The sequence below is a fragment of the Rhinolophus sinicus genome, chromosome 14 (assembly GCF_057876585.1).
Source record: "Rhinolophus sinicus isolate RSI-liver-muscle chromosome 14, RSI-T2T, whole genome shotgun sequence".
NCBI classification, from domain to species: domain Eukaryota; kingdom Metazoa; phylum Chordata; class Mammalia; order Chiroptera; family Rhinolophidae; genus Rhinolophus; species Rhinolophus sinicus.
In genome coordinates this window covers 181757005-182267956 of record NC_142514.1, presented here as the reverse complement: position 1 = coordinate 182267956, position 510952 = coordinate 181757005, and the positions used below count along the sequence as shown (strand labels likewise).

The 510952-nt window shown below is 53.8% G+C and overlaps 28 protein-coding genes and 3 long non-coding RNA genes across 159 annotated transcripts; 13 read left to right on the top strand and 18 right to left on the bottom strand.

Annotated features, from left to right (window-relative positions):
• The first annotated feature begins 1035 nt into the window (after nucleotides 1-1035).
• CDC42BPG (CDC42 binding protein kinase gamma) lies at nucleotides 1036-20022 on the top strand. Of its 5 annotated transcripts, XM_088789682.1 has the most exons (39): nucleotides 1202-1341; nucleotides 1973-2083; nucleotides 3922-4013; nucleotides 4095-4178; nucleotides 4552-4647; nucleotides 4935-5083; nucleotides 5585-5678; nucleotides 5943-6143; nucleotides 6269-6517; nucleotides 6935-7014; nucleotides 7969-8066; nucleotides 8160-8240; nucleotides 8528-8637; nucleotides 8742-8921; nucleotides 9216-9308; nucleotides 9441-9562; nucleotides 9642-9714; nucleotides 9940-10046; nucleotides 10138-10252; nucleotides 10483-10631; nucleotides 10720-10808; nucleotides 11103-11155; nucleotides 11236-11334; nucleotides 11415-11474; nucleotides 11785-11890; nucleotides 12177-12310; nucleotides 12389-12528; nucleotides 12626-12707; nucleotides 13485-13701; nucleotides 14327-14350; nucleotides 14646-14708; nucleotides 14832-15431; nucleotides 16527-16624; nucleotides 16706-16790; nucleotides 16913-17033; nucleotides 17173-17290; nucleotides 17409-17547; nucleotides 17643-17728; nucleotides 18834-19030. In XM_088789682.1, exons 4-39 carry the CDS (start codon nucleotides 4137-4139, stop codon nucleotides 18888-18890), a joined length of 4410 nt encoding a protein of 1469 aa, XP_088645808.1. In that variant the 5' UTR covers nucleotides 1202-1341; nucleotides 1973-2083; nucleotides 3922-4013; nucleotides 4095-4136; the 3' UTR covers nucleotides 18891-19030. The 5 variants fall into 5 exon arrangements, with proteins under 5 accessions (XP_074192743.2, XP_074192741.2, XP_019593164.3 ...); XM_074336640.2 differs by lacking the exon at nucleotides 1973-2083 and having other exon boundaries at nucleotides 1054-1341; nucleotides 17409-17523; nucleotides 18834-20022; XM_019737605.3 differs by lacking the exon at nucleotides 1973-2083 and having other exon boundaries at nucleotides 1054-1341.
• Nucleotides 20023-26129: 6107 nt separating this feature from the next.
• Nucleotides 26130-32636, top strand: MEN1 (menin 1). Of its 3 annotated transcripts, none has more exons than XM_019737697.3 (10): nucleotides 26130-26286; nucleotides 26683-27143; nucleotides 28099-28307; nucleotides 28508-28636; nucleotides 28926-28966; nucleotides 29045-29132; nucleotides 29770-29906; nucleotides 30329-30464; nucleotides 30939-31103; nucleotides 31321-32636. In XM_019737697.3, coding segments are annotated over exons 1-10 (1851 nt in total). In that variant the 5' UTR covers nucleotides 26130-26284; the 3' UTR covers nucleotides 31804-32636. The 3 variants fall into 3 exon arrangements, with proteins under 3 accessions (XP_019593256.2, XP_019593258.2, XP_074192740.1); XM_019737699.3 differs by having other exon boundaries at nucleotides 26161-26298; XM_074336639.2 differs by lacking the exon at nucleotides 26130-26286 and adding an exon at nucleotides 26334-26389.
• A 284-nt stretch (nucleotides 32637-32920) lies between these two features.
• On the top strand, nucleotides 32921-45508 carry MAP4K2 (mitogen-activated protein kinase kinase kinase kinase 2). 8 transcript variants are annotated; one of them, XM_074336623.2, is made up of 32 exons: nucleotides 32925-33106; nucleotides 33232-33289; nucleotides 33526-33616; nucleotides 33706-33770; nucleotides 34070-34125; nucleotides 34418-34465; nucleotides 34551-34593; nucleotides 34978-35050; nucleotides 35130-35261; nucleotides 35338-35400; nucleotides 35779-35860; nucleotides 35951-36058; nucleotides 36471-36549; nucleotides 37061-37119; nucleotides 37745-37788; nucleotides 37874-37912; nucleotides 38003-38066; nucleotides 38163-38268; nucleotides 38375-38439; nucleotides 38521-38562; nucleotides 38659-38743; nucleotides 38838-38917; nucleotides 39005-39065; nucleotides 39157-39274; nucleotides 42896-42954; nucleotides 43035-43138; nucleotides 43234-43411; nucleotides 44166-44234; nucleotides 44355-44441; nucleotides 44680-44750; nucleotides 44850-44905; nucleotides 45015-45508. In XM_074336623.2, the coding sequence occupies exons 1-32, from the start codon at nucleotides 33011-33013 to the stop codon at nucleotides 45100-45102; spliced, it is 2469 nt and encodes an 822-aa protein (XP_074192724.2). In that variant the 5' UTR covers nucleotides 32925-33010; the 3' UTR covers nucleotides 45103-45508. The 8 variants fall into 8 exon arrangements, with proteins under 8 accessions (XP_088645803.1, XP_074192721.2, XP_074192726.2 ...); XM_074336624.2 differs by having other exon boundaries at nucleotides 32926-33106; nucleotides 38003-38036; XM_088789677.1 differs by having other exon boundaries at nucleotides 32921-33106; nucleotides 38003-38060; nucleotides 38521-38743; nucleotides 45015-45245.
• A 6713-nt stretch (nucleotides 45509-52221) lies between these two features.
• SF1 (splicing factor 1) lies at nucleotides 52222-66307 on the top strand. 15 transcript variants are annotated; one of them, XM_074336629.2, is made up of 14 exons: nucleotides 52222-52630; nucleotides 52762-52968; nucleotides 54226-54354; nucleotides 57056-57131; nucleotides 60150-60302; nucleotides 60486-60575; nucleotides 60934-61117; nucleotides 61208-61323; nucleotides 61426-61533; nucleotides 62645-62825; nucleotides 63086-63363; nucleotides 63686-63745; nucleotides 63849-64028; nucleotides 64769-66307. In XM_074336629.2, the coding sequence occupies exons 1-14, from the start codon at nucleotides 52600-52602 to the stop codon at nucleotides 65016-65018; spliced, it is 2043 nt and encodes a 680-aa protein (XP_074192730.1). In that variant the 5' UTR covers nucleotides 52222-52599; the 3' UTR covers nucleotides 65019-66307. The 15 variants fall into 15 exon arrangements, with proteins under 15 accessions (XP_074192730.1, XP_074192737.1, XP_074192739.1 ...); XM_074336638.1 differs by lacking the exon at nucleotides 52762-52968 and having other exon boundaries at nucleotides 52430-52630; nucleotides 63086-63359; nucleotides 64769-64973; nucleotides 65407-65651; XM_074336628.2 differs by having other exon boundaries at nucleotides 52460-52630; nucleotides 63086-63359.
• Nucleotides 66308-70386: 4079 nt separating this feature from the next.
• On the top strand, nucleotides 70387-81824 carry PYGM (glycogen phosphorylase, muscle associated). Its single transcript, XM_019737889.3, has 20 exons — nucleotides 70387-70719; nucleotides 71804-71905; nucleotides 72000-72078; nucleotides 72169-72272; nucleotides 72628-72759; nucleotides 74471-74582; nucleotides 74672-74754; nucleotides 75149-75292; nucleotides 75639-75731; nucleotides 75962-76108; nucleotides 76242-76405; nucleotides 76688-76802; nucleotides 77315-77416; nucleotides 77747-77894; nucleotides 78203-78261; nucleotides 78390-78531; nucleotides 78970-79177; nucleotides 80892-81026; nucleotides 81233-81299; nucleotides 81416-81824. The coding sequence occupies exons 1-20, from the start codon at nucleotides 70477-70479 to the stop codon at nucleotides 81563-81565; spliced, it is 2529 nt and encodes an 842-aa protein (XP_019593448.1). The 5' UTR covers nucleotides 70387-70476; the 3' UTR covers nucleotides 81566-81824.
• Nucleotides 81825-82567: 743 nt separating this feature from the next.
• On the top strand, nucleotides 82568-97024 carry RASGRP2 (RAS guanyl releasing protein 2). Of its 5 annotated transcripts, none has more exons than XM_074336616.2 (17): nucleotides 82568-82742; nucleotides 85256-85403; nucleotides 86031-86133; nucleotides 86606-86668; nucleotides 86993-87124; nucleotides 87802-87952; nucleotides 88132-88305; nucleotides 88449-88565; nucleotides 89606-89887; nucleotides 90687-90764; nucleotides 90976-91098; nucleotides 91409-91524; nucleotides 94614-94755; nucleotides 94997-95033; nucleotides 95590-95766; nucleotides 96609-96672; nucleotides 96831-97024. In XM_074336616.2, the coding sequence occupies exons 2-16, from the start codon at nucleotides 85331-85333 to the stop codon at nucleotides 96665-96667; spliced, it is 1827 nt and encodes a 608-aa protein (XP_074192717.1). In that variant the 5' UTR covers nucleotides 82568-82742; nucleotides 85256-85330; the 3' UTR covers nucleotides 96668-96672; nucleotides 96831-97024. The 5 variants fall into 5 exon arrangements, 4 of the variants coding, with proteins under 4 accessions (XP_074192717.1, XP_074192716.1, XP_074192718.1 ...); XM_074336615.2 differs by lacking the exon at nucleotides 82568-82742 and adding an exon at nucleotides 83329-83461; XM_074336617.2 differs by lacking the exon at nucleotides 82568-82742 and having other exon boundaries at nucleotides 85264-85403; nucleotides 86027-86133.
• Nucleotides 97025-100670: 3646 nt separating this feature from the next.
• On the top strand, nucleotides 100671-205605 carry NRXN2 (neurexin 2). 38 transcript variants are annotated; one of them, XR_012497627.2, is made up of 24 exons: nucleotides 100671-100891; nucleotides 110330-111299; nucleotides 122642-122659; nucleotides 127464-127493; nucleotides 129718-129789; nucleotides 133965-134266; nucleotides 141788-141832; nucleotides 149345-149506; nucleotides 150222-150660; nucleotides 151685-152071; nucleotides 152251-152454; nucleotides 158427-158455; nucleotides 159936-160062; nucleotides 160454-160835; nucleotides 161428-161618; nucleotides 163283-163456; nucleotides 163819-163938; nucleotides 176743-176924; nucleotides 181407-181578; nucleotides 185896-185985; nucleotides 189274-189599; nucleotides 191823-191901; nucleotides 201630-203235; nucleotides 203707-203844. XR_012497627.2 is itself a non-coding variant. In XM_074336602.2 (23 exons), exons 2-23 carry the CDS (start codon nucleotides 110573-110575, stop codon nucleotides 204591-204593), a joined length of 4530 nt encoding a protein of 1509 aa, XP_074192703.1. In that variant the 5' UTR covers nucleotides 100672-100891; nucleotides 110330-110572; the 3' UTR covers nucleotides 204594-205605. The 38 variants fall into 38 exon arrangements, 37 of the variants coding, with proteins under 37 accessions (XP_074192706.1, XP_074192705.1, XP_074192713.1 ...); XM_074336602.2 differs by lacking the exons at nucleotides 201630-203235; nucleotides 203707-203844 and adding an exon at nucleotides 204289-205605 and having other exon boundaries at nucleotides 100672-100891; nucleotides 129721-129789; nucleotides 141788-141811; nucleotides 158427-158453; nucleotides 159943-160062; XM_074336581.2 differs by lacking the exon at nucleotides 201630-203235 and having other exon boundaries at nucleotides 100672-100891; nucleotides 129721-129789; nucleotides 203707-205605.
• On the bottom strand, nucleotides 150990-158084 carry LOC141572284 (uncharacterized). Its single transcript, XR_012497628.2, has 3 exons — nucleotides 157280-158084; nucleotides 156459-156632; nucleotides 150990-151431 (listed from the first exon to the last, which is right to left on the bottom strand). It is a non-coding gene; the product is annotated as an uncharacterized LOC141572284 (long non-coding RNA).
• A 3613-nt stretch (nucleotides 205606-209218) lies between the features above and the next one.
• SLC22A12 (solute carrier family 22 member 12) lies at nucleotides 209219-217002 on the bottom strand. Of its 2 annotated transcripts, XM_019737713.3 has the most exons (10): nucleotides 216272-217001; nucleotides 215454-215557; nucleotides 214863-215017; nucleotides 214617-214785; nucleotides 212781-212904; nucleotides 212474-212589; nucleotides 211557-211771; nucleotides 210990-211098; nucleotides 210563-210766; nucleotides 209219-210015 (listed from the first exon to the last, which is right to left on the bottom strand). In XM_019737713.3, exons 1-10 carry the CDS (start codon nucleotides 216671-216673, stop codon nucleotides 209952-209954), a joined length of 1662 nt encoding a protein of 553 aa, XP_019593272.3. In that variant the 5' UTR covers nucleotides 216674-217001; the 3' UTR covers nucleotides 209219-209951. The 2 variants fall into 2 exon arrangements, with proteins under 2 accessions (XP_019593272.3, XP_074192715.2); XM_074336614.2 differs by lacking the exons at nucleotides 212474-212589; nucleotides 212781-212904 and having other exon boundaries at nucleotides 216272-217002.
• A 14318-nt stretch (nucleotides 217003-231320) lies between these two features.
• On the bottom strand, nucleotides 231321-345189 carry SLC22A11 (solute carrier family 22 member 11). 10 transcript variants are annotated; one of them, XM_088789667.1, is made up of 15 exons: nucleotides 344600-345189; nucleotides 322245-322391; nucleotides 292707-292831; nucleotides 272417-272505; nucleotides 271587-271641; nucleotides 246321-254101; nucleotides 244749-244852; nucleotides 242671-242825; nucleotides 242391-242559; nucleotides 240757-240880; nucleotides 239587-239702; nucleotides 237357-237571; nucleotides 236196-236304; nucleotides 235014-235220; nucleotides 231321-233684 (listed from the first exon to the last, which is right to left on the bottom strand). In XM_088789667.1, exons 6-15 carry the CDS (start codon nucleotides 246711-246713, stop codon nucleotides 233621-233623), a joined length of 1656 nt encoding a protein of 551 aa, XP_088645793.1. In that variant the 5' UTR covers nucleotides 246714-254101; nucleotides 271587-271641; nucleotides 272417-272505; nucleotides 292707-292831; nucleotides 322245-322391; nucleotides 344600-345189; the 3' UTR covers nucleotides 231321-233620. The 10 variants fall into 10 exon arrangements, with proteins under 10 accessions (XP_088645793.1, XP_088645791.1, XP_019593408.3 ...); XM_088789665.1 differs by lacking the exon at nucleotides 271587-271641 and adding an exon at nucleotides 256493-256528; XM_019737849.3 differs by lacking the exon at nucleotides 271587-271641 and adding an exon at nucleotides 256493-256528 and having other exon boundaries at nucleotides 242671-242747.
• A 3677-nt stretch (nucleotides 345190-348866) lies between these two features.
• On the bottom strand, nucleotides 348867-359254 carry RPS6KA4 (ribosomal protein S6 kinase A4). Of its 2 annotated transcripts, none has more exons than XM_019737826.3 (17): nucleotides 359094-359254; nucleotides 358919-358990; nucleotides 358039-358257; nucleotides 357833-357948; nucleotides 357149-357256; nucleotides 356846-356926; nucleotides 356661-356764; nucleotides 356421-356571; nucleotides 353988-354152; nucleotides 352103-352231; nucleotides 351789-351922; nucleotides 351601-351694; nucleotides 351019-351192; nucleotides 350753-350938; nucleotides 350309-350468; nucleotides 349954-350117; nucleotides 348867-349761 (listed from the first exon to the last, which is right to left on the bottom strand). In XM_019737826.3, exons 1-17 carry the CDS (start codon nucleotides 359146-359148, stop codon nucleotides 349567-349569), a joined length of 2307 nt encoding a protein of 768 aa, XP_019593385.1. In that variant the 5' UTR covers nucleotides 359149-359254; the 3' UTR covers nucleotides 348867-349566. The 2 variants fall into 2 exon arrangements, with proteins under 2 accessions (XP_019593385.1, XP_019593386.1); XM_019737827.3 differs by having other exon boundaries at nucleotides 358965-358990; nucleotides 359094-359249.
• Nucleotides 359255-361189: 1935 nt separating this feature from the next.
• CCDC88B (coiled-coil and HOOK domain protein 88B) lies at nucleotides 361190-375720 on the bottom strand. The gene is made up of 27 exons (XM_074336575.2): nucleotides 375582-375720; nucleotides 375138-375280; nucleotides 374908-375019; nucleotides 374743-374812; nucleotides 374607-374665; nucleotides 374433-374516; nucleotides 374205-374348; nucleotides 373841-373986; nucleotides 373611-373692; nucleotides 373303-373461; nucleotides 372614-372760; nucleotides 372346-372454; nucleotides 372014-372150; nucleotides 370788-371930; nucleotides 367715-367842; nucleotides 367519-367636; nucleotides 366302-366397; nucleotides 366074-366214; nucleotides 365275-365531; nucleotides 364891-365034; nucleotides 364518-364704; nucleotides 364260-364405; nucleotides 363872-363970; nucleotides 363522-363688; nucleotides 362782-362982; nucleotides 362552-362620; nucleotides 361190-361682 (listed from the first exon to the last, which is right to left on the bottom strand). The coding sequence occupies exons 1-27, from the start codon at nucleotides 375639-375641 to the stop codon at nucleotides 361627-361629; spliced, it is 4404 nt and encodes a 1467-aa protein (XP_074192676.2). The 5' UTR covers nucleotides 375642-375720; the 3' UTR covers nucleotides 361190-361626.
• A 38-nt stretch (nucleotides 375721-375758) lies between these two features.
• LOC141572283 (uncharacterized) lies at nucleotides 375759-380591 on the top strand. Its single transcript, XR_012497625.2, has 2 exons — nucleotides 375759-376038; nucleotides 379467-380591. It is a non-coding gene; the product is annotated as an uncharacterized LOC141572283 (long non-coding RNA).
• Nucleotides 380592-387853: 7262 nt separating this feature from the next.
• PRDX5 (peroxiredoxin 5) lies at nucleotides 387854-390826 on the bottom strand. Its single transcript, XM_019737824.3, has 6 exons — nucleotides 390524-390826; nucleotides 389112-389246; nucleotides 388521-388652; nucleotides 388410-388448; nucleotides 388204-388265; nucleotides 387854-388100 (listed from the first exon to the last, which is right to left on the bottom strand). The coding sequence occupies exons 1-6, from the start codon at nucleotides 390686-390688 to the stop codon at nucleotides 387995-387997; spliced, it is 639 nt and encodes a 212-aa protein (XP_019593383.2). The 5' UTR covers nucleotides 390689-390826; the 3' UTR covers nucleotides 387854-387994.
• Nucleotides 390827-391003: 177 nt separating this feature from the next.
• On the top strand, nucleotides 391004-392265 carry TRMT112 (tRNA methyltransferase activator subunit 11-2). Its single transcript, XM_019737825.3, has 4 exons — nucleotides 391004-391487; nucleotides 391582-391683; nucleotides 391812-391901; nucleotides 391995-392265. Exons 1-4 carry the CDS (start codon nucleotides 391410-391412, stop codon nucleotides 392100-392102), a joined length of 378 nt encoding a protein of 125 aa, XP_019593384.1. The 5' UTR covers nucleotides 391004-391409; the 3' UTR covers nucleotides 392103-392265.
• ESRRA (estrogen related receptor alpha) lies at nucleotides 392216-400313 on the bottom strand. Of its 3 annotated transcripts, none has more exons than XM_074336567.2 (7): nucleotides 400086-400313; nucleotides 398276-398612; nucleotides 394951-395164; nucleotides 394638-394766; nucleotides 394046-394213; nucleotides 393676-393945; nucleotides 392216-393250 (listed from the first exon to the last, which is right to left on the bottom strand). In XM_074336567.2, the coding sequence occupies exons 2-7, from the start codon at nucleotides 398348-398350 to the stop codon at nucleotides 392991-392993; spliced, it is 1116 nt and encodes a 371-aa protein (XP_074192668.1). In that variant the 5' UTR covers nucleotides 398351-398612; nucleotides 400086-400313; the 3' UTR covers nucleotides 392216-392990. The 3 variants fall into 3 exon arrangements, with proteins under 3 accessions (XP_074192668.1, XP_074192666.1, XP_074192667.1); XM_074336565.2 differs by having other exon boundaries at nucleotides 394046-394252; nucleotides 394951-395067; nucleotides 400086-400311; XM_074336566.2 differs by having other exon boundaries at nucleotides 394951-395067; nucleotides 400086-400309.
• Nucleotides 400314-401004: 691 nt separating this feature from the next.
• On the bottom strand, nucleotides 401005-403944 carry CATSPERZ (catsper channel auxiliary subunit zeta). 12 transcript variants are annotated; one of them, XM_019737793.3, is made up of 5 exons: nucleotides 403739-403944; nucleotides 403167-403506; nucleotides 402221-402423; nucleotides 401962-402028; nucleotides 401005-401463 (listed from the first exon to the last, which is right to left on the bottom strand). In XM_019737793.3, exons 1-5 carry the CDS (start codon nucleotides 403757-403759, stop codon nucleotides 401414-401416), a joined length of 681 nt encoding a protein of 226 aa, XP_019593352.3. In that variant the 5' UTR covers nucleotides 403760-403944; the 3' UTR covers nucleotides 401005-401413. The 12 variants fall into 12 exon arrangements, with proteins under 12 accessions (XP_019593352.3, XP_074192674.2, XP_019593351.3 ...); XM_074336573.2 differs by having other exon boundaries at nucleotides 401005-401421; XM_019737792.3 differs by having other exon boundaries at nucleotides 401005-401242.
• LOC141572281 (uncharacterized) lies at nucleotides 402420-404207 on the top strand. The gene is made up of 3 exons (XR_012497622.2): nucleotides 402420-402647; nucleotides 403307-403539; nucleotides 403944-404207. It is a non-coding gene; the product is annotated as an uncharacterized LOC141572281 (long non-coding RNA).
• KCNK4 (potassium two pore domain channel subfamily K member 4) lies at nucleotides 404168-417528 on the bottom strand. 4 transcript variants are annotated; one of them, XM_019737783.3, is made up of 7 exons: nucleotides 417413-417528; nucleotides 409863-410128; nucleotides 406802-406925; nucleotides 406514-406674; nucleotides 406131-406317; nucleotides 405507-405646; nucleotides 404168-404830 (listed from the first exon to the last, which is right to left on the bottom strand). In XM_019737783.3, the coding sequence occupies exons 2-7, from the start codon at nucleotides 410049-410051 to the stop codon at nucleotides 404444-404446; spliced, it is 1188 nt and encodes a 395-aa protein (XP_019593342.2). In that variant the 5' UTR covers nucleotides 410052-410128; nucleotides 417413-417528; the 3' UTR covers nucleotides 404168-404443. The 4 variants fall into 4 exon arrangements, with proteins under 4 accessions (XP_019593342.2, XP_019593341.2, XP_074192671.2 ...); XM_019737782.3 differs by lacking the exon at nucleotides 417413-417528 and adding an exon at nucleotides 411574-413004; XM_074336570.2 differs by lacking the exon at nucleotides 417413-417528 and adding an exon at nucleotides 411349-411502.
• Nucleotides 413130-417550, bottom strand: GPR137 (G protein-coupled receptor 137). Of its 3 annotated transcripts, none has more exons than XM_074336568.2 (8): nucleotides 417413-417550; nucleotides 415902-416300; nucleotides 415769-415818; nucleotides 414835-415060; nucleotides 414567-414716; nucleotides 414185-414313; nucleotides 413948-414066; nucleotides 413130-413535 (listed from the first exon to the last, which is right to left on the bottom strand). In XM_074336568.2, exons 2-8 carry the CDS (start codon nucleotides 416256-416258, stop codon nucleotides 413145-413147), a joined length of 1422 nt encoding a protein of 473 aa, XP_074192669.1. In that variant the 5' UTR covers nucleotides 416259-416300; nucleotides 417413-417550; the 3' UTR covers nucleotides 413130-413144. The 3 variants fall into 3 exon arrangements, with proteins under 3 accessions (XP_074192669.1, XP_074192670.1, XP_019593336.2); XM_074336569.2 differs by having other exon boundaries at nucleotides 415902-416280; XM_019737777.3 differs by lacking the exon at nucleotides 417413-417550 and having other exon boundaries at nucleotides 413171-413641; nucleotides 415902-417357.
• A 487-nt stretch (nucleotides 417551-418037) lies between these two features.
• On the top strand, nucleotides 418038-426532 carry BAD (BCL2 associated agonist of cell death). Of its 2 annotated transcripts, none has more exons than XM_019737796.3 (4): nucleotides 418038-418153; nucleotides 418421-418615; nucleotides 425281-425474; nucleotides 426050-426532. In XM_019737796.3, exons 2-4 carry the CDS (start codon nucleotides 418429-418431, stop codon nucleotides 426158-426160), a joined length of 492 nt encoding a protein of 163 aa, XP_019593355.1. In that variant the 5' UTR covers nucleotides 418038-418153; nucleotides 418421-418428; the 3' UTR covers nucleotides 426161-426532. The 2 variants fall into 2 exon arrangements, with proteins under 2 accessions (XP_019593355.1, XP_019593356.1); XM_019737797.3 differs by having other exon boundaries at nucleotides 418147-418280.
• Nucleotides 426533-427018: 486 nt separating this feature from the next.
• On the bottom strand, nucleotides 427019-444182 carry PLCB3 (phospholipase C beta 3). Of its 2 annotated transcripts, XM_074336564.2 has the most exons (32): nucleotides 443929-444182; nucleotides 441208-441285; nucleotides 440881-440949; nucleotides 440653-440793; nucleotides 440336-440415; nucleotides 440201-440254; nucleotides 440036-440111; nucleotides 439827-439927; nucleotides 439131-439297; nucleotides 438898-439044; nucleotides 437700-437940; nucleotides 437431-437515; nucleotides 437167-437353; nucleotides 436152-436354; nucleotides 435151-435247; nucleotides 434985-435069; nucleotides 434598-434722; nucleotides 434146-434300; nucleotides 433904-434065; nucleotides 433122-433221; nucleotides 432930-433034; nucleotides 432653-432744; nucleotides 431249-431402; nucleotides 431122-431157; nucleotides 430787-430979; nucleotides 430221-430362; nucleotides 430037-430113; nucleotides 429835-429924; nucleotides 429686-429743; nucleotides 429319-429405; nucleotides 429018-429237; nucleotides 427019-427986 (listed from the first exon to the last, which is right to left on the bottom strand). In XM_074336564.2, exons 1-31 carry the CDS (start codon nucleotides 444025-444027, stop codon nucleotides 429034-429036), a joined length of 3690 nt encoding a protein of 1229 aa, XP_074192665.2. In that variant the 5' UTR covers nucleotides 444028-444182; the 3' UTR covers nucleotides 427019-427986; nucleotides 429018-429033. The 2 variants fall into 2 exon arrangements, with proteins under 2 accessions (XP_074192665.2, XP_074192664.2); XM_074336563.2 differs by lacking the exon at nucleotides 427019-427986 and having other exon boundaries at nucleotides 428615-429237.
• Nucleotides 444183-448984: 4802 nt separating this feature from the next.
• On the top strand, nucleotides 448985-451353 carry PPP1R14B (protein phosphatase 1 regulatory inhibitor subunit 14B). Its single transcript, XM_019717841.3, has 4 exons — nucleotides 448985-449478; nucleotides 450570-450653; nucleotides 450957-450989; nucleotides 451082-451353. Exons 1-4 carry the CDS (start codon nucleotides 449221-449223, stop codon nucleotides 451148-451150), a joined length of 444 nt encoding a protein of 147 aa, XP_019573400.3. The 5' UTR covers nucleotides 448985-449220; the 3' UTR covers nucleotides 451151-451353.
• Nucleotides 451354-451791: 438 nt separating this feature from the next.
• FKBP2 (FKBP prolyl isomerase 2) lies at nucleotides 451792-454608 on the bottom strand. Of its 4 annotated transcripts, XM_019717904.2 has the most exons (7): nucleotides 454404-454524; nucleotides 453340-453358; nucleotides 453004-453172; nucleotides 452560-452672; nucleotides 452393-452439; nucleotides 452022-452057; nucleotides 451792-451932 (listed from the first exon to the last, which is right to left on the bottom strand). In XM_019717904.2, exons 3-7 carry the CDS (start codon nucleotides 453166-453168, stop codon nucleotides 451871-451873), a joined length of 423 nt encoding a protein of 140 aa, XP_019573463.1. In that variant the 5' UTR covers nucleotides 453169-453172; nucleotides 453340-453358; nucleotides 454404-454524; the 3' UTR covers nucleotides 451792-451870. The 4 variants fall into 4 exon arrangements, with proteins under 4 accessions (XP_019573463.1, XP_019573466.1, XP_019573464.1 ...); XM_019717907.3 differs by lacking the exon at nucleotides 453340-453358 and having other exon boundaries at nucleotides 454404-454608; XM_019717905.3 differs by lacking the exons at nucleotides 453340-453358; nucleotides 454404-454524 and adding an exon at nucleotides 453889-453999.
• Nucleotides 453472-454298, bottom strand: LOC148755984 (uncharacterized). The gene has a single exon (XM_088789663.1). It carries the CDS (start codon nucleotides 454268-454270, stop codon nucleotides 453473-453475), a length of 798 nt encoding a protein of 265 aa, XP_088645789.1. The 5' UTR covers nucleotides 454271-454298; the 3' UTR covers nucleotide 453472.
• A 1772-nt stretch (nucleotides 454609-456380) lies between the features above and the next one.
• Nucleotides 456381-459976, bottom strand: VEGFB (vascular endothelial growth factor B). 4 transcript variants are annotated; one of them, XM_019717901.3, is made up of 7 exons: nucleotides 459608-459976; nucleotides 459007-459049; nucleotides 458420-458616; nucleotides 458156-458229; nucleotides 457925-457960; nucleotides 457447-457581; nucleotides 456381-456825 (listed from the first exon to the last, which is right to left on the bottom strand). In XM_019717901.3, the coding sequence occupies exons 1-7, from the start codon at nucleotides 459665-459667 to the stop codon at nucleotides 456804-456806; spliced, it is 567 nt and encodes a 188-aa protein (XP_019573460.1). In that variant the 5' UTR covers nucleotides 459668-459976; the 3' UTR covers nucleotides 456381-456803. The 4 variants fall into 4 exon arrangements, with proteins under 4 accessions (XP_019573460.1, XP_019573458.1, XP_019573459.2 ...); XM_019717899.3 differs by having other exon boundaries at nucleotides 457447-457682; nucleotides 459608-459971; XM_019717900.3 differs by lacking the exon at nucleotides 459608-459976 and adding an exon at nucleotides 459204-459542.
• A 258-nt stretch (nucleotides 459977-460234) lies between these two features.
• On the bottom strand, nucleotides 460235-463516 carry DNAJC4 (DnaJ heat shock protein family (Hsp40) member C4). 15 transcript variants are annotated; one of them, XM_019717882.3, is made up of 8 exons: nucleotides 463315-463516; nucleotides 462913-463005; nucleotides 462767-462788; nucleotides 462161-462254; nucleotides 461553-461696; nucleotides 461307-461471; nucleotides 460516-460602; nucleotides 460235-460423 (listed from the first exon to the last, which is right to left on the bottom strand). In XM_019717882.3, exons 1-8 carry the CDS (start codon nucleotides 463333-463335, stop codon nucleotides 460315-460317), a joined length of 735 nt encoding a protein of 244 aa, XP_019573441.2. In that variant the 5' UTR covers nucleotides 463336-463516; the 3' UTR covers nucleotides 460235-460314. The 15 variants fall into 15 exon arrangements, with proteins under 15 accessions (XP_019573441.2, XP_019573445.1, XP_074192645.1 ...); XM_019717886.3 differs by having other exon boundaries at nucleotides 463319-463513; XM_074336544.2 differs by having other exon boundaries at nucleotides 461553-461737; nucleotides 462702-462788; nucleotides 463315-463508.
• Nucleotides 463517-463812: 296 nt separating this feature from the next.
• NUDT22 (nudix hydrolase 22) lies at nucleotides 463813-466370 on the bottom strand. The gene is made up of 6 exons (XM_019717877.2): nucleotides 466330-466370; nucleotides 465528-466025; nucleotides 465094-465192; nucleotides 464500-464597; nucleotides 464269-464362; nucleotides 463813-463979 (listed from the first exon to the last, which is right to left on the bottom strand). The coding sequence occupies exons 2-6, from the start codon at nucleotides 466005-466007 to the stop codon at nucleotides 463878-463880; spliced, it is 873 nt and encodes a 290-aa protein (XP_019573436.2). The 5' UTR covers nucleotides 466008-466025; nucleotides 466330-466370; the 3' UTR covers nucleotides 463813-463877.
• On the top strand, nucleotides 466368-468895 carry TRPT1 (tRNA phosphotransferase 1). Of its 9 annotated transcripts, none has more exons than XM_074336552.2 (8): nucleotides 466368-466455; nucleotides 466819-466901; nucleotides 467130-467211; nucleotides 467744-467931; nucleotides 468017-468188; nucleotides 468394-468450; nucleotides 468526-468636; nucleotides 468773-468895. In XM_074336552.2, the coding sequence occupies exons 2-8, from the start codon at nucleotides 466827-466829 to the stop codon at nucleotides 468859-468861; spliced, it is 774 nt and encodes a 257-aa protein (XP_074192653.1). In that variant the 5' UTR covers nucleotides 466368-466455; nucleotides 466819-466826; the 3' UTR covers nucleotides 468862-468895. The 9 variants fall into 9 exon arrangements, with proteins under 9 accessions (XP_074192653.1, XP_074192658.1, XP_074192652.1 ...); XM_074336551.2 differs by lacking the exon at nucleotides 466368-466455 and adding an exon at nucleotides 466462-466625; XM_074336550.2 differs by lacking the exon at nucleotides 466368-466455 and adding an exon at nucleotides 466462-466637 and having other exon boundaries at nucleotides 467762-467931.
• Nucleotides 468846-486796, bottom strand: FERMT3 (FERM domain containing kindlin 3). The gene is made up of 15 exons (XM_019717867.3): nucleotides 485843-486796; nucleotides 485095-485267; nucleotides 481929-482162; nucleotides 481608-481727; nucleotides 481342-481510; nucleotides 481015-481117; nucleotides 471981-472088; nucleotides 471688-471822; nucleotides 471559-471608; nucleotides 471345-471469; nucleotides 471036-471142; nucleotides 470683-470916; nucleotides 470211-470335; nucleotides 469537-469678; nucleotides 468846-469405 (listed from the first exon to the last, which is right to left on the bottom strand). Exons 2-15 carry the CDS (start codon nucleotides 485252-485254, stop codon nucleotides 469226-469228), a joined length of 1992 nt encoding a protein of 663 aa, XP_019573426.1. The 5' UTR covers nucleotides 485255-485267; nucleotides 485843-486796; the 3' UTR covers nucleotides 468846-469225.
• Nucleotides 486797-487541: 745 nt separating this feature from the next.
• STIP1 (stress induced phosphoprotein 1) lies at nucleotides 487542-500019 on the bottom strand. Of its 2 annotated transcripts, none has more exons than XM_019717897.3 (14): nucleotides 499868-500019; nucleotides 496678-496887; nucleotides 495504-495645; nucleotides 495178-495319; nucleotides 494360-494525; nucleotides 493201-493327; nucleotides 493005-493107; nucleotides 492608-492728; nucleotides 491913-492009; nucleotides 491642-491766; nucleotides 489092-489128; nucleotides 488780-488883; nucleotides 488401-488573; nucleotides 487542-488025 (listed from the first exon to the last, which is right to left on the bottom strand). In XM_019717897.3, exons 1-14 carry the CDS (start codon nucleotides 499874-499876, stop codon nucleotides 487953-487955), a joined length of 1629 nt encoding a protein of 542 aa, XP_019573456.1. In that variant the 5' UTR covers nucleotides 499877-500019; the 3' UTR covers nucleotides 487542-487952. The 2 variants fall into 2 exon arrangements, with proteins under 2 accessions (XP_019573456.1, XP_019573455.2); XM_019717896.3 differs by lacking the exon at nucleotides 499868-500019 and adding an exon at nucleotides 499513-499533.
• Nucleotides 500020-510952: the final 10933 nt, after the last annotated feature.

Genomic DNA, 510952 nt, shown 5'->3' with positions numbered 1-510952 from the left:
GCTCAGTTCAGCTTCACGGACATCCACAGGGCGCCTCCTCCTTCAAGGTGACCCTGTCGGGACTCAAGGAGGTCCCCGCGGAGGGAGGAAGGCAATCCCCAAAGAGATCTTTTTTAATGGAAGAACTTGTTGTCTAAGGCCACTAAAACCCCCACCTTTTGATCCTTCCTCTTGGATAGAACCACAGTCCCATGGCATCTGGTCCAGTCCAGCTGGAGACAGCTGGGCAGAAATCAGAAATACTATTGGACAGAGCCAGCCCCTTCCCTCCCCCCGACCTCCTCCAATCCAGCTGGGACCTCTCCTGGTCTTTTAAGATCCTGGCCGGCCTCAGGCCCTGCTCCCGCCCAGGCTTTAAAAGCCTGTAGTGCAGTTACCAATGCAGCCCCATTGCAGGGTCTAGCTGCAGGACCTCCTCACCCTCAGCCCCCCACAATTTGTCTTTGTTTTTCCCCAAGTCTCAGTGTATCCATCTGCCAAATGGGTGTAACCATCCCTGTCTCAGCTACTTGTCTCCCAGGTCGGCTGTACGATACAAATAAAATGAAATCAGAAACTAGCGAGTTTTTTGGAGAAGGGTGCCAAGCGCAGTCGATATCCCGGGGAGAGAGTGGACTACAATTCCCATCCGGCTCCGGGGCCGCGGGCGTACCCAGCCCCTCTCCCTGAACTGGGGGAGAGGGCGGCCACGGGGCAAGGAAAGTTGCAGTACCCCAGGCATTCCCCCCCCCCCAGGTTAGGAGCTGGCGAGAACCCAGATAGGGCTGTGTTTGGGACCGCGCGGGGGTCTAGGTGGCCTTTCCGGTCTCCCTGGGACCACCCCGCCTTCCCCCTCCCCGCCCAGGAGATAGTGTTGTTCGGGACCCGCCCCCCCACTTCCTGGCCAAGGGTTGGCCCCGCCCCAGCGCGTCTCCGCCCTCCCACCTTCACCTACAGTCGTATTTCCCATTGGCCGGCGCGCACCTGCCCGTCTGTCGGGGGCGGGGCGGAGGGCGGGGCGGGGCGCCCAGGTGAGGGCGCGCAGGCGGCGGCGGAGGAAGGTGACAGCGGGGAGGGCGGGGGTGGGGGGAGGACGCACAGAGGACCGGCATATTGACAGACGGACGGACCGACGGACGGACCGACGGACGGGAATGCGGGCGGCCAGGCTCTAGCCTGGGCGTGGGGCTCCGGCTGCAGCCATGGAGCGGCGACTGCGTGCGCTGGACCGGCTGGCGCGGGGCGAGGCCGGCGGCGGCCCGGGGCTCGACGGCCTCCTGGATCTGCTGCTGGGGCTGCACCACGAGCTCAGCAGCGCCCCCCTGCGGCGGGAGCGCAACGTGGCGCAGTTCCTGAGCTGGGGTGAGTGGCACAGGCGGGACTGAGGTGGGGCGGACCCAAGGGCACTGTGCTGGGACCCTCTCCCTCTGCGCTCCACGCCCACAGACCCTCCCGCTGGGAGCCACACCCCCACACATTTTCACACACACACAAAGATGCCTGGAACTGGCCCTGACATGTGCCCCCGGACCCCGCGGGTCTCTCAGTCACCTGCACACCTTACCCTCACTCACGTTCGCACACACACTCTCCTTCCCACTCACAGAACCTGGCACGTGTACACACATATCACACAGACTCACATAAACTTGGTCCCAGGTATAGATCCTACTTGATGCAGGTACACAATACATGCTTGACACAGTCACGTCCAGGATTCCTCTCTCACACATCACACACCTCATGACCCATGAGAACACACACTCACACACAGACTCCAAGGCATGGCACCCACTGACACACATGGTCTCTCGGTCTCCCACATACCACATGGATGCACGGAGGCACTCATATACAGCTAATGGGGAGACCCAGGAAGCTCCACGCTTTGCCCTGCAGACCACACTGGCTGTTACACATTCATGTTTCCACTCACAGATCTGTAGTTATTGCACACTTCCCCACAAACACACACTTCTATCTCTGTGCATAGAAGACCACCCCAGGCTGGATATAGGAACCAACCTCAGCCCCTTTGTGCAAGCTGCTGGCCAGGCTTCCTGAGGGCTTTTCCCCAGGGCCAGGGAGGAGAACCTGGCTGGAGGTGGGTCTGCACCCCTTCCTGGTTGACTCATCTGAGTCACTGGGAGTGGCTGACCCGGGGTGACCCTGAATTCACTGTGGGCACTGGCGCCAACCCCAGGGCTCCTTGGTCACACCCGGCCATGGGGGGAGGGCACAGGGTCTGGCCTGGAGAGTGGGTGAGGCGGGTGTTTGCCCAGTGGGCGACTATCGTTCCTGGCACTCCTGAGTTCTGGGCAGGCATATGGCCCAGTCTGGCACAGTTGGGGGCCTGAGACATGCCACTGAGTTGGCCCCCAGCCTTAGCCCTGTCCTCCAGGGTGAGGGTAGTCAGAAGGCCCCTGCTTCTGCTGCCTGCCCTCCTCCTAGACTCGTGCAACTTATTTGTGTGTCTGACTGTGTTGTCATCACTCCCTGTGACACCCACACCCACGTGTGTGTGTTTGCACACACATGTGCTCCTCCCTGCCTGCCTCTAGCACCTCTGCCTGGGACCCCAGCGTGGGGGCCTGTCTGTTGACATCTCCTAAGGTAACTTGCAGGGCGGTGACTCACTCCCTGCCCCAACTTGTCCCTGCTCCTTCCCAGAGCCCCCATCCCCTGGGGCAGGGCGAGGGGACTGGGCAGCCTGTCCTCGGGGCCTGGATCCTCCTGGCTACAGGCCCCAGGTTTGGCCCCTGTCTGGCGGATGGGTATCCACCCAGGCCTGGTTACCCCTTGGAGGCCTGTGGCTGCTCCTCTCAGCTGCACACACAGACCTGGGAAAGAGACAATTAATTTCTGTAATAAGGTTTCCACCCCTGCTGCGGGGGTGCTGCCTGATAAACCTGTGGAGCAGCTCTCTGTCCCACACACAGACCCGCCCAGCTGGCAGGGTTTATCTCCTGGTGGGGGAAACTGAGGCAGGGAGCCAGACTGCAGCTGTCCCCAACCCCTACTGCTCACTCTTGTCTCTTTAAGTTTCCAGGCCCCAGTTCCCTCCTCCAGGCCTGGGAAGGGCTTGGGAGTGGCTGGAGGTGCCCCTCGTGGGAGTGTCAGGGATTGAGGAAGGAGGTTCTCAGCCCAGTGAAGGCCAAGTCCAGAGAGGGAGGCAGGGCTCAGAGTGGTTGGGCTGGTCAGGCCTGGAGGAGATCCTAAGTGCTCACACCCTCCAGTGCCAGCGTCAGGCTCCAGGGAGAGGGTTTTTGGCCCTGTCTTTGAGTCTTGTGAGAACCTGGGCAGACCTAGCTATGCATGCCAACCAAGAGGCCCCACTCGGGTAGATGGAGCCTATCCTGCAGAGCCCTGCAGAACCCCTGTCCTCTGGGGCTGCCCCGGGCCTCATCCTCAGCCAGGTACCTCTGTGCCTAGAGGGTCCCAAGACGTGCCCACAGCTCCTCAATGGCAGAGAATCCTCTCTGGGGACAAGGAATGTTGCCCGTCCAGTTTCCCAAGACAGGCCCTGGCCTGGTCTTGCTAGGTGGCCAAGAACTGTGCGCTGGGGGTGGGAATGGTATCCCCATCAGCCCCAGGGTGACCTGGCCAGCCAGGGTCAGCCCCCAGGCTGGGGAGACTACAAGTTTCATCAGCCCCTGGGATCCAGGCTGCCTGGAATCTGGGGACAGGGGTCCAGGGAGTGATGGATTCAGGGAGGTCTGGGAGCCAGGTAGTCAGCAGGGTCAGGACCCCACCTTGATGCCCTGATCATGGCTGAATGGGCCGCAGTGCCTGTCAACCCCTCGGCCGTCAACCCTCCCCGTCCTTGGGGAGGTCATCCTTGCCCTGGCCTCATGGGAGTTGCAGCTCCTGGCTTTCTCCCGGTGAGAGAGGGAGCTGGGCCCTCCCCACAGGTTCGTTGAGCCCTACTCTATGTCCCCTTAGCCAGCCCCTTCGTAACAAAGGTGAAAGAGCTGCGGCTCCAGAGAGATGACTTTGAGATCTTGAAGGTGATCGGCCGAGGCGCCTTTGGGGAGGTGAGCAAAGGGCCTGGAGGAGGTGGGAGGATGGTGTTTGCACCCAGGCTGGGCTGACCCCAGTGCTCTCTGTGGCCTCAGGTCGCCGTGGTGAGGCAGAGGGACAGTGGGCAGATTTTTGCCATGAAAATGCTGCATAAATGGGAGATGCTTAAGAGGGCCGAGGTCAGTTTGGGGTCTGGTGGGACTTTGGCACCCTACAAATGGGCAGGGGCGGGTGTGGCCAGTGAGGCTACAGGGCATGCAGGGGAAGGGGTGGTCATGGCTGCCGAACAGACAGAGGATTCATCCCTAATAGCTGCCCACTCCCCCATTCCTTCCTCACAATTAGCCCGTCTTAGAAGCAAGCAGAGTTGTTACCATTTCCCTTATGATAACACTGAGGCCCAGAGCCATAGAGCATGGGCTTGGGCTCACACAGGTGACCTTGATCTGAGCTTCTAGACTTACTGAGTCTCACTCCATCCCCTGAGCTGGAATGGGGGGCTTTCCTGGGCTCTGATCCCACCCCACCTCCTGCTCCCCAAACCTGCTATAGACAGCCTGTTTCCGGGAAGAGCGGGACGTTCTGGTGAAGGGGGATAGCCGTTGGGTGACTGCTCTGCATTATGCCTTCCAAGACGAGGAGTACCTGGTGAGAATACCGGGCAAGGTTGGAGGGGTTTGCCTGGGGGCAAAGAACGAGGCCCTTGGGGGCCAGAGGCACTGGGTCCCTCCTCCTGGGACCAACCAGCTCACCCTCCCTACTAGCTCGAGCGCCTGGAGCCTCCTGTCTGAGCTCTGGCTGGGAGCTGGCTGCTCCAGAGCTGCTGGAGACACAGCCCTGCCTCTCAGAGCACTGAGGGACCACTGGGATGTAGGGCCATGGGGCAGGTACCCCCCATTTCCGTCTGATTCTTGCCCCCACCCACCACCATCTAGTACCTGGTGATGGACTACTACGCCGGCGGGGACCTCCTCACGCTGCTGAGCCGCTTTGAGGACCGCCTCCCACCTGAGCTGGCCCAGTTCTACCTGGCTGAGATGGTGCTAGCCGTCCACTCACTGCACCAGCTGGGTTACGTGCACAGGTGGGGCCCACAAAGCCCCCACTGCCCTATCTAGCCCCTCCTGACAACTCTGGGGACAGCTGACATTTGCTGAGTCCTCACCACATGCCAGGCCCTGTGCTGGCTGCTTCATATGCGTGATGCTTTTGAATCCTCGCCCCAAAAACCTTATGTGAGGGGGGCTGCTATTGTCCCATTTTACAGATGAGGAAGTCAGGGCTTAGCACAGGTAAACACATGCCTGGCTCAAGGTTACTCAACTAGTGGGTGGCCGAGCCATGGTTTACATGGGGACATCTGACCCCTGTGTCCCCCACAGCACACCCTGCTGCCTCCAGAGGTTGTCCGTATGGATCCCTTCCCCCAATCTAACCACCTTCTTGCTTCCTGGGAGCCAGGAGGCCTGGCCACCAGCCTTCCCATGCCCCAGCCCTCCGACACACATGCGTGCACACACAGGCATGTGCCTAAACCCACATCCACATGCACGGGTCAGGCCCTCACTCTCCCTGCCTCCCCCAGGGATGTCAAGCCGGACAATATCCTGTTGGACATGAATGGCCACATCCGCCTGGCTGACTTTGGTTCCTGCCTACGTCTCAACAACAGTGGCATGGTAAAGACCCCACCCCATAGTGGGGGCAGGAGACACCCGGTCAAGAGAGTTCCCAGGGGCCTGGAAAGCACCAGGCCTAGTGCAGGGAGCATCAGGCTCCCAGGGCATGGAAGGGTTAGGCCCAGGCCCCAGATGGGAGCCCCAAGCCAGCCAAGCCCTAAGGAGTGGGGGTTCCAGGCCGAGACCCAGGCCATGGGGAGGGGCTCGCAGGCCCAGCCAAGCCCGAGACTGTCCTTAAGGCATTGTCAACACCACCACCCACAGGTGGATTCGTCGGTGGCAGTGGGGACGCCTGACTACATCTCCCCTGAGATCCTGCAGGCCATGGAGGAGGGCAAGGGCCACTATGGGCCACAGTGCGACTGGTGGTCGCTGGGGGTCTGCGCCTATGAGCTGCTCTTCGGAGAAACCCCGTTCTACGCTGAATCCCTGGTGGAAACCTATGGCAAGATCATGAACCATGAGGTCTGGCTGCCAGGCTCCAGGGTTCTGGGAGGGGAGCGGGACTCCTGTGTCTGAGAGGTTGGTGGTGCCCCCAGGCGGGGGTGGGATCCCACATACCCACCCACACCCCTTCCCTGGGCTTGCAGGACCACCTCCAGTTCCCCCCAGATGTGCCTGATGTGCCAGCCAGTGCCCAAGACCTGATCCGCCAGCTGCTGTGCCGCCAGGAGGAGCGTCTGGGCCGCGGAGGGCTGGATGACTTCCGGAACCACCCCTTCTTCGAAGGCGTGGACTGGGAGCGGCTGGCAACCAGCACTGCCCCCTACATCCCTGAGCTTCGCGGGCCCATGGACACCTCCAACTTCGACGTGGATGATGACAACGTCAACCATCCAGTGAGTGGCGGGTTCCGCTACAGTAGAAAAGCTTCCTTGACCCTCCCTGGAACCCCCTAGAAGTTCCCCAAAGCAGTTGCTAGGCTGGGGATGAAGCCTTTGGACCCCAGAGGCTCATGGGAGTTATGGTTCACCTGCCCTGAGGTGGGTTGTGCCAAGTGAAGGTCCTTTGACCTCACGTCATCCTATTAACTAGAAGTCGTATAAGGAAGAAGATTCCCAGTAGTATCTGGAAGGTCATAACCTCAAGTACTCATAGGAATTGTGGTCCGTTTAGGTAGGGACCATGTTACTCCCACTAGGTTCCCACCTGAGAAGGAGGAGTTTGACACTCCTAGTCCCAGAGTGTCTCCTGGGTCTCAAGTCTCAGCTTGGAGCTACGCTTGTTGACTGACTCTCCTTCCCTTCCTTCTGCAGGGAACCCTGCCACCACCCTCCCACGGGACCTTCTCAGGCCACCACCTGCCATTTGTGGGCTTCACCTATACCTCGGGCTGGTGAGTCTAGTCCCCACATACCTGTGAGAAGCTGGCGGCTGCCTGGCCTGAAGGCCACTGGGAGCGTAATCTGTCAGGACCCTGGGAAAGGGGCTGAGTGTCCCACCTGGTGCCTGCATGTGACAGGCGCTCAGGAAGCACATTGTGAGCCCTCAGGAGAGTAGCTCTCCATGTCCTCAGGGTCCTGGTGATGCCCTGCCCATATCCCCTCTGGGTTCCACCCCAGCAATTGGCCCTCATAGTACCCTCCATGGCGAGCTGGGAGTGTACTGGACTCGAAGCCAAAGGCCTAGCATTGGAAGGGCCCCTACTGCTCCCCGAGCCTTACTTTGTGCTTCTGTAAAATGGGCGAGGTGATCCAGTTCCATCTGTAGGGCTGGCCTGAAACTGCAGCAAGGTTTTGAGAGAGGAGGTGCTCCGAGGTGTAAGCAAATATGTCTGATCTGCACTCAGGATCTCCCACTGTGTGCTGCACTCATGGATCTCCCACTGTGTGCTGCACTCATGGATCTCCCACTGTGTGCTGCACTCATGGAGTGCCCATGGTGTGCCAGGCATGGGTCCCGCAGGGCCCATACCACTGAGTCCTCTTGACAGTCCTCGGAAGAAGTCCTATTATCATCACCATTTTCCTGTAAGGAAACCGAGGCTCAGATATATTAGGTGACTGTTCATGGTCACACAGCTTGTAAGGGCCAGCGCTGGGACTGGAACCTGGGCCTGGGGGACGCTGGAGCCACTGCCCTGGGCTGCTGCCCATGGTACTAGCCTGGAGCCTCCCAAGTGTAGGGTCTGGTCTGATTTGTTTCTCTTCTCGACATAGAGCCCAAGGTTGGGTACAGAGCTGGCACATAGTGGGTGTTTCTTGGGTAGACGAATGATTGGCTGCAGCAGAATGGAGGCAGCTTTGGGGGGGTGGGGTCTCTGCCAACCTCTGTTGCCCTGCTCCCCTAGTCCGGGCCCTGAGAGCAGCTCTGAGCAGTTGGCTGCCCTGGAGCGGAAGCTCCGTTGTCTAGAGCAGGAGAAGATGGAGCTGAGCCAGAAGCTCCAAGGTATGGGGAGCCAACTGGGCCAGGGCTGGGTGGGTCTGACCCGGAGGCTACTGCTGCAGGACTAACTACTCACAGTGCATCCCCCCACTTCAGAGGACCTGCAGATCCCCTCAAACCATCGGGAGCTGGAGCAGCTACGGAATGAAGTGCAGACTCTACAGGACAGGCTGTTAGGTATCCCTACCCTCCACCCTCGCCCCATCTCTTCCTCTTACCCTCACCTCGGAGGCTGACCTGCTTTCCCAGTACAGCTAAGTGCAACCTGGGACATGCCCCTGCTCTGTACTTGCTGTATGAGCTTAGGGAACTATCTGAAACTCTCTGAGCCTCCATGTAGAAAATGGACCAAGGAGACCCACCTCCCAGGCTGTGATGAGGGTTCTATGAGACACTGCACGTGGCGTGCCTGGCTGAGGCTGGGACAGTCAGTATGTGTGGGTCTCAGTGACAATTCCTGGCAGAGATGCTGAGGGACAACAAGACCCCCTTGTCCCAGACGGATGGGCCCCCTGCTGGTAGCCCAGGCCAGGACAGTGACCTATGGCTGGAGAGAGACCACCAGCTCGTCCAGGTGAGGGCCTGGTGAGGTGGGTGAGTGGCCCCGGGCTTGATGCTAGAGAGGTCCTTGCCCTGACTCCAGGCCTTATCCTCCCCACCCCCACCCGAATGCCCCAGGAGCTGGCTGAGGCTCGGGCAGGGCTGCAGGCGCAGGAGACGGAGCTCTGCAGGGCACAGGGGCGGCAGGAGGAGCTGCTCCAAAGGCTGCAGGAGGCGCAGGAGAGAGAGGCAGCCACGGCCATCCAGAACCAGGCCCTGACCTCCCAGCTGGAGGAAGCCCAGGCTGCCCGGAGGGAGGTGAGTCACGGGGGTGGGTGGGGACAGCAGTAGGTCCCTGCCCCCGGGACCCCTGGCATGGCTGGAGGAAGCCCAGGGAGTTGGTTCCAGGTTCTGGGAACACCACGTGCCTTTGCACCCCGCACTGTGGCTGGCAGAGGCCTGAGCAATGGGATGACGGCCGGGTGGAGCGGGCTGGGGGTTCACTGCCTCCCTTCCTCCTCGGGCTGCCAGAGCCTGAGAGAGTGTAGCAAGGCCAGGTAGAGGGTTGGGGTGGACAAGGTCAGCACTGGCTGCCTCTGTACCCCATCGCAGCTGCAGGCCCAGGTGGCCACCCTGAGCCAGGAGGTAACACAGCTTCAGAGACAGCGGGAGCGAAGCCTTGAGAAGGAGTCTTCCCGGGTCCAGGTAGTGATGTCCTACCCTTTGCCAAGTGTCACTTCCCTTGACCTGACCCCACTCAGGTCCAGGCCTGTGTCCAGGGGTAGGGTGGGCGGTGGCTCTCGGGCCCCTGGCCTGACCCGCCTCCATGTCTTCAAGACCGTCCACACAGCCTCTGAGACCAATGGTATGGGATTGCCTGAGGCTGGGCCCCAGGAAGCACAGCTAAAGAAGGAGGTGGCTGCCCTGCGTGTCCAGCTGGAGCAGGCCCGCGGCACCGGGTGAGCTGGGCAGCCGGGGTGGGGGTGGACGGCGTGAGGGCCCGAACTGGGAGTCATGGAGTCATTCTCTAATCCCCAGCTCCAGTGGGAAGGAGGAGGCCTTGTGCCGGCTACAGGAGGAGAACCGGCGGCTGAGCCGGGAGCAGGAGCGGGTGAGCAGGGCAGACAGAAGGCAGGACAGACAGCCAGGCAGCAGGTCTGAGGGGATTGCATGGGGGGGTGGGGGGGCAGAACTGCCAGGGCCCGGGGCTGTTTCCCTCGTCCTGCAGTGCCCACAGCAGGCAGACAGGCTGTAGTGAGTGAGCATGGGTGGGCACAGGCAGGGCTCAGAGGGACTGGGGCCCCTGGAGACTGAGCCCCCCCCACCCGGCCCCCAGCTGACTGAAGAGCTGGAGCGGGAGCAGCAGAACAGGCAGCGGCTGGAAGGTGAGCGGCGGGAGACGGAGGGCAACTGGGAGGCCCAGATCACGGACATCCTCAGCTGGTGGGTGCCATAGGCTCGGGGCTGGCGCTGGGGGCGGGGCCAGGGGGAGCTGAGGGCCCAGCGCATGACCCCGAGTCCCCTTCCCAATCAGGGTGAATGATGAGAAGGTCTCGAGAGGCTACCTGCAGGCCCTGGCCACCAAGATGGCCGAGGAGCTGGAGTCCTTGAGGAACATGGGCACCCAGCTGCTCCCTGCCCGGCCTCTGGTGAGCCCCAGAGATGCCCTGAGGGGGAGGGTTGCCAGTAAACTCACTCCTCAGATGAGGACACAACTCACGGAAGATCAGTGACTTGCCTAAGCTCACAGTGGGTCAGTGGCAGAGCCGGGGTTTTGAGCCTGGCCCAGTGGCATGAGCTGTGGTGTGCTCTGGTGGGAGGGGGTCTCTGAGGCAGCCAAGCCCAGGGGCATCTTACATGGGTGCCCCCTGGCCACCAGGACCACCAGTGGAAGGCAAGGCGCCTACAGAAGATGGAGGCCTCTGCCAGGCTGGAGCTGCAGTCAGCACTGGAAGCTGAGATCCGGGCCAAGCAGGGCCTGCAGGAGCAGCTGACACAGGCGCAGGAGGCCCAGCTGCAGGCCGAGCGGTGAGAGGAGAGGCAGGTGCTACAGAGGGGGCCTGGGACCCATGCCGTGCCGAGGCCTGCGGCAAGCCCTCACCCTGCTCTCCCCCAGCCATCTGCAGGAGGCTGAGAAGCAGAACCGGAGCCTGCAGGAGGAGCTGGTTGCACTTCGGGAGGAGCTGCAGGCCCGCAGGCCGGGAGGTGAGTGGTTGCTTGCATGCCTGGCCTGGAGAAGTCCCCAGCTCCAGCCTCACGTTACCAAGGGGGTCCCACACGGCCTTGCAGGGCTGTGGACACAAGAGTTTGTTTCAGACTCTGCTGCTTCCCCCACCATCGGTTAGCCAGCACCTGCTGTATGCCAGGCCACCACATCCTTCAGTCATTGCCCCATTTTACTGAGGTGGAAACTGAGACCCCCCTCTGGTCTCTGGTTCCAAAGGAATAGTGTTTGGGCCAGGGACCCCAACCCCAGTGACCCATGCCCTCTGTTTACAGATGCCAAGCCCTCAAACTCCCTGATTCCTTTTCTGTCTTTCCGGAGCTTAGAGGTAAGAACTGGGTGCAGGGGCTGGTTGGGGAGGGGGAGAGGCACAGGGGTGCTGACTTTGTCCCTCATCCCAATCCCCAGAAGGATTCTGCCAAGGACCCTGGCATCTCAGGAGAAGCCTCAAGGCCTGTGCTGGAGCCAGAGCTGAGGCCGGAGGGCCGCAGCAGCCTGCGCCTAGGGGTAAGGACTGGCCGGAGACCCGCAGTTGGGGGGCCCTCCCCCTGTGCGCTTCTCACCTATTTGCTCGCTCTCCACTGCAGGCTGTGTTCCCCAGAGCACCTGCTGCTACCACGACCCCTTCAGAAGGTCCTCCTGCAAAGGTCAGTGCCTAGAAAGGGGGGGTGAGTAGAACCAAGAACCAAGGGTAGAACCGAGCCATTCTGCCAGGTTTCCAGTGGACCCTCTTGCTTCCTCCACGTGCATCATGGCTGGCATGCCATGTTGGGGGTAGCGGTGGAGGCAGTGAGTTTGAGCGCTACCAGACTTGCTGGGGCTCAGAGTTCACATTGCTACCTGGCTCATTCCCTGGCCCCGCCTGACACTTAAGGGTGGCCTTGGGCGGGGGGGAGGGCGCAGGGCCCTGGGAGGCTGTGGTCAGACGTGAGTCATGGCCACATTCCCTCTCCCCAGCCTGGCTCACACTTGCTGCGCCCCCGGAGCTTCCCATCCCCCACCAAGTGTCTGCGCTGCACCTCGCTGATGCTAGGCTTGAGCCGCCAGGGCCTGGGCTGTGATGGTGAGACCCCCACCCCACCCATGCACCCGCCTTCAGACACCAGCTACAGCCCCTAGGTGGAGGGAATGAAAGTGGCCCTGATCCTAACACACCCAGGCTGTTTTTCTCAGCCCAGGCTCCGTCTTCCACTGCTCAGTTTTGGTTTTTCTTTTCTCACTTGGGGAATTGAAGACAGTTCAGGTGCCACCATGGCCTCAGGGAAGCTGGGGCTTGGAACACCCAGAATCCTGGTTCCAGGCTGTCCCCACCCAGCCTCAACCATCTGTGTCTCCTGCTTTCCCCACAGCCTGCGGCTACTTCTGTCATTCGACTTGTGCCCCACAAGCCCCACCCTGCCCCGTGCCCCCTGACCTCCTCTTCACGGCCCTGGGAGTGCACCCCGAAACAGGCACAGGCACTGCCTATGAGGGCTTCCTGTCGGTAAGCTGGGGCCAGAGAGGGAGAGGACGGGTGCGGTGGCTGTGGCCTGGCGGGCCCTGCCATGCCTGCCTTCCCCAGGTGCCGCGGCCCTCCGGCGTCCGGCGGGGCTGGCAGCGGGTATATGCTGCCCTCAGTGACTCACGCCTGCTGCTATTTGACGCCCCAGACCCTCGTCTCAGCCCGGCCAGCGGGGCCCTCCTGCAGGCACTGGATCTGAGGTGGGTGCCAAGCAGTGGCGTGGGACAATGGACAAGTGGATGGGTGGGGTGCAGTCAGGGGCAATGCGACCTCTGACCTGTTCCATGGACCTCCCAGGGACCCCCAGTTCTCAGCCACCCCTGTCCTGGCTCCTGACGTTATCCATGCCCAATCCAAGGACCTGCCACGCATCTTTAGGGTAAGCGGTTGGGGTGGGATGAGCCTGACCACCCTCCGCCTCCACTCTGACCCGCTTCTGGCTACTTTTCTCTGTCTTCATGGCTGCCCCCTTCATCCTGCCCCTCCCTTCCACATGGACAGCTACCCTGGCCTCCATTCTGATCCGTGCACCCCTGCTCCATCCTGCAGCACGCTGACTTTTCCGTACATGAAGCTGGCTGTGTCCTGCCTTGTTTAGGACTCTCCTCTGTGTCCCTATCACCCTCAGTGTACTCCTGACCGTGGCCTTGAGGCCCCACATTTCTGATCCTGCAAGCCTGCCTGGCTTCTTTCCAGAGCCTCTCTCTGCTCTGACCACACCTGCTTTCTCCAGTTCCGAAAGTGCCCTGCGCCCGTGGACCCCTTCACATCTGTTCCCTCTGGCCGGCCCCCTGCCAGCGCCTCCCCCACCTGGACCATTCCTGGTTACTGCACTCATCCCCCAGGCTCCAGCAGAAATGTCTCTTCCCCTGGGACATCATCCTTCCCTGCTTAGCCTAGGTTGGGGGCCCTGCTCTGTGTTCCCACAGTGCCCCGTCCTCCCCTACAGTCGCCCCCGTCAGGGCTCTGCAGTTGTCCGTGTGATTATCTGACCCCCCTGTCTGGCTCCTCACCTCCTGTAAGACGGCAGCTAGCTCTGCGCCCGGCAGGCTTACATCAGGGCTAGTATGCACCAACCCCCAGAGAGAGAGAAGGGAGGAAGGACAGCTGACCCTCTTTCGGCCTGTGGCCCTCCAGCCTGGGTCCCTGCCCACAGGTGACGGCCTCCCAGCTGACGGTGCCCCCTGCCATGTGCAACGTGCTGCTGCTGGCAGAGACTGAGGGTGAGAGGGAGCGCTGGCTGCAGGTGCTGGGCGAGCTGCAGCGGCTGCTGGTAGACGCGCTACCGAGACCCCGGCCTGTGTACACACTCAAGGAGGCCTACGACAATGGGCTGCCATTGCTGCCTCACACGCTCTGTGCTGCCATCATCGGTGAGCCTAGGGGCTGCCACCTGCCCAGGCAGGCTGGGGGGAGGAGTCAGGGCCTGTAGAGACGGTGCTGGCCCCGCCACAGTCACGAGGGCCGCTGTCACTGCCCAGTCCCTGCAGCCATGAGCTGTGGGCTCTGTCTTGGCCCACGTGTGTCCTCCTCGACTGTCCCCTAGGAATGGTTGTGTGAGGAGCGAGGCTAGGGAGTGAGGGGCCTGGCTTCTGTTGCTCCACTTCTCTGTGCCTCCATTTCCGCTTTATCTAAAAGAATTTCAGTCTAAAAGATAAGCTTTCTTACTAGCAGCTGGGCAATCATGGGGGCGCCTGGGCATACCTGAGCTTCACACCACCTCCCGTGGGGCTGCTGTGTTCAGCCAGGAGCCTGCGGCCTCCATGACAGACAGCTGGGGGCAAAACAAGGAAGCGGTGCTCCCTGGCTTCCCCGGCAGCCGGGGCCCTGAGCCAGCCTCTCCCCTGGCAAGCTGGGACTCGGGGCAGGAGCCAGAGGAGAGACTGTGTGGGTCCTCCAGGTCCCCTGTGTCAGTCATGAGTCGGGAGCACAAGGGCATTTGTCGAGCAGGTATTGCCGTGAGCTTAACACTCATCCTGCATTGCTTCATCTCCACAGCCTCACAGCAGCTCTGTGAGAAAGGTACCATGAATGTCCCCGCTTTACATTAGGGGAAACTGAGGCTCCGAGAGGTGACATGACTTACCCAAAGTCCCACATCTTGGGGTGGGGGGGCCTCTCACCCAACCCCTGTCCACATAGCCCTTACCCATTAGAGCCAGTCCAGACTCTGGGACAGAAGGGTTCAGTGACACAGGGATGGGATTGCCGTCTCCATGTCCTTAGGAGAAACAGGGGCTCAGAGAGCAGGCAGATTGCCCAGTCTCTGCCTCTGGACAGGCCTTCTGACCCCTGACCCTCTCCTTCCCTCCACCAGACCAGGATCGACTCGCTCTGGGCACCGAGGAGGGGCTGTTTGTGATCCACCTGCACAGTAATGGTACATGCCTGTCTGGGCCAGGGCCTGTGTGGGTGGGGCTCAGTCCCGGGGGACAGAAGAGGATGGGCAGGGGGTTGCTCCGCACACACCTGATGGTGACACTCTCCCTCGCCAACCCCACAGACATCTTCCAGGTGGGTGAGTGCCGGCGGGTGCAGCAGCTGGCCGTGAGCCCTACTGCAGGCCTTCTGGTTGTGCTGTGTGGCCGCGGCCCCAGCGTGCGCCTCTTCGCCCTGGCTGAGCTGGAGAGCACAGAGGTGGCAGGTGCCAAGATCCCTGAGTCTCGAGGCTGCCAGGTGCTGGCAGCCGGGCGCATCCTGCAGGCCCGCACCCCTGTATTGTGTATAGCCGTCAAGCGCCAAGTGCTCTGCTACCAGCTGGGTCCAGGCCCGGGGCCCTGGCAGCGCCGCATCCGTGAGCTGCAGGCACCAGCACCTGTGCAGAGCCTGGAGCTGCTGGGCGACCGGCTGTGTATAGGGGCAGCTGGTGCCTTTGCGCTCTACCCGCTGCTCAACGAGGCTGCGCCCTTAGCACTGGGGGCTGGTCTGGTGCCTGAGGAGCTGCCACCATCCCGTGGGGGCCTAGGCGAGGCACTGGGTGCCGTGGAGCTCAGCCTTAGTGAGTTCCTGCTGCTCTTCACCACTGCCGGGGTCTACGTGGACAGCACCGGCCGCAAGTCTCGCTTCCATGAGTTGCTATGGCCAGCAGTGCCCACGGGCTGGGGTAAGGCTTGTGGAGGGCCGGGTGGGTGGGGCCAGGCCCCTGTGGTGTATCCCACACGTCAGAGGAAGACAGGGTCCTGCCCAAACTCCTGAGCTTGGCATTGGAAACCGGTGTGTACCCTCCTATCCTGTTCCCCTGGGTGGCTTGCAGGAGGTCTTACTCTTCCATTCCTTCACTCACGTCTTCCTCCTGCCTGACTGACTGAACTGCTCTCCTCTTTATACTCAGCAAACTCTTAAGCAAGTCCAGCCCCAATATCTGCTCAGGGCCTGGAGCTGGTAGGCCCTCCATAAATGACCAGCATGACTGCTGTCATTGTCATTATTGCTTTCAGGCCCCCTGCCTTGTGCTTCCCCATCACTGGTCCTTTTGCTCTCCCACCTCTTTGTTCAGACCTCTGCCCTGGCTCTTAGCATCTCCTTGTAATGACTGGTTTGGTGCACTGGGGGCCTGCACATGGGCTGGGTCTGGTTTCATCATCACATCGAGCACCCACCCCAGGCAAGCACACCCCAGGGGCTATTACTTTTTGGAGGAAGGCATGAATGAGTGGGGGAGTCTGGCACATTCACAGGTAACTGGTAGGATGGAGTATAGGCTTAAAAGGAGGGATAGAGCTCCCTTCATGAACAATGGCACTTCTGGGTGGGGCCTGTGGGTTGGGTGTAGCACAGACAGTCACCATGTAGGAGTTGGACCCAGACAGCCCGGGGCCAGTTCCCAGCTCTCATTCACCACTGGGTGACCTTGCCCATTACTTAGCTCTGGGGTTTCTGGTGTCTCATCTGGAAGTTAGGGGTGATAACTACCTGCCCAGAGCTGTTTGAGGATTAAAGGAGAGAAAATGTGCGAAGTGTTTAGAACTATGCCTGGCGTGGAACAGAGTGGCGCTCCATGATTGTTATCTCTGATTTGTTATGGAGGTTGGGTGGGGCGACTGGGAGAGTCTTCAGAAGAAGGGCCTTTGGTAGGACAGGAAGTTATTGTGCTGTGACAGGGCACAGGGTGTTCCCCATGGTACTGAGCAGCAAACAAGCCCAGAGAAGTGCTCCACTTGCCCAGGGCTGCACAGCACAGGCAGCTTCCACCCTATAGGTTATGCAGCCCCCTACCTGACGCTGTTCAGTGAGAACTCCATCGATGTGTTTGACGTGAGGAAAGCAGAATGGGTCCAGACGGTGCCACTCAAGAAGGTGAGGGCTTGCCAAGACCCCTGGGGCCGGACTGGGGTAGGGTGGGGTAGCATGGCTTGACCTCAGTGTCTGCTGCCTCAGGTGCGACTTCTGAACCCAGAGGGCTCCCTGTTCCTCTATGGCACCGAGAAGATCCGCCTGACCTACCTCAGGAACCGGCTGGCAGGTGAGGGAGTGTGTGTGCATATGTGTACGTGTATTGGCATGTGTGCGCTCACCTGTGCACATGTGTGGGTTTGGGACCCTGGGGACTTGTGAGTACCGCCAAGCTCTCTGCTTCTCCCACAGAGAAGGACGAGTTCGACATCCCGGACCTTACCGACAACAGCCGGCGCCAGCTGTTCCGCACCAAGAGCAAGCGCCGCTTCTTTTTCCGAGTGTCTGAGGAGCAGAAACAGCAGCAACGCAGGTGCGCGTGCGCGATGCAATTGATGGGCGGGGCCTCTCGCTCTTGGGGGCGGGGCGAAGCACAGACTCGCCCCAGCGGCGCGGGGAGGATGAAGAGACTTCGCCTTCGCTGCCCGGTTCCTTACGCCCTCTGCCCGCAGGGAGATGCTGAAAGACCCCTTTGTGCGCTCCAAGCTTATATCACCGCCCACAAACTTCAACCACCTGGTGCACGTGGGCCCTACGGACGGGAAGTCCAGTGCCAAGGACCTGACCCGGGTGAGTACTCCGGAGCCAATTACAAGCGTCCCAGGTGAGGCTGAGCCAATCACAGGCCCCTCCAGTGCGCTTGAGCCAGTCGCAGGCCTCTGCTTACCTGGGACTGGTCCCCCAACAGGCTCCTGAAGGGAAGGGCCGAGGTTCCCGCGGCTCCGGCCCACAGCGGCCCCACAGCTTCTCAGAGGCCTCGCGGCGTCCAGCTTCCATGGGCAGCGACGGGAAGGCAGACCCCAGTAAGGACAGCTTCACAACCTCCGGTACCTCCACGTTCCTCCCCCTTTTTTCCACCCGCTTTGGACCCCTTATATCTGACCTTGGATTTTTTTGTCCCCTCATCCTGCTCCTGGAACAGTGAAGAGGAAGCCTTGGACATCTCTGTCCAGCGAGTCCGTGTCCTGTCCCCAGGGATCTCTGAGCCCCGCAGCCTCCCTGACACAGGTGACCAAGTGGCTTTTCCCTCCCCCACTCAAAGGACAGGCAGTTCTGTTCTGTATTAGGGTCTTTACTGGGACCTGAGGCCAGAGAACAAACAGCCCATCCCTTACCTGGATCCTAAGAGATGCAGACATTTTTACCTGCCTCACCCCACAGCCGGGCAGGCGGGGGCGGGGGGCAGCAGAGGGCTGGAAGGGGGAATCTTGGCCCTGACTGTCCCCCACTTAGGTTGGTGTGGCCCCAGCCTAGGTGCCCAGCTTCCCTGAGTTTGTCTCACCTGTAAAATGAGGTTATTATTGTGAGACCTGTATGAGGTGATGACACCTCAGCATAGTGCCTGGCACATGAGGACAGTGCCACTGAGGGGGAGCTATTGGGATTCCTAACAGAGGCCCAGCCCGTGAGAGGGAACAGTCCACTCTGGCTGCGGACAGTGGAAGACCTAAGAGGAGATGGGGAGGCTCCCACTCACCTCCCAGCCTCGTCTCCAACTGGCACCCCCACTCCAACCACACTAGGCCACTCAGAGCCCTGGGACTTGCCATATTCTTTCACACCTTCAGGCTCTTGGCCCTGCTGTCCCTCCTGCTTTGAATGCCCTTCCTTATCCTCAACCTGATTAATACCCTGGCCACCCGCAATGCTCGGCACCAATATCACCGCCAAAGACCACCTGGCTGCCTGGTCAAGTGGTCACTGCCTTCCTGGGGCTCGTGCCACCTTCGGTGCCCACCTCCCTCCCCCCATTCCGTGTCAATTCTGCGGTGCTATGGTTTTTGTCTGGGTGCCAGTCCTCTTCCCTCAACTGTGGGCTCTTTGATGGTGGGGGTCAAGTTTGTCTTCTGCCCAAAGTAAAGCATGTTTGTTGGTTGAATGAAGAATGGAGTGAATGAATAAAGAGACGTTGATTCGGGCTCCGGCATTAAGTAGGAGTTCACCAGTTTCTTCTCATATACCCCTACCCCCAGCTCACAGCTGGCGTCCTCCAAGGGCCCTGCGGCATGCAGCAGGTGATGGGTCCTAGGAAGGCTTCTCGAGACACTGGCCTGGTGGGGAAAGAGTCCTGCCTTCCTCTTTCCGCACTGACATCCTTCTCTTTCCCCTACAGGTCTCAGAGAGGCCCCGGAGTCTCCTCCTAGCCCCTGAAGCAGAGAGCTCCCCTTGACACCCTCTGGCAGGGCACACCCGAACCCCAGGACCAAGAGACGTGAGGGAGCAGAGAGCTTAAGGGATGCCATACTCCGGCTGGTCCGGGACGTGTGGAAATTCGGACTCAGGGAGAGCCCGGGCTGGGCAGCGACTGGGAGACTGGTCTGGGTTTCCAGGACCTGGGGAGCCTGACTCCCAGCCTTCATCCCACCCTTCCCCTCTACTCCCAGCCCAACCTGTACTAGCCACTGGGAATAGAATGGCCCCCCTTCTTCCCTAGGGGCCCCTCTATCCTGGGGTCCAGGGGTGATTGTGCCAAAGCTCTCGTTTCCAGTGCCAAGCCCTAGGAGGCTTGTAAGCAAGAGTCGGGATGAGGGACAGAGACGGGCCAGTTCCCTTGGGCAGTCTGGGGTCTTGGCCGCGGACTGTGTAGGCTCCAGTGAGGCAAGGGTCAAGTCAGGAAGGACAGGCTCTAATCCAGAGGGAAGGAAGATAGAGAAGCAGGGGAAAGGATGTAGGTGAAGGAGGTGAGAGGGAAGTTGGGAGAAAGCAAGTGGAGGAGGAGGTCATAGTGATTGGAAGGAGGGGAAAGCCATCCAGAGGAGAAGGAGAGAGGGATAAAGGAGGACACTGAAGGGTAGAGAGAGACAAGAAGAGAGGAGCGGGGGAGAGGGGACTGGGGGAATACATATCCAGGGTCCTTTCCCTCTGGGGAAGAGCTTGTGGGGTTTGGGAACAGGGAGAGGCTCCATGAGCCAACTGACATTGTCACCTAATCCGTCTATAGGAGAAGATAATTCCTAGACAGGGATGGGATGGGGAGGGTATTTATAAGGGCTACTTGGTGGGAGATGGGCACCCAACGGGGCCATTGGACGGTCTCCAGGCATACTCTGGCCCTTCCCAGAAACGGGGAGGGGTCCTTTTTCTCAAAGCTTCAACCAACTATGTATTAGGGGATGATAGGGAACATTTATTATTGAGCACAGTCATTATTATTATTATATTACTATTTTTATTAAACCTCCCCCTACTAATGAGTAGGGGGCAAAATAAGTATTTATCTCCTCAAATGCCCTATTCCTGGGAGGGGTGACTCTGACACTCTGTGAGGCAGTAAGGAACCAATAAACACAACTTTGTAAGTGTCTGGCCTCCCTGCCTGGATCTCTCTTCTGAAAGTTCAGAAAAATGGAGGGATCGGAGGTGGAGGAAGGAGTGGGGGTATCAGGGAAAGTTAAAGACCAGGTTATCGTCCCTGTAATTTCAAGAATCATGTGAAACATTCAAGTGGGGGTAAATGAGAGTTTAATAGCGAAGAGATGGTTTTCAGAAGTGGGCAGCATTAAGGGTACTCACCAAAAAGTGGCAGTGCCCCCGAGCCCTAGCAGCAGTGGGGAGCTCTTGCCACCCCCAGGCCAGCAGGGCAGGAAGAGGCAGTGGTGTTCCTGATGGGAGCTGTGGCTCTCAGTAAAAGAACCTGGCCATGGCCAAGCAGGAAGGCAGCCCAGGAAGTAAAGTCTTCCACCTCATTGCTCCCTCCCATCTCCTGCCTTGTTTTGTCCAAACCCAAGCAGCAGCCAGAGGACCCTAGCACTCAGTTTACTGCAGGTCCTAGAAGGCAGCCATGGGGCCACTGAGCTGTGTGGGGAAGGGTGGAAGTGGATCTGGATGGCCTATCCTGCTGCCCCATCCGGGTGAGGCTGCTGAGGAGAGAAGAGGAGGGGAGGGCTAAGAGGGGTCTCACTTGTTCTTAGCTGGGGTGTTACTGGGCAGGACCCAGCTTGAGGCAGAGCTGGATGAGGAGGGAGGGTAAGGGCCTGTGCCCTAGGATCAAGGCAGGTCTGGGAGACTGATGCCTGTGCCCTGTGGCTCATGGCAGGGTCTACAGCTAGAAGTACCAAGGATCCAGGTGTCATGTTTGATTGGGGGTTGGGGGTTGGAGGGTGCCCATGGAATTCCAGGGCCTGGTTAGGAGCCCAGCCTTGAGAATCAGACAGACTGGATTCTAGTCTAGCTGTGCATTCGTGGACAAGGTACCTGACCTCTCTAAGCCTGTTTCCCATTCGGTAAGTGTGGATCATGAAACGCATCTCATGGGTAGTTCTAGTGAGATTTGGTGAGATAATGAATATTAAAGGCCTTGTGCCCACTCAAGAAATGTTTGCTCTACATCTTGAGATGCAGAAGCCCAAAGCAAGGGCCCAGGGATGCTGAGGCCTCTTGCAAACTAAAGCCTCGCCAAACTGCAGAATGGCTGCTTCCCCAGCACCCAGCAATCATGTAACCAAAAGATTTTCACATTTTTACATTTTTTTAACAATTTTCTCCCAACATTTTATGTTGACAAATCTCACACCTACAGAAATATCAAAAGTCTATGAATTGTGTTCTCTTTACCTAGATTGACCTGTTGTTAACATTGAGCTGCTTTTACTTTACCTCCGTGTCTATCCATACATACCTACAGAGCATGCGTTCTGCTACCATTTGCAAGGAAGTTGCAGACATCTTGAACTTCACACCTAAGTACTTTACAGGCATCTCAAGAATAAGGAGCAACCAGAAGCCACTGCTGTTTCGAGAGATTTAACATCAATACAACAATATCGTCTAACACACAATCTGTTATGGGTTGAATTGGGCTCCCCCCCAAATTCATATCTTGAAATCCTAACCCCAAATTTCTCAATATATGGCCTTATTTGGAAATAGAGTCCTTGCAGATGTAATTAGTTGAAATTAGGTCATTTGGGTGGGCCCTCATCCAATACAATGGGTGTCCTTTAAAAAGGGGGAAATTTAGACACACACACACACACACACACACACACAGGGAGAAGGCCATGTAAACATAAAGGCAGAGATCGGGGTGATGCTTCTAGAAGCCAAGGAATGCCATAGACTGCCAGCAAACAACCAGCAGCTAGGGGAGCCGCCTGGAGCAGACACCTCGCAGCCTCAGGAGGCACCAACCTTGCTGACACCTGATCTCAGACTTGTAACCTCCAGAACTGTGAGACAATACATTTCCATTGTTTAAGTCACCCAGCGTATGGTGCAATTGTGTCAAGAATGTTCTTTACAGCATTTTAAAAACTTGAGTATCCAATTCTGGATCACATGTTGCATTTGGTGTCATGTCTTTTTAGTCTTCTTTAATCTGGAACAATTTCTCTCTCTCTCTCTCTCTCTCTCTCTCTCTCTCTCTCTCTCTCTCTCTCACACACACACTTTCTGTTGTCTTTCATAAATTAACATTTTTGAAGGGTCCAATCCAGTTATTTTGTAGAATGACCTGTAATTTGCATTTGTCTGATTGTGTCCTCGTTAGATTCACATTTAACTTTTTTGTTAGGAATATTACATAGCTTCCAATGTATGGTGATGGAAAGAGAACTGACTCTGGGTGGTGAACACACAATGTGATATATAGATGACGTATTACAGAATTGTACACCTGAAATCTGACTAACAATTGTCACCCCAATAAACTTTAAAAAAAAAAATACTACATAGCTGATGCTATTTTAAATTAATTCCAATAATACATTTTTTTTGGTAAACAATTAGGGGCTGAATTCCCCTGAGTCCCTCCGCTTCCCTATACGGTCAGTTTATGTTAATGTGCTCCATACATGCCCGCACATACATGTCGGTGGAGAGCCCTCCCCTGGCCTCCTTGCTTCCATTAGCAGGAATCAAGTGAGTGTCAGGACGCTTCGTAGCTTGGCAGGAACCCCTGCCCTCAGTGTCCTCACACTCGCAGCTGGCCCCCAGCCCAGCCCAGCCTCGAGATCATGAGAACCGGTCCTGCCTTTTATCCCTGTTGATGAGTTTCACCACAAGGGACTCAGGCCTCCAGGTTCTCCATGGTTCCTGCCATCCCCTTTCCTGAACCATCTCTACCTTCAGCCCCTGTGACCTTGAGAGTCGATGGCCCATTTTTTGCAAAATCCCGTATGTCCTCCTCCCCTTCTGCAAACTGTCCGTAACCCTCCTGCACTAGCAAAAACCTTGCCCTCCCCAAGGTTACTACTGCTCCCTCCTGAATCCACAGACTTTCCACACCTCTCCTGCCACCGGGCCTGGAGGTGGGGTAGGTGTCCTCCTGAATCCTCATCTCAACTTACATGCATCCTCCCTCCTTTCAGACATTCATGTTTGAGCTCAAGTTATCAGCTCATACCACCCACTTTCTTTCTGACACACTTCTAGATAATCTTAGCTCCTGGCTTGCTGTTAGTCTCTCTGTCCTACTCCTGCTTTAATTCTTAGGGACTTCGATATGCCCGTGGGTGATCCAATTGCCAGGCCTCTCAGTTCCTTGGACTTCTCCCATCTCGTCCTCTGCCCCACCCCAGCCACTCACCCGCACAGCCATGTTGGAGAGCAGCACCGTCCTATTGGCAGCCACTTGAAATATGGATCGTCGGAACTGAGACGTGCTCTGAGTTTCAAATACATACCAGATTTCAAAGACTTGGTGAGGAAAAAATACACGAGTTATTAATAATTTTTATATTGATTGCAAATTGTAAAACATTTTGGATATAATTAAAGTGAACCTCACTTATGTCTCTTTACTTTTTTTAATGGAGGTACTAGAAATGTTCAAATTGCCTATGAACCTTGTGTTAGGTTTCTACTGGAAGCACAGCTCTCGGTCTTTTCATTGCCGATAACGACAACCCTCTCCCCATAACCTCAACCTCAAGCATCCCACTCTCCAACCAATACCCCTATCTTTCCAGCACTCCAACTCCAAAACCTTTTGACCCTGTTGGAACTTCCAATCCATTAATTTTGCCACACTTTTGCTTTCCCTCATTCTTCTTGTGTCCTTATGTTCCTCCTCACACAACCTCAATTCTAGGTCAATCGTTAGTCACCTTTTTTGCATGAATGTATTTATTTACTCAGCAAATATTTGTTGAACACCAATTACATGTCAGACACTATTCTAGGCACATGGGACACATCGGTGAACAAAACACGTTCCTTGTGGAGCTTATATTTCGGTGGTAGGAGGCAAACAATAAACAAGTAAATGGTATGCCAGAATAGTGGTTCCAAACTAGGCGCAATTTTGTCCCCCAGGGGACATTTGGCAATGTCTGAAGACATTTCTAGTTATCACAAGGGCGGAGGGGTGCTCCTGGCATCTAGTTGGTAGGAGCCAGGGATGCTGCTAAACATCCTGCCTTGCATAGGGGCCCCCAAAGATGAAGGATTATCTGGCCCCAAATGTCAACAGTGCCTGCCTAGGTTGCACTAGGTTGAGAAAATCCGCTCCAGACATTGTTAATGCTTTAGAAAAATTTTAAAAAGTAGAGCAGGGTGGAGAAATTAAAAGAGAAACTTGGGTTGGAGTGCGTGATTTTTTGGTCCGTCTGGTCAGGGCTGGGTCAGCCTTACTGAGAAGGTAACATTTGAGCAAGGGTGTCTAGGAGGGAGGAAGAGAGCCCCACTAGGCTTCCTAGTTCATTCAGAAAATTGAAGTACCCACCACACAAGCCTGAGTACTCTGCCTTTTCCAATTATTATAGATAAATTGTTTGTGCTCCTAGCAAAGACCACACTTGTCACTTGGGAACTCCCATTCTCTCCATGCATTCAAGGCCATCAGTCCTGCAGTTCTCTCCTATTAAACAATAGCAACAACAGCTTTCTTTGACCCTCTTGCCCCGCACCAACTACCATCTTATTTTTCTCCTTCTCTGCTGCAAAGCTCCCTGAAAGAGTTGTGTATTGTCACTGTATCCAATTTTTTCTTTCCTCCCATTTTTCTTGTGTCCAAGAACTTTGGGCTTTTTCTCCCAAACTGCTCTTTTCCCCCTCCTTTTTCTGCCTCCCCCCCCACTCCCGTTCAAGCCGTTGTTTCTCAGTCTAGTTGTGTTGGACACAGCTCCCTGGCCCATGCTGTATTATGAGCCTTGCGCTCCCCCTGGCTGAGGCAGCCGGTTGTCAGTCGTCCACTCACAGCAGCTCACAGTGGCTGTCCTGGCTGCCGGCCACTCACTTGGGCAGTACATGGTAGCCCGTGGCAGCACTTCCTTGGTGATCTCATCCCAATATACACTTCACCCAGCTTCCCTTAATGTTAATATCTTACACAACCAGGTATAGTTGTCAAAACTCGATCGATGAAAACTGAATAGAGCAACAGACTTTATTTGAATTTCACAAATAGGGCTCTGAGGAACCTAAGACTTGATTGGTTTGGTTTTCAAATGCAAGGTCCCATACCCCTAAGTTCCCCCAGTCCTTAGCAAAGTGGGACAGTCGGCCACCCTATTCACCAGATTTTCCACTAGTGTCCTTTCTTTTGTTCCAGGATTCAATCCAGAACACCACAATGCATTTAGTTGTCCTGTCGTCTCCTTAGTCTCTACTAAGTCTCTCCTTAGTCTCAACAGCTTCTCAGTCTTTCCTTGTCTTTCATGACCTTGACACTTTTGAGGAGTCCTGTCATCTATTTTGTTAAATGTCCCTCAGTTTGGATTTGCTGGATGTTTTCTTGTGAGTAGACAAGGCTTATATGGATTTTGAGGAAGAAAACCCACAAGAGGTGAAGTAGGGCAGAAATCTGCTACATATTGCTACATATCCAGTGCCTAAAATTGAGTGCCTGGCCTATTGTAGACACCAAAAATCTGTTGAATGAGTAAGGAAATGAATGAATGACTGTAGAACTTATTTAGTATTATTTTGAAGTTTTAAAATATTGATATAAATACTATCCTATCGTACATAATTGTTCTGCAGCTTTTTTCCTTCAACAGTGTCCTGAAGATCCATTTTAGGATGCAGAGAGCTACTTCATTCTTCTTTTACTCTACTACAAATAACTATAATGTTTCTTTAGATGTTCTTCTTTCCACATGTTAGATTTTCTCATGGGCAGAACTGGGGGGAAATTGCTAGACATAGAGTGAGCACATTTACATGTTCATGGATATTGATAAATATCCAACTAAAGTGGCTGAACACATTTACATTCCAGCAGCGTTTGAAAATACCCGTTTTCCTCACATCTTGCTGGCACGTGATAACCTACAGAAGCGCAGAGACCTCCGGAGGGTGCGTGGTCACTCCCCGGACTGCATATCCCAGAATGCAGTGCGGTTTCTCCGCTACCTGATCTGCGTGAAATGGAACGACCAATCCCTGAGGACCTCAGGAAGGTGGAGCTGTCTCCACTCCTCACCTACTTCTGGGGCTCCGAGAGCAGCGGACTACCACTCCCATAAGCAACCGCGGACTGGCCCGGCTGGCCACCATTTCAAGGCTCGGCAGGGGCAGGAGAGGGCTCTGGCCTCCACTTCCCGGGAGGCAGTGCGGCCCGAGGGGCGGAACTCCATTTCCCAGCAGGCTCTAGGCGGCGGGCGCCGCGGTGCCTTGTGTGGGATGTAAGCGAGGAGGTGGGCGCGGGGGACTGAGGCCAGGACTCGTATTGGGGTTTGGGGGACTTGGTCTGGGGGCGCCTTCCCAACGAACTCTAGGACTCCGGGGGTACAGTCGCAGGGAGGGGGCGGGGCGGCCATTAGGGATCCTCAGCGGGGTTCTAGGGGCGCACCCTCATTAGGGCCAGGGCTCTTGGGGCTGTGGGGGAACGAGGAGGCCCTACAGCATCGGCTGAGGGGGTCTCTTCGACGCAAGAGGAGGAGCAGAAGATCGGAGGGTGAAGGGGGCGGGGAAGCAAGGGATCGTGTGGGTGCGGGGGCGGGTGGAACCTTAGCCGAACCAAGGAGGGGACTCCCCCCGGCCGTGCCCACCCGACCCTCCCTCCCCCGGCTCGCCCGCAGGCCGAGGCCCGCCGCCATGGGGCTGAAGGCCGCCCAGAAGACGCTGTTCCCTCTGCGCTCCATCGACGACGTGGTGCGCCTGTTCGCAGCCGAGCTGGGCCGAGAGGAGCCGGACTTGGTGCTCCTATCCTTGGTACTGGGCTTCGTGGAGCATTTCCTAGCTGTCAACCGCGTCATCCCCACCAACGTGCCGGAGCTCACCTTCCAGCCCAGCCCCGCGCCTGACCCTCCTGGCGGCCTCACCTACTTCCCCGTTGCCGACCTATCCATCATCGCTGCGCTCTATGCCCGCTTCACCGCCCAGATCCGAGGTGCCGTGGACCTGTCTCTCTACCCTCGAGAGGGGGGCGTCTCCAGCCGCGAGCTGGTGAAGAAGGTCTCTGATGTCATCTGGAATAGCCTTAGCCGCTCCTACTTCAAGGATCGGGCCCACATCCAATCCCTCTTCAGTTTCATCACAGGTAGGAGCTTCACAGGTGGCAAGGGGGGAGAATCCTGTCCCACCTGAGAACCCTGGCCTACATATTTACAACACTGGATGGTTTACACGCCTTGTGAGGTTGGGCAGGTGTTAATCCCTCCTTTGCAGTTAGGGAAACTGAAGCCCAGAGAGGGGAAGGGATATGCCAAAGTCACACAGAATGGCAGGGCTAGGACTAGACCCCAGTCACTTGGTTCCAAATATGTTAACCTACCTTCTGCAACGCCCCATCCCTGCCATTGAGCAGCTATGGGGAGTTCTACAGCCCAGCATGAGGCACAGAGGGTGGCAGCAGATTGGAGGTGGGAGCTGAGGAGCCAAAATCAGGCTACATTTGAGACAAATGAAATACCTATGAAAATGTTTTGAAAGTGAACAGACCAAGGGCTTCACCTCTGGTGAAGGCTTAAGGTTCAGACTTGCAAAGATCTCTCTTTGCTCCAAGCCCAGTTGACTGGCAATCACATCCTGGAGTGCTGTATTGAGAAGGAATCTGAGGCTGCTTCTGAGCTTAGCGGTAAAAGAGTGCAGAGATAAATCGGGAGTATTTGCCATTGGGTGTGTGAAAAAAGAGTGTTCGCCAGAGGTCCTATTTGTGCTAGCTTTGTTATATGATAGACACAATAAAATGACAAAATCCTTAAATTAACAGAAACATATAACATGGTTGCAAAGCAAGAGAAGGAACGGTCAAAGGCTGGGTGGAGCTAATGGAAGATCTAAGAAGGTCTGTTAAGGATGGGGAATGGAAAGGGAGAGGGAGAGTCTTTGAACACATAGGAGGGAGGGGCTAGAAGGGTAATGGAAGAGTATCTGAGGTTTGGGTGTAGGCTTGGAGTTGAGGGTGGCAGGGAACATGGCCCTTCACTACCTAACCCCCTCCCCCCGGGGCCAGAGCCCAGAGGACCCTGTTTCATTACCTCCCCCTTCCACAGGCACCAAACTGGACAGCTCTGGTGTGGCCTTTGCTGTGGTGGGGGCCTGCCAGGCTCTGGGTCTCCGGGATGTCCATCTTGCTCTGTCTGAGGACCATGCCTGGGTAGTGTTTGGGCCCAATGGAGAACAGACAGCTGAGGTCACCTGGCATGGCAAGGGAAATGAGGACCGCAGGGGCCAGACGGTCAACGCGGGTGTGGCTGAACGGGTATTGCCTCCTCTCCTCCCCCTTCACACTCCTATCCTAAGCCACCCAATGGGCCATGCTTTCCTGGGCCACACTCCCCTCTTCCCATCACCACCTATATATGTCAGGAAGGGGATGAAAAAGGGCCCCTTTCCTGGCTGTCATTCCCTGGAGCAGGTACAAGTGGGCCATCATGACATCTGGTCTTGTCCTCTCCCAAGAGCTGGCTGTACTTGAAAGGATCATACATGCGCTGTGACCGAAAGATGGAGGTGGCATTTATGGTGTGTGCCATCAACCCTTCCATTGACCTGCACACCGACTCCCTGGAGCTACTGCAGCTGCAGCAGGTGAGGTGTACCCGTGGAACCTTGGGCAGGGGGATACATTCCCTCCCTGCGCTCCACCATCCCCTTCTGTGACATGGTTAACAATTCCGGGCCTGGCCTTTTCCGGGCCTCTTGGGAGAGTGGAATTGAGATGTGAAAGGGCTTTGACTCCAATAAGGGGCTGGTTCCTGGGTTCTGGCCCCTCCTACCTGGTGGGAGGTCCCTGCTGATAATGGGCCCCACCTCTGCCTCATAGACTGAGAATTCCCTTCCCCTCCCCACAGCTCATACCCTCTCTTTTGGCCCCTAGAAGCTGCTCTGGCTGCTCTATGACCTGGGACATCTGGAAAGGTCAGTAGGGGGAAGTGGCCAGGCTGGGCCTCGGGGCTGGAGCCCGGGTTGCAGCCTGGACTCATGACCCTTTCCCAGGTACCCCATGGCACTGGGGAACTTGGCCGATTTGGAGGAACTGGAGCCCACCCCTGGCCGGCCAGACCCACTCACTCTCTACCACAAGGTGCGGCTGTGTCTGGAGGGTACAGAAGGGAGACCCAGCAGTGGCTGGGGTGCCCTTCTACCTGGGGACTGGAGGGGCTGGTGAGAGAAGAACTCGGTATACTGTGGTCTGTCACCCACTTTGTATTTACCATGTACATATTCAGTGCAGTCATGGCTGGGAGGTGCTCTGGGAGTGATTTGTCACCTTAGCCCTTTTTCTGTTGCCTCTCATTGTCCTTCCCGGAGTATAACAGAGCTCAAATGTGGGAGTATTGAGGACAGGGTGTTAACTTGGGGTGAGGAGATAGAAGGGATATTGGGTTGTGCTTGGAAGGTTTTGGTGTTTCCGTAGGAGTATGTGGCAAAGCCTGGGAAGGGACATGCCCTGAGCTTGGAGGACGGACCCCTTCCCTTCCCTAAGCCTTGTTCTGTGAGGGTCCCCACCACCTGCATTCTGGCCCAGGTCTCATCAAGCAGTCTTGCAGAACCAGGGAGGGGCACCTGATAGAGAGGATGGCAGGAAGTAGAGGTGGGATTGGAGATGGCACTCTCTGGGATCTTGCCTATTGTCCCTTTTGGGTATGATCCAACGGGACACTCATGTCATTGGTGCAGCTGGGGGCTGCCTTCCTGAGGCCCCTCTGCTCTTCCCCCAGGGCATTGCCTCCGCCAAGACCTACTACCGGGATGAGCATATCTACCCGTACATGTACCTGGCTGGCTACCACTGTCGCAACCGCAATGTGCGCGAAGCCCTCCAGGCCTGGGCCGACACAGCTACTGTCATCCAGGAGTGAGGACCCCCACTAGGGCCTCAGCCCACCTTTTCTTCCCCTTTTACCAAATTTCCAACCCCCCTCATCCAGGAGTGAGGCCTGGGTCCCAAGCCCCATCCCTTCTAGTCCCTAGGCAGTCAGGCCACCACCACCCAGGAGGTAGGGACTCCTAATGAGGGCCTTTCCCTCCCTGCCTCTCATCTCCTCCTCATTTCCAACCACCATCATCCATCAGTGGAGCCCACACCCCCAGCCCCATGTCCCCCCTCCTCACTCTTGCTCGGAACTGACACATACACCATCATTTCGGAGTGAGGATCCCAACCACTCACCTGGTCCCTGGATGACCCAGGAAAGGAAACCTGGGCTCCATCCCCCATCACGTCCCTGGGGGGACCCACCACGGCCGAGGCCTCACTGTGCCCTGCTGCTCTCACAGCTACAACTACTGCCGGGAGGATGAGGAGATCTACAAGGAGTTCTTTGAGGTAGCCAATGATGTCATCCCCAACCTGCTGAAGGAGGCAGCCAGCCTGCTGGAGGCCGGCGAGGAGCGGCCAGGGGAGCAGACCCAGGTGAAGGGCTGGAGCTCACCTGGGTTCACCTTTCTACCTGATCAGGGCTCCCAGTCACAGGACATGGGGACTGGTGGAAGGTGGACTGAGGAAGGTGGCCCAGCGCAGAGAGCTCTGTTGTCTTCAGCAGTAGCCGAGGTCCTGGGCCTGGGTTTGAGGGAGCTGAGGGTGTGTTGGGAGTTTCTACCCTGTGCCTTCAAGTAAATGGGGTGTGGAAGTCCATCTCTTTCAAGGCCAGGGCTCCTCATTCAGTTGAGGGGGTGGGCTGGAGGTCAGGGATAGTTCCCCCTTTTCTCCCAAGTCCTGGCTAAGGACCGATTCTGTAAAAGGAAGGAGGTGCTAAGAATTTTCTCCCCCTGTGCTCACCTCTTCCGGAGCCGGGGCTCTTTGCCTAAATGAGGGACCTGGTCTGTGCCCTCTAATAAGGGGCAAATAAGGGTCTCTGACCTGTGCCCTCCTTTCCCCCTTGTCCAGGGCCCCCAGAGCCAGGGGTCTGCCCTCCAGGACCCAGAGTGCTTCGCCCATCTGCTGCGGTTCTATGATGGCATCTGCAAGTGGGAAGAGGGCAGCCCCACGCCTGTGCTGCATGTGGGCTGGGCCACCTTCCTTGTGCAGTCCCTAGGCCGTTTCGAAGGACAGGTGAGGGGCAGCTGCATAAGGGGACTGGGGAGGACAGGTGGTGACAGCAGCTACAGAGGAGCCAGAGCCTTTGTGGCCCTGAAGAGGATCTGCTCACCATCCCCTCTGGGTGCATATGAGATGGAGGCCTCACCACAGGACAGCTGAGGCTGGGGCCTGGGGATCCAGCCACTGGCTTGCAACCTTTGCCTCATCTTGGTCTCCCCATCCGGCCTAGGTGCGGCAAAAGGTGCGCATAGTGAGCCGGGAGTCGGAGGCGGCCGAGGCGGAGGAGCCCTGGGGAGAGGAAGCCCGGGAAGGCCGGCGGCGGGGCCCACGGCGGGAGTCCAAGCCCGAGGAGCCTCCACCACCCAAGAAGCCAGCATTGGACAAGGGCCCAGGCACGGGCCAGGGTGCGGTACCAGGACCCCCCCGGAAACCCTCAGGGACGGTCCCGAGCACTGCCCGCGGCCCTGAAGGTGGCAGTGCCGCTCCAGCGCCACCACCTGCTGCATCACCACCACCAGAGGGTCCGGTGCTCACTTTCCAGAGCGAGAAGATGAAGGGCATGAAGGAGCTACTGGTGGCCACCAAGATCAACTCAAGTGCCATCAAGCTGCAGCTCACCGCGCAATCGCAAGTGCAGATGAAGAAGCAGAAGGTGTCTACACCCAGTGACTACACTCTTTCCTTCCTCAAGCGTCAGCGCAAGGGCCTCTGAACTACGCTGGGACTCCCTGCCAGCCCAAGGGAGCCGGCCTTCGATCCTGATCAAGGCTCCACTCCAGCCCCTGGCCAAGGGGGCCTAGGCCTGGCCTCCAGACCCCACTCCTACCCAGAACTGAGGCTCTGGTCAGCAGAGTCAGTCTCTACCCCAGCTCCTGTCATTGGACATAGGTCCGAAACCCAGAGTCCCAGCTGGCCAATTGAAACCCCACCCTGGGCCCCAGCACCAATCCTTAAAGGTCCAACCTCGGAAACTCAGACCCCACCTCAGAACTGAGGCTCTAACCATAGGCCTGAACTGTGTTTTGGGTCACTCCCAGCCTGTGGGGCTGAGGTTTCACCCTAAACCCTAGACACACAAGTGTTCCCTGTCTCCAGTCTGGGAACCTAGAATCCTGCTTGGCCCCTAGGAGAACATTTCCGCACTTAAAATTTCTATCCCTTGGGGGAGAAAAAAAAATTTCTGTCCCTTGGGAATCCAAGCCCCCTACCCTAAAGTACTTAAGAGGCACTTGCAGAATTTGGAAATTCTAGCTTCCTCCCCTCCCTAGCCCACAAGTCTGGGACACTGAAACTCCAAACTCCGGCCCAGGCCTGTGTGAATCCTGAGCTCCGCCTCCTTCCTGACCAAACTGGCCCTAGATCAGAGCAGACCTCTTCTGACCCTCTGGGAACCTCCCCTAGGTCCAGTATGTCTCGGGGGACCCCAGAGGAAATCTGCAGGTGTTTGTGAGTGGGTGAGGGGAGCCTGATCTCTTCCTGTTTTGTACATAGATTTATTTTTCAGTTCCAAGGAAGATGAATACATTTTGTAAAAAAAAGAAAAAAGTACATGTCCGTGTTTCATCTGGCAATTGGGGGTGGGGGGGCAAACGAAGAGATGGAGTACCCTCTTTCCTATGCCTTCCAACCCTCTGGGCTTTGGGCGCCCCACCTGTAGAATGAGGGAACCGGTGGTTGGCGGAAGTGCCTCGGCGCTGCCAGCTCTGCAGCGCCTCGGGGCTTCCCCTCGCAGCCGAGGGCCCGTCCCGCGGGCGCCTCCTCCCGGCCGGGCGGCGGGACGTCCCCAGCCTGGCCCCGCCCCGGGCCCGGGCCCGGGCCCCGCCCACGCGGCCGGCACCCTCCCCGGCGGTCCCGCCCCGCGCCGCCCAGCGCCGGCTCCGCAGCTCCTGCCTGCCAGCCGGCCCGCCCGGCGCCGGGCCATGGCGCTGCTGAGGGACGTGTCGCTGCAGGATCCGCGGGACCGCTTCGAGCTGCTGCAGCGCGTGGGGGCCGGGACCTATGGCGACGTCTACAAGGTGCGCCGGGCGGCTGGACTGACGGGAGAGCAGTGAGGAGGGTGCCAGCTCCGCGCCCTGACGCGGGATCCAGCCCCCAGCCCCGCCCCCCTCCTCATTCCGCTTGTCCCCCTCCGCCCCTGCAGGCCCGCGACACGGTCACGTCAGAATTGGCTGCGGTCAAGATAGTGAAGCTAGACCCAGGTGAGGGCCCGGGGCCAGGGCCTCAGCCCTGGAGGGAGGGCAGAGAGCCTCGCTTCGCTGTGTGAGGGCCAGAGTTGACATTTCAGAGACCTCCTGAGAGGCAGGCCCCTGGAGGAGCTGTCTCCAGGCACCTAACGCTCCGAGGGGAGAAGCACTCCGTGCCCCTTGGCAGATGAGGGCACTGAGTTAGGGCGATCTCTCTACATCCCCCACCCATGATGCCCTGTGCTCCCCAGGGGACGACATCAGCTCCCTTCAGCAGGAAATCACCATCCTGCGTGAGTGCCACCACCCCAATGTGGTGGCCTACATTGGCAGCTATCTCAGGTGAGGCCACTTTATTCCCCTGCCCACCCCCAGGCAGCCCCCATGTGGCCCTGCCATGTGCCCACCCCAGCTCTGTGTCCCTGCCCCAGGAATGACCGCTTGTGGATTTGCATGGAGTTCTGTGGAGGAGGGTCTCTGCAGGAGATTTACCACGGTGAGGGCCAGGACTCCAGGCCCCAGAGGGCCACAGCCTTCTTCCCACCCCCACCCAACAAAGGGCAGGAGGGGAGAGGTGGGACGCTGGACTTGGTTCCCTCTCTACTCTTCATTGGCTTTGTGACCTTGAGAGAAATACTATCCTTCTCTGGGCTCTGTATCCCAGACTGTGCAGGGAGGGGATGTGGCCAACACCTTTTTCACCTAGCAGTGCCTGCTGCTTCCCCAATCGGGGTGGCCTGGGAGGGTCAGCATATCCCCCAGATTGCCATACCAGCGTTCGCCCCTTCATTTCAGCTACTGGGCCCCTGGAGGAACGGCAGATTGCCTATGTCTGCCGAGAGGCACTAAAGGTAGCACCCCCAGTCCCCAGGAGCTGTGGGCAGGGAGCCCAGCTGGCCAATGTGGGGGTGGGGGGTTAGAGCGCCTCAGGCAGGGCTGGCCTGAGGGGCTGTGGGTCCTGGGGGAAGGGGCCCCAGCCCTGTTGCCGGAAGCAGCCCATTTCCCTCTTGGTTCAGTCACTTCCTGTTTGGGGAGAGGGGAGGAGGAAGCGGCTTGGGTGGGGGGCCCCAGTCCTCAGAGGGGGTTCATGAGAGGTGGGATGGTGCTGGGTAGCTGCCCTCAGGGGCTCCTCTCTGTCCCCAGGGGCTGCACCACTTACATTCTCAGGGGAAGATCCACAGAGACATCAAGGTAGGGTCTGGCCTCTGGCATCGGGGGAGGGTGGAGGAGGCTCTTGGGAGCACCAGATAGGATTCTCTCTCCTCCATTCCCACAGGGAGCCAACCTTCTCCTCACTCTCCAGGGAGATGTCAAGCTGGGTCAGTACCCCTGGGACACAATCAGGGTGAGGGTTCTGTGGGAGCTCCTGATGTCTTAGAGTCTGCATTCAAGTGCTGGGTATCCTTGGGCAAGTCATTTTACCACTTGAGCCTCAGTTTCCCTATTGAAAAAATGGAACAATTCTCCCTGCTAGAAGTTTGTTATGATTGGGTCTGTATAGAGTCCAACAGGTGACTGAACACTTGGTCAGAGATCGAAGGCGGTTGACCCCTCTCAGGAGGGGGACCTGGCCTTGGCAGTTGTAGTTGAACTTGGTCTGCCTGCTGTCTGAGTTCTGCCAGGTGCATCCTGAGCCGGGGCCCTGGAGGTGGGTGGGGAGTGGCAGCCAGAAGGAAGGTGAGAGTCACTCTTTCTCCCTGCAGCTGACTTTGGGGTGTCAGGCGAGCTGACGGCATCTGTGGCTAAGAGGAGGTCTTTCATTGGGACTCCATACTGGTGAGGCTGCATCATGGGCTGAGGGGGCAGGGGCCACAGGTGGGGCACCCAGCCATCCTATCTGTGACCCCGCCTCTAGGATGGCCCCGGAGGTGGCTGCCGTGGAGCGCAAAGGTGGCTACAACGAGCTGTGTGATGTCTGGGCCCTGGGCATCACCGCCATTGAGCTGGGAGAGTTGCAGCCCCCTCTATTCCACCTTCACCCCATGAGGTCAGCTGAACACCTGCCCCTTGCCTGACCCCAGGGCCCTGCTGACCCTTGACTCCTGACCTTGTGCTCTCTACAGGGCCTTGATGCTCATGTCCAAGAGCAGCTTCCAGCCACCTAAGCTGAGAGACAAGACGCGCTGGTGAGGACCCACGGCCTCTGCTGGGGCCCCCTTTTCAGCCAGTCTGCATGGGGGTGGAGGAACTTTCTGCCAATTGCTAGGGTACAGCCTCAAGAGCCCTGTCGTCTCTGAGCCTCCAGAGACCATCTGTGGGAGGGGCCTGGGCCCCACCTCTGGGCCCTGGATGGTGTGGACAGGGAAGAAGGGCAGATGGTTGATGATGGAGGAGCCTCCATGTTGCAACCGCGGTATTGCTCAGGCCATTTGCGCTCGGCCTCGGGCTGGCTCCTTCCTGGGCAGGCCCAGCAGACTCCTGGAGTGGTGGCAGGAAGCAGGTGGCAGGTTGTCCTGCATGAGGGCTGAAACTGGGTTTGGGGCGGGGGGCTCTTATGCCACTAGGACCCAGAATTTCCACCACTTCCTCAAGCTTGCCTTGACCAAGAACCCCAAGAAGAGGCCAACAGCAGAGAAGCTCCTTCAGGTGGGAGGAGGGGAATGGGGCGGGGGTTCAATGCTTGAAAGCAGGGTCCTCAGGGCCAGGGACCAACCCGAGTCCCCCTCAATCCTACAGCACCCATTCACAACCCAGCAGCTCCCTCGGGCTCTCCTCACACAGCTGTTGGACAAGGCCAATGACCCCCACTTGGGCACCCCCTCCCCAGAAGACTGTGAACTGGAGGTAAGTGAGGGGAGCTGGGGAAACGTGTCTTGGCCTAGGCTGATTGTAGGGAGAGCAAAAGTAATATAGGTCAAGGTCCCTTTAAGTTGAATATTTCCCGCGTGGGGAGCTTCCCTCCAGGTGAGCCACCCATTAAGAATCTTCCTTCAGCCTGTCTTGCCTCCCTGTAGGTTCCTGCCCTTGGTCCAGGCTGACCCTGAACCTCGCTCAACCATCTTGTTTTCTGTGTGATCTTACTTGCCTCTCTGTGCTGGTTTTCTCATTTGTGAAATGAGGGTGCCATTTAATCTCATAATAATCTTAGAGGGTTGTGAAAACAAAACATGTTGATGTGTGCAAAGTACGTCCAATGATACGTACTCAGCGTGAGGCGAGTGCCGGGTGTGTGTCCACTGTTTGTGTTCTTTCTTAGACTTACGACATGTTTCCAGACACCATTCATTCCCGGGGTCAGCACAGCCAGGCTGAGAGGACCCCTTCAGAGATCCAGTGTGAGTTGGCAGGGGGTGGGGTGGCTGTGTGTGTGGATTTGGGGGAGCTGAGTGTAGTTTTGGTGGGGGGCTGAGTTGTGATTTTGGTGGGAGGCTGAATGTGTGGTTTTTGTGGAGGTGTGTGTGTGTGTGGACTTGGTGGGGGGGCTGAGGGTGGTTTAGGGGGGCTGTGTGTGGTTTTGGTGGGGGGGGCTGTGTGGATTTGGTGGGGTGTGTGTGTATGTGTGTGTATGTGGATTTGGTGGGGGGGCTGAGGGTAGTTTGGGGGGGCTATGTGTGTGGATTTGGGGGAGCTGAGTGTGGTTTTGGTGGGGGGCTAAGTGTGTGGTTTTGGTGGGGGGGGGTGTGGACTTGGTGTTGGGGCTGAGGGTGGTTTTGGGGGGTCTGCATGTGGATTTGGGGGAGGAGCTAAGTTTGTGGTTTTGGTGGGGGACTGTATGTGGATTTGGTGTGAATGTGGGGGTACGTCCTGAGATTCCAACCCCCAAATCTTGTATGCTGGGTCTCTCAGTTCACCAGGTGAAATTTGGTGCCCCACGCAGGAAGGAAACGGATCCGCTAAATGAGCCGGTGAGGGGGCTGGCTGTGTGGGAAGGGTGGTTTGCAGGGGTGGGGGGGCTAGGGTGCTATACTGGAAGTCAAGCATCTCAAGTCAAGGATGTCTGAAGCAGTGGCAGCCTGGCGCTTAAGCCTAGGAACGCTGTCTAAACAGGCCTGTCGCACCCAGGGACATGGAAGACTGGGGGCTTCTTCCTGGGCCAGATTCCTCTGGACAGTCATCTAGAAGGTGGCAAGGTGACCACACCTTTCTAAACAGTGGGCCTGTCACACGCCTGAGCCCCCACCTCCCCCTGTTCAGTGCATTTCTCTCTGCCTCAATATCTGCGTCTGTCACTGGTTGTCTGACTCACCATTTCTCTGCTCTCACTGTCTCTTTTTATCATCATCTCTTCACTCCCACGGTCTCAGTCTCTCTACACCTTGTTCTCTCGCTGTCTCTGTCTCATTCTCTTGCTGGGAGTCTGTCTCTCTCACAACCTCTTTGCCTCTCATTCTCTCTCACAAGTCTCTTGCCTGTTACCATCTCATTTTCCATCTGTCTGTCTCCTCTCTCACAATCTCTCGATCACCGTCTCATATTTCCTTTCTTTCTCTCTGCCTCTCTCTCCGTCTTTCTGACTTGGTTTCCCCACAGTGGGAAGAGGAGTGGACGCTGCTGGGAAAGGAGGACCTGAGTGGGTGAGTGTGAGAGAGAGAAGCTGCAGGGGAGGTATTGGGGACAGCAGGAAAGGCTGACCTCTGACCCCATCCCCTCCCTGCTCAGGAGCCTGCTGCAATCAGTCCAGGAGGCCCTGGAGGAAAGGTGAGGGGCTGGGCCCGGAGGAGGAATAGGGCAGCCAGGCCTGGGCTCAGTCACATCTCACCTCATTTCCCTCTTATTCATCCACCACAGGAGCCTAACCATCCGACCAGCTGTGGAACTCCAGGTTCGGAGTGGCAGGAAGCTGGAGGTGGGGGTGGGGGAAAGTGCTACAGAGGGTGCAATTAGGGTGGGACCAGGTTACAGGGTGATCTGCTAATAGCTGGGCTGGGCCCACCTACCCTCCTGCCAGGAACTGGACTCTCCAGACGATGCCATGGGAACCATCAAGCGGGCCCCATGCTTGGGGCCATCCCCGCCTGAGCCTCCAGCTGAGGACCATCTATCCAGCCCCCCAGGTGAGTCTTAGGCTTGGGGGACTAGGAGGCAGGCTCAATGTGAGGGCTGGGGCTAGAATTCATGTTGAGTCTGTGCCTGCCGGAACCCCGCCCCTGCCTCTCCTAGGCCCTGACAGCACCCCGGTTCTCCCCACCACCTGGGCCACCATGAAGCAGCCGGAGGATTCTGAGGTGAGGGGGTGCTACCGAGGGACTGGGGGTATGACAGGCCAGGAGTGTCCCACCAGCCCTGACTCCTCCCTTCCCTCCCAGAGATCGTCTTGCCACGGGCTTCCCCCGACCCCCAAGGTGCACGTAAGTGTTTGCCCTGCCCCCCACCGTACTGCCGCCATGCAGCCCTGCCGCCCACTGCCCCTGCTCTTCTTTACCAGCCTCTCGCATCCTCCCCAGATGGGCGCCTGCTTCTCCAAGGTCTTCAATGGCTGTCCCCTGCGGATCCACGCTGCTGTCACTTGGATTCACCCTGTCACCCGGGGTAGGCCAAGGGCAGGGAGGAAGCAGGAGCCTGGGAATCCCCGGCTTGGGCCAGGGGGTGTGGCTGACCTCTGACCCTGCACCCAAACCTGCAGATCAGTTCCTGGTGGTAGGGGCTGAGGAAGGCATCTACACCCTCAACCTGCATGAGCTGCACGAGGATACACTAGAGAAGGTGAGGCCCAGCTGGCTGTGGAGGGCAGAGGGCCTTGGGGGGCCTGGGGTCCTGACCCCTATCCATCTGTCACTCTGTGGCCTCCAGCTGATTTCACACCGCTGCGCCTGGCTCTACTGTGTGAATAACGTGCTGCTGTCGCTCTCAGGTACAAATGGGGGCAGGCACGGGGTGGGACAGGCAGGGGTGCACCCTGCCCAGCAACACTCTCTGAGCCCCCCTTTCTCCCTCCCTGGCAGGGAAATCCACGCACATCTGGGCCCATGACCTCCCAGGCCTGTTTGAGCAGCGGCGACTACAGCAGCAGGTTCCCCTCTCCATCCCCACCAATCGCCTCACCCAGCGCATCATCCCCAGGTTGGGGGCCCGTGAGGAGCCGGGGTGTGCAGGGGAGAGGATAGTAGGGGGAGGCAAAGGGGCAGAGCCAGAGCTGGAATGTGGCCTTGGCCCTTATTGGGGCCTTAAGATATTAGACATGTCAGTTTGCCTCTCTGAGCCGGTTTCCTCATCTGTCAGTGCAATCGATAGCCTCCCCCACACACACACCTGAGGCCTGTTGGGAGGCAAGAAGGAGATAGTGGATGTGAAAGTGCTTCACAAACTGTGGGAGCTGTGGTTGTTTGAATATGGGCTAAATGCTTGCTGAGCACTTAGCATGCGCCATGTCTTATGCTGGGCTTGGAGACAAGGAGTGAAATGAGTCCTTGAGCATCAGCACCTGGTACTGAGGTGAACTAGAAGGAGAGCTGCGAGGGGCGGGAGGCCTCCGAGAGGTCAGCTTTGCTCATGGAGTTCGGAAGTGCACAGAGGTCCTCTAGGCAGATGAGGCAGAGGGAAGAGCAAGTGTGAATGCATGTTGGTCACCTGAGGAGTTATAAGGTGTTTGCAGAGCAAGCTGCACAGGTGGCAGAGTGCCTTCTTTGATGCCAGGCCCAGGATTCGGGCTTTGTCCAACTGGCCTTAGCACCCTGAGCATTTTAGAAGGACCCCACTGTGTGTCAATCAGGAGCCTTCCTGTTGCAGGGGATTCAACTCACTGGCTTAAGCACCTGTAACTGAAAATCTAGGACTGTTCGCTTCAGGCCCAGCTGGACCCAGGTGTAAATGGTACCATCAGGAACCTTTCTGCATCTCTTGGCTCTATTTTCCTCTTGTCGTCTTCATTCTCACATGGGCTTTCCAGTTAACTGATGGGTGCCCGCCGTGCCAGACCAGTGCTGCACTGGCTAAAACCCTGTGGGACCAGAACTTCTATTTACAAGTAATTCCCGCAAAAGTCCGGGGGCCAATTCTCATTGGTCTAGCTTAGGTCCGTGCCCACCCCTGAGCCAGTGTCTATGGCCAGACGAAGAGTTCGAAGGGAGGGGAGCGCCAGGCCTGGGTCCCGTGCCCTTTTGTGGAGCTGGGCGTAGGGAGAGAAGTTTGACTGGACAGATGAAAAGAGGCATCTGCTGGCTGGCCATGGTGACAGTGGAAAGGATAGATTGCAGGGGGAGGCTGAGGACACCTGGAAAGGAGGCCAGCGTAGTGACCTGAGAAGGTGGGGTTTAGGCTATGGTATGGGGAGAACTGGACAGAACCAAGCAATACTGAGGAAGTGGGGTTGAGAGGATTTGGGGACTGGTCAGAGTGAGCGTGAGGGAGAGGGAGGACTTGGGAGACCGCCAGAGGAGCAGATTGTGTTGTGTGTGAATGAGGTGTCCGGGGAGGTGTCCAAGTTAGTCCCTCGTTCATTCAGTATCTACTCAGCACCTAGTATGTGCCAGGCACTGTTCTGGGGGCATACTACACGTCTGTGAACTGAGAAGGCTTTATATTCTCCAGATTTTGTTGAGACAGGCAAACAATCACCATAAAAAAGTATATTCTGTGATGATGCACTGAGGGGAAAGTGCTGTGTAGACGAGGGCCAGGAGGTGTGGAGCATGGACTGTGGTTTTAAACAGGGTGGTCTGGAAGGACCTCGCAGAGATGGTGCTTGTTTGAACAAAGACTTGGAGGAGGTGATGGAACAAACCCCGTGAACACCTCGGGGAAAGGCATCCCAGGGAGGGGGAACGTCAGTGCAAAGGCCCTGAGGCAGGAGCAGGCCTGGCCTGGTTGAGGACCAGTAAGGAGGGTGGTGTGGCCAGAGAGATGACATGAGAGGAAGATAATCTGAGAGGGCTCTGTGGCCACAGTGAGGCCTTTGGCTTTGACTCAGAGCAGCCTGAGGGTCACTGCAGAAGAGAGATGTAGATCGAGGGATCACTCTAGCTGCTGTGTTGAGAATAGACTTAGACGGGATAAGGGTGGAAGCAGGAGACCTGTCAGGAGGCTGTAGCAATAACCAGAGGGGAGGTGATGGTGGCTTGGGTTAGTGGCTTGGGTAGCAGTGAGGAAAGTGAGAGTGTTCGGATTCTGGTTTTATTTTGCAAGTTGAACCAACAGGATTTCCTGACAATTGGTAGATGGAAGAGAAAGAGGAGTTAAGGATGAGTCAAAGCTTTTTGGCCTAGGCAACAGGAAGGATGGAGCTGTCATCAACTATGGGTGGAGCAGAATTCAGTGTTGTCACATTGAGTTTGAGATGCGCACATGGGACCTCCATCATCCGTTAGCTGGGTGAGGCCGAGTTCCAAGGTGGGTGGCCGGACTATGGGCTTATGGACTCGGACATTATGACAAGGTGGATGGTGGAAGCCGTGGGCCAGGCCAGTGGCCACACCACCTGAGGAGATGGGGGCCCCGGCCCTTCTGCAGTGTGCTCACCTGAGGACCTCATCTGGACGCCCAGCATCAGGGCTTCCTAAGCTCAGTCCCCAAACCAGTCTTTGCTTTGGCCCAGGACCTATAGGAAACAGGCCCATTGGAGCCCTAACAAGTCACAGGCAGCTTTGGGCGTGTGCTTGGGAAATCACGGAATCCCAGTGTCCACTTCAAATGTAAACAACGGAGAACCAGAATTGTTTGGAGAAAAAAAATCTAACACAAAAATCTCTCTCATCCGAAAGGCCAGTTGGGGAAGAGAGTGGGAGGAACGAGGGGAGGGAGAATAGGGAGGACAGAGGGGCAGAAACAGACAGGCCGGCAGGCGTTGGCTTCCTCGGTGGGGCCCACATCCTGGCAGAGTGCAGATAGGGCCGGGCTCGCTGGGAGGAGGTGGCAAGCCTGCTGACATGTAGCCCTATTCATCAGAAGAAGAAACAGGCTTAGGAGGTCCCTTGGGGGTTTGGGGGACAGTTAGTAACCAAGACAAGAACCCCACGTCTCCCCAGGCACCCAGGTGAGCCAGCCACTGGCTGCACATGGCCATGGTCTCAGCTGAAGCAGCTGGGGACGGGTCATCGCGGTTTCCTTCAAGACTTAAATCTCCGGCCTGTTTGCCCACCCATGACATGGGTCACGTGGGGCGGGGCGAGGCTGGGAGCACCCAGGCCTGCCTTAGCTCCTGGCCCTCCATGCTCTCGTCTCATCATTCATTTCTCATTTATATCCTGCTTTTGCCAAAAAAACGATTTTCAGTGACTGGAAATAGGTGTGAAATTAACAACAGGCTGATAAAAGCTCGCCTGTGTGAGTACACTCAATGTGCCAGGCTCTGCTGTACGCCCTTCCCTGTATTAACTCATCGAATCCTCTTTGCGACTCTATGAGGGGGGATGCCACTGTTATCCCACTCTACAGATGAGGAAACTGAGGTGTGGAAAGGTAAAGTGACTTGCCCAAAGTTACACAGAGGTAATTCTGTGATCCAGACCCCTGGACTGGACTGGACTTCCCCATCCAGGCTGTAAACGTGGGTGCTGGAGCTGAGAGACTGACTTCAGAGCCTGTGTCCTTCACAGCTGTGTTTCATTGCAGGTTGCTTTGCCTCTCTGAGCCTCAGTCTTTAGCCTGTAAGGCAGAGAAGATGATAGTATCCACCGCTTAGGGCTCTGTGGGGGCCTCGCCCATGGATGGCATCCATGACACATGCCCTGGTTGTCACCCCTACAGGCGCTTTGCCCTGTCCACCAAGATTCCTGACACCAAAGGCTGCCTGCAGTGTCGTGTGGGTAAGAGCTGGGCTGGACAGGAGTAGGGAAGGGATGGGGCGCCAGCCCAGGCCGGTACCCACTGCTTGCCTCTCTTGCAGTGCGAAACCCCTACACAGGCAGCACGTTCCTGCTGGCCGCCTTGCCTGCCAGCCTGCTCCTGCTACAGTGGTATGAGCCGCTACAGAAGTTCCTGCTGCTGAAGGTGTGGGGCTGGTGGGTGCGGCCAAGGGGGCCCTCAGGCGGGTGGCAGGGGCCTGGGTGGGGAAATGGAGACCTGAGCACCCCTGCTGCCCCCAGAACTTCTCCAGCCCCTTGCCCAGCCCAGCAGGGATGCTGGAGCCACTGGTGTTGGATGGGAAGGAGCTGCCACAGGTGTGCGTGGGGGCTGAGGGCCCCGAGGGGCCTGGCTGTCGCGTGCTGTTCCATGTCCTGCCCCTGGAGGCTGGCTTGACACCTGATGTCCTCATACCACCTGGTAAGCAGAAAGGCTGGGCTGTCGTGTGTGTGTGTGTGTGTGTGTGTGTGTGTGTGTGTGCGTGTGTGTGCGTGCATGCTTGCTTACAGCTCTACAGAGACCTTGGGGGCCCCCAGCTCCCAGCCTCCCTTCAGCTGGGCTCCTATAAAAGATTTCATTAGACCAAAGGGCTCAGCAGCTAAGAAAAAACTGACCAACACTGCAGGGGCCGCAGGAACAGAGCCAGACGGGGCCAGGCAGGCTCCGTTCTGAGCGAGGAAGCAGGACCCTGGGTGTTGGGACAGCTCAGGAGCAGAGTGAGGGGCAGTGGGGAAAGGGGGAGAACGAAGGCCTTGCTGTGTCCCAGGCCCCGAACCAGGGGTCTCACACAGGATTTCAATCTTATTCCTCACAATGGCCCTGCAAGGTCGTCCTCCTCATGCCTGTGTTATGGATGAGGAAACCGAGGCTCGGAGATTTGAGGTCACACAGCAACTGAGTCACAAAGCCTTGTTCTCCTGAATCCGGAACCACTGCTCTCCCCCAGCTCCCTGGGACTCACCCCGCTCTGTGGAAGGGTCCCTTCACTTCTCTGAGCCTCAGTTCCCCAGCTGTGAAATGAGATTAGGCATCCTGACCCCACATCGGGCTGATGTGAGAACGAAATACCCTTATGGCCAAGGGCTGCCTGTAGCATGTCCGTCCGCCATTTCCTCTGGGGGCCACAGTAGGGCTGGTGGCTCAGCCGGGCCATGTCTCCCTTCTCTGCCTGCAGAGGGCCTCCCAGGCTCGGCCCAGCAAGTGATCCAGGTGGACAGGGACACAGTCCTAGTCTGCTTTGACCGTGAGTGCCCCTGGGGCCAGGGCTGTGGGCCACGGAGGGCGGGGGGTGAGGAAAGCATATAGGTCACCTCCCCAGAAGGGAGCCACCCCACCCCTGCCCAGCAGCCCACTCCCTATGCAGGCTGCGTGAGGATTGTCAACCTGCTGGGCGAGCCCACGGCCACACTGGCACCTGTGCTGACCTTTGACTTCCCCATTGAGACTGTGGGTGAGTAAGCCAGACACAGGTGGAGGGCAGGAATATCCCCAGCCTGGAACATATGATATGGGCCTGGGGCTGGCAGTGGGACAAGGAATCAGGTCCCCCAATCCCTCTTAAGAGCCATCCTGGTCACCTGCGGCCCGTGAGGACCGCTGGGGCCCAGACCTGGGCCCAGGGCATGACTGGGGAAGCCAGTGTCCCCAGGGCAGGCACAGGCCTCTCCTAGTGTGTCCGCCCCTCCTAGTGTGTCTGCAGGACAGCGTGCTGGCCTTCTGGAGCCATGGAATGCAAGGCCGTAGCCTGGATACCAACGAGGTGAATGGGACTCAGGAACCTGGCTGCCCTCCACCTAGTTGTCCCCACCTATTAGGAGAGGACCTGCTGGGGTGTCCTCAGGATCCCTTTTCTTCCCAGGTGACCCAGGAGATCACAGATGAGACCAGGGTCTTCCGAGTGCTTGGGGCCCACAGGTAGGAAGCACGTGGTGCCTCAGCCTCCCCTTCAGATGCCCCTGAGGCCAGACGGACGTGCCCAGGTGTCTTCCTGCCTTGCTCACCTCTGGTTCTCTCTCCCCTCCAGAGACATCATCCTTGAGAGCATTCCCACCGACAACCCCGGGGCTCACAGCAACCTCTACATTCTCACGGGCCATCAGAGCAGTTACTGAGCGGGCCAGGCCTGGCCAGTGGCATGCCCCCACCCCACCTCCATGCCTTAGCTGCAGTCCACTTTAGGCAGAGGGGCCCCTCCCAGATCAGAGAAGCCCAGGGCCCCGGTCTGCTGGGCTGAAGGGCAGAAATAATCCTGAGAAGTTCTGGGGCTGTGGAGGGGAGGGGAGTCCACCCACAGCCCTGCAATAACTGGACCAGAGGAAGCTGCTGTCACCTGCCCCTCCCCTTCGGGCAGCCCAGGCCCTAGTGCCCCATGGCAGGGTGGGGGCAGGCCCTGGGTGATCCATTCCATCTTGTTCCATTTCCTCTCCACTCTTCCTGCCGAGAGCCTGCCCCTGTACCCTGTCCTGGGAACATATTTAAAAGAGAGAACTATATTGGTATTAAAGCTGGTTTGATTTATTCCACTGGTTCCTCTGGGGCAGGTGCAGGGGGCACTGCCCACTGCCTCACTTCCCTCCTCTTCCCTCCTTTCCTCCCTCCCTCCAACACATCTTTCTGTGGCACCAGGTACTACAGATGCACATGGAAGGGCAGGCCACCAGTGTTGTGGTGGCTCCCACATGGGGGTGTCAGGCAGCAGTGCTGGGGAGGACAGTGGCCCCATACGGCATCTCAGGGTGCTGTGTCTTCCTGGGCTCCCCTCTCAGGATGAGCCCTCAGCTTTGCAGTATGGCCAAGGAGTCACGTAGATGGGAGGCCCCTGCACAAAGGGCCTCTCATCCAGGCCAGCCCTGCCCCATATAGGATCTCATCAGGCAACCAGGGCCCAGGAGGGGACAGCCAAGAGCTGTTCCACCCAGCCCCAGGGAGGCCTGTGGAAACAGCCGGCCATGCCCTGTACCACCCAGGCCTGGGGCTGCCGCCCTGCCTCCCACCTGCTGCCTACGTATCAGTGTGCTCAATCAGGCCAGGCCTACTCAATGTGGGCACCATCACCAGGCTAGATAGACTCTGGCAAGATTAGTCTGTGTCCATTTAACAAGTATACCCAGAGGGCCTCCTCAGTGGCAGGCCCTGGGCTCACAGAGGGGTCACTACCAAGGTGTGCACCAGCCCCCCAGGGAGGGGCGCTGTCCTTGCTTTAGCCTGAATCTCGAGGGCACATCCATCCACCCATGGCTGACCTTGTGCTTTGCATTGTCATTCTCCCACGTTTCCCTCTTAGAGGGCTCCCTACCCCAGGGAGCCTCGTCATGCCCCAGGCACTGTCCAGGCTGCTCTTGACCAGAGCCTTTGGGCAGGTGAGGCCAAGGGGGCAGGATGGCAGCTGGCCTTGAAGGAGGGGTGGGGTGCACAGCAGGACCAGGGCTGCAGAGGGCTGGAAGGCCCTGGATCTAGGGAAAGAGTGAGCAAAGGCCCAGGGGCCAGCTCTCGAGTTTGGCCCAATCTCCCTTCTGATATTCAAGGCAAGTGTTTGAGTAAGAACTTCTCTACACCTGGTTGGCCATTGGGAAATATTTGACACATTTAAATATAAAACACATTTAAGTGAATGAAAAGATAAGTGGGTGAGTGGTGGGTAGATGGTGACTTACGTGAAGCAGCAGCAGCATCCCTGTCCCAAGGGCCCCAGGCAATTCCATGGTTGTCATATTGTCCCCTTGTCCACACTCCAGCAGAGCCCCAGCTGCTCTGACTACCAGTGCCCGGGTTTCTCAGCTGAAATGGGGGTGAGGCCAGGGGAGGAGACAGCCCCTGTGCACTGGCTCAGAGTGGGAGGGACCTTCCAAGTTCTGAAGGTTTGTCTGCTCCACCTGCAGGGCATTCGATAGGCCAAATGGTGGGGTGACAGGGATATGATTTCCGAATTCCAATTTTTCAGATTTCTTGATAGAAGTGGGAGGTGATCCCAGGTACCCAGGGAGGACTGATCTGCCCCCAGAGCACCCAGCGACAGACAGCGCCACCTTGTGGCAGGCTGCCCCAGCTCTGAGCAGCCACCCTTGTCTGAAAAGGTGGTGGTGGTGTTGTCAGAGAATCATTTGCCTAAGCCTGGGATCTGAGAAAACCAAGAGCCTCTGATAAAATATTGGCTGCCAGGAAAGCCTGGCCAGAAGCCAAAGAAAGATCAAGAAGCCAGGGAATACGACCTGAGAGACTAAAATTATTTTATTTATGTATTTTTAATAGATAGCCCCTGCGTATGGTAAGCAATTTTTAAAAAATGCAAAGTAGTTACTATGAAACGTCTCCCACTCAGGTCCCAGTTACTTATGAAGCCTTCTGAAGTGTTTATGCATATGTAGTGGTCCTGTATGTTTCATTCTTCCCTCTTTATACCATGGTCTAACATAATCACACACACTTTGCATCTTGGTCTTTAAAATCTGTCCTGGAGAGCTTTCCATGATCAGTACCTCCCCCTTTGTTGTTTTATAGTCAGTGGTATTCCATTGCATGTATTTCCCATAACGTTAATTTACTGTCATTAGATCCCGATTAATGAAATTTTATGTTGTTTCTACTACTTTGATATTACAAATGACACTGCAATAAATATTCTTATGCCAATGCCCCTCTACATATTCAGGTGTCCTCTAGGGCCAATTCCTGGAGTGGCATTGCTGTGTCAGAGGGGGCCGTGTTTCTCCTTGTGATAGCTACTGTCAAATTGCCCTCCCTAGGCGGAAGCTTCCAGGATGGGTCAGATCAGCTTCTCTCAGCCATCCTGTGGGTGAGTGGAAGAGGCGTGGGCACCTCAGGGTGTTTGGGGAGCTGGCCCATACATCAGTCAAGTGAGGGTCAAAAGGAGAACCATCACCAGCATGTGGCCATTTTCACTGGCACGTCCAGCAGTGGGACACTGCTTGGTGCACAGCAGGCCGTTGGGCTTGCTTTCCGAGGGAAGGAACGAGCATGGTGTGGTGAAGAGGAGGCCCTGGAGTCAGGCCCTTGGACTGGGCGAGCTTGCTGAGCTGTACTTTCCCAGGTACACCATATCCTAAGTCTGCCTGCAGGGCTGTTGCGAGGATTGAAAATAACCGTAATACACAAAATGCAACAACACAGATGCATCTTGGGTAATGCCAAATTGAAACAAGTTACATAAAATTACACACAGTATGATAGCAAGTCTAAACCACTTATAGTCGGTGATAGATGCACATGTGATAAAACTCCATTAGGAGATCAGAAGAAGCACAAAATTCAAAATGATGGTCCCTGTGGGGGGAGTGGAAGTGGGGTAAGGCAGGACCCCAGGAATTTGCAGAGGTATTGGCAATATCTTGGTTGTCAGGCTGGGTGGTAGGTTCACAGGTGTTCAATTGATAATTCAATTCCTAACTCACATAAGGTACACACATCCTTTTGTTTGTATCAAATACTATGTAATAAAACATTTAAGTTTAAATATTTTAATCACTCAAAAATGAAAGCCCTATAATGACTTTAAAAAAAAAAGCAAAAAAACATATTGCCAAGATAATCCTTTCCTAGATAATGAAATCAGCATTCTGTGTAGAACTGTGGGCAGATCCCTTTCCCAGTAGTTGCTTTCTTCTATAGTTTCTTTTTAAAAACAGCTTTATCAAGGTATAATCAGCATACAATAAACTGCATATATTAAAAATGTACTATTAAAAATGTACTGACACATACACCTGTGAAACCATTACCACAATCAAGATAACAAACATCTCTGACATCCCCAAAAGCTTCTTCTGCCTCTTTGTAATCGCACCCTCCCGCTTCTCTTCACCTCCCCATCCAAATAACCACTGATCTGCTTTGTGTCACCATAGATGCATTTGCATTTTCCAGAATTTACATAAATAAAATCATACAGTATGTATTCTGTTCTTGTCTGGCTTCTTTCACTGAGCACCATTATTGAGATTCACCCATGTTGTTGCATGTAACAGTCATTCCTTTTTTATTGCCAAGTAGTATTCTCCTGTGTGTATGTACCACGGTGTTTAGCTAGTCACCTATTGAACATGTGGGCTGTTTCCAGTTTTGGACTATTTAAGCTATGAACATTTGTGTAACTGTCTTTGTGTGGCTATACACTTTCACTTCTCTCAGTAAATACTATGGACAAAAAAGGGGCTTGGTAACAAACCTGATGGAAAGTAACCTCACAGGGTGATCCGATCATAAATTCCTAACTGGGAAGGTAGGTCACAGTGGGTAGTCATATAACGTCTTTACTAAAAGGTTTTTCTCTGCCTTAAGCCAGCCCTGTCCATCATTCTTGTGCATCTAAGTTAACACATCTTTGAAATGCCTCTTTTCCAGGCCCCTCAGAGGTGTAATCACCCTCAAGAGAGCACATAATCTTAACAACACCTGCCTTGCTTTCTCCCACCTTCATGTACTCTTCCTTACCTTTCTTCCTTAATTCCAAATGAATAAAAGAAACTGCAAAACTGTCATTCTCCAGAGCATTTTCTCAGTCTGTTGAGATCTTGCTTCCTGGTGTCGATGTAAGAATGTCCAAACCTGGGGCAGCCGAATGGCTTGGTTGGTTAGAGCGCGAGCTCTGAACAACAGGGTTACCAGCTCGATTCCTACATGGGCCAGTGATCAGTGCCCTCCACAGTTAGATTGAAGACAATGAGCTGCCTCTGAGCTGCCGGAGGCGGGACCAGATGGCTCGGTTGTGCGTGAGCTCTTAACAAGGTTGCCGGTTCAATTCCCCCAATGGGATGGTGGGCTGTGCCCCGTGCAACTAAGATTGAAAACAGTGACTGGACTTGGAGCTGAGCGGCGCCCTCCACAACTAGATTGAAGGACAATGACTTGGAGCAGATGGGCCCTGGAGAAACACACTGTTCCCCAATATTCCCCAATGAAAAAAAACAAAAACAATGTCCAAACCTGTAGAGAATTTTTGAGTTTATTTGAGCCAATTGACAACATGCCAGGAAGCAAGATCTCAAATGCTCCATATATGTTACATACATATATATATATATATATATATATATATATATATATATATATATATGTTACACTGCACCCTTGTATAAAATCAGGAGGCATCTGATTTTAAGCACTGAGTGATTTTCTGGAAGGCAGAAACTGAGTTTCTCCCCTCCTCCGTAGAATTTGTTGTATTTACTAAATAAATTAATTTTTCCTTCAAAGTATGATTTAAACATGTTATATTTTTGCTTTCCTGTCCACAATATTAGCCTTGTATTTTATTATATAAATAATACTTGTTCAGTATAGTAATTAGAGTAATATACAGAAATAACAGGAAAAAAGGAAAATTTACCTGATATCCCACCACCACTGGAAATTTGGTGATTGTCCTGTTAATGCATTTCCTTATATAATTATGTTATGTAAATAGAATGTCATACATTTTTAAAAAGTATGAAGCACATTTTAAAAATACACTAGGTTCTTAAAATGTTTCAGATTAACTTCCAGGTACCCTTTTCCCTCTCCATTGTCTTCACTGATAACGCGTGCTGTACATCCTACCATAGCTTTTTCTGTACTCATATAATCATTGCAAACATGCACACGCACATATGGGGTTTATTTTACCAAAACAAGAGCGTATAATGTGTATTTCCTTTTTTTTTCTCTCATTTAAAAACAATAAATACAGCACATTAGTCCCTGTAGGTCAGTTGGTATAAACTAACTGCTTTACAAGGCTGCCTAATTCCAGGTTATAGATATTCCAGTTTGTTCAACCATTCACATATGGATGGAAACTGATTCCAGGTTTTTGCCATGAGAATATATTACATTATATAATCACATGCTTTGCTTTGGGGCAGATTCCCAGGAGAGGGATTGCTACATTGAAAGGGTTTATTATTTTTCCTGAAAGGGGTACAATTTTAATAGACAACAGAATGCTTTCCAAAAAAGAACTTCACAGTAGTAGGTGTGTCAGCACATTTGTCTTTAGCTCTTTTAATGGTTATATAAACAGTTTGCTCAATATCACCTTAATTTGCATTTCCCTGCTAAGGGGGTTGGTATCCTTTCATGTTTTTGGCTATTTGTTCTTGCTTTTCTGAGACTTCCCTATTCAGTCTTTGCTCGTTACCTATTTTGTCTTTTTAAAATTAGTTTTGAAGACTTTGCATATTAAAGATATTAACTCTTTATCACGTGTGTGGCAATTATATTTTTCTGATTTATTATTGTGTTGAATTTTATCACTTTGAATTTCTTTGGTAATCAAGTGTATCTTTTCTTTATAGTTCGAGTCGCCTGTCTTCATAAACTCTACCCCTAGATTATGCCTCATAAATTGTATTGTCTGTTTTATGGTTTAGATTCAAGACTCCATACCATTAGCTAAAACTTACGGAACTGAAACCACCTTTGGGGTATTCTTACCAGTATATTGGTCATCTATACCCAGACTTTATTCTGTTCCATTTATCTGTCTTTCCTACATCATTTTGTTTCATTATTGTCTTTCATACTGTGTTACCTGGAAAAGCCAGCTCCTCCTCAATCTTGTTTACAAGTTTGCCCACTATTTTCAGTTATTTTATATGATTTTAAGATGACTTAATTAACCACCACCCCGCTGAGACTCTAATGGAATTGCATGTGTAAACTAATTTTAGAATTGACTTTATGTTCTTTTCCACGTAAAATTGTGTTGGTCCATCGGCTCAGGTGTTTTTAATCCCTCAATTAGACTATAGCTTTTTTTTTTTTCCACTTTTTTTTTTTTTCAAAGAAAACAGGAAGTCCTTTTTACCTGCGGCGTCAACGGATCCGGTTTACGGGTACGCGCAGGCCCCACCCCTAGCCCGCGGTTCCGTGTTACCATGGGAATCGAGGGTTGACGTCACTTTGGGCTTTCCGCTCCGGACCCAGTGAACAACCGTGAAGGTAGGGGCGGAGGCGGCTTTGACCCATCTACGCATGAGCGCTCCTACTCCACTCCTCCCCGCCGTAAATTTCGTTCCGCCGTGGCTTTTCCGCAGCGACCTTTCGCTTACTCCCATCGAAACTGCTCCCCAGGGACGGGGAGTGGAAAAAGACTCGAACAAGAGACAGCCAATCCTATGACACTACGATGCAACCGAGTTTGACTGATTCCCTCAACTGCAGCCAATGAGAGCGCTCTTGGCGCCTACGTCAGCTTGCCCCACCCTAACCCCGCCCTTCTGGACTCCGAGCTCAGTTCGCGCAGTAACAAATGAAGTGCGCGCTGCGACACCTCCCAGCTCGCCAGGCTCGGCCGCCATTTCCTCGCCTGGCCTAACGGTCCGGCCAATCCCAGCGCGCATCGAGAAGGACTGAAGCTCCGCCAATTGGAGGCTGCCAATTCCGACCCTTTGCCTCGGCCCGGCCCAATCCAGGCTTCTGCCCCTTCGCCCCCGGCCCGCCCCCGCGGCGGCCTCTCTCCTCCCTCTTTGTGCGTCTCGCGCCGCCGCCGCCCGCCGCGTGAGAGGACGGATTCCGCGCGCTAGCGCAGCGACTCCCTCCCCCCTCCCCGAAAGATTCGCTAAGGAAAAGCCGCCGCCGAGGAGCCGCCGGTGCCGGTCCCCCGGGGCGCCATGGCGACCGGAGCAAACGCCACGCCGCTGGGTAAGCCGGGCCCCCCCCCCGCCTTCCCACCCTTCCCGGGCCCAAAGGGGGTTTCAAGCCGGGGTCACCGCCTGCCCCCAGACCCGGGGCGGAGCTGCTGGTACCCAGGCCGCTACCTCCCCCGCCCGTAGGCTCGGTGGGGGCCCTGACCGCGGCCTTCCCGTTCGCGGCGCTGCCTCCGCCGCCGCCCCCCCCACCGCCGCCACCGCCCTCCCCGTGCTCCTCGTACCCGCCGCCGCAGCCGCCCTCTCCGCCGCCGCTCTACCAGCGCGTGTCGCCGCTGCCACCCCAGCCGCCGCGTCAGGACCAGCAGCCGGGCCCGGCCGGCGGCGGAGGAGGTGAGTCGGGCCGAGAAAGCGCGAGAGGCGTCGTGCGGACGGGCCCGGCCGGCTGAGGGGCGCGCGGCAGCGGTGACGGCGGCGGCTGCACGCGGCAGGGGCGCGCGCGCGCACGGGGAGGCCCTGGCGGAGGCGCTATGGGGCGCGCGGCCTGGTTTTCGGGCCTAGAGTGTTGCGCACGCGCTCTGGGAGAAGGGGGGGGGGAATCAGGGCGGGAGGTTTGCTGTGCGCAGGCGCAGTGTGCGGCCCGACCAAACCTGGGGGGCCCGCTGTTGCTCTCTAGCCCCAGGTGTAGGGGAGAGACGTGGAAGGGCTCGAGTAGGTGGACAGGGTGTTGGGTGTGAAAGGGTCAAGTGATGACGTGGAACATCCTCTTCCTGGTTGTAGAGCAGTCTGAACGAGAAAAGTACCCAAAATAGCTCGTCTGTTTCGGCTGCAAAGCAGGGTTTTTTCACTACAGAGAACAAAAGAGGTTGAAAGTTTTCAGGGCCTGATGGGGTCCAATCTGTTGTGTCTGTTGGAGGACATTCTGGTTTTTGCCTGACTTTCCTTCGTGTACCTTAGAGAATTCTGGTCTACCTTCCCCTCGTTGGGGCTTCCACCTGGGAAGTTGAACAACTTTTGTGTACTAAGTGTAGGGAGTTTCTGCCTTTGTATTGAAGGAGGATTTGACTGTTGTGTAGTTTGTTCTTTGTTGAACATTTGATAGTCAAGACACTAAGTTCCCAAATAGCCAGGAAAATCGAATGCTGATCTTGACTAAACTTCTGAAGACAAAAGTGATTTTGTTGCAGAATCCAGCCATAGGTTTAGTTGTGCTAACGGTGACTGGTGGGGGTGTGGAGCTGGGAGGGGCCAGCAGTCCTCCAATATAACTTTACAAATTTGTTTGATTATTCATTCCATTCTTACCTTCCCTGGGGCTTTTAAAGCATTCGTGGGTGATGTAGTGTTTATTTTGTCAATACTTTTATTTCTTTGTCTGAAGTTTTATGCATTAAGATTTATTGTCTTGTTTACATACTTCACAGAGTTTCTCTGAAATGTTACCTTTTCGGAACCAGGTCCAGGTCCCCTTGTAGTGGCCATATGTGTCTGGTTTTTTAGGTTTGTCTTCTGTTCTTCGCCGTTTACATTGTAGGTCAAGCTCTGTTTCACAGTCTGCTGAGACTGTAATGTCATAAATATGCCAAACTGCCTGTTGATAGCTACTCTGCTGGGTTTTATTTGCATCTGATGGACTTTATCTGCCTTTAGACTTCCCGAGTAAGAAGCGGAAGAGGAGCCGGTGGAACCAAGACACAATGGAACAGAAGACCGTGATTCCAGGAATGCCTACAGTTATTCCTCCTGGACTTACTCGGGAACAAGAAAGAGCTTATATAGGTAAATATACGTTCTGCACCCAAGTGCATTTTCAGATCGTTACTATTATGAGCAACATTTTATCTGTTGAAAGTTGGAGGCTTTAAAGTTTTCTTTTTTGAGATGAGGTATGGTCAGGTATGCTTTCACGATTTTGACCTAATTTTTCAGTTTTTGCTCTGAGTCCTGCATTTGCAGCTCCTTGTTTTGGTCTATATATAACAGCAGTGTTCTCCATGAGTTCCAGGAAAGTAGAGGGGCCCACTTAGGAGTGAGAATAGTCCCCAGTTCAGCACCCCACCCCACTCTTTTCAGCTGCTGTTCATTGCCAGTTGATGAGGTGAGTGTCTCCTGCCTCTCTGAACATGGCCCCAATGGAGAACACTGCAGGTGTTGCGTAACCAAGTACCTTCTTCAGAGTGTGGCCTTGCACCATAATTTCGTATTCCTCCCTTCCCCTAAAATGTGGTCTTTTACTTTTTATAGGTGCTTTCTGAAAGGAAAAAAACTCACTTTAATCAAAAAGTGGTTCTGGAAGTGTTTACAGTGCACCCCCTCTTTACCATTTCGTTGAGTTTTAACCTTTCCTTCAGCATCTTGTCTGGTTTGGTCTTTGGAGAGCTGTCTTAAAATGAGGGCTCTTACATTTACTACGAAATAATTCTGCTGGGAAAGGGATATTGCTTGGATATGGAATGAGTTACTAGGATAAAAGATCTCAACTGTTGGGAAGTTTTAAGAATTAAGAATGACTGTCCACAGTGGAAATGAAATTAACCTTAAAATTTCCTTTTTTAAAATACAAGGTTATTAATACAAGTTTTACTTTTATTTATGTACTTGTGCGGCTGTCTCAAAAAAGTTCACTTGATAATACATTTTCTTACTAACCAAATACACATCCCCTTTGGAATAAATTAGGGCAAAGGTCTCCTAGACCTAGGAGTCTGTGGCCTTCACAAAAAGCTTTAAGGCTGGCATGTTATTCTTGAGGATCATAATCTCTTACATGTTTTAGACTGCTGAGAATTGGATTTGAGATACTGGAATTGTCTAATGTTCACAGTACTAATATTTCTTCTTTCCCTATTGTTCCTATCGACTACCACCCACCCCCTTACGTCTCATATTAGATTGGTCTGGGTCTTCACAACCTTGTGAAAATGTCCCTAGTGGAGCGACTTACAAAATGGGAAAACAGACTCATTCTTTATATCTCCACTTCTCTTCTTGTGGAAGGAGTTAATGCCCTGAGTTTTAAGGTCTATTTATATCTGTAATAAAAGTAGCAAGAGTCAAAGTGGAGGCTGGTATGGATCTCTGCTCTAAGGAAGAGAGCAACCTTTTGATTTAAGTGCCAGTTATTTCCTCAGATCAGACCCCAAGCCCCTATAATCCAGTTAAGAGGACTGCCTACCCACCGTGAAGGTGACTTTCACCTTGAGTTGTTGAGCTTAGTACTTGACCTCCATGTCAGAACTTCTCTGGCATAAAAGAGCGTAGGGAGCCGTGAGTCTTACTCCTCTTCTGTCTCTCACAGTACACACTGCCTTGTACAGAGTGCCCACAATATCTTCTGATAGCGATGTGGATTTTCATATTTTCCGTTTGAATGGGTGTGGTGCAGCCCTGTGGGATGTAGTTAGAATTAGAAGGGTATCTTGGGTTAGACATGCATTAATCCTGTCTTGAACCAGTTCAACTTTAACCCAACCCAATAAGACTTGCCCTTATTAGAGATGCCTGCTCAGAACTCTAGGTGCTACAGGTAAGAAACGTGGTTATTCAGCACGCTGAAGAAAGTGATCTGGCTCAGCAGGTCCCATTATCGTGAGAAATCAGCCAGGTAACATTTCCCTGCAGTCACTGAACTTCTGTGCAACCCTCATCTCTTTCATGTGCAGCCTCATTTGTCAAGGTCTGAGGGCCACATACTTTCTCCTTGACCCACACTTTCCATCCTCTACACTCCTGCTTCTACTTCCACATAAGGAGCAAGTCTAAAAACAGACTTCTTGCATCTCAGTGTTACTGGTGTATTAAGGTATCTGGATTGTCATCTAAAATTTGAATGAAAACAGGTATTGGGAGATCCCTACTAGTATGGACCTGGTTGTACAGAAAGAATATGTACAAATTTCTATGAGGTATTGAATTGGTTATTAAATGTCTTAACTTGCTTAAGGAATTTTAAGCCTGGTATCAATGAAAATGATCTTTGCTCAACTGGTATTTTTCCTTGTCCCATGTTAATTGGGTTTCATTTTGGGCTATGCTTAATATTTAATGAAGAAAAATTAACTCTCAAGAGTCTTGCCCTCGAGAGAGTAATTATGTGGGAACGGTTTTGGTGATAATATACGTGGTTTGGTTCTGGGTGCCAATTATTAATAGCAAGCGTTTGTGGGGAGGGAGAGGTGAGATACCTCCTAATAATTGCTTTGATGTTAGCCTTAGTGAACAGTCTATACTGCTAACCCCTCTTCCAGCAAACTGTTTGCTTCCTTAAGTGATAACCATTTTGAAGTGAAAAATACCTATAGATGTAAATGGACTCCTGCCGATAGGTGGTTGGGAGTTTTTGCCTCAGTGTGTTCACTGATCAGTCGTCCCTTTCAAAGTCTCCGAGTTCTTCATGCTTGTTGTTGAGATTTGAGATGTTTTTTGGTAACATTGTCTTTTTTCCATCCTTTTTTTTCTTTCCTAACCTGGTTTCTTCCAGTGCAACTGCAGATAGAAGACCTGACTCGTAAACTGCGCACAGGAGACCTGGGCATCCCCCCTAACCCTGAGGACAGGTTGGGAAACAGTTTTAACCAGCTGACAGTAACGCTTTTACCTTTTTCTCAATACGTTTTACTGGTGGCAACATATTGTGTCAGTTCAATAAAATCCTAGTAAGACGACTGGTGCTCTGACCATTCTGGGGACTAGGGTTTAATTAGCAATATATATGGTCATGGTCAGTCATCAGTTAGAAAATTGGAATGAAACTTAATTATTAGCAGAATAAAAAGTTACAGGAAAATGGACAACTGGTTTCCAATTGTGGTAAGCATGTAGATTTTAACCTGATTTACCCACCTGTAGGGACAGGGAGATGGGCCGTTAACCAGCCTTTTCAGTACCTGCTTTGGCTGAAAGCCCAGGGTGTAGAATTTTTCTCACAGGTACACGATGCAGGGATTAATATTTTTGAGCATCACTGAATATGATCAGGCCAGAAACTCTTGTCGGCTCATTGCTACAATCTTCCTGCTCATGGTTTTGAGATGGTTTTAAAATAGATGAAATTTCTAACCAACTTCCTTCACTGCCAGTTAATTTTCAGCCTTGGCCATTGCCTGGGGGTTTTGGGAGGGGCCAGAATATTCTCACCTGTTTTGGGAAGGCAAGCAACCAACCCTAAATTACCTTTTTTTTTTTCCTTTTTAAGGGGAGTGTGGTCCTCAAACAGCTGTGGTCATATCATTTCAGTTTACAATTTCATCTTTGAAAAGAAAAAAGTCTATCTGAAGGAAATGAACTTTCTAAACAGGAATTTTATTGGCTGATTGTGGTCTTTGAACAGCTAAAATCTGGTCCATTTAATTTGAAGGACAATATGCCTCCCTCTCAATGAAATTGCTCTTAGTGCATGCTTCATAGTTGAAAACACTCTGCTTTAAAAAGTAGTGTTTTTGGCTTTTGTTACCCAATTAATAGCTCGTTAAATCAGGAAGATGCTGTAATGGTTTTAGAAGCTGCTCTCAGGCATCTTTCTGCTGCCCTTTGCCAAGAAACAAATTAATTTACGTCCCCATATTGACTTTATTTAATTTGTTATTTTTTAACGTGTGGATTTTGGTTGGAGGGTTGTGTTATGTTTTACATTTCTTGACCTCTTCTCCCCACCCCCAAAGATTTGCATTGTAGTTTGTAGACCACAACTGTTTAGTGCCTTTTTGGCCTTTTCCCTTTAATAATATGTCTACAGGTTACCAGGCAACTCCTCAAAAGGTTGAATTTTTAACAAACCTTTGCTTCCTGGAGAAGTGGGATTAGAATTTAGTTGATCTACATGCTGCCTACTCGAAGTGAAGAAGTTGGGCCATTCTAACCTTAGAATATCAGCTTTTGCCTTTCACATTCACAATTTGGGAAGAAGTTAACACTGTGGTGAGGCCTTTACATAACCAATTTATTTGGTACTGGTAAAGCTTGTTTTGGTGATTAGCCAGAAATGCTGAATTCTAGACAGCTATGGGTGGGAATTAGCAATGTCAAACATGTTAGAAATAAAACCAGAGCAGTTTTTCTCCCTTGGATTCAGTTTGAAAGAGTCCCTAATGCCTGATTGGTTTTGCTTTTGAGCCCAGGTTGGAGGGAAATGCATGAGTTTCTTACCTTAATAAGATTATTTCTTAAGAAGGTGTATTTTCAATATTAAGCCACTTTATGCCATTTTGATGTTGCTTAAGTTGCACAGTTAAAAATGTTTTAAAAGTGCTTGTAGACTTAAATGTGTAAGATGATAGTCAAATAAGCTGGGGTACGTTTGCTTTTGTTCACTATTACTGGATTGTGTTAACAGTTTATACAAATGCTAGAAACGGAGGTGTCATTTAGCCGTCATTAGCCATAAACAAACCTGACCTTTTATTCCATCGTGTGTGTAATGTGGTATGACATGGTTCCCTTTAGGCTGAAGACAGTGGGAGCAGCCGAGTTCAGTCCTTGCTCTCCAACTAGGCAAGGTTCTCTCAAGTAAACCAAGGGTATAGGAGTCTTGACTACTTTCAGGATGTTTTTTAATAACCTGATCCACATGGTCTCTTCCCTTCTTGCAGCTGCTACTAAATTTTCATTGAGAATATCAAGCTATGGTCCTTTTTGTAATCTTAACTCAGAATTCTAGGAGTGTAACTTCTCTTTTTTTTTTTTTATTACCGCAAAATCCAGCTGTGGTAAACTGACCATTTTATCATTACTATTTTTTACTTATAGCAACAGCATTTTACTCCTTAAAAAAAGAGAGAGAGAAAATCTGCTTTCTGGACTTGTAAACTATGGTGGAGAATCATAGGTTTTCCCCTTGATGTTTGCAGGTTCAGACCCTAGACAAGTACTTGACCAAATCTGCATTTGCAGCCTCTCTCAGAAGCTGCTTTAGCACTTAACGTTTTTCTCTACCCAGACTCCCTAACTTCGAACAGCCAGAAAACAGGTTGACTCCTGGGCCTTGGACACAGCCAGCCAGGCCATTGAAGGAAAAGCAGAGACGAAGCCTTGAACCATCTCTCTCCATTGTGGGGGCCAAGTAGCTGCAGTGGCCTCAAGTCCTAGTTGCATTGGGTTAAGGAGCTCATACTTACTATGTGGTAGGGGTACAGACACTCTTCCTGATAGGGCATGAGCTCTGCAGGAGTTAACATTTTACCTAAACTTGGGGTTTCCGTGGTTCATGAAGTTATAATACAAAGTTTTTGCAAATTGTAGAAAATCCATGTTTGGCAAGAAGACTCCAGAGGACCCTGTCCTTGCCATTTACAGTCCAAAGATTTTCCCCTAGAAGAACAGATTTTTTTCCCCTCTCATCACTTTTAGAAGCCAAACCACTTTTTTCCTCTCACACACACCCCAGTCCCCCGAAAGCTAAGCCAGCTTCCAGCTCCCTATCCCACACAGTCTTGAATGGCACACGTTATGGTCGGTTCCTCCGAAGAGTGTTGTGTTAGGGTCTGAGAGGCAGAGGGGCTGGGGAAGACTTATTATAGCCCGTGTGGGAATGAGAGAAAAGTGAAGGCAGAGCAGTAATGGTGGTCTGTTCTCCACAGGTCCCCTTCCCCTGAGCCCATCTACAATAGCGAGGGGAAGCGGCTTAACACCCGAGAGTTCCGCACCCGCAAAAAACTTGAAGAGGAACGGCATAACCTCATCACGGAAATGGTTGCCCTCAACCCTGATTTCAAGCCACCTGCAGATTACAAGTAAGAGGGGCTAGGTCATCTGGGACAAGGACCACATGCAGGTTATGTGTGACCTGCTAGAACAATTTTGGTACTATTCACTTTGACCCCAAATCACCTGTAATTAACACCAAGGATTCTAGAAGAGCTGTTGATTATCTCTGTCACCTCTCAGAAATGTGCAGTGAGTTTTTTCTTCCTTAGACCACCAGCAACACGTGTGAGCGATAAAGTAATGATTCCACAAGATGAGTATCCAGAAATCAACTTCGTGGGGCTGCTCATCGGGCCCAGGTGAGTGACTTCCAGCCTATAGGATGAATTCCTAAGAACCTGTGAGATGTGGCTGCACTGTGCCTCATTGGGTGCCATTAGCGGCTTACCTTCCTGTTTTAAGTAGGACCTTAACTTTGGCTGAGTTCATGGCTTTGTGAGAAAGTGTCTCTTAACTTCCCCGTTTTACTGCAGAGAAGTCAAATCTTGAGGATTGCTGCGGCCGGCCTTAACTTAGGTCATGGATCTTGTGGTGGGGAAATCCAGTTCTCTGCACTCAGTTTTCTGCCAGTGCCCGATTATCCTGCCTTCGGCCCCCTTTGGCGTGTGAATTTGCATGTCATGTATCTAACAACTTGTTCCTTTCTGCCTGTGATAGAGGGAACACGTTGAAGAACATAGAGAAGGAGTGTAACGCGAAGATTATGATCCGGGGGAAAGGGTCTGTGAAAGAAGGGAAAGTTGGGCGCAAAGATGGCCAGATGTTGCCAGGAGAAGATGAGCCACTTCATGCCCTGGTTACTGCCAATACCATGGAGAATGTGAAGAAAGCAGTGGAACAGGTGAGGGAGCTGGAAGGGAAGTTTCTTCCCAGACATGTAGGTGGTACTTGCAGTACTTACCTAACCGTGCCCACTGTGTGTCTCTGTTAGATAAGAAACATCCTGAAGCAGGGTATCGAGACCCCTGAGGACCAGAATGATCTACGGAAGATGCAGCTTCGGGAGTTGGCTCGCTTGAATGGGACCCTTCGGGAAGACGATAACAGGTATGTGATCAGTTTAGAAGGGAGTGCACGGAGACCTAAAGAGCCTAGGGCAGTAAAGGGAAATTGGCCATAGCCCTTGAGTTGACTTTTCTCTCTCAACAGGATCTTAAGGCCCTGGCAGAGCTCAGAGACCCGCAGCATTACCAATACCACAGTGTGTACCAAGTGTGGAGGGGCTGGCCACATTGCCTCCGATTGCAAATTCCAACGGTGAGGGGCTGCATTCATGGTTTCCTGGTGGCCTGTGGTGTACAGGACAGCTCTTGAGCACATTGGTTGGTTGGTTGCAATTAACCTATGGACCCAAGAGAAAATTCCTTTCTGTGAAAGTGATCTGTAATGGTGTGATTTAAAGCCCAGGGTAATTAAAAACAGCCTGTGCAGAACACCCCTACTTTACTGCTCATCTTGAGCCCAGGAAAACTGGGAACTTCCCATACTGGGTGTAAGTGTTTTCACTGTGGCTCAATATTAAATTAAGTAACGTATTTGCTGCTTAAGATTGATTTGAGAAAAACAAAGCAATGTATGGATTTTGAGCAGTTCCAAACGAGCACTTGAGGGAAACATTTTTCTACTTTGAGTGGCTTTGGTAAGGGAGTTACGGCAGTTGTGTTCCCATCTTGCATAGATTCTTCCCTTAAACTGGAAGTGCAGCTTTTTTTAAAAAAACTTATATTGGGGAACAGGGCCCATCAGTTCCAAGTCGTCTTTCAATCTAGTTGTGGAGGGCGCAGCTCAGCTCCAAGTCCAGTTGCTGTTTTCAATCTTTAGTTGCAGGGGGCGCAGCCCACCATCCCATGTGGGAGTTGAACGGGCAACCTTGTTGAGGGCTCGCGCTCTAACCATCTGAGCCTTCCGAATGGCTCCCCTTCCGGAAGCTCAGCAGCAGCTCATTGTCTTCAATCTAGTTGTGAGGGGCGCGGTTCACTGGCCCATGTGGGAATTGTACCGGCAACCCCGCCATTCAGAGCTCGTGCTCCAACCAACTGAGCCATCTGGCTGCCCCTGGAAGGGCAGCATTTGATGAAACTTGCTCTTCGGAAGAGCCTGCGCTTTCCTGGCCAGCACGGCTGGCTGTGATCTAGTGCTCACTGTCTCTGGGCTTGCCCCAAGGGTCCCTGTTGTGGCAGAGGTACAAGTAGCAATCCCAGGAGCAGAGCTGGGCACAGAACTGGAGAGTTGATGAGACTTTTGAGGAAGGTTTTGGAAAGCATGACTCAGTTCCTCAAAACGTTCTTTGTCAGTTCCTCAAGGTAAAAGTTTCCTTCTTGCTAATTTTCATGCCCTTCTCTCTTTGTGCCCTCCACCCCACTTTCAGGCCTGGTGACCCCCAGTCAGCTCAGGATAAAGCACGGATGGATAAAGAATATTTATCCCTCATGGCTGAACTGGGTGAAGCGCCCGTGCCAGCATCAGTGGGCTCCACCTCTGGGCCTGCCAGCACCCCTCTGGCCAGTGCACCGCGGCCTGCTGCTCCCGCCAACAACCCACCTCCACCGGTGAGCTTCAGAAGCTGGTTCTCGTGGTCTGGCCCCCCATTCTCTTTCTCAGAGACTAGGGGCTGTGACCAGGTGCTTTGGCCAGAGCAGGTTATTGGATGTGCGTGGCAACATTGTTCTTCCGGGATGTCAGGATGTTTGGGGACCTCTCATTTTGGGCATATTCTGCTCTTGTGTGTGTGGTCCTCTGATATCCGAAAGAACAGTGTTGCCACCAGGGGGAGCAGGCAGGAACGTTGGCGGGAAATGCTCTCACATAGTCTCTTATGTCCACCACCCAGAGCCGCCCACCCTGGATGAATTCTGGCCCTTCAGAGAGTCGGCCCTATCACGGCATGCATGGAGGTGGTCCTGGTGGGCCTGGAGGTGGTCCCCACAGTTTTCCACACCCATTACCCAGCCTGACAGGTGGGCATGGTGGACATCCCATGCAGCACAACCCTAATGGACCCCCACCCCCGTGGATGCAGCCGCCACCACCACCGATGAACCAGGGCCCCCACCCACCTGGGCACCATGGCCCTCCTCCAATGGGTAAGTAAGTGTCAGACCAGAAACCTTGGGCTTTGGGATAAGCAAGGGTTACATCAGGTGGCTGTAAACTGGAAGCAGCTCTCAAAGGGGCTGAGGATTGCGATGGGTCTCTTGTCAAGGCTTGGGTTCCAGAAGGAGCAAGACTCCTTCAGGAAGGGGTTTCTGTGTGGGGTAGGCGTAGGCCTGTGTCTCACAGGCAAGCTTGCAGAACTGCTCTGGTAAGAGTAGCGACTGCAAGCTGTGGGACCGAGTAAGCTGTTGGTGGGGGCGTCTTCTCGGGCCAGTTCCAATGTCCTGCTAAGTCCCTGCTCTTTCCTTCCATCAAGATCAGTACCTGGGAAGTACGCCTGTGGGCTCTGGGGTCTATCGCCTGCATCAAGGAAAAGGTAATGGAACCTGATGGCTGCTCACTGGGGGGCGGCTGGGCCTGGGAAGGAGTGCGGGTCTGTCCCAAATCGGGCCCCTCACCCTTGGCTCTGCCTCCTGCAGGTATGATGCCGCCGCCGCCTATGGGCATGATGCCACCGCCGCCGCCGCCGCCCAGTGGGCAGCCCCCGCCCCCACCCTCTGGTCCTCTTCCCCCATGGCAGCAGCAGCAGCAGCAGCCTCCGCCACCCCCTCCGCCCAGCAGCAGTATGGCTTCCAGTACCCCCTTGCCATGGCAGCAAAGTGAGTGGCATATTTTGGGCTCGTGGGGGTGGGTGGGATGGGGGTGGGGCTGAGAGGAATGAGAACGTCACAGCTCACATAGGCAGGTGACACCTTGGGATGAGGCTAGTCTCTGCTGCGGGTGTCAGTACTAAGGGCCTCATGGCCCTCAGGGGTCTTGGGGAGGAAAGCTGATGTTTGGTGTGGTTGTGTCTGGGGAGAGGTCTGTGGGGCCATGAGGGGGGCCTGCACTGCAGCTGGGGTGCCGGAAGTCCAGGCCCTAAGGCTGAGTGAGCTGCTGGCCGGCAGGAGCCGGTGCATATGGCCAGGGGTGGGTGGTGCATGCACGCTCTGGAGTGGGATGTGAGTGGGCCTGAGAGACTGCAGGGTGGGACCTGGCCGTGGGGAGAGGAGCTGTGGCCTTGAGGTTGAATGTGCCGTTCGGTGGTGGCGGCGGATGGGCGGAGGGATGTCAGAGCCGGTTCTTGTGTCTGGTACCTTCCCCATAGCCCTTCTGGGGGCATTGGTGACAAAGGGCTTACTCCGTTAAGCCCAGAGACCTCGAGGCTGACCCCAGGGTAGTCCTGCCCACCCCTCCAGCCCCCATCACAGGACAGCCCCGCCCGCCCGCCCCCCACCACCGTACCGCATGCCAAGCAAGGAGCAGGCGCCCCTCGCCCCCCCATCCCAAGGCAGCAGCCGCAGAGAGCCGCGGTGTGCCCCCCCCGCGCGTGTGACCTTGGGCTTCTTTACCACCCCAGATACGACGACTACCACCACGAGCGCTGGCACAGGGTCCATCCCGCCATGGCAACAGCAGCAGGCGGCTGCCGCAGCTTCTCCAGGAGCCCCTCAGATGCAAGGCAACCCCACTATGGTGCCCCTGCCCCCCGGGGTCCAGCCGCCTCTGCCGCCCGGGGCCCCTCCCCCTCCGCCGCCTCCGCCTCCTGGTTCCGCCGGCATGATGTATGCCCCACCCCCTCCTCCTCCGCCTCCCATGGACCCTTCTAACTTTGTCACCATGATGGGCATGGGGGTGGCGGGCATGCCGCCCTTCGGGATGCCTCCAGCTCCCCCACCGCCTCCACCACAGAACTAGACTCGGTTTTTTAAGAAAATATATATTATATATAGAGAGAATTGGTCTCGTTTAAACACACGCCGAACCTCACCATATGGAGCCAGACATTGGGACGCACGCATGTGATTGTGTGCACGCATGTGTGTGTGTGCACGCACCGGGCTGGGCCAAGCGACTGAGGACTCGCTTGGGTACGGGCAGGTGATAGTAGGGGCGCCAGCTTGGGCTCTCCTGGCGCCCTGTAGCATCGAGTGTCTTCTTTGTCTTCTTTCTCTCCTCACCCAAATCCCTTTGCCTCTCCCCAAACCGGGCCGCCAGGATCCCTCCCCGCGGCGGCGATGGCCCGAGCCATGAGAGTGAGGACTTTCCGCGCCCCTTGGTGACCCTTCCAGGCAGACAGCCTCAACAGCGCCCCTGGTGGACAGGATGGTTCGGCAAAGCAGCCTGAGTTATTTTTGTGGACGGAATCGGAACACGCTGGCTCCATATTGTGAAATTTTTATTAATTTTTTTCTTTTTCCTTTGTTATTTCCTTATCTCTTTCTTCAGACTCCATCCAAGGAGGCGCTCTCCCCGGTCTTCTGCTGCAATCAGATTCCTTTCCCTTTTCTCCATTCCTCACTCTTTCCAAGGAGAGGAGCAAATGAAATGGTTTTAGGCAAAAACCTTGGCCACTGATGTCAGGCTAGTTGAGAGGGGTGTTCCTTTGGTTCTAAGATTTCCAAGGTGCCATAGCCACCCCCAGAGATTTTTTTTATTTAAGTGTGGGGTTTTGTTTCTGTTGCCCTCATAGAGTAGTGCTGTAATCTCCAGGGTCCACATCTACCCTGCCACCCCTGCCAGCAGTAGGTATGGCCACCCAGGCACCTTGGGCTTGTCTGCCAGCCCAGAGAGTTTCCAGGCTCCCTGAGCGCCTAAGCTGCCTCAGATTCCATTTGTTCCTCTCCTTCCTGGAAGGCTTCCTTTTAAATTTTCTTTTAATCCCAAATGTCTGTTTTGCAGTGTCTAGGGGTTAGAGCCCCCTGTTTTTCGTTCTGCTTCCTTTTTCCCCTGCTTCTCTCTTCATGGAGTGATTATGTTGACAATAATGTATAATGCGCGTTCTCTTCACTGGTTTAACTGCAGAAATTTCTCTGGGCTTTTTTTTTTTTTTCGGTGTATGATTCAACACTGCGTTAAAGGGGAATGTTCCATTGAATAAAAGAGCAGTGTGGTTTTCTGGGTCTGTTTCTTTTTTCTCTTAGCCCCCTCAACCTCCACCAGCAGCAGCACCAGAGTTACTATACCTACGTTCAGCACTGACCCCAGTCGTCCCTTTTCCCTGGGGAACCTGTGGAGCATTTGCTAAGGAAACTTCTTTCCTGCCTCGCTGTGTAGTTTTGCTGGTGGATACTGAGCGTGGGGGGGGCCCCACCACTTCCCTCTTGTTTACTAGTTAATAGCTGAGAACCAGGTTCCTCCCTCCATGGTCACCCCTCAACCCCCTGGTCCCTGTCCATTTGAAGGCCTTTCCCTGGGGCTCAGAACCCCCACATTTGATGAGCTCCAGTTGTGATTTGTGCCTGGAAGCTGCCACCTGACTAAGGCCCCGGGCTTAGGGAAGCATCAGCACTAAAGGTCAAGCCAACTAATCCTACCAGTCGGGCACAGAGCAGCTAAAATTAAAACCGCCAAGTGGCTTTTCTTTCTCTGCTTGTAACTTGCGGCCTGTCAGCGCTGCAGACTTTGGGGAGTGGTGGGGGTGAGTGCCCCACCTCGTGCTTTGTAAGCACTTTGCCAGAGTCAGGCTGTTTGGTTCTTTTGTGTCTGGGGCGGTGGACAGTGCCTATTGTGGCACCAGAACAATACCTGTCCCTTGCCACGAGGCAGTGAGGTCCTCGCTGCTGCTACTCTGCCCTTGGGGAGAGCTGTGCTACAGCTGGCGCTTCCTCAGCTGCCTTGCCTGCCTTCAGGAAGGCTAAGGGAAAGCAAGCTTCTGCTTTCCCCCCTGCACCTCGCCAGTGGGGACATGGGCCTGGGCTGCATTCCAGCTCTGAGCTGGAGCTAACGTCTTCTGCAGAACTCATGTCTGGGCCTTGTCCAGGGTGCCTGTTCTGTGCTGTAGGCCTGCAGGGGCTAAGGAAGCCTCGGAAAGTTCAGTGGGTTCCCTAACTCAGCCGCAAGCCTCTGTTGACTGGAAGGAGAGGGGAAAGGGCTTTCTCTTTGTCCTTAACTGAGGGACTAGAGGCAGGGCCCAGGCCTGGCTACCCTCTTTGACCTTGGCTTTACCTCACTGCATCCCCCACAAGCTCTGTTTCCCTGGTGGGCTCATTGGGCGGTTAATTAGCTCTTTGAAGCTCTGGAAGAGGCAAAGTGGCACTATGTGGGTTTTAGAAATAAAATCAATAAATGACTTAACCACAGCCCTGCTATCTCCTCCGTCTCTCTCCCCTGGGGCCAGCTCCATTCCTGTGCTCACTCCTTTTCTGCTCCCTGCCGTCAGCTTTTGTTAAGGTTTTGGAGAGTAACAAAGTGGCTGACGAAAGCATCAGTCTCGGGCCTTTCTCCAAGCAGCTCGAGGCCCTGAAATGGAGGAGAGACAGCAGGCAGTCGTGGCCCTCGGAAGGGTAGCAAGCACCAGCTTTTGTGGCAGAATGGGAAGAGATGGGGAAATCCTCCCCACCTGCTTGGAGACACCTGGGGTGGAGAGGCCTCTGCATGACCCTGTTATGGAGGACTGCGCCCCTTGTTCCTGTCTGCTGCTGCTGCTGCTGCTGCAGTGTCCCCACCCCTGCAAAGCTCAGTGAAAGGAATGCCAGTGGGAAAGGTCGGTGTTAGGGCTCTGTTACTGAGACCCAGCCAAGTGCTGTGGAGAAACCTAAGGTTGGTCCAGGGAAGGAGGCAGGATTTCTGGTGAGAAACCCAGTCAGACAAACAACCTTGAGTTAGTTCAGGTTGGAAACGGGTGTTTTCAGGGTTCTGTAAAATGCACATGCAACACGAGGTGGTGAGGGAGGCCAGAGGGCTTGGGGAAACGAGAAGTAGGGCAGTTGGAGCCTTCCAGGTTTCAGCCTGCTAGGCTGGGGCATGCAGAAGACAAAAGCCTGGAAACTGAGTTGGGGAACACTGACACGACAAAGGCAGTTCAACAAGTTCAAAGTACATCTGTTTCCCAGTAGAAACAGGACATGTCCCAGTTCAGCAAGTGCCTTTAGTATAGAGGAAGAGTGAGCACTAAATGGATAGGAAGACGGCCCTTAGGGCCAACCACTGGAAAAGGATTGCGGGGGGGGGGGGGGGGTGCAGGATAAAAACATGGGAGCAGGTCCTTCCTTAGTGGCAGGGAAAAAGTCTTAGGGCCCTGTCAGTGCAAAGAAGGTGTAGCTCAAGTGTTGCCACAGTTGGGGTGTGACGTGACAACATCCCTAAATGGTGAACCTTGTCAAGGGATAACTAACGGCCAAGGAGCCTCCTGAGCTCTGCTCCGAGCAGCCAGCCTTCCACAGAAACTCAGGCCAGGCGGCCGGGACCAGGGTGGGGAGTGGGGTGAAGCTGTGCAGAGGCACAGCTTGGGGGCGCTGAGGATGGAAGCTGTGAAGAGACAAGTGCCGCCAAACGTTTTTGGAAATCTAGAAGACTTAAATTGGAAATCGAGAAAAATGAAAAGATCTTCCGCATTCCCACTACATCTGTGTAGGCACAGTTTGGTTTTTTCTTCCTGTCCTTTGCCTCCACTTGGAAGCCTGGGACCTGCTCAGTGATGCTGCCTGGGACGGGCAGAGCAGGGCCTGGGAATCGGAAGGCCTGGGTAGGACTTGCAGCTTGGCCCCCACACTGAGCTGTAATCCCCAGGCGGGGTCTGCTGTGGCTTGGAAAGTCCTCGGGAACAGCTTGGCCTTCTCAACCAGGCTCTCAATAGCATCCTGCAGTTGTTCAGGCCTCTGACTGGCTTCCTTGGCCCTCAGACCAGTACAGCCAGTTCTTCCCCTCCGCCGGCCCAGTGCCCTGGGAGGCCCAGGCAGCCTTTGAAATAACACAAGGCCCTGGGCTCATTTGCTCAGAGAAGAAAGTAGGGGTTGGCCTCCACAAGATTAGGAGGCAGCAGCTGGGGGAGAAGGATTTATATTATTGAGAGTATACATTTGATGGAGCCCAAAGCTCAGAAAAGTATAGCAACCAGCCTAAGGTCACACAGTAAATTGGTGCTGGGGCCAGTCCATGAGCAGTGAGTTGGGGGCCACGAAAGCCTCCAAAGGAAGGGCCTAGAGCTGCCAGGCTATAAAGATGAATGGTGTAAAGTTCCTGGGGTGCAGGGGCTCCCATTTTACAGGTGATGTCATAGCGGTGAACCTGACCCACCAAGTCCCTGTCCAGTGGGTGGCCCCAGGTGGAGGAGTGAGTGGGAGAAGGTCTCCAGTCACCTGGCAGCTGCATCACAGGAAGACCTAGTACCATTGGCCAATATTATGGGTGGGGATGCTTCAGTTTCTGCGGCCCCTGTGGGCCCACAGGACTACAGTTCCCAGGGGCACCTGCTCCAGGCTGTCGGCCCCTAGCCAAAGTTGGCTTGCAATCTGACCATCCCTCTCGAAAGGTCACTTCAGAGCTCCTTGAGGGACAGCAACAGGGGGAGCTCAGAGCAACTCGGCTTTGGTAGGGGGTGGGGTGGGGGCACTTGCCCTGCCTCAGGTGACATATCCCATACCACCCTCTGGGACTCAGGGTCCTGGTCCCCCTTCTCTCAGATGCCCAGTGTCCTCTGCTACTTGTACCTCTTCTGTTTGGGGCACACTGACTCTCAACTCCCAGCCCTTCAGCCTACGGGGGGGTCCTGTCCCGTCTTGCCACAACATGTGGCCTCCCCACCAGAGTCCAGCTAATGACAGCGCCCCAGTGTAGGGCCACTATGGAAGCTTGACCAGAGGTCACCCATCTTGTGATTCGCAGTCTCTGGGCAAATGTCTAAAGCAACCAAGCTGCTCTGATGAAGGCTGGGCCTCCTGACATCTGCCCCATTTACACCTCCTAAAGCCAACTCTCCTCCTGCTGCATCTGTCTCTGATCCTGCAGAAGGCAGGGACGGGACAGAAAACAGAAGACCCCACTGTGTGAGTCCTGGAGGAAATGGGTCAGCACAGGGCTGTGAATGAGCCAGGCTGGGCTTGGCCAGGCCCTGTATGGAGCTCGGCCTGTTCTCCCCAGCCCTCTCCCCTCTCCTCCTCTCACCCCTAAAATAGCTCTCAGCTGTTAGGCCAAGACCCTCCCACTTAGGGGGGAGGTGGAGCATGCTGCCCGGAGCCCGGCTTTAAATCACCAGGCGCCTGGGGATCTTCACTCCCTAGCTGGAGGCACTGCTCAGGCCGTCTGTCCACCCAGCCACCAGTGAGTCCGGCCCGCCCTCCTGCAGCCATGTCTCGGCCCCTGTCAGACCAGGAGAAGAGGAAGCAAATCAGCGTGCGTGGCCTGGCCGGCGTGGAGAATGTGACCGACCTGAAGAAGAACTTCAACCGGCACCTACATTTTACACTCGTAAAGGACCGCAATGTGGCCACCCCGCGAGACTACTACTTTGCACTGGCCCACACTGTTCGTGACCACCTCGTTGGCCGCTGGATCCGCACGCAACAGTACTACTATGAGAAGGACCCCAAGGTGCTGCTTGGGACGCCTGGGCGAGGGGCCCTGGCAGGGAGCTGGGAGTTCTTGACCAAGTGGTGGCCCCTTCCCAGGGTCAGGGTTTTCTGCAGCAAAATAAAGGGTCACTCCAGGTTTCTGAGGTTGGGGAATCCAGGGGTGCTAGGTGCAATGGGTGCAGGGGCAACCCAGGGGGAAGAAACCGGGAAGAGAAGCAGATGGGGGGTGCTCAGGTCAGAAGGGCTGGTTGCAGAGGCCCAGCGCCCACTCAGAGTGGAGGGGCTGCTGGTGGGCAGGAAGACTTGTGGCCTGGGTTAGACTAGAAGTGGAAGAACGCGTCACTGAACATGTGTGTGGTGTGTCTGGGCAGCGGGTAGTGCTCCACTGGGGCTGTGGGATCAAGTGTCTTTTGGGGTCATCAGTAAAGGTCAGCAATCTGACACTCCGGGGCAGGGATGGGGGAGGGGCAGATGGGTGGGGCAGGGAGGGGACCCAGAAAACCAGGAGACCAGGTCCCATCCATATCCTGGATCCTGGCGCCTCTCCGTCCCCTTCTTGGGGCTGAGGCTTGAGGGCCAAGGGGAACCAGGCACTACAAAGATGGGAGGTGGCTGACTCTCACTGTGAGTCATTGCATGACCTTGAGCAAATGACTTTTTCTCTGAGTTTGGCCTTCCCCTTTCAGGGAGTCCTTGGAGGTACTTATCTATGTCCTGACTCCCTGCTGGGCTGTTGGGAGGCTTGTATGCGATGGGAAGGGTTCCCACTTTGCCCAAGCACCTCAATGCCTGATGTAGATATGGCTAGCCCCGTTTTCCAGATAAGGAAACAGGCTCAGAGAGGAAAAGTGATTTGTCCAAAGTCAGAGGAAATGCTGGGACCAGAACCTTACCTGTTGGTCCCAAAGCCTGGGATGGAGAGAAAGAAAATGGAGACAGAGCTGGGATGCTGGTGACAGAGCTGGGATGCTAGTGACAGAGCTGGGATGCTGGATAACTTGGAGTAGGGCAGAAGGTGTGAGAGGTGTAGGCCCAGCTGGGCCCAGCTGAGTGCCGGTTGGCAGCACTCATGCCCTCCCTCTGGCCATCTGTCTCTCTGGCAGAGGATCTACTACCTGTCTCTGGAGTTCTACATGGGCCGTACGCTGCAGAACACCATGGTGAACCTGGCCTTGGAGAATGCCTGTGATGAGGCTGTCTACCAGGTGTGAGGAAGGTGGCGGTGGGGCAAACCTTAGGGATTGGGGATTCGCCGGCTGGCCCTTGACCCTGACTGCTGCCATCCTCTGGCCCCTCTAGCTGGGCCTGGACATGGAGGAGCTGGAGGAAATCGAGGAAGACGCGGGCCTGGGCAATGGGGGACTGGGCCGGCTGGCAGGTAAGTAGGCAGGGTGGCAGGGAACAGGGTGGGCAGAATCGGGTTCTTTTGTGCTGGGTCCCTGACACCCACCTCCATGCCCACCCCTAGCCTGCTTTCTGGACTCCATGGCAACACTGGGCCTGGCTGCCTATGGCTACGGGATCCGCTATGAGTTTGGAATTTTTAACCAGAAGATCTGCGGGGGCTGGCAGGTGAGCAGCCTTGGGCCCTGATTTTGTGGGGACCCTCATTTGCTCTTCCATCTCTGGATAGACCCAGAACCAGCTCCAGCCTTGATGAAAAGCATCCTTGCCCCTTCCCGCTGGCCCCCAAACCAGCTGGTCACTCCTGGAACAGGTGGTTCATACCTGTGGAACCTCTTGAACTCCCATACACATATGTTCCACTGGATATCCCACCAGACCAGGGGCTCACCCCAGAGCCTTTAATTTACACCCTGTATAGGACACACCAGGGGCACTGCTCCTGTCCTCCCTGCCACCCATGCTGGTGTGAATCTGGGTCTAATGCTTCCTTCCTTTCTTCCCTGACCTGCCTTGGGATCAGATGGAGGAGGCTGATGACTGGCTTCGCTATGGCAACGCCTGGGAGAAGGCCCGACCCGAGTTCACGTTGCCTGTGCACTTCTACGGCCGAGTGGAGCACACCAGCGAGGGGCCTAAGTGGGTGGATACACAGGTGAAGACAAAGCCAGGGAATGCCAGGAGGACCCAGCCAGGGGGGAGGGGAGGAGGAGGCATCTAGATGAAACAGGGAGATAAGGGAAAGACCCTGGAGGCTACTGGACCCAATGCTATTTTACAATTGAGGACACTAAGGCTCAGAGAGGTTAAGTGACTTACTTGAGGTCACACAGCGGGAGCCAGGAGACAGGATCAGAAGGGAGCCAGGCCAAGTGCAGAGACTGGGAGGAAGAGAGAGACTGCTCTGCTCCACCAGTTTTCCCTCCCCTGACCTGGCTCCTCTTCACCCCACAACTCATCAAAGAATAATCATAGTGACTTGACTTCCCCACACATCTGAGCTGGAGGCTTGACAGGAAGCAAAGCAACAGGCCAGAAAGGGGAGAGGGGAGCAAATCAAAGCCTTGAGGGGAGGATTGACTTGTTCAAGGTCACATAGCAAGTTTGACTGAGCCCTAAAGCCAGTCTAGGTGTCCGAATCCCAGCTCAGTCAGTCTTCTTGCTGTGGCTGCAGGCCGTCAGCCTCCAGATGGCTGCACAGAAACCTCTAGGCTTTCAGAACTGGGCATTTGTTCTGCTGTCATCCACACTAAGGTCCAACAGAGACTCTGGCTGCCCGCCTAGCTGTCGGCTCTTGGGCCAGACCCTCCCCTCTCTGAGCTGCAGCTTCCACTTGGCTCCAACTGGGGCTACTTAGTGTTGGGGAGGGAGGAGTGGCTATGTCCCCGGCCCAGTGGTAGCAAGAAGTTATTGGCAGCAATCATTGATGTTTGCTAATTGTGGGAGGTGGGGCCAGCAGTAGTCACTGCTAATTAGCCCTGTGGTCAACCAGGCATAAGCCCCTTGGATGGACTTGACCTCTGTGACCCCTCTACCCAGGCCCTGGGATCCCCCAGCCCTTTTATGAGTTCAGAGTGTTCTCAAGGTTGTGCTCAGGCCAGGCAGGCCACTCACCCCATCACTGCAGAGTAGCCACCAACAGGGGCGCTGGGCTTGTCATTGACTCCTCCTGTAATCCTCACGACAGCCCAGTAAGTGGGGGGCGGGCTGGAGGTATGGGAGACACTGGAGGTGTCCTCTTTTTTTTTTTTTTTTTTTTAGTTATAGTCAACATTCAGTATTATTTTATATTAGTTTGAGGTGTACAGCATAGTGGTTAGACATTTATATAATTTATGCAGTGATCCCCCCATTAGTCTAGTACCCACTTGGCACTATACATATTTGTTGCAACATTATTGACTATATTCCCTATGCTGTACATTATATCCAAGTGACTATTTTGTAATTACCAATTTGTATTTCTCAATCCCTTCACCTTTTCACTGAGCCCCCCAACCCTCTCCTATCTAGTAACCATTAGTTTGTTCTCTGTATCTATGATTTTGTTTCTATTTTGTTTGTTCTTTAGATTCCACATACAAGTGAGATCATACGGTATCTGTCTTTCTCTGCCTGACTTATTTCACTTAGCATAATACCCTCTAAGTCCATCCATGTTGTCACAATGGGGGTGTCTTCTCTGCATGGATGAGGTCCAAGAGAGGCTGAGGGGTTTGCTTGTGGTCGCTCAGAACTGGGACTAGACCCTGGGGTTGGGAGTTGGTGGAGTGCAGGGACAAAGCCTGGAGTTCCAGCTCTCGGGGCCCCACAACTCAGGCACCGCAGATGTCCAGCTCCTTACACCATACCCGCTGCCCCTGCAGGTGGTTCTGGCCCTGCCTTACGACACTCCCGTGCCTGGTTACCGCAACAACTTCGTCAACACCATGCGCCTGTGGTCTGCCAAGGCCCCCAACGACTTCAACCTCAAGGACTGTGAGTTCAGCCGCCAGTAGTTAGCAGCCCCACCCACTCCAAGCCATGCTCAGGCCAAGCCTGACCCTGTCCCCACTTTTGTCCCTCAGTCAATGTTGGTGGCTACATCCAGGCTGTGCTAGATCGCAACCTGGCGGAGAACATCTCTCGTGTCCTGTACCCCAACGACAACGTATGTCATCCCCGGGGCTTGGGGTAGGAAGCCTGTGTGCATGGGAGAAGGCAGGAGAGGGGAGGGACATTCTCTGGTGCCCTAGTCACACCCAGGGCATATTGCTGTCCCCTGTGTGTCCTGTTAGTCCCCCTTGTTAAGTAGGAGGATGCCTGAGTCCTGGGGCAGCAGGTTAGGATGGGGACTTTGGAGAAGCTGTTCCCTGGTGATGCCCACGATACTCCTGGTCTGTGTGCCCGTCTCCTGACACTATCCCAATCACTACTTCTTGGGAGATGGGGGCAGCTGAGGACCTGAGGGGCTTGGGGTGGTTGGAGTCTCTCCTGGCCACACCCACAGTCGTGTTAGACCACGCCCACCACCTTGACTCCGCCCTACCTTACATTGTCCCCAGTTCTTTGAGGGGAAGGAGCTTCGGCTGAAGCAAGAGTACTTTGTAGTGGCTGCTACCCTCCAGGACATCATCCGCCGCTTCAAGTCCTCCAAGTTTGGCTGCCGGGACCCTGTGCGCACCAGCTTCGATGCTTTCCCAGATAAGGTACCAGGCCTCAGGGAGGCCGCCCTCTCTGCCTGCTGTGATATGGGCCACACTTTCCTTTCCAGCCTCAGCCTGCCCGCACATTTTATAGACGGGGAAGTGGAGGCTGACCGCGGGGTGTGTGTGTGAGGGTGACCTGCTCCGGATCCTCAATCAACAGCAACAAAACCTGGGCTTCCCTCTTCCGATTGCCCCACAGCTGGCCCATAAGAGCCTCCATCACCAGCTCAGCCCTACAACCATGCCAGGCCCTTGGAGGGGACTCTGAAGGAGCAAAGGACAGTAACCACAGCCTTGGTTTGGAGCCCAGACTGATTCTCTGCCTGCCCCCTCCCCCCCACAACAGGTGGCCATCCAGCTCAATGACACGCACCCCTCCTTGGCCATCCCCGAGCTGATGAGGATTCTGGTTGACCTGGAGCGGCTGGATTGGGACAAGGTGGGCTCCAGGACCCCTCTACCCCGCCTGACTCGCTCCGCCTCAGGGTTCCCTTCCCAGTTTGGGGAGTGGAAAGATGTGAGTGGACGCCCCACTTAGCAGACAGAGGCCAGAGGGCGCGTCTCCTAGGACTTGGCACCGCAAAGGCAGGGCCTGGCTCCTGGCTGCTCAGTGTGTGTGGAGAGCTATAGGGCTTAGGCCTGGGGTCCTGACCCCTTTCCCTCTGCCAGGCATGGGACGTGACGGTGAAGACCTGTGCCTACACCAACCACACGGTGCTGCCGGAGGCCCTGGAGCGCTGGCCTGTGCACCTCTTGGAGACGCTGCTGCCGCGGCACCTCCAGATCATCTATGAGATCAACCAGCGCTTCCTTAACGTGAGCGGAGGCGGCATGGGCAGCGTGGGGCCTGAGACGCTAGTGCGGACGGCTCTGGGCAGAGCTCTGTGGGTATGGGGCTGGGGACCCGGTTCCTGCGTCCTTGTCCTAGCTCTGGGCTCTTCCGGCACAGCGGGTGGCAGCCGCGTTCCCAGGGGACATAGACCGGCTGCGGCGCATGTCCCTTGTGGAGGAGGGCGCTGTGAAGCGCATCAACATGGCCCACCTATGCATCGCCGGGTCGCACGCTGTCAATGGCGTCGCTCGCATCCACTCTGAGATCCTCAAGAAGACCATGTGAGACCCCCGCCCCTCCCGCTGGGCCCCGCCCACTCCAAACCTCTGTCACATGTAGGCCCGTCCCCTCACTGCTCCGCACCACTGACCACTTCCTCGGTGGCATCACTTTAACAAGCACCGGAGCCTTGATGTCCAGTCCAGTCCCCAGATGACACCCGTTACACCAGCATCACCCCTCACCCCCAGGCCCCTTTCATCAAGAAACCAAGATAGGGACCCCCAGAAAGAGGCCTTCATCCTACAGGGGTGAGTGGTGACCCCCAAAACTCTATCCTGCAGCTTCAAGGACTTCTACGAGCTGGAGCCTCATAAGTTCCAGAATAAGACCAACGGCATTACACCTCGGCGCTGGCTGGTTATGTGTAACCCTGGGCTGGCAGAGGTCATTGCTGAGGTAAGAGGTCACTGTCTGGCCAGTAGGGGTCAACATGGGTCACTGCAGGGATCCGCTGGGTATGGTTGTGTAGCTGGTTCACTGTAGGGTGCCCAGTGAGGGCTGAAATCCTTGCTATACTTTGTTCTCCAAGCCTTGCATGCAGGAGGAAGGGAACCATTTTTCTATTTGCATGAGGATGTCCTATGAGCTAATGGAGGCTCTGCCTCGGAAGGTCAACCTGGTGGAGTTCACAGTCTAATGGAGGATGTCATCAATAGGTCACATCTAAAGTGAGACTGGCAGGGGACAGAGATTGGGAGCAGGGCTCGAGGTCATTGCCTGTATGAGGAAAAGGCCAGGAAGAAGGTCTCCCGGGGTCAGTTCAAGGTCGGGAGGGGAGGAAGATGGACATTTACAGAGCTGGAGAAGGAGGAGCTGTCTGCAGTGAACAGGGTTTGACTGACTTGGAAAGGGACTCCTCTGTGAAGGAGGACAGAGAGGGACATGGGCCTGAGAGCTTCTTCCCACAGCGCATCGGGGAAGACTACATCTCAGACCTGGACCAGCTGCGCAAATTGCTCTCCTATGTAGATGACGAAACCTTTATTCGAGATGTGGCCAAAGTGAAGCAGGTGAGGCGCACCCTAACCTGGGACCCCTGTGCCAGGCCTGGAGCAGAGAGGCCTGGAAGGCCTGAAGTCCAGGTCAGCAATGGCCGATAGAGCTCATCTCTCCTGCAACTTCAGTCCACTGGTAGAAGTTGTGTGGAGTCCATGGTGGGAAAGCATCAGACCTCACTGGAAGGGTGCTGACATTGATTAGCAATGTCTGCCCTGATGCTGGAGTGGATGAATACGGCATGTGAGCCCTCTATACTCTACCTTCCTGGGAAAGAAAGAAGACTGTAGGATTTCCTGAGGCTGAGGCCTATTGGTGAGCTCTCCCCTCTCCCCTGCCTTTAGGAAAACAAATTGAAGTTCTCTGCGTATCTAGAGAAGGAATACAAAGTGCGTATCAATCCCAACTCACTATTCGACGTCCAGGTGAAGCGGATTCATGAGTACAAACGCCAGCTCCTCAACTGCCTCCATATCATCACCCTGTACAACCGTGAGTGGCAGGGACTCCCCTCTGTCTCCTGGTTCTTCCCACTGTGTACCTCGCAGCATACTGCATGCCTCCTGGTCAACACCTCCTTTGTCCTCAGGACAACTCTTGGGACATGGAATTATCCCCGTTTCACAGATAGGCAAACTGAGGCTCAGAGATGGGGAATGGACAGATCTGAGGTCACATAGCAAGTGATTACCCAAGTCAGACCTATTGTCTCCCCTCCTGGACCCTGGCTGGATGGTACGGTCAGGAGCTACTGCCCGGAGAGAAAACCCAGCTCACTTCATCCTTCTCTTTCTCCACAGGCATCAAGAAGGAACCCAATAAGTTTGTCGTGCCTCGGACTGTGATGATTGGGGGGAAGGTGAGAAGCTGGGCTACAGACCATTGCTCTGGTCCTTTGATATCTAGGTTGAGGTCAGCCGTGGCTGGGTTGCAGGATGAGAGTAGGGGGCTGGACCATGGAGCTGACTGCAGACTATGCCCCCATAGGCTGCCCCTGGGTACCACATGGCCAAGATGATCATCAAACTCATCACGTCCATTGGGGATGTGGTCAACCATGACCCGGTGGTGGGAGACCGACTCCGCGTGATCTTCCTGGAGAACTACCGAGTCTCGCTGGCTGAGAAAGGTGCGGTGCTGCCAGTGGGGACAGTAGAGAGGCTCTGATTAGTTCAGTGCCCGAAAGAGGTATTAGTCACCTCTTCCTGGGGTACTTGCACTTTAAAGAAGAATCTTGAGAGGGCGATGCTTAAGCCACCAGGATGCCCTTGGAATGGTGGAGTTTCTGGCTGGATGGGTGAAATTACAGAAGAGATGGGCCTTGTTGGTGTCCGTCAAATCACACAATGGAGCAGAGTCGGGGGAGTCTACGTTAGACCCCAGCTGTTCAAGAATCAGCAAGAGGTGGGGGTGGGGTGAGGGAGAGACTCATTTGGTGAAGACTGGAGGGTTGGGGTGGAGGGGACTCTGAATCTAGCTATGCCTTGGGCCAGCCTAACTCCAGCGTCCCCTGCTTGGGTGGGACTCTTCCCAGCGCTAAACTTGTCCCCCTGCTGCCACCCCATAGTGATCCCGGCCGCTGACCTCTCTGAGCAGATCTCCACTGCGGGCACTGAGGCCTCAGGCACTGGCAACATGAAGTTTATGCTCAATGGAGCTTTGACTATTGGCACCATGGACGGGGCCAACGTGGAGATGGCAGAAGAGGCAGGAGAGGAGAACTTCTTTATCTTTGGCATGCGGGTGGACGACGTGGACAGGCTTGACCAGAGAGGGTATGGGGGTGAAGGGCTCCAAAGTTCAGTCCGTGGGCAGGACACACCAAAGTGTGGTCGCTGGAGGGTAGGCCTTAGAGCAAGAGGCGTGCCTAGGAAGGCTGGTCCAGGCGATACAAGGCCATAGTTATGCCATTGGGATTCTGGAAAACTCTTGAGGAATAAGGTTAATAAAATGGGAAAAGAAAGAAGTAACACAGAACTGAGGGAAGAGGAAGAGAATATTATATCAATCCTAAGAGATAATATTATTTCTGGAATTGGAAGTAAAATTAAATTCTTAGCTCCCTGGCAGCCATGGCAAAAATTCTGGCACTATGAGGAGACATTTTTCTGGCACTCTATTCTTAAACATTTATTTTAAATCATGATTTCTCTTATCATAAAAGCAATAATGCTCATTAATTGGAAAATACAAAACCACAGAGAATAAAATAACTGTCATCCATAATTTCATTATCGAGACTAAAAGGGACAATTCTCTTTTTCTACATATGTTTACATATATATGTACATGTGGATAGTTTTTAGAAGTTGGGAGTAATATGTGTACAATTTTGAATCCTGATCTCTTATTTAACATTGGAGAGGCATTTTTCATGTCATTAGTCTTCAAAAATATTTCAAATGTTTGTATAGTGTTCTACCCTATGGACATCCTATAACTTATTTAACCAGCTCCATATGGTTAGACATTGAGGTTGATTTCTCCTATTAGCATAAATATTACTGTAATGATCAACTTTTACATCTCTGTCCACATCTCTTGTTATTTCCTTAAGATAATTATTAGAAGGGACTATTTCTGAGACAAAAAGTATGAGTTCTTAAGGCTCTTGATCCATATTGCCAAATTGCTTTCCTGGAAGTTGGTACTAGTTTACACCCCCCACCAACAGTTTATGAGAATTGGCAGTAATTATTGAAAGACTTTGTCCTGTGCAGCTTGACTAAAAGTTCAGACTTGGTCTTTTGGACAGGAGGGAAATGGCAAATGTTTTGCGCAAGATCTAACATGTTCAGCACTAAGCTCCAGAAGAACAATTTTGGCTGCAGGATGGAGACTGGACTAGAGGGGACAAAGTGCAGGTGGGAGACCAGTGTGGGGGGTGACACCATAATGCTGCAGCAGGCCAGTGCCGGGGATAGGGAATAAGGACATTGTTGAGGAAGTAGCTTTGGTTTCTGGTTGGAAGAGGGGAGGGAAGGAAAGAGATGAGACTGGCCTTGGGGGCAGTTTTGAACCCTGGTGGCTGAGGGATGGATTGTGCTGCCTTAGAAAGTGGAACACTGGAGGAAAGCTTGTGCCAAACATAGCCACAAGCCCAGTCTGAGTTTAAGGACATTCCTGAGTATACACCTGTTGGCTCCTCCTGGAGCCCGAAGGCGAGGCCAGGATTGAACTTCGGATAGTGGAAGAGAAAGCCACTCACGGAGGAAACACACTAGTTAGGAGACAGTGGCGTGTGGGAGGGCGAGCACTTGGTTTGGGCCTTGGCTTTGACACTTCTTATCTGCCCTCTCCAGGCCTCAATTTCCTCATCCATATAATGGGGATAAAAGGCCGAGCAGAGAAGGGAGAGAGCCTCCAGGGAAGGAACTCCTATGGCAGCTGTGGGGAGGGCTGACCATACGGCTTGGGACTTCCAGGACTTTTTCTGGAGGAGGAGCCAGGACTCCCTTTCCGGACGCTGACCACAGCTCTTCCCTGCAGGTACAACGCGCAGGAGTACTATGACCGAATTCCCGAGCTTCGGCAGATCATCGAGCAGCTGAGCAGTGGCTTCTTTTCCCCTAAACAGCCCGACCTGTTCAAGGACATTGTGCACATGCTCATGCACCATGACCGGTGAGCTGGCTGACCAGGGATGGTGCAGGTGGGGCTGCTGGGCTGAACAGGGCTTGGCACAGTGGGGCGGCTGGAAAGGGGTCGTGGGCAGTTGGGACTGGCTCCCTTGAAGCAGCATCACTCTCCAGGCCCCCAGAAGTCCACTGGGAAAGGATGGGCTCGGCCCTTCCCCTGATGGAGCTTCCTGCCTTTCCATTCCCCTCCAGGTTTAAAGTCTTTGCAGATTATGAAGACTATATTAAATGCCAGGAGAAAGTCAGTGCCCTGTACAAGGTAAAGGGTCCTGGGCCGGCGGGGGCTGGCAGGGCTTTGGTGGCCCTGGCTGGGATGAGGCAGAAGGTGGGGATCCCACTGGCAGAGTGAACCCAGAGCTCCCTTTTGGTCTGTAGAACCCGAGAGAGTGGACGCGGATGGTGATCAGGAACATAGCCACCTCCGGCAAGTTCTCCAGTGACCGCACCATTGCCCAGTATGCCCGGGAGATCTGGGGCGTAGAGCCCTCCCGCCAACGTCTGCCAGCCCCTGATGAGATGATGTGAGCCTCCAGACCAGACAGCAAAACAGTCCGAGTCTGTTTGCAATCCCTTAGCCCTGGTTCCTCATCCAGAGAGTGGGGTACTGGAGTTAGATCTTTAAGCCTCTTCCTGAAACCCTCATTTCCCCCCCAGCCTTGAGGTCCCAGTGTCCAGAGTGACTGAGGACACTGCTCCCATCCTGTCCTCGGGCTCCCTGTCCCCTCCTACTTATGGGTCTGATCAACTGCACCCCTCGCCAATAAATTGATTCTCCTTGGTAGCACCCTTAACGCCTCTTTCTGTTGGGAAATATTTTTAGCTCTGGGCCAGCACAACAGCAGCTGCCTTAGCCCCACCCACAGCAGGTGCGTCCCCTCGGTAGTAGGGAGCGGCCCGTGGGGGCGGGGCCCTGGACTCTCAGCCCCCTTCCCAGCGTCACCCTCCACGCCTCTCTTCCCAGTGCTGTGTCCATACTAGGTCAGCGGCCTGCCAGGCTGGCCGGGGGCGGGGCATCCGCCTGGGTGGGTCCCACAGGAGCTGGGAGCCGGGACTTGGACAGAGGCCTCCGGGACTACCGAAGATCCACTGTCGGGGGCGGGATCAGGAGGGGGCGGGCCCTGTGGATGGTTGGCGCCTTCTTGACTCCGCCCCTAGCCCCTCCCCACTGCGGCGTTTAGGGGTCTCTAAGCAGGTGGCTCTGCCTCTTCCGAAGTCTGGGGAGTGTTAGGGCCGAGGACATTCATAGGTGGTCTAGGCTAGGCCAATGTTGCCCTGGCCTCATTTTGGGAAACGGGGGACCAGAAAGGGCCTGTTTCTAGGCCTCCCATTACCAAGATTGAAGTGTGGGAGAGGTCCTGCCTCCCCAGCCCCGAGGCAGGGAGGGGCAAGCCTCGGAAGGCAGGTTTGGGGTGGGTGGTTTCACAGTGACTGTGTTTGAACCCAAAGGCCGGAAACGGTTACCGGCTCCCCTAGGCCCAGCTTGTGGGGACCCCCACCGCCTCCGGCTGCTCCTCCCAAGTTCCTCCCTAGCAGGGGCCCAGGCATCCAGGCCTCCAGTTTCCAAGCTGCAGAGAACCCACCCGCAGTTTGCAGCTGCCCCTTTCCATCTGGTCCCTTGGGGAGCCAGGCTTCCGGGGCCCCAGTCCCGCCTGTGTGAGCTGGAGCTCTCCCCACATCCCAGACATCGAGGTCTCGTCTCCAGGTAGCGGCGTTTTCACTCCTCCCTTCCCACAGGCCCCTCTCCCCAAAATGCTCCCATCTTGCTCTAGCCCCTCCCCCACACTTATCACAAGGACCCTCTGCCTCCATGGCCCTGATCTCCACCAAGCCTTTGCCCCCCGCTGCCCGCAGGAAGACGCCGCGGCCCTGCGCCGGGGTAGCCCCGTGGGAACGGTTTTTCTCGAAAACAGGAACCCGGGCCGGGGGCTGGGCGGGGCGCCCCTTCCCCACCGCAGTCCGCTTCCTGCCCCTCCCGGCTTCCTCTGCCCAACACCAGGCAGGGCGGGGGGCACAGGGCCGTCTGGGGTGGCAGGAAAGGGCCCTTGGTTTAGTTCCCCCCTCCACGTCCCGCGGGGCCAGACCTCCGCTCGCCCATTCCCGGCGCAGCCAGTGGCGCAGCCCCCCGCCCGCGGCCCTGGCCTTCCGGCGGCGCGGCAGGGGAGGGGTTAAGCTGCCGCAGGGACCGCCGCGTGCGGGGCGAGAGGGAGCCCGGGTGGGGGTTGGCGCATCCCGCGGTGCGGAGCCCCGCGCAGGGGCGGGGAGGGGAGGGGGCGGCCGCGGCGCGGGGGCGGGGCGGCGGAGAGCGGGGCCGCAGCGCGGAGAGCGGGCGGGAGCCGCAGCCGCAGCGAGGCCTGCGGGCAAGAGCGCACGGAGGTGGCGCCGGCCGGGCCGGGTGCGGGCTCCTTGCCGCGGGTCCCAAGAGTAAGTGGAGCGAGCGCGTGCGGGGCGCTGCGCAGAGGAGGGCCTGGCTCCTAGGAGCCCTCCAGGGCGGCGAGTGGGTTGGTGGGTGGGGAGTCTGCAGCCCGGGTCGGGGGTAGGAGAGAACTGCAGAGAGCTGAGGCGCGGTGGAGGCGGCGACATCTCGGTGCACTTGGCCCTTGCCAGCTGGGTCTCAGGGGACCTTCCCCCACGGATCTCCCATTTGACAGATGAGAAAATTGAGGCTCCTAGAGGCCAAGTGACTCTCAAGGTCACACAACAAGGAAGCGGCAGAGTCAGCAGGGGATGGGTCTGGTTGGTTCCTAGGAAAAGTCCGCCAGAGAACTCCGTGGAGAAGCCCTCGCCCCCACTCCCTAGCCGGGAGGAGTATGTGTATGGGCGGGGTACCTCTCCGTGGTGCAAAGACTCTGCCAGCGGCGGGGGTAAGGGGTGTTAGGACTCTGCGCCGCCGGGCTGGCCCTAGACCGCGGATGAAGGGGTGGTGGTGGGATGGGCATGTGTGCGCACCCACGAGGGTGTGTGCATGTGTGGGAGTGTACATGCGTGTAGGTGCACTGTCTGGCGTGTGTGCACACGTGTGCAGATGTCAGCGCTGCGGTGGCCAAGGAATTCCAGGCTGGCTTGGCGGGAGTGAGCAGAGGGTCCGGGAGCTGGCCCCATCAATGGGTTTGCATTATGGGGAAGAGAGCTAGGTGTGTGTGCCCGAGGGTTCCTTTGCGCAGGTGTGCGCAGGGTGTGGGTGCCATTGTGTGTGACACGGAGGATGAGAGGCGAATGCTTGAGTACTGGGTCTGTGTGAGCCCGGGCATCTTGCACCCAATTATGGGCCCCTGGCCTTGAGTATGGAATGAGCGTCTGTCCCTGCATTGGTGCGTAGGATCCCGCGCTGGAGTTGCTGGTGGAGTCATACAGGCACTCTCCAGCCCCTACGGCAATGGCGCCCCCTTCTGGGCACCCCACTCTGTGTGCCCAAGTGTGGTCAGCCTGTGTGTGCGTTCACAGTTCGACTGTGCAGAACCGGAGCCTGGGTCAGGACCGGCTGGGGAGGAAGATGGCCTGCGGAAGGGCTGAGCCGGGACGGGACCCCTGGGGCCTTCACGGAGGAGGTGGCTAGGGAGCGCGCGGTTCCCAGGCTCAGGCTTCCCGCTGACGCCTCCCGGCTGCCGCGGGCTCCCCCCACCCCACCCCCACCCCCGCCCCAGGAATGTTCCTCTCCACTCCAGCCCTCCTCCCCAGGGGCAGGCCTCTGGGGGCAGCCACAGCCCCGCCTCCCCTTCCCGGGAGGGGGTAAAGCGGGCAGGACGCCTGGGTTCCTGCCCCCTCCCATCCCAGAGAGAAATTCCTCCGAGGTCCCCTCAGGCTCTGGGTTCCCAAAATAACCCTGCGGGGGAAGGGAGGCTGTGGAGGGAGGAAAGCGGGAGGGGCGCCGCGCCGAGCTGCTGGGTGCTGCAGGTGCCTCTGGGAAGCGGGCTCGAGGAGAAGAGGGTCTACGGGTGGTTGGGGCACCAACTAGCCCCCGCAGTCCTGGCTCGTCCCCATCCCTGGGGAGTCCCTCAGCCCTCCCGCGACTCCGAGGGTGGGCCGGAAGCCTCTCGGCGGGTCGGTTTCCCAACTGGTGGGTTGCACCATCCGGGGCCAGACCGTTTAACCCCGGGAGTGGCCGCGGTCGACGACTCCGCCCCTGCCCAGTAGGGGGCGTGCCCGTCCCGCCCCGTTCCAGCCCGTCAGCCGCTCCCCTGGCCAGCGCCTCCGCAGACTCCTACTCTGCCTCTCCAGGGACAGGGGTCCGGTCAGAGCCTCGTGGGTATCTCCCCGAGTGCAGTTTGGCCCAGCCTACCCGCGCCGACAGCTATGGCGGGCACCCTAGACCTGGACAAGGGCTGTACAGTGGAGGAGCTGCTCCGCGGCTGCATCGAAGCCTTCGGTGAGTGGCACGGGAGTACATACCCAGCCTGAGCCCAGCCTGGAGCCTGAACCCGGGTCCCCGCCTCCCAGGGCTGGCCTCAGGTCTGGACCCACCCAGCTCCGCATCCTGTATCCTCTTTAGCGAAAGCCTCCTCTTCATCGTAGAGAGATCCCTATGCTTCAGATAAAATGTTTCTCTTCCCTGGTATGCCGGCGTTGAAGGCAGGGACAGGGTCCCCAGACTCTGACACAGGAGGAGCATTATCTGTTCCCCCGGGGAATCCGGAGGAACTCTCTATCTCCGGCCTGGGAGCTGTTTCCGGCTGATGCGGGGCAGCTTATCTGGTGAAGGGGTGCTCCTTCCCCCAGGCACTCAGGAAATGACCTCTGGATTCTTGACCCTGGGGAACCCAGGCTCCTTCCGCCCCAGCTGGTTCCCCTCCTGACCATGGGCCCGACTCAGACGGTCCCCTCCTCCAGATCCTCCCATCCTGCCTTATTTCTCTCCCATCCTACCTCATCTTTCTAATCCGCCTCCTGGTTCGGGAGTCCTGGGAAAGCAGGAGGTGGGCAGCGGGGTAGGGTTTCGGGACCACGGCTGCGCGATGAAGGGTCAACGGACTTATCTTTGACCCCTCGGAGTTAGATGACTCGGGAAAGGTGCGGGACCCGCAGCTGGTGCGCATGTTCCTTATGATGCACCCCTGGTACATCCCTTCCTCTCAGCTGGCGGCAAAGCTGCTCCACATATATCCTTTGCGGGCTTTGCCAGGGGCCCTTCAGTCCTAGTTCCAGAGCGAGCCCGGCTGCCCAGCCCAGGCTGAGAATGGGCTTCACTCCTAGAGCGTGGGCCCCTCCTGCCCTAGGCTCCACCCTTTTCCTCCACGGGAAACTCATCCTCCACCGGCTCTCTCCCTAACCTAGGCCTTGACCTCTCCCTCCCTATTGTCTAGGGTCGGTCCCTACTCCCAGCTCAGTCTGCTTCTTGCCTCCCTCCCAGAACCAAGGCCCGGCTCTTCTCAGCAGCCCCAGAACCTAGCCCCCTTCCCACGCACACGCCCTCCCAAAGCTCACCCCTCACCCTTTCCTTTACCCCCTTCCAGAGCTTCAGCTCCGCCTTTGCCCTAGACCGACCCCAGCATTTCTCCTAGAACCAGGCCCCATCCCTGCCTCACTTTATAGAATTAGGCTGCATTTTGGTTTTCCTTAACTCTCCTTCACCTACCAACAATCTCGGAAGGACAACTCCAGTTCGCTGCAGGTGAAAACATGCCACCTGGTCAGGTGAGTCTTCCTCCTGTGCGCTGTCTCCTCCCTCCTCTTTCCCCTTCTCTCAGGCCTCACACTGGCCTGAAGGAGTGGAAAGACCTGGTTCTGGGAGTTGGTCAGGTGGTCAGGTGGGTTTGCCCCAGGCTCTGCCCATGGTGGGTGTGCTGCCACAGGCCAGCCCCTCCTTGGGTTTTCTGATCTGCCTAATGGGGGTGGGGGAGGACAGAGCTAGGAGACAGGGAACCATGGTTTGAGGCTCTTTCCCCCTTTTATGGGGAACTACAACGCCAAGAGATGGTGGGGGAAGGGCTGCCTTGGGTGACTCCCAGCCTCCTCCAGGTACTGGATCTCAGCATTCCCAGCGGAGTTTGACTTGAACCATGAGCTGGCTGAGCAGATCAAGGAGCTGAAGGCTCTGCTGGACCAAGAAGGGAACCGCAGGCACAGCAGCCTCATCGACATCGAGAGCGTGTGTGTGGGGGGCGCTCGGAGGGGGCGGGCGGGGAGGGCACTCAGCATCCTACACTGTCTGTGCTTAATGTTTGTTGAATGAGTGAGAGTCATGTCACCCTCTTGCTTAAAAGCCTTCTATGGTTCTCTGTCACCTTCAAAATGTCTCAGCTGGGAATTAAGGCCTCTCACAGTCTTGGGCCAGCTTGGTCTCATCTTCCACAGCCCAGCCCGTCCTAGGCACCTCATCCTGCAGCTACACGGGTCCACTTATCTGCTTTTGTTGTTCCCCTTGCCTCTCTGTGTTATCACACTCAGCTCAGGTGTGGAGTGTCTGTGGGCTCTGAGGTCCCCGGCCCTTCCAGGACAGAATTTGTTCCTTCCTCTGTTCCCCCGTGGCACTTTGTGCAAAGACCTGTACACACGCCACACGGTTTGGTGATTGTTCGTTTCTGTGTCTGTCTCCCTCAGTAGCGTGTGAGCTGGTCGGGGGCAGGAACCCTGTCTTGTTCATCTCTGTACCCCTAGCGCCTGGCACAGAGTACGTCTTCCCTGATCATGTGTGGAGTACATGATGAGGGGAGATGGCAGGAGTTCTGGGACTGGGACCTCGTGGAGGTCCTCAGGCAGCTTGAGTGGTGTGTCTGCGTGAGTGTGGGGCATCTCCAGCAAAGGGCTTACTGCCCCTGCTCCCCCAGCCCTACATATAAGTGGAAACGGCAGGTGACCCAGCGGAACCCCATGGCACAGAAAAAGCGCAAGATGTCCCTGTTGTTCGACCACCTGGAGCCAATGGAGCTGGCGGAACATCTCACCTACCTGGAGTATCGCTCATTCTGCAAAATCCTGGTGCGGCCGGAGGCCTTTGGTCGGGGAGAGTGTGGGTTGGGGAGGAGGTCCTAGGAGGGGCCGGGTCCCTGGGGTGGGTGGGTGGTTTCAGTGTAACCACCAAAGGGCAGCTGGAGGGTGAGGAGTGGACCTGGGGAGGAGAGGGGCCCATAGGGCGCTGATTCCACTCTCACCCCCAGTTCCAGGACTATCACAGTTTCGTGACTCATGGCTGCACCGTGGACAATCCTGTCCTGGAGCGGTTCATCTCCCTCTTCAACAGTGTGTCGCAGTGGGTGCAGCTCATGATTCTCAGCAAACCCACAGCCCCACAGCGGGCCCTAGTCATAACACACTTCGTCCACGTGGCGGAGGTACCTGCCCCTCCCCTGCCCCCAATTGTCCGTCTGGCCGAGTCCCCCCTTTCCACGGACCAACTGCCTCCTCTCCAGAAAAGCTGGGCCAAATTCTGGGCCCACTCAGTGACCCCGCCTCCCTCTCTCCCTTTGTCTCCCAGAAGCTGCTGCAGCTGCAGAACTTCAACACGCTGATGGCGGTGGTCGGGGGCCTGAGCCACAGCTCTATCTCCCGCCTCAAGGAGACCCACAGCCACGTCAGCCCCGAGACTATCAAGGTGCCTGGGACTGGGGTTCTGGAGAGCAGCCTTAGCAAGCCTGGGGGCCAGCCTTGCCAGGTCTGGCCTCACAGGAAACTCCCAGCAGTGAGTGCTGGGCACTCCTGCTCTTATTTGACAGATGAGGAAACTGAGGCTCGGAGGGATTCAATGCTTTTCCCAGCTTCCACACGAAAGTGGCAGAGTGGGGGGCTCACAGGTCTGCCTGACTCCAAAGCTTGTGCTTTCTCCTCCTTTTATTTTGTTTAACATGTGGGAGACATACATATAGAAAAGTATATAAAATATATATATGGTTTAAAGAAAAATTATAAAGAAAACGCCTGTGTAACCACCACCCAGGTCAAGAAATAGAACATTGCCAGCCCCTGAAGCTCCCAGAACCTTAGAGCATAACTCCCTTCCCATCAGAGGTAACCAATGTCATGACTTTTGTAACAATGATGACCTTGCTTTTCTTTATAGCTTTACCACGTATGCACGCATCCCAAAGCAATGGCTTTCTTGTTGCCTATGTTTGAACTTTCTAGAAACGGAATCATGTTGTATCTGTTACTTCATAGCTTCTTTCCTTCTTGCATTCTGTTATGTGGACAATCGTTAATTTCCATTACCATATAATATTTTATCATAAGCCCTCTCCAATTTATGTATCTACTGTACTTTTGAACATTTGGGGTTTTCCACTGTGGGCTGTTAGGAACGACATATCTAAGAACATTCTTCTAGATCATTTTCCTGTGCTGCTTTGCCTCCCTGAGCCTCAGTTTCTTCTCCTGTTAAATGATGATAATCTGGGCCAGGCCTGGTGTAGAGGTGTGGTATTTGGCAGTGGGTGTTCCCTCAAACTCATGACCTATGAACTCTGACCCCCAGGGGCTAAGGGAGTCAGTGTTGGGGGACAGTGAGGAAGGATTTTGACCTTTCACCCATCCCTGATTCTGAGCCTCATCCTCTCCTACATTTCCAGGGCTGAGGGGGGAGGATGGTTGAGCCAGTGTTGTGTGTGTGTGTGTGACCTTCTGCCGTTTGCCCCCCAGCTCTGGGAAGGCCTGACAGAATTAGTGACGGCCACTGGCAACTATGGCAACTACCGACGCCGGTTGGCAGCCTGTGTGGGCTTCCGCTTCCCTATCTTGGGTGTTCACCTCAAGGACCTGGTGGCCCTGCAGCTGGCATTACCTGACTGGCTGGACCCTGCCCGGACCCGACTTAATGGGGCCAAGATGAAGCAGCTCTTTAGCATCCTGGAGGAGCTAGCCATGGTGACCAGCCTTCGGCCACCTGTGCAGGCCAACCCTGACCTGCTGAGCCTGCTCACGGTGAGGGGCCAGGTACCACAGTGGACAGCCACACCTGGTCCTGGGTTTACACAAGGCTGCCGGCTTGGCCTCAGCTTCTCGGTTGTGGTCAAGAGACTGAGATCCATCCTGGCTCCAGAGTTTGGAACAAACTCTGAGATGGGTTCTAGGCTCCAGGTGGGACTGTGGTGGGCTTGAGGCTGGGTCTGGGCCCTGGGTTGAGTTCCTAGCTGTGGGTTGTGTTCAAGGTTTGGAGCCAAGCTCTGGATTCTGAGTGTAGGGGTAGTTTTCCACCCTCAGGTCCTGAGCTCTGAGGTTCTGGGCTTGGCTTGGGACTCGGTTTTGAGGTCTAGGGTCAGAGTTGCGTTGTAGTCTGGATCTGGACTAGGTTCTAGACATGGGGCCGAGGCTTAGGTTTTGGGTTTGCAGTGAATTCTTAGCTGTCTCTAAGCTCTGGACTGGGATCAGGATTGCAGTCTGAGCTGATTCTGGTTGCTGGATTGGGGTCTAGGTTGGGGTGAATTTCAGAGCTCTCGGCTGTGTTCTCACATAGATTCTTGGCTAAGATCTTGGCAGTGCATTGTGCTCAAGGTTTAAGGCCAAGCTGGGGTTCTGGTCTGTGCTAGGCTGGCGTGTGGTTGCTGGGGTGTGTTCAAAGCTGGCCTTTGTCCCGAGTCTAGCTTCTGGACTAGACTTGGGGCTGCACTGTGGCCTCTAGGTGGACATTGTGACCTTGGGCTCTGGGCAGTGGGCTCCTGAGAGCAGCGGGCTCCTGAGAGCAGTGGGGGCCAGTGGGTGTGATCAGACCTGTGTGTTGCAGGTGTCGCTGGATCAATATCAGACGGAGGATGAGCTCTACCAGCTGTCCCTTCAGAGAGAACCGCGCTCCAAGTCCTCGGTGAGGAGGGGAACCCGCTTCCTCACGCTGCCCGTCCGCTTCCTCCCCCACCTCTGCCCCACCTGAGAAGCCTGGGATGTGACGGCAGGAGGAGCTCTTAGCGGCTACTTGTTGTGCAGGTTCCCTTATCTCCAGGGCTTCCCCTCTCTGCTCCCCTGGGCCCTGGGCTCCCTCGCCTCCGGCCCTCACTCAGGCCCAACCATTCCCACAGCCAACCAGCCCCACAAGCTGCACCCCACCTCCCCGGGCCCCAGTGCTGGAGGAGTGGACCTCAGCTGCCAAACCAAAGCTGGATCAGGCGCTCCTGGTGGAACACATCGAGAAAATGGTGGAGGTGAGATGCTATGGTGGCCCGCTCTGGAGCCTGAGGGGCAGGGGACAGGTCTTGAGTGGTCAATCCAGGCTGGTTTTGCCAGGGCACCACCTTGGGAGCCATGACCAGTGCCATGTTCAAGGGCCAGCACCCAGTCTCCAGAAGGCATGGGTGGGTTTGGGGTGGGAATATGGAAAAGGGAGGTGGTGGGGGAGATGGACGGCCGCCCACATCTGAGACACCCCTCATAACATGGACTGGGGGTATCGACAGGATGGGCCTGATGGGCCCCTTATTCTCCTGCCCGTGTGTGTACCTCTGTGTCCCCCAGTCTGTGTTCCGGAACTTTGACGTCGATGGGGATGGCCACATCTCACAGGAAGAGTTCCAGATCATCCGTGGGAACTTCCCTTACCTCAGCGCCTTTGGGGACCTCGACCAGAACCAGTGAGGAGGCCTGGGGGCTGGGGGAGAGGGAAAGCAGGCTCACTTCCCCTTGGGTTTCAGCTTCCTGCTGTGCAAGGTCAGGCCATTGGACCAAATGATCTCAGCAGAGGAAGATGCCAGTGTGGGGAGGGGTTCTTATTTGGTGGGGGGAGGCTGCCGGCTGGCCCAGGGTTACCTCACTCGTTCAGACAGATGGGAGCTCCACCTGCATCTTACAAAGACTGTGGCCTGGGGACTGTTGCTACACAAATGCCATTTTATTTGTGGAGTTCACAGCTGGCAAAAAGTGTGGGCAAGTTGAACTCCTGGGTAGCCTGTTTTAATGAGTAGATAAGAAAGGCCTGCAATTAGCAGCACCACTTGCTTATCAACAATTCACAAGCTGACAATTTGGACAAACAGCTGGTTCTCTGAAGTAGGTTAAATGTGCAACCACGTTCATACCCGTTTTGCTGAACAGACAAAATTCCAATCAAAATTGACAGTCCATCTCAGGGTGACTGATTTTTTAATGTTAATCCATATTTTCAAAACCTGGGCTTTTTTCCATATTACAAAATTCTATGGTTAAAAAAACGTCCAGGTAGTAAACTAGATTTGTAGTGAACAAAGTGTATAAAGCAAGAAGTGGAAATTTCCCTTCCTCCTTTCTGCTCGGTAGAGGTTATCATCAGTGACTCCACTAGCAATATTCCTGGTTTGGCAGTACATGTATCCTTCCAGTCTTTTTTTTTTTCGTGTATATGCAAATTTAATATAGATTTTGTTTGCCTGTGTCTGTGTCATAAACAAACAGGATTATATAGTATACATGTAGCTCTGCCCATGGTGTTTATTGTAGTTGCTTTGTTTTCCCACCCAGAGTTGACACAGAGTTCCAAGTTATCTCCTTGGGTTGGTGGGGGAATTTTTTTTCCAGGCTGCACTTTCCATGAAGATGAAGCTCTTGGAGACTTTTGAGGCCCCAGCTTCATGCAGGAGTCCCAACCTTAATTCCCCACCACCTGCAGGCCCCAGGCCTTGTGCCTGGCCACTCGTTGGGTATCAGAACCCAGCCCCTGGCTCACCAGGAGGGAGACCAGCAACCCCTCCCAGGGCAGCTGCAGTGTCCAGCCCCAACTAACTGCCTCAGCTTGCAGCTCCCTCTTGTTCCTGGAACTTGGGAGTTTTCATTTCTTTCTTGCTAACTCCCCCATGAATGTAATGCAATTATTGATAGAGTTTAACCAGCACCCAGGTATTTATAGCAGCAGGGCTCTCAGTTGTTGTTGTTGTTGTTGTTTTTGTCCCCGTCTTGGTGGAACTGCACACCTTGCTCTTTTTGCTTTTGTTTTTCACTGAAACCTTTATCATAGACAACCGTGCATGCCGACTTCTGCAGAACTACCTCGTTCTTTAGACCAGCTGCAGAATATTCCACGGTGTGGCTGGGCCATTTACCTCAGCGTTCTCCTGCTGGTGGACACGTAGACTGTTCCCAGTTTTTTGCTATTAATACATACCAGGCTGCTGTGAACGTCTTTGTAGCGATGCGCTCAGGCCACTGTTTCTGTAGGAGAAATTCCTAGAAGTGGGATAATTGGATCAAACGATGGGCACATTCTAAATTAGGAGAGAGACTGCCAAAGTGACCTCAGGCAAGGTTGTGCCAGCTTGCACCCCCATCAGCAGCAAACGAGTGCCCATTTCCCAACTTCCTTGCCAACAATGGATGCTATAATAAGCTTTACAATTTTGGCAAATGGTGTCTTGGTTAAATTCGCATTTCTTTAATCCTTGTGGGGTAGGATATCTTTTCATATGTTTATTGGCCATTTATATTTCTTCTGTTAATTGCCTGTTCATAGTCTTTGTCCATTATTCCACTGGGTTTGTTGGTCTTTTTCTCATTGATTTTTAGAATCTCTGTTAATGGATATTAACCCTTTGCTGTTGAATATGTTTGCAAATATTTTCTCCCAGTCTGTCATTTATGTTGTCTTTTCCCATATAAAATTTTTAAAAAAATTTGTGTGCTCAATATGTCAGTCTTTTCCTTTATGGCTTCTTGGATTTGTGTTACATGTAAAAAGGCCCTTACCCCTTATTCTCTTATACCTTTTCAAATACTTCGATAATAAGTTTTGTTTTCCACACTGGTGTTTTCAATTCAGTGGGAATTTCGTTTTCATGCACAGTATGACGTAGGAGTCCAGACTGTATTGTTTTCAAACTGGCCAGTTGTCCCAATGCCCCGTTGATTTGATCACATCATGGAGACTCAGATAAAATGGGTGGGAATTTGCAGCAAGGACCAGCCCTGACAGAAATAGCTTTCGGTAGCCCAGGACCTGTTAACTACACAGACACTGTTGCAAATGCGCCACGTGTACTATCTCATTTAATCCTCACAAGCCCTCCTGAGGTGTAGGGATTACCGTTATCCCCACTTACAGAAGCGGGAGCTGAGGCACAGGGACATTAGGCAGCCTGAGGTCACACAGCCAGGCAGTAGTGGCACCGGCATTTGAATTGAGGTTTATCTCCAGAGCTCCTGCTCACTATTTGCCTGTAATATGGGAATAGGTGAAAAAAGGATTCTGTGGGCAGCCCTAGATAATGTGGGAAACACTGATTACAGGTGTCTTTCTGGCAGCATTATGCAAGAGTGAGGCGAGTGCAGCTTTCCCCAATCTTACCTGGCACCACAAGTCAGCAGAGATCTCTTAATTCTCAGGACTCCTAACTGGTGTTCTGCAGAGCTCACTTTGGGAAACAGAACTCATAATCCCGGGGGAACGATAATCACAGCCCTTTTAGTTTACACACCAACTCTGAAGTGGGCAGGGCAGGAATTACAACTCCCATTTTCCCCCGGAGGAAACCCAGGGGAAGACACTTGCCCAAGACACACAGCTAGTTAGTAGCAGCCACTATATCTGCCTGGCTCCAAGTCTAGTGTTCTTTCTCCTCCCTGCACCAGGGGTCCAAAATCAGGAGTGTGGTGAGGACCCTTTATTTGTCAGCGGGTTTTTACAGTGGGATGTGTTAGGCTGGTTGTGGGAGGGGAGGGGAGGGCCCAAACTTAGGTGCTCCCCCTACCCCGACAGGGATGGCTGCATCAGCAGGGAGGAGATGGTCTCCTACTTCCTGCGCTCCAGCTCCATGCTGGGCGGCCGCATGGGCTTCGTACACAACTTCCACGAGAGCAACTCCTTGCGCCCGGTTGCCTGCCGCCACTGCAAGGCCCTGGTGAGCCCCCGCCCAAGCCACACCCCTCCAGCCCCACCCCCACCCCGCCCTGCCCTCCCTTTTGGTCCCGCCCCTGCCAGAGCCTTCTAAGCCATTAATTCCACCTGCCTCTCTTGCTGTTCTGCACATAACCCTGGGGGGGCCCAGAGAGGGTCAGTCCCAGTCCTTGCCCTTGAAAGGAAGAAGTAGACTCATCACCTCTAAATCCCTCCCCGCCAGCACAGCCCCTCCTCTATTTCAGATCCTGGGCATCTACAAGCAGGGCCTCAAATGCCGAGGTGAGATGGAAAGGCAGGGCTACTGGACTGAGTTTGTTATTTGTTTTATTTTATTTTATATTTTACTTTAATTAAAGTTTATTGGGGTGACAATTGTTAGTAAAGTTACATAGATTTCAGGTGTACAATTCTGTAATACGTCATCTATATCTCACATTATGTGTTCACTGCCCAGAGTCAGTTCTTCTATCACCATATATTTGTGGTCTGAGTTTTTTTGGAAGAGTTACTATCTGGGTGGGAACTCTTATTTTGGTAGGGTGATTGCAAAGGAGTGATGTACCTTGGAGCCAGAGAGGCAAGATGATTATATGTGAAGGGGGTAGCCTTGCAGAGGGCTTTAATTTTGGCAAGGCAGCTGCCCAGGAATGAAGAACTTTGGAAAGGGCATAGACTGGCAAATAGGACGAAGAGAGCACTTTGGAAGGAGACTCTTGTTTTGGTGGGGCAGCTGCTCAGGAGCAAAGGAAGCTGGAGAGAGGGGCAGGCCGGGAGAATGGGATGGAGGTTGTTCTGACCAATGGCCCTGGCTGGGCTCCCCATCTGCCTCCTCCAGCCTGTGGTGTGAACTGCCACAAGCAGTGCAAGGATCGTCTGTCAGTTGAGTGCCGGCGCAGGGCCCAGAGTGTGAGTCTGGAGGGGTCTACACCCTCACCCTCACCCACACACACCCACCATCGCGCCTTCAGCTTCTCTCTGCCCCGCCCAGGCAGGCGAGGCTCTCGGCCTCCAGGTAAGAGGGGGTCTCATTCTGTATTGGCCTGTGGAGGGAGGGGGCAAGGGAAGCAGGGTCATTGTGGCAAAGTCTTAACTTATCCAGATGGAAATCATTTCAGAGCTTGTAATTCTCTTATTTTGGTGGGGCGATGAAGAGGGGTTGGACAGGTAAGGGTGCCAGAAGGTGGCCAGGGACCCCTTGCCTCTGAGGCTGAGGAGAAGAGAACCTCTAATATATAAAGAAAAGTAAAAATGAAAGAGACTTCAAGATTCCAGTCAGACTCTTATTTTGTTAGGGGGATTGACAATGGATTGGAGAGGGAGTTATGTGAGTCATTTGCTTTCCTTTTTGGCTCTTCTGGAGGCTGTTCTGAGAAAAGTTCCTTGCTCCCCAAATCTCCTGGCAGCTTTCTTGGGGTTTCTGGTGGTTTTAGGTCAGTTTGCTGAATGACAATTCCTCAAATGATTATTTTGCTGAGAGCAGTCTAAACAACTATGTTAAACTGGGGTCTAAGGCAGTTGACCACAACCGTTTGGACTGGCATAAGTTCTCAAAAATAGAAAAGATAAAACCATTTGCATCGAGCCTTCCAGAAGTGCTGGGGTCTAAAATATGAAACACACACAAAATTGACATTTAAGCAAACTGCACTGACAAATCTGTGGCTGCGAAAAAGCTATAGCAAAATGAAAACTTAGAAAAAGCCTCAAAAATCGGGCCGTTTGGTAATCCAGTGAATTGATTTTTGGTGGATGGGTCTGCTTCTGGGCTGGGGCAGGGTGCCTCCTGTGAGAGGGAGGAAGGGTTGCTGAGGGCATGGGAACCCAGGAGTTGGTTCTGCCACCCGCCCCGTGCAGAGATCCGAGAGGAGGAGGTACAGACGGTTGAGGATGGCGTGTTTGACATCCACCTGTAATGATGGTGAGTCCTCCCCCAGCCTGTTCCAGCACCTCCCCGCTGAGGGGTGGGAGAGTTGGCGGATCAGGAAAAGGGGTGCTCTGTCCAAATGGCCCAGGCCAGGTGGACTCCTACTTTTTTGGTGCGGGTCTTCCTCACTACCTCTGTTTTTCTTTTCCCAGCTGTGACTGGATCAAGCACTCATGCCTGACTTGGAGAAAAGACCTGGACCAGAGCAGGGAGCCTGGGGCTGGGGGGCGGGGTGTGAGGGTGGCATGCATCTGAGGGCAGGGCCAGGGCTGGTGTCCCTAAGGTTGTACAGACTCTTGTGAATATTTGTATTTCCCAGATGGAATAAAAAGGCCCGTGTCATGAATCTGGACCATCAGAGCCTAGAATCCTCGAGGGGGCAGGGGCATGTAATTACAGGGACTGGAGTCTAGAACTTTGCAGTCAGAGAGTCTTGGGAGACCTGGAATCTGTCCCTGGAATCTTGGTGGGGACTAGAATCCTGGGGGATGGAACCTTAGAACCAGAAAACCTTGGAACATAAGCACCTTGGAGAGGGTCTGAAATCTCAAGTCCAGAATCATGGGGGGTCTAAAACTGGAAACTACCACGTCTTTACACCCCGAATTGCTGGGCCCAGTGGTCATGTGTAACCATAGCCTTCAGCCCACAGCCAAAATTCCCTTGCTTCACAGGTGGCCTTTCAGCTCCTGCTTGAATACTTCCAGCTATGGGGAGCTCACTGCAGAGAATCATGGGAGAGAGCCGGCAGCCCAGAGTGCTGGCTGTGGGGGAAGAGGGGTAGGGGCCTGGGCAGCTTTCCTACCTCAGGGTGGGGCTGCACTCTTTGGGCTTCCAGCCTCCTGGCCTAGTGCTGCTGCCAGCCGGAAGGACAGTGACTTCCAGAGGAAATGCATATTGATCCTGCTTTCAGCCTCCCGTGGCCTCTCCCAACCCAGATCCTCCCTCCTGAGTTTGCAGCATGAGGTTTTGGGGGGGGGTGGTGACCAGTACCCAAGGAAGGCTGAAGCCACTTCTAAGGCTTGCCTGGGTGAGGAGGGTGAATGGAGGTCTTTGAAAGGTTCTAAAGCTGGCAGGCTGCCCCTGGGATCAGGAGACTCGACACAGCAGCCCCAGGAGTGGGAGCCACCTCCCTGGTGCCCCCAAGCTGGGGCCTGTCCTACATCAGCTGTGGGTTGTCCTGGGGGTGGAGGCCTGAGCACCCTGACTCCTACCTGCAAAGCACAATATCTGTGGACCTGGCAATGGCCTCAACCCCCTCCCTCAGGGTTCCCTGACTTCATGCCCCTGGCTTACTTCTCATTTAGGGTCTCCTCCCACCCTGTCACTTTTCAGCCCCATGTTGGTTCCCCCCAGCCCTGTCCTCCATTGGGACCCCCCCACCTCTGCCCCTCCTTCCTGTCCTCAGGCCCCTCCAGCCCTTCCTCCTCTTGAGGCTGTAATATCCGTTTCACGATTTGGGGGCTGAGTTGCTATAACAACAGACTGCGATTGTGTTGTGAAGAGCAGCTCGCTCCCTGAGCTGCCCGCCTCCCGTGCTGCCTCCATCCCTGCAGCCTGGCCGGCTTCCCTCCCCACTGCCCCCAGCCTCAGTCGGCTTCTTTCCAGTGTGTGTGTATGTATCAATGTGCCCAGGGCTGCCCTGCCAGGGAGTGTGACGTGGGACTGTCTTTTCGTGGTTGCATGTGTGAATCGGGTGTGTGATTCACATTGTGTGCACGAATGTGCACGTGTGTGTACAGACACACATGCGGTAGTTGCTGCATTTCCCCTCCACCGTGTGTCCCCAATGAACTTGGCACCAGAGAAGGGCCACACTGGGTGGGGGTCTGTTGGGGAGGGTGTCTTGAGGTGGTGGGTCCCAACTGCATCCGGTTGTCTGAACCTTGGACCTTGGGGGGAGACATCCTTGTAGCTGGGGGAGGGGCAGGGAGGTACAGCAGCTGCCAGGTGACCTTTCCTGCCCTTGATGGGTAAAGGTAGACCAGGGAGCTAGGGGTGGGGACAGGAGACAAATGCTCACTCTTACATTCTTTCCTGCCCCTGCCCTCTCCCCACCCCTCCCTACCTCCGTCTATAAGGGTCTGAGAGATAGTCTGTAAGTCACTGCACCTGTCTGTCTGTCCATCTGTGCTTTGGTGCCTGGCTGGACAAGTGTGTGTGTGTGTGTGTGTGTGTGTGTGTGTGTATGCACGCGTGTGTAGTCTGCAGGGAAAGGAGCCATGGGGGATGGGTGGGGCAGTAGGCTGTGGGGTCAGAGAGGCGATTTCATATCGTGAGCCCTGACTCAGCAGTTCCCATTCTCTGGCTCCTTTGGTGGCCTTGGTAGGGCCAGCCTGAGGGTCTCTCCAAGGTCAGAGTCGGCCCCTGGTCTGGGATCTAGCTCAGGGATCTCTCTTTTTGGTCCCTAGGAAACACTCCCTGCAGTCTGGGTTCCCCCTCACCCTCTCACAGGTTAGGGAGGGGATCTCTGTGGATGGGTGTCCCCACTCTTCTTAGTAATTGACCACTCTGTGCAAAGTGCTTCAGTGGAACAGGATGACCCCGTGGGCAGGTCCTCTGTGTGCATCTGTTCCCCTGGGCATGCATTTGCCCCCGAGTGTGTAGGCACGTGAATGCATGAGTTTGTGTATGTTCTTCAACAAGCGGGCTTCCGGTGGGTGTCTGACCATGGTGGGCATTTCTGCAGCTTCTCTGTGTCCCTGTGGGAGTGCCTGTGTGCACATAGATAGGTGTGCATGGCTGTGAGTGTGCCCTTCACGCCCATGCATGCATTAGTGGTCGGATGTGAGTGTTCTTGCAAGTTCCTCTGGCTAAGGAAGTACCAACTACCATTGGCTATGGCTGTGCAGATCAGACCCCGCAACAGAAATCAGGGTCCTGGAGGGAGCTGGCACAATGATCTGACACCTCTCTCTCTCTCTCTCTCTCTCACACACACACACACACACACAGACACTGCTTCATTCAGAAGCCCGTGTCCAACTTAATGTTACACACACTAGGTGCCAGGTCCACCTTTCATTGGCTGAGTGAGTGAAGGGGTGTCCCCGTCCTCCCACACTCGTACACACACACACAGTGATGCAGATGCCCTCACAGGGAGGAACTTCACCCCAGCACCACACTCACTCTGAAACTCATGACTGTGAGGAGAACAGAGAACAGAGCAGGCGGCTGCTGTCAGCTTCCCTTCAGAGGTCTGGGCAATGTGCAGTCTTGTCTCTGCCGCCAAACCTACTCCTACTCCAGTTCAGGGTTCCAGGCAGAACTGGGAATCAGGCATTAAGCTCTGGGATTCCCATGAGGAAGGCTAGGAAACCCCAAGTCCCTAGGTCTACCCTGCCCGCCTCTCTGCCTACCCGTCCTCCACCGCCTCCGTCCTTACGCAGCAAAGACACTCCCTCCTCAGTTCTAGGGGCAGCAGGGGGCGCTCCGGTGGCGGAAGGCGGAGGCCAGCCTAGGGGCTGGAAAAAGCCCCCAGCAGCCGCGGGCGGGGTCCCCTTCCCTAGGCTCCTTGGAAGCCGGGGCCCTCCCCTGGGCGTAGCCAGGAGAGGGCGCTGCGGCCCGGGGCTCTGTACCGCTCCTGTTTCCTTGGTGCCCCAAGTCGGGGCCCACAGCCTCCCCTTCAGCTCCTTCCAGTCCTGGGCGCTGCCACACGGGCCCGCCAGCCCGGGAATGCGGGACCCGAGGGTCCAACCCAATGGGCGAGAGGCTAGGGCGCCTGGGTTCCCGGAAAAGGCATTGGGGCTAGGTTGGGAATTTGCCTGGTTGGGGGCCCGGGCACCAGGGCTAAAGACCGCGAGAGGAGGGGAAGAACTAGGAAGCCCTGGGGCCCGGACGCCTGGGTCCTTCGCGGGGGAGGCAGGTGGGCCTGTGGAGCCGCGGGACTGGCGGCTTCTGTGCCTTTGCATTGGCTGTGCCGCTCGTCCGTTAGCGCAACATGGTCCAATGCGCGCGTCTGGGGGGCGGGCACTGGTGCTGATGCTGCCGTCAGTCGGTGTTGCAGGGATGCGGCGGCGGGAGCAGCCGCCCTGACTCGCGGAGCATCCTCCTCCGAGCGGCACCGCGGCGGGGCGGGCCGGGACGCGGCGGGAGCGAGAGAGGCGCGAGGCAGCCGACACCACTGGCACCGGCTCTGCCACCCGCCAGAGACGCGGCGGCCCCGGGGCTCTGATCCCCACCCTCCAGCTCCTGGACCCCCCAGAACCAGGTGGGGGGGGCTGCGGCGGAGATGGGCGGGGGGCGGGAGCAGATCGGGGGAGGGGAGCGATCGGAGGGGCGGGGGAGGCAGGAAGGATGGATTGGGGGACGGGGGAGCTACGGCGTTGAGAGGACTGGCTGGGTGACAGAGGAGGCTAAATGGCTGAGGGGTTGGGGGTCGGAGCCTCCCTGTGGATGGGGCATTGGCCCTGAGCTGGGGTGAATGGAGGGGGGAAGGGATGGGGCGAGAAGGAGGGCTATGAGGGAGGCTCTGAAGAGGGGCTTCCCAATCAGTTCTAGCCCCAAGGGCTGGAAGCATTGCTCTGGCCAGAGGGGTTTGGGGAGCTGTTGTGCTCTGAAGGGTCTGCAGGGGAGAAACCAGCGAGGAACTGGGCTTCATGGAAGGAGGAGAGGGGGCTGGAGAGGGGAAAGAGTGTAGTGGAGAGGCAGGGAACAGGGCTTCACACTGGGGGCACCACTGAGGACCAGGCTTTACTGGGGGATGGTAGCCAAGGAGAGGAGGTTATTGGGAGGGAGCAGAGGGGAAGGTGCCAGGGTGCTTGAGGCAGTGATGGGTCTGTGTTGGGAGAGAGCTGGGAAAGATGGGGGGCCTGAGGGAGAGGAGTGGAAGCTTGCGGGGGAAGGTTGGGGGCGATGAGAGAGGGAGACTGGGAAATCAGGAGGGGGCTATGCTGGGGTGGGAATGCGCTGGGCGGGCGGCGACAGGGTTATGGTCAGAGAGTGCTGCAGGGCGAAGAAGCTGCCGGGCCCTGGGCTTGCTCCCCACCCCCGAAGAGGAGGGGACCTTTTCTCAAGTCCCAGACTCCTCCCCCAGATGCAAGAGACATCTGCCCTGGGTTCTTTGGACTAGGGTATGAGCCCTTAAATCCTTGATGGGCCCTTGGAGGCAAAATTGGCTTTCCCTGCCGGTGGGGCGGGTGGTGGCGGGGGCGGGGCTGCTGCTTTCTTTACTCTCAACCCCCACCTGAGTCCTGGGTGAGGATATTTGGTGCTTCATTGAACCAGCAAGGGCTGGGAGGGATCTGTTTTTTGGTGCCTGGAGGTTAAGGGGGAAGCTGTCCAGACCTGGAGTGATGATGAAATCAGTCTTAGGGGGTGGGTCTTGACAGCCTTGGGGGCTTCTGTACACCTCTGGTTGTGTATGTGTGGGGGGTGGATGAGTGGGTGAGGACCTCCCATGTATTCTTGCCCCTCCCTCTTGCCCACCTTCCCAGTGTCTGGGTATTCCTTTTGGGGGAGGGTGGACTTTAGGGCTTTGCATTCTCTATCTTCTGCCAGAGAAGTAGTAAGAGAAAGGAGACAGAAAAAAGAAAGAGAGGAGGGAGGTCTGCTGGTCTGCCTGCTGAGAGGCCTTCTGTTTCATGGGTGCTTCAGCCACTCAGGTCTCTAATTCCGGCCTCCAAGGATGCTGGCATCCAAGGCTGGGCTGGATCATTCTGGGGGCTGGGGGTTCCTTCATTCCTGCTAGAGGAGGTGTTCTCAGACCCACTCTGTCCTTAGATCCACAAGGGTGGGTGGGACTGACCGACTGGCAAGAGGCCTGCAGTCACTGTCATGGGGTGGCTGGGGAGCTCTCTCCAGGAGCCCAGGCCTTTCCTGGCTTCTTGCCCTGGGCTAAATTCACACTTTGTGTTCCTTAGAGGAGGGGGATGGGTTTTAGAGGGGTTATTTGGGACCTCTATTCCCTGCAGACTCTCTGTCTCTACCCAGGTCCACCCATCCGCCTTTACCAGTGATACAGACACTCTGACACTGATACATACGCTCGGTAGCACCCACCCAGACAGACACCTACACAGGCACACACACCTGCGTACACAATACACCTCCCGGCAGCACACCGCCTACACTCCCCGCCCAGAGAGACTGCCACCTCCTGCCTAGAGACCTCCCCCAAGCGCCTGCTGTCATGTGCATGCTACACACATGGCCCCTACCTACCCCTAGAGGCCCAGCATGGCACTGTTAGCCCTCACCATCAGAGGCACACAGCCCCCCATCCAACCATTCACCTCTCCAGGTTCCCACAGCCATCTCAGGTACACCTGTACTCTTCTGGACACACCTTCACTCCCTGAGACACAGCCTTCCCTCCCAGACACACCACCTCCCACACCGCATGTCCCCAGTGCACATTAGTAAGTACCATGTTCTCATCTCGGTCTTAAGCACTCTGCCCCAGGCTTCTGTGTGGGTAAACATGTGTACACACCAGCACACACACACACATGCTAGCAGCTCTTTTATGCCTTGGCTAACCCCCTCAGCTTCTCTCTCACTTTCACACTCTCTCTCACTTGCTCTCATGTCTCTGGATCCTCAGAAAGTGCCCCCGCCCCAGGCCTGCCTACTCGTCCTGACCATGACCACAATCCCCTCTGGTCTAGCCCAGCACTCAGGTACACCTGGCCTACCTCAGAACCTTCCCGTTTCTAGGGGCCTCTACCCCAGGACTCACCCTCATGAGCAGGTCCCCACCCTTGCCTGTTGCTAACATCATGCTGTCCATTCATTCCCAGCTCCTGAGCCCAGCCCCCACGGGGACGCCCTGACCATGTGTCTCACATGCCACCAACACTGCTGCTCCATCTGTCGGGGCACTCCCTGCCTGTCCCTGTCCACACAGGCAGGCCCATGGGCTCTGAGACTCATTCAAATAATCCCATGTGCGCATGGCACCTTGTCACTTACAAAGCAGTCTCTGCCACTGCCACTGCCACTGCTTAACGTGGTGGGATGGGGTGAGAGTGAGGCTTCATGGGCTCAGCTCTGCCCCTCAGTGGGCCTCAGTTTCCTCATCTGTGAAATGGGGGTCCTCATACCTCCTTCATGGGTTCTTTTGAGGACTAGATGAGATGGTTTGACAGTAATAATGGTAACAACAACTGCATTTATTGTAGACCTGCTGTGAGCCCGGCTCTGTGCTCAGCCCTCTGTGAACTTTACTTTGTCCGATATATTTATCAGGCACTTAGAAAGCCCCAAGTAAATGGCAGCTCTGTCCATCATTATTATCATTACCTTCCACACATACATGCGCACACCTGCCATGAATAGCACATTCCCAGGCACCTCACGATTACTCACAAGGCCGCCCCTGGAAGCCATCTGTCCCCTCTGCATAGCTGGGGTGTACCCCCCCCCCCAGGTCGGCGTCCCCCAGCTGTGCACAGCACAGGCAGCACAGGCGTGGGCATGGGGTGAGCTCACCACTCCCACTGCCTCCCTCCAAGCCCCTAGACACCTGTGCTCCAGCCCCCTCTCCGCCGTGTCATTCACTTGCACCGTGGTCCCCAACCCACCCATATCCTCAGCCCCACACACTTGGCAACAGCCTCATCATGCACACTTTGAGCTGCCATCTCTTGTGCCCAGCCTCCTTCGTGCTTCTCTCCATGGACACAAAGTCGTGCTTGGGGCGGGGGGGAGCCGTGAGCCCAGCCCACGAGCCTTCAGACCCTTTCGTCCCTTCTCCCATCTTCTTAGGCAAGGGGAGGAGTCCAGCAGATTGGAGAAGGGGCCAGGGGGAGAAATCCGAGTCCCAGGTTTGCTACTTACAAGTTGTGTGACCTTGGGGCAGGGAGTCCTTTCTCCTCTCTGAGTGTCAGTTTCCCCATCTGCAAAAAGGGGCAGTGATAAAACCTACTGGCTTACTTCCCTCCCCGGGCCCTGGTGAGAATCAAAGGATACATGAGATCCATGGAGTTTTGCAGACTGTAAAATGCTAAGATGAGGAATTTAAAAAGTAATCACGAATACAACACATACTTTTCTACTTCAGTCTATGCTAGACACTGCTCTATGTGCTTTATATAGATTAACTCTTAATTCGGACAACACCACTATTACCTCTATTTTACACACAAGGAAACTGTGGCCCATAGAAGCTAAGTAACTTGCCCAAGGTCACACAGCTATTAAGTTGGTGCAAAAGTAATTGCGGTTTTTGCAATTATTAGCCTTTTAAACCGCAATCACTTCTGCACCAACCTAATAGAAAGGGGTGGAGATGTTACTTGAAGCCAGTCTCCAGGTCAGTGCCTCTAATGACTGCACTATCTTGTTTTTGCCCACTGCTGAGGTGGGACTGGACATAGACATGCCGAGGGCGTCCCTGTCTTTTCTAGGTCATCAGGGCTGGCAGGCGGGAGCAGGAGGGGGAGGTGAGAATGGTTTGCAGCCCACCAACCCTGCCTAAGGTATTTTAGAGAGGACAGGGGACCCTTCCAAGAACACATTCTGTGACTGGGAGGGACCGCAGGACTCAAGTGTTTGTTGTCCCCTTCCATATGATTCCAGAGCCCCCTCCCTATCACCTCTGAGCAGTAGTTGTCTTGCCTCAGCTCACACACCTCCACAGACAGGGAGCTCACGACCCCCCAGAGGCAGCCTACTCCACTGGTGGATGCTTTGGAATGCCAGCAAGTTTCTCTTTATCTTGAGCCAAAAGCTCCCTCCTCATAACACGCACTTCTCCCACCTGTCCACGGGCTGCCTTCTGGGGCCACCAGAATGTGTGTAAACCCAGCTCTTCCTCCCTGGCGCCTGGGGGAGGCCCTGCTGTCACACTCCCAGCTGGCATGAGAGGGAGCTGACGTGAGGAGTCAGAGGGAGGCTGGCATTCCCATGGCTCTGTGTGTGTGTGTGTGTGTGTGTGTGTGTGTGTGTGTGTGTGTGTGTAGATGTGGCCACAGAAGGGGCTGAGTGGATGCTGGGAGAAGGCCCTGGCCAGGGGCTCTGCCAGGTGAGTATGGACTATCTCACCCTGCATCCATTTGCTCAGTTTGCACTGGTAATACGGGGGCCGAGGCCTTTGGTTAGATTGGAAGGTCCAGGTCTGGAATAGTAGGTACAGTGGAAAGCATCTAGAATGGACAGCAGTGACCTTAGTTTTAGTCTTGCTCTGCTGTGTGGCCCGGGGTCAGTCCCTGCTCCTCTCTGGGACTCAGTTTCCACCTCAGAAAAAATGCGAGGAATGAACTTTATGAGCTCGGAGTCTGCGTCTTTCAGTCCTAGGGGCGAACTCAGCGTCTGAGGGGTCTACATAGGGCAATGGTCCCTGTAAAGGCCAGATCAGAGAAGGGTGTGCTCTGAGCCCCGCACTGCCCTGTGGCCCGTGGCCAGCCCCGGGCAGGAGAAGGGCCACAGACATAGGAGCCAGGAACCCCTTACCTTCACTTGCACTTGGGCAAATGAATTCATCGTTCTAAGTGCAGATTCCTGCTGACAAGTCTGGGCTGACACAAATACCTCCTGGAACTAGAGGATTAAATAAGACAATGCACAGGGTGGTCCAGCCTGGCGCTTGACACACAGTGTGGAGTCTAGAAGTTGCAGCCCAGGTGCCATGGTAGCACTGGCCTGGCTGTGGGAAGACGAGAAGGAGGTTGTCAGCCTAGGAGGACCCAGAAATAGTCTGTGGGAGAGGATTCGGTGGGGAAGAGAGTAGGATGAGGTCCTGAGAGCGGCTGAGTCACCCCACCCTAACCTGCCCGGCTCCCATCACCACTGGTTCCAGGCTGCCGAGTCCATCTGTGGGTGTAGTGGGTGCTGGGAGTGGACTGGGTGCAGACTCCCAGATTACACTAGAGGTCAGTTCCCTAGAGGAGCCGTGGCTCCAGGCCAGCAGGGGTTGGCGGTGTGCACGGCAGTGACGTCAGTCAGCAGGCAGGATATCCCGAGGCTGCTCTGGCCAAGTGTCCATGCACTGGCAGTGGGCACTGGAACTCTGCGCGCGGGGGGTTTCCACTGCACTGCACGAGCCTGGGGCAGTGGCCATTTCCTTGCACAACTCCAGGGGACACCGTCTGCTAGATGTAGTATAAGGCCATGGCCCTGGCCCGTGGGGAGGAAATCTGAGGCCGGAGAGCTGTGTGCGTACCAGGCAGGAGTGGGAATGATGGAACATCCTAGTTAGAAGGAACCCCTTTGGTCCTGGGTGGTTTGGAGGCTGGGTAGGCAGAAGCTTGGTCCTAGGATGGGGGAGGCGGAGGGGAGGGGAAAGGAGCCGTGAAGAGAAGCAGGTTTCCTGGGAACTGTAGGGTGGGGTGGGGTGGAAAGGACCCAGGTGTCTGCTTAGCTCACACGCCTCTTGGGGCTATCTCTGCCTGGCAAGCCCAACGGTCTCTGGGTCGCTGGAGAGAGGACCCAGGGAGGGCAAGGGCTTCCTCCTGGCCAGCCCAGCAGCCCCTGTGCCCATGGCACTGAGCCAAGCTGGCCTGTGCTGCAGAGCTGCGGGCTGTGGGGAGAATAAGTAATGAGCATGGAGGGGCTGCAGGCCCAGATCCTGGGCTCGCCCCTGCCAAGAGACACCCATAAGTTCAGCCTCTGCCCCCATAGCCAGCTCACTGACATGTGCCTGCTCACGGCACCCCCTTCCTTCCTACACTCTCCCTCCACATCTTGGCCTGACTCCCTCCTAGACTCTCACCCAGTTTGCAGCCACACACTCCCCGCCCTGCCCAGTGAGGGAACATTTCTGGCTCCCAGGACCCAGGCCTCTGCTTCCCAGCCTCTGGAGGCCTCCCCACAGTCCTTCACTCTGTCCTCTGCCAACTTCCTGAACGAGGGAGACCCTGCCTGTAGGCTTTCAGGAAGAACCCCTCTGCCATCTCCCTGGAGGATGGGGGATGTATGACAGAGGAACTGGGTTGGGGGATGGGGCAAGGGAACTCATCCCCTCCCTCTCTGGAGCTGAGGAGTGAGTGGATAGCAGCATGAAATCCTATTCCCTCTGCCAGCGGAAATCAATAGCTAATTAATTCCCTCCCCAAAATAGTGTCCGGAGGTTGGGGTGGGGGCCAGGAGAGAGGCTGAGAGGCTAGGCCAGACAGACTGAGACCCCAGTGGGGGGGAGGGGGGAAGGGAGGCAGGCCACTGGCCATCTGGACTGTGCACCTGCTGGGGTTGCTGACTGCCCCTTCTGGAGAAGGGGGAGAGTTTGGCCTTTCCCTCCCCCACGCCTGAGGGTCCCCCTCCCGTGCCCTGGGCTGGAGTGGGGGTGCACATGTGTGGGGGTAAAGGCGTCAATCAGGCTGGGAGCAGGTGCTGCATTTAATTTGATTGGCTAATTAGCCCGCGCATGTTAATTATCTCCATTACCCAATGAGGAGAGGCAGTGGCAAAGCTATATATAACCCTGATGGTATTTGGAGGGAGAGGGGGCTGCCTGTCTGGATTGCTTCTGCCCCTGCCTGGATTGTCTCTGCCCCTGCCTGAGAAGGGGCAGCCCGTGGAGGAGCACTTGAGTCCCTGCTGGAGCCTACAGGATTGGCAGGGCAGCAGTTGGAAGGAGCCAGATGGAAGGATCTGAGAGCTGGACTTTGAGGGTCTCTTAGAGATGGCTACCTACACACTAGCACCAGCTTCCTGAGGACTCTGCCCCATCTTCCTTCTGCACACCTGTCACTCCAACGATCCCTGTCCTTCTGTGAGTGTCTGCTCGCCCTCTCGCTATGCTTTTTTTAGGGGTCTCCTAAAAAAAAAAGAGCTATGTGGGAGGAAGCTGGAGGTTACTAGATTTTATTGGGGAAGGGGAACAGGATTTTATTGGGGAACAGTGTGTGCTTCCAGGACTTTTTCCAAGTCAAGTTGTTGCCCTTTCAGTCTTGGTTGTGGAGGGTGCAGCTCTGCTCCAGGTCCAGTTGCCGTTGTTAGTTGCAGGGGGCACAGCCCACCATCCCTTGCGGGAGTAGAGGACTCAAACCAGCAACCTTGTGGTTGAGAGGACACGCTCCAACCAACTGAGCCAAGGTGCCGTGTTCAATCTTAGTTGCAGGGGGCAGAGTCCACCATCCCTTGCGGGAGTTGAGGAGTCGAACCGGTAACCTTGTGGTTGAGAGCCCACTGGCCCATGTGGGAATTGAACCGGCAGCCTTCGGCATTAGGAACTCGGAGCTCCAACCGCCTGAGCCACGGGGCCGCCCCCCACATAGCTCTTTGACTCCTTACCACACCTGTCCAACCTCCTCCGTCTCCAAGTCACCCTTCTCCTTTTCTTCTGGTTCTCACCTCTCTGAGCTGTGCCTATGGCTGCCCTGCCTTTTGTCTCCTTCGCGGAGATGCTGGAGGGATGTGGATCTATGTCCCAGTTCTCTGCTAACTGGTGGTGTGACCTTGGGCGAGTCCCTAGACCTCTGTGTGGACTTCCCCAGTGGTTAATAGGAATAATGGGACTTCTCAGAGTGATGAAGTAAAACGACATCTGTAAAAATGCCCAGCATCCAGGGCCTTGACAAATGCTGTTTGAATGTGGAATTCAATTTTCTCTACCTTCTTTTTCCTTTTCCCCCCATCAAGCCACCTTTCTCCTCCATTACTCTGCTGGCTCTGTCACTTTTCATGCAATTCCTCTCCTCCCACTCCCCCCCTTCAATTTTTCCCTGTCTCTCCCTAAACTCTGGCCCCTCCCTGCTTCTCTCCCAGACTTCTCCCCACCTCCTTCCCTTCCTCCCTCCCCAAAATAAAATCAATGCAATATTCAAGAGGGTTGTTGGATATAAATAATTACAACTTTGAGTTTAACGAGATGCAAATTCCCCTCCCTGGCATGGGGTATAAATTGCTCTCTGACAGCCCGTTACAAGGGTAATCATTTCAGAAAGGCAATTTTATGCAAATAAGCTTGCTTGCCTCCTGGTGCCTCCCCCCAGCCCTGGGGGTGGTGGTGGTGATGGTGAAACTGAGGGATGAAGAGAACGCAGGTATCAGGCCAGATCTGAGGCTGAATACTGGGAGCTCAGGTTGAGGGCGATAGACATTCAGGTTTAGGAAGCATCTGGGCTGGTGATCAGTGGGGTTAGGGCCCAGGAAGGGGTGAGAGTGGTTTAGGGGGAATTGGGTACACGGAATCAGATGCCCGTGTCCTTGCGTGGATGGAGAGGGCTTCCAGCCTGGATGTCCGGGTCCTGGCTGGCTTCTCTCCCTGTTGCCTTTCCAGCCTGGTTACCCTGTGATACTATGGACGAATTGGCATTTAATTAATCCCAATGAATTATTTAGCAACTTCATTATCAGGAGCTGATGAGAGTTTCGTGGTTGGTGGTGGGAGCTGTGCACAGAGGTTGGGTGGCTCAGAGAAGGGGCTGGGTTCACCAGCTGGAGGAGCTGGCCCTGGTGCTGACAGGAGGTGACAGTGAGGGCATCTGGGTTGGGCTACTACTGGACTCTAAGGTGATGCCCGTCCACCTGCCCACATCTCAAACTAATAATGCCCCTGGCGAGTGCCACCTCCCCCCAAGTGTTGGGCCCCCAGTATTCCCATCCATGGTGGTGCCTTTTGCTCCGGGACCCTCTCCAGGTCAGGGCGGCTCCTCAAGTCCTACAGGGAAACATCTGGGTGCTTACTGGTGTGAAGGGGTAGCTAGACACCAACGGCCTACCCTCCTCCGAGCCTCTCATTAACTCTTTCCTCTCTCTTTTCCCGCAGGCATCCCTCCCCCATCTTCCGTCGGAGCCCGCAGCAGGGGAGGGGCGCCTCTGCCGCGGCGGGGGGAAGCCAGTACCCGAGCCTCTGCGCGTCTCGCCCCGTGGCCGGGCCCATGGCATTGTGAGCCGGCGAGGGAGCCCCGCTTGGCGCGGGGGGCGCCCGGCCCCCTCCCCGCCCCATGCGCCCGCGGCTCTGAAGCCTGAGCGGGGCCGGGGGGCGGGCGGGGCCGGGGCCGCCGGAGGCATGGCGCCAGGGAGCCCGTGGCGGCCGCCGTCGCCGTCGCTGTTGCTGCTGCTGCTGACGCTGGCGGCGGGCGCGGGCGGCCTGGAGTTCGGCGGCGGCCCCGGGCAGTGGGCTCGCTACGCTCGCTGGGCGGGCGCGGCAAGCAGCGGCGAGCTCAGCTTCAGCCTGCGCACCAACGCAACGCGTGCGCTGCTGCTCTACCTGGACGACGGCGGCGACTGCGACTTCCTGGAGCTGCTGCTGGTGGACGGGCGCCTGCGGCTGCGCTTCACGCTCTCGTGCGCCGAGCCCGCCACGCTGCAGCTGGACACGCCGGTGGCCGACGACCGCTGGCACATGGTGCTGCTGACCCGCGACGCGCGCCGCACTGCGTTGGCGGTGGACGGCGAGGCCCGCGCCGCCGAGGTGCGCTCGAAACGCCGCGAGATGCAGGTGGCCAGCGACCTGTTTGTGGGCGGCATCCCGCCCGACGTGCGCCTCTCCGCGCTCACGCTCAGCACCGTCAAGTACGAGCCGCCCTTCCGCGGCCTCCTGGCCAACCTGAAGTTGGGCGAGCGGCCCCCAGCGCTGCTAGGCAGCCAAGGCCTGCGGGGCGCTGCCGCGGACCCACTGTGTGCGCCTGCGCGCAACCCCTGCGCCAACGGCGGCCTTTGCACGGTGCTGGCCCCCGGCGAGGTGGGCTGCGACTGCAGCCAAACGGGCTTCGGCGGCAAGTTCTGCAGCGAAGGTGAGCCGGGGAGCCGCCGCGGGGCGCCTGGGCGCGGGAGGGAGAAGTTGGGGGTGCCCGGGGTGTCAGAGGCCTGTGAGTGTGTACCAGCACGCGAGGGTTGTGAGGTTTTCCCGTGTGAGGCCGCCAGCTCGGAGGAGAGCGCGTGTGAACGGCTAGCGATCCGCGGAGCCGCCAGCTGCGGCAACTTGGTGTGGGTGTGGCCCGTGTGGGCGTGGACCGTGAGGGCCCAGTACCCCTCCCGGAGGGTTCTGTAGCGGCCTGTAGACAGGCCTGTGCAGTCCTATCCTGTGAGGGTCTGGCAAGAAGGTGAGGGTCCCCGATCGCGGGCCTATGGGATGGGGCGGGGCCTGTGATAGGCAGTGGGTGGGCCTTGCGGGCGGGGACTTTGGGGCGTAGGGTCGGGGGTCTGGGAGGGAGGCCTGTGTGGCTAGGCGGTGGATAGGGCGGAGGGCGAATGGTCAGCTGGGGGCCGGGGGCGGGGCCTGTGAGAGTCTATGAAGGACTGGGTTGGACAAGCGTGGGCGGGGCCTGTGAGGGCCGGGGGCCGTGGTCGGCCTAGAAAGATGGGACCGGTGCTGCGGGACACAGTCTGGGAGGGTCCGCGGGTGAAGGGATGGAAGTATGACTTCTGGGGCCCGGACGCGACAGGAGGATGGAAGGCCTGGTCGTGAGGGTGGTGGGAGTGGGGAGGAGGGTACCAAGGTGCGTGAGTACGCCAGGGGGGCGGGAACCGAGTGTTTCTTTTTCATCACAGAATCTGCAGAGCCTGTCTTCAAGAGTGAAATAAAAATGAGAAGGTGGCTGAGGCTACTCAGGCTCATGACTAAGAGTTGACAGATGTGGTGAGGGGCAAAAAAAATGGCTGTTAGTTTCTTCTGGGTGACAGACAGGGAGTGGAGGCTTCTGTTTTAAACATCCAGCCCTTACCAGTCTGGGATTTGGGGGAGACTAGTGGTCTGGAGAGGTGTTGGTAGGACTATGGAATATGGAATCCAGTGTGGAATAGGGGCTTGAAAGAGAGGTTTAAGGGAAGGGGCGATTCTGCCAGCTCCCCAGCTGCAACAGGCAGAGATGGGTGATAATGAGGGGACTAGGTCACCGGTTGCACCAGGCCTGGGGCGGGCTGTGGTTTTAGAGGGGGAGGAAGGGGGATTCTGAGGCACCTGTTGTACTTTGGTCTGGCTGGGGAGTGGGGAGAGGTTCCTCATTTCCTCATCCCTGATCAGTGGCTGCTGTGTTACGGAGATATGGGCAGACAGGCGAGCTTTCCTCTCCCTCAGTACCCCTCAAAGCTGTGGGCTACTCAGCAGTTGTGTGTGTGTCTTCCCTGAGAGAGTCTTTTGGGGAATGTGTACATATGCATGCGTGTGCCCACAATCTAGTGTGGCCCTGGGACTGCACTGGGGATGGGTGTCCTCATGGCTGCCAGCATGTGGACAGCTCTGGGAACAGTGGAGTCGGCAGGTTGGCCCATGGTTTGGGAAAGTCTGTACTCTGCACTGTATTTTGATTTTGCATCTATAGTTGGGGTCGAGGAATGCATAAGGAAGGTTTTTGGATTACTTTTGTGGGGTTATTTGTACAAGTTTGTGGGATATGTCATTAGGAACTGTGTGTATTAGATTAATCTGACGCCTTCTCGACTTTTCTCCAAGGAGCTCAGGTGCTCCCTAAACTGTGAAATTGTGTGTCTGTGTGTGTTTGCCTGCATGCAGAGGCCTGTGAGTCTGGCAGTCTGTATATGTGTGAATGGGACTGTTTGAGTAGTGTAGTGTTTACAGACTGAAGTCCGGTGCCTAGTGCAGTGCGCAGTCCCCAAGTGTAAGAGTGTGTGCACATGTGTAGGGCACCCATGTGCATGTGTTTTAACGGAGAGCTCAGTAAGGTGCCTGGACTCTACGAGGAATCTTTCTTTCCAAGACCTTTAACTTGATTCTCTGGTCCCTATGACCCGTCTCCTCCAAGCCTTCCTAAGAAAATAGGACGAACCCCTCTTCTAACTTGATGGAACGGAAATTCGAACTGCAGAGAGGTCATAGTAACTGGTCTATGGTCTCCCTGTGCAGCATTGGGCCTGGGTATATGAAAAATGCAGCCAGAGACACTCTGGTCAACCAGAGCTCTTGTATCTATTCCCTGAAAAGATACATCGGCCAGAGGCTCCCAGCAAGCTGAGCAAAGCATGTGCTTCCAAATGAGGGTTGTGTGTCTGAGATGTGTTCAAGTACCTGTGTTGAGAGGGACTGTTTTGTGTATCAGATGTCTATGTGCTGGATATGTACCAGATAAATATTTGCGTCAACTGTGTTGGAGCTGTGAGAGGTGGCTATGTGTCTGACCCATTTTGTGTATGTATGTATGTATATGTGTATGTGAGATTCATGAAGAAAAGGGAAACGGAGATATGAGGTGGGTGTCAGACAGCTGGTAGGGGCAGGCGTGACTCTGTGTGTGTGTGCACGTGTGTGTGTAATATCTATTGAGGGAGTGGTGCTTTGTCTGTGATAAAAGGGCAGGGATATTCATCTCTGTATTCCCTGCACCTAATATAGAAACAGACACTTAGTGGGTGTTTGATAAAGATTTGTGGAAAGAAGAAATATTAATACGTATTTGAGAGAATAAAGGCTTGGAGTAAAGCTGCGTATGCACATGAAAGTATGCATATGTATATTTTCAGATACATGTGTGGGTGGGCATGAGGGTTGTAAACATTGATTGCATTTGGAGATGACAGGCAAGTGACAGCTCAGATTCCCCTCCCCACCCCATGACCCCATTCCCTCTCCTTACATTTCTGTGCCTTATTTTCTGGGAATCTTTTGTAATATCCTGTGCTCATTATACTTTTTCTAGTACATTTTCCTCCAGCCAAGGAGGAAAGGAATGGGCTCCTGCCCTTGGGGACTGGGGCTGGGGAAGGAAGACTTTCAAGGGAGCAGGCCAGGCTCTGGATCTCTGAGACAGATCTCGGGGGCCAGAGGCCCCAAACGTCCTTGGAAGTTACAGGCACTTCGTTATTACTATTTGCGTCGAGTGGTTCTCAACTTTTTCTGAGATTGAGGACATTTTTAAAAGTCAGGAACTCACAGTACCCCTTCCAAAGAGTAGCTATTTTTATATCTGTTTATTGTGAAAATAGATGACTCAAGGCTACTATGAATTCAGGAAAGCTTTTAGATGACTTTGATGTTATATCTGCCATTGTGGTTGCTCAAATTACATTAGAAAAAAATAATTTTAGCTTTATATGTGAGACATACCGATCCGCCTTCAGATCTTTGGTGTGCGTATGGATTTGTGGATCCCTTGGCGGCCCCCCTGCCTCCCCAAGTCTGGGCCTACCCATTGGCTGAGAATCTCCATGTTAGGAAATTTGCTTTTTTTCCTCTGGGACGTCTGGCCATAGGTAATTGAGACAGAGCTAAGTATGAGTAACTGAGCGTGTGTATCCACTGCTGGTTATCTGCCAAAGCTGGGATAGAGTAGATTGGGATTTCGTAGCGGTTTGCATGTGAACTCCCCCTCATGTCACTCATGTGTATAGAGAAAGGGCTGACAAGTGATCAAGCAAGAAGGGTGGCAGGTGTGTGGGAGACGTCCAGTGGAGTGGGGACTCCGAGGTATAGGAGAGAGGGTCAGGTATGGACCTTGCTTAGGAGAGAAATACGAAACTAGTGGTAAAGTATATGTCGGCCGGGAGGTGGACACATGTGTCTCGTGTGTGTTTTTAAGTTTGTTGGTGATTTCATTCAACAGGTAGTTAGCCTCCTGTGGGACAGGTGTCATGTTAGGGTCTGAAGGGGAGCGTCAGAGATGAACAGGGCGCTGCTCTGGGAGTTGATTGTTTAGTTGGGGAAGCAAATTAAAAACAATCCAGTGTGGAGTTAAGAGCATAGATTCTCAGCAGTGACCTTGGACTTCAGCTCTCTCTGCCCTGGTTTCCTTTTCTGTAAAATGGGGGAAATAATAGTACCTATGTTATAGATTTGTTGTGAGAATGATATTAGCTAATTCTTGTAAAGTGCTTAGAATAGTGCCCAGCACGTAGAAAATGCTCAGTATATAATAGCAAAAGAACACCACAAAATCGCATGGTATCGGCCCAAAGCGATGCAGTGAGGCTGCGTGGCTTAGTGATTACACCGCAGACTCCGGAGGCTCAGATCCAGGTTTCAACCTGGCTTCTCACGACTAGGCCTGTGACATCAGATGAGCACCTAATGTCCAGACCAATTTTTCCTAAATGGAGCTAAGCATGCTTATCTCACAGGTTGGTTGTGGGAATTAAGTGAGTGTCTAGTGAGTAAATGGTAGTTACTATTACAAGCAGAGTGCTCTTGGGGTTTTGAAGAAGGGGAGCGTTTATAAGTTGGGGGGATGGGTAACACGAGGCCTGCTATTTAAGATTGGCCTTGAGCATTGATTAGCAAGCTTGGTTTGGGGGAGGTGACTCCAAGCCAAAGAGCCAGTAAGAACAAAGGCATGGAATGCGGGAAATGTCCTGTCCTCACAGGGGCACCAGATCCTGCAGGGAAAATAGTGGAATGTAAAGCAGGAGAAGCACATTGAGGCCAGGTCACGGAATTTTGACTTACATCATTCAGCCAACATTTATTGGCTGCTGACTGTGTATAGAGTGTTGGCAGGTGGAGCCACAAAAGAATTTGGAGCAGGTATGTGAATAAGAAGAGCTGTTTCGGAAGCTGGGAGTGAGGTGTAGAGTGGATCAGAGGGAGCAGAATTATGCGGAGGAGAAATCAGTTGGGAGATAGTTCAGGAAAGAGTTATTGAGGTCTTAAACTTCGGTTGTCTGGGGGAGCGGCAAGGGAAGGGTGGTGGCAGCAATGGCTGCAGTGGCTGAGAGCCATCGCTGAGCCTGAAGCTGTAGGACTCTGCCTCTTGCATGTGGGGGTGGGCGAGGAGGGGTCAGAGATGATGAGGTGTCAGGTTTGCACGGATGGAAGGATGGTGGATGGGTGAAAGGAAAGGGGGTACTCGGGGGGTGGGGGGGAGCTGGGTTGGGCCACAGATCGTGCACATGTTGTATCGTGGTGTCCCCAAGACAGAGGTGTCCAGGCAGGTGGCAATGTGAGTCCAGAGCTTTGCGTTGAAGGTGGGGCTGCCGATGGAGACTCGGGAGCCACATGCTGGAGAGAGAGTATTTGAAGCTCTGGGCTGGGATGCGGTGGCCAAGGAGAAGGTGAAAGACTTCAGAGCAACATCCAGCGGGGAGCAGGAGGGAGAGGAGCGGCTGCAGACATGGCGAAGAAGCAGTTGGAAGAAAGAGAGAATCAGATCACGCAGCCGAGGGAGCAAAGCATGGGGCCCGGCAGCTAGTGAGCATTTGCTTGGTGCTTGAACTTTTTTTTTTAATTTATTGGGGTGACAGTTGTTAGTAAAATTACATAGATTTCAGGTGTACAATTCTGTATTACATCATCTATAAATCCCATTGTGTGTTCACCACCCAGAGTCAGTTCTCCTTCTATCACCATATGTTTGGGTGCTTGAGCGTTTTATCTCGTGTCGTCCTCCTGACCACCACGTGAGATGTAAGAGCTGGGACCTGAACCCTGAGCTGACCCCAGTGCCTGTTGCCCCCCAGCTTTCTCCGTGCTGCCTCCAAACAGGAGAGCTGTGTCCTGTGGATTCCCTGCATTTGGTTTATTGGGGGGTTTGGGGACAGGGTTTCATCAGAAACCAGTAACTACCCCAAATTCCTCGGGCCACAGCTTGTCCCTTATGCCACTGTGTGAGAAGGGTGTTCCTGAATCCTTTACCATGTGCCAGGTACTATTCTAAATATTCTAAGTAACCCATAAGTGCTACTGTATGTGTTGGTCCAGCCCCGAGAGAGGCCACGGAAATCCATCAGTGAAGTCTCAGTCTTCTGAGCGCTCAGGGAGGAACTCACTCTGGAAAGCAGGCTGTTCCCTATTAAAACACACAGCTCCCCACCATTGAAAACATTCGGATGGAAATCTTCCTACATGTTGCGCACCTCTGCGCCTCCCTATGCGTAATATTTGGAATGTGATTTCACCTTTTCCGGATGACTCAGGATGTGGTGATTCCCCTCAGGTACTTCACTGGACTTGCACCCAGGGCGTGGTTCCTTCGTTGAGGTTTGTCGCTGCTTGAAATGCTGCTTGGCTGCTGGATTTTTGAGTTCTTCTGTTAGCTTTTTCTAGTTCTCCCACCTCCACCCTTAGGCGGAGTCGTCAGGTAGCAACCCATATCCATCGCTCTCTCTCTCTGTTTGTGAACTTGGAAACGGGCATTCCCACGCACCTTAGAATTGTGTTTTCACTAACAGTGAGTGGAGTGTGGGTAGGGTCTGAGAGGTTCTCCTGTGAGAAAATAACAGTTTTTATTGCGTAACTGTTATGGCGCCAGTTTTGGCTGCTCAGAACTTTTTCTTTTCTTTCATTCTCGGTCTTCATCACTGTCCTCAAGAACGAATCTGCAGGAACCCCGTATTTATGTGAAGCAAGACAGTACCATCTATGCCCTCTAGTTGGGCAGGCAAAACCTATGTGTGTGAAAGTTGAGTAAATGGGGTCATGTATGTGAATCTAACATCTAATCCCTGTGGTCCTGACAGTTTCTGCGGTTGGAAATGGTTCCCAGCAGAATGGGACCAACTGCTCAAGAGAGCGGTGTAGGGAACGACTGCTGTTAAGACCCCAGAGACGAGGTAGATGCCCCATGTGGCAGAATGGCTCCGGCATGGGCTGCCCGCGTTTCAATCACAGCTTTGCTACTTGCTAGCTGTGTGAACTTGGGCGATTAATCACACTTCTTCAATGTCCTACGCTGTAAAATGGAGGTTATAATGTTGTTTATGTACTAAATGAGTTAACAAATGGAAATCCTTTACCATGTGCCAGGTACTAGTCTAAATGATCCATAATTACTACCGTGATTATTTATCAGAGTGGTCAGGGAGAGCTTCAAGGAGGAGGTGGGAGTTGGCTGGATCTTAGAGGATGACTGAGAGAGATTTGTGGAGGTGGACAGGAAAGACAGGGCTTTTCCGCCAGGAAAACAGCCTAAATTAGGAGCCTAGTGTATTAAGGGATGTGAGTCAAGTGTATCGGGCGGGTGAGGAGACCAAGATAGCTGTGCTTCACGGGCAATAAAATTAGAACTGTGGATTAAAGGCAGCTTCTAGAAGTCTTCACGTCCAGGCCAAGAATGTAGCCCGTTGGAAGTTTTAAAGCCAGACAAATTTGGGTTCAGATTTTGACTCTATCCCTCACCAGCAGTATGAACTTGGACAAGTTTCTTCCACTTCCTGAGCCTTGGTTGCCCCTCTCTACAAGAGATTAACAGCAGTACCCATCGATGAGGGGGTAGTGGTGAAGAAATGAAACTGTATGGAACGAGCCAGTGCGTGGAAAGAGGCCAGGCATACTTCAAGTACTCATTACGTGAGAAGTGTTTTTTATCATTCATTCAACAAATATAGTCATGCCTTTTTCTGAGCCAGGAATTGTCCAAGCAGCTGGATAGAGAGAGATGAATGAGACATTGTCCTTACTCTTGGATGTCTCACAGTCCAGTCAGGAAGGAGAGATGGAAACACAATCGCAAGGCAGATCCGATAACTGAAATAATAACACAATGCACGTATCGAGAGCGGGAACAAAAGAGGGACGGCTTGCTCTTCCTGGGAGGTCACTTCAGAACACAGATGAAGCTACACTGACCAGGTCTTAAGGCAAGAGTTGACTTTCTCAGGCCGCTGAGGGTGAGAGGAATGAGGATGGGGAAGGGCATTTCAAGCCGAGGGAATAGTACGTACAGAAACGTGGCATATTAGGGAAATGAGAAGAAACTGGGTGTGACTGGAGCCTGGGTTGTTGCGGGAAAGGAGGTTGGAGGGAAGAAGCATGGTCAGGCTTCAAATGGACTTTCCTGAGAAGATTGTACTTTACCCTGTAGGCACTGGGAAGCCTTGGAGCGTGTTAAGCAGGGTGGTGACTTGGTTCAACCACTTTGGCAGTGGTTGGACTATGAGTTGCAGGGTGGACGGACTGGCTGTGGGGGGAGATCATTTGAGAGGCTTATTAATGCGCCAAGGAGAGGATCTGATGAGGGTCTGGCCTTGGGGCTGTGCTGATGGTAATGGAGGGATGGGAAGGGTTTCTACCGCGTTTCCCTGAAAATAACACCTACCCAAAAATCAGCCCCAGGTGAGATCGTCAGTCGGATTATGTATTTAGTACATTATGACGATGTTCCAGAAGAAGATGACAGGACTCTATCTGAATAAATGTAGATTATTGTACATGAAAAAATAAGACATCCCCTGAAAATATGCCCTAATGCCTCTTTTGGAGCAAAAATTAATACGTATAAGACCCGGTCTTATTTCCGGGGAGACACAGTAGGAGTTTAGTTTAGTTTTCAGGATTTCAGAAAGTGGAACTGATGGACCGGTGATTGGTATGAAAACAGAGCAAGGCTGGTTTCTGGGCGCCTAACCCCATCAGGGGACGCAGGCAGGGGGAGGGGGCTTGTCGTGGAGGGGTTAGGAGGCCCATCTTGGGCCTGTGGAGGGTGAGGAGTCCGTGAGGCACTCAGGTAGAGCTTTTCTGGAGGTGCATGGATATAAAGGTCGAGAGCACAGAAGAGAGGTTTGTTCCAGAGCCACTGAAAAGCTCTGAGAGTGTGTGCATGTGTGTGTGTGCACGTGTGGATCAGAGCAGTATTCGGTCGGGTGTGTCTGGTACCTGTGTCAGGTGAGCCTGGCTGGGGATGGGCAGGGAGAGCAACCAGCAGGAGTCTAATGCGCCAGTGAAAGGTGAGGGTGGGGGCTGTGATGACCTAGGAGTGCAGTGGACAAAGGCCAAGGTGGTTCTGTGCTCCTGGGCCAGTGTCCTTTGCTGTCTAGAGGAGATAGATAAATCCACGGAGCTCGTGCGACGCATGTCGAGGGTCTGGACGGTACCCCTGCTCTCTAAGGGAATCTCTGGGGCCTGGCGAGTGTGGGTCGCATTGTGGGTGCTCAGGGAGTGTTGGTTGAAAGCAGTGCTGTTGCCAAACGCAGGAAAGGCACTTCGTCGCGGGGGTGGAGATGTCCGGAGCGTGGCGGTAGTGGTGGAGTTTGGGTGGCGGAGAGCTGTGCCGGTAATTGCTGCGGCCAGGTGAGCACGCAGGACCGGCACCCAGGAAAGAGGCTGGGGTACACACACACACAAGTGTGGGGGTCCCTAAGCCACGAAAGTGAGCTCTCACCGAGGAGGGGAGGACAAGAGAGAGGAAGGGGGAGGGCACGGGACTGAGCCTGTAGGGGCCGTGATGGCAGGTGAGGGGCACAGGTGAGTCAGCGGGAAGCCAAGAACAGCGGGGAGTAAGTCCCTAAGTGCCACCTCTCCGAAGCCAGGAGAGGGAAACTTGTGCAGGCAGCAAAGCAAACTTGATAGTTTCACCTTCCTGAGCGTAGCAGAACCCAGGTTGGTGGCAGGGGGAACGCCTTTTGAAATACCCGCCATATTCGATTGTCTAGAGGTCACCGTGCTTCCTAGTTGTACAGGTGCTGGAGAGATGGTTGTGCTGACCCGGACCTTCGCACACTGGGGCCAAAGAAATCTGACATAGGCTCCTCATGAGAGCCCCAAGGTTTTCCCGAGGGCCTCTTCCACTAGCCAGGACCCCCAAATGGAATGTGATTCAGTGTCAGAAAATCATTGTATACACAGCTTTTGGGGGGCTGCAGCTCTCAGGTCAAAGAAACTCTGTGTTGTATAGATGTGTGTGTAATACATGTAGCTACGTAGAGGCTTGTGTGTGTAGGTTTAGAAAATGGGAGAGAGACAGACAGATAGGAAAGAAGGGAGTTGTGTTCGTCTCAGGGTGTGTGTCTTCCGCCACCGGAGGACGTGTGCGGTGGTGGTGGCGGTGGTGCGTGCATCTTACGCTCTGTATTAGATCACTGCAGGTATTGGTCCTGCATTTAGCCTGAGTGTGTGTGTATCATGGGGAGGCATAAAGTATGATAAATCACAGTGTGTGTTTCTGGACTAATGCTAACCCCGAAGAGTGATTGCACAAATAACAAAATGCGGTTGGAGGTAGGAGGACAGGGTGTGTGCTTGCAGGCCTGCGTGAGTATGAGCAGCTGTTGGTGTGTAGGCATGCGTATCGTGGGGCCCACATGCGTGTGTGTGTGTGTGTGTGTGTGTGTGTGTGTGTGTTTCCCCACTGGGTCTGTATGTTCGCAGGATGTGCTGTTTCTCTTCCCGCCTGTTGTTTCTCTAAAAGCTCCCAGTAGGTGGGCGTGTCGGAAACGTTTGGAAAGGGGTGACTTAGTGCCCTCACAAAGCAGGCCAGAGCCCAGCCTGCTCCCGGAGTCATAGCTTACTTGGAGAAACTGCCTCCATCCTGTCTTCCTTCCGTTGCTCTCTTGACCCCGTTGGCGAGCCCCAGGCCGAGGCCCAGGCTGGCCCCACTAGGTGAGGGCTAACTGCCCAAAGGCTGTAGCTTGGGCCCAGTCTGGCCCACTGAATTTTGACCCTCTCCCACCACTGAAGTGGCCCATCCAGCCTGGGGGCCCCTGGCCTCACTCAACTGTTAAGAAGGCATTTATCATAGAATCACAGAACCATAGCCAGAGGGGCCTTGGAAATGATCTAGTCCACCCCTCCCACTTTTGCTGAAGATGGACTGAGGGCTCAGAGAGGTTAAGTGACTGGGATGGGAGTCACACAGCACCTTGAGGCAGAACTGTGTTTTCTGATTTGTACACACATGACTTTTCTGCCCTGAGTGGGTGGGGTGTGGGGTGTGGTTGGGTCCTGTGTACAAAGGCTTCGGGTGTGAGTTGTGTGAGATTAAAAGTGTCTCTGGATCGATAAGTGCTTATGTGTGTCAGTGTGTCACTGAGCATGAGTGTGTCTCGGGTAAGCCCCGGGTGAGCGTGTCCCCATCTGTCTCAGAGACGCACTGGAATGCAGGGGAGGAGCGTGCCTGGGAGAGTCAGGATGCCTGACTGCTGCTCCTGGCTCTGCCTCTGATTCTCCATGTGACCTTGAGTGCTCACTTCCCTCCCCTGGGCCTCAGTTTCCTGAAATGTAACATGAGGCTTGGGTCCTCTCGGACTGTGTGACCCGGTATGTGAGGCACTGACTCAGGAAACGCCTCGCTCTCTGCCTTGTCCCCAGCAGAGCTGTCCAGACTGTGTGACTCGTGTCAGGGCCTGGGTGGGCTCCACTCGGGGACCCTGCACCCATCACGCCCCTTGGAGCCCTGACCTTGGTATCTTCGCTAATTGCCTTCCTTTTTTCTCCTTCTCTCTGCCTCACCTCTTCCTGAACCTCGCTGGCCTGTAGAGGAGCACCCCATGGAAGGTGAGTGATGCCTTTTGGTCACTGGGGTGGTGGATCAGTCACTGTGGGGTCTTATGTGAGGGGGTGTCGTTGGCCACTTGCGGGCTCCCTCCCCTGCCCATGCCCAGGGAAGGATGTCTGGGTGTCCTCTTGGTGGCCTTGGCCCCACCTCTGGCCTATTCCTTCTTCTGGTTTGCTGGGGAGAACTGCCAGGCAGAGGGCAGTCCCTTCCACTTGCCCGTCTACAGTGCCAGCCTGCCCACTGGCCTTTCTTCTTCCATAGGGAGGAGATGGGGAGTGGGATTGGTTAGTTCTGAAATGCCCAGAAGTGAGTGAGGAGACACAGTTTGGCTCAGCTGAGGAAGCCTAGAAAAGCCATGCTGCCGGGCTGGGGCGGGGCTTGGGGCGGTGCTTGGGTGGAATCCCCTCTGGGGTCTGGAGAGCAGGCAGAGGGTGGGGGCCAGTGTCCTGCTCAGGGGCTGTGGGTAAGTGGCAGCTTCTCCGCTCTGACTGACACTTGCAGCAGGCGCCTGGCCTCTGGCCCACGGGCCGGTAGGTAGGGGTGGTCCATTTCTTCCTTCAGCTCAGGACAAGGGCAAGGGGGGGGCATGCCTCTCTCTGGGGTCTCTCTGTCCATTCTTTCCCTGCCTTCTCTTTCTTTTGCCTTTTCTCCTGTGCTGGTTTTTCTGCAGGGCTTTGTCCCCAGACCTCTTTTTCTGTCTTGTTTCTGTCCTTCCCCAGGCTCTGTCTGGGCTCCTGCCATTCTCTGAACCTCCCCCTAGGTTTGGTTTACCCTGTTTCTTTTCCTCCTCTGGGATAGACTAGATCAGGGAGAGGGAAGACAGTCGGATGGTCCAGACTTGGAGGCGGGGTTGCAGGTGAGCTCACAGGGGCACCTTGGAGAAGGCAGGCAGCAGGATGGGCGGGAGATGGGACCCAGTCAAACCTGCCCGCGTTATCTTCCTGCAGCAGCAAGTGGGAGAGGAAGGGACAGAGGTAGCCCTGGGCTGGCAGCTGCCGGGGCCTGGGCTCTGCCCCGGGAGGAGCGGGGGAGAGCACTCAGGAGGCAGGAGGCCTGGCAATCAAATAAGAGAGGGGCTCTTGACCTGAGTGTGGGGCTGGAATCCATTTTTCCTTGTGGTGTCCACGGTTTGGTTGGTCTCTTCTCTGTAGATGTCCTCAGGTCCCCTGGTCCTGGCATGCAGGCACCCAGGTGTGTGGTGTGTGTGTGTGTGCGCGTGCACATACGGATCTGCTGCTCTCTGCTGTGTGCCTCTGTGCACATCTGTACACACAGGCCGTGTCCATGCATCTGACTGTGTGAAGGCGTGTGCGCCTCTGTCGCCATGCCCTCTGTGCGTGGCCCACATCGCTGTGCCCCCTTAGGAGTGTCTGCATCTGTGTCTGCATCTCCGTGTGTCAGTGTTTACCTCTGTGCATGTGAGAGAAAGAGTCTGCATGTCTGGGTGGACGCAGCCTTCTGACGGCTGGAGATAAGATTTAGTGCTGATGTGACTTTTACTTGCTCTTGATGTCATGTCTCCTCCGGAACAAAGGGAGAGATGAAGGGAGGAAGAGAGGGGAAAAAGTGTGGAGGAGAGAGGCTTGGGGGAGGGAGGAGGGGACAGATAGACCGGAGGAAGGGGAGGGGTAAGTAGAGGTGGGGAGAAGAAGGACAAGTGTGCAGGGAGGGGAGGGAGGAGAGAAATGGGGAGGGAAACAGCCAGGCCAAGAGAAATGAGCAGGACGGCTGCTGGGGGGAGAAGTGGGGGCCTGGGAGGGGGAGAAAAGGGAACAGTTCTTTTCCCAGCAAGTAGGATAGGCAGGGACGTGAAGGGAAGCTGGGCTTGGGGGACAAGGGAGGAATGAGACCCCTGACGCCGCCACCTCACCATTTCTTGTGGGTGGTGTGTCTGGATGTGGGCCTGTGTGCGCCGGCACGTCAGGGGCTGTGAAGGGGAGTGTGTCTGAGGCTGAGTGTGAGTGTGTGTGCACACCTAGGGAAGTGATGCCTCTGTGTGTCTGTGACATGTGTGCTCTGTGTCTCTCCATCTTGTCCCCTGTCACCGGCTTCCTTCTTTCGATGCTGGTCGTCTTGGGATTTGGGCAGGAGCTGAAGGGAGTGAGACTGAGTGGGGGTTGGGTTTGGCATGTGGTAGTTTCAGGGGTGTGGGCTGGGCCCTCCTTGGTGTTACTATGCTCTGGACTCCGCAGTTTCCCCTTCGGGCCTGAGTGCCCTGTGCCTACACCCTCTTTTCTCGTCCCTCCACGCTGTGTCTCGGGCTTAGCTGTCTCCCAGGAGCCCAGCCGTCCTGCTCCCCAGCTGCCAGCTGAGCATCTCCTTTTGGGGATCCCAGCTGCCCCGCCTCCATCCCCCCTCCCAGCCTCTTGTATCAGGGAGAGAAGACCCCGAAGCAGCCCGATAAAGAGCCCTTGGAAAGGACCCTGGGTAATGCCATCCATCACTGCCAGCCTCTTCTCTAGTGGTAGGAGGGGGGGCTAGTGCCACAGGTGGATGTGGGGAAGGGAACACATACCGAGGGGGAGCTGGGCATGAGGAGGGAGCAGAGATTTCAGGGCCACGTGGAGAGGCAGGCGTTAGGGAGAGAACCCTCAGGCCAGGCTGGGCTGAGCCGCAGGAGGAGACGGGGCAGGGAACTGGCCTCCCCTTCACCAAGATGGCTGGTGCTGTCACGCCTGAGGGAGCTGAGCAGCTGGTTGCTGTGGTGACAGAGGGAGAGTGCCGCATGCTAATGAGGCTGGCTGGGAGCTGGGCAGTGGAAGGGTCTGTGAGGGGAGCGGTGCCACTCCCCCCAGTAGTACTGGCCTGAGGAGGACATAGGACGGGTCCATGGGGCACTGGCTCCCAGGCCTGGACTTCTAAGGGTGGGAGCCTGCAGGCAAGGCTATTTTGTGCCAAGAAGACATGGATGAGGGGTCAGGGTCTGCATCTGGGTCCTGGATTTAGGGCGTTTGCAAGAAGATGCTGGGAGTTCTTGGGGGAAGAGTGGTGGGAGGCGTTCAGAGCAAGGAATAAGACAGTCCAAATGTTTGGGTCCTCCCTTTTGGTGGCTAAAACCTGTGTCTTCCCAAGAGCTGTCTGTCCTGACGAAGCGCTTGGCAGCTGTGGCCCCTCCCGCAATGGCCTCAGACCCAGCAGTGGGCAGAGACCAATGTCTCTGAGAGAGGAGAAGGGAGCCACGCGGACCATCTGTCCGCACACACATCTCCCACGGGATGCAGGCCATGCCTCCCTGGCCCCCTCGCTGCCTCCCTCCTGAACCCAGGCATCCCGGACCTCAGCTTCGTCCCAGGGACACCTGGAGCTCTTTCCCTCAGATTTCCGTCCTGGTCCTGCTTCTACCCCAGGGCCCACCTCTCATTGCCACAGCAGCTGGGACGGTTTCCAAGGGCGAGGAGGGATCCTTCCCCATCCTCTTGGCCAGACTCCACTGGTGCAGGGTGGGGGGGCGTGGGAGGGCTGACTGCAGTGTGCTCACTGGTCACCTCAGGCCCTGGGGCCGCAGCCCAGCGCTGGGCTGGTGCTGCCAGCTTCTCTGGAGAGAGGTTTCCTTGGCTGGTGCCCTCTGGGGAGTGGGTTCCTGGTCCAGTGGGTCAGAGTCTCTCCCCCTGAGTCTGAGTGGTACCCTGGGTCAGGGCTGACCATACCGTCTTAAGGGGCCAAGGGAATGCTGGAAAAATCCCAGCTGCTCCTGCTCTCAGTTTTGGATATGGGGCTTCTGTAGTCCATTTTCAAAGTTCAGCGTTTGGGTCATCTCAGAGAGCCTGGCCTGAGAAACGGGGTCCGCAGGACATTTGTGAACAAGGTATTTGACCTCTCAGAGCTCAGGCCTTCTGCCCAATGGTCCTGGCTATGCTCTTTACTCCTTGCTGTCTGAGCGTGCTGGCCTCCCCCCTCCATCCTCCCTATGGAGAAATCCAAGCCCCCATCCTTGCTCCGGTGTCCCCCTAGATTCTGCCTTCTCCTGCCTGCTTTCCTACTCACCGTGTCCTCTTGAACCCCAGTTTCCTTGTAGGACCCAGGTGTGCAGGGCGCCTGCTCTCCACACAGAGGCTGTGTGAGGGGCAGCTGGGAGGATTGGAACTGGACAGACACCTTCCCAAAGCTGCTTTGGTGGGGATTCCTGCTAGGCCCAGGCTCCTCCTACTCCCTTCTTCTCTGCCAGGGTCATAGGGTAACAGGGATGGGGCGTGGGGGGTTGGAGGTCCCCCTTACCCTCTCAATCCCACGCTAACAGGACACTCTCTCTCTCTCCAGGTGGCTTTGATTTTTGTGTCGTGTTTTATTTTCTCCTCCATCCGAATCGTTTTTCTCGTTGACCGTTTTTTTTTTCTCTCCGTCTCCCGGAAGAAAAAAAAAAAGAAAAAAAGAAAAAGGAAAAAGCAGCCCTCCCAGCCTCATGCTTCTCCTCCTTTTCCTTTTTTTTTTCCGGCAAGAAGAAAAAAAAAGAAACCAAAATCTCCTCTCCCCCTGCAGAGACTCCCTGCCCCATCCTTCCTCTGGTTCTGCCTGTACCCCCTCACCCTCTCTCGTGCCCCTCTTCTCTCTCTCTCTCTCTCTTCCCCTCTCCTGCCCTCCACCCTCTGTTTCGGCATCGGGCCCCTTTCCTCAGCTTCTGGGCTGGGGGCCTTCCCGATGTCTGTCACAAGTTAAAAAGGGTTTTTAAATTGTGGCAGCAAAAACTTTTTTCTCCCCTCTCTCCGGCTGCTTTTGATGACTCGTGTTTTCTTTGTTTCTTTCCCCTTTTCTTTCTTTTTCTTCTTTTTTCCCCCTTTCTTTCTTTCTCTCCTTCCCCTTTCCAAGGTCCGGCTCACCTGACGTTAAACAGCGAAGGTATGGTTTGAAGTTCTGGTTTGCTTTGGATTGGACTGGATTGCCCCCAACCCGCACCTGGATTTTCTGTTCCTCTCCTGGTTCCCCTTTCCCCTCCCCCACCGGTCCCCTCCTTCCTTCCCTTCCTGTCCCTTCCTCTGCCATGTTCTTGTTGGGGGTGCTGGGGTGGGAGTGGGGGATTTGTCCCTGTCTGTGCGTTCCCCTCTCCCCATCTCCCCAACACGCTCCATCCACCCTCATCTCACCTTGGTTTCTGACATCAAGAGATGTTTGAACTCCTGCCGTTGTCCCCAGTCACCTTTTTGCGTTTTCCTGGTAGTGTATCTTGCTTTGTTTCTTTCTCATGCTGGTATTTTATTTCCTTCCACTCATTCTGATCATTCTTTCTTCTCTATGAACCCAAATAAAAAGAGAAAGGCAAGGTCTGGAGAAGGAATTTCAGGCAGCCCCACTCCCCTCACCCTGCTGCTATGGGATGCCCCCTATATCTACATGGGAGTAAGTGGGGAAAAACGGGGGAATGCCGCTGTGGGAGACCCCCTTGCCATAGCGGTCCCACTGCTCGCCCTCACCCTTGATCTTCTGAACGTCTCTTGACTGTTTAACAGATGAGGACATTTAGGCCCCGAGAGATGAGGTGACTTGCTAGTGATTACGCAGCCTTTAATTAGTGGGACTGTTGGGACTGCTCGTCTATTCTAAGCTTCCCTTCGACCAAATCCCGACCATCTTTAAAAGCCCTGGTGTTAAGCAGCTCGAGACAGAGCCCAGGAGTCCTGCCTGTGATACCCCCAGGCTGCCTGTCGCTGAGTCTTTTGAGCTCAGGTATTTGGCCTTCTAGACCCATGGGCACTGCTCCCCTGCCCAGGGCCGTCCCCGGGGGGCTACTCTTCCTTTGGGATGGGGTCGAGTCCTTAGCCTGTAGGCAGGAGAGGCCCACGGGATGAAGACTGGGCTGTGGGCGAGGCTCAGATCTAGAATTTGGGATGGATTTCGGTCTGGAGAGAGAGGGCGTATGATTCTTGTTGGGATGTCCAATTATGGCAAGATGCGTGGGGAAAGATGAAGTCCCAAGTGGAGAGTCAGGACCTGGCTGGTTCACTCACATTCTTTTTGCCTATCAGTGCTTGGTTCTGGGGGTGCTGGCTGTGGCTCCCCTTTGTCATAGATGAAAGCCCAAAGGATCCCCCCATGCCTCCCTGGAAAGGTCCATAGCTCAGGTGTTATTCGAGCTTCAGTTCTGGGGATTTGGGATTGGGGTGGGAGTAAGGGCTCGCATAGGAACTTTTAAAATCCATTCTTCAGTTTCCCTCATCCTGAAGCCATCCCATCGGGTCTGGCAAAAGGTGTGGGTGCCTGGGAGCCAGGCACTGAGCGCACAGGTCACTGCAGGGCGGGTGGAGAGCTTGAGCTGAGCTGGGATCCAGACGTGGTCCCAGGTGCCTGCGGGGGCCTTTGGATTGGAGGCCTGGGGGTGGTGTGGAGTGGGCAGTCATCCCTGAGAAAGGGCTTCCCCATGAATACAAGGAGCTCCAGCCAGGCAGCCCCTCCCTTGCTGTGCGCAGCCCTCTGAAGGCGCAGTGGAGGGCCAGAGAACAAACAGAAACCAGCTGGCAAAGACGAGGACAGAGGTGACATTAAGAGCACTCACTGTGGTAAATGAGCCAGGGGGAGATGGAGAACCAGGTTTTGCCCTGAGGATAGGCAAAGATCCGAGGAGGGGTGTGGTGTGTGACTCCTGGCGTCTTGGAGGAAGTGTGCCTGTGTCAGCCTTTTGAAGAGCAGGAACTCTGACCCAGCAGAAGGGCTGTGAGCAAAGATACAGAGTGGGGAGGAGAGTGAGCCAGGAAGTGGCAGTGAGGGCTCAGGGGCTTCCTGAGGGCTGGCCTGTGTGCGTGCACTTGGGCCTCAGGGGCTCCTGAACCAGCAGACGCCCCTGCTGCTCTGGCCCAGTCTCCCCATCCCTGGGCGAAGTGCAGAAGTCGGCGGCCATGAGTCTGATGGGGTCTCGGGCCAGTGGTCCTTGGTTTGTCAACTGGCTCTTTCCTTAGAGGCCCCGAAGCAAGCGAGTCCCCAGAACAGCTCCCCTCTGCCCCAAGCCTGTACCCCCAAGCAAGAGGATCTCTGCCCTGGAGAGGGCCCTCCATTACCTCAAGGCTGGGGTGGGACTGGCTGGGTAGCCCCCCCCCGCCCCGTGCCTGACTCCCCAATTCTGCTTCTCCAGTAGGGTCCTTACTGTTCTCCGAGGGGGGGGCCGGGAGAGGAGGAGCCAGCGATGTGCACCAGCCAACAAAAGGTCAGTGACCCCACGGTCCCCAGAGAGCCCAGCCCCACCCCCAGGGGAAGCTGAGTCAATAAAGGTGTACCCTCTCTGAACCCCCGGGGACTGGTGGGCCTGCACCCCCCAGGATCTGCCCTGGTCTGAAGTGCCACAAGCCTCCATGTGTTTCCCAAAGCTCAGTTGTCCTGGTGACCTCTGTCTAGAACACTGATGTCTTTTGTGGCAGTTCAGACCCATCACTAGAAAGTGTGTTTCTCTGGTAGCGCGGCCAGGCAGCAGGGTAAGTTCCCTGCACCCCCTCCCCCCCATCTAACCATCAAACGCTAGTTGGCAGATGTGGCATTTATAATACGCATGTATTAGACGCATCACCTAAATGAGCCTCGGGGACCCTTTGTGGAAGGGCTCATTGCCCTGGGTTTACAGATGAGGAAACTGATACTTGCCAGAGCCCCCTGAGGCCAGCATGAAGCCCTTGAGTCTGTCTCAGGGCTGTAGGTTTTAAGCACTGAGGCTGCCTCTCTTAAAAGCTTGTTTTTCCTAAGAAGTTTACAGGGTACTTTCGTAACCCCTCAAGGAACACCAGTGGGTGCCAAGCATCGGGGCTCGAGTCCTGTCTGCATTCTTCTAGTACGTGCTGTTCTGTCGGCCTGGATTGCCGCCACCCTGCCCTCCTCCCCAGCTATTTGGTGTCTATTTCAGCTGACTCTTGAAAAAGCAGCCAGGCCATCCACACTGGAAGTCGCCCCTACTCCCCAGGCAAATCCAGACACTCGGTGTTCCCCTTGTCTACACATCCATTACATGGCTTGTCACATGGCATCAGAACTGTCACTTTACCTGTTTGCCTCCCTCACTAGACCGAGCTCCCTCAGGACAGTGCTTGGGTGTTTTCATTTGTGCTTTACCCATCAGTAGGCGTGTGCTCAGCAAGTTTGTTTTAAATGGGTGACTGGTTTTTGTTTTCAAGGGGCTCATGGACATTCTAACAAATAAGTACAATAAAGCGTGGTACATTCAAAGTATATGAAAAGTGCAGACTTTGTCCAGAGGAGTTCATTTATTCAGCGATCTAGAGAGAGAGGCAGCACACACCAGAAACTGACATAGCAGCGCGGGAGGCATTTATTTGTGGAATGGTTCACAGTTTAGGAAGTTGCACCTGTCTAGATGTCTACAGCAAACTGGGAGGTAGAAAGCTGGGGCTTAGAGATGTTGCCGCTTGGCCAAGGTCACAAAGCTGGTGGAAGAGGCAGCATGAGTGCCCAGGTCTTTCTCACATCACACTTCCTCTCCAGGGAGCAGTACAAGATGTTACTAGGCAGTAAGTGCCAAATGAGCAGAACAGACAGCTGTAGTGCTGGAGAGTCGGGAGGGGCGGAGGGGGACTGGAGACCTTCCCAGAGGAGGGCTCCGAGCTGGGCCTGGAAAGGAGGCAGCTGCTCTGTCCCTCCCGGGGGCTCAGAAATCCAGGACCACAGCAACTGGTCTCTAGCCACATTCGGCTTGACTGGGGACACTTGTGGGGCTCCGCCCTCCCGACCTGGGAGATAAACAAGTATCAGCGGCTACCCACCTTCCTGTGGCGGGGGCTGTTAGGAGCGCTGATGGTTGTTCAGGGGCGGCTGGGAGTTGTAGTTCCCTGATCGTCTGGGCTGCGAGACGGGGAGAGCGCCCCCTGGGGCTTCAGGTCTTCTCCCAGAACTGGTTTGCACTCTGGCAGCCCCCCCACATCTTTACCTGGAAAGAGCCCCCCCAAAATCCCTTCAGATCCTGCTGCCCTCCTCCCCACTCAGGGTCTGTCTCTGTCCTCACCATCCTCGGGTTTCTTTTCCACATTTACTCATCTTTTTTGTCCCTCTCCTCAAATTCTTTCAGGCTCCCTCTGGCTGCTCCAAGCCTCTTTCCATCTCTGGGCCTTCTGGGGTCTCTGGCTGCACTGGGAATTGGAGAACATGTAGACCCAGGCTCCGGAGTGGCTGGCTTTGCCTCCTCGCCTAGGAGACCTGAGGCAGAGCCCAGAGGAATGGAGGAATATCTCCTTTCTCCATCTCGCCTTGGCAGCTGGGGTCCAGTCCCAGGCCTGCCTCTCTCCTTTTTACTGGCTTCTTTTGTTCTGTCCCAATCACTTTTTCACGTGGTTGCCTTATTCTTTTCTTTCTTTCTGTTTGACTCTCCCTTTAATGGTATTTTCTTTGACTGCAGTGAAGGTGAGGGAGTGGGAGGGAAGGCCTGGCTTCTGGGAGGGACTAGTACGTGTGGCAAGCCCAAGGTCAAACACGTTCCTTTTCTGGTCCTTGAGCCCTCAGCTTCGCCACTGCCTGGGCAGCAGGCCTGGTTGCTATGGAAACAGTAAGATACTGAGAAAGCTTTGGCTTCCATTCCCTAGAGGTCGCTGTCCCCCTTCCCTTTCTGGCCCCCTTCCCATCACCCTTACCTGTGCCCTGCCAGCTTGCGCCTTGTCTTTATCTAGACTGCTTCACTCCATCACCTCTTGCCCCTTCACTGCTCTGACGCGTCAGCATTTCCTTTTTGTCCCTGATGGTCCTTTGTTCCCCCTCCCTCCGTGGCCTCCCTCCACACCGGCTCCTTGACGCCTCCCTTTTGTTCCCTGGCACTCCCCACTGGAGCCCTGAGGTAGGTAGAGCAGGGCTTCAGACTGTCCCCACGTTGCCTGTGTCCCCATCAGCCTTCCTGCCCTGTGGCCTCAGGAAACTGGGCCTTGCCAGCTGCAGCAAGTGTGGTGCCAGGCTCTGGGGCAGCAGCTGGTGCCTTGGCATCCGGAGGCAGTGAGGACAGAGTCTCCGGGCAGCCTGCCCGGATGGAGAGAAGAAGCGGGGCTGTTGTGTGCAGGGGAGGGGCATCTGCAGAAAATGCACCCGGAGAGCCCCTGCTTCCACACGCCCGCTGTTGTGGCCGGGCCCACAGGAGGGCAGGTGCCTTCTGAGGGCTGTGCATGCGCGTGGCACTGTGCCTTGCTCCTTCCCGGACCTTAGGCCTCTACTAAGAGTCCCTCTCCCCCCTCCCCCATAAAGGCTTTGCCCCGGCTGTCTCGTTCTATGAGGGGGGCTGGACAAGCCATGTGCTGGGGAGGAGAAGCGAGTCACTGTCAGAGGCCAGGTTCTCTGCTCTCCCTTGCCTCCATGTCCTGTTTTCCTCTGCGTGGGCTCTGGCTTGTGAAGCTGGGGGGCTGGCACCCCAACTTCCCTCAACCGAGGCGTTGGCCTCTCACTTGTCATCGACTTACAGAATATTAAAGGGCCCTAAGGCTCTCCCAGTTATTTTTGCTTCTGCTTAAAAACTGCCAGTGGGTGCTTACACACACGTGCGCGTGTGCACGCACACGTGCATGCAGGAGAGCCAGGCCTGCCCTTGCAGTCTCAACCCTAGCCACCTGCCTGGCACGCGGGGTCTCACAGCCACCCTCTGGGGCCCCTCAGAGGCTCTGCGCCCAAGGCCCACCTGTGCTGTCCTCAGGTTGGAGCTGGGGGTGGGGGTGGTAGGGTGCCTGATGGCCACCTGTGTAAGCCCTGCTGAGTGGCCCGCTGCTACCTGGTGCACACCCATCCCTGTCACCTGCATTGCCTTCCCATGTGTCTTACCCCTGCCTCCCCCACCCCACTACTTCCCCATTCTTCTCATCTGCTCGCAGCTACACAGCAGGCCAGCAAGTCCCATCCCCAATGGTGAGGCCTGAAACTGTCCCTGGGCTGAGACTGGTTGTCACCGAGAGGAGGCAGGAGTGGGAGGTGGGCTGCACTCAGGAGAGCTTGGTGCCCCAGCCGCAGGGGAGGCTCTCCCAGGGATGAGTCAGGTGGGGCCTCTTGTGTCTCTTCCACATCCCTTTGTTAAGGGGTGTGGCTAATGGGGGGCTGGTGGGGGAGGAGGCAGTGAGAACGTCTGCTTTGCCTGGCCCTGTGGCAGCTTAATTGTCAGCTGTCAGTGTGAGAACCACTTAGCAGCCTCCTGCTTTGGAAATGGACACAGGGAAGTTGACTTCTGACAGCAGAGATGGCAGGGTCCAGAGAGGAGGGTGGACAGGCCGGGGGAGGGGAGAGGGCCTGAAGCTTGCAGTGGGGGCCACGGGGCTCCTGCCCAGACTGCGCCTGGGCTGCTGGAGGGGCAGAGGGGGGTCTGACGTACCGTGTCCCACTCAGCCCTCTCCCCTCTCCCCACACCACGGCGTCCAGGCAAGGAGGAGTTCGTGGCGACCTTCAAAGGCAACGAGTTCTTCTGCTACGACCTGTCACACAACCCCATCCAGAGCAGCACGGACGAGATCACACTGGCGTTCCGCACGCTGCAGCGCAACGGGCTGATGCTGCACACAGGGAAGTCCGCCGACTACGTCAACCTGTCCCTCAAGTCTGGGGCCGTCTGGCTGGTCATCAACCTGGGCTCGGGAGCCTTCGAGGCCCTCGTGGAACCCGTCAACGGCAAGTTCAACGACAACGCCTGGCACGACGTCCGGGTCACCCGAAACCTGCGCCAGGTAGGGGGAGCAAGAAGAAGGCCAGGGGCCAGCTGCGTCGGGGGGCAGAATGGGGGTGTGGGTGCGAGGCGTCAGGGCTGGGCGTGGAGGCACGGTTCTGGAGAACATCGAGGGGGGACTGGGGGTTCCAGGGGGGCAGCAGTAGCTGGCAGGTTTCAGGGACCGGGGAGCCGAGCTAGGGAGGAGGCTGAAGAGCTGCCCAGGGCTGGAGCCTGAGGGACGGGGAAGGGCAGGCTCAGATGGTGGCAGTCACTGGGGTTTCAGGGGCTGGGGCTAAGAAATCAGGTGATGTGGCAGAAGGGCGGCTCGGGAGATGCCAGGCGTGAGCTAGAGCCTGGACTGGGTGGGTGGGCCCTGGGGTGCTGCGGGGTGGGGAGACTCTGGCCTGGAGGAGCAGCTATGGGTGTCCCGACTCCAGGGCAGAAAAGCACAAACTCGAGCCTGAGGTACATGTGGGGCCAGCATGTGGCCTGGCCCCAGGCGGGGCCATCCTAGGACTGAGGCAGAGATGGGGTCAGAGCAAGGTGGAGGGGCAGCAGGTGTGTGAGGGAGAGCAGGACTGGAGAGGGGGTTGGTCCCGTCTCTCCTCTAGGCAGCACCCCCAAAGGAGCCCAGGCTCTCGCAGCAGTCCGTGGCTGCCTTTCCACGGCTCCCAGGCCAGCCCATGCAGGAGCTCACAGGAGACTCTTGGGTTGGCCCCTGCAGGCAGGACAGGGCTCTTCTCTGCAGTGTCCCCTCAGCTCCTGCTCCCAGATTCCTGGGCATCAGCTCTGTCCTCTTAGTAGTGGCCTTTTTGTCTCTCACAATGTCCAGGCTGGCTATGGCAGGGGAGGCCATCTCTCTGGCCAGGCTTCTGCTTGACAGCAGCCCCCACAGCTTGTTTCCAGCCCTGAGATGTTCCCGCCTCTAGCAGGGTCCCAGCCAGACCCTTCTTCCAAAGCAGGAGAGGCCACTGCCTCCGTGGTGGCTCATGTCCCCCCCTCCCCGACTCCTTGCCCTGTTCACTCAGAGCCCGCACCCAGGTGCCCAGGCCTTTGCTGGTCCTTCCCTCGCGGGTCCACCGCTTTCTCTGAAGGCAGGGAAGCTCTTCCGGCTCCATTTCCAGCAATCTAAGTGCCACCAGGAGCACAGAGCACCCCTGCCCTGGGAGGCGCTGTCTGCTGCTCTGCAGCCCCTCTTGCTGGTGATCGTCTCGGTGCTTCCTGGTTCTGGCTGTGTGGTGGCAGCTTCCGTTGTCCCCTCTTTAGCACCGTCCTCCTCCCCCTTTTCTCCCACTGAAAGGCTCTTCCGCAGGCCGTCGGGATTCTGGCTGACCTCGCACTCTTCTTGCCTGTTCCTCTTCGACACCGTTGAGCTATGATCTAATCAGGAGCCTCCTCCTGTTGGCCCCCCTCCCTCCCTGTCGCTGTGGGGTCCCCGTGAGGAATCCTGCTGTTCCTGTTGCTACCTCTTGTAGTTGCGCCCCTTCCCGGGTGCCTATTCTTAGTGCCCCTGGTGCTCTGAAGAGTGGCGTGCTTGGTGGGGGCACTCCTCCTCGGGGCAGTGCCCTCTTCGTGTCACATCATTGCCTGACTGGGCTGGAGGGCCGTCCTGTGTTGTCACTCCTGTCTGAGGCAACCTGAGTGCGTCAGGTGCATTGCTCATAGCGTGGTGTGTCACACACATTTTACTGTGGGGGGTTGTGTGGGAGGACTTGCCTTTGGGGCTTCTGGCTTGCTTTGCCTCCCCAGGACCAGTGCTGTCACCTGGCACTGCCTTTGGCAAGATGCTGCAAACCCTGTCTGTGCGTCATTTGGCCAACACATGTATCGTGCATCCCAGTTGGGTACGGAGGGGTTAAAGGCCTGGTCCCTGCCCTCCCAACCCTTCAGCTTTTAAGGAGACAGGATAAGTCTGTTAAAAGTGAGCAGAGCAAAGCCATGCAAGTGCCACCTGAGTGGCAGACACTTTAAATGTTCTAGGAGCTCGAGAGACACCGAGAGGAGGGGGCGGTCTGTGGCTAAGGGAGTTGGAAAGCCACAGTGGGGATGCGACCTGGCCTTAGTGGCACTGAGTGTAGACAGTGACCTGTGGTAGTCTCTTCTCAGGCCTCCCAGAGTCATGGGCCCACGCTGGAAACTGATGGAAACCACTTCCTGTTCCCGGCCTGTTGTACCCAGTGGGGCAACACAGAGTCAGGTCAGGTTGGCCTGAACACAGGCTTTCAGGGCCAGAGGCGGTGTCTGCTTACAGACTTTGATCGAGAGCCCTTTTTAAAAATGGTTTTTTGGACTCACCACAAAGTGAGGTACAGCCCTTTTTTTGTCACTGTGGCCATTGGGGAAAGGTCAGCCTCTGGGCTGTGCTCTGGACTCACTGCTGTCACCCCAGGCCTAGCCTGTGGCGAGTCCATCCTCACCAGGCCCTTTGAATGCCTATCTTTCAGGGCTCCCGTGAATAAGTCATTGGGTCCTGTTGTCCCTGAGTAGTGGTTCTCGCTCAACCAAGGGTGGTGTGCCCCTCCTCCCTGCCCAGGAGACGTTTGACAATGTCTAGAGACATTTTGGGTTGTCACAGCTCGGGGGAGGGTGCCACTGGCACCTAGTGGGTAGAGGCCAGGAAGCTGCCAACCATCCCATAGCAAAAGTGGTCTGGCCCCAAAGGACGGTAGAGCCGAGGTGGAGAAATGCCGTTCGGACAAGTTCATATGGTGTCCAGATGACATCCTCGGATCGGAAAGATCCTTTTGTGATCTGAGGGGTGATGTTGGGGTGGGGTGGGTGGTTCGAACCAGTGTCCTGTTTCCCCAGGAGCCAGAACCAGAGCTAATATAAGAAACGCCATCTGCCTCCCTTACAGGGTAGAGGCAGGGTCTGAGAACACGCCGGGCCCACATCGTTTTCCCCAAGTGATTAGAACGGCTGGAGTCGGGAGGACGTGCTCCAGAACGAGCACAGAGGGGTTCTCCCTTCCCCTTGGTTCTGCAGCTGCGGGAATGAGTCAAGAGGCCAGCTCCAAAGACTGGAAGGAGGCAGAATGCTGCCCCCGTCCCCCTCCCTGGAACTAGATAATTATCCCTGAAACAACAGTTCGGACTGGAGGAGGCCTGACTGAAATGGCACCTTGCTGTCACCTTCCTCTCCCTTCGAATTCAGCCTGAGGCCACTGTGACTGGAGGTGTCTCTTGGGGAATCTTTGCGGGAATGATTACCTTTGAGGATTCCCTGAGGCGTATGTTAATCCTCAGCCCACTCTTCTCCCATATGCAGTAACTTCCCACTGCCGTGCAAGCCAAGTGCAACCCCATTTCATCATTAGCCAGAACCAAATTTGGAAGAAGAGCTGGCTACCAAAGTATCACGGGGGGCCGCCTCCTGCCCAGCTCCCGTGACACTGCTTCTCAGGGTGGAAATTTTCAGGAGAGCCCCTGGGCCCCAAGGAGGGAGTCCCCCAAATTGGGGTCCACCAGGCATGTGGGAATCCCTCCCCCACCCTCTGGACCAGGCCACTCTTCCTCCCTGGCAGCTCATGTGTCCTGCCGTGGGGCCTAACTGTGCTCCTCTGCCTACTAGGCCTGTGCCAGCTTCCCGGGCTCCTGCCTTATTCCCACAGTTCTCCCACCGACACCTTTCTGCCCCGTGGAAATCCTAGAGCTGGGGCTTGAATCGGACAGACTGGGTTCAGATCCCAGCTCTGCCACTAGTTCGAGTGACTTGAGGCAACTTACGTAACCTCTCTGCGCTTAGCTCCTCACCCGCAACGCGAGAACGAGCCTTCGCTCACGGACTGACCTGATCCCATAACCCACGTGAGCGCTGAAGGGCTCGCTGCCGGTATCGTCAGCGGTGCGATTTTTTCAATCCATTATTAGCCAAGTGCCACCTTCGTCATAAAGCCTTCTTTGGTCCTCACCCGTCAGTCTCTCTTCTTTGCTATGTTCTAGCCTTATCGTCACATCCCGTCTCTGTGGTCAATATTTGTGTTCATTTCTTCTCTCTACTTCTAGGTGGTAAACTCCTTGAGGGCCTACTACCAGCAACTAGTTGTTTTTCCAGTGTTTTTTTTCTGGTTCATTTGGGCTCTGTCTTGAAGCGCATTGGTGAGTTTTGGACATACGAGCCTAGAACCATCTTTTGTCCTCAGGAAAAGACCCCTATTCTCTTTACAGGAGAAAGCCTCTCCCACCCCCTCCTCTGAATTTCCACAGGCCTGTTGTCCCTCTTTCACCACATGTCTCAGATGGTACTGTCACATCTCTCCTCCACCAGCCCGAGCTCAAGGGTCTCATTTCTTTTTGGTATCTCACTAATTTTTGTAGCAATCCTGTGAAGTGGGAGGCAGTCTCACTTCACCAACGAGGAAATTTCACCAACGAGGAAATAGAGACTCAGAAGGTTAAAGAACTTGCCCGAGGTTATCTGGTTAGGAAGAGGTAGAACTGGAGGTCTGTCTGACTTCGAAGCCACTCCATTTCTCTGCCTCCCAGGGTTGTCGTCGGTGCAGCGTGCAAAGGCGGCTATAGTTCGTTTTGTGGTTCTGCCATTCTTGGATCTTCCCAAATCCTGAAACCATCTGAATGCTCTGCTTGTCTTGGAAAACAGGCTCCTCTTACCCCTGAGTGGAGTGGCTGCCTCCTTTTTTTGTCTTGAGCTTCTCTTGCTCGAGCTCCACAGGGATGGCTTGCATTCGTTCTTTTTGTGATTTTTGTGTGTAACCCTCTCTTGGCTTTCTTGAGGGGCTGGAGCTACTCCCAGAGTTCAAGGTGGAAATGGGGTTGTTCAAAGGCCAGGGGAAGTTACCACTTGATATAATGACTGACTTCTCCCCTCCTTGACTCGATGCCGTCCTCGCCCATCGGGCATGTCATTCTGGTGTTCCTGGGCTGTTTCTGTGAGTGCGGAAAAGCCTTCACTGCTCATTCGTGAGTCTGAAGACTCAGCCCTCCACATCCCATCATTTGGGAAGGCACAGGCTGCCGTGTCACTGGCCACCAGGAATGGGTTCCAGTGGAAGCTCCACTCTAGTATTTGGCCACAGTTGCCCCCTCGGGCGCAATCCCCGTGGACTGGGTTCTGGACCCACACTCCCTGGGTCTGGAGGGGCCCTGTCTCACCCACTCCAACCTTGCTGATTTTCAGAGGAAGCCTGGATCTCTGGACGCCTTCGGGGAAGGCCCAGGCTTTAAATTCACATCTCTCTTCCCTCTCAATCTTGTTTCTGAGTTTGCTCTTCTACTTGTTAAACAAGAAGTCATCCATGAACACTAAAACTGATTTTTTTCGTACTTTAGTTCCCACAACCAGTTCTAATTAAAAAAGAGTAGTAGCTGGATTTCCCTCCAACGTCTTTTTGTTTTTTCTGCCTTGTTCGACTAGCACAGTGACATCAGGCAGCTGTTACCTTTTTTATGTAGCTGCCTGGGAGCTAAGTGTTCCTCGTCCTGACTAGTTGGCCTCTTCATTTCGCGACAGACCTACTGTCCGGTAGTACTAGCCCTCCAATCACCCGTTATCCCCTTGCTCCAGCCATTGGCCCCGTAGTTAGACTCTCGGCCTCCTGCTATGCAAAGTGCTTTTGCATCACTAATAATTAATATTGGTTATTCAGCACTTCTAGCTGCTAAATATTGGCTTCTGCTATTTTTAATTATACGAGGCCCTTATTAATTGTGTTACTGAATTAGCCCTGTGCCCACTGGTTATAATAACTGTCTAACTAATGGATCTGTCCTTAGAATACCTTTCCTTCTCACAATCACTCTCTCGGGTGTGCAGTTTAGTATTTAATGGACATCAAGCAGTTGTGTCCGTCCGTCTCTGATACTTTTAAGTGAAGCTGCCTCAGTCCCTTTGATATCTCCTCCCCAAACACCAGGGTAGTTTTGAAGGTGGTTGTTGCTGTGTCTTTGGCCATGAGAAGAGAAAATGAACAGAGCCATATGGGGCTGGGAATTCTAGAGACTGGGGTAGAAGAAGCTGACTTATAGCGTAGGGAGGAGTTTAGAGGTAGGTGAGCCTCTGTGTTCCTTTTTATGCTATGGTATGTTGGGGGGTGAATTTCTGGTGCTGGCTGTGGGGAGTGGAGGCTCCGGGGTCTATAGCTGTGCCTGGAAAGAGGCTGTGCAGCCAGGAAAGCCTTGCCATTTCCAGAGACTGGCAGGGGTGGTGGTAGTGGGTACTCAATTCTTGGAGGTGTGGTTGCCCAGAGGAGCATAAGAGAATGGACGTGGGGCGATTGAAGAACCTGGGGAACTTTCTGGGAAATGTGGGCTCTGAAAAGTGAATCTAGGCAGGCAGGAGGAGTCAGCTATGGGTGGGAGAGAGGAAGGAGAGGGAGGAGGGTTTTGGGTGATTAGATGTGATATACAATGAGCCCTCTGCCAGCCCATGGAGGGCAATGTTTCCTTTTCCTCGTTCTGGTGGCAACTCGCTCTTTCTGCCTTTCTCAAGGAAGAGAAATGGGGCGGGGGGGGGGGAGAAAGAAAAAGAGGAGCTGCCCCTCCCCTCATGACTCCCTGGATCTTTTTGCCTATCCTCCATCCTCAGGAAAAGCAGACACCCATGTATATCCCTTCTACGCTCCTTGGGAACCCCCTCCCTTTACCTCCAAATGAAATTGCCTCTCATTCTAGCCACTCCTGGGATTCTCTAGGGGTGTTGGTGACTTCTCCCAGCCTGACAGCCAGCTGGCCCATCACCAGCCAGTTAACCCATTAACTCAGCATGGTCATTGGTCAACCAGTTGGCCAGCACCAACTTGCTCTTTAGCCAGTTCTCTGGCAAGCCATCTGATTGACCAGTTAGCCAACAAACCCACCTCTCCATCACCCGAGCCAATAGCCCATCCCTTTCTTACACCCCTTGCTCCCCTCCCTTCCTTCCCCTCAACTCCCTAACATTTCAGCCAATAGGACTTACTAATACTGCATAATTGGGTCTGCTTCTTAACCCCCTACCTTCCCTCTCTCACCCTCTGTTGGAAAACCCCGTTGCCAACTCTGTTTGTGTTACTAACACGCTTATAACCCAGGGGACCAAACAATGGGCAGGGACAGGTGGGGCAAGGTATGAGTGAAAGACCGAACTAACCTTTCTGTCTCATCTGCGGAATGTCGGCCATCTTTAAGTCTTTGCTTTCTTGGTCCAGTTCTTTTGTTGTTTTCTTCTCTACTAACCAAGGTCTTTAACTGTTTCCCCTTCTCTGCAGCTGGCTCTTCCTCCGGGAGGGGATGGGGGAAGAGGAATCCAGTGGAGGGGTCGGGGAGGGATTGGGAGAAGAAGGGATTTAATTTTTGTGTGTGTCTTATTTCTCCCTCCCATCATAATTTAATTTTCTTTAAACAAAATACTTTAGTTGAACCTGAAGTGGGAGGGTCTGAACAGACAGCCAAATACATATGGGTATATATTTTTCCTCCTTCCTTGAGTTTCACAGTTGGTCATTTTATTTTTCTTTTCTTTCGTTCTGTTCTTTTGTTGTCTTTGTTGTTGTTTTTTTTTTTTTTTTTGACCCCTCCACCCCTCCCCCATATCTCCGGTGAAGCACGCAGGGATTGGACACGCTATGGTAAACAAACTGCATTATCTGGTAGATATCACTCTAATTGTCTTACCGTTTGGTTTGCCGTGGGTTTTTTTAACTGTTCGATTCTCCCTCTTTTGTTTCCTTTCCCTGTTTGGTTTTGGTTGTTTTGCTCTTCCAGTTGTTTTTTGCGTCCTGGACAATCTTTAGATTTTGCTTCTCTCTCTTTTAGTTTTCCTCTTTCCCTTTTCTTTCTTTTTTGGTCCAAACTCAAATCCAAACGACAAATGGAAATGGAGGAATTTGGCCTGTCCCTGCCCTAACCCCTGACTCCTGAATTCGGATTTCTGGCCAGAGGGACCTGGGGGCAGGGCCCATGTTCATTGGCTCTGGTTAGACCAGCCCCGATGCCAGGCTGCTTATTTCTGTTGCTTTATTTTATTCCTTTCCCCCCTTCTCCCTCGTTTTTTCTTTTTGATTTAGTTTCTTTCTTGGTCTCCTGAAAATCCATGGAAAACACCATCCCATGACATGCTACGCTCTGCTCACTGTCGGCTTCCGGACAGGCCCCTCGGGTTGGGGGAGGGGGCTGGGGGTGAGACCTCCAGTGGCTGCCAGCTCAGGCACGTTCCCCAGAGGTGGTTGGAAATGGCCTTGGGGGATACACAGAGCCCCTCCAAATCACCAGTTCATACCAGTTTTGGGGCTGTTTCATGCTGGCTGCCAGGGAAGAGGTGACATTCCCCTCCCTCACTTCTCAACCTTGAGGGTTCCTGGTTCCGTCTCCCCCCACATTTTGCATGGCACGAATGGTCTTTTTCCCCACCAGGGACAGCGTCCAGTTTCCCCCACAGCTCTGCTGCTCTGACTAACACTGTGTTTCACACTGTCTTCCTTCCCCTCCATTTCCCCTCCCCTCCTGCCCCCTGCCTGTCCAGCATGGCCTCTGACCCGGGTTGGTTTCCTTCCCCATTGAGGGGGTGAGAGGAGGAGGCCTGGCAGGGACCGAAGTTGGGGTAGTTGGGGCCAAGCTCCTCTGTTTGGGTTGGGCTCAGTCCCGTGAGTGTCGGTGTGGGAGTCTGTGTAAACGCAGCTGGTGTGTGTTGGTGTGTGGGTGCGACTGTGTGTAAATGTTGGTGTGACATTTAGGGGGTGTTAGTGGGAGACTGCACAGTGTTTGTGAGACTGCTGGTGAGTGTGCGTGTATAAACGCTAGTGTGAGCTAGGGGCTGTGTTGTCGAGTCTGGTGAGGGCTCTGTGTGGAGGCGGTGGTTGGGGCAGGAGCAGGCAAGGGGCTGAGGCTGGCCCCTTGCGCCTGCCTCGCCTCACCCGGGAGTGTGTGCGTGCAGGCCCTGCGTGCGCCATCCCCTGGGATTCCCTCATGCCTGCGCGGTCCTGGCTCTGCCGCAGCAGGCGGTTAGTCATCGCCTATTAATAATGCAGCGTGATTGAGCACCAGGCTGGGGACCCTGTCTGCTCCCATGAGGCCCGAGCTGCTTGGGGCAGCTGTCTGGCCTTCCCAGCCTCCCAGGTCTGCGTGGCTGCCTGGCTGGTGACGAGGAGGGAAGCACGACAGCTAGGCTTCCAATCGGAGTGGCTCCCCCAACTCCCCAGGAGGCGTTACCTCTGAGGCCCTGTGTGGCTTGTCCTGAAGCTTTTGCAGCTCTGTGTTCCTGCACCCACAGACCCATGCTAACCCTGCCCTCTGCCCCGAGCTAGTGCCCGTGGGCATAGCCATCCTAGCCCAGCCCCATCCAAGGCCTCACCTGGCCACTCCCAGTCATCCCCTTGTTCAAATGGGGCCTTTGGGGGTCCCAGCACCAGCCTCCACAGACTCGCTTCTCCAGCTGTGGCTTCTAGGAGTCAGCTGCTGCCCGTGTCTCAGGCCAGGCCATTGAGTACCCGTGAGGAGCTGGGCATTGGGAACTCTTTCCAGAGCTTCACTCTGGGGACAGAAGGGAACAAGCTAAGTCCATGTAGTACACTCCAAGCACTCAGGGAATACCATCTGAGAATTAGGACCACACAGACCTTCCTTCCAGTCTCAACGTAGTTAAAAGTTGACCATGTTAACCTTGGGTGAAAGCTGTTACCAAACAGGCTGATAATACACCTGCAATGCCTATTGCGTGGGGCCAGTGTGAAGGTCAAAAGGGTAATGGAAGTGAAAGCATCTGTACTCTGTAAAGGGAATTATAATTTTATTAAGCTTTATAAAATGTTAACTGATTAGCTCAGTGTTTCCAGGGCAGGGATGTTTTGTAAAGATGCGATTCCCTTCCCAGAGCAAACCCTGGAGAATACAGCATCTCTGGCCCCACTAGAGACCCTATTACTGTCCCTTCTTAGGAATCAGTCCTAAAATAACTGCACGAAACCCCAGAATGCCTCAGGAATTGGGCCTGGGGAGGAGGAGGAGAGATGGAGTGACCTGGGGAAGCTAGTTAAGAACAAACCAGCCCGTCTGGTTTCAGCCCTGGCAAGGAAAAGTGCTGTTAAATTCTGCATCTCGGAAGTCCGTGCTCTCTGGCGTGAGCATCAGTGCTTATTGTCAGAGCTGGTTGCCTTGGGGTGGCCTGAGTGGCCTCAAAACCCTTAGGAACCTGTCCCAGGGGTCAGCGCTCTTAGGCCACGACTAGAGTCAAAGAACGGGGCACAGAAAGAGACTGAACTCAACCTGTTCTAATTCCGGGCATTCCTCAGCCGGGTTCCGGCTGGTTTTGTATTTATTTGTACTAACTCATGTATACGGACTCTTTTCTTGTTGTTGGAGCATTTCTCCCCGGGGGAGAGGGTGGACACAGACCACAAAGGCCAACCCGGTTGACAGGTTCGAGTTCGGTGTAGTCAAGCCGGTGGAAGTTGCTTGTAAAAATAATAATAGTTCTTTGTACATACATACACTGGGGGCTTTGGTTCCCCTAAATAGCTCCCGTCTTTTGGATTTCATTTAAACTCTAACGCCTAGATTGCAAACAACAGGCAGAAGTTATTCTCAGTTAACAGATGGGGAACCTGTTGCCCAGAGAAAGCCTGGGGTCACAGAGCCACTTCCATGGTTTCACTTTGTTTGTCTCCTTTGATCCTCATAATAAGCCTGGGGGCAGTGAGAAGGGCGGAAGTGGTTAAACGCCAAGTACAGGTGAGGGTCAGAGAGGGAGAATGAGATTGTGCTGGAAAATGGTAAAAGCGAAAAGTTAAGTTAATTAATTATTAAAAGAAGAAAAGAAAATGGTAAAGGCTAAAATTTTAATTAATTAATTATGTTTTAAAAAAGAAAATGGTAAAGGATAAAGACCTTAGGATTTCTGACCTGAAGTTCCCATCCCCAAACTTTATCAAATCTAGATGTCAGGATTCCCCGTGGGCTATAATTGCTGCCTAGGTCATCTTCCCCGTGTGTCTTTCCAACCAGTTTCTCTCGTTAGTTTCTCCCCCACCCCAAATAGATGGCGAAACGTAAACGCGTAGCATGGCTGCCCGCTCCCTCGGCCGTCCTTCGCCCGTCTTCCTCCTCTCCTCCCACCCCACTCAGTCCGAAGAGGGGGCCTGGACCTTCTTCCTGACCAAGTTGTCCTTAACCACCTTTGGCTGGCGGATCCCTTTGAGAGTTTGATGACACAGCAGTGGCATCTCATTGGAAAGCAAAACACCCATGGCTGCAGTTTTGCACACAGTGTCAAGGGGCTTCAAAGCCCATCCAGCCCACCCGCAAGTTAAAAACACCTGCCCTCAATCTTATTCTCCCCCAAACAAGCCCCCCTCCCAAGGAGGCTGGTGACTCTGTGATCGTCGCAGGGAACCGGCAAAGGCTCTGGACGATCTCCTCTTCCTCAGCCTTTCTTCCTGGGGCATGGTGGGCAAGGAGTACCCCTGTGGGGATATTTGTGGCCAGGCCCTGGTCACATGTCCTACCTGCCTGCCTAAGGGGAGCCAAGCAGAGCAGGAGAGAGGTGGGCCACTGGGAAGGTTGAGAGCCCTCGCAGGTGGTATGCTGCCCCTTGCAGCACCGCTGGCCACCCTCCCCGCTCCTGGGGAGTGGAGCCGAGGCTGGGTGCTAGGTGCTGGGCTTCTGCATCTTACGCACTCCCTGCCCTTCTCCCTGGCTGGGCCTGGTTCTTCCGGGGTAGAGCCGTGGCTCCTTCCTCCTGGCTATTGGGTCCCCACTCAGGCCCACCTGTCTGTGTGGAGTGGACTGGTGTGTGTTCCGTGCAGTCTCTGCAGTATCTCGGGGCCCTAGCCGTGGTCCTGAAGAGGAAAAGGATGCTGGTTGGAAATGAGCCTGTCAAGATTTCTCCCACTGCCTTCAATGGGATGTGGTGTGTGAGCATGTGTGGCTGGGGTCCGTGATCAGTGGCGAATGGGTGGTGGGGATGAGCGCCTGGGCCATTTCCTCTGGTGAGGAAAGTCTGAGTCTAATGTCCCCTCCTTTTCTTTTGCAACCCATAGATGTCTCTGTCCTAGTGGGGGCTCCTCTCCCCTCCTCCACTGGAAGGAAGCTTCTCCTTCTTGCACCCACACAGCTCTTTTGCCTCCATCTCTACTCTTCCCTATCTCCCCCGGCCTGGTCCGCATGCCTTCTCACCTGTGGCTGCTTTCTCTTGCCTTTTCTGCTGGGGCTGCTGCCCCCACCCCCCCCAGCCCTCTAACCTGCTTGTGTCCTCGCTGCAGTGGCTGTTCTGTGTTGCATGGCACCCTACCCTCCTCTCCTGCCGGCCCTCCCCCTTCCAGAAGCTGCGCGGGGGGGGGCTGGGGGGCCGGGGCATCATGAATCCCCAGGGTGGAGGGGGACAGGGGAATTATTCTCCCGTTTCCTGCTTTTACTAACGAACCCGCCATTTTTGTGTCTGGACTTTGATTTGTCTGAGGGAACAGTCGGGTTTACTAATCTGTCATCTCCTTCCTTGCCTTCCCCAGAGACCTTCCTCCACTCCCCTGCCCCTGGCTTCCTTTCCACCCAGTGCCCATCCCCCCACTTTCTCTACTTCTTCCCCCCCAGGCTGACCCCCCTTCCTCTGTGCACCTCCTGATGTTCCCTGCCTCCTGCTACCCTCTCCCCCACCCCCTGGACTACGGCTGCTCTAAAAGAGTACTTGTGCATTTGGGGGACAGATAGGGTAAATAAGGCAGCCCTTTTTAGGGTGTTCCATGTGGCAGTGATTTGCATAAAGCCATGGGGGCAAGGTCATTTTTGTACCCAGTCTGGAGGGTAGTTGAGGAGGGCACCCTCCCCCTCCCCCAGGTCAGGTCCTTCTAACTCTGAGAGGGCAAAGGCAGGGGAGTTGGCTGAAAGGACTGGGTCGAAGAGAGCCCATAGGTCGAGGAAGATACCAGTAGCTGGTGCCCTGGCCTCTGGGGCTGGGAAGAGGGACAGCCGAATGGCTCCGGTGGGCTGGAAGGCCGATGTACGGATGGGGGCCAGAAGAGCCTCTTCCTGGGGAGCTTTGGGGCTGCACAGAAGCAGGGGTGCCTGGTTAGGGCAGTCTCGAAGGACCGAGGCGTAGGGTTTGTAGATGGGACACAGGCAGCGAGAGCCAAGTGTGGCCTTGAGCCTGGAGGTGACTTAATGCTCCCCTTTAATGACTATGTGTCCCTGGACCGGGCTGGCATTAGTGGGGTCACAGGGGCACGTCAGGCCAGGTGCCTACCCTTCCAGGAGCTGACTGTATCTGGAGTGACCAGATATAGGCTTAGGAACTAATTAATGGCCCAATTCCTGATCTCAGTGTAGCATAGGAGTGGAGGTGGTGGGGGATGGAGTGGAATTTGTCACAGGGAGACCCCCTTCTCCCCGCCACCCCTCCCTGTCTTGTCCACACCCCTTCAGCCCAGCCCCCTTCTTCCCTTTCTCCAACCCCCTTCTGCCCGGTCTAATCTTGTCTGCATGTTTTTGTGACTAATACTTTGACCCTTCCCTTTTCCACCCAGATCCCCACTTCCCAGCCTCGGGTAGGGTGGAGGGAAGAAGAAATAAACAATCATGACTAGCCGTCCCCTCAGAACAAGATTCAGAAGCTTTCAAACTGCCCCTTCCCATGAAGACACCCCCATCACCATCTGTCCTTGAACCTAGTCGCCCCAGCACAAGGTTTGATGGTTCCCAGGAGGGGCTCGTCTGCCCTTGCTCAGTGCCCGCCCCCCATCCCTGGGAGATGGCAGTGCCAGCCCAGCACAAGGGGGACTCAAGGATCCTGTGGTGGAGGCTCCCCCGTTCCTGTTTTGCTCATGTCCCTTAGGAGTTCATAGCACCCACAGCTGCCCCATGGCCATGGAACCCTGGGGACCAGTTGCTTGAAGATGGCTGGTGGCAGATGCAAATGGGCTGCTATGGGTCGGGGCATCACGGGTTGTGACTGGAAGTCCTGTCTCCAGACTTTGCCTGAAAAGGGGGTGCTGAAGCACGTTCGGGGAGTGGGAAGTGGGAGTGAGCTGTGACCTGAGGAAGCACCGTGTTGGGCTCCCTGTGAGCCAGCTTCCTGGAGGCCCCTGCAGGAACCTGCCTGCTTTCCCAGACAGCCTTCCCAGAGTGGGGGCTCACGGTCCCCTAGCCCGTGAGTCTTCTCTCACAACCTTGCTGGGGGTCCCGATCCCTTGTGGGCTACACCTATGGACTTTTCAAGGGCCAGGTGGGCATTTGCCTGGGGAGGGGGTAGTCCGAGAGTTTCCTGCCCTTGTCACTTCCCACAAGGTTACTTCTGCCTTCCCCAGGCCGCTACTGAGCCCCTCTCACCTCCTTGGAACACTGGGTAGTCTCCCACCCTTACTCATCTTGCTTCCTTACCTGGCTTTTCAACCCCGAGTCAAGGTATCCTGAGGTTAGTCCTGTCCCCCTCTGTCCCCTAACCAGGCCCTGACTCCCTAGAGTATGACGGTGGCATCAGTAGGGAAGACAGAGAAAAACAGGCTGATGAATAGGTAAAGTGCTGCCCTCTTGGGACACAAGAGAGCGACCTGAATAGAGGGACCTGGGAGTAAAGAGACAGACTCAGGAAAGGGGCGTATGGTGGGGATCGGCCCTGAAGGGCCTTCTGCGTCCCCCAGGAAGTTGCAAGACTCCCCAGGAATATCTGAGTTCTTGTTGCTCATGCCCTGGCTCTCTGCTGTCTCCCTACTGGGCTAAGACTGACAGGACTCAGCGCCCTGAGGGGAGAGCTGCAGGTGAGTCGCAGCCACCACGATCCAAGGAGAACTGGTGGTCAGATGCTCTGAAATCACATGTGGGTCCAGCGAGCACCTTCAAGAGGAGGGGAGCGGCGGTGCCATCGGCACCCCCCATTCTGGGGCCCTGAGCCACTTCCGGGAACTGATTCTTGGTGAGCGCTTCTAAGTACCCTGCCTGCTGCGCTGGGGGCCGCGGGGCAGGCCTTAGCCTATCCTGAAACCATCAAATCTTGTGCTGCCTCCTTTGTCCCCTTCCCTTTCTGTCCCCACTGTTCCTCCTCCGAGACAAGCAGACATAAAAATGGGGGAGCCCCCTCTCCCATTGCCCCCTGGCCCCTCCCTTGCCCAGCCCGAGGCTCTTCCCAGGGAGTTGATGCCGGTTGTCTCCTTGTCTCCCCCCCTCCCTGGGCTGGGCAGGTGACCATCTCGGTGGACGGGATCCTGACCACCACAGGCTACACGCAGGAGGACTACACCATGCTGGGCTCGGACGACTTCTTCTACATCGGGGGCAGCCCCAACACGGCCGACCTGCCGGGCTCGCCCGTCAGCAACAACTTCATGGGCTGCCTCAAGGACGTGAGTGGGGCTGGCGGGGGCTGGGCTCCGCCCAGGAGCCCTTTGCCCGTGTGCAGGGGGATTTAGTCTGACCTGGCCAGGCGCCTGGGGCCTCTGTGCCTCCCAAGTTCATGGTGGCGGACCGTTCCTATTTAAAACTCAAGGCCATGGACTCCATCAAGAGGCTGCCCTTCTCTCACTTCTTGAGCCTCCAAAGTCCCCCATCCTCTCAGAGGACCCTGTGGCTGGCAGCTGCCGGCCATGACGACTGAACACCTGTGTTTCAGTCTCGGCTCTTCCACTCACTAGCTCTGTGACCCTGGCCCAGTCCCCTGATCTGTCTAAGTCTTAGTTTCCTCATCTATAAAATGAGTGGTCAGTATCTACTTCTTAACATGGTTATGACAAGCGGATGAGAGTGTAAACGAAAATACTTTGTCAGTTGGGAAGTGTCAACGGCATGTTTGTTGGTGGTGGTTGTCTTGTCATTATCATCATGGGACACCATGCCAGTGCTGGACAGGGGGACAGCACAGAGAAAAAAGGGGGGCACGGGGGTGCTCGTTCACAGCCTTGGTGCGTGAAGTTCTAGAACAGAGGCCAAGCCAGGGGTCGGTAGTGCTGAGCAGGCCCTTCCCAGGGCTGGGTGGCAGGGTCCCATGGTGCTGGCGGCCGCTGGGCAGGGAAGGCCAGGCGCTAAGCTGCTTCTGCTGCTTCTTCCTGCCCTTCCCTGCAGGTGGTCTATAAGAATAATGACTTCAAATTGGAGTTGTCCCGCCTGGCAAAGGAAGGGGACCCCAAGATGAAGCTGCAGGGGGACCTGTCATTCCGCTGTGAAGATGTGGCTGCCCTGGACCCTGTGACCTTTGAGAGCCCCGAGGCCTTTGTGGCCCTGCCCCGCTGGAGCGCCAAGCGCACCGGGTCCATCTCCCTGGACTTCCGCACCACTGAGCCCAACGGGCTGCTGCTCTTCAGCCAGGGCCGGCGGGCCGGGCCCGGGGCCGGCAGCCCCAGCTCTGCCCAGCGGGCCGACTACTTCGCCATGGAGCTGTTGGACGGCTACCTCTACCTCTTGCTGGACATGGGCTCTGGGGGCATCAAGCTGCGGGCATCCAGCCGCAAGGTCAATGACGGCGAGTGGTGCCACGTGGACTTCCAGAGGGACGGGCGCAAAGGTCAGGAGGCCTCTGGTCTCTTCTCCTCTCATCCCGGTCGCCCCTGTCCCCCGCCCCGACCTCCTCTCCACGTCTCTTCTGTCCTATAGTTTCCTGTACCCTTCGTGCCATCTCCTCCATTCTTCTCTGGCCCCCCCCGGCCCCTCCGGTGTCACTACTGTCACGGTGCCTGGGCGGGAGGAGCCTCGTGTTTGCAGTCAGTCAGACCTGGGTTCACCCCTCAGCCTCCCCACTTACTGTGCGTGTAACTTTGGGCCCGCCTCAGCTTTCTTATCTATAAAAGGAGTCATTACATCCCGGTCATCAAGAGGAGAAAACAAGAGAACACTGTAAAAGCGTTAGCACAGTGCTTCCCACAGAGTAGACATCCCAGCCTCCTAAAGAAAAAAATCTTCCAAGCACGCCTCCCTTCTGTCTCGATCCATTCAATTTTCTTTGATTAAACTCACTTGAGAGGTATGTGCTGAGTCCCCACTATGCCAGGTGCTGTCCAAGGTGCTGGGGTAGGAACAGCAGTGAACTCAATAGTCTTTGCCGTCACAGAGCTCCTGTTCTGGAGTGTGTGTGGGGGAGGACACTGAGGGTGGCCGCCCCGTGAGGAGTCCAGCACAATAAAGCAGCAGAGCAGAGTGCCAAGGTCAGGCAGGCGCTCTTTCTTGAACCTTCTGTTGCTTCTAGCCACCCTCTCCTCCATGCTTCCTTTTCCAGCTCCGTTTTCCATCCTCTTGTTGTTTCCTGCCCTGTTCATCTTGTGAAACACAGGAGAATTATCTGAGACGGAGAGAACGGATATAAATGAGAACTGACACATTATCCAATTTAAGCACTTATCACTGTCAGCTAAATTTTTGTGCTCCCCCAATTGTCACCGCACTGGGCCTTCAAGTCTGGGTGGAATGATCGTTCCCCAACACACAGTGGGGAAGGGGGCTGCCACGGCTCCTGGGAGTGTCAGCGTCTCATGGGCTTTCTGTTTTTTTCTCTCCTTTCCTCAAAGAAAGGCTCACTCTTTCTTGATCCCCAGGCTCCATCTCGGTGAACAGCCGCAGCACCCCATTCTTGGCCACCGGGGAGAGTGAGATTCTGGACCTGGAGAGCGAGCTGTACCTGGGCGGTCTGCCTGAGGGGGGGCGGGTGGACCTGCCCCTGCCCCCCGAGGTGTGGACGGCGGCGCTTCGGGCTGGCTACGTGGGCTGTGTGAGGGACCTGTTCATAGACGGGCGTAGCCGAGACCTTCGGGGCCTGGCCGAGGCACAGGGGGCTGCGGGCGTCGCCCCCTTCTGCTCCCGGGAGACGCTGAAGCAGTGTGCGTCTGCCCCGTGTCGCAATGGGGGCATCTGTCGAGAGGGCTGGAACCGCTTCGTCTGTGACTGCATCGGGACCGGCTTTCTGGGGCAGGTCTGTGAGAGAGGTGAGGCTAGTCACCATCCCAGGCGTCCTCACTGCCGCCCCATGTCCCCTCCTGCTCAGCGTGCCCCTCATAGACCAGCCCTGGGCCTGGCCTCCTCGTAATGATTCTCTCGGTCTTCTCTCTCCCTGCACGGGCTGTTGCCTGTCCCCCGGCCCCCTCTCCCCCCACTCCTGGGGCAGAGGCCACGGTCCTGAGCTACGATGGGTCCATGTACATGAAGATCATGCTGCCGAATGCCGTGCACACGGAGGCGGAGGACGTGTCTCTGCGCTTCATGTCCCAGCGGGCCTATGGGCTCATGATGGCCACCACCTCCAGGGAGTCAGCCGACACCCTTCGCCTCGAGCTGGATGGGGGCCAGATGAAGCTCACTGTCAACCTCGGTAACCACCCCACCCTGCACTCCTGGCCCCTTCCCTGACCTTGCCTCTGACTCACACCCCCTCTGTCTGGAGAAGCCGGTGGGGGCGCCAGCGAGAGTTTGCGGGTGGGGAGGGTGGGAGCCCCCAGAGCTCATTCCCAGCGAGGATACATTGTGTAGGGCGGTGCTGTGTGCTCAGCCACCCTGAGTGGGGGGGACCCCGAGTGCAGCCAGGCCATCTTTCCGAGTGTGTTTGGGGTATGACAGCTGCCCTCCCAGGGTACTCACGTGGGTTTTGGCGTGTCTGTCCTGCGTGCACAATGACATAGCTCACTCTTGGTTGTCAGCTTATCCACGTGCTCATTCATGGGTTCATTCACTTGGGGAGCACGGGAGACGCCCACTGCTGCTGAGCCTGCGCTCAGTGCAGCAGCGGATCCAGAGCCAAGGAGGACCCGCCCGCACTCAGCGCCCTCATCTGCTCTGTGCTGGAAGGGCCATGTCTGCGTCTGTGTGTCTGTGTGCGTAGCTGCACGTGTGACACTGGAGGCATTGGGACATGTCGTCTCCCCTTTGTCTGCTTTCACATCTGAGTGGAAGACACCCGATCGCCAGCTAGGTGTTGCTCCCTGTTTTATAGATTGTTAAATTCATATACTGACTTATCCAGCATCACAAAGCTGGTGACGGGGGTGGGGGAGGGAGTGGGGGGAAGAGCCCAGGCTCAGACACGGGTCATTTACCTAAAGTGCAGGGCTCCTCTCATTGTCTCTAACACAGCTGGGGGTGCAGGGCTGTCAGGGGCCCTTGCTGTCAGAGGGCTTGTGTCTCTGCCCCTGCCCAGAGCAGGCCACGGCTCCGCTTCAGGGGGCAGCCCTCGGGGTGTCCTGCGGGCAGGACCATAAGGCCTGTTGGGGCAAAAAAACCTCAAGTTCACTCATTCAGCTAATATTTATGGGACACCTCGTAAGTGCCAGGTGTGTTGCAAACCTGGGACTACAGTTGTGAATAAGATGAGGTCCCTGCCGTCATGGAGCTTTCAGCCAGGGTGACACTAGAAGTTAGAGGTCCTAAGCTGTCCAGGCTGGGCTCAGGTCTGTCCATTTCAGACCAGCCTCTCTGAGCATATACGCGTGTAGTACCCAAGGCCACGGGGCTCCTTGTTTCCTGGGCCTGGAGGAGAAGTGGGGCTCCTCCAAGGGGATTAGAGTCCTCCCCTGGCGACGACACCGAGCTTTGAGCTTTTACAGATTTCTGTGGAGTCTCATGCTAACACTGGTCTCCAGGCATCTGTGGGACAGACTGGCCTTTTGGGGACCCATTACCTTGTTAATCAATGTATATGTATGTTTTCCTTTCCCCTTTTGGCCCCCTGGCCTTATATTCCTAGGACAAGGATCGCTGAGCGAGGCAGGGGCTGGGGGGAGGTGCGCAGGCGGCCAGGGCCTCAGAGTGGCTTTAGGGTTCCCTGAAGCTCTGCTTCTGACTGTGATAGCAGCCCACAGAGTGGGTGGCAGGTGGCAGTGCTGCCGGGGAAAGCAGGATGGGAAGCAGCCTTTGGCCAGCGCTCCACGGGTCTGTATAGCACCCCTGGCACCCCGGAAACAGTCACAAGAGGAAGGCACCAGCCCACGACCCCACGATTGGCCCTGTGCTTCTCAGACCTCCCAGGTCTGCGTACCCAGCATGCAGTGCCCCCTCCCCCTGGCATGTGTGTGTTCTCTGTGCGGCTGTGCACGTGGCTCTGTGTGCATGGTGGGGACACAGCAGGGAAACTGGGGGCTTCTATTTGCAGGGAGGGCAGGTGCTGCTTCCTCACTTGCACTGCCTTAGGTTCCCCTGTGAAGAAGCTTGGGTTCCTTTCGATTAGACAGGAGCTGGTGTCCTTGGCCAGAAAAAGGTACTCTGGTGGGCCCGCAGGACTTTCACCCTTAGGGTCTACTTCCTCCTTCCCATGGACACGTTTTTCTGTCTGTGCCACATAAGTATTTAGAAGTTAGAGAAAAGGTGGCTCTCAGGATGACAGCCAGCAGGACAGTCCTCTCCCCTGCCTCTCACCCCTGGCTGTGCCCGGCCCCGTGCAGACATGTCATCTCTAACACAGCTCACGACACGCTGTGACCAAATGCTGGGCGCAGACGCATGTGTCCACAAGTACTGAGAGATGCTTGTACAGGGAGGCGTGTGGCCGCTGTGTGATCACACAGACACACAGGCTGTCCACACCCCCCACCCAGCCTCAGGCTGCGAAGGGAAGAGCACTGGGCTTGGGGCCAGAAGATCTGGGTTCTAGCCCTGGTGTCCTTGACTGCTGGGTAAGTCATTTCCCCTCTCTGAGCCTCTGTTTTCTTCTCTGTAAAATGGGGATAAGAATCCTTGTTCTGCCTACTTTCTGTGATGGTTTTGAGGCTCAAATGGAATAATGGGAGTGAAGACATTATACGGATGCAAGACACATGCGTAGAGATTCTCCAGCCTTCTTGAGAGAAAGCTGTCCTGGGATAGGGACGTAAGCTTAGTCAGGCCTGGGGGCTCGCTTCCTTCCACTTCGCATGACCCAGTCTGGCCTCCAGCTCAGGAAGTCTGTTGTGTTCCCCATCCCGCTTGCCACACAGGGCCTGGGGGACCTCACAGACAAGCAGAACCACCGACGCCCCTGGGCTGGACTCGCTGCTGGGCTGCGGAGAGAAGCCTGGCAGGGCTTGGACCCTGGTCTTGCTGTCTCATCCTATAGGAGGGAAAGTCAGACTTACACAGGCAGCTCGTCAGGTGCTCAGTGGAATGACGCAGACTCGGTGCTGGGTCCTGAAGAGGACCCAGCTGTCTGCCAGGGACCTCTTGGTGGGGAGGAGGCGCTGAGTGAGTGCCTGCCTCAGGAGACGGGTGTCTGCTAGGCCAGAGCGGGCCAAAGAGGCCCTGCTGCCTCCTTCCAGGCCGAGGATGCCCGAGAAACCGGACTGTGCCTCCTGCCCTGCCCCTGGCCTTCAGCACATCTGCAGACACTTTAAGTTCTCAGAGCTCTGCAGTCGGCAGCCCCTGAACAGAGCAGCTGCTCTGTCCCTATAGGACTGTAGAGTGTCCTGGATTCCGCACCCCGTTCCAGTGAGACTCTTCCTGGGTGCCTGCTGCCTTGGCTGTGGCCCCTGCGGCCAGTGCCCAGTCTGGCCGCCTACCCCTCCTCACCTTCCCTGGAGTTGCCCTCCCCCAGATGTGCCAGTGAGACCACGTGGAGGGCGCGTTGTATGAAAGAATCTTAGAGCTGGAGGGGCCTTTAGAAGTCACCCCTTCAGCCCGCCCCCACTCACACGTGGGCCTTCCCTTCCCTTGTGCTCAGACGCCTGCCATGTCAGGAGCTCCCCACCTCTGAGACGGCCATTCGAATCACTGGGTCATTGTTCCTAGGCGGAAACCCCCCCTTCTGAACTTCCCAATCATGGACCTAGTTACATCCTCTTCAGCCTGACAGAGCAAGCCCAGCTCTCATTCACATTGTAAGCCAGGCTCAATACGCATCACATCCCAAAGCCCTGCAATCCCTGGGGCCGTGGGAGGGCACGTGTTCCCACCTGGGGCTCCTGTTGGCTGGGCTCCTGGGGAGACAGTTCGGACTGAGAGCTGCACCCAGAGTGCACACTGCCACTGCGATGTCACTTCCAAGATGACACTGGCCAGTGTGCTCCCGAGGCTCCTGGCGAAGAAGCCTTGCTGCCGCTCCCTCCAATCTGTGGGGCCAGGTTGGGGACGGCAGGGGTGGACTAGATGGGGCACAGGAAGCCCGAGTTCATGCCCTGAGTTCCTAGCCATGCAGAGGACTTCTTTCCACCTGTCTCGTCACACTTTGGTACTCTCACCCTGGTCTCTAGGTACACCCAGGGCCTTGAGTCTGCACAGACCAGTCAATTCTGTCCATTCCCCGAACTGGAGGCGCAGGTTACTAGCTGATAGGTTACCAGCTAATGCTCCCTGAGCTGTGCTCTGGGCGGGTGTGTACACTGGAGGGCTGCTGCGCCCACTCACTCGCAGTACCTCGTTTCCTCTGGGATGGTGCTGGCTCCCTCCTGGGGTGCCCATCTTCCATGAGTGCTTGCTTTCCTCCAACCCCACGGGAGTGGGGGCTCCTGAGGGTGTGGTCATTGCAGAGGGTGGGCCTGGAGCTGACACCTCTTCTCTGGACAGATGGCGCCCATTCATGGTTCTCCCCTGTTGGGGCGGGGAAAGAATTGAGCGCTTTCCTGGGCCTTTTCCCCACCCAGGGAAATTGGCCTGCCCTTTCAGTCCCCTTTTTTCTTTTTTGGACCCTTCATTGGTGAAGACTCTGCTGGCCTGGAGAGAGCCCCCGTGACCTGAAGCCAGGCCTGGCACCCTCCCACCCTCACCCTGACATTCCTCTCCTCCCCCTCTGTCCAGCCTCTCCCCTCTGTTCCCCCTTCCTCTTTTCTCTGGCTCCCTCCCTGTCTCCTTCCTCTTACTGGGACTTCTTACTTCCCACTGTGTCTGCCCCTTGACCTTCCTCGGCCTCTGCCCTCCCTTGATGCCAGGCTGTGGCTCAGGGTCCTGGCTGCTCCCCCCCACTCTTCTGCTGTGGTTGACAACGCGTGTGGAGCTCAGCTGTACTGCCCGAGGGGCCCATGCCCCCCAGGGCCACAGGGGAATCTGTTTACCTCCACTGCAGGAACCTTCAGGGGCCCAGGGGATTCCAGGGTGCCCCCACCCCCTTAACTTCCTGGGCCCTGGGGTTCTCTGCTGAGCCTATTCTGGGAGGAGCCACAGGAAGCCAGGATATTGCTGTTAACCAAGTGCTGGGAACTGCTCCCCCTCTGAAAGTCAAGGGCCAGCCTGGTGAATACCTGTTTCTTGCTCCCAGCTCAGAATCCTCTTGTTCAAGTCCCTCTGCTCACAGGGAGGGAAGCTGAAGCTCAGAGAGAAGAGATTCACCCGGTCACATAATGAGATTAGGACCCAGCCTTTCTGCCTCCTGGTGCAGCACTTTCTGCAGCCCCCCTGCCGTCCGGTCTGAAGGAGCGATGCAGACGTCCAGGGCCCTAAGACCCAACTTCACAGGACTCTGGTGCTCTGTGCCCTCTGCAAGGCTGGCCGACTGGCATGTGTGGGTAACGTGTCCCCACCAGGGGGTTGGCCAGAGGCCCTAGGGCCCCTGGCTGTAGCTCTGTGTACAGTGTGCTTTCTGACCACGTGGGACCTGGAGCTGGAGGCTAGCATCGCAGGGGCAGGAGACTGGTTATGGTGCCTGCTGGTCCCTGAACTGCTGTGTCCTCAGAAGTCATACTTTGGGGGTCTCAGTGTCCCCATCTGTGAGGCTTTGGCCCCCTTCCTAGGAAAACAGATTAATACTAGTTCCTCTTTAGGGTTTGGGACCACCGGGTCCCCAGTGATAGCCTGGCATCCTCCAGCTTAGGAAGGGTAGAAGGAAGGTTCCTGTAGGGGTGGTGCCAGCCCCCTGGGACTTTGGGGGGACATATGGGTACGGGAAGGGGGTGCTGGGGCAGACCCCTCCGTTTAGCTCAGAGCCCAGGGGTCATGGAGAGTGACATGTCACAACCTGGGCTCTGAGCAGGGAGTTGTCCCAGAGCAGGGGATGCAGGGACTCTGGCCTTCCCCACCCATCTCACTCCCAGAGATGAGGAGATGTTGGGTTGGCCAAGCCCTTAGCCCCCCAAAAACTCCCCTGTACGCTGAGATTCCCAAGGTGCCCCTCTCCCTCAGACAGGAGAGGCCTGGGCCCTTCTGAGAAGGGAGAAGCAAGCCCTCTTCCTATCACCTGACTGCCCTGCCTCCTAGCCCTGGGGAGGGTTGGAGCCCTCTTGGGGGCAGGAGGGAGGGGAGAGGGCACCTGGGCACGCGTGGTCCCCGGAAAGTGGCCCTTGGGGGAACCCCCACCCGCAGACACCCCTCCCTGTGAAGGATGTAAAAAAAAAAAAACTTGTTCTGCCTTTTTGTCTCCCCTCCCCTCTGCCCGCCCCATGGCCCCCCCAGACTGCCTGCGCGTCGGCTGCGCACCCAGTAAGTGGCTTCCCTTCTTCTGCAGAGCCCCAAGGGGCTTGGGACGCTGGACACTGGGATCTGGGGAGGGATGGTGGAGGGAGGAGAAGCCTTTATTACTGGCTTGCGTGGGGGTTGGTCATGGGTGTGGGGAGGGGAGCCGGAGTGGAGCTGATGGGGAGTGTGGTTGTGGAGGGCAGAATAGGCCAAAAGAAGCCAAACTGGGGAGAGTTGGTGGATGGTCCGAGGTCAGCATGCTCACCGGGTCTGGGAAAAGGGAGGCCAGGAAACCTCGTCACCTCAAATCCTCAAGAGGATGGAGCAAAGACTTGGTGGCAGCAGGACGGCCCACCTCCCTTTGTGGTGGCAGGAAAGGAGCTGGCGAGGGGCAGGGATATTCCACTGCATCTCCAGGGTTGGCCACAAGGGGGCGGGCGAGGCCCACTGGAAAGGAGATGAGGGCTTGAGGCCAGTGGAGGCGAACGTCACAGGGCCTCAAAATTCAGCCCTCCACAACTCCTTTGTTGGGTGGGGGCTGAGTTTCCGCCACATAGGGGTGCTTTTCGAGGTGACAGTGGCTCTCAGCAGGGGTGAGATGGAGAATGAGTGTGGACATTTCTGAACACCCCCGTGTGCTGCCTCAATGCTGTCTCTGCGTGTTTCCGCATGGTGTGCCCGGAGGTCACGCAGAAGAGCACAGGAACATGGCAGGCACAGGCAGAGGGGCTGTGTTCAGCACATCTCTGTGTGTGTGTGGTATTTGTGTGCGTACGCCTGGTGAATCCTGTCCCCTGCTGGTGTGAGTCCTGGGGGGCCCAGGGGTGACCTGGGAGTGCTGCAAAGTTCAGCACATCCTAAAGGTAAATAGGGTTGTAGACTTGGGAGCAGATAATCCTGGTCTTGAATAAATGGTCGTAATCCCTAAGAAACATTCCCATCTCTGGCCATGCTGGACGAGCTGTGTGTGGTTGTGTGTCGGGTGTGTGGAGTTAACTGGTGTGTGCAGAAAGGTCTCACTGGGTCCCTGTGTAGATGGGGGAGCTGTGGGTGTGTGTGGAGGTTCCACTACCAGCAGCGAAGCTGTGGGTGCATAGTGGGGCTTTTTGAAAGTTTAAGATCTGCATATATGCTGGGAATTTAGCTGCTGGCTACACACGTCACTGAAGGTCCTTTTAGGAGGCTGGGGGACAAGTACGTTGGTTGTTAGGACAGGAGTATCTGTGTGTAGGGTCTTAGGGCACAACTCAAGAGGCACGGTTCCCACTGATTCTGTTCAAATGGCACCTTCGGGTATCGTACAAAGTGGTGGTTCCAAGTGTGTCTGGGTTTATGACGGGATATAAAGAGCTGTTCGTGTGAGTGTGTGCACCTCCTGTGTGCACGGCATGGCCAAGTGTGTGAACCTGCGTGCACACACGAGTGGGTGGTGAGGCGCCGTGCCTGGGCTGGTACATGAAGCCACTCGCGGGCGTGTGCAGGTGCCATGCTCACTCCCCCCTTGGTGCCGCAGGTAAAGGCCCCGAGACGCTCTTTGCGGGGCACAAACTCAATGACAACGAGTGGCACACGGTGCGGGTGGTGCGGCGCGGCAAGAGCCTGCAGCTGTCTGTGGACAACGTGACCGTGGAGGGTAGGTGGTCGGGGCCAGGGGTGGGCACGTCTCTACTGACCTCTGCTTGGCCCCATTCTGGGTGACCACTGCAAAGGTAACATTCCTTCAAGCCGCCACTGTCACTTCTCCCTCAGGGTGGTCTGTGGTGGGGTCCTGGGCCCCAGGGGCCATTTCAATACCTTGCAGGCAGCATGTCCCCAGAAGCCTGTCATCCCAGGACTGACGTCCTACTCCTGGACCCAGGAGCCATCTTGCTGCCAGCACCGACCTGAGGGTGTTTGCTGATGTCTCTCCCATGTGGCCTTTGTGTGGAGGGGAGGCTTCTGGGGACCCACGGCCCCACTCTAGGAACGATCCTACGGTCCGTGCCCCAAAGCCGCCCCTCATCTCTGTCTCCCGTCCCGAGCAGGACAGATGGCAGGAGCCCACACGCGGCTGGAGTTCCACAACATTGAGACGGGTATCATGACGGAGCGGCGTTTCATCTCCGTGGTGCCCTCCAACTTCATCGGGCACCTGAGCGGGCTGGTGTTCAACGGCCAGCCCTACATGGACCAGTGCAAGGACGGCGACATCACCTACTGCGAGCTCAATGCGCGCTTTGGTCTGCGTGCCATCGTGGCGGATCCGGTCACCTTCAAGAGCCGGAGCAGCTACCTGGCGCTCGCCACACTCCAAGCTTACGCCTCCATGCACCTCTTCTTCCAGTTTAAGACCACAGCCCCCGATGGGCTTCTCCTGTTCAACTCAGGCAACGGCAATGACTTCATCGTCATCGAGCTGGTCAAGGGGTGAGGTGCTAGGACTGCACCGCTGTCAGGAAGTGGTCCCCTCTCCCTGCTGGCCAAGACATGGCCTCCCCGCCACTGGCTGAGAGGTCTCATCCACCCCAAACCACAGGTCAAGGTTCAGGTCCCCAGCCACCAGCTAAGAGGGCGAAGCAGGACCCCCCTTCTGCCCTGGCGACTCCCCAGTTACTTCCTTGCCAGGGGTGTTCCAGTTCTATCTGTTCTCCGTTCACTGACCTGCCCAGGCCCTCGAGCGCTCTCTCCAGGCAGAAGACAAGGTCGTGTCCTTGTGGCCTCTTGCCTGAGCAGCTCTGTCCCTGATCCCACGGCCCCTGCTGCTCGCACAAACCCCTCCTGCTACCAGCTCCTCTTCTGAGCCTGTCACAGGGGCCGTCTCCTCCATGACCCTCCCTCCCCACATTCGCCCCATGACCAGTTTTTGTGCCACGGGTCTGGGTCCCTCCATTGTGGGGGCTTCCTACCTACCCCTTCCTCCTGTGGCACTGAGGACCCCTGACAGCTGTAGCTCCTCTTTCCCCCGTCTTCCCAGTATTGCCCCTCGCCTTGACCCAGTGTCTCCTCCCTACTGGGGCAGGTACATCCACTACGTGTTTGACCTGGGGAATGGCCCGTCCTTGATGAAGGGGAACTCAGACAAACCAGTCAATGACAACCAGTGGCACAACGTGGTGGTGTCCAGGGACCCAGGCAACGTGCACACGCTCAAGATTGACTCCCGCACTGTCACGCAGCACTCCAATGGCGCCCGAAACCTCGATCTCAAAGGTGGGGCCTGGGGCCTCTGGAGCAGGCCTGGCCCTAGCGCTGACACCCCTCCGCCCCAGCAAAATCACCCCTGCCCTGGCGCTTCCACTCACGACTCTCCCTCCTCCCTCCCCGTTCTTTCTGCCTCTTTCCCATTCCCCACTGAGTCCAGCCTGACATTTTCTTGTCAAAGATCTGCTCAGCTCTTCTGTGAGGCTGCCCTCTCAGCACTGAAAGCCTGGTCACAGGTTGTGTGTCATGGGGAGCTTGGTGGCCTTACTCTAGAGCCAGGAGTAGGTAGCCCAAGCCTTCTGTTTGGTCCTGTCGGTCCTCTGAGGTTGAGAAGCCTGCCTTGGCTGAGGGATGGGGAGAGAATGGGGAGCTTAGCATCCTGGCAGATGCCTCTTCTGGGTGGGGTGGGGGTGGGGCAGTTGCCGGGTCCCCGAATGCTGCCCTGGTCATCTACCTCGGGCATCAGTTCGGCCAGCTCTCGGGACTTTTTTGGACCCAGGCTTCCGTGGTGGGCTCAGCTTCACACCAGGGTCCCACCTTCCCTAGGGTGTCTTTAGTAGCTAGTGAGCAGTCATCGCCTGCCCCCAGAAGGGCTGGTTTAGAGAGCGGGAAAGGGGAGGATAAGCCTACACACTGGGGTGTTGCAACAGGCGTGAGGGCGAGGCCTGTGGCTTCTGCAGAGCCCACTGGGGCAACGTGGGCGACTGCCTGCACCACCCAAAGCAGCTCTCAGCTCCACAGGGACCTCTGGGTGTCAGTGACTCAGACTGTTCCAGCTTGGGGAGGATTCTCAGAGGCCATTGAATTCATCCCCCTCTTGGAGAGGTGGAAGCAAGCTTCCGGAAGCTAGGTGGTTTGCCTGAGGTCACAAAGTGAGCAGGAAGCCCGGCTGGCACTGGAAGTCTTGTCAAATCCTGGGCCAGATTGTGTGGCACAGCGCTGCCAATTCTCCCTGCTCCCAGAAGGGGGCGATATGTCACAGACAACCCACCGTGGCAGCAAACCCAGGGGTGGGCTGGGCCAGTCTTGTGTTGCATTGAGCCCCTGGCCGGGGCATCCGGGTGGATCCGTCGTGCTGAAACTCTGCTACGGGCTGGCCAAGGCTTCAAGAAGTTAGGTTCCATGTGGCCAGGCAGGGATGTGGGGATCAGGTGTCCCTGAGAACTTCCCGATGTCACCAAGGGTTCCCAGGCCAAGCCTTCGTTATTGTTGGAGGAAGGGAGCTGGGCTTAGAACCCGCCCCAGGAGAGAACTCAGAGGAGGGAGAGGCCTGAAGGAGTTCTGGGAATGGGAGACTTCAGAAGGGGGGGCGGGGGTGGAGGGATTTGGGGCTGCACATCTATGAAAGGCCCTGATTACAAGCCGGAACTGGAATCAGATGTGTGGGGGAGAGCATGTAGCAGTTTCCTCCAGCTGCTCCCCGCCAAATCCCCCAACCTTCCCCTGGCCCCTGCATCTGGGCTTCTCTGGGAGAGGAGCAGACAGATGGCAAAGTGGAGAAGGAAGAAGGAAGAGATGGGGGGCGGGAATTTGCAGGACGCTGGATCTCTGTAAGGCAACTGGAGTCTGGGATGGGACACTGCACGGCCAGGAGGATCTGACAGCTAGATACAAAGTCCTGGGAGGGGAGTGGGGACGGGGAAGCCGAGGTTTTGACCCCACTCCCTTTGCAGGGGAGTTGTACATTGGTGGTCTGAGCAAGAGTATGTTCAGCAACCTGCCCAAGCTGGTGGCCTCCCGGGATGGCTTTCAGGGCTGCCTGGCCTCAGTGGACCTCAACGGGCGCCTCCCGGACCTCATCGCAGATGCCCTGCACCGCATCGGGCAGGTGGAGAGGGGCTGTGATGGTGAGTGGAAGGTGGAGGAGTTAGATGTGACCCCGCAGGCTGCAGGAGGGCCAGCTGCAGATGCGGACCAGGGCAGCAAAGTGGCGTTCTCAGATCTTGTACGAGCCTGTTCCCCCCACCAGCCCTGGGGCAGGGGTACAGGGGTGTGATGGGTCACTTACTCTCCCTATTGCCTCCCATCCAGGCCCCTTATCACAGTTCAAGGCCAAGCCTAGAAGTCCTTGAGCCCCCCCCCCAGCCCCTCTCCCCCCTCTCAGCCTGGCAGAGCTGACATCAGGGTCTCAGCCTGGCCCTGAAGCTTCCGTACCTCCTGGGGAGGGAGGGGCTTGGCTGAGCCTGGGGTGTTTCTCCTGCCTCTTCAGGCCCCAGCACCACCTGCACCGAAGAGTCTTGTGCCAACCAGGGCGTCTGCTTGCAGCAGTGGGATGGCTTCACCTGTGACTGCACCATGACTTCCTATGGCGGCCCTGTCTGCAATGACCGTGAGTGTCCGGGAGGGTTAGGGGTCCTAGGGGGAGACCCTGGCCCGTTCCCTGGACTGCTGGGGAGGAGGGAGGGTCTCGGAGAGCCGTGATGTTTGCTTCCTTCTCATCCCTTCTTGTGAGGACCCAAGGGGAACTGCTGGCTACTGTCCCCTCCCAGAGTCTTCTCAGGCCTGTGCAGGACGGCTGCTGCCTGAATCTCTGGGGCAACACGTTGGTAGATGGCCTCTCCTCTTCTTCTGAGCTGGTGGGACACTGCTCCCTTCACCCATAACCAAAGGTGTCAGCCTCTGTTGCTCTCCCTGTGCGATTTTGGCCATGGTCTTACACGTTGTACTTGTAGCTCACACATACACACTATTACTGCACAGGGCGGGGGGTGGGTGCTGGTGTGGGCCTGCACCCGCTTTCCTCTGTCATCCTCAGAATTGTGCACTGGAAGCCTGTTACCTCCTGCCCGGAGACGTCCACGCCCCAGAGGGCAGGCTCAGGAGGCCTCCCAGGAGGCCAGGCTGTTGGACAGCTGGCTTCCCTGGACACTGGCCAGGCACGTCCTGCCTTCCCCCCAAGAAGCCCAGCTGTGGGTTGTCCCACGGAGCTACAAGGACACTCCCTGGGTCCTTGCCTGCTTCTCCTCCCTGGCTGGGCATCTGCCTGCCAGCCTGCATATTGTTCGAGCCGCCCCTCGGCCCAGAGAGCCACTTCAGCAGCAGTCTCCAGTTCCTAGTGGTTGGTGGCCAGCAGCTGGTTAGAGCATGGCAGAGGGTAGGCAGCTGGGGCAGGCAGTGGGGAGAGGCAACCTCCTGCTCGAGGGGGTGTTTAGAGTTTCTCTCAAAGGATCAGGCTGGCGGCAGTGGATGGGGAGAGTGCAGCCCCCTCAGGTATCGCTTAAATTGTTGTCCCTGGGGTAGCCCTGCTGAGACACCAGGGATGAGACACTCAGCTGCGTGGGAACAACGCATGCATGCACGCAGGTACGCACGCACATGCACGCACACACACGCACAGGAGGACAGGGCTTCTCTGTTTTACAAACATGGAAACTGAGGCCTGGAGGGGTCACTGGATTCCTGGAGAAAGTAGTAGATCTGGGCTAAGAACCGGGGTCACTGCCTTTGCCTCCACATGCCTTAGTCATCTGGGCAGAGGGCTGAGTGTCTTTCGGGATAAACCTGCCGGTTCCGGAAAGGGCTCTTGGGTGGTCATGGTTTTTCTTCCTCCCTTGGAAAATGGCCCAGTCCATCTCCCTCAGCGCTATCCCCGTGCTCTCAGGCAGGGCCCACCCTTGGGTACCCCCACATCCTACCCTGTCCTCCAGGATTTTCCTTGTCTAACCTGTGGCTCTCTACCTTCCAAAGCCCCCAGACAATGGTCACCTCAGGGGCACTCCAGCCCTGGCTCTGGGAGGAAAGGTGGGGCTGGGCTGGGCTCTTCCCTCTCCAGGTCAGTCCTCACAGGCGATCTGAAGATGGTGGTAACTGCGGCCTACTAGTAACAATCCCCACAGATTGTTCCTAGAGAAGGCAGCAGGAGGGATAGGAACCAACCACCCTGTTTCCCTGATGAGGAAACTGAGGCCTCAGTGAGGCAGCTCCTTGCTCTAAGTCAGAGCACGGTGGTGCAGCGCAGCCAGAACCTAAGCGATCCTGACTGTCACTCTCTGCAGCTCACTTAGTCCCAGGTTGGTGGTGGTGCGAAGGTGGGCCTTGCGTGCTGGGGGTGCAGGGGATCAGGGTGAAGAAGCGCTGCTGTCCATCGTCACTACTATACTCCCACATGGTAGAACCTTCTGGAAGGGAGCATAGAGATGGATGGGAGTTTAGGGAGTCATGCGTCTTTCAGCAGAGGTGGAAAGAGAGGCTGGGACTTTCCTGGTTCTGGGCAAGTGGGAGGCAGGGAGAGTTGGGGCTGGGAAGCAGGGCACGTCTTGGGAAATGTCACCATACAAGAGCATTGGTCTACGGTCTGGCGGCAGAGCTATAGAGGTAAAGAAAAGGTGGGTGCAACCTGGGAGCCTCCAAACGCAGGCCACCTGTTCTCTGGGGGTTACTCCTCTTCCCAGGTCTCTATGCTTGGCACTGTTTCGTGTTCACACTTTCTCTCTCTGTACCTGGTCCACTTGGGGCCCTGCAGATGCACAAGGTCAAGCAGGAAGCTGGCTGAGGCCCATTCAGTTCATCCCGCCCCTGAGTTTGAAGGTTCTCAGGGGCGGTCCTGGGCACCAAAGGGCCCTTCACCCGAAGAAAGGGAGGTGGGTGGGAATGGCCAGGGAGGAGGGAGCTGGACTGTCCTCAGAGGGTTGGGGTTGGGCTGTGCTGCTGTCTGGGGTGGGGAGAGACTGGGATGAAACGAGGTCTGACATTGCAGAACAGCCTTTTCCACTTGTGGCCTTAGTTTCTCTGTCTGTTACGTGGGGACTACCCCTGGGGTGGGGGTGGGGGTGAAGGGATCTCTGTGTCTCTTTAAAGCTCAAGCATCTGCTCTGGGAATGTAGGAGGAGATCAAGGGGAGAGAACCCATCTCTTCGATGAGAGAGAGGAAAGAGAATGAAAAAGAATAAGAAATGAGAGAGGAAGGAAGCTAAAAGGAGGGACACTTCCTGATATGCAGCTGAAACCCCAGGGCTGAGGTTCAGGACCAAGGCGCTCCCCTTGGGCCTGCTTGCTTCTCTGTCTTTCAAAGCCTGTCTTGGGCCTCCCCCAGGCAATCCATTCTTTGTCATCTCTGTGCCCCGTTTCTCATCTCTCCACTTGCTTTGTTCATCTGCAGCCTCTATTGATCCCTTGCACACCTCTGTCTCTCCCTTCTTTTTTACCCTGTCTCCCCCCTCGCTCTCCAGAGTCACCCCCTCCAACTCTCTCCACTTCCCACTCACTGATATTGATTGGCCTCTAGGCGGTTTCCCTTCCTCTCCTCTCGCTACCGGCTCCTCCCTCCCTCCCTCTGGGACCATAAATTTTCTGCCTGCTCAGAGCTGTGTCAGTCTATATTTCAGAGCCAGGGGCACAAGCATGGGATGGAGAAGGCAGGACAGGCTTTGGGGGCCCAGCCCTGTTCCCCAGCCCTCATGCAGTCTCTCCTCCCTCTTGGGGTCATGTACCATCTCAAAGCCTCCTCTCGGGTGCCTCTGGGGACCCCTTTTTTCACTTCCGAGGTGCTGGGGTCAAAAGGGGCCCGGGCATCTAGCAAAGGTGGGGAGGCGACCGCAGCCATGGAGGAGCTGTCCTGAGTGCTGACTGCATCCAGGAGCTGGGCACAGCAAGTGTGGGGCTCCAGGTGATAGTTTTTGCTCCAAAATGGAATTGAGGATTAATAAGCAGGAGTCAGCCCTCTCCCCCCACCAATCTCCCTCCCCTTTCTCACACCCCTTCCTTTTGCCCCTTCTTCACCACCTCTCCTCACTCCACTACACTATTTCTTTCACTCCTTTCAGATTGTCTCCACCTCCCTCTTCCTCCTCCTCTACCCTCTGCCCCCCCCCCCCTTCCTAGCAGAGCTTCCTCTGGGCAGAACCAAGGTTGATGTGGGTGTGGAGGTGGCATCCAGATAAGGGGAAGGGAGCTTCCCTGCACTTATTTCTTGGGTTATGACAAGTGCCTTGACGAGATCCCCAAAAGTCTGGGGGCCAGATCCCAGTGGAGGGACACCTAGAAGGAGAAACGGCTGCCTCGGCTGGACATAAGTGGCTCAGGAAGGATTTGGGGACATTCAGTGGAGAGCTGTCCTGGAAACCCTGTGGAGGGAGAGGTTGAAGCTGGGGGAGGGGAGTGAAAAGGAAGGATTGGAGGAGTCCGGGAGGGGTGAGCTGGGGTAGGGGTCACCCTTGTGGGAGGTGGTGAGGAGACGGTGTGCCTGTGACGTGTATTACCAGTACCTTTGAGCTCCAGGTGCATTGTTTGTATGCTATGGGTGACCCTGTTTTGGGAGGGTGAGCTAGGGTAGGTGTCTGTGGGTAGTTGGCCATGCCTTGCCTGTGACCAAACATATATGTGTGCGCATGTATGCCTCTGGGCATGTGTACATGCTGGACTGAGTGAGTTCATGTGCCAGTCTCTATTAGTACATGTATGCATGTATGTGTCTGAGCCTGTGTGCATGCGCTTGCACTGGTGCCTGTATGGACACGTGGGTGTCTCCATCCCTAAGCCCGTTCACATCCTAGCGTACACGTGTGTTCCAAGGGATGCGTGCAGAGGTGCCAGTGGCCACATCTCTGCGCGCTGGACCAGCGAGCCCTATTGGGGTTCGTCCAGGTGCGGGGCGGGGGGGGGGGAGGAGGAGGAAGAGATCGGCCTCTTTTGCTAGCCTCAGTCCTGTTCAATTATTCAGCAGGGCCCCTTCTCCGGAGGGGGCGGGAGAGGAGCGCGCGCCCGGGCGCAGGGGAGGGGCGGGGCGCGCGCCGAGGAGAGGCGAGCGCCGAGCGGGCTAGCCAGGTGCCGCGCGCCAGAGCTGCCCAGCGCCGCCCGCAGACCGGGAGCCGCTCCGGTCCCTCCGCCCTGCCCCCTCCTCTTCCCGCGCTCCCTCTCCCCTCCCCTCTCCACTCCCCTTCTTTCCTCCCCCTTGCCTCCCTCCTCCCTCTCCCTTCCAGCCTCTCTGCCTCTGCAGCAACACTCCGCTGCCTCCATCTCTCCGCCGGAATCTCTCAGGCTCGCGCCTTTCCTCTGCTCAGCCCCGCTCCCCTCCTCTCCTCTCCCCTCCTCTCCCCTCCCTCCATTCCCCCTCACCCGGATTTGCTTCCCTTCCCCCTTCTCCCGCCCCCCTCCCCCCGGCCGCTCCCTCCTTTCCCCGGGCCTCCGTCGGGCGGCAGCGGCGGCAGCCGCGCGGCCGGCCATAGTCTCCGTCGGGCTCCTGCTTCTCCCCTCCGGTCCTCCTCCCCGGCTCGGTTTTTCCGCAGGATTTCCCAGCTCTCCCCTCCCTGCCTGGCCCCCGCGCTTCCCCTACCCCTCCACCCGGCACTATGCCCCCTCCCTCGGGCGCTCCCCCGGGTTTCTGACGGCCCTGTGCGCCGCTCCGACCCTTAGCTCCGCGATGGACCCAGGCGTCCTGCACCTTGGCGTGGCCGCTCCGCGGACCCCGGATTCCCCGGCGGGGTCCAGTTGATTTCGTTGGCTTCGGACCGAGGCTTGGGCTCTCGTTTTCCTTCTCTTCACCCCTATCCCCCCTCCCGGGGCTCGGAGCCGGAGGGGGGCTTCGCGGGGCTGCGCAGCCCCGCGTCCCCGCCCCCGGCCATGGGGCTGTGAGGCGGCCGCCCCCGGGCCGAGATGCCCCCCGGGGGGAGCGGGCCGGGGGGGTGCCCGCGCCGCCCCCCCGCCCTGGCCGGGCCTTTGCCGCCGCCGCCACCTCTGCTGCCGCTCCTGCTGCTGTTGCTGCTGCTGGGGGCGGCCGAGGGGGCCCGGGTCTCCTCCAGCCTCAGCACCACCCACCACGTCCACCACTTCCACAGCAAGCACGGCACCGTGCCCATCGCCATCAACCGCATGCCCTTCCTCACCCGCGGCGGGCACGGTAAGTGGCGCTGCCGAGGCCGATCGGCCGGCTGCCCCCCCTCCCCCGGCGTCCGCCTCCGGTGTCCGCGGCCCTGGCCCCCGCGGGCCGCACCCCAGCCTGCGTGCGCCGAGGCCCAGCCCCTCTGCCTTTCGGCCCGCACCCCCTCACCTCCCATCTCTGGCTCCCATCTTCTCAGCCCCACCCTCGCTTCTCCATCACCACCCCCATCCTTTTATCACCTCATCTCTGTCTTCACCACTTTCTTCCTTGCCTCACCTTCACCTCCTTATCCTGATCTCTGGTTTGTTATCACCTTCGTGTTTCGGTTCCCCTGTCACCTCCCTATCTCTGTCCTTTCATCCTCTGTCCAGCTCTCCCTTCCCCAGTCTCTTCCTCTTCACCTCCATTTCTGCCCCTTATTTCTCCATCTGGCTTACCTCCACCTCTTCCTAATCCTCACCTTTGCATTGCTGGTCTTGCATCTCTGCACCCCGTTATCTTCTTGTCTTTGGCCCCCCATAACCACCATCCCATCTCTGTGCCATCTGTCATCTCTGCCTCTGAAATGTCCCATCTCTTCTCTTTCACCTCTTGATATCAGGCTCTATTTCACCGCTGTCCCTCCAGCAGCCTTCCCGTCTTTTCCTCATTGCTGTCCTTCCACCACCACCTCCCAAACATCTCCACTTTCTCCTTTCCACACCTCCTCATGCTGCCCTGCCTCCACCTCTGATCCCCAGCACTTCTCACCTCTGTAGCCCTGTTACTTGGACTTGGCTTCCCCCATTCCAGTCTCCATCACCTCCTGGCAGTCCTCTATCACTCTCCACTGCTAGCACCTCATCTCAGCCCCTCTTAACCTTCCATTTCAAAACCTACTTCACTTTCCCCTCAGACCCTGTCACCTTCCATTTCTGACCTCTGTCGCTTCTTGCTTGTGCCCTTCATCACCTCCCATCTCAGGCCCCTCATCACTCCATATCTTAGACCCTTAAGAGTCTCTGCCTGCCATCTCTTCCCATCTCTGTACCTGCCACCTTCTATCTCTGTCCCCCATATTCTCCATGCTCCCATCACTTCCAGTCACTGCACCCCCATAATTTCCTGTGTACTCCCCATTACCTCCCATATCTGTCCCTCTTCATATTTTATTTCATATCCATGTCAGACTTCATAACTTCCCATTTCAGTCCCTCCTTCACATTCCATCTCAGAGCTCCTGTCACCTCCCATCCCAGAGACCCTATCAGCTTCCATTTTAGTCCACTCATCACTTCCCCTCTCTATACCCCCGTTACCTCCATCTCTGTACCTCTCTCAGCTCCCATATGGTACCACTTAAAACCTCCCATATCAACCCTCTATCGCCTCCCATTTTTATACTTTGTCACCTTTCGTCTTTGGCCCCCATCTCAGCCCTCCATCACCTCCCGTTTCTGTACCTCCATCACTTCTCATCCCTGTACTTTCATCACCTCCTCTACCTGTCCTCTCATCACTTCCCACTTCTGTACCCCCATCACCTCCCATCTTGGTCCTCTGACATTTCCATGCTCGCCTCACTTTTTATCTCAACTCCCATCACCTCCCATCACTGTGTCTTCACCAGTTTTCACTCTGTACCCTTGTTGCCTCCTATTTCTGCACTCCCATCACTTCCCATTTCTGTTCATCACCTATCATTTTTTCACTTCATTTTTGTTTCTCCCTCACCTTCCTTGCCTGTATCGTCATCAGTTGACTTCTAGGCCCCTCATGGCCTCCCGTTTCTGCACTCATCTCTGCCTCCCCATTATTGTTCTCCATCTGTTTATCCTTGCTTCCCAGTCTGTGTTCCCCTCCATCACTTCCCATCTTTCCGCCCCTTTCCTATTCTTTGCTTTTCTCCTACTTCGTCTTTAATTTTTGCTGCCTCTGCTCTCTCCTCATCCATTTCCCAGGAGTGGCCCTTTCCAACCCTTCCCTTCATTGCTCGCTTCTCTCTTCTCAGCATAGCCTGGTCTTGTCGGAGCTCTGTCCCAGCTGGAGTCTTCTCCATGCAGCGCTCTCCCATGTCTTTCTCTTCTTCCACTTGCCCACCCAACACCTTGCTGCTGATCTTAACTCTGTTTCTCCCCACAGCTCTCAGGCCCTCTGTGCCTTCCTCCCTCCTCTTCATTGTCCCCTCTGGCTGCCTTGAGGCCCAGTGTTGCTCCCAAAGGGGTCCAGATAAGACATGGTCTTTCTGGGCAATGAGGAGACACATGAAAGGATGAGACAGGAAAGGGCAGCCAGGGGTATTGGGGGAGAGCATTGTGGGGTGAAGAGGAGAGTTGGTGAAAGGGAAAGGAGAGAGATGCTGGCCCAGGGAGATGAGCAGATTGGAAGGAGGGGCCTGGGCACTGAGGCCAGAGGAAGGCTCAGTGGAGGACCTGGAGTTGGGATGTGAAGAGCTGGGCGAGAGGGAGAGAAAATGGAGGAAAGAGCATGGGCAGGGGGAGTGGCTATGGAAAGTTTGTGTTGGGATTGCCTCAGAGACGGCCCCCTCCATGCTGGGCAGAGAAGAGAAACAGCCCCAAGAGGGCCAATGGCTGCCCAGTGCCACATGGAAGCCGAGGACGAGCTGGAGGGCGTCCAGAGAAGTGATGGAAAGTGGTGGGAGCCTGCGTGGAGGAGCCCGTAAGGGTCAGGGAGGTGAAAGGAAGGAAAAGGGTCAGAGGGCAGACAAGAGCAGGGAGGAGACCATGTGTCATGGCTGAACCGTGCCTCCGCTCAGCTTAGCCCTGGGGGGAGGTGAAAGGACAGGCTTGTCTTGGGGTTTCACGCTTGGCTAAAGGAAGAGGTCAACTGGGGAGACCTTTCTGGTCCAGGGGAGACCTTTCCTTTCTGCCCAGCGTCTCCCCAGCCTCCCTCAGGGTAAGGGAGCCTCTCTTTCTGCACCTGCCTTTCTGTCTCCCTTCTCTTGGGATCTCACTGCATTTCTCCTTGCCTTCCTTCCCTCCTTCTCTTCACTCTTTCCTCTATTTACCCTTCCGTCCCCCAGCCCCTCCTGTTACATAATATGCCTACAGACTCACCAGATACCCATGATGCTCCTGCAGCTGCTGTTGATCTAGGCATGAGGGGACCAGCACACCTGGCTCCTAGAAATGGCCCGAGAGGGTGGCACGCTCCTGGTCCTTAACCCTGATGTTGGTTTCGGAGTCAGTGAGGAGCTTCTCAGCCCCTGACTTGCATTTGTGGTACCCTCTGAAGCCAGTTCTGGGTCAGTAGCTTCCAGGGCTCTGGATTCATTGCTCCAGCTTACAAAGGGCGCTGGCATGTGGGTGTGTTAACTTAGACTTCTAACTGGATGGTTTATGGCCAAGAATTGAGGGGATGAATCAAGGGGACTCATGAATTGAGGGGACATTGTTCTAGAATTCTAGATCAGGAGAGCAGAGCCCAGGCGGTGGATCTGTGGAGATCCTCCTGGGTTGTGAGGAACCACATACAAGAACTGTGCTGGGCTGTGGGCACCTAGGAGCGTGGCCTTTCTAGATTGTGTAGGACATTTTCTCTTCCGTGATTCTGGATCTACCAGATTTTTGTCATGGCTTCTGATGCTGCAGGGAGATGGGCAGATGGAGGGTCTGTCTGCACGTGTAGTTTTAACCACAGGGGCACCCCCACATGGGGTGTTTAGTTGGGATGCTTATGTTGTTGGGGTCTGGGTTAGCTAACCATTATTAATGGTTGGTTGGTTTTTTTCTAGAATGCAGGTGTGTAGGAACCATATGGAGGATTCTTGATCATCGAGTGTTTTACTGGATCAGTGAATTTTTGGGTCTGGGAGGCAGTGAGGAGACTCTTTGGAGGTGGCCAGAAGGTGCTAGCTCTGGACCTTTGGGTGGTGGGCCAGAGCGCTCTTGTCTCGGGCTTCAGGGATGCGCGACCCCCCCCCCCAATTGTTCTGCAGTGTAGCTCACTAGCGGTTTTCCTGGGGAGATCAAAAACAGTGGGTGTGGACGACCTTAGGGCAACACGGTGGTCCTTGGCTTAGGCCCGTTTCCGCTCCGGAGCCCTTTCTGGAACCTTTCAGAGGCCCTAGATGTGGTGCGGAGCCCTGGTTCCGTGTCTCTGTGCCTTCCCCCGGGAGTCGGGTGGCCAGGGCAGAGGAGAGCCTGAGGGGTGAGAGGCGCGTGGCGACTGCCGGATAGGTACCAACCCCGGAGGGACTTGGTGGAGCCCCGCCCCCTGCCCGCCGTCCTCCCTACCCAGCCCTCTGCGCCCTCTGGCGGGATTGCGGGGCTGGGGAGAGAAATGTCTCCCCAGGGTAATTACTCCCGGCCCAGTCCAATAAACGTTTCATCCTTTATCCCTTTGGCCCAAGAAGTGTCCCTCCGCCCGATCCGCACACAGTCTAATAAACGCCCTTAGGCTTTTCCAGGCCCGCCCTGCGTAATAAACTGGCCGCAGTGTGAGAACAGCTGGGTAATAAATCCCGGGGGAGGCCTGGCCGAGCAGGGCCTGGGGCTGGGACGCGAGACGGGGCAGGGGGCAGGCTGCCCGTGCGTCCTCGGCTGGGGGCGGGGACGAATGCGCCGTGCTCGCCCCTGCCCTCGCTGCCTGCCATGGCCCGCCTTTGTGCACTTAGCGCCATGTTGCCCAGCCTCCGCGTCTCCTCTTGGGGGTCTGCCTCTCCACCCCGGGTCTTTGTGTGCAGCTGGGTGCGTCGTCTCCTCTGTGTTGGTGTGGGGCCTGCGGGTACGTCACTGGGGACATGTGTGCAGTTGGGGTTTGGGGTGTGGGATGCAATGCAGCCTCTCAGCGCTTGGGCCTCACTGCCCAATGGGGCATCGTCCTGCCGGTGGGCACCTCAGGCCCTCTCCAGGCTCAGGCAGGATTCTGTCCAGGGTGACATGCATCTGGGTTCCTGGGTGGGAAAGTAAGGAGAAAGGGCCTCATTTTTCCTAGACATGGGAGATTTGGGAGCAGGCCTCAGGTGGATGGTGTTTCCTTCACTGGTCTGAGGGACCAAGAAACCCAATAAGCCCCTCCTCTGTCTAACTGGGAGGCCCTGGAAGCCTAGGGGGTGAAGACACAGCAGCCCCTGGTCAGGGAGGGGTGGGATGGTGTGTGTGGAGGAAGGTCAGCATCTTAGCTCCCCTGACCCTTCCCACCCCCAAATTTGGCCCTGTTGTTTGTAAGTGGAGAGGGAAGGGAGGACCCTGGATATTAAGGTTGCCATGGAGACAGCCGATTTTTCCAGAGTGCTGCAGTGTTGGAAGTGGAGAGACTGTTACTGGCGGCTAAGGCCTACCCTGCTCCAGGCTTTCAGGCCCTGGCCTTCCACCCCGACGCCTGTTTAGGGGTGTGGCTCAGTGTACCCTGCCCCCATCCAACTTTCCACTCTACTCTTGGTTCAGCCCCCCCAGTTCTGGGCCTTCAGGACCCCTAGGTAGAAAGGACACTTGGGTCTGGAGGGGGCAGAGCCAAGCTCCCCATGTGCTGGAGGCGCTTTCCCCAGTGACAGCCTATGGCGAGATGTCAGTTATTAGACATCAAGGCTGTTCTTTCACCCTGTCGTGCCCCGGGGTGGGGAGGTATCTCTCCTCTCCGGCCCTTCCTGGGGAGAGGGAGGGCATCGAACACAAGTGCCCTGGGGAATAGCGCCTGTTCCCCTAAGCCCAGACCCCGCTGGCGTCACTGCCTCTCAGGCCTCCAGGCACCTCCTTCTCTCCTCAGCTCCTCCTCAGCTCCTCCCTGGGCCTGCAGATGGTGCCGCCCTCCAAGGCTCTCAGGAGTCCCCTCTCTTTTGGGGGCTTGGGAACTTCCTGGGGTAGAGCCCCCTATCCCTGAACTGTACTGCTGGAAGTACAACCGGGCTCTTGAGTCCCTGAGGGGAGAGACCCCGAGGTTTTTGGAGGGGCCCAGCCTTAGTGTTAGCAGCTGGGCTACCATCTTGGCAGAGCAGGTCTGCTCCTCGGAAGTGCCTCAGGCCCCCCAGCAGCCAGGCCCACCCCGCCCCGCAGGCTCCCAGCTCCCTGACCCTAGGTTTTCCATCCTTCCCAGAGCTGTCCCACCCCAAGGCGCCACTTTCCTCCCAGCCTACGCCAGGCTTTTGCCCTCAGACCCCATCTGCCTCTCTTCCTTTCTGGGTAAGTCCTCCCCTGAACCCCTCCCCCCCAAGAAGTGCTTTGAGAGGAGTCGTTAGTGGCTAATTATTTAATTAAGTATTTTATGAATCTCATCTGCTCCATTTATGTTCTAAAGAATGCAAGATTGTTCTCTTCCCTTCTCCGAAGGCCCCAGAGTACTAGGCCTCTAGGCCTCCCAGAAAAGGCTCCCTTCAGGAAACTGGGTGACCGGCCCCCCACTCCTACCCCCAGCCAAGCCATCAGTCTGCCCCCACCCCCAGGGAGCCCAGTCAGCCGCAGGAGGGAACATGGAGACTAATGGGGTTTATTTTGGGGCTGAGATCGTTAGGGACCTCACACCCGCCCCCGGAAGCCGGATGGAGAAGATGGAGACCAAGGGGGAGAGAGGGTGGGGTGGGGGAGGGCAGGGAGAGGGAGCCTTCATCTCTGGCTCCCACTCGCCTACTTTCTCTCTGCTACACCCCTCTCTGTCCCTCTCTGTCCATCTGTCTCTCTGCCTCTTTCCTCCCCTGGCTGTCAGTCTCGACCCGCCCCCCCCCATCCCCTATGTGTTTCTCTTCTGGCAGGGATCCAGGACCCCCTGTGTTGGGTCTCAGGCAGCCCCCTAGCTGGGAATGGAAGCAGAGAGTCTTGGGCAAACCGGGACCAGGAGGGGGTGGGGGGCAGGTGTTGGAGGGATGCCAGCCTGTGGGCTATGAGTCAGAGCTGAACACAGCCCGGCTCTTCCTCCTGCCATCGCCTGGGGCTCCTTTTGCCTTGGTGCCTGCTTAGCGCTGGCCCCACGGAAGCACACACCTTGGATCTGTCACCTCTGCCAGCCCTGGGAGAAGTCCATCTGGCCAGGCCTAGGCCCCTTGGGTCCTGCCTGCCCCCAGCACTCCTCTTGGTCCCCTTGCAGCCTCTCTCTGGGCTCTCTCTCTGTGTCACTGTCTCTGTTACCTCTCTGTTTTGCTGTAATTAAAACCAGAATTCTTGATGAGGCAGCTACATCTGTCTGTGCGCATGCACAGGCTCTCACCCGGGCACCCTCCTGCCAACTGTTCCCCAGGACTGCAGGGCCTGGTGGCTGCTGTGGGCATCCCAGCTGAAGCCCTGTACCCGAAACCTGGTGTCCCAGTGATCAGGTCACAGTCCCGTGGACCTGCTGATCTTGCCCTCCTGATGTCATACCTCCCTCTCCCTTTCCTTCTCTCTGCAGCCGGAACCACATACATCTTTGGGAAGGGGGGAGCGCTCATCACCTACACGTGGCCCCCCAATGACCGGCCCAGCACGAGGATGGACCGCCTGGCCGTGGGCTTCAGCACGCACCAGCGGAGCGCTGTGCTGGTGAGGGTGGACAGCGCCTCCGGCCTCGGCGACTACCTGCAGCTACACATCGTAAGGCCCCCCCAACCTTCTCACCCCAAATCCAGTCAGTCCCTTCATTGCCGCGGGGTCAGTACCTCCAATCTCCCCTTGTGGAGCCCTCAGAACCTCTGTTCCCTGATTCCTGGAGTCCCCTCCTGATTATGCATGAGACTCCCAGCGTCACCCCGCTGACGTGAAGCTCCCCCGTTCCCCATTCCTTGAGACCATCTGTGTCTTCTGACCTTTCCAAATGCAGTTAAGGGCTTCCGGGAGTCTTCCAGGCCATTCTGCAGCTTTCAGAAATGTCCCCACATTAGTGACTGCCCTGGGCTGCTGCCTGCTCCCTCCTAGACTGCCTAGGGCAGCCCGCTGTGCCCTGCCCCTGTTCCTGCCCTGCTCCTTCAAACCCCCCTGCCCCAGAGCAGCCCACCTTTGCTTCTTCACCTTGCCTTCAAATCCTGCCCCTGACTGCCCTGCCCTTGACCTCTGTTTCTATGACCTTTGCGCTCCCAGCCACCCTCTGACCATGGCCTCTCTGGCTGTGCTCACTATTCTGTGACCGCTAGGCCCAGCCCCATGCCCGCCCCCCACCCCAACCTCCGGTCACCCCCAGCTCTGCCTTTCTCTGCCCAGCTCTTCCCTGGGCCCCAGTCTTCCTTCCTCAAGCTCTGCTCCCTCCCAGCGCCTCCCTCTGAGCCTCCTGCCCTACCTGCAGCTCCTCTCCCCGCAGTTTTCATCCCAAATCGGGTCTGCAGGCAGCCCCTTTTCTTCCTCGAGCCTTTCTCCATCTCCGGTCCTGTCCACACCCTTTCTTTATGGCCTCTGGCCCTGCTACATTTCATTTCTGCTCTTAGCCTCTCCCCTGGCCCCTCCCCATGGTTTTAACCCCTGGACCTCACCTATACAGCCGCCTCCATCCCCTCCCTGTACCCCACATGCTGAGTCTGGCCAGAACCCCTGAACTGGGAGAGTTGAGCAGGCTGGCCAGGCTCTGTGTGCTGGAAAGGTCTGGGTGGGGGGTCCCTGGGCTTTCAGGGGAGCAAGGAAGCCAGGGGAGAAGGCTTGTTTGGGCACTGGCCCCTCCCCATCTGATTGGGACCGTGGCTACTGGCCCCTCCTTACACTACAGCTTTTTAGAGTCCCTTGGCTGTGCACCCTTCCCGCAACGCCAGGGGGTGAAGGGAGGAGGTGTGAGGAGAGGTGCCCTGTGGGCAGAGCTGAGATGGAGTGGAAGTGGGGTGCTGGGCAGGAGAGAATGGACAGGGAGCGTGGAGGAAAGGGGTACAGAGCGCAGAGTGGCCTGGGGAAAAGGCCTGGGAGTTCCGTGTCCATGAGAGCAAGACAGATAGCGTCTCGGCCTGGGTGAGACAGGGTGGCTGTGGACAGCACATGTGACTGTGTAACACTGGGGGACTGTGGGGGTGATGAGAGCGGCTGTGTCTTGTGGCCTCTGGTCAGGTGTGGCGCTCTGGATTTGTGTTTCTTGGCTGAGTGATGGTTGCTGTTGTTGCAGTCGCCTGACCATGTGTGGCTGGTGGGACTGTGTTTCCGGGTCCCTCCCTGTGACCGAGGGATCCTGTTCTCGTCCCCCAGTCATGAGAGGCAATGTGTGGCTTGGGAGCAGGGGGCCTGGGTTTGAGTCCCAACTCTGCCACTTCCTTGCTCTTGGTGCGGTCACCCCACCTCTCTAGCGTCAGTGTCCTCATCTGTGTAGTGGCACAATAGGAGGCCAGAGGTGTGGATGAGATCATGTATGTAAAGCACTTAGGACATCGCCCAGCCCTCAGAAAGCACCCTGGCAGCGAATACCCGTGTTAGCTAGTGTCGTCAGTGCTCGTCCACCTGGACGAGTCGGTCTGCACGTGTTCTGTGTGTCTCTTTGACAGCATCTGTGTGTCTGTGCTGTAGGTTTAGGGGACAGGGCTCCCTAGTGCTAAGGAGAAAGGATGGGGGTATCAGGGTGCAGGGAGAAGGGATCTGTCTCTTTTCCTTCCCAGCAGTTGCCCACAGACCTTGCCAGGTGAAGGCTTATGGAGGAACAAGGCTTGGTGCCTGGTGCTGCACGGATCAGGGGAGAGGGGTACCTGGCGAAGGTGGGGGGCCCTGGAGGAAGCGTGGGAGCCATGAGGGAGGCCAGTTCTCAGGGGAGAGTTGGGCACCAGATGGGCTGCAGCCCCTTGAGGGCAGCCCGCAAGCCCCCTCCTGCCTTGGTGTCACAGCAGCTCCCACCACAGCGTCATTAGCAGCTCTCAGAGAGCGGGGAGGCGGCAGCAAAATAAGAGAAAAGCAATTTGACGTTTCTAATAAAGCGTCGCTCCACTTTGCCAAATTAATTTTGACTCCCATAATTATTTGCTGTAGGAGCGGCCGCGTTCTCCCCACCGCTGCCTAATGAGGTAATTGGGGAATTAGGAATTAATGACTTTAACAGAAGTGACAACTGACTTCACGTCGGGAGCAGCTCTGGGGAACTGCCTCTCCCCCGGAGTGCATGGCTCTGAGCTCCGCTGCCTCCTGGGAAACCCAGGTGTCCTGCCTTCCAGCTGCCCGGGCTGGCCCTCTGCCTGGCCGGCCCCAGGCTGCGACTGCCCCTTGACCAGCTTCACCGCCCAGCTGAGCCCCGTAGGGAGGAACCCTCGGAGGCGTCAAGGACTGGTGCTATTCTGGGCGATGCTATTGCTAACAATAGTACTGGGGAGCATGGCTGTTCCCCTCACGTGTGTGGGAGCAGGTGAGCTCCCTGGGATGTTGTCAGTTGTGGGTGGTAGGTGGGTGGGGCTCGCTAGTACTCTTTGTTGGCAAGGCCAGCCTCAGTTTCCTTGCTTTACTGCATCTGACAAGGAAAGGTGCTGCATACGTGTATGACTGTGTGTGTGTGTGTGGGGGGGGCTTCCCAGGTTCTAGGAGGAGGGGAACTGGAACCACAGTGGGAAAGGGATAGGGCGTGGGTTTCCAAGTGAGCCACAGCTGCACACGTGCCCCCCAACTCTCAGAACCCCAACCCCTGCCCCATCTGTGAGCCACCCTATCCCCACCTCCAGTGACACCAAGCCGCTTGGCTCCACTGGCTGTAGGAGGTGACAGCAGAGTAGTTCCTTGTGCCCGGGCTGAGTGGTTCCTTGTGCCCGGGCTGAGTGGTTCCTTGTGCCTGGGCTGACGAGAGCAGACTTTCAGGAAGACCCCAGGAGTGTAGTGTGTGCAGTGATGACCCGGGTCCCCATGACTGTGTGTGATCCAGGGGGCCTGAGTGAACCCGTGCGAGTGTCTGTCCTGTGTGGGACCGCAGGAGGCCGAGCTCAGGAGTGCCGCTGGGAAGTGCAGGAGAATGGGATAGGGGCCTGGGTTGAGGGCCTAGGGTCCTTTCCTAGCCTCTCAGATCACCCCCCGCCCCCAGCAATTTGAGGCAGTGTCTCCTCAGACTAGTGGGCAAGGGGGAGAGAGCATTGGCTTTGGAGTCAGACCAAATGGGCTTCAAATCTGGGGTTCCAGAGGGTTGCTATGGGGATGAAGAGAACGTGGGTACTGTACCCAGAGGGCTGGCACAATTTCGGGGTTCAGTGAAGCTCACCCTCTCACTCTGGCACCATTGATATAACTCTTCTTGCTCTGTATCCTGGGTGGCCTCTGCAGGGTTCCCCATGGAGGTCATTTCTGGAGCTGGGGACCTGGGTCCCCGAGGTGGCTCAGAGGGATTCCTTACTCCCCTTCTCTAGGCCTCGTCCCTGTCTGTCCTCTGCCTATCCCTCCCCAGCTCCCAGCCCCATCCTCTAACCTACACCCCCATGCTCACCTTTCCTTGGTAAGTCCCACATGGTTTGTCTCCCTGATCTCTTTCCATACCTGTCACCTTCCAAAGCGTGCAGTTCACACCCCCACCTCTGCCGGCACACTCAGGCCTGGCCTACATGGGGCTGGATGGGCTGCCAGGAGAGGCACGCGGGTGCCCTGGTGCGGGAGCCCTGGGGGGCCTGCTCAGTGCTGAGCACACGGGATGGGAGGCTTGAGGCTGGGGGGTGGGGGTGGGGCGGTCAGACCTTCCCCAGACAGGGGCGGCTCCTGTGGACTTCTCTGTTGGTTGTGTTTTAGGGCAGCCTCCGCCCTCTGTGCTCCCGCTGGTCCCCAGCAGGGCCCTGGTTATCTTGTCTGAGGCCTGGGCTCAGGGGCCCTTGAACAGAGTAGGTGCCCTGGAAACATCTGTGAATGTTCTGAATGAACCGAAAGGCAAGAGGCAGGAGTGGTCAGTGGAAGTGCTGCAGGCCCAGGCTCTGCAGCCCATGGTGGCTTCCCCGACCTCTCTGAGCCACAGTTTACTCCCTTGCCAGTATATGGGGAAGGGACGAGCCTGTGCCCCTCTTTGGGCAGGTGAGAGGGTCCAATAAAGGCATGACTGGGAGAAGTACGTGGTAAAGCTATGAAGTGCTGTGGAGCTGGGCCGGTGGTGGTCACAGGTAGAGTTCTAGGAGTGAATGGTTGCTCCTTCCTGGTTGCTGACCTCTACCTTCCTGTCCTCAGGACCAGGGCACCGTGGGCGTGATCTTTAACGTGGGCACAGACGACATTACCATCGACGAGCCCAATGCCATCGTGAGTGACGGCAAATACCATGTGGTGCGCTTCACTCGAAGCGGTGGCAACGCCACCCTGCAGGTGGACAGCTGGCCGGTCAACGAGCGGTACCCGGCAGGTAGGCCGCCTGGGCGCTCAGAGGTGTGGAGGGAGTGGCCGGGCAGGGCAGGGAGGCCTCTGATAGGAGCACTGCCTGCACCTGGGGCGGGGCTAAGCCGAGAGGCGTCTGGATGTGGGCGTGGCAAACGATGAGAAGGCTGACAGGGAGGCGGGACCAGGATGGGTGTGGCTAAAGAGAACCCTGGGGGAGATTTGTGGGACGGACAATGACTGCGCTCCTGGGAGTTTGGCAGCTAGGAGGGGGAGAGCAAAGCTAAGCAGGGAAGGCTGCAAGGCCAGGTCCAGTTTGGGGATGAGGGAAAAGAGAAGAGGAGGGAAGGTAGAGAGCCTGATGCAATTGAGGAAAGGATGAGTTCAGAATTGAGGGCCAGGTGGAAAGGGGGTGGGGGCAGACGCAGAAAAAGGTAGAGAAGATCCGGAAATAACGCAGAACATATCTTGGTGAGGAGACAGGGCGGTTCCCAAGGACAGAACTAAGGAAGGAACCAAGGTCTTTACAAAGAGCAAGTAAAGATCCATATTAGGAGATCTTAGGTAAAGGAAGAGACGTAACCATGGAGACTCGGAGAAAAGGAACCCCAGTTTCTCAGGGAGTAAGAGACATGGTGAAAGGGAGAGAGAGAGAGAAATGACAAGAGTGAAAAATAGGGTCAAGTGCATTCAACAAACCTTTATTGACAACCTACTAGGTACCAGGCAGGTCCTGTGCTAGGCCCTGGGGATGCAGAGGTGAGTGGGCCACAGCCCCCTGGTCGCAGGGGGCTCGCAGTCTTGGTGGGAGGGGAGGCAAGCGTAGGAATGCAGAGACCCAGTTCAACAGTGTGACAGCTATGGTGGCCGAGGACGAGCCCAGGTGTGAGTACAGGGAGAGCTAGGGATGAGGACATGAAAGGAATGAGGCGGCAGAGACTGCGAGATGCCGAGGGAGGCAGACAGCGCCTCAGAGCAAGAGGAAACCAGAGGAGCGATGGACAGATATGGAAATCGTCCCTGAGACATAAGCAAAGACGGAGGCGGCTCCTGGAGTGATGCAGAGATATATGGAGCCACTGTCGCGCAGACCCAGCCAGGGAGAGGAGAGGTGGACAGAGCCTCGGGAGGAGAGGAAGAGAGCCTCAGTGTGGGAGATAAGGGGGGTGGGAGGGAATCGAGCCACTGCAGGGGAGAACCGCAGAGACACAGAAACGCAGAGCTATGGGCTGAGTGACACTGCAGTCACGTACACGAGGTGACCGGGAAGCAGGGCATGTGTGGCCTCGGCTCCTCTCTCAAGCAGAAGTGACAACCAAGGCAGAGGCAAAGAAGCTGCCCCATGTTGACCAAGAGTGGCCTGGGCAGAAAGACAGTGAAAAGTGCAGGTGTGCAAATCTCATGGACCCGCTTATGCTGGAAGATGCCAGTGTAGGGTCCCAACTCATGTTCGTGAGGGCTTGTACCCAGACATTCTCGGGCGGCCCCTGGACACAGAGAACCACATGTTGCTAATAAACATAGAGGCTGATGGATACACAGGCCAACCCCAGACACACGGATGACCGCAAATATTCATCTGGCCAGACAGACACATCGCTGCAGAGGGCTGGCAGCCTCCACCGAGGCTCTGGGCACATGGGTCACCGAGACACACAAGGGCCCCTGTGCTAAGTTCCACACATTGGCCAGGCTGCGTGCGTATGATTGCCCTGTGGGCATCAGACTTCTCTGTCTCTCAGCCACACACACATCAGAGCAATCTGTGTAGTAGTGAAGACATCAGTCTGTGCTGGTCAGGGCTGGATGGGGGGGTGGGGCATGAAAGCCTGACCACAACAAGCCACGGCTCGAGTCCAGAGCTGCTCCCCTTGGAGCCCAGCAGGCTAGAGACTAGGTCAGAGGAGTCCTGCCTGCTCGGGGACTCCTGGCTGGGGGTGGGGCAGACGGCCGGCTGGGTGCTCCTCACCTACATAGTGGAGTTACCTGAGGGCCTGGGGGCTGCCTGCCTATGTGCATGGTGAGAGCAGATCGTCTACACAAGCTGGGTGTCGTCCTCAGCTGTACCGGCAGGTCAGGTTAGCAGTGTGCGCAGGCGGAGAGCCTGGGCCCCCGCCGCTTAGGGAGCAGAGAGACACAGCTCAGGGACCTTGAGTCAGCAGGGCCTGGCATTTAATCCTGGATCTCCTACTGACAAGCCCCGTGGCCTTGGACAAGTCATCTAGCCTCTCTTGAGTCTCAGTTTCCACTTCTGAAAAGTGGGAATAACCCCTACCTCACAGCCATACTGTGAGAATTCCTGAGACAACGTAAGGAACACTAGAATGACATGGCATAGAAGACGGGCCCAGCACACAGAGCTTTTCTTAGAATTGTCTTGTGTTCCAATAAGGCAGATGCACTTCCTGCCTTTCCTCTCAGGACACACACACACACAAGTACCCTAGCACGGGCAGGCTCTGGTCTGCCTCTGCATGTGCACTCCCCTGCCCTCCCTTGCCCCACCTGACCCCTTTCCGGCCACGCCACCTCTCCTCCTACATTGTCTTCTTTGGCCCCTCCCACCCCATTCCCAGGATGGGGTGCCCTGTGCTACCTCTGCCAGAACACAGAATACTGTTGGTCACTTGCCAGGCTTCCTTGCTTGGCTGGGGCTCCCGGTGGGCAAGGGCCAGGCCTTCATCTTCCCATCTCCAGTACCCAGCGCCAGAAACAGAGCAGGTACTCAAGAAATGTTTGCTGAGTGACTAAATGAATAAATGATCCATTTTCGACTTAAACACGAGTGATGTGAATCTGTAGGGAAGGCAGGTCTCATTGCCTCTTAAGCACCTAGGAGGGCACCACCATGCACACGTGTACATGGGGGGTGCTCGTTCATGGGAGGTGTAGGCAGACCCAGGCCCAGGCCCATGTTTCGCTGGGCAGGTGAGCACAGCTGTGCAGGGGGAGATGAGAGGGAAAGTGCCTCCCCGCCCCCAAAAACAGCATGCTTGTTATTGGACAGTATGCAAGTGGTTTCAGTGGGAAGAGTGGCCAGGCTCCCAAAGGAGACCGTTTCCATTCCATGGCTGCTGCCTGGCATCACCCACAGCCAGGGACTGAGAAGAGCACACAGAGCTGCCAGGCACATGGACAAAGCCCTGTCCACAGACAGACACGCACACACACGTCCTCCTTCCCTGTCTCCAGGGCCTGCAGAATGGTGAGTGGAGAAAGGAACAGGTGCATCCAGATGGCCAGCCGAGGATTGAGAAGAAGGTGGGCGTTAGGAATTGTGGGGGAAGAGCCTGGAGGAGAAAAGCTTGTGAGTGAGAGGGGTCAGGAGCCGGGCTGGGTTACCAGGGCAGAGAGGAGATGGGACCTGAGCAGAGAGGAGTCTGAGGGTCTTGGAACGGAGCTGAGACGGGGAGGAGAGGTGTCACCAGACAGAAGAGGGCTGGGGGTGGCTGTAGGGAGGGAACCCTGGGTGCAAAAGGGGGGTGGCAGAGGAGGTGAGATGGTGAGATGGCACCTGAGAGACTGGAGGGAAGGGAAGGGCGTTGGGTGGGGCTGTGGGGGATGATCCAGCTGCTACACTAGGCACACTGGTGAGGTCACCGGCAGCGGTGCCCAGAAAGCGGGCAGTGAGTGACCAGGGTGGGAGACCGGAAGCACCTGCCATGAGAGCAGTGGTGGACTTGGGGGCCTGCAGGGGTGGGGGGTTAAGGTGGAAGCTGGCAGTGGGGTGGAGTGGGAGATGAAGGGAAAGCTGGGGGTGGAGCATGGAAGGTGACGGGAGCCGAGACAGCTTGGAGAAGTGGTTAAGTCTCACTGTTCAATGCGTGTGCCGGGCCACCCCCCTAAATGCTGCATAAACCCCTCGCTTAACCCATCCCTCCTACTTCTAAACCGCCCTCTAAACGCAGTAACCAGCTGGGCCACTGAGGCCTCCCACCCCCTAACTTAAACCTGCTAAATGCCCCTCCCGCCCGCCCGCTGCCCCACTCTGGGATGGGGAAGGAAGCTGGGCGACAGCTTGAGCACCGATAAACCTGTTGAACCTCTGACATTTGACCTTCCAGCTGCCTTTTCTTTCATTCCCCTTTCCTTTTCTTCTTTGTCCCTCTCTTTTTCTTTGGGTTGCTCCTGCCCCCAGGGTGGGACTGGCTCTGGATGGGAGCCTAGGGAGGGGATGGGAGGACAGGGGACCCAGCGTTTCTTCTCCTGCCTTGGGTGGACCTTCCCCCCTTGCCGTTGGATGTTGCTGCTTACTCTGAGTCTCCTGAGAAATGCATAATTACTTTTCTAACTCCTTTGGACTTCGCCGCCTGAGAAACCTACTGTCTTTCTAAACTTTTCCAAGGAAACTTTGATAACGAGCGCCTGGCGATTGCTAGACAGAGAATCCCCTACCGGCTTGGTCGAGTAGTAGATGAGTGGCTGCTCGACAAAGGTAATTAACCAGAATTAATTAATTAATGAATTAATTAACTTTAAAAACACTATCTTAAAGGTGCAGAGCTCTCTCCCCATCCGTGCCTTCCCTATTGCCCGCCCCCCAGTGAAGGGACGATTGTCCCGCCAGGTTGCCCCCTTTCTCTCTGTAGTCGAGCGTCTGTGTTTTTTAGGGTGATGCTTCTGGCCAGGGTTTTTCCTAGAAGAGGTCTCCTCTCTCTCGAAACCTCTGATGGGACTAGGATAACCCATGAGATTCCTGATCCACTCGGGTAAAGCCGCCGGAAAGCAGGCTGGGAGGGAGGTGGTCAGCTCAGAGGTTGTGTACAGGGCCAATTGAGGGTTACAGTGCGTGAGAAGCAGGAAAGCTCTGAGAAACAGTAAATGCTGATCCCAGGACCCAAAGGAGGGTAGGAAGGCTGCACCAGGATCATCTGAGGAGAAAAGGAGAGTGGGGGCCTCAGGTCCTACTGGACAGACCCCCCCCCAAGAGAGTGGCGGTGGGGCCACCGTCTCTGGAATGAGCCCAGCCTGGTCAGAAGGCCCGTTAGAAGTAGTGGAGTTGGGGGGAGACTGGGAGGAAGGGGAAGAGGTGGCCATCCCTCGAGCGTTTCTGTGCTTCCTGAGCTGATGAAGAAGACAAACAGGCTTGTGGTGAGGGAGAAGGCCACTTGTCACCAAGGGAAGTTGGGGCCAAGGGCAAAACCATCCCATTCCCTTTGGAGAGGGGGCGAGCTCTGTACCTCTAAGGCTAAACTCTAGGGGGGCAGTAGAACTGTTAAACCTCCACCTAACCAGCTGATAACTGTGCTTTTAAATGTCCACTGGGGCCTTCCCCAACTAAAATCCCCAAATGTCACTTCCAGCCCCCACAGCCCGCGGGGACTAAACATGCTGATAACCAGATGTGATAAATCCATAACAGGACAAAAAGTTAAAGGGACTGTAACAGACATCGCCAAAACCTACAGCCCCCAGCCACACTGGGTGGCTCTCTCCAGCGGGGCGAACTTTAACCCTTTGAGGAGTTCATGGGGGGTGGGGCCCCAGGGGCCAAGTTTGCTAACCTATGTAGTGTCCTGTCCATTACCCACCTCCCTCTCCCGGAATCAGAGAGGCCAAGGGAGCAGCTTGGGCTGAGGCTGGGACAACTTGTGACCCCACGGGTAGGGAGAAAAGGACAGGCCCTGGAGGGGGGGCAGGACTTGTGGTCCCCCCAGCTGCCCTTCACTGGCTTTGTCATCACACCTCTTGAGGCCTCTATTTCCTGTTCCAGAAAGTGAAGGATTGGGTTAAGTATTCTAGTGTTTTCCCCACTATGGAAGGAGGAACTCACCTGTTGGGTGGCCTTGGTCAAGACTTCCGTTTCCCAAGCCTCAGTTCCCTTCTGGGGAAAACGGACAATGATCCCTGCTCACAAGGGGTGCTGTGAGGATGACATGAAATAAGGAGCAGGAAAATATTGGAGAACCAGATCTGGGCACCCTTGGAGAGATTATTTTACGCTCGGCACCTGGTATATGGTAGCTGCTCAATAAATAGTCACCGCAAGAATCAGTTTTCCGGTTCTAAAACACGTCCTGTGAAGCGTGAGTCCCACGAGATGCTTCACAATAGAGACACTTGTCCAATGAGCTTGGGAAATGCTGAGTCCCGTTTCTTCTTCCTCTTGGAGATGCACAGGGACATTGGTTTAATAAAGGCTCTGAGAAGACCCGTGAGAAAGAAACCTGTTGTTTAATTGTAAAATGTTTGCTTCCCAAACTTGCTTGACGGCTGTGAACCTTCTCCCCTTCGTTCTTCTCATAGTTCTCATGCCTGGTGGTCCTCAAGGGCCTCTCTGGGTCTGGTGTTCCAGCTGCTACTCACAGGTTCTCAGCTTCTGTGGGCTCCAGGTCCCCCACTTGGAAGATGGAGATACTGCTCCAGAGCTGAGTGAGGGCTGGGCAGGGGGAGGGTGCAGGAGGAGGAGACTGAGCAGAGGGGCGGAGCAGACACACCCGTGGCCAGTCATTGGCCAGAGGCCGACAGAAGGGTGGGTGTCCCAGGGAACCCGCGTTTCCAAAGAGTGTGGGTTTCACAAGTTGGACTGTCCTCAGCCTAGGTTTTGGGGGGCAGGGCTCACAGGCACCTAACTGTAAACCACATCTTTAACGAGGCACTAACCAGAGGCTAACAAGGGCTAAGCCAGATCTTAAACCCCACCCCAGCACCAGCAGCTGCAGGCCCCAGGAGTAAGGGGCAATGTAGCAATTCCTCTGCCCCCCTCCTTCCCCAAAATAAGCAACACCAAAACCAAAGTTAAATCTAAACTTAAACATAATAAATATCTTTTCTAAAAACCAAACCAAAGCAACAAACTCAGAGGGTTAAACCGACCCCCAGAAGCATTAAAACCAAACAGAACAGCCAAACCCCACCCAGGTGGGAATTCGAAGGTATCACTGCTGAGTGAGGAGCGAGATTGGAGCTGGAGTGGGTTTTTTCTTTGGCTGTCAGCAAGCGAAGAAAGGTCCCTTTAACATTTTCCATCTCTGTGCTTGCACATCCTGTCGGGGAAGAAGGCCTCTGCTCTCCAGGGCCAGACCCCAGGGCAGTGGCTGGGCCTGGAGGGGAGGAGGAGAGAGGGGAGCCTGGCCAAAGGTCAGAGGGCCTGGTGGTGGCTGGGGGGCGGAGTGAGGTCCCAGCGGCTGCTCCCAGCCTCACACATGCCTCCTCCCCCCATGCACTGTCCTGGCCACCCCTTGCTCTCGCCTCCTCTCTGCCCTGACACACACGGACCACTCGGCCTGGCAGTCGCCTTCTTTATTTCTGCCTCTTCGTCTCCTCTATCTGCTGCTTCCGAGGGCTCCATGGCTTGGGGCTGGACACGGGGTGTGGGATGCTTGGGGAAGCAGAAGGAGAAGATGGGGGATCAACCTGAGGGAAGGGAAAGAAAGGGGGTATGATGTCCCTGGAGCAGGAGACGAGAGGGGGATGGGAAGGTCAGAGGCATGAGCATGGTGGGGAGAGTGGGGAGCTGGCTCCCTTCCCAGCCCCTGTGTGCCCTGGGTCCCCTTCCCCCGGGGTCACCTACCTGGCTGGGCTGGAATTGTGGCTGACAAGGACTTTCCCTCTGGTGTCTGCCCTTCCTCTTTCTCCCTCTCCCCTCTACCCCCTGCTGGTTTCCACCTTGACTTCTCTTTCCTCCCCTGGCACCCCTCTGTTCCCCCCCATCCCTTTCTGGTCTTCCCCCACTGCCTGTCCCTCCTCTGTCTGTCACCCTCGCCCATTGCCCTCCCCCCAGGCCGCCAGCTGACCATCTTCAACAGCCAGGCTGCCATCAAGATCGGGGGCCGGGATCAGGGCCGCCCCTTCCAGGGCCAGGTGTCCGGCCTCTACTACAATGGGCTCAAGGTGCTGGCGCTGGCCGCCGAGAGCGACCCCAATGTGCGGACCGAGGGCCACCTGCGCCTGGTAGGGGAGGGGCCGTCCGTGCTACTCAGTGCGGAGACCACGGCTACCACCCTGCTGGCCGACATGGCCACCACCATCATGGAGACCACCACTACCATGGCCACCACCACCACACGCCGGGGCCGCTCCCCCACGCTGAGGGACAGCACCACCCAGGTGAGGGCCCCTCCGGCTGGCGGACAAGTGGTGGAGCTTCGGGTGGATGTCGCATAGCAGCTGTGGCATCCAGGGGTCTGGTGGGATCCTGGAAGTTGCTGTCCTTGTCCTGATGGTTTGGGCGACATAGGCAAGTCTCCTTTTACCAAGTGCCCTTCGCCCTGGTAACCAGAGATGTCATAGAAGTGGAGGTGGCCGCCAGGGGACCATTCCCAGAGATGAGGGGCAGTTTGGTACCTCAGCTAGACCAGAGAAGACTACCCCACCTAAAAGGGAGGAAGTCAGGATGGCGTGAGGGTGAAATGACCCCCTCTGCCCACCCCATAAGGAAAGCCATGCCCAGTGCTGTGTGGGCAGTGAGTGGGAGACAAATGGAAGCAGGATGGCACCGCTCTGGGCCGGCACAGAGGTGGCAGCCCTAGAGGGGCTAGAGGCTTACCTGGCAGTGGCAGCTGCCATCTGGAGGCTGGGGGAGGCCCAGAGCAGCCTCTCCCTGATTGCTGGAGCCCCTGCAGTGGCACTGCAAGTCCAATCTGTTGCCTTCACGAGTCCTCTCCGTGTGCCCTCGAGCAGGTGCCACCACGTAGCTGGCCTCTGTGTCCTCAGGCTGGGCCTGCGGGGGTGTTGGTACACACCCCTGGAGCTTTACCCTCCCCAGTGCCAGGCCTACCTGCTCAGGTACTCTCCCTGGGTCAGGTCAAGCCCAGGTGGTTGGGGTTTATCTTCTCTTGTACCTAGGCCAGCCCTGGAGGGAGCCTCACCTGGGCAATGAGCCTCCCTTGGGGCAGGACAGGCCTGGATTTCCTGCTGGCCAAAGCCATCAGCATGTGTGACTTACTGAGGCAGTCTGGGGGCCCAGCCGAGTTTTCTAGTGGTTGCCTCAAAAGATTGTTGGTCCAGGAGGGCTCATACCTGGCGTATCGGACCTTGCCTAGTCACCCTGCCCCCTCTACTCAAGCTTCTTCTGTCCCCCATCTCCATGGCTGTTGAGCTTCTGGGCCCGGAGGGACCGCTGTCCTCCCAGGGTGAGGGAGGAGCCTGGGGCTGCCATGGGGATGTGTCCTGCCTCCCCCATCAGCCAGCCTTCAGCCTCTGTACACGAGGGCTGGGCCCGATGAGCTCCAGGTCCTCTCATCTCTACCAGTCCGTGCTTGCGACTGGCTGACAGGCTCGCAAGGCAAGAGAGACAAGCCTGAGCCCACTTCCCCTCTTGTCTTCACTGCCAAGAAAACGGGGGATTCGAATGCCAGGCCTTGCTCCAAGGGGTGGGGAGCCCTGGGACAGAGGCCTGGCTCTACCCAAGATAGGGTGCCCACCACACCCAGTGCCCTCCAAACAGGCCAGAAGGGCCATCCAGGTTCAGTGGGAGGGTGACGGGCAAACCATCCAGGTAGAAGAGAAGGGTGGGAACCCTAGGGATCATGGCTGTGCAGGAGAATCCCCCACAGGGGGCAAGGATACAGCCCTTGGGTGAAGGCAACAATGTCTGAACTATAAGGAGGCAGGGTAGAGGCAGGATGACCTTTCACCCCTTCCCCTCCCCAGCTTCTATCCTTGACATTTAGCCTGACCCTCTCCTTACACCCTGTGGTCTCTCAGGCTCCCTGCCCGCCTGCACTCTGGGTTTCCCTCCTTGGGTCTCTTCCCTAACACCCCTTGAGCACCCTCACCCCTTATACTCACTCATCTTGGGGATTCTCTTTCTTTGCAATCAGGAGGAGAGAAAATGCTGACAAACTCGACTCCCATTGTCATGACAACCACAGCCCTAATTGTGTGCAGCCTGGTTTCTGGGCTCGGGGAAGCGGGTTGGAAGAGAGATGAGAGTGATGGGGTAGTGAGGCTGGAGCCAGGAAACCCGCAGGTCCTGCTCCCCCTCGGCCCATGCTGGCCTCCAGATGCCCCTGTGCCTTGTCTGCCTGATGTCTTGGGTCCCCTTGCTCTAGCCCTGAGGCTCCAGGTCTGGTGTCCAGTCTCCTCAACTGTCTGGACATGCGCTGTCTCACTGATCCCCAGGAGCCGTGGGGAGCCCCTGCAGGGCAGGGGAAATGGAGGCCCACGGTGACCCACCAAATGATGAGGGAGCTGGGGCACGGACCAGGGTGTGTGTCTCAGCCCGGGGCCCCATCCTGTGTGCCATCCTGTACCTCAAGAGGTGGCTGCAGGGATCTGCTGACCCACCCTGGAACCCTCTTCTTTCCCCACCCCTCCTTTCACCCCCAGAACACAGATGACCTCCTAGTGGCCTCGGCTGAGTGTCCGAGCGATGACGAGGACCTGGAGGAGTGTGAGCCCAGTACTGGTGAGTACCTTTCCCCCCTCCCCTGCCCCGGGGCCCACTGCGACGCTGATGGGAGGGGGCGACTGTCCTTGCCACCTGGCCCAAGCCCAAAGGGCCTACTGCCAGGCCTTAGCTTTTCCTGATAGCTCCTCTCCCTTCCTACCATTTCCCCACCCCCAAGGTCCCTCACGTACCCTCTGGCGAGGCAGTTTTTGGCCTTTTAGTGCCCTGGCCCTTAGAAGTAGTGAAGTCCATAGGTTGGGGTCCTGGGGTTGAGGGCCAAGGGAGGCTGGGAGGGAAAAATGGAGACTTTTCCCTAGAAAGATAAGTAACTACAGCTCCCATGAGTCCTGGGGGACGGGGATACAGGTTTACGAACTACAACTCCCATCAGCTCTTGGGTCCAGAACTGCAACTCCCATCAGCCCCTGAGCCTGGTATTTTCTTGGTCACTAGTAGAGGTCTCTGCTGGATCCTGAACCTTCCTTATCCCCAGTCTCAGGGAGGTGGCTGCACATTCTGCCGGGGTTACCAGGCCAAGCTGGGGCAGTTACTTCACAGCAGTGAACTGGGCCGGAGGTGCCCCTTGGCCAGACATGTGGTCGGTCCCCTGGGGAGATTGGGACCTGAGGTCCTGCCCAGATTTCTGCTGGGAGAGCTGTTATAGGAAGAGAGCAGGGCTGGGAGGGCAGGCTTCCCGAGAGGTAGCATTCCAGGCTTGCTCCGTCCAGCTGGAGGCCATGGTGCAGCCCTAGAGAGAGATCAGATTGGCAAAGCAGGGGTGGGCCTGGAGTGCTGACTGAGAAGTGTGGGTGTGGAGCGGCAAGTGGTGCGAGGCTTGCTCCGCTGAGCTGGTGGGAGGGTGGCTGAGAGGAGCAGGAGTCCTGGTGTTTGAGGCTGGCGGTGGGGAAGGAGGAAGGACTGGCGGTGGCCAGCTTCCCCAGCAGGGCAGTCCGGGCCTTGGTGGCAGTTTGGATGAGCCCGTGGGAGCATACATCCCTTGCTTGGGTTCCCAGAGACGTCTCCTTGTTACTTTGCCGTGGGTGGCACCTGGGCTGCTGTTACCAGAAGGCTGGAGGTTGGGGCAGGTACCTGCAGGGTTGGGAAAGTGATGTCATCAGCTGAGATGGGCAGTGTGACCTGGGTACATCCTGTGAAGCTGACCTGGGGGTGGGCTTGGGGGATCTGCCAGCCCCAGAGGAGACGCTCAAGCTGAGGGTGTGCTGTAACCATGGACGGAGTGTGGGAGGAACAGGACTGGAGCCTTGGGGCCGACGCTCAGGTTCCAGAGACCAAGGGCAGGGGCATTTCTAGGGCACAGGCCTCCAGATCCAGAGGCTGAAAGCTGGCTGCCCTCTGTGTTCTCCCCGTAGATCAAAGCTGAGGGGGGTCTTCCCAGCAGTCCTGGACCCTGAGGCACTTAGGGGAGCCTCAGGCTGCTGGGCCGGAAAAGCCTCCCTGTCCACAGCAAAGGCCTGTGCTTTCTGGAGCAGACGCCCTCCACTGTGGGGAAGCCCCTCTGTTGGGGGCTGTTCCTTCCATCTCACGGGGCGACCTTGGCTCAGGGATGCACCTTCACACTCCACCATCGCTTTGGGAGGTTCTGGGCATCTGACAGCTTCCACACGGAACTCCCCCTCGACTCTGCTTTATCCTCTCTGACTAGTCACTTCCTGGGGTTTCCTGCAGGTGCACACAGCCTCTCTAGCCCAGGCTTTCCAGAACGGCTGTGATAGCTGGCCTATGAGAGCCCTGGGACAGGGCTCTGGGGACAAAGGGCTGTGTGGGCCATAAGGAAAGGGTGTTGCTTGGTCCCACCACACGTTTGCACACATGTGCCGGAGTGTTTGCACACTCTGGGGTGGGAACTGCCAGGGAGAGAGGAGTCTCTGCTCTCCCTGGGCCCTAGGCAGAGAGGCGCGTTGGGCCAGATGGCCACCATGCAGAGACACGCATCGCACACTGGGCCACACCAGCTCCACACACTGTCTGCCCAGGTCCTGGCTTCCCCAGGCCTGAGTCTTGTTAGGGGCCGGGGTGTGACTGAATGTGTGCACAGGTGGGCCGAGCTCGTTTAGGCTGTTTTAGGAGAAGAGAGCTGTACTGATTGCTGGGCCCATCTTCCTGGGAAAAGGGCCAAGTACGGAATGGGAGGATTGAGGATGGAAGAGGAATACAAGGTGGGGGTAGGGAGAGGTTGGGGGGCCAGTCTGGCACTCGACTTTACAAATAAGGGGGGAGGGAAGGCAGAGTGCACGCTTGAGCTCCCGGAGGAAACTGATGGCAGCCACAGCTGTCCCCCAGACGAGCATCGCACGTTTGCACTTTCACACTCGTGCCCCTTGAAATGCTTAAAGTTGGATTCTTGTCATCCTGATGGGAGGCCAGGCCAGGACCAAGACGACTCCAGGGTTCCCCAGGCTGATCTAGACCATGTCTCCCCCACCGGGGACCCTCTTTTCCCCCTAGTGCAGAGAGGCTTTTTCTCTAGCAAAGGGCCAGGCCTCCTTGGTCTCCAAGGTCAGCATTAGAAGTGGAGGCAGCCTGGCTAGAGACAGCAGCTGCCCAGGGCCTGAGCCCAGGGTGTTTGCATCCCTCCCATCTTCCAGATCCTCCTCCCTGGGTCCAGGTGTGAAGCCTGGGATCATCCCTGTTCACCTTTCCACCCTTCCCCACGATCTGGGCTGCTCCACACACCCCCGGTCCCATACCCTTTCCCCGCAGCTTGGTGAGACCATCGTCTAACATGGTTATTTTACCTGAGGTTGGCAACCCAGCCAAAAAGGGTATAGTTTGATGGACACAGCGTTTCAATTCTTTGGAGTGGGAGTGCCATTAAGGGGGCCGTACACTGTATGGTGGGTAGTGTGACCCACCACCCCTCGTTTTCTCAGCCGGCCTGACCCAGGTAGGGATCTGAGTTTGCACCTGCTGAGACGTAGGAAGTGCACACAGGCTCAGACCCACAGAGGCACACACCTGTGCACACACGCATCTATATGTACATGTGTCTGACCAGAGGCACACACACCTACATCCATGCACACGTTTACGGGCCTACCAGCAAGCTCACGTGTGCCCACCACCACAGGCACATACATATGCATGTTCAAACCTAGAAGCGCACATGCCATTTGTGCCCAGACCAACAGGCTCACACATGCTTAGACCTTAAGAAGCACACATGTCCTCAGAGCCCCAGACGTCCATACACCCAAAATAGCTGTTGAGACACAAGCAGCACAACCCCGTACACACGTGCACAGTCTCACACACGTGTACTCAGTCTTACACGTGTACTCAGAGCCAGTCTTGCACATGTGTGCCTAAAGCTCCCAATAGACCCACACAGATGTGGACTCACAGGTGCCCACCTGCTTGGACCCACGAGTTTCATTACACATGTGCTCGGCCACCTAAAAGTACACGCACAGCATTGTCTTAAATGCACCAGGGCACTTGCGTGTGCTCAAAGCTGCACATTTATGCACATGCAAACCTGCTGAGGCACGTTTGCACACACATCTATTGAGGCACACACCAGATGTTCAGAATCACACACACTCAGACCTGTAGAAGCACTCGTGTATTTCAAACACTCGTGATACACATGTGTGTTCAGGCCTGAGCACATACACATGTGCCAGAGCCATCGAAGCACATGTACATACATGTCCTCAGACTCAGAATTCCACATCCACGCTCGGCTCACAGGCACACACGTGTGCATAGATCCACCTGCATAAGACACTCACGTGGTGAAACCGTAGGGTCCTACGCATATGCTCAGACTTCCGGCCGCTCACGGATGTTTTAGGATCACAGATGCACGTGCACATGTTCAGAGCAGCCACGTTCACCATGTGCCCAGGCTCACCAAGGCGCAGGTGCACATGCGCACACACGTGCGTGAATTCCGGGGAGTACACATTTGTGCCCAGGCTCACCGGAGTGCGTGTGTCACGACTCCATCCAAGTATCCACTCGTACTCAGACCCACGTTCGCCCGCACATATGTTCACATTCACCAGACGCACACACATCCTCAAAGGGATGTCCTCAGGTACCAGCGTATGTTCCCATTCCCACAGAGGCACGTGTGCTGAGACCCACAGGGCACTTGTGTGCACGCTTTCAGAGGTAGGCCATGTGTGCCCAGACTCAGGTCCGCGCACATGCACACGTTCGTTCGGACTCACAGACCTGCTCCCCTCCCACACTGGCCCATGAGCAGACAGGCCCATCTTCGCTCAGACCTACAGCGGCTCATTCTTCCATGTCTACCCATGTGCACAGAGACACACATGCTCAGACCCCTCAAGGCACGCACACACATACTCAGCCCCACACTCGTGTGCACACACACTCGTGTGCACGGGCCCACAATGGCGCTCACAGCTACAGATGCTCTTACACAGGCTCAGAGGTACCCATGCAGCTGCCTACGGAAGAGCACACATCCTCAGACACGCAAGCCATACACATGCGTTCAGACCCAGTAAAATCCATGCTCGGTGTCCACACACAGCTGCTAAGACACACAAGGGCACGCACGCACACGGATTCGCATAAGCCCGCGTGGATTCAGACCCACAGAAGCAGCCTCATACACTTTCCCATATGTGTACATCCTTCCTGAGCCATCGCCCCCACGCACACGTACATGAGACCCTCAGAGGCACACACAGGCTTAATTCCACAGACACGGACACATTTCTCAGATGCATACATTTAGCTCAGATTCACAGAGGTACAAATGTGTTCAGATTCCAGAATGTCTTAAGGTAACGCTAGTTGCTATAACAGATGAACGCCACAACACACAGGAATTTATTTCTCCTTCACGTAAAGTTAGAACCAGGTGCTCCAGATCGGTGGGCCGCTCTTCCCCAAGCGCTGGTTCCGGGCTCTGCCTCCTTCCACTTTGAAGCTGCACCACCTCTACAGGGTGACTGTCTGAGTTGTGGGAGGGAATGAGCAGGGAGGGTCACGGAGGGGAGGGTTTGATGGGTCAGGCCTGGGGGAAGAGGTGCACCTTGCTCCTGTTGATTCTGCCCCTGGAGTTCAGTCACGTGACTACCAGCTAGCTCCCAGGGAGGCCTGGAGGTCTGGCCTTGCCATGCCCCCAGGAGGAAGCAGAGACAGATTTGGTGACCAGCTACCGATCTATTTGCTGCAGCCTGGTCTTTAGGTCACCAATGATCCATTCCACTCTCTCCCACCCACAGAGCACACCCGCCCCTCCCCAAGGGAGACACCCCAAAGTCCCACCCAGTTAGGGCAGTGATCTCAAAGGTGAGCATGTCTGGGAGATGGCGGCCCACTCCATCGGGTACAGACGTGGTTCTTGGGTACCCATGAACTATTAATAAAAGGATAATTGACGTCACTGCCCACACACCCCACTACACACCCAGAATACAATGGTAGGGCAGAAACAATCACCACAATAATCCTCCCATTCAAAAAAGGGAAGGATGGAAGGCACACAGCGGCTCCCAGTTCCCAGCGGGGAAGAAATCAGCCAGCATGTACAGTGCGTGAGGCTCTGCCCTATAGCGGGAAGTTCCCTCCTTAAACCCCGCCTCTGCCATCTGGGAGAAACTCCCTCTCCTTTGTCTGGCGTCCTGGCGCTGCCCTCTGGAAGGTTTTTTCTGGTCCTTAGCTTCCATGGCTATCTCTGAGTCAGTATTGGGAAAATGTCCTCATTGGGGTCCCTATAGCCTGGACAGCTCACTTCCTGCTCATGCATATTTGGGAGCCCAAAGGTGGTTTTAAGGCTCAAACAAAATAACCATATTCAGAGATCTTTCGTAGACATAATTCTCAAGCCAGCTATTTCCTTGTTTTCCTGCCCCCATGCCTGTCTGTTAATTTGGTGGTGACTCTCTTGAGGGCATTGGAAACAGTTGGTGGGGAGCCACACCCTTAACCTGACCCTTGTGGCAAGGCTGAGCCCCCTATTCAGGTGGACGTTTCACTGGGCCGTTGTCCTTCAAAGCCGTTTTCGATCTACAATTTGGGGTTTGGAAGCAGTGGCTCTTTGGATACTTGCAGCCCCCACATTTCTGGGCTCTCTATTCCCTTCATCTGTTTGCAGACCCACCAATTCTCGCCTGTCTTGGTCTCTTTCTTGTACTGTGTTACTGAAAGCAGAAAGTAAGAGCCAGCACTGGCATCCTGACTTTCCTGGCACTTTCCCTTAGTGCCTCAGCCTCATCATGAGCTGCCCGCTGGGTCATCACAAGCAGTGGGTGGTACCAGAAGTCCTGCCACCGATACGGTTCTTCATCTGTCCAGCTGCCAAGTCCGTTTCCTTGGATTGTCACCTGAGTGCCACAGGTGTTTGTGACACCCACTTCTGGGGTAGTATCTGTATGAGGTAGGGTAGCGTTTGCTTCTGTAAGAGATAAGCCCTGCATCTCAGTGGGAGTTTCTCACCCAGGTGAAGCCTCACCTCCTGATCAGCAGCAGATCGCTCTGCCCCAAGGGGTGCTGCGCGAATCCAGACTCCTTCATGTTGTGGCTCCTCCATTTTCAACATGTCGTTTACCAGGTCGCTGGAGGAGGAGAAAGAGCATAGAGTATTGTACACAGGAGGCTTTCATGGACCAGTGCTGCCCACTGCTCAGTCATATCGCCACACCTAATTGCAAGGGATTCTGGGAAATGCAGTCTCACTGCCCAGGGGAAGGAGAAAATGAGGTTGGGGAAGGAGGTGTTTCCAGGAGCACCCCACGTGTGCTCAGACCCATGGTGGCATGCTCACTGTTCTCGGCATACTAATGCATGCACACCTGCACACAAGCTCAGACGCAGGCCCAAAGCCAGAGGTTCACTTACACGTACACTTGTCTGTTCAGATTAGCTGACATGCACACTCACATGCTCAGATGCACCGAGGTTCGTGTACACACACACGTGCTTAGAGACATGGCCAGGAGCACAGAAGCAGAGCCTCAGGGGTGTGCTCCTGCGTGTGCACACGCGAGTACCTCCGCCTCTGACCTTGACGCCACCTTTGCTGTGCGGGTGTTTCGGGGGGAGGGGCACCATCCTTCAGGCCACTGCATACAGTGGCACAGGTTGTTCTCTGCTGGAACAGGTGAGTAAGGGCTGAAATCTAGCCAGTGCCCTGCCTGTCCTGGGCCCTGGAGTGGGGCTGTGTCCACCAGGAAGACAGAATACCTTTTCCAGTTGTGCACAGAGATGCTGTTTGCGAAGCTGTGCTTCTGCTGAGCTGTGGCCATGTCAGGGTGCTGCCTTTTTTCTAATCTACATGAAATGCCCTGTGAGCTAGTAGCCTTCTTGCCCTCAACAGCCTGGGCAGGGCACCCAGGGCTGGCAGTTGAAGCCTCAGCCAGCTGATTACTTTGTCTCTGACACTTAACCTCAGTTCTAGACACCCCTTTGGGTGGGAATGGGGTTCTTGGGTAGATTTCCAATTAGTAGTCTTCTGTTCCCTAAAGGCAGAAAGGGCTCAGCTTGCAGGGCCAGCAGCCCCTGGGGGAAGGGACCTACCTGGGGGAGGAGGGATACTCAGGAATGGCTGGTGGTGCCCTTGGCCAGAATGGAATTGTCTCTAGTAAGTGGGGTTGACATACACTGCAATTCAGTTTCAGAGCAGAGGGTGGGTGGCATCTGTGATAAGTGCACCTGTGAGTAGTTCCCAAATGCTTCAGCTGCCGAAAGTGGGGGAGGGGAGAGGCTGCCTTTATCAGATTCACAGGGACGACCCATCCCAACGTGCACCCTTGGTATGGAGCTGGACCCAGGGTCCTAAGTACCAGCATCTTCGTGACTGCATCCCCAGATGCCCAGTGGGAGGGGTGGCCTGGGGAGCCCCTGGTTACACTGTCACAGTGAGGAGTCTCTGAGGGGTCCCACCCCCACTCCAGGCCATGCTAGATCCGCACCAGGGCAAGCTTGCCTGACCCTGGACCAGTGTATGACCCCAGGAAACCCAGTGCCCCCTGTTGCGTGTGACTTGACTGCCACGGAGCCCAGGCCAGTTTGAGTGTGTCAGGGAAGGAAGGCAGTGTGGGGTCTTGACAGTACGTCATCTTGTGGAGTCATCTTGATAAAGGGTGTGGGACACAGGGAAGAAGTGTGGGAGTTGGAGGCTGACATGCAGGGCCACAAGAAGGGGGCACCAAGGAGCAGTTGTGGCAGTGTGGGGGTTTGTGGGGGTGGGCAAGACACCCCCAGGAGCTTCTGGCAAACATTGGGCAGATAAAGGCCCAGGGAAAGGCCCCAGAAGAGCAGGGATAGGGCTGAGATCCAGATATGGAGGCCAGGAAGCCGCTGGGTTGAAGGGCAGGGGCAAGAGGTCAATATGACCAGGGAGAGACTGCACAGGGGGAACCTGTGAGTCCCAAGGACCTACAACCAGCAAGTTCAGGCACGTGGTTGTGGGGAGCTCAGGCCAGGCAGCATGTGTCTGTGGTCCAAGGCCTAAAGCCCCCACACACCCTAGTCTAGCGGGGGTGAGAAAGGGTGGTGAGCCAAGGTCTGTGCCCTGATGTGTTCCCAGCAAGGACCTCCTGGTCCTGTGCCCTGGGCCTGGCATTCCACTGGGGCCCTAGCCATGGCCAGCTGGTCAAGGGCCACAAGCCTTCCTACAACAAGCCCTGATCCTGAAGTTTCCAAGAGTAACTGGTGGCCCAGTCTAAGACTGAAGGTAGAGGTGGCTATGGGTGAGATGGGCCCACAAAGCCAGGTCCTGCCAGGCTGAACTCAGCAGTGCCTGCTGCCTGGTGCGGGGTGGGGAGGAAGGGTGTTCAGAGCCCAGCAGCTCTGGTCCGTGAGAGGGGCTGTCACCCCCTTCCCCAGATATCTAGCCTGGTCTGGCTCAGAGGAAATGGTGAATATGTTTTCCCTTCCAGTCAAAACACAATGAGCCTCTGCTCTGTGACAGGCCCAATGCTGGGAGCTAGGAGACAGACAGTTGGGCCTTGGGCCTTTCCTGGCATTGTGAGTCCAAACCTGAAGTCTTCCTGGAAGAGGAGGTGTTTGGCTGGATTAGAAGGATAAGTGAGATAACAGCAGAGGAAGGTGTTCTGAACAGAAGGCAAAGGTTGGGAAGGAGCAGGTGGTGTGGCCAGCAATGAGGACCGCAGATGTGTTTAGGGTCCATGCAGGGAGGAGAGCCCTGCCATGATAGGGCTCAAAATGCCATCACTTGAAAGGCTGCCAGCCTTCTCCTGATTGCTGAGAGCTGAGTTTGCCCCTTACCCAGGGACCAGCGTGCTGGGCCATCCTTGGTGGGTCTGGGCCTAGATGGGGATGGAAGGACAAATTATATTCATCCGTTGGCTGGAGGTCCATGGGAGCCAGGCCTTGGCCTCACCCTGGGCCTGGAGCCCAATACCCTAATTTTATAGATGAGGAAATTGAGGCCCAGAAAGTGAAAGAAACTTGCCAATAGTCACACAGGAATTAACGGCAGAACAGGTCTTTGGCCTCCCACGTTAAGGCACAAGTTAAGCCACCGGGTAGGTTACTGCTGCAGGCATGGGGAGGGTGAGTCAGGCCTTCCCAGGCTCCTAGTGGGACTGGTCCTTCCCCAGCTTCCAAGAACCACAGGAGGGACTGGACAGTCCACTCATTCACCTAGCCTGACACTGACACCTGGTGACCTTTGGGAAGCCCTGCTCCCTCCCTCCCCTTAGCATCCTCCTCCATAAAAAGCCGGGTTGGAAGGCCCCACTTCCACAAAATATGCTTCTCTGCTCTTGGCTGTTTTTCAGTGTGGCTGAGCCCCTGGAGGGCCAGGTGCCCTGGGCTTCACGATCTGGGGCGCAGGTGAGCCCCTGCCCATGGGGAGATTGGAGCTTGAGGAAGAGCGGCCTGAGGAGCCCGGCAAGGCTGCAAGTTCAATGGCAAGATCTTGGCTGAGGTTGGCTAGTGTGGCCAAGGACGGATCTGCCAGATTGCTGGAGCTTGTGATCTGAAGGATCAGTAGAGGTGTTTGAAACAGCAGCACAGCAGCTGACCTCGCTGCCGTGGACAGGGGGGCGCTGGAAGTGAAGCCCTGGCATGCTGCTTGTGGAGGGAGTGGAGGGCTTGTGGTGTGATCTGTGAAGACCACACCCTTCAGGGACCAGGAAGAAGCACTCAGATGGGGGCAGGGCTTGGACTGTGCTGGAGGGAGAGCCACCGAGTAAACCTGCTCCCACCAGCCCAGAGGCACCCCTCCAAGAGGAGGAAGCCCTCCCACCAGCCTCCTAGAAGTAGGCTCCCGCTTCCTTCTACCCTAGACCAGTGGGTTGCAGTACTTTACCTTGAGAGTGGGCTCTGATGGGAGTTGTAGTTGTCGACTCAGGGGCTGATGGGAATTGTGGTCCATAACCCTCCAAGGGCTAATGGGAGTTGTAGTCCTCACCCATTGGGGCAGAGGGGAATTGCAGTTTCTGCCCAGGGGAGCCCAGTTATCAGGCCTAGGGAGGGAAGAGACCTAATCCCCCAAAACCCTCCCAACTAGTTCCCCTGGGCCCTATATTAGCAAGTGTTTCATTCCTAGGTGGCTGTGTTTGTATTTTTTTTCTTTTTTTGCTTTCTTCTTCTTTCCGTTGTTTTATTATTGTTTTAACAATAATAAGAGGGCCAGAGGCACTCAAGACCTGGCCAGGTCCTGGCGGCCCGTGGGGGTTCTGGGGAGGAGGGAGGGGGGAAGCCAGTGGGGGTCAGAGGTGGAGGGTGAAGAGAAAGTTGGGGAGTTAGGGATAGCTCAGAAATCGTGTGTCCCTGCTCACTTCCCTCACTCACCCCCTGCCCCTCCCCACCTCCCTGCCTCTACATGGCTTCTCACCACCCTTCCCAAAATCCTATAGGACAAGACCCTCCTCCAGTGTGTCTGTTTCCTCTTTGCCCACTCTTCCTCATGGACTTGGTCACCTCCCACCTTTAATTTCTCCCCACGTGGCCAACCTGCAATTAGTCTTCAAAACTCCTTCCCATGACCATCCCCTCCCAAGTCCCCTCACCCATGTAGCAGTTCCTACATAGCTGCCTGTCATGTACCTCTTCCTCAAGCTCTCCTTCCCACTGACCCCTCCCTCCCCCACACGCTGACACCAATTGGTGGTAATAGTTCCTCAATGCCAGCCTGGACTGTGCAGATTTCAGTTTTGTTAATTTAATGCGGGGAGAGGGCACAAGCAAGGGAGGAGACAGAGTATTCAGGAGGAAGCAGGATGTCCAGGGAGAGAAGAGTGAGGGAGGGAGATACCAAACAGATAGAAAACGTTGTACGGAAAAGTTGTTTTTTCTTATTTTTTTCCGGGAGAACCCGCTTACACAGCTCTGTTTGTAATTTTTTTCTTCATGCTAAAATCACACGGCCTATTTGTTGATGTAAGTTGCCTGAATTCCGTGGTATGCTATCTTCTTTTTTAAAAACAAAAGAAAAAAAAAAAAACCAAAAGCAAAAAAAGAGAAATATCTAGAAAAAACCCTAAGATACTGTTGTTAGGTTTGTTTAAATGCTGCTCTTGTTTGTTTTTTAAAGCCTTAAACCAGTAGTTTTTTTCCGTTTCTTTTCTATTTCTTTCCTTTCTGTTCCTTTTGGTTTCTTAAGACAAACAAAAGACAAAACCCAGAGAGCCACAGAGCCCGTGCGTGGGGTGCCCAGGGCATCTAGCCGCTGCCCGCTTAAAGCGCAGTGCTCCGGCCGGCTGGCGGGTGGGCACAGCCCGCTCTAGTCTCCGCCAAAGCCAATTGGAACCGATTTGGGTGTGTGAGGCTGTTGTTTCTCTCTCTGTGGCGGCCTCCTGCGCCCCGGCCCTCGCTGACGCCCTCTCTTTTCTCTTCTCTCTCTTGTTCTAGGAGGAGAGTTAATATTGCCCATTATCACAGAGGACTCCTTAGACCCCCCTCCCGTGGCCACTCGATCCCCCTTCGTGCCCCCACCCCCCACCTTCTACCCCTTCCTCACTGGTGTGGGTGCCACCCAAGACACCCTGCCCCCTCCCGCCGCCCGCCGCCCGTCTGCTGGGGGCCCCTGCCAGGCGGAGCAGGATGACAGCGACTGCGAGGAGCCCATCGAGGCCTCGGGCTTTGCGTCCGGGGAGGTCTTTGACTCCAGCCTACCCCCCACGGACGACGAGGACTTTTACACGACCTTTCCCCTGGTCACGGACCGCACCACCCTCCTCTCACCCCGCAAACCCGCCCCACGGCCCAACCTCAGGACAGATGGGGCTACGGGAGCCCCTGGGGTGCTGCTAGCCCCCTCTGCCCCAGCCCCCAACCTGCCGGCGGGCAAAATGAACCACCGAGACCCGCTGCAGCCCCTGCTGGAGAACCCACCCCTAGGGCCTGGGGCCCCCACGTCCTTTGAGCCGCGGAGGCCCCCTCCGCTGCGCCCCGGTGTGACCTTCGCCCCTGGCTTCCCCCATCTGCCCACAGCCAACCCTACGGGGCCTGGGGAGCGGGGCCCGCCGGGCGCGGTGGAGGTGATCCGGGAGTCCAGCAGCACCACGGGCATGGTGGTGGGCATCGTGGCCGCCGCGGCGCTCTGCATCCTCATCCTCCTCTACGCCATGTACAAGTACCGCAACCGCGATGAGGGCTCCTACCAGGTGGACCAGAGCCGGAACTACATCAGTAACTCGGCCCAGAGCAATGGGGCGGTGGTGAAAGAGAAGGCCCCGGCGGCCCCCAAGACGCCCAGCAAGGCCAAGAAGAACAAAGACAAGGAGTATTACGTCTGAGCCTCCGGCACCGCGCCCCACTGCCAGCTGCCCCTCCCGGGAGGAGAGTGCGGCCCTCTTCCCGCCTGGGCCCTGGGGACCCACTCCCTGGCTGCCTCAGACTTCTCTCACGAAGAGGAAACGCAAAAAAAAAAAAAAAAGAAAAAAAGAAAAAAAAAAAGGGAAGAAAAGGAAAACCCCGTGCTCGTCCCCTTCCTCCTGCCGCCCCGGGGCGGCGGCACCCGTCAGTTCTGGGGCTTGCTGGCCCTCACAGCTCTGCTCCCCCGGGCAGGGCACGTGCTCACAGCCCTGGGTTGATTTATTTTTTTAAGGGGGGTAGTTTTATTTTGGTGGGGTTGGGTGGGAAGGAAGGCTGGGGGTTTTGTAAAGTGTCCACTACTCGTCTTGTTAATTTTCCTCAAGTTTTCTTTCTCCTCCCTCTGTCCCTCCTGCCTTCCTTCTCTTCCAAGCCCTCCGGTCCCCACTCCAGGCTTGCTGTGTCTCTCTGTACCCACCCTCCTTCCCACTTCTTTTTGTGTGTGTCTGGTTTCCCCCATCCTTTTCTCCCTTTGGGTTTCCACAGTCAGTGGGAGAAGGGTGGGAGGGTGGGCGAGCGGCCTAGCGCGGGGGCGGGGCGGTGGGTGGCCCCGCCCTCCCGCCCTCTGGAGTGCCGCGGCTCCGCCCACCATGGGGAGGTGCCTGCCTGGCTAGGCCAGTTGGGTTGTGTGCCGCCGGGCGACGTGCATTGCTGGGGAAGCTGCTGGAGGAGCAGGGGTGGGGGGCGGGTGGGAGGGGAAAGGCAAATGCAGATATATATTAAAGACAAATAATCTAGATACCGCAAGCAGCAGCCTGGGGCACCCGTTGGGCGCGGGCAGCAGGGAGGGCGGCAGACTGCTGAGGTCACTTCTCTGCCCAAGGGTTCCCTGCTCCCCCAGTTTTTTTTTCTCTCTTTGTTAACAAATGTGTCTGAGTCTTGGAAAACACCCCAACCCCGGAAATGTGTGGGAAAAGAAAACAAAAACTTTCCAAACCCAAAGGTCCTGTGCAGTTTGTTCAGGGTGGGGTCTGCTGGGACGTTGGTCCTGGCTCTGGGTTGGGGTCTGGGCCCAAATTAGGGCCCATGAGAGCTGGTAGGTAGCCCCCAGACTTTTGGGCGGAGCATGGCTTTTGGGCTTTGGGTTCCTGGGGCAACTTGTCTGTGCCACCCAGCCGAGGAGGAGGACAGGAAGCAGCCCCCAGGCTTATGGGTGAAGGCTGGTCTCTGGTCCTGGTTGGGTCACCCAATACTGGGAGGGACCTTAGCTACTCTGAGTGTGGACAAATCCCCAGAATTTGTCCACATTCCAGTTTGCCCCCTAGTGGTTGCCACAGCTCTTGGTGTTGGCAGTGTTATTTCTGGGTGGCAAGAGCTTCAGTGGCTGGTCCAAGGTCCCAAGGGGAGTCGGGCTGAGTCCGAATTTACCCCCAGTTCTAATTCCAGAGTCTCTGCTCCTGCATCTTTAGGGGTTTGGACCCTGCCCCTGCCACCACCTCCATGGTTACTCTTGCTGACCATGGCAGTTTCTGGGGCTACAGGTAGAAGTAGAGCCAGCATACCTTATCCCTAGGAAAACACCCAGTCCCACAGACAGTCACGTGACAAATTCATCCTTCATGGAGACACTAACCAGGTGCATGGGTCCAGGCACACTGAGAGACAGCTCCATGTTTTTTAAGTCTCAGTCGCCAGGAGCAGAATTTGCAAGGTGGGGTTTGTAGGTGAGGAGCTAAGTGTGTGGGCATCCTCGAGAGAGCAGAGTGGGGGTGGCTCTGCATTTCCCAGGTAGCAGTGGTATACGGCAACATCACTGGACATAGGAGCTGTGACTCAGCCATGCTTCTGTCACTCAGATACCCGCCTTCTGCTTGGAGCTTGCCTCCGCCCAGTCTCTGCTTCTTCATTGCCCTTCACTGCCCAATTCAGCTTCCTGAGCTTCTGTCCACGGGGGCTCTGCTGCTGGCCAGGTCATTCTCATGGCATTTTCCAGTTCATAAGCCTGGCCCATGTTTATGCCTGGACACCTCCTGGGCCCTTAGGCTCGATGCCTGCAGGAGCCCCACCCATCTCCCCCTCCTTCCCTCCATCCTGGGATGAAGCTTTTGTCTTGGAACCCTCCCCACTATGGGGTGTGCCTCCAGAGGCCCGTGAGAGTTCTTCAGTGTCCTATCAAGGGTAGGAGAGCGGGTCCTCCCCCAGCTTCCTGGGATGTGAATTGCCATGAACTTGTCCTCTCCTTGCCCTCCTGAACCAGCCACCTTGGGTTGGGAGAAGCTCTGGTCCCCATTTCCCCACTGCTTACAGTCTTGGAGACTGAGGTTGGCATCCCTGAGCTCAGCTCTAACGCCCTGTAAAAGCCTGGCGAAGGCCCTGACTTGGGGCAGGCTTGCCAAGACAGCCTGTCCCTGTGCAGGCAATGGCCTTGCCCCTGGGTCCTCTGCTGCTGCTCTCTCTGTCCAAGGGATGGAGACTAATCTCAGGTTTCCCTGCACCATCCCCACTAGCCAAAGAAAATAAAGACAGGCAGGCAGGGGTTCTTTGGTGTCAAGAAGGGAAAAAAACATCCTTACTCCAGAAATTTCTAGAATGGCCCTGAACCGTCTCAGAGTAGGAGGCTAGTGCATGAGTTGGAAGGACAGGCCCCATTCCTGCTCACTGCCATGGCTCTGTGGGACTGGGTGTTTTTCTCTGCATAAGGAGGCTAAGAGCTCCTGTCACTCAAAGGCTTGGTTGTAAGAGGAAGGATTCCTGGACTCTGCTATTGACTCAGTTTACCTATCTGTAAGAGATGGTCACCTTGGTCTCGCTCCTTTGTCCTGTGCATCTAATGTTGATCTTCGCACCTGGACTCTTGGGGTCTGGCTGGCCTGGCAGTGACCACCGCCCCTCCCCAGGAGAGTTCAAGCAGTACCTGGGGGTGGCTGAAATTCCAGGCACGCCTTGATAGTTGGTACTTGTAGGGGGTGTGTCGGGAGATTCCCCCTGGGGTGACCAAGGACAGGGTTTGGAGAAGATTGCAGTGAAATCCGGCTGATGCCTTTGACCTTGAAGGCTTACCCTGGCCATGCAAGCCCCCAGGGGAGGGAATACCAGTGCTGGGGCTCTTCTGGGGGGCTATCCCCCTCCTGGAGGTGGATACGGAGCCTGTGGTGCCCAGTATTGCCCCTCCCCACTTACACCCCTGGGCTGGAGGCGGGAGATTTGGCAGAGTAGGTCCCGAGCCACTTTCCTGCCCTCACTGCCCAAGGCCATGGGCGGATGGGCTTACGGGGGTGGTTGATGGGTTCTTCTTTCCCATGCTCAATCCCCTTGGCTCCCTCCTTGCAGTTTCCAGCAGCTTCTCAGGTCAGGCGGCATCACCCAGGTGGAATGCAGGCCTGTGGCTGCCGCAGAGGGAGGCTCCTTCTCCCTTCATAGGGCGCCCACTGTGATGACACTCACTCCCTGGCAGCCCTAGAGGGGAAGGGCTCTGGGCCCTTCCAGCTTCCAGGCCCTGTTGAGTTAAACGAGGGGTGACTTGTTGGAAGCCACTAGGCCCTGGGTCCTGGAAGACTGTGACTACCTGGAAAATCCAGGAGCAAGACCCTTCTGAATATGGGTGGGGGACAGCCCTGACCACTCGGTGAGCTGGAGGACACCCCAGGGGAGAGGAGGAGCCATCTTTCAGCCATTGGGTTCTGGTTTCTGGAAGCTTCCGGACACCCTCGGGTCCCGAGAATGCTGAGCAAGGGTAGGAAAGGCAGCTAAGGCTCAGCTGGGCAGCAGGCAGAGAAGTCCAGGGTGGGCTGGGACAACTTGGGTCTTGGGGGAGGCCATAGGCAGACAACTAAAGGATACACCCCCAGAGGTCCAGGGTCTACAGCTGATCAGACCAGGCAGTATTCCCATCTCCCGGGGACAAAGCTACTTTTTGTTTTCCCATTAACCTTCTTGTGTGCGTGCACCTGTGTGTACACATTACTAGTGTGTGTGTGTGTGTGTGTGTGTGTGTGTAGGGGTGCAGCCCTCTGCTGAGGTGCCTGGAAACAGTGACACAGGCCCAGGTGGCCCAGGGACAACCTGAGCACAGCTGGTGGGGACCCCACTGGGCAGCAGATGGCTTCTGCCTGCACCCACTTTTATTAGCCAGGGTAGGGGAGCTCTGGGACCTTCACCTTTCTGCCTGAGTCTCTATACCCATAAGTGATGCCGGTGGATCCTGCAGGGTTCTGTCTGTTTCTAAGAGGAAGACCTCTGCCCTTGAGAAGCTTCCCTGGACGCCCAGATTGTGAGGTGAGGCCTGAGGGTAGGCTGGAGATATTGTGGCCAGAGCTGGGCTCTGGAGACCTAAGGCCAGGATTTGACTCCTGTTTCTGCCCCTTCCTTGCTGTGTATCATGGGAAGTTAGTTTTCCTATCTGTAAAATGGGGCAACATCTACCTAAAAGGATTCAAGAAAAGCTGAAATGAGATGATGCCCTGAGGTGCCCAGCGTGGTGCCTGCCCCACAACAGGCTGGAAAGGGCAGCTACGCAGGCGGGCACTGAGGGTAGGAAAGCTTGCCTGGGAAAGGGCCACCCCGGCAAGGAGCCGTCACCGGGTAGACACTGGGCTCATCACTGAGTCGGTGAGGGGCAGTCATTTGTTCCTTTATTCACTCTCTTATCTCCCTCCCACTGATGCCCTTCCACTTGGCTGTGTGGGAGCTGCGGACATCCCAACCCTCTGGGAACTCACAGGCTGGTGGGGGTGGGAGACAGTGTATGGCTGAGGCCATGGGTTAGGGTTTCAGTAGAACCTTGGGCTGGGCCCTGGGTCCTTGGAATGAGGATATTGGCCTGGGTCTGGGAGGCTGAATGGGAATTTGTCAGGTAGAGAAGATGGTTGGGGGGTTCCAGGCAGAAGGCATGGCTGGCGGGCCGGCCGTGTGGCTAGAGTGTGGAGAGGAGGAGGGAGGGCCCACAGCCACCTTTCTGGTGAAGCTGAGGAGCAGACTCCATCACTCGTGCAGAGCCCTTGGGCTGGAGAGGTTTTGACCATGGGTGATGGTCAGCCTGAGCCTGGGGGCCGTGAGCTGAGGAGGGGGGCATGGGGTCGACAGGCTGGCCCCTCCCCTGGGCCTGGTCCCTGATCCTCTTTGCAGCCATGAGGGAGGGTCAGATGATGGTACAGCAGGCAGCATCCTGCCAGTCACACCATCCTTTGCCCCTTCTGTCCTGAAGGTGGCTCCTCAGACAGTGAGAGGCAGGGCTCGGCTGGAGGGGCAGCCCCCGGGCCCTCTGGAAATCGAGGTCTGCTGGCCTGTCTTCTGCAGAGGACAAGAGGCTCCTGCCACAGTCCCACTGCAGGCTCCCAGGAGGCCTAAAACTGTGTGGATTTCAGGACAGAGCGCTCCCGGGTACCATGTGTTGCCTTCTTTACTGCCCTGTTCAGGAAAGACACGGAGGGGTTGCGTCTCCCAGGTGCAGAGTGACCCTGACCTCTGACCTGTGTCCATCCTAGGACTCAGAAGATACTGCTGCTCTCACGGACCCAGGACTGAGCTCCCTACGCACATGACGGAGGGTGGGTGGGCAGTGACAGCCTCAACAGATATCTAGGGGCTTTACGAGTAGAGTCTGGGGCCAGTGAGGACCCCCCAACAATGGCCATCACACTGTCAGCTCTCTCCCTTACAAACGGCTACACTCCCTTCCCCTTGACCTCTCTCAAGGTGGAGTTGGGATAGCTGGGTTATTTGGTGGAAAGTAGTGGAAAGAAGAGCAGGGGACAAAATCTACACTGTTAGCGGGGAGACCCAGCCCTTGGTCTCCACTCTCCCAAAGATGTGCTGTGTGACTCTCAGCCAATCCTATCCTTCTCTGGGACTCTGCTCCTCCTTCTGTCCAGTGATGAGAGTGGGGGGCCAGAACTGCCCCATTCCAGGGTTCTCGGGAGAGAGGAGATGTTGGTCCCAGGGCTGGTCCACTCACTGGTTCTGGACATCTTGGATGGTGTCTGGCAGCGGCAGGTTCTGGGTCTCGGGCAGCAGCAGTGCAGCCAGGCCACTCAGCACTGGCACTGCCCCATACATCAGCAGGGGCAGGGAGGGGCTATGTACACCCAGCAGCCGGACCAGAGGTCCCAGGATGCCTCCCGCTCGGGCTGACATCTGGCCCAGCCCCACTGCGGTCATCCTGCCGGCACAGAGGCACCTATGAGAGGCCACTCTGCCCACTCCGGCCTAGTCCTGCTCTGCGCAGGGAGGCACAGGGGGTCAGGCTGGGCCAAGAGGCACCTGCGCAGCACTGAGACCACATGGAAAAGAGACACACGAACATCCAGGTCTGGGGAAGGCCACGCCCAGCCCGCCCTCCCCGCCCCGGGCACCTGCGTCCTTGGGCCCAGGCACAGCCTCACCTGAGCACGGTGGGGAAGAGCTCGCCGGTGTAGATGGTGATGCAGATAAAGGCAGCTCCCACCCCACAGAGCCCCAGTAAGGCCAGGGCTGCACGCAGGGCCCCCATCTCTGTGGGCAGAGACTGGCTGAGAGGGGTGGTGGCAGGGGCCCCAGGGTCAGGTGGGGGCTCTCTCTCCAAATGTCTGGGAGTCAGCTCCACTCGGGTATCCCCACACCCTCCACATGCACCATGTCCTAAGTGACCTCATGGCCACATTCTCTGTCCCCTAATCTGCTCTGCACTCAGACATCTAGAACCAGACCCTGGGGGTCCTCCTTGACACCCCCCGCCCGTTTCCCTGCCCCCATAATCCATCACTTCGTTATTATCTCCACAGTTATTCACGATGCTGCCCCTCCACTCCAGCCCTCTCCCACAGGGCCACCACCATCTCTCTCAGATACCCCTGCAGCCTCCTTCCTAGTGGCCCCTGCTCCAGCCCAGTACCCTCTGAGGACGGGGCCAGGGGTCTCTGCTCCAGGCTCAGCCCGTCCTCCCCCAGCCATGTGCCCAGGCCCGGGCTCACCGAGGGGCACCAGCGTGTTGGCCAGGATGCAGAGCCCGGCCAGCACCAGCGATGAGGCCTGCATGGGCCTACGGCCCAGACGACTCAGCAGCAGCAGCGTGCTGATCTTGGCTGGAATGTCAAAGGCCCCCAAGAGGACCAGGAGCAGGAAGATGTTGCTGCCCAGGGCCTGCAGGTCCAGGGCCAGGCCGAAGAAGGTGAAGCCAAAGGCAAACCTGGGGGTGGGACAAGTTGAGTCAGGCTGGGGCGTGGGTTGCTTCTGGGCTTGTTTGTTCTCAGACTCATTTCCGACCCCCTTCCGCTGGCTCTGTATGGCAGAGGGTGGTCTCCGCAGACTACATTTCCCAGGTTCCCTCGCCAATGCTGCTCCTCATTGGGTTTGGTCCATGGGAGGCTCTGGTGAGAGGCTGGAGGCGGGGCCAGAGGAGAAGCTGGGGTATTCTCCCCTCCTCTCCCTGAGTGCCATGTCTGGCAGTGGCTATGTCCCCTCCAAAGCTCCAAGTCCCACGGAGCAGGCCCTCCCTCTGAGGCCCCGGCGGTTCTGGTCTTTGCTGGGTGGCCCTAGCTCTTGTGCTCTGATAATTTATCTTTCTCCTCCCTGGTCCCTCCAAACGAGGGTGGATGTGCCTTTCGGTCGTTGAACTCTCTGACTGCCTCGTTCTGCTGGGCTCTTCAGCTCTCCCAGCGCCTTTGTCATGTATCTTCCTTATTAATCTCTTCTGTGGACTCAGCTGCCTGAGCCCATCTGGCCTGGGCCGTTTCCTCGGAGAGATCAGTGTTGCAGGTCTTATCCCGGAGGCACTCGCAGCCCAGTGGGACCGACGAGAGTCAGCAGAGGCCCCTGGCTGGATGCCAGCTAGTGCCCTGATGCTAGGTTCCCTGGGGCCCAGGTGGGATGGGGGTTGAGGGGCATCTACCAGCACGGAATGGAGACACAGGTCCGGAGGCCCAGTCCAGGTGTGTAAAACAGGGTGCCCAGGCTGGCGGGAGCCTGCTTCACACTCAGCTCCTCCTGCATGGCTGAGAGCAAGACCTTTGGGGCGGGGGGGGGGGGGGGGGGGCGGTATTGGACACTGTCAGCACTGGGGGCTCCAGGCAGGCCCTCCTCCCCAAGACTCTTATCCTAGGGGTTCAGGACCCTTGGTCGGCCTCCCAAGGGCCCCATGCAGGGTCAGAGAGAGGGCCTGAGGGTCCAGCCCCGGGGGAAAGCCAGCCCTGCCTCACCTCGGTGGTCAGTGTGTCCCCCACTGCCCTCTTCCCATTGATGGCAGCCACTCTCTGCAGCTCCTGCAGGCCCCGCTCCAGCCTGCCCGTGACGAGAAGCCATCGTGCTGACTCTGCCAGCCACCTAGGGCAGGGGGCGGAGGGAGGAGAGTGGGAGGGGGGGGTCACACTGCCTTGGACCTCAGGGCCTGGCTCCAGTGGGTGGCCTAGGGCCTGGCTTGAATTAGCCTCACTGTACCTCTTTCCCAAGGGGGTGGCCTCACTGGTACCCACAGACCCTGGGCTCAGGGTGGTGATATCGGTGGGTGGGCAGCGAAGGGTGCGGTGATGAGTGGCAGCCATAGCATCTCAGCCACCCTCCTTCCCCAGCAGGCCACCCTTCCTCCCTCCTCCTGTCGCCCTCCCTTAGGTTGGGGTTGGGGTCCCTGTTCTCCCCTTCCTGCACACCTCCCGACCCCATGGCCCTTCCCCTGCCTCACCTGGAAGCTAGGTCTGGGTGGGCCTGGTGCAGTAAGCGCACCTCCCCCCCCCCACCGCCAGTGGCTACCAGAGCATAGTCTTGCAAGCCCACCACAGGCTACAAGCCTGCCATCAGGGTCCTTCCTCCACTGTCTGGTACTGGCCAGAGGTCACACGGCCCCTACTGTTTACCTCCATGGCTGTCCCTTCCTGCCTGAGCAGGCTCCTCTCCTGGTGCCCCTTCCTACAAACAGCTTTACACCTGCCTGGAGGGCTCAGGCCTGGATCAGGGTCCTGACATCACAGCCCCTCCCCACCTGCACCAACTTAGTCAACAGTTGGCATCTCTGCCAGACTGGCCCACAGCCCTTGCCTCAACTTTGGCCCTGTTGTCCAAGCCAGGATGACAGCAGCTCCCTCTTGAGTGCCAGTTGGCCACCCCCCCCAGAACCCCCGCCCCATGGCAGGACCCAGACCCTAACGGCCCTCAGCATCAAGTCCAGATCTCCTGCACTGTCTGCCCAGCCGACTGACCCCCTGTAGTGCCCACCTCTCCACCCCAGGCCTTTGCTTGTGCAAGTTCCCCAGCCAGGTGTGCTTTCCATTTCCGAGAGCAGCCACAGTGTGGGGTGCCTGCTCCACACCCACCGGGGCCCTGAGCTTCTGGGGATGGAGGGAGGAATCAAGGTGCCTGATAGAAGTAGAGTGGACAAGAGCCAGAGTGACCTGCTGGACTTGGGGGAAGGGACGGTGAGGGAGAGGGTGTCGTGGCAACTCTGACTCCAGTACCTGGTGGGTGGGGGCTGCTGTCTACGCTGGGGGGAGCTGTGTAAAAAGACGTTACATTTTGGTGCTGCGACACCAATCATGGAGATGTCACACAGGCATGTGGAAAGAGCAGACTGGTGGCCAGAGAGAGGCAGGACTAGAGAGGGAATTCAGGGTCTGCAGCATTTGGAGGAAGAGCTGTGGGCACAGGTGAGGCTGCCTGGGGAGGGCACGACGGGTACCGGCCACGTGCTACCGGCGCCGAGCACGGTGGGAGGAGAGAGATGGCCACAGGATCATGGCGGGTGACAGACGGACGGGGAGGAACGGGGAGGGAGAAGGGTGAGGAAGGGAGACGGAGCACCTGAGAGGAGCAGGGGAAGGAGACAAAGGAGACAAATCCTGGACAATTGAGCCCTGGGTTGGAGTAGGTGAACATCGAGGGCTTGTGGCCGCCAACTCTGCCATCCTATGACTCCCCTGCTGCCCTGTGCTCCTGGCTGCCTGCGACCCCAGCCCTCTGCCCCCAGGGGGAGGAGAGTCTCCTATTCCCCTGGGTGGAGGGTTAGCAGGGTCTCCTCCTCTGAGGGGGATGGGGGCAGCACCCACCAGGAGTACACAAAGCAGAGGAAGAAGGGGGCAGAGACTGCCAGCTGCAGCAGCGTCCAGTCGCGCACACCATAGGCCACTGCGGCCAACAGGATCTGGCCGAAGCTGAAGCCCAGGGCGTTGAAAGTCATCGCCAAGGCTCGGGCTTGTGCTGACGTCCACTCCACCACTGCAAGGAGACCACACAGGTCATTTCAGGAGCCTTTGAGAGCCTCCCCTGTATGGCCCCGGGGCAGGGGCACCTACGGAGAGTACTGGTGTTCATCATGATGCCCGCGATGGCAAAGGCCGCCAGAAAACGGAAGAGGCAGTACACGGGGAAGGTGGGGGCAAAGGCAGTCGCTGTGCCCCACACGGCCAACTGCAGGTAGCTCCAGGTCAGCACCAGCTTGCGCCCAAACCTGCGACACACAGCGGGAGGGTGGCCAGGTCCACTGTGGGCCGCGGGGTTCTGGACCACCGGAGTCCACCCTCTGTCCGCTGTGCAGAGGTGGATGCTAAAGTGACACGTGGGGCCAGACCCACATCCTTCATCCACGGAGAGCCCGTGAGCACAGGTTCACAAAGACACTCTGGGCAGGAGATGAGTTCCCCGTCAGCAGGAGCATCCAAGCAGCAGCTGCAGGCAGGTATGTGGCTGAGCAGGTTTCAGCAGTGAGTGTTTGATAAGAGCATGCTCCTCCACAACCCCAGAGGAGAGATGGTGAAACCAAGGCCCAGAGAGGGCACGAGCTTTGCTCAGCAGCACAGCCAGAGGGTTTCAGGAGGGGCACCCACACACAAGCATCTAAGGGTGCAGTGAGGGCCATGGGACCTGCCTGCACTAGGGGTACGCACCTGTCAGAGGTTTGGCCGCACACGGCGGCTCCCACCAGGATCCCAGCCAGAAAGATGGACTGGGCCATGGGCTTCAGGGCCCGAGAGTCACACACCAGGTCCCACTGGTAGGAGAGATGGGAGGAGCTGAGCTCAGGAGGTTGGAGGGGGAAGGGGAGAAAGCCCAGGTGGGAGGGGGCAGAGGACCTAGAGAGGAAGGCCCCAGGCAGCTGAGTGTGGGTGCTGACCTGGTGACCTCGACCTCTAGGGTCATAGGGCAGAGCCCTGTGGGACAGCGAGGGCTGTCACCCCCTGCCTAATCCCCTTTATTGCTCCCTGTTGCCTCGGGTCAAGGGTCAAGCCCTCGGTGGCCTCATCTGCCCTCCCCAAGCTGGCACCTCCTCCCACCTCCCTCCGGTTCTTTACAAAGAGGCCCTTCCCGCTTGCTGGGATGGGCGCCCTTCCTACTTTCCCACATTTGTCTGATGCCTCCAGGAATCCAATGAATCTTCTGAGTGGAACTGAGCCCCCACGTGGAGACGGCTGCCTGAGCCACCGCTGTCAGGCGGCAGCAGCGCCAGCCTGGGTGTCCAGGGCGCCCACTCAGTGCCGCCTGCTCCTCTACCAGCACAGGGCTTCTGTAGGCTGTTTCCTGCCCCACCCCCTCTGTAGGGCGATGTGGCTAAGGAGGGGCCGGCTGGAAGCTCCCCTGAGAGTGGGGAGGCCTGCACCGGCGGTCCCTCCTGGGAGTGGGCCATTCGGAGTCCAGCCAACTACGAGCAGTGACTTTGGCCTCTAAGGTGGCAGGACTCGGGGAGGTTGTCAGGAGAGGTCCTTACCTTGGCCACGATGGTGGAAGTGAAGGTGCTGTAGTCGTAGACCCAGCCATCCACACACGGCTCCGTGGCAGCCTCACTCCAGTTGGTGGCCGTGGTGTTGGGGTCCAGGAGCTGCCACTGTGGATGGCGGAAGCGGCGACACTGGTGGGGCTCGTGGTCGGGACCCAGTGGGATGGACACGGCCAGGAGGGCCTCAGGGCCGAGGGCACCAGGGGCACTGGCCTGGGCAGTGCTGTTGTCCAGCAGGGGCACCCAGCAGCGGTGGCTGGGCACGGCGGCCGAGAAGTTCTCCAGCATGTTGTGAGTGGTAAGCCACATGATGGGGACCACCAAGGCCACCGTCTGCAGGACCTGGAACCGTCCCAGGCTGCCCACTTGGTCCAGGATTTCAGAAAAGGCCATGGGGCCCCCCAAGGGCCCCCTGGAGGTGCCCACGACACAGAGGCTGGCTCAGGGCCAAGGGGCCAAAGCCAGGAGCCTACCTCCTCTGTGGCAGCACAGGCTCCACCAGCCAGGCAGCTTGGAGCATGGCAGCGGCCCCAGCTTCGCTGACTCGGAGGCCAGCAGCTGTCACTCAGGATGGCTCTGACGGGGATCCAAGGCTGTGTGGTGGGACCCTGTAGCCACTGGCATCTCCCCAGAGATGCAGCTTCCCCTGGACCTCTGGGAGAAGCTGAATTTGAGAAGGGGGAAAAGTGGAGACTGAAGTCATGCAGACTGGAATTAAACTGTGACCAGGAGGCGTTTATAGAATAGGGGTTAGTAATCATTTCCTCAGTCAAAGTTTAACCCAGCTCTGAGGGAGGCACCAATGCAAAAGAAGAGCAGCCCCTGCCCTGCGTGGGCTGGAGGCCTGGCCAGGAGCAGCCTGGTCTCTGATGGCTGTGGGGGAGGCTGTGGCTCTCGCCTGGAACACGTGCAGCTGCTGCTACCCCCTGGCACCCCTGCCTGCTTCACTGGGGAGCCTTCTAATCTTGGGGCTGGTGTGAGCCTGGAGCGACATCCCGTGCACTGTGAAGACCTGTGTGTGTGTGTGTGTGTGTGTGTGTGTGTGTGTGTGTGCACGCGCGCATGCGCCATGAGTCACCGGCAGCCATCTGAACCCCATGCCTTCCAGCAGGTGTGGCCTCGCTCCCCGCCCTCACTTCTACTCATTTGCAGTCATTGATGCCTGTCCCCCCTTTGCTGTCACCCTCTCCTGAGCCCTCCATGGGACTTTCCAATGTCACGAGACACCTTCAGGCAGTGCCTCCAGCCTGGATTACTGTCTCTAGCCTCACCCTTGGATCACGTCCTGCATGTACTACAAAAGCCTCCTCCTCCAGGGGGCTCTCCTTGCTTATTCGTGCCTCCCCTCTCGCCTGGAAGTCAGCAGTGAGCCCATCTGCACACTGCTGGCACCCTTCTATTATTGTCCAGCTGGTCTCATTCCAGTTCCTGGGAGGGCAGGGGACCTTCTGTGGAACACCCGTGGAACCCAGCACCAACTCAGACCACAAACAGCTTCTGTGAAGACTTGTTTCAGCTGGTTTTAAAAACAGCTTGTATTTTTTCCCCCTGATTATAAAATTAATGTATACACCTTCCAAAAAACTCAAAATATTGAAAGGAAAACAAAGATCACTCCTAAACTTCTAAACCAGCCAGCGATCACCACGCTTAACACCTTGGTGCAAATATTTCCAGACTTTCCTTTCGTCCCTGGTATGTTCACATCACCAGCCTGGGCTGCAAACTAAGCTGAATTCTCCTTTTGTAAAATCCAAATGAAAAGCTGCTGACTTCCCCAGTGATTCTAACCCATTCACATGATTGTGGTTACTGGCATGTTGGGACTTACATTTTCTTCTTTACCATCTTTTCTCTTTACATCTTTGTTTCCTTGTTCCCATTTTCTATGGAATTTCCGATTTTCTTGCTCTGTCTTCCATCCTGGTTTGGCAATGGGACTTTTTATTTATGTTAGCTTTATATTTGAACCCACAAACTAGGAGCTACCATGTATTTTATACCATTTCCTGTCTGCAACCCTCCCCCACGCCCCTTGTCTTTCATTCTCTCTCATTAGAAGATGTCCCTTCTCCTAATTTCCCCAAGAAAACAGAAGGCGTCAGAAGCTAACCGTCTGATTCTCTTGCCAGCCCGCCTGCCTCGGTGCCCCCACATTCTGCCTTCCCTCCTGCCACCGTCAGTGCCCTGTGTGCTCCCCCTCGTCCTGGCCAGCCCCTTACTGTGTGCCCTGCAGCCCACCCCCTCCACCGGCTCAAGTCTCCCCTCTCTCCCTGGCATCTGTCTTTCCCTCCCTACTGGACAATTCCCAGCAATGACAAATATGCTGTTTTCCCTCCAATCCTCAAAAACATCTTCCTCCTTTCCAACCCATCTTCTCTCGTCAGTGGCCACCCCTTCCTTGATTTCATTTATAGCACAATTCCGTGAAAGCATCACCAACACTCATCTCCAGTTTCTCTCTTCCCCTTCTGTTTTGATTCATTCCTATAAAGTTTTGCCCCGTCACTCCACAGTTACCAAAGATGTCCCTGCTGCTGCATTCAGTGGCATTTTCAATCCATATCTGAGTTGAGCCCTCACCGTCCCTGCCCTTCTCCCTCCAGAAGACTCATTGGCTCTCCTTCCCTCCCCACCTGCTTCTCAGTCACTTTGCTGCTTCCCTCTCTTCTCCCCAGACTATGGCTGTGGGAGCCAAAGTGCTCAGCCTTGGTTCTCTTCTCTCTATCTTTTCTATCGTTGGGACAATTCGGACCTCTTCTTGAAGTGCTAAACTTTAATCCAAGTGCCGATACTCAGGGGCCTGTTGAGATAAACTTCCAGGCCCCAGGGAGAGCTGCTCCTACCTAGGGTGCCACGTCAGCAAACCCTTAGGTGACTTCTATGTCCCTTTAAATGCTGCACTTGACCAGAAGGCTGTCTGTCCAGGCAGCCGTCATCAATGTCAAGCCCCCTCTGGGCTCTCCGCTTCCTTCCGGGCTCCTTCTCACCCCAAACAAGGGTCTCCTCTTCTTGTTCTTTATCCTACAGAACCGTCCTGCCTTTAGCTCCATTTTGCAATTGTTCCCGTGGAGACTGTCCACTTCGTGAAGTATGTCATAAAGTTTGTACCATCTCCGCTGTCTTCTTCAATTGTTTAGTAAGAGTTTTGGGAACGAGGGTGGGATCCTAAGCTGACTGCGAACGGCCTGTGGGACGAGACGCTCTTTGTGCTGACGGTTCTCCCAAATCACTGCCAAAGGCCGTGGGGAAGTCACTGTCGGATTTGAGCTCCACTCCCTGGCGTGTAGCTCTCTGACCCAAATAAACCTCAGTTGTCTTCTTTAATCATTTTATAACAGGCCTAATAAACGTCTCACACTTACTGCGGCCAGAGCTGAACTCCCCGCTCAACATGCCTCTCTCATGGCTTTCCCCATCTCAGCTTTTGGCTTGCTCGGGACAGGGCCCTGACGTCATCTCTGACCATTCTCTTCCTTTCACACCCCGTGTGCCATTGGCCAGAAAGTCCTGTTGGTTCTACCTTCAAAACGTGCCCGGGACATGTCCACCTCTTACCGACTCCACTGCTGCCACCTTGGCCCAGGTCGCTGTCCTGCTTCCCTGGGGTTGTTGCAGTGACCTCTTCATTAGCCTCCCTGCGTCCACCTGTGACCTTTACAGTTCATTGTCCACACACAGATGGAGGGATTCGTTTTACTTCCATCAGACCATGTCACTGCTGTGCTCAGCACCTGGCAGTGTCTTATCTCACACCAAGTGAAAGCCAAAGCCCTACAGGGAGCGGCCCTCTCCCGCCGCTCTAGGCTCATCTCCTCCTTGCCTCGTTTTCTCCACACCAGCCCCACTGGCCTCCTTACTGTCTCTTGAATGTGCCAGGCATGTCTCTACCTCAGGGCCATTGTACTTGCTGTGCCTTGTGGCAGGAACCCTGTTCTCCCAGAGAGCCCCTTCCCTCAAGTCTTTGTTAAGAAGTCTCGTTCTTGGTCAGCCCAGTGGCTCAGGCGGTTGGAGCTCCGTGCTCCTAATGCCGAAGGCTGCCTGTTCGATTCCCACATGGGCCAGGGGGCTCTCAACCACAAGGTTGTCAGTTCAATTCCTTGAGTCCCACAAGGGATGGTGGGCTCCACCCCCTGCAACTAAGATTGAACACGGCACCTTGAGCTGAGCTGCCGCTGAGCTCCCGGATGGCTCAGTTGGTTGGAGCGCATCCCCTCAACCACAAGGTTGCTGGTTGGACTCCTGCTTCGGGTTGGATGTGAGTATTGAGAGAGGAGAAAAAGGATGACCTTCTGGTCAGGTGGGTAAAGCGGGGAATAGTTACTGAGATCTAGAACACGGGCCGGGGGGCTGGGAAGCAACTTTGAGGGGGAAGTAAATCGTCTGGCTTTCGATGTGAAAAGATTGACATGGCTATTAGCCACCCAGGCGGCAGTGTTGGTGAACGAGTTGGTATTTGGGTAGAGGTTGTAGACTTGAGTCACGAGGGCTGAAAGGCATTTCAAGTCCAGGACTGGGTGAGCTCACTTAGGGAGCAACCGTTCACAGCAGAGATGAGTTTTGAGACAGAGCCCTTTGTCTCCAATTTTTAGAGTTCAGGAAGAAGAGGACCCAAAGAAAGAAAAGTGCAGGCAAAGACAGCGAGGTGGGAAACCCAGGGCAGCACTGGTGTCCTGACAGCCAGAGGAGAGTATCAGTCAGTCAATCGATGACATCAAGTGCTGCTGAGAGGTGGCCTGAGGTGAGGACGAGAGGTGACTGCTAGGCTGCAATGACCGTGGCTGGAAGGCTTGTTGTGGAGCATGGATGGATCCAGGTGGGAGTGGGGTCATCAGAGAATTGGAGGTAAGGAAACGGAGATAGTGGACACAGACAATTCGTTCAAGGAGTTTGAGTTCATTAGTGTGATGCCAGCTGCTGTAACACGCAAGCCCCAAAGGGTATAATGGCTCAAACACAATAGACGTTTGTTGCTCAATCATGTAAACTCTCAAATGGGTGGTGCTGATCGGTGGGCAGCTCTCCTCCAAGTGGTGTCTGGGAACACAGGCTTTCCCATCTCGTGGCTCTACCGTGTCCAGCATTGTCATCCACGGTCACTCTGCTCGTGTGGATAAAGCCATGGAAGGGGAAAAGAGAGGGTGGAGAATCTACCTGCATTTTGACAGCTTAGCCTGGAAGTGACACACATGGCTTCCACTCACACTCCATAGATGAGAGCTAGGTGGTGGGGCTGGGTAGGAATGCAGCGGCTGGCTCTGTCCTGTGGAAAGGGAAGTGAGGGCACAGGACCATGGCCATCTTGGCTACATGGGTTCACATCACTGTGCTTGATGCCTGTTCTCAAGGTGGGAGATACTACACCTTGTCTGGGCGCTGATGGAAATCCCCTGTGCTGAGGGAAAACCTGATGATATTGGCAGGAGAGGGGATATTTGTGGGAGCAGCATCCCTGAGACCATGGGAGGGGACAGGATCCAGAGCTCAGAGGAGGGCTTGGCCCTAGGACCTCCTTCTTTGGCTGCAGGACGTGAGAACATGTACATAGACGTGATGGTGGGGGGACAAAAAGACCAGTGAAATGAAAAGTGAGGTTGCCGTTGAGAGTGGGGAGGAGCCAGAGTAGGCTATGGAGGTACCGCGTTTCCCCGAAAATAAGACCAGGTCTTACATTAAGGTTTGCTCCAAAAGACGCACTGGGGCTTATGTTCAGGGGATGTCATCCTGAAAAATCATGGTAGGGCTTATTTTCCGGTTAGGTCTTGTTTTCAGGGAAACATAGCAGGTAGGATTGCAGGTGGTGCCCTTTCTCTTTGTGTCACATTAGGTGAGTGAGAACAGTTGGCCCAGTCGTGTTCCTCCAGCCACATTCTGTTGCTAGGGGACAGACATGGATGCAGTGGACAAGACACTGGGCTTGGTAGGGAGGAGGCCTGGCCAGGCGACAGTGATGGAGAGAGATGGGGCAGCTGAGCTGTGCAGCCGCAGGGGAATGGCTGGAATGATGCTTAAGAGGGGAGTGAGGACGTGTAGGTGAGGACCGCGCAGAAAGGGAGGCCACTTCGTTTGAGAGCTGGGTGGTCTCAGAATTGTCCTAGGCCAGGTATTGAGAGGGTGGCGGTGAGTGGGTGGGGGGAAGGTCAAGGAAAAGAGGGGCGAGGCAATTGGGTCAAAAGAGATGAGGGGAGAAGGTGTTGTGGAAAGGCTTAGCGCCCCCTGCCCAGAGCCAACCTTGGTGAATATTAGGTATTATTAACAGTGAGATGGCATCATTTCGAGAATGGGCACAAGCAAGCTGTCAGTCAACATGGTTGGGGGGTTTTTGGGCCTGGATGTGGATATCTCTTTGGCCGGATCACGATTTCTCCCAACCCCCAATGTCCTGTGGTGACAGCAGCTGCCTCTGGTCCCAGGCCAGGCAGGAGAAAGGCCGGCAGGAGCGCCTACTGTCAGTGACTCAGCCAAGTCCCTGGGCGGCCAGCAGGGTGGGCTGAATCCAGGCGGATGCCTGGAAGAGGCTGCAGCCACAGCCGGCTCCGTTTGCTCATGCCTTTGGGGTCCCCAGGTCCTGGGACAGAATTACTGTAGCATCCAAGCCTCCACTCTCCTCCTGTCCCTCATCTCCAGGGTGGATTCTTTGAGGTGGGTCTGTGCTCCTGGGAGGACACTCTGAAGGAGCCCGACAGCCCCCTGCTCAAAGCCTCCAATGACTCCCTACTGCTTCAGAGACAAGGCCAAGGCACCCAGCCCTCCTCTTCCAGCCCATTTTCAAAGTCTTCGCTTTGCTGCCTCCTTCACGTGGCCTGGGTCCCAGTCCCAGAGACCATTGGCTCTTTCCTGAACTGCCCTGTGCCCCCATCTTATTTGCTCTTTCTTCTGCTCGAGGGCTATTGCCACCATCCAAGCCTACCCCTCCCTGCACGCGTGTCCCTCTCCTGTCCCTGCACACCTCCAAACAGCCCCCCGTACTGGAGGAGCCTGGAGCTCTTCCTTCTGTCAAGTACCGGGCTGCAGCCTTCCTTCCTAAGCGCCGGGTCTGAGTCATCGTGTCCCCGACTGTGCCCAGAGCAGGATCTGGCATGCAGACCAGGGCCCAGGCAGGGCAAGGGAAAGGCCGTGCTGGCTTCATGGTCTCTGTTCGAATCCGGGCTCCTGGGTCCTTGTTTTCCTCATGTGTAAAATGTGCATCGTAGCTCCCCCTTAGCGATGTAATTTTCAGGACAAGAAATCAGGGTTCTGTAAGGGTCCTCACCTTTTCTGGCCACCTGAATGTCAAAGTAAGGATAATTAGAGCCCCCAACACCAACTCCTTCTTCAAGACCTTTGAAGATCTGTTCTCCTGGGTGTTACTTGTTCCAAACTGCTGTTTTGGGCAGTTCTGCCCAAAGGCTGGCAGATAGCCAAGGAGGATGCTGGGAAGCCACTGAAAGCTGCAAGGCAGACATCCCTGCCTAGGCACCTGGTCTCTCCTCACTCTCACTAGGGTCCTGCTCCTTCAGATCAGCAGCCCCTTTCCTCACGTCCTGTCTTCCTTGACCCCCAGGGCCTCTTTCCCCTAGCTCAGTACCTCCTTAAAGGGCACCCAAAATCAATGTCGGTCACAGCCCCTTGGTGTCCAGGGCAAGGACCCCTTTACGTCCCAGGGCTGCCAAGTTGGCCTCCTCTTTCTCTGGACCAGATGCTAACTTTACTTTTGTGTAGCCAAAAGACCCAGTTAAAGGTTTTCCTCCACAGAAAAGCAGCCTTCCCCCCACACACCCCAAAGCTAACTTCTAGAGTAGCGTGTTTCCACCTCTGCTGTGCGCACTGTATGTGGAACCTGCCTGGTACCCAGTGGACACTTTATCAACAGAATCCCTGCTTCCTGTTCCTGGCATCACTCCAGAGAAGTCACAGGCTTTAGCTGAGTTGAAATGTGGTCTCAAAGCTGTTGACCCCTGGGAGCAGGTGAGGCCCGGCCACTTGCATATACCTGCTGCCCACGTGGAGTCCATATAGTGGTGAGGGGGCGGCTGTGGCCTGCTGGCTCGGCACCATTTCAGGCAGGTGACCAAGGCTTGGGGGTGAGTATATCATGGCTTTAATTGGCCCCCTGTGTGAGTTGCTGCATCCCTGCCCACAGCTGCTGTGCATTTCGGCTTCCCAGGAGCCCCTGGCCCCAGCTGCCTCTGGCCCATTGAACAAATCTGCTCAAAGTAGGTCAAGGAGAGCACTGGGCGGCTGGGCTCTGGCTCCTTCCTTTTCATGTGCCTGGCGGCTCCTGCAAGTCTGGCCTTCCCTCACCAAAGGGACTTTGCTCTCCTTGCTATGTCAAAAAGATATTTCATGTTAAAATTCAACACAGAGGTGTTAACCAGCCATCGGAAACAGGCTTGTCAGAACACAAGCTGCTCGAGCAGGCTGAACTTTGCCCCACTCTATGAGGGTCTTGCCTCCAGCTGGCAGCCACCAGCTGGCACATTTTAACAAGGCCGAATGTGAGTACTGCCCCACCCCCTGCCCCCACACCATTTCCCTAGAGCCTGTGCCGCAGGGCCCCTCTTCTGGGGATCTGGGCCCAGCTGCTTGTCCCCACAGTTCTCGGCCTTTCCTTTAGGATCCCAGCATCTTTACTGAATAAGGTGGATACTGGGTTAGCTGCATTCTTAGGAGCACCTGGTCCTCTACAGAAAGCTGTCTCCTTTGGATTTTGTGAGTTGCAGCCTATTGTTAGAAGAAGTAATTTTAAGGGGATGCAAGGACAAGCTGGGGGAAGACATGACATGGATCCTGGCAAAATCCCTCTCACTTCACAGGAAAACACAGTGGCGGGGGTTTGGCCGGCAGCGTGCAAACACACTAGGTGATCAGGAGCTTTCTTTTCTGCTTCTGTGGATGAGAAGCACACAGCCTAGGACCAGATTAGCCAGTGGTTCTAACAAACCCAAGGATTCTTCCGCAGGGAGAGGCAGTGTGGCCTGAGGGTTAGGCACACAGACTCTGGAGTGGGCTGTCTGGATTTGAATTCCTGCTCTGTCCAAGCTGTGTGGCTGTGGGAAAGGTGTTTAACCTCTCTGTGCCTAGGCTTCCTGTAAAATGGGGGTGATAAGAGTTCTGATTTTATAAAGTGCTTGTGAGGACTAAACGAGTTTACATAGATCACTTAGAACCGTTCCTGGCAAGCAGTGAAAGCCTAGTATCAATGTTATCAGCATCATTTTTTGACAAGGGCTATGGGAGACACCTGGGAGCCCCTGGAGCCTGACTTGAGAAGGGCTCATGGGAGATGGGGCGCTGACCCAGGGTCAGATCGGGCAGCTTTTGAAGGACAAGCACCGAACTGTACACCACGGAGTGAGGCTGGTATAAATGTGGGTCGAAATGTGATTCATCTTTCCATACATGGCTAATGTTTGCTTGGTGGTTTGAATGAAGAGCTCATTTTTTAAAAAAAAATTTTTTTGGGGGAATATTGGGGAACAGTGTGTTTCTCCAGGGCCCATCAACTCCAAGTTGTTGTCCTTCAATCTAGTTGTGGAGGGCGCAGCTCAGCTCCAAGTCCAGTTGCCGTTGTTCAATCTTTAGTTGCTGGGGGCGCAGCCCACCATCCCATGCGGGAATCACACCAGCAATCTTGTTGCTGAGAGCTTGCGCTCTAACCATCTGAGCCATCCGGTTGCCCCGAAAAGCTCAGTTTTTGAGAAAGAGCACCTGTAACACAGGTGTTGGGGGACTGGTCCTTTAGGCTCACTCCTGATCCGTGCTATTTGAGCACAATGCAGGAGGGTTTGAGGGGAAGGCGGAAGGTGGGGCTTCCCGGCTCCTGGTCACACTCTGTCCCCACAGGAGTCTGTCGGCCACAGGGCTTGTGACTCTGTGTTTTTATCCTGGATGCATCTATATCCTGGAAACTAAATGTCAATCTCCAACTTTTATTTACACAGACACACACACATGCATGCATCATTTGCCTAAGTCCTTAAGGTTGGAGGAGACAGAGGGCGCGTTTGCCCGCAGCCATGAAAACATCCAAACCTGGATGAAGCTGGACAGTCTTACTTGCTCGTCACCTTCGACCTCTGGGTTCATGGGACAACCTCTTCCCCACCCTCTCTCCTCTGCTTTCTCCCACCCCAGAGGTTTGCTCCTTCTGTCCTGTCTTTTGCTGCTGTTTCTTCTGCAAAAACAGGGTCTCACCTTCCCCACGTGGCCTGGCCAAGGCGTTTTCCTAAGCCAAGACAGATGTATCTCTAAGAGGAAGTCCATTCTCAGCTCTTGGGACTGTATACGCCCATATGACTAGCTGGAAAAGCCACAGCCTCCATTAAGCACCTCTTCAGGGACCCAGGCGACATGCGGTCCCCCCCGACCCCCATCGCCATCCACTGAGCCTGTGGAGACCTGAGTAGCTCCTGTGGGTGCCCTGCCCCCGTCAGTGCCAGACCCAGTACCCCAGTGTGGTATCACCAGGCCTGTTGGGTTGGCACTGACAGTGCCCAACTTAGGTGAGCTGGGGAGGGGGTGCGTGTGGTCTTGGGGCTGCGTCCTTCCTGTGTCCCTGGCTTTTGCTTTTCTCTTGGCTTCATTCTTGCTACAGACCTGTTTCCTCTATACAGGGGAGAGCATGGTGGCCAGCACCCCAAACTGCCAATTCTTGCTGCCCTACCCCCAGAGAGGGGCAGATTTTTTCCCCCCTATATTGGTTAGAAACGTCCTGGGAGAGGAGTCCGGTGGCCCAGTGAAGGCACGTGTAGCCTCGTGGACCCACAAAACGTGGACCCACGAGGGGGAGGGGCCTGGCCATGTAATGTGATCTAATGTTTATGCCTCGAGGAGGGGTAGGCAGGGGGTATTTTTAGATAGGTGGGCGTCCTTGGAGACTCTTGGCCACACTCTAACCTGTGGGGGTTTGAGGCTGTTCCCCACGGACTCAGGAAGGACAGAGTGTTCAGAGGTGGAGGCAAAGGAATAGAAACACAACTGAACAAAGGAACGTTCTCTTTGGCCCCCTCTCTTATTCATTCATTCATTCATTCATTCATTCAGCCAACAAGCAACTACTAAAAAGATGCCCTGAGTTGAGTTCTGGAATGAAGCTCTGGGGACACAAGACGAAGCAAAGTATAGAGAGGGGACAAGAGCGGGAGGGCCATGCATAACCAGGCCACAACACTGCCCTTGTGAAGACAGATTCTCTAAGTGTAATGAAGGAAATCAAGAGGATGTGGGGGTAATGAGGGGTAGGAAGGGCCACTCCGCAGGCAGGCAGGATGGCCTCCCGAGGAGGGACCCACACTCCCACCTAGGCTGGGAGGGGGCCAGTGTTGAGGGCAGAGCGCCAGCAGGGGAACAGCGTGTGCTGAGTCCCCAGGGGCACACCGGATCTGTGTGAGCAAGGAGGAAGCCGACATGGGGTAAGACCAAGTCACACAGGCCCCAGGGGTTCTTGTAAGGATTTTGGATGGAACCCACAGTGGGGTAGGAAGTACTGGGGGTTTTCTGCAGGGGGTGACATGAGCCAGCGTGCATGCTACATAGTGACTGGTTGCTGTGGGTGAATGTGCTGTGTGTACTCATATATGGAGGGTGGGGACAGGATGGGAGCAGGGACCAGTGAAGAGTTCCTGTGGTGCCCAGGCGACAGATGACAATGGCTTGGATCAGGGAGGTGGCCGTGGTGAGGACATTCTGGGTGGATAAATGGGAGGTGCGTTTTGGAGGTGGAGGCCTCGGGACTTGATGAAGTGAGGTGAGAGAGGGAAGGTTCAAGGACAGCACCTAGGTTTCTGGCTTCAGCACGGACCAGAGATGGGGCCACCTAAGGTCTGGGGGAAGGCCGAGACTTCAGCGTTGGCCATGCTGAAGTCCAGGCGTCAGGAAAGCAGTGCAGTGGGCTGCTGGGTCACTCATGGCTGGGTGTGGGAAGGCTGCGACCTCCTGCTGCACAGATGTCCTTTGCCTGGGGAAGTCTGGCCAGAGGCGCCTGGTAAAGGAAGTAGCTGGAGGCCGAGCAGCTGCTCCTGTCAGAGCGTGCTCAAGTGGCCTGCTGGCCTGGGCGACTGGAAGGTGAGAGTGGCTTGGCTTCTCCAGACACAGTTGGTGTGGCCCAAGTGCTGTGTTTTAAACAATTGAGCCAATGTTGAATATGTTGGAGATGTCACATAAAAGTTGTGACCTCTGACTTAAAAGCAATTGGAAGATTTGGCAGCCCTGGGCTTGAACTGCAGGGCGACATTGGCGGGGCCTGAATGGCCACTGTGCCCCCTCCCCCACCAGGTTCTTGGCCCACCTGCTTTCCACAGATGTTTAAGTTCTAAACCTTCACTTTCCCTTCAGGAAAAGATGTCACTTGTCTTAGTGAATCCCCACCAGGAGGTCATTCAGACAAACCTCACAAAGTCTCCTCGGCTCTTCCCGTCTTTCCACTCCTAACCTTTCAGCAAATCCAAGGGCCTCTTCGGCCAACTCACATCCTTCCTCTGAGCACTTCACACAGGGACTGATGGCACCTGGCCAAGCCAGTCATCTCTTGCCCAGATGCAATAGTCCCCTAAATGTCCCCTGACGCTGTCTCACAGCTCCACTCGCAGCCATCTTTGAGAATCCAGGTCAGAACACATGAACCCTCACTCAAAACCTTGCACGACCCCTTCTCACCCAGAATAGAGTCAGCCAACATTCCTTATCACGGCCACGGGCCCCAGTGACTCGGCCCTGCCACTTGTGTGACCTCAGACCCCCACCCCGTCTCCCACACTCTGGCCCCTGGGGCTGCACTTGCCTCCTGCCAAGCACGGGTGGCCTTGGGGACTGTGCTAGGAGCTGTCCCTCAAAGACACATAGCTCCAGGCTTGCTATGAAGGAGGGAAGAAGAACAAACCACAGCCACAATCATCAATGACAGGATGTGTCACAAACACATAATAGAGAGTTGAAAGAAGTAAGTGGCAGAAGACCATGAATTCCACGCTGGTCTTACCAGGCAGCATGTGAGGGACGTGTAAGTCAAAGACCCATTTATGAGGAAAACGAGGATGAAAGACAGAGGTTACCTTGGGCGGGGTGCCCACACGGGGGCTTCCGGGTACTAGGGAGGCCCTGTTTCTTAAATACATGGGCGTTGTTTGATTATAATCTTTAAATGTGGTTACAGTTGTCTTGAGGAAAATTGACTGCACGTATTTAATTGTATAATTTAATGGGATTTGACACATGTTTACACCTGTGAAGCTATCTCCCTAATCAAGATAGCCAACATGTCCGTCACCACAAAGATTCTCTGTCACACCTTTGAAATCCCCCCTTCCCTCCCCAACCTCTGTTGGGACAAACCTGCTCTCTGTTGCTATAGATTAGTTGGCATTTCCTAGCATTTTATATAACTATATAAATTTTATATCAATTCTATTTATAAGTTGTATAGAGATCCCAAAATGTGTTTACCCACTCATCTGTTGATTGACATTTGGGATGTTACCAGTTTTCGTGAGTTGAAAATAAAGCTGCTATGAACACACATGTGCGAATCTTTGTGTGGCACAGCTCCCATTTCTTTTGGTAAAAAGAAACAGAATGGCTGTGTTGGATGGTGGTGTGGTCGTCTTAGGTGTAACTTTTTAAGAACTTGCTCCACTGTTTTCCAAGGTGGTCGTATCATTTTCCATTCCCGTAGTTGCACCACGTTCCTGTCAACACTTGGTCTTTTTCATTTTTGCCACCCTAGTGGGAGCGCGGCAACATTCTGTTGTGGTTTCAGTTAGTATTTTCCTAATAATGTGGATCATCTTTTCATGTGCTTGTCTGTCACCCATATGTCTTCTTTTGTGTAGCATCTGTTCAAACCTTTTGCCTGCTTTTAAAATTGAATTTGTCTTTTTTATTATTGAGTTGTAAATGTTCTTTATATTTTCTAGATAGAAGTCCTTTGTCAGATACAGAATTTTCAAATATTTTCTCCAAGTTTGTGATTTGCCTTTTTATTTTGGTAACAGTGTCTTTTGGAAAGCAAAAGTGTTTAGTTTTTATAAAGTCCAATACATAATTTTCTTCTTGTAGTTTTGTCTTATTTAAGTAATCTTTACCAAACCCAAGGTTGTTAAAGTTTTCTCCTAAAAGTTTTATAATTTTCGTTTTTACATTTAGGTCTATGATACATTTAAAGTTAATTTTTGTATTGGTGTGAGTTAGGGTTTTCTTTTCTCTGTCCTTCCTTCCTTCCTTCTTTCTCTCTCCTCTCCTTCCTTTTTTCCCCCCATCTTTTCTTTCTCATGGCTATCCAATTGTTCCAGCATCATTTGCTGAAAAGATTATCTTTTCCCTATTTAATTGATTTGATACCGTGTTTGAAAATAAATTAACCATATATGTATGGCTCTATTTTTGAATTCTTGATTCTATTATATCAAACAAAAGTTGTCCAACTTTGTTTTTCTTTTTCAAAATTGATTTGGCTGATCTAGGTCCTTTGTATTTTCATATAAAGTTAAAGATAAGCTTGTCAATTTATACCAAAAACCTGCTGGTACTGGACTGGGATCGCATTGAATTTATAAATTAATTGTGGAGAACTGACATCTTGGTAATATATGTGTAGTCTTCTAATCCATGAATATGGTATATCTCTCCATTTATTTAGGTCTTTAATTTCTCTTAGCAATATTTTATACTTTTCAGTTATGAGTCTTGCCTTTATTCTGTTGAATTTATCCCTAGGTGTCACTCTTTTCCCATGCTGTTGTTAAGTGGTACTTTCTGATTGTTCAATTTCTTATTGTTACTAACATACAGAAATCTATTGTATTTCTGTATGTTAGTAACAATAAGAAATTGAAACAGAAATACAATAGATTTCTGTATATTGACCTTGTATCCCACAACCTTTCTAAACTCATTTATTATTTCTAGTAACATTTTAGTAGATTTCTTAGGATTTTCTACAATTATGTTGTATGCAAATAAAGACAGTTTTGTCTTTCCTTTTTTCTTCTTCCCTTATTGCACTAACTAGGACCAATGTTGAATAGAATTTGTCAGAGTGGCCATCCTAGACTCATTTCTAATCTTTTTTTTTTTTTAAGATTTTATTGGGGAAGGGGAACAGAACTTTATTGGGGAACCTTGTGTACTTCCAGGATTTTTTCCAAGTCAAATTGTTGTCCTTTCAATCTTAGTTGTGGAGGGCGCAGCTCAGCTCCAGGTTTAGTTGCCGTTGTTAGTTGCAGGGGGCACAGCCCACCATCCCTTGAGGGAGTCGGGGAGTTGAACTGGCAACCTTGTAGTTGAGAGCCCTCTGGCCTATGTGGGAATCGAACCGGCAGCCTTCAGGTTTAGGAGCACGGAGCTCCAACCACCTGAGCCACCGGGCTGGCCCTCTTCTAGTTCTTTAGGTTTAAATTACTCTTTTGTTCTAATTTCTTAAGCTGATGTATTTTATTTGAGACTTTCTTCCTTTCTGATGTAGGCATTTAATGATATAAAATTTCCTCCAATCATTGCTTTCGCTTCGTCCCATAGACTTTGCTATGTCACTTAAAATTGTTTTCATCCAGTTCGAACTATTTTCTAATTTTCTTTGTGACTGCTTCTTTGACCCATGGGTCATTTAGAAATGTGTTGTTTAGCTTGAGGGCATTTTCTAGATATCACTCTGTCACTTATTTCTAATTTAATTCCATGATAATCCAAGAACAGAGTTTGTGTGATTTGGATCCTCTTAAATTTATTACACGTGAAGGAATCTGTTGGTGAAGGAAGTATGATTTTTACCACGAGACACCAGAGGCCTTTAAGCAGACAGGGGCTTTGACTTGAACTGTGTTTGATTGGTCTGCTGTGCGTCAGATGTGAGAGAAGGGTCGGTTACCTGGGGCTTGAGCTTTGCCCTGAGTCATCCAAGGAGAGCTGGCAGTTGTCTAAAGGGTCTGGATCTCCAGGAGAGGGTATAACTGGGGCAGGGCTGCCGATATTGGGGCACAGAGGGGAGTCAGTGAAGGTGAGGAGTTTCGTATTCTGGAAAGAGCCTGGACTGGGCGTCAGGCCAGGGTTCACCATGTGACTCTAAGCATGTCACTTTCCCTCTCTGGGCTTTAGTTTCCTCACCTCTAAAATAGGTGGTCAGCCTTAATGATCCCATAGTTTTAACAGCCTGGACTGTTGCTAGCACAGGGAGGGTCTCTGCATGAATTAGGAAAAAGTGACCCGTCAAGACAGACAAATAACAAAAAGGTGTCCCTGTGCTATAAGGCCTCCCTAAGATTAAGGCCCGGTATTATGTTCTCCTTGACATCTGCTGAAGCCAGGAGGGTCTCGAATGGCCTAACTTACACTTTTCCTCCCCGTTCTGCTCCTGTGGATGAGGTCCCCTGGCAAAACCACACCTCTTATCAAGGGGACCAGGCACAGTTCTTATTATCCTTGAGCAGTGTGTTTCAGTTTCCTGCCCACCTGTGGAATTATTCAAATAAGCCCATCACATCCTCCCATGGGAACCAGGGGTGCCCCATCCTCTTGATACTGCGAAGCCTCCTCCCACAGCCCTCGGTGGCTCACTGTTCCTACCGCACCACCCCTGACCCTGCATGGTATGTGGTGTGGTCCTCCCCAAGCTGTGAGTACATGTGACTAAGAAAGTGTAGCCCATCTCATCTGTGCAGTGTCAAGTGTTGTGCGTTAGGCCATCCTGGTAACCACAGGGCGGGCAGCCCTCCATCACCAGTGGGGTAAATAGGAGGCAATTAAAACAACCCTCTTGGAGTGGGCATAGCTCCTGTTTAGGGTAAGTGTAGCCTGGGCTGGATTTTGGCCCCCACATGCCTCCTTAGCTGGTGCCTTGGGGCAGGGCACGACCTGGACACCCATATCTGGCCACTCTGTTAATAGCTCTGCTTGTGGGGCTCTGGTCTGTGCCCTGCCCATTAGCCCTGTCACCTACCCTGGGAGGTAGGTCCCATGATCATTCCCATTTTACAGATGAGGACTCTGTAAGTGGTGGGGAAGAGACTGGAACCCGCGTCTGTCTGGACCCTGCCCTTGTCTGTCCTGTGATCTATTCTGGAAGTTCAGAGGTGAGAAACCTACAGAGCCAGGTTCTGTGAAGTGGGGGTTGGGGGCTGAGAGAAGGTATGAAGATGTGAGACCGGCAGGGAATGGAGGGGACCCATCTTGTTAATGAAGTGGACCTGAAGGCAGCCTAGTGGGCTCCTGTTGGGCTGAGGTGGGTGGAGAGTCTGACCAGGGTAGGAGGGTAGCAGATGGCTGCCTGGCCCCTGCCGTGCCAAAACCTCAAGGCTTCCACCCTCTGGAGATGAGGCAATTCCCTCCATAGGGAACTTTGGCCAATGGGGCTTCACACAGGCAGAATTTCTAGAACCAGGTGCTTTCTGTAATGACCACCTCTCGCCGGTTGCCCGTGGCCGCTGCCGGTCTCCTAGAATAATCAGCAGAGAAAGCAGTGATGTGTGGAGAAATGGCTACTCATTTGGAACTTGGACAGCAGAACTGGGGGTCAAGCCTTATGGGAACGTGAACTCTATGAGATTAGTGTTTCCTTGACCACTGTGTACCCAAAGCATAGGACAGTGCCTGAAACAGACTAAGTTCACGACAAAAATGAATTAAGTGATAGAGTAAATTAAGTCCCAGACTCCCTGCTTCCTAGGTGCATATCCTGAGGCAAATAACATAACCTCTGCGTCTCCATTGCCTTGACAGTGAAATTGGACATGACAGCCACCTTGTGGGGTTATTGTTTGGATGAAGTAAGACGCTACAATAAAACAATAAGGGCTTACTGAGCACCAGCTGTTATTACTATTCTCATGACCTTGGTTCTTGCTCAGCTTGAGGGAACCCCCTAAGTACCCTCACCCCAGACACAGCAGCTGTACTTACAGAGTACGTGCTAAGGGCACTGTCCTTGGGGCTTTAATATAATTACTCACTTAAACCCTAAACAACTCTTTGAGCTAGGCTGTTTGTTGTTTTAACACCCATTTTACAAAAGAGGAAGCAGAAACATAGAGGTGATCCTGGTTATATTATAAAATAAAGTTGAGACTATTGCCTCATTTCTATTGTCTCAAAGAACGTGACAGTGGCATGATTTGTTAGCTACTGTAGGTCTGAAAGAACTCACTCACCTGTGGATGTGTCTGGGCCTGGAATTCTCTGTGGGAAGATTTAACTAGGACGGTTGAAGCTGTCTATCTCTTGCGTCAGTTTACGTAAGAGAGGGAAGTAACACGTCCAAGTATGTAGGGATTCAGTCCCAGGCACTGTGGCTGCAGAGCCAGGCTCATAACCGTAACGTTTTCCTGCCTAAGGTACAATCACCTTCTATCTGTGAGATAGCAAGGAGCGACTATTGCTATCTGCATTTACGGAAGCCTCAAACAGATGAGGCTTCCGTAAATGCAGACAACAATAGTCGCTCCTTGGCAGGGTTGTTGTCAAGATTAAATGGTTTCAGAAACACAAGCCTTGCACCCTCTGTGCTGCTGTCCTGAGTGTGGTGTCAGGAACGCTGTGAGAAGCCAGCAAACTCTAGTTGCTGGAGCCATCACGATGACAAGCCCAGTCCAGTTCCTGTGCTCTCTGCCCAGTTCCTGTCCTCTCTGCCCAGGATGTCAACATGACCCTTGGGCTCTCCTGTCCTAGGGCTGTGGGGAGACCTGCCACCACACCTGCAGCCCGCTCAGCTATATCCTGGCATGAGAGGAAGCCCGTTCCCACTCCCAGGTGCCCAGGGGTCACTCACTGCTTCTCCAGGTCCTGGATGGTGTCAGGGAGTGGAAGTCCCCGGGTCTCCGGGACGAAGAATAGGAGAATGAGGCTGGAAGCGATGGGGATAACACCGTAGGAGAAGGGGGGCAGCAGGGGCAGGACCTGGTGGGTTATCCGGATCAGGGGTCCAGTCACAGCGCCTAGCCGACCTACTGAGTTCAGGAAACCATCTGCTGTCATCCTGTGGATGGAGGGGATGGCGCAAACCCTTGTTACAGTTGGCACTTTGGGGGGAGGGGGCTTTATTGGGGTGGAGATCATTTGGCTGGGTCAGGAGATGCCAGGGGAGGAAAAGATGAGCTGAAGGAGTTGCACTCCTCAAGGTCTCCCCTAATGCCACCTCCTCCATGGAGCCCACCTGGATCTTCCCATCCAGAGGGGGCCTCTGCTTCCTGGGAGTATCCAGTGTCTTTCCTAGGAACTCTCTAAGACCCACCCCATTCTCCTTAATCTTAGATAATGGGGGTTTGCCTTAGGGCTCCTGCTAGGCCAATGAGTTTCCAGCTTGAGCTTTCTATATAATATCAACAAAATCAATAAATATACATTAAAAAAAACCAACAACAAATGAAAGAATGGACAAATGAGTGAGGGAAAGAACACTGGGCTAGGAGTCAGGGGCACTGGGGTCCATTCCTACTCTTCTATTAAGTCCTTCGATCATGAATGGGACTCAGTTTACCCAACTGTCCAATGTGAGGGTGGTCTAACTTGAGACCACTGGTTTTCCATCTGTGTCCCATGGAGCCCTTAGGTCTGGGAGGTAACTGGGAGGGGTAGTAGGAAGCAAATGGGGTCCCCACTACCCCAGGAGAGCTGTCGGTTTCCTTACCAGGTTTCCTATGAGATTCCACCTGAACAGAGGGTTCTGTGGCTAAAAGAGGTTTCCCAATCACAGGCCTAGAGGCCTGCTGGGGCCCCCTATACCCCTGCCTTCTGGTAGGACTCGGGGAGGCGCTGCTCTGGGAAGCCCCTCTGATGAGGGCCTTTGGGAGAAGGAAGCTGGCCGTGTGCTCAGTTCTATGTTGGTGGCTGGGTCCCCTCTGTCCTCTGCTGTGTATCCCTGGATGCCCAGCCCTCCTGGCCCTCCCCAGTAGCCCTCCCGGGGGTGCCCCTTCTCACTCATCCCCAGGTCTGGCAGCCCCACCCAGCCTACCGCAGTGAAGTTGGAAAGAGTTCAGGTTTGTAGACAGCGAAGCAGGTTAAGCTGACACCATAACATCCCTTTGCTAGTACAGCGAAGACCACACGCAGAGTCTGAAAGTCTGGGCAGAGGAAAGGGCAAGGTAAGGTCTGCCCGAGAAGGTCGCCAGCCAGCCTGGAGTGGAGGGGCTTGGTTCTCCCATGAGGCTTCCTTGGGCTAAAAGTAGGTTCCCGGCAGTGCCAGGTCTCCCAGGGCCCAGTGGGGATCCGGGGCAGGATGCCATCATGGCAGGTGGCTGGGGGGTGGGGTAGAGGGCAAGAACCCAGCCAGGTCTGGGGTAGGTGAGCCTGGGGGCAGCTGCGGGTTACACAGCAGGCCTGCCTCCTATGGCGTGGTTGCGCAGGCTCCTTGGGTCTTGAGGGCACTCCCGTTCCCATGAAGGAGAGGGCTGTGGGGCAGCAGCCCTGGGGTGCCCAGGCACCCAGAAGCCTTCTCACTGCCCCTCAACCTGCCTGTGGGGACCCATGGCATTCATGGAAAGCTGTTGGGTGGATGGCAGGATCCCTCACCAGGAAACCGAGGTTCAGGTCACTCCAGCTATCCCTGCCTTTCCCCCAGTCTCCCACCTTGAAAAATAAAGGGGACATGGAGACACTTTCAAAGGCATTGCCGGCTCATTCAGAAAGAACAGAGTAAGACAAGGGCCCTGGGCAGCTGCCCCAGCTCTCTGCACACGAGTGCCTCTTGCTTCTGAGAAGAAAACACCACTTACTTTGGGCTTGGTGCCTTTCCTGCCTCACTTCCAGCGCCCTAAGCCTGTCTCAGCCTTCCTGGCCCTTCTTGCCACTGGAGGCTCCAGCCTCCAGCCTTCAAGTCTGGTCCAAGCCCTGGCTCTGTCACTTGCTAGCTGAGAGATCTTGGGCACATGACTTCTCTACTCTGAACCTCAATTTCCTCAGGAAAATGGGGAAAGGCTATTTGGGGGGTTGGGTTCCTGAGATGATGTGGCAAAGGCTGTGACAGGAATAGGCCTGGGGCAATGGTCCCCACCCATCCCTGGGGTCAGGGGAGAGGGAGGAAGCCAGGGTGGTGAGTGCAGTGGGGTGAGCAAGGGAAGCAAGGGCCCCAAGCTGCCAGCAGCTCAGCCACCCTCTCCCGATGCCCTGGCCTCACCTCGTGGCACCAGTATGTTGGCCAGAATGGAGAGCCCGGCCATGGCCTGGAAGCTGGCCAGGATCCCACGGCGGCCAAAGAACCGTAGCAAGAAGGTGTTGGCGCCCCGGCCCAGGAAGTCCACAGCTCCGAAGAGGACCTGGAGGAGGAAGATGTCACTCCCCAGGTTCTGGAGGTCGAAGACCAGCCCGTAATAAGAGAACATGATGGCGAAACTGCAGGGCAAAGCCAGAAGTCAGGTCCCTGCCCCACAGGGAGAGGGCAGCCCTGCAGGCTTTCACAGACGCTGTCCCAGAGGACACAGCCAATCCTGAGCTTGTCACTGCCAGAGCCAGAGAAGCCTGTCAAACGCAGGTCAGGCTGTCCCAGGATAGGGGGGGTGAGGACAGTGGCTTCATCCATTGCAGGTCTGGGCCATGGATAGAGGCCAAGATCAGATGGAAGATTTGGCCCGTCAGGGGTGGACAGGGGCTCTGTGGGTTAAGCTGAGCTGCCCCCGATTGTCTGGCTTTGTTTCTGGAACCAAGACCTGGCTCCTGCTCTACTAGCTGTGAACCTGGGCAGGCCTCGGCCCCTCTCTGGATGCCTGTTTCTTTGTCTTGAAAGATGGGACTCATGATAGAATGGAGTCTCTGTGGAAGATGCTGGGCTGGGCTGTCCCTCCTTCAAGATGGAAAGTTATTTCCCCAGCCCCTGGGGATGCTGCCCCTAAGCTGGGGAGAGCACCCCACGACAGATCAACCTGGCCACAGGGGCCATTCAGAAGGTCCAGCCCAGCTCTGAGGTCCCCAGGGGAGGGCTGGGGCCTTGCTGTGAATGCATCACAGGACTTCTCCCCTGCCCCCTCCTGCCCCAAGAGCCGTCTCCAAGGAACTTCCTGCCCACTGACCTCCATCTCAGTCTGCTTCCCGGGGACCCCTGCCACGGGCTCCTGAGTGGATACACTTACAGGCTGAATGTCCATAGTTTGGAGATTGAATTTGGATCCACAAGTGGCCATAACGTGAACTTTTTCTCGACCACTTTTTAAATCCCACCCTATCCTTGCTTCACCCAGAACGCTCACCCCAGCCCTCACTGCAGTGTCACCTGATGGCTGTGCCCCATAGCATCTGTCACTATCCAGCCAACAACTGCAGGGTCAAGCTGCAATTCTGGAAGAAACCGCAGCTTCCTGAAGTTTGTGAAAGGGATGTGGGCGCTCAAAGCGACTGACACGCGAGGGTCTAGAGCCCCAGCCGGTAACAACTGGATTAACAGCCAAAGACAAGAAAACCCAGGAGGTTAGCTACTTCACAGCCTGTGATTTGAATAACAAAGGATGCTGAGCAGCCTTGGGAGAACCGAGGAAGCCTTGAAGGCGGTTGGAAAAATGGCCCTGGACGTTCCTGGCAGGAGGCACTCCTTCTAATTTGTCAGAAAGAAATGTAGGCAAAAAAAAAAAAAAAAAAGCATTTGATCCATTCTCTGTTTTAAGATGTAGCAAATGTTTGCCATTATAACCTGTATGTGATTAAATACAACATAAAATAAACATTTTCCTAATCTCCAGTTTTTTTCAAGATAAGTCCCAATCAAATCTGACCCTCACGTTTCAGTATGTTCTTCTGGAAGTCGCTTAACTGCATTTGTTTTATTAAGGGCCTTTTCTTGGTCCCAGGCGCCTTTGGGTGCCAAGACAGGGCCTCCTGGGGTGGGGCAAGGATTCCATGCAGAGCCTAGCAGGAGACATGGGGGTGAGGAGATAGCTTAGCCTGGGTTCAAATGCCTGCTCGTCATCTTGGGCAAATGACTTGCCCTTCTGGGCTCCACTTTCCCCATCTGTAAGTGGGGTTGTAAATGAACTTATAGCACGGGTTTGCTCAGAGGGGTAAGGAGGTGGCCCATGCACTCAGCCCTCTGGGAGTGTAGCTGTAGGGCTGAGTCCAATGCTGCCACACAGAGTCCTCTCCAGCCACTGTGGGCCTTTAGTTCTAGGGCCCGGAGCTCTGCCTCTGCCCCGCTTGCAGCCTGACCCTGGCCCTGGCCCTACCCTCCAGCCAGCCTCCAGGCCACATCTGCACATATGTCCTCTCCCCTGCCTGCCGGGATTCCTGCCTCCTGAAGTCGCTGCCTGTCCCAGCCAGAAATGCACCCTAAAAGGCCTGCAGGGTTTCCCCCACTACACACACACACCACTCCCCTTCCCTCTGCAGCTCTGTGTCCAGGAGGGGTGACCAGGATGGCATACCTCGTCACGCACAGACAGCAGCTTCTCCGGCGGAGGGTGGGCACGCGGAACAGTTCCAGCACCGACTGGTGGGCCCTTGCCGAGGCCACCTCCTCCTTCATGCTGGACATCAGCACCTCCGGGAAGAATAGGGCCACAGTCAGAGTTGGGGCAGTGGGCTTGCCCCACCCCCATGCCAGAGAATGGGCAGAGCGATAGGGAGCCTGGACTTGGCCTGTAGAGATTGGAGAACCCTCGGTGGGAGGGTAACATGGGGACAGAAAGGGTTCTCTCTGCCCCTTGGCTGAGCTTCTTCTGCAGACCTGGCCCACCTACTCGGAACCAGGGAGCGGGTCTGGTGTCCCAGCACTGGCCCACTGAGCTGCAAGCCACAGGGTCCTCTTGGCAGTTACTACACAAAGCCCCACCAACCCTCCTCATTCCCCAAGGCTGGCATCAGGCATGGCCCCCTCCAGCCACACTGCGCCCCAAGTGCCCATTCAGTCTCCTCCGGCACCTCTGGGACCTGCCTGCTTAGTTTAGTCCTGGTCAGCTCTAGCTTGCCTCCTCCTGGAGGCCTTCCCTGATCCTCCTGCCCAGGGAGCTCTGCGTCCTCTAGTCTCTGGCTGCACATCTACTTCCTTGAAATAGCTACCTTCAGATAAGAACACCCTGTTTCCGTAAGTACATTGAGATGCCCCGTGAGGTGAGTGAGTGTGCAATATATGTGGATTAAGGTGGTGAATAATAGAGGTGGTGATGTGGGTGTGTTGTTGATAACAGTTGTGTTGTTGTTGTTGGTGGTGGTGGTGATCGTAATGATGGTGGGGAAGGTGATGGTAACAATCATGGTGGTGGTGTTGATGGTGGTTTGAGGAGCTGCAGATGGTGATGTTAGTGATGGTGTTGGTGACGTGGGTGGTGTGAAGATGAAGGTGATAGCAGTGGTCTGCTGGTGGAAGTGGTGGGGGTGGTGATGGTGGTGATAGTGGTGATGGTGGTGATGATATAATGATGATGATATGATGGTGATGATGGTCGTATTTTGTAGATGGCGATGGTATTGGTGGTGTTGATGGAGTCGGTGGTGGAGTGGGGCGTGGTGAAGTTGGTGATAATACTGATGGTACATCAGTGGCTGTCCTTCCCCATCATGTCTCATACTCTGGGTCACCACCAGCAGCATCTCACCTCCATGGACAGTGTCTTTTCGGCTTCCTTGTGGCCATTTATCCTGGCCACCTTTTTGAGTTCCTGAAGTGCTCGGTCTGGTTTTCCTGTAATAATTAGCCATCGTGCAGACTCTGGCAGCCACCTGTTAAAGAAGCCAGTGCTTGGCTGGGTCTTTGCTCTTTCTGTGCGTGGTGGGCACTTGCCCCCCTCTCCCCCGTCAGGTGGGGAGGGGGTGGCAGGCAGCAGACCCTCCAGCTGCAATGGGAGTGAGGAGAAGGCAGCCATTTCACCCTCTGCACTGCTGATGCCAGGCTGGGAGGCATGATCCCTGCCGGTTTTGGCTGAGTCCCCACACCTGGCCACTCTCTTTCCCCCTGTGCCACCCCACCTGGCTTCCCGGCTGCCAGGGTCCTGCCCACCTGAGCATGTGCAGCCAACACACAAGCTGCCTGGGCATAGAGGTGATTCTGGGGCTATTTCTATGGCAAAAAGCTCACATCAGGTTGAATAAAACACACACACACACACACACACACATTTAAACCATCCACAACCAGAACCAATGGTTTTATAAATTAGTCTGCTAAACAGACAGGCAGGAAAAAGGGTCTCCCTGAACTAGCCCAGTTTGCATGGTCTCAGCCCTATTTGTAGAGAAGCTAAGAAAAACTTCTGAAGGCAGTTTGACAGACACTGGTTAAAAAGGTCAGCCAGTCAGGGTTCAAATCCTGCCTCTGGCACTCACCAGCTGTGTGGCCTTGGGCAAGTCAACTGAACCTCGCGGGGCATCAGCCCCTCATCTGAAAGAGGTGGTAATAATATCATCTTCCTCATTAGAAGACGTGTTACTACACATCTGGTGTTTCCAATAGCATCCTGGACATACCCAATCAGCGTGACCAGCGTGGCCTAATTAGTGTAACTATGGACCATCTTCTTCCTTGCTTACTGATCCTGTTTATACAATAAAACTCCAGGTGGTCAGTGGCTTTTGATCTGTTTTATTTGCTGATGTGTCTCTGGTGCCTAAAACCATGTCTGGTGTGGGGCAGGAGAGCAGTAAATGTTTGATAAGGAATGAGTGAGCCTTATGATTTTCTATAGCTCATATAGACTTACGTAGGCCCAGGTGAGCTCAACGCTGACTCACAGGCACAAGAGAACTTGTGGGGACATGCATTTGGGTTTGGTTCCCGATATCTCTTCCTCTGGTCCCTACCCAAGCAGGTAGTTCCAGAGCTCAGGGAGTTCTGTAGTGCCAAAAATAATAGTGATGACATCTTTCCATATCTGAAGCTGGTCCTCACTGACTCAGATGCCCACAGGCCCAACAAGTGATGTGAGAGTGAAGCCGGTGAATGTGGGGAGCTGGTGCCCACGTGAGGGAAGGACAGGGTCCTTGGCTGCAAGCCCAGAGGCCAGTGGGCTGGACAGGAACCTCAGACCTCTGGCTGAAACCCCTGCCCTGGAACTCTGAATCCCCAAAATGTCTCTCTCCAGCGAGGATTCTGTTCACAGCGCTCCTATCCATGTGGCATCATGGGACTCGTGGCTAGCCAGGGTGGTGAGGATGAGGGGTACCCTCCCATCCTGGGTCTCCTTCCCACTCAGTGGCATTCTCCCCAAGGGAAAAGGCCCCACACTGTACTGACCAGGATATCAAGAAGACGGCAAAGAAAGGTGTTGACACAGCCAGCTGGAGGGCTCGCCAGTCCCGCAGGGCGAAGGCCAGACCGCCCAGGGCCATCTGGCCTGTGCTGTAGATGCATCCCAGCATCGTCATGGTGAAATCCCTCCTGCAGGTCGTGGTCCACTCCACCACTGAAAGGCCGTGCAGGGGAGAGCAGGGGAGAGCCAAAAAGTTATGGTCTTGGACCCCACCTTCCCCACCTCCCCGTGGTAGGAGGCGGGCTGAGCGAGCGAGTGACTCACAGAGTGTCGCCGTGGTCAGGATGATGCCGGCCAATCCGAAAGCACTCAGAAAACGGAGGCCACAATAGGCCAGGAAACTGGAGGCAAAGACGGTACTGGTGTTGGCCACGGCCACCTGCAGGCAGCACCAGCTCAGCATTGGCTTTCGCCCAAACCTGTGTGGGGAGGCAAGCACAGTGGGGGGGATCTAGAGATGGGCCCTGGTGACTTGGACATAGAGGCAACTGCTTGCCATCGGAGGGTGCAATAAAGCTGGAGTGCCTGCTGGAGACCCGGATGGTGCTCACATCTCAGTGCAGGCAGCACCTCCTTTTAAGAACTCCTAGGGGCAGAGTGCATTTGTCATTAAAAATGGCAGACACCCTGCTCTCAGCAGGCAGGTGTAGCCTGAGGTCTTTAGCATCCGACGCCTGGGTTTGCATCCCGCTCTGCCCGTCTTGGGTAACCTTGAGCATGGGACTCAATGTCTCTGAGCCGCAGTTTCCTCATCTCTAAAATGGAAGTATTCAGGACGACCTGCCTCAGAGGGTTGTGAAAATCAAGACACTGAGCAAAGGGACAATGTAGCCAGGAGGCTGAGCACACGTGACCTTGTGCCAGCCATCTACTCCGCTGGCTGTGCATGATGACAGGATTGCCCAAGACACAACACACCGGGTAGGGGCAACCCTCAGCCCAGTACCTGCACACTCACTGTGCCAGCCCCTGCACTGGGCCAACTTAGCCCAAACTACTGCCTACATTTAGCTAAGTATGTGTTGGTCCGAGATATGGACAAACCTTGGCCCTGCCTGTCTGAGCAGCACCCAGGAGCAGGACGCTGGGCCCGGACCCCAGGTGAGGTCTGAAGGCCAATACCTGGCCCTGACCCCAGGCTCACTGGTGACCCACTCACCAGTCACAATTTGGCTCCCTGTTTGCGTGGCCCATGAGGACTGCATGGCAGCCAGTCTCTCTGAAAGTACAAACTGGGCCACGTCCTTCCCTGCTGCTCCAGCTCCCCGCCACGCTCAGGATAACCCAAGGCCCACAAACGAGCACAGCACAAGAGCTGTGCCAGGCCCTGGCCCAAGCCTGTATGCAATTAAATCACTTAAATACCACAACAACCCCATGTGTAGGTGCCAGGGTCCCCATGTGTGGTAGGAAACTGAGGCACAGAGTAGCAACCAATCTGCCTTCTAGGGAGCTAGGACATGCAAAGCAGGCACTGGGACGCAGCCATGGGACCCCAGAGCCTGCCCTGCCTGGAGAAAGTCAGAACATCGGGAAGCCATTCATCTGTTCACGGTGTTATGACTGAGCACGTGCCACGTGCGGGCACTGGGAGAAGGCACCAGAGCCCCTGCCTTCTTGGGGCTACGTCTAGTAGGGACACACACAGCTGAACAAGAGGGTGTTGTCAGAGGGAGGTGCTATGATGAGGGATGCAAGGCAGGGCCATGGGACCATTGGGGCTCGAGGCTGGGGCAGGGTCTCCAGCTTGTGTGGCCTGGAACTGAGGCCTGCGTCCAGCACAATGCAGCAGTTGGGGGAAACTTCCTGGTGAGTCACAGCCACCGGCCACCACAGAACTCAGTGGCAGGACACCAGGGTAGCCCTGGCTAGACTGCTTCCTGGGCACACCACCTCAAGTGGGGCTCTAGGAGTGGGAGGAGAGGGAGCGGGGGCGGGGGGGGCAGGGGAAAGGGGAGGAGAGGGAAGAGTACTTCTATTTCATAGCGTGTCACCTACTTGGAGTTTAAAAAAAGAGGTCTGTTTTTCTCCCCAGAAGACTGTTAGCTGCCTGAGGGCAGGGGCTGTGCAGCTTCTGGCACACAGTAGGTACTCATAAAGGCTGGTGCAATCGCTGAAGGACAGAGGGCAACAGTGTTCAGGGCTATTTCTCACAGTACAGCTTAACCTGGAGTCTGGTTCTTGGCCATCACTGCCCCCTGCGGACCTGGGACTCGTGTCCAGACCCCAGACCAAGGAAAGCCCCTGTCTTAGGGAACAGGGACACTCATGTCACATTTTTGTACCTCTGTCCCACGATGCTCATTCTGTCTTGAAGGAGCAGGGAGGGGAGGAGTACTCACCAGTAGGACAGGAAGCCCCAGGTGAGGGACCCCAGCAGGATCCCGGCCATGAAGATGGCCTGGCCCTTGGGCTTCAGGCTCTGGTTGTCACACACCAGGCCCCACTGGAAGAGAAGGAGGGCGTGACAACCTGGCTCAGTGCACAAGGACTTGCGGGGCCAGGGTGGCAGAGGGAGGTGCAGGTTGGGAGTTTCCAGTCTAGAACACACCCACAACGGTTCCCCAGATCCCGAGGACCAGGCAGCAGAGGTGGAAGGGGCGTGCTGCCAGTGGGCTCCACTCGCAGCCAGCAGCCTGGCATGAATGTGACAGGGCTTTGCATCTGACAGTGTGATGGCCACTCTGAGTGGACGGTGGTGGGCAGTAGTGGGCGGTGATTAAACCACAGGCTGGAATTCTAACTCTGCTGGTTACTGGCTGCGTGAACTTGGGTGAGTTCCAACACCAGGCTGAGCCTGCTTTCTCACCCGTAAATAGAGCCGTACAGTCCCTTCTCTCACAGGACATGAGGATGAACAGAAAGGGCCGAGCATGCGTCACTGTGGTTTTCTCAGTGCCGCCTGCCCAGGACCGGGCACCTGAACACTCCCACCCCCGCACCCACCAGGTCAGTCCTTCACTGAGTCCTCACAGTGTAGCTCCCCATTTCTGCCTCTCTTCCCTGGGTGACAGCAGTAAGAGCCCCTGTCCCTACGGGGCATTTTCTACCCTGCAATGTGACCTCTTGAAAATGCAAATCAGATCAGATCACATCCCCGCCCCCAAAATCTCCAATGACTTTCTTTCACACTTAAAGAAACTCCAGCCCCTCACCCCACTGCCCGCTTTGTGGCCCCTGGCCCTCCCGTTTGGTGGTTCTGCAGACACACTGGGCCTCCTGCGGCTTCAACTCCTACACATTCTTCCACTCGAACCCGTGTCAACAGGGCTCTCTCCCATCTTCATGGAACTGATTGCTTCTCTCATAATCCAGGTCTCATCTCAAATGTCCCCTCTTCAGAGAAGTCTTCCCCATCTGCCTGTCCCTTCCCCGCTCACAGGACCTGCTTTTCTCCTTTGTGCTCACTTATGACACTCGATGCAGGACAGGAGCGTGATGGGGACCCAGGTTCTGGCCTCTAATTGCCTAGATTGAATCAGGTCCCAGAGTGCTTTAGCTGTGTGTCCTGGGGCACGTTACTTAACTTCTCTGTGCTTCTAGTTTGTCCTTTATTAAATGGACAATGATAAGATCCACCCCCATGAGACTGTAGTCAGATTGTGACTACAGGGAAAGCCTTTGGAACAGTGCCTGCCACTTAAAAGGCAAAAGGTGAAGGCTTGCTCTGCTGTCATTACTGGTTTAAATACTGACTGGTTCTGAATCTACCAGGAGAACGTAAGATTCTGGAAGGCTCCCTGTTAGTCCTGTAACCCTAGCCCCAGACCAGAATCCGGGCCACCGTGTTGGGGGAGTAACATATCATTTCATATGGTGATGGAGGTAATTTGAACCCCAGCCATGAGTGGACTGCTGTTACTGGGAGGCCAGGAAGGAGGAGAGCTGTGGGGTTGGTGGGGGGAGGCCCTTACCTCGGCCACGATGGTGGAGGTGAAGGTGCTGTGGTCGTAGACCCAGCCATCCACACACGGCTCCGTGGCAGCCTCACTCCAGTTGGTGGCCGTGGTGTTGGGGTCCAGGAGCTGCCACTGTGGATGGCGGAAGCGGCGACACTGGTGGGGCTCATGGTTGGGACCCAGTGGGATGGAGATGGCCAGGAGGGCCTTGGGGGTGAGGTTTGTGGGGACCTCAGAGCCATTGTCCAGCATGTGGACCCAGCAGCGGTGGCCCGGGGTGGCGACCGAGAAGTTGTCCACAAGTAATTGGGAGGGTACGAAAATGGAGGGGAGGAGGAGAGTCACGACCTGCAGGGTCTGGAAGAGGCCCACGCCCCCAGCTCGCTCCAAGAGCTCAGCGAACGCCATGGCCAGAGCGGCCGGCGCCCAGGACAAGTCTCCTGGGCTGTCAGTGACCTGGTGAGTGTCTGGCTGTCTGCTGGGAACCACGAGCAAGCGCAGGACCCCAGGCCACCACACCTGCCCTTGCTCACCTCTCTGACCAGGTGGGCTTGGGTGGCTGTCCAGCAACCAGTCGAGTCAGTCCTGAGATGACCCAGATGCTTCTAAAAAATTCCTCCTTATCCTGCTTCCAGGACTGACAGCGTGGATGCCCTATCGCCCTGGAGAGGGGACACCCGCGGACAAGCTAACTGTGCCCAGGCTGCATGGCGTATCTGAAGCACCCTGGCTCTCCAGCCCCAAGAGGGAAAGGGCAAATAGATTTTCAAAAAAATAATCAGATGCAATGCAGTGATGTTACTGAATTACAGTTGTGGAGGAAATATGAAAGGGGCTGCTGCCTCTATTAAAGTTTAACCTCAGTGTGGGCTCCTGGGTGAGAAAAGCAGGTTCAGCTATGAGAAAGTCCTCAGCAGCTCCCCGCTGGCCGGCTCATTGCATTCTTAAATTTTAAACTTTCAGAACCCTCCACATGTGGCCCTTTAAATCAGGAAACTGTTGGCCTAACCTTTATCCATGCTGGATAATTTCAGTCCGTCTTGCCAAAGCACAGAGTGCAGACTGGGTAGCGCCCATCCTAACTGGGCTGGGGGGACACAGGGATGGGGGCTGCAGGGAGGCAGAGCTGGCAGGAAGGCCCACGCCTGTACTCAGTCCCTCCTTACCTGGCACCTCCTGCCACACAGCACTGAGAGACCAGCTAATTTGGGAAGCTTTTATTTCAAGGTTCCAGGTTGCCTTTATTAGATTGTAAGCTTCCCCAGGGTGGAAACCATGGCTACAATTTCCTGGCATCACTTAGAAGCCCCCCTGTGGGCCCTGGAGCTGAGCAGGCCTGTCAGTTGGGGGAATGAGTAAAGTCACATCTCCATGACCCAGCGTCTGACGTCAGCACAGTTTGGTGGGAGAAGTGAAACCAGCCCCTGCCCCAGCGCCCCACCTGGACCGGGTTTCTTAGTAACAGCTGCTCCTGGCACCAAGGGCTTGCTGTGTGCTTGGTTCTGTGCTGACCATGCTGCCTGCATGCTCTCATTCACTCCTCATAGCAGCCCAGGAGAGAGGTGGTGCTAATTTCCCCAGACAAGGAAACAATCTCAGAGAGGGCAGGCAACTTGTCCAAGGTCACACAGCAGAGTCGGGATTCAAATCAGTCTCTAAAGCCTGAGTGCTTTCCGATGCCCTGGCCAGCTGCTGCATGACCTCTAGCTTGTCATGGACCAAATCCCAGCTAATGGCTAGAATTCAGGATTTGGGTCAGAGTGAGGGCCAGCCCAGGAGTCTGAAGTTGCCTCCCAGGATGTGAGAGAGAATAGGCTGAGTCAGCTCGGGAGAGAAGTCTGAGTGCTGGGTGTGTGGGTGAGGTGTGGGTGGGTATCTGGACCCTGAGCTTCCCAGAAGCTCCCCAGAGGGCTGGGGGAACTTAGCCAAGATGGAGCCCAGCCAGGAAGCTGAGGAGTCGGCGTTCTGGGCCTGGATTTCAAAGCCAAGGCTGCTTCCTTATTCTGCCTCTCTGGGCAGGAACTCATTATACATTTTAAAATAGCAAATGGAAAGAGGTAGGGAGAGAACAAACCCACACCAAAGCACAGGAAGCCGTGAGAGGGGCAATTGGCCATAGTCCTAATTCACAACAGCCCAAAGGCCGGATTTTACATGGAAGGCGTTGAGCTTCATACCTATGTGCAAACACCAGCCTCACAGGGGCAGGCCTAGACCCGGGACCGTTACCTTGAGCAGTGACCTCCCCTCTACGGCCCCTGGTTTCTGGCCTGTGAAAGGACACGTTGCCATGTTGATGTTTTAAACCTGAGTGTGGATCAGATATACACTGGCTAAAATGCAGTTTCCTGGGTTCTGCCACATGGCTGGGCTGAGCCCGGGAATATGCATTTTAACACAAGCCCCCAGGTGATTCTGCTGCACTGGAACCCGGCTTCCTCACTTGCAGTATTGCTGGGCTAGATGAGGCCGCCAAATTCCAGGCATCTGCGAGAGAATTCTTTTTCTCTTTCCTCATTCCATATGCTTTAAAAAACGTTCTCTTCTTCCCTGCCCTTTGCCTGTCGTGGACGCCCCTAGGCTTTGCTTACAGCAGAAAGTCAAACCTCCAAGATTTGACAGAAGGCTCCCGGAATTTCCAACTGACTATCAGCTTCCAGGCCAAGGAATTTCTAATTTATATTTTCTGGTTTTCTGGGGCTGCTGGGGGCAGGGCTCCATGCAGCCGCTCCGCCACCTGGCGGTCATACCTGGGACTGCAGCCTTTCCAGCATCATGCTCGTCCTTGCCTAGGTGCCCATCCCCCAACAGTTCTCCAGGTGGAGGCGGGGAGAAGGAGCACAGGGGTGTGAGGCAGGCAGCCTCGGATTATAGCCACCAAGCCCTCCAGAGTGTCTCATTAAGTTAATTTGTGTATTGAACCCCTGGTTCTCATTGAACCAGAATTGCCATTGGGGTTGACTTTCTTAGCCGAGGGCTCCATCAGTTAAAGCCAAGGCCAAACTCAGCTGCCAGAAGACCTTAGGCAGTCCACCTTCCTTTTTGATTCTAAGCTCCTCAGCGGTAAGTGGAGGTAGTAAGATTAAATGAGATAACGAGTGGGCCTGACAATGAATATTAGCCACATCATCACCATCACAACCTCCATAACACCTGACCCTTTAGTCTTCCTTTGTTTCTTTCCAGTTGAAGTCACAGCGTTTCAGATCCAGCTGGGCTCACTGGATTTGGCCGTTGCCTGCAATCTTGGAAGAACCTGAGGTTAGGAGAACGTGAGGGTCAAAAGCGGGGCAGGGAGAGGGCTTTGCAGGGTCTCAGTTCCTGACTCCAGGTTCAATGCTTCTTGCACTACACCTGTGTGAAGAAAACCCATGGTCCACCAGAAAGTCAAAGGAACAGTAACCATAAAATGTCCAATTATCTTCTTGTCTAGAGAACAGGCTCACCATGCTGGGTAGGAAGTTCTGATGAATCACAACGGGAGCAAAACCAGGTCTTACCTCCTCATTCTTCCTTCCTCCCTTTGGAGATTTCCCCCAATAACGCTACAAGCTTAAGGCACGTCTGGCCTCCCTCTGAAATGCCTCTTCAAGTCACCACCCAGCAGCAGCTTAGATCTGTCTCCCAGGTCTTACATGTTATAAAAACTCGTCTTTGCAAACCCTCCTTAGTTCACCCATGTCCCTTTTGTGGGGGGAGGGAGGCTGAAGGGATCCTCTTAATTCAATTCCCCTCTTGTCTCTAAGAGCATACATGTGAAAACCGCAGATTTATGTAAGAAACGATAGGAAAGCCCCTTCTTTGCTGCCGTGGCCCAAATAATCCCAAGAGGAACCCACAGGGTGGCTTGTTCCTGTGTATTCAGAAACACATCAACATAAATAACAAATTAGTAGTTTTTGATGGAGAAGTTGTATGTGTCGATAGCAAACAACCGAACGACCCAGAAGTATGTCAAGTGACAAGTAAAAGTCCTTTTCCCCCCCCACCCTCAACTGCCCAGAGACAACTGCCACCAACAATGTATATTCTTCCAGAAAAATCTTAGAGCATCTCCAAACATATGCATTATGTTTTAAAATTGTTGAATAAGCAGCAAATTCACATGGTTCAAAAACAGAAAATGTAAAAGAAGTTATATGATGAAAAGCCTCTCTCTCACCCCACTGCTTCTGCGTGGTTCACGTTTGCCGCCCCACCCTCAGGTAATCATTTTTAGTTTCTTGTGCACCCTTTCAGATTTTCCTGCTAATATAAGCAAAGATAAATATGCGTTATAATTTACTCCCTTTTAGGCAAAAGGTAGTTTTGCGTTTATTTCCCACATAGTACCGTGCGCCTCTGAGAGTCCCTCGTTGTTTTGCAATTGCATAGTATTTCATTGTCTGGATTTCCACAGTTTATGTAACAGGTCTCCTGTTGATGGACACTTGGATCGCATGGAATATTTTGACAAAAAAATGTTGAAATGAATAACTTTGTACTCATACTATTTTGAATGTGTGCTTCTGTATCTCTAGGATGAAATTCCAGAATCGAGACTGCCGTGTGGAAGCATAAGTGAGCTTATGGCTTTGAGGGGCAGTCCCCGGGCCCACCCCAGGGACACGCCCACTTGTACTGTCCCCATCTCCCTAACACAGTGCACTATCACCACACCTGAGGGGTCTTAATATCATGGGTGACAAATGGCATCTCAATGTAGTTTTATTTTGTATTTCTTTTCTCATGAGTGAGATTGCGCATCACTAATTATATCTAGGATGTATCTATATTTCTCTTTCTACAAAACGTTCCTTCATGTCCTTTGTCTATTTTTGATTACAGTTAATGGTTTCCTTACCAATTTCTACAAACCCCTTATATGTTAGGGAGGTTGGCTCTTTGCTTGTGAGAAAAGTTACAAATGTTTTTTCCAGTTTGTCTTTTGACTTTGTTAGCATGTTATTTTTATTGATTTTTTTGCATGTAGAGTTTATTTTATTTATTTATTTATTTTGTAATCGAGTTTTCAGTCCTATCTTTTTTGACTTGTGGATTTTGCATCATAATTAGAAAGGCCTTCTCCACTCCACGGTGATAAAGGGATTCTTTTATGGTTTGTCTCTCTCTCTTTTTTTTTTTTTTAAAGATTTTATTGGGGGTGGGGAACAGGACTTTATTGGGGAACAGTGTGTACTTCCAGGATTTTTTCCAAGTCAAGTTGTTGTCCTTTCAGTCTTAGTTGTGGAGGGCGCAGCTCAGGTCCAGGTCCAGTTGCCATTGCTAGTTGCAGGGGGCACAGCCCACCATCCCTTGCAGGACTTGAGGAGTTGAACTGGCATGGTTTGTCTTTTTTAATCAGGAACGGTTGTTGAGTTTGTCACAGGCCTTTGAGCATCTATGGAGTTGACAGTATGACTCTCTTGTCAAATCTATAAATCTGCTGAATTATATTAATGAATTTCCTAAATTATATTAATGAGTTTTCCAAAGAATCCTGAACCATCCTTTCATTCCAGGAGTGAATTTCCTGAGATAAGATGTATTATTCCTTTAATGTGCTGTTAGATTCTGCTTATTAATGTTTTATTTCAAATTTTTCATGAATCTTCACGTATAAGATTGCGCTATGGTCCCCCCACCTCCATCTCCTTCTCTTCCTCCCTCCCTCCCTTGCTACAAACTTTGTCAGGTTTTGGTATCAACATTATACTCAGTTCAGAGCTCCATGCTCCTAACTCCGAAGGTTGCTGGTTCGATTCCCACATGGGCCAGTGGGCTCTGAACCACAAAGTTGCCAGTTCAATTCCTCCAGTCCCACAAGGGATGGTGGGCTCCGACCCCTGCAACTAAGATTGAACACGGCACCTTGAGCTGAGCTGCCGCTGAGCTCCCAGATGGCTCAGTTGGTTGGAGCCTGTCCTCTCAACCACAAGGTTGCCGGTTCGACTCCCACAAGGGATGGTGAGCTGCGCCCCCTGCAACTAGCAACGGCAACTGGACCTGGAGCTGAGCTGTGCCCTCCACAACTAAGACTGAAAGGACAACAACTTGACTTGGGAAAAAGGCCTGGAAGTACACACTGTTCCCCAATAAAGTCCTGTTCCCCTTCCCCAATAAAATCTTTTAAAAAAAAAAAAAAGAAAAAAAGGAAGAATTTGGCCATGTTTTCTTGCGCTCTGCCTTAGTTTACATAAGGGAGGACTTGTCTCCCTTCCACTGAGGATCTGGGCAATCATTCTCATTCCATAAACTGCCTGGCCTTTGATTTGTAGGAAGGCTAAGAAACAAGGTCGCAGAAGGATCTGGGACCAGGGAGGAGAGATCGCGGGAGAGGGTCTGAGCTAAGCTAGAGTTTCCAGAAGGTAGGATTTTGACCAGTCTCATATCTGAGCTTTACTTCCTCAAATGGGGCCAGGATGTCAAGTGATTGTTTACAGGGGTTTGTCCCAGCCTCCAGTGTACTGTTGTCATCAGCCACCAGTTTGAGCTTTAACCGGATGTAAAACTGTAATGTCCGGAAAGTGGGCATCTTCCTGCCACGCTCGGCCTCATCCCGCTGGCCCTTCTCAAGGTGGGAGGCCTGAGGCTGGGTTTTCCCTCACCCAGCTACCTGGGCTCATCCTTTGCTATTTGCCTTCTGTTTACTTCCTTGGTTTTGTGGGGAAGGGGTCCACAGCCTTCATTTCTGGTGCCTTCTGACGGCACCTACTGCAGGTACCCGCAGGCTTTCTCTGGCTGCAGGAGCTCAAGGGGTCCACATAGGGCAAGTCAGAATCATCGGAGCAGAACACCCCAGAGCAGCCTCCACCCAGTGGCTGCCCTGCTGCGCTGGTGGATCCACCCCAGCTCCCTTGGCCCTGTGTCATAATGGAACCTGTTGATAGCATCCCCTGTTGGCTCCTTTCCCTTCGCTGTCTCACTTCCCCTCCTGGGATCATCTCCAAAAATATGGTTTATACTCAAATCTTTGGAGGAACCCAATCTAAGGCAGGGGAGTCCCAACCCTCTGTTTTGAAGCATGACAGCTGGTTAACAGTGGCTCCTGGGACCACACGTGGCCACCTGGCTGATCCGTGGTGAGGCTCAGGTATACTCTGGACAGTCTCAGAGGTGGGTGACTGAGGAGGAAACGAGGTTCAGAGAGGTTCCATGATTTCCTCATGCCTCACAGTAAATGCCACAGGGGCGGGAGCAAAACCTAGACATTCTGACCCAGGTCTCCACTCCCAGCCCTACACCATACTCCTTTGGGCTGTCTGCTACTACAGGGTCCCCTCTGTGCCTTTGTCAATAAACTGCAGGGGCCCTAGGGATGGAGACCTAGAGACAGTGGGATCCTGAGATCTGTCTTCACCTCTCGCCTTGCCTCAGAAGAGGAGAGGCTCAGAGATGTGAAGTGCTGGCCCCGGGGTGGGAATGACGGGGCAGGGACCAGAATCCTGATGTCCCCTCTCTGTCCTCTCCACACTGTCTGCAGCCACCTGAGGATGACTGTGCCATCAGTCGGTCACCCCTGGGCTCGTTTCTGCCTGACTGACCCACTCCCAGCTGTTAGTAGGCTCACTCTTGTGTTTGTTTTATAGGGTTTGGAATTCCAGTCTCATTGCACACTGTAATGGGTTGAATGGTGGCTTCCCAAATGATATGTCCACATCCTAATATCTAGAACTTGTGAATGTGACCTAATTTAGAAAAAGCGTCTTTGCAGACGTGATGACGTCAAGGCTCTAGTGATAAGAATGTCCTGGATTACACAGGGTCCTAAATCCGATGACAAGTGTCCTTGCCAGAGATACACACAGAGGAGAGGCCTGAGGACAAAAAGAGAAGGTCATGTAAGGACGAAGGCAGAGACTAGAGTCATGCAGCCACAAGTCAAGGACACCTGGAGCCCCCAGAAACTGAAATACACATGGAAAGATCGTCCCCCAGAGCATTTGAAGGGAGCATGGCTCTGCTTGACTTTGGATTTCTGGACTTGAGAGCGATAAGAGAATAAACATGTGTGGTTAATCACCCAGTTTGTTCGGTAGTACTTTGTGACAGCAGCTCTAGGAAGCTAATACACACATTTCTTTGTTCCACTTGGTCCTTGAAATTGTTTTCCAGCAATTTCCCTCCAGGTCGAAGGGTAGGGTGGGGGGCGTGGGACAGGTATTCAAGGAAGGAGGACAGCATGTGCAAAGGTCCTGAGACTGGGGGAGGAGCGATGGAAGAAGAGGACTGAGCCCCAGAAGAACGGGTGGGGATGGAGCAGGTGTGGTGCCCTGAGCATAGAGCACACAAGCCTGACTCTGGCCCTGAGGCTGATGGACAGATTTGAGCAAGGGAGAGATACGGTTATGTTCCCATTTTTGAAAGATCTTTTTGGCCACAGTGTGGGGATGGACTTGGACGAGACGGGGCTGGAAAGAGGAAAACCAGCAAGAGAAACCACCCACAGAATGACAAAGCAAAATCCCTCCAGATAATCAGGATAATGTACAACCCTTTCAAAGATCTTGAGGGCATGTAGAGTATGTCAGAATTGTGAAGCGTCTCTTTTAGGTAACAGGGCAGCGTCTTGACCTCTGGCCCCCACAGAGCGAGCCTGTCTTGGTCACCTGGATTAAGCATTAAGCCTGTTAACCATGGGTCAGTAGCCCTCCCCACATGCACACCTTGTGTCTTGAAAACTCCTGAGGCTCCGTCGTTGGGAGGGTTTCCCTAGCTTGGTTCCAGAATGACCCACACGTTTCCTGGCCCTAAGCCAACCTCACAGGCTGCTTGCAGCAGAGAGGGACTGACAGCTGCCCAGGACCCTGAGCAAATCCATGGGAGCCAAGCACAGGGCAGTGGCCCTGAATACTGCTGAGTCACCCGGCCCCAAGGTAACCAAGGGTTCCTGGGTGCCTGCCATGTGTGCTTGCTCCACGAACAGCTCATGGTACTCACAGGGACCCTATGACTAACACCGAAACCTGAGGGACACATGGACAACCACAGGATCTTGTCTGACCCAGACCCTCACCCCAGAACAGAACCAGCCTCTGAAGTTCTGAAGAGGGGTCTCCCCTGCCTAAGCCCCCAAGCTGACGGGTGCTGTGTTACCCAGACAAACTCCGCCAGCACTTTCCCTCTGGGCCGGCATGAAGTCCTGGCCCGTGAGATCCAGGCAGCAGGGACCTGGAGCCTGGCTGACCCGCCAGCGAGACTCAGGCTGTGTGGGTCTCAGGTTGGGCAGAGCGCGTCCTTAGAGGCCACAGGGGCAGCTCTGTTCCTGGTGGGGCTCCTGTGGAGCTCCATGTCACCTACAGCATGGCGGCAAGGGGCAGCCAGACGCTGTGGCTTCCGTTCCCCTTTCCACCCAAAGTGTGGTCCGTGGACCAGCAGCATCAGCTTCACCTGGGAGCCGCTAGAAATGCCGACTCTCCGGCCCGCGCAGCCCTCCTGAGTCAGAAACTGCATTTACCAAGACCCCCGAGTGACCTGTGTGCCAGGTCAGGTTCAAAGGCACTGGCCTAGACCATCTCCCTGCATAGCCACTGCCATTCCAATCCTTCCACCTCCTGGGGGGTGGGGGGGCGTTTCTAAAAGGGGCTTTGTTGTTATTCACTTCACTGCCGCCTCATCAGAATCTAAACTCCTTACACATGGGAAATTTATCTCGTCCTTAAACTCTCCCGCACCCAAGCCCTGCTTGTACACAAGAGGCATCTGCTCAGTATTTGCTGAATAAAGGAGGTAGCAGTGTGTCAGAAAGCACGCTCACGGAGTGCCCCGCGTGTCAATTTTTATTCTCTGCCTCATCAGGCAATGGCACAAGGAGGCTGGGTGGTACGTGAGGGCCATGAGATGCGCTGTCCCTGGACACACACGCTGGAATTTGCTCTTTGAGCAGAGAGCCAGAGAGCCAAATGCCTGGGGACATGTTCCCCATGGTCTCCCTTCCATTCTCCCCTGCACATTCCCTGCCCCTGGCAGCAGGTAGATGCCAAACGCTCCCCTTTGTGAGTCTTAACCCAGTTACAGATGGAACTCATGCAGCCTCTTCTTCTCCAACTAAGGAGCCTGCCCTTTAAGGAACCTGCCCAGTGACGTTGCCCAGAGGACACAGGAAGCCCATGGCCCTGCTCCCCAGGGACTCCTGAGGCTTGTTATCTGGTTTCCAGGGCCTGAAGGTGGGTGTGGGGTTCAAGATGGCAGACAGAACACACACTTACCTCTCGTCCCTCCTCAAATCCAGATGGTTGAGGAAGCTGAGAAAGGCAAAGTAGGAAAGGAAGGTGCATAAGGCACAAAGATCATGGGCAAGGAAACCTGCAGACCGAGGGCCCACAACCCCACTCAGGAGGAAAGGCAGGAGCTCCGAAACTGGAGCTTTTGCAGAAGCGGAATAGCGCCAGGGAGGAGGCTGTGGAGGATGGAGGAGCAGGCCAAGGTCGCTGAGTAATCACTAGAAGGGGTATCCGCAGATTAGTCAAGCCAGTCCCCCAACCCCCCACCCCCGCCAAGCACCCCTCAGCCACCAACTCCAATGTTTACCCAGGGGCCAAAGGCCCAAGTATGGCTGATGGGTGTTCTGAAACCAGATGCTAGGACCACAGAAAAAGACAGCACCCCAGCCTCGAAAGGGTCCCACTTTGGAGTGGAGCCCTTCATTCAGAAGATAGGATCCACTCACTCTACCTGCCCATGGTCCGTGCCTGCTGGCCCCCACTTCACAATGACCACGGCCAGGGCTCTTGCAATCAGAGATTTTAATCACTGCTAAGTGACAGGAATTCCCACTTGGCCTAAGGAAGGAATTCCAGTGACCAACAGTTTTGTTCAGACCCTCCTCATCTACAGATATGAATAGACAACCAAGACAACTTTAAGGAATTCCAGTGCACTCAAAGAATGACACCAAGGCCACAAACGAAAGAGCCGACTAAGGAGGAGAATGAAGTAATGGGGTAAGCAAAAGAAAAAGTTAAATCAATCCTAGTTTATATTTGCAGAGAAATTTCAGAGGATATCTATTTTAAAAACAGGCTGCTGTGAAAAGGAAACATACTTAATGTTTTGTAAATTGCAAACATGACTGACAAATTCTGAAACCATCAGTTAACTGGTGACCTGGAAGTTCACGATACGGGAATTTCCCAGAACACAGTACACAAGGAGGAAGAGATGAAAAATATGAACAGTGATAAGACGTGGAAGTTAGAGAGAGTTTTCAACATCTACCTAATAGATGTTGGAGAAAACACTGAACTTAGAAGTTGAAATAAGAGAAAAATTAGGGAAGAAAATGTGTCTGAGCTGAGTTGTTTGGACAGCAAGGTCCCAGTAATTACTGAGCAGGAATAAAGAAAAAAATGACAGACTTCCAGCATTTCCAGTGTGTACTTCCAGGACTTTTTTCCAAGTCAAGTTGTTGTCCTTTCAGTCTTACTTGTGGAGGGCGCAGCTCAGCTCCAAGTCCAGTTGCCATTGCTAGTTGCAGGGGGCACAGCCCACCATCCCTTGCGGGAGTCGAGGAATTGAACTGGCAACCTTGTGGTTGAGAGGACGCGCTCCAACCAACTGAGCCATCCAGGAGGCAGCTCAGCTCAAGGTGCCGTGTTCAATCTTAGTTGCAGGGGGCACTGCCCACCATCTCTTGCGGGAGTCGAGGAATTGAACCGGCAACCTTGTGGTTGAGAGCCCACTGGCCCATGTGGGAATCGAACTGGCAGCCTTCGGAGTTAGAAGCATGGAGCGCTAACCACCTGAGCCACCGGGCCGGCCCCCATCTATCACTCTTGCACTATATAGGTGACCTTGGGTTTCATTCATCCATCCACTCCTGATTTCAATTGCAAACCTTTATTGAGGACCTGGGCACTATGGTAATCACTACAGATGTAAAGGTGAATAAAACAGGTATAGACCCTGACCTCACAAAGCTTAGCTGAGGGGGAACAGACAAGAAGACAGGCAACTGCATGTAAGAACATGGGGACCCTGGAGTCCAGGCTGCCCAGGCCTGAATCCAACTGTATCTCTTCCCAGCTCAGTGACCTCGGGCCAGTGACTTAATCTCTCTGTGCTTCAGTTTCCGTCTCTCTTACACAGGAATGATAATGGCACTTCCTGTCTCATAGATTGTTTTATGGCTATAATTAAAGCACTTAGAACAGTTATTTGTACATAGTGAAAGTAAACATTGTATAAGTAGTTGCTAGAGACAAAAAGGCAGTGATAAATGCTAAAAATCAGGGATATGAGAGCATCAAGGAGGTGCCTGATTCTCCCTGTGGGATCCGGGGTCCTGAAGGTGAGTGGGAGTTACCTCGCCAGGCCTGGGTATGGCCTCGCTGTGACAGGGTTTCAGATCTGGGGTCACTTGAGCAAGTTCCGACGCCTCGTCCGTAGGACCGGGGCCTCTGCTGTCCAGCCAGCTCATGTAAGGACATCGGGCCTGCTGCCTGAGGTCCTGGGCTTGTCACTCCCTGTCTGGGTGATGCTGATGAGTCACCCAGAGTGCAGTGTCACCAGTGCCTGAAGGAAGCAGCCCTGGCACGCTAGATGGTTCACATTTTATTAGGTAATTCTGCTCATCCACAACCTGACTTCTTTTCAGCATATCACACTTCCTCAGCCCTGAGGCCAGGCCACGGCCGGGCCAGTCTGTGGGCAGGGAAGGGCCTGTAGATGAAGAAAGTGGGGTGGGGGCTGTAACAGTCTTCTGGGCGCTGGCAAGGGAGGTGGCCTGTGAGGCGGGTTGCCTTAGGATTCTCAGAGGAAACATGAACAGAGGCAGAGCACCCAGGGCACAGGCAGCCAGGAGAAGGGGCTTCTGGCAAGTTCTCTTCTCAGGGATGGAGGGGGTGGGGTGCTGGGTCTCGGGGTTGGGGAGGCTTGAGTCTGAATCTCCGTGAGGCCCCCAGGAGGAGGACGAGCACCAGGTTGATTTGAGGAGTCTCTTTTCTTGCGGGATTCTGCTTCTTGCTTCTGGAATAATGAATACAAAAGACAAATGTGCCCCCTAAAGCATTGGGCATGTGGTCAGGGGACGTGGCCCAGGCTTTGAGGCTTTCCCTGGGCGCTTACAGGAACGGGTGGGTCCTATCACGCACGGGATTACCTGAGGCCACCCTATCACTTCTCCCACAGCGGCCTTGGGCTCCCAATTACAGCCACCCTCCTGCAGCTCACAGTGCAGGGGAGACCACACCCTGGAGCCTGGGGAAGAGCTAGATCCCCAGAGCTTGTTAGGAGACAGGACCTCCCAGCCCAGGGGACTCCAATACCTCTGGGCTTTCTCTGTGGCCACCAGGGAGCTCCCCCTCCAGTGATTTTGTCACCAGGACCTCACCTCTATTTTCCCCCTAGGGCCCCCACTCATCGTCCTCTATGTCCTGGGTGGTATCTGGCAGCAGAAGACCCTTAGTTCCAAGGAGCAGGAGAAAAGGCCCCAGGCTGGCCAGGCCGGGAAGGACACAGCAGATGACATGAGGGAGGGAGGTAAAATGCCCTCCTCTGGTCTTCAGGGCCCAGGCCAGGCTGCTCGCCAGGCACGCGGATACCTGGTCCACTGACCCACTGTCTGGAGTCAGGACATTCTCCAACACCCCCCCCCCCATCCTGGAGGGGAGCCTGGAAGTGTCTGTTCCACATTTCAGTCACCAGTACTCTCCCAACTCTGTCCTAGAAGGACAATGACCGCCACTTTCAGTACTGTCAGCTTTCCCTGACCAGGGGACACCAGCCAAGGAAGCAGTCTGTAGTCTAAAGAGAGGATTTCCACACCTCTACTCCCACATCCCCCAAAAGCCAGGGCCCCTCTTGACGTTGTAGCCCTGTGTACTTCTGTGGCAAAGGATGATGCAGCCCCAAGAGGCTCTGAGGCAGCCAGGCACGGAATGGCCTATGTTTCTGCAGGGCACTCTCTGCTCCGAAACGCACTTCGAAAAGGCTACACGGGAACAAAATTACAGTGTCGACACTGCCTCTGAGCATGAGGGCTAGGAAACTGGGGCCTTGGTGGGAGTTGACAGCACAGATTCGGAGCCAGCCAGCCTGGGTCCAAATCCTGGCTCTGACCTCCTGGCAATTAGCTAACCTCACTGTGCCTCAGTTTCCTCATCTGTAAAATCAGACAATAGTAGACACCTCATAGCTTGTGAGGATGAAATGAGATAATATTAGCAAGGCACTTAGAACAGTGCATGGCCACACAGAAAGTGCAATGTACATATTTAGTAAATACTTGTTCTGGTTTCAAAACCCTCTAGACCCAGGTTCAAGGCACCAGAAAAGCCCAAGAAGACACAATATGAAATGAGAAATTCCAGTGATCTTCTTGCCTCAGAGCAGCGTTTCCAAACTCCCATCATTTTCATGTTTTCCTGACTTCTGTCACATCTTCACTTCACTGTATCATTATTTGCTATAATTCATGCTTTTCTCTAAGTCAACTGACTTCTAAATAACTTATGTGGAATGTCTGTCAACCACCATAATTGGAAAGCCAGCATCTCTCATCACAAATAGAAGGAAACTGTAAAAACACATGTTGTGGAAACAAAACAAAATTATGCTGTTCTACCGAGACCCCTTTCCCTGCTGAGGGCTCTGAGCCGAAAGGCCCATCAACAGACCAACGGATAAAGATGTGGCACATTTATACAATGGAATATTCCTCAGCCATAAAAAAGAATTAAGTCTTGCCATTTGTGATAACATGGAGGGACTTAGAGGCCATTATGCCAAGTGAAATAAGTCAGAGAAAGACAAATGTCATATGATTTCACTTTTATGTGGAATCTTAAAAACAAAATAAACGAACAAACAAAACAGAAAATAATTCATAGGTACAGAGAACAAACGGATGGTTACCAGATGGGAGGGAGTTTGGGGGGCCAGGTGAAAAAGGTGAAAGGGATTAAGAAGTACAAATTGCCAGCTGTAAAAATAGTCACAAAGATGTAAAGTACAGCATAGGGAATACAGTCAATAATGTAATAACTGTGTATGGTGTCAGGTGGATACTAGACTTACATGGTGTCACTTCGTAAGGTACATAAATGCCTAATAACTATGTTGTATGCCTCCAACTAATGTTGTATATCAACTGTACGTAATTGAAAAAAAGGAATACGGTATCAGCAAAGATTAAGAAGATTCTTCCATCAGCCAATCAGGGAACTGAAAGAACTGACTTCTTACCCTGTGAAGGCACATGGAACTCCCTGTGGGAAACCCCCTAGAATCATCTTGGCCCGTGGGGAGTGCACCCCAATCTTGGGAAGCTCAGTCTGGCAGTAGACTGAGAATTTATTGAGTGCTCGCTGGGGGCCAGGCCCTGGGCAACACTTACAGGCGCCATCACTAGATGACCAAGAGCAGGTGAGGCCGGGAGCGAGGAGGCTGCAGGTCAAGGGCTGGGTTTGTCCACCTTGGAGCCCGCTGGAGGCTGCAGAGCTGCCTCTGGGCAGGGGGAGTACATGCGCTCTGAGGATCTGGTAAAACACAGCTGGCACCTGCACTAACCCGCTGGGCACCGCAGGACATGAAGTCACAACTGTCCAGCTCCGACCCGCCCTCCTCCTCCTGTCGCCTAGTGGCCACAGCCAGCGTGGTGCGGACCCAGGGGTTCCCAGTTTCCCTTGAGCTCTCCGGAAACATCTCGCTGCTCCCAGCACAGTCACCCTGGAGCTACCCCGTGGCATCACAAGCCGTTGTCCTTCCCCACCAAGCAGGATCAACAGATGTGAACCGCTATCCGTGACCAGCTCCAAGAGGAGGGAGGGACTGCGCCCCAAAGCAGCAGCCGCCCACCCTGCGCACTCATCTGGGCGCCCAGGTAGAGTCCACACTCCGGCTCCGCCCAGGTCCGACGCCGGAGGCCGGTTTACCTGCGTGTGCACGGAGCCGCGCTGGAAGCAGGGCACGTTGCTTGGCACAGACCTGCAGGGCTGGGGCTGGCAGGAGGACGTGGGGCGCGGACACCCGCGGCCTGTGCAGAGGCGGAGCGCCGGCCAAGAGCCGGGAATCTGCCACAGATGGTGACAAGCTCAGGGACCCCCCAGCACCTCGTACCCGCACAAAAAGGGAGGAGCAGGCACAAGGCAAGCCCAGGGCACTGCTGATTGTGAAAGGCTGAATTACAAACCAACCAGGGCCAGACCACGTGTAAAGATAGAATTCTGTGCAAGTACAGCAAACCAGCCGGACAGCCAAACCACAGCCTTGGCAGGAATCCACCCCAAAGGGCTAGGACTTGATCAGCAATCGTCAGCGTCCCCCATTTTTGTCTCTGCTCCCAACTTAGGACCAACCAGAGAAATCCAAATCTGCTCCCCTGACCAGTTACATAGGACTCCCCCATTCCAGTTAGCACGTCTCCAACCAGGGTTCACCTAAAGCCTCCTCCTTTCTCCACCAGGAAGCACTGGGGTGGGGGCGGAAGCAGGTCCCTAGGCCTGCGTCCTGGATGGTGGCCCTGGGTCCCCTCATGGTCCTCTTCCGTGGGAGCAAGCAGAGAGCTAGGGATTAACTCTATACTCATTCATTCATTCATTTATCCATCCATCCATCCATTTAACAGACATTTCCTGAGTTGTCTGAGCAGAGGAAGAGCAACAACAAACAACACACACTCAAATACAGGATGGAGGGCAGAGGGTGGTAGCGGAAGGGGACAGAGCGGGTGGGTGGGGAATTCCTCTAACTCGGGTGGTAGGAAAGCCTCTCTGAAGGGGTGGCTGTGGCTTTCTTCCTCTTCGGTTAGGGCGACTGGGGAGCACTAGGAGCTTTAGTTCTCTGAGGCTGTGCAGCCGCCTCCTCTGCCTCTCGCGGTGCTGGCAGCCATGTCTGTGGTCGTCCAGCACTGCGTGTGTACAGATTGTCAGGGAGCCCCCATCAGCCATGCACTTTGTTCCGGAGACACAGGAAGGACAGATGGGCAGCGGGCATCAACCCATGGGGACAAGAACACGTGAGGCAGCAGCCCTCTCAGGAACTGGGTGTGTTTGGGGACCCCCAAGGGTGGCTCAGACAAATATCAACCCAGACGTGTTTACTGACTTACTGACCACAAAAAAAGGAGTATGGCTCAGCTTTGGAAAAAAAGAGCAGAGTGGAATCATACTTTGCCACTGTGTGACATGGGGCCAATTATTTAACCTCTTTAAGCCTCACTTTCAGCACCCAGAAACTGAGACGCAAAAAGTAGCCCTCTCTCAGGCTGTGGCGAGATTTCCATGAAATAACATATGTGCTGCCTGGAGCACAGAGCCTGCACAGGAAATTCCCCAGTGACTGACAGCAAACACTACTGGGTCTGTGTTAACTTCACATCCAGCAAACCCAGGGGCTTAAGGGGTGGGCAGTGTTTGTTTCCAATGAGGAAACAGTCTGGGTGCTTAACGTGGCTCCCTGAAGACCTGGAGCAGGGCTCTCTGGATCCCAGCCTGGAGCCCTTTCCAGCTCGCCTCTCCACCTGTCCAGGAGTCTGTCCTGTTCTGGGTAGCAGTTCCCCAAGGAAGGCTCTGATTCTGCCTCTCCCACCTGCCTCTCCCACTTCCACGGGTTTGTCTACGCATGTATACATGTTCTTTTTTTCTTTCTTTTTACACAAATTAATAGCCACTGGCCGTTTCCATGACCAACATTTCTTGGAACTCATTCCATATCAGTATACAGCTTCCTGAATCTTCTGTAAGCCTAAGTGGTACCCCACTGTATGGATGCATGTAATTTATTTCCCATAGGTGAGTGTATATGTAAATTCCCAGAGGATGAGTGGCCAGCTTGGAGGGGATGTGACTGAGATGGTGAGATGTCAGCTTCTAGGTAAGATGATGGCCTGAAATATCCCCAGTCCCCCCACTGGGTTAAAGAAGTCAACAAAGGCCCTGCCCACCCCACTCCCACCCCCACCTCACTCTCCCCCACCCTTCCCCCAGCTGGAGCTCCAGCCATGAGCCAAGAGCAATGAAATGCTCTGTGCAGGTGTATCAGTTTCCTGTTGCTGCTGTGACAATGACACCCACATGGTGGCTTAAGACAACACACATTTCTTCTCTGACAATCTGGAGTCCAGAAATCCAGAGTCTCCCTGGGCTGAAATCAAGGTGACAGCAGGGACTTGCTCCCTCCAGAGGCTCTAGGAAGAATCTGTCTCCTCACCTTTTCCAGTTTCTAGAACTGTGTTCCTGCACTCAGAAAAGCAGCGTTCTGCATTGGTGCTCACATTGCTGCCATCTCCCATCAAATCTCCCTCAGCTTCTCTCTTCACACTGGTGATCACATTTAGGACCCACCTGGATAATCCAGGATGATCTCCTCTCAATCTCAAAAACCTTAATTTAATCACATCTCTAAGTCTCTTTTGCCATATGAGGTAAAATTTGCAAGTTCCAGGGATTAAGGCTTGGATAGCCTTGGCGGTCATTATTTTGCTGACCACAGAGGGCAACATCCAGCAGCAAGAGACTCCAAAGACCAGAGGGACCGGAGGGGGTTCATGCTTGTTTCTCACAGACACTGCGAGGCACAGGGGCTGGGACCTTCCGTGACCCCAGTTCTCAGCAGTAGCAGGATGGCTGCTTTGGGGAGCACCTCCAAGTTGAGGGCAGGGAGGGAAAGGTGGGAGCCTGGCTCCAGGGCTCACATCGCCCCCTGGCGGGCGTCTCCTGCCATGCCTCGTGCCCCATTTGTCCTGGGCATGGTTGGGCAGGTGGCTGCTGAGTCATCCTCCTTAAAGACTCCTTCTGGTCGGAGTCCAAGGAGTTTTCTGGCGTTCTTGAGGGCAGCTTTTGAACACAGAAAAGACGTTTCGGAAATACTTTGGTTTTTAAACCCCAATTCTTCATTGAGCTTTTAAATGTAATTTACAAATCTTTTTCTAGGAATAGATGCAGCCAATTTTAACAATCATTTTTAAGGCGAACTTTGATTAATGTTTGTACCATTTACCTACTTAGTTAATTAAACTCCTTTAAACATTTCAAGCTGCAATCAAAGTTTATTATATTCTGTTTTCTGAGTTTTTCAATTATCCTACTAACAAATCTTCCTAAGTCTTGAAGTGATCTTATCAATCAGAAATACTAAACTTACAATTATGGTAATTTTTGAATATTCAAAAACTGTTTACCAACGTAGTAAGATTTCAACTCACAATCATGGGTCAAAATCAATGACTCAAGCAGATTTAAAATTAGAATCACAAGTCAGATGTTAGCACTCAAATATGCCCAATTCTCTCAAACTTTGGAAGTTCTTAAAATGCCAAAGATATAAAGTAGATTTCCGAGCTTAACACAGAAAGATAAATACTATAGTTTGATTTACTTCATCATCATTATCCTCAGTTCTAAATCCCCCTGGGTTAAAACTGCTTCCCAAATAGATTGGGGTTTCCTTCTCAGTTGGATGAGGGGGTATTAAGTCCTATTTCAACACTAAACTGGAGTATGGTGAGTCACTTCTGACATGAACTTTCTTTCAAAATACTGTGACTAGTCTACAGTATTTCTCCATTCCACTGAAGAAGGATTTGGGGTTGTTCCAGTTTGGGGCTCTCTTAAGTAAAGCCACTCTGGGTGCTCGTGTAATGTCTCAGAGGGCATGCAGCTCATTTCTGTTGGGCATAGGAGGCTGGCAATGAAGTTCGCGAACTCATCCTAGAAAAAGTGCTACATACCTCATTGCTGAGTATCACTACAGTCACCTTCAAAGTGCTCCCCTTGGGAAGCTATGCACCGACGCCAGCGCCTACTCCACCCTTCAAAGCAATTTTGGAACTCTTTTTCTGGAATGGCCATCAGAGCTGTCGTCGTATTACCCTTGATGTCTTGAATGTCATCAAAATGTCTTCCTTTCAATATTTCCTTTATCTTTGGGTAAAGAAAGAAGTCACTGAGGGTCAGATCAGGTGAGTAGGGAGGGTGTTCCAATACAGTTATTTGTTTACTGGCTAAAAACTCCCTCAAAGAGAGTGCTGTGTGAGCTGGTGCATTGTCGTGATGCAAGAGCCATGAATTGTTGGTGAAAAGTTCAGGTCGTTTTCGTCTAACTTTTTCACACAGCCTTTTCAGCACTTCCAAATAGTAAACCTGGTTAACTGTTTGTCCAGTTGGTACAAATTCAAAATGAATAATCCTTCTGATATCAAAAAAGGTTAGCAACACTGTTTTGACTCTTGATTTAGACTGACGGAACTTTTTTGGTCGTGGAGAATTGGCTGACTTCCATTGTGCATTTTGATACTTAGTTTCAGGGTCATATTGGTACACCCATGTGTCATCACCAGTGATAACACAGCCCAAAACAGCATCTTGCCTGTCCTAAAGGTCTTGGCAAACTTCAATTCTCCTTTGCTTTTATTCATTGGTGAGCTCCTTCGGGACCATTTTTGCACACACCTTTCTCATGCCAAGATTTTCAGTTCAGATTTTCCTGTTTCTCTATCGATGTTTACTTGGTCTGCTGTGCTTCTCACAGTCAGCCAATGATTCACAATTTGACGAATTCTTGCAATTTTTTAATCAGTTCTGCTCATTACTGGCTGCCCTGACCTATCTTCACCAGTGACACATTTTCTCCCCTCAGAAAAATGTTTAATCCATTTGTGCACTGTCGTTTTCTTCATGGCATTATCCCCATAAACTTGGACTAACATGTTCCTGATTTCACTTCCACTCTTGTCAAGTTTAACAAGAAATTTAATGTTTTTTCATTGCTCTAATTCAAGCTCAGACATTCTTGCGAAGACACACAAAACACGCGACAACAATAATGAACGCCACTCAGCGAGACACCGCCACACGTTGACACGAACACAGCTGTGAGACACTGATATACCAAGGTTATGAAACCTTACCGAGCTGTTTGTACTGTGCTGCCAGTGTAAGCACACGGTGGCAAGTTTGCGAACTTAATTGTCAGACCTTGTCCACTGAGTATAGACCTGCTGGGCCAGGGGGTGAGCATCTGTGTAACTTTCCTAGACATCACCAAACACTTTTCCAAAGTTGCACCACCAATCTCCCTATTCTTGAAAAAGCAAGCCCCGAACAAAAAAGGCTCAGCTTTCCAGCCTCAACTTCCCCTCCATCTGCCTTGTGTCAGTGCCTTTCCACAGCTCACAGATCTCTCAGTTCATTGTGTTTCAGAGTTTGGAACTGCCCCTCAAATTCCTGCCACATCCACAGTCTCTGAGCGGTTGTGTGCCAGGCACTGTGCTGACACAGAGGGTATGATTGAGCAAAATGTGGTCTTCACCAGGAGCTCACAGCGGTGTGGCAGCCAAGTAGTCACCCATGAAGGACATACTGTGGCCAGTGCCAGGACTGACGTGCATGCCGAGGGCTGTGGATGTCCACAGGGGCACCAGGCCCACGCCAGTGTATCAGAGAGGGGGCTATACACTTGTGCAGTGTCCCCAAGCAGCCGGCATTCTTTCTTCGCCTTGGGCTAACAGCCTTTGGGGACTGCCCCTCCCCCAGTTATGTGGACCAGCCTGAATCAGTTTCTGTTGTATCTACAGGATCTTGGCTGATCCCAAAATCTTCCCAGCAGAGGTGACAGCCAAGCTGGGCCCTAAAGGATGTATAGGAGTTGGCAGATGAAGGATGGAGGAAGGGCATCAGGAAGAAGAAAGGGCATCAGACACCTGCGAAGGTGAGAGGCAAGAAGTAACCTGGAACCACGGGGGAAATCTAATTCTCTCCACACTCTGGGAAATGAAATGAAAATCAGTCCTGAAGGGTCCTGAAGGGTCAACCTAAGGATCTGGGATGTCGGTTTTCATCCTAAAAGGTAAGCCAGAGTTGTCGCAGGATTTTAAGTAAAGTAACTTGGTCACTGTGGCCACAATGTTTGGGCCAGATGGAGGCAGGAGACCAGCTAAGAGGCAGCTAGGAAGGACTGAGGCCAGGTGGAGTAACAAGGAAGGGACAAGCCTGACACTAGGGGCACTGAGGACTTCCACATTGGGCCGACTGGATGTGAGGGGTGAAGAAGGAAAGGAGATGGGTCTCAAACTGGGGCCCTGGCTGAGGACCCTCAAGAGCCAGTTCATAGCAGAGCTGAGCTGACGGCTGTGCCCTGAGCCCAATGAGCCATGGTCTTTCCTGAAGGTTCCTAGCTCTGTCCTGCTCCCAGATCTTTTCCTCCCTCCCTCCCCCACAAGGAGAATCAGCTACTGCCCTTCACCTGGGACAACAAAGAGCAATACTTGGTCCTAATCCACAGAACCTGTAAATGTTAATTTATGTGCAAAAGAGACTTTGCAGATGCGACTAAATTAAGGATCTTGAGATGGGGAGATATTCCCAGGTTATCCTGGTGGGCCTGCTTGCAATCACAAAGGTCCTTATAAGAGAGAAGTTGATGTGAAGGCAAAAGCAAAGAGACACTTGAAGATACTACACTGCTGGCTTTGAAGATGGAGAGGCAGCCTCTAGAAGCTGGAAGAGGTAAGGAACAAATTCACCCTGGAGCCTCCAGAAGGAACCAGCCTTTTGGCACCTGGATTTTAGCCCAGTGAGACCCATTTCAGACTTGATCTCCAGAACTGTAAGATAATAAATTTGTGTTGCTTTTAAGCTATTAAGTATGGGGTAATTTATTAGAGCAATAATAGGTAACTGGTACACCAGAGTAACAGAAGCAGTTAGCCTCCACCAATGGTTGAGGACTGTCCTTCCTCCCACCTCTTCTGTCCCACCCAGTTGGGCTCTACAAGGCAACAGCAGTGCCCTCTACTTTCTCTCTGTGAGCTCATGTAGGGGGCATGGCTTAAACAGATCATCCAGTCCTGCTCAGCAGGGTTGGACATACCCCTGAAGACTGAGTAATAAGCTCAGTGTGGGAACACTTAGCCAAATCGAGAGGCTATGTGTTGAGCTTATGTCTGTTTTTTCCCCTGCATGAGTGCCCCAACAGTGTTCTCTCAGGGGACTATTATGCCACAGTAAGTCAATCCAGAGGCTGGTTTATGGGGGGACTTTTATACCCAGCCCAAGGCAATCACGATTATTCTAAGCCACTTAGGACAGTCCAGTTACCCACTTTCCCAGCTTTCCTTGCAGTTAGGAGAAGCAGAATGTGACTCAGTGCTGGCCAACGAGACAAAGCAGAAGTCTGCTGGGGGCTTCTGGGGGAACTTGTGCTTCCTGATGAAAAAGGATAGGTACTACTGGCATCCCTCCTCCATTCCATTCTTACTTTTCTGAAAGGAAGCACAGGTGTAAGCACATGGTGCTGTGGTGGCCATCTCATGACCAAGAAGTGACAGACATTTTTAAGATGATGGATGCAAAGAGAGAAGAGCCTGGTCCCTGATAGCACTTTTAGGTAACCAAACCAATACCAGAAACCCTCCATTCTGGACTTACAGTTACATAGGAAAAAGAAACCCCCATCTGTCAAGCCATAGCTGGTTGAGTTTTCTACTTGCAGCCAAACACTCATACTGATGTTGTACATTGATTAACAGTAGGTCAATGGAACAGAACAGCTTATCAGAAATAGTGGGTGCATCATATTCAGTGGGCAAGAGTACAAGAGGCTTTAAAAATAGGACCAAGACAATTGGCTAGCAATATGGAGGGTGAAAGTTGGATTCGTACCTCACCCCACACACAAAAATATATTGCACATGCATTAAAGAAGAAGTAAATATAAACCACAAAAATCTAGAAGAAAACAAAAGTAAATATGTATAAATGGGAAGCAATAAATAAAGATAAAGCACAGATTGAGCAGACTATTTGATGGTTGGGAGGGCACAGTGGGCATGTGCCCCCCCATCACAGTGGTTTTTCATTCCATGGCAGTATGGCCCTATCCCCTACCAGAATGAACACTCACATACCTCATAACAGACCATGAAAATATATGAAGCAGAAGCTGACAATTAAAGGGAGAAATAGACAGTTCTTCAATAGTAGTTGTAGACCTCAATACCCCATTCTCAATAATGGACAGGAAAACAGACAGAAGACAAGGAAGCAAACAGAGGACATACGCAACACCATAAACCCACTAGATCTAATAGACACACACTGAACACTGCACCCAACACCAACAGCATAAAGATTCTTCTCAAGTGTATGTGGGATGTTTTCCGGGATAGACCATAAGTTAGGTCACAGATTAAGTCTCAGTAGATTTAAAAAAGACAGATCTTTAAAATATTTTCTCTGACTACAATGGGATAAAGTTAGAAAACAATAACAGAAGTGAAACTGGAAAACTCACAAAATGGTGGAATTTAACCAACACACTTTTAAAGAATCAATGGATCAAAGAAGAAATCACAAGGTAAACAGGTTCTGAACCCAATTTCAATGTGTGTGTGTGAGTGTGTGTGTGTGTGTAGAGGGGAGTTTCCCCCACACCTCCCAGCAATTATCCCAGCAGTTGGGGTGTCTTACCCCTAAATTCAATTTGGACACCATCTACCCAGAGAGTCTCAGATCCCACAGGTTAAGGCCTCAGTCCCACAAGACTGCCCCACCTTCAGACACCAATCACAAGTCCAGGTTGTCACCTCATGGATTCAGCCTATTAGATTTCCCCCGTTGTTCCAGGTCAGATACAGGTTGGGGTTAGGAAGCAAATACCCAAGCGGTTCCCTGAAGACATTGTGCATGTTTACAAATAGGTTACCAGCTTGAGGTCAGGAAGAGAGGCGCTGAAGAGCCTGGTTAGTTGACTCAAGCCGTTTTAGACACTCCCACATCAAAAGCTTTCCCTACATAGAGATTCCTTTGAGTTTACAAATTTCTCTTGGAAAATGTAAAGGATCTTTGAGGGTTAATTCTCTGGGCCATTTCCTACTTAAATTCCTCTCAACAGTCTGTATAAATGCAGAGACCCACTGGGATGGGACTTGACTTAGAGGAAAGGTGACTTCTTAAGCAGGGACATTTCATACAGCTGAAATATTAAGGAATGAAATTATGGGAAATGAGCTGCCTGGGCGGGGCTTAGGGGGGTTCGGGGTTCTCAGGATGCAGGGGCAGGAAATGGGGAGCAAAGTCCCAGAAGGTGGGAGGAAAAGATTTGGAAGGGTTGATCAGAGAATGGCCCTGACCACCCACTTTGCACTCCGTAAGTCACAGCGTATACACATAGAAAACATGTACGCAAAACATTGCAACTCAAATTGTCCCACTGGGTTTCTCTTTCTTTCTCCAGCTAGCTCTTCACACAGAACTAGAGTGATTTTCAATCTTAATAATCACAAACTCGGAAAAAATGGGTCCCATAGCCCGTATTATTTGAATGCCCACGAGTTTCTTATAGAGCAATCTTTTAGGTCATACCAACCAATTCCAGTGATCTCAGCACTAAGTAGCTCAGTGGGAGGCTGAGTCCCACAGTCCTTCCAAGCAGGCGTATTAACATCATCCACAAAGACACCCAAGAACGAAAAGAGAAAAGATATTAGAAAATATTAACATCTGTACACAGTGCCCTCTTGTCTGAACAATGTTCAGGCAAAGATTAGAATTATCTTGTAGCAAACCTACGTGGGAAGTGATGGGGTTTTTTCCAATCAAGAATGAAATCTCAGGGTGGCTGGATGGCTCAGCTGGTTAGAATGTGAGCTCTGAACAACAGGGTTGCCGGTTTGATTCCCACATGGGCCAGTGAGTTGCGACCTTCACAAGTAGATTGAAGACAATGAGCTGCTACTGAGCCTCCGAAGAGGCGGCAAGATGGCTCAGTTGGTTAGAGTGCAAGTTCTCAACAACCAGGTTGCCGGTTCGATTCCCACATGAAATGGTGGGCTGCGCCCCCTGCAACTAAAGATTGAAAACGGCAACTGGACTTGGAGCTGAGCTGCGCCCTCCACAACTAGATTGAAGGACAACGACTTAGAGCTGATGGGCTCTGGAGAAACAGTGTTCCCCAATAAAAAATGTGGGGGGGATAAAAAGACTAAATTTAAAAAAAAAATAAAAGAACGAAATCTCTTAGCATCCATCCATGCTTTCAAGGAAGAGGGAAACATTCTCTTTACTGATCCTCATAGTTGAATATTTTAGGACTTCTTAATCCTCTCCTACAATTTCTCAGGATATCTGGTCCTTTTTTCTTCATACAACTTCAATACGTTAAAACAGATGAGAAAAGTCTGATTTAAAAATGCGTACCTCTTTTGAGTGGCGAGGGTGAGAGTGAGAAGGGTGTGCTTAGCAGAGGAGCACAGATGAGTCCGTTGATAGCTGGGTTGTCTAAAGGCCTAGAAGAGTAAAGAGCAAAGATGCCGCTGAGTAAAAATGTTAGTGAGAGAGTTAGGAAGGTAGATAATGTCCCAGAAGAATATATTCTACTTTCAGTTCATAGGGAAACCGCTTGTTTTCAATGTCAAATTGTGTGTTGCTCGTACAAATATGACTGCAACTTTAGGAAAACCTCTAAATCAAAATTAAAAACTGTACTAAAAGATGCCAAGCCTGAGAATATTTGGTTTCCTTGCTCTGTAGCCATGTACGTGAATAAGACCAGGACGTTTGGGTGGGGACAGAAAACAGTCCCCAGCCCCCTGCCCAGAGGAAGACCCCAAACTCCCCTGTCTTCTTTCGCCCAATTTTGACATCATATTCTGAGTTTGGGCTGCTATCATTTCCGCTGACAAGTTAATTAGCAAAGGTTTGTAGGTTTCCTTATTAGGTTTATTTATTTTTTCAAAAGTTCTTTATAACAGAAAATAATAAAATGAGCCACAGTTGGAATTATGTTTTGCTATTTCAAAATAAACACTAAGCGTCACTGTTGAAGCCTCGAATTTAACATTAGCGTGTCATAACAGTGTAAGAAGAGATGAGCTCGGTGGGAATAACCGTTACCATGTCAGTGGAGTGTGTCTCTTCATCCCGGCCCTGTGCAGCCTGCTGTGATTTTCACAACCACCGTGCAGAGTCCACATTCCTCCTAATATGAAGCCAGGGACTCAGAGGTTAGGAGACTTGCCTAAGGTCTCAGAGACAGGGTGAGCGTCTGACTGCCATTTGTCCCTCTCCAAATCAATGTCCTTTTGAACATACCTTATTGTCTTTCCACTTATATATCAAGGTATCTTGATATATAAGTGGAGGTCTTAAAAGTCTTCATAGAGAAAAACCAGATTATCAAATAACAGAATGACAATTAAGCTGAAAACAGACTTACCACCAGCAAGACAGGAGGCGGTGTCATAATGTTTTCCAAGTGCCATTATTGTGAAATAAAGATGTTACACGCAAAGAAAAATCGAGAGTTTACCAGGAACAGATCCCAACCAGAGGAGCTTTTAAAGGATGTACTTCAGGAAGGAGGAGAACAGTCATATAAGGACAAACTAAAACACATCTCAGAACTAAAGGAATGGGATTTGTGTAAGAAGGGGGAAAGGAAGGTATGTGTAGTCATGTACATATAACATACGTTTATATATTCAGCTGTCACAGTCTGCTTTACATGCATAAACTGTATGTGGTAGGACTCCTGGTTAATGACTAATAGTAATTGCCTGTGGGTGACAGGCTGGGGGGCAGGGGAGAAGGATTAGTTTTCCCTGTAAACCTTTTAGGCATTTTGGATTTTGAAACTTTTGAATGTATTAACTATACCCTGGCCCCCACCCCCAAAAAATTGTTTTAACCTTATGTCTCTAAATCATTCTTGAGTTAATCATAATGGGAATTTAAAAATAAACAGAACTGAATAGTCGTGAAAATGCTATCTTTCAAAGCATGTGCAATGCAAATAAAGCAGTAGTTGTAGGAATATTCATAACCCAAAATGCATAACACTGTTTCCCTGAAAATAAGACCTAGCCAGACCATCAGCTCTAATGAGTCTTTTGGAGCAAAAATTAATATAAGAGCCAGTATTATATTATAATATTATATTATATTATATTATATTATATTATATTATATTATATTATATTAAAGACCCGGTCTTATATTACATTATGTAAGACCCAGTATTATATTTATTATATCATATCATATTATATAAGACCCAGTCTTATATTATATGAAATAAGACCAGGTCTAAAAAAAAATAAATAAGACCGGGTCTTATATTAATTTTTGCTCCAAAAGATGCATTAGACCTGATGGTCCAGCTGGGTCTTATTTTGGGGGAAACACGGTATGTTAGTAAGGAACAAAGGCAGAATGAACATTTCGAACCAAAGACTGCGGTGTCCCAGATGTTTGTCAAATGTATCCATCCATTAACCACTGTTTTAAAAACTAATAATAAAGAAACAAACAAACTTTTGCTTCTAACCCCAAATAGTTTAAGGAGATTAAAAGGTTCTTAGAGGTCACCTAGGACAACCACCGATTCCTGCTTGGAGAACTAAGGCTGAGAGCAGTTTGGAGGCTATTGGCTCTGAGTCCCCAGCTTCTCCTGACCTCCATGGTGGGCCCTCCGAAGATCCCGAACAATGCATCCTGTGCTCAGCTGCACCCAACAGGAAGTAGCATCAAAACGATGCTCCATGAAGGATCTGAGAGACTCTACTCGCAGGAACACAGTTAACCAGACGATAGGTACAGCCGGCCCTGAGGAAACTGTGTATTCCGAGTACTGTCAGCTCAGGCTGGGATGGACATGTCAGACAGCCCCAGAAGTCTGGTTCCCTGAGAAACAGGGAGGAGGGGCAGGCAGGAGAGGCTGATCCATCAACAAGGGGAGTGCCCCACGGGGTAAAGGAGCCCAAGATCACAGCCAGGTATCTACAGCTCAGCCCCGTCCCCTGCCCAACATGGGCATGTCTGGATCCCAGACAGAAAACCTGAAAGAGTTGTTCTTGAAATCTTCCAGGCTCGGAAGGCTCAATGGCATGGCCTAATCCCTTCCGAAGACCAGGGAGAGGGACCTTCTCCCCTACCTGCCACCTGGATCACTTGGAGGGCAGAAGCCAGGAGGCTGGGTCAACGGACAACAGCCTGGCACAGCAGAGGCAGGCGCTGGGGTGCTAAGCATTGGTGGTACTGGTGCCCAGCAGATGCTTGCTGGCAGGGCCCTGGGCGTGAGCATGGAGGGACACCCAGGAATATTTGGGGCTAGGGTATTGAGAAAACTTTGCAGGGAGCTGAGACCCACCAACAATGATAGGACAAGAACCTACCACAGGTTTTACTGGACCTGTGACCCCAGCCACCCCCAGGCACCATTCATGCCCACAGCTGGGGAGGCCCGGGGTAGCGCCAGCTATACAAGCAAATGCTCAAAATACATAAAGCGCAGAGAACAGCTTTCAGGCCCATCCCAACCTGCGTAACCAGCAATTCCAATCTCATGAAAACACAGGGCAATTGAGACATGCTCAAAGAATAGAGAAAAATACACTTTATGATTTACAGGCCAGACAAGATCACACATAAAAGGTTACTTTAGTCTTGAATTTAAAATTTACACTAGTTTTAAAAAGTACACATTTGCAAGTATTTTCACTCTAGAATATTACAAAAACTATTTCCCAAGGACATAAAGATTCCAATTTTGAATTACAGAAGGTAAAGTGGAAGAAGCTGCTATCTGAAAATTGGAATAAATGTCAATTGAATGGCACAGACAGCAGAGCCATGATTTTATGGGCAAAACAGATTTCTTAAAGCAGTATCAAAAGCCCTGAGTTGGGTCGTTACGTTGAATGTCCTAATTTCAAAGAAATTTGCCTCCTTTTTGCCAAAACACTTTGCATTGTCAGAGCCACGATCACAAGAACACTTGACAACAAGCATGTTATTAAGCAAATTTTTGTTTGTTTGTTTGATGACTATAAATCTGCTGAGCCAACCTCCAGCAAATTGGCAGGGCAATTCTCACCTGGGATCAGCAGGGCACCACAAGTCCAGTGAGAGCCAGGGCTGGGGTGTGGTTCTCAGTCCCAGGGGTAGGTCACAGGGGGTGGTGAGCACATGCACAGACAGCCTGCGGGACCTCAGGGCCCTGGGGATTCCACCAGCAGGAGCAGTTTGCTGGGCAGCCAGGCTCCCTCACAGGCTTTTGTGCACCACGCAAGCCCCTGCCACAGAAACAAGGTGTTCCTTCCAGGAACCCCCTGGCCAAAAGACGCTGCCTCCATGGCCGAAGGAAGCTCCAGGTCACCACTCTGCCCCAATGCCAAATCCACCCACAGAGGACATTCACTCCTGGGAGGGCAGCTGTGACCAAGAGCGTATCTTGTGGGGACATGGGGTGAATTTGAGGCCTGGGAGTTGGCTCCTCTGTGTCAATAGGAATCCTTATACCCACTGCTCAGGGTGCAAATTGGAATCTCAGTTTGGAGAACAGTTTGGCCATATCTGATATAACAAAGATGCACGTGTCCTCGTCCCTCAGTTCCTGCCTGGGTCTGTGCCCTAGAGGTAGATAGGCTCTCTCTCTCTCTCTCTCTCTCTCTCTCTCTCTCTCTCTCTCTCTCTCTCTCTCTCTCTCTCACACACACACACACACACACACACACAAATGTTTGTGTTAGTGAAAAACTTGGAAACATCCAGAATGCCCATCAATAGGAGAATGGATACGAACATTATGGTATATTCAAACCGTGGAATACTAACCAGCCAAGTAAATGCATGAACTAAAACTGCATGCCTCGACATGGATTAATCTCGAAGACATAATGCCAAGTGGAAAAAGCACATTGCTAAAAGCACATATGCTACTTCTATAAACTTCAAAAACATACAAGACAATACCAGATACTGTTTATGAGGACATTTCTATGGACTAAAAGTTGCACCCCTGCCTGGGATGGATAACACTAACAGGAGAGAGAACCATCTTGGAGGAGGGGGATGGCAGGCTGGCAGGGAGGGGGCTCATGGGACTTCAGGGGAAGTCGTAGCGTCTGGTGTCGGAGGTCAGGTGGCCATAGGTGGACATTTATTATATTATTTTTGCTACTTCTTTTTGCATGCTTGAAATATTTCATTTAAAAAAAAGCCAAAAGATAGAAACACCCCAAAGGTCCACTGGTAGATGAATGGATAAATATGTGATTTTGTTAAAATGCACACAGGTTGGTTTGAATCAGGTGTGGTAAGACACGCAGACTCGAATGATTGTCACAAAGGAAGAAGTTTATGCTCACAGGTCCCTAGAAACAGGAGGCTTCACACAGCAGACAGGCCGTGCGGGGAAACACCAGGGTCAGTCAGAAGGCAGAAGAGAGAAGAAAAAAGCATGGCCCAGCGCCTTTTCCTGGGGTTTTTGTGGGGGAAGGAATGGGACAGGAGGGTAGGTACCCTGACTAAGCTTCGGGTGGGATAGTTTGAATAATTCTGGTGGGCTCTGGGCCATCGTGGCCATCCCTCATCGTCCAGAACCTGGCCCTGGGAGATTTAGGGCAGGATGAATAATGGCCTGGTGCATGTGAGTCTGACAAAGGAGGGCTGGGGGTGCAGGCTCTGGATGGGTGGTTTGAATATCAAACATGCACTCGCAGGGGAGTCATTCGCAACCTCTAGAAATTAGCTAGTCCTGGGAGAGGCAGATTCTCCAGAGTATCAAGAATACAGAAAATAAGAAAATATAGTCAATACGGTGGTATATACATATGAGAAATTATTACTCAGCCTTTAAATGAAAGGAAATTCTGACACGTTACAACATGGATGAACCTTGAAGACATTATGCTAAGTGAAATAAGCCAGTCACAAAAAGACAATGCTGTATGATTCTATTTATATGAGGACCCTAGAGCTGTCAGATCCATAGAGACAGAAAGTGGGTGCCAGGGGATGGGGAAGGGGGACAACGGGCGGTGAGTGTTTAATGGGGATGGAATTTCTGTTACAGATGATGAAATGTTCTGGAGATGGGTATGGTGATGGTGGCACAACAGCGTGCATGTATTTAATGCCACTGAATGGTTAAAATGGTAAATTTAATGTTATGTGTATTTTACCACAATAAAAAAAACACTAAATGTTAAAAAAACTTCTTTCTTATACATAAACATATGTAATTCTTTTTGGCTATTCTCAGCTGACTCTTTCACATGTGACTGGGATATTTTCTGAGATTACTAAAATTTTCAGGACATGTTAGATAAAACACACGGCTAAAACAAAACAACAGTATTTTGCAAGACTTATTCCTAAGGTCAGGGTAACCCATCTGATTCTGGATCCTGGAAGCAGAAGCTGAGGTTTTTATACCTTGTTCTGAACAGGGGGACTTCTGGACACCAGTGAGGACGTGCTGTCACTTTTAAGCTCTGGGGAACACACACACAGAGAAGCACACAGCCTCAGCTTGAATCCATTCCACCCGCACCGACCGGCACACATCAGGGCTGGGCTCTGTTCCAGGGAACAGTGAAGTGGACTCAGGAGTGGCTGCTGCCCTCGGAGAACAAAGGACATGAGGTAGATTTGCCAAGAAGTATTCCAGAAGCGCTGAATGGTTCAGGGCTGGAGGGGCAGGTACACAGAGCATGGAGGGAACACAGAGAAGACATACCTAGCTTCCAAGCAGGCGGGTTGGGGAGGCTGCAAGGGGGAGGCATTTGGAAGGACTCCTGAGATGTGGAAGCTGGCGTCAGCACTCAGCGATGGGGACAGGGAGACCTGCTAACTGGGTCACACAGCATCGGGGCAGAAACGCTGGCAGCCTGGCTCAGGGAAGGTAAACTCTCAGGTGTGTAGGGCGCTAATATCCCAGCGAGGGATAAAGCTGGACAAATAGGCAGGTTCAGGCAGGGCACCCAGTCCTTGGTGAAGGCACCCAGGCTTTGCTGGGGAGCAATGGGAGCCCATGAACAAGCTCCCACGGCAGAAAAGGCACAGTCCCAGCAGTGCTTTCCTGGGTCAGGCATGCACTGCTGAGGAAACAGGTTAAGGGGCCAATGGTGGACAAAACCCACAAAAACCACACAAACAGATGTAAACTGACAACTGTGGCAACCATTCCTAAGGAGAGGTACAAGTTCACGGCCAGTGTTATATGGAGGTGTGGTCACCGAGGTCAGAGACAGCCCCCTGAGGAAGCAATGTGTGTGTCAAGGGCTTTAGCATGATGTGAAAAGAACTAAGTGAGGAGAGGCAAGAGGTGCCCCACAGAGGGAACAGCATATGCCGAGGCCCTGTGGCAAGACAGGGCATGGGGCATTCTGAGAATCAAAGGAGTGTGGCTGGAGCAGAACAGGGCCCTTAAATTAAAAATGCACCATCTTTTACCTGCCTAGTCGCCTTTGGATGTGCCCATGGCTCCAGACACCAGCCACACCCTGATGACGCCTAGATGTGTGCCTCCAGCCCAGGCCCCAAACTCACATCCTCTGTGTACGTGACATGACCACTGGGATGTCTAACAGCCCTCTCAAACATAGTGAGTCCCATCCTTGACCCTCCCTGGGTCTTCCTCCATCTCAATAACGGCAGCATCATCCACCTGGTTGCAGGCAACCTGGGTGCCCTTCTTGATCCCTGCTTTTCCTCTTACCCCTTGTACTGAACGCTCTCAGTGCTCACCCAGATCCCCTCAGGCCTCTTTACTGGCTGTGTGCCCCTCCTCCAGCCGCTGCCTGCTTCCTTCCTAGGCTGGCACCTGCCACTTTCTCCAGCTCCTGGAGCCACTTGCACTGAATACCCCTGGGATTGCACCTTTGTTTGGCTCCTTCCAGCTCTCCCGGCAGCACTTCCTGAATGAAGCCTTTGCACATGAGTCCCCATCTCCTGGTCTGCATCTCTGAGAACCCGATCTAAACACCCCTCGTCCAATCTATTGCCAAGTCCTGTGGTCCATCTCCAACACTCTCCCCATCTCCATGGCCACCCGCTAGACAAGAGAACCACCAGCTCTGAAGTGAACAAGAGCACTGGTCTCCCAACTGGCCTCCCTGATTTCTCCCTGGCCTCCTCTTCCCCCTTCACAGTCTCCACCCAAATCATGTCACTGCCTGAGGAAACCCATCCTCTGCTCATGGGTCAACCAGGAAGACCTGCTCAGGTACCTCTGGTGCCCTTAGCCACACGAGGACTGAGATGGGCCTGCTGCGGTCACTGCTCAGCACCTGGAAAGGATGAATTGCCCTGACACTGACTTTCACTAGCTGTGTGATCTTAGGCAAGTTGCTAAGCCTCTCTGTGCCTAGGGTTGCTCATTTGTAAAACGGGTTTATTAAAACTTTCTTTAAGAGTTGTTGGAAGCGGCGGCCAGATGGCTCAGTTGGTTAGAGTGTGAGCTCTGAACAACAGGTTTGCCAGTTCAATTCCCACATGGGCCAGTGAGCTGTGCCCTCCACAACTAGACTGAAGACAACGAGCTGACACTGAGCTTCAGGAGGAGCAGTTGGATGGCTCGGTTGGTTAGAGCACGAGCTCTTAACAACAAGGTTGCCGGTTCAATTCCCACATGGGATGATGGGCTGTGCTCCCTGCAACTAAGATTGAAAACAGCCACTGGACTTGGAGCTGAGCTGCGCCCTCCACAATTAGATTGAAGGACAACAACTTGGAGCTGATGGGCCCTGGAGAAACTCACTGTTCCCAATATTCCCCAATAAATTTTTTTCTTTAATTTAAAAATAGAACTACCTTATATTAAAAAATAAAAGAGGGGCCAGCCCGGTGGCTCAGGCAGTTGGAGCTCCATGCTCCTAACTCCGAAGGCTGCCGGTTCGATTCCCACATGGGCCAGTGGGCTCTCAACCACAAGGTAGCCGGTTCGATTCCTCGAGTCCCGCAAGGGATAGTGGGCTGCGCCCCCTGCAACTAGCAATGGCAACTGGACCTGGAGCTGAGCTGCGCCCTCCACAATGAAGACTGAAAGGACAACAACTTGAAGCTGAACGGCACCCTCCACAACTAAGATTGGAAGAACAACAACTTGACTTGGAAAAAAGTCCTGGAAGTACACACTGTTCCCCAATAAAGTCCTGTTCCTTTTCCCCATTAATTAAAAAAAAAAATCTTAAAATAAAAGAGTTGTTGGAAGAGTGTAAAGTACTAGAACAGTGCCTTAATAAATATCAGCCAGTCTGCACCTAATTCACCAGGCAAAAATGTATTGAGCACCTCCTATATGATAGGCACTTGGGATGTACCCATGAAGAAAACAGTAAAGATCTCTGCCCAGTGGAGCATATGGTCCAGAGCAGGGGGAGACAATAAACAATAAACATAACAAATAAAGAAGCCACCTAGTATGCTAGAAGGTGATGAGGGCTACAGGAGCAGAGCGGAGCAGGGAGGACGGGGAGTGGTCAGCAGTGCAATTTTCAATAGGGTGGTCAAGACTGGCATCATCAAAAAGGTGGCATATGAGCAAAAACTTAGAGGTGAGGGAGTCAGCCATGTAGATGTCTGGGAAAATGCATTCCAGGCGGAGAGAAAAGCCAGTGCAAAGGTCCTGAGGTAGAAGATATGGTCAATGAAGAGCTCAGAGACAGGTAGGAGGTGATGTAATCATGCGGGGGGGGGGGAGGTGATAGGAGATAAGATTATCGGATCTATACTCTGATGTGATAAACAGATGATAAAACGAAAACAAATAATTAATTTTTTTCCTTTTTGTATATTTTCCACATTTATTTAATGGGCATTTTTTAACCTGCTTTTAAAATTATACATTTCAAATGTTGTTAAAGCTTGGAAAAGGAAATCCTTTTTATAATAAGGAAAGCTCTAGAGCTGTGGGGAAGGAAGAAGCAAAACTTACATCGTCCTCAGACATCTTAACGCTTTAGCCCCTTTCATCCTACCATCTGGGACCTTTGGGGCAGGATGACAATGTGCTGTGGCCTCCTTAGTTGGACGGGCTCCTGCTCTCCCCTCCCCCATCCACAAGCAGGTCCAGCCTCTGGGTGCCATTGGAGCCTCACAATCTACAGGATCCGTCATTAAGGACTCGTATGGGGCCATTTGACCAGAGTCCACTAATCAGAGAGCTGGGCCCAGGCGCCATTTTGAATGAGTGATTCATCCCTTTACTGCTGCAAGGAGTGTGTGTGTGAGGGATGTCAGAATTTGGTGGGATTGGGTGTTTGTTTAAATAAGTCTGGGTCTAACTGAAAAGTTGGGAAGGTCTTGAAAATTGTCATGTCTTCTCTAGTTTGTCTCTGTGATGGTACGTCACCAAAAGGAAGGCCTTACGGGGTTTCCCTCCAAAAATGCTGTATTTTGCTGCAATTTCAAAATATCTTTGACAATGAACAAACCCACACGTCCCTTGGTCTGTATTCTGAGCCTTTCCAGCCCCGATCTCCACCTACTCCCGTGACAGTCCCAACCTTTTCCTCTTTGTGAAAAGACTGTCAGTGCCTTCTGGCTCCAAGTCAGTGCTCCATCACTGTTCCTGTTGGCAGGAGCCCAACAGATTCAGGGGTGAGTACATTTGGGAGTACCAATGACCTTGGCCCTGCCCACCCTGAAAAGTAACCCTGATGAGAGAATGGGACCTGCCCTTCTCAGCTTTCAGTGGCCCCTGAGTCCTTTTAGTCTCTCACAGCTTACCACCTGTTCTTTCTCATACAACACACACGTGTTTATTTATTTCCTTGCCTGTTGTCTCTCCCACCCCAGGTACACCCAGGCTGTCCACTCCAGGAGGGCAGGACTCCGACATCTGCCCACACTCTGGGCCATGGCAGGTGCTTGCTAGTGATGTGTTTTACGAACGAATGATCAAAGGGCATCTTCTGTCTCTGGGGAAAGGTGAGGAAGTTCCTCTTTTTGCCTTTAATCAGGCCCCCCCCCCCAGCCTTTCTCTGCTCCACAGCTTCCTCTAGTGAGCCAGGAGCACTCAGGACCACAGACAGGGCTAAGATTCCCCATTCCGCTACCAAAGCCGCCCCGTGGGTCCTGCTGGAAGAAAAACCCAACAAGGACTGTCCTTTCCAAGGCTGTGACTCACTTCACTCCATGTCACAGAGCCACAGCTTTATGAGTCCTACAGGGATGGCAAGGCCACCAGGCAGTCAGAAGAGCCACTCATGGCACCAGCCTGGCTCATGTGCTAAACCCCAAGTTTTCAACGGGAACAGAACCAGAAATGCAATGCGGGAGGCTTGGAGCCTGACAAAGGCATTTTGTGTGTCACAACGACTGTGTGGGGACACTGCTGGCACCTGCAGAGGGCGGGGGTCAGAACCATCCCCCAATCCTGTGTGGTTTTCAAGTGTCCATTGGACTGGATTTTAAGTAATTTTATGTTATTATAAAATTCCTCAAAGAATTATAATAATTCTGAATTAATTTTTCTTATAAGATCCTGTTTAAAATCATTCAGCACCTGACATCATGTTACTTTTTTTTTTTCACTAAACACTAAACTTTTCAGGACTCTCTTGTGAAATGAGGGAAAATTGGACTTTGCTGTGTTCTGATTTTTAATGAGAGTTAGTCACCCATTTGGAAGGCCATGTCAGCAGCAGTGACATCACTTTTGGTATTTGAGCCACTGATACAGCGCATTTGGGTCACTGAGCATGCATACCACAGCCACAGTGCCGGCCTCTGGGGGCATGTGGCCACACAATGGTAGATTGGTTACCTAGAAGAGACTGATCAAATAAGTAGAATATTGAGGATAATGGAAGCCAGGTTTGTCACTGTCAGAGAAAGGAGTTACAAATATGGAAAGAGAAAGCTGGCATGAACTCCGTGTGTTACATTATAATTGGAGAGGTGAACTGGTGGTTTTCAGTATTTATGAACAGATACAGAAAAGAATATAGATATAAATGCATGCATATATATATCCTTTAGCTTTATCCACCAAGAAGGCCTGGGAACACTAACAGTGAACATGCCTAGCACCGAGATGTTGGTTTTTCCCCAAAAGGAACTAGGGCATCTTGGGAAAGTGGCCAATTTCAGGATTGAGGCAGGAAAAGCACAAGATGAGCCTATATCATCTTTTGTGCCAGAAAGTGAGGATGTGTGCAGAACTTGATGGAGACAAATCAAAAGGACAGAGGAGCTGGTTCCAAGGGGCTCCCACTGGCTCTGAGATCATTTGAACACTGAAATAAATAATGATACTAACAGATTATGACCTATTGAAAAAACAAAAACCAAAAACATATAGATGTAAATAAATGACTATATACATGAGGAGAAAAAAAACTTTCCTTACACTAAAATGCCAACTAATAAATGTAGAAGAAATGATAGAATTAGAAAAAGTATCATTTGACAACTATCACTGTTATTAATCATTGACCCCAGAAAGACCAACAGATGCTGAAACCAGCGGGTGACGTTTGAAGAGGAAGGGCTCTTTATATGGTCTCAAAGTACTTCCTCCCAAACACTTTTGCATTACAAAGGGGTAAAAAATAATTTTGCAGTGGAGAAGCCTGGCAGATACCACCTTAATCAAGTAATCAAAGTCACAATGTCACATCACCAGTCATGGGACAAATACAAATTATGTTCCCTCTGATAGGATGCAATGAAAAAACACACAACACAACTTCTCTGGCATTCCTGCCAAAAACGCATAACCTGAAACCAGTTAAAAGGAAACATCAGACAAGTCCTACCAAAGGGACATTCTACCAAATAGCTGACCTGTACTCTTCAAAACTGTCAAGGTCATGAACATCAAGAAAAGACTGAGAAACTGTCACAGATTGAAGGAGACTAAAGAGACATGACAATGAAGTACAACTTGTGGTCCTAAATTAGAGCCTATGGCTATGAAGGACATTATTGGGAAATTGCCAAAACTTGAATTGGGATTCTATTGATTAGATGTTGATAACGTATGACCATTAATGTCCCAATTTTGATGTCATGCTGTGGTTAAGTAGAAGAATGTCCTTGTTTATAGGAATACCACACTAAAGTAGTGAAGATAATGGGGCATCAGATTGGCAATGTATTTGATAATGGTTCAGAGGGGAGAAAGCTATTTGTATTATTCTTAGAATTCTCAATAAGTATGAAATCATTTCAAAATTAAAATTATCTTTTTGCATCACAAAATAAAAAGGGATGGGGCAGCGGGATGGCTCAGTTGGTTGGAACACAAGCTCTCAACGATAAGGTTGCTGGTTCAATTCCCTCATGGGATGGTGGGCTGATCCCCCTGCAACTAAGATTGAAGGACAACGACTTGGAGCTGATGGACCTTGGAGAAACACACTGTTCCCCAATATTCTCCAATAAAATAAAATAAAAATAAAAAAGAAACATTTAAAAAATAAAATAAAAACAAAAAGGAATGATGAGCAAAGAAATTGGTAAATATGTGGGTAAATCCAAATATTGACTCTGAAACAATGATAATAATGTCTACTTTTAACAGTTAAAAAAGACAGGTTAAAAGACTAGACGACAACAATATGTAAGGTGGATGGGTTGTGATAAGATTTAAAGCATTGTAAGGCCCTTGGTTGTTAAGAAGAGTGAGATATTTATTCAATTTAGGCTTTGTTAATTTAAGACTACATATGAAAAAATATAGGGTTACCACAAAAAGAATGAACAAATAATGAGGAGAAAGAAAAAAATTAATCCAAAAGAAGGCAAGAAAAAGAAATGAGGGGGAAAGTAAGACTGTAGAAAACCCAAAATAAGATGTGCACAAGAAATCCAGGCCGATAGACACAAGAAACAAACACAAGTGGTCACATTAATGTGAAAGACGGTGGAATTTAAGGTTAAAAGGATTGACTAGAACACTATGAAAAGAACACTATGTAATAAAAGTTACTATTTATAAAAAAAAAATAGACTAGTTATAAACCTGTGTCCATAAAACAGCATAGAGGCTAAATATAAACAAAAACTACTAGAAATGGTAGGAGACCCTGAAATATCTATATCACATATCTATGTATGTATACTCTGTTTCCCTGAAAATAAGACCTAGCCGGACAAATAGCTCTAATGTGTCTTTTAGAGTTGTCCAGCTAGGTCTTATTTTCAGGGAAACATGGTATATACACACATACACACATATATTAATCTAAACACGTGCACACATATTCAAGGAGAGCGGGGTGTAATGCAGGGTCTCAGCTCCCGCTCCCCACACAAGAATGCAGGATGTGGTGAGGCCAAAAAGGAACACCCATGGAGCCTTAGATAGGGGAGTCATACCACTATATTCTCGCTGGTGCTGGCGGCTGGGCTGGAGACACAGGAAGCAGGAGCCACTCAATCCGCAATGTAATCTGCTTGCTGACCTCACTTGCTAGCCACAATCCGCAGTCCACTTCTCTGCCAACCAACCAACCCCCTTGCCAGCGTAGCCATGGCAGTTATATCAGTGGCTAAGGGCTAACCGGTAACAGCTGATGGCCAACTAGTCACAGCTAATGACCATTTACTACCCAAGCCAGCACCTTTCCACATGAGGTCAAGAGCCTGGAAACTGCTCTCTGGGACTCCATCCCTACATGGGGAAACTTCAATATATGTAATAAAATACAATAAAGAGCTTCATCTAATCGAAATATATCTAGAACTTTATATCACCTGAATACAAATTCATTTCTCACGTCCATGGGACATCCTCCTGATCGGCCATAAAGAAAACCTTGAAAATATTTTCAAAGTAGAGCCCTCACAGACCACATCTTCTAAACATAATCCAAAACAATTAGGGATCATTAATACAGAGATGACCAAAAATGTTTACGACTTTGAAATTAAGTGACACATTCCTAGCTTACACTTAGCTCAAACAGGAAATTTAAAAAAATCAATGACATAGTATCTTGAAAACAAAGAAAAAGAGTACATGACATCCCAGAATCAATGCAAATCCCCCAAAAAAAATGATACTCAGAGGAAATTTATCACTTTAAATGGTTTTGCTAGTACAGTGGAAAGATGAAAAATAAAATAATCAATATCTTATATTCATCATAAGAAATTAGGAAAGGAAGATAAAATTACTCAAAAGAAACGAAGAGGAGGAAATTAACTAAAGTGAGAGGTGACATTGATGGGAGGGGAGGGTAGCGCTTAAGGCCATGTTTCAGATATTCCCATGGATCCTTGGGGCATGGAGAAGCCACTGAACAAGAAGAGAGGGTATATTTCCTTAAAAAATGGCTCTGGCTTCAGGGTAGAGAGAGGACTGGAGAGAGGGGAGGAGGGACCAAGAAACACCAGGATGCTGAGTGGCCCCAGCAAGTCATGATCCTGTGGATGACAGACAGGAGGTGCCAGTGTGCAGCTGAAGGACAGTGCAGCCATTCCCAAGGATGGCTCCCAGAAAATTGGAATCAGCAGAACTCAGGTGATACCCGAATTTGTATTTTTCAATATGATCCCTCAGGTGATTTCCTCACAGCCACGAATATGGCACAGCTGTGACTGACTGCAATATGGAACAGACCAGTCGAGGTATCATAGGAACAGAGGCCTGTGGGTTTGTTTGAGCACTATGAATGTGTGAGTGTGTGTGTGTGTGTGTGTGTGTGTGTGTGTGTGCGTGCACATATGCACACTTGTGTGTGAGTGTATAATTTCCAGAAGATAATCACGGAAGGCCATACCTGGTGTGGGGACAGAGCCAGGAGTGCAGTTTCCAGGCTCTCAGCCTCATGTGGAAATGTGCTGGCTCAGGTAGTAAATGGCCATCAACTGTGATTGGATGGCCATCAGCTATGGCTAATTGGCCGTCAGCTGTAACCAGTGAGCCACTGGCCACTAATATAACTGCTGTGGTTACACTAGCAGCAAATGGGGGCTAGCAAGAAAAATGGGGGCTAGCAAGAAGATGGTAGCTGAGCCAGCAAGCAGCAGAGTGAGGGTTACAGGTCGTGTGGCTCCTGTTTCCGGTGTCTCCAACCCAGCTGCCAGCGAGACTATAGTGGTATGACTCCCCTACCCATGGCTCCGTGGGTGTTCCTTTTTGGCCTCACCATATCCTGCGTTCTTATGTGGGGAGCAGGACCAGAGACTCCGCATGCCACCCTGCATGACAAATGGTGCAGCGAGCAGGGTCTCCCGCACGATACCTGGCAAGAGCCTTAAAAGTTGAGCAGAAATGTAACAGTAACAGTCACTTATGAAAAAACACTGCTGTAATGCAGGGACTCAGCTCCTGCTCCCCACACAAGAACACCGGACATGGTGAGGCCAAAACAGAACAACAACAGAGCCATAGATAGGGGAGTCATACCACTATATTCTCAATGGCGGCTGATCGAGACACAAAAACAAACATCTGCCTGTACCCCAACGAGGGGTCACCCCAGTCTCGCTAGTGGCCAGGAGAGACACAGGAAGTAGGGTCCACACGATCTGCAATCCACCATCCGCGCTTGCTAACCCCACTTGCTAGCCTCAATCTGCCCTTGCTAGCCGCAATCCACTGTCCACTTCTCTGCCAACCAACCAACTCCCTAGTGTAGCCACAACAGTTATATCACTGGCCAATGGCCTACTGATAACAGCTGATGGTCACCCAGCCACAGCGGATAGCCATCTGATGACAGCTGATAGCCATCTAATAACCGAGCCAGCACCTTTCCGTGTGAGGTCGAGAGCCTGGAAACTGCTCTCCTGGCTCCGTCCCCACAACGGCTCTCTGGATGTATTTATCAGATGTCCACAATGTCCAGCACCAGTCAGGGTGAGAACGAAGGAAGACCCCAGCAGCATCAAGACACCAAAGTGAGCAAATGGGAAAGGTCAAGGGACAGGAAAAAAGAGACTCCTCGTGACCCTGAAACCTGCCGGGCCACAGGCTGACTCTGGGTCACTGTGAATCAGGGATTTGGCCCCTCTTGCTTCGGGGAACCCTTGGGTATGCCCATGAAACCCATGAGCAAGGGTGGTTAACCTGACTGAACTCCACTGAGCTTATGTCAGGAAAGAGCGCCATCCATTCTTCCCACCTCACATCCCGATAGCTCCTTCCAGGGTCGCGTTCATTAACAAAAGTTTCCTAAATGGCTGAAGCTGAACTCATGACCTAAGACCACCAAAGCCCCTCAGCCCTGAGACCCTGTTCTGGCTGGAAGCCGCAAGTATCCATGGCAACCACGGCTGACCACCCAGGAAAATGCAGACTTCCCTGGAAACAAGGCCACATCTGAGTGAAACCAAGGGAACTGTGGGTCCAGCTTGTGTGGGGCGCCCCCAAGTGGTCAGCTTTGGCGGAAGCTCATGAGTGTCCCAGAGACCAAGACAGGGATTCTGTAAAAGTGTCCAAAACCGGACTTTTTCTGAGCATGTTGCCATGGGGAAATGAGTTTGGCACGCTTCAGGCCCCCTCCTGGCCCCCTTGGCATCCTGGCATTGCCGTACTATGCATTTGTTTGTTGGTTCATCTTTACATGCGCGGAGCCCCTCCTCTCCACTGGGCCTAGGAGACCCAGGGGACCCAGGGACAAGCAACTCACCGAGCCCCTTCCCTCTAGGAATGTGTATGACATCCAAGAGAGTGGGTCTAGTTCACTGGGACGAAACAATTCAACTTTGTTTTCATAGGAAAACAAAAGCAGAGCGCTCATGGAGGGGCATAAACAATGTACAAAAAATTTTAAGGTAAAACAGGAGAGTCTCTAGAAATTTTACATTTGGGTAGATCATTTCCAGGTCCTTCTCTGTTTTCTCAGGGCACACATTACTTTTCTGTGTTGAGGATGCTTCTGTGGAAATATTTGAAAATGTGGAGCGGACTATAGAATCAGAAAGATCTGGGTTCGATTCTCAGCTCAGCCTGTCATCAGCTGTGTGGCCCTGGCTGAGTAGCTTAATCTCTTTGACCTTGTGTCCTCTTCTGTAAAATGGAGATTATATCTATTTTCCACAAGGCAAAGGAATCTTAAACTCATTTATAAATCTCCTAGGAATTTCAGATTACAATTGATTCATATTATCCGAGGTAGCTATGTTCTATAAAGTCACTGCAAACCCTGAATTATCGAATACTGAACAATTGCTTTTATGGGAAATACAGGGTTAGGGCCCTGCCAGCCTCTGGTCACAATATTTTGTCAACTCATCAATACATAACCTACTTTTATATGTGTTTCTGTTCAAAAACAACTTATTTAATATGTAGTAGGTCTGACAATTAAGTTCACGAACTTGTAGCAATGTTGCTAACCTTTTTTTGATATCAGAGGGATTATTCATTATGAATTTGTACCAACTGGACAAACAGTTAACCAAGTTTACTATTTGGAAGTGCTGAAAAGGCTGCGTAAAAAAGTTAGACAACCTGAACTTTTCACCAAAAATTCATGGTTCTTGCCTCACGACAATGCACCAGCTCACACGGCACTGTCTGGGAGGGAGTTTTTAGCCAGTAAACAGATAACTGTATTGAAACACCTTCCCTACTCACCTGATCTGGCCCCCAGTGACTTCTCTTTTTACCTGAAGATAAAGGAAATATTGAAAGGAAGGCCTTTTGATGACATTCAGGACATCAAGGGTAATACAATGACAGCTCTGATGGCCATTCCAGAAAAAGAGTTCCAAAATTGCTTTGAAGGGTGGACTAGGCACTGGCATTGGTGCATAGCTTCCCAAGGGGAGTACGTCAAAGATGACCGTAATGATATTCAGCAATGAGGTATGTAGCACTTTTTCTAGGATTAGTTTGCGAACTTAATTGTCAGCCCTTATATTGTTGATTGGTTAGTATTCAACTCACAACCAACAGCTCATGCCTGAAGCTTATCTAACACAGATGTTTTCTCCACAAGGCGGGGCCTCTGGTACTTAGGGACACCAGACAGCACTTCAGTACAACCCTTGGGGGCCATTTTAAACAAAAAAAATCACCAAGAAAAAGCACAAAAAATGCAAAAAAAAAAAAAAGTGGCACCAAATAGACTTTGAAAAGGACCCTTGTTTACAGTATGAGAGTGGCAAGGAGACAGCAGAGTATTACCTTGTTCCACTTCAGCTAGAAACAGGCACTTCAGGCAACTCAAGGTTTTTGCTGCTCTGTGCTTGTCCACAAATGACTGCGAAAGCGCTTCAAGTATTGATTTTGGGTCACAGATACATTTTAGCAAGTAGGTGTATCTGCAAATATAGAATCTGCGAGTAGGGAAGACGGACAGTCTCTGCAGCATGGGTTCTCCGTGCCTCCGTCAGTGGCCATCTATTTAGGTCACTGAGCTCTGTGCGGCTGTTGGATACGCGGGTGGGGACACCTGGGCTGACGGGTCTCCTGGGCTCACTCAGGAGCAGGCCTGCCCCAGGCTCTAGCAACCTCTGCAAAGCCACAGTGAAACACCAAGAGCTTGATTTGCCTTGTCTCTGAAAGGATGTTTCTACATTTAAGCGATCTTCGATCCTAGGGCGTCACTCTGATTTTTTCCCTCTCATGAGAAAAGCAACAAAAAGAGGCCAAAGTTCACGTCTGGACCTGTGCTCATGCATGTTCAAGAGAGAGGTCGGGGACATTGGGACCTCTCAGGCCAGCATCGCCCTTCTGACCTGCTCAAGGATGTCACTCCAGCAACCTCCCCTCCCCCTCTCGCACTGTCAGTGTGTCCCTCTCTTCTCAAGACCCCCAGTGACACCCTTGTCGCTACATCCACAGGTCAACTCTCAGATCTCAATTACTGGACTTGTCTGTAGCACCTGACACAGCTGATCATTCCTTCTTGAAATGTTCTCTCCCCTTGGCTCTGCGCGACAGGGGGGCTCCTGCTGTCGCCCTCACTGGCCCTCCCCAGCCCACTAAGGGCTCAGCACCGAGGCTGTGACCTCTCCACACCCAGCCCTGCAGGATCGCAGCCAGTCGCATGGTTGTCGGCAGATCCATACTCCGACCTTGCCTTACACCGTTAACTCCCTTAGCCCAGCATTCAACTGAGCATCTCCCCTTGAACATCTAGGAGGAGTCACAACTTAACACACCAAAAATGAATCCTATCTGGTCCCCACAGCCTCCCCCAAGCAAAGGGAAACTGCCCTGGTCTGGTGTCTCAGAACAAAATCCTGGAGTCATTCTTGGTTCTTTGCATTCCCTCACATTCCACGTCCAACCCACCAGCAAATCCTGTCAGCACCACCTACAGAATAAATCTAGACTCCAACCTCATCTCCCTCCCTCCCTGCCTCCCCAGTTGCTACCCTTGGCAGCCGCCCCCCCCATCCAGTGTGATCTTACCTGCCTCCCTGTCTCCACCCAGCACCCTGGGACCCTTTGAAAACAGTGTTTCTCCACAGTGGCAGGGCTGCCCAGGTGCCATTTGGAAGTTATAATAGTAGGAGCCACTTTGGCTCTTGCAATGATTGTGTTTGGCATTTAGTGGCAGGGCCGGAGCAGCCCCGATGCCTGCAACAGCCCCCCAGAGGAGAACACTCCTGCTCCCTGCAGTGGCTCCAGGGTTCTCCAGGACACTCCTGAGGGCACAAAACCAGTTGGCCAGTTATTTGTGCCTAGAACCCAACCCTATTTTACATGTAAAGCCAAAGTGTCTTTTGTGCGTGCTTAATACACACCGGCTTTTCCAGGCATGCAGCTGCCACACAAAGTGATGGGAAGTTGTACCTTGTTCGGTTGGGACTTCTCCGTTCACCATGGCAGAGCCTCAGAGTGCTAGTGACATCGGTGGCTATGAGCTGGCCTCTGTAGCTGTCGCATCAAACACCTGCCAGTATACCCGTGCCACAGGCCTGGTAACAGATTTAGGGACAAGTGTTATTAGATTAGCAGTCATGTGAAACACAAGGATTTCACTGAATTTCATTATAAAAGGTTGTTCTATATATTTTTAATGTTTATCTTATAGGGCAATGAAAAGAAATCTGTGCTGTGGAAAGTAACATGATGAAGTCATTTATCTGCTTCAGTTTGCCTGGTGCTTTTCCTTATCCTCTGACCTTCTCCCCAGGCTCCCCCCAGCCTCCCAGAAGCTCTGAGGGCACTGCTTCTCTCCCAGCCAGCATCGCTCCCATGTCACCATCCAAGGCACCAGTGTGTGGTCCACAAAAGTCTGCCTCCCCGGGGGACGGTGTTCCTTGCGGGTGGGAGGGGGGATGTAATGTCTCTGGGATGTTTCTCTTTTGCCCTGTCCCTGTCACGAGTGGAAGGCCCGGATCACTTGTGAGAATGACAAGCTTCCTCATTTTCTCCCCTCCGAGAGTCGGTAATTGTCAGGGCATTTTATCCCCGCTGTCATTACAGCTAGTTCCCTCCGTCTCTCCGCCATTACTTCCCAAACTCTAGTTTTATTCTGGGGTTCACTGCACCTCGGCTCTCCCATTGCTCCGTACTTCACGTATACGGTGGCTTCCAATCTCTTCTCTGAAGTTCTAACTTATTCACTATGAGGAGTGAGCCCTCCTACCACATGAAAATACTCATAATGCACCCAAACACTGCAACTTCTAGGGCAGTTGTACAGAGTGGTTACATTTAAACAATAATTATAGTTTTATTGTAATTTGCTTTTCCCTCCTTTATATCATGATTAGGGGATTATGTGGATTTTTAAAAAAAAACTATATGTGTAGGTAGAGGACATTGTCTCTAAATTTCATTTCCAGTTACTATAGAGGGGCTCACAATACATCTGTTGGGAAGGGGACCTCTGGGCCTAAAATTATGAGGCCCACTATTACGAAAATTAAGTCAGAAAAAAAAGAAAAAAAGAAAGAGAGAAAGAGAGGAAGGAAGGAAGGAAGGAAGGAAGGAAGGAAGGAAGGAAGGAAGGAAGGAAGGAAGGAAAAGAAAGAAGGAAGGAAGGAAGGAAGGAAGGAAAGGAAGGAAGGAAGGAAGAAAGAAAGAAAGAAAGAAAGAAAGAAAGAAAGAAAGAAAGAAAGAAAGAAAGAAAGAAAGAAAGAAAGAAAGAAAGAAAGAAAGAAAGAAAGAGAAAGAAAAGTAAGTCAGGTCACACCCCTCCTCTCAAGGCCACATGATCTGCCCCCATCACGTCCCCACTGGAGTTCTCAGTGTTCCCTGTTCTGTCACACGGGCCTGCTGCTGCGCCTCTAATGTGCCAGGCACACTTCTGCCCCAGGGCCTTGCACTAGCTGTTCTTATTTCTGGAGCTTTCTTCCCCCAGATATTCTCACACCTCACACTCTCGCTTCCTTAGATCTTTCCTCAAATATCTGTGCAGCCTCCCCTGACCCCAAGTGCAGCCCCGCACTCCCTGCCCCTCAGCCTGGCCTACTTCCTGCCAGCATTTGTCACCAGCTGAGGAACTACTGATATTACACCTTGCCTTATTTATTGTCAGTCCTACCACCCCCACCCCCAACCACTGGAACATGTGGGCAGAGAGTTTTGTCTGATTCGTTCACTGCTGGATTCCCAGTGCCTAGATCCATAAACAAATATTGAATGAATGAATGAATTAATGAATGAATGAATGAATACCTGCCTCGCAAAGTTGCTGTGAAGGTTAAATTAAAAGGCCTGGTTTGGTGCTGGACACGTGGCAACTATGAAATCCCAGCAGTCCCCTCCCCCAGAGTCCCTGGTAGTAAAGGCCCTCACAAGTATTTAGTGGTCCAGAAGGAGCTGGGAGAGTATTTCCTTGGCCCAAAGATAATGTATGTGGATCCAAAAAGAGGAGTTTGGTGCACTGGACACCAGGGCGTCCAGAAGGTAGAGGAACAGGGTGAGGTTGAGGAGCCTTCCCTCGGCTGAGCCCAGCAGGAGAACTGTCACTGGGAGCTGGGGATCTGGGCAGCAACACGGCTCTGACACAGACACGCGTCTTGGCTTCCAGCCCAGAATTGACAGGATCCAGAGTTGCCACATGCCTGCCATGTTGACGTGCTGCCAATGCCCTTGGGCACACAGGAGATTAAAAAAATAAAAGAACTCCTTTTAAACTGGAATAGTTCTGTTTGTTTGCTTTCTGCAAATTTACTTAGGTCTTCTAAATAATAGTAAATAAATATGGAAAAAGGAGTTTTTAGAACTTGAATTGCATTTGGGTTTCAGAAAGATGACCTGGGAGCTGGGCATCTAAGGCGAGATATTTAAGGAGGCGCTCACTGCTTTTTAAGGCCCAGCCTATACCAGTCCAACCCTGAGAGTGGTGCTTCCTTAAATTTTACGCAGTAGGGGCCTCTCTTGCCTCAGCCTTTGCCCCTGCTGGGACGTTTGTGGGAATGCAATGGGAGGGAATGACTCTCTGGGTAAATCTACACTGGGTTGTCAGAACCCATTGAACTGTACACTTAAAACAGGTGCATTTTATCGTATGCGCACTATATCTCATAAAGTTCACTTTATAAGATCCTATACACTCCACGTTCTTCGATAAGAAGCCCAGACGCAGTATCTCGCTGATGCTTGCCGTCATCAACTCTAAAGTTAAAAATTAGAAAAACTTGATTGGGTTGTGAAATGGGATCAAGACAAGGCCTTAAAAATGGTCAAACACACACAGACACATTAGTTACAAATAGGTTTCATAAATATAAAATAATAGAAAGAGTATAACACGTCATCAGGAATAGGGTTACGCAGAAGTTGCTGTGAATAAATTGTCTAAGACTCGTTAAGGGAGGAGCTGGTGGTGATGAAAGTCTTATGGAAAGGTTGGGTTGGAGTGTTGACAACTCAAGATGGTTGAATCTGTGAGGGTAAATGAGCTGGAGGAAAACAGAACACTGAGGAGGGAACCCTGAGTCACTTGCTGACTTGGCAAGAAGAGCTGTGATGAAGACAGGTGTCAGGGAGCCACACACACACACACACACACACACACACACACACGCACACACACCCCTGCCCCATGCCTGAGAGGTTACACCACTAGCCTCCTAGGGCTGCTGTAACAAAGCACCATACACTGGGTGGCTTAAAACAACAGCATTTATGCTACCCTAGTTCTGGAGGCTAGAAGTCTGAAATTAGGATATCAAAGGGCCATGCCGTCCCCAAAGCTCAAGGCCCTCTTAGCCTCATCCAGCTCTGGTAGTTGCCGGTGATCTCGGAAATCCTTGGGTAAGACACATCGCTCCAATCTCTACCTCTGTCACCACGTGCACTTCTTCCCCGTGTCTCTGTGTCTTCACATATCTTCCCTCTGTGCCTGTCTGTGTCCAAATTTCCCTTCTCTTATATTACACCCACTAAATGAGGCAGTGAGGAACACAAAGAAAGATGTCTTCTGAAGCCTGCCCAGCTGGCTTGCTCAGTAGGTCAGCCAACTATGGTCTAGCACCTCATCTTTGCAGTCACTGAGGCCTTGCTGGGCCGCTCAACAGGGGAGAACTGTGCTGCCGTGGTTTCTTAGCTGCTGGTGGTACAGTGACAGAATCGGGCCTGCCAAGTGCAAGGCCAGCATCTGCAGTGTGACGCTTCCATACAACCCGGTTTCTTTCAGCCTCTCCTTACCACACCTGTGTGGAGGGTTCAAAGACAATACTGCAGCCTCCCTGCCTCTCCTGACGCCAATTCCCAGTGTCCCATGATAGCCCACATTAAGATTCAGTTCACTGATCAGTATAAATCTGAGATGCCGAGGCTTCCACAAGAGCCCTTGAATCTAATTAAAATCTCACGAGCCACAGAGCTGGTGCCCCTCGTGGGAAATGTCCTCCTGAGCCCATATTCTCCTCACATTTCCATGATCAATACGTCTCCGGCTTCTTCTTTCCCATTTGTTTGTCCTGTTTTTCCTCCTGTTTTTGAATTCCAGGTCTAGTTTGCCTGAGGTAACCAGTCCATTGGGAGATGCTTCCAAATCCCGTTTGTTCCCAGATTTCCCCCAAGAAACATTTAATAGCATTCACCAATCCAGCAACCGCTGGATAACGCCCAGGGCAAGGAAGAAACACCACAGCCCTGCTCATCAGGGGCCTGGACACAGCCTCTTGTCAGCACTGTGGACAAATTCTACATCAGAAATCTGTCTTTCCATCAAATCATTAGTGCCTGGAGCAAATGAAATGGATTTGAATTTCACTGCTAAGTTAGAAGCTCAGAGGTTTTCTATTTCAAAATGTACTGACACTGTTTTCCTACAGATATCAATGATTCAGATTCTGTGTCTATTTCTTTCTTGTTTTATTTTTATTTTTATTATTAATGTTGATAATGCCTTTTGTCTACAGCTGACAAACTGCTTTCCCAGACAACAGGGCCACCCTCATCTTGTAGACGAAGACTTGTGCGGCTACTGAGGGAAGCCAAACTTCCAAAAACTTCAGCTCTCATCTTTAATTCAATGCTTTCTCCCCTATGTGGCCTCCCCCTGAAGCTAACGAATGAAAATTGTAGTAAAAGAACCTTGAAGGGTAGTGGTAATACACTTATTGGAATCACTTTGGAAAAGTGGTCAGAATCTGTGAACCAGAAGATTCCTGCATGGAAGGCTAGTAAACCGATTCAAGAAGTCCTTACCCTCCAAAGGAGTGGGGCTCTGGCAGGAGACTCGCCAGATGACGTCTGTTACTTCTCCCAAACAGAGAAGCGGATCCTGTCCTGTGTGTGTGACTTGCGGCTCCTGGAGGGCTCGTGGCATGGACTCCTTGTGTTCACAGTCAGTTCCCTACCCACTGCCAGAGTCCTGGCTCGCAGGAGAGGTAGAGATTCAAGAAATCTGTATTTCCCCAGTTCCACTGTTCACTCATTGTTATGTGCTGAACTGTGCCCCCCCCCACATTCATATGTTAAATCTAACGCACAATGTGATGGTATTTGGAGGTGGGGCCTTTGGGAGGTGACTGGGTCACGAGGCAGAGCCCTCATGATGAGATCAGTGTCCTTATAAGAAAAGACCAGAGCCAGCTCTCTTTCCACCATGTGAGGCAACGAGAAGTCAGCAGTCTGCAGCCCGAAGAGGGTCTCAGCAGAGCCCGACCATGCTGGCACCACGATCTCAGACTTCCAGCCTCCAGAACTGTGAGAAATAGAGTTCTGTTGCTGATGAGTTACTCCGTTTATGGTACTTTGTTATAGCAGCCCAAATTAAGACATCAAGCAATTCGCCAACACCTCCCAACAATTCAATTCAATGATTACACTACCTACATGTCCCGTTCCACAAGTTAAAGGGCTCAGTCCTACAAGACTGCCTCCACTTCAGACCCTAGTTACAGTCTTGGGCCACCCATACTTCTGAGTGAGTGGCTATAAATTGAAGATTCCCATGACACTCTCCTCATGTTTGATAATTTGCTAGAACAGCCCACAGAACTCAGGAAGTCACTGTACTTGCTATTACCATTTTATTATAAAGGACACAACTCAAGCAGAGTCAAATGGAAGAAATGTACAGAGCATGGTATGGACGGAGGGGTACAGAGTTTTCATGCCCTCCCTCTCCAGGCGAGCCACCCTCCCAGTACCTCCACGTGTCCACCAACCCCGTCATTTAAGGGGTTTTATTGGAGGCTTCACCATATAGGCATGATCAATTATGAGCTCAATCTCCAGCCCCTCTCCCCTTTCCAGAGGTTGGGGGTGGGAATGAAAGTTCCAACCTTCTAATCAAGGTTTGGGCCTTCTGGTGACCAGCCCCCATCCTGAAGCTTTCTCGGAGCCCACCAAGAGCCACCACCACAGAACAAAAGACGCTCCTACCCCTCAGGAAATTCCAAGGCATTGAGGAGGTCTGTGTCAGAAACTGGGACATACGAGTATTATGGGGACATAGCTCATTATACCACAGTCGGGATAGGAAGGAACAACAGTAGAACACTGGTGTCAAGGACAACTGGGGAGGAGGTACGTGAATGGATCTCTTGGAATGGACACAGAGAGCAAGGGTCTGTGTGTGACCCATGCACATGTCCACAAGGACAGTTACTGCTGTGGAGGCTCTCAGGAATCCAGTGGAAAAACACTCCAAACCAAAGACCTAAATTTGCAGCCATAAGTTGCCTCTCATGTGGGTAAATGTTACGTTCAGGGGGGTGCTGAGCCCCGAATGTATCTATGTAAACACGGTTACCCTCCCAAGCAACACCAAGGAAGCCAGATGGTTCGATTTATAATAAAATTTCAATTCACCGGTAATAGGATGCATTATTCCATGAAAATTTTGGTGTAATTAGCTATCCATTTGGAAGGAAACAAAGTTGGATGTCTACCACACACATACAAAGAATCTTAATCAATTCAATATTTACACATATATATTCATATATATAACAGTGAGATGAAACATAGGACGGTGTATTTATAAGTTTGGGGTAGTAGGGCCTCTCTAGGCATAACACACAAACCCAGAAGCCAAAAGGCAAATTCTCATGTATTGATTACATAAAAATTTTAAATTCAGTATCACATGATACATTATAATTACTGTTAAAAGATAAACGACAGATGGGAGAAAATATTTGTAGCACATTTGTTCATTCATTATTCAACAGATACTTAGTGAGTACGTACTGTGTCCCAGGCACAATCCTGGATGATCATAACTTTACTTTTAAAATATTCACAAATTTGCATTTTTACTCAAATTTTTCATTTATGTGTTACTAAGAAAAGGGTTCATCTCCAAAATATGTGAACTGATATACCTAAAATAAAACATTAAAAATAAATAAAAATAAAACAACAAAAATTGAAAAGAAAGGTATACACACAAAAAGATATATCTGATGTATGTTAGGATTAGTTTTGGTTGCATATAAGAAGTCAGAAAAGCAGTGGCTTAAATACAGTAAAAGTACATTTCTCTCAAATATATGGTGATGGAAGGAGAACTGAATGGGTGGTAAACACACAATGGGATTTATAGATGATGTAATACATAATTATACACCTGAAATCTATGTAATTTCACTAACAATTGTCACCCCAATAAATAAAAAATTAAAAAAAGTACATTTCTCTATCACATAAGAAGATGTGGATGAAGGCCATCTAAAAATAGTACAACAATTCCGTTGTCAACTGGGACCCAGAATTCTTCCTGCTTTCTGTTCCACTATTCCAATATTTGGTGCCATCCTCAAGGCAACCTCATGTTCCAAGATGGCTGCCACAGTTCCAGCCATCCACTCAGCATTCCAGGCAGCAGAAAGAAGAAAGGGAGACAGAACAAAAAGGTGCCCACCCTGCCAGATTGACTCCCTTCAAGCAGCCGTTCTGTCCTACCAACATTTCATGGGCCACAATCTCTTGCAAGAGAGGTTGTTTAATATAGTCTTTTAGCCAGGTACATTTTCACCATAAATACAATTAGGGTCTGCTACTAAGAAAGAATGGGAATATTACTAGGGATGGCAACTAGAAACCCCTGCCACACTAGACAAATACTAACCAACAAAAGCTGGCCTGGCAATATTAAAATAGAATTCATGGCAGAAAGCATTATTAGGCATACATAAATAAATATACAACACAATGATAAAGTATACTACCATGAATTTGCATGCATCTAACAATATAACTTCAATATGCACAAAGCAAAAACTGATTCATTTATAATGAGAAATTGAAAAGTCTTGCCTGGAGGAAGACTTTGATATTCATCTATCAGAAACTAATAGTTCAGGCAGATAAAAAAATGTTGTAATTATTTCTAATGTCTGAACAACATAATTCACAAGCTTAATCTACTTTCTATATTTGGACCCAACAAATAAGCAATATTCATTATTTTCAAGCACATGTTGAACATACAGTAGTGCCTCAGTTTTCGAACGTCTCCATTGACGAACATTTCGGTTTACGAATGCAGTAAACCCAGAAGTAAATGCTTTGGTTTTAGAACACACCTCGGAAATCGAACATGTCATACGGCTTCCGCTGAGTGCAAGATCCTGAGGCCTAGCTGTCGGCTGTTTTTGAACGTTTCAGAACTCAAACGGTCTTTGGGAACGAATTACGTTCGAAAACTGAGGTACGACTGTATATAAAATTTGACCGTTATGAGGTCACAGAGGAACTCAAGAAATGCTGAAGAAGGGGTGGCCAGTTAGCTCAGGTGGTTAGAGCGTGGTACTAATAACACCAGCATTGCTAGTTCAATACTAGTATGGGCCACTGTGAGCTGCGTCCTCCTTAAAAAATAAATTAATAAATAATAAATAAAATAATAATTAATTAATTAATTTTAAAAAAAGAAATGCTGAAGAGTTTGTCTTATAAACCACAATCTCTGAGTACAATGCAGTTAAACTGGAGAACCACTATTTTTTAAAAAATTTTAACCCCACTCATTTAGAAATAAAAAGTTAACCTGAGATAACTATAGATTATAAAGGAACCTACAAATAAATGACAAAATATTGAGAATTTGTCGTCTACAAAAGCACAGCTTTTGAAAACTTGTGGGATGCAGCTAAAATGCATAGCTACTGAGTTCTAAATTTATACCCTTACCTGTATTATATTTTTTTTTAATGAAGATTTAAAACAGTGATAAAGCATTCAACTCAAAAAGCTAGAAAACATTAAAGAGAAAACCAAAGAAAATATAAGGAATGAAATAAAAATGGTAGAAAAAAAATATTAATGAAATGGAAACTTTTACACTTTGGAGATAATTAGTGTCAGAGGAGACTGTTTATCCCCTGCTTCAGAGGCTTCCTTCCAAGCATAGGGAGGAAGGTGGCTGGCCTCCTCTAACTACTCCACCTCATACCTCCTGGGGGACCAGAGTAGCTTTCCTGATTGGACCCAGAAACTAAGCATGTGTGCATCTGCCTCTTCCTGTTTCCTCGGGGTGGGTTACAGTTTCTCAGTCTGTGCATAGGGGCACATGAGTCTGTCTCACTCTGGGATTCAGCCCTGGAAATGCCTTTGCCCCCACATAGAAGTTTCATCCTCCTCTGTCAACCTCATCAATAATAAAGATGATAACTTAGTGAGCCCTTTTGTCTTATTTTTCGAATGACCTATAAATTCCATAAGAAAGACAGATGATGTTTACTGGGTTCCCTAAACGACCTCCCCAATCAATAGCACCAAAAGTGGATTCCTTGAAAAGACCAACAGAATAAACTTCTAGCAAGTCCAATCAACTCAAAGGATGAGGTCATAAACATTAGGAACAAAAACAGAGATTATAACTATTGATACCATAGGGATCTTTAAAACCATTAGAGTAGATTATGAACACAATTATGTCAATAAAAGTTAAACCTTAAATGAAATTGTACACAGTTTCAAAATAATATAAAAGACAGACCCCATTTATTTTAGGAAGATGGCATAACTGATATACCAGTTGGAAAAAGACTACACAAGGAAAGAAAATTATAAACCAATTTCACTTTTAAACATACATGTAAAAACCCTAAGCAAAATACAAGCAAAAAAAAGCATGGTGTGTTTCTAAAATACATACATTATGGGATTATCTTAGACATGAAATGATTAATTTTAGAAAAATATTTAGATAAAAGTTGCCACATTAACAGATTAAAGAAAAGATCGCTATCTCAGTAGATGCAGAAAAATGTGTAACAAAATTTAACTTATTCAGGACACAAACTAAAAATAGAAAGGGATTCCCTCAGTTTGAGCAAAGATATCTACCAAGAACTCATAGCAAATTATCATTCTTCATATGAAAACATTAAAGACAATACCATTAAAATTCAGGAATAAAACAAAGATGACAGCAGCCACTCCTCTATTCCACATTGTACTGGAGAGCCTAGTCGATTCAGTAAGCCATGAAAAAGAAATAAAAGTGCAAGAACAGAAAAGAAAGAGCCACAACATCGTGGTTCCTTGCTAATACTGTGATTGTCTACATAGAAAATCCAAGTGCTTCTGCAAACTTTGGACAGTAATAAAGGTCCAGATACAAGATCAACATAATAGATTAATAATAGCTTATGCCTGGCAACAACCCATTAGAAAATACCACGTAAGAAGGCATTGCTTACAATAGCAGCAAAAACCATTAGGAATTGAGATTAAAAGAACAGAGTGATGTGCAAGACCTTTCTGGAGGAAATTACAAAATATTAATGCAGAATGCAAGACACATGAACAAATAAAGATATATAGCATGTTCATGGATAGAAAGATTCAACATCATAAACATAACAATTCTTCCCAAATCAACCTCTAAACTTAATGCAATTCCAATCAAATTCTGAATGGCGTTTTCAGGGAACTTGACAATACAATCCTAAAATGCAAATGGAATAGTAAAGGATCGAGGATAACCAAAACCATCTTGAAGAACAAGAAACAGTAAAGGGAGGGGTTTTCCCCACCAGGCATCAAGACTTATAAAGTTACAACAATTAAAACAATGTAATAGTAATACCAGAATAGACAAATACACCCAGAAGCTGAACCCAGAAGTTTGATATAATAAAATCAATAATAAAATGATGGACTATTTAATAAATTGTACTGGGTCAACTGGTTGTTCATTGGGAACAAAATAAATGTAGGTTCCAGTCTCACTCTGTGGTGGACACGGGTGCCCTGCCCACCGCCACTTCACACTCCTGATGCGGACATACAGAGGTGTCCACCTGCAAATGTCTCTGAGGTCCTCGGGCTTCCACTCATGCTGCAGGCCCAGCAGGCTGGAAGCGCAGGCTGACTTAATGCCCTGGGAAGGGCTTTCAGGCAAAGATGATGGGCAGGGCTGAAAGACAAACACCACCACTTCCTCGTCCCTCAATCGGGACCGAGTCTCAGTTGCCCATCTTGGTACCTGCTGACCACTCACCCCTCTGAACCCTCCCTCTCTTCCCCTCTCATTGTTGGCACCCAAATCTTTGTCTCAGGTCGGCTCTTGGAGGGACCAAACCTACGATAACACCACACCAAAAAAAATAAACAAAGTACATAGGAGACTCAAATATGAAAAGAGGAAAAGCAAAGTTTAAAACATTTATAAGAAGAAAATATAGGAAAACCTGTTTATGAGCTCTGTGTAGGGGAAGGATTTCTGAAACAAGATGCGAAAAGCACATCATAAAGGAAAGGACTGATAAATGTGACCACGTTAAAATATAGCATTTTTGTTCAACAAAAGAAACCATAAACACAGTGAAAAAACAAACTACAGATTAGGAAAAGATATTTAAATCACACTAAATGACCACGACCGGAATATGTATGAACATCCTCGCAAGTATAAAAATCAGACAAAATGGGAAAATGAACTAAGGACAGAAATAGGAAATTCACAAAATAAAAAACAGAAATGACGAAGAAACAGAAAAATATGTTTTATCCCAATAATGCTTAAGGAAATGCAAATTAAAACAATGAAATAATCATATTTTATTTATCAGTTTGGCGACATTTTAGAAATGGAAAAAATGCGGGGGAAAGAACACACTCAAACACTCTGGCTGCAAATAGGAATCCCTATCACCTTTTGGGAAAACAATTTGGGGACATCTAAAAACATTTCAAATGATTATGCCCTATAACCCATCCCACTTTGAGAAACGCATCCTACAGAAATCCTAGCATGAGTATATAAAAAATATAATAAAGGGTATGTTTTTCTGCGTCATTAGAAAGTAGAAATAGAAGTTTAAATGTCTCTTGGTAAGGAACTGTAAAATAAATAAAACTATACTACTCATTAAAAGCAAGGGGTGAAACATAGTCTATACATACATGGAATATTATTCAGCCTTTAAAAGAAGGGAAATTGACACTCCTGCTACATCAATGAACCTGGGAGTCTGGGCCACCTGTTCATGCAGCTTTGGGACCTTCATGAGCCCAACTCCTGATGTGTCCCTTCCGTCTTATGATAGAGACCTGGCTTTGTGATCTAGTGGGTGATCCATCAGCTCATGATGTCCACTTGGTCACTCGGTCAGATGCTCAATTTCTACCAGGGCTGGGTGGCACCCAGGAGCCCTTCTCTGTGGCAGATGGGATAACCTTGCCCCAGCACCTTGGAAGCTTTGCTGTGGGTTTGCTGTAGTGACCTTTCCCACTACAGATAGCTCTAATACCAGAGGGTCTGGCGGGTCATATGTGCCAACCATGGATGCACAGATGCATGCACTCTAGCTCCAAACCCAAACAGGCCCAGCAGGTGTGTGCTTCTTTCCTAATGGTAGAAGCTACGGAGTGCAATGAGCCCACCTTACTTCGGAGGAGATGCCCCGACATGCCCAGACCCCGGACCTTTTAAAACTTCCCCAATATGCCAGGCCTTGAATCTTTCAGTTCCCCTCCCTCCGGCCTCTAGAGCACACATATTCTATCAAGGCTTTCCGCACACCTACTGCTTCTCACTCAGCAGGTCTGATTTACATGCTGCTGCTGATAGAGTGAACCGATGTGGCGGTCTGCAGGCTGTCCAGATGGACCAGGTCCCTTTGGATTATACTGTTACAGACAGCAGGAAAATTAACATAGCCCTGGGGTAAGGCCATGAATGCAAATGTTGGCCAGATCAATAGCCACATCCCATATACCCAAGATGATATTAACCAGCTCTGGGAAAGATGTCACGTCCTTCCCAGAAGCTGCACTGGGGGGACTACTTGATGGAGTTTCTAGTGGTCCACCGTCATCTGCCATGAGCAATCTGGCTTTTGCAGGGTCCGGACCGCTGAATTCAACAGGGCTGTGCCGAAGACCCCTACTCCTGCATCCTCTAAGCCTCTGAAGATGGCACTAATCTGTCATTCCTCCAGAAACTCAGTAGCGATTTTGATTTTCTACCTTAGCTGGGATGGGGCAGTGTGGAAGAGGATCAAGCAGGCTGTGTGAGGATCAAGGGGCTTCCACTCGGCCCTTCCAAGTAAAATAGCCAAAGTTCTACAGCTCAGGGGACCAATTGCTAAGGATTTTATACATTCAGGGACAGGGAAAGTGACCACCAAGTGGGTCTCTGGATACAATAGGCCCATTGTGAGATGGACCTAGGACAGGACTCCATTTATTACCTGGTCCCCATGCATTCTTACTCTACTGCAACATGATGGCCCTTGAACCCTATGTCCAACAGCCATGGAACGATCTGGGTAGCCCATTGCGGCAGCCTTGGACTCATGTCACTGAGCTCTCCCTTCAAGAGAGAAACTGCTGCAAGGCAGTGAGCTCACAGCCTCCACACTGGGGCCACATGTTGGAGCCAAGGCCATGCCCTCTCCTGGCAGCTCCTGACCCATGACTACACACAGCAGGGTAGCAGGGCCTGGCATTTTCTTCCCAACGTGGGACTCCTCTAAAGGCAAGCTGTGGGCTCTGACTCCCTCAGAGCCACAGAGCAGCTGGGGCTTTTCCTACCCTGTCCTCATTCCTTCTCACCCTCCCCTCACAGGTATTAGAATACCATTGCAGTCTGAAAGCTTCCCCAGCTGCTCCTGCTCCCGCCTTTTACCTTTCACAGGCGATGCCCACAACCCTCTTGCATTTCTAGCTCCATCTGTCCACCCCCCAGAGGACCTGAACTGACACACAGCCTTTCCCCACGTACATTTATAATACGCACTAGAATGAATGGCTGAAGTTTCCTGCTGTGGGTTGAGTTGCATCCCCCACAAAAAAGGTTGAAGTCCTAACCCCCGGTACCTGTGAAGGTGACCTTATTGGAAATAGGGTCCGTGCAGATGGTCAAGCTAAGATGAGATCATTAGGGTGGGCTCTATCCCAATATGACTGTGTCCTTGTAAAATTGGGACATTTGGACACAATGACAGACACATACACAGAGTAAGAACGCCATGTGACGATGAAGGCAGAGATCAGGGTGATGTCTCTACAAGCCAAGGAACGCCATAGACTGCCAGCAAACAACCAGAAGCTAAGGGAGCGGCCTGGAGCAGACTCTGCCTCGCAGCTTCAAGAGGAACCCACATGCCCACACCTTGATTTCTGACTTCTGCCTCCAGAACCATGAAACAATATGTTTCTGCTGTTTCAGCCACCCAGTTTGTGGTACTTTGTTACAGTAGCCCTTGGAGACGCATACAGTCCCTTTGGGGAAATCCTGGAGAAATCACTACTCTATGCCCCTCCCCTTGGGGCTCTGGCTTTGGAGGGGAGACGTCCCAGGCTGGGAATTCAGCCTTCTCTGAAATTCTGTTACAGTTAAGTCCTGAGCCTGTCTCCAGTGGTCTGGCCTCTGGCTGTAGAAGGGAAGGTTTCCTTAAATGCTGCCAAGGAATCCTCCTGACTTTGCTTTAGATTGTTGATCAATAACACTGAACTTGCCATTTTCTTTCTTCAAAGCATCAACAGCGCCCAGCAACAGCCTGACCAGTCCGTATCAGTCCTTACGATCATTATTTTCCCCAATGTCTCTCAAACACAAATCAGAGCATCCCTGTCCACCTGTATCCTGTCCCAGGTGACTAAGGCGGAAGCCGAGCAGCTCCACCGCCCACCGGTGACAGAGGACTCGTCACAATTGGCTAGCAGGGCATCCCACTGCAGAATCCCACCCGTGGGGTCGGCTTCCTAGGACCACTTCCAGTACTACCAGCCTTCAGGTGTCTAGAAGCAGAACCTGAGATAGGATTTTGGAAGCAGGGAGTTATCAGGACAAGATCCTCAGGGAGTGAGGGAAGAAGGACAGGCAACAGGAGAGGATGAGCAAGGCCGTGTTCTCAGGCTCAGCCCAGCCTTGGCTTGATGCACAAACTGTACCACAGACTTATTCCCACCTTGAGGTGAGGGGGCAGCCTCTTGCACTCTGTATCAGTTAGTTATAGCTGTCCCCTGAACCTTCCAGGCTCTGTGGCTCCATCAGCCAAGGTGCTACTCCAGAGAAGGGGGCAGGGCCCCGGAAAGGGGATCTAGTCTGGACATCACCAGCAGCTCTGCCATCACAGCCGTCTCTTCTGCTAGTTCATGCTCAATCACTAGCCAATCCCATTCCATTGTCTCTGGTGGGAGTCAGGTACCCACCCAACGTGTCTCCCAACCTGCAGGGGATGCAGATCGAGCTCTCCAGGCAGCTCTGTGGGTGCCTCTCCCTCTCAACTTGAGGTAAGACAGGTGAGGGCACCACCTGCCACCACCGCTCTGAAGAAAATCCGCCATTCCCACTCCACTCGAGGCCTTTCTGACCACTTTGATCGGCTGGAGGGGCGTGGTCATCTAGGAGTGCCAAAGTCAGTTCTCCATCACCAGCTCTGCAACGATGAGGGATTGTTGGCCCCCATTTGCTTAGAGCCTCCACCAAAGGGAGGCAGAAAACCTCATGGTAATACCCTGTAATCTGAGTATGTGAGCTGCATCTGATTCTAGCTTTCCCCTCCCACCCCTTATCCTCTGTACCAGGGCTTACCCCCACACTTGCCCCGCAAAATCAGCGGAAACAGAGACCAGAGCTCTATTCCTCCCCCACCACCACTCAGAGCGAAGCCAGGAGGAACAGAGCGGAGGAGAGCGCCACCTAGTGGACGCCAAGGGCAGCTGACTCTGCAAGTGACCGAAAGGGACTTGTTAGACCGCAGGACGGTGCCCCAGGGGAGGGGTGGGGCCAAGGGGCTGGACCGCAAAAGACTGAAAGGAGAGAACTTGGGAAAGTGGAGGAACCCCGGCGCTTCAGTTGAGTTGCCAGGATCCCCGCCCTCCCCCCCACCCCCTTCCCCCGGCCCTGCCCACATAAAGGAGTGAGTTGACCCAACCAGGACACAATGTCCAGTCTCTAGCCCCCTCCCCTGACTCTTAGGGGAAATTTCCTGAGCATTCCAAGAAAAAGTCGCTTAAAATCCTTTTGGTTCTGGTGTTTGCTTTATTCCAAGAAAAGGGTTAAGGAAAAATTCAGAAAGGGGAGAGGATGGAGGATGTTCCCTCTTCATGGGCCGGGGGGGGGGGGGGGGGGGGGGGGGGGGGGGGGGCGGGGGGGGGGGACGGACGCGGGCAGGCGGGGGACATTGGCCCACTACCTTAGCATGGTCTCTCAGGCAGCAAGGAGGGAAAGTGAGCCAACTGCCACCCAGAAATGGAGATGGAAGGTCAGTATCCCTATCTCTGTGTAGGTATATGGACTTATAAGTACATTAAAAGGTCTGGAAGAAACTATACCCAACTGCTGGTAGAGGCTCTCAGGGGCAGGGGAGTGGTGTTAGGAGAGAAGACAGAACTTTCATTTCTTAATTTATACACTTCCCCAAAAATGTGGTGGGATCATGGGTGAACTTCACTTTCAGTTTTCACCTCTTTTTGTATTTTTCAAGTTAAAAAGCAATTGGATCATAAAGACTGAAAGTATCATGATGGTTGCCAGAGGCTGAGGGGAGGGGGGAATGGGGCGTTAGTGTTTAATGGGAACAGTTTCCGTTTCACAAGATGAAAAGAGTTATAGGGATGGCTGGTGGTGATAGCTGCATGACAATGTAGTTGTGTTTAATACCCCTGAACTGTACACCTAAAAATGGTTAAGATGGTAAATTTTATATTATGTGTCTTTTACCGCCGTAAAGAAAAGAAGAAAAAGGAATTGGGAACAATGGGAGGTGAAGTGCCTCCTTAGCCTTTTCACTGCGTTAATTGATTTCAAGTTTGTTCTCCAAAATGCGTCAAAAATCTACAGATAATAAGTACAGTATTTACATTTTTAAGTAAATACAGTTAAGGTGCTACACTTTATTAAAATAATTATTTTAAAGTATAAAAATGTCCTATAGTTACTCATTCTTGAAAAACACGAAAATATAGAAAAATGTACGTCTGCTTTCCTAAACTTTCTTTCTGGAACACTGAGCTCGTGAGGTAAAGTCGAACGACCCAGCCAGCGGCATGGAAATATCATTCGACTCCAGACGAACGTCACAGCGAAGATGTTAAGAATGCAGCACCACCAATGAGATGCCAAATCAAACCTGAACATGACCAAGGCTTAGATCAGGGGTTTGCAAACCAGGGTTCCAAGTGTGGCTGGAACACATCCCTGCTCATTTGTTCATGTATTGTCTGTGACTGCTTTGATACTACAATGGCAGAATTGAGAGATTACGACAGAAACCATATGGCCCACAAAGCCTAAAAAATTACCATCTGGCTTTTGACAAAAAAAGTTTGCCAACTCCTGTTCTAGGGCCAACTACCAAATTACAAGAAATACAGGAACATGTCCAACAACGTCAAGGGCATGCAAACCAGCAGAATCCAGACTGTGGGAAACTATAGGTAGGACAAAGCTCCAGGGTCTTCAACATGTAATTTGCAACAACAAAAATAGAAGGGCCTATAGATTCTAAAAGAGCTGGGCAGTGACAGATAATAGAAGTGTGTTGGGTAAGAAAATGAAACTTAATCTTCCTTGGGAGCAAGTGAAAAGATATATCTAAAACTGAAAAACAGAAATTAAAATATAAATTGTTTAACTTAGAAATGGAGATTAAAAAAGAGGAAGCATCTGTGAAAAAAATTGAATGAGGTTGCTTCTGGATAGAGGTTTCAGGAATCAGAGAAATGGAACAGAGTACTCATTTTTTTAGTCTAGTGGTAGTATTTGACTTTTTAAACTATGTATAGGTTTAAACATAAACTATTTAAATATAAAAATTTGAATGGCATAATAACTTAAAATGTTTTTAATTTAATAAATGGGTGAATAGTTTTATAATCTTGGATTATGGAAGGCCTTTCTAAACATGACCTGAAAATCAGAAACAACTAAGGAAATGGTTGATGTATTTGGCTGCATAAGAATCTAAAATTTCTTGATAAGAAAAGCTACTGTACATATAAGGTTGCAAGACAAATGACAACTGGAAAAAAAGATTTGTAACAGATGATACAGACAAAGGGTTAATATGACAGCTGATTTGTTGTTATTGTTTTGTTCCAAACAACAAAACCTGACCTTAGCTGATTTAAGCAAAAAGGAATGGACTTGAGTACCGCACGGACTCCAGAAAACCTGGAGAGCCAGTCTTGAAGGCCTCCCAGCCAACATTACAGCTGGTCAGGTAGAGACCCCACTGCCGCCCCCCATGCTGGTCACTGGGCACTGCCATAGGTCAGCTGCCATTGCTTCCTCCCTCTCCAGAATAAAGTCTGCACAGTTCCTGCTATCTCTGATCATTAGCTTCCAACTGCATTTCTGAGCATCTGAATGGCAGAGCCTCAATTACAGGCCAGCATCCTAGCTGCAAGGGAGGCTAGAAAGCAAGCCCGTGGCATTTCCAGCTTCCATAGCAGAAGTCAGAGATACCCCAAAAGGAGGAAGGGGATTCAGATGCTGGGTGGACAAAGCTAATGTGCAATACAAGCCCTAATTTATCAGAAGAAATTATAATTCATTAAATAAATAATGAAAAACTTGATAGAAAAATAGGCAAAGGACATAAAGAAGCAATTGACAAAACAAGTGAAATTAGCCAATAAATATATAAAAAGCTGTTTAGCCTCATATATAGCAACCACTGGTGGTTGCCTACTCCAGATCAGTTCCCACCTTCTTCAATGCTGGCAAAACCTTGATGGTGTTTAGATATGAACCCCACCTTCAAACAAGTCAGGGGAAAGCAGGTGATCCAGCTCTGGTCAATGAATGTACAGAGAGATATACTGGGGGGCTTTCAGGAACAATGTCTGTATCAGTCAGCATAGGCTAGCTGCTGTAACAAACATGCTTCAACTCTCTATAGCTAACACAACAAAAGTTTTCCTCTTGCTCATGCAAAATCTAACGTGGGTATTCCTGGTTGAGTTCTCTTCCCATAAAGTTCTCCTCCAGGCAGTGAATCAGAAATCTAAGATCCTTCCATCATGTAGTTCGGCTATCCTCAGATTTGGTCCCCAGATCACTGCACACAGTGCCTTCTGTTCACATTCCATTGGTCAGAACAGGTCACCTGGTCACATGGACACCCAGCTGCCGTGAAAGGGGGAAGCTGGGAACTGTAGTTTAGCTCTGTGCCAGGAAAAAGATGAGCCAAATTTAGTGAATATCAAGAACTGTCCTTGCCATAATTCCCCCTCTGGTTACCACATATCCATTTGACTCTTCCTCCCACATAAAGGACAATTCTTGATTGGGCCCTAGTCTTCCTCTCTTAGCGAAGCTCCCTTTCCATTGCTTTCCACGCCCTCAGGGTCCTTTTGCATTAACCGCCTCGACCAAATCTGAAGTGGATGTTGGTGGTCATGTTCTCCTTGGGATCTGCACAGTTTTTGCCCCTGACTCTCTGCTCCCTCCATTGAAACCTGAGAGGACATTGTGCCCTCCTACGGCATGTCTCAGCCAGGAGTCCCATTCTGACCCAGTGGGTGACCACCAGGCCTTGTTCCACACGCCAGACTCCCACTGCTAGGCCTGCATAGATCTAGGGAGCTGCTTCTTTGGGCAGGCCGAGAAAGGTGCCAACCCCCGGCATACCAGGGCATCCTCTGCCCCAAGCACCAAGGGAAGAGGCCTTAATGTGAACTGTTAGGAGGTGCACACAGAACACAGAAGATGGTGTTCGAGAACTCAGAACACAGCCACACACATGATTTCCAGAATTAAAATGTAACAGAGGAAGTGAAAAAAAGGAAACTCCTCTGAGAACAAAAGCTACATTCCAGAAGTTCCAATGGGAGAGCTCGTTCCAGCATGGAGCCAAACACAAAGGAATGAAAGCACAAATAAAAAGAGTCTGCGTGTGAAATCAGATCAGGGACTGCAAATTGTGGGTAACTGGGTTTCTAGAAGGAGAAAGATGAACACAGGATGCATAGTAATTTAAGAAATAGTAGCGTAAAAGAGAGACATGATTCTTGAGATCTGAAAAGGCTGCCACCAGGAGTGATGAGTGAAGAACACACTCCTAGTCACAGCCTGGCAAGACGTTTGACTTCCTCAGATAGAGACAAAGTGCCCGAAGCTTCTGGACAGAAAGGCCCTGGCAGACAGAGGCGGGCTTCTCCGGTGCATCCCTGGAAGTGAGAGGAGAGGGAACCCATTTACAAACTGGGGAGAGAAGGCAGCCCAACAGACAAGAAAGATTCCTTGATGAACAGCCAAGAAAACAAATCAGAAATCGCTCTGACAAGGTGAAAATCAAATCAGAACAAAAGTTTTAAAAGAGTAGAAGACAGAGCGTACAGGAAACAGCAGGGAGCCATCACGTTTGTTTATAGTTACATTTCGGTGGATGCTAATGTGCCCGAGAAATGGAGTATAATTACTAAAGAGCAATTATTGAAACCCAGGAAACACACTATAAGAGAAAACTTAATAATAAATAGCCTAAGAATGGAACTAAAAATTCTAACTGACACCAGCAAAACTCTGGAGTTGGGGGTAGCAGCAAGGGAGTGAGTGAGGGAAAAATGAAATATTCCAGAATTCTCTTTTGGGGGTGCTGTGGGCAGAGTGGACAAGGACAACATTAGGAGGTAGGGTGTTTTGAATACCTTGGATAGTTAATACTTGGTAGCATGGTAAGAGGGAATTAGAGGTTTAAATAAGTTTGTTTAGGTCAGAAAGTCAACCACTAGTAGAATTCAGGAGCCCAGTGGAATTTCTAAATCGGGAGTTAAGGAGCTGGGGGAAGTAAAAATGGAGTTGTTCAAGCCAGTAAAAGTGAAGAAAGGAAAAAAGAAAACAGCAATTCAAATGATTGGAAAAATTATATCATTCCAACCCCTGCAGGGCACCATGCTGTTTGCTGGAAGGTGGAAAACAAAATGCATTTCCCAGACACCCTTGCAGCTCAGTTCTGCCCGTGACGTTGCTTCTACCAAACAGCTGCACCTGGGCCAGATCTGAGGGCAAAATGAGGCCAGGACCTGCTTCTGCTTTCAAGCCAATAGGGGGGTGGGAGAGTGGAGCCGAGGTCCCCAGGGCAGAGGCAACGTAGAGCACCCACTGTTGGGGTGAATCATAGCGAGGGCCAGGCCATCCTGGAGCCCACAGTTGTGGCAGCAGTGTCCTGATCCCCATGGCCAGCAAAGATGGTGTGACCCAGGGCTAGCACCTGGGGGAGTGACAAGCTGAGTCCCCAGCTTCCTGGTCATGCTGGGAATGGTGGCCCCCTCTCAGGCCATTTCTGTGGTGCTGCTCAGACAGTACCCCCTAAAAGCTCAGCCTAAAACCTGCTTCTCCAGTGATTCCAACAATTTTGTAAGCACCTAATTCCTGTTCACAGACCACCGTAACACATATAATAAAGTTGAAAAAACTTGAAATGTTGTGAGAATTACCAAAATGTGACACAGAGACATGAAGTGAGTAAATGCTGTTAGAAAAGTGGCACCAATAGACTTGCTCGACCCAGGGTTGCCACAAACCTTCAGTTTGTGAAAAATACCATATCTGCAAAGTGCAATAAACGAGGTGTGCCTGTATATGAAGTTCAAGAACAGACAGCAGAATGTGTGAGAGTAATAGAAGTCAGAATAGTGGTAACCTGTGGGAGGGGCACGAGCAAGCTGCCTGTGGGGTAAGAAATAAATGTTCTATATCTCGATTTGCGTGTTGGTTTCTTGGGTAGAGAGCTGCATAAAATGTGACCAAGTTGTCCACTTAAAATTAGTGTACCTTGCACACTGTACTAAATGTTTATTATACCTCACTAAGTGTTTTAATCCAGTCATGCTATTTAGAAGATATATCTAAATCAAAATGTAAAGAAATGCTAAAAAGACACCAACTTGATAGAGAGAAAAAACAAACCTAAAGAAGTACGTTTCAAGACCAAACACAGAGGATGCCAAAAAAAGTATACATTTTAAGAAAGGAAAAAACTGTATTAAAATTGTAATACTCCATATATACCAATAACAAAAGATGAATACACGTCATGTGTGTACATTTTTTTGGCACCTCTGGTGACTCCCTTTGTCACTGGCCCTTCTGGACAACACTCCCGCACTCCAGGGAGCAATCAGCAAGTCTTTAAGAAGGGAGGTCAAAGCCCCCCAGGACCCCCATTCAGGCTCCTTCCTACCTCCACTCAGGGAAAATCTACTTCCCTCACTCCTGGACAGAAGACAATCTAAGTTCCTTCACTGAATGCTAAGTAGGCACCCACTGCATGCACCACACCATCCGGGTATGTTTGTCGTTCCTCCCCTCCCCACCCCTCTGCACAGAAAAGCTGGAATCAACCATTTGCTAATGCATTTCACTTGGGTTGCTTGAACCCCTCCCTTAGTGATGGCTCCCAATGGGGTCCTGGGGCCACTCAGGAAGGGTCCTGCCCCCCATGAGTCAGGCACTACAAAGAGGCACAGACCCAAAACAAACTGTACCCTTCCATACAGTAGACAAATGTCAGCCTGACTCTACCTCTTATGTGTCCACACCCTTGCTGTGGCCTGGTCGTGGGTGGGGACACATTCCTGCTCTTTCAATTTGAGGTTGACCATGTGATGTGCTGTAGCCTGTGGCATATGAGCAGAAGCGACAGCACGCCAGGGCCCGAGAGGTCTCATACGGTCTGCTCACCCTCTCGTGCCTGTCAGAGAGACTCCGCCCCAGCCACCCACTGGACCAGGGAGCTAGAAAGACACATGGGCTGAGCTGCCCGAGCAAAATCAGCCAAGCCCCAACCAATCCACAAAGTCCAGGGAATAAATGGCTGTTGTTCGAAGCCACTGAGTTTGGGGATGACTTGTTACATGTCACTATGGTGGCAATAGCTAACCGTTACCTCCATCACTCAGGAAATATGTGATCAGGACCACACGTGGGGCATTAACCGCTGTCACAGCCATTCAAAGGAGAGCGAGATTGGTATGGAAGAGCCAGGAGGATTCCCAGAGAAGGTAGCTCCGTATTGGCGGCCTGTTATACAGCAGCCACTATGTACGCAGACTCTCACGTATCCTCATCAATGTCCCTGAGAGGTAAACGCTGTTACCTGGCAAGGCTCAGCTTCATCGTTCCCACATGGCGACAGCCTGAGAGCTGAGCTGCACCCTCTGTCCAGTTCACCACAGCCCCCTCCATTCCCTATTGCCTCACACTCCTCTACGTCACCTGCCTGGCTCTTTCCAGAGCTGGAGTTTGAGACCCCTGCTCTGCAGGGTCCCTGAATCTCTACCAGCCCAGCAGCAAGTGTCCATCTGTCTTTCGTGGGGGGACAGTTGCAGTATTTGAAAGCTCACAATTTCCCAAGGTTGTCTGCCCTCTCTCCTGAGAGAAGGGATACCAGAAACCATGGAAATGATAAAAAGGCTGAGGAAATGCCTGTAGAAGACAAGAGAGCCAGTGGCAGAATGAGGGGGGACCCCAAGGGGAGGCAGTGAGACCCAGCCCCCAGGAGAGAGACAGAAATGTCCCAGAGGCCGAGAGAAGCCTTGTCCCCACAAGGATGGATGCCAGCAGACTCTGCCAGGAGGCTAAGGAGAGGAACCCAGCAGAGCCGGAGAGGGAACGTGACCTTTGAGGAAACTGCTTCCACAGCACAATAGGATGCAAAGGTGTTTTTGTTTGTTTGTTTGTTTGTTTGTTTGTTTGTTTGTTTGTTTGTTTTTTAAGACCAGAAACAGCTCCTGAGGACTCAAAACCAGCTGCACGAAGACTGACTGGATTAGCTTCCCTCTGACGGATACACACCCTGAGACACAGGAGGGAAAATGGGCTCTCCATTCCGCCCAGAAATATTCCCGTTTTTCCCCAGGTCACTACATTCTGCTTTGCTCCACATTCTTTGATACAGAAAAGACCAAAGCACATGAATAGGTTTGGGAGATTTCCCAGACAGAAAGAAAAAAAGCATTTTGGTTTCCATAGCTGTGGAATCATTGCTCCCTGACTATCTGGGTCCATCATTTCTTTTCTGGGCAAATCCCAGGAGAACAAGCCAGAATGCTGCTCAGACTTGGCCAATCCCACCTCTGCCCTACATATCTGAGCCCCTTGGGACGCAGGGACATCAGTGGAGCAAAAGGTAGGACAAGACTCCCTGTCCAGTCCAGTCTCTGTGCAGAGACAGTACCATGTTCCAGAAGCCATTAAAATACCCTCGACTAATAGTTCTCAGAAAAATGTCAAAATAACCCCAATTATACCATGTGAAATCTCCTCTTATTCTCTCATGGTCTGTTGGTGTCCCAGGCCTGCCTGCCCTTCTTTCTCTTTCTTCCCTCTCCACTCCAGCACACCCCAAATCCCTCACACCCACCAAAAACAGCTCCCACCCTCTTCTTGACTCTCCCATCCTCCCAATTTTGCATCAGGGAGTTCAGGAACTGACCTGGCAGAGACAAGGCCCATCTCAAAGTCCGGGGGCAGAGAAGTTGACCCAGCCAGGACTGAAGTCCCCTCAGGAAGCAGGAGGAACGGGAGGACAAGCTGGCTGAAGAATTTCACTCTTTGACAAAACTGAGGCTTCACTGCTCCACAGAGACCGGCCTGGGGGCTGAAGGTGCTAACCTGGTAATCTCCCGCCCCAGCTGCCGAGCTGTATCACTTAGGAAGCTCTCGAGAACATGGGGAAATTTAACCCGAAAGTCCAGATGTGAGGCATGACCAGACAACGTCATCAAAGCCCACGCTCTTTCTATCTCTCCGCCCTGTCTCCCCAGGCATTAGTGTCATCTGGCCATCAGCCCCTCTATGGTCATAGACTGTCCACTGTGGCATCTGGGGCTACCTGGCTCCTTAATCACAACTAATGGGAATGGATCAGTGCTGTGCTGGTAAGCCATCTCTGGGGGTGGGGGTGATTTGTAGCATTGGCCAATTTCTCTGGTGTAAATACTCCCATCGTGGCTAATTTCAAGCTACCAACTTGACAACACAGTTGGTAAGAGACACACACAATAGATTCTCACAAGCCAGTTCTAACTAGCTCCAGCACACCACTTGGGGAGACAAGCGTTCTTCTCTAGACCAAGGAAAATGCCCTGGATCAGAGGATGGGATAACATCCCATCGATTTAAACTAATTAGGGCCCACCGCAAGAGCTGGGAGCAAGGTCAATTCCAGCCAAACCATTGGCAGCTTCGCAACAAGGGCAGGAGGAAGGAGGAAGGAGGGAGGAGCAGATGTTGGGAGAGGCAGTCGGAGACACCTCTCACCTTCCCAGTATTCCCTTCCCAACACTCCTGCCCAGCCAGTGTCCTGCCGCTCCCCGCAGCAGCGCCTCGAGCAGGCCTCACCTAGCGTGTTGGTGGGCAGTGGCTGATTCCTGGCTTGGGGACAATGAAGTCATGAGGCTGGCAGGCAGAAGGACCTCAGGGACAACCAAGGGCAGCAAAACAATGATATCCCATAAAGGTCCCAAGAACCACCTCATGGGCCTTCATCATAGCTGCATGGCCAGCAGCCAGCCCACATGCCGGACAATAGCAACAGCCATGGCGGGTGACTTCCAGGTAAGAGGGCAGCCAGAACCCCTCACTCACGGTCTGCAGGTTCTGGGTCTTGGTCCATCTCTGAAACCCACTGAGGCAGGATGAAGGTGTGAGGCCGGTATGCCTGCCTGTCTCTGCCATAGTTCACGATCATGTTATCTGGTGGCTCATTTTTCTTACAAGCTACACCCAGGCCTTTGGGAAGCCAGACAGCTTTGTAAGACATCAACATCCGACCCTAACACGGCCCCCGAGGTCAGTGGTTCTGGTACCTGCCACGGGCTGAGATGGAGGACCTCAAACCTCCCTCCACCGCCCGCTGCCTGGTCCAGAGCCACGTGGTAGGTAGGCTCCAAGCAATGCTTCCCGTGTCATCTGTGCAGAAACCCATTTCTCTCTGCTGCCAGCAGGGCTAATTGCTGAGTTAATGGGCATGTGTTGTTAGGTGAAAAAGAGCAAGTTATAAAACTGTATTTATGGTTTGACATTATTCTTGATGAAAAGGAAGAGTGTGTGTGTGTGTGTGTGTGTGTGTGTGTGTGAGACAGAGAGAGAGAGAGAGAGAGAGAGAGAGAGAGAGAGAGAGAGAGAGAGAGAGAGACTTTGTGTGGTGTGTTGGAAGGGGCCTTTCTCTGCAAATATAAATGACACAGTGAACAAGAATAGAGCAGGGGTTCTCACTAGGGGCGATTTTGCCCCCAGGGGACATCTGGCAATGTCTGGAGACATTTTCTGTTTTCACACTGCGGGGGAGGTACTACTGGCCTCTAGTGGGTGGAGCCCAGGGATGCTGCTAACATCCTACTGTGCACAGGACGCGGTCCCCCACAGAGAATTACCAGTGTCGACAGTGCCGAAGTGGGGGGGACCCTGATCAGAGCAGTGTCCCACAGTGGGGTCCTCAGATGAGCAGCATCAGCCCCACCTGGGAACTTGTTACAAGTGCAAGTTCTGGGCCGCACCCAGACCTACTGCATCAAACACTCCGGGGGTGGGCCCAGGAGATCACCTTCCAGGTGACACTAAAGTACACTCCAGTTTGAGAACCACTGGTCTAAGAATACACATTTTATCTCTGGATGGGGGAACGGTGACTTTTATGTTTTCCTTTTTCTGTGTATTTTCTAAAATCTCTGTATTTAAGTACGTATTACCTTTGTGATCAAACTATAATCTAAGGTCTTAATTAATCAGTGATGCTAAGATTTCCTTGTCGGGGAGAAAAGAGAACACAGGTTCCAAGACCTGAATGTAAATCCTGATTCAGTTTAACAAACAAGCCGCGAGATTTTGAACAAGTGAGGCACTCGAGGCTTAGCTTCCTCACCTTGGAAATGGGCATGAGAATGGTCCCTCTTTCTCAGGTTTATTAAGGGGAAGAGATGAACTATCCCAGACAAAAGCCCCCAGAGCTCTTCCGGGTTTGGGGGAAGCATCAGTAAGTTTCCTGCCCCTGAGGTGGTGTGACCAGTAGGTGGCTGATGACAGGAAAGGTCCATGAAGAGGAGGGGAGTTTCCACACCACCCCCACGATTGCATGGCTGCTAGATGGAGGCAGCTGGGTTTTCTTCTACTGTATTTCTGGTTCCCAAGCCCAGGAAGAAAGCCAGGCATTTGTGCCTTGCTCTGGGAGGCCATTGTGATTGGGCCAGAGCTGAAGTTTTTCCCAAATAGTCTCTTTCTGGAAAAACCCAATCACGAGGAGACTGTGCTGGGAGTCCTGGAGGGGCAGGGAGAGGAAAGCCAAGGTCCCCAGAGCCAGGAAAGGGCAGCACCCCAGGTTCCCAGGGGAGTGAGCTCCCTGGGCTCTGACTCACTGAACCCAAGGAAGGGATGGCCGTGGCACCCATAGAGACGCTGGACCCTGACCCCAGGGGCCACAGAAACCACAGGAGTCCAGGAGACCATAGGGCATGGCAAAGGGCATCTCCATGGTGATTGTGTAGACCAGAGATGGGTCCCCAAAACTGGGAGCTGAGCAAGGTCCCTGTGGCAGGGTTTGGGGAGAACCCATTGATGGCGGGGACCTTTTCCCCTCCCGCTCCGGAGTCAGACTTAACTGGGTGTAAATAATCCTGTCAGGGTTGACACCAACTTAAGATTGTGAAATATGGTTCTTGCCTGTTACCACATGCATCTCATCTTCTGAGGGAAGAACCACTACGCCCATTTTATAGGTGACACACTGAGACTCACAGAGGCAGGTACCTCGCCCAAGGTCACACACAGAGTAGGCCCCTGCTTGAGCATAACCCCCAGGCTGTGCCACCTCCAGCGTCAAGGAGGACATGCCCGGGGTGACACTTCACACCCAGCTCCTCGCATACCACCCTTGGTGGTCCCTCACCCACCCAGGGCTACCCATGGAGCTCCCTGAGCCCTCAGTCCTTCCCAAAAGGACGCCATTTGCAGAGATATAAGGACAAGTGAAAATGGCCCCAAAGCACCCCTGCCCACATTGGTAAGGCCTCTTTTAGGACTGAGCTTCCCCAGAAGAGAAAAACGAATAAGGTGGCAGATTTCAAGGTACCAGAAGATTTTTATCTTCCATCTGTAATGGGGAGTGGAGGATGGGACAGTTGTGGAAGCGGAAGAACCACCCAGGGAGCCAGCACAGACAGTCCAAGGGAAGACAGCCCTTGGCAGGCCCAGGATCCCACATCCAGAGCGGAGCTGACCCTGCCCTCATGGGAACCTGACCGTATGGACAAGAGCCTCCCTGGGCCACACTGGACCCCTGCCCTCTAATCAGAGAGCTTGGATGGCACAGTCACTGTGGGATGATGTCCCCTCCCACATCCACGAGAGCCCAATTTGCTCAGGCAACACCACTTACATGTTCATGTGTGTTCAGCCATGTTTTCTGGTGACATTTTGTTTAGGGACATTCCTTCTATGGATCCATTGAGCTGGATGCTGTCGGATACCATTCTAGAACAGATGGAGTCTGTCCTGCGCCAAGGAAAATGTCATCCTCAGGCCAGCCTGGCAGTTACTGTGCCTTGCACTTCCATTAAGGTGCGTGGTCTACAGCAGCCAGAATGCAGCACCCTTGTCCCCACCTGCCCCAGCACACTGGTGTGTGTCGGAGCCCCAGTCAGAGCCCTGGGGTAGGACAGTAGTAGGCCCTTTATACGTACCATAGGTCAACTGCAAACGTCAAATACACCGGTTAGAGGTGAATAGTAAAACACCAGCTTATGCCCATCCCCAGACAGTCGCCCAGCAATAGGGACCTTGGCAACACAGACCATCTGGGGCTACTTCTACAGGTAGACAGCAGGGGACGCGTTGGGTGACCTTGGACACAGGAGGGACCAAACATTGCTGGGCTTCCATTCCTACATCTATAAAATGCATAGAAGACAGCGTCCCCTTCGGGAGTTCTGGTGAGGATTTCAGAGGTCAAGTACCCACAGCCCTAAGCCTGCCCTGTGTAATAAGCGCTTATTAGATGGTGGCTCTGATGGCCCCAGGCAGAGCTTGCTCCTGGACCACCTCAGATTTCTGTGTCTGATCACCAGACACGGGGTCATTGCTCGTTTTCTTTCTGGAGGATTACGGACTCCGGCCTGCCATCTCTCTGCCGCAGGGCCCTCCAGGCAGGGACTTGGATCTCGAATCCTCACAGGGGAAGGCCCGGACAGGCTCTGAGCAAAGACGTCCTGTCCCTCAGAGCTCCAGGGAAGACAATTTCCTGCATAGCCCTCTCCCCAAAACTAGGCTTTCCTGAGCCTAGAGGAGATTTGGGGTCAGGGGTGTGTCTTTGAGAGGAAGGGGAGGGACATGCATGACAGGAAGCCAGACGGCGCCCAGGAAGCAGCCACCCCCACAATCTTTCTGAGCCCATTGTCTTCTCCGCTTAGGACCCATTTGGGTACCTGCTTAAGCATCTGCCGGCTCAGAAGACGACAGCATATAGCTTTTATCAGGACAAAGAAAGGATGATCCTCAGAGGGCCTGATGATTACCTTGTGGTTTCCTTGGAAACCAAGTCCCCTGCTCCCCTTCTTCAGGCTTCTTCGCTCTCTCTTGTACTGATCTGGGCCATGAATCCAAGACAGGCCAGGTCACCACTGTAGGGTCCATTCTTCAGGGTCACTAAGGAACCCTAGTTGCTGAAGGAAATAAGTGTGGGAGGAATAATAGAATTAGAAAAGCACCATTTTGTAACTTCTAATAAAAGAATCGATTCAGTCAATGATCACCAGTGGTTGATACATTTAGAGGAAAAGTTGATGGGCACTTCAGCCAGTAACAAGCCACCCCCAGCACAGTGGCTAACAAAAGCAATTTCATATGCTGTCCCACAGTCAGAGTCAACCAGGCTCACTGGGTAGATCTCACTTGGGGTCCCTCAGACAGCTGGGATCAGATGGAAGCTGGGGCCGGAGTCATCTAACCATCAGCCCCATCCATCATTCTCATATCTGATGCCTTGGCTGAGTGATGGGAACAGTGGGGAGGGGAGGGCATCTCTTTCTCATCATGTGACCCCTCCACATGGCTAGCTTGGGCTTCCTCACGGCATGGTGGTCTCGGGAGAGTCAGACTTCTTGCATGGCACCTGGATTCCCCCAAAGTGAGAGTTCGGAAAGACTACAGGGGAAGCCACAGGCTTCTTATGACTTAGCCTCAGAAATCAGTGTCACTCACTATCATATTCTAAGGAACGTCCAGATTCAAGGGGCGGGGACTACATGAGGGCACGAATAGTGGGAGGCATGGTTTGTTGGAGGAACCTCTGTGGAGACTAGCTACCAAATGAGGAACCTTACCATGGAGGGGGCAGGCTGTCACCATCAGCACCCACAGATTATTTTTAGAGTCACTACAAGAGGGACCAGCTGACTGTGTGTTCCTCCTGATACGGTGCAATGGGACGCCCTGGCACCATCCATGGAGTATTCTTGTAAAAAGAAAAATTAAGCCTAATTCTAACTGCACCTCGAAGGCTAGTGTCCATTTGCAGGAAGTGCAGGGGAAAGAGGTAAGCAATACTGTGAGGAAGCGACGGGCGGAGTCCAGAACGTGGAACGGTCCTCAGGAGAAATGACGAGGCTTCTACAACAAGTCAGTGGCACTAAATTAAAAAGAGAAGCGCGGGGACCGGTCCTAGGTTGGAAAGGCCTTAAGAGACCTGAGGACAAAACCCCGCAAGCAGGCCTTTTCTGCATCCAGATTCCAACAAACCAACCATAGTATAAAAAGACATTTTTGAGGCAAACAGAGAAATCTGATTATGGTCTGGGTATGAGATGACCCCAACGGGTTATTATTTATTTTGTTAGGTGTGATCATGGCTTTGTGGTTATATAAGAAAGAGTGTGAGAGAGAGAGAGAGAGAGAGAGAGAGAGAGTGTGTGTGTGTGTGTGTGTGTGTGTGTGTGTGTGTGTTTAGGGAAACATATAGAAGTGAAGTCACATTGTATTGAGATTTTATTTTAAATATTTCAACAGAAAGAAAAAGAAAAAGAGATGGGGAGAGGAGTAGTTAAAGCAAATGTGGTAAACATCTTGCTAATTATCAAATTTAGGTGGATGATGAACATATGGGCTTTATTGCACAATCCTTTCCGTGTGTGTGTGTGTGTGTGTGTGTGTGTGTGTGTGTTGGAAATAGTTCATAATTTAAAAAAAATTTTAAAGGGGCACCATTGGGAAGGAGCCTTTTATCCCCCACTGTTCTTGACAGCATGGCCTCGTACTGGAATCATTTGTCACAGTAAACTCAGCTGCTCAGACCTCATCAAGAACAAATGCAGCCTTTCAAAGTCACCTTTCACAGAGCCAGAGGCCCAGTTTCCAAGCTGTCCTTCCAGCCTTCCTATTGTTAAGTTGGGGCTCTGCTCAGCTCCTGAAGAACAGTGGGGGCTTAGCTCCTGAAGAACAGTGGCCCCCACCTCAGAAGTGTTGTCCCAGCATTCTGTCCCCTTTGGGCAGGGTGACATCGGAATCAAGTGGAACCTGTGGGCTACATGTAGCATCAAGGAAGGTTTGAAGCAGACAAAGAGAAGAAGGTCAACTACATGGCATGTACAAGCCCACATGTACACCAGGTCCCCACCCCCAACGAGAGAGAGAGAGAGAGAGAGAGAGAGAGAGAGAGAGAGAGAGAGAGGTGTGGTCCTTCCTTCTGGTCCACCCCTCCCAAGAGATGTCTCTTCCATAGGTTTGGAACCTGCCTGTCTTTGAAATTCCCTTTGGATTTCAAGGTCAAGTTCTCAGATCAGTATATCGCCCCCCATGGGGTCAGATAAGCTGACTCGGACCTCCTGGGAGGGAAAGGCGTGCAGAGGGAAGATGGCTGGCCTGGGGATGGGGAGCCTAGGCTCCGCCCCACTGAGCACCTCTGGGAGACTCCTGCTTCTCTGAGCCTCATCAGCCAGCCAAGAGCAGGCCTGATGCTGGGCCAAGACCCAGACCTCTCAGATCCTCAAACTGTAAAAGGGTAGGGAGGAAAATATTGAACACCTGTTCTCCTGGCCAAGGTTGATGGCTTGTTTTATGTGCAGCAAAGCACAGCAACTATAAGTCAGTTTCATTTCTCATAGGCAGGTCTGAATCTTATATCCACTTCCTTTCCAAGGAGAGCCCAGGCCAGTGAATCCCCTGGGAGATGTCATCTGAGCCCTGGGTCTCACCTGAGCACATGAGAGAAGAAGCTTTACAAAGAAGGCATGTGGGGGGCCAACCCGGTGGCTCAGGCGGTTGGAGCTCCATGCTCCTAATGCCAAATGCTGCCAGCTCAACTCCTCAATTCCACAAGGGATGGTGGGCTGTGACCCCTGCAACTAACAATGGCAACTGGACCTGGAGCTGAGCTGCGCCCTCCACAACTAAGATTGAAAGGACAACAACTTGACTTGGAAAAAATCCTGGAAGTACACACTGTTCCCCAACAAAGTCCTGTAAAAAAAAAAAAAAAAAAAAACCAAGAAGGCACATGGGTTCAGGTGTGACAGCATAAAGGGGACTAATGGCGTGTGTGTTCAGCCACAGGAAGGCTACATGCAGCCTGGGAAGCCCTTGGCCTCAGACAAACTCTCCAGCACCACTATGTAATCAAAGAATTCAACCCAAATGAATACACTAAAATTAACCCAAGTTTTCTTCTGTCCCATAATTAACAAGGTTATAGAGTCTCTAGCATACCTGTCTACCTTCCAGCTGGATGATGACATGGGAACACACCTGTGCACACACTCAGGCAAACACAGAGGTCAACGGGAAGACATCAAGCCACCCAGAGAATGACAAAGCAGGTGTCCTGCCCCATCCTCAGCTGACTAAACCCAGCGACTAAGGACCATCCCATGGATAGTGGGCATTTTCCTACCCGTCTCCTCAAGAAGGAAGGGGAGGCACATCCACAGACTGACCAAGACCTTCTGGGCACTGAAATGACACTAAACGCATTAAGTCACATAACCAGGGAGGCAATGTAGCTGGGGGGAAATTCAAAAGAGCCAGAATATTCTATTATAGAAACATTCTTGTTTTAAAAAATATTCTTTCCTAGCTGAAGTTCTTTCAATGTGGCAGTATTATAGAGGGCTCTTTTTTTTTTTCTTATCTGTATTTTCATTTCTTTTCACAATATTCCTGTAGAGCTGTTTCCATAGAGACTTTAGCACTGTTACCATTTGGGGCCAGATAATACTTTGCTTCTGGGAGCTGTACTGTGCATTGCAGGATGTTTAACAGCATCTCTGGTCTCTACCCGCTAGTTGCCATTAGCATCCCCCCAACTGTGACAATCAAAAATGTCTCCAAACAATGCCAAATGTCCCCAAGTAGGCAAAATCACCCCCAGTTGAGAAGCGCTGCCCTAACGTATACCTGCTAAGCCTGGGCGTGGGGCATAGGTCATCAGAGAGATGAAGGAAGACCAGGCTCGAGAGTAAGGACAATAATTAGGTATTCAGGGCTTCCCAAGTGCCAGGTGCCATGCCCCACACTTCCCGGGCGTCATCTCATCTGATCCTCACCGGAACTTAATGAGAAGGCCCTGTGGTCATCCGCATTCGAGGGAGGCTAAATGACTTGTCCCACGTCCCATGGCTACTAAGAGAGTATGTCATGAAAACCAAGAGGAAAGATTTTCCAAGAAGAAAGGAGCCATCTGCGATCCGAGATGCAAAGTGCCCTTAAAAATGACTATAAATGGTACAAAATAGTCATGGGATGTGAAATACAGTATGGGAAATATAGTCAGTAATATTGTAGAAACTATGTATGGTGTCAGGTGGGTACTAGGCTTATCGGGGGGAATTACTTCATAAATTATATAAATGCCTAAATACTATGCCATGCACCTGAAACTAATATAAAGTAAAACTGCATGTCAACTATAATTTAAAAAATATATAGTCACGGAATGTAAAGCACAGTATAGGGAATATAGTCAATGGTATTGTAATAACTATGTACAGTGTCAGATGGGTAGTAGACTTATTGGGGTTATCACTTTGTGAGATGTGTGAATGTCTAATCACTATATTGTTTTGTACACCTGAAACTAACAAAAAAGATGAATATAAATGGTACACCAACAAATTAGATAACTCAGGTGAAATGGACAAATTCCTAGAGAGACACAAACTATCAAAACTAACTCTAGCAGAAAAAGAAAATCTAAATACACCACCAACAAGTAAAGACACTGACTTAGTCATCAGAAAACTATCTTCAAAGAAAAGTCCAGGCTCAGATTGGCTTCATTGGTTAATTCTAACAAACATTTAGAGTTAATACCAATTCTTCACAATTTCTTCCAAAACATAGAAGAGGAGAGACTTACAAATTCATCCCATGAGGCCAGCATTATCCTGATACCAAAACCATACAAAAACATCACAAGGAAACTACAGACCAATATCTCTCATGAATACAAATACAAAAATCTTTGACAAAATATAGTAAGTCCTCATTAACATCCATCAATAGTTTCTTGAAAACTTAAGCAAAACGACATATAACAAAACCAATTTGACTATAGATTAATTGATATAAACAAAAGTTAAGTTCCTACAGCATATTTCTGGTCACAGAAACATCACCAACTTCTAAACAAAGACCCAAAACACTTCTAATATTAAATATTGAAATAAATGTGAGTATACATACATTTCAGAAAGATAAATAAAAACGAGTAAGATCATTATTTTCCAACCCGCTTATTCCTGTTCATAGTTGACAGTGGCCAGAGCCTCTCCCAGTAGCTCAGGGTACAAGGCAGGAACCCACTCTGGACAAGACATCCTTCCATCACAGTTGTTTCAACAAATGGTGCTGGGGAAACTGGATATTCACATGCAAAAGAATTATGTTGGGCCCTTACCTCACACCGTATATAAAAATTACTCAAAATGGATCAAAGATCTAAATGTAAAAATTAAAACTAGTAAACTGTTAGGATAAACCAGAAGCATAAATTTTCATGACCTTGGATTAAGCAATGATTTCTTAGATATGACACAAAAGTACGAATGACAGGAGAATAAAATAGACACATTAGACATTATCGAAATTAAAAACTTTTGAGCTTCAAAGGACACCATCAAGCTACTAAAAAGATAATCCACATAATGGGAGAAAATGTTTGCAGATCATATATCTGAGAGGGCTGGTATGCAGAATATAAAAAGAATTCTTACAACTTAATAATAAAAAGACAAGTAACCCAATTGAAAAATGGGCAAAAGCTCTCAATGTATAATATATTTCACCAAAGAAAATATACAAATGGCTAATAAACATATGAAAGGATACTCAGCACCATTAGCCATAAGGGCAATGCTAATAAAATCACCATAAGGTATCACTTCACACCCCCTAGGATGGCTATAATCAAAGAGACAGACAATAACAAGTGTTGACAAAGCTTTGGAGAAATTGGAGCCTACCAAACTCATATAATCCACTAATTCCACTCCTAGGTAAATACCCCAGAGAAATGAAAACATATATCCACACTAATTAGGTTTCCTTTCAGAGGGCAACACACCTGGTACCCAGATTCTGCGCTGCAGCCACCCCACCCCATAGCCCTCAAAGGCCAGAGATCCAGTGGGACTTAGCTGCAGCTGGAAAGAGTTTGCATTTCCAATAATGCACCAGGTCTTTCCCCCTTGGCTTCCAGTGGAGAATATCCATTCATTGAGAAATAACTTCTTGCTTCTGTCTCTTTCTGAGACTGATCTCATTTTTCCTCTGTCACCTCTCTGCCTGGCCACCGTCCTATGCAGCCTTTCCCTGTGCTTGGCACCTGATATCTGTTTTCTCATGTACCTCACAGTAAACCTGGGAGGTTAGTGTTTTTGTAAATCCACAGACTTTCTCCAAAAGCCCTGAGGCCAGATGTATTGCAGAAATCAGATCTTCATATTTTAGAAAGGTAATGTGATGTATACACTGTGTATTATGTAACAACCCCAGTGGGCCTGAGGCAGCGCCCTGTAATCAAACATATTAATATTTTCACAGTGAGATGTATGAATAGTCACATTGAGTGAAATAAATAAAAACTATAAATAGCCTTTCATCAGCTCAGGTCATGTTTTGCAGCATCGAGTGTCTAACCAGGTCTGACTGCTCTGAGGTCTCTGCCCTCACCTCCTCCCTATACATGCTCTTGAATCTTCAGCCACGCCCATTTCCTTCTTCCATCTTTCCAAACAAAAGCACATCTTTGTCAAATTATGTGGCCCCAACCTATGTGCTCGGCCGTAGGGGGACTAAAGAAAGCTTGGCACTTCACATCCATCCCTGACCTAACCAATTCCTACCTCAGAAAGCTCTTCATGTATACACACCCTGTTTAGGCTGAGCCACGGACCAAATGGGCACCAGTGTGATATTTTTAAAAAGAAAATATCCCTTCACTCCCCACCTCAGGAAAAAGTCTCAGATCCCCTGACCCACACAAGGTTTCACCTCTTCTGGGAAAACAAAAGGCCAAGTTTAGCAGAGCAGACCCTGTTTTAAGTCTGAGAACTGCCATCCACATCCCTGCTCCAAAATCTGGTATGGCTCCTTGTTACCTGTTATTTTTAATGACCTTCCTCCTCAGACTCTCTCCCGATTAATTCAGATTGCCACTTAAATGTTAGCCCTATCGAGAGGCTGTGACGAGAGGCTGTCTGTGAGAGAGGCTGGCTTTTCGAGAACTGGCTTCATTTACCTATATGTTAGGTGTCTCTGCAGAGGCCACTTCATCCGTTCATTCAACAAGTATTTATTGGATACCTATTTCATGCCAGGCACTGTTCCAGGCAGTAGGATTTCAACAGTGAATAAAACAGACAAAGCCCCTTTCCAATTGACCTTGCACTGTAATGGGGGTGACTGATAATAAACAAATACATAGATGTATCATATAATGTCAAGTGGTGAAAAGTGCTGTGAAGAAAAATAAAGCAGGGTAAGGGCATAAAGAGAGACTGAGAAGGCTATTTTAGACAGAGTCGTCACAGACAGCCTCTCTATAGGGCTAACATCTAAGTGGCAATCTGAATTAATCGGGAGAGAGCAAGCCACGAGGGTATCTGGAAGAAGAGCAGATAGACAGATAGAAAAGCAAATTCAAATGCCCTAAGTAGGAAGTGGGCTTGCATGTTCAAGGAAGGTAGGAATATTGGGGGACAAAGAAGTCAATGACCCATAGCACCTCTGATATCTAGCCAGGAGCTTCAACTGTTCGTTGGAGCTAACTAACAGTTAGGAGAGCCAAAAGGATTTTAGGGAAATTATATCGGCAGAAACACCACCAGCTTGAACTGACAGAGACAATACAAAATGAAAGGAAGTCTTTGGACACCCAAACTTCACAGGCAGGAAGAGAGAAAGCCGAGAAAATCAATCAACTGCTGGCATAAGTTAGCTTTCATGGAAAAGGAAAGATGACTCAGAAGGCAAAGCCAAGAGTCCACAGGGCAGAGCCAAGAGCCATGGATTTTTATTTCTAGCCCTTAAGTCTGAATGACGGACTCCTAACATTGGAAGTTCTGACATATTTCAACATTGCTATTGACCAATTACTCCTGTATGCCTCCTTTTTGAACTTGGGAGTGTCTAGCTTGGTTATCTTATGCTTCTCACATCATTGTATGTCGAGTGGGTGGGTTGATAGTGACAGATAACCGTCTCTTAAGTTCTCACATCTTCAGATCAAGAGGAACTGTACGCAAAGAGCAAAACCTAAGGAATCTCACCCAAGAAGCTTCTTCTGTACCTGATTTAGGTTATGAGATTCTGGTCTTTGAGCTATAATATGAGACTTTTAGGGACATTGGGAGGAGGTAAGAGTACTCACATGTGGGAGGGACATGATTTACTAAGGACCAGAGGGCAGACTATAGTAGATGCCCCATATGAGGGATTCACACTTCCTCCCACATTAATAGGAGTACCTGTATAACTGACAGAATATTGTAGCAATGATGGCATGTGACTTCTGAGTCTAGGTCATAAAAGACATTGTAGCTCTGCCTTGCTCTCTCTTGGATGGCTCACTCTGGGGGAATCCAGCCACTGTGTCGTAAGGACACGCAAGCAGCCCCATGGATAAGTCCACATGGTGAGGAACTGAGACCTCTTGCCAACGGCCAGTCCCAATTCACTATCTATGTTAGTGACCCGTCTTGGAAGCAGAACCTCCAGCCAGTCAAGCTGGTAGATGACTGCAGCCCTCCCCTACAATGTGAGGACAAACCTCAAATCTAAACCATCCAGCTGAGCCACCCCCAAATTCCTGATCTACTGAGACTATGTGAGATAAGTGCTCGTTGTTGCCTTAAGCCACTAAGTTTGTGAGTAACCTGTCATGTAGTAATAGACAACAAATACAAGTGGACATCCACCTTTGCTTAAATCCTTCCAGGCCCAGAGAATTCCTTTATTCATTCATTCAACAAAGTTATTGAACATCTGCTCTGTGCCAACCAAATAGTCACCCACTAATGACAGACGTGGTCACACGACCAATAACGTATGAACCAAAGTGATATGCGTCCTTCTGAGCAGAGGCGTTAGAGACTCTTCTTGGTCCTGCTATCACTCTTTCCCTCTGTCTCAAACACAGCAGTTTCCTCGCTGATCCTTCAGCCTGAATCCTGGAATGAAGAGGACATGGAACGGCTGCAGCCACCATGAGCAACCTGCACCATGAACAAGAGCAAACCTTTGTTTTGGTGGTCGTTGTTTCTGCAGCACAACCCAGCAAAAGCTGGCTGACAGCCACACTGCATCCATGCCTCGTAGGGTGCCATCTGCGGAGCGTTCTATCCTGACTGTAAGAACCCTCCATATGTAAGAATGCCTCCTGGCTCCTCACTGCGAGTTGGAGCAGCCCAGCGCACAGTGGCCTCTTGCCTCCCAGATGTGGGTGTCACACTACCCTCCACAGCTTCCCGAGACTTGGGAATCTTTGCTCTCTGGCAACCTCACAGTCTGGAACACAGAAACCTCCCACGTAGCTAAAGAAGAATGTCTCTAGGGACCAAAATGACGTCATGAGTCCTCACTCTGAGGTTTGGGAACTTGACCCTTAGGACAATCTTCTACCCTCCGGAGCCTAATTAAACTTTTAAACCTGCAATCTAACGAGCTTGCTGTGGTTGTCAAGTCCACAGCAAATCCGAAGGTGTAAACTAGTGCTAAACTGACACACTAGACAAGGAGGCCGAATCAAGGAAAGAAAGGGTGGATGGCTGAATGCGACACGGTGTCAGGCAGGATCCAACTCACAACAACTCTGCAGGATGGGTGTTAACGTGCCCATTTTACAGGACATGGAACTGAGGCCCAGGTAGGTTAGTGATCTGCCTAAAGTCACAAGCTCATCAGTAAGGAGTCACACAAGCATTGGTGTATACTCTGTGAACTGTAGCTCTTGGTGCTGATTCTGACCAGAAAGAAGCAGTGGTGGCAGGAGATTTTCAGTGGGACCAAGTCCCAGGTGGAAAGGGGTCATCTGAAAGGCAGGGCACAGGGGAGGAGGGGGCACCTGAGAGCCCAGGGGAACCAGGAGAACCATCCCCACCTCAGCAAGGACCTTCTTTGAACAAGCTGCCCCTTTACGGTTCTCCCCCAGAGACCCAAGGCCCCGCCTGGCCAGCATGACCACCTTACCGGGGCTCCCACAAGCCTGGGGCTCTCTCAGGACTACTCACTGAGATCGAGGCGCCTGAAACAATTCGGTCACATACACAGAACCAGGGTGGACATTTAGCACTGGATTTACTGTTGGGAAAGCCAAACTGGAAAATTCTCATCACCCTGAAGTAAACTTGCCAGTCAAGGCCCCGGTGGGAGACCTGGACACCTGCAGGCCCCTGATGAGGGGTTCCCCCCAGCGGTTGCCCCATGGGGGACAGGAGAACAGGGGCAGCCTGTGCACAGTGGGGGCTAAGAGACATAGAGACAAGAGGCGGGTGACCCCCTGCTGCAGACCTTCCTTCCAGCCTCAGCAGTCACCTGAGTCCTGTCTCTTCCTGACCTAAGGAGGGACAAAGAGAGGCCGCAGGTGTTCCTGTACCCAATTCCTTCCAGAGGCAATGGATGCATGTCTCCCCTCAGAAGAGGGGATACGTGGAGCAGCGAGTGTCCCCCCAAACTGCGGGTGTGCACAAAGAGAGCCAGGAGGAGGGGGCTGGCGCATGCGGCAGGCTCCTAAGACCAGAACCACCAGGATTTGGGAAGCCTTGATGAACTCCCTCCCTCCCGGGGTTCATTTAATTTTTTATTATGGTAAAATATATAACATTAAATTTACCATTTTAACTGTTTTGAAGTGTACAGTCCAGTGGCATTAAGTATATCTACACTGTTGTCCAACTATCACCACCACCATCTCCAGAACTTTTTCGTCTTCCCAAACCGAAACTCTGTCCCCATGACACATTAAGTCCCCATTTCCTCCTCCCCTCGCCCCTGGAGACTACCTTTCTACTTTATATCTTTATGAAACTAACTACTCTAGGTACTGCCTATAAGTCAAATTATACAGCATTTATCTTTTTGTGACTAGCTTATTTCACTTAGTACGATGTCTTCAAAGTTAATCCATGTTGTAGCACATATCAGAACGCCCTTTTGTAAGGCTGAGAAATAGTCCATTGTGTGTAGATGCCACGTTTGTTTATCCATTCATCTGTTGAAGGACATTTGGGTTGTTTCACATTTTGGCTACCGTGAATAGCCAAATGTGGGTGTGCAAATATCTCTTCGAGACCCTGATTTCAATTCTTTTGGGTATTAAAAGTGGCTACATCATTTAACATTCACAGCAGCAGTGCACAAGAGTTCCAATCAATTTCTCCACATCCTCACCAACAGGGGTATTTTCTGTTGTTGTTTTTTTCCTTTTAATAATAGGCACCCTAATGGGTGTGAAGTGGTAATTGATTGTGGTTTTGATTTGCATTTTCCTAATGACTAGTGATATTGAGCATCTTTTCAGGTGCTTACTAGCCACTTGTATGTCTTCTTCAGAGAAACGTCAGTCCAAGTCCTTTGCCCATGTTTTAATTGGGTTGTTTGTTTTTGTTGTTGTTGAGTTGTAGGGATTCTTTTTTTTTAATTTTTATTGGGGAATATTGGGGAACAGTACCCCTCAGCTCCAAGTCAAGTCGTTGTTTTTCAATCTAGTTGTGGAGTGCTCAGCTCACTGGCCCACATGGGAATCGAACCAGCAACCCTGGTGTTACGAGCACTGCACTCTAACCACCTGAGCCAACTGGCTGCCCACCCAGGAATTCTTTGTGTATTCTGGATAGTACCCCCTTATCAGAGCTATGGTTTACAAATGTTTTCTTCCATCTTATTTGTTACCTTTTCACTCTGTTGACAGTTTTTAATTCTGATGTATCCAATTCATCTATTTTTTCTTTATCGTGTTTCCCCGAAAATAAGACCTACCCCAAAAATAAGCCCCAGTTAAGATCTCAGCCAGGTGGACACAGTTAGCATGTTATGACAATGTTCCAGAAGAAGATGACATGACTGTAATTGAATAAATGTAGATTATTGTACATGAAAAAATAAGACATCTCCTGAAAATAAGCCCTAATGGAGCAAAAATTAACATAAGACCCGGTCTTATTTTTGGGGAAACACGGTAGTTGCCTGTGCTTTTGATGTTACATCCGAGAAATCATTGCCAAATCCAATGACATGAAGCTTTTCCCCTATGTTTCCTTCTAAGGATTTTATCGTTTTAGCTCTTACGTTGGTCCATTTTGAGTTAATTTTTGCATGTGGTGTAAGGTAAGGGTCCAACTTCATTCTTTTGCGTGTGAATATCCAGTTTTCCCAGCATGACTTGTTGAACAAATTATTTTTCATATGGACAAACACAAAAGCTGTTTATCGTTCTTACAGAACTGTAAGCCAAAATGAATATACAAATTAAACACAAACAAAACAAATGACCAGCAAAATTCAAACAGCACTAAATTAACATAAAAATGATGTTATTTTGCTAAAAGGAAATGGCCCATTGCTCAGTGGTAGCATAGCAAGTTTCATGGGTTGTCCCACCATGGCTCTCCATTGGAACTGCTGTCTGAATACCTCTGTCTCTTATTAGTCTGCCTCTGTTCTGTTCCCATTAGCTGGGACTATTAAGACACCAATGTGCTCACACACACACACACACACAGAGCATGAAACCACATGGCAATGTACCTTCACACATGGTCATCCAGGTGGGCCAGAATTGGGTTATTGCTGACATGAAACCTCCACTAAAGAACTCCTATAAAGATCGTGTGAATCTTGAAAATATATCTGAGGACCCCAGGGAGTCCATGGACCTCAGATTAGAGACCCTGGGTTAGGTAGATGTAGCCCAAAGTCCTTCTAGAACGGGCAAGTTTGCAACGGCTTTTCGAAGGCATTAGAAGGTTCAGTTTACAGATATAAACAATTGACTTTACAGTGGGCAGAGTTTTTTGTTAATGTAAATTATGCTTTAGACAAATGTGTCTTTTCTAAATCTGGATTCCTGGGCTAACCTCAAGTGGGTTGTTAGTGTTGCCTGGCAAGCAGATCGCGGACACCGGTGGGGCACCCTCCCTGCTCCCCAGAGGCTACTTCATACCTTCCCCACGGCAACACACCCTACCTACCCTCCTCCTCCACCTCCCTCTCAACCTGCGTCCTTGCTTCCTCTTTCATCGAGAACTTCCTCAGCACCCACCAGCCCAACCACCCGGCAGCCTTCTCTCCTGATCCTCACAGGAGGTCCTGGATGCTACCCAAGTCACCCCCCGACTCCGCTGCAGGAACCCCTCCCCTCTCTCTGGGGCTCAAGGGCATCCTTCTGGTAAGTCTCCCCCTCCTCCTGCATCATGATGTTTTTCCTTTCTGTTCAAGCAGTTCCCATAAGCTCTTCATTTTCCTACCATAAATTTTAAAAACTCTTGCTCTCACTCCCCCTTCAAACGTCATCTTATTTCTCTCCTTTCCTTTGAAGGAAAACCCCTCAAAGTCCCTCTGAAGAGTGGCTTCTACCCTCTTTCCACTTACGCCCCCATTCTCTTGCAAATCCACTCCAGACAGGCTTGTAAGCAAAACTGCTCTTGTCAAGGTCGCCTGGATTCTATATTAGCAAGTCCATTGTCAGCCCTGTGTACTTACCTCCAGCAGCAGCCACCACCGCGCTCACTCTCCCTTCCTGATACACTCCCTCCCCTGGGCCGCCAGTCACTGCTCACCTGGCTTTCTTCCTCCCTCACTCCTCAGGCCCAGCCTCTGCTGGGGGTGTGCCTGGCACTCCTTACACCTCGTGGGTTTAAATGTCACCAGATGCCGATGACATCTAAGTTTACACTTCAGCCCAAGCCTCCTTCTGCACCCCTGACTCACAGCCAACTGCCAGCTGGGCAGTCAAACAAGTACATCACACTTGACAGGTCAAACTGAGTTCCTCTCCCACCACCTTCCCCCTCTCAATTAATGACAACTCCATCCTCTGCCAAACACCTTGGCTCTGCAAATGGCCGACAAGCACATGAAATGCGACAAGGAAATGCTAATCAAGACCATGGTAAGATAGCACTTCCCTCCCACTACTGTGGCTATAATTCAGAAAACAAAAAGCAGGCAATAGCAAGTATTGGCAAGGATGTGGAGAAAGTGGAAACCTCATAATACTGCTGGTGGGAATGGAAAAGCTCTGCCGCTGTAGAAAACGGTTTGACAGTTCTATAAAAAATTATACATAGAATTACCATATGACCCAGCAATTCTACTCATAGGTATATCCCAAGAGAACTGAAAACATAAGACACACAAAAACTTGTACAAGAATGTTCATAGCGGCTTTATTCATAATAGTCAAACAGTGGAAACAACCCAAAATGTCCATCAACTAATGAGTAGATAAACAAACGGTGGTACATCCGTGCAATGAAATACTATTCAGCCATAAAGAGGAATGAAGTGCTGATACATGCTACAACCTAGAAAAACCTTGAAAACATTCTGCTAAGTAAAACTACTTACTTGTATATGTTAAGAGGATGAATTTTATGGCGTGCGAATTATATCTCATTTGAAAAATAATACTTATGAAGACAAAAGCTGAACCAGCACCATTAGTCACAGAAAACTCCACAAAAGAGCAGAAGCAACTGCAAAGCTTCTTTCTGGCCTTAAGGTGGGATCTCCTAATGAGATTTACCAGGAGGCCCTGTTCTTGGGAATTATTTTAATAAAACTCTGATCCCCATCTGGTGCCTCCTGTGTGGTCTCCACTGGTCAGAAGGTGGAGAGGAGTGAGAAAGAGTAAGGAATGAATGGGCGAGTGACAAGAGATCAGTCTGTTAACACGTTGCGTACTGCGGGGTTTAAATCCCTCGTGAAGATTCTCGTGATCCCTACGCAACGTGTTAAGGAAAGGAGACAGACAGTGTAGTTGGCTCGCTCAACCCTCCTTTTTCCCAACTTCCTCTACTAGAGAGCCTGCAAAGCTAAACGTTGGCCTTCACAGATTCCCTTGCAGCTAAGGTGGCCACGTGGCCAAAGTGAATGAACCATGATACGTACAGGTCTACAAGGGATTTCTGAGAAAACCTTTGCTCTCTTTGTCCAAGAGCAATCCAGGGGTAATATATAGGGTCCAGCTGTGGATCAATCACTGGTCCCGGCTGTGCCCAGCATTAACCCTATCATTGCTGGATAGTAGGGAAATGGGTGGGTGGTCCCAGGGGAGGAATAGAGGAGACAAGGAGCACGGGAGCAGCAGTTCTTTACCAACTGGTCAGAGGTATTTCAATAGCGTAAAAACCAGATGGGCCATCCAGAAGGTGCTTGCTGAATCTCAGCCTTGGTACTGCTTCTTCTGTTGTTGACCCTTCCCTCTTCTCCTTGCCCTAAACACACACAGTTAAAGCTACAGCCACATCTTGGCAACCTTTTAAAGGGGGGTGGGAATGACTCTTGCCCTTCTGCCTGGACAACTCAGGGGAGGTCCGTGTCATTCAGGAAGACGGAGGTGGGGGGGCTGGTGGAGGTGCTGATTCTGCTTTAGGTGAGATGAGGTAGAGACGCCTGTGGGACATCCCAGAGAAGATGTCCAGTAGGAAGGTGGACACCCAGGTTGGGGTCCATTTATAGGACTGGGCTGGAGATACAGACTGAGGCAGCATCAGTGTCAAGGTGACGCTGAATCCATGAGGATGTATGAGGCTCCACTGTAAGGCCGCAGGGAATGCAGCTTCCTGGATTTCTCCCTGCTCGAGAGGTACATCTGGAGTTCACACCAAGGGCATTCCTGCTGAGTCACGCTGGGAGCAGCGAAAGGACACTTTGGTCACTTTGGCCAGCCCCTTCCAATCTTTGTGGCATCACTTACCATAAAGGTTTGGTAAGAGGCAGAGACCTCCTCCTTCTCTAGAAGCAAAAAAGAAGCAGCCCCTCGCTTTCCCAGCCTTTCTTGCCACACAAGAGAGGACATCTGGCCCAGCCTTGACCAGTGCACATACCCCAGACGGAACCGAGAGTCAGGGACAGTGGAGAGCCAATTCTAGCCACTGTGTCCAACTTCAGGGACAGTAGGAGTGGAGGATCAGAGTGGCATCTGGGACACAGAGCCAGAGGCTGCAGCAGAGCCATGCATGGGACCTAGTGTTCAGTGGTGGCAGTGACAGATGGGTCCTGTGCATGATTTGGGGTCCTGGGGGCCATGCCCTCATTTCTGCCCATTTCTGATCCTGGTTCTCCAGCCTCCCAGGTATTTATACCCAGAAGACTCCCTTCCAGGCCATGGATGAAGTCAGGTGGTTGCCTCTTCGTGCTCCCTGGTGCCACCTCCTTCCCTGCCTTCTCAGCTGATGTCTTTGTCCCTTCACCAGCACTACAGAAGCCAGGCTTGGGAAATGGCCCCCGAAAGGAAATCAGGAACCAGGTCAAGGATGGAGTTTCCAAGATCTGCCCGAGATTTGGGACCCTCTGTCCCCTCCCTACCATCCAATGACCTGCAAGAACCACACAGAAGCAAAGTTCTGGGACAACAGTCTCTCTCCTGAAAAGAAATCTAAGAAGTAGGACTGTGGCAACTGCTTTAAAAGGAAAGCCTGTTCTCCTGGGTTTGCTGGGGGAGCAGAGGCTGGTTGTGCAAACGGGCCCTGGGCTCCGACAGACCTGGCTTGAGCCCCAGCCCTGACTCACGCTGCAAGACCAAATCTCCCTGTCCTCAGTTTTCTCATCTGTAAATGGGGCTCCCATGAGACCCACCACAGGTTTAAAGAAGGTGCTGCTCACAGTAGGTGCTCTTACTGCTTTTTGCCAGCAGGTCACCATGAAGTTCCTGAATGGTGTCACATGAAGAAAGAGATATAGGAAAATCCTGCCATGAAGAGTCTGTTTAGCTTCTACCTACCTGGGGAGAAAGGGACTTTACCAAGAACACCTACCCCGTCTCTCCTTGGGCTCCCGCAGTCAACCTCCAAGCCATTGCTGGCTTCTGCTCTCAAGTCTCCACTAGGAGGGCCCACCAGGGGCAAATTGCTTCTATCCCCAATTAGGTGGGCAGAGCTGGCTTCCCTGCAAATTAATCAATTGGCTCTCCAATGCATAAATCCCATGACAAACCTCAGAGTGGGCCACATCTGGTGTAGTTTCCCAAACCCCATTCCAGGGAACCCTGGTACTTCACAGAGTTCCTGGGCGTCAGGCATCATAATGCAGGACTTCTCAGAGCCTTTAATATACTAAAGGACTTTAAGACTTTCCAAGAGGTGACAAAGCTGACAGCTGATAACAAAATATTTACAGAGCATCTATTATATCTTACAAACACCTTCCGCTCCGAGGAACTCATTTTAGAAAATGCACATTTAAGGGCAGTTCCCTACTACCTTTCCCGCTGAGGACACTGAGGTCCCACCTCCTGTTGGGAGCAGCCTGTTTGTTCCACGCTGTGGCTCTCCGTGGCATGGAATTTCTGAGGCCTCTGAGCCAGAATGCACACCTGGGCTGTGAAGTGGCTGAGCATCTGCCTCCTCCTGGTACCTCTCCTTGACACCGCATTATCTCCAGCCAGGCCAGTGAGGCACAGAGCCCCAGGCTCACTGGCCGCCCACAGATGTGGCCCCGTTTCCCGGCCAAGTTCACAGTCGCATTCTTGCCCTGCCCCTGCAGGATACAGGAAGGCCCTTTGGCAGCACCCACTGAAGCTGGTAAGTGAAGAACCCCTGTCCCCTCAGAAATCCCAACACCTGCTCCAGACCTGCTCATGGCACCTGAGGACAGGTGAGGCTTGTGGAAGGAACACAGCCCCCTCTGAGCAGGACAGCTAACTCTGTGTCCCCTCTGCCAGAGCTCTGCACCTGTCTGCCATCCAGTGCCTATGTCTATCCCACAGCCGGGCCAGAAGTCCCTGGAAGCCTAGCCATCGCTGAGACCACTCCCTCTGCCAGCTACACACATTTACCCAGAGGGTACTTTTTGTTGATTGACATGACACTGTCGTGAGTGACAGGCAGGTGAGTTTGAGGCTGTCCGTAGCTGGTAGAAACAAGGGAGTGTGCAGTTCACATATTCCAGTGACTTTGGCCAAAGTGTGACCCAGAACATGTTTGGGTCATAGAGGGACAGAGTGGACACCTGCAAGAAAACCAGGAGTTTCGGAGAAGGTATAAGTGGGAGGGACGGATGCTAAGAAGCTGCACATGTGACATGAAACCACAAGTTGAAGGCACTCGGAACTGGGCCAGGCTCAGAGCTGATGCTCCTATATCAGCTAGCACTTTTATTCCACTTAAACACATATTTTGGCTAATAATGAGCCCCTCTTCTTGGTGCTAATCGTTTGGAGGGTGGTGAAACAATCTCTTTTATAAGCCCTTAGATGCTCCACCAATTACTGGCCACATCAATATAAGCAAGACCCCACCTTAGATTCTCTGCCTGTAAAATGAAGGTTAAAGTATCTCTCCACCTAACGCACAGGAGAGACTATGCTTTATAAACTGCAGAGATGTTGGCTGTTGCACTTCAGCTCTTGCCTCCGTGTTTTGCATCTTTATCATGAGTATCGATTGGCAAAGGGATGTTTCTGGGAACAGAGTCCTTTGGCAAATGGTAGGCCAGACAGAGCTGCTTAGACGGAGTTAAAAGTTTTTGTGTTGTTTTTTTTAAAAAAAAAAGTTGTGTGCTTTTATATCCATTTGGCTGAATTGCTGATTCAGAAAGCAAATACTGAACAGACAGAAAATTTGGTGTGAGCTCCAAGACAACAAAGAGGGTTGTGAACTTCCAGGTTGTTTATGGAGAAGCAGCTGAAACCAGCTTTGCGAAGGGGGAACTCGCACCAGGTAACAAAAAAGCTACAGCCCTGGAAGCCAGGCAGGATTGATGATGTTAATTAAGTTCATCAGATTCTCACTCCCTGTATCACCTGCTCAGCTGCCTGGAGTTACAGATGAGGTCTCGTCCGCATCCACGTCTAAACTGCCAAGCGTCCCAACACCGAGCTGCACACCCAGAGGGCCACGGCCCACCTCAGCACCCTCTGGGCGTTTCACATGTGTTCAGACAAGCCTACACCTGTCTTCCCTGGCCTCGCCCTGTCCATGTTCCCTGCTTCTACTGACCCGCCCTCTAGGGAAACAGGCCCCCACTCCCACCCCTCACCTCCCACCCCCCACATCATCCAGGCTGACCCTGGTGTCCCCAGGCCACTGGTCCTAGACAATCGGGGTCAGGCTGGGATTGGGGCAGAAATGCAAGGTTCCGTGCCTACCCCACAGCTATGCTGTCCTTTGTCACCCAGGCCTGGAAGGGACACTGCCTGATCCCACCTTTCACAGAAACAGCGCTGCAGGTCTCTAGCCCCACACCCTCTCTCTCCATTCCACCATTCTTCCCTCCCTTCCTCTCTCTCCACGGGCACTTCTCCACCAAAAGCTTTCATTCTCATGTGTATCCACTCCTGCAAATCGGACCAGGCCAACACATGGCCTCAGGCCTGCAAACAGCAGCTCTGCCTCCTGGTATGGCCACCTCAGAGATACCCTGCTACATCAAATTCCTTTTTATTCACGAATACAGGTGGAAAAAGCTGTGCTCTAAAACCTTTGGTATCAGTGAAGAATTTCACCTACAAGTAACAGAAAACTGAAATAATAGTGGCTAGAATAAAATAAAGGTTAACTTTTTGTCTCATGTTAAAAGAAGTCTAGAGGCAGCCAGTCCAGGGTTAATATAGAAGCTCCATAACCGTCAGTGACCAGATTCCTCTATCCTACCTTCTGCCATCATTAACATGAGGGTTCCATGCTTGAGGTTACCTCATGATCCCAAAATAGTTACTATAGCTCCTGACATCACATCCACATTCCAGGCAGTAGGGGGCCAAAAGGGACAAGGGCAAAATGGCACGCCTCCCAGCTGAGTCAGCCTCATTCCAAGAGCTTTCCCAAGAACCCCACCCAATAACCTTTGCTTACATCTTATAGGCCTCTTTCTGAAAGGCTAAGAACTGTGGTCTTATAAAAAGCCCATTGACACACCCAACACTATAGGCTTTCTGTTGCTAAGGGAGATAAGGGTGTGGATATTGGGTAAGAAAATAGCAGCCTCAGACATATTTTCTTGAGAGCTAAACAAAAGTAAGGGAAGAGAGCCTCACATTAATTTCTCACCTAGTTTCTTGGAGGGGGTCACAAGAGGAGAATGATACAAGGGCTGAAACAATGATTATGGCATCATAAAAAGGGGCAGAGTGCCAGATATTCTCAGCTCATTCTACACCTGAGATGCAACACTGATCTGAGGTGCTCACCTTAACAAGCCCACTGCCATATTCCAGTGCTAAGTAGTTATTTAAAACAGTAGCTGACTGAGTAATATTCAGCTGGTGGTCTACTGGGACCTCAGGGTCTTTGTCTCCTGAGTTTTCAGAGTTTGTTCCTCCTCATCCATCTTTTGTTTGTGACATCTGCTTTTCTCCTTGAAACGATTTACTCTAAAACCCTGTTTCTAGTGTTTCTGGACCACAGTCTTCACATTGTGGCACCAAGTTGTTGATCAGAATGGAAACCCGATCTCAGATGAGGGACACCGCAATGTCACATGATGACTGGCATGATTTCCACAAAGGCCACTGACAGGTTTGCCTTTTTGAGCTGGCATGTCTGCCTCTAATAGAGAAAGCCTAGAGCTCGCATTTGTGGTGCTTCAGGATCTACAAGCTGTGGCAAGAACCAGACCCTAGATGCAAAGAAAGCAATAATGTATACGTAGCAGAGGAAGGCAAATAACCACACATCTGCTGGGGAGAACTGTCTTAAAGGTAAGAGATAACTCTGAGGGACAGAATAACATTGTGATTGTGAGCTTACTGGTCCGGAATAGAGAAACTCGGGTTCCAGAACCAACTTCCCTGGGTGTCATCGTGTGACTTTGAACAATTTACCTCTCTGAGCTCATTTTCTCCATCCATAAAATGGAACAGTAACAAATATTAATACTGTAGAACCTATTCATGAAATGAAATCATCTGTGGACAGCGCTTGGCCCTGTACCTGGCTTCTGGCACAGGGCAAGTGCCCAATAATATTAGCAATTACTATTATTTTTCTAGTGATAATAATGGTTTGACTTGTATCTGGACGGCACAGAAGGGGGTTAGCACAGGGCCTGGCTCATAATAAGGCTCGATAACTAACTTCAACGTTATTATTATCCTTGTTGTTGGGGAAGGAAATACCCAGAAAGTGTTTCCCCTTTCCGTAGGCAACAGATACTTCCTCTGGGTCAGGCTCCCTCGGCCTTTCAATGTGAGCCTCCAAGCCTCAGGCAGGAGAGAAGCAAGACATGGAAGCCCCTAAAGTAGCTCAAAGAGCACTGAGCTGCAGAGTCTGCGCAGCATCTGTGACCCCTTCAGGAAAGAAATGCCTCCCCCGCTGACCCGTCAGTGCTCATCTGGGTTCAGTGGCTCAGAAGCAGCGTCTCCTGCTCTGTGTCCAGTGTCCTTCCAGCAGTCCTCCCTGTGACAGGTTTGTGGGGACATCTGCCAGTTAGCAGGCCCTGCCAGGCACCTGTTGGCTAGCTAGGCAGGAAAATTACACATAGAGCAGCTGGGTATGGGGGAGGAGCATGGCAGACACCCCTTATCCCACAGAATACCCTCCCTCCAGTCAAGTGGCGATGGCCTGAATTTCTGGCTGAGATGCTGGTTTCTGAGAGCTCCTACCAGAAAATTGGATCTGTGTCCCTGTGGAAAATTCCACATTGCATAAAGCATGGCCCGATGAGCCGGAAAGGAAGAGCGGGGCATCAGGAGACATGGCTTTGCCATTCTGCAGCCCTGGGACTATGGGTAAGTCTCCTCTCCTCTGTGGGCCTTGGTCTCCCTGTTAGGAAAGTCCAGGGGGTGGGTGAGATACGTGGCTCTAAACTGTGAATCAGGGAAGCTTCTTACAAAGGCAGATTCCCAGATCCCACCCCCAGAAATTCGGTTTCAGGTGGACACAGAGGGCTCAGGAACCCACCGCACCTCTTCCCAGGCTGGCATTTATGGTGGTTTCAGGCATCCCGTAATCCCACAGCTCACTCTGAACATGACTGTCTCCTAGGCCCCAGGGAGTCAAATGGAGTGGGGGATCCAGAAGGGAACAGGAGGGAGACAGGGGCCCCCAAAGGCCCTGGCCTGGTGGCGGCTGTGTGCACATCACCCGCAGTAAACCCGCACAGCCTGGCTGGAAGCCCTCGGCCACCTTCCCCAGCACCAGCAGGGCAGCTGCCAAATACAGGCACTATTGGGAGATGCACCTTATGGAAACTGGTCTCCTTGTTTTCCCTCCGATGCTCTTACCTTGAAGTTTGCAGAAATCTGAAGGGATTATCTGTCCCAGCTAAGAATTGCAGGAGACGGGCTTTGCACTCAGATAGAGGGGTCCCCAGAGGCTGCGCTCTGACCGCTTGCCTTCCTGCTCACCTGTGCCGCCTCGGGCCATCCCTCCTGGGCCATCCCTCCTGGTTCGGGGCTGAGTCCCACAAATCCCTGCGGTCAATAAGGCGCAGCTGGTCCTGGGGACGGGGAGGATAAACTGGAAGAACAGTGTTTGCTGCAAAGCTTCTATCCTGTGCTCTGTGCCTCCCTCAGCATGCCGGTGAAAGCATGTCACACACATGCACGCACACTCGTCTATGCATACTCACATATAGTCACACACTCACACAACACACATGCTTTTCTCACACAAACAGACGCATTCACTCTCTCACACACAAACTCACACATCCTAATACTCAAACACATTCTCACAAAACACTCTCATACACACCCACACATTCGTGCCCACACACTTGCACACATTCACACACTTCAGTGCACACACATCCTCACACTCACACAGATTTACTCACATGCACACACATTCGTGTACTCACACAGACAAGAATGGCTTCCCACCACCACCCACTCCCAGGTGGTTTGTTCCCAAGCTGCTGATATAGCATCAGGCCTGGGAAGCTGAGAGACAGATTCACACTGGATGCGGCGCGGCAGGGCAGAGGCGCCCATCTGGTCCTCACACCCCAGGGAGGCGGGACACCCAGCTGGGCTTCCAAGCAAGAGGGTTCAGAGGGCTGGAGAGTAGGAAAAGCACCCCTCTCTCTTGTCCAGACATGGGTCGCTGTCACAGCATGCCTGAGTGGATCCAGATTTCCCCAGGTGTTTTTTGTTTTTTAATTTAATTTAAGCTGGCATTTGTAGAGGGCTCACAGTGTGCCAGGCACCATGCCAGGGGCCCTGCCTCACTCTCCAGCTCTCCAAGATGGGTAGTGTTCTATCCCCCTTTCACTCAAGAGGCAGCGGAGACCCAGACCGAGTGGCTCAGTCCCAGTCACATAGCTGGGAGGGACAGTGCCAGAGTTTGGACCTCACTGCAGCTTGGCTCCCAGGTTCTGCTGGGCTCAGGTGCTCCTGGCCACGCCCTGCCTGGCCTCACCACACCCCACTCCCTGGGAACTCCATGGGGTTCACCCTCCACTTTCTCTACACAGACACCCCAGCCCAGCCCAGCACAGAGGGCAGAGAGAGAGAGGCTTCCTTCCCATCACCCTGTTCATTGGCCACACACACCCCCACCGTCACACCCAGCCAGACTCCAGGCAGGAGGAAGAAGGCCCGCTGGTGACCTCCAGGAGTTCTGCCAAGAAAAACGCAGGCAGGAGGAGGGTGAGCAAGGACACACTCGGCTGGTGAGACGCGTCATTTCACTTTCAAGGAGACAGCATGTCTTGGATCTGGCCCATGCTGCTGCCAAGTCATATAAAATAATAAGCTCGTTCTGAAGGACAATTCGATCATATATATCAAGCCTTTAAAATGTGCATGCATGGGCATGTCCTGTAGTCCATTAATTCCACTTCTAGGAAATGTATCCTAAGGAAATATTTAGACAGGTGAGCAAAGATGTAGGTACAAGGATGTTCACTGGCAGTGCCATTTAAAATAGCAAAGAATTGAAAACAGCCCAACTAACCCAAAATAGAGAACAATCTAAATATATCCTAATGAAATCCATACAATGAAATAATATGCAGCTACAAATAATTTTTAGGATCATCAATGACATACATAGTCACAATCTATTTTTGAGTTTAAGCCAGGCTATAAGAAGCTAGTATTTACACGTTGAGGCCATTTCCATTACAATTCTCTATCAAAAAGAAAAATCTGGAAGTGAATGTTAACTAACACAGATCACCTATGGAGAGTAATGCCACAGAAGATTTTTCATTTTTTCCTTTTTATTTTCTGATTTTTCCTAAAATTAACATTCAATGAAGGTGAATTTTTTCAGTTGTATATACATTTTATTATATTGGTTTGACTACACATAAAATATGCCTGAGAGAGTACCCAAGAATTAGTGCCTCTGCTAACAAGACGGGTAGTTAAGGGTCAGAGCACATGGAAGGAAATTTTTCACCACGTACTCTTTTGTATCCTTCAAATTTTGAATCATATGAGTTTATATCTTTTTATAAATATAAACTAAATTTAAATTTTGAAACAAAACAAATAGATTTAAGGAGCATTTTTGACATTTCACAAACTCCATTTTTATGCAGCAGTAAATGTGGAAGGAAATGGTTTACATCAGAGTTGCAAACTCAAATACCTAGAAGGGCCAGGGAAATAAATGAGGAACACAGCTGGTGTGAGCAATAGGGAGTGGTAGGGACTGCGGCAAACTGGAAAGCAGAGCCCCTGTCTCTGTGCCAACGTGATTCTGCTCCAGCTGATTAGGCCACGCAGGAAGACTGCCCCAGGGCTGCCAGCCCTTCTGATTTATCGGTAAAAGTCAAACATTCAGAATTTCATACACATTTTCTCATTTTAAAATATGTGCTGTCCCCCAAAAAACAAGTCTCTGTTTGTAATTCCTACTGCATTACTATGAAATATTCTCATTGAGAGCCCCAGCGAATGTTAGGGCGGGGCAACTTGCCCAGAGTCGAGCGGTGGTTGCACAAGGCAAAGGCTAAAAGCCAGCACCCCGACTTCAGTTCTAGCAGAAGTTAGTTAACAGTGACTTGAAGGGAGGTGAACGTTTACAGGGTTAGCAGGCCCTCTAAGGGGCTGCGGTGTTTTAACAGAGCCAAGCGTCCCAGCCGACTCGCCAAAATCTTTTTAAGAGTAGAATTAGAGGCCCTGTGCAGAAGGATGAGCCCTCCCAGCTCCCCTGAAAGAGACAGCCCCATGTAAGCCTGGGCTGGTCAGAAGCCAAAGTCAAGATGTAGAAACAGGCTGCCAGACTACAGATCCTCCTCACTTCCTCTGGCCTCCCCACCTCCCTGCCTGTGGCCCTCCCCCTGCCCACTCTGCTGGGAGCCATCAGCCCAAGTCGCATCTGTCTCTCCCTCCATGCTCCCTGACCACACAAGGCAGAGGTGGGATTCAACCCAAAGCTGGCTCATTCCTCTGAGCCCTGGCCCTTCCCACCCCAACAGGCTCCCTCCTCGAGGTAACTCCCATCCTTTGAGCCCCAGTTCCGTAACCCATGAAATGAAGCCAAAAACACCTTTCTCCGGGTGGCTGTGACTTACATAGGATGAAGAGTGAGGAAATTAAAGATGAGACACCACTTTTCCTGCATCAAGTTAGCCAAGGTTTTAAAATGGTAAGACTCAGTGCTTGTGAGCATATGATGAAACAGGACATTTTCATATCCTGCTTCTGAGACTGTATGCCAGTGCAATATTTATGAGGGGTTATTTGAAAGTATATTCCAAAGTGTATGTCAAAGTCTCTAGGCAAATCTATAGACAGAACTTAGACGAATGGTTGCCCAGGGCTGGAGGGTTGAGGGGAAATGGAGAGTTACTGCCAAAAGTACAGTTTCTTTTGGGGGTGAAAAAAGTGTTCTAAAATTAGATCGTGGTGATAGTTGTACAACACTGAATATACTAAAAATCATTGAAAATAAAAAAAATAAAAATAAAAATCATTGACTTGTGCTCTTAAATGGGTGAATAATATGGTATATGAGTTATAGCTCAATAGAGCTTTTTTAAATCATAGATTTATGTACAAACTTGTTTGTTTCTGCATCATTTATGATAGAAATAAAGTTTTAAACAACCCATCCCACTAGCTCATGGAGCACCTGGCGCCCATCTTGGGGCCAAAAGGAGAGTCCTCCAGACGGCAACACCAAGATAACGGAATAAAAAGCTGACTGGGAAGCTGAGTCCTGATCATATGTTTGCGCCTAGATCGGGCCTTGCCAGAAGCTACTCCTGGACTCTGCAGTTACAAGAACCTAAAGTTCCTGTTCTGCTGAAGCAAGTTTAGGTTGGGTTTTCTATTACTTACAACCAAGAGTTGTAAATGAGACATGGCAGAGCTATCCACACACATACCCAAGATGATTGGCCCTCCTACTGTTCACGTCAAAAGCCAAGGACAAAGGGTACCGTTTTACCCAGAAGCATCAGCCCATCCCTCCTCTCTGAGGCCCCAGGCCCCATTGGGTCCAGCTTGCCTGCCCCAAGACCCGGGCCCCATCCCCCCCCCCCACCCACCCCACCCCCCCCCCCCCACACACACACACACACACACACGCAGATGCCAGAGACAGCACTGGGTGGATTTTTATTAATGTCAGCCCAGATGGGCCAAGGCAGTGAGGGGATGCCCAGCCCAGAGCCCCAAGGCCCCGCCCCCAAGGCAGGGGCAGCTGTACCAAAGGGGAGGGGTAGATGAGAAGGGGACCTCCTCTTTTAAGGGGTCGCCTACCTCCTTCTTTAGCCCCAATAGGGGAGAAGCAGGTGACATAAAGTGAAGCAGAAATGCTTCACGGAGTCCCCCAGGGCCTTTCCCTGAACCCCCAACACAAGTCTTTGGTGGACACGATTGCACAGACAGTTATAAAGTGACAGCTTGAGGGGTGCCACTTCCCAAGAGCAGGGCCTCAGGGGAGGGCAGGGGAGAGGTCTCAGTTTCTCCCCGTGGCAACTCAGTGCTTAGAAATGGGGGAGGAGCCCTTCCCTGCTGGGGCAGCCCCCTGGGGGAGCAGCACCTTCTGCCAGATAAGGTCTTGGCAGAGGGGCCCTCACACCCCACTCCCCAGCAGGCTCCCTCCCTTCCTGCGTCTCTAACTCTATCTGGTAAGACATAAAAAATTCTCTTATAAAAATACCTCTGCTCTGTCTGGGAGTGGGGAGGGGAGGGCAATCTCTGGGGAAGGAGAGAGCGGATGATGCCGGAGGCCAGGTCACACACAGCCTCTAAGGGGGAAGGGAGGGTCACAGTGGCGAGGGAGGGGGCTAGGAGGGGGGCAAGGGACCGTTGGCTCGGCGGGGGGCTCCCTTGGCGGCAGGGGCCCGGCCTGGGGCAGAGGGCACAGGAGAGACTCGGCGGGAGGTGGCAGCGCTCCGCAGCTTCTGTTTCCGTCGCTTGGCCAGTGGCGCGTTCTCCACGCTCTTCAGAAAGAAGCCTTCGCGCTTGCCCCGGTTGAACGCCTGGCGGAAAAGAAGGAGTGACTCCCCACACACCACGAGCCTGGCCTCAACTTCCAGACAATAGCTTTGGCTCCCTTCACCTTTCTAGACTCTGAGGACCTCGCTTCTGGGAGACCCCGCCTCTCCAGGCTCTACATACACACACACACACACACACACACACACACACACACACACACACACACGCCTCACCATGAAGGTGGCGTTGAGTCCTGAGCGCACAGCGGGCCCTGAGGACTCCAGCACATCAGGCGTCCGGAGCGGGGGCGAGGAGCGAGCGCTGCCGTCCTGCAGCCACGAGCTGCCTCGCAGCCCCTCAAGCTTCAGCCGCTTGGCGGGATCCACAGTTAGGAGTCCTAGAGGCAGGACAGGAAAGGATTAGGGCGGGGTCGTGTGTAGCGGCTGCCCCCAGAGAAATTCTAACAGCCCCACTCTCCTCCCACACCAGTCCCTGCACCAGGACACTTTACCCAGCGACAATCCCTGTCCTATCATGATCCCATGGCCTCCCCTTCCCCCACCAGGATCTGTGCCACCAGCTCCGCACCTCGCACCAGCTCCTTTGCTTCCTCAGAAACGCCCTGCCAGGCCTCCCCGTCTAGGGAGAAACGCCCCTCGCGGATCTTGCACATGATCTCCGCCGCCTGGCTCTGCCCGCCCTGGCCTGAGGCCCCCTGGAAGGGGACCTGCCCCGACAGCATCATGTACTAGGGGGTGGGAGGAAAAGTGAGCCGGGCTCAGGCTTCGGGCCAAGAGAGGCCAGAAGGTTGAATTCTCAGCTCACCCCAGGACCATTCCACCTCTCCGCTAGGGTAACTCCTGAGGCCCACACGCGATGCCCCTGATCTCCAACCCGGAATACCCAGATGCCCCTAGGATAGCCTCAGACCAAACCCTGCCATGCCCACCAAGATGACCCCTGTCCCCTGCCTCTGGTTCCCGTTACCCCTCGTCAGGAAGACCTCTGACCCCAGGCTCAGGCGTCCCATACCAGAATGACGCCGAGGCTCCAGAGATCGCAGGACTCATCGTAGCCCTGTTGCGCTAGCAGCTCAGGGGCTGCGTACTGAAGGGTGAAGCAGGGCGTCTGCATGGGCCCTGCCGGGCGCAGCCGCGCGAACCCAAAGTCGATGATCTTCACCGGGGCTCCAGGCGTGTCATCCGCGTACAGAATGTTCTGTGAGGGCGGGCAGGCAGCCATCAGAGACTGGCCCTCCGGACCACAACCTTCCCCTGCCGCCGAGGCCCTGTGCCCACCTCAGGCTTGAGGTCACGGTGCACCACGCCCGCCTCCTCGTGCATGAAGCTCACGGCCGACACGAGGCTGCGCAGGATCTGGCTCGCCTCAGACTCGCTGAAGTGCCGCTTCTTGCGGATGTGCTCCAGCAGCTCCCCGCCCCGCAGCAGCTCCAGGACCACGTACGTGTGCAGCTGCGGGCGGCGCAGCAGGCCACGGTCACCACGACCGACACCAGCCAGGCCCCAACTATCAGCCAGGCCCCGCCCCTCCATCACTGACAAGCCCTGCCTCCAGCCTTAGGCCCCGCCCATGTTCTATGCCCCGACCCAAGAAACACCCTTAGGCCAGCCCCCAGCCTTACAGGCCCCGCCCCTTTGTCCACCTTAAATCCTACCCCTCTCCATACTCTCCTCAAATTCCGCTCCCTTGGACATCTTCAGCTCCGCCTTCCGGTCCTCTGGCCTTACTCCCATCAAATCCCACCTTCCTGGCCTCCCAGGTCCCCTCAGGACCCTCCCATGGCGCCTTCAGACTCCGCCACCGGTCCGCCTCCCAGCCCTCCACCAGTGGCCCTTGTGGCCCAGCATTCGGCCCGTCACCTGGTCATGATGCACCTCGTGCAGTTTCACCACGTTGGGGTGCGACTGGCACAGACGCAGGGCAGCCACTTCGCGCTGCGTATTCGCCTCCAGCCTGGGGGCCGGGCAGACGGGGGTCAGGATGGCCAACCTCTGGCACTGCCCTCCCAAACACTCTACCAGGCCGAGCCCACCCCGGGCCCACCCACCTACGGCTGAGGATCTTGACGGCAAACTCCAGGCCTCCCTGGCGCTGGCGGCAGCGGCGACACACAGAGAAGCTGCCCTGGCCCAATGCGGGCTCCCGCAGGTCGAGCTCATACTGCTGGAAGAAGGGGGAGTCCTGGGGACAAAGGGAATGCATCAGAGGTCCTACCTGGGAGCCTTGTGGCCATGTGGCCATGCTATGCCCCACCTCAGAGAGGCTCCAGACCTCACCAAGGTCACACTGTGGGCGCCTGGTGGAGGCAGGTCCAGGCCCGGAACCCCCAAGCCAACTTCTCCCCACCCTGGCCCAACCCACCTGCATCATGGCACTCCTGGCCACCGCTGCCCGGCCGGGCCGGTCTTCAGCACCAGGCACTTCCAGCACATCAGTCATCACCGCGTTGTTGTGGTCAAACAAGATTGATGGGGCCACAAAAGAGTATCCCTGCGGAGGGTAGGGGTGGTGGGTCAGGGGCAGATGGGTATCTGGGGGCTAGAGTGCAAGTGGAGTCCCTAGAAGGCCCAGACCTGGCGAGGAGGAGAACAGGCAGAGGGAAGACCCCAGACCAGGGCGCAGTGGGGGATGTGGCCTTTGCTTCCTGGTAGACATAGAATGTGTAAACACTTTATTCTGCCTTGTTCTATGCTCACTTGGGGCCATGTCTGTCCCCCACCAGTCTATGACCCCTCCTTTCTCATCACAGTGACACCCCCCAAGTGTCAAGGGCATCACCTGGCATCACCTGGCACAATATAGTGGCCCAAAAAGTGAAGGGCAAATGCATGAAAGGACTGTACCCTAGCATCACACCTGCTTCGTTTATGAGAATTCAACTGTACCCACTGAGGACAAAAAAAATCCTTATTCCTTCCTTTCAAATCAAACTCTAGCCTCCTCTGCAAGGGGGGGCTACTGAGGAAATGTAAAGAGAAACCAAAGTTGATTCTTTGCCTTTCCTAAGGATCCATGTCCTGTCAATTCAAGGGATTCTCAGGGGTAATTTTAACAATGTGTTTTCTCCTAAAAATGTCGCCTCGCTGTGCACTGGCATGCAAGCTCCGCTGGGTGGGATTTTTGTCTGTTAGGTTTGTTGATACATCCCCAGTGCCCAGCTCTCTGCCCGGCACATTATGGGCACTCAATACAAAGTTTCGTATCATGAAATGAATTAATGAGTATAACCATCAATTCATATGAAAGAACTTTCTCAGGACTATGAGATAATGGATTAAGAGATGTTCAAGCACAGAGCTGTCACTTGTGAGAGCTTCACAGAAGGGACCGATTCATTCATACTTGATATTGGTCTATTCTTATTTAATGCTTATGGACCATATCCTACAGGTCAGGCCCCCACACTGGGCATACGAACACAGAAATTAAACATTGTCTCTGCCCTCTGGGAGCTTTGGACCAGGGGAGGCGGTCTCAGTGGGGATCTCAGGCAAAAGCTGACAAACTACTCAGAAGGAGATGCTGTCTGCAGAGGGTTAGTGCATGAAGGAAACGGCAGCCCAGGGCCATAGGAGTGGGGAAGACTTCACACGGGGGCAGCCAGCCCTGGACAACAAGGCTTGAAAGATGACAGAAACTGCCAGGTGGGCAACTGTGGGGACGGCTCTCCAGGTGGCGGGAACTGCATGTGCAAAAGTACAGAGATGTGTTCTGAAACCTCTGAGCAGTTCGCTGCTGCTGGAGCACCAAGCACTGAGGCTAGGGTGCTGAGCAAGGACCACACCATGCAGGCACTTGAATGCTGAGCAAAGGAGTTGGACTTGTCCAACAGGCTTAAGCTTCGAAAACAAGTGGAGGGGGTCTGTGCCCCCAGGAATCTGATATGGTGTGCCAAAGGGCATGCAAAGCCATAGTCTAAACATGGTATCTCTTCCTAAGTGTCCACATAAGTAAGTGAATAATTTAAAACAGTATTTTTACATAACAATAAGGAGATATGATGGAATAGAAGGGAAATTAACATGAAATTTACAGATAAACCATGAAGTTCAAAGACATGCCTTGCCATGGCGGTCTCTGACTGACAGCTCCAGGTACCCCATGAGTGGAGAGGTCTGGAGCGAAATACTGAGCCCTGCCAGATCAGGACACAGGGCCTATGCAGTGCCCATGTGTCAGCCAGGGCTGAGGCTGGCAGCAGCATCCTGCCTCCCCCACATCTGGAGTTCTATGAGCTCTCACTCACCTGGAAGACACGAGGGTCCCCAGATGGGGGGCTGCCAGGGGGTGAGTAGACAGGCTCTAGCCGAGTAAACTCCTCTGCAAAGTTGCCCACATCCAGCTCTGAGCGGATCTGGGGTCGGAATGGAGCTGGAATCTTCCTGGCAGCCAGAGCAGCCCAATCCAGGCCCTGGAAAAAAGGATTGAGAGACTGGGGGGTCAAAGGGCAAAATGTAGAAACCCCTCTCTACTCAGGCCACCCTCACTGGGCAGCTCCTTAGGGAGGCAAGGGTCTACTTGCATTTGGGAGGAAGGTGTTCTTCTTGCTTCCCCAGCCTCTACTTCCCTCCCTGGGATAACACAATCCCTATTTCCCTTGGAGAATCACCCTTCACCACATTCACTCAATTCTGGAACGTTTAATAGAATTCACTTGCAAAACAAACAAATATCTTCTTCCTACTAGACTTAAATCTTGGAGAATGTGGGCCTGTGACTGCTGGGGACCCCCTTGGTGTCTAATGATGAAGTCTGTACAGAAAAGCAGAACCAAGTGGCAAAGAGCTTCTTAATGACATCAGTTCAACACCTGGATGCAGGCTTGCCTGAAGTCAGAAAACTTTTCCTTGGACTTTTCACTTATGCGAACTAAACATGCCTCTTTATGTTTAAGCTAGTGTGCCGGGGCCTGACCATTGCCTGCCCAACATCCACTTTCCCTGTCTTCCTCAGTTCTATTGCCCCAATTTTATTCCCGGAAGCAATGGGCACAATTAAGACAATATTTTACAACTTCCTTGTAGTTAGAGGTGACCAATAATCTGTAAGCAAATATTGTGAGATAGGAATCCAGGAAAAGATTCTCAAGAGGAGGGTAGACAGTTAGCAAATGCCCTTTTAGCCTTTCCTCTCCTGCTTCCTGCCTGGATATCAGCCTAGATGGCAAGTGCTCCAGCAGTTATCTTGGACCATGAGGCAACCCTGGGGATGGAGGCTAAATGCTAAGACTGGAGGAGCATTTAAAAAAAAAAAAAAAGTTGCCGGGATTCATAGCAGCCCTGGCCTGTCAAACTCTGGACTTCTTTTTTGTAAAAAATAAATAACCCTCTAATTTGCTTGGACTTTTTTTTTTTCCAATCTGTTAGCAGCCAAATGCTTATTCATGGATATCACCATTTTGAGTCGGACTTTTAGTCACTTGCAGCTAAGAAGCCTGACTAGACTTGAAGGTCCCACTTCTGCCACAGAGACCTCAGAATTGCTATCACCAAAGAGGCTGTCTCCAGAGAACGGGAAATGAGGGGAACACCCCTTCTGAGCTTGAGGCCTTGAAGACCTTGGGGCCTGTCCGGTCTGACTATTGGCCAACGCACTCCCAGCAGTCATGGCCCAGCTTTGTTCAGGGTGGGCTTGAGGAATTCACTTAAGGAAACCGACACTGTTCAGCCACTTCCCCCACACAGGGACATCTTCACCACAGAGACTTAGGTTCCTGTCTGAGAAAGCAGCTCTGAGGACCCTTCTAGGCAGGTACTTGCAGGGAAGATTCAAGGAGATGGCACTCGTAACAGGGTAACTGAGTGCCTGGCCCACAATAAATGCCCATAAGTGGGTGCTTTTGCTACAATGTCAGACAAGTGGTACATCTGATACCCAAATGTAAACAGAACAAGCAGTGAAGAGCATGAGCCTTCAAGGCTCCCAGACCAAGGTTTGAATCTGAGCTCTACCATTTCCAGGCTGGGTGATCTTGGGCAAATTACTTAACTTCTCTGAACCTCAGTTTCCTCCTCTGTAAAGATGGGGATAATCAAGATGGTTCTCAGGGTTACATGAAATAATGCAAGCAAAGGGCCAACACACGGTAGGTATTCACTGTCACAGGTCCTACTAGGCAATGACACACCCAAGTCAGCGAGGTATTACAAGGAAATAGAATTCACTCTGCACTGCACTCTAAACTATATGAGCTCTTAGCAAGCAAACAAAACCTACATGGCTGATTGACCAACCATCTGAATGACATGCACACGGACTGTACAGAAACAAAGAACAAAATGCCTAGCAGGACACTAAGAGCCACAAGGGTGGCTTTTAGTACTGATCTGGAATAACAGAGGACCTGGAGTCTCTTCCCAGCTCTATACATTTACTGTGTGACCTTGGACAAGTCACCTCCCTTCTCTGAACTTGTCCAATGAAAGGACTGACAAATGCAGCCTCAAGTCCCTGCCAGCCCTGACAATCGACGAACCTAGAATTCTTTGCCCCAGGAACACATCTTCTGAGATTCAACAGAGATGGATGAGAAGATAAGCCTGCTTTCTTTATCTGGGGATTTTTCTACATCAAGTGAAACTGGCCTGTCTCCGACCATCCCTCCAGTGTCCCCAAACCCAGAGCAGCAGCCCAGCTTAGGTATGTGCAGAAAGGTGCGGGGGCGGCTCAGGAGCCTCACCTGGAAGAAGGGGTGATTCTTGACTTCCTGTGCCCCCTGGGGCCCCGCACCCAGCCGCTTCTTGGGGTCCTTGCAAAGTAACCGCTGAAGCAGATCCTGCGCCACAGGCCCGATCCGAGGGGGGAAGGGAGGGGAGCACTTCAGGATCCGTCTGGGAGGATTGGGGGGGGCGTCAGGGGCAGCGAGCCCCCCCTCCCTGCCCAGGCCCCTCAGCTGCCCTCCACATCCAGCCCCACTCACCGAGACACCTCTGCCTGCGTGTTCCTCTCACCCTCCAGCGTGAAGGGTGAGGCCCCCGTCAGCAACTCAAAGAGCAGGATGCCCAGGCTCCACCAGTCCACAGCCTGCCAGGGCCGAGCCAAAGTGAGGGCCTGCAGCCACCCTGGCCTCACCCCACCACCACCCCCACTCCCCTGCCAACCCACCTTGCCATGCCCCGACTTGCTGCGGATGATTTCTGGGGCCATGTACTCGATAGTGCCACAAAAGGAGAAGGTTCGCTCTTTCTGGAAGGGCAAGAAGACCCACTTTGGACACCCAGCAACCCCCAAGGTTCAGAGGAGAACTCACTGGACTTGTGAGGGTTGAAGCAGTGAGAACTTACTGAAGGCAGGGCCTAGGGCTGTTTACCTCTGTACCTCCAAGAAACAAGCAGTGCCAAGCATGGAGCAGGAGACAGGAAGGAGATGGCCTCCACTGGGGTAGGCGGAGAGATTGCTTTTACTCACCTCCTCTGTCAGGAACTCCTTGCTTAGCCCAAAGTCCGTAAGGACGATGTGGCCCTCGGAGTCAAGCAGCACATTCTCCAGCTTCAGGTCTCGGTAGATGATGCCCAGCTGGCAGGAGCAAGAGGGATACTGAGGACCCCTCCCCTAACAGCCCCAGCTCCTACAGCTCATGTCCCTGCACCAAGTCACTGCCCAGAAGAAGGGGACCCGCTGGAGAAGGGGATCTTCAGTGCAGGAGTGGGCCTGGGGTAAGACTGAGCCACTGAAGAGGAAAGGCCATTTAAGATGCAAAAGCTAGTAAGGAGGACCGCCCCATGGCAGGGGCCCAGGGAAGCAGGCCCCAAGGTCCCAGAGAGAAGAAAGCCTGTGTGAAGAGCCCCATGGCAAGAAGGCTTTGGGAGCCAAGGCATGAGGTCTCCGTTTGAGGAAGTTCTGTAAACACGGCCCCAAGAGGCAGTCCTGAGTTCCCTGTGAGAGGAAAGCACCTTCGAGGGGACATCAGGGGAAGAGACCCCACCAGGCAGTGCAGAGGCCTTCCTTCCAGGAGGCCTGAGCAAGCAGCTCTGGTCTCCACCACCCCCCGGGAAGAGAGAGAGAGATCGGAGGCTGCCATGTTTGGAAGCCCCTCATAAGGCCCAGACCCAGTGTCCATGGCAACAGGCATGCGGCCAGGTCCTCACCCACCTTGTGGAGGTGTTCGAGAGCCAGCACAATCTCGCCCCCATACACGCGCACCTCAGCCTCCTTGAAGTGCTGGCGCTGGTAGAGGTGGGTGAACATCTCACCACCATTCACATAGTCTGGGGATAGATTAGATGTTGGGAAGCAGTCCCCATGGGTGGCCCCACCTGCCTCCATAGCCCCCAAAGTTGGCAGGTGCCTTCCTTTACCCAGGATGAGGTGCAGCTTGGCATCGGTCTGGAAGGCGTAGTGCAGCGTGACCAGAAAGGGCGCCTGGCGCACCAGCTCCAACACTGACCGCTCAGTGCGAGTGTGCTCCTGCGTCTTGGCGCGCTGCACCAGCGCAGCCTTGCGCAGCACCTTCATGGCATACAGCTTCCCTGCGTCGTGCCCACCCGCCTTCCGTACCAGGAACACCTTCCCGTAGGCTGTGGGAGCAGCGAGTAGGCAGAGGGTAGGCGGTGAGCAGGAGGGTGGTGCAGACTGGTGGGGGTAGGAGTGATGCCAACCCAGGAGGGTGTGCAATTGGGGGAAGGAACTCGGGTGAGAGGCAGGTGTGCAAAAAGCTGGCAGAGGCTTCTAAGGGAAAGGTGTGCACAGCACTGGGAGGGTGCTCAGCAAAAGCCAGGAGGGGTGTGCAAACCAGCTGGGGGCTATGCAACTCCAGGAGGCCTGCAGGGCAAGGTGGGGGCGGGGCCTGTGCAAACCTGGGGAAGATCAGACAGATTTGAGGACATGCAAATCCAAGCAAGGGAGGCAGAGGTACGTGCAGATTTGGGAGGGATGTGCAAACCCAAGCTGGGGAGTTTGCAAAGTGGGGGAGAGGACTCTAATTATCAGCGCAAGGAGAGGAACTGTGCAAATCACTTGGGAAGGCTGCAAGCCCCCAAAGGTGTTGGCAAATCCAGGAGGCCCTTGCAAAGGGCATGCAAACCCTGGCAGGGCAGGGCAGGCAAGGCGGGCTGTTCCAGGAAAGGGTGGGGGGCATTGCTGGTGGCCTGGCCCAGGCCCAGGCGGGTGTGCCGGCAGGAGGCAGGAGGCCCAGGGCACGGTGCCTGGGACATCTGCCTGGTGGGTAGGGGTCCTCACCTCCCGTGCCCAGCACCTTGAGCAGCTCGAAGTTCTCCACGCTCACCTTCTCCTTATGCCCAGTCAGGTTGGCTGTGGGCATAGGGGGCGAATGAGCCCAGCGAGTGCATGACCCCTCCCTGCGGCCCAGGCAGTCATCACCCGGCCCCGCAGCCCCTGGCGGCCCCTGCCCCACCTTCCGTGATCCGCAGCTCCACAGCGCAGCCCTCCTCCTCGTCCTCGTCCCCCATGGTGGGCCGGTCGCTGGGGCCCGCACAGCTCGGCTCCGGGCGGCGCCGGTTACATGGCGGCTCCGGCCGGGGCGGGCGCTTCCTGGTGCCGCCTCCAGGCCGAGTTGGGCGCCGGCACCGCCTCCCATCTCCCCGCCCCGAGCGGCCTGAGTCAGGCGCAGGAACGTGACAGCTCTGGGCTGCGGGTGGGCGGGCGGGAGCGGCCAGTCTTCTGCGGGCGCACGGGGGAGGGCATCAGAGCTGTGTGCACCCATACCGCATGCGACCCTCCTGGTGACCTCGGAACAACCCCTTGGGAGCCATGCCTGGGATCTGCAGATAACCTGGAGCTCCAATTGCGCAAACACTCCCAAGCCAGGTGTCTGCCCTGGGGTGCCTGGTGAAGCCAGTGGTGCGGAGACCCTGGAGCCTGTGCCGCAGAGGAGTCCACACCGGCACTTCAGAACTTTCCCCTCCAGGGTAAAAGCCCTAGTGGCAGCCCAACATCTCTAATTCTTAGCCACCAGTGAAAGTGAGGAATTTCATAAAATTCACAACCCACCACCTCGTTTGTGATCACTCCTCTAAGTCAGCAAACAGGGAAGGGGTCTGTAGGTCCCCTTGACAGATGAGCAGCTGGAAGCCACACAGCTACCTTTATCCAGCTGCTGCCAGCACAGGGCTGGCCCAGCACCTCTCACTCAGTGTGACCCACTGTTCTTGGTGCTGGGCAGCCTTAAGGAGGTGTGTAGGTCCCGGAAACCACCCAGCTCAGCTCAGCTCAGGTCCACACCGCAGCGGCCAGCTGAGACCCTCTCCCCTGCGGACTTGCCTTTGCAGGGGAGGGTCTGGGGACTCAGGTGCCCTGAGGACCAAAGCCCTGTCTCTGGGCTCCCCCTACCCAGGGAGCACCTACAGGGGACACTGGGAGGGTGCTGGAGCCAAGCCCCACCCCATGACTGGGAGGGGTGACCGAATCTCTTTAGACCAACCTGTAAAAGCACCTCAGGCCTCAGCCACCCTCCACATCCCACCCAGTGCCACGCACCCTCCCGTGGTTCTGCCCTGTCATCCCCAAGCCTGGCACGGTGCCCATGCAGAGCCCAGAGTAGGCCTCAAAAAGGAACATGGAGGAACATGAGCCTCACAGGGATGGCCTCCTCTCCATCAAGCCTGGAGCCCTGACTGGTCTGTCCTCCAGAGCCTCGTTCCCCTCCCTGACAACTGACAGGGGCCACCAACAGGGTAGGCCACCATCAAAGCCCCCACCCTGAGGCCTATGGGAGAGGGCTTCCAGCTGGAGGCCTGGGGTTCCGCTCCCACAGAGGCTATCAGCCTCTGAAACTGGGGCTAAGAGGAGGCAGGCAGAGCAGTGGGTTATTTCTAAGCGGGTTGTGGAAGCCCTATGAATCGGGCTGCTACAGGTCACCCTGGGGAGGCTGGTCTGGCCACCCCTCCCAGCTCTGCCTACCCCCAGATTCAGGCTGCCTCACCTCAGCCCGGGGCAGCCCCTCCCTATCTTGGGAGGCCCCAGTGCCTTGAGTCACATCCTGCCACCCAGGCTAATTGCCCCCTCCTACAGGCCCTGGTCAGAGACTGTCCTGTCCCTCTCACTTCTTGTGTTCCTCCATGACAGCCCCTGGCACTAGGTGACCCACCAGGCTGTGACCTCCCTGGGGAGGGGCTCAACCCCAAAGGGGTGGGGGAGAAATGATGAAGAGATAGGAAGAAGTGAAAGGAGAGAAGAGGGTGCCAAAGAGGGGAGGGCAGGGCCTCTGGGGTTCACTGCCCCCACTCCAGAGCCCAAAGCCCACCTTTTAAGCAAAGGCTGAACCCAGACTAAGGCCCCACCCACTGCTGGCTACCCAAGAACCCCCCACCCCTCTGGGACATCCGGGGAAGCCCGACAGGCCCCTCCCCTGAAGAAAGCCCTTCTTTGCCCTGTGTCAGGTAAGGAAGCCAGGAGTCAGAGACCCCACTGGCAGAGGAAGACTCCAGGCCGCAGGTGTCCCTGGTGGCTTGTGGCTCTGGATGCAGCCAGTACACAGAGAGCAGATTCAGGTCATTGTACCCCAGCTTTATTGTCATGTCCCTCATGGCCCAGCTGAGGCTCAGAAATAGGCCCAGGCCACTGCCCCCAGGGGATGCTCCTTGGCTCCCCACCTGGACCGGGCAGGGGTCTCTCTTGTCCACTCCTGCCTGCCTTCTTCATCTTGGGGGTCCCCCAGAAACCGCCTCCTCAGTGAGGGCCACATGGCAGAACCAGAGCCCTGGCAAGGAGCTGCTCCTGGGGACCCGCCATCCCCCCTGCCCACAAGCTTGTCCCAGCTCCATCTCAGGGCCCCAGTGCCAGCCATGGAGGACCTGGGGGCCCAAGCCTCCTTGTCCAAGGACTTGCCCCAGGGGCCCTGGCTCCCAGAATTATTGGGCTGTCTGGGGCCCCCACTGAGACTCCAGTGGCGAGGTGCCTGCACTCCCAAGCTCCCCGTCCACACGGTGTCACTGGCTGAGGGAAGGGGCGAGAGGACGCTTCTCCGGTTCCTGCACCTCGAGGCCTGGAGGGAAAGGCTCAGCTCAAGCCCGCTCCCTTGGGGGACTCCCAGCATTGTTGGTGGCCCACAGGGCCCTGCACTTGTACCCACCCTCCACCCCCCTATCCTCTTCTCAGCTTTCCTGCCTCACCCCAGCTGCACTGGCTGCCTGGCCGCCTCCAACATGGCACGCTTTGCCTCAGCTGCTCCCTCTGCCTGCATTGCTGTTCCCCAGATATGTCACACAACAAATTCACCTCGTAGTCTCTGCTCCAACTTCCCGTCCCCTCTGAGGCCTACCTCGAGCACCCTAATTAAAACTACAACCCACCCACCCAGAGCTCCTGACCCCCCTCACCTTGCTCTCTTTTTCCCCAGAACATTATCACCTCCCAGCATTCTAGGGCTCAGCTGCCCAGTACGTGACTGAGCAAATGAGAGGTGGGTGCTCTGAACCGTAATGTGCTTGAGTGTAAAATACCTCTAGACCTGAAAGACTTAGTATGAAAAAATAATAATGATGTAAAATATCTCACTAATGATTTTTTACACTTACTACATATTGACATGGTAATAGTTCAGACCTATTGAGTTATATAAAATATGTTATTAATATTAATTTTACCTGTCTCTTTTTACTTTTTCTCATGAGGCCACTAGAAAATTTTAAATTATACACGTAGCTCATATCTTACTGCTATTGAACAGGGCTGTTATAGATGATTGTTATTTTTATGCATATTGTTTACTGTCTGCCTCCCACACCAGAATGTTCCCTGCTGTGTATCCCCTGCTAGCACATCACCTGGCACTTAGTAAAGGCTCATTGTCAAATGAATGGATGGATGGATGAGGGCTGCCAGGGCCCCACGCAGGGCAAATACCCCACTCACCCTCTCGGCTGGCATCTGCTTCATGTTCCTCCAGGGTCTCAATGGAGCCATCCCATCCCACGCCAGATCCTAGGGGGCCACAAGGCAGCTGCTGGGCCACAGGGACCAGGCCAGAGGCAGGCAGGGCTTGTGGAGCGACACAGGGGACAGGAGGGAAGCCCCCTCCCCCAGGAGTTGGTAGGTCCACAGGAAGTTGGGGGCTTGTAGAGGCAGAGACCTTTGCCCCTCACCTTTGCCATGGGAACTTGCCATGGGGCCTGGACGGCGCTGTCGGAATCGCTGCCGGGGGGTGTCCCCGGGGCTGAATGACTCAGAGCTTCGCCCCACTGGGAATCGGGAGCTGAGTTTCCGCCGCTGCCCACCTGCCAGGGTCTCATCCCGTAGGCAGAGAGAGCTCTGGGCCCGGCGCATAGGTGCCGGTGAGGGGGACCCTGCAAGACGCACAGGCATTGGGGGGTGTCCGAGCAGTACAGGAGGGGCAGGGCAGAGTAGAGGGGTAGAAGAATGAAGCACGGGCAGGGAAAGGAGGCTGCAGGGGTGGGGGAGAGTCTGGGTGAATGAGGGTGGCAACAGGAGGCGGGACCTTGTGCTGGTTCTGACACTAACTCACTGTGTGACCTTGGGCAAGGCACTTCCCCTCCCTGGGCCTCGGTTTCCTCATCTGCTGACTGGAATAAATGACCGCTCACTAAAGGCCCCTGCCGCTCCGAGGTCCTAGGCACTGCTGTGGATGGGTAGGACTGGGTAGGTGGCAGCGCAGACAGGAGGAAGGTGCCAGAAGAAAGGGACGCAGCAGGGACGCAGAGCAAAGCGCCACCATCTGGGGGGGTAGGGTGCAGCAAGGAAGGCCAGCGGGGGCATTTGTGTAAGCCATGCAGGAAGGTAGAGACCAGAGACATTGGTAGGCGCCAGAGCGGGAATAGAGGACATGGGGTAGGGACCATCCTTGTCACCTGGCCCCCAGACCCACCTGTCCCATCCGCCTCCCTGCCCTCGGAGAACTCCATCTCTGGGGGGCCCCCCAGGCTCTCGGTGCTGCCAGCCCCATCGGCCCACGGGCGCGGCCCCCCATGGAGGCCTCCCTCCCGCCGGGGCCGCATCAGCCTCTTCACCTTGTCTGCCAGCCAGCTGCCCTTCCTGGGGGCAAGAGGGCACAAGAGTGGGTAAGGCCAGGGAGGAAGGAGGGACAAAAGGCCATTGTCGGGGATGCAAAGGCCAGGCAAACCCTCATTGATCCTGCACCTGATCTGGGCCAGGGTCAGAGGGCAGGCAGGGGTCAGGTTGGGAGGACCCCAGCCCAGAGGTGGAGGGGCCACTCACTTGATCCGGGGCAGGGGCCCAGGCTCCAATACACGGTACTGGTCCATGATCTTCTCTACCAGTTTCTGTTTCTCTCGACGCAGGGCGTTGAGCTGGTCGCTGGAGGGATGGGAGGGAAGGGGTGGCATGAGGCCCCGGCAAGAGCAAGGCTCAGGTTCTAGCAGGTATAGCCCTGCTGGTTGGTAGCACACTGACACACTCCTATATGGGGTAATACACTGCCACTGCCCCAACACCCTGGGGTCAACCCCAGCCTTTTACCCAGGACCTCCCCAGGCATCTCGCCCTGAACCACCAAAGGGGTCCCCAGGATGCGCTCCAGCTCCCTGCAGCATGCTGTGCCCACCCACCACCCATCACCACCACCCCCCGCCACCAGCCTGCTCACAGGTACTCGCGCTGTTCACGGTGCAGGTGGTCCCGGCTCTCCAGGCTGCGCTCCAGGAGCTCACGGTTCTCCCGGCTCAGGGCCTGCACCTCGGCCAGCAACTGCCGGTTCTCCTCTTCCTGGGCGCTCCGCAGCTCTGTTAACAGCTGTCAGGGTAGGCGGTAGGACAGCTGGGAGTTTAGCGGGGCTCAAGGTGGCCACCTTCCACCCCCAACCCCCTCCAACCCCACCCTGGCTGCCGCCCACCCCTCACCACACCTCGCACTGCGTGGTCAACCGGCAGGCACTCAGGTCCAGCTGCTGGTTGGACTCGCGCAGTCGCTGGCTCTGCACCTCCAGCTGTGCCCGCTCCAGCTCCAGCCGTGCCAGCCGGCCTCGCAGCTCCCCACGCTCACCCTGCAGCTCGCCTCGCTCCCGGGACACCTCTGCCAGCAGCGTCTGAGCCCTGCGGAGGCAAGGAGAGCTGCTCTCTAAGGGGGCTCACCACCCCCCAGGGCCCTCATGAGGGCCAGAGGAGGCTAAGCAGGATACCCACACACAACGACAGAGACTGACTCGCCACTAACCCACTTCACAGAGGGAAACACTGAGAACTGGCCCAAGAGGGAACAGGCTGCGCCACAGATGGTACCTGTCATGCTCGCTCTGCAGCCTCCGAAGCTCTTCCTCCAGGCCCCGCTGCCGATGGCCATCCTGCATCAGGCGTTCGCGCTCTGCCAGCAGGGCCAGCTCCTGCGCCTCCACACTGGCCTTCTGGGCCTGCAGCTGATCGTGCCTGGGATGAACAGGGGCTGAGAGGGCTGCAGGGGCCTGGGGCTGGGGCAAGCAGGCAGCTGTACTGCCTGGACCTGGGTATCTGCCATCTCCTAAGCATAGGTTCCCAGCAAAGCCACAGGGCAGAACACCGTGCCAGGTGCCCACCACTCTTGACAAGGGTACAGCAACGGAAGTGGGGCTTTAGGTTTAGGTGGTGGCTTCCCTGGGGGGGAGAGGAGCTTGCTTGGGGGAGACTCACCGGCCCTGCAGCTCCCTGTGGGCCAGCTCCAGCGCCCGCATGTTGGCCTTGAGGTCACGATGCCGGGCCAGCAGTCCCTCTAGCTCGGCCTCCTGCCGCCGCTGCAACTGAGCCAGGGCCTCGTGGTCCCGCAGCAAGGCCTGCTGCTGCCCTCGGGTCTCCTCCTGGGACCGCCGCGCTGCCAGCACCTCCTCCTCCAATGCCCCCAGCTTCCTGTGCAGCTCTTGGCCTTGCATCTCCAGTAAAGACTTTTCGGCCTAGGGCAGAGGAGGGGGCAGGGACTACAGGGGTGGAACCCCAGGCCAGAAATGGGGTAAGGGAGAGGGGGCAGGGCAGAGGAGGAGAGAAAACTATGGAGGAGGCAGAGAGCTGGGTGGGGGCAGCCTGGAGCCAGAGGCAGAGGCCGAGGTTAATAGACAAGGAGAGGGGAGCGGTGTCACAGAGACGGGTGCTGGTGCCAGGCCGTGGAGGCAAGGGCAGGAGACACAAGGCAGAGACGGGACAGATGGGGCTGGGGTGGCAGGGAAAGCAGTAGGAACTAATGGCTAGCTGTGGAGAAGAGGGCTGGAGATTGGGCAACATGGGCACAGATGTGGGGGCTGGGGGCAGGTAGATGGGGGTAAAAACAAGCGAAGGAGGAAGGGTCAGGGGAAGGGGCAAGTAGAAGTGGGCAGGGGTGGGAAAGAGGGGTGCAGAATGGGATGGCTGGGGTCAGGGGGCACGGATCTGAGACTAGGGCAGGGGGCAGTAGTAAGTGGGCAGGGTGGGATGAGGGACAAGGTACCCGGCTGCCACACACCTGCAGGCGACTGCTGTGCTCCTGTGCCCGTTGGCTCTGTAGCAGCAGCTCCTGGGCACGCCCCTGCAGGCTTCCCAGCTGCCCCTCCAGGAGCTGCAGCTGCCCCTGCAGAGCCGCCTTCTCAGCCACCAGTGTTGCATTCTGCCCAGCAGGGAGGGGGGTTAGGAAGGGCCAGGTCACTGCTCCCCTCACCACCCCACCCCATGCCCACCACGGTCCACCACTCACACTGCGCTCCACCTCAATGAGCCGCCCACTCTGGGCCTCCGTGATCCTCGGCTCAGCGTGCTCCTTGGGCCCTAGCCCCACAGGGCCCTGGCGCAGCTGCAAGGAACGGCCGTGGGAGGTCACGCAGGGGAGTGGCAGCACTTGGGGATGGCACAGAGACCTGAACCCGTGGACCCTTACCCCACAGCCTTGCACTCCTGGCTCCCGCAGTTCTGTCACTCTCCATCCTGACCTTGTTACCTCCTCTTCATTCGGCAGCAGGCGCCCTTGCCCGTGCTGCTTCTCCTGCACACCCTACTCTTCCTCTGGGACCCAGTTTCAACACTGCTTTCTCCAGAAAACCTCCCCTGACCAACACCACACATGCCAGCAAGGTCTGCTGGGTGCCCACTGGCCCCTGGCACCGTGTGATGGTTGCCTGTTTTCTTGCCTCTGTCCTAGGTGGACTGTGAGTTCCCTGAGGGTGGAGGTCCAGTATTGGGCCCCACCACACCCCAGTGCTGAGCACTGAGCCCACACATTGCAGGGGTGTCAGAAACAACAACAGTAATTGAGCACACTACTGTGTTTCCCTGAAAATAAGACCTAGCTGGACCATCAGCTCTAATGCGTCTTTTGGAGCAAATAAGACCAGATCTTATTTTAATATAAGACTGGGTTATAATATAATATAATATAATATAATATAATATAATATAATATAATATAATATATACAATATAATATAATATATACAATATAATATAATACAATACAATATAATATAATACCGGGTATAATATAATATAATATAGTACCAGGTATAATATAATATAACATAAGACTGGGTCTTATATTAATTTTTGCTCCAAAAGACGCATTAGAGCTGATGGTCTGGCTAGGTCTTATTTTTCAGGGAAGCACGGTAGGAAGTGGTAGGGCCTAAGCGAGAGACACAGCAGTCACCTCAGAGCAAAGCTGGGTTCTGTCCATTTGAGGAATGGGGAGACAAGGCCCCCAGAAGACCACCTGGTCTGGGCAGTCAGCCTGACTCTCAGCACAGTGCTCCCTCCAACAGGCCCCATAAGGGGCCACACGGTGAGCAACTGGCTAAGAATCAGGGGACAAGACCAGAGGAGGCACTGGAAGAACCAGAGCCCATGCGGTCCTGGACGTCTGCACGCAAAATGGAGGGAGGAGTGGGGCAAGGCCCCCAGTTCCCAGGGCTGCAGCGTCACCTGGAACAGCTCCTCTTCCAGCTGCAGGGCCCTTGTCTTGAGCTCCATCAGCGCTTCCTCCTTGCTGGTAGCTGCTGCCTGCAGCTCAGCTTCCAGCAGCTGCTCCAGGCTCTGGTACCTGCCAGAAGAAGCTTTGGCATATACCCCTCCCTAAGCCCTTGCCTGGCCCTCTCTGACCCTCAGGCAATGTCCCCACCTCTGGTGCTGGAACTCTTGTTCCCGAAGAAATTCTTGGCGCTCCAGAGCCGCCTGCTCCAGCTCCCTCTGCAGATGCTCCAGCCGGGCCCCCAGCTCTTGGCCCCGTACCACGGCCTTCTCTAGTTCCTAGAGGCAGGCAGAGCAGGCTCAGGGCCAGAAGAACAAACCACCACCCTCACCTGGAGGCAGGGGAGGGCGGGATACAGAGGTCTAAGAGTCAGAAAACCTGGCTTTCTGTCCTTGCTCTGTCACACTAGACAAACATCTTTAACCCTTTGGGCCTCTACTCCCCCATCTGTAAAAAGGTCACCTTGCAGAGTGGGTATGAAAGACCTGGGAATTATAAGCCTGGCAGGGTGTGAGGGAGGCCCCTGGGCTAGGGGTGAGAGACATTTGCTGGGCAAGTGTCTTCACCTTTCTAAGCCCATGGTTCCTCAGGTGCCCAGTGACAGCTGAAAGCGGCCTATGTGCTGAGGCCACACTGGCCATGTGAGGGAAAGAGGGGCTCAGTGGAGGCAGGTCTGGAAGCACCCTTGTCCACAGGGGATGATAACAGAAGACAGGAACTTGGTGAACACCAGGCCTGACCACAGTGGGGCCTGGGAGGGAGAAGGCAGAGATGCTGGGGCCAGGCGGCCTCTGGCAGTTGGGTTACACCATGTGGAAAGGGGGCCCACTTTGACCTGTGGGCCCTGGAGGGAGATAGGCCAAACCACTGTGAAGTGTGGGGGCCCTGGCAAGATGAAACCACAGGGAAGGGCCAATTCTGACCAGCTCCCTGCCAAATCCTGCCTCTGGAAACCAAGTCTACAGCCTTTTCTCTCATCTTCCTGGCTTAGCAACCCCACCAGAGCCTCCCCCCAGGGTCAATGCACTTCCAGACACCCTTGGCCACTGCCTGTCACCGAAAAAACTACAAGTCCCATGATGCCCTGCTGCCAGCAGCCACTAGAGCCCATAGGCTGAGGGTATGAAGACTAGTAGTACAATGAAGGAGACTTGAAGCTCAGGCCAGATCCCTGCCCTACCCTCCTCCAGGCCCTGGCCACAACTGTCAGTGCCACCTCCAGTGCACCTCCTGCCCACCTAACTCAGAAGGCCCACGTGGACAACGCCCTCAGCCCTTGGTTCCCTGACCTCCCCCTGGATGGCCACCACCTCCTATGTCACACCCAATTATCACCAGGAACTGCTCCCACCAGGAAATCTCACAAAATTCCCCACTCTGTCCTCAGCCTCTTCCACCCTGTCAGTCCTCAGAGCCGGCTCTTCCAGCTGGCCAGCCCCACCCTCACCTTCACTGCCCACCTGTTGGCATTGCCTCTCCATACTGCCCCAATCTCTCCACATTCATTATCTTACAGCATCCGGTGGGGCAGGTAGTTTTATTCCGGTTTTACAGGTGAACTGACTCAGAAAGGTTAAGTAACTTGCCCCAGCCACACAACCGATAGGGGATCCAGGCTACAACCCAGGTCTGCCCGACAGCATCAAAGTTACATCCTACAGAGACAGCCTCTCAGCCTTGCCCTCTCACCTGCACCCCCAAACCTCACATTCCCCAGGCCTGCTGTGCACAAGGCCTAACCCTGGGTCAACCCAACAGTGTGCTCCCCACTTCACTCCCTTGGTAGGAGCCTTGGAGCCAATTCTTCCTCCTTTCTGAACCTCAGTAATCTGGTCAATACAACAGGGATGAAACTGGAAACTGCTCAGCAGGAAGATTCGATTCCTGTGTGCAGCACATGCTCTGTTCCCTGAAGCACTGGGCCCCGCTGTGCCAAACACCCTTCCCATTGCCTCGTCATCTCCTCCACTTCCCCCTGAGGAGCCTCTCAACACGTGGCCCTGACCTCTCTGCTCACTTTAAACCCTCCAGTGGCTCCCACTGCCCTCATGAAAAAAGCCACAACTCCTTCCTTCACTTGGAAGACAGATAAAGCCCTGCCCAAGAGAAACACTGCTTAATTAATTCTCACCTCCCTCCACTCCCCACCTCACACTCCACCCCTACAAACTCTTGCCTGCGCCTCCTCCTGGATCACTGCCGTTCTCTCCCCTCCTCCAGGAAACCTTCCCTGACATGCCCTAGCCTGAGTCCAGTGTGCTTTCTGGACCCCCGTGGCTCTTTGCATGGTCCTGTCTCCACCCCAAAATGGGAACACTTCCCTGCCTGGTACAGGGCCTGGAGCCAAGGAGATGCCCATTAACATGCTTAAATGAATGAATAATGGGGTTTCCAGACCTTCTCTCTCCTCCATCTCTGGTTCCAAACCAGCCAGCTTCATCTGCCACCTAGACCATGGATACTGCCTCCTAATGGCCCCAGACCCCTGCACACCAAGGTAACCCTCCTGAAACCCAGATTCACAAAGGTCTGCCACACCCTTGGGTGGCTCTCCCTGCCTGGGGATGGAGTATTAACACCTAAAAAGCTGGCCTAACACACCTCTCTGGCCCCCCATTCCCCTACTCCTCCTGGGCCCCTGAGCATCATTAATGCCTTCAGTCTTTGCACAGACTGTTCCCTCAGGATGAAAATTCCTTCCTCATCTAGTGAAATCTTGACCATTCCTCAGAACGCTCCCTCAGACCTCCTTGTTCCCACCCTGGGATCAGCTCCCTCTCCTGCGGGCTCCCACAGCACTTCGTTCTTCATAACCAGTGCGGCTTGAGCCTTTGCCCAGTACAAAGGAGGCTCTTACACCAGTATCTCACTTGGTCTTCCGGAAGACCTGCCAAGCCAGCTAAGAATACCCCCATTTTACAGAAGGAAGTATTGGGGTGCAGGTGAGTGAACTGCTGTGGTCAGAGAGCCAGGATTTAAACCCCAGCACTCTGGCTCCATGCCCACACCTTGTTCCTTCCTACAGATACCCCATCAGAGGCAGAGGACATCTGCCTGTCCCAAAAGGTGTGCCTTTGGAAGACAGGAATGGACTTTGCCTTTTTATCTCCAGTCCCAGCTCGGTGCTGGGCACTCAGGGGCTGCTGATGGAATTAATAACCCCAAACTCCAGCCACTAGCCTTGAGCCCCGTTTTCTGACCCTGGCAGTGAGCACCCACATACCTCCTTGAGGGCCTGCCTCTCCCGGCGCTCCCTCTCGGCCTCCTCCAGGTGCTGGCAGCCCTCGCTCTCCAGCACTTGCAGACGCTCCTCAGCTGCCTCAGCTCGGGCTCGCAGCCTGAGTCCCTCGCGCTCCCACTGTCTCCGCTCTCGGCCTGTGGCTGCCAGTGCCTCTGCCAGTGCCTCCCGCTCGCGCGACACAGCCTCCAGCTCCCGTCCAGCTGCCTCCACTGCCTCCTGTAGCCGGGCCTGCTCCTGGACCTGGGCCTCCACCTCCTGGTGGGCCTCAGCCTCTGCCCTCTGAGCCTGAGCCAGCTCCTCGGAGAGGCGAGCAACCTCCAGGCCTCGGGCCTCCAGCCTCCGGGCCTGGGCCTCCAGCTCAGCTCGAAGGGCCTCAGCCTCTCTCCTCAGCCGCACTGCCTCCTCCCTGAGGGCCTCCTGCTCTGGGGCACCACTGGCCAGTATCTCCCCTGGGCTTGTCCCCTCCAAGACCTGGGCCTTGGGAGTCACTTCAGGCTTCTGCTGTGGTTTTTGCTGGGCTAGGTCCCCAACCATCCCCTCCAGCCTTTGTTCATGCTCTCCGGCCTCTGTTTGCCCCTTGGGTAGGTCCAGCCTCTGGCCTAGGGTCTCTTGCTCCTCCAATTGCACACAGAGGCTGGGCTCCAAGGGTCCAGGCTTGCTCTCAGGAACCTCCTGTCTTAGCCCCTGGGCCTCGGGCTCTGACTCCCCAGTCTCTCCTCCTGGCAACAGCTGGGCCTGAATTTTGATCTCTGGACACTGAACTGGGGTCACAGAGGCCGAGGCCTGGAGAGGGGCTCCATGCACAGCCTTCTCCGGGGACTCCTGTGTCTCTACAGTGAGGCCTGCCTCCTGGGGCATCAAGTCTGAGGTGTGGGGAACCATGGCAGCTGTCTGGAGGGGCCTCTCCATCACCTGAGGGTCTGAATCAGATGTCTGGGAACACTCAGCTAACCCCTCGAGAGCTGAGCCTGATGCCGAGGAAGCCAGGTCCAAGGCCTGGGGGCCTTCATCCCCTGCTTGGACAACCAAGCCCTGGGGACCATGGTCTGAGACCAGGCAAGTCTGAAGAGCCACAGCCAGCTCTGGAACCATGGAGTCCTCCTTCTGCTCCTCCAGCAGGGGGTGCTGACGGCACATGAGAAGGATGGTCAAGCCCAGAGAAAGTCACCAGGAAAGACCCACTAGGATTGTTGGGGGAGGGGACTCACCTGACCACCTGGCTGCCTGTGCAACATCTGTAGTAGGGCTCGAAGCTCCTGATTCTCCCGCTCCAGGGTCCGCAGCCGCCCAGCCTCTGCCTCCCTCACTTCATCATGTAGTGAGGGGGCTGTTCCTGGTAGGGGTGCTGGAGTGTGTGAGATGAGGTCAGGACTCCTTCCCACCCTTCGCCCTGCATGTTCCCTGGCTCCTCACCTATCCCCCTACACCCCCAGAGACCTGGTAGAAGGGGGTGAAGTCAGAAGCCATCCCTACCACATCTGCAGGAAAACAGGCAGGCCCCCAGCCCCAGCCCCATCCCCTCCACTGGGGCCCCACTCACCCTCCCCAGGAGAGCCGGGGGATGGCTCCAGGCTCCGCTGAAGCTCCAGTTCCAGCTCCACATTCTCCTCTGCCAGCTGGTCCACCTGATGCCGCAGAGAGTCCAGTTCCTGGGGGGAGGGCAGAGTCAGACAAGCCCTCTCCACCATGGCCAGACCAAGTATGTGGGCTAGAGGGTCATTAGTGGAAACCAGGAGTAGGGGTCACAGGGATCACTAGGGAATCCTAAGGACCAGTGGGTTCACCAGGGGGCAGTCTGGCAAGCTCACAGCATGGGCCTCGCCCAACCGGGTCCGCAGCAGCAGGTTCTCGCGCTGGGTCTCATGAAGCCGAGCACAACGCTCTTGAGCGGCCTCCAGCTGCTCCTCCAGCAGTGCCTTCGAAGCCTCCAGAGTCCCTGAGAGTGCCCGCTCCTCCTGGGGGAGGGAGGGGGGTGGAACCGAGAACCAGTGGTGCGATGCTGACCCCAGCACTCCAGGGCCACAGACCCTGCCTCCTTCCCCCATCTGACCCCACCTCTCCCCTCCATCTGCCCTGCCAGTCTCCAGGGTCTCTCCGGGTACTACTTCCCTAGAACCTGGCCCCACGCTTCTCCTATGTAGGCCTTGCCTCTTCTCCCCAGGAACTGCCTTCTAAGGTGGCATCCTTCTAGGCCCACTTATCAGGCCCCACTGTTAGGAGCTCTCTCCAGACACCACCTCCCCTACACTTGGCCCCACCCTTCTACCCAGGACTTACCTTACCTACAACCCCCACCTTTCCCTTCCATCTGCCCCATCCTCCAGAGGGCCTTTCCCCGGACACTATCGCACCCATTTTTCCTAGCCATGACTGCTCCCTGCATAAGGCCTGACTCTCCCTTCTCGCTCCTCAGGGACCAACCCATCCCCTGCAGGCCCGCCTCCAGACCCCGCCCCTCCCCAAGCCCCACCTCTCACAGCCCCGCCTGCCCGCTCACCTCCAGCTGTCCCTTGCAGGCCTCCACCGCCTGCAACCGTTCGCGGCAGCGTCGCAGCTCCTCTTGCAAGCGGGGCAGGCGGCTGGCCCGCTCCCTCAGCATCTCTGCCTCCTCGCGATACAGCTCGGCCCGCTTGGCTTGTCCCGACAGCGCTTGAGCCTGGGCCAGATGTTGCGGAGCTGGGAACGGCCAACGCAGGCCGCAGGGATTGGGGATGCGAAGGAGCCGGTTCAGGGAGGCAATGGGACGCTGGAGTTGTGGGGAGAGGGTTAGGGAATAGGGCACTGGTGGGGAGCATCTGAGCGCACCTCCTGGCGGATCCTTCGAATTTCAGCCTCTAAGCCCTGCATCTCCACCTGAGAGTCTAACAGCAGTTCGGCCTTCTCCTCCCTGGAAGAAAGTCGCTGGAGGGGCCTGGGGACTAGCAAACACCAGCCCTTCCCAGGCCTCATCCCACCCATTTCCATGGGGCTGGGCCCCCCATCCAGGCCTAATCTGCCCCTCTCCCCCAGGTCCCCTTCCCTCCTGCCATACTCACAGCTCCTGACGCAGGCGCCGCAGCTGGGCCTTGGTGTTGGCCAGCTGCAGGGCCAAGTGGTGTGAGGGGCCCTCCAGAGGAGTTCTAGCAGGAGCCTCAGGCAACAAGGGGACTGGCTCTCGTTCTAGCAGCAGTTCAGCCAGCCGCTGGGAGAGGTCACGGGTGAGGGGTCAGAAGTAACCCATCCTATGCCCCACACATCTGCCCCCAAGCACCACAAGCTGAATCTGGTTCTTGTAGCCCTGCTGGCCCAAGACCTCCAATTCCAGCCCCACACCTGGGCTTCAACCCCCATCTCCCACACACATCTGGGGTGGTCCTTCCATTCCTCCGCCTGGGCCTCGATGCCCCCGCTGCCTCCTACCTGGGCCGCCACATCACGCTCCCGTGCCAGTCTCAATAGTGTCCCCATCAGGTTCTGGGACAACATCTCCAGCTCTGGAGGTGCCAGCTCCCCAGGCTCGGGCCCAGCCAACGACAGCACCATGCCTGCCCCGGGCTGGGTCACCTGGGTGAGTAGGGAGAGCAGTTCAGCCTAAGAAGTTGGGGAAGCACAGTGTCCCCAGGTGGTGACGCCAGTCCAAAGCCGTACCTCCTGGATGGCAGCAGCCAACTCACTCTGGAGCTCCAGGCTGAGGCCCTGGATGTGCCGGATGAAGAGTTCCCGGTGCTCACACTGCAGCGAGACAAGGAAGGGGAAGGCTGGCGCAGGAGTCTCCTACGTCTGCAGCCAAAGCTGGACCCTGTCCTTCCCGCCCCTGCTCACCTGCACTGATGCCCCAAGCAACAGCCGAAGGATGCCTTCCAGCTCCTCCACTGCCTCCTCTGCAGGGCACAAGCCACAAGGGGTTAACAAGGAGGGGGAGGGGGTAGCCGCGGGAAGGGGTGGTGGGAGAGAGCACCTGAAAAGGGATCAAACCCCAAAGTCTGGAGGTCTGGGGCTGGCGACAGGATCAGCAGCTGCAGCTCCTCCTGGGGGCAGAGGGGTAAAGATATGAGAGGGGCCTTTCTGCGGGGGCGGGGGGCGGGGGGCTCACAGGTTCAGCCTCCCCCTCCTGACACCTCACCTGGTAGAAGTCCCTCAGTCGGCCCCACAGGTGGTTCAGGTTACGCACCCGCCAAGCTTCAGGACCATCATGGCCCCTGATCACTCGAGGGCCCCCTCGGGAGCTGGGGGCACTGTGAACACAGGGGTTGATGGGTAGGAGGGGTAATGAGGATCTGCCTCCCCTCAGCCAGGCTCTGCCCATCAACCTGTCCCGGCCCCTCCCCTCCGACCACTAGTCTGGCCCCTTACATGATACCCAGCACCCGGAGGAGCAGGGCTCCATCGCTGAGACGCAAGAACCTCTTCTCGGGACAAAGAGGCCCCTCTCCTTCCTCCTCCTCTTCCCCTTCTGGCTCCTCCGCCTCTCCCACCAGCCCAGCCAGTCCCAGTGCCTGTGGGGAACAGAGACAGGTCAACTGGCCCAGATGGGAGCCCCCCAACAACAGAGTGAATTCTAAACCCCTTTGACATGCCCCCCTGAGCCCACACAACACCCCTCACCAAATTCCTGAGTGTCTTTGGCCCTTGAGGGCTGCACCCCTTTTCCTGCCCCAAAGCTGCCTGGACTTCAGCGTCACATTTGAGTCCACCCCCCTCAGACCCCAACTCTGCCCCACCCTCCCCCCACCCCAACACCAGCCCCTCACTACTGTTCACTTCCCCTCCCCAGCCCCTTTCCACCTGCTACCTCACCCAGGTGGCCAGGCTCCCACTCAGAAAGTCTCTGAGTCTGGGCCCCTTGCCCCCATCCATGCTGGGTCAGGGTGTTGGCCCCACTGCGGCAGCAATACCTGCCCTGAAAGGAAGAGGAAGTCCCCGAGTGGGAGATCCCGGGCCCAGCCACAGACACCCTTGCAGCTTCCTCCTTCCGGGTGCGTGCCGGCCTGTGCACCCCCAGAGTCCTGCCTCAGCCCCCACTTTGCCACGCTGCATCCTCCCAGCATCTCTGGCAGGGCTGGAGATTAACAGGGGATGGTGGGGCTGGGGGCCCCCCAGGAGCAATGCCCACAGCTCTCCAGACTCGATGGACAATGGCAGGCGAGTCCTCCGTCTCTCTGAAGAGAGGCCTCCATTTCCAACTTGAAACCCAAAAGAGTGACCTTGGCTTTGCACCTTCCAGGGCCTCTGAGCAAGCTCCAAGCTTTGCAGGGTAAGTCTGAGGGTCCACACCTGCATCTTCTCATTTGCCGGCTTTCTTTCTCCTTTATATTTCTCCAACTTATCCAAACTGCTGCCCAACCTGTGAAGCCTGGCTCAGATGCCACCTCCCCCAGCAAGCCACCTCAGAACGCCACCCTCCCCCATATTCTACGCACACAGGACTGAGACACAGGGCATCTGGCCTCAGTTTCCTGTCTGTAAAAGAAGTGGGTAGAACTTTGGCCTCTGAGGAAAACGGTTCAATGCAGAGAGACCAGCAGCATGTGTCTCTTAGACAAACAGGCCGGAACCTCCCTGTTCCCCCACTGCTGACTGTGGGTTCTCTGTTCATTCTTTCATTCACCAGCTCACTCCAGTGCCGGGTACTGGGATATAATAATAAGCTACATAGTCCCTGTCCCTGTGGGATGCACAGTACACCTGGGAGACAGCTACCCAAAAAAAGCACGCTCACACTCCAAGTGTAACGTTGCAATGGTACAGCGTGCATGGGTGGGGCAGGGATTTCACTTAAGGGGATGGTGAGGAAAGGCCTCTGGAAGGGGCTAGATGACGGAGCTGAGATCAGGGATGACTGGGTTAATTAGGCAAAGTGAGAAGGAAGGAAGGGCATTCCAGGCAGCAGGAACAGAATGTGCAAGGGCTCTTTGGCAGCTGGAAGCATGGCCAGTGGAAAGTTCAGAAATTATTTGTGCTTCGTTGATTCTAAGACACTTCATTTCTCACATTTAAATCTCTGAAGTCAGGTTGCACGGTAGAGTAACTACTGGCTGGCCGCAGTGCTGACATAGTTGTCATTGCCAGCACGTGCCCACACTTCAAAAGCATCAAACCCTGCAGAAAGGGCGTCAGCAGCCTAGAAGGAAACCCCAGAGGCAACAGTGGAGTACTCTTTTTTTTTTTAAATTAGTTTCAGGTGTACAAAGGCCTTTCTTTTTTTCCTTTTTAATAAACTTTTTTTACTTATTTAAGTGTGTTTTTCCAGGACCCATCCACTCCCAGTCAAGTAGTTATTTCAATCTAGTTGTGGAGGGCGCAGCTCACAGTGGCCCTGTGGGAATCGAACCGGCAACCTTGTTAAGAGCGCCGCGTGCTAACCAATTGACCTAACCGGTGTTCCCCCGCCCCACCGCCCAGCAAAGCACTCTTTAACCCCCAAATAGTAGGAGGCCCCTTGTTTAACCCTCCCGAGATGCATCTGAAATGAGTATTATCCTCTTAGAAAGTTGTCATGAGGATTCCAGGAGCGTTCATTGAATAGTCCCTGGGGTGGTTATTACGTTTAGTATTAATGAGATCAAGGATTCCTCCTAATTTGACCATCTGTGAATCTTCTGTTTGCATTCCCTGGGGATTCCAGCCCAGGAAGTCCTCCAGAGCACCTGCTGGGGTTCTCAGAGCCTGATGACCGGGCCTCATCTCCTGGCCACCGATGGCCCCTGCCTTGCTCAATGTCTCCGAGTCTTGCACACCCTTCCGCAGAGGCAGGGGCCGTGTCACCAATTGCTCTCACATCCGTCACTCCAGACACGCCTGGCTGCACATCAGTCTGGTTCTCTGACTTGGTTCAGCTGAGTCAGGCAGTTGGGGCGGTTGGGGGCATGGGGGTGGGAGGAGGCTTCAGAGGGGTTCCCTCATCCACTGACGCAGAGATCCTGGGATTTTGATGCTCAGTTAGCTGTGGAGGGCGTTCATCAGAGGCTGGAAGTGGTCCCTCTCCTTTGGGTAGATTTTTCCTTCATAAGATTTTTCAGATACGTGATCAAAAATGTCAAGAGTGGGGTGAGCGGTTAGCTCAGTTGGTTAGAGCGTGGTGCCAATAACACCAAGGTTGCCGGTTCGATCCCCGCATGGGCCACTGTGAGCTGCTCCCTCTTTAAAAAAACGAAGAAAGAAAAAAGAAATATCAAGAGTGCCTCAGGGTGGGGGGGGGTCTCTAGAAGAGGGTAAACGGGGTCTAATATATGATGATGGAAAGAGAAGTGACTCTGGGTGGTGAACACACAATGTGAGATATAGATAATGTATTACAGAATTATACACCTGAAATCTACGTAACTTTACTAACAATTGTCACCCCAATAAACTTTAATTTATAAAAAAGAAAAGAGTGCATAAGGGTATAGAGAAAAAAACCAAGTCTCCCTGTCATCACTCTTATCCCCCAGGCCCTGATCCCCCCTTAGCATTTGGTGTGCTTCTGAGATTCAGCTGCCTGTGTCCATCTAGAATGGGTGGTTGCAACCACACCCACAGCTGTGCACCTCCTTGCTTCTCAATATATTTTGCAATTTGTTTCATTTCTGTTCAGAACCATTGGCCTTGGCCTTTTTAATGGCTGTGTAGTATATTCTACCATGTTGCTATCCCACCATCATTTAAACTGTCTTGTTGACAAATATTTAAAATATTTACATCTTTTGCTATTACTAACAGTGCCATCATGATTGCCCTGCTCAGATGGCTTTTTCTGGCAGTTTTTTAAGGGAGTCCAGTGCCCACTGAGGCCGGCATGAGGACCCACAAGGTGGGCAAGAAGCAGAGAAAGACAGCAGACAAACAGACAATGTAGTCAATTGCCGCTGTCTCCCTGCAGTGTCCTCCCTCTGGGGCTCAGCTTCCCATCTGCACAGCGCGGGGGTAAAAGGACTCCACCTCCCAGTTCCCTTCTGGTTGTGAGTTCTGGAGAGCCCTGGTCTGACCCCAAAGGCCAGAGCAGAAGGGCACTGGGGCTCAGGGAATCCAGGGTAGGTGGTGGCCAGGTCCAGCCAGAGACCGGGACCAACCAGGGCTGAGTCAGAGAGCAGCTTTTTCTCCCCATCTGTGATGGGCCCAGAACACTGCCTAGCATCCCAGCAGCCTGGCTGGGGCCCAGCTCCCTAACAAGTTGGTACAGGGCCCTAAGCCCAAGAACTGAAAACAAAAACAGGCTCCAAGGCCTTCTGGGTTCCTGGCCCTCTGGTTTTGGGTCTGAGGGACTCTCTCCTCCCCACCCAAGTGTTTGAGATGGGGTGGGTTGTCCCACCAACCATTTGGGGGTAGAAATAGTGGAGCCAGAGCTAGAAAAGAGCAAAAATGCCTGGCAGTGGCCCAAATGAGCTGCACAGGTTAGAGGAGATAGTGGGAAGCCAGGGCCTGGGAGGGCGGGGACCAGGACCATCTGCCCAGTGCCAGGCCAGGTGCCCAGGACGTCGGGGCTTCAGCAGTTGACGAGAGCCCAACCCCCCACTACCTGACTGTTAGCCAACTCTCCCTTCCTGCTCTCCCCAGGGTGTCCGCACCCTACCTCACCCTAAGCCTCTTACCAAAGCTGGGATGCTGGCACCAGTCCTCCTCCAGGCAGCCTCCACCCAGCACCCAAGGAGTCGTTTAAAAATATTAACTGGCTTATGACCCTTCCCTCTTTAAACCCTCCAGTGGCTTCTCCCTGTACTTTGAATCAAGTTCCAGCCTCTCACTATGACCTTCGATATAAACTTCAGAGAAATCACAAGGGCTCATACACACACAATCTTCACGCCTGTGGCAGAAGAGTCACGAGAGACATTCAAACAGCAAACCAGAAGAATCTATCAAATTGTCACTGCTTGCCTTCACTCCATCGGTAGATACTTCAAGCCAGATACCTAGAAATCTTCTCGACTAGCTGCCTTCAGAACTCAGAAACTAGGATTATAGTTAACCATTGTTAACTATAATTATTAACTATTGCTTTTCTTTTGTTTCCTCATGTTAAATACCTGACTGCTTGTACCACAGGCCTAACTTAGGGAGCCAGCCACCTTCAACAGCACCGCCTGAAATGAGAGACCACTGTCTAACTGAACTGACCTATTCTCAGGATTGAGACTGGTTTCAGAAACAATATATAATAATAATGTCTTAATGGGTCCTTTCCTAATACTTCAACCTAAAAATTGGCGCAAATATTGAGCTGGTTATAAGACCCATAGATGTCTCTGGCCCATATCCCCTCTCCAGGGGACACGATAGACCCAAGAAAGGCATTGGCACCTTGGCATCGAGGAACTTTAAAATGTTTTGTTTAATTTATGATGTTTTCTGAGAGAAAAAATCTTGATCAAAAGGGAAACATTGAAGAAATAAAATGGAGTCACTATAGTCAAGCTGCTAAATTACTAAACTCAAGTAGGTTGAGGCACAAGGAAACGATTCTGTTTTTGCTTTAACTAGCCTGGGAGCTTAAACTTTTGAACTTTTCAGTCCTGAGTCAATGCCTGGATGTACATCAGACCTCCAGATAACCCTCTGATTACCCCCGAAGGACTAAGGAAAGAGTATTCACTATCCAGACCACCAGACACCCAGTATCCAGACCATCCAGACCACCGGTCATCTAGAGGAACCATCTCAGACCAATCCAGAGGCTAAGAAGGCAGGACTGATTCTTCTCAAGAATGTACTTTTTATTCTAAGAACTCAGCTCTTCTCTCTTCTTTGGAACACTCTGGATATTGCCTAGTTGTGTTTCCGGTTTATAAACCCTAAGACCCTTGAATAAATCTTTATCATTTATTTCTAGCCAAAGCCTCCCAACTTTTTGAGTTTATTCAACGCTGCCTTATTCCACTCTGTATCTTCCCTTGTTTGCTTTGTTTGTTCCCCACTGGAGTGGAAGCTCCCTGAGGGCTGAGACGTTGTCGGGCCATCCACGGCTACAGTCTGGACACAAGCCACAGAAACCATGAGAGTGCCAACATTTACTGACCACTTACCTGTGCCAGCTCTGCTCTGTGCATGTATTATCACTGAATCCCCTCCACAGCTGTAAAATACCGGTACTATTATTATCATCCCCCTTTTATGATGAAGAAACTGACACACAGAGAGGTTAAGTCACTTACGTAAGACCCTACAACCAGGAAGTGGTGGAGCCAAGATATAGAAAGCAGCCAAATTAATGGTTTTGAACAAATGACTTCCTATTTCAGAGACAAGGAAAGTGAGGCTCAAAGGGGGATGGGGTAAGTAGGGGGCCTGAGGGTAAACCGACGTCCTCAGACTCTGAAAACTGCATCGTCTTCCCTCCCACTGCCTTGTTGCTGTCTGGCAGGAGAGCAAGGCTGGAATCTAGCACCCAGTTAGCAAGCCTGGGGAGACCCAGCTCCAAGACCTGGGGTTGCCGGCCTCCCTCGTAATTAAAGACACACATTAAAGACAGCTCCAAGGTACCATTAAGCATCCATTAAGCTAGCAAAAACAAATCCAGGCAGTAAAACTCGTGTTGGAGGCGGAGAGAGAAGCATATGCACTCATCGCTGACAGCCCTCAAAATGGCCTCAGAGTTTCCAGAGACCAATAAAACTGCCACAGCCCTTTGACCCAGAATACTGGCATTTGGGAACATGCACTGAGGAAGGAGCCCAAGAGAAAACGAAAATAGAAATGTGTCTGAAGCTGCCCCTTGCCAAATACTGGAGACACCCAGACGTCCACCAAGAAAACCCAACTGAGCCACAGCTTGTGGACAAAATCCCATCTCTGCTTTCACCTGCTCTGCTCAGTCCAGACTTCGATCATCTTTTTTACTTTTAGGACTTAGCACAGGCTGTTCTTGCCACCTGGAACACCCTCCCCACCTGTGTTTACCTGGCTATCGCCTACTCATTTTTCAGTCACACAGCTAGAAGTCATTTTGTCCCTCCCTTACTTCCAAGGAGGGTAGAGTTGTGGGCAGGGTCCTTTCTCTGTAATGCCCCAAGCTCCCTGACCTGGGCTACAGCTCAACGGTGCTGACTGCAAACACTCATCCAGGGGCTGGCGCCCCCACTAACTGTGAGCACATTGAGGTGGGAACCAGAGCTTCATGGCATTGCGACTCCATCAGAACACATGCTGGGGACCTGGAGTTGATCCTGCAGTGATGCCAGTGGGGCCCGTGCCTGACCTGTTCTCACCACTTTGTCCCCTGATGACTCTCAGCAAACAGCCCCTGGATGCCAGACACCTGATGTGACTGTGGGGGTGCACAGGGCAAGTGGAACGCCCAAGGGTCTGAATGTGCCTTTCGTAACTACATAATCGCAATGCTCAGAAGAGACAAGCAGCTTCATGTTAGGAGAAATCACTGAGATTATAAATCCATCTTTGTAGTGGTGGTGGTTGCATAACTTGGTGCATAGACTGAAAGCCACTGAATTGTATGCTTTTAAAGGGTGAGTTTTATGATACGTACATCATACGTCAAAAAACTCCATCTTTAATGAAGCTGAGGGTGTGGGCCATATGGACCAGTTCCGGAAAGGGACCAGGAACAAGCTGTCATCCTCCGCAAACAGGACTGACCTGAGGCTTTGAAGATTAGAGCGATTTGGGCAGAAGAGGAAAAGGAGGGGCGTCTCGGGTGATAAACACTGTCAGGGAGATGCTGAAGAGGCAGGAGCTTGGAGGACCCAAAATTAAGAAACTGGGGTGACTATGGACACCAAGGTTGCAGGGACAGAGGCTGGGAGATATAAGGCCAATGAGATATAAGTGGAAATGATAGGTGGCAGCTTCCAGAAACCCTTTTTAAAAGACAGTCTTTTATCTCCTGTTCCCCATTTCCCCCTTCCTGCTGGCTGGACTATGGCTGTAATGGCTGGAACTCAAGTAGCCACAACGGACTGTGAAGCAGAAGCCATATGACAGAGCAGCAAGATGGAAGGAACGTGGGTCCCTAATAATTACGGAGCTGCCACACTGGCCCTAGATTATCAACCTTCCTATTCCATATCTGTGAGCTAAGCAGGGAAAAGGATAGCTTTCTCTCTCCCTCCCTTCCATCACTTTTTACTCTTTCCCAAAACATGTGTTGAGTATCTCCTGTGTTCCCCATCCTGAGCAGGGCAACTTACCTGTGTTAAGTAAAAAGATACGATTGCCAGATCAAGCAGGGAGTTGATGTAAATATAAATAACATGGCAGATTGATATGCACGCTCATTACCACCACGAATGTGCATTCACACAGTGTTTCCCTAAGTTACATAAACACATACTCACATTTTTCTCTCTCCACTATTACTTCTCAGTGCCTGTGTGGCCAAACCCCAACCTCCACCAGCAGGGTGTGTTCCCTTGGGGCCAGTAGCCTCCACGGCTCTGATCATGGCGCCTGTGTGGCTGTACCCAAGCCAGTCTAGGCTGGGACTCCTCTGACCCTCTTTTTCTCTCAGAAGCTCAGATTTGATTCTCTAGGGCCTGGCAAAGATGCCCCTGGAGACATCTTCCCAGCTTCTTAGGGTGAGACTTCAGGCACCAGATAACTTCTGGAGGGTCCTGGGGGCCTAGAGACAATGGACAATAAGAGAGTCACTAGCCCCCTGATACTGATGAGGAGAAAGACCGATGGAGCCATAGCCACAGGAATCCTCAGTGACAGGACTGGGTTTGGACCTCTCTCCACACTCCTAGCTTTTCCCTATGGACATGCAGGCTGCATGGTGGAGAGCAGGGCTTCTTTTTATTTTTCTTTCTATAACCATTTATTGGGCATTTACTGTGTGCTAGGCACTGTGCCAAATGCTCTATGTAAATTGTCTCATTTATTCCCCCACATCATCCTCACTTTAAAGATGAGGGAAGTGGGGTCAGAAAAAACTAAATCACCTGCCCAAGGTCACCAGCTTTTCAGTAGCAGGTCAAATTCAGTCTGGTGGTCTCAGCCCAAAGCCCAGTGACGCTACTCTGCTATGAGGCCTTCAGGCGGGGATAGAGGCCCCCCTAGAACTTCTGAAGGACTTCGGGTGTTCCTTGAAACCGTTAAAGAACATTAGGTATCCATGTGTGCATATGTGCACACATGTGTACAAACATGCATTTTCTAAGGAAGAAGGCATTGCTCTTAGTGCTTCAAAGGAACTCTTGGCCCAGAAAAGGCCCAGAACCATGGATGCTGAGTAAAACCCTTGGCTTTCTAGGTGGGGTTGCTGTGGCCTTGGACAGGTCAGGACAGGCAGGTGTTTTATTTGGGGATGTGTTGGTAGGCTGTTTCAGGGTGCATGGGTGGGTGGGCTGGTTGGTTGGTTTTAACATTGGCCGTTTGGCCACCAAGCAGCCCATGAAGATCATGCCCCCTGCTCTGCCAGTCACAGCCTCCGCCTCCAGAATCCACTGGTCCAGGCCACCATGGCCTGGCATCCCTTATTTATAGGCCTGAAACCTGGCCTGTCTGCCAGGAGCTCTGCCATGTTCTTTTGCCATTCGATCTGGGGCCTTCCAGCACCCAGAGCAGCTCACAGGGCACCCCCACACCCACCCCATCAAGCTGAGCCATATGGACAGCAGCCAGGGCCACCGAGTCCGAAGCCCCACCTCCACCCACACCCAACTCTCTTGCTGGCTGAAGGGGCCACCCGAGCCCTGGAAGCCCCTCATCCTGGCCTAAAGGTCCAGCCAGTGGCAACAGGACCCTGGAGGGGACGCTTCCTCTCAGAGGCCTAGCTGGGCCTCAGCCAGCCAGGTAAGAGGCCAGGAGGAGAGGAAACAGAGGCAGCTGAGTGGCAGTATAGACACTGGACTTGCTCTGAGAGCAAAGATCTGCCCCAGTGGCGTGAGGTCTGCCGCAGGGAAGAGGAAAAAGGGCGCAGGGGTGCAGCCGCCCACTCGGACGCTCTCTCCACCCTGGGCTTTCAGGTGCTCGAGACCACTCACTGGTGTGCACACAGGTGACTGTGGGGGAAGCGCTATGCCTCAGTTTCCTCATTTGTGTGACAGGCGGATTAAGAGACACGGTGTCGGCCGGCCTGGTGGCTCAGGCGGTTGGAGCTCCGTGCTTCTAACTCCGAAGGCTGCCGGTTTGATTCCCACATGGGCCAGTGGGCTCTCAACCACAAGGTTGCCAGTTAAATTCCTTGAGTCCCGCAAGGGATGGTGGGCTCCGCCCCCCGCAACTAAGATTGAACACAGCACCTTGAGCTGAGCTGCTGCTGAGCTCCCAGATGGCTCAGTTGGTTGGAGCGCATCTTCTCAACCACAAGGTTGCCGGTTTCGACTCCCACAAGGGATGGTGGGCTGCGCCCCCTGCAACTAGAAAACGGCAACTAGACCTGGAGCTGAGCTGCGCCCTCCACAACTAAGACTGAAAGGACAACAACTTCACTTGGAAAAAAGTCCTGAAAGTACATACTGTTCGCCGATAAAGTCCTGTTCCCCTTCTCCAATAAAATCTTTAAAAAAAAAAAAAAAAAAGAGACACAGTGTCCACAAAAGAGAGGGCCTTTCCACCATCAAGTCAAGGACAGCGCTGTGACACAAAGGAGTGGTCAGCCCCCTGTCCTGCCCCAGCCCAGGACCCCAAGTGATGGCAGGTTGTGGGAGAGAACTAAAGGTGGGTGGGTGGTCCCCCCTGCTGAGTGCCCCATCCACATGGACACCAGCCCAACACCCAGCCCTTTCACCTCCAGCCAGTGCCCCCCAGACCCCCTACCTCCCAACACCCAACAGGTACCCAGGTATCAGTCCCCACCTGTGGGATGTCACTCAGTCATCAGTTCTTCCCTGCACTGCCCACCTGGTGTCTCACTTCCTCCCCCTCGCCCCCACTACAGTTCTACCTCCACACAGAAGCCCAGGTACGAATCTAACCCAACACTGCCCTGCAGATATCCTTCCCTGGCCTGAGGTGCCCACAGGAGGAAAGGTAAGTGGCTTACCAAGTCTTAAAAGTCCCCCTCCCTCCCAGCACCCTCTCTGCCTTAGCTGTCCTGTGTGCAGCAGCAACGTGGGGCTGTTCCACCCTCTGTACCTATGGCCACACTGTTCCCTCTGCCGGGGGCACCAATCACACTGCCTCAGGGCCGTGTCTCCAAAAGGCCTTTCCTTGACCTTCTCCCTGACCTCACAGTGAGTGTGGCCTGCCCTAGACATCTCTGAGCCCCTGCAGATAGCCAGGCAGGGCAGGGAGCCTGGTGCTGACAGGACCACAGCAGGGCAGCACCACAGTGACTAAAGCTCCCCGGAAGCTGGCTGACTGGCTCAAATCTGAACTCCTTTTCAGTGGCTGAATGAGCCAGGCCCTTCCTTAACCTCTCTGTGCTATCACAGGGCGGCAAGAGTTCACACCTGAGGAATAGAGTGAAGAACTGAAATGAAGTCACTATACTCAAGTGGCTAAATTCCTAAAATCAAGTAGGTTGAAGTGCCAGGAAACAATTTTATTCTTGTTCTAACTGACCTGGGAAAATGAACTTTCCAAACCTGCCTCCGTGCCTGGATATACACGCACACCTCATTTTATTACACTTCGCTTCATTGCACTTCATGGGTGTTGCATTTTTTACAAGTTGACTATAAGACCTTCCACCAGCAAAAAGATGAGGACTCACTTTGTTGTGGTTCTGGTTTGGAACCAAATGCACCATATCTCCCACCATCTCTCCGAGGCATGCATACACATCAAGCCTCCAGATAACCCTCTGATTACCCACTAAAGGACGAAGGAAAGAATGTTCACTATCCAGACCACCTGACATCCATTATCCAGACGCCAGTCACACAGATTACTATCTCGGACAAACCAGAAGCTAAGAATGCAGGATCCATTCTCCTCAAGAATGTACTTTTTACTCTCAGAACCCTCAGCTTTTCTTTCTTCTTCGGAACACTCTGGGTATTGCCTAGTTGTGTCTCCGGTCTATAAACCCTAAGATCCTTGAATAAATCTTTATCATTTATTTCTAGCCAAAGCCGCCTGATTTTATTTGCGCTCCATTTGACACATCCCACAGGCTAGTCAGTGAGGATTTTTACTACACCTGATGCACTTGCCCCCTTAGGCTGTGAGCTCTAAACACAGCAGGGGCCTGATAATCGCTGCTTACTGCCAAGCACATGGCTTCCCAGGGCCAAAAGGCAAAGGCCCAAAAGCAGGGCCTGCAGAAAGCAACGTCCCCAGACCCTCACAGTACCCCAACCACTGCTTAGGGCCTCACCATCCTCTCCCGTCCACAGCTCACCTTGTCTCTTCTTCCAGGGAGCTCTCCTGGACTTAACCAGCACTGCCTCTATTAATGAAGCTCTTTCTGCCAGTCAGATGGTCCCAAGGACCAAAGATCCTTCCTGGGATGTGGGTGCTCCGGGGAGGGGGTTCAACAGTCTGAAAAAATGGTGGGGCTGGGGCTTGGCCGGGGGAGAGGGGGGTGGTGTTTAGAGTCAAAGTTCCTACCCTAGGGTTTATGGTCTAAGTGAGATCAACCAGCACCCAAAGATCAAATGAAAAAGTTCTGGGTGTGAGCCAAGCTCTTGTCTGCCTAGGGCCTTTCCCGATGTGCTCCCTCTGCATAGACGCTCCTTCCCTTGCTCTTCAGACCACTAGCCCTTTCTCCATTTGTACACTGATGCTTCATAACACCTCCTTCAAGAGGCCTTACTGGGGCAGCCGGATGGCTCAGTTGGTTAGAGCACGAGCTCTCAACAAGGTAGTTGGTTCAATTCCCGCATGGGATGGTGGGCTGCGCCCCCTGCAACCAACATTGAAAACAGCGACTGGACTTGGAGCTGAGACTTGGAGCTGAGCTGCGCCCTCCACAACTAAGATTGAAGGACAACTTGACTTGAAGCTGATGGGCCCTGGGAAAAACACACTGTTTCCCAATAAAGTCCCTGTTCCCCTTCCCCAAAACCTTAAGAAAAAAAAAAAGCCTTACCTGATTACCTCCTAAATTAAATCAAGGTCTCCTATATTAATCCCCCTTTTAGCCCCTGCCTGCCCGTTACCCCCACAACCCCACAACCCCCACAACTATGAGTGTCTTAAGGCCTTGGACTTAGCAAATCAACGATTCAAAATCAAGGAGACAGATGTGAACCAGAAGTGTTTGTTTATTGCAGAAATCTGGCCAAGGTTCCAATTGGGTGGCCCAGCTGAGGTTGAGCTTGGGCCCTCTGCCCTTGACTGGGCAGATGAAAATAGGAAGGGTTTCAGGAGTATGTTGGCCCAGGGCCTCAGAGCTGTGACAGGATGTTGGGGGCCAGGCTGCAGGTGAGGCCTGTGCCATCAGGCTCCACATTCAGGGACTTCACTACACCATCATCTATCACCATGGAGAATCTGCCAGAAAAAGGGCAGGGCCAGTTACAACAACCTGAGGCTGGGAATGGAGATGGGGGGGGGGGTGGCAGGGGAACCCCACAGAGAACCCTCTCACTTTTACCTCTTGAGCCGTCTATTCCCAAAGAGGGACACCAACGAGTCATCTAGTAACAAATCTGTCTCCTGAGAGGCAGAGAAAAGGGTCAGAAACCCCCAGAACAGGCCAAGCCGCCCAGCTCCCTACATTGGCCATGTCCATCCAAGTCCCTGTTTCTAAGGCCTGGCACAGGGATTGCCTGGTAGGGTGGGGGTTGGGGGTACACTCACCTTCCCAAAGGCCCCTGTGGGGTCAGCCAGGAGCCGAACCTAATGAGAAAGTAAAGGTCACAAGAAAAATCTCCTGCCTGGCCCCTGAGCCAAGCAGGACCCCCACCTCACCTTGCCTTCTGCGTTGTGGGCTTTTCCCCACTCTTCAGTCACGAAGACATCGTTCACACTCAGACATGCCACCACCTGGGCCCCCTTGGCTTTCAGAGCCCCAGCCTGCTCCACAAACCCTGGCAAGTGGGTCTGGGGAGGGGAAACAAAGGTTCAGGAAAGGGGAAACTGCCTCTCTGATACCTTTCATCAGACAATGAGAACTGTGTAAACCACAGTTCCTTTTTGCCTTGGCCAGTAGGAAGCTCAGATCCACACTTAAGTGTTCTGTGGTCAAGACCATGAACTTCCCATGGGCATAATTATGTCTTATTTACCTGAGTCCCAAGTACCTTCTATAGTGCCTGCCACCCAGCAGGGTCAATAAGAGCTGTTGGATTTCACAGCAGGTCCCTTTCTCCTGTATTCCTGGTACCACTATCTTTTCAGAGCCTCCACTTATTTTCTGAACACTCTTGATAGCTTTTTAACTGTCATATCATCTACATACTATTGTTGCAAGCTGCCTCAGGATGAAGTGGAAGACTTATGAACAATACAAACAGGTATACAAGATCCCAACTGCTGAGACCCAGAAGGGCAGGATCTCACCTTGGAACAACCGGGGGTAAAGGCCCCAGGGACTCCAAACAGCACCCCTTTCTTGCCCTTGAACAGCTCTGCCAGGTTCACCTTGTTCCCAGGCTGCCCTTCAAAAACCACCACGGATGGGATGGCATCTCCCACCTAGAGGGAAGGACTCCAAGGTAAGGGTCAGGGAGTGGGGGGGGGGCAGGTAGGGAGGGCAAGGGAAGGGCAGCAAATCAGAGCCAGGGGGACAGAGGGCCTGGTAGGAGGACCAGCTAGCAGTGCCTGGTGGAGCCAGGGTTGACGAAAGTCAGGAAAATCCTGTCAGTTTCCAGAGGCCCCTCCCTGTTACCCTCCCCTCTCCCCTGACTGCCTGGTTACCCCACATCCTCCAGATTTCAAGGTGGCCCAATTCCTTTTGAGGACCTATTGGTAACAACAGTAAAAGGGAAAGAAGGCCTCCAGGGTGTCGCAAGGAGTTGAGTAAACAAGCTGTGTTACTGGAAAGAAGCGGGATAATTGAGCAGATGGAGGAGGGGCAGGTATTTTGGAGGAGACCGGAACGGAGGGAGAGGCCCCTGGCCAGGTCTGAGTGTCCCACTCTCAAGAAGAGAAAAAGGGAGGGGGCAGCAGCAGGCGGGGAAGGGATGGTGGTGCAGGTCCCTACATCCAGGGGGTATAGAATGAAAGAAGGAATCTCTTGAAGGGGGAAGCACCGGTCTACCTGGGCGTGTGTGAGGGCTTTTAGGCAGGACGGAGACAAAAGGGAAAGTCAGGGGTTGGGGAGACTCTCTGAGAAGCCCAAAGGTTGAGAGTAGAATGAAACAGAGGGAGGAGGGGGTCTCAGAAGAGTGAGGTGGTGGAGAAGGCAATTCTAAGGAGCTGGGAATGGTTCAAGATGAGGAGTGAAGGACTAAGCAGAAGGGTGGGAATTAGCTGTGGGTGGAGTGGAATGGGGAAGGTACAGTGAGGGCTCTATGAGACACTTGTTTCAGAAAATGGGAATCAGAGTGATGCCCAATAACCTGACAAAAGCATGCGGGAGGGTATGGCTGGGAGGGGGGTTATGTATTGGGGTAGAAAAGGGACCCTGGGGGCAAAGGAGAAGGTTCCAGAAGGTGGGGGAAGCCATGGTATTCAATCGCTTGAAAATGGTGGAGACCCATCACAGGATGTCGCAAACTAGATGTGGAAGAGAAGCCTGGAGAGCCTCGGGGACCGTCCCAAGAGATGGTGCAGGAGGCCCTTAAAATTGGCGAGAACGGTCGAACAGCCACGGGGTCTTGTTGAGGGGATAAGGGGGACGGCGGGGAGAGGTGCGTAGGGCAAGAAAGAGAGAGGCCAGCAGGGTTTGGGGCTGGGGGCCACTGCCTTCAGTGGCAAAGGGCCTTGGAGGGATGGGAGGGGGTAGGGGGTCAGGCCAGGCCCGCGGTCACCTTGATAGGGGCCATAGCTGCAGCGGCGCTTCTGAAACAGCGGACCCTGCCAAGTGTCCACTCTGGGCCTCCTTCCAGGTACGCTCTAGCTCCCGCCGCTGCCGCACACTGGACGGCGGCTGCCCGGGCGAGTAGCGAGCCGGTTCGGTGTCCCAGGACGTACATCCCCGTCTATCACACGCCCAGCTCCGTGGCCGCAACTGCCCCGCCCCCACCAAGTGACAACGACAGGAGGCGGGGCCTGGAGCTCCGAACCGCAGCAGAACCCTGCAAAAGGCGGAGCCTCAGCAAACTGCCCCAGCAGGCCGCCTCCACCACGGTGGGGGGCGCGTCAGGGGCGGGGCTTCCAGGACGTTGGGCTTATTTGCATTTGGGGCTGGACCATTGGCGCAGTTATAAATGGGCGGAGCTTTCGGCAGCCGCGCAGCTTATTTGCATGCAAGGATGGGGTGATGGGCCTAATTGACAGATTGGGGCAGTGTTTCCGTTCCTTAACCGAAAGTGGGGGCGGGAGACGACGGTGTCAGGCGCCTGTGTAAGAGTACAACATATTTATTTTGCATTCAACGAAAGCCCCTGCATTGCGGCTATCTTACATATGATTTGCATTGTACATGATTTGTAGCGAGTGGAGGTTTGCCTCAGCCAAAACCACTGGGCCTGCGCCCTAGCAACCTCCTGCAGGGATGCTTCCGGTAGCCACCCCTGACCCGACCAGGCCTTTACGCTGTATCTTGGCTCCGGCGCGCACCAGAAGTTCCAGCAAGTTCGCTGCTTCCGCTCCTACCAGCCGTCTAATAGGATAGAGAGCAGAGCGGCCCCGGAAGTGACGAATAGGAGTGTCGACTTTCTTCCGGTTCCGGCCTGGCGAGAGCGCTGTGGCGACATGAAGCTGCTTACCCACAACTTGCTGAGCTCGCATGTGCGAGGGGTGGGACCCCGTGGCTTACCCCTGCGCCTCCAGGTACCCGCCCGGGGACGGTCTCGCGCCCCTCTTCTGGAATGGATAGGGAAACCAGGCTCTGGTTCCTGCCTAACTAAACCCCTCCGCCCCGCAGGCCACCGAGGTCCGCATCAACAATGTGGAGTTCAACCCGGATTTCGTGGCGCGTATGATACCCAAGGTTGAGTGGGAGGTGCTTCTGGAAGCGGCTGATCACGTGAGGACCCTCCCCCTCCCCGTGCACACTCTGGCGTGGGGTGGGGCGTAGGGGTGGTCACACCGCAGACCCCTGCACCAGGCCAGGGTCTGGGATCCCCAGAGATGATTTAGGCCTCTTGCCTACAGTTGCGTCTGATCGAGGTGCCCAAAGGGCCGATTCAGGGGTATGAGCAAGATGAGACATTTCTGAGGAAAATGCACCACGTGCTGCTGGAGGTGAGAACTGGCCCATCACTTGCTTCCCCTTCCTCGCAGCCAGCCACCCCCACAGGCTGCCGGTGCTCAGCTCTGTTCCCCTCTTCCCCGAAGGTGGAAGTGTTGGAGGGCACCCTGCAATGCCCGGAGTCTGGTCGGATGTTCCCCATCAGCCGCGGGATCCCCAACATGCTGCTGAGTTCCGAGGAAACTGAGACTTAATCGAGCCAGGCACCAGTTTTTCATTCTGTGACCATGTGTAGCTTTGTTTGTGTATTTCCTGTTAGTTTTGCCACGTGTATCCCCAATTCTTGACCCAGTGACACACCACACAGTGTTCTTGAGCTCGATATATTTTTTTCTCATTAAAGGTTCAAAACCAAAAGCGGTTTCTTTTTGCAACAAATATACATTAAAATAGAGTCTCTGTACAGCCAAGGGCTCTGGGCCCTGGCTTGCCCCATGTCCCTGCGCCTCTCTGGCCAAACCCAAAAATAAATATAGTGTTATTGCTCTGCAGGGCATAGAGGCAGTGCTTTCCCTACCCCCTGAGGAGGCTGGGTGGGAGCTGATGGGGGGCCCTGGCCACCCCAGGGGTCCAGGAGCTGGAGCCTGCTTGGAGTTATTGCTTGAAGGGGTGGGCAGTAATGCCCAATGCAAATGATGAGAGGAGCGAAGGGGGCAGGGGCCTTTGCTCTCCAAATACCCCTCTGCTCTAGAGAGGGGGTCGGATTAAGCAGCAGCAAAAGCATCACCCACTGGGAGACTGTGGCCTCCACTCCCTTCCCTCCCTGAGATCAGGCTTCTGCCCCCTCCCCACATCCCCTGCAGCCCCCTATGGCTTCCGCAAGGCCCCCTACACTCTGGGGGCATGTTATGGCTTGCAAGGGGCAGCACTATGCCCAGAGCCTGGGCGCACACATTCCCAGCTTCTAACACCCCCGAGGAAGGGGGAGGGGAGGGCGTAGGGCCTGCTCCCAGGGGCTGATGGTATTGCCCTGGCCCTACCAGCAGGCTGTGGCACTGCCCAGACCCCAGCTCTGCCCCCTTGGGGCGGACCCCATGCTGGGCGGGTCCTGCCAGCGCCCCCATCCATGCCCACCCCTTGCCTCAGTCCATCATGGCCTCGAGCATCTCCAAGAACAGCTTGTGCATGGGCACCTTGCCTTCCAGCTTCACCCCATAGAAATGGGCCAGCACTTTGCCAGCTGTCTGGCGAAGGAGCGGTAGCGTGAGCAGCAGCCTGCCTGCCCGCCGCCGCTCAGCACCCCCTCCGGGGCCCGCCCGGCCAGCTTCATACTCCAGCAGGGCCTCATGGAGAGCTTCTCGCAGCTGTTCCACCGCCTCAGCATCTTCAATGTGCACAGAGTCTGCAAGGAGAGGGGAGAGAACTGTTGGCATGGGCCATCTCCAGGAAGGGCAGAGCCCATGTCTGCTTGGGTACTGCTGGATGGGCCTACAGAGGAGCCAGACACAGATTTGCTGATTGGCTGACTGAGGCACCACTCATGGCTCCTACCCCTGAGCCAGGGCCCACCTTTTCTCTCAATTATGGCTCCATTTTGTCCTCCCTACCTTCCTTCCTCTAAATCATTCACCTTTCCACGTAAGTATGGTGGCACTAGGGCTCAAAATCCTATGTGCAGTTCCTAGCCCTGCCTTTGCCTTGTTTTGTGGCTTTCAGCAAGTCTCTGTTCCCTATGCCTCAGTTTTCCTTGTCCACAAAATGGGGCTGTGCCACCATCAAAGTTATGGAGGGCCTAAAGGAGACCTGTCAGTGCCTACCCAGACTCACCTGAATTGGCAAGGGCCAGGGCCTTCAGCAGAACATACTCCTCCCGCTCCAGCCGCAGAGCCTGTAGTCGCCGCACCAACTGCAGCAGGGCGGCCCCAAGTTCCCCCAGGCCAGCTGCTCGCGCCCCCTCTTCATCCAAGACCAGGTCCTCAGCGAAGGCCAGCTCATCCTGCAGCGGCAGTGAGCGCTGGGCCACACCCAACACCAGTACCTCCATCCATACACTCTGCAGTACTGACATCTGGTCAGACAGCGACAGTGACGAGAAGCCTGGAGGGCAGTGGGGAGCAGACCTGGCTGAGCAGGTGCACTACGGCCAGGCATGGCCTGGCCCACTGGGGGAAGCCTCGCATCACCTGGCCTTTTTTACCTGGGATACTCTTGGCCCAGCTGATGGTAACCACAATCTCTCGGTCAAAGAGGTCACAGAGGGTAGCCACAGCTGGGAGGTGTCCATCAGGGCCCGCTGGGTCAGGCATGGCATACAGCTTCTCAGGCTCCACCACCAGCAGGTGGGACACCAGTGCATTCACCGGGGCTGCAGTGACAGTTGGAAGAGGAACTGGAATTCGAGGAACTGGAATTCATCAACCAGGAGGCTCTTCAGGGTCAAGCATCTTCCCAGAGTCAGTCCCCCTGTGGCCTTCCTCAACAGCCACTGGCCTGCAGGGTCAGACACCTAAGGGAAGGGCTCTACCTATCTCCCAGGGGAAGCCAGTCTGTTTGTGGACAGGTTCTGAGTGTTACAAAACCTGTCCCCATCCCCAGTGGTACTACTCAGGGACTGACACAGAAAAGGTATTTTCAGAAATACTTCTTGGAGGAAATGAATAAGTGAATAGATGAAGGGAAAATTTGGGTTCCAGTGCCCAAAATTACTAACCTAGATGAATGACACCAGATAGGTCTCTTGTGTCCTAGCCCCACCCGACCCTAGCGCTCCAAGGACCCACAGCACTCACCTGTCTTCCGAGGGCCTCCAGCTACTGCCAGGGGTCCAGCAGGGAAGGGGCCTGGGAACGGCAGTGGGTCCACCTCTGGCCGCCGCTTGTACTTCTGTCGCCCACCCCGGACACGGTCCAGACGTACCCCTTGAATTGTAGGACAGGGCTATGTCCATGAAGCTGGGGGTGGCTTGCTCTGTGGAACCTCCTGCCTAGTCCATTCCACCCGAACTTCTCAGGCCTTGCCCTCTTGGGCCCCCTGTGCCCAACTCTCCCAGCCCTCGCCAAGGCCCCAGCCCAGCCCTCGCCAAGGCCCCTGCCCAGCGCTCACCCTCCTTGAGCATGCCCACCCGCAGGCACTTGGTGAAGCGACAGGCCTGGCAGGCCTTGCGTCTCCGCTTGGTGATCTCACACTCGTTGGAGGCCGGACAGCTGTACTCGATGCTCCCTGCCAGGAAGAGGCAGGGCTCCAGTGGCGGCCTCCCAGGGCCTGGAGGGGGCCCAGCAGACAGGAGAGCCCTGACTCGCCCCGGGCAAGCACAGGTCTGGGGAGAGCAGGAGTGCCGTGAGTGGGGCAGGGAAGCCCGGGGCAGTGAGGGGAATGGCTGCTGCGCTGGGGGCCCCTGTCTGGGCAAGAGAAAGGTTGGGACCAGGGGAATCAGGCTGCATCTGTCCCAAGCCTCTTGTCAAGCCATGTCTCCTGGCTCTACTACCCTCATCTGTTCTCCTCAAGGGCACAATGACCTCTCCGTTGCTACACGAGATGGTCAATTCTCATCCTCATCTTAAATGGCCTAAAGGAGCATTGGACATCGTTGGTCACATCCTACTAGAAACACTTCTTTTGCTTCTAGGACACATAACTGGTTTTCTTCCCACCTCACTGGCCACCGTGTAGTTTCTGCATTTCCCTGGCTCCTTCCATTGAAGAACCCCAGGGCTGCCCTCGGACTTTATTTCCACTGATTCACTCCCGTAGTGATCCTACCTAGTCGTGGGCTTTCAAATTTATGTCCTGCCTAGACCTACCTGAACTCTAGACTCATATCCCACTGCTTCCTTGACATGTTGCATGTCTGTAAGGCTTCAAAAACCTAACCTGTTCTGTATGGAGCCCCCGATCTAACCTCCAAAATCTGTAACTCCATCTGCCCAGGTGCCCAAGCAGAAATCTAGGATACGCCTTTGATTCTCGCACCTCAAATCCAACCCATCAACTGATCCTGGTGGGCTTTACCTCCTAATATGTCCAGAAGCCAACCTCTTCTGCCCCTGGCCAACTGCTTCTACCCTTGACCCGCGCCAGTCACTTCACCTCCTCTCTGGCCTCCTGCCGTCCTTGCCTCCTTCAGTTACTCTCCACACAGCAGCCAGAGGCATTGTATTGAACCTAAGTCAGATCCTGTCCCTTCCCTGCTCAAAACCCTCCACTGAGCTCCCTTCTCAAAGTAAAAGCCTATGTAAACCCCGCAGCCTGAGGCCTATACCCCTGGTCCTCACCCCCTTTCTGACCTCACCCCTCTTGCACTCTGCTCTGGCTCCAGGCCCCTGCCTCAGAGCCTGCAGCCCCCTTCCCTTCTTTGGATCTCTGCCCGTTGTCACCTCAGGGACGCCTTCCCTGGTCACTTTGTGAGAATGCCAAATGCCCTCTGCAGACACCTCCAGCCACTTGTCCCTGCTTTATAGTTTCTCATCAGCTCTCAGCACCACCTAATATGCCACATATGTACATATTTATCTTCTATATTATCTGTCTCCCCCCTTTACTGTCAACTTCAAAAGGGCTAGGACTGGCCCCAGCACTAGAAACAGGGCCTGGCACATAGTGGGCTCTCATAATAACCGGATGAATGGATATATGGCAGCCCTCCCAATCTCACAAGGCTACCGCCAAGACTGAATGACACAACCAGCCAGCACGCCCCTGACGCCTTTCTCCTCATAGCACACTTTCTCCTACACCCTACTTCCACACTCAGGCTGCCACACTCAGTTCAAGACGCCTCCTCAAGGAAGCCCTCCAGAGCCCCAGATCTAGCCAGTTTCCTCGCACACACCCTGCTCCTAGCCCTCCAGCATTTACTATACTATAACGGCTATACTATACTACAGCTATACTGTAACAGCTATACATACTATAACAATTGAGTGCAATTAATCATTTTCTCTATCCCGCCTCTATTAGAATGTCAACTGTTTGAAGGCGGGGCAGTCCTGCCTTAGTCCCAGCTATGTCCCCATGCCTGGAACAGTGGCCAGGGCAACAAAGCACAGGTTTGTGAAGGCTCTGGAAGCTGGCAGGATCCCATCCTGACACTTCCACTAACCAAATGTGTGTGACCTTGAGTAAGTGCCATACCTAAGCCCTCAAACCTTCAGTTTTCCCATCTATGAAACTAGAGTGATAAAAACAGTACTTACAAAGGTGGGCTGTGAGAATTCAAGGGGGTAATTGAGGTTAACACATTTGGCTTGGTTCACAACACCTAAATATTCAATATGTGATTACTATTTATAGCTAGTACTCAATAAATATTTGTCAACTGAATCAACAGAGAATGAACAGTTCCAAGGTGCGTAGGAGACACCTGGACGTGGAACTGCTGGCTCACTGGTCTTCAGAGCCAGAAGAGAGCACAGAAGTTTTAGACTAGTGAGTCTAGGCCAAGTCAAAACTCGCTGGAATGTCACAATCATTCGTGAGGCACCTGTCCAAAGTTCGGTTATTAGTAATAAGCAGAGACAGCAGTCTGGCATTTAAGAGCTCAGCTCTGGACCTAAATTGACCCAAGTTCAAATCCTGGTTCTGCCATTTTCTACCTTTGGGACTTGAACAAAGTTTTAAAAACCTTCCTGGGCCTCAGTTATGATAACAGTGCTGGCACCTCATAGGTTGCTATGAGGATAACTGACATCATGACCATAAAGGGGCACAGAGCCTGGTAAGCACTCAAGAACTGTTCTCAAAAATTACATGTTATAACCCCAAAGTAACCAAAAGTAACGTAAAAATATAAATAACAGGCACATCCCAAGTAATGCCTATTACATCACCATCTTGCTCACTCATATTTTGATATGCTCTCCTGAGAGAAATCCCTGAGTACTATTAGCAGGGGTGCCTACGAGTCTTTTTAAAGTTAGATACTGAACTAGGATGCAGCTTCTCTGTTAGCCAAACAAACCTGCCTTGTGCTGGTGCTGCTTTGGGGAAATCAACATAAAGGGGGTCATGTTCTATGCTGGTGAGAGGCCAGCAGCTGCCAGAAGCAAGAGCAAAGCTTAGGAGGAGGCAGAGGCTGTCTCAAATTTTTCATAACTTTACTAACAACTGTCACCCCAATAAATTTAAAAAAAAAAAAAAAATTTTTTTCAGAGCCCCTGTGGAAAGTGCTGGGTCTATTGTACCCAGAAACCTAGGAGGCGTCCCGAGTCCCCTCTCACATCCCATATCCAAACCATCAACACATGCCGGTGGCTTTATTTAACTTTTAGGGAAAGAGCATTCCTGGGAGATAAGAAGGCCTAGGAACAGCAGGCTGCCAACCCCCAGTGGTACCACGGCAGTCTGGGGGTCTAGTGCCACCCAGCATTGCACCAATTGGGTAGCACCAGGCCCAGAAGGCAAAGGGCACAGGGGTGGGTTGGGGGCTCACCCTGGATGGTCCTCTTGAAGAAGGCTTTGCAGGCCTCACAGGATGCCACTCCATAGTGGTAGCCGGAGGCCACATCCCCACAGACTAGGCAGAGGCGTTTGGGCAGGGAGCTGAGCACCAGCTTCCCACCACCCTGCTCACCAGGCCCAGCCCCCTCCCCATCTTCCTCTTCCTTGTGGCCTGGGAGGTGGCGAGTGGGAGCTGGGCCAGGGGCCAGGGCCACAGGGGGCTCGGTCTCAGTCTCCGAGGAACCCTTTGGGCTGTCGGGGCTGGCTGGCTCTGCCTTGATGTAGAGAGGCTCAATGCCCACCACCTGGCTGGACATGGCGCTGGTCACCTGTGGGGAGAGACCTGTCAGGTCACAGGGAGGTGCTGGGATGGGGGCTGAAGAGACACCTTGCCACCTTGGTTGTCCAACCCCAGGCTTGGGGCCAGGCTTCCACGCTTAGCCAGGGGGAGGAAGTGGGGGGCAGAGTCCAAGGAAGGGCTGCCCATGAAGAGAGCCCCCCCTCCAGCAGTTGCTATGGGAAAAGTCTCCAGAGCCCCCAGGGCCAGTAACTGACAGCAAGTCTGCCACTTGGGAACCTGCAGGAAGCTTGGAAACACCCTACTCGCACCCAGGCCAGGGAGCAGGGTAACCTTGGCCCCAGGCGACCTTCAACCCCATCTGGAATACCCAGCCAGAAGCAGGACATCTCTCAATTTTCTCCAGATATTGGGGACCTCAGTGATCTCCCCATCACCTGGGTATCCTCCATTCAAGAGTGTAAACAGAGGCACACAAACCCAAGGGCAGTTGATGTGTTCACACCCTCATACATTTCCACTCACCTGGATTCTCAGGTGTCCTCCCATATTCACACATGCTCATTCTCACACTTCGCCTTTCCCAAGCCCAGTTCTCACCCATGCTCAGATTTGTCTTCCCACAATCCTCCCCAAGTGCATACCCATAAACAAAGTCACACTCAAGACTCATAATCACACTCACTCACAAATACACTTACACTCTCACTATGCTCCCACACTCACAGGCAGCAACCCTTGTGGAAACACATTCAGGGCTTTCACACCTGACACAATGCCCCCTCCTGTCCCAGCAAGCCCAATCCCAGGCACAACGACAGGCGTGGCTCCACCTCCTTGCACACCCCCTCACCCCACCCACCAGCACGTTCACTCTTACACTCCTGCTGCCGCAGAGTCCTCTACCTCCGGGGCGCCCCGCCCCCACAACCTGCGTACACCTACGGGAAGTTGCCTAAAGTTGCCGCGCCTTCCCTCCCCCTCCGCCCGCGGGGGACCTCTATCAGGTTATCAGGAAGTAAAAGGGGAGTGCCAAGAAGGAGGAAGTTCTCCCCTGCCGGTGAGATGACCTTTGACCCAGAGAGAAGGGTGGCCCAAGGCCCCTTCGAGCGCCCCCACGTGGTCTTCAACGCCCCTTCCCCGACAGGGACCCTCCCCATGTACCACCTCGGCCCGCCCCTGGGACTTCAGCATGCTCCAGGTGCTGGACTGAACCTTGCCCTAGGACTGGATCCGAGGCCCAAGCTCGACCCTGGCCGGGACCTGCAGCCCAAGTCAGAGCCGACCCCTGCCCCAGACCGGCGCACCAGAACCTGGACGCCGGATCCTCCCCAGAGCCTGACCTCGTCCGGCTCTCACCCGGGTCCTGACCGTGACCCTGTCGGGTCCCGGAGCCGGACCCCGCCTGGAGCCCGCCCCCGCCTGCCTCCCTGCCGCGCTCGCACATGGCCCCCGGCGCCCCGCCCGCCCACTCCCCCAGCGGCGCTCCCCTCCGCCCCCAGACCTGGGGCTCCGACTGGGCGGGCGGGCAGGCATGGGGGCCGAGCGGCCCGGAGCGCCGGGGTGAGCCAGGGGCCGCTGGCAGCCCCTCCTCCGCCGCCTCCTCGGGCCGTGCCGCCCCGCCGCGCCGCGTCCCCTCACTCCGCGGCGCCGCTGGCGGCTTGTAGGACACAAAAGGACATCGCGGCCGCTTCCTACTCGGCTTCCTCCAGCTGACAGCGGGGGCGGGGCCGGCCGTGCGCATGCAAAGCAGGGGGCGGGGCCTGACGCCCTATGCTAATCAGACACTTGAGGCTGGCAGCGCCTGCGTGACGGGATGAGTAGGGGCGGAGCCGGCGAAGCCAGCGGGCGCGCCTTCAGGAAGGTCCAGCCCCGCCGCTGCGAACCACAGCGGCGCACTTGCGTCTGCGGCCGCCGAGGGGGCGTGATCAGAGGAGACGCGGAAAGGCTCCGGGAGGGGTTGAAGCCGAGAACGCTCTTACGTAACGAAGGAGGCGGGGCGCACTGTGCGCGAGAGGAGTGGGCGAAATCGCTCGGGACAGGGAAACGACATACATATGTAAATGAGAGGGCCGGACGAGCAGAGAGGCTAGTGTATCTGCATATGCATGAGAGGCGGAGCCTAGCCTGCCCAAGCTGGAGGGCATGCGCTGCCCCTTTCCCCTTTCCCCCTTCTCCCAAGATAACACCATCGGGTCTCTTAGACCGCAGACCCAATATTCCCACAAAGCTGCGGAATCCTGGATGGGAGAAGCAGACCTAAAACATGCAACAACTCCTAGATTTCGAGTCCCGGGAAGGCGGAGTCGATAGGGCCCGAACGGAGAACGCTCAAGGTCACTGCGGTGACCGAGTGAAGGTCATGGGGAAAGGCGGGGCCATGTGCGTCGGCCTCCCACGGGCAGCCACGGCACTGACTCACGGACCGTGCACAGACTCTTTTATTTCTCTAGGGTTCACACTCCACATGGACAGGGTAGTGCTTGGGTCTGGGGGCAGGACAGGGACCGGGGCTAGAGTAGGGCAGTCACTTGAGCCTGAAGCGGTGTTCTCAACACACAGAGATGTTCAGCCTCTTGTTCCGGCGCCTCTTGAGCCCCTCGATGTACCTCTGCAGCTGCTTGGTCAGGAAGTGATTCCCGCCGATCTCTGACCGGTAACCTGGAGGGCAGAGCTCCACTCAGGGCAGTTAGCAGCAGATGCTGCATGTGTGATTTAATGAAGAGCGAGTGACTTGGGTTGGCAGGAGCACTGGGCGCTCTGTTCTGTGTTAGTTTGGGGAACTTTGGATCTCCACGGTGCTGGGCACTGCCGGGCTGTTTTTGTTTCAAGTCATAGATCTGTGCTCCAAATAGATGGGGGATGCAGAATAGGATGGGGTGCTGAGGTACAGGATGAATGAAGGCAAGGTTAGAGAAGATGTTGCAGGCCTGAACTAGGGCAGGGGCAGCAGGCAACTTTTCGGAGAATTCCTGGACCTCCCACCCTAAACCGTTAGCCAGCCCTCCCCCCTTCATATCATAAGCAGGGCAAACCAGGGGAAGTTTACCCAAATAATCTGTCCAAAGGCTCTTCACCTTACCCAGGGAAGGAGCCAAGGCCACACAAAGGCTGTCATCCCCATTGGGAAGGTGGAAAAACAGCCTTTAAAAAGCCACATCAGCTAGAGGGGTTGAAGTCCAGACCCCTGGCAGTCACCCCATGACCTCCCCACTTGGTTTCTCTGTGCTCAGTCCCCCAACTTTTTATTTTTTGTGGGGCTTCTGGAATATTTGTGAGTGGAATCTGACAAGGCAGACACATCTTGAAACCCCACTCCCAGGGGGCCAAGCCCTGCAAAATTCCCCAAGGTCTCTTATGGGAGCTGGGGAGAGGCTCACTCCGGAGGGCTTTGGTGAGGATTTCCAGAGCTTCATTTTCCATGAGTTCCATCAGGGGCAGCGGCAGCTGGAGAGGCAGCAAGAGGCACAGATGTCCAAGCGACCCCAGCTCTGCCCACAGCTGAAATGGCCCACCTGCTGCCTCCAGCCCCAAAACCCCCAACCAACCTGCCTGCCGCTCCACCCACAAACCACCTGCAACCTCCAACTTGCCCATCCCCCACCCCACTAAAATCCCATCTCCCTGGGTGCCTCCAACCCTGGTCTGCTGCTCCACCCAGTAGGCTCGATGGGGTGTGTGCTTCAAGATACTGAATGATGGCATTGAGGAAGTTATTTCTGGGAGAAGAGAAAAGAGAGTTATCTGCAGACTGCTGGATCTTCCCTGGAGCAGAAAAGATGTATGAGGTGGCATCTGGCAGGGGGAGTGGCCCTCAGAGAACAGCTCCAGGTGCTGCCTTCCTGGGAAACAGTATGAGACAGTGGTTTACAACCCTGGGCTTTATTGTCCCACTCCCTAAGGTTCCAGTTCTGACTGCCACACTGTGTGAGACTTAAGGCCAGTGACTGACACTTTCTGACCTTCAAGTTCTTCATCTGTAAAATGGAGTAATAAGAATGGCTCTTTATGGAGCTTGTGAAGTTTAAAGGTGATCATGCAAGAGAAGCCCAGTGCCTGGCACACAGTAAGTACTCAATAAGGGGCAGTTATTATGCTGTTATCGGTTCCAATTCCCTGATGAAGGGCAGGGAGAAGGGGATTGAGGGGGAGGAAAGGCCCAAACAGTGTCCAGCATGAAGCAGGTACTTAAAAATTGTAACCAATGACTGAATGAATGACAGGTAGGCACCTCCTCAACCAGCACAAATCCACCGACAAAAAATTAACTCCCTCCTCTCAACTATCCTGATGATTCCATTCAAAGCACTGTCCTACCCCCGCGGCCTTTGCGCATTTTCGTACGTGCCTCTCCCAGAACTGGAGTGTTCGGGCCACGGGACTTTGTAAGACGCTATCCCGGTAGGGGGCGCTCCAAGAATGTCTGGTCGATTTAAACCTTGGTAGATTAGCGCTGGCCTCCCCTCCCAGGGAATCCTGGAAATTTGGATCCTACAGCTTCTCCCGGTTTTACACCAACAGAAACTGAGACCCTGGCCAGCCCCTTGCCCTGGGGGCGCCCACAGCCCGGTGAGTCCACACTGACCCATCTCAGTGCTGGAATCGTCCTCCTCTTCTAAACGGCTTCCAAAGGAGCTGCCGGGGTGCAGCTCCAACAAGGTGTGGTCGTCCAGCTCCTCTTGCTTGAAGCTGACGTTGTCATCTCTGTCATCCGATTCTTCCCAGCCGCCGTCCGAGTCGTGGCTGGCATTCTTCCGGTTGTACCACTCGCTAGTCTTGCTGCCTACGCTGCTGCTCTCCAGTTCGGAGTCCCTGTAGACATTGGACAGCTGCACGTTGATCTTCGGTTGCGACAGTGTGGCTGTGGTCCACAGATTCCGGATGTCGCTATGCGGGTTCGACTTCACTGAAGACTTGGCCAACGCCTGTGGGGCCACAAACGAGGAGGAAAGCCAAGGGTCGTGGGGAGTTGGGGAGGGGAGGAAGAGCAGGCTGGGGCTGGGATCCTGGGCCCCGCCAGAGCCAGCACTCCACTCTGGAGGGCATGGGGCCTGCTGGGAGCTGTCCGGAGCCAAGGGTGAGTGAGAGGATAGCCAGGGGCCCAGATTAGATGAGTCTGGGGGCTGACTGTGTGAGGGGCGCAGGAAGAGTTCTTACTTTGAAAGGCTTCTCCTCCATGGTTCTGTCCCAACGGACCCAGTTGCCACAGGCCTCCGGCGAGGAAGTGGGGGGTCACGCTCCAGCATGGGGGAGGGGCAGTGTCCGGTTTCGGAATGGCGATGGGGGTCTCGCGCTGGAAGAGTTCAAGCCACAGCCCTCCACACTAGATAACATTATTTCTCCCCCATCTCCCGCCTAATAGGTGTGTTGGGCTTGGAGACGCACAGCCCATCTTGGCAGATTCCTCTCCTGGACCCTACCCGGTAGCCTCCAAGCAGATACGTGGGCCGGATCACAGCCAAGAGGGCCGCGCTTTGACCGACATATATGCAGGAGGAGTCACGGAAGGCCTGACATGCCCGCAGGAGGCCCAACGCAAGCACCCCCACGTCACTAGCGTCCCCGGAGCGCGCACGTCCGTAGCGATACAGACTTTTTCGTTTATTGATACAGGCTTTGAGGCACAGTTGTGAGGTGTTGTGAAGGACGGGCCCAGCCAGGACGAGACAGAAAGGCTTGGGGGTCAGGAAATGGATGAAATGAGGAGAGGGCCAGGGGCCGGGGTGGCAGGCAAGCAACCCGTAGCCTGCTCCCCAGACTCCCGTCTAGTCAAAAGAAGGCTCTTTGGTTAACTAAGCAAAGCATGCTGGGGAGAGAGCGAGAACCAAGCCATTTGAGAGGCCGGGGTCAGGGGTCTTGCCCCTACACGGGCACGTCTTTATCCCGGGGGCGCCCCGGGCGCCGGGGCCTCTCAGGCTTCTTGGAAGGGTTGGGAGGGCGGCGGCGACCCCGTGGCGCGCGGGGCAGCGCGCAGCCGCGCTCGCTCTGCGTGTCCGAAGACTCGTCGATGAAGGCCAGATTCTCGCTGGGGTAATCCAGCGCGGAAGCCGTGGGCGGGGAGGGCAGCTCGGCCTTCTCAGGGGGTGCAGGGGATGGGGGCCTGCCCGCGGGCTCCACTGAACAGGGCGGTGGAGGCAGGAGAGGCCGCTCCTTCTCCGGCGGTGGTGGTGCCGGGGGCCCGCTTCGCTGGGTCACCCGCGCGGTCACCGTGCCCGTCCAGCTGGCGGCCTGTGCCGTGAAGCCGCCCATCTGCACGGGGAGGAAAGGCAGTCCTCGACCCGGGGTTCTCGAACACCTCGGCAACCCCGGGAGCCTGCCCTTCGCATATCAGGCATTGCCCTACTTTTCCCCTGGTCCTCCTGCCTCAGCCCTCCTAAGGAGGGAAAGGCTCATCACCCCGGTCCCACGCTCTCCCCTCCATCGCACTGAAGCGCCCTCTTCTCCGGGAACTTTCCTAGAAAACCCATTTCATTTCAGTTCTCCCTCCCGCGGCCCCAGAGACCTTTGCGCCTCCGCCGGGCACGATGAGAGGGGTGACAAAATACAGGTCGCCCAATTAAATTTGAATTTCAGATAAACAGCAAATAAATTTCAGTGTAACTATGTCCAACGCAATATTTGGGACATAACTTATGCTAAAGTGTTATTTGCTATTTATCTGAAATTCACATTTAACTGGGCTTCCTGCTTTTTTATTTGGTAAATCTGGCAACCCTATCCATAGGAGCAGAGATGGAGTCGCCTATCTCCAGACTGAAAACCTGTCTGAGTTTATCCCTTTGTCCCCAGGCTGGTGCACACAGGGACTCACTCAGTCCCTACCTGGAGGAGCCCCCACGCTGGAAGGGAGGCAGGCTGGCCAAACAACTGCCGGCCCGGGCCCAGCGCGTCAGCGCCACGGCGCAGGCGCAGGCGCGGCGCCTACCTCTGCCCGAGTGCGGCGGGACACTGCTCGCAGCCAGTTCCCGATGGTGGTGAGCACTGAGGCGAAGTAGGCCAGGCCCAGCAGGATCCAGAACCACACTAGCGGCTGGTAGGCTGCAGATTTCAGGTTGGGGCTGGCGCCTGGGATACCACCGGGGAGGGCAGAAAGAAGTTGATTGTGGGACAAGCACTGAGCCTGTGAGCCTCTGTCTCACTGCCCCCTCTTCCCAGCTCTTTAAGAGGATCCGCCTTTCCCAGGGCAATGGGTAAGTGCCAGAGTGTCTGAATGCATGCAAGAAGATGAGTGTGCACGACTTGAAGGTATGCGAGATAAGAGCATGTGAGTGGGGGTGCTCACATGCAAGAATGTGAGCATGTGTGAGAGGAGCACCTTATACGTGTGAACATGCACGGAGGCGCAGGCATGCAAAAATGGAAGCGTGCATGAGGTGTTGCATCCGTGTAAAAATGTGACAGTGCGTTCAATGAGCAGATGTAGGGGTTGGAGTGATCCCGTGGGAGAGCACAAACGCCACATGGAATTTGGAGGGAGAAGCAAGAATGCAGAGCCCCTGGGCAGAGATAAAGTGACTAGGGAAGGACAGCACAAGAAAGGTGGCCTCACCGGCCACATAGTCCCCGAACCCCACCGTGGTGAGTGTCACTACGACGAAGTAGATGGCCTCAAGCTTGTTCCAGTCCTCCACACAGTAGAACACGATTGCAGGGGTGAGAACAAAGAGCACGCAGCCGATCAGCAGGAAGAGCACCGCGGATAGAATTCGCACCAGCTCCGGGGCCACGTGCCACTTCTGCAGGGAGGGGCAGTAGGCAGGACCCAGGAACTGCCAAAACTTCCATCCTCACACCCCATACCCCCTCCTCTGGGAGCCTGCGGGGGTGGGGGTGGGGGGAGGCTCCTGTGACCTCAGGGCCCATGCCCCCATGCCGGGAGGGGACATAGGGAAGGGTATCCCAAGCCCAACACCAGGGCGAGGAGCAGCTCACCAGGAAGATGGCTTCAATATGACTGATGCCGCGACGCAGGGAGGAACCCAGCCGGTCCCCGACCCCTGCCAGTAGGATCCCGAACAGCGGAATCCCCACCAGCGCATAAAAGATGCAGAAGAGGCGCCCAGCATCTGTGCGCAGGGCCACATTGCCGTAGCCTGGGTAGAGGGGCCATGCAGGAGGTCTAGGGACTGCCTAGTGCCTCCCTACCTCCCCTTGCACTTTCCCCCATGAGAAAGCCAGCTGCCCCTTGCCCCCCTCTGCATGCTCAGTCCCCTCCCCCACCGATGGTGGTGATGATGGTGCCCGAGAAAAAGAAGGCGCTGCCCAGGTCCCAGGCTGAGTAGTTGCTGTGGCTGGTTGAGTTGGTGTCAGGGTTCGCACCCCCTCCCAGGGCATCAGCCACCTCCTGCAGGACAAGGCGCAGAAGGAGGAACCTCAGTCCTTCCCTCCTGTCCTGGCCAACCCCCTTGGCTCCAGTCTCCAGAGTGGTTCCCTTCCTACCCCACCCAGATCTCCCTTTTCCTCTGGTCTCCCTGAGGGCAGTGCCTTAGAGCAGACATTGCAAAATGGGGGGCCCAATTTGGTTTGACCTCCACATTGTTTTAGAAACACTTGAGTTATCTGCCCCATAATTTTACACAAAGGATTTCCAATTTTACAGTGGTCAGGAGTACAGACTCTGGGACCTGACTTCCTGAGTTCAAATCTTGGTGCTATGTGACTTCGGGCAAGTTAACTCTCTGTGCCTCAGTTTCTGCATCTACCAAGTGGAAAGGATACTAACACCTACTGTACAGGTTGTTCTGAAGAGTTAAAGCACTCACAGCAAAGTAAGCACTTTGTGTTTGTTAAATGAGTCCCCACCCCCCATGCAGTGATCATGCCCAGTGATTTCCATCTTCCCACAGACCCCATCACTCCCACTGGCCCTATGGAGGCTGGATTTGAGTCCTTTGGCTTAGAAAATCTGACGAAATTTCTAGGGACCCTCCCTCCAGGAAGGTTCATATACCATCAAATTTTACATCCAATTTTAGGAGTTTCACGGATACACAAACCCCTGCTGAAGTCCTGTGCTACATAGTTGGTGTTCAATAGATATTGTTAAATTAATGAAATGGCCATGAGCCTGCCCCTCTTGCCAGCCTGCAGGTAGCTTGGGGCAGGGTCTGTGTTTTGAGAGTGCCTGCCCTGAATGATAGAGGTCAGAGCATAATGAGGGGTTGCAGAGGGGCCCTTCCCCACCAAGCAACGCCAAGACACAAAGGCACTGGGCATGGGGGAGATCATAAGCCACATCTCTCTCTGCAGTCCTCATTAGCAAGACCCTTTCCAAATGAATTGCCCTATCATGACTGCCCCCAATCCTCCATACCTCCCTGCTGTCTGCAGAATGGAGTCCAACCTCCCCAGTCCAGTGTTAAGCCCCTTTTCAATGTGTTCCCAACCTCCCCTTCCCCAGTCCTCTCTCCTGAGACTCCCATTTGGGAACCCAAGTTACAGTGACCTTACCCCCAGATTTATGAGACAATCCCATTTCCTATACTATTTTTGAATAAAGCCAAGAAGTGAAATGTATGATTAAAAGTGATTTAATTTTTATTTTGCAATATCTTTCCGGTAAATTCACTACTTAGGGGGAAAAAAATCCTTTGTCATCCTGTGTGTTCTAATTTTTGCTTCAAATGACTAGGCATCTGCTAAATCTGAGTTCTGCAAAACACTCTGAGCTTCCCAGCTTCCACGCCTTTGTCTATGCTGTTCCTCTGCCGGCAGTCCTTTGCAACCCAAGCACACGTCTCTAAATACTACCCATCTCACCTACCTCCTTTCAATTATCAGCTCTTTCCAAAGGCCCCTGGTATCTCCCTCCTTGCCTCCAGCAACTAGCCAAAAGCCCAGCACACAACATGCGGTTAACAAAGAAGGAAGTAAGCAAAGCTCCTTTTCCACTGAATTCTACAGTGATCTATCCATGAATCTGTCCCCTCGTCCAGCTGTGACATCCTCTGTGGTACAGCCTGCATCTGCTCCACCCCAATGTCAATCTCCCTGCTCATTCTCTGGTGTATAGCACAGTTCCTAGCACACAGTAGGCGCATAATTGCTGCACGACTAATTGTGGAAGAGAAATAGGGCAGCTGTTGCCCACCCGTCTAGGTTCTGCCCTTCCTTTTCTTCTTAGTTTTTTTATCCAGGAAAAAAGCAATTCCATTGTGGAGATAAAATAGGTCAGATTCCCTCCCTCTGCCCTATGGTCTGGCCAGAAACATTCTCCTGCCCAGGCCTCTCTGAGCCTTGCTCAGCATTCTAGAAGGGTCAGAAATAAGGTCAGGCTGCTTTATGCCCTAGCCCCATCCCACTCTCATCTCTGCTCTGGGTCCTGCCACATTGGGACTCAGCTGGAAGATGGAGGCTTTTATGCCAATGGCTCCTCCTTCCAAAAGAATAGGCAGGGAAAGAGGGGTACTCTTTGCTAAAGTATTAAACATTTATTTATTAAAGTTAAATTTGGGGTGTTGAATATGATAGTGACTCAGAAGTCAGAGAAAGTCACAGAGGTCTTGCCTGACAGTACCCAAGAAGACTGAAGCCCAGCACTTTACTCAAGGGGCCAAAGCTGACCTTGTCCCTGACTTACCCTCCCTCCAGCCTCCACATCATACACTTGTGTCCTGGGGCAAAGGGGTGCTCAACCTGGTATCCATGGTGGCATAGTGGCTTAGGGGATCCCGGAATCCTCCGAAATTGTTTATACATGTTTCTATGTGCACCTTTCGGGGTGAGGAGGATAGTCACACGATTCTTGGGCTTCTCTAAGGCATCTGTGACTCCCAAAAAGTATAGGAACCAGTGTAGGGTTGCCAGATTTAGCAAATACAAACACTGCATGGGACATACTTATATTTTAAAACTATTCATTGTTAAATAAATTAAATTAATATGTTCAGCTGAAATTCACATTTAACTGGTGTCCTGGAGTTTTATCTGGCAACCCGAAACCAGTGAGTTAGACCTGCGAAAATATATCTCATGTGCTACAGCCATTTATTCATTTCTTCCTTCAATCGTTCCTTCATTCAACCACTCTCACACATGGAAGGACACCTTCCAGGAGCACAGGCCAATGCCAGGCACAGCAAGGAAAACAAGCTCCCCTATGGCCTCCATATTAAGAACACAGAGACCTGGATCCCAGCCTCTGCCATGCACCCTCCAGCTGCCCCCAGCTCTCAGGAGTGTTGGTCTGAAAGCAGCACTCCAGCTCATGGCCCTACTGGCATGCAGCACATGCCAGGGGGTCATGGGTGACTGCTGAAGGGGCTCTCGCCCACCCACGCACCTTGATGAAGAGCCTTAGGTCCCAGTCGCCGACACAGGGATGGCTACTCAGGAACTTCTCCCGGACCTCCCCAAGCTCCCTCTGGGCGTGCTGCTCCCCAGGCTGCTCCAGGGCCTGGAACACCAGGGCACCGGACACCAAGTAGAGAAGGACGAGCGCCAGCAGTGCCAGTAGTGTGGTGCTGCGCATGGCGCGCCCAGGGGCCTGGCCAATTCCACTGCCCACCTGGGGAGGCCGGGCAGGAGGCTCCTGGAGGGCTGCGGTCACTGTGGACAGAAGCAGGGATGCTTGGATCAATAACCTAGCCTGACACCCCTACACCCTCCTCCAACCCCTACACACTCAAAGGGCCTTGGAGCCCCCAGCCCTGCTGTCCACACATGTCCTCTCCTCACATTCCTCTGGCTGGACACTTGGTACCAGGACACACCCAGTCCTCCCCCCACTTGGGTCCTCCCCCTTACCTCTATTGCCGGGCCCTCAGCCCCTGTCCGGGGACTCCAGGGTATGAGACGTGAAGAGGGCACCAGGAAGGGAAAGGAAGGAGAGTGGAAGGAGAGACTGAGCCTGCTGAGGGATAGGCAGGGCGAGCGAGAAAAAGCTGGGGACCGGGCGGAGGCGAGCAGAACCTGCCTCCCAGGAGGAGGAGGCAGAGCGGGTGGCGCGGTTCGAGAAGGGAAAGCGGGAGGAAAGGCCGGACCGCACAGGGTGTGGACGAGGATGGCGGGTCCCGGTTCATCCGCTGCTGCTGCGGCATCTTAGTGACTTTGCCCTCCCCTCCTGCCTCTTCCTGCAACGCTGCTGGCCGCAATGGGCCAGGCGGGAAGCCTCCGGGGTGCCCCAGCACCCCGCCGGGCTTTCGAGGAACCCAGGGATGGGTCCCGGTCGCTGCTCAGAGGCGAGGCAGGGCGGGGTCGTGGGGAAAAAGGGAGGATGCCGGGTTCAGGGAAGGAGCGGGGTGGGGGTGACAAAGGCCGGACCAGTGCAGCATCCCCCAAGGAGGCTGTCAGCCCTGGGGACAGCGGGCGGGGGCGCCCACGCGCATACACGCTGCACAAAGCCCTGCGAGCCCACGCTCCGCCCTGCGGCTCCAGCCGCCCAGCTACCCGGCTGCACGCTCACGCTCCACCTGCACTCTGCCCAGACTCACGGGCATACCGGGACCCTCAGGGGCAGGCGCGCGGGACCGCGGGACCCCGAGGTCCACACACACGTGTGCACACACTCGCGTACGCACACCCAGACCGCGGGGCCACAACGCAGCGCCCGCCGCCCAGACACCCTGTACACCAGCCGCTCGCTCCCACTGCCTCCCGTGTCTTCACGCCGACGCCTCGGAGCGTGACGGGCGCTGGACACGCGGCGGTACAATTCCCGGAGGCGCCCAAGAGGGGGAGGTGGCGCCCCGCCCGGACGGTCTCCTGCTGCGCGCCCTGCCCGGGAGTCCGGTCCGTACTCCCTCCCGCGGCCGTCCGCCCGCACTTACTGTTGGCCCCGCTGCGGCTGAGGCTGAGGCTGCGGCTGCGGCCCGGGCTCCCGCGCGGCCTCGCCGGTGCCGACTGGGTCGCGGAGGCGGCAGCGGCAGCAGAGGCGGAGCGGGCGGCCGCCGGGGCTGGGACCCCCTCCCGCCGCCAGAAGCCCCCCTCCTCCCGCGTTTAACCCCTCCAACGCCGCGCCCTCGCTGCAGGCGCCGCCCCCCGCAGCCCCTAACCTGCGGCAGCTCAGTGCCCTAATCCCGGCGGGTCCCGAAAGGTGAGTGGCAGAGGAGTCCAGAAGGGGTTGCCGCTGGGACCGGCCTCCAGTCTAAGACCAAAGCCCTGGCACTGCCCCTCCGGCCAGCCAGTGTGGCCAGCAGCACGGCCCGGGTCTGGACATCAGCCAGCTCACCTCTCTGGACAGGCGCCACACTAATCTCCCAGCATCTCCTAGACCCACAGTCAGATCTGAATGGCTTTCAACTCCCCGCTCTTGGGGACATCCTGGCTCTTGAGCTCAACACTTATGAGGAAGGGGATCCCACTAGACAAAGGGTAGGGGATCCACTGAGGCAAGCTGGAGTTGGCCCAGGTGGGGTGGGGCCCAGTTCTGGAAAGTCATGCTGGGGCACTTCCTGTCCCTGCTCCTGTATCTCCATTCCTTGGTCCTCATCCTATGCCCATCCCAACAGGGAGTGCCAGCACCCCCTGCCCCTACTGCCTGAACAGCCAGGGCCTTGGCAGCTCCTGGAACTCCACCTCTCTGCTCTTAGCCACTTTACAACCCCCATCTCCCCCAAGACCCCGATCTTGCTTGGGTTCCCTCAGCCCTCAGGGTGAGTGGTGTAAGCGTGGGCTGGAAGGCTGAGCACCTTCTACTAGTAGGGGGCCTAGACAGGTTACTAAACGAACCTGCCAGTCCCCACTTACAGAAAAGGGATGGTGAATTCTCACCTCAGGGTGCTGTGCGAGCCTTAAAGAGGTCAGTATTTGTTAAATGTTCACATCAGAGCCTGGCACACACACAATAAAGTGCCCTACAAATGTTAGCAATTTTCCTTTCAACGAAGGGTGATTGTCCAGCTTCCAGCTGATTTGATTCTCCAAGTCTAAGACGCCCTCTCTGGAAGGCCCTCAAGGCCTGCTGCCCACCACAGTCCCAAGTGAAGGGTTTCAAGACAGGCTCAGTGCTAGGCCCCAGGGACTCCAGGGAGCTGGGAAGGCCGGGTCCACGTGTAGGAGGTAGACCCTCCGATAAACAACACCCAGCCACACAACAGGTGGAGGGCAGCAGAGGGCAGTGACTGTGCTACTAGAGGTGGCCAAAGAAGGGGGCCCCAGTACTACCAGGAAGACTGTGTGGGGGCAGCACCCCCTACCAGCCAAATCCACACCTAGTAGGGAGATGGGGGCTGCTCAGTCATGGACCAACTCCTCCTCCAGGCCCTGGACTAACGGCCAGGTTGGGTGTGATGACAGGGAAGCAGGGTCTCCAGAAATCCCAGTCCACTAGGGGGTGAGAGGCATAATAGCCACATAATCACAGTACCAGGGGATCCAGGAGGGTTCCCTGACTTGGAGAAGGAAGGTTTCATAAAGGAGGTGACATTTGAAGCAGGTCTTGAGGTAAGAGTAGAAATTATTTAAGTAGGGACGGGACTGGAGTAGGAGTAGGGCTCTTCCCCAGGCTGAAGGCTCCTCCCTCTTCCTGCCCACCAGCCTGGGGGAGGTAAGTGGTCCCTGCCAGCCCAGCAGCCCCCCTCAAGGGCCAGTGTCTGATAAGCCTTCAGCCAAACAGATGACGGTTCTAAGAGGACAACTGACAGACGGTGGTGAGACGTGGGGCACAGACACTTTTATTGAGTGGCAGGTGCAGGACGGGGAGCTGGCTCCAGCCGTAGAAGTGGAGGTGGCAGGTCATGCCAGGGTGTTGTGGGCATCTGGCAGCCAGAGCCATGCTCCCCCATCCTAGGGGACAGCATAAACTCACTACAATAGAAGTAGCAAATTGCTGGCCAGGGGAGGAGGCAGCCTGCCCCCCTCCCCCGCGGGATCCTAGGCAAGAAGCAGCAGATGAACTTGGCACAGGGGCCTGGGGTGGGAGGGACTGGGGTCTGGGTGTTCTGGGGAGAGGTGGAGGAAGATCACGTCTGTGGGGTAGAGTAGAGGCTGTGGTGGTGGCTGCTTGGTCCCAGCACCTGGGAGAAGAGCAGAGGAGTGGTCCGCGTCTGGCTGCCCCCGCACCAGCCTGGCTCCCGCCCGATGGCGCCGTACCAGTTGCTGGAGCCTAGGCTACCAGACATGCTATAGGCAGAGAAATAGGGTCAGTCCCAAGGCAGTGACCAGGGCCATATTCCTAAGAGTTGGGGGAGAGAGGCTTAGAACAAAGCCCAGTGATCCAGACCTCCAAGACCCAGGGCTTCAGCCCTGCAGACCATGACAAACTGCATCCTCAGGGCGAGAGGTGGAAACCAGAGGGCCCCCCCCCCAGGACAGATGGAAACAAAGACTACAGCCAGAGCTGGGTGACAAGACCTGGCTCTAGGTCCCCATGGCTCCATGGAGCAAGCTGGGAGCCCATGAGTCCTGAGATGGGGTCTGGGCTCCTACCTAGTGCTCTCGCCCCGGCTATGCTCCCAGGAGCAGCCCTCGTCCTCGCAGTGCCCAGCCCGGTCGAAGAAGTAGGAACGGGAGCCAAAGACCTGCCCATTGAGGATGCGGCTGGTGCTCTAGCGAAGGAAATTGCCATTGATATTCTCTCCTATCCACCACTGACCTCCCACAACCCCCCAACTCCAGGCCCCAGGCCAGGGATTCCCAGTGCCACCCCTCTCCACTGGCCCTCACCAGGTCCTGTGGCGGCCGGTGCACCCGGAAGAAGCCCACCAGCAGTGTAGTGGGTAGCAGCTCCCACACAAAGAGGATCAGGCCAAACACCAGGTAGCCTTTGTTCCCCAGGTCATTCACCAGGTCCGCCTGTGGGAAAGCAAGGGCTTGTGGCAATCTGCAATTGTGCCGGCAGGGCACCTGGCCAGGGCCCAGGCCAGCTGGGGGCCAGAAGCCATGGCTACTACCGTGTTTCCCCGAAAATAAGACCGAGTCTTATATTAATTTTTGCTCCAAAAGACGCATTGGGGCTTATGGTCAGGAGATGTCATCCTTAAAAATCATGCGAGGCTTGTTTTCGGGGAAACACGGTAAGGAGGCAGCAGATGTGCCAAACACCCACCTGGTCAGAGACGTTGTACCAGTCATAATCGAAGGCATCCAGTCGGCTCTGAGGGGCCAAGGCCAGGGCTGCCAGGTTGTAGCAGGCTCGACTGGCATAGAGCAGGACCATGGCACCACCCATTGCAGCAGCCTGGCACACACTGGTCCCCTGGCACAGATGACAACAGGGGACCCTCAGGGAGGGGAGGCTCCAGCTTTCCCTCTACCCTGAAGATCAATGTCCAAAGACCCCAAAGGAAACCAGGCATCAGGGCTTGTGACCCTACCTTGGCCTCCAGGTAGATGCTGGTGGAGGGAGCCCGCCGGGCGACAAGGCAGAGGCAGGCGGCAAGAGAGAGCGCGCAGATAACAAAGAGGGAGTCACTCACTAGGACTCGAACCAGCAGGAGGGCCCAGGGCTGTGCCCGGCGCTGGCGGGACAGCACAGCACACAGCACATTCACCAGCAGAAAGAGCAGCGAGGCCCCCACGAAGGCCCCTCGAACGGCCAGCCTGCAGCCCACAGCACAGTCAGCCCCAGCCTACCAATCTTGATGCTCACCCACCACCCAACCTCCCCCAGGAGACCCACTGCCAACCAGAATCTCAGGGCATCCAATCTGAACCTTACTCCTTCAGTTTTATAGATGGGGAAACTGAGGCCCAAGGAAGTAAGAAGGGGACTGATACCTGTGGTACAGCGGAAGGAGCAGCAGACGGGAGTCCGAAATCTAATTTTAAGCCCTGGCTCTGCCTCCAGCCAGGTCTATGACCTTGAACATAATGCTTTACCTTTATGGGCCTCAGTTTCTTCATCTCTCAAATGGGGATAATAATCATCTCACACATTAAATTGTAAAAGTTAAAGCTATTTGTGAAAGCTCTTAATAAACTGTAAGATACTATACAAATGACAGGAGTATTGCCATCCCAGGTCATCCAGAATTGCTTTGGCTTTGGAGCTTTCAAAGGCTGGGGCCTCCAGCTCTGCCTCCATCATGGATGACACTGGTACCCATTCCCCTCCCTGTTTCTATTATTGTTCACATATGCAATGTCTCTGCTGAGCCATCTGTGACAGATGCTTCACTTTTCCAAGCTCTTTCACAAAGATTCCCTGGGTTGTCCTCGCCTTAGCCCTGCTACGGGGGAAGGAATGGACACCAGGCTGTCCCCTGCCCCTGGCCTGGAGACTGAGCCACCAGTGTCCCAAGTACTTACAAGCCTCGGCTCATCTCTGGCCGACGCTTCGCCTTGGCCTTGAACACCACCTGGGAGCAGAGATGCCCATCATTCCTTTCGGCCCTTGGGGCTTGCCACCCGACAGCCCACCCCCACTCATGACCACAGTTACCTGGGCAAAGTAGAGATTCATAAGCGTCAGTGTGAAGAACTGCAGGCAGACAGGGCAGCAGTAGAGAAGCCAAAAGGGCAGGGGCCCCAGGCGGTTGGCTCGAGGGGTATCTCGGAAGTAGAAGGAAAAGAGGGTGGTACGCAAGGCAGCCCAGAGCAGACAGAGTGCCAGAAACACCGTCTGATAGCTGAGTCGCTTGTGTCCATACAGGAGGACCAGCCAGAGCTGGGCATAGACGGAGAAGAAGAGCAGGGCATACAGAATGGTGTAGGCCGCAGTCAGCCCCAGGGTCACGGCCGGTGGCAGCGCAGGCACCAGCCCAGCAGCAGGCACCAGGCCAGACAGGTTACTCTCCATGTCAGGGAGGGAGGCCTAAATCCTGAGACAGAGATGGAGGGGCTGGCAGGAGGCCAGGAAATAAAAATAAATAGGGGGTGGGGGTGGGAGTTGCAGGGCCCAGAGACAGGAATAGGGGAGCTCAGGAGGAAAGAAGTTGTGGCGGGCCAGGCTCTTCCCAGCAACAGAGGTACACTCGCCCTTGTGGTGGGACAGAGGCAGCCTGGCACCTGGCCCTGGGCCTCTCACTCAGCAGGGTGGAAAGGCAGTCTCTTCTCCAGGGCTGAGGGGGAAGGTGTGGAGTGTCCCCTCCCTGGGTCAGTCTTAAGCCAGGAGCTGAGGGGTGCAGAGGCTGAAGGACAGAGGTCCTTGGCCTCTCGCTCGAGTAGTCCTGGCAGGAGGGGGAGAGCCGGCCGATGCCCGTAGCTCAGGACAGCGGCCGCTGCAGGGGGTGTTCAACACCCAGCTCTCCCCCTCCTCAAACTGGGGGGGCTCTCTCTCCTCCAATAATCCGGATAGGGTAGGGGGTCTCTGCCTTCTGTCTTCGGGACTCCGGACGCTGCCCCCAACCCACCCCCCCACTGCGTCCACTCCCCAACCGCGGGGGTCAGGAGGAGGTCTACACCAAGCCCTTAGACCGCCCCAGGGGGAGCCGGATCCGGCCGCTGGGACCCGGGACTCCGGCTCCCCGGCTCCGCCCCCTCCTGCGCCTGCGCGGGTACCGTTCACTACGCAAATTGCGCAGCATCTAGCCCCGGCTCTGAACCCTGCGCCGCGCCCGGCGTGCAGTCGTTCGAGAATGGGCGCGAGCTACGCCGCTAGCGGGCGCCAAGGGTTACAAGAGGCGGCGCGCGGTCGAGGAGCCGGGGCGGCAGTACATCCGGCCGGCGCCCAGATAGGCCGTTCCCGGGGCCAGCGGCCCTTGCTTGTTTGAAGGGCTTCCCGTGGGCCCACCGGCCTTTGCTTATTTGCGGGGCCGCCAATTCCCATGCGTTTCTTCCCCATTCCCAAACCGAGATCGCGCCGTCAAGCGGAGGGCCGCAATGACTTCCCCTCGCCGGGTCTCTGAAGGAAACTTCCGCCCACAGCCAAGATGGCCCCGGGGCCCCGCCCTCTGGCCCTGAACCCGCAAAGCCCCGCAGCCCCCGGGAGCCGCGACTGTAGTTCCCGCTCACCTGGCGGGCCGCCTGCCAGGCGCGAAGCCCCCGCGAGTCCTACGGCCACCTTCACAAGGGTCCCTAGCCCTTCTCCTGAGCCAGGACAGTCATCCTGCCAGAGAGGAGGCTCCCTCTCTCATGTCGAGTGTTCCTCAGATGGCGCGGGCAGTGGTGCCCCTGATGCGGGCAGTGCGAGGTTTCCACAGTGGGGAGGAGGGATTCAGTCACCCAGTCTAGACGGAGCAGTGACAACAACAACAACAACAATGCATCCAACGGCTGAGCTTCAGTTACGGCTTTGCAGAGTGCTTTCACAGACAGTAATCACTCGCTTTACAAAGTTCACTGGCTCCCGAGGGAGGTGTCATTATCTCAATTTTACAGGGGTGGAAACTAAGGTCCAGAGGGGCTGAAAGACTTGTCAGCAGAAACTAGTCCCCAGGTTCCAAATTCTCTGGCGACCCCAGAGAATCCCTTATCTGCTCCCACACACGCCCCAGGCACGAGGAAGCCGGTAAAAGAGCATCCGGAGGCGAAGGAACTCAGGAGGAAGGCGTTGGGAGGGGAGCAGGTCCTAAGGCGGGGGCGGGGCCCAAGCCTAGAGTGGCTCCGCCTCCTAGCCCGCCCTAGTGACATTTCAGTAGCTGATTGGGCTGGGTCGATGACAGTTCCCGTTGCCCAGGCAACTAGGGCAGGGCTGCCTCAGTGCTGTAGAGGGAGGCGCAGGCCCCAGTCCGGGGCCTCGAGATCGGGCTCGGGGTGAGACTGGCTTGCGGTCACCACCGGCGGGTCGGGCCGGGTCCTGGGGCTCCACAGCACCAGGGCTCCGAAAGGAGATTTAAGTCCTGGGTGGAGAGGCTGAGCTCCCTGCCCAGCCAGACTCAGTGTACAGATGGGGGCCTGGGAGGCAGGGCGGACCTGGGGTTCTAAGGTGGGAGAGGGAACCAGGGACGCCTGCTCCCCGGCTGCCGCTGGCCACTATTTGTTCCAGTTGTGCCCTAACTACCTGCCATCTTGCCCCCACAGCCCAGAGCATGTTCCAGATCCCAGAGTTTGAGCAGAGTGAGCAGGAAGACTCCAGCCCTGCAGATAGGGGCTTGGGCCCCAGCCCCACAGGAGACCAGCCCCCAGGTCCAGGCAAGCACCTGTGTACGGCCCCGGTCCTCCTGGGGGAAGCTGGTCACCAACAGGGACAGCCCGCCAGCAGCAGCCACCATGGAGGTAGGCACCGCCCCACAACAACCTGCCTGTCCACTTTTGCCCCCAGCTCAGGAGCTCCTCAGCATCTCAGCTGTATCCGTACTCACTGGGTAGCTTTGAGTAAGTCCCTAACCTCTCTGCGCCTTAGTTTCCTCTTCTGTAAAACAGAGCAATTAGTCACCACCATTGTCGGGCTGTTAGGATGATTAGCAGAACATATAAGAAGTACTTAGTTACAGTGTTGGCACTTACAAAATGCTCAAAGAATGTAGTTGTTAGTGTAGGACCAGAACAAATCACTGAAAGGCAGGCAATGAGCCAGAAAAGGGAAGTGACTTGCCTAAGGTCACACTTGTTTGGCAGTTCCTTTGGTAGGAAGCAGGGCTGAAGTCTCTGCCAGAGGCTGCCAGCCCCCAGGTCTGTTTTTAATCCACCCTGTGCTCATGCCCATTCCAGGGCTATCCTTGCCAGTTGCCAGGGGCTGCTGACCTCAAGAGGCAGATAGCCCTACCAACAGAGTCTGTGTGGGGGTGAGGAAGCATAGGCTGTCTTCCACACCCACAGAAGGGGACCCAGCACCCAGACAGACGGATGGGCACTGGAGGACAGTGGCCATTTCTCAGTAGTCTCCACTCCCCAGGGCCCAGCACAGGCCTTGGCACCTGGAACAACCTCAGAGATCTTCTGAAAACAAAAACCACGTCCCTTGCCTGCTGAAGCCTAAATGACTTCCTCCCTATTTTTAGGACCAAGAAGGCTTAGTAAGGCCTCCTCGTGGCCCATTCACACACTCTCTGTCAGACTAAACTCCAGACTTTCTTTAACTTCCAGATCTTTGTACTTGCTGTTTTTCTGCTCACAACAGCTTTCCACCCTCACCTGGCTGTTCCTCCTCTATATCAAGTGCTTAATCTGTACCCCAGATGTCCCAGCTGCCAGGGGCACATCAGTGAACAGAAGAGATAAAAGTCCTTGCCTTATGGTGCCTATATTCCAGTTGGTGGGGAGAGATGGGCCATAAACAAACAAACGAGTAAATGATATAACATGCTAGTAGATGACACACACTGGGCAGCAGTGTGAGAAAGTCTACTTTCTCTGGATCTGATGCACTGGGGGCCAGGGGAGCAATTTGAATGGAGGTGGCCAGGGTCAGCCTTGGTGAGAAGCAACATTTGCCCAAAGGCTGGTGGGGATGAGGCGGGAAACACTCAGATATCTGTGGGGAGAAATCCTGACAAGGGAAAGGCTAATGCAAAGGTCCCGAGGCCACTGTGGCCCAAGGGGATGGGGGGCGGAGGGGAGAGCTGGAGATGCTGGAGTTAATAGAGGGGGAGGGGGAGCTGAACAGGGCCTTAGTGGCTTTGGCTCTTCCTTTGAAAACATGGAAGGGCTTTGAACAGAGTGGAGTGATCTGATTTGGGCATCAAGAGAATCACCAGGGCTTGTGTTGAGACTGGTATGCAATGGGCAAAAGCAGTGGTGGGGCTGCAGGGGAGTCTGCCTCAAGAGTCCCAAGGGAGGACAGTGGCTTGTGCGAGGGTGGTGACAGTGCAGGTGGTAAGCAGCTGGACTCTGGGTTTATTTTGAAGGTAGAGCTGGCAGGATTTGTTGGCAGATTGGATGTAGAGTTCCAGAGAAAGAGAGGAGTCAAGGATGGCTGCAAGAGGAATCTGGCCTGGGCATCTAGAAGGATGGAGTTGCTCTTAAGTGAGATGGGGACAGGTAAGATCAGGAGCCCAGTGTGGGCCAGGTCCAGTTAGAGGTGTCTTTTGGGCATCCAGGTGGCGATTTCTAGTAGGGAAGGGTCCAGGCAGGATTTCTGCATGTGGGAGTTGTCAGTCACTGATCTAGAGTTCTGTGAGGCACAGGGAGCCACCCAAGAGTGAGGGTAGGTGAGGGGTGGGTGTTGAGGGGAGAGAGGAGCGGGTTTGAAGTGGTCATTCTGGAGTGTGGAGCTGGGTGTGTCAGGCAATGTCAAGGGGGCCGCTGGGTTTCGTGGCCATGAATTTAAACCGAAGTGGTACATGGCTCCAGCCACAATGGCCACTCAGGTGCCGGTGGAAGCTGGCAGGGGGTTGATGTTAACCAGAGCTATGGTCATCTCAGCCCAGTGAGAGAGGCAGGGCCTTGAGGCTGTGTGCAAGGGAGGGAACAGGTGCTGTGGGTGTAAGCTGGCTGGGTGGCGAGGAGAGGAGCCAACCCTGGAGTTCTCGCATCATTAGAGTTGGGGTACCAAGGGAGTGAGGAGGTGGCGATGAGCCTGTGGGAGGCTTGTGATGGAATTATTGATGGTGACAGGGTCTAAGTTCTTACCATGGGATGAGAGTGAGGGGAGCGGTGGAGAAGGATGTCAAGGAAAGGAAAGGCTAGGAGGTAGGAAAGGACCACTTCTGTCCTATGGATGAATGAAGACAGGAACGGCAAAGGAGAGCGTGGTAGGGAGCTTGAGTCATCTCCTGCACAAGCTAGGGGTGCGACCTGGGGCTGGGGGTGCCTGAGGTATGGAGGGGAGGGTGGCACAACCTGAGAAACTAGATTTAGGGAGGTGGGCATGACAGTGGTCTGAAGCAGCAATAAGCACCCAGGGGGCCCTGGACCCAGCCGTGAAGAGAGCTGTGGGGGCGGGGGGAGGGGAACAGAAACCACTGGAGAGGACTACACAGGATTTCTTAAATTTTTGACTTAGTTTTCAGTGTCTAAAAAACAAGTGATTTTTCCATAAAAGATCCCCAAATATCAACAACCTGCCAGAGCCACTGCCCTCCTCTAGATGAGCAGGGTCCCTTTGCTCTTCATACTTCTTGCCTCCTGGTCCCTGCTGGACTGTAAGTGTTGCCAGGGCAGGGACTGCGGCCACCTTGTGTACTGTGACAGCTAGGCACATAGCCCAGTGCTGGGACGGGCAGTTGTGTGGCGAGCTGTGGGTGTGTAGATGGTGGCAAGGGAAGGAAGGACACCCAGTGGGGGCAGCAGTCCAGCACTGGGCTCTGAGCCAGACTCTAGGGTTAACACAGCTTTACCCTTTATTAGCAAGTTGAGTTTGAGCAGGTTTAGTTATCTCACTCTGCCTCAGTCTCCTTATCTGTTCAACGGGAATAGAACCAGTCTCACCTCATAGGGTTATAGTGAGGATCTGATGAGCTAATATAGGAAAAGTGCTTAGAACCAGTGCCTAGTGTAGAGGAGCGTTTGGTGTTACTATTACTATGATCATTGTTATTGTTACTACAAGTTGGCCCAGGCTCTGAACAGACCTGGTGGTTGCCATTCATTCAGCGGAGAGTAATACATGTATAACCAATACCCTCCTGATGGCGGACAAGTGAATTACAGGTTAGGACCTGGATGTAAGGGCCTTGACGGCCATGCCAAGGAGTTCAGACTTTATCTCATAAGCAATAGGGAGCCATTGTAGATTTCAGGTAGAGGACAGACAGTTGGGTTTAGAGGAGGGGTTGGCAAACCACAGCCACAGGCTGAATCCCCCAACCCCCTTTTTATACAGAGTATGAGCTAAGAATGGTTTTTACATTTTTAAATAGTTGACAATCCAAGAACAATATTTCATAACATGTGGAAATCATATGAAATTCGAGTTTGCGTGTCCCTAAATAAAATATTCATGGTATACAGCAATGCAGTCATTTATATAGTTTTGGCTCTTTCAAGCTATGACCACAAAGCTGAGTACTTGTGACAGAGACTGTGTGGTCTGCCATGCCCCAAATATTTACTTTCTGACTCTTACAGCAAACCCTTGCCAGCTTTCTGATTTCCTCAGCTCTGAGCATGTTCTTTGCAGGCTAGTAAGAGGCTTTTGTACCCCAAATGGCTTTAGGGTACAACGGGAGTCCGGGCTGGGGCCTGCAGGTACCAGAAGCCACACAGGCTGCCTGCTGCTCTGCCTGCTGGGGGCAGGCAGTGTGAGAGCACCTGCCTGTGGAAGAGCAGGATCCAAACTGTTCTGCCTGTTGACAAAGCCTCGAAATGTGTGGAACACCACCGTTTTAATGAAGTGTGCAAGGATGCTCACAGAAGCATGACCATGGATGTGTTCAGCCCCATCCATGTGCCCGGAAGCCCAATGGGTAAAGAATAAGTTTTGCTGGGGTGTGGGGCACCTCCAGCCACAGCCACCCCTCCCACTTCCCCACCCCAGCCCTAGGCCTGCTCTCTGGGAAGATGGCATGAGTGGGCAGGCCTGGGCACCCACCCATTCTCACACCCAGAGAGGAGCCACACCCCATCCCTCTCCCTTACCTTCCCCAGAGTGGGGAGAGGCCGCTTCTGCCCTGCCTAGGGGCGTGTAGTGGTGAGAGCTGATTGAGAGTGAGATGGTTCAGTTGGCATGTCTCCTTCCCCCAGGGAGTTCACAAAACTCCCTCAGGTTTTTTCCAGTAAATAGGACACTTTTTAAAAATTCAGTTGACACAAATGGGTTCCATTTTGACAATGGCTGGCTTGGCATTGCTAAATCCATGGCTTTGGTGGAAAAGCCACACCCCATAGGCTAGGCTCCAGGTAGAGCTGCACTAGCAGAAAGCCTGGGGCACATTTCCCAACCTGGGCCTGCAAGGGGAGCCTGAGGCATGAGAATTAAGGATGCAGGCCCTGAGGCCAGACTATTTAGGGTTGGATTCCTGCTCTGCTACCTAGTGGCTGAGTGACTTTGGGCAAGTTACTCACCCGCTCTGTGCCTTAGTTTTCTCTCTCCATGGGGACAGTGAGTAAACTCCCTCCTAGGGTATAAGGAGGACGTAATGAAGTAATACACATAATGTACTTTCAAGGTGACACAGCAGGTGCTCTTCTGCTTGTGATTCCTTGGCGAGAGGGTAGTGCCCAGACCAAGTGCCCATCTGCAAATCACTCACCTTCCAACTCTGTCAAATGTGGTGGTTGTGTGGGTTCTTAGAGCTAGTAAAAGAGTAATAGCTGACATTTCCTGAGCACTTAAATGGCCAGCTGTATGACCTCAGGCAAGTTCCTAACCTCTAGCTGCCTCTATTTCCTCATCTGTAAAATAGGGAGAACTTGGCATCCACCTCACTGGGAAGCTGGGAGGCTTTAGGATGTGAAAGCAGTAATGAGGGGGATGAGGTGGGGCCCACCTAGCTACTGAGCCCTGCCTCACTGCCCACACCCCACAGAACTGGCAAGTGCTCTGCAGATGGGCCTGATCCTATCAGGGGTCTTTTTTTTCCGGCTCCTTCGGCCCCAACCCCCAACCCCCACTCCTGAATTAGCTACCTGACTCCTCAAAGGCTTTATGGTGTCCCTACCTGACCTCGGGCCTGGGCTTTAGGCGTTCTGACTGCATCCTCTTAGTGTAGGACTTTCTGAATTCAGCCCTCTTCCCTTCTGGACTTTCTGAGCCATTGTATCTGGAGCTGGGATCCTTGGAGGCCCTGCAGTCCCTGGAGCTGACCTATAGGGCTCTGTGGGGAGGACAAGACACCGTTATCACCCTGGCTTCAAAACCTGGCCTAAATCAGGCTTCCTCTAAAATGTCTTCCCTGACAGTGGGCCTTGCCATGGACACTGAGCCCATTCTCAGCACTTGCTCCACGCCTGTCTTCTACTCTGTTATATAGCTCTGCGATTTTGCTCCTGGGAGTGGTTCTAGGTCCTTGATGGTCTAGATATGGGGGTGGGGTTGGCAGGAGTAAGGGGATGACACACAGTACACAAGTCAGACAAACTCCAAACACAGAAGCGCCTTGTTGAATAATGACCCATCGTGCACTTTCAGCTTACAAAGCACTTTCATGCTGTTTTTGTGACCTTTACACAGTCACTGGTAGTAAGAGCTAGGTTCATCCCCAGAGGTGAAGACACAGGGTCAGAGAGCTGACGGGTGCTTGGACAAGGGAAGAGGTGAAGCTCAAGGAATAATCACTGGACTCTGAACACCAACAAACCTCTAGGGACTTCAGGACTTCACAGCTGTGTGACCCTAGATGATTCTTAACCTCTCTAAGCCTGTCTGTCTTCTCATCTGTAAAATGGAGGCAATGTTAGTGCTCACTTCCCAGGATGGTTAGGAGGATAATGAGGTAATGCCCTGGGCCTAGCACATAGTAAGTGCCCCATAAATATTACCTTAAAAGATCAACACACCCAACCGTACATTTTCTCCAAAGCAGCTGCTATGGGAGGTGCAGACATGCTGCTCACAGGTTCTGGCTCTCCAGGGTCTCTTTTAGGCCACAAGAGTGAAACAAATGAGCAGCAGCAGGTCACATGCAGAGCTGGAGTTCAGCCCTGCTTGGCTGGGGCAGGGCACCTCCTCAACCAGGGGACTGGTCTCCCCTGCTGGAGAATGGAGATGATTAAAGAGCTGAAAACCCTGGGGCTTGCTGCGAGGCCCCATGGTCTTGCACTAATAACTATAACTACTATTTATTATGCCCTTATTTTTGTGCCAGGCACAGAGGTAGGTCCTTTTATACACTAAGGCCCTGGCCCATTATTGGGGCTCAATTAAGATTTGTGGGATTAATGAGAAGTTAATTCGAATCTTCACAAAAGCCCCATGAGCTTCCCTTGATTTACATATGAAGGAACTGGAGCTCTGAAAGGTATACTCCGATGAGCACACAAGTACATCAGCGGCGCAGTGAAGCTAAGGCTGGGGGTGCAGAGGAGTTGAGATTCACGTCGCTCCCCACCCCTCTCTCCAGGCGCTGGGTCTGTGGAGCCCCGGAGTCGCCACAGCTCGTACCCCGCGGGGACCGAGGAAGATGAAGAGATGGAGGAGGAGGAGCCCAGCCCCTTCCGGGGCCGCTCGCGCTCAGCGCCCCCCAACCTCTGGGCTGCACAGCGCTATGGCCGGGAGCTCCGGAGGATGAGCGATGAGTTTGAGGGTTCCTTTAAGGTGAGCGCGGGTCCCGGCGAAGAGGAGGACTACTCCCAGAGCATGCCGGGTTCTATACTTCCAGGTCACCTCCCACTGGGCAGTCCCGTTCCGAAACCCAGGGCATGCCGGGATATGTAGTCCAGACGTCTCCCCGTCCCACCCCCTCCGCTCCAGGTCAAAGCTTCTGGGGTCCCTAAATCCGTGGAGCGCGAAGCTTGCGGACATCTGTGCTCCCAGTCAGTCCTTTCGGGTGTCCGGGTTTTTGCCTTCCACTTCGGAACCAGTTTTTTAATTTTTGAATTGCGATACCACCCGTCAGGTGGTAGATCTCCGGCTCTGGCCCTAACATACAGGGTCCTAGGCGTCCTCCCTCCTCGCCCCCAGCACCGAGAGTCTGAGGTCGAACTCCTTCCATTCCTAAGGGCCCAAGCAAGCGATCTCTCGTGTTTATGAAAGTTAGGAGACTCCTCGGTACAGGGCATGTACCTTCCCCAGGTTCTCATTTAGAGATGGGATTCCGGAAGTGGAGGGCCCTGTCTCGGGCTGCCAGCATAAGCTAACTCATTTATCCGTTTCTTCCTCCCACCCCGAAGGGACTTCCTCGCCCGAAGAGCGCGGGCACAGCGACGCAGATGCGGCAAAACGCCAGCTGGACACGCATCTTCCAGTCCTTGTGGAGAGGAGGCTCCGCCTCCTCCCAATGACCTTCGGTCCCACAGCCCGAAGCTCTCCCCCCGCGCGCCGCCGTTGGCGGCCATCTTGGGTACGGGCGGAAGTCGTTTCCGCAGGCCTGTACAAAAAGATCAGGTCTGCCCCTTTCGGAAGGAGGTGGTCCGACCCAGAGCCGATTCCCTTCCGGTGTGTGCGGGGACCGCCGACGGTTCGGCCCCATCGGAAGTTTTGAAGTTTTTCCGCCCGTAGCTCCCGGAAATAGCCCCTGACTCCGGCTCTGGGCTGACCCAGGCGCCTGCACGAAGTTGTGAATCAGAATAACTTCTCCAGAACCTTTTCCTCCGCGATGACCCCGCGGGCCGACGCTGGCCACAAAATGTGCTAATAAAACCCGCGTCTGTGCCGCCGAGTTTCCTCTGTCGGTCGCTAGGGGCTTTGCGGGCAGGGGGAGCGCTAGAACTTTGTTTTAGAAGATGGCCCCATTTTACACATAAGGAAAACAGGCTCTTTCTGAGTGACTTATCCTGGGACCGAGACCAGGCGGCGGCGAGCAGAGCCAGGGTTTCTTGGCTCCCGGGAAGCGGAGGGCGGCCAGGCCCCAGGGACCTCCAGGTCCTTATCTCTAATCTAGTAATTGGGAACCGCCGGCCGGCCGCCGGAATTCCGCGCTCTGCAAACCGTGCCGCCGTCCTCCAGGGAGGGTCATTTGTTCCTATTTGGGTCAGTCCTTCAGAGCAGCTACTGTGTGGCCGGCCTGGGGCCAGCGCTGCTCAGGGAACTGGCAGGGCGCGCAGGGCGGGGGAGGGGGCGGCGGAAGGCTCGGCCAAGGACTGTGAATAGAGTGATCACTAGGGAACCAGAGAAGCTTCATCAGGACCTGGGAGCAGAGCTAGCTCAATTCCAGAAAGATTTATTGGCGCCCCCTATAGACCAGCCAGTGATTTGTACTGGGTATACAGAGATGAATTAATACACAGCTCTTGCCTTCCGAAGCTTCCTGGCAAGAGATTCAGCTTCTCAGAGTGAAGTTACTGCCAGCTCTAAGAGGGGCTGGAACCAGGGTGAGGGCAGCTCCCTCTGGCAGGGGAAAGTCAGGGAGGTGAGTTAGAGCTGGGACTTGAGGGAGAGATGGGTGAGGAAGCTGTTCTGGGCAAAGAGTGGACCCATGGAAAAATAGGGGTAGCAGTAGAGGCCAGCCTTCTGAGGGGCTTCAATATCATACCCAGGAGTTGAGTTTGGTCTTTGAGGACCGGGGGACTGACATGTAGTGTTTTAATAAGTGGAGGCCAGCCAAGAAGATAGGAGTTGGCTGCCGAGGGCCCTGGACACCCAATGCAGTGGGCCGATTTGGGGATAGGACAAGGCCTGACCACAGAAGCAGGGAAGGCCTGGGCGATGGTACTGACCCTAAGGGAGCAGGGCCCAGGGTAAAGGTTGCCTTCCTTGGGAGAACCCCACTCTGGAAGTCCAGTTTCTGACTACCCCACCTCATCTGTTTGCCTGAGGCTGCAGCAAAAACAAAGAAAGAAAACACTCAATTGGCAGGAGATAAGCCCAGATAAGAGGCTGCCTTCCTCTGGAGGAGGGAGGCAGTCAGCCCGGGAAGCTCTGCCAGGAAGCTGGGAGAGGCCTTGAAGGAACGCCAGCCTGACCCTGCAGCAGAACCCAGCCACACCCTCGCTGCGGGGTCTCTGCCACTCCACGCTGTCCTGAGGCAGGAGGGGAAGGCATGGAGCAGGTCCTCCAGGCTGGCTGCAGACTGTGTGCCATAGAGAGTCCAGGCCTGCCCTGCCTCCAGGTCAGGACGTCTTGACTTGGCCTGGCACGTGACTTCTGCTTTGGGCCTCAGTTTCCTCATCTGTAAAACAGGCATAACATCTCCCTCACAGGGATGAGGGGATGCTGGGTCTCCCAGCCCGTGTGTATGACTGTCAGCTTCCCTTCTCCCAAGGGTCACTGCCAGGCCCACCCTCTTCCCACCTATCACTGAGAGCCCAGCTCCTCTGATGTCAGGCAGGTCATGAGCTGCCCAGCTCCACTCCCTAGTCCACCTCCCCATGCAGAGTCAACTGCCTGTGTGGAGCCCAGAGCAGCCTCAGCGGAAGATGCTGGGCACTCAGGTCATATCAGGCAACAGGAAGGGGGGGCAGGGAAGGCTTCCTGAAGCAGAGGCCTAAGCCTCTGTGAAGAGAGGACAAGAAGAGCCCAGGAGGGAGAAAAGTAAGGTCCAGAGGCAGAGAACATAGAGGGGGAGGCCAGAGGGTCTCTCATGTCATGTCACTGAGAAGATCTGCAGGCCCCCTGCAAGGAGGTCTCAAGGTTCAAACCCAGTAACTCTTTGCTGGGGGCCTGACCTCAACCCCACAGAGCCTACAAGCCCATTTCATAGATGAGGAAACTGAGGCCCCAGAAGAAATGGAAGAGCAAGCCTAGGGACCTGGGTCCTCTCCAGCACTGTGCCACTCCAAACCACGCTGCACACAGGGTCCCTGAAATCCACTTTTATTCATGTAAAAAAATCCCCAGAGAATAGAGAAAGAATGTGACCCCTACTTCCCAGAGCTCGAAGTCTCCACCCAGTGTTCCCTGGGGAAGTGAGGGAGACTGCTCCCACTCTGGGGTGTGGGTGTCATGGGGCATAAGGCCCCCACCCAGGCCTCTTTGGCCAGGAGTGACCCAGCACCTTCCCTAGGACTGAGGGCAGGAAGGAGGGGTTGGGGACTAATGGGATCCCAGGAGGGTGAAGAAAGGGAGTTAGTGTGGGATGCTCGCCTTAGTTTAAAAAAATAAAATTTCTAAAGATAAAAAGTTAAAAAAAAAAAAAAAAGAGAGCATTAGTGTCTTAGCCTCCGGCCCTCCTCCCAGTGCCCACCCTGGCCCTGTGGCCACCTCTTGCTCAACCAGTTCAGAGCTTCGTATTCTCCTCTTGGCTCTCCGAGTCAGCACCAGACAGGTGCCCGCTGCTCCCAGGCGCGTGACCGTTGCTGGCACAGGCCACCAGACGCCCGTCCCCCAGCCCCTCCGGCATCTCGCCTAGCAGGCTCCGGCGGATCTCCTGGGGCAGCCTTGCCCGCTGCTCCTGACACTCCTGGGCCAGCTGGGCCAGCAGCTACGGGAGGAGGCGTATCACAGCACAGGCCACCCAGCACTCTGCCTGCCACCCACCAGGCCACCACACCCAAGGCCTCACCTTGGGCTCCTCTTCTGCCAGCTGCTGTTGGACCTGCTGCTGGCTAGCCACAAGGCGTTCATGCCGCTGCTTCTGGGCCTCCTCCAGCTGTCAGTGGAGGGGACAGGGGCTCAACCAAGGGTCTCGAAAGGAGGGGCCGGGCTCCCGGAGTTGTGTGGCCAGGGTTCTGAGATGACCCTTATAGTAATGCTCCAGCCTGACTCCAAAGTCATGGGCACTGTTGCAGACAGTTGGCTTTGGAGATGATGTGGGTGAGGAGGTTTGGGGCCTGGAAGGAAAGGCTCTAGAAGCCCCTCTACAGTGACATCACACCAGGTCAGCCCCGAGGGAAGAGGGTGGGCTAGGGTGGCACCTGAGCCTCACTCACCCGACGGATGGAGTTGACTGACTCGGTGATGTGCCGACGGTTAATCTCCGTCAGTTCCCTGCACAGGAGCAAGGCAGGATGGGCTCAGTGTCGTGCACCCAGCCCTGCCTGCCCAGCACCCAAATGGCTCCCGGCCCTGATGTCCTTACGCTTCCTTCTTATGTTTCTCCCTTGTCTTGGCCTCTGAGATACTGTTATGGCGTTTCCTGTCCAGTATCTTCTGCAGTTCCTTCTTCTCTCTGGAAGAGCCGGTGAGAGAAGAGGAAGGGTGAGTGGCAGGACGGGGGGCTCTGCCCTCATCCGGGCACCAGGGAGTTCCCTGCCCCCCCCCACGAGATCCTCTGCCTTCACCTGTCATTCATCTCTTTCAGCCTCTTGCACTGAGTTGTGTGAGCATCCAGGACAATCTCCTTGAGCCGTTGCTGAGCCTGTGGACACAGGTAGCCAATAGGCGAGACAGGTTGATGACAGGTCTGTGCAGGAGGCAGGCTCTTCCTCACCACCACATACCAAGCCCCCGTAGCCCACAGCCCACCTGTCTCAGGTGCTCCAGCCTCCGCTCAGCCTCTGCATCTGCCTGGGCCTCCCGCAGCTCCAACAGAATCTGCACCTGTCTCTTCTGGAACTCTTGATACCGTTTCAGCTCTTCCTCTTCCTCCTTCTTGTCCTCCCTGCCTCTGTGGGAAGAACCCCTCGGGGTGATGCTCAAGTCATCACATGGACGGACTGGCAGGGTGGAGGGGGGCAGGGCATATCCCAGCTGGCAACAGCACACACCAGGTCGGGGGCGGGGTTTGTTATGCCAATGAAGAGGCCAGTTGGCTCCACCCAAATAATGGGAGCCTGTCTGAGCAACAGTCTCTTGGACACATGCTCTTCGTAGGGGTCTTCTAATGAGGTATTGCTTCCGGGTGGGAAGCGTGGGACCAAGTGTGGGAAGCCTCTTCTCTCTTCTTTGCACTAAACCTTCCTCCCTGGGGGTCAAGGAGCAGTCCTTGGCCATCCTCCATGCCCACATAGCACAGAAGCAGAAACCTACATGCAGTCCACCCCCCATATTCACATCAATGCATGCAGCACACAGGCAGGCTGGACACTCACAGGACACCTGGCTGGTGCCGGCACCTGCCCTCAGCCCGGGCCTGGGCCAGGCTGTCCAGCAATCGGCGAGTGAGGGCAACTGCCTTCCGTTGATGCTTCTTGTGCAGCTCCCGCAGGTCTCGCTCTTGCCGGCTCTGGAGCTTCACCAGAGCCTTGTGGCTTCGGTACTCATCCAGTGGGGCCACGGCCACTTCTGAGAGCAGCAGAACACAGGCGAGCTGGGCTGGGGCAAAGCAACCCAGCAGGAGCACCACACACCCTCCAGGAGTGGCCCCGCCCCCTTGGGTAGATCCAGCCCAGAACAGGTACCACCCCCATAACAGCCCTGTCCCTACCTGAGAGGATACTGGCAATGAGATCATCCCGCTGACCTGGAAAGCAGAGGCAGGGCTATGAAAAGCTGGAGGAGAGGACAGCGAAGCTACACCGCTCAGTCCTGCCACTTACCAGGCTGCCCCTTACCTGGGCTGCTGAGGGAGGGACTGGTGGGGGAGGTGACAGGACCTGGGGGCCGGCGGGGGGAGCTGTCCAGTGGGCTGGGTGTAGGGTTTGGGGTTGGCTGGGACCCCAGCTGCTGAGACTGGGTCTCCTGGCATGTCTCTGGGCCAGCCTGAGCCTATGGGGGAGAAAGCAGAATGTTCTTTCCAGAAATGCTGTTGTCTACAGGCCCTTTTGTCCTTCCCAACCTCCCAGGGCTACCCAACGCCCCGGTCTGCTTCCTTCCACCCATCTGGCCCTGGACTCCTCATCTGTAACATGGGGCTGTTAAGAGAACTACATGAGAAATAAGAGGTACAAAACAAGCATGGCTAAACCACTTTTCTACATGGGGTGTGGTCAAGATAATGTGAGATGGTGTCTCCAGGATGCCAGGCCCCGCTGCAAGTGCTCAGGAACTTCCAGATTGTTCTGGTAAGCCTTGGCCTAACCCCAAGTCTCCTCCTCTCTCCGAGTCCCCCTCCACCCTTGCCCACAGCTGCTCATCTTCCTTGTTTCTTAGCTCCTGATTAAATCAACGAAGGAAGTGACCGCAGAGTGGGCACCAGCTTCTCTGACTAACAGCTTCAAGCAGTCGCCTCTCCCCTGCCTGCCGCAGGCCCCCTGGGACTGGGTCTAGATGTGCGGGCAAGCCTCTGCTCCTGACCCCTCCCCACAGAAGCCACTGCCATCTCATGACTCCCAGGACCCATTTTAAAAGCTTTTGTGATTTCCAACTGCCCTAATAAAGTGGCAAATGCTGCACCCCAGCTTTGATCCTACGTGCAGCTGCAAGAATTCTAGCCAAGGTCTGTCCTGAAGGCCTCTCACATGCAAAAGGAGTGGTTTCTACCTCCTTACAATGTGGAGAGTAACCCAGGGCCACTGAGCAGCGTGGCGGAAAGGCCGAAGGTTGGATCTTTTTGACTCAGAGCCTCAATGTCCCCATCTCTACCCCGGGGGTAGCAAACTCAGGTGGTAGGAGGATTACATGAGCCAAGTTGGTGAAAGAGCTCGCACCGGGCCAGGCAGAGAGCTGCCGCTCAACATTCACTTGGCTTTATTTTCTGGTATGGGTGAGAGAAGAATTCAGAAAGGGGAGCAGACCCTCCAGGCCAAGGAGGGTGGGGTGGGTAAATGCAGCTGTTGGCCTTTGATGTAAGGCAGTGAATAGCCCCTCTCAGGGAGAGGAACCAGACCACCCGCTGGGAGTGGGCTGGGCTAGTGCAGATGGAAGAGAGTGGGAAGGCTATAGGGTGCTTCCCCACCAGGGCCGGTGAGGTCAGCCTCATCACCCCACCCACCCAGACTCCCAGCAGTCCCCAGGCTTCAGATGAGTCTGAGCCCTGCTGCCTCCCACCCACCTGCCCCCCACCTGCCCTGGCTCACCTCCCTCTCCCCAATAAGGGCAGCCAGCTGCTTGGCCCTCTGGTCCATCAGGCTGACGTGCTTGATGGGGTTGATCAGGGCCTCCGCATAGTCTGGGTGGGGGCAGAGGGCAAGGGTCTTGGAGACAGAACCCCCAGAGCCACACCCTCCCCACCAGCTCTAGTCTCAAGGAGGGACCGCAGAACCCACCCTCCATTGGCGCCATCTGGCTCAGTCGTTCCCAGGCCCTGGGGGTACCCTTGTCCCCCACCCTGCCCAGCCTGCCCCTGCAGCTCACCCTGGTGGTCGTCGGGGATGTAGTCAGAGGCCTCGGTGTAGATGAGCAAAGCTGGCAGGCACAGCGGTTGGTTGGCCTCATTTCGCAGGCAGATGTAGTGGTACCCTGGGAGGGTGGGAGGACAGGTGAATGGGCCCCACTAGGTCCCCTCACACACTGCCCCTGTGCTGCCCAGAGTCCTAATGGCCTCACCTGAGCGGATGGCAGAGACGGGCAGGATCCGGTGCCCCACAAACTTGCCTCCCTCCTCAAAAGCCGCGATGCGCAGCGAAGCCAGCGTGGGCAGCACCACCTGAGGGCCCAGACGGTGTTGAGCCATGGAGCTGACCCACAGCCAAGGTGGCCACTGAGCCACAGCTGACCACAGCCACCAAGGCCAACAGAGGGGACCCTCGGACAAGCTGACCCAATGACTGACTGTCGGTCACCATCACCACCGAGCCAATGGTGGACGCACACCTCCATGGCATGGCACAATGGATGAACAGCAGCCATCAGAGCCTTAAGCTGAGAGAACAGGCAGACGTACCCCTCAAGGCACTGCTATAGTGCGACAGGTCTGGTCATAGCCAGCTTAGAAAGTGCAGAATGAGCCAGGAGTCTGAGACTGAGGCCACACTCCACCCTAGCTGGGCACAGAGGTCCAGTCCATTTGTGCTGGTATGAGCTGGTGGCTGTGATCTCAGGCCACTCCTTCCTGCCTGGGAGATGGGGTGCGATGTGCCCACTCTTCATGGGGGACCATGGGACTTCCTGCAGTCTTACCTTCCTATTCTCTTCTCTCACCCTACAGAGGGCAGGGAGCCCGAGACTTGACCCTGGGACGTGCAGGACCTGCAGTGGGGCCTGGAGGTGACAGGCCCAGCCTTGGGGTCCCTCGGCACCCCCACCTTCCAACGCCCAAGTGCCAGTAGTGTACCTGGTTCCTGTCCCCCACAGGAGAGCTCAGTAGGTCTGGGCGGCGCCAGGCTCACCTTGGGGAAGTCAAAGGGCTCCTCATCCCACACAGGGTTGAACGAGTTCCCCTGAGAGGTCCGCGTGCGGTACTTGCGCCGCGTGTCAACAGGGAGGCCAAACATATCCACCTCCACGTAGATGCTCACCTTCCTGTCGGACAGGAACTGCCCGGAGATGACCTGGGGGAGCCAAGAGGGTGAGGCGGCTGCTGACATTCCCGTCCCCAGGGCACCCTGGCCCGAGCCCTCCTCGGCCACACCTTGACCCGCAAGGCATTGGCCACAATGCCATCCACGATGACCTCGGTGAATGGGTCAAAGGACTTGTCGGGCCGCCGCATGAACTCAGGCTTAAGCAGGTAGCCACTGCGCCCATTGTACTCGAACACACCTGCGTTGAGCTGCATCGCCACATCTGGGGGCGACATGGGAAGGGTGAGGAGTCAGGAAGGACCGTGCCATGCAGAGGGGGGACCAGGGATCATTAGGGGCAGATCAAATGGCATCAGGGGTCCCAACTCAAGAAAGATCGGACGGGGGAAGGGTTTAGGGTCCACCAAGGTCAGGAGTTGGGGTTAGCCAAGGCTCGGTTCAGTTTGCGAATCTAGCGTTAGCAGAGTCAGAGATCTGTTCAAACAAGATTAACAGGATCATGGGGCAGAAGCCGGTAAGGCTGGGGGCCAGGGATCATGGCCGAAGCGGCAGTGCTCACCCAGGGTCTGGAAGTTGAGCGCCACAAGCTGGCAGCCCACGTTCCAGAAGAGCTGTGGCATGTAGTTGGACGAATCCACACGGGTGCCCTTGGGGTAGATACGGCTGAGCTGCTGCTTGTTGTATCTGAGGTTGGCAGTCAGGGGCCATGCCGTGCACTCGCCTGCTGCCTGCCTCCAGGCCCGGCCTCAAATCCTCTGAGCCTGCCTCCCAGCCTGGGCTCAAGCTTCCCCTTTGGCCCCCCGCTTCTTGGCCTAGCCCCTGTGCAGTCTCCCAGGCCCACCCCAAACCCAGACAGGTGCTGGAGGGTCAGGACCTGTCCGGGCAGCATAAGCAGGACTCTGTGCCCCTGGCCTGGCCCACTGGCCCCAGCACCACCAAAGGATACTCCACAAACTCCATGGGGCTCTTGGTCAGCTGCTCCATGGCTTTGGTCTCCACGAAGGATGACATCTCGAAGCACTTGTTCCTCTCTAAGGGGTAAGCAGTGGGAGGGCGTCAGTCCTGCCTGGGCCAAGCTGGCTCCCAATCCCACCGTCTCCCTCCCCACTCACTTCGCGCAGCCTCAAAGGACTTGAACTTGACGGGCTCAATGTAGTTAACAAGTGTTGACATTTCTTCAGTGGCATTGACCTCACTGCTGGCGGTGCCCTGTGGCCCCCAAACACAGGGTCAGCAGTGCCATGCCCCCCAGCCAGCAGGTAGAAGTTCCCTCACCTGCCCCCACACCGTGAAGGAGGAGCTGACCCTCTTCCCACCCTGGCAATCACACCACCCCGTAGTGTAGCCTCAGCAAGGGCCCAGCCCCTTTATGGCCTGTGTCAGGCCCGGGCCCATCTGTCATGCAGCCTTCTCCCTGGGGCCTGGCCAATGTGCTCTGGACCCCACCCTTTTGCTTTGCCTCCTGCCTCCCTGATACTGGAAGCTGGAACTCCTCACCCAACCCCAGGAGTTCAATTACCCACATGCAGATAGGCCCCCAGTTTCCATCCCTGGCCATTATTTCCAACCACCACCTTGCTATCTCCTCTTAGGAGGCTCACAAAACTCAAACTCAACCCCTGTGATGCTGAGCTCAGCCACTCCTGCCCACACCCTTTCCTGTTCTGGGCCCTTCCCAAGTTTGACCTCATGAGTGACTTTTCTGTCACCTCCCTCCTCAGAACTCCTCAGTACTGCCTCTTCTACACAGCACCCCCCCACCCCCCGCCCGCACGCTCCAGCCCTACCACAGGTGTTCCCTCTTCCTCGGATCTGTTCGCCCAACCTCCCTGCCCAGCTCAGACTCCCCTTCCTCCCACCATTCTGCACCCTAACTCACCCCTTCCCAGCCCATGTCACGAGCATAATTCACACTTGCTTCCGTACCTGTTTATGTAAGACCCCTCCTCCCCACTCCACATGCCCCTCCCCCTTGAACTCCAGAAGAGCAGAGAAAGTCTAACCATGGCCAGAGCCAGCCCCCAGTACTATGCCCAGCACACAATCCGTGCTCAGCAAACGCTTGGGAAATGAACACACAGTGCCTTCCCCCCTTCCCACCAGCAGGCGTGACCTCATCTGTGGTCGGCTTTTTAGGGTCCGCCTGTTCCTCCTCTTCTTCATCCTCTTCCTCATCCTCACGGTCGGCAGGGCCAAGATCAGGGCCCCGCGGCGGCACCTCCTCACCCAGAGACTTCTGAGGCTCTAGGCTGGGCTTCTCAAGTCCTGCCTCTTCCCCATTACTCAGGCCTGCGCAGCTGTCGGAGCTGGGGGACCCTGCAGAGGATGGGGCCACCGGGGGGGGGGTCAAGGCACATGCATAGACACAAGGAGTTGGGAGGGGTTGTGCCCCATGTGTGTGGAGGTGACTCAATGGTGAAATCAAAGGGACTCTCATGGCAGGGCAGTGTGGCTGGGGGAGAGGGCAGAGGTCAGGAGTTGGATGCAGTGGGGATGCAGAAGGGTCAAAGATCAGGGTCCAAAGTTATAGCCATCAGGGAGGGAGGGAGGAAGTGTGGCTTAGAAGGGTAAGAAGCCAGGAACGGGGGGCGGGGGGGGGGGTACAACAGCCTTGACAGTGCGGGTAAGGGATGATACGGTGGGATTCTAAATCAGGGGTCAGAGACACCCCAATGAGAGGGCTTAGTGAGGTGAGCAGTCAGGGGTCAGCTACGAGGACTTCGCTAAAGTGAGAGATCAAGGGTTAGCTGAAATTATAGCCAGCTATGTGGGCAGACTCAGTGGGGGGTCACAGGACAGAAGTCAGAGGTCTGAGGCTCACAGCCGGAGCAAGGGGATGTGGGTCACGGAGGTCAGAGGGCAGAGTCATAACCTGGTTGAGGAAAAGGCCCTGGGAGGTGGGAGGTTGAGGTTGAGGGGTCAGGAGTTGGATGGAGCCAAATCTAACTTGGGCACAGTTCAGTGTGAGGTGAGTGCCTGGGGTCAGGGGTCAGAGGTCCCATACTCAGCTAAGAGGTGGTGAGTGGCTTGGTGACGAGGGAGGTCATGTTGAGAGAAGGCAGGGTTGGGCTCAGTGAGGTGGGAGGCTAAGGTCAGGACTGGGATCAAAGGTCAGGCCAGGGCCATACCGAGCTGGGGTGAGGAAGGCTCAGTGGCGGCGGAGATCTCGCTCAAGGCTGAGTTGCTCTGTTCCAGGGGTCGCTTGCGCACGGAGCTGTTAGGGACGCCGGTGCTGGGCCGGTGCCGCTTCTTATTCTTCACCAGGATGCGGCCCATCAGGTCCTGGGGGCTGGGCAGGGGGACACCTGGGGCCAGCTGGTGGGCACAGACAGGTCAGGGCCTGCGGGGGCGCCCTCACCCCCATGCCCTGCTACAGCTCCCAGTCCCCATACCGGGTACTTGTCCAGTGGGTCGATGAGCAGCGCATCCCCAAAGATGGAGCGGCAGTACTCAGCCATCTTGGCCTGCTGCTTTGCCCTGTGGGGCCAAGGTCAGAGGTCAGAGGTCCCGGTGGTAAAGCTGAGGTCCCCAGGGTTGGAGGTCATAAGAGCAGACCAACAGGACACAATGGGCGGCTGTCTCTGGGTTTATCAGGGGTCCCCAGGTTAGAGACCTCCAGATTAGAGGCTGCTGGGATATCTAGGGTCAGGGGCTCACTCACGAGTCCACGTGGTTCTCAAAGGAGAGGATGACGGGGTAAGGGGAAGTCTTGAAAGCAGTCTCAGCAATGGCCTCGAGCACATCCCGCAGTGGCACCTCCGTGGTCATAGTGAAGCCGTGCGTGATAAAGGGCTCCTCCTCGGGCGGCCGTCCTTTCCACACGTCCAGCTCCACGCAGCGGCAGCCCCACAGCAGTGCCTGCCGGTACATCTCCACGGACGAGGTCCCAGCCAGCTGTCCCGCTGGAGGCAAGGCTCCATCACCACAGCTGCTCTGCCAACCTGGCTCCTCCCCCTCCTCCCCAGGCCTGTGCTGAACCAGGCCAGGCTGGGGACAGAGAAGCCCCCACGGTGGCCAGGCACAGCTCTGGCACACTTCGTCTGGCCAGCCCTTGATCACTCTTTAATTGACTGTGGAATCAGTACCACATCTCCAGGGCAGGGCCCAGGCCCCACCACCCAGCCCCTGGAGCCCAGCCAAGCCCGGCAGTTGGTGTCTACCCGTCATGGCTGACGGGTTGGTTCCTTCACCAGGGCTCACTCTCTCTCACATAAACACCCACTACCTTGCATCCCACCAGCCTGAACGGGGGTGTCATCTCCAACACCTCCATGGCCCCTCACTGCCCTGGAACAGCTTCCATCACCTCCTGCCTGGAGACAGCAGGCCCCTCCCTGCCTCCCATCTAATCTCTGTAGAGCACCTGGTGTCATTCTTCTAAAAACATACCAGCTCACATCACCTCCCCCTGCTTAACACCCTCCAAAAAGCCTTTCCTGACCATTTAGGATAAATCCGAATTCCTTCCCTGCTGGGTCTAGCCCTGCCTCCTTCTTGCTGGCCGGCCTGCCTTCTGCCTCTACCTGCCCAAGCCCCCACCCCACCCGTCTGGCCTCCTTTCTGCTTCTTAAAAGCACCAAGCAGTCTCCCGTTCTGGGCCTTTGCACAGGCCATTCCTTCCCAAAGCCAGCTGATGGAGGCCTCAGCCCTTCCCCCGGAAAGCCTTCTGGACCACCCATGACACACACCCATGCAGAGAAGCCCTGCTCCCCTGGGGTTATTCCGTGCTTGCATCCCTAGCACTGGCCACCCCAAAAGGAGGGAGGCAGCATAGGGGCCAGAGGGCAGAAGCTGTGGATGCCATCCCTCTCTCCCTCCCTCCCTCCCTGCCAGCTGAGGGCAAAGGGCAGCTCGCTCACCCGTGAGATAGGTATTGTGTGAGGAGTTGATGAAGTAGGCGCTTAACGGCTGGGTCATGTCTGCGCTCAGATCCAGGGCCTCTAGGGGCAGAATGCCGTTCTCCTCACCTCCTAGGTAGCGGCTGAAGCCCTCCATGGACATCTGGTCTGGGGGTAGGTAGGGTCAGCAGGGTGAGGGTGAGCTAGGCCATCCCTTCCACCGTCCACCGCCAGCCGCCCCCTCACCAGCTCACCTCGCTCCAGGAACTGCCTGTTGGGCTCATACTTCTCGATGAGCAGCCGGGCCTGGGAGGGCCCCAGGGGCGGGTAGAGCACTTCATTGAGTCTTGGGTCCCTTTGCTTCTGGTTGATGAAGTCCATGAGCTGTTCTAGCGTGAGGTATGGCTTGCCCTTGGCACCTCTGGAAGGGGTGGGAAGCCAGGTCAGGCTGAAGCCTCATCAGCCCCTGCTCCAAGCCCACACCCTGGCAGAGGGAGTCAGCACCCACTGACTGGGACTTGGGCAAGTCACTGCCCCTCTGAGCCTCAGTTTCCCCATCTGCTCTCCTGACCACTTGGCACTCGTACTGGCACTAGCAAAGGCTGTGGAAGCCACCAAGTGCTTGGCCTGCTGTGCCATACCTCTAGACCCTGGACCCAATCTCAGCTCCAGCCTTCAGTTGCTGTGTGAGCTCAGGCAAGTCCCACCACCGTCTGAGCCACTCAGTTCTCATCCCCAGCATGGGCCGATGAAAGCACCCCAGGCGAAGGGGTGGCAGAGAGCTGTCCACAACAGAGCTGCAGACAGAGTGGTTCTGAGCTCAGCCATAGCCCCATGCACTGGAACCCCCAACTGCTCCACTTCCCCTCCTGGGCTGAAAGGAACCCCTGAGCAGAGCATAGGCCGGCACAGAGCACCAGGAGCTGGTAGGCAGGCCCAGCGCTGCTTACATCTCCAGCAGGATCTTGTCAATGTCCGGCCGCAGACACAACTTGTTCAGGAACCGCTCAAAGATTTCCAAGGAAAACTCATCCGGCCGGATGGACTCGCTCTGGGGGTCGAGGAGTGTGGGGTGAGAACCCAGGGGCAGCCAACCCCAAAAGAGCAGGCCCTCACCATGACACCCATCCAGCCTGTCCCCTGCCCCCAGATCCCTCACCCGGTTAAAATTGAGGCCACATGATTCTAGTGCAGTCTCCACCCGTTTCTTGTCTGCTGAGAACATCTTCAGGATGCTGAAGGAGTGGGAGGGGTCAAGGTCAGTGGGGCAAAGGTCACCAAGGTCGGGACAGGAGAGAAGGTGCAGAGGGGAAGGGGCGCTCACTTCTTGACTGGGATTCGTCCATCCTGGTTCACCTGCAGCTTCAGCTTTGTGTATCTGGGGAGATAGGCAGAAGGGTCACACCCTGGGAAAAGCCACCTGCACCCACAATGTCCCCCAGGCAAGCCAGGGGCTCACGCTTTGCGCAGGAAGGTGTTCCTGGAGGCGTTCTGAGCCAGGATGTTCATAGCCAGCTTGAACAGCTCCTCAGTCCAGACCTGAGGGATCAAAATGCAGGGGGAGGGGGTAAGTGGGGGACAGAGGAGTTGGCTCAGCCACAGCCCACACCCAGAACCACCTGTGGTACACAGTAAGTGCTTAAGTACTGTTCTGTTAGAGGATGATTAGAATTAGGAGCAGAGAACAGCCTACTATACAACAGGCTCTCACTAAGTGATGGCTGACTCAGCAAGTGAGGTGGTAGCTTCCCAGGATGACCCTCGGCCCCAGCCCACCTTGGCTGTGTCGTCCTGCACAGCCATGAAGTTCAAGAATGTTGTGTTCACCGGGTCTGGCCCAGCTACCACTGTCATCAGCTTCTCCTCCAGCCGGGCATCAGGGCCTCCAAAACCCAGCACCTCGCGTATCTTGGGGTCCTGAGTAGGCGAGAGAGCCAAGAGTGAGGAGAGGTGTGTGTCCCCAGTGCCTCATGCCCATGGTTAGTCCGAGGCCCCATCACTCACTTTGGGCAGGCGGGCATAACGGCCTGTGCGCGTGTCCCTGATGGAACTGATGTCCAGCGTGTCCACCTCCTGGGGAAACCAGATACCAAGGTGGGTCAGAGGCTACAGGGTGAGAGCTGGGAACCTCCAAGCTCTCCACCCAGGCCAAAGAATAACCACCCCCTGCTGTCACCCCAGCAGCAGCCCCTGTTCTTAGCATTTCCTGTCCAGCAAGCTGTGGAAGAGGTCAGCCAGCAGCTGGGCCCCACCCCCATGGAAGGGGGTGGGGGTAGGGGTCTGGGGCAAGGGCCCAAGACCTGAGCGAGCTGCACCAGCGCCCACCCTCACCATGTTGGGTCCTGTCCAATACAGGAAGAAGCCATTGGAGTCCACGCGCAGAGTCACCAAGTTCCGACTGGAGGCCTCCTGGGGATGGGATGGGATGGCAGGGGTCAGGGAGTAAGGGCTATGGTCCTTGAACCCCCTGGGGCCATCCAGCACAGTGTTTCTAACAGTGAGCAAAGACAAAGCTTCACCCAGACCAAAGGTCATTTGTGGCCCACTACAGTCCTTAGGACAAAGCTGAGGTTCTGAGGTCCTGACACTCCTCCCAGTGTCACCTCTCTCTCACCCTAACGACTCTGTCACATGGACCATTAACTACCCTTTCCCCACTTGGAGTTTGTACATTATTGTTCCTTTGCCAAGATATCCTTTCCTTTCTTCTCTAGACATGAAATCTGACCCACCTCCCTGGGGAGGACTCCCTGAACCCCAACCGCAGGCTCGGTTTCCCCATAAGGTCGGAGAGCTAGCTCCCTGACGCCTGGAGCCCGCCCCCCCACACACACACACACACTCAGCCCCGTTGGGAATATTTATGGAATGAAAGCAGAGGGGTCAGAAGTGTGACCCCACAGCCTTTCTGTGGCCCTAGGAGCCCCATGACGACCAGCCATCCCTTACATCTGCCTCAAAGTCCATTAACTCCACTTTGCACCGCCCAGCTCACTCCATCTTACGCAGCATAGACTGAGTCCCTCCAGAAAAGGAACCCCTGCCCTCGGAATCAGAGTGAACTCTGTTCTCCCTCAAACAGTCCCGCAGAGGGCAGGAAAACATATGCCGGCCCCATTTTCTGAGGAGGGCCTGGTCCTTGGCACACTCCCAGGGTTACCCCTGGCAACTAAGGACCAGCAACCAGAGGGGGTTCATGCGGGGCTTAGACTTGACCAGGGCCCAAGGGGCCAAGGGGCCACAGCTAGAACTTTCCTGCCTCAGTACATAACCCCACCTCACCTTGGTGTCACCCTCAAACTGCTGCTTGCTGTCTGGCAGACAATCCGATCATCAGTACAACAGCTCCCCTCATGCTGCCCCTACTGTGTGCCAGGTCCAGTTCTAAGCACTTGATATCTAGGGTCTCACTTAGTCCTCCTAACAGCCCTACAAGCTATGCACTATTGCTCTTCCCATTTCACAAATGAGCAGTCAGAGGCACGGGGAGGCTATGTAGTTTGTGGAAGGTCAAGAAGAGGAGCCAGGGTTTGCATGCAGGCAGGATGGCTCCAGAGTCTGGCGGCCTGGGGAGCAGAGAACCAGGACGCTTGCCAGGATCCTAGCCTCAGCAGTCACCCTAATGTGGGGCCTAGGATTAGTCTCCACTCTCCAGACTCAGTTTCCTCTTCTGGATGATGGGACTGCACCAGCCCCGCCCATCTCAGGCTTTGCTTACAAGGGACAGGAAGCTGACTGATCTGGGGGCAGAGGGGACAGGGGGCTATGGAACTTGAACCTCCCACCTCACTGTGCTCACAAACGTCCTTAGTCCCTCTCCGGGATTCCCAACCCTGCCCCAGTGCTAAGGACCCCCAACAGTGTGAGGGGGGGGGGAGTTCTGTAGTGATGCCCCCAGGTCCCCCCCCTGCCCCTCCCCAGAAGTCTAGCCTTCAAAGGCAGCCCAGGCCCCTGCTCTCTGGCCCAAGTCCTGGTCAGCACCCCCCTACCCCACCCGCAGGGCCCTCTCCCTGTTCCCACTTCCTTATTTGGGTTTATCACACTGGGAGGAAAATGAGAAACTTTTCCCTTTAGGCCGGTCTGGGTGAAGGGGTCTCTCCGGACCCCTGGGACGTCCAGGCACCCTCTAAGGCACACCTGCTGCTTCAGGCCACGCCCCCAGCCCCTCCCCCCAGCTCCCACGCCTACCCGCCCCACCCAGCCGGAAAGGAACCCAGAGACTTCCAGGCCTCTGGCCTGAGTGGGAAGGAGCAGAAAGGAAGCTGAGGCAGGCCCGGTGGAGGCCCTGGGGAACGAGGGGCCCAAAGGGCAGAGGAGGGGGCAGTATGAAATGAGGGTGGGGCACAGGACTGGGCCCAGGAGCCGCAGGTGAGGGCCGGGGCAAGGTGGGTAGAAAGGGGGCCAGGATTTATTGGAGTTCAAAGTCCCCATGCTAAGGAGTGGAGCGCAAAGTTCCCCAGGGGTGGAGAAACTTAGGGGGCAGTCTCCAAGAGGGGGTGACTTGGTGCTCCCACTTGAGCAGGAAGCTGGGCTGGGATCCAAAGCAAGGCAAAGGGGTGCCAGAAAAAATAGGGTGAACAAGTGATGAATGGAGAAGAATGTTTAGACTAGGGCACTGGGAAGAGTAGGGTCCCAGCGGCACCCACCCAGAAGGGAGGTGCACTGGGCCAGATTGGGGGCCAGGGTCCTCGAGCCAAATAGTCCAGTACCGGGCAAGGGTCTGGGGACTAGACCAGGGTTGGAGGAACCGGAATTAGACCGTCAGGGAGGGGTAGGAGGGACGAGTGAAAAGGGGGGCCGGGATTTATTGGGGTTCGAAGTCTCCGGACCAAAGAGTGGAAAGCCAAATTTTCCGCAGCTGAGGGACTGGAGTGAGGGGTGGGGGACAAAGTCTTCATTACGGGAATGATTGGGGACTCATGTTTCCGGAGCGCAGCCAGGCTGGGATGGGGGGGCGCAGTGGCCAGGCTGGGATGGGGGTCCCCGGCGTCTGGCTGAGTTTGAGTGAGGTAGTCTCCGGATCTGCGCGGAGCAGGGGTTCCCCGCACTTACCTCGTCCCATTTGATGAACTTACTCCCGCGCCGCAGGGTCTCCACCACGGTGGGCGGCTCCAGCTGCAGCGCGTGGACGCCGGGCCTGGCGCCCGCCATGGCCGTGCCGGGGGTGGGCCGGGGACCCACGGAGCCCCGACGGGGACCAGCGGTGCCACTGCTCCCTCCACTCGGCCCGCTCCGGGCCCGCGGCGTCAGCGTCCGCCTGCCCGCCAGTCTGTCCGGGACAGACCAGAGAAGCGGCGGGGCCCGGGCGGGGCGGGGCGGGGGCGGGGCCACAACCGCACCGCCCCCCTCCCACCACGTCGGGCCCGCCCGCCCCGCGTCGGCTCCCCCTCGTGGCCGGGGTGGCGACTGCAGCCAGAGTAGGGATTGGGGCAGTGGCATACTTGAACCTGAGCACTTCGCTAGGGGGCTCAGCTGGACAAGCCCGGGGTAAGGGAAGGGTGCTTGGGGACAGGGGGGCTATTGTGGGTGCAGCTGGAGGGACTGGGTGTAGAGGGCGTTGCTGACGACCGGCCGGGGTCAGCCCTCTAAGGTTTTTGAGGAGCGGGGATGGGGGTGGGAGTATCACTGGAGGGCCAGACTTGGGCCGGGGGACGCGGAGCCCTGCCCCCACCTCACTCCTGCAGCATTTAGCTGAGTGCAGGAAAAGCCACTCCCACCCCCTTCTCTGCCCTCACTTTCCCTCACCCCGCCTGCAGCAGCGAGGTCCCCCCTCCCTGGGAGCACTTAGCCAGCTAATGGGCCTCCTGCTGGCAGGCGCCCCTCCTCCGTTCCAGCCTGGGGAGATTGGGCGCCTGCCACCTCCTTTGAGGACCCAAGCATCCTGGCCTTTCAGAGCGAGTCCATGAACAGCCCTTTCTTGTGCCGTAGACCCCCACGATTCAACCTACAGCCTGTCCCTGGCGGGGCTCCTGACTGAAAACTGGGAAAGGGACAGCTGGTCATTTGCCCAGAGGAGTCAGAAACCTTGGGGTTGTCTATAAACAGGGGAGTTGGGGAGGGGCTATGCAATGCCAGGCCTACAGCAGGTGCCCTGAAATCTGCGATCCATGAATGGGAGGGGGAAGGCCCATGGGCACTGGATTGGGTGGGGGCTACAGCCCCTCCCGCAGGGCTTGGCCGGGGGGGCTCCTGCCTGGGGGCCCCTGTGGGAGCCCCCCCCAATACAGAGGCAGTAGCAGCAGCAAGTTTAAAGTAGAACTCATCCAGAGGGGCCAGTCAAGTCACCTAGAAACCCAGAAAGAGAGGGAGCTGGTTCTGGGGGAGGAGAGATCAGTCAAGGAGGAGCTGGCCCTGCAGGCCTCTTTGCCCCAGGCTCTCAGACCCCCAAGGGGAGCCCAGTCTGGTACTGACAGTCCTCAAAATCCCCACTATGTTGAACACCAACTCTAACCTAAGGAATCTCTCTCTTTGTCTTTGGCCCAGGCCCTGTGGGGTGTGATTATTATCTCCACTTGAGGCCCAGAGAGGGGAAGGGACTTGCCCAAGGTCACACAGCTTCACAGGAGGATTTCAGTCTTCTGACTTGAAGGCCACCTCGTCCTGCCTTAGCTCCTTGCCCTTGAGGAGAAAAAGAAAGGGAACAGGACTTGTCTTCCTGGTCTCTCGGCAGATCAGCTGAGTCCATACCCCTGAGACCCAGGGACCACCAGGTCTCATTGGGTAGAGCCATGAAGGGTGGAGATTGGCCTCTGCTCCCATAGAACCTAGTCTCTGTGTGCCTCAGTCACCTTGTCCAGAAGCTGGAGGTTGTCAGAGGATGAAATAAGCAACTGGATACCAGACAACCCTGGCTACAGGCAGCTGGATATCTAAGGAGGGGCTAACAGGCTGTGGTGGCATCAGGGAGGAAGGAGGAAAGGGCAGGGGAGCCAGGGTCTGAGCTGTGGGCCCTAGGCCTTGGACAGGTGTACTTCATAAAAGCACTGGGCAGCAGCTCTTTCAAAAACAGGATGGGAGACTTTTTCCTGGGCCTGAGCCTGAGCCTCTCCCCCCACCTCATGTCTCCGGAGGCCAGAGCAGCCCTCATTAAAGGGCTCCTTCCTCCTCGGACACTTTTTTCCTGGCTTGGTAATGGTAATAGGGTTTCTCAGCAAGCAGTAATGGTGGAAGGAAGGCCGCCTTTCCGGCCTCTACCCTTGATTAAGGGAGCGGTCATGGCCCACAGGACCCTCCCCAGGGTCTGTGCTTCAAGGAGGTGCTGAAAACAGCCTTAGCTGTGCTCTGGTGGAGGCGGGGCTGGGACCCTAGTAGGAGTGGGGCTGGAGAGGACCCCAGCTGGAAGGATGAGGAGCAGCCCTGGCAGCGCAGCACTCCAGTGGGGGAGAGGGGGTGTTCAGGCAGGAAGTCAAGGGCTGGGATGTGGGCATGGAGCACTGAGCTCTAGATCTCCAACCACTGGAGGTCTATAGAATCAGCCCCCTTGAAGAGACTAAAGGCAGGTAAGTGACTTGCCTGAGGCTTCGTACCCTACTGGGCAGAGCCAGGATGTGAACCCAGTTCTTGCACTCCAAGTTCTGTACAGGGCAGCCCAGCCTCCAAGAGGCTGCAGGCCAGCATGGCCTTCTGCACTAATTCTTCTCAAGGTGGGTGGCCATGGGAAGGGACTGCATGGACCACAGAGTCAGCCCCAGGAATCTGGGAGTGCTCTGGGGGGAGCATAGGAGGTAGAGAGAGGGAGAGACAGAAAGAGCATCCAGGTTCCTCCCTATTCTGCCCAGAGAATCCCCAGGGGGTACCCCCCTTAACTTTTGACATGGCAGCAGGCCTTCACACCAGCCCTGAGGGGATATGGGACAGGAAGATTAACATTCTGGGTCACAGCATCTGGGGGGCAGAGCTGGGGCTGGTACCTGTAGGCCTCACTCCCACAGCAAGCTATGGTATATCCCCCCTCTTAACCATGAGCACTTCCAAGTCCCTATTCAATGCTCCGGTTCTGAAAGAGCAGATAAGCCCTGGTGGGGTGAGGTGGGGTGTGGTGGGTAATTTGGACTTGGGTAAATTTCTCTTCCCAACAGGCCAGGCTTAGAGCCAGAGGCCCCTGGTGGAAAGGGTGAGTCCTCTCTAATCTACAAGACAAAGGTCAGCCCTTCCCTAGCCCCCCAGGCTGGGTGAAAGGAGGCTAAGACCAGGAAGAAGGCTGAGGAGGGCAGAAGCATTAGCTCACTCTACCTACCCCAGGCTAAGCCTGGAGAGCCTGCGTCCAACTCAGGCCCCGCAGCAAGAAGCCCACCTCGACCCCCCTCTGCACCTCCCCTCACCTTTGCTAGCAGCCTCTGCCTTGCTGTCTCTTTGCCCCAATTACAGGGTAAGCCTAAAGTCCTGGGTTTGAGTTCGGCTACAGCACCAGCTCTGTGACCCTGGGCTAGTCTCAACCTCTCTCTGAACCCCACGTGCTGCAGAGGGCTTTTCTGGCATCCAGAGAGAGGGTGTCTGTGAAGGGCTGAGACAGAATCACTTACTGCCTCTCAAACCCTGAGACTCTGCTTGGCACTTCAGCGGGTGAGCATGCCATCTGTGGAAGTATCCCAGAGGAGCAGCACAACTTTATTGGGTGGTATCTAAGGGGAGGTAGGGGGATGAATAGAGACTTGTTTCAGGGGCCTGGGTTCACAAGCTGAACTGCATCTCGATCTAGCTGTGTGACTTAATGAACTTCTGTGGTACAGTCATTGAACATTCCATGCATTTTCCTATTTAATCTTCACCACAACCTCAGGAGGAAATAGAGGCTCAAATGAAGCCATTCATTCTTTCATGCAGTCATTTGTTCAAACCAATAGTTATCGAGCACCTATTACTGAATCTCACATAAGGGCTGAGAGTTCAGCAAGAACCAGGTAATTTGCTAGATACATGTGGGTTTGAAGCAGGAGCAGGCCCACTCAACCACAGCATCAGCAATAAACAAAGGCAAGACAGGTCTCTGCACCATGGAGCTCACAGACTAGAAGTGGGAGACAGACAATGAACGAATGAATGAGAAAGCGTATTCAGAGATACAGAAAATCAAATGAGGTTGGGGGAATGAGATGCAGTCTGCTTAAGAGAGGTGGGGCAGGTACTGCGCCTGTCAGAGCTGAAGGACAGAAGGAGCCTCAGGGCCAGGATCTGCGGGAGAGTGAGTGAGGTGCCTTCAAGCTGGAACCGATTGTGTAAAACAGTCTCCAGGAACGCTTATTATGGGTCAGTTATTATTGTCTTTATTGTCATGAGTTCCGGCTCCCCCACTTCCCAGCTCCTTATGCCTGAGCTTCCTCGTTTGTACACACAGACGTTGCGGGGTGCGGAGGGCCGTGTCCCGTGGCGGCCAGCCCTACGAGGGGGCGCCCCAAACAAGTTCTGGCTTCCCGGTCCCGGCTCTGCTGCGGGGGAGGGGCGGCCATGTGGGGCGGGATCCTGCGAACTACATTTCCCATAATTCCGTTCACCGCCGCCACCTTGGCAGGTGGGCGGTGGCTGCCTTGGGTCTGGCCCTTCAGGCCGCCCGGCCGGTTCTGCTCATCCCGATTCTGGGCCTCCACCATGGGGGGCGCGGGATCCCTCAGAGTAGGGCGTCAGGGGAGGTGGGCAACTCCTGCTCGCTTTTTCCACTCCTCCACACTTGGGACCCCGGTCCACGTGTCGGTCCGTGCGGAGAAGCCTGCTCGTCCCCCGCTGGCCAAGGGCCGAAGGACCCAGACGTCAGGGGCTCCCATATTTCCTCGCCGGACACCCACCTTGCACACAGTGCCCACTCCCCTCCCTTTCCAGACGTCCCGTTTTTGCTTCAGTGATGACAGAATACTAGGGTTCCAGCGAAAGAGCAAATCCTGGTACCCAGCGCTTAGAACATCTGAGTTTGGGGCAGGAAAGTTAATAGGGATAGAGGACAGCCAGGCCCAAACCCCTGAAGAGAAGATCCTTCCCTAGTCCCTTCTCGGGGGCGGGGTGGGGGTGAGGAGACTGCAGAAGACTGGCCCTTTAAGGGGGTGTGGTCGGGGGGCGGGGGAAGCCAGCGAGACAGAGAAAGCGGCTTCGGCGGCGGCGGCTCGGGCGGCGGCCGCGGGGGACAAAGGGCGGGCGGATCGGTGGGTAGGGGGCGGGGCGCGGCCAAGTCTGGCCCGGGGGCTCCGCATGCTGCAGCTGCCCCCGGGCGCCCCCGCCGCCGCCCTTGCCGCGGAGCCGCGCGGAGCCGAGCCCACCAGCTAATCCGAGCCAGCGGCCCGCAGCCAGCCGGCGGGCGTCCCGGAGGCGGCGGCGCAGGGAGGGGCCGGACGCGCGCACGTGGCCCCGGCGGCCGCCATGGCGGACAGCGGCCCCGCGGGGGGCGCGGCGTTGGCAGCCCCGGCACCCGGGCCGGGCAGTGGTGGCCCAGGGCCCCGCGTCTACTTTCAGAGTCCCCCTGGGGCTGCAGGTGAGGGCCCGGGAGGCGCGGACGACGAGGGCCCAGTGAGGCGCCAAGGGAAGGTCACGGTCAAGTACGACCGCAAGGAGCTACGGAAGCGCCTCAACCTGGAGGAGTGGATCCTGGAGCAGCTCACTCGCCTCTACGACTGTCAGGTGTGTCCTCCACCCTGCTCCGACACTCTAAAGTCGGTTCCGAGTCAGGCCGCCTGGGAAACCCATCTTGAGCCCGCTTGTCACCTCGAGTCAATGGGCGCTCCGCTTCCGCGCTTTCCCCTCCTATCTATTCCTCGTCCCCAATATACGCTTTCTTGTCTGACTTCAGTCACCCCCGTTTTCTCCGCTGCTTCCCTCATGCCCCCACCCTGGTCAAGCCTGGGGTCCTCTAGAAGCCTCAAAGAGTAGCCTGGGCTTTGGGCAGGAGGCGTGGGGATAGCCTGGGCTGGCAGTGGAAGGAGGTCTACTTAGTGCCTGCTAACCTAGACTGGTTAAAAGACGCTAGCCTAGTTGGTGGGGGGACCATAAAGTGTCTGAGTTATTCTAATGGGCTAGCCTGGAGCTCCATCTTGGCATGGGGACAGGCTAGCCTGCTCTCTGGGTTCTGGTTCTCCACCCCATGACTCCTTCCTTACTCAAATGGTGACTCAGTCCCCGGGGGGCAGGGTGGAGGAGTGGGCTTGCCCTATGCTGCCTACCCTAGCCCAGCCCTGGAATGCAGCTGGCTCTAAACTAGATAGGCGCTTCCTGGGGGGGTATGGAGGGCACCCCTCCCTCAGCAAAGCATGGGCTCTTTGTTTCCCCTTTACCAGGCTTGGGTCCTTCCCACTGACCCCTCACCCTTCATTTCCTCCTCACTCCCAGGAAGCTGTGACAGGTGTTTGGGGGAGGGGAAGGGGTTGTGATGAGCTGGGACAGCTGGCCCCACCTGCTCCGGTTGAAGTGGGGGGCCCGGAAGTTGGGGAGACACATCTGCAGGGTTCCCAGCCCAGGGTCCCCAGCTCTGTCTGGCCCTGTCTGGCACCCAGGGTGCCCAACTGGCAGAGACAGGAAGCTCCCCCCCACCATCGGGCAGTTTGCCTTGGCAGGAGCCTGATCTGTTTTGTTCCTTGGAGCAGCTGCCGCTGTCTGCTGGTCAGAGGGCTGGCTCGTCCTGCAGTAGGGCATGGGCCTCAGCCAGCAAGCCCCTCTCACACCCTCTCTCCCAACTCAGGCCCTTGTCTCTCCCTCCTCCCCCATCCCCACCCCAGGAAGAGGAGATCCCAGAGCTGGAGATCGATGTGGATGAACTCCTGGACATGGAGAGTGATGATACCCGGGCTGCCAGGGTCAAGGTGAGAGAGGGGTTGGAGGGCAGCAGGGTCAGGTCAGGGGAGCTGGGAGTAGAGATCTGCCTGGAGGCACTGCCCCTTGGGGAAGCGAGACACAGGAGCCCTGCCTTCTTTGGTCTGAGTCAGCCAGCTTTGTGAGGCTGGGCCTCAGAGTCTGCCTCCATCAAATGGGGCTAATGGTAACTTGCCTAGCTATGGCATCTCCTCTGCCTCAGGGTGGCCCCAGTCCCTTGGAAGTGGGTATGGGTGAACTCAAGGCCCCGGTTCCTGAGAGCTCACAATTATACTTCCCCCATGTCCCACTAGGAGCTGCTGGTTGACTGTTACAAACCCACTGAGGTAAGTAAGTGGTTTCCCCAGAGGGAGGAATAAAAGCCTAGGCTCCTGTCATCTTGGGATCTGGTCTCCCTAATGTCCTCCCTCCTGTCCAGGCCTTCATCTCTGGCCTGCTGGACAAGATCCGGGGCATGCAGAAGCTGAGCACACCCCAGAAGAAGTAAGGGTCCTCAACCCAGGTGAACGGTGGCTCCCACAGGACAATCGCTGCCCCCTGACCTCGTAGCAACAGCAATACCAGGGGACCCTGCTGCCAGGCCTGGTGCCATGAGCAGGGCTCCCCATACCCCTGGCCCAGGGGCCTCTTCCCTGCCCCCTGTTTTCCATTTTTGGGGTTTTTTATTGTTATTAAACTGATGGGACTTTTTGTGTTTTTATATTGACTCTGCGGCGCGGGCCCTTTAATAAAGCTAGGATATGCCTTTGGTGCAGCTAACAGGCTTGGCTGATCTCTTTTAGGGGGGACACACTGCTCTACAACTGCTACCAGCTCAGCTTCTTCCCAGGTGACCACAGGCCTTCCTGAGGGCCATGTAGCCATGGTGATAGCCCAATGCTGGCTCCCCAGACCAGGAGCTGGAAGTGGCTGGGGAACTGGGGTGGGGGGGGAGGCCGGGTTGCTGTTGGCAGGCAAGAACATTTTTTTCCCTCTGGGCACAGGCCACCATGCCACCCAGGGACTGGCCATCTTGACCCCCAGGCTATTGAGCCTAGAACCCAAAGCTCTAAAGCCGAAACAGAGGGGTGGCTGGGACTATGGTTTCTAAGTCTCTCGGGGCCCACAAGCAAACACAGGCTCACATCATGAGCTTTAAGTTTTTTGTTTTGTTTTTTTTAAACAGTCTGGTCCCTGATGGCCTCTCCGCTGCCCCTCCCCAGCTTGGCTACAGTTCTGAACGTCGCTCGATTTTGAGCAGTTCCACCTCGAACACCAGGGTTGCACCACCTGCAGGGGAGAAGTGGGGTCAGAATGAGAACGAGGGCCACAGGGAGATGGGATGGGTGTAGGAGATAGGGGGCAAAAAGGTATATTACCTGGAATCTTTGGCGGGGCTCCCCGCTCTCCATACCCTGTCAAGATGCAAAGAAAGTGAGCTGTGGCTAGGCAAACAGGTTCTGCAGACATCCAGGCCAAAGCCAGGCCTCTGCCCATCTTAAATGAGGCCAGAAATTGAGATGGTATAATGAATGGGAATGGACTGTGAAAGGCCAGGCAGAGGGTGGGTATCAGAGCTGAATGCCCTAAGGGTCTTGTCCTGTCCTCATTGCTGGACACTTCCAGACTTGGAAGAGGTATGAACTGTAATGAATGAATGGGGGGAGACAAATGCAGAGGCTGAACCAGCCTTCACCCTTCCCCAGACATACACCCTGAACCCTATCCTGGCTCAGGAAGGACCTCTTACCCAGCTCTGACGGGATCACCAGCTTCCGCTTTTCCCCCTCACACATCCTGCAGGACAACACATGTTCAGCACATGGCAGCACTCAGGCTCCCTGCCCCCCACCCCATCCCTGGGGCTTGCCTCCCACAGTTCACCTCCTGGACCACAGCTATGGCCCCTTGACTCACCCCAGCAGCCCCTGGTCCCAGCCCTTGATGACCTGGCCCGTGCCCAGGGAGAAGACAAAGGGCTGGTTCTGGGGCAGGCTGCTGTCAAACTCCGTCCCATCTTCCAGCTTCCCCTGTGGGACCATGAGAAGGCCAGTGAGGAGGAGGGTCCACTTTGATAGCCACCCCAGCTGTTCTCCTCATCAAGCTGGCCCCCCACAACATTGGTGACCATTGTCCTAGAAGGGGACAGAGCCTTAGGCAGCTCACAGTATATTGTAACTGCTTGCTGGTGTCAACCTGGGGAATAGTGAAGAGCAGGGTCGAATGATGGAAACTGGCATAGAGGGAAGAGGGAACTTGCCCAAGGTCACCCACCTTGTTGGCAGAGGAAACTGGCTCCCAAGTTCTTTCTGGTCCCCAGAAGCCCCACCCACATCCCAAAGCTCCGCCTCCCTCACCCACCGTGTAGTGCATGTGCAGGACGTCCCCCTTGCGCGATTTGATGGGACAGTGATCTACTCTCTTCTTGACCCCGATCTGCAGCTTCCTTTTGCCCTCGGCCCCCGCGGCCGTGGCCAGGGCGCTCAGGCAGATGGACAGTACTGTCAGGACCCAGTTCAGCCTCATGTCTCTGCGGGGACAGACCCCGACCGACCAATCGACCGGGAGGGTGGGAAGGGCATGGAATACCAGCAGGGAGCGGGAGGATTCCACCCTCACCATACCTTGCCTGCCCCTGGGGAATCCCCTTGTCCCAGGTCACCGCCCCCCACCCCCGGGCTCCGCGGCTACACTTACCAGTCCAGTGAGAAGGGGGCTGGCCCGAGGACCCCAGCAGCGAGGGGAGAGGGTCAGGGGAGGCCACAGCAGCCAGGGCCCCGCCCATTTGCTCACCCCCGGCCCTTCCTTCTCTACTGGTCCCCAGCTTCGTTCAATTCCCACCCGTCCCTTTACGCAAAGTCCAGACCCTATCTGACTGCACAGCAGTTGCCCCGACCCGGCGATCCCACTCACGCCACACCCAGTTGCCTCCCGCCCAGCACACCCACACCTCTGCAGCCGCTGCAGGGGGCCGGCCTCGAGGCACCCACACATCGCCGCTGGGTGGCTCCGGGGAGCTCCGGTCCTCTGGGGATACCCCCCAGGCTGACCCTGTGCCTCCGCCGGGGGCGCCGCCCCAGCTCTGAGCCCTCGGGGGTCTGCGGGGCACCCAGACTGGCCCCGTGTCCGGTGGCCGCCGAGCCCGCTCCACCCACACCACCTCTCCTGGGGGAGTTCTCGGCCTACCACGTCCCCAGGCCCGGCCACCACGGAGACCGCCCCCGCGTGGACGCCCCGGGCCATTACCTGGGCCTACCCCTGCGCTTGGTTCCTTGGCCCCACCCTTTAGAGGGCGTAGTTCCGCCCCTGGCCCTGAAGCCCCACCCTCGATAGAACTAGACCTCTTTTCCTGAACTGTACCCACGCCACTCACCGGCTGAAAACCCGCCCCCAGCGCCTGCGCCCCGTCCCCTTTGGTCTCCAAATCCGAGGCTCCGCCTTCCGCCTGTTCCAGCTCCTCCTCCAAGGACCAGACTCCGTCCCCCACCAGTCCAAGCTCCGCCTCCAGCCCTAGAGCCCCGCCTTCCACTGGTACCAGCTCAGAGGTCCCACCCGTGTCTATTCCACGTCCCGCCCCAAGTCCCGGGGCTCCGCCCCGTGCGGCATGAGAACCCTCCCCCTGCGGCATCCCCAGACAGCTCCGACCCCAACCCCCAATTTCCTCGTAACCTATACCTGGTTGACACCCGGCGCCCCGGCCTGATCCAGCCTGCCCCCTTACACCCCGGCTCCCCCCAGCCCGGGCTGTGGCCCCCGCTCACCTCCTCACCGCGCCCCCGGAGTCAACCCAGTCGTGCTGCAGCCTCTGCGCAGGCGCGTCATCGTCGCTACCAGGCCGGGCCACGCCGCCCGCCCTTATTGGACGGTGCAAAAGCCGCGGCCACACGCCCGCTGGGGCAGCTTCTTCTCTAGCTCCGCCCCGGCGACACCACGTGACTTCCGTCACTTCCTGTAGAGCGGTGGTCGGTAAGGTTAGGTGAAAGTGACTTCCGAAAGGGCCGAAGGCACTTCCGGTTGAGGTGAAATTAAGGTCAGGCGGGCGCGGAGGGGGTCTTGAGACGCCATTTTATGTCACCCCCCCAGCGCTTCTGTTTGCCCCCGCTGTTTTCAGGATCCACAACCCTGAGTTGCTATGGAAAGAGCCAGGGCTTCAGAGTGAGACGAGTTTGAATTCAGGGTCTGCCTCTCATTGATTGGCTCTGTGACCTAGTGTAAGTTCCTTCTCCTGGTAGGATATGGCGTCCCCGTAACGCGGACTTGATAACACCCACCTTGCAGGGTCCCCGTAGGATTGCGGCGGTGATGTGCACCACCGGGCCCTGGCCCACAGCGAAAGCTCTTCCCTTTTCTCTCCCCCAGCATCCAGGCCTACCTTTACTTGCCGCACACAGACCACTGAGTCAGACTAATGGTTGGCCTGGCTGGGCCAGGTCCCCAACCAGACTTACTTTGAGGCGCCCCAGCACGCAGCAGGGCCCAGTAAACATGTCAATTGAAGTAATGAACCTGCCATTGGGAGTTAGTTAAACCTGAGTTGTGTTAGGGAGACAGCTGATTTGGTCAAATCCCCAGGTCAGTCAGCCTTTCTGAGACTATTTCCTCAATTGAAAAAGGAAGATAGTCACAGCACTGACCTCAGAATTGAGGACTGAGCAAGGAGGGGCATATGAAGCATCGCGCATTTCCAGTGGGTCTATGTGGAAGATGGTAGCCCTAGGTCCCTAACCCTCATCTGTCTCACTAATCGGGCTATGGCATTTTCACTGATAGTATGGTTGTCATGATATGAAAATATTAATCACTCAGGAATTCTCTCTTCTTGTTTAACCCCACTTTGGCCTTGGGCCTAGCAAGATCACTACCACATCTTCTAATCTAACACTGCAGAAGCCTCCATGAGGTTGGCTGCTTTGGGTTAACCTCTGTCCCTGAGTATCCTGCCTCGGCAGGGCAAAGCCATTGTGTCCAGAGCTGGCCTATGGAACACCCCCCACCACTCAGCCCTAGGGGCACGGGTGTCTGCAGGCAGAAGGCTGGGCACTGAGCTTGGGCTGGGTCAAAGGTCAGGAGGGTCCCAAGCAGGAGCTGATGAGGGGCACCCAGGGTAAAAGGGAGGTGAAGGTGGAGAAGGCTGTGTGGCTGGGGTGAGGGGAGCCTGTCTCCCAAACCAAGCCCACCCAGCCACAGACCTTTGGTTCTTCTCATTCAGGGAGATGGGCGTGGAGACAGGCCAGGTGCATGGCTTTAGAGTTAAGCTACAGGGAGGAAAAGCAGCAAACGCAGAGTGCTATCCAGCAGGGAAGACGGGTTCTTTTCTATTATGTGAAAACACACTCAAACTTGCCTGAAGCCCAAGGGCCCAGACTACAGCAATCATCTGTTCCCTCCATGTGCACATGTGGAAACCTGAGGCTCAGAAAGAGAGGGCAGTGACACCCAAAGTCTAGCAGATCTGGGTCCTGGTCTTAAGCTCACCAGCCATAACAGGCCATCGCCTTCCAGAAAGAAACCCTTGTGATAAGCAGGAGGACAGCAACTCCCCAGGGGCTGACATTAACATGAATGTGAAGAATACATGATTCTGGCTCTGTCTGACCTGATGTGAGACCTTGGGCCTCATTTCCCTGCATCTACACAACGAATGGAGTAAGAAGCTCTGGGTCTAGGAGGCAGTGTGATGCAGACATTCATGCCTAAATCAGCCAGCCTGGACAATGACAAACAGGGACACAGGCAGGGACAGCTCCTTCCATCTCTTTTATCAGGGTTGGGGGGTCACAGTTGTCACACCGAGGCCCAACTCCCATTATTTGCAGAGGATCAGGGTCTTCTTAGTGAGGGGAGGGAGGGGCCAGTCGTAAGATGCTCAATCGCACAGGGTGGTTAAACAATGAGACAGGACCCCGTTCTCTCCCAAGTTGGTATGCGACCCTTCTTGCTGCCTGCAAGTCTCCTCATCCAACTCTGCCCACCCTGTTGGATGGCAGCCTTGCAGAGACAAGGGATGGCCAGAAAGCCCTGAGAAGCCCAGGTCCTGGAGCAGCTTCCGCCTGGGCTGAGGTCTTGAGGGGCTGGGATGCTCTCGCCAGGCTGCCCTCTAGTCCCCCTCTGGGGTGTGGCCTATGAGGCAAGTGGACCTGCTGAGTCTGAAAAGCAATGTGTCACCTTCGCAGCTTCCGGCACCTAAGGAGGGGAGGAGGAAGGGGGTCTGGTTATGCTGCCACAGCTCAGCACCTGCTCCTCTGGACTCACCCCCTTGTTACCTTCTGTGAACCCCATTCTCTCCTAATACTCCTGGGAAGCCCCAACTGGCCCACGTGATGCACCCAAGGCCTCGCTGTGGAAGGGAGGGGTGGTGAGAAGCCCTTGGATAACAGTGGACAGGGTTACACTATGTCCCCTAGCCTCTCAGAGCCCACAAGGTAGGACAAATGTCTACCACAGGGGCTTCTCGGAAGGCCCAGAGCTTTACAAATTGGAAAGTTGTCTCTCTTGTTTCTACTCCAGGCACATGTCACCTCCTCCAGGACATCTCTGACCTCGTAAAGACGATGTCAAGTGCCCTGTACCATAGGCCTCAATAGCCTCTGCCAGCATCATGTGTCCCTGTGTCTGACTTCCGCATTTGATAGAATGTGCACCTTGTTTATGCCGATCCCAGTGCCCGCAGACACTTGGTAAATATTTGTTCAACACATTCAACAGTTTCCCCTACCCTGGCTCTTCTCCCACTGGTAGACTCACCCTGGACATGCTCCAGGACTTGCTGCCTTCCCAAACAACTGCCATCCCACAACTGCTCACCTGCAGGTGTCTGGGTTGAGCTCTAAGCCCCGCCCTTGGCAACGGAGGAAGCTGCGGCGTCTGCAGCGGCAGCGGCAGGTCCTGGGGTCAGGGCGCTGGCGGCGCTGGGTGCAGCGTGGGCAGAGGGGCCTGGGGCTGGAGTGGGATGAGTGATGTCAGCTGGGGAGGGTGCTCCGGGGGAAGAGTCCCAGCCCGGAACAGAGCGGGGCTGGGGACGGTGGTGGGGAGTGGCAGCCCTAGGAGGAGAAGCAACATGTCTGGGGCGGGAAGTAAGTCTTCCCGGGAAGGAGCTGAGGTCAGGTCAGAGCATACAGACTGGAGAGCAAAGGAAAAATGCAGAGGGGGGCACAAGTGGGAGGACAAAGGGGAGGGGACCACACCTGACACACTCATACAGCCCCCACCCCACCCACAGCTTACATCCTGGGCACTGGGCCGGGTCTCCAACCCCACCTCAGCAGGAGGCCAAGAGACTCACCTGTCCGGCTTCACAGCACTCTCCTTTTTTTTTGGTCTGAAAAGTAAGAGAGACCGACAGAGACAAAGAGGAGGAGGATCAGGAAAGCCCAACATCCTACTTTGTTGCCCCAGATCCCAGGCCTACTCCGGCTCCACCCTCAAAATCCTGGTCCCCACTGCGGTGTCCCACCATGCCCAGCACCCCCAAAGCCTGGTCTCTGCGAGCTCAGACGTGGGGCCTGGCTGGCACCTGCATTCACACTGGCTGTGTTCTTCCAGGGACATTTCCCCCAGCTGACTGCTTGGGTACCGGATCATAAGGATCTGTGCTCGGAAGAATGGAGAGAGACAATGAGAGAGAGAGAGAGAGAGAGAGGGGAAGAGAAGGGGACACTCCATGGGCTGGACGGAGGACAGCTCGCCCACCAGCCAGAGCCCTGGCCATCACCCCCTCAGCCCCCAGAGCGCCAGCATCCGTCCACCCCAGCCAGGCATGCACGACTTGCCCCAGTACCTGCATTCGGACTTGGTGCTGCCCAGTAGGCACGCACTCTAGGCCGTCGTCAGGGCAGCAGCCACCGCAGCGCTGCACAGTTACACAGCTGGGCACCAGTTGCTTGGCTACGGTGCCCATGAGCTCCACAGTCAAGGGCACCACCACCTCTCGCGGCTGGCAGGTGGCACGAGCATACACATCTATCCATGACACCACTGGGGACACATGTATAAGGGTTAAGTCCCCACTGGGTGTCCTGCAGCAGTTCCCTGGCTCCCCTACCCCTGTGCCCAGCAGCTGTTTGCCTTAGTTCCTGTGTCACAGCCACCCTCCACTAGCCCCACCTTCTGCCCTCCCATCCTGCCTTCCCCTACCCTCTTCATCCAGAACCCAGGAACCCCACTGCCTCAATTTCCACTTCTGTGAAATGGGCAGATTATTAACACGTTGTGTACGGCGGGGTTTAAATCCCTCGTGAAGATTCTCGTGATCTGTACGCAACGTGTTAAGAGTTTGCATCTTACAGAGCAGTTGTGGTTACACAAGATGATGGACACACAACAAACCTTCTCAGTGCTGGCTAGAGAAGTTATTGTTACTATTACCTTTCTTCTGGTGGCCAGGGACATCAGGCTGGGAGACAGGAACCTGTAGGAGAGAAGAGAGCTGGACCCAAGGTGCACTCTAGTTAGGGCTAACCCTGTCACTATTCCCAAGGCTCTGTCTACCCTTGCAGTCAGGTTTCAACTCCTCTCTGACATTTTTCCAGATTGCTCTATTTCTGGGTCCACTCTAGCTTTACCTGTCCTCTCCTGGCCACCAGGGACCTGTCCCTGGCCACGACCCTCCAGCTGCGCTCTATTGGCGGCATGGAATCTCTAAGCCTGGGGACCAGGCTTGTTCCAGTGGCCACAGGTCAGAAAGGGGCACAGTGGGAGCCGAACTAGGTCCTTCGGGTACTCAGGAGGCTCCGCCCCTGGCTGCGCCCAAGGGATGGGGTGGGGCGGGGGAGTGGCCCCGGGACTGGGTTGGCGGGCCAGTGGGGAGGGACATCTCCCGGGGGATGCCCTGCTCGGACTCCTGCAACACCACCGTCCGCGGTCCGACCCGCAGATCCCCTCCGCGGAGGCCTCTCAGCGCCTCCCCACTTCCGCCAACCTTGAGAGAGGGCACGGCAGGCGGGCGGGATGTCGGGGACGCACGTACCTGGGCGGGGGCCAGCTGCAGGAGCGCGGCGAGCAGCAGGCGGCGGAGCAGGGGGCTCATGGTGCCCGCGGGGGCCGCGCGCCGGGGGCGCCCGCATCGCCCTAGCCCGGCGGCGCCGGGGGCGGTGGCAGCCAGAGCCCCATGGCGCGGGCCCGGGCGCGGCGGTCGGGGGCCGGGCGCGGGGGGCGGCTTCTCCGCGGCCCCCTCCCGAGCCCTGGGCGCAGGCAGCGCAGCGCAGCGGCGGCGGCCGGAGGAGCCGGGCGGCCGGTGGCGGCGGCGGCGAGCGGCGGGCGGTGGAGGCAGCGGGGACGGCGGGGGCGGCAGGGGGCCGGGCCCGGGCTGGCGGGCGGGCGGCTCATGTGACCCAGACACGCGCTCCCCACCGGGCCGTGGGGCAGAGGCGGGGCGGGGGCCGGGGGGGGGGGCGAGGCCGCCGGCGGGCCCGCCCCCTCCACACACCCCCTCCCTCCGCAGCAGGGGAAAGGGGACGCACCGCCCAGGGGGCCGGGCTCCTGGGTCGCCGCCGCCAGAACCCGGAGGGCGGGGCGCTGTCCCACGGGGAGGCCGGGGGTTGGGGGGAGGGGGGTAAGGGGGTGCTGGGACTGAAGGAGGGAGGCGGACACGAGCGCAGAGAACCACTTTATTGCATGCAATTTGGGGAGTGGAGAGTTCCGGCCCCATCAGCAGGCCCCATCCAGGTGAGCTGCTCACGGGCTGGTGCCTGGGGGCACTATCCCTGGGCCTGGGGGAGGCCCGGGTGGTGGCTGCAGCTGCTGCCTCTGCTGTTGCTCCTGCTGGAGCCTGGCTCTGTTGGCCCTGCAGGAGAGAGCACCGGGGTGGCTGGGACAGGGATCCTGGAGGGTGGTGCCGGGGCAGTGAAGACAGGGCAGGGTAGAGCTGGGACAGACCTGGCCCGGGCCCGTGTGTCATTGTAGATGGCTGTGATGATCCGATCCTTTTCATCCATGAAGCTACGATGCATCTGCTCCAGCTTCCTGCATGGGGGTTACAATTAACCCTGGGTCCCCCAAACCCTGCTGTCCCCCAAGTCTCGCCCCCTGCACCCTACTCTAGGGTCTCACAGCTTTACATCTGCAAGGACCTCAGCCTAACTGCCTGTGCTAGGCGGGGAGAGGGACACATAGAGGCCAGGCTTGTCGAGGGTCCAATGGCGACCCAAATCCCCAGCTGTCCTGCTGATAGTAGTGACAACAGCACTGAACATCAGGGTGGTCCTCGCAGATTTGAAAGGGTTGTACACACAACTCCATCACTGAACTAGGCAGGCTGCTAGCAGTGGGCATTGCACTGACTGCCTTTAAGTATCTTTGCTGTAGAACCTCTGTTATGACATGCATGAGAGAGGGGCGGGGTGACAGTTGGCTGCCAAACAAGTGAAGACAGTTGCTGGTGAGGCCTTGTTACAATGCATTTCTTTCTTTTGCATGATTTTGGTTGGCTCTGCCACTCCATGGCAGCCAGCACCAAAGATTTACTTTCAAATTATTAAAAAAAAACCTGAAAATGACATTAGCCCTTAGTGCAGGGCTGTCTTTGCTAAGTGAGAAAATGCTCTGGAGATGTATTTCATGCAATTCTTAGCTGGAGAGACACAAATGCAGGCGACAGGGGTGGTGGGATGGCTGGCTGACCACACTGGGCTTTACCCCCCTGCCCTTTCCCCCCAGCAGGGATGCACCTGAAGGCAGCATAGTGCAGGCCCATGCCTGCCAGCATGATCAGGAGGCAGTACCCCATCACCCGCTGGTTGTGTCTGTGCTGCTGCTGCCTCGATTCTGGTCCCTGAGGCCTCACGCCATGAAACTGGGCCCAGTATTGTGCATTGGGGTCTGTCCAGGAGCTGCTGGGAGGGAGAAGGGACAGTGTGGGGATGAAGCTCCCTAAAAGACTTGGTGGGGGGCAAGCCAGCAGCAAGATACAGTACCTGTGTGTTTGATGAGCAGACCTGGGATGGGCTGTGGTTCCTGGAGACTTTGGGGGAGTTGCCCAGCGGAGCTGGTGGTCGTAGTTGCGGCGACTCTGTTCCCGGCTAAGCACTTGATACGCTTCACTCAGCTCCACAAAGCGGCTGTGCAGGGCCGGGTTCCCAGGGTCCCGGTCAGGGTGCAGCTGGGGTGGGGCAGGACTCCCCTCATCTCCTTTCCCATGTCTCTTCCCAGGACCCATCTTGATAATGTCCACCCACAAGGGCTCAAATCATTCCCAGAGGCCCTGTCTGGGCAACGACCCTCACCCTCGGGCCAGCCACCCCTCTGAAGGGGTGGCTTCTTGGCTCTCACTGTTGCGCTGGTCCATGCTTTCTCAAGAGCAGACAGGTCAAGAGAACCAAGCCCAGCCCATCAGACAGCACACCCCTGGCTTTCCTCCGGCCAGGCCAGACATCTGCTCTTGGGGTCCTCCCCCTCCATATGCGTGCTGACGGAATGTGGCACCAGCTAGAGTGAACCACTCAGCTCCATTCCTGGGAATTTGGAGTGCATCCCGTCTGGCTCAGACTTCCCCTCCCACTTCCCTTCCTAGGACCACTGGTACCTCTTTGGACTTGGAGAAGAAAGCTCGTTTAATTTGTTCAGGGCTGGCACCAGGATGCACCCCCAACAGTTCATAGTAGTTACTGGGGCCAGACCTGTGGAGAGAGGCTGGAACTTGCAGGCACTAAGGAAACAGAGGATACCCCTCCCCTACCCTTCCTAGCCCCCCTGGGCTACACCCTTCAACTCAGCAACCAGTAGCTGAGGGGACTGAGGCAGGTACCAAGGGAGATCTATCTCCAAATCAGCCCTCCTTTCGGAGTGTTTTGGGAATGGTGCAGGTCAGAACATCTCAAAGTGTAGTCCTCATCAGATTCCTTGTGTCAGAAACACCTAAAAAGCTTGTTTAAAAAAACAGATTCCTGAGTCCCACCTCATAGCTGCAGCTCAGAAGCTCCAGAGCAGGGCCCAGGAATCTGCATTTTTGTAAGGGCCACGCCACCCCGTGAGTTATGCACAGTGATGTTGGACAACCACAGGAGTTGTGGAAAACGCACTGGGTTTGGCTTGGGCTCAAACTCCAGGTTTGCCACTTAACTCACTGTATAACCTTGGTGGCTGTCCCTTCATCTCTGATCCTGTCCTCAGCAGTGAAGGTGAAGTTTACCTGAGACAAGCCTGTAAGGCACCTGACACAGAATAGAGAGATCACAACTACCTCGTACCTAGGGCAGGGCCTAGAGCTGTGCAGGCCCTCAACAAAAACCCGCTGAACTACAGGGCCGACACCGGGCCCCCAAAGACCGAACTCACCGCTGCCGGGTGGCCTCTGCGAAGAGCCGGGTGGGAGGGCTGCGGGGCCACAGCCGGCATAGGCGCAGGGGCAGCATGGCGGCAGGCGGGCAGCTGGTGAAAGGCCACAAAGAATGCATTGGGACCAAACTTCAAGCACTCCGGGGGCAGAGCGAAGGGACCATTTACTTGCGGAGGAAAATTGAAGCAGGCCCAGGGGACCGAGGGGCAGGTGGGGCCTCCTTGCTCAAGACCAGACCCCAGTGTCTTAGACCTGTCCTACCCCTGACCCAGGCCCTTCTTCACACTGGCGTCTGTGTCTGGACACCCAGGCCCCGGCCCGGAGACCCCCTGCCCCACTCTGGGAGCTGGGGGTGGCGGGCAAAGGAGGAGCCACACCAAGCCCCGCCCCCGCTCACTCACGGACCCCGCGGTTGCCACCATTTCCTACGCCGACTCAGATCCACCCGCACATTCTCATTGGCTTAGAAACTCAGGCCACGCCCACCCAGCCGGAAAGTGCGATGAGGGCCCTGCCCGTAGCTCATTGGCTTTTGACGCCTCGGGCCCGCCCACTGAGGCCGAGTCTTTTCGTTGCGCTGTAAGGCGCGCTTGTCCACCGGGTAAGCTGGCGGCCCCGAGGCTGACTTTCAGTGAGGTTTATGGAGCAGCTGCCGTCGCTCTGTCCCGCGAACATGGCTGTTACACCGCTTTGCAGCGAGACACTTTTCACACAGCCACTTCCACCCCATAGTCGACCCGGACCCTCACCAGAGCCTGGCAAGGGGGCACGGCACTCATCCCAGCTTGCACAGGGGAAAACAGGCTGGCCTTTTTTCCCCAAGTCCTATGTCTCTCACCCACCCCGGGTTCTCCCAGCGGCCCCACTCTGTCTCACAGAAACAGCAGATGCCAGCCGTATCCAAGAATAAAGTCCTTTATTATCTCTCAAGCTGTGGTGATTGGGCTGGGGACCCTAGAGCGACTCAGGGAGGGCTTCCCAGGACCTGGTTGTAGAGGAAGATGGCGCCTTTGGCCGAGGGGCAGAGCTCGGCCCACATTTCGGTCTCCTGCAACCTCGGTATGCTCTGTGGGAAGACAGTGAGATCCAGACATCCAGCCCTCAGGTCTCTTGCAGGAGCTGTGCCCAGAGTTCCTGAGCCTCAGAGCCCTCTGCACTGCATGGTCCCTGGGGATACACGCTAAGGGGGCTGAGCAAGTCCTTGGCTTCCCCAACGAGGCCTTGTGGCTCCAGAGAAAAGCTCAGAGATTTGGGGGCCCTGTCTGACTCACCCCTCAGAGACAAACACGTATCACTAGGCCTCTGCAAGTCCCAACCTCAGCTCCTTTTCTAAGCAAGACTTTACCACCTCACACCTGTGTCTCCATAAAGATGATTCCTGTGGACTCATGGGCCTCAGGTCCTCCACTCATGTAGTATTTCCTCACCTGCTCAGAAGTCAGGCTGCATCTGGACAACAACATGAGAGTGGCTGGTGGGTGCCCAGCCCTCGGAGGGTCCTTGTGGAGCCCCATCTACCTCAGCCATCCCCCTCAACCACCCACCTACCCCAGGAACCAGGACCCTGTCCCTCAGAGCTCACTCACTGGACATAGAACTCAGCACTGGCACGGCCGGCACTGGTCTCATTGCGAGCAATGCCCAATAACAGCGGCTGGCTCAGGGTGAGCAGTGGCAGGTTCACCTGGGGCCAGAGATTCCACTGGTCAGTGCCCACTGCCCACATCTCCGCCCCTCTCAATGGAGAACAGAGCATGCATTACCCTTGTACATTATTTTACAGTTTGTAGCTCAAATGCCCAGAATCACAGGATGTCAGATCTTGGGCATGTTCATTTTACAGATGGGAAAATCAAAACCAGAGAGATTGAACAATTTGCCCAGAGACACCCAAAGGGAGTCAATAAATCGATTCCCAATTACTCCTCTTTTCAACAAACCTGGGGGGAATAGGCAAGACATTTATCATTGTTCCCATTGTAAAGAGGAAGAACCTGAAGCATCCAGAAATGAGAGCTAGAATTCCGTTCCAAGTGTGCCCAGCTGCAAAGCCAAGTTCTTCCCTCAATGCCACATGCCTGCAGACTCTCCCAGCAGCTCAAAATGCGGTTGTGGAATTCTGGCACGTTCTACCACCTCCCTCCCAGCCCACCACACTATCCTGGCCACCCCTCACTCACCTCATCACAGATCTCCCGGAGGACACTGGAGAAGAGCTCATGCACCACCAGCTCCCCAGGGAGGTCCTTGTGCAGGGGACTGTCACCAGGGCACAGGGCCTGTGAGAGGTCAGGCTCAGCCCCTGCTCCCCACCTATTCCCGCCCTGCCTTCCCTCCATACTTGCTGTCCCTGAGGGCCTGTTTGGGCACAGTGTAAGAGTGTTGGTGTTCCCCTGACCCAGGCCCTCTTTTTCCAGATGGACAAACAGATGTCTGGCTAGGTCCTCACCCCCATTCCCTAGCTTCCCACAGGTCCCGGGGCAGGGGGCAGTAGGAAGGCTGAAGAGCAGAGACTTTCAGAAAAATCCCAGGCCAAATCCTCCTTTGAGGGATGATGAAAACAAAGCTAAGCTGTCTTGGTCTTTGTGCCTTTGCGCCCAGCCTGGAATCTCACCTGAGGCTCAGGGTGCCCACCAGGCACATCCACCAGCCCAGGTGCTTCAGCCACCTGCCGAGAGCGGCGCAGGAAGACAAGGAAGTCATCTGCGGTGGCCAGTGCAGCGCCCACCCCCAGTGGGTCTGCCAGGTAAGCTTGCTTGTCACCCCAATCGGCGGCTCCCTGCTGTCGCAGCCAGGCAGCTGAGCTGGCCCAGTTGGTGCCCAGGAAGTCTCGGTAAGAAGTAAGGCCCAGGCGCAAGAGCAGCTGCGGCCCTGGTGAGCCAGTGGGCACTAGAGTGGCAGAATGCAGGCGGAACTTGGGGGCATCAAAGAGCCAGGGCTGGGCCTGTAGCCGGCTCTCCCAGACAGCAGCAATGGCCTTGTCCCCTTCTGGCAGTGGGCGACGGTCGTGGGCTGGGCTCAGCTCAGCCCGTACCTGCTCCTTGGGCAGCCCACCGGGGGGGCAATGCAGCAGCAGGTACACCTCAGGGTCCATGGTCTGGACAGGGCAGCTCTGGGGGAGGTCACAGCCAGGCCTGTCACGCTGGGGGACCCATAGCCACCCACAGACCTCCTGAGGATACCCCCAAGCCCTTCTGCACACCCGTGGACAGGTAAAGTGTCTTATCCAGCAAGAGTCATGGACTCCTGGGGCCAGACATCCCTGGGATTCCAGGGCACGCCAACCACCCAGAGGTTCTAGGTCCAGTTACCCCCTAAAGCCCATATCTCCCAAACCCAGGGGTCCTGCTTCCAACCCCGGACGCGCAGGGACCCCTACCAGGGTCCGGAAGCTCCAGCCTCCAGCTGTCACTTACCACCAATTCAGCCCTCAGACTCCGCCCATTTTATCAGAGCGGAAGTGCCCGCCCCTCCTTCCTAGGCTTCTCATTGGTCCCGGCCCTCAGGAGCCCGTGGTATTAGCTGCCTAACAGCAGGAATTGGTGAGCCTACCCGTTTGTCCTCCGCGTTCCTGCTAGGTCTGTCTTGGTCGACCCTGATCTTCCGCCCCGTTAACCTGGACGCCGGCCCCGCCTCCTCAGGCCCACCTCGCGGGACAGACCCGCGAGCCTGAAGCGCGGAGGCTCGGCTTTCCTGGGCTCCGTGGCTGACAGTATGACCTTGGGCAACTCTTGCTTGCTGGGCCTCAGTTTCCCTATCTGCACTAGGGAGTTGGGCTGGGAAGTGAATTTAATGAGCTTACTGTTCCCCTCCCAGCTCTCGTATCTTGAGGCTTGTGACATTCTGGGCAAGGTGGAGACATGGAAGGGTCCTTAACAGTCCCCACATGTCACTGCTCCCCACAGTTTTGGCTATGAACTCCTCTGGAGGAGGGAAGCAGGCAGGAGCGCGGCCCAGGGGTAGAAGGTCTCACAGACCCCAGGAACAGGTATACCCCACCCCATGGTGGGAGGGCAGGGGTAAGGGGACTCTGAGCCCTGGTTCCCTGGGAAATGCTGGTGAAGTGGGAGTGGGGGCTGATGGGTCATACTCTTCCCAGAGAGCACAGGGACTCCTCTCTCACTGGTCACCCCCTGCATCAGGTCACTCCGAGTTCAGGGTTAGTAGCAGGGCAGGATCACCGCGGGGACCAGGGGCCACCTCTGGGATCTTGCAGGATGGAGATGTGCGACTGTCCAAGGCTCTGTCCTACGCCCTGCGCCACGGGGCCCTGAAGCTGGGGCTTCCCATGGGGGCCGGTAAGTGAGGTTCTTGGAGGTTGGGGCGAGGAGGAGCTCAAGTGCAAAGAGCAGTGTGAGCCTTTCTGACTGCCCTCACCCTTGGCTCCTACCGCTCCCTATGGGCACTACTCAGAGGGCACATCCCTTCATGTACAGGGAAGACCGAGGCCCCTAACCCAATATCATGTCTGGGGCAAACTGGGAGAGGAGACTTTGTCTGAGCCAGGCTTAGTGATACTTCCAGCCCAGCGGCCCAATAGACACTTATCCCAAGAATGGGCACGGGGTGGGGGGTGTTGATGCAAATGAGGCTTACTGAGTGTCCACTTTGGCCGAGTACTTGCTAAAAAAGGTCATTTTATATTTGTGACCCTACACGAAGCATATCCTACTCTCATTGTCAGTTGAGGAAACTGAGGCCCAGAAAGGGGAGACTTTTTAAAGGTCACACAGATGAACCCTTGTGACCCACAAGCCCAGGCTCTGTTCCGGTTGCCTGTGGCTCGCCCTGCTAACTCTGGCTGAGGCCAGAGCAAATTAAGCTCCTCAGCACCCTGCCTGCCCACAGATGGCTTCGTGCCCCTGGGCACCCTCCTGCAGCTACCCCAGTTCCGCAGCTTCTCAGCTGAAGATGTGCAGCGTGTGGTGGACACCAGTGGGAAGCAGCGGTTCGCACTGAAGCCGGGCGACCCCAGCACTGGCCCTCTCATCAGGGCCAATCAGGGTCACTCCCTGCAGGTGGGGCTCAGGAGACAAATGGGAGAGCCAGGTGGGACCCTGCCTGTGAGGGAGGTCTCACAGCCCATTCCCCAACCCGTGCTAGGTACCTGATTTGGAGCTGATACCCCTGGAGACACAGGCCCTGCCTTTGATGCTTGTCCATGGCACATTTTGGCGGCACTGGCCCTCCATCCTGCTCAAGGGCCTGTCTTGCCAGGGAAGGACACACATCCACCTGGCTCCAGGACTGCCTGGGGACCCTGGTGTCATCAGTGGTCAGTTCTCCCCTCCAGCTATTCCCACCCACTCTGTCCTCCCGGGGTTCCCTCCAAGGGTCCTAGCCTCTATTGTTAAAGACCACCCCATACCATGCATGCAGCAGCACTCCCTTTTCCCCACTGAGCCCAGGATGCCAGCCTCTCCAGGTTTGATAACTGCAACCCCAGACGCCCCAGGCCCCAGCTCCAGTTGTCTCCACAGGCATGCGGCCAAATTGTGAAGTGGCCGTGTTCATCAACGGGCCCTTGGCCCTGGCAGGTGAGTCTGGACATAGCAGGGACTGCCCTAGGCCTGCAGAGAGGGCACAAGTCACATCTCTGGCTCTGTCTACAGATGGAATCCCCTTCTTCCGCTCTGCCAATGGGGTGATCCTGACTCCAGGGAATGCTGATGGCTTTCTGCTTCCCAAGTACTTCAAGGAGGCCCTGCAGCTACGCCCTACCCGTGAGAACCACCACTCCACCCCACCCCCATTCTTTGTGCCTGAAACCTGTGCCCTCTGCCCTTCACCTCTTTCCCAGCTCCCAATCCCAGTCTGACTTAGGTCTCCCTTTCTTTAATTAACTCATCTCTATCTCAGGAAAACCCCTCTCCTTGTCTGGTAATGAAGATACAGAGTGTCAGAGTGGCCCCAAGCACAGTTCCAGAGGAAGGATGATCCAACAATAAAATATTTATTTAAAAAAAAAGACAACAAAAACAAGACTCCAGTTTGAAATGATGAATCACCTTGTAGCTACAGCTGATCTTCCTCATATGGTCAGGGACTACAAGTAGGTCAGGGGTGTTGGTCTTGGCCAACCAGACAAGGGAAGGGCGGGCCCTGTAGAACTCAGGGCCCACCCTCCCCAGCCTGTAGGATGGCAGGGTTGGGCCCAGCCAGATCCCTGGTCTGCACAAAGCCAGTGTCAGTGGGTGAATGTGCCCGGGTTGGTGCATGTTTGGAGAGGGTGTGGGCAGTGAGTCCCAGTGGGTGTGGGCTTACGAGTGGCCATGGCAGGTAGTGAGCGGGATGGAGGCAGTAGGACAGGCCTCAGAAGGCCTCGTGGCCCCCTGTGAGCTGCAGGAAGAGGTCCTCATCCAGGTCCTCCCCATGAGACCGCTCCCGCGTTGACAGGAAAATGTAACCCCCGATGTACTCGTGCACAATGCGGCAACTGGCAGACACGCAGCTGAAAGCCACGTTGATATGCTCGTCAAACTCGATGGCCACCTGCAGGGCGGGCAGTCAGAGGGACTGGTGGGGGTGGGATAAGAGTGCAGCCCCTGTGCTGTCCTGGCTGGGCCTGGCCCTGGCCCTGGCCCTGGGCCCTGACCCTACCCCCACCCTCACTCTGGGCCCACCTGCCGGATGTCCCAGTTGACATTCCACTGGCGCATGTTGCTGAAGCGCCAGGTCTTGACCACGTCGCCCACGGCCAGGTCAATGCGGATGAGTCGGTTGTTGGCGATGCCCAGGATCTCATCTTTCCTGCTGCCCTTGAACCTGGTCCCCAGAGGGACAGAGTGTGAGCAAGGGCCCCACCCTGCGTGGCCCGGGAGCCCACCCAGACAGCCTGGTGTGGTGCTCAGGAGCAAGTTGTACAAGTAAGTTATTTAGGTTCTCTGGGCCTCAAGTCCCTCATCTGGAAAATGGGGCTTAACTGATATAATCATTATAATAGTGTTTAGCAGCATCAGGCAAATAGTCCATGCCTTTAAATAACAACTTTTGTTTTGGTACCATCTTCATCCATTGCCTCACTCATATCCTTGCAGGCTTAGAAAATGGGCAAGTGGGGGCACTCCCGGTCACAGTGGCCAATGTGGGCCCTGTCCTACAGACCAGCTAACCGAGGCCCAGATGGAGTGGTCCGTGGCAGAGAGCTGGGTCTCCTGCTTTCCTGGCCTGATCTCTCTCCCTGTTGTGTTTGTTGTGGGGGTGCAGGGAGGGGGGCACAGAAAACAAGAAGAGAGGCTTTAGGGTGCTGCCCACAGGCAGCAGATGAGGGCAGAACAGACCGGGGTGGCATTCATACCTGACCAAGACATAGGAGATACCAAAGTCGGGCAGAGACTGCCAGGCCTGGATGAAGCGCAGCTGGGCCTCAGACAGCGAGAGTTGGGCCACGTTCTGGTGGGCTTCCAGGATCCGTGGGGTGAGCTGTGGGATCACACTGGTGAGGGGCTGCCAAAGTCCCTGGGACCCGATGCCTGTCCCCATCAGGGAGACAGGATGCTAAGCCTGGGGCAGGGCCAGTGCCCACTGTGGGGCCACCAGAGTGCACCCTCTCACCAGTCAGCAACTATAAGCTGAGCCAGGCCCTGAGGTGGACATGGGCAGCTGGTCCTCAGAGGGAGGGGACCAGCACCCTCAGTCTCAGGGACATGGTGGGAGAAGAAACAAGTGAGCACACATGGCTTTCCAGAAGAAGGCTCTGTGGAGATCCAGGGGCCAAGGTTGACCAGGTAAATGCTATGGTCGTTCCTTCCACCCACTCTTTCTGGTACCTGTTTGGCCTTGAATTTTCGCTGGAAGCGGGGGGCAACAAGGCCATAGGGGTTGAGGCCCTCAGGGGAGGCATCAGGGCCCTGGGCGTGGTTGGCCGAGCCCCCACCGCCTGTCCGCTGCAGGCTGAGGAAGGCCAGAATGGCCTGCACCTCGCTGGCGTAGCTGCTGTCCGCCATGGTGCGGCCCTTGGAGGCCAGCCGGCAGCCGGCCATCCAGTGGGCATACTGCTGCTCCTGTGGTGGGAGGACCGGCGAGGGTGGTGAGGGGCTAGCCAAGCTCTGATTCAGCCCCTGCCCCTGCCCCCGCCCCCACTCCAGCCTCAGCCCGGCCCGGGCCCCTGCCCAGCCCTTACATCCTGGCACCGCAGGTAGATCTCACTCATGCCCTCAGGGGAGGGCACCAGGAGTTTGATGCAGAATTTCTGGCCTGAGACGTTGACATCAGGGACCACCTCACAGCCTGGAGGGAGAAGGCGTGGGCTAGAAGGCTACAGAGGGGGAGGCTGCCTGAGAAGCCCCTGGGTAAATGACAGCCCTGCACAGCTGGCTCAGGACACAGGGCATCTTCCCTGGCCCCCAGGACAAAACTGAGGTGAGACCATCACCTGAGCAACCCACAGCCCTGCCCTTGACCCTGTTCTGCCGGGGCCACCCTCACTCACCCTTGAGGTTGAGCTGCTGAATGGGGTCACCAGGGGCCTCATCCTGGCTCTTGTAGTAGGACAGTGTGGTCTCCTTGAACACCACCCAGTGCTGGCGGTACCCCTTCAGGGTCAGCTTCCGGGGCCTGAGGGTGAGGCGGGAGGTGGTGACAGGCCACATTTCCCTCCTCTGCTCCCTCTCCACACTGGCCCCTACCGCATGGCCCAAACTTACCGGAAGATCCGGAGATGGTCCTTGAGTTCTGGGATGGCGGTGAGACTGTCCTGGGGAGGAGAGGAGTCAGATGGGGGCCCGGGCCCTGTGCTGGGCCTGACCGCCCCCCTGACTGGACCCCCTCCTCACCAGCACGTCCGTGGGTGCTGACCCCTCCAGCTTCACCTCCAGGTTGCTTAAGGCTGCATCCAGGTCATCCAGCCCTGGGTCTGTGCCGGCTGGTTCACCCACCTCCCCGCTCTGGGACAGCTTGTTGATGTGGTACTGGGTGGGGTACATGGGAGGGCTCAGCGGGCAGTCCATTGATCCCGCCATGCCCTGAGCAGGGCTTCCCCAGCGATGGGCCCCACTCTGGCAGAGCCTTTCTGCCCCAGGACTGGCCTGCAGCCCAGCCCCCCGGGTCCCCCAGGCCTGTCTGGCACCTGCAGGGCTGCAAACACCATCATCTCCTCCTCAGTGCAGTCAATCTCCTCCAGCAGCAGGTCCCACCGAGCCTGCTCGTACAGCTGCGTCAGCCGCACTGGGTCTGTCTGGAGCGGGGGGGGGGGGGGGAAGAATGGGTTGGTCAGGTGCCACCCGTCCTGAGCACCCCATGTGCCCAGCTCCTGCGAGCCTCAGCCCTCGGCCCTGTCCTTCATACTGTGGCAAGACCGTTTAGTGGCCCCACATGGGCAGAAGACGCCAATCCCAGCCTACAGCCTGCTAACCCCATCTGTCCAGGGAAGTGGCACCTTTTTCTCTCTAAGCCTTTGTGTACAGATATTGACTATGTCTATTGTGCACACCACATGCTGCTGAGGGCAAAAGGAGGACTGAGTAACCAATCTACAAATAAGTAAAGTGATTCGAGTGCAATCAAAGCTATTAAGGAAATAGCTGCTGTGGGGCAACTCACTCAGGCCCTCAGGCAAAGACACCACAAGTTTGATGGTGATGGCAGAGAATGGAACTGGGCTGCAGGGGGCTGCTCTACATGAGGCAGCATTCAGGGAAGGCTTCCCTGAGGAGGTGGCATGCTGTGTTGAGACCTGAAGGACGACAATGGACCACTAAAGGGAAGAGTGACAGGAAGAACATTCCAGAGAGTCTGAATAGGGAGTGCAAATCTCAAAGGGGGATCCTAGTTACCCACAGAAGACCAAGCCTATGCTCCCTCTGAAACCCACTAAAATTGATAGCAAGGCATAAAAAAAGTAAACCCGAAAGGACAAGGAAGAGGGAAGGGACTAGAGCAGGTGAGAGGTGCCAAATACATTTTGGAAGATGGAAAGCAAAAACGTGAATGGGAATGGAGTTGCAGGGAGAGAGAATTGAGATCTCACACTGTTCTCTCTCTCTTGTTCTCTGGTAAAAGCACTAATGAGTTTTGAAAATAAGCAGAAAACATGGGGATTATCCACGTTTAAGGAATGCTAGTAGCATGAACTACAGAGAGCAAGACCAACTGGATAAAGGCATCCAGTTCACATGCGAACCCCTAGACAGGCTCCGGTCTGGGATCCCTCGGCTGAGAGGGGAGGTTGGGCTGAAATGAGGACTGTAGAAAGTCTATAAAAGAAGCAGGTGCTTCCCTACTCCCTGTAACCAAATGACAGCCAGTTAGCTCCTGGCAGAAGCCAGAGATTTACTGAGATGCTGAGCTGGAGTTACCTCCACATTTGGTACTCTAGGCACAGCTGGATGTGTGAGGGGGTGCAAGATGCTGAGAACAGATGAATTAAGAGAAGGCATTCTGAGACACCCCAGCTTTTCTTCACTTGCCACCCAAGACATTGTCAGTGAGCCTTCTATGCCCAGTCAGGAGATCAGAAGTTTCACTGCTGAGAAACTGATGAACCAAAGAGAAATCCCCTCAAGAGAGGGACATCCCTGCCCTAGCACCCCAGGAGGCCCCCAAAATGCTAAGCCCAATTCATCCACTCAAGGTTTTCAATTGGCTTTTCAGAGCCTTACTTGTAAATACAAAAGGTTAGTCAAGGATTACCCACGTTTAAGGAATGCTACTAGCATGAACTACAGAGAGCAAGACCAAAAAAAAGAGCTTGGAGGAAATAAAGACAATGTAGGGAGCAGAAGAAAACTTCCAACACGAGTCAAAATCCTTATAAAGACAAAATACTGCGCTCATAAAATGAGAACAGGATGCTATTTTAAAAAGAAATAATTGTAAAGTTAAAGATATAGTAATTAAGACTGTGACATTGGCAACAAGAAACAAATTGACCAATGGAACCAAAGAGAGTCAGAGGTAGACACACACCTGACTTAGGACCAAGGTGATCCTGCAGTCACCGGGGAAACAATGCTCTTTTTAGTAAATGACACTGGGTCAATTGGATACCCATGTGTCAAAAAAAATTATATGTGTCCCTACCTCACACCACATACAAATATGAATTCCAGATGGGCTGCAGATCCAAATGTGAAAATGGAAACAATAAGGACTTTTGAGAAAAATAGGACTACATCTTTGTGATTTGGGAATAAAAAAGATTTCTTAAACGGGACACAAAAGATGTTAATCATAAAAGAAGAAATATAAATCGCATTGTATTAAAATTAGTAGCTTCTGCTTATCAAAATAAACCACTAAAAGAATGAAAAAGCAAAGCACAGAGTGGGAAAATATATTCACAATATATTTATCTGACAAAGTACTCATATGCCAAAATAAAGGACTCCTCCAAAGCAGTATGAAAAAGACAAGCAAGTTAATATAAAAATTGGTGAAAAACTTGAACAGAAACTTGACAAAAAGGATATCCAAATGGCTAATCACCATATGAAAAAAGACTCGATTAGTCATCAGGGAAATGTAAATTAATGCCAAATAAAAAGTATGTCAGTGGTTGTCTGGGGCTGGGTGTGGGAGGAGAAATGACTGCAAATGGGCACTAGGGAGCTTTCTGGGGTGATGGAAATGTTCTAAAACTGGACTGTGGTAATGATTGCACAACTGTATACTTTTACTAAAAATAACCAAACTGCTCACAATGGGTTTTTTATATTAGGTTGGTGCAAAAGTAATTGCTGTTTTTGCAATTATTTTTAACCTTTTAAACAGCAATTACTTTTGCACCAACCTAATATAGTATGTAAATTATATCTCAGTAAAGCTGTTTGAAAAAACAAATTAAAAAAAAAAACATATAAGATACATTTACACACCTACCAGAATGGCTACCTTGGAAGAGATAGGAAATATCAAGTGTGGTGAAGCTGTGGAACAACCGAAACTCTCATACACTGCTGATGGGGTGTCAATTGGAACAACTACTTTGAAAAGCTGTTTAACAGTTATTTACTACAGGCCCTAGTGTCTGTCCTAGAACCCAGCAATTCCACCTCTGTGTATATACCCTACAGAAATGTGTACCTATGTTCACCAAAAGACATATACTGAAATGTTCATAGCATCTCTGTTCATGATAGCCCCATTCTGGAAATAACACAATGCTCATCAATGGAAATTAATTGTGGTGTATTGACAGAACAGAATGTTACACAACACTGAGAAAGAATAAACTACAACTATATGCCGCATGGGTGAATCATACAAACATAATGCTGAGTGAAAGAAGCCAGACACAAAAGAGTATAGACTGTGTGATTTCATTTATGTAGATTTCAAACGCAGGGAAAACTCATCTATAGTGTTAGAGGTAACATTAGTGGTTGCCGCTGTGGGAGATAGTGCATGGTAGGGGGTTATTACGGGGGCTTCAGGGGGCTGGTAAAGTGCTATAAGCTTTAAAAAGGAACACTCATAAAATAAGAGTTCTTAGAACTTAGAAATGAAGCTGTAGAAATTAATAATTGTATAGTTCATTTGGAAGATAAATCAAGGAACTCTCCAGAAAGTAGAACAGAAAGAGAATGAACTTAAAAACATGAAAGAAAAGATGAATGTCTAATTTGTTTCTTTGAAGAATCAATCTAGAAGGTTTAATATCTACTAAGTTCCAGAAAAAGGAAAAGCAACAGAAAAATGGAGGGGAGGAAATTAATCAAGAAATTATAAAGGGCATTTTTCCAGAACTGGAGGACCCAGGTTCTAATTTGAAAGGGCTCAGCAAGTGTGCAGGCCAATCAATGAAGAAGGATCCATACTATTGAGAGATTTAGAACACCAAGAGATAAGGGGGGGAGATTTTTAAAGTTTCTTGTCCCTGCCCCCTACCTCCAAGAACAAATAAAAGTGTGTGTCACATATGGAAGGACTGGAAATAAAAATGGCATCAGACTTTTCAACAGCAACATTGGAAACTAGAAGACAGTGGGAAGGTGGCTTCAAAAATTTTCAGGAAAATGATTCCAAACTAGAATTCTATACCTAGCCAAACTATAATGTGGATAAGGGTAGAATAGTGACTTTTTCAGACATGCAGGTATGAAACAAAGTCTCACATACCCTTTTAAGGGAAGCTGTTGAAGTATATACTCCATCGAAATGAGGGAGTCAGTCAAGAAAGAGGAACACAAGTGATCCAGGACCAAGAGGTCCCATATAGGAATTCCCAGGAAGTAGTGAAGGGAAGTCTAAGGACAACAGTTGTGCCGTGGGTGTAGAGTGCCACCATTCTGTGGTCCCGAAAAGGAAATCACACTGACTGATGTCCTAAAGTCATTAACCGTTTTGAAAGGAGTGGCTCAGTTGCTGTGTTGGAGGAGCTTGGCTATGGAACACCCCACTTCCTCACTGTGAAAACCCCCAATGGCAAGCCACAGCCACATCAAGAGTGTCCAGATAGCCTTTTGGGGTCTCTCTTCTAATTGTATAGAGACAATTAATAGAAAAAGAAGTTAATAAAAATATAGCAATTATGAGCTATAAGAAAAACTTGACCAAGAAAGGAAATACCACTACTCTGTGGCTTAGCTAAGAATACTATTTATATGTGTTACTATTTACAGCCATAATGACGTTGTTTTCACCAAAAACTATCGCACAATTCAATTGGAAAGGTACAAAGAAATGTTTGTATTGTGTGTGGGGGTGGGGGAGGAGGGTGTAAGACAGCTAAATCTTCATCTTTCATACAAAGTCAATAGATAATGAGTGAAATAAAAACACAAGGAACAGAAATATATAAGGATGTGATACAGACGTAAATACTAGAATAAAAAGCTACAGAGTTAAAATCTACAGTCTCTAGGGATCCAAGATCTGGGATAAGGAGAGGAGCAGCAGGGAACTGCTTTGTTGTTGTTATAAACCTGCGAGGACTATTTAACTCTTTAAGCCATCGTATATTACTTTGACAAAAAATAAAATTTAAGAAACAAATAAGAACAAAGAGCAAATGGCTTTTAGATACTGGAAAACAAGCCACACAGAACACAGAAGGGAAACACGATGACCCCTACGATGGCCCTGGCTGACTGTCTGAAGAGAACTTCCAGGCTGTGGCTCAGGGCAGAGGACCCCAAACAGAGCCCAGCATATCCCTTGAGCAGAGATGTAGTTGAGAATTTGGGGAGTCCAAGGCAGCTAGAGTTCACAGGACAAAGTACTGGAGAGGAAATGGCTGCACAGAGAGGAAGCTCTGGAGATCAGCAGAGGGCTCCTCTTGAGTCTTTAGCTGGGTACTCATCAGTGTGTGTGCGTGTGTGCGTGTGTGTGTGTGTGTGTGTGCGTGTGTAATGAAACTACCCAAGGCAGGTGGAAGAAAACTCTGGAACGGAGCAGGGGGAACATTTGCCAGACCTCACATAGGGTGGAAATAGTTCACACCCCCCACCAGGTTAGAGAAACCTCATCATACATGGCTCATCAGATACAGTACTCGGAAGGCTATTCCCTTAGTAAGGGAGTAGATTAGCCCTAGATTAAAGGATGCTTTTGTCCTGTCTAATTAATGTTCAAGTCTTGGAAGGATCAAACTGCTCTGAAGTGTCTTCACTTCATCCCCAAACAAGGTTTACAAATAATTAAAAGACTACCAAAAAAAAAAAAAAAAAATCAGCACCCAAGAACATACAATTTGTAATGTCTGGCATCAAATAAAAAATAACCAGGCATGAAAACAAGCAGAAAACTACAAGTCATAATGAGGAGATAAATAGTCAGTAGAAATAGATCGAGAAATGACATGGATCATAGAATTAGTAGATAAAAACTCTAAAAGTTATTATAACTATATCCTGTATGTTCAAGAAAGTAGAGAAAAGCAGGTATACACTAAGGAGAGATATGGAAAATATTGAAAAAAATCAAAATTTAACTTCTAGATGTGGGATTAACAGCAGATTGGACATGGCAGAGAAAAGATTAGTAAACTTAAAAATATAGAACTATCTGGAATGAAACAAAGAAAAATAAGACGGAAAACAATAAACGGCTAACTGAATGGCACCAGTGAGCTGCGGGATGATTTTTAGTAGTCTAATACTCATGTAATTGACATGCCATAAAAGGAGGGCAGCGGAAAAAAAACCCTGAAAAAATAATAGCCAGAAAACTTCCAAATTTAATGAAAACAGCTCAATGAACCCCAAGCATGAGAAACCTGAAGTGAACCAAGGCACATGATAATCAAATTGTTTACAACCAGTGATAAAAGGAAAATCGTAAAAGCAGTCACAAAATGAGACACATTACATACAGGTGAACGAAGAATGACAGCAGACCCAAAGTTGGAAGCAAACAACAAGACTGTGAAGTTAAGGTACGTAAACAAACAAACAAAAAAAAACCTGTTGACAGAGAACTCTACACCAAATAAAAACATCTTTCAGAATTACAGGCAAAATAATGACTCATACAGACACTCAAAAGCTGAAAGAATTCATCACCAGAAATGTTAAAAAAGTCCTTCAGGCAGACAGAAAAGGATATCAGCTGGAACTCTGGATCTATACACAGGAACAAAGAGCACAGGGAATGGCGAGTGTGTGGGAATGTATAGGAGAGTTTTTTTTTATGTTTTCAGTGTCTTAACAGGACACTTGACGGATGGAACTGTTCTGTATCTTGACTTGCAGTGTCAACATCCTGGTTGGGATTCTGGTCAGGAAAATGCATAAAGGATACCCAGGTCTCTAGGACCTCGGTGTGGTAATTCGTTTTTCGTTTGTTTGTTTTTTCTCTTTCTGTGTTAATTCTCACAACTGTCTGTGAATCTATAGTTATTTCAAAACAAAAAGTCTAATAGAAAATAACTGACTGGTTAAAGCAGAAATAACAATGGCAACTCCACAAGTTTACTCCTAGGTATTTACCTGAGAGAAATGAAAAAATATGTCCATGAATATTCATAGCAGCATTATTCATAATAATCAACACATGTCTAAAACCAAATGTCTGTTAACTGATATAAATGAAATACAGCCTATCTATACAATGGAATATTAGCCACAAAAAGGAAGGAAGCAGTGAATGCTACAACATGAACAAACCTTGAAAACATGATGCTATGTGAACTAAGCCAATCACAAAAAGCCACATATTGTATGATTCCATTCACATGAAATGTTCAGAATAGGCAAAGCTATAGAGACAGAAAGGAGATTAGTAGTTGTCTGGGGCTGAGGGGAGTGGGAGATAAATGGGGAGTGACTGCTAATGGATCTGAGATTTCTTTTTGGGGTGAAAAAAAATTCTAAAATTGATTGGGGTGATGGTTGCACAACTCTGTGAACATACTAAAAACCACTGAGTTGTACACTTCAAATGGGCAAATTATATGTCATAGAAATTATTTCTCAATGCAGCGTCATCATAATAATAACAGCAACAAGAAGTATGACAATGTATTGTGGCCTTTCACATATGGAGAAGTGAAACGTGCAATAACAAGAGGGGAATGCAAGTTCCCTGATGTTCTTAGACTCTACGTGAAGCGGTATAACATTACTGGACGGTAACAGAATATGTGTGCTATAACCCCCAAAACGACGACTTGAAAACAACGGCATAGCTAATAGGCTAATATAAAGGAGATAAAATGGAATCCTGACTACTCAATCCAAAAGAAGGCAGAAAAGACAAGAGAAGGGAACAAGAAAGTCTCCAGAAGAGGAAGGGGATGTGGAAGGAATGGAAAGGAGGTGGGTGTGGGTGGAAAGGAGTGGGCAGGATGCAGAGAAGTGTTCAGGGTTAGATCAGGCTGGGCCTCAGAGAATGGCACCTGCGGCCACAGGCAGCCACAGAAGCCTTTTAAGCAGGAGTGACATGACCTAATGTGTGCTTGCAAATGTTCATTCCAGAGCTGTGTGGAGGTGGGGGAGTCCCAGAGAGGAGACAGTTTCAGTAAGAGGGGCTGCAGTAACCTTCTCGAACGAGAGAGGTTGATGTTTGGACAGAGAAGAGTGGGTGGCTTGGGATTTTAGTTCGAGGGAGGCTCAACAGGACACAATGAGGGATGGGGTGGGCGGGAAAGGGATGGACCTAGACAGCTGTAAGTCTGGGACTTTGCAATGAACCCATCAGTGTTGGGAGGAGGCGCTGGGCAGCCTGGGAACCCAGAATCCCGCTGCTGGCAGAAGCCTGAGGTGTTTATTAGATACCTGAGAAGAGACAGTTGGACATGCGAGTCTAGAGCTCAGGGGAGAGATGTCTGGGCTGGAGATTATAAACTTGGGAGCTACAAAGAGCACGGAGATGATATCTAAATCCACCAGACGAGATTTCTGGGAGAGAGGGTGAGAAGGAGGAGGCTGGCATGGAGCCCTGGGGCTTGCCAATGCCGGAGGCCTGGAGACAGGAGAGAGCGCCGAGGAGCCTGCAGGGCAGCTGGAGACGCTGGGGGGGGGGGGTCATAAGCAGCTGGGTAAGAAGTGAGCAGGAAGTGAGCCGGGGACAGATAGCATGGAGGGCACGGTCACCTGAGCAGGTGTACTTCCTCATGGGGATGGGACAGAAGACACCAGGAGAGATTTAGCTCAGGAGAGAGGAGTCAGGGAGCACCCAGGAAAGGATGGGAAAGAGGAGGCTGGAATTTGGGGAGAAAGGACAGTAGACCCCAAGTGTTCTGTAGACAATGGCGGCAGTTAGAAGTTTTGCAGTGAAGGGGGGCAGAGGGAGTGCACGTGGGGTTCTGGCGGACTTTCAGAGGGATGCATGGAACGTGTTGGTTGCTAGTGGGGATAGTAGGTTGGGAGGAGAGATGCACACTGGCGCCTGCCTGTGAAGTCTTGTCCCTTGCCCACCCTACTCCCTGCAGGTCCCAGTGCCACCCCCTCCGGGAAGCCTTCCTTGAGCCCAGGTGCTGGGTATTGCCCACCTGAGCAGGCTTCCCACAGGCACTCACCACTGTCTACACTGAACTGTGGTCATTATCTCCCTGACACCCTTGGCATCAGCCTGAGCCCAGCACTGTTGGTGGAATTAATAAACGGATGTGGACAGAGACACAGATCCCCACAAGTCCCTAACATTCCCCGAGCCCGGATCCCTGACCCTAGGTCCCCATGTCCCGTTGACCCAGACCCCCAGCTCGCCCTGACCCCGCCCACCTTGGGATCCAGGTCGAAGAAGCTGTAGTACTTGAAGCGCAGCCAGAGCGTGTCGCCAGCCTTGATGCCCTGCTGCATGAGGCATCGCGACGAGTCCAGCCACCTGGGCCACAGCACAGGCAGGGGTCAGGGCTGAGCAAGGTCTAGCGCTGGGGAGGGGTGGGGCTGGGCAGGGCGCCTGGGGGCAAGCACACACACATAGGAAAGGCCTGGACACAGGAGGCCTAGATTGGGGGTGAGCAGGACACAGGATGGCAAGAGCCCTGGGGGTGGGGGCCCACACACAAGGGGCTGTGGCCCTGGGCGCAGACCCGGCAGGCATTGTACCTGCTGTGGAGCTGGGTCTTGTCCATGAGGGAGCTGGGCCGAGGCAGGCGCTGGAGCAGGAGGGGGTCCGGTGGTGGCTGTGGCCGGCTCAGCATGTGGTAGCAGGCCTCCGTCTGGGCGCTGTCTGAGAAGTGGGCCGGCATCCCCCGGAACAACGCAGGTGCCACGCCTGGAGTGCAGGTCAGGGTCAACCAGGCCTGGCCCCCAGCCCCCGGCTTCATGGGCCCGGCCCCTGTGCCCAGCCCCCGGTGGCCGCCTGTACTCACCGCCAGCCAGGACGACCTTCGTCATGTCATACACCTCCTCCTCTGGCTCCTTCTCCTTCTTCTTCTTCTCCTTCTTCTCAGGAGCCCGGAGCAGAGACAGCTCCTCAGGGTGCCGGATACCTGAGAGGAGCTGGGCCTCAGTGGGGGCCAGATCTTGCCCTGTGACCTCCTGCCCCACCCATGAGTGCTTTGGGGCAGGTCACAGCCCTGCAGGCAGGATGGGGAAGAGGGTAGCAAGGACAACATGACAATAGCCGGGCCTGTAAACCCAGGGGATCAGGCCCCTTGCAGCGGGCAGAGTGGGGATATCTGGGGACTCACTAAGGAGGCGGCAGATGGCAGCCACAGCCTGGAAGAGAGGCTGGGAGAAGTTGGCTCGGAGACGCAGGGCGCGGCGATTAGGCAGCCTCAGGATGACCGGCCGGTGCTGGGGCCCGAAGAAGAGGCGGGCGTCGGCCAGGATACCGTACTTATCCAGCGTCCAGTGGGTCTGCAACAGCCATTGTCTTTTCTGTTCCCACCAAATGGCATGGTCTGACCAGTCCTGCTTGCGTTCTGCGGGGCCATGGAAAAGGGGGTGGGTGCACATCAGCTTTCGAGGGCCCTGCCCCCAACGCTGAGCACAAGCCTAGGATTCAGAGGCCTGCGGTGACTTCCCCTCCCCTGCCCAAGCCAAGGGCAGGGCCAGGCTGGGTTGGCTTGGGGTCTAGGACCACGGTCATGGCAGAATGGCTCTTTGCTGGCTAACCCTGATCATCCTTCTGGCTCAGTTCATACATCACTTCCTAGGGAGCCCCCAACCCAGAGTTCAGGTGCCCCAATCTTCGTGTCCCCACCTCATGCACTCCAGCCCATCGGGCCCCCCCATACAGCCCCTCCTGTGTCCTCCCACCATTTCTGGCCTTTCCTTGGCATTCGGAGAGCTCGGGACAAAAGGCTACGGCAGGGCCTGGGGTTGTGCCTGGCGGACAGCAGCAGGCACTCTGTAAATATTTAGTGGTTTCTAGTTTTGTAACCTTGGCCAAGCCCTTAACCTCTCTGTGCCTTAGTTTTCTAATTCGTGAGATGTGACCAGTAATGACTCTGGCCCCATGAACACTGATGACGTCTGCGACGTCGTAAGTGACAGGGTCTGTGACACACTCATGCCGGCACAGTAACACGCGAGTGAACATTCAGTTAGAAGTGTGAATACTTCACTTGTCACGCAGCTTGTGATGGGTGACGCATGGTGTGCTTTCCTGCTCCCTTTAGGAGCATGAACTGGTACAAGGTGAGCACAGAGACCCCGAATCAGCATAGCCCTCCAGAGTGTGCAAAGCTCTTCCTTGCGAGGGGCCCAATTCCCCGTCTCCTGACACCTTCCCAACATCACCAGTGCTGCTAGTGAAGAAAACCTCCACCTGGATCTGTCGGCCCCCTTGGGGGCATTTGAGCCCTAAGCCCCACCCCTCACACTCTGTACTTGGCTTTCTGGCACCCACACCCCTCTCCCCTTGACCCGTCACTCCTGTTTTGTTCTCCTTGGCCCCTCTCCTGGCCTGCCCCTGGCCTGTCCTGGTTCAGTCTGGGACCCTCTTCTTCCTCCTCTGCCATGGCTTCCTCCTGGGGGGGTCACACCCAGTCTATGGCTTCATCTTCCTGTGGCCTGAACCTGCAAGCCACTGGCCAACGGGCACGTCCACTGGCTTTCGTCTTTCCAGAAACCTTGTTCACAGGCCATGTGCCTGGCTCTTGGACTGTAAATGCAATGACTCCTAGTCCCAGCCAAGACGTTCATCTTACCCTCGGTCTGTCCAGCATGGACAGGAACGCCCCTGGCAAATTTGTGCCGTATCTGGGTGCTGGTGACAAAGATTCTCTTCTCAAATCAGGGTGTCATGCCTTTCACGTTTAGCCACCACGTTTAATTGAGGTCAATCCCACCTCCAAAACCCTCCCTCCTGTCTATCCTCATTGCTGACCCACTGTAGGAGGCCGTGTCTCCCTGTCTCCAGCCCACCATCTCTCAAGGGGCCTGCCTAATGTAAGCCCTTGCCTGACAGTCTCCCTGAGGTGCCCTCCACCTCCAGGGGAGTCCAAAGTCCTTACGACGGCCTCCCTAGCCTCATTTCTTGTCACGCTCCAGCCGTTCCCCCACCTGGCCTAGCGGCTCCAGTTCAGAACACACCCTGCCCCAACTTCATCCCTTACTCCTTCCTGCTGTGGCCCTGTCTCAAGACTCATTAACTGGCTTGTTGTGGGAAGTGTCCCCTTCCCAGGCTAGGGGTGACCGTCTTCTGGCTCCAGGCCCCCACAGGGGCCCCTGTGCTGTACCAGTACTCAGCCCTGCGCCGGCAGCAGAAAGGCTGGTCTCCCCTGCCCAGCTGTGCTCCAGGAAGCCAGGGGCTGCATGGGCCCAACTCAGCTGAGCCCCCGGAGGCATCTGATGCACTAAGGAATGAGCTCGGGTGAGAGGGGTGGGGACAATGTCCCCATCGCAGGGGACACGTGCTGAAGGGACTTGTCCTGGAGAGCGTTGCAGTAAGTGGAGGAGTGGAGTATGACTCCCTGTGTAGGCCATTTGCATTGCTGTGCCCTGTGGCCAACGAGGTCTTCACCTGCTCTGCCCTGGCTCAGCCAGGCCCTGCCGGAGTCTTGGTCTGACGCGCAGTCTCCTGACGGATCCTCTGTTCCCCACTTCTGCTTTCACAGCCTCCTTGGGCCCTGCCTTCTGAATGGTCCCCTCACAACTGCGGCCTTTTGGTCAGGCTGCCGTGGGGCACCGGCCTGTCCACAGCCCCTGATCTCCTTCCCAGGAGGCACGTGGTGGGTTGGCTGGGTCTCAGGAAGCCCATCTACCCCCATCTGCAGGCCACCCAGGCTCCTGGCTGGGATTCTCATGGGCCTGCCTTCCGGCTCTGGCTATCAGGGTGTGCCTACTGCCTTGCCAGGAAGGGGCAGCCCGCACTCCCAGCAGGGAAAGGCTATGAGAAGCCCCCATGTCACTGGCCCTACTGCTCTCAATGGCTGATACCACAGGCTCCTCTGCTGTAACTTCCTGTGGGGGCAGGGCCTTCCCACCCAGGCTGGGCCTGTCACCAGCCTGCTGAGGGCTTCCGCCTGGGGGAGGAGGTATGGAAGTAGAACCCCAGTTCCCTAGAACCTGCTCTGATCACCCCTCAGATCCCTGGAACATGACCTATTCCTCAGCCTAGGCAGGGCCCCTCCGGCCCCTAGAAGTGAGTAAATGGAGGACTGTGGCCAGGCCTGCTCTTTGGGGACTTCGCAGAAGCAGCTGGAGTGGGAGGAAGGGAGGGAAGACAGTGGGAGGGAGGGGAAGTTGGGGAAATGTCTTTTTTGGGACCGAATGATTAAGCTGGTGCCTTAGTCACTGTGACACTGTTATCGAGCGCTGTGCAGCCGGGGTGGCCCGGAAGTGCCAAGGGACTCCAGTTGTAGCCACCCCGCACTGTTGAGAGCAGCAGTAGGGCCCAGGGGCACTCACTGATCTCCTCCACGATCTTTAGGAGCACCCCGCCGATGTGTGACTCCCCCGTGACCCGGAGGGTGACCGACTCAGCTTCAGGATTCTCCTCTCCCACGAAAACCCGCAGCTCCCAGGACGAGTCAATGTAGTCCCCGGTGGCCGTCTTCATGCCCGCCATGGCTGTGGCGGCTCTACAGCGGGGGTGGGGAGGAAGCAAAGTGAACAGGGTGCTGGGCCTGCTAGGCTCTCCATGGTCAGGTAAAAGAGGCCCCATGGGGCCCTGATGGGTGGGAGAGCAGAGCAAGCCAGCAGGCCAGTGTGCCACAGAAGCCCAAGCAAGACACCGGGTGCTGAGCTGTTCCAGGCAAACCTCAGGCCCTCTCACCATAGCGGGGGGGTTAAGGGGAAAGGACCCTCAGAGACCATGTTGATCAACCCACTCCCATCTTACAGAGGGGAGCACTGACGCCCAGTAAGCATGAGAAGGGGCTTGCTGAAGATCATCCAGCTTGATGGCAGAGCTGAGCACAACCCGTCTGCTTTCCAGCCCACAGCTCACCCCAAGCCCACGCTGGCAGCTTCCTACTCTGGAAATGGTGGTGAACGTAGGTCAGAAAATATGAATTCCAGTTCTGGCCTGAAGCTGAGACCCAAACATCCCAGAGCAGCTGAGGCCTCTCTAGGGCACTGGCAAGACCAGGCTGCTGCATGGGTCAGGGCATGGGCAGAGCGCAGGAGGGCGAGGAAGAGAAGGGCCCCAGCTTACCTTGCCTGCAAGGCGTTGGGGCTGCAGGTGGGGGGTTGGAGTGTCAGCCACTCCTGGCTTCAGCCTGAACACCTGCAGACCACTGAGTGCTTCCTTCTCCCTGCTTTCTCTTTGGCGCTTCCTTCAGAAAGGAGCTTGTCTCAAGCAGGGTGCAGGGCTGTTCAGCCCCTCCCCAGGGCGGGCTGGTGGTTTTGGGTGCAGGAAACACACTGCCAGCCACTGCTGAGGACTCCAGCGTGGCCCCGCCTTGGTTCCCAGTGAGCACAGAAAGCAAGGGAGGAGCGGGGCTGGTGGACCTAACACCACAAAAAGGGTGTCCTCATTTGGAGGGTAGCTTGGTTCAAATTAGAGAAGCTAAATTGTGTTCAGGGCTAGGTAGGAAGCCATATCCCATCTCCAACCTGTCATGAGGTGGGCACCTTTGGGCCATGAAATATCACTGGGCTGCCAAGGAGTCATGGAGTTGAAAGGCTTGGATCCAGGTTATTTAGGACTCGGCAGGTCAAGCAAGCTCAAGACCAGATGTCCCTTACCACCACAAAGTAGAAACCAGAAGGCCCCGAGAGAAAACTTCTCGTCTTTCCTGCCCCCAATAAGGGCCTCTACTTCCAAAGTTGTCAACCTTAGAGCTGCCTGGGAAACGGAATGAAACCACCTCCCTGCCCTGCCCCTCCAGGTAGTACTTCAAACCTGCCACCTCCACTGTCCCACCTGCAACGTGCTCCCCCCCACCCCCACTCCCACCCCCAGTATGCTAGGCTCACTCAGTCAAGTCCCTGCTCAAACGTGACCTGAGACGGTCTCTGGTAGCCCAATCTTTTCCCGTCCATCCCTGCATCGGGATGTAAGCTTTGGGAAAGCCAGGGCTTGCGCTCGCTCCTGGTTCCCAGCAGGAACTTGGCCTTCCAGAAACTCAGTTTGGGGCTGGAGGAAACTGAGCCTGAAGAGACAGTAGTACCAGAATCCCTGTGGTGAGCAGGCTTTCTGAACTGTGCCACCCAGGCGGGGGAGGGGGCCTGCGGGGATTGGGGTGGGGGGGGAGTTTATGCAAAGTCAAGGCAGCAGGAAGTGCCGCCAGCTGCTGGCCTCAGCAGCTTGCTAGCCCAGAAAGCTACACTCTTGGAGCGAAAGAGGAAGTTTTACTCCTGCCCTAGAGGCCATCCCAGTCCAAGAAGAGGGTTTTAGAAATAGTTTGTGATCGTGAAAGATATAATCAAAATCTACTACTTTAAGCCCAGTTGAGGGCAGTGATTCTTTGAAAACCACAACATACAGTAGCTGACAGATTTGATCTCCCCTAAAGGAAGGTCCAAAGCATCTCTTGCAACGGAAATAAGCCTGGGTTCTTGGGTAGAACCCAGTGTTCTCTGGGTCCCTGGCTTCTAAGTTTTGAGATTACAGTGTGGAGAACTGACAGCATGAGAGTCACCTGAATGCTTGAACCTTGCCTATCTGGGAAGCTCTAGAGCCTCCAGGCTCCCTTTCGGCTGTTGTGTGTGTGTGACAGCACCACCTAGTGACCACCTCTGGGAAGCCAATGGAACCAAACCAAACTCCCACAGACCCACCCACTCAAAAGCAGGAGGCCCTGGTCCTTAGTTGATTCACATATACACCTGTCCCAATCCAGGTTGTGACCCCTGGAGGACAGCCACTTTAAGGCCTTCTGGCAAAAAAATGACTCGAGGACATCACAACGTATAACCACGCCCATCTGGTTTGTTTTATTGGAGAAGAAGATGTGGAGTTAACAATGTGAAGACATTGGGACATGAGGCTGGGAAGAACACCCTCCCCTCCCCATACATGCCCACTGCCCCAAATAAAAAATAACCAACTATGGGAGAGCAGCTGAGACAGCAACTGGGGGCACGGGACAGGGGACGGAGACGTAACTCAAGGGCAGCTGAAGAGACCATGCATGTGCTGGGAGGGCCGAGGCAGCGGCTGTAGAGTAATGCAGGTACAAGTCTCTGTATCTTCCACCCAGGTCTGTATAAATATATGGGGATTAAGTTGTTTGCTTTCCCCTTCTCTCCCTTCTGCTTGCCGCGGTCCCAGCTCCTCTTTCCACACGAGGGCAAAAGGAAGGCGGATGATGAGCAAGTCATCACCGAATTGCGATCAGACCCACATCCATCAGCTTCTGGATCTTCTGCGCTATTACAGGATTCTTCAAGTGTCTAACGAAGAAGAGGCAAGGTTATGTGAAATGAGACTTAACCTCTCAGAGCAAACCCCTAAGGTTAAGAAGTGCTGGCGGAAGAATTGCAAAGGCCTGCACTGCCCTGCGGTCATAACCTGAACCAGCTCCACTGTGCAGTCCCCTGGACGCAACCTGAAACTGAGACCATTGTCCCAGCGAACTGGCCTTGCTAACTGACCACTGAAGCTATCTGACTAAGACAAATAAAGCCCTTCCTGTTCACCACCAACTGACACCCTTTTAAGTAAAACTACTACACAAGAGATACTCCCCCAGGCTGAGCACATCGCCACCAACCTTGTGCATTCTCACTGCCTTTTCCTTCAAGGCCATCTTCCCCAGCTCTACTCACTCGCTCAGTGCCTGGGGGTCCTTCTGCATCTGCTCCAGGATGAGCCGCATGGCAGGGTCGCTCATGATCTGCTGCACCTCAGGGTCAGCCATGGCCCGTCGCTTCACATCTTCGGGGCTGTCGTGTCGGTTGTACTGGGCCATCATACAGCGTTGGTAACCATCCGCTGCCTCCTGCATTCCAGCAAAGGCAAAAGAGGAGGGCGTTAGCACAACTCGCCTCCTTGTTTCAGCAGGTCCAAGATAACGGAGGTAATTGAGAAGGGCTGAGACAGACAGAGAAACAGGTGACAGCAAAGGGCCAGTGAACAAACACTGAAAAGAACCAAAGGAGAAGTGGAGGCGGGGGAGAGCTCCCTGAAGGCCGGAAGCAGCCCCACCTTACAGTTGGAGTCCAGCTCTAGTGCCTTCTGGTAGACATCCATAGCTTTTGTGTAGTCCTTCATCGCTTCTAGGGCAGCTGCTTTCCGTGTATACCCCTTGACTGCAGACAGAAATGGGAAAGGTGAGGCACTATCCGAAACACAGCTCCCAGGGCTGCTGCTTCCACGTTTGCATGAACCACGCCCTCACGCCTGCTGATGCCAGCTGCTAAATGCCACAGGCTGCAGGGACACAGAGCTTGTCCTCTCATTCTCTCAATCTTTTGACCAGAATTAAGGGGCGGGGAGAGGCAGTGGAAAGGCACTTACTGAAGGTTGGCTCTAGCTGGATACATTCCTCGCAGTCCTAGAAAGAGGAGGCGAAAAAGAATTAGGTTCACTCCTGTCCATGAACTACTGCAGGGCAGGCTGCTCGCCTGGGACAACTGGAACCCTTACCCAGAGCCAGTCCAGAGTATTCTACTTTTGCTCTAGTGCTCCTGTCAATCCCAGCATCTGGGTGATTTAACAGCAGGTACAGCACAAGGAGGGCAGATGGGCAAGTTAGACACCACCATGAGGGACAACAAATCCAGACTAGGGACCATCCCATCCAAGTGGCCTGGATTCTTCACAGGCTAATATTATGCAAAAGTCACCAAAGGTGAGGAAACTTGTAGCTTGAGAAACTAAAGAGGACATGACAACCAGATGAAATGCATGAGCCTCAGGCACTGACAGCTTTAAAACATATTTTCAGACAAGTGGAGAAATCTGAATATAGACATACAGCAGACGGCATTACAGCTTTAGTTTTGCTATTATCAGGTGCTAATAATATTGTGACTGGATGGAGAGTCATTTCAGGAGATGCATGCTCAAGAATTTATAGAGGTCAAGGGCCAAAATGTATACAATTTCCTTCCACAAATGGTGCAGCAAAAACGTGTTAATACTTACTGCTAAATAGAGATGGGAGAATACACAGGTATTCTGTGTATTTTTGTGTGAAATATCTTCAAGATATAAAATTATGTGGAAAATGCAACAGTGTATTTTGCACAGCTAAGCTTAATTTCAACTCTTCCATCAAGAATCCCTAAGACCAGAAGCAAATACATTCATTCTTTCCTCCCATTTGCATGATTGGGAAAAGTACTGCTCCTCGTCACAGGTGACTGACAATGCTACTTTCTGCTTTGCAAACCAACTGTACAGTCCTACCAACAGCAGTGATGTCTCTAGGCCAGACCAGACCCAGAAGATAATGGCATCAAAAACAAAACCATCATGAACTCAAATACTGGTGTCTCTAGATAATTTTGTCACCTTCCGACAAAATGGTCCAGGTTTGTCTCCTAACGAACAGTTTTTTAAACAAAGCCAACAGAGGAACACAGCGGCTCATGCTCAAGAGAACAATGGAGAATATCTCCACAATGTCGAATATAATCATATTTAACCACACTTGACGTGACTGAGAACAGCAGGCTTGTCTAGCCAAGCTAAACATCAAAAAGTGAGGAAGAACAGTAAAGCTGCTGCGGAAAATATGGCAGTTCTTAAAAAAAAATTTAGGGCCGGCCTGGTGGCTCAGGCGGTTAGAGCTCCGTGCTCCTAACTCCGAAGGCTGCCAGTTCGATTCCCACATGGGCCAGGGGTCTCTCAACCACAAGGTTGCCAGTTCAGTTCCTCGAGTCCTGCAAGGGATGGTGGGCAGTGCCCCCTGCAACTAAGATTGAACACAGCACCTTAGGCTGAACTGCCGCTGAGCTTCCTGGATGGCTCAGTTGGTTGGAGCGCATCCTCTCAACCACAAGGTTGCCGGTTCGACTCCTGCAAGGGATGGTGGGCTGTGCCCCCTGCAACTAACAACGGCAACTGGACCTGGAGCTGAGTTGTGCCCTCCACAACTAAGATTGAAAGGACAACAACTTCACTTGGAAAAAAGTCCTGGAAGTACACACTGTTCCCCAATAAAGTCCTGTTCCCCTTCCCCAATAAAATCTTAAAAAAAAAACTTAAAAAATAAAAGTGTATACATTAAAAAAAAAAAATTTAAACACAGAATTACCCTATGATCCAGCACTTCCACTGTTGAATCTAATACCCGAAAGAACTGAAACTAGGGACTTGAACAGATATTGTACACTCATGTTCACAGCAGCATGACTCGTAAGAGCCAAAAGGTGGAAATCCAATGTATCAATGGATAAATGTATAAACAAAAAGCGGTTATGTACATTTAACTTAATAGTATTTAGACTTACTTAAAAAGGAAATGCTGACACATTCTATAACGTGAACCTTGAAAACATTATACTAAGTGAAATAAGCCAGACACAAAAGAAAAAATATTGTATGGTTCCAGTTATATGAGGTATCTTGAGTGATCAAATTCATACAGACAGAAAGTAGAACACTGATTGCCAGGGGCTGAGGGAGAGGAAATAGGGAAGATGCAGTTTCAGTCTGGGACGGTCAAAAGTTCTAGAGATGCATAGTGGTGATGGTTGTACAACAGTATGAATATACTTGATGCTACGAATTGTACATTTAAAGTGTTAAAAAGGCAAAACAAAACAAAATAAAAAACATGAGGAAGGGTAACAGGGAGAAAAAAGATCAGAGCCATCGGGGAAGGTTTCGGAAAAGGATCCACTTTCCCAAATACTCCGAACCACTAACAACTCCAAGGGCCAGGACCGGGTAGAAAATAGGCCCTGCATTTTCCAAACCTCACACATGTACCACCACCTTAAACCTACAATCAAAGGACAAACATCAAGCTGACATTAATGGAAATGTGGAAAGAGAAAACACACATTCTTTAGGTACAAGTTACAATAATGGCTGCTCCACATTCCCGGATCCTCCCACCTTGAGTGCCAGCTGAAACTCCAGGAGTTTGGTGTAGCAGGCAGCTCGGTTGCTGTACAGTTTGGCATCTCTTGGGTTCCGTTTGATGGCTTCGGTATAATGCTTCATGGCCTGGGGATAGTCCCCTGGATAAGGAAAAGAGGATCGTTTCTTAGAAAGTAAAAAGGCACCCTCTCCAACCAGAGCATATCTACCCTGCAGTCAGCCAAAGCCCAAACGGCACGCCTACACCACTCTCATCCCAAAGTGCCCCTGTCCAGGCTGCAGGTACCTTTCTGAAAACATTCATTGCCTTTGTTCTTCTCCTCCAAAGCCAGGTCGGGGTTTATGTAGGCCAGCCGCTCTTGTTCCTTCAGGATTTTCTCTGCCTAAGGAAAAATTATCTTGGAATTGTCATTTGAACTCTCGGAAACATAAACATCAGCTTTAAAAAGCCTGATTGTTTTAATTTTCAAAGAATACTACAAGATTTCATTTTTAAGAAATTTATATTCCTCATTCTCAAGGTACACTGTGAAACAGAATAGTACTGACACACAGTTGGTACAAACATATACCCTATAGGAAAATGACACGTGTCAACAGTGCTAAGTAATTTTCTGACCAATATTTTTGTGAATACAATCACTCCCCTACATAATTTGACAACTGGCAAAACACACAACATTTTGGCTATAAAATAAAAATCTTAAGTGACAGTAAGAAGCATTAACACTGTTCGCACATTGACCCTCAATATTAAAACATCTAAGGTTGAAGTCTTGGCTGATAAAAAAGGACGGCAAAACAAAACAAAACAAAAAACTGGGTTATTCCCTACATGTCATCAGTAAGTAAGTGACAGGGGCAGCAGCACGTAAAATGACCAAAGATACTACTTAAAAAAATTTAAGGTTCAGTATTAAATAATGACTACAATAAATAATAAATTAAGAGATAATAAAACATCCCTTATTCTTTCCCTACCTGTTGGCATTTCTTGAGCACATCTGGCGTTCGGTGCTCTGCCAGAGATTTGTTGTAGAAATGGATGGCATCCTTGTACTTTTCTTCTTTGAAGTAGGAGTTGCCAATTCGAGCGTAAGCTCTGACAAAGACAAGAACAAGCGTTTGCTAAGGGCCGAGCAGAGATAAGGCCAGCCCCTGCAGAGAAAAACATCTGCAGCAAGAGACAAGGCCCCATCAGCACTAGGGCACTGCACCCTTCCTACACCTTTGTCTTGCCTCCTGCAGCCTCCTTTCCAGCCTGTTGTTAACAGAACAGGTTCTGTAGCCAGCAACCCTCCTCCCCACGCAGGGAAATTTAAGTCTGGGACATTGACCCCTCCACACCACTTAAGGTACTCCACAAGGTAGAGCGTACTTGGCAATCTGTCGATAGTCTTCCCGGTTTTCTCGCCCCACTTCAATGGCCTTCTCACAAAGCTCCCGGCATTTACTGTAGTCGCCCTTTTCGAAGTACACAGCTGCCAGGCAGGGTGGTTAAGAAGGAAGAGTTAGCCCATGCCTCTCCCCCAGGACCGCCCAACAACTCACTTGCCCCTCGTCCTGGGCCTCACCTGCTTGATTGGTCATGTAAGTCATGTTAGTGGGGTCCAGGTCCTTGGCTCTGTCATAGTGCTTCAAAGCTGTGTCAAAGTCTTTCTTCTTGTAGGCATCATTTCCCAACTCTTTTTCTTTCAGTGCCTAGACGAGGTTTGGAAGAAGTGAGTGCTGAGCAATTCTAACCCAGATGACAGAGAGCAAGAGCCTGTGATCTGGCACAGACACCGAATAGCACTGGCAACTAACACCATGTAGAAGCAGGTTCTTCACATCCCTAGGGAAGTACCAACTTAGAGAATGAAAAGTTAGTTTCTGCTTCCTCTGAAACTCCCTTTTACACCTACTCTCCTGGATCTTTGTCAGAAAATAGAGGGCTTCTGCGGGGGAAAAGAAAGCCCTTCAACTTGAATCAACTTCAAAGGGGACAGCAGAATTTTGTACTAGGTTTTATTGTGAGAGGCTGTACCTAGTCGTTTCTGTTGTGTGGTTGTCACAGGGTCTCTGCTGTCAGGGAACAGCAGCAGAGGGGGTGGTGAGAGGTTAGGAGAAGGGGCTGTACTGGTGACACAAGTCTTCAGCACAGCTCATTACCACCCACACCACTGGGCCTTTTTCAAGTTTTGAGACACCCCAACCAACCAACCAACGCTTACCCATTGAAAGATGCTAAATCTGGCAACAATCTGCTGTTCTCATTTACAAGAAGGGAAATAAAACCATTTAGGCACTTGCCTTCTGCTCTGGAAGACAGTGTTGCTAAGTGGACAACTAACTTTGAATTACACACCACGTCTAACCGGAATGCAGCAGCAGAGGCCTAAAGACTGATATAGACAACATTCTTATGGGTCGGCAAGGACAGGGACCACTCACAACTTTGCTGGCTTGGCCTGGGCAATATCCATGCTGGCAGAACCAGTGGCTGTGGGATGATGGAAAGGTATGTCCCATTGACAGAAGTGTCTGAGATACGTTATTCTTATGATATTGCTTGTCACGTAGACTTCTTAACATATTGACCATTTCAATTAATAATAAGCTTAACACATACTAAGCACTCAAAATAATTACAGCCATCCAAGGACTGTAAGTGTTCCCAACTGATATACCTATTTCTAGTTGACTGGGTTGTTTTACTACATGAGATAGCAAGGACAGAAAAAAAATCAATACCTGTTTCTTATTCTCTGGAAGATCCTCTTCCATTGGCTCAGGCTTGGTCTCCTTTTTGGGAGGAGGTGGTGGTGGTGTTGCGACTTCCTCCTCCTCATCCATACTGCCAAGGTCGACTCCAAGAAGGACACTAAGCGTAGTCATGACCCGGGGATCTTGCAGTTTTCTAGTACAAAAAAAAGAAAAATAGCAATCATTTTCCCCCACAACCGATCATAAACTCCCATTTATTGCTAAAGCTCAGACCACTGTATATAAAAGCTTCTCACCCATCAAAACAATACTAGATTCTGCACTTACTCATGAGTTCCCACTGGGGAATACTCAACCCTTCAAAAATCCATCTAAAATGAGGTACCAGAGGTCAGATTTATTTCTTGAAGCCACTAAATATACAGAAAAATGAATTATATGTGTATTTCATCAGCTCTCAGGAGCTAGAGGGATTCAGATAGACACATACACCAGTACAAGATTTAGAGACACCTCTTTACACCTGACATTCTTTTTAACCTTTCCACTCCCATATACCCCCGGAGACAGCAGGGCCTGTGTATATGCAGAGCAGGATTGGTGCCAGATCAGAATGGAGAACAGTGAAGAGCCATGCGAGGGTTAGAATGAACCTTCCAGATTATTCTCCTGGACCCTTTCTAGAAATACAAACAAATCAACAAACTCCTACTGCTCTCTGGAGAAAAAGCAAAGGCAGAAACCCTGCAGTCTGACTGAGGGAACGCCGTGCCATAGGATCCCAGGAAGAAAGCACAATGTTCACGTCCATTTCCAGAGCTAAGCTGTGCTGCCTCAAAACTTACGTGCCCAGGTCAGATGGCTTATTTCGTAGTTGCTCTATCAGTTCCCGGTAGGCGGGATCACTCAGCAGCGTCCTTGTCCTGGGATCACTCTCCAACTTCTGGTACAGATTGGGCATGTTGAAAGGGTTCATGAATTTCCTCTCTGTTCCAAAGGAAAAAAAGTGCATTACTAGGAAGTAGGCTCACTCAAGTTACTATGCCCCCAGAGCCTACAAAACTGGTACTCCTAGGGGGAAAAAAAAAGCCTCAAAATTAATCCCATGTAAAAGATAACGATTAAAAAAAAAAGAAAGAAAAAGAAAAACAACAGTGTACATGGTACCCACCTGCCAATCGGGCCTCCATATTCTGTAAACCCTCTTTGAGTTGAGGATTATTTGCTTCATGTTTTAGACCCTCCTCATAGGTTTGCTTGGCTTCTTCAAATCGGTTTAAGAACTCAAGAGCTGCTGCTTTTCGCGAATAGCCCTTTTATCAGCAAAGAAAAACACAATGAAGTCATGCACTGCATCAACATTTTGGTCAACAACAAACTGCACATATGACAATGGTCCCGTTAAGATTATAATGAAGCTGAAAAATTCCTATCACCTAGTACCATTGTAGGGCAATGCTATGCTAGTTCTTAAATAAGTTTAGTGTAGCCTAAGTGTACCGTGTTGACAAAGTCTCCAGCAGTTTACAGTAAGGTCCTGGGCCTTCACATCCACTGCAGCACCCAGAGCAACCGCCAGTCCTGCAAGCTCCTTTCATAGTAAGTGCCCTATACAGACGGTACCGTTTTTCATCTTTTATACCGTGTACTGCTGTTAGCGTTTTCTATGTTTAGATACACAAATGCTTACCAATGTGTTACAACTGCCTACTGTACTTAGTACAAGAACGTGCCGTACAGGTTAGTAGCCCGGGAGCAGTAGGCTGTCCCATAAGCCCAGGTGTGTAGCAGGCGGTACCACCTAGGTCTGTGTAAGTGCACTCGCTCTGTGATGTTCGCAGGACGACGAGATCACCTAACAGTGAATTTCTTAGAACGTACCCCGTCATTACGCCAGCCATGTGTGGCTGTAAAGGGTACCTAGCGGTCAATCCAGAAGATGAACTCAATGGGCATTCATGTGAAGGCCAAAGGAAAAAACAGGAAGAGGAGGAGGATATAATGCCAAAATCGACACTTCAAGAATCCAGTTAAATATCAAAGAGGTATACCCCCCACCCCAATTCATTTTATAATCAACTACTGCCAGTTTCCTGAGCAGCATTTTCTTTCTCAGTAGTAAAAAAATTAGATACATCTTAACAACTGATGGATCCTTAGATTTGATGAAATGTGCTATTATTTTGAGGAATCTACTCCAACAGGGAAGAGGACTTGGTGGACAATAAACTACTAGGCTACTGGAATAGGCAAGCAGCCAGGTCGGGAGGGCCTAATACTTAAGAACTGCACACCAAAAGGCATTTCCGGCAAGTCTGAAGAGCCCCAACTTACCCCCAGCTTACCTTGCCCCAGTCAGGCTTTAAGTCAACCGTTTTGCAGCCATCCTCATAAGCCTTTTGGTAGTCTCCTTTCTTGGCGTAGGCCGCTGAGCGATTGCTGTAGAGGACATGGTTCTGGGGATCTAACTTAATCGCTTCCGAGTAGCACTGTAACGCATCGTCGATGTTGCCAGCGCTCAGGGCCTTATTGCCCTTCTCTTTTAGCTCATTTACCTGAGGAAAAAGGGAGCCAATCTAGTTTACTTCCACAACATGCTTATTTAGTCCCAACTTTTCAGGTGCTGCTCATTCTTTGCTGCAGTTATCAACAAATAGGTTACTTTACACATCAGAAGAGAAAAATCATAGATTAATTCATTTACATTTCCCACACCTTTGGGAACCAGCAAGGAACAAGTAAAAATAACCAGGCAGAAGAAGCCTGATCCTCTCCTTCCCACTGGCTCTCGTGTGGATTACTAGGAACCCCAGCCACTCTTCCAAATGTCCACTTTGAGCTGATGAAACCTCTAGAGCACACTCATGAGTTCCTGTCATAGCAAAATAAATTCATTTGACATAGGTTTCCAAAGAGTCCAAATGATAAACTGAGCACAGACTTGATCACTGCCTACAGGAAGAAGCCATCAGGAAGGAAGCAGAGCAAGTGTGCACTAACGGCTTTAGGATGGCTTCCTCAGGAGCAGCAAGATGTTCTTCCACGGTCAAAAAAGAATCTATGTATTTTCATTTATAGGTGTGGTAATATGTCACAACATAGCAGATTAGTGCTCTGCTCCTTAATGGGTAAAGGAAAGCTAGCCCCCCCCACCCCAAATCAGGTTTTGACATGCTTAAATGTTAGTATATTGCAAAGGAAATGAAGAATGAAAAAATACTATTTGCAGTTTAATCCCTTATCCTTTCAAACATTCAGAATGGAAGAATCAGGAACACACCAAAGCATTTAGAAAAGTGAAGCGGGCCTTGGCCATCAGAATAGGGTCCTAATAAAAGGGGTCTCTAATCAGGGATGCCCTACGAGAGAGGGCCACACCTCAAATGCAAACACATCCAGACATCAAGCTATGCCATTCAAGTTACTGCATCATTCTTTTTTTTTATCAGCCACCCATGACCCAGTATACTGATGCAAGAAAGAACTCTGTTAAGAGAAAATTATTTTGGAGCCCTGAGGCACACCAATCGGGAACCTTCATCAGAGAGATCTTGAAGAGAACCCTCGAAGTGAAAAAAGGCAGGAGATTGCCAAATTCAAGCAAATAAGGGATAAAAATCTTAGAGTTCAGGATGGAAGTCAGAAGGCAAAAAGTGTAATAACTCAACTAGTAACAAGAGACAGTTGAGAACAGCTCAGTGCAGTGCCTGCCTATCCTATAGAACATCATTTTCCAAACTGAGTACAGTAAGTCAGGAAATCAAGTTTGTAGATTATGACCAGCACTTCAGAAGATCAAATGGAATAAATAGAAAAATATCAGTGTGTAATACACATAACAGTATCATTTTGTTACAAAACCTGTCATACAGTTGTACATATGTACTGGGTCAAATGTAAGAAGTGAATCACTGTGGGATTTATCTGAAAGGTACTGCACTTGTTTAACAAAAAAATACAATTTGGACACTCTCATTTGTCCAATTTGAATATTCCCTAAAGCTGAAATGTGAATCTCAGAGTTGAAAATGAAAACAAAATGTAAAGAAATCACACGTTTCTTTTCAGGAACGGGTTTAAGACAGTATATTCTCACACCTGGTCATTTGTACAAATGCCAGGTCATTTGTACAACTGCCATGGTAAATCTGCAGTCGTGAGTCTAGTTTGACATTCATTTACAGTCTATCTGTAAATACACTTCCATAATGGGTGTGTGATTGTTTTTCAAAAAAAATGTTTTTTGGTACTTTGTTAACTGCAGGAAAAAAGCATTCTTAAATTTAACAACGATGTGTTTCTTGTTCCATAAATCTTTTCCTCGTCTATACTACAGCCTATTTAATAATCCCAAATACAATTTAAATTACAAGGGCTCAAAAAAATTGAACTTCTCCATTCCACTCTCATGTTCTTTTTTAATTTAGCAGAGGCTCCAAATTTGACCAAAAGAACAATGGCTATCCTAACAGTAAAAGGTTCGGCTTTATCCCCCCAAAATGGGCCTTTTTCTCTCCCCTACCCCAGATCAATCATTACAGTTCAATGACAGCTTCCAACTGAATCAAACCACTCTAAGCCTTTCACAACCTTCGAGCCACTGAGGTACAATTAAGTCATTAAAAGCAACCAGCAGCAGCTTCAAACTCGGCCCCTCTAAAATACTGAGCAAAGGCAAATAACTGACTTCTTGCTGTTCATCTATAGTCTAAATTTTCTACAGCGACTAATTCCTCCTTGTGTAACTAGAAACCGACCTTTCAGAAGTGTCTGTCCTCAGTTACTCTAGAAACACACATACACAAGGAGAAAAAAAAGGGGGAGAAGGCTGCAAATCAATTTGTGAAACACTGGTGGAGGGAATAGATTCCAAAGACTTTTTTGCTGCACCCTCTCCTTTCCGGCATCAGGCAAAGTCGTCAGCCTGCTACTCTTCACGCCTTCACTCAACACTCTTCCATGCCGGTTTGCAGAAGCAGCAAAATAGTATTTCCCCCAACCGGCTAAGTGCCTCAGCTATTTCCAGTGTATTCCCGTCCCCGCTGCCTGCATCCCTCCAAGTTAACTGTGGCCAAGTCCTGGGTGGCTTCTACGTCGGCAGTCTCTCATCTATCTCCCAGAAAGCGAATTCCTTGACGTGGACCCGATCACTCGCGCCTCTTCTGAGGTCCCTCGCCTACCTCCATCCCCCCGCCTTAGCCCGGAGCCACCTTCCGGGAGGCCTCCGGGACCCAGGCACGGCGCCTCTTCCCGCCGAGGGCCGGACTCACGCCGAACTGTCGTCTGCCCCCGGGCCCGCCTCGCCGCGTCGGGAGGTGACCGGCGTTGAGTGAACCCGACGTTCCCGGCGGCCGGGCCTCGCTCCACCGCTCACCCGCCGGCCAGTCACGGCCCTCACACGCTCGCCTCCGTCGCTGCTCCACCCGTCCCAGCTCCCAGTCCCAATCGGGCACCCGCCCCGCCCCTCCAACCATCGCCTGGCCTTGGCCGGTCAGCGAGCGGCCCTGGGTCCTCAGCCTGCCCCTCCCCCTTCACCTGCTCCATAGCCGGCCCGGTACTCCGTTGAATAGACTCCGTCCGCTACGCGTTCCCAACTGCACACGCCGCCTTCTGGAACCTACTAGAAGCTGCCGGGACCCCCGGATCCCGCCCCTTCCTCGCCTGCTCACTGGTCAGGCTCTTCGAGGGGCTTTCTGTGCTTCTCTACTATTGGCTTTAAGTCTAGTCCATCATCTTTGCTTCTCTCTCATTGGGCAGCCGCGCCTCGGGATTGGGCGCTTCCCGACAGGCCCCGCCCGTCCCAGGCTCTACGATTGGAGGGAGGGGCGGAGATCTGAGACAGGAATTGGTTGCTTGCTCCGCCAGTCGTGGCCGTGCTGGCTGCGCCCATTGGTCCTGTTCTTTCTGGAAATTTCCACTTCTCCCATTGGGCTGGCGGACTCTATGACGGAAACTCTTTCAGATAAGAAAAATTTCAATTGGGCGGAGATTTGCCAACACTTTGCGCTGATAGGTGTAAATCACTGCCCTTCAAAGGGCAGTGTGGGGTTTGTGGGAGTCCGAGGCCACGATCACCCGCTGTACTGGTTGCTACGGCGCCTGGGGGCAGTTGACTGCTTCTCTCTTTCATCTGCTCGGGTCCTGGGGATGATTCACTCTTCCTCAGCGGCAGAAAGCTTCGGTCTCGCCCGTGCGGCGGGCTCGGGGGGTTCTCAGCCGGTGGGGGTGACCGTCTGGGTTGGCTTCAAGAGAGCTCCCTGGTCCGTCCCCGGATCCCTGCTGTTCGATTCTGAATGTTGAAAAATACCGCGCGTGGCGGTGAAGGCGCTGGGGCTTGGCTAGGACAGACCCGGGATCTCACCTTGGCGGGGCCTGTGGCCCGCTGGGTCCCCTCAGTGGAGATGCATACCCTCTCTGAACCTCTCCGGTAAAGGGTTGGTAATTTGGGGCCGCGGGAGGGCTCATATTCATGAAGTATTTAGCATTTAGTGAAAGGGAGCTACCACCTTTATACGGATGTAAAGGCAACTGACCTCAGTGTGGTGTTTGACTACCTCCTGGCCGGCGACGGCGGCCTGGGAGGGTCTTAAACCGCTGCCCAAATGCGAGAGGCTGAACAGGCACCCGGAAAGAGGCGAAAAGGAAGGGCTTCTTAGATCATGAATGAGACGGCCTGCGGAATTAAAATGCTGGTTTTCCACCTGGACCAGTGTGTGGTTTATGGAACAAAGGAGCCTCATAAGGGTCTGCAGAGAGCTTGGATGAGGGTCCTGGGCCCCCCTGTGTCCTTGTTCTTTCCCCTTTCTAGCTAATACCATCCCTTCCCAGGGTTTCAAGTGCCCTATTATTGTATGCCAGTAGCTTGTCTCCACTGCCTCCTTTTACATCCCAGCTGTCTTTGATCCATTCTGGACACTGTAGGCAAAGCCAATGCGGATCCACAAACCTGATGGTTGGAATTTGGAGGCTTTAGATTGGCGTTTAAAATTTGGAGGTTTTAGATTGGGGCTCAGGGCCTGTCTAATCTGGCAGGCCTACATTTGTCACGTCTTCTTTCCTGTCCTCCACTTTCAGCTCCCAACTCCAGCCACCCTGACCTCTCTGTTCCTTGAACTAGGTGGGCTCCTTCACTCTGGGCCTGGCTGCAAGCTGCTCCCTCTGCTGGGATCCCCCTTCCACCAACTGCCAGGGTAACCTCTCATCTGTCAGGCTGAGACGAGCTGTCAAGACTACTTGACAACCGACCCCAACAAGCACACTAATTTCTGTCCACTTGTGGTTTGCTTTCACAGCACTGTGGACTATATATGTGTCCAATCACAAATCAAACCAGTGACTGGTCCAGCACCACATTTTGTGAAGTCCAAGAGGGCCTTGTGTCTGTTTTTCTTTATCCTGTGTTCAAGGTGCATTGCACAGCGCCTGGCACATAGCACGCATTCATTAATCCATCAAATATTGTTGAACGTCCTATTATGTATTAGGTGTAATTGTGGGCAGTGGAGAAAATGCAGTGAACAAAACTGACAAAAATCACTGTTTTCATGGTGCTTGGTCTAGCGAGGGAGACAAAGTTTATATAGTGTATCTGCTTCAGTGCAGTGGAGGAAAATAAATCAGGGAAAGGGTGCAAGAGGTGTTGGGTGACCAGGGCAAACTGTGAGAAGCTAATATATGAGAAAAAACCTGAGGGAATGAGATTCATGAAAAGTCTAGAGAAGAACCTTGCAGTCAGAGGGAATAGCAAAGGCAAAGGTAGGCACTGCCCTGGGGTGGCCAGAATGGCAGGAGCAGGGAGGAAGTGGGAGAGCCAGAAGAACAGGAAGCAGTGACAAGGTCCTGCGGGTGGGAGGCAATTGTGTTCACTTTGGAACATGCTGGCAGGTTTTGAGCAGGAGAGTGACATGATTCGACTTCATTTTATCAGATCCCTCTAGTTGCTGTGTAGATGAAGAGTTGGGCATGGATAAAAGCTGGGAGACCTCTTAAGTGGCTGATGCAATAATCCAGGAGAGCTGTGATGGTGGCTGGGCCAGGGTGGGAGCAGAGGAGCGCTGAGGACTTGGATTCTGGATGCATTTTGGGGGAGCCGACAGGATCTGTTGATGCATGGGTTGCATCGCACGAAATACGGAGTCAAGGATGATTTCAAGGCTTTTGGCCTCTCTTATTCATCTGCTCAATTAAATCTGTCAACAAGACTTTTCCTTTCTTCTTGGCATTGTCTGCAGACCACCATACTTCTGTCAATCCCACTGCTGCCCCCCCAGACCAACTCTTCCTTCATCTCCAGTGGCTTTTGGAGGCCTTCTGTCATCTCCCTCACAGCCTGTCTCCAGGCTTCTTTCTCATTCTTCCCTCTGTGTAACCTGGCCATATCATCTCCCACACATCATTTTTTGTAGGCCTACTATGTGCAGTGCCCTACTCTGGGTACAGAGGCTCAACAGTGAACAAGGCAGCCCACAGACGCAGCTTTTCCTGCACGGATCTTGTTTTCTAGCGGGAGGGACAGATGATACTTAAACTCATCAGCTGTGTGACTTGAAGCAACCTGCCTAACCTCTCTGCTTCAGTTTCTTCCATTTTAAAATAGGGATGAAAAAGTTTCAATGTCAGAGTAGTTATGAGGATTAAATGATTTGATATTTGTAAAGCACTTGGAACAGTGCCTCATGACAGAGTAAGCACTGTATGCATTTGTTAAATAAAAAGTGCATAAATGAAGATAATTCTAGAATAGTGAGTGCTATAAAGAAAACAAAAGGTAAGGGATAGAAAAATAACCAGGGGGGCAGGAAAGGAAGGCTTTCCTAGAGGTGGGTGGTTAGTGAAGGCCCTGTAGACCTGGAGTGATGAGAAGCCAGCCAGGAAAAGGCTCCAGACAGGGCAACAGATGGTGCAAAGGCCCTGAGGCTGAAACAAGTTTGGAATTTTCAAGGACTCAAACATGGCTTTTCTATGCTCTATGTCCTTGCCTGTAAAGGGATGATGACGTGCCAATGACTTCCCAAAGTTACTGTGAGGGTTAAACAAAATAACTCATGCTGGAGTCTTGTCAGACTGGAAACTTACAAAAATTTGACATCTTTCTTTGAGGAAAGAAACATACATACAAATTAAGAAATGAGATATGGAGCTTTAGAAGGGATACAAATAGGAGACCCTAAAGTTTAAGCTTATTTAGTGTCACGGTAAAGCCACTTCTGAACATTGATAAATATTAGCTTTTATTATAATTTCTACCAACGTGGGCTTCTCCAGATTTCTCGGTAAACTCACAGCCATCCTGAGTAGGCAGGGAGGCAGAGATGTGGGCCGGCCAGTGTCCCCTTCCCCAGATCCCTGCGGCACAAGCAGCAGCTCCACTATAGAAGGCATCGTGGCCCATATGTTGCATGGCAGGTCAAGTGATTCATGCTGCTATTCTGGTACTGCTGCTCTCAGGGTGGGGAGCAAAATGGCAATGGCTGTATTTGGAGTCCACTCAGGCATCCTGCAGCGAGTGACAGACTGAAGGGGTCAGTGTGTGAGACCAAATTCTCTGCATAGCAAACTCCCAGTTTTAAAGTTCTCCCAGTATCAGTAAAAATAAAACATCTGGACCTCAGGAATCTCAGCATGGCAGTGAGCAGTGGAGGTTAACATTTAATTTTGTCTTATGATTTTGTGGGTCAGGAATTTGAGCTTGAATTCTAGGGTCTGTAGAACATGGAATTTTTGTCTTTACAAGAACTTCCACTACTGGAGTGGGAATTTGAGACAACCTGAGTTTCCTTCTCCAAGTAAGAGTGAAGTTCCATTTGGGTTCTGAGAAATCCCTAAAGAATATTTTCATTTCCCACTAAGCTGAGTGATTCGAGCACTCCTGCTGACAGCCTCTGAGTCCTCATTAGTGGGGACAGCGTGGTGGGAAATAAAGTGCCATAGAGTTCTGCGCAATTCAGTGAACTTGTCTGGAGAACCAGGCACTGTGCCAGAGGCTTTAAGGAATAAAACAGCGGTAATTATTATCCGATAATTATTCATCAGCGAGCCCCAGAGCCCAGCCCAGGACCTTGCCATCCAACACTGGGTGACCTCAGTCGGTCTCGTGCCTATAAATACCATTCTGAGTGACTCCCATATTTCTATCTTTGGCTGAGATCTCACTCCCAATCCCAATTTCCAGACTTGTCCACCCAGATGCCTCCTGGATGTCTCATTTGGAAGGCTAATGGACTTCCCAACGTGTTCAAATCAGAGCTCCCGATATTCTCCCCCCAAGTTTTTCCTTCCTGGATTTCCCTCTTCATCAGTGGCCTCGCCATTCTTGGACTGGTTCAGGCTGAAAACCTTGGAGGCGTCCTTGACTCTTTCACAACCACATCTAGTTCACCAACAAATCCTGTCAGCTGGACACAGACCCCTTTGCAATCCCCAGCCATCTCCTAGCTTTGACTGGGAACGGGGAAAGAGTGTTGGCTCCCTGAATTGGTAGGTGGCCAGAGCCAGAGGTGGGACCCACCCAGCCTCGGCTCCCAGGCCATATCCTGTGAGACGTGTGGGTTTGGGGTGGAGGATGGCGGGAGAGCTGCTGTATTCAGGGGGCCACCGAAGTGAGCCTAGTGAGGACACTGACGACAGCCGTAATGGACAATAGGTTAGCAAGCGCTCTTCCCAAGGTTTAGGGCACCACACATTCTTGCCCCAATTTGGGATCCCCTGGACAGAGAAGGGACTCCAGTCGTCGCTGGGGTGACATTTCCTGACAGCTGGGTAGGATGGGGGCTTGAGGTCAGAAGAAATTGATCCCAAGTCAGTGGTTTTCAACCAGGAGTGATTTTGCCCGCAGGGAACATTTCGCAATGTCTGGAGATAGTTTTGGTTGTCACAACTTGGGTGGATGTACTCCAGAGGCCGGGGATGCTTACACCTCCTATCTTTTGGGACACTTGCTCTTGGCTCCCTATGCTGCCATGTAAAAAGTCTGTCCCAAGGTTGCCATGGTGCGAGGAAGCCCAAGCTAGCCACACGAGAGCCCAGCTGTTCAGCCATCCCAGCCCAGGTGTGGGAGGGAGCCTGTCTTGGACTCTCCAGCGCCACCTAAGCACCACTGAGTGACCCCAGCCAAGGCTAGATGGGGCAGTAGAATAGTAGCTGAGCCCTGAGTAGTCATGACCCACAAAATCACGAGGTATAATGAAATGTTTTCAGACATTTAAGCCTCAAGGTAGCTGAATATAGTTTGTTACACAGCAACAGATAACCAGAACAGTCACCCCTAGGGCTCTTTGTGTGCTTTTCTGTTGTCTGCTGATAGAAATCCCGTTGATACAGTCATGCTGGTTCCACCCGCTCCTGTCCAGCTCTGCCCTGACTGCTTGTCCGAGAGCCATTGTCTCTTTCAAAGTCAGCTCATCCACAACCTTGATTGGCACCCTCCAGAGATTCCCCCAGTGTGTGGAGCCCACGTCCCGCCTGGCTCAGGTCCTGCCTCCCTCTCTGCTTGTCCCCCTTTCCCTCTGCCACCACATACTTCAGCCACTTGGCCCTTTCCTGCTCTTTGAACTCATTCCCTGAGCAGCTCTCAGCACTGCTTGAAATCACTTGTACTTGTTCACTTGCTAACCCTGCATCTCCCACACGAGGCACTGCTTCCACCATGACAGGGCCACTGATTTCTCAGGGCCTACGTGCAGTCAGGGCCGGGAACACAGTCCATGCTCGGAAGTGATTGGTGAATGAGCGAATGGAACTGATCACCCTTCGCCACCCTCCATGGGTCCGTCAGCCTCTCCCAGGGAGCCTCCCTGGAATTCGTCCCTCTCGACTTCCTCACTCCTGATTCTGCTTACACTCCCCCGGGGCCAAATGGTTGGATCCCCTCAGATCCAAATGTCCCAATCCTGCTGTCTTCTTTCCAGCATCTGTTTCTTGAGGAATACCAAGTGGTGGAGAGTGTAAGCAGGAGGGAAACGGGCCATCTCATATCCTGTTGGTGGGAAGGTCCACTTAGCAACATGTATTTAAAATACAAAAAGCAATTCCACTCTTAGGAGTTTAATCCCACCCAGGAGGCACAAGGATGAAAACTGCAGCCCTGTTTGTGACAGCGAAAGGAATGGCACCAACTACACGTGCAGCCATGGGAGCTACTGAAAACTTGATGCTGCCACCAGAGGAAGGACTATTGGTGAACGCTCAAAAGAACAGTTGGGTAGCTACTGACATGGAAACACGCACGTGACATAGTGTGGAATGAAGAAAGTTAGTTGTGGAACAGTGTGTATGGCCGAGTGCTATTTTTGTAAAAAAAAAAAAAATGATATGTGTATGTCTTCATATATGGCTGTATATGTGTGGAAGGAGTCTAGGAGAATACACAGCCAACAGCTGAAATCGCTACCTCTGTGGACTGTGAATGGGGCAGAATGTTGTGTTAGTTTGTTAGGGCTGCCATAACTAAATACCACAGACTGGGTGGCTTAAACAGAAATGTATTTTCTCACAATTCTGGAAATCCCAGATCAAGGCGTTGGCAGATGTGGTTTCTTCGGAGGCCTCTCTCCTTTGCTTGCAGATGGCTGCCTTCTTGCTGTGTCCTCACATGATCTTTCCTCTGTGTGTACATGCATACCTGGTGTCTCTGTGTGTCTGACTTTCTTCTTGTAAGGACACCAGTTGGGTTATGGCCCACCCCAAGGGCCTCGTTTTAACATCATCACCTCCTTACAGGCCTTTTTTCTAATACAGTCCCATTCAGAGGTACTGAGAGTTGGGACTTCAACACGTGAATTTGGGGGAACACAATTCAGCCCTCAACAGGGACTTTCACTTATGATTATGTTAAAATTTTTGTACACTTCAAGCCAAATGTCCCCTGAGCATCCAGCGCAATTAAAGACACTCACGAAAGAGGACTTCCAGAACTGCTTCAGAAAGTGGCAAGAATGATGGGATAAGTGTTCTTATCGATGAAAGTGGCAAGAACGATGGGAAAGTGGCAAGAACGAGGGACATTAATGGCAATGTGTTTTTTACCGTAATTTTTTTTATTATTTAAACATTCACTGTATTGTTTAATTACACCTCGTACGTGCTCTCGACATTTAATACCTCATAATCCTTCATTCCCTTTCATACCTCTCAAGATAATGAATGTACAACACTGGCCAATAAAATGAAAGACAGGCAGGTGGTAAAGTAAAATATGAAGAGAGCATTACAACCTGCAAAAGTGTGATCACACAGCCAGATGTTAGGGGGGCCTGGGAGGTGCAGGGACTCATTGACCTGAATGAGGCAAGAAAAAGAAGAAAAATAGCAGGTAAAATGGGGTAGAGCTGAGACTTGAAAGATTCTCAGGAAACAATAATGCACTGGGCTTTAAAATTCAGCACCTGGGAAGAGTGGGCTTTGGGTGGGGGGCTCCCTTCAGATCCGGCAGAATTCTCCTGGGTCCTGCTCTGGTCTTAAATCTCAGACCAGAAGCAGCAAACCCTCACTGTACTGTGGTCCCAAATCTCACTGTACCTTCAGCCCTGCTGACATGGTGAATCTGCTCCTCTGGGTGGCTTTGCAACCCTGAGAGGTGTGGAAGCCGGCAATGCCAACCAAGAATCTTGGTACCAATTAGGAATAAGTTTGCGATCAGCGTGCTCATATCTGAGTGTTTAGTTAAGGTTTTGAAACACTTGAGTCAATCTGCCCTCTTTTATTTGTGATTTCAATTAGAAGGGTATGAGCAGTAGGCTGTCTGCAATGCCGGCTGTAATAATTCCTCCCATTTCTGATGCCCACCCTTTGCAATGGCACTTGGCTGCTCCTCCCATTAAGAGGTGGAGTCTATTTCTGCACTCCCCCGAATCTGGGCTGGCCTTGTGATCTGCACTGACCAACAGGGTGTGGTGGAAGTTATGTAGTGTGACTTCAGAGTCAGGCCTCAGGGGGCATTGTGGCCTGTGCTGTAGCCTCTTGGATCAGGGCCTGAGACCATCATGCTGTGAAGATTCCCAGTCTAACCCACTGGAAGGTGAGAGGCCACTAGAAGCAGAACCCAATGGCCTCGCTGATAGCCAGCACCAGCAGCCAGTCTCGTGAATGAGGCCATCCTGGGCCCCCAACCCCAGATGGGTTGTCAGATGATTGCAGCCACAGAAGTGACCCAGGCAAGACCAGCAGATGAACCTCCCAGCTTACCCCAGCCCAAACTGCTGACTCAACACTCTGGTTGTTACTTTAAGCCAGTAAGTTTTCAGAGATTTATTACACAGCAATGGGTAACTTAGACAGTATAAATGGATCTAAACTCATAAACAGCATTTAACTATTGAGAGAACTGTTTCACCATATTTATACGTTTAATTTATTAGGGCATAAGAAGTGCTTAACTGATTAGAAAAACATATGCTTGGCTTGGGAGGGCAGAGTAAGCTGGGGGTGAGGGCACCCCTCATGCCCACTCCCTCCCTATTTGTAAAGAACAAAAAGAACAAAAAAACCCCACAAAATATGCTTGTTAGGTGTGTAAATCTCTTCTGTTGAGAGTTTGAGGTATTTGAAAAGAACAGCTATTTCAACTCTGTAAAGTGTAGTTTAAATCTACTAGGGAATTTAATTACCTAAGTTTGTAATTGGCATTCATTTTTAGAATGTAATCTGCTGAACCTGTGAGTTAATTAAATATTCATCAAAGAATAAATGAAAGTTGTGCTTATTTTTATGTAAAAATTAGTAGATTTATAAATAGGAAACTAGATTTGCAAGTTGCACTTGGATATATAAGAAAAACTAGTTCTTTTCCTAATTTATAAGTTTAATAAACACAGTATTAATTTAAACACAAGCAGTAGTGGGTAGCTTTTCTCTGCACAAACCCCCTTTCCAATATTAAAAATCCTCAACTGACAACGCCTGATGCTGCAGTCCCACTGGAAGATTCAGGATTCCACCGATTTCCGTATCTTTGTTTCTGTGGGTCCCTCTGCCTAGAATGCCCCTGACACATACATACACCTTTGGTACCCAGCAAAATGTTACCTTTTCCACAAAGTCCGGCTGAAACTATGAGGAGGTCCTGCCTGGCCCAGTGAGAATCGTGCTTCTGCCCACATCCACCTTTGTGTGTGGCCCAGGCCTCTCTTAGACTAGATGGTGGAGGGCTGTGAGCTGGAATCTTCTCTGTCCTAGCTGCCGTGTAAGAACAGAGCTGAGTCCCAGCAAAAGGACTGGTACAGATGCCCAGAGTGTCTGGGCGCTTCAATGGCATGGCTGCAGGGGACACGGATTTCAGGCTCAGTGCAGAAGGCAGCTTCTTGATTGCACTCTGAGACCATGGGTGGGGCCCCTGCCTCTCCCTGTGTCCTCCTCCTCAGACCATCCTGGGAAGGGCGGAGTAGGCAGAATATTGGCCCCTCAAGATGTCCACAACCTTTTCCCTGGAGCCTGTGAATATGTTACATTACATAGCAAAGAGGAATTAAGGTTGTAGATGGATTTAGGCAGACTTTCAAAAGGGAGATTGTCATGGATTATCCTGCTGGGACCCATGTAATCACAAGCATCCTTGAAAATGGAAAAGGGAATGCTCTATCACCTGCTTTGAAGCTGGAGAAAGAGGGATACAAGCCAAGGAATGTAGTCTCTGGAAGCTGGAAAAGGCAAGGAAGAGCTTCCAGAAAGGAACACAGCCCTGCTGACACCTTGATTTTAGCCGAGTGAGACCCATGTCAGACTTCTACAGAACTTTAAAATAAATTTGTGTTGTTTAAGCCTCTAAATTTGCAATAATTTGTTGCGGCAGCAATAGAAATCTTAATACACAGGGTCACCCACATGCTTCATTTCCTGAATGTGACATCTGCGTAAATCACTTTCCAGACCACAGATGGGAACCAAACAACCTGAACCCAAGTCTGGGCTCCAACCCTCACAGAACGTGTTGACCTCGGGCCAGTCCAGGCTGCTCCTCTGTGCCATGGGGCAGACAGAGCTGCTTCACCCGGCTGTCAGGAGCACAGGAGCACATAACAGTTAATGGAAGTAGAGCCAATGGACGCAGACCGCTTAACTCTTTGCCGGTTGGTGCAGAGTGCCCTGTAAATGGCTGTTATCCTAGTTGCAGTTGGCGAGGCCCTTCTTGCCCTGCTGAGAGGTGACAAGTGGGGAGGTGACCTTGGGCATGGAAGCCTGACTACCTCATCCTGAAGTCATCTCACTGACGGGAGACGCACAGGCCTTGCTGGTACTCCTGGAATGTTGGGAGCCCTTTGCCCTTCCTGGCCTCTGGCTCCTCATCTCCCCTCTCTGCCCTCACTGCCATGGTTGACCACTGGTGCCAGGTGAATCCACAGGCAGATTCTGTGATCCTCCCCACAGTCCTGGCGAGGGTTACTGCCACACTCAGTGCCAGAGATGCCCGAGCACAGGGCAGCCACATCTGAGCACCACTATCTTCCTAATTTACAGCTCAAGAAGCAAGTTGCAAGGGGCCAGCCACTTGTCACCTCCCCATGACCAGCCCGACCGGGTTCCTAGGGACTGGAGACGGAATGGGGTGCCAGGCGGGACCCGGGTGATCCGCAGGAAGACAAGCCGGGGCCCCGGATGCAAAATTCTTCACACAGGTGGTGCCGCGCT

Coding starts and splice junctions, on each gene's coding strand:
- FERMT3 (XM_019717867.3), bottom strand. CDS start 485,254: ATGGCGGGCATGAAGACGGCCACCGGGGACTACATTGACTCGTCCTGG. Junction 472,089..481,014: donor TCTTCGACCTGGATCCCAAG/GTGGGCGGGGTC, acceptor CCCCCGCTCCAG/ACAGACCCAGTGCGGCTGAC. Junction 471,609..471,687: donor CAGCACCCACGGACGTGCTG/GTGAGGAGGGGG, acceptor TCTCCTCCCCAG/GACAGTCTCACCGCCATCCC.
- MAP4K2 (XM_074336620.2), top strand. CDS start 33,011: ATGGCGCTGCTGAGGGACGTGTCGCTGCAGGATCCGCGGGACCGCTTC. Junction 33,107..33,231: donor CCTATGGCGACGTCTACAAG/GTGCGCCGGGCG, acceptor CCGCCCCTGCAG/GCCCGCGACACGGTCACGTC. Junction 37,913..38,002: donor CAGGAGGCCCTGGAGGAAAG/GTGAGGGGCTGG, acceptor CATCCACCACAG/GAGCCTAACCATCCGACCAG.
- FKBP2 (XM_019717907.3), bottom strand. CDS start 453,168: ATGAGGCTGAACTGGGTCCTGACAGTACTGTCCATCTGCCTGAGCGCC. Junction 452,440..452,559: donor TGGGACCAGGGGCTGCTGGG/GTGAGTCAAGGG, acceptor GTTGTCCTGCAG/GATGTGTGAGGGGGAAAAGC. Junction 452,058..452,392: donor GGTGATCCCGTCAGAGCTGG/GTAAGAGGTCCT, acceptor GCATCTTGACAG/GGTATGGAGAGCGGGGAGCC.
- STIP1 (XM_019717897.3), bottom strand. Junction 491,767..491,912: donor CAATGAATGTTTTCAGAAAG/GTACCTGCAGCC, acceptor TTCCTTATCCAG/GGGACTATCCCCAGGCCATG. Junction 488,026..488,400: donor GACCCCCAGGCACTGAGCGA/GTGAGTAGAGCT, acceptor CTTCTTCGTTAG/ACACTTGAAGAATCCTGTAA.
- PRDX5 (XM_019737824.3), bottom strand. CDS start 390,688: ATGTACGTCCTGGGACACCGAACCGGCTCGCTACTCGCCCGGGCAGCC. Junction 389,247..390,523: donor CAGCTATGGCCCCTATCAAG/GTGACCGCGGGC, acceptor CCTTCCCTCTAG/GTGGGAGATGCCATCCCATC. Junction 388,653..389,111: donor TTACCCCCGGTTGTTCCAAG/GTGAGATCCTGC, acceptor TCCCCTCCCCAG/ACCCACTTGCCAGGGTTTGT.
- SLC22A11 (XM_088789667.1), bottom strand. CDS start 246,713: ATGGCGTTCGCTGAGCTCTTGGAGCGAGCTGGGGGCGTGGGCCTCTTC. Junction 242,826..244,748: donor TGGGGCTTCCTGTCCTACTG/GTGAGTACTCCT, acceptor CTCCCCACACAG/GTTTGGGCGAAAGCCAATGC. Junction 237,572..239,586: donor TGCTGTCTGTGCGTGACGAG/GTATGCCATCCT, acceptor TTTGCCCTGCAG/TTTCGCCATCATGTTCTCTT.
- RPS6KA4 (XM_019737826.3), bottom strand. CDS start 359,148: ATGGGGGACGAGGACGAGGAGGAGGGCTGCGCTGTGGAGCTGCGGATC. Junction 357,949..358,038: donor CAAGCTGCACCTCATCCTGG/GTAAAGGAAGGC, acceptor ATCTATCCCCAG/ACTATGTGAATGGTGGTGAG. Junction 350,469..350,752: donor GGAGCCTCGGCGTCATTCTG/GTATGGGACGCC, acceptor CCCACCCCCTAG/TACATGATGCTGTCGGGGCA.
- MEN1 (XM_019737697.3), top strand. Junction 27,144..28,098: donor CCTCTTCAGTTTCATCACAG/GTAGGAGCTTCA, acceptor CCCCTTCCACAG/GCACCAAACTGGACAGCTCT. Junction 28,637..28,925: donor AGCTACTGCAGCTGCAGCAG/GTGAGGTGTACC, acceptor TTTGGCCCCTAG/AAGCTGCTCTGGCTGCTCTA.
- SLC22A12 (XM_019737713.3), bottom strand. CDS start 216,673: ATGGCCTTTTCTGAAATCCTGGACCAAGTGGGCAGCCTGGGACGGTTC. Junction 215,018..215,453: donor TGCGGCCAAACCTCTGACAG/GTGCGTACCCCT, acceptor TGTGTGTCGCAG/GTTTGGGCGCAAGCTGGTGC. Junction 210,767..210,989: donor CTCTTCCCCACCGTGCTCAG/GTGAGGCTGTGC, acceptor CTGTGCCGGCAG/GATGACCGCAGTGGGGCTGG.
- GPR137 (XM_074336568.2), bottom strand. CDS start 416,258: ATGGAGAGTAACCTGTCTGGCCTGGTGCCTGCTGCTGGGCTGGTGCCT. Junction 415,061..415,768: donor CCAGAGATGAGCCGAGGCTT/GTAAGTACTTGG, acceptor TGTGGGCTGCAG/GCTGGCCGTTCGAGGGGCCT. Junction 414,067..414,184: donor ACCGGCCGCCACAGGACCTG/GTGAGGGCCAGT, acceptor TTCCTTCGCTAG/AGCACCAGCCGCATCCTCAA.
- DNAJC4 (XM_088789659.1), bottom strand. CDS start 463,031: ATGCATTCTTTGTGGCCTTTCACCAGCTGCCCGCCTGCCGCCATGCTG. Junction 462,789..462,912: donor GCAGAGGCCACCCGGCAGCG/GTGAGTTCGGTC, acceptor ATTCTGTGTCAG/GTGCCTTACAGGCTTGTCTC. Junction 461,472..461,552: donor TCTGCTCATCAAACACACAG/GTACTGTATCTT, acceptor TCTCCCTCCCAG/CAGCTCCTGGACAGACCCCA.
- TRMT112 (XM_019737825.3), top strand. CDS start 391,410: ATGAAGCTGCTTACCCACAACTTGCTGAGCTCGCATGTGCGAGGGGTG. Junction 391,488..391,581: donor GCTTACCCCTGCGCCTCCAG/GTACCCGCCCGG, acceptor TCCGCCCCGCAG/GCCACCGAGGTCCGCATCAA. Junction 391,684..391,811: donor TTCTGGAAGCGGCTGATCAC/GTGAGGACCCTC, acceptor TCTTGCCTACAG/TTGCGTCTGATCGAGGTGCC.
- KCNK4 (XM_074336570.2), bottom strand. Junction 406,318..406,513: donor ATATTGAAGCCATCTTCCTG/GTGAGCTGCTCC, acceptor CCCTCCCTGCAG/AAGTGGCACGTGGCCCCGGA. Junction 404,831..405,506: donor CCCGCCGCACTCGGGCAGAG/GTAGGCGCCGCG, acceptor CTCCCCGTGCAG/ATGGGCGGCTTCACGGCACA.
- PLCB3 (XM_074336564.2), bottom strand. CDS start 444,027: ATGGCGGGCGCCAGGCCCGGCGTCCACGCGCTGCAGCTGGAGCCGCCC. Junction 430,363..430,786: donor CGGCACCAGCCAGGTGTCCT/GTGAGTGTCCAG, acceptor TTCTTCCCACAG/AGGCAGGGAGGACAAGAAGG. Junction 429,238..429,318: donor TGGCAGAAGAGGAGCCCAAG/GTGAGGCCTTGG, acceptor CTCCTCCCGTAG/CTGCTGGCCCAGCTGGCCCA.
- CDC42BPG (XM_019737605.3), top strand. CDS start 1,182: ATGGAGCGGCGACTGCGTGCGCTGGACCGGCTGGCGCGGGGCGAGGCC. Junction 11,335..11,414: donor GCAGCAGCCTGCGCCTAGGG/GTAAGGACTGGC, acceptor TCTCCACTGCAG/GCTGTGTTCCCCAGAGCACC. Junction 12,529..12,625: donor CTGCAGGCACTGGATCTGAG/GTGGGTGCCAAG, acceptor TGGACCTCCCAG/GGACCCCCAGTTCTCAGCCA.
- CCDC88B (XM_074336575.2), bottom strand. CDS start 375,641: ATGGATGGGGGCAAGGGGCCCAGACTCAGAGACTTTCTGAGTGGGAGC. Junction 373,693..373,840: donor CGGCGCCTGCGTCAGGAGCT/GTGAGTATGGCA, acceptor ACTTTCTTCCAG/GGAGGAGAAGGCCGAACTGC. Junction 366,398..367,518: donor TGGAAGAGGAGCTGTTCCAG/GTGACGCTGCAG, acceptor CGTTCCTTGCAG/CTGCGCCAGGGCCCTGTGGG.
- ESRRA (XM_074336565.2), bottom strand. CDS start 398,600: ATGTCCAGCCAGGTGGTGGGCATTGAGCCTCTCTACATCAAGGCAGAG. Junction 394,767..394,950: donor GGTGGGCATGCTCAAGGAGG/GTGAGCGCTGGG, acceptor CTACAATTCAAG/GGGTACGTCTGGACCGTGTC. Junction 394,253..394,637: donor TGGAGGCCCTCGGAAGACAG/GTGAGTGCTGTG, acceptor GATGAATTCCAG/TTCCTCGAATTCCAGTTCCT.
- TRPT1 (XM_074336549.2), top strand. Junction 467,932..468,016: donor ATCAGGGTCACTCCCTGCAG/GTGGGGCTCAGG, acceptor AACCCGTGCTAG/GTACCTGATTTGGAGCTGAT. Junction 468,637..468,772: donor CCTGCAGCTACGCCCTACCC/GTGAGAACCACC, acceptor TCTCTATCTCAG/GAAAACCCCTCTCCTTGTCT.
- CATSPERZ (XM_019737785.3), bottom strand. CDS start 403,759: ATGGAGGAGAAGCCTTTCAAA. Junction 403,507..403,738: donor TGGAGGAGAAGCCTTTCAAA/GTAAGAACTCTT, acceptor GTGGCCCCACAG/GCGTTGGCCAAGTCTTCAGT. Junction 402,424..403,166: donor CGATTCCAGCACTGAGATGG/GTCAGTGTGGAC, acceptor ACTGTTTCCCAG/GAAGGCAGCACCTGGAGCTG.
- PPP1R14B (XM_019717841.3), top strand. CDS start 449,221: ATGGCGGACAGCGGCCCCGCGGGGGGCGCGGCGTTGGCAGCCCCGGCA. Junction 449,479..450,569: donor CTCGCCTCTACGACTGTCAG/GTGTGTCCTCCA, acceptor TCCCCACCCCAG/GAAGAGGAGATCCCAGAGCT. Junction 450,654..450,956: donor CCCGGGCTGCCAGGGTCAAG/GTGAGAGAGGGG, acceptor ATGTCCCACTAG/GAGCTGCTGGTTGACTGTTA.
- RASGRP2 (XM_074336616.2), top strand. CDS start 85,331: ATGGCGGGCACCCTAGACCTGGACAAGGGCTGTACAGTGGAGGAGCTG. Junction 87,125..87,801: donor CTCATCGACATCGAGAGCGT/GTGTGTGGGGGG, acceptor CTGCTCCCCCAG/CCCTACATATAAGTGGAAAC. Junction 91,525..94,613: donor GGGGACCTCGACCAGAACCA/GTGAGGAGGCCT, acceptor CTACCCCGACAG/GGATGGCTGCATCAGCAGGG.
- NRXN2 (XM_074336579.2), top strand. CDS start 110,573: ATGGCGCCAGGGAGCCCGTGGCGGCCGCCGTCGCCGTCGCTGTTGCTG. Junction 160,063..160,453: donor GGACAACGTGACCGTGGAGG/GTAGGTGGTCGG, acceptor CGTCCCGAGCAG/GACAGATGGCAGGAGCCCAC. Junction 161,619..163,282: donor CCGAAACCTCGATCTCAAAG/GTGGGGCCTGGG, acceptor CTCCCTTTGCAG/GGGAGTTGTACATTGGTGGT.
- VEGFB (XM_019717898.3), bottom strand. CDS start 459,272: ATGCCGCCAATAGAGCGCAGCTGGAGGGTCGTGGCCAGGGACAGGTCC. Junction 458,617..459,006: donor CCCTGGCCACCAGAAGAAAG/GTAATAGTAACA, acceptor ATGTGTCCCCAG/TGGTGTCATGGATAGATGTG. Junction 457,961..458,155: donor CACAGCCAGTGTGAATGCAG/GTGCCAGCCAGG, acceptor CTTACTTTTCAG/ACCAAAAAAAAAGGAGAGTG.
- BAD (XM_019737796.3), top strand. CDS start 418,429: ATGTTCCAGATCCCAGAGTTTGAGCAGAGTGAGCAGGAAGACTCCAGC. Junction 418,616..425,280: donor CAGCAGCAGCCACCATGGAG/GTAGGCACCGCC, acceptor CCCTCTCTCCAG/GCGCTGGGTCTGTGGAGCCC. Junction 425,475..426,049: donor AGTTTGAGGGTTCCTTTAAG/GTGAGCGCGGGT, acceptor CCCACCCCGAAG/GGACTTCCTCGCCCGAAGAG.
- NUDT22 (XM_019717877.2), bottom strand. CDS start 466,007: ATGGACCCTGAGGTGTACCTGCTGCTGCATTGCCCCCCCGGTGGGCTG. Junction 464,598..465,093: donor TCCGGGAGATCTGTGATGAG/GTGAGTGAGGGG, acceptor CTCTGGCCCCAG/GTGAACCTGCCACTGCTCAC. Junction 464,363..464,499: donor AGTGCTGAGTTCTATGTCCA/GTGAGTGAGCTC, acceptor GTTGTTGTCCAG/ATGCAGCCTGACTTCTGAGC.
- PYGM (XM_019737889.3), top strand. CDS start 70,477: ATGTCTCGGCCCCTGTCAGACCAGGAGAAGAGGAAGCAAATCAGCGTG. Junction 76,406..76,687: donor GAGATCCTCAAGAAGACCAT/GTGAGACCCCCG, acceptor TCTATCCTGCAG/CTTCAAGGACTTCTACGAGC. Junction 77,895..78,202: donor TATCATCACCCTGTACAACC/GTGAGTGGCAGG, acceptor CTTTCTCCACAG/GCATCAAGAAGGAACCCAAT.
- LOC148755984 (XM_088789663.1), bottom strand. CDS start 454,270: ATGCCGCAGGGGGAGGGTTCTCATGCCGCACGGGGCGGAGCCCCGGGA.
- SF1 (XM_074336628.2), top strand. CDS start 52,600: ATGGCGACCGGAGCAAACGCCACGCCGCTGG. Junction 52,969..54,225: donor CCCGGCCGGCGGCGGAGGAG/GTGAGTCGGGCC, acceptor ATCTGCCTTTAG/ACTTCCCGAGTAAGAAGCGG. Junction 60,303..60,485: donor AAGCCACCTGCAGATTACAA/GTAAGAGGGGCT, acceptor TTTCTTCCTTAG/ACCACCAGCAACACGTGTGA.